The 559,668-nt window shown below is 39.4% G+C and overlaps 15 protein-coding genes and 1 long non-coding RNA gene across 42 annotated transcripts in view; 8 read left to right on the top strand and 8 right to left on the bottom strand.

Annotated features, from left to right (window-relative positions):
• Nucleotides 1-73,186: 73,186 nt before the first annotated feature.
• On the bottom strand, nucleotides 73,187-131,247 carry srbd1 (S1 RNA binding domain 1). Of its 3 annotated transcripts, none has more exons than XM_042434088.1 (21): nucleotides 131,125-131,247; nucleotides 129,635-129,699; nucleotides 128,486-128,897; nucleotides 127,936-128,175; nucleotides 127,217-127,383; nucleotides 126,797-126,914; nucleotides 126,522-126,660; nucleotides 125,991-126,087; nucleotides 125,634-125,820; nucleotides 118,843-118,946; nucleotides 117,704-117,811; nucleotides 117,191-117,348; nucleotides 115,845-115,935; nucleotides 115,470-115,577; nucleotides 102,420-102,511; nucleotides 98,915-98,997; nucleotides 84,706-84,812; nucleotides 83,418-83,585; nucleotides 82,689-82,838; nucleotides 76,507-76,691; nucleotides 73,187-74,424 (listed from the first exon to the last, which is right to left on the bottom strand). In XM_042434088.1, the coding sequence occupies exons 2-21, from the start codon at nucleotides 129,697-129,699 to the stop codon at nucleotides 74,132-74,134; spliced, it is 3,072 nt and encodes a 1,023-aa protein (XP_042290022.1). In that variant the 5' UTR covers nucleotides 131,125-131,247; the 3' UTR covers nucleotides 73,187-74,131. The 3 variants fall into 3 exon arrangements, with proteins under 3 accessions (XP_042290022.1, XP_042290024.1, XP_042290023.1); XM_042434090.1 differs by lacking the exon at nucleotides 131,125-131,247 and adding an exon at nucleotides 131,065-131,084; XM_042434089.1 differs by lacking the exon at nucleotides 131,125-131,247 and adding an exon at nucleotides 130,298-130,400.
• Nucleotides 131,248-133,021: 1,774 nt separating this feature from the next.
• Nucleotides 133,022-138,104, top strand: LOC121912027. 2 transcript variants are annotated; one of them, XM_042434065.1, is made up of 8 exons: nucleotides 133,022-133,115; nucleotides 133,349-133,449; nucleotides 134,723-134,892; nucleotides 135,353-135,423; nucleotides 136,291-136,321; nucleotides 136,462-136,674; nucleotides 137,118-137,168; nucleotides 137,404-138,104. In XM_042434065.1, the coding sequence occupies exons 2-7, from the start codon at nucleotides 133,367-133,369 to the stop codon at nucleotides 137,159-137,161; spliced, it is 612 nt and encodes a 203-aa protein (XP_042289999.1). In that variant the 5' UTR covers nucleotides 133,022-133,115; nucleotides 133,349-133,366; the 3' UTR covers nucleotides 137,162-137,168; nucleotides 137,404-138,104. The 2 variants fall into 2 exon arrangements, with proteins under 2 accessions (XP_042289999.1, XP_042290000.1); XM_042434066.1 differs by having other exon boundaries at nucleotides 133,099-133,183.
• A 2,124-nt stretch (nucleotides 138,105-140,228) lies between these two features.
• On the bottom strand, nucleotides 140,229-143,257 carry LOC121912029 (SLC35A4 upstream open reading frame protein-like). Its single transcript, XM_042434067.1, has 3 exons — nucleotides 143,178-143,257; nucleotides 140,943-141,041; nucleotides 140,229-140,761 (listed from the first exon to the last, which is right to left on the bottom strand). Exons 1-3 carry the CDS (start codon nucleotides 143,190-143,192, stop codon nucleotides 140,564-140,566), a joined length of 312 nt encoding a protein of 103 aa, XP_042290001.1. The 5' UTR covers nucleotides 143,193-143,257; the 3' UTR covers nucleotides 140,229-140,563.
• A 22,153-nt stretch (nucleotides 143,258-165,410) lies between these two features.
• On the top strand, nucleotides 165,411-216,377 carry LOC121911878 (inactive phospholipase D5-like). The gene is made up of 10 exons (XM_042433800.1): nucleotides 165,411-165,828; nucleotides 196,288-196,424; nucleotides 204,535-204,721; nucleotides 207,588-207,696; nucleotides 208,007-208,134; nucleotides 209,617-209,814; nucleotides 211,820-211,956; nucleotides 212,117-212,282; nucleotides 212,393-212,483; nucleotides 213,418-216,377. Exons 1-10 carry the CDS (start codon nucleotides 165,823-165,825, stop codon nucleotides 213,966-213,968), a joined length of 1,710 nt encoding a protein of 569 aa, XP_042289734.1. The 5' UTR covers nucleotides 165,411-165,822; the 3' UTR covers nucleotides 213,969-216,377.
• Nucleotides 216,378-220,798: 4,421 nt separating this feature from the next.
• On the top strand, nucleotides 220,799-231,646 carry cfap36 (cilia and flagella associated protein 36). Of its 3 annotated transcripts, XM_042433015.1 has the most exons (12): nucleotides 220,799-221,204; nucleotides 221,969-222,033; nucleotides 222,179-222,280; nucleotides 224,880-224,994; nucleotides 225,103-225,190; nucleotides 226,772-226,931; nucleotides 227,221-227,310; nucleotides 228,100-228,190; nucleotides 228,371-228,549; nucleotides 229,148-229,315; nucleotides 229,809-229,913; nucleotides 230,363-231,646. In XM_042433015.1, the coding sequence occupies exons 1-12, from the start codon at nucleotides 221,099-221,101 to the stop codon at nucleotides 230,444-230,446; spliced, it is 1,353 nt and encodes a 450-aa protein (XP_042288949.1). In that variant the 5' UTR covers nucleotides 220,799-221,098; the 3' UTR covers nucleotides 230,447-231,646. The 3 variants fall into 3 exon arrangements, with proteins under 3 accessions (XP_042288949.1, XP_042288950.1, XP_042288951.1); XM_042433016.1 differs by lacking the exon at nucleotides 227,221-227,310 and having other exon boundaries at nucleotides 220,801-221,204; XM_042433017.1 differs by lacking the exon at nucleotides 229,809-229,913 and having other exon boundaries at nucleotides 220,801-221,204.
• Nucleotides 231,647-232,078: 432 nt separating this feature from the next.
• Nucleotides 232,079-242,778, bottom strand: LOC121911486 (serine/threonine-protein phosphatase 4 regulatory subunit 3-like). Its single transcript, XM_042433014.1, has 16 exons — nucleotides 242,288-242,778; nucleotides 241,488-241,543; nucleotides 240,847-240,945; nucleotides 240,000-240,623; nucleotides 239,082-239,159; nucleotides 238,557-238,673; nucleotides 238,329-238,445; nucleotides 237,396-237,527; nucleotides 237,086-237,188; nucleotides 236,942-236,983; nucleotides 236,305-236,463; nucleotides 235,908-236,077; nucleotides 235,663-235,802; nucleotides 235,368-235,516; nucleotides 235,135-235,274; nucleotides 232,079-234,536 (listed from the first exon to the last, which is right to left on the bottom strand). The coding sequence occupies exons 1-16, from the start codon at nucleotides 242,427-242,429 to the stop codon at nucleotides 234,432-234,434; spliced, it is 2,373 nt and encodes a 790-aa protein (XP_042288948.1). The 5' UTR covers nucleotides 242,430-242,778; the 3' UTR covers nucleotides 232,079-234,431.
• A 2,524-nt stretch (nucleotides 242,779-245,302) lies between these two features.
• On the bottom strand, nucleotides 245,303-256,182 carry LOC121912153 (polyribonucleotide nucleotidyltransferase 1, mitochondrial). Its single transcript, XM_042434247.1, has 28 exons — nucleotides 255,681-256,182; nucleotides 254,664-254,724; nucleotides 253,714-253,788; nucleotides 253,354-253,459; nucleotides 253,209-253,258; nucleotides 253,013-253,076; nucleotides 252,870-252,917; nucleotides 252,629-252,742; nucleotides 251,683-251,869; nucleotides 251,282-251,333; nucleotides 250,963-251,020; nucleotides 250,668-250,764; nucleotides 250,462-250,564; nucleotides 250,193-250,263; nucleotides 249,988-250,024; nucleotides 249,811-249,877; nucleotides 249,606-249,695; nucleotides 249,404-249,457; nucleotides 248,760-248,869; nucleotides 248,544-248,615; nucleotides 248,068-248,131; nucleotides 247,878-247,961; nucleotides 247,698-247,781; nucleotides 247,432-247,538; nucleotides 247,198-247,253; nucleotides 246,932-247,010; nucleotides 246,777-246,824; nucleotides 245,303-246,668 (listed from the first exon to the last, which is right to left on the bottom strand). The coding sequence occupies exons 1-28, from the start codon at nucleotides 255,797-255,799 to the stop codon at nucleotides 246,513-246,515; spliced, it is 2,313 nt and encodes a 770-aa protein (XP_042290181.1). The 5' UTR covers nucleotides 255,800-256,182; the 3' UTR covers nucleotides 245,303-246,512.
• Nucleotides 256,183-268,527: 12,345 nt separating this feature from the next.
• Nucleotides 268,528-344,562, top strand: LOC121912151 (girdin-like). 5 transcript variants are annotated; one of them, XM_042434245.1, is made up of 36 exons: nucleotides 268,528-270,506; nucleotides 270,640-270,740; nucleotides 282,151-282,259; nucleotides 300,798-300,867; nucleotides 308,625-308,683; nucleotides 309,548-309,631; nucleotides 309,754-309,894; nucleotides 310,920-311,092; nucleotides 316,181-316,262; nucleotides 316,851-317,009; nucleotides 318,310-318,456; nucleotides 318,543-318,687; nucleotides 319,306-319,484; nucleotides 320,791-320,928; nucleotides 322,724-322,907; nucleotides 323,058-323,188; nucleotides 323,348-323,641; nucleotides 323,870-324,052; nucleotides 324,962-325,240; nucleotides 326,538-326,662; nucleotides 327,106-327,244; nucleotides 327,951-328,127; nucleotides 328,279-328,440; nucleotides 329,595-329,872; nucleotides 330,161-330,304; nucleotides 330,505-330,691; nucleotides 330,956-331,101; nucleotides 331,233-331,325; nucleotides 331,735-331,937; nucleotides 334,519-334,596; nucleotides 336,451-336,687; nucleotides 336,830-336,883; nucleotides 338,689-338,778; nucleotides 339,777-340,057; nucleotides 340,316-340,766; nucleotides 342,616-344,562. In XM_042434245.1, exons 1-36 carry the CDS (start codon nucleotides 270,444-270,446, stop codon nucleotides 342,669-342,671), a joined length of 5,622 nt encoding a protein of 1,873 aa, XP_042290179.1. In that variant the 5' UTR covers nucleotides 268,528-270,443; the 3' UTR covers nucleotides 342,672-344,562. The 5 variants fall into 5 exon arrangements, with proteins under 5 accessions (XP_042290179.1, XP_042290180.1, XP_042290176.1 ...); XM_042434246.1 differs by adding an exon at nucleotides 337,923-338,009 and having other exon boundaries at nucleotides 340,316-344,562; XM_042434242.1 differs by having other exon boundaries at nucleotides 340,316-344,562.
• A 7,233-nt stretch (nucleotides 344,563-351,795) lies between these two features.
• camk2g2 (calcium/calmodulin-dependent protein kinase (CaM kinase) II gamma 2) lies at nucleotides 351,796-431,272 on the bottom strand. 10 transcript variants are annotated; one of them, XM_042432565.1, is made up of 22 exons: nucleotides 431,044-431,272; nucleotides 429,563-429,657; nucleotides 395,784-395,843; nucleotides 390,348-390,402; nucleotides 389,215-389,280; nucleotides 386,058-386,130; nucleotides 380,890-380,992; nucleotides 380,198-380,281; nucleotides 380,005-380,099; nucleotides 378,252-378,374; nucleotides 377,011-377,094; nucleotides 376,871-376,913; nucleotides 371,971-372,011; nucleotides 367,038-367,118; nucleotides 363,645-363,689; nucleotides 361,885-361,939; nucleotides 358,729-358,833; nucleotides 356,447-356,578; nucleotides 355,527-355,602; nucleotides 355,282-355,376; nucleotides 354,401-354,652; nucleotides 351,796-351,879 (listed from the first exon to the last, which is right to left on the bottom strand). In XM_042432565.1, exons 1-21 carry the CDS (start codon nucleotides 431,106-431,108, stop codon nucleotides 354,420-354,422), a joined length of 1,809 nt encoding a protein of 602 aa, XP_042288499.1. In that variant the 5' UTR covers nucleotides 431,109-431,272; the 3' UTR covers nucleotides 351,796-351,879; nucleotides 354,401-354,419. The 10 variants fall into 10 exon arrangements, with proteins under 10 accessions (XP_042288499.1, XP_042288500.1, XP_042288503.1 ...); XM_042432566.1 differs by having other exon boundaries at nucleotides 361,894-361,939; XM_042432569.1 differs by lacking the exon at nucleotides 356,447-356,578.
• LOC121911258 lies at nucleotides 355,609-358,499 on the top strand. The gene is made up of 2 exons (XR_006099801.1): nucleotides 355,609-355,750; nucleotides 356,457-358,499. It is a non-coding gene; the product is annotated as an uncharacterized LOC121911258 (long non-coding RNA).
• Nucleotides 431,273-444,122: 12,850 nt separating the features above from the next.
• Nucleotides 444,123-447,639, bottom strand: si:dkey-174i8.1 (arylsulfatase I). Its single transcript, XM_042433992.1, has 3 exons — nucleotides 447,306-447,639; nucleotides 446,380-446,712; nucleotides 444,123-446,281 (listed from the first exon to the last, which is right to left on the bottom strand). Exons 1-3 carry the CDS (start codon nucleotides 447,608-447,610, stop codon nucleotides 445,195-445,197), a joined length of 1,725 nt encoding a protein of 574 aa, XP_042289926.1. The 5' UTR covers nucleotides 447,611-447,639; the 3' UTR covers nucleotides 444,123-445,194.
• Nucleotides 447,640-460,743: 13,104 nt separating this feature from the next.
• On the top strand, nucleotides 460,744-472,248 carry synpo2la (synaptopodin 2-like a). Its single transcript, XM_042433991.1, has 4 exons — nucleotides 460,744-461,430; nucleotides 465,214-465,365; nucleotides 465,675-466,387; nucleotides 467,577-472,248. Exons 1-4 carry the CDS (start codon nucleotides 461,329-461,331, stop codon nucleotides 470,225-470,227), a joined length of 3,618 nt encoding a protein of 1,205 aa, XP_042289925.1. The 5' UTR covers nucleotides 460,744-461,328; the 3' UTR covers nucleotides 470,228-472,248.
• Nucleotides 472,249-477,114: 4,866 nt separating this feature from the next.
• On the top strand, nucleotides 477,115-482,572 carry myoz1a (myozenin 1a). Of its 4 annotated transcripts, none has more exons than XM_042433435.1 (7): nucleotides 477,115-477,190; nucleotides 477,323-477,357; nucleotides 479,232-479,341; nucleotides 480,035-480,222; nucleotides 480,327-480,684; nucleotides 481,461-481,626; nucleotides 481,707-482,572. In XM_042433435.1, the coding sequence occupies exons 3-7, from the start codon at nucleotides 479,257-479,259 to the stop codon at nucleotides 481,936-481,938; spliced, it is 1,029 nt and encodes a 342-aa protein (XP_042289369.1). In that variant the 5' UTR covers nucleotides 477,115-477,190; nucleotides 477,323-477,357; nucleotides 479,232-479,256; the 3' UTR covers nucleotides 481,939-482,572. The 4 variants fall into 4 exon arrangements, with proteins under 4 accessions (XP_042289369.1, XP_042289367.1, XP_042289368.1 ...); XM_042433433.1 differs by having other exon boundaries at nucleotides 477,116-477,190; nucleotides 479,255-479,341; XM_042433434.1 differs by having other exon boundaries at nucleotides 477,152-477,185; nucleotides 479,255-479,341.
• Nucleotides 482,573-483,735: 1,163 nt separating this feature from the next.
• On the top strand, nucleotides 483,736-501,627 carry hhat (hedgehog acyltransferase). Of its 2 annotated transcripts, none has more exons than XR_006099939.1 (12): nucleotides 483,736-483,822; nucleotides 484,754-484,901; nucleotides 484,993-485,057; nucleotides 485,308-485,421; nucleotides 485,515-485,709; nucleotides 487,034-487,246; nucleotides 487,598-487,775; nucleotides 488,523-488,673; nucleotides 491,145-491,180; nucleotides 493,842-494,043; nucleotides 494,181-494,317; nucleotides 494,561-494,648. XR_006099939.1 is itself a non-coding variant. In XM_042433432.1 (12 exons), the coding sequence occupies exons 2-12, from the start codon at nucleotides 484,781-484,783 to the stop codon at nucleotides 499,637-499,639; spliced, it is 1,506 nt and encodes a 501-aa protein (XP_042289366.1). In that variant the 5' UTR covers nucleotides 483,736-483,822; nucleotides 484,754-484,780; the 3' UTR covers nucleotides 499,640-501,627. The 2 variants fall into 2 exon arrangements, 1 of the variants encoding a protein (XP_042289366.1); XM_042433432.1 differs by lacking the exon at nucleotides 494,181-494,317 and adding an exon at nucleotides 499,554-501,627 and having other exon boundaries at nucleotides 494,561-494,705.
• Nucleotides 501,628-510,095: 8,468 nt separating this feature from the next.
• Nucleotides 510,096-553,058, bottom strand: kcnh1a (potassium voltage-gated channel, subfamily H (eag-related), member 1a). 2 transcript variants are annotated; one of them, XM_042434175.1, is made up of 13 exons: nucleotides 552,731-553,058; nucleotides 545,532-545,655; nucleotides 541,537-541,643; nucleotides 541,021-541,149; nucleotides 540,109-540,227; nucleotides 539,360-539,752; nucleotides 534,186-534,212; nucleotides 530,809-530,966; nucleotides 528,559-528,830; nucleotides 522,878-523,077; nucleotides 520,566-520,818; nucleotides 516,000-516,196; nucleotides 510,096-511,466 (listed from the first exon to the last, which is right to left on the bottom strand). In XM_042434175.1, the coding sequence occupies exons 1-13, from the start codon at nucleotides 552,801-552,803 to the stop codon at nucleotides 510,594-510,596; spliced, it is 2,925 nt and encodes a 974-aa protein (XP_042290109.1). In that variant the 5' UTR covers nucleotides 552,804-553,058; the 3' UTR covers nucleotides 510,096-510,593. The 2 variants fall into 2 exon arrangements, with proteins under 2 accessions (XP_042290109.1, XP_042290110.1); XM_042434176.1 differs by lacking the exon at nucleotides 534,186-534,212.
• Nucleotides 553,059-557,874: 4,816 nt separating this feature from the next.
• Nucleotides 557,875-559,668, bottom strand: part of mrpl57 (mitochondrial ribosomal protein L57) — a 25,796-nt gene continuing 24,002 nt past the window's right edge. For all 4 annotated transcript variants that reach the window (XM_042432941.1, XM_042432940.1, XM_042432942.1 and 1 more), the window contains one exon: nucleotides 557,875-558,379. In XM_042432941.1, coding sequence (XP_042288875.1) covers nucleotides 558,053-558,364 — 312 coding nt within the window. In that variant the 5' untranslated portion in view covers nucleotides 558,365-558,379 and the 3' untranslated portion in view covers nucleotides 557,875-558,052. The remainder of the gene's footprint in view (nucleotides 558,380-559,668) is intronic.

Here is a 559,668-nt window from a genome sequence, read left to right as displayed (position 1 = left end):
TCTCCACACTGTAATACTCCAGCTCTATATAGCTATTAACTCCAAAGCCTACAACACTGCTCTCGGTTTTGAGATATTTTACGCTTAGCTAAAAACAAACACTTGCTATACTGTTAAGTGGTCAACATGTCAGTTGTCAGCAACAGCATGACAGTTACGCAACCCAACACCATAGACACCAGCAACAAAAATGATCCCAGGTCAGTTTAAGAGAATAATGAGTGCAATCTTGATTCCAAGAGAAAAAAGAGAGTTTCCATTTAATCAGGGATCATATAGACCTATGTGAAGAACATGTTGTTGTATCCTTTTCCCTAAAACTTTATTTTATCCTTGCTGTAATTCAAGCTTTGGCCACAAACAAAACTCCATTTACATCCACACAGTATTTACATTTTAGACATTCTATATGCTGGGCTCCAGAATAGCTTACATTTGGGAAATGAGTAAGGACTTCATTCAGCAGCACTTCAACAACTACATATGGTTGTTGTGGTTGACTGACACTTGAACCTTTGGATGTCTCATAACAACTCACCTCCCCTTTCACCCAAACTCAGAGACCTCTATTCTTCAGGTCCACTTGAACCACCTGTTGAGCCGCATAGCCCAAAACCCAGTCCTCACTCATTCTCCATAATTTTAACAATGCAAGCATGTTTATTTGTAATTGTCCGACTCCCTCCCATCTCTTTGCCAAATTGTGATCATAGCAAATATGTAAATGCTCAGTCACAAATGAAGTTTTTAAGCTTTTAAGTTATGGAAGAGGTATATTGTGACAACAGATAAGAAAGACACACAGATGTGATATTCAGTCGGAGGATATTCATGTATATATATATTTTTTTTCTCCATCTCTTTCTGCTCCTGTCTATCTTTTTCTTCCCCTCGCCCTCCATCTCTCCCTCTCTCTCTCTCTCTCTCTCTCGCTCCCTTGCTCTCTCAGTTTTCCTAGACACCTGTGCAGGTTTAGTGTTTCAGCAGAGTCCCTGAAAAATAAATGCGGAGCTCCAATCTCTTAATCCACTCGGCTCCACGCAGCCACGTCACTTGACACCGCCACGGCCGTCCTGATGCCCAGACAACATTGGAGGAAGAGATTGTTTTGTGTGTGTGTGTGTGTGTGTGTGTGTGTGTCTTTGAAGCACAGAGAGCCAACGAAAGAGAAAGCAACGAAATGAGAGTAAACATAAAGTCTATAGTCTTGAGTCTATCTTTGCATGTTAATATACACAAGTCGTTGTTAAGTCCAGAGTGTATGTGGGTGTTATATACATACTGTATGTGTGTCTGAGTATTGTATGTATTTTAGAAGAGGAACTGAAGTTGGAAAACGGGAGGCAGACTAATCTTTTTTCATTCAAATCAAGGTCTTTGGTCCACTTTGTGTGTGTGTGTGTGTGTGTGTGTGTGTGTGTGTGTGTGTGTGTTTTGGGATGATACCCTATCCACAGCAATCAGTCTGACCTCCACTCTGGAGTGAACGGCTCTCAATGATTAATGGATCTGCCTCCGTGCTTGGTCGCCAAGGCAACCCGAAACCCGATAGCCCTCAGGAATTCGCTAGCTCGCCCTCAAAGTTAGGCTGTGCGTGTGTGTGTTTGTGTGTGTGTGTGTGTGTCTGTGTGTGTGTGTGTTGCTAGGCTGTGGGTGGGAGACAGAGTGAGGCTAAATGTGACTCTTTGGAAAGATGGAGTTGGTTGTGGTAAAGGTGGGAGAGGAGGAGGAAAGGAGGGGTGATTCAGTCAAATAAGAAAGAGTGAGGACAATTTTACATGTTCTAGTCCTCTTTTGTTTTCTCAGTTTTATATTATGCATTTCAAATGGTAGGCCATGCATGTAAAATCACACCATCACCATGGGCCACCTCATAAAGTAATTTGTGGTTTTAATCAACAACACCATCATTCACTGCTCGGCGCTCAGCAGTTATTTGTAAAACCAGCCCCATTCAAAATTAGTATCATTCAAGAATATGTGCATATGTGTCTGTGTGTGTGTGTGTGTGTGTGTGTGTGTGTGTGTGTGTGTGTGTGTGTGTGTGTGTGTGTGTGTGTGTGTGTGTATTATTATTGTCAGACTTTTGTCCATCTGAGCCTCACAAGCCTGCTGATGAGTAAATCCATGTTAACAAGATGGCAGCTCTTAAGGTGAAGTGCTGTTGCCCAGCTTGTGGACTGTATGCTTGACAGACCAACTTAACACTATGATCTTATTTTCAAAGGGCCACTTAGCACTTTATTGATCTGGAGACCATAGGGGCTCATTAGTGGACAGCTACGTAAGGGTTAGTATAGCATGCATGTAGCACAGTCCACAGCTTTTATGCTACTAGACTAACTCTAATATAGATCATTTCTCACTTTTTATATTATTTATAGTCAGCATAAAGTACATCTCTGCAAGGGACCCAAAAGTATACTAAACCATTTCCGCTGTGGTTACACTCAGGCGATTAAGAGACGTTAAGTAGTACTTAGTGTTTTTAGTCTGTAGGTCTTCATGCATATGATTTTGTAGAGTCTTACAGTAATCTTAGGCTCTTAAATTGTCGCTCTCCTCAATGAAGGGCTCAGTGTCTTTAGTGTATCAGTTCTCACATACAACTTGTGTGTGACTAAGGGTTGAGCGTGTGTGGATGGGTATCTTGTATCAGAGCCATTGTGATAGCCGAGGGATGAATCTCTAGCAGGAAACCACACAGACAGCTTCTACCACGGACTGAAACACCATCTCTGCATGTATACTGAATGTGTGTGTCATTAAGAGAGAGAGAGGAGGTACTTAACATACAGTTTGTACATCTTGGTGCCAGTGTATGGAAATATAGCACTCAGCTTCAGGTAATCACATCTGTGCTTTCTCTAAAACATAGACCCTCATGATAAAACACTTCCACTAGAGGCCAGGGAATAAAACTTTATAATTTCCCCTTCCCTCGTCTTTGGAAAACTATTTAAAACTTGTAATAAAACACAGAATATGTGCAACCACTTTGTCTATGGAATTAGCATTTTGGCTATGGGAAAGAATCAATTCACAAGAACAAAGAAATTAGGTAATTTACATGGTAATACTTGAGCTCAAATAAACCTCTCTTGTTTGTATACAAGTCACATTGCCATGGTTATTAATTTTGGGGGATTATAAAGTATGCATGCAGAGATTAGAATTTTCTCATAAAAAGCGACGACCTAACTGAAACCTCATGATAAGGATTACTTTGATTAGTTCAAGAACAAAAACTATCCAAAACCTGTTTCTTATTAATGTTTGTGTGTTTTTACTGACAGATACTGATCGGACATTGGTGGTGTTTTTGTTTAAGTGTACATGTGCGCATATATGTGTGTGTGTGTGTTTGTATGTCACTGTTTGGGTCTGTGTGTGTATGTGCTGAGTGACGGACGCAGCGGGGGTATCTGTGACAGTGTGTCAAGCATGTAAACCCAGCCTGACCTGGTCTACTATGGCCCTCCAGGTCCCTCAGCACACACACACACACACACACACACACTGTGCTCTTGTTTCCCTCAAAGCTTCCTGCATTCTCACACTAGTTGAGACTATTTGACAGGCGGGCCTTTGCGGACCAATAGGATGCTGTTTTTGGTGTAACTTGTCGTAATGTTTTTTTTCTAATGTAACAAGTCATCAAGACAAAAACACAGAATTGTTTGCCAGGTGGTTTTCCCACACCACTGCACTGCTAAAACTGCCATATGGATTTTCTTAAAGGGGACCTATTATGCTTTTTCTTATTTTCAGTCATAAATATAATGTTACAATGTCGGATGTTCATATTAAACATGGCCAACTTGTCAAATAATGAGGTAAACATATGTAGAAGTAATCCCTGTGAGCAAAAAGCACTGGCTTCAGACTGCTCTGAACACTCGGTTTCCAATAGTTTTTTCTACTTTCAGCCCAAGCCGACGTTAGCTTGTGATGGATTTCTTTATATGGTCATCTGCTCCACTCTGCTAACATTATGGCTTTTTGCTATTGTTTTGGGGGTAGTCAAGCTGAGCCATGACTTGAGTCGAGCTGGCACGCTGTGAATGTTTTTCCATTATACAGCAGGGCAAAGTAAAATAAGTTGTTTACCTGTTGGAGGTGTGCCGTTTGTCTGCAGCTCTTCATCAAAAATTATCATCACTGTGGCTGTTTCTGCTTGTACTATTGCTCCCTGCATTATTTCTAACTGACCTGCTGAACATAGAGCTCCAAATATCTCCATATCTTGTTATTTCAACCAGTTTTTAGCGCCGCTAACGAAGCTCTGCTAATTCAGTGAAGAACATGTTTCACTTCCTGTAAATTCTTCCCAATAAAAGTGTCCCGTTATTCAGTAATTTAAAGGCTTTTAATTTGAAGCAGTAAAGCAGAAATGTTGGGTTTTCATCAGCAGTAACTTAACACGACTCTGATGTGCCACCCCTCAGCAGGCATCTGGAAAGCTGGCCAATCAGAATTGAGTTGGCTCAGGCCTTAAAGAGACAGGAGCTAAAACTGCCTGTTAAGAGAAAGAGGCTTAACTGAGAGGCTGCATAAAGGGCCAGTATAAGATATATAACGAGTTTTTTGAACTGTGAATCATGCAAAGCTACCCTAGTGGAGTCCAAAAATAAAAATATAGAGAAATATATGCTAGAGAAATGAGCATAATAGGTCCTCTTTAAATGCCATCACTTTTAAGCAGTCTGTACACTTAAGCAAATACTTTTAGAGGGATGACAAGTTGGCTGTTGGCTAAAGATCTAGTTATGGTTGATAGAGGAGGTTGAAAGTATGTCAGTTTCTATTTGTGGAAATGATGACATTTATAGCAATTTAATAATAATAATAATTTTGTCACAAAGTAAATCTGAAGTTGTTTAAAATTTCTACGCTTGCTGAAATATGGACTGAAACACTCCATTTAAAAGGTATATTGGAACCAAAAAGGACAGACTAAACATACAAATTATCAAAGAAAATGTTTTGTTACATTATGGCCATAATTGAAGCCAATAAAGCAACACAAACAGACATTGGGTGTTTGGTGGGTAGCATATATTTAAGCAGGCAGGTAGGAGCACTTTATATATATCACCACTTGGCCAGGGATAAATAGCTGACCAACACAAACATTTAGCTTTTCAGAAATGTGCAGCATTTGTTTTATATAGAAACACTTGCACTTGTCCTTTGATCGTATAGAATGGAAGGAAAAAGTTCCAAATAGTTGTCAGCTTTTTGTCACTAAAATCATCATTCCTTCTGGAGGATCTGATTGGTCAAATTAAGTAAAGTTAAAGTACTTATAAATCAAATTTAGAACCTGAAATAAGTCTGATAATTTTGGTCTGAACTGAGCCTGACATTGATTTTACTATATATATTTCTTAATATCAATATTTTTGCCATACCCAAGCCCTTTTTCAAGTGAGAAACTCAGCCTGACCCCATCAAACACAAGCTTAACTGTGCACCTTCAATGGAGAATTTATTAGACAAATCATATGCTCAAAACCTAAGAAATGACTTCATCACGTCAAATTTCCATGCCATAATATACACATTAAATATCAAATGCTAGACATATGCAGATTTTGTTGTTGTTTTATGTCAACATCCCTTTAATATTATATTTTTATGAGAAAACATTTTTCTTTAGTGATTATCTCATTATTTACCAGTTGAAGTAGGTACAAATTCAGGAATCAAAATGTAATTAAATTAAAAGATTTTGATCACTCCTACTCTGACCTCTTTTCCAAAATGACATCCAGTAGTTGAAAACATTTAAATTATTGTTCCCAACATTACAAATCCCACTCCAATACGCCGTTTCCTGAATATATTCAAACAAAAGTAAGTGTTGTCTAAGGCACAGCTTGTAAACAGGTGCAATTAAATCATGCAGAGGATGAATGTTGAATTCCCACACACCAAGTTAATTCGATAATAGATAATACACACGATGAACTCAGTGCTACAAGCGTGCAGGAATTTCTTAAAATATCAAAATGCTGTTTCATCTTGAATTCAGAAATTCTTACAACAGGTTTACAACGGGAGGATGTGCAAGTTTGTAAGTTTTTAATTTTGCAGCGTATTGAATCTGTACTGATTAAGAAGTTCCATGACTAACCGCGTTGAACACAGCTGATACCGTCAGTGCCTTCATAATGTCATTCCGGGAACTTTAATCTGTAAACTGAACTAAGACTGTAAAATTACACCAGAAACTTATACAGACCTACAATGGAAACAGAGGCATCGCACACACAGAGCCCGGGTGTAACTCCTGTATAATGTCTTTCATATAGGTGTAGTGCACAGGTACTTTTTATACAGTTTGCTCAACTTGTCGATGTGTTAATGATTTTGGTACCTGTCATATAACACAAACGTAGAAATGTTATTCATGTCTCAGCAAAGGACTTTTGGATAAATGCAATATAAATGGTGCTGGATTTTTATGCCAGGAGTTTACTCATGTAGATTAATGAGATCAAAGTGTCTCTATCCCCGGATGTTTAAATGAATTATTTTATGATAAGTGTGGTGTGATAATTTAAGTAGGTGCAGCAGACACAAGATGTATATATTCACTGCAGAAAGTCAACCTAATACATGTATTAGTGTGCTTCTTCATTAGCATATTTCTATAAACAAATTGGCATTCGATGAAGTCCAAGTGGACATACTGTGCCGTTTTTCCAACCACTGAAGCAAAAGCAACAGAAATGTTAAATAGTGGAACATCTGACACGTCCACTCATCTGAAATAAGGATACATCTGTGTTTCTACTAAGAAAATGAGTTGAGGCTGCTTTGAAGGTTCAGTGAAATGTTTGTTTTTGCGAACATATCAGAGACATGATAATTGTTTGTGATATCGAAGTGAAGGTCTCACGGTAAACTATTAACCCCTGTATGTGTGTTTATGTTTTGACATGGGTAAGAGAATAGCAAAGAAAGGTAAGGGACAGAGGTTAGGTGAGTGAGAAGATGCACCAGGAGGGACATAAAGGGAATAAACTATGTGAAAACATTTAATTTCCGTTTATAAGCTAAATACATGGACATGTGTATGTGAAAATCAGAAGAAAAAAAAAACATGGAACACAGGTCAGACTGTCACATCTCACTTAGACTGCATGACAATCAGCCTGAGCAAATCAATGATTGGATCTGTCATTTGTCGATGAATACCAGAATGGTATTTAGTTCAGTGATATTATGTTTAACTCTGTCTGTCAGCCTGTCTTTCACACTCTGTGGCCTGATGAGTGGCTGAAATTAGTCATAATCATAACAGTGACGTTTCTCCACCTCACTTTCTGAGAAGGGATAGAACAACTCTGTCTCCTGTAGCTATGACCGCAATGACACCACAGTGCTCTGTCATCCCAGTTTAGTCTATTCATGTCAGTGTGCTTTGTGCTATTTGGTATAAAGTATGGCCATACATACATGTATACTCATACTGTGAGTGGAACATGGGTGCAGAGGGTAAGAGTTAAAGGATAAGTCTGGTGATATTCTTCCCATCAAAAGACTAAAACCAACAACAAATTGATCTTCATAACTGTAGTCTTTTCTGTGTAGCCAAAGCCAGATAAAGCTTCTCTGTGCCACAGATGTCCATTGTTGTCCAAAATTGATTAAAAACACAGAAATGAGCCACACCATGCACCAATTGACATGTCGCTTCATTACAGTGAAAATGTGCACTGTAGTTTAGTTTGTGTCAGTTCCACATACACCATCCTGCTGCTGTAAATACTCTTTTTATGGGATTTGTTTACAACAACAACAAAATTTTAAAATATTGCCAGTCTCATCCTTTAACAGCATCACTGAAGGACCAATTTGGACCAATCAAATGCCTCTTTGGAGTGAGACTTTGGAGTGGTTAAGTAAAGGTTTTCTACAATGATCACTTTGGCAATTAAAGCAAAGAGGGCAGCTCACTCCACCCTGTGCACTGTATGAGTGTACAGGATGCAGCTTTACTTCAACTGTATGTACACCGCTACCTTTGAACATATGGAAAATCATGGGTTAATATCTCTCCATGCGTGCACATGTGTATTCTCGCATGTGTGTGTGATGAGAAGCCTGACAAAATGAAAGGCAGCGAGCGGAGCAGGGTTCAGTACAGGCCAGACCTCTAGCCCTAATCAGGTTACATGATTAATGAGGGGGGGAAATGGGCTCATGTTGTATTAAGAAAATGTGTGTTTGAACCCAAAGCGGCGGGTATCAGCAGCCTAATGCATCAGCCATCGACTGGACACCTGAGAACCACGGTCTGCTGCGCTGTTAGCTCGGTCCCAGCGGAGAGACGTTGCATCGATTCTCCTAAAACTCCCTCGCATTCACTCACTTTCTTCCTGTTTCACTTTTCTTTCTCCTTTTCTTTTTTCATTTCTCGTTTTATCCTTCACATCCTTCCATACCTTTCTTGCATTTCTTTCACACCTCTTTTGTTTCATTTAATTACCCCTTTCCTGCCTTTCTTCCCTTTTCACTCTTTTTCGGGTCCCTAATCTATCTTCCTCCTCTTTCCTTACCTCCTTTCTCCACTACGCTAACAGCCTCACTGGGTTTGCACACACTGTACAATAGCATCAGTGTTTTCTGTGTCTGTTTTTTGCTTCTGTGTGATTTAAGTTCATTTCTGGCATTGGAGCGATGGCCAACACTCAGCCCTCGCAACCCAAACACTGCACAGTCATTTAATCTCTGTGACTCGCTGCACCACAGGCTTGTCTGATATATTAGCTAGCGCTGCCTCATCCAATAAAGACTACATCCACTGAGTAAGTGTGTGAAACATACTGTAGTAGCAGGAATACCACTTTTCTGGCCTGGTTTCCATGACAAGGCAAAGGTTTATTCATTATTAATGTACCCAAGTTTCCACTAAAAAAATAAATAAATAAAAAATCATTAGATGGTTTTTTGTAAGCAGGGCTGCAGTTTTACCACAGCAAATAACACAGTGACAGTTACATTTTGACTCAGTATTTGGTCCTGCTGAGTGAAAGTAGCTGTTGTGTTATTGCTGGGAGCCAATTAGACAGTCTCTGTGGTTCTTTGAAGCTGACTGTATCTTGACACTCTCTGGGGAGGTGAGTTGTTATGTGCTCAGTAGCTGTAGCACATACACAGGAGCTGATGAGTGATTAGTCTGGATTCAAACACAAACACGGCTCAACCAGAGCTCTACTCATTTTACCCTAAAACAATATTCAGTTTAGCATCTTATCAACGGTAGCGATTGTGGTGCACTAAATTGTAGTTTTACATTAATTTGTTTGGGTTGATTTCTGGCTTGGCTGTGTAAAAGTGGCTGGTGAGTTTATTACTGTGAGGGATAGTGTCTGTGAGGAAAAGGCCAAAGGGTCACAGGGTCCACAGTTGCAAAAAGTGTCCTTTTGGCAGCATCAGGTGTGTTTCCGCAAAGTGAAAAGTAACAGTGTCAAGCGATGAAAACAGCAAAGCTGTATGAATTGAAATCAGGATACAAAGATGTGATACGGACAAAGTTGAATTTTTCCTCTTTGTGGTGTCATTTTCTCTGACTTTGCTACCTCGGTCATGTGAATGTGCCAAATTTATGAATAATCAGAGCGCAGTCTGTGTTTGCTCTCCTCAACTGAACCATCATCTCCAATGAGATAGTTTACTCTGAAAAGTTCCGTTACTGACTCTAACAAAGGAGAAGTATAAGGCGTTCATTAAAACAAAATAACCCCGGGCTCAGAGAATCAAAGCAATAACGCAGACGGGATAAATAAATAAATAAATGAATGAAATGAAGATCAGGGAATCAAGTCAGAGAAATGGTGAGGAGACCACAAGAAACCCTTGAGATATGGAAATAAACCTGCAATATATAGACAAACGATTAGCGTACCATGTCATCAGTAAAGATGATTCATTTTTGTAGCGTTGCACTCTGACGTACACACATGTGCACACACGTACGTGCACTGTATATGTAAACACACACACACACAAACAGCACGCAGACACACAGACACACACACACACACACTCTCTCCCACTATGGATTCTGCAAAGACAGCAAGGAAAATATCTGTGTTTTGAAAGTATTACCAGTCATATTTTCATATTTCTTTCCCCCCGCTGTTATAATTTTCTCCCCTGTCAAACAAATCAAAACGCCAAGACCAAACGGAGGCTGAGGGAGCGGCTCAGATTTTCCACTGTCAGGTTCACAAATGCGCTGCTCTTACAAACAGGCTCTGTGCAAGGAGACATGACCTGTGTGCGTTTGTGGATCTTTGCACTGTGACTGTGCATGTATATGTGTGTGTGTGTGTGTGTGTGTGTGTGTGAATGTGGGTCTGACTTATCCTACTTTCAGGGACATATTTCAGACTAAAGACCAGTTAATTGGGGACGGCTTGTGCAACTGGGGACAAAAGCGTGTCCCCATTTGGGAAAAAGCCAATTTTTTTTGGTCAGTGGTTATGGTTAGGATTAGTTTAAGGTTATGGTTAGGCAAGTAGTGGTTATGGTTAGGGTTAGGGTAAGTTTCCAGGAAATGAGTACTTCCCATTCTGTTTGAGCCCATATTTCCCTTTAGAAAGGCAAAATAATAATCATTCAATTTAATCTAGTCACTTGTATTAAAAGCTAATATCAAAGTAAAGCAAATTTAAAAATTAGGTTACTGTAGATTGACAAAACTGACTTGATTGATGCCCAGTGTAATTCTGTGTGAGTGTTTGTATGATGTGGTAGAAATGTAGTTTAGATTTCATGACAAGTGATTGTGTCTGGGACACAGATGTTTAACCACTTCAGTATTGGACTTCAGTTGATTTCTGTTCGTGCAGTTAACTTGAAAAGGGGATATTTTCATTCAGAAAAGTGAGTATTCTGAAAAATAAATAGTTGATTTGTACGTTTAAAAATCAAAAAAATGAAAAATTCAATAATGAATACACATTTTTTAAATGCTAAAGATTGTCATTCATGTTAATAACAGACAAAATGAAATCCTCTACATTGTATTCATGCTTTCCTCCACAAGCCATCTGCCATGCTACACCCAAACTAAATATATCATGGCAAAAAAAACTGGGATGATGAAGCAAGAGTCCATTTCATCTCCCAAACAGGATGGCCAGGCGATCGGCTGCCTTCTGGTTACATTTCCCCTCAGAGCGCCATCCGTCATCAAAGGGTCAAGGGTCAGGAGATTCATCAAAACAGTTTGTGCAGCCTGAGGTACACAGAGGAGCCTCTCAGGATTAGAGATGGCCTGCTGTGTTTATGGCTGTCTACATTAAGACCTATCACATCATCACCCAGGCCTGCTTGGTGTGAACTCATCAACCATTCCAATGGGCTGACACGGCAAACCATCATACACACAACTCTCTCACTGCACTTTCTTTCTCACCAGAGGAGGGAAAGAACAATCAAGCTGTACTTTGGTCACTGTACTTTTGAGCACTGCTCCTTTTCTCAGTAATTCTGTTCATTTTCTTCTATTTGTGCTTTCTATTTTAGATATTAACGTCTCTGCTGTAGGCTTACTGGAAAGAGGCAGAGCTATGTTACGTGTTACGGTGTATTCAGGATCTAATCAAGAAGATAATCATTTAATTATATGCAAACTGCTTTGGAACATTCACAAACTCTAGGAATTAACTAGAAGTTAATCATTTTTATTGAGCTATTCTGATACTCTCATATTTCCATGACTATCCTACTGTTTGAGTAAACTTGCAAAGATTATTTTGTCTTTGTTTGAGTCAAGTCAATTTTTATTTGTATAGCCCAATATCACAAATTTGCCTCAGGGGGCTTTACAATCTGTACAGCAATAAAACATCCTCTGTCCTTAGACTCTTGATTCAAATAAGGAAAAAAAAATCCCTAAAAAAAAACTCTAAAGAGGAAAAATATAAGTTTATAAGTTTTCAGTACTTTCCAGTTAAAAGTGCCTACAAATGTGCAAATCTCACTTACTGTCATCAGTACTTTTTGCAGTGTATTTCCTGTGTTATCATCAAAGTTAACACAGTAGTGATGCTCTTGCTTTATGGTGTGGCCAGGATATCTGGTCACATGGTACTCATCCACAGATGATGGTTGATGCCTATTGTGTTTGACATGCGTTGATTGCTAGACAGCCGGTGTGGAAGAGGAACTTGCCTCAAGCATCCGAGTGGCCTATTTAGCACATTATTTAGGTTTTTATATTTTCTATAATATGATGTTTGTCTGGCCTTGTGCAGCAAAGTCTGGAGAGTGAGAGTTACCAAAACTATCTATATGATGAATTTATAACAAATAATGTTTAGTTCACATGCTGCTCAGCGGTGAAAAATCTTGCATTGACAAAATGGAGTCCATATATCTCTCTGTGTGTCTCTTTCTCTCTGTCTTCTTGCCTAAAGATCTCCATTAGCTGGTGTTTGGACACCTGTAGGGGCTCGGGACTCGGCGAGGAGGGCTGTCAACGAAGGGCTTTGGTAAATCGAGAGATTATCCAAACAGTGGGACACTAGCTAATAAAAACAAGCCCCCTGTTCACTGCATTAGCGCTGCATTAGCACAGAGGGTATGGAGAATGGGGACCTGGGGGTCTGAGTGATGCACCGTCGAAAGCTGTTAAAGGGATCTTCTGTAAATTATTAGTGATTTATTACAGGCTTAGATTAGTTATTGGATTGTTTCCTTGTTTGAGGAAGGTGGGGAGGAGTGTTTAGTTGTAAGACAGCAGTGTTTAACCAGAGAAAGCCTGAGAAATCCATAACATTTATTAATGACCAGATTAATGAGGGTAGAGAGAAAAATAATGCTGCAGAGACATGTTAAAAAAATGATGTAAATACCTGTTACATTTTAAGGAAATTGCAATTCACAATTTATCTTTTTGAAAAGGCTGGCCTTAAGTTTTTATTTTAAAGGATTATCATATTCTAAGCCTTTAGTCTTCTGCACTATAGGTGCATTCTTCATTTTTCCAAACTGACAGAAACTTAATACTTCTAGTTCTTCGGATGAGTTTCTTCTATTAGAACAAAAGAAATATATTTGTACCGTTCTGACAGATATTTAAATCCCACTTATCGACCCAATCATATCTCAGTGGAATGAAAAAAAACAAAACAATGACAGCAGGTGACAAAATAATAATTAGGAAGCGGCTTGTTTTACAAGCGGCTGAGCTTTCAGAGTGTGCATGCTGCATATGAACAGGGCCAAAGAATACAGAGGGCACAGTATATTCTCTGCTGCGGTACAGCAGCCTCACTCTGGGTGTGTACGCTGGTCTTGGGCATAAACTTTAATTTCTGGCCATGACATTTATTAACTCCTACAAATACGACAGCTGCTGTTTTTTTTGTTTGTTTTTTTTCCCCTCAAAGCACGGAAAATGAAATCATCTAATTTCCTTCACATAACCTTGGGTTTTTTGTGAAGTTTCTCAGGGTGAATTAAGGGAAAGGTTTCAATGCATTAAATCATTTATTTACACAGTAAAATGCCTCCTTTTCCACCGGTGACCAACACAGCGTAGGAGCCTTAACACACTGTAATCCATTTATACAGTCAGTTAATATATGGGCAAGGGGTTAAGGGTTTAATTTAAAGCAAATTAGATTGGCTAAAATAAATCCGCTTCATGTTTCTGACTAATATACTTTATATGTGCAGAGTTCTTACTGTCCTCATGTTTAGCTTTTATACATTTTGAGAGCCTGTATGTGATATAAATGTCCCTAAAATAAATACATTACATAAATATATTCATTTATTTATTTCAAGATTTGCACGAAATATTTTTGCATATATTGTATGAGCAGTTTTAATGCCAATAACTGTTAGTGAGACAGCATAATGCCATTAGGGTATAATTGTTGGTCTCTGAGGTGCTAAGGACACTGCTGGCAATAACACTTGGAGAGAGGGGATTTGCCTTTTATTAAAAACTGCTTTGGTGACTGGGAGTAAATTCATTATCCGACTCTATTAGCTCAGCAGAGTGGGAATAAACTAGTGAGGAGGTACCACAAAATGCCTCAGGCAATGTGATTGTGCTACGTGTGTGTGCGTGTCTTGTTTTTTTTTTTTGTTTTTTTTTATCATGGCTCATAAACAACAGACAGTCTCTTTAGATTGACTGCTATCTGTTACCTCAGCAGTGGCTTTGCCTTTGATGCAATCTGAAATCAGACTCGGAGTCAATTTTAAAACCTGAGATGACGACCGCAATATCTGTGTATCTTCCTTTGTGTTGTCTACGGTTACACATACCGTATGTTCTGACACACACACACTTGCGTATGCGGTGTGGCCCTTAGCGATCATTTATCATAAATACATATACAGTCATTTATATCAGGGGAAACAGGCAATACTCGGCTCATCTTCTCCATCCCTCTATCCTGCTTGGATTTACAGCACAGAGCCCATTTCAGCCCCTGTAGTGTACATCCACTCATCTCCCACCACTTCACCTACCTCTTTGACTCTACCAGCCTGTTTCTCCTTATAGCCCATAATAATCCCCCAAAAAGCCTCTCTGGGTCTGCGTTTCCCAACTCTCAGACAAGAAACACAATGGCAGCTCAGCCACTAGTACAGACAAGCAGAGGAGATCAGTCAGTTTGATGAATGCATACACATCTGTGGGAGATTTCCTCTGTAGATAAAATGAACACTTACTGGTTTTTAGGGTTTTTTTTTCTTTCCCCGTTATCCTCCGCTGCTGCGAGTTAAATATATAACTGAAAGTGTAGTTTTGCAAGAGACTGATTTGTTCAAGACTAATGAAATGACTTAATGAAGTTAAAATGAATGTCTAAAGTACAGTCTTGTTTAAATCTTCCTTTACATCATTTCTCAAATGTGGAAACTTTTTTAAAAGGTGCTGACACTTACGCTCATAATCTGTGGCTTAATAACGCTGCTCCAGGAACTGAAAACTTAAAGCATACAGCTGTTACAGTCACTACAAGTCCTGCGTAAATGCTAACAATCTAAAAGCGATGCTTTCAACGGCACCCTTGTCAGGTTGAGTTTGTTTTGTCATGGCATCCGGAACCACATAAGAGTCACCGGACCATTTAATAACAGAGAGCACAGTGCAATCCTTATCTGTAAAACACATGCCAGCCACGGCGCTGATAAAAGAAAGGGGTATTATCATGCTTAATTTAACCTCATCAACATGTCTCCTCTCTCTCCTCCTTTCTTTCCTTCACAGTGACTGCGCTGCGGTGTGGAGACTGGAGGTGAATAATTTGTTGGTGAGACTGTGACAGTGAAGGTAGTAGCCTACAGGGGTTTAGGGACCAGACTGTGTGGGCCGATCGGGTTGCAGTATTGACCCGAGGTCTGGCTTGAGTTGTAAGAGAAAGCTTGGAATGAGAAGCAAAGCCATGAAATAAAGAAAAATCAGTCTGTGTGTGTGAGAGAAGGAGAGAAACAGAGAGAAATAGGAGAGAAAAGGAGAGAGAAAAGGAGAAAGAAAGACATAAATAAAATATGTGAATATTATCTTTTTATATTTGTGCAATTAAATCATGAGGAAAGCATGTTGATATTTTAAAGAATTAAATGATAGACTACTACTGGTATATTTCACTGTAATAGGAAAAAAAGAGCATTTGACTGTAGTGAAGCAGCTTTATTTTAAAAACAGTGGAGTAACACGAGCCTTTCAAACTCCAGCAGCACTTTATGGTCGTGACTCTTTGTGGCCAAAGCAGAAATAAATACCCAACAATTCTCAGATTACAGTTTCTTATTACTAGCTATAAATCATCGTGATTAAGCCATCAGAAATACTTCTGCAATGTGAAATAGAGCCCTTTGTATTTAAACATAAAAAATCTTTCTCATAAAGGGAAGCTGCAGATGAATGAGACAATTGAGCATGAATGAATATTCAGCAGTATAACTGGAACCTTAACCTAAAAAGTCATGAAATAATGGAAGTTCATCATTTTCCGCAAAGGCTAAATATTCGAAAAGTAAATTAAAATGTAGTAATATGCTTACAATGTCGTATGACAAACATAAAAGTTTTCGATCACAAACAAGAAATATGCTGCCCAAGTGTAAGTGTAATTAAATGTAAAATATTACAATTTCTGAAATAAATGCTATTTAAGATTTGTTTTGAACTAATTATATTTCTCTCAGGAAAGATCCAAAAATATCCTCACAGACACAATTGTTAATATTCAATTATTTGGCTACAAACAGCTCTTTGATTTCTTTTGGATATTCAGACGACTTCACTCTTTCTTTTGGCGTATTTCATTATTATTATTATTCATTATTATTTTATATCCTATAAATTTGATGTTCTCTGTTTCTGAATTTATTCTTGCAAACATTTTCATTGGGATACTGAAAAATGCTCCCCCAGGTTAACATCACATAATTCAGTATCTAATCATTGAAAAATAAATGATCACGTTAAGTTTTATAATGCTGTGAAAAACCTATACACCTGTGTTAGAATGGAGTAAAAATGTGACAGAATATTGATTCAATTCAACCATAAGACGATAACTAATGTTATCAGACACTTATAACATTGACAAGATTTGTCCCACACCATCACAACTGATAAGGATTATTTATCTCTACCTACCCACTATTTAGTGACACTTCAGTTGTGTCTCTGCTGCAGACACAATAGACGGACTGATGACAAGTTGAAACGCTTTTTCTAATGGCTCAGAGACCTGTTGAGCCAGATTTTAAACTTGCTGCTCTGCACAGCAGTCTCTCCCGCTGCGCTGTGTAGTTCATTTGACCCCAATCCACAACTGACTTTCTCTGTTCTGATGTTTTACATTTACATGAAGCTCTGAGACTGTAAACTGCCTCAAAAGAGAAAAATTCAAACGCTGATCCCCACTTTATTTTTTCCTCTTTTTGTGTTCAAGGGACAAGACTCTGTGAGGCGACTGCCTTTCCACGTCGGGGGCCGATCAGGAACAGATGGACGGGGTGATGACCCCCCCCGGCAGGCGAGAGCAAGCGGCGCAACTGCCACTCAAAATGTCCGTGCATGGATGTGTGTGAGTGTAGATTTGTGTGTCAGAGGACGACGGGGGGTTGTGTTATGGCTCTGAGGGTGCTACGGCAAACAGGGTCCCCATGATACGAATGACTGACACTCCGCCAACATCTGTTCCATGGAAAACACTCTCTCTTCCTCACTCTCACTTCTCCACTAACGATCTCCCTTGCTCGGACTCCGTTGTCTCCCTCTGTCTCCCTCTGTCTCTTTTACACACACACACACACACACATACACACACACACACACAGAGTTAGATGATCTTTTCATTTTACAGTAAAGCCAAGAGGAATGGAGAAATTAGATTAGGGCAGAATAAGATACTCCATTTATGATGTGGCTCTTTGCAGGGTTCTCTGCATGGTTGACAGAGGAGGCTGCAGACGGCACTGATGCCTTTACCCTTCTCTTCTCCTTCCTCCCTTGCTGTGCCCCCCCCCCTCCCTCCCCACTCCTTGCTCAACGATCAGGTTTCTCTCCGTCCATCAGTGGAGAGGGAGAGGAGGAGGTGGGTTGTTCTGATCAATGGCAGGAAACCAGACGATGGGAAGGGAAGACGTGAAACAGAGAGGCCCCATAACCTACCAACCTACCTACCAGGATACCGCAATCACTTTTCTCTCTCTTCATCTATTTCTTGCGCCTTTCTGTGTTTTCCTATCTGTAATTCTCTCTCTCCCTCTCTCTCTCTCGCACGCACGCACTCTCTCACACACACACACACACACACACACACACACACACACACATACACAGAGTCGGTCTGTTGTAACACGGTCCAGACACCACACATACAAACACGCATCTGACCGCAAACATGCTGCAAAAAACACACAGCAGCACCTAGCTTCAGACTGTGATACACCAACACACACACTCATCACTGCAGACTGCACAAAGCATGTATAGTTTTTTTTCCCCTTTAGGCTGAATGCATACCTATTTACCTGTCTCTTCTGGGAGAATAACTAACAATATACAAAATTAGAATTTATTTTTCTTGCAGCTCTATGCAAATATCAAATATATTGCTTTCTGTCTCCAGGGGGCCACACATTCCAACACATGAATATACTTAGAAGCGAACGTGAGGGGCACACCTCACCCAAGATATGTGTAATCAGGGCAGAAGGAGAGAATAGCTGTCTCATTTGAGTTTATTAATTTGAGGTATTTTTATTACTGTTTATCGGCAGCATTTTATGGTGGACAACACCGCTGCTCGTTCTTTGAAACCATTAACTGAAAGAGTATTTGCCGGTTATTTAAATCTATCCCTCTGGATCAAATTATGCAGTATTAGATCTCTGCATCGTTATGAAACTAACACTGATAATACAATGGGAAAAAAATGGAGACTTCATTATATTGAAAGACTGTACCGAACATGATCTCACTGCTTCATGTGTCAAATATTTATTGGAAAATATTTCACAACAGATAAGATGTGAGTGATTGCAGTTGCAAGTTTGACCGTGATGCATTGAGTGCATTCTTGTGTGTGTGTATATGTGTGTGTGTGTGTGTATGTGCACGTGTGCATGCATGTGTGCGTGAGTACATGCATCTACGTGTGTGTTTCTGATCTATACGGTGCAGACTACTGAGCTTTCTTGCCACCCCGGCTAACTCTTAACTCCTGTCAAAACAGAGAGCTTTAAATTGAATTAAGACTCCATGCTGCTGTCCCTGCTGAGCCCCCTAACCAACGCCTTTAACACCCTACACTGCTCTGGAACACACACATACACACACACACACACATTACATTCACAGAACTTTTACATGCAAGTACACATGTAGAAAGATGCACATACATCAACACTAACATCAATCTCGAAATTTTACACATACACCTAAACTTATGACAGCCAATGAAACTAAGCATGCTTTTTAAAATCAGCTAAAACACAGTGAACACACACACACACACACACACACAGGGTACTCAAGTCACCAGAGATTATTTTAAGTAGGATGAGGCCGGCTCAGCCTTGAGACTCTGTCGCTGTTAATTCGCTGCAGATGAAACAGAGACAAAGATGCCTTCTCAGTGTCTGTAATGCTGGAAAGAGTTTTTGTCAACTAAAGATTTTCACTGTCCTGTTTAAAGAGTTTGAATGAGAGTTATTTGGGTGGCTAGTTAAACTGAGATGTACGGTATATGCGCTGACGGTGAGGTCTGTGCTGGCGCTGGGACGGTCAGGTAGAGTGTCACAGAAAAAAAACAAGGCTGTTATCTTAATTTAGATTTTTTTTTTTGGCATGAATGAATCCTCCTCTCATTTATATTTAAATAAGTGTTCATATGTGAATCTGTAATTTGTAAAACTTCAATGCACAAGTTTTTTACTGTATATTCTAATTTTATTGTCATATATTGTCATTGTCATATATTGATATTTGCCAGTGCAGCTGCAAGAAAGATTATCTCTAAAAATCATGCATGCAGGATTTTTTTTTCTTACTGTAAAATAGAGGCTAATATGCATTTCTTTTGTTTGTATCCTGTAAGTGCTAGAAAACCTGCTCACAGGCAGCAGAAGACCCTTGATACTATTCAATTGCCAGCAGTAAATGAAAAACACATAAAATGTGAGTCACGTGTTCCAGAGAGCAGAGATACAAGCCAATAATTCTGCAATAATTCTGCGTCTGTGTCTGTGCTATGTCCACTGCAGTTTAGTTTGTGTTGCATGAGTGTCCAGGTTCTGCGTTTTATCCAAAGATCGCCCTCCAATTTGTTCTGTGTGTTGTTGGCAGTTCAAGTTGCTCTATTAGAAATCATGTTAGAACAATATTGTCTAAGTGAGACGGTCATTAATCATCAGGTTGACAAGAGCTCTGGACATTGTTGACGAGTAATGAGTGTTACTAACCTTTAATACATTTGGGCTGCTGTTAGTCAGCTGGATAATTAGTACATTGATGATGGTACAAAAATATTCTGTATGCCATCAGTTCAGATGATTATAGGTCATTAGTCAACCTATAAAAGGCAGGAGTTCTGTTTCATTTTTACAGTTTAAATATTGGTCTGATTCCACATGTTCAGAGCAAGGATTCAAAGCTTTGTTGCAGCAGCCAGAAAAATATCACTTCATTCCTGGATATGTGCATCTGTGTGTATTTGTGTTTGTTTGCATAATAATTCTTTATTTCTATTAAATTCTGTTTGAACATGTACATTTTAAGAAATAAAGATCACTTGTTTAAATAAAAATTCTACAAACTTGTCGGTAAATTAATTTATACTGAGGATGTTTTTAGCAAAAACAAGTTTCTAGTTTTATCGTTATTCTCTAAACATAAATTTTGCTAAGTGTTACACATGACACAACACATTATTAATGAAGGTTTGTATCAGCTACATAAATTTATGAATGAGCTGTTCAAGTCTGGCTCCCATAAATGAGAGTTAAGTGGTGTGTGGGACATAACCTTTGCTTGGGGACTGAGCAAAAGGTTACCGCAGTGCGTGTGTGTGTGTGTGTGTGTGTGTGCGCTTGTGCATGGTGAGTATTGAGCAAAGGCCACTGCAATGCAACCTAACACCAGCTCTTTGTCTAAGCAGAAGCTCACCCCAGACTGCTAACCAGAGCGCCTCACTCTTTTCCTAATGCAATTCTTTAATAGTATATTTGATTTTCATTTCAAATTACAATTATCTGCTAAAATTACATGAGCTTAAATTACTTAATTACTTATAATTAGTCAAATTAGTATCATTTGTTTTCTTGTCACATTTTGCAGTTTTCAATTTCATTATTATTTTCATTTTTTGCTTCCTGCCCCAAACCTGAAAAAATAATTTTTATATCAGTAATTATATTTAGTTCAAAGTGAATTCTGTGTTAATGTAAAGCAGAGCCTGTTATGCTAAATATATTTTATCACTAACAATAAAATTCACAGGTTTAATGGGCTATACAGAGTTCAAGGATTTCCCCCAGAGACAAAGAAACAACAGGATGTAAAGGTTAAGACCAGAAAACCTCTTGCCTGTTATATACTGCTCTGACATTTAGCTTTTTTTTCACAATTTATAAAGCACCTGTTTTATGAGGGGAAAAAACAAAGATATAAGACTTATAACTTTAAGCAACTTTTCATGAGGTGAAACACTGATACTAAAAGAAGTGAAACACCCATAGTATTGCTTTTAATTTTCCCACACTATATTCAGGCATGTGTTACAATATCTACCATAAAATGTTTGCGTGTGGCTGCGAGTGTGTGTGTGCGCACATGTGTTTTCCGTCCCTCCAGAGACATGATAATTGTTTGTTGTGATATTGTAATGAAGCCCTCAGGCCCTCTTAAACTAATCAGCCTCTCTCTTTCTCTCTGTGCAGATAGATCAGTTGTCAGGGCCGTGGGCAGTACCGCGCAGTGAAGCACAGCGTCTGCCTTTTGGCCTTCGCCTTGCGTGACACACATTCCCTGCCATTCCTGCCTAACATGTTAGCATGCAGCCTGCCTATCAATCAGCCAGTCAACTCTCCCATTCCAAGCTCCAGCTGTCGTTCCTTGTCGATCTGGAGGTGATGATACATGAGCAACATTTTAAGGTAATACCGCTCATAATGCTGCCAACAATTATATCAATGGTGTTTGAAGGGTTTTATACAAATGTTATATGTCAGCTTGTGGTACGGTCATTATTTGAAATGTGTCAGTCAAAAATTCTAATGAGTCTTATCACATTACTCTGTAAAGTTATTAAAATATTAGTCTGAACAATTTTATACCATTTTTTGGAAGAGGAAAAATGTTTAATTTTATAAAAAATCATAATTATTTTGTCCTATGCAGGTGCAAATCTTAGTTCCTTGTTAATACATTATTGCCTCCTATATCAGACCTCTCTTCTGCATTTCTGAGTAAAAAAATAAAGTATCGACATAATACACAAATCATACTGCAGATTTACATACTGAACTTTTCAAGATGTGAAAGAAAGTCAGAAAGAATAAAATAAATTTGAGTACAAATCCAGAATTTGTATTCCTACATATATTGGTTGATATTGTATGTTTTCACTCTTTCTTGCATGGCTATAATTTGATGTTCATGCATTTTGTAATATAATGAGAGATTGCATATTTACATATGGTATTCATAATGTTCAAATCTTTTTCAAACCTGGACTTCAACCATATTTTTATCCACTTTTCTAGAGTAATTTTGAAGTTTTGCCCTGATCTTGCATTTGTTAACTGATCAAATCATACAAATGCATTTAGTTTGCTTGCATGGGAAAATCAGTTTACTCTCCCGTAAATTAAACAGTTAGCGGCCAAAAACATGTTTTCAAACAGTTGCATAACAGGATAATATACTGTACAGAGGCAACAAATGACCATTTTCTGAGAGCGATATATTACACAAGCACACACACACCACAGACACTGTCCATCCACTGACCTCCTTCCAGGAGCAACTTCCTGTCCAAGGTCCTGCACGCATCTTTGACATGTTTTACATTCCATACTTTCTGCATTTGTTTCTGTTATTGCATTTGTGTGTGTGCAAGAGACCTTGTGTGGTACATAATGGACACATTAAATTTCACACATTTGCCATGGGCCATGTGCTTGATCTTACACACACACACAAATGCAAAAACACAAAGACATAAACACATAAACAGGAAGGCAAAGACAAAAAAAAACCCAGGTATGTTAAATGTTTCATGCAAAGAGAAATTCTATAAATAATATGTACAATTACTCAGTAAAAATGTGTGTCCCATTAATAAAATCAACAAATGCGGTATTGCACTTTTTCTTGGCGAGGATCAATATTCAGATAAAAAGTAAATTGTTGAGGACAGGTCAGGGCTGTATGGATTTGGCCAGCGGCTTACCAAGCTTACAAAACAGATTACCCTCCAGAGAACGAAGAGAAAGTTAAACATAAACAACACTGGTGTAAATTAACTCTCAATGAGGATCTGGTTCTGTGGCATACACCATGTGTCTTATATATGTGTGCATGTGTGCGTGTGAGTGTGTGTGCAGTGCTTGTACTTGTATGATGATGATGACCATGATGACGGTGATGATGATTGGTTAATTGTAGGCAGCTTGCAAGTGCAATGTAGAGCTTATGTTGTGTGTGTGTGTGTGTGTGAGTGTGCATGTGTGTGTGTGTGTGCTGTTCACAGGTTGCAGTGCAAAGGGAGTGGCCTGCGGTGGCTGTGAGAGGCATGTAATATGTTTAAATGGCGCAAAGTAGTGTTTGGAGAATTGGTAATTACTTACATCCCTTTCTGGCCATAGGGACACTGTCCAGATCTCCCCCACACACATACACTTATAAGCACATACAAAACATGTATACACCACTATGAAACCCAGTCATACACACAAACATACGTGAGTCACTCTGCCAATCAACAATAATCAACAGTAGCCAGCATGAGAAGAAGACAGAGAACACAGGCAGACAGGAAAAACCTATTTGTAATTACAAATGTGACTACAATGTGAAGAAACACTTTTCACCTTACATAGCTCTGCATCTTCCCTGGGGGGGCCAAAGGTCACTGAAGATGAATCCCATTGCCCTCTACTGGTTGGCTGCAGCACAACCTGGAACTCCACCCACATCAATATCAACCATTGCAGCATTTTTTGTGGGGGGGAGGGAGGAGCAACAATAATTTATGTCTAAATAGCTACTATTTTTTAACTGATTTTATTGTAATTGTGTAATTAGGAACATGTTTGCATTAAAGGTAGAGTCAGTCATTCTGGGGAGAGATTGTTGATATTTGAAGTAAACACCTGAACAGATACACCCCTCCCTTCATGCTCCTTCAGAAGCTCCGCCCCCCCAAATTCATGGACGCACATTGCCAAGGCAACGACAAAAAGAGAAATATGGCGGAATTCAAAACGATGCATCAGCTGTAGAATCACTTCTGTTCTTCTCGCACTTTATCTCCAGTGGAAAAAATTCCGTCTCATGTGAGCGCAACAGTCCATCCACACTCTCCGCCTCTCTGCGGCCTTCCTACTTCTCACTCGACCTGCGTTCAGCGTCTCTGTCCACAGAAGCAGCCGTCTGTCAGCTGCAGCTCCTGGGGAGCTGAGAGGACAAACCGCCTTCACCAGGCTGACTGACAGCAGAAATTTACTGAACTGAAATAGTTTGCATGTCAGCTCCACGGGAAAGAAATAGACAGTGTTTGTATTTATTGATTCATTGATACGGCTAATAAGTTGAAAACACATATACAGCTGGATATTTGTGTGATTTAAACAGCTGCCTGCTCAGATTACGCTTCACTAAATGTGACAGAAACAGACTTGGAGCGTAAAGAAACGTGGGGGGTCTCTGTGAGACTGTCTCGGATCCAGTGTGGATTGATACATTTAATAAAATGGAAGCGTATCTGTTCCATGAGAAAAGACTTCCTATGAGAATTGGCCACAGCCTCTCTATCCAGTTCACCAGCCTATCATATCTTCACACAGACAGCTGCTCTGATGACTTCCCCCTGCCATGTGCACGAGCACAAACGCCCCCTGCTGATTGGCTGTAGTAGTGTTGTGTGGCTCGCTTTAGGCCACGGTGTTTACATGCCCATTTACAGAGCCAGTGCTGTGTATGAACACCAGATTTTTTTTTCAGCGCACACACAGAAGGGACAGCTAGCGGACTGTGAGGAAATATTCACTGAATTTGACAAAAAAGTGCATTGGATTAGAATCGCTGACTTCACCTTTAAGTTAATTGTATTTGGGAGTGCATGTGCAATCTATTCAGTCCTTGGATAACGGTGTTGGATACTTCATGATCACATTTAGATGAAGTGATGAGTGTTATTTTTCTGCTTGACAATATAGCCCAAACTCTGATAAGCTCAAAAATCCAATATACCACTACATTACTTTACAACAAGTTAGTAGAAAGTCAACTTTGACCACTGTTTTGGACAATCTGCCTTTAGTCAAGTCCCCTGGAAGTCTGAACACTCCTGACGTAGCTAATATATGAGTACTGATCCTCACCAATAGCAAGCAAACTGAGAAAACTAGAGACATGTTAAGATTGTGATGTGGTGATTCAAAGACTGTATTTCCCTGGAACATTAACGATTTGATGGCTCGACAGGTTTCCACAAATTGCATGAAATGCACACCAATTACTAAACAGCAAAGTTCATCCACAAGTCCCTACATGGCACTAGCAGCTTGGTCACGTATGACTACTTGTGACGCAAGTTGAACTACTGTCACTGGAGAGCTAGCTGCTAACAAGTCAGTGCTAGTTAGTCACAGTAGTTCTTAAGTAAAAGGAAACAGACAAAACAGTCATTGAATATCTAACATAACTAAGCCTTGTTAAAAGTTTAGGCTGTTGTTCATTCATCCCATTGATCATTTTTGCACAGAATGAAAAAAAAATGTTCTCAAAAAGTCAACTTGAGATAGATATTTAAAGGATAGTGCTCAGAAAACCAACAGAGAATGAATCTTCAATTCAGCAGCAGTCAGGCAGCAAAGTGATTTATAGCTGTGTGCGTGTGTGTGTGTGTGTTTTGGGTGAGAAGGTCACAGGTGGCGCCAAACTCGATTTCGGATTGAGTGTTTAACTTGACTTTCCACTGTCTCTCTTTTACCAGTTCTGGCACTTAGTACAAGTGAGACATCGAGACGTGACCACAATACCACATTCTGCGTAAGAGGACCTTTTTCTCACTCATAATATTGACTCTGATAATGTTTTCATCGCTACGTGGCAACACCAGATCAGATGAACAGCATTCTGCACAGACCAAATACACAGCGGCTTCTACATGAGTGAAGGACAGAACGACTTATGTTCTGTTCTACCTCTAAATCAATAAAAGACACTCTTTCACTTTTCCTGAGTTGAGAAGCATGTGTGTGCTGTTCGCTCATCAAGACACGCGCACTTGCCCTGCTCTTAGAGGTCTATCGTTTTGAGTGTTTCAAGGAAATGGACATGAAAATATACAGAATTGGCTGTAATTATATGTGAAGGTTTATTTAAGTTTGAGGGTAACGTGGAGAAAAAAGACAGACGGACAGAAATCCAGATGAGGGTCTTGTATGCATGTCGAGCAGAGTGGGTTAAGCCTGTGTGTGAGTGTGTGTACTTGTCCATGTATGTGTGTCTGTATTTCACATTGTGGCTTGATGATGTTGTCTGGGCCAATCTGCCGGAGTGAATGGTTTGAATTTACTAGCCCGCGACAGTCAAATTGTCCTAATCACTAAGTAAATAGATACTTCCCCAAGCTATCAGGGCACACACGCCGACAAAACTGCCAGCGAGGAGGAGGTTGAGGGGTGAAAAAAAAAAAAGAGAAAACTTTCACTGTTAATTGTTGTTTTCCTTCTTATTCCAACCTAAAAACACCCGGTGTAATTATTCATAAGTGCCACTTTGATTCGGGCAAATTTGTTTGAAGGAGGCTTAAGGTGTTTCGCTTGAGTTATTCCCTTACAGAGTTTGGGTTGTGCACGGAGGGTCCTTTGCTTGCAGCGTTTTCAGTTAAATTGAAGCTGAGAGCCGGGGGTTGGATAGAATTACACACCTTGTGCCCCTTTCTGAATGACTTGCCTCTAATCTAACCCAATCTGGCTTTCTCCAAACCTTATGGTGCTATATTTCTTTACATGCGTTGGGTGTTAAGATAGGATAACAACTGATGAAGATAATCCACTCAAATGAATTAGATTTGTTAAAAAAAAATGCTTTTAGCTGAAGTGAATCCACCACCTCTTGTAAACATTTAATTAAAGTTTACAGTGGATTACGTCCTGAAATATGAGTCTATCTTGATTTAAAAGCACAAACAAATGCGCACACTCATAACACAGGAAATTTGCGAGGATAAGCATCCGCAACGAGGCAATTATACCACATTATGTTCCTTTGCAAATAAATAACAAGTATAATTCAGCAGTAAATCAATCTTTCAGACAGTTTCGGATGGTTCATGTCCTAAAATTGAATTACCTAAAGGCCTTTTACTGTTAAAGTGAAAACACTGTGTACTGTCATGTAATTTAAAGCATCAACACTCAAAACACCTTCAGTTTCTTTTGATGACACAACTGACGGCATGCGGGTTCTTCACAAAACATAGCAACAGACATACAGTACATACTGTATGTGGTGTTGGAAATCAAGGCATAGTGATTTGAACATTAGAGTGTAGCTCAGGCCAAGCCAGCAACCCTACACCAGAGTATAGAGTGTCTGTCATGCCTGGTTTACACTAGGACCATGTCTGGAACAGGAGAAGTGAGGATACCGTGACATACCAAGGACTAAAACTCTGAAGTTGAGCACATCTCGCACCATGTTGGGGAGGGGATTACAAAAAATGCCACTGAGTACATCTGACACACATCTGATGTTTTGTCATTTTTTTTAAATTTTAAAGGGTAAATTCACAAGTATTCTAGTGTCTGATGGCCTGACCTGAGGGTGAAACTCAATGTATGATGAGCAAAATGTCATTACATGGGGAAATATGAGCTGCAGGACAGTCATAAATCCATTTTTAAAGTTTGCTTGTATTTATGGTTGATAAAGTGCTATAAAATTAAACTGTGGCTAGGCTAATTAGCACACAAAAAATGAAATCTAATTAAAAAAAATAAAACGCCTTCTTATTTTGACATCGTGGGCCGTTATCTGAGGATTCTCGAGCAAAAAAAAAAAAAAAAAAAAATCAGTACAAGATCGTCTAGACACTTATGTATCAGATGTCCACATAATGTGGCTTATAGGAGCTCCCAGTCTTCTGAACGTACCTAAACAGCAGCCATGAGCTTAACAGTCTAACATTAACGACCACAGCAAATACCACAGCCAGCGTTTAAACTGTAAACTGTAAATGAGGCAGTCCAGGTTGTGTGTGTGTGCGTGTGTGTACAACAGTAAGAACTATACTAATAGCTTTTTAGCAGTTAGTAATAGAGACAAGGCTTTTACTGCATGTGTACGCATGTGTGTGTCTATGTATCTGTGAGAGGGTGTGTGTGTGTGTTTATGGGCTAATTAGGATTGGAGTTACACATAATTAGTTTTGTGGCATTCCCACAGCACAGCGTATCGTGTTACAGCTCATATGCATAATTAGGGAAAATAAACATTCAGGGCTTTGGATGGCTTTTATGAATCTTTCAACGCTTTGCTTGTTTTTCCCTCTTTCTCTACTCCCTCCTCTATTCCCTTTACTTCTCTTGTTTTGTCTAACTCACACACTGACACACAAAAACGCAATGTGAAAGTGTACGGGGAGAAGAAGGGGGGGGTAACATTTCCGTTACATCTGCATCAAGACAAAAATACACTTTCACATTCATAAAAGACAGTGAAGACAGAAAGCAGAGTGACTATAAAAATCTAATGGAGGATAAATTAAGATGTAGGAGCCAGAGACAATAAACTGTTTTTTACAGCGACTGACACACACAAACACACACAAACACGCACGCACACACACACAGAGCACTGTCCCTATTAATAGTTAAAGTCTGGTGGTAAGATAGCTTTTTTTTTTCTGGTTCTAATTTTAGAGTACACATCTGGTTTTGGAGATAGTGATAGTGAATTGACTTAGACAAATTGACCTCCTCTATAGCGCCACCTGTGGCATCGGATGACTGACAGTGTCCAAGCTAGAAACAACATTGAGAGCCCATCACACTTTTGTGACACAAGCACAAAAAATAAACTCATGAATAGTGTTGACGTGGGAGCGATGGTTACATTTTGCAGTAAGAAATCGTGAAGTAAAAATAAACCTTTTCCTTCTTTGCCGTTATGTTTCTCTCCGAGTCCTCAGGCGTATTTTTTTTTTTTCATATTGGCGCTCCAGAGCAGACACATGATGTCAATCCTACTATTTATTATGTTTATTTTGCTCTCTCTCTTCATAACATACTGGAAATGTCAGCCCCAAGGTTCTAGCTATGTGTCTCTTGGCTGGACATTAAAAGACATGACAGCGAGGAGTCTATTTTTCCTCTGTGTGTGTGGATGTGTGTTTATGTGTGTGGATGTTACTGACAGATTTTTCTTTACACTTCACGCTGACATTGACATTAGCCATTTAGATCTGTGTGTATTTGTGTTTCGCCAGAATCACAGGCCATGCTCACTTTGCTGCAGCTGACGGGTGTATTTGTTTGTGTATTTACGGGTGTGCGTGTGTGTGTGTAGGTCTGCCGCCATATTTACAAATCTCTCTAATGAGAAATTATTGAGGTGCAGCATTGAATTTTATTTGCCCCAGCTAATTTGTTTTTCCAGGTAACATGTCCATATTTTAAAACTGGCTATTGCTCAACACATGAAATGAAATTTCAGAGCAAGTGAAAAGTTATCCTCCACCCCCATCTGTCCATTCCTTAGAGTTGTGTTTACAAGGTTGATTTTAAAATGGTTGTGACCTGCGGGTGTTTATAAGGCAAGTTTAGCTTGTGAACATCTCAGAAGTCACTGAAACAGACTCACTACAGGCAAAGAAATTAGTTCCAGAGAGGAGGGGTGGGGGGGGACTGGGGGAGGAAATGGGGAGGTAAAGAGAGAGGAGGGCAATGGAGAGATGAGGTAGAAAGGGAGAGCAGGGACTTTATCATATATGTCTGTGTGACTGTACGCTTTTGTTGCGTTATTTAAATGTGACATAACGTGAAATCGTAGACATACAAATGCACATGAACATTTATATGTCTGCATGTACATGTATGTGTGGTAGGGGTGCTGGTGTGTTGGACAGAGAGCAGATGTTGAGAACGTGCTGACTTGATAATCAGCCTGCCATTAAACATGTGGGGGGTTTACATGCGTGTGTGTGCAAACACCCGAGAGGTACATGCTGGTAGCCATGTCATAATGGAGAGGATTACCTCAATTCAGTTAAGAAACAAGTGGTAGCATGTGCACACACACACACACACACACTTTTCTCACCCACTTACCTCTGACAGGCTGCCCCCTAAATGTTCAAAGGTTGAGTCCTGATTTAAGATCATGTATTTCAGGCTCATTAAAGTATACAAACTACTTGGAAAATGTTGAACTTTATGCTTTTTTAAAGTAGATATTAACAAGAATAGATATCGATTGTGCATGCTAGATTGATAAACAGTATACAAACATTTAAAGAGCCCCTCCAGACATGTTTTAAGATGTATAAAAAAACTCTACTTTGAATAATAATTTGTGTCTGATATGTTTTTTCCACAAATAAAAGTTCAATTATCTCATTAAAATCCTTAAAATTACATCTCCTCCTTCTCTCGCATTAAAAATTCCAGGATCTATAAATATGCAAATATTTCCCATTTCAGAAGTTTAACTGCTGGACACAAGATGTCTCCTAATCCACTGTAAAGTCCGTTCTCAGTGTTTGTGCACTGGAGGCCTCAAGTGTCCACATCAGACTTGTGTAAGTTGAATATTGGATTAGGATTGGCTCCAAACTAGTTGTGATGTCACAAATCCTGCTTGTAGGCCCACCTCTTAAAATCAGATTTTCAGTGAGCACAGAGAAACTTTCCACTTTGAGCAGATGAATGTAAAAACAGCCTTCTAGTGTCAAACTCTGCACATACATCATTATGCTCAGTGAAGCTCAAACATCCAACTGGGGGAACAACAAGAAAACATATTTTTGAGTGGAGGGGGACTTTAATAAATGGTTTATAACACACTATAATGTGGCATTAGAACATTTTGTGTTTTTAGTGTTTATTAATGTGCCATATTTGTTAGCAATTATAACTTCTCCTATGAAGACATATTAAATATCATGACAACTGTGTTTACTGTCTTGTCATTCCTCCATATGTGAGTGCCGACAGGAGGAGTTATAGTTAAGAACAAAAACATGAATAAACACTTATATCTGCTAACAAATACATTATAGTGTAGAGTAGTGTGAACCATTGACTGTACATAAAGGTGGACGTCATGACAGCTCCCTGAAAGTGAAGCCAAAACATCTTGATTGCCCCCTGGTGCCCGGCTGCAGTACAGGTCACAAGTCCCGCCTCCTTCATGTTAGCGAATGGGACATGAGCCAAACTAAAAAGTCAAAGTAGACGTCAAATATGTTTTTCCCAAATAAGGTCATTTTAGGTAGTAAAAAACGCCATGACGCCATGATTGACAGCTGTGACAGCTGCTCTCAAACCTCCGACAGGCGGTGGGATGACTGAGGGGGCGTGTCCCATGGGCCGTCATCCCACCACCCGACTTAGACTCTGGCTCCAAATGATGTCACATAAGCATGATGGCAGCTCCTGGAATGGAGATATTTTGGCTTTACTTTTGCATAGCAGTAGGATTGGAGACACACCGTCCATATTTATATACAGTCAATGTTGTGAACAAACACACAATTTATAAAATGTTTGCATACTGCTTATAAAATCTAAATAGGGGGACTTAAAGTAAAGTGTTACCAATCGTTCTTTTCTTCTTAGATTTTTATTTGCCTGTGGAGTAAGATGTGAGGCCTTATATATTGTGTGCTTTTAGTACTGCTCGTTTTGCTCTGATTATGCCAAGCAGGATTACTGTAGTCCATCACACAAAGAATGAATTGGATTTGGATTTGAAGTAGTTAATTTCAGCCAAGGTCACATAAACACCGCCTGATAGAATGGATTTGATTTCCATCATATTCACCGGGGACAGATACACTTAACTCTACCTACACACACACCCACTCACACACAAACACAGAGGCACCTGTAAAAGCTGAACATTAACGTATAGTGATTACTTATTTCCACGGAGAGTTGGGAGGGATAAAGCTGTGAAAGAAGAAGAAAAAAAAAAAGAAAGAAAGAAAGACCATAGACACACACATGTGCACATTCAGTCATTGCTGAGCCCGTTTTGTTTAACAGCTGCACTTCCTCATGACTCCGACTCAGCACATTTCCATCAGCCACCTTTGCCAGACCACAACACACTCCAACAGCCTACTTCAACACACACACACACACACAAAGCTGAGTGCATTAGCTGTGTAGATTAATGAAAATGTCCTGCTGAACAAGGAAGAGAATACCTTGTACTGTGAAACTGTTTGCAGACTGTTGTATGAGTGTGTGTGTGTGTGTGTGTGTGTGTGTGTGTGTGTCAGAGGCGAGAACAGCATGTTTAGTCTCAAACCTTGTTTCTCACTGCTACCACTACTACTCTTTTCTCTCTCCCTCTGCTTGTCAAGTCTTCTTGCCCCTCCCTCTTTCACGCTCCCTTGCTGGCCATTCATTTACACTTGTCAAGAGGTAGCCATTAAGCCCAAAAGCCTGCACCGAAATTTTATTACAAAACCATTTGTATCCCTGAAAGAAAAATAAATTCAACGTTCCCTCCGACTGCATTAGAGCCGCGGTTTGGTGATTTGTTTAGGTTGATAACACTTACGGCCCACCAGCCACTCAAACACTGATGGAAAATAACTAGGCTTTCTTTCTGTCTTCCTTGCTTGCTTTCTTTCTTTCTTAGGGGCCATACAAGGGCCCTTGTCTGAATGTTAACCAGCTGGCTGTAACATAAAGTCATACTTTATTTGACTACTATTAGGAGAACAAGACATCTAATGAAGAGAGCTGTTTATGCACAGTGAGTCTATGTCTGTGGAAGAGAGAGAAAAGAAAAGGAATGAAAGAAAGAAAAAGAGAGGTGGGAGAATTGGTCTCAATAAAGCAGTTGGATATGCTCAGAGCTCTCGTAAAACCAAGTGGGTCCAATCAAAACGACCAGGAGGGAGAGGACTAACAGGGTAGATCTTGTCCCGAAAGTGTCCCGCTGACTGTTTGGTGCTGCTGTGAAAATATGTGTAGATTTTTGTTCTGTTTGCAAGGGTGCATGTGAGTCTCTCCATGCTTTCATATGAGAAAAGTGTTTTATCCATTCAGTGTTTCACCCCAGAGCTACACATTCTTCCATCCCTGGCTCAAAAACTTGAGTTCGACTGATTTCCAGACTATTTGTCTGGCTGTTTCATGGCCGAAGTGATTTCACGACAGTATCCATATGCAGGCGCGGGCGGATTGGGGTTTTATCTTCCCGACATAGTAGCAATTGTACAATGTGATGGCCTTGGAAAAGTAATGGCTATTCACATGGAGCTGCCAAAATGAAACCCAACTCTAGATGACTGGGAGAATGTTCCCACATCTCTTGTTAAATTGTCTGTCTGCTCATTCATTTCTGCAATTGTTTTTTCCTTTCGCTTTCTTTCTGTCTGTCTTTCTTTTCTTTAATTTGTTATCCCTTTCTTTTGCTCTTGGCTCTCTCTCTCCATTGGGCTTTGTTTGAAGTCTGCTTTAGGCCAGTAAAGGGACTCCCCCGTCCTTCCCGTGGCAGTATAAATGACAGCTAGTGAAACACGATACACTGGCCCACCATTTTTTTTTTTTTTAAAGCCCCTGATAACCATGCCGCTCACTCTGTTAATCAAATTCATCGTAATTGTCATCCACAGATTTTTAAGGGGACGCAGAGGGGAAACCATAAGACGAACCTTTGAACCTGTAGCCCCGGGGTCAGCGCTTGTGTGTGTCTTCGGGGATCGTCTGAGAGTTTGTATTTGGTCATGCTGAGTTAAGAAGCTGCGTCTGAGTTCTGGAAGGAGAGTCTCTTAAGGGAGCCTATCATCCACCCACTCTTTGTCTCTCAGTCTGGTTGTCTGTTTCTATGTCTCCCCATGTTAATCCTCCCACCCATTCTGTCTGTTTTTACTTTTTCTCTCTCTCATGACTGCCTCGGTCAGTGGCCTCATTTTCCCTGTGGTGTGAAAAAGCTAATTTCATCCCAACTGTTATAAGATTGACTTGTGTTTTGTGCCATTTTTACGACCAACAAGTGACACAATAAAACACTTTTCTTCACCAAGGCTAACGATTTTGATTAACAGAAGTGAAGAAAAGAGAAGAATAAAGGAGAAGAGACAAGCGCTTATAGGAGATGTGTGCTTGGGTCATGCTTGTTGTTCCATTCACATGTATGTCATCTATTTTTCCTGCTATTTTTTTCCCACTAATTTCTCTATGTCCTTTGGCAAAGATTAACAAAAAAGAGAAATAACAAATGATAAGACTAATATTTACAGTACTTAAGCTTATCTTGTCTATAATTACAGTCATATAATGTACTACTTAAATAACATACAAAGTATTTCCTCATGAACTTATTTTGTAAGAAAAAGAGTCAGGATCACATATTTTAGTGGCCTTGGATATCTCATTTTTGAATGGAACTCCAGATTTTGACACCATGCCACCGCACACTTCTGACCATTTCTCATTTCTCAGATCAGCCGCAATCCCAAACCAACATGTGGCTGTTCGATCATCTGTCTGACTAAGGCTTGAACGGCTCTGCACGAGTGGGAGGGGTGGCTGGTGTCTGATCTGTGAACGATTCAAAGTCGATTCTGAATGTCTCTAAATAGCAACAACTGATGTTTTGCCAGACGCTAAATGTATCAATCCTGTGCTGTGCAACAAATGTTAACTATATTAACTAATTAACTAACCAGGTCAAACAGGTTGCGCACCTGCTGTGCTCTTAAATAAAAGGCCATTCAGATGCTGAATGATGATCTGTGTGCTATTTTGTTTTGACACTGAAAACAATGCAAAACTATCCTTTGTGAGACTAATTTGGATATGTGAGAACGTATTAGTCGGCTATTTTTACACTACACAATGAAGAGTTCAGGGTAGAGGGAGCGACAGAGGATGACAACCAATGAAAGATATGAAACACATGACGGCGCCAATAAATGACATGTGGTTACGCTCTTTTTGCGCCACCAAGAATCCAGCGAATGAAATTGAAGCGAATGAGCAAAACTCCCACCAGACAACCTGCATGACTTCACATCACTCACTGAGTGTTTCACAGTGTAAAAGACCGTATTACAGCACCGAGCAAATATGCACTTTATCGCCTACTCAAGTCTTTGATTTTCCTTTCTGCCCCATTTGGATTGACATAAATTGTGCAATATGGTAGTCTTGATTTCTGCTCCAGGCGGACAGGCAGCTGGCTGGAGGGAGGAGAGACAGAGAGAGGGATGTGGGTCAGTTAACTACAGAAATTTAATACTGTCCATCCCATATGAAGCATCTGAATAGTGACTGTGTTTATGCGTATGAGCGTATCGATTCACACACACACAAGCTACTGACCACGCGTTTAACAAGGCGTTCCAGTGATCCTGCAGGCACAAGTGTTTACCCAAAGTCCTGACCTTCTTGCACCGACACTTTCACTGCTGATATAAATACCGCACGCACACACACATACACACACACACACACCCAGCAGCAGCAACGATGCAGGTAACTTAATCCTTATTGTCCTCCATCCCCTCCATTGGCTGATAGCTGTCACATGTCCTTGCTCTCAACCAATCACGTCCACGTCCTTAATGATACAAGATATTTTTATACCAAGCACTTGTTGTTGAGAGACCTTCTGTAAAAATTGTGTTAGGGTGAGAGTGGGATCATATTGGGTTGCTGTGTATGCGCATGTGTGTGTGTGGTTTGAAACTGGATAGGTCAGTGAGGCCTGTGCTAATATGTCCTGAAGAATGCTTATGACGAGGTGCTAACTCACAGTGATTGCAACTGCTGGTGGCACAGAGAGAGAGAGAGGGGGGAGAAAAAGAGAGAGAGAGAGAACCCCCCAGTTTTATTTGCGTGGCTGTGGAAAGGTCCCATCATGCATCATGTTGACAGGACATTTGTCAAATTGGAATGACGCAACTGTCCTTAGTCTTCTCTGTCATGTGGCCAGTTACCTGATCTTGCTGGAAAAATAGGTGACCCATCCTCAAAAGTCAAAATCGTAGTGTAGGGCTGGGCAATAGCAACGATATAAACATTGATCGCAACAGAATAAACGTAAAACTGCAATATACTGTCGATAACGTACAATGTTTGACAAACGAATCACATCACAAAAACGAAGCTGTAGCATTCCTTTACGAACGGAAAATCTCAAAATAGGCACAGAAGGGTTGGTTGAGTTAGCTAAATAAACCACACATTATTGTTTTGGTATCAAAAGTCAGATAGTTAGACGAGATAGACAAATGCTCAGTCTTAATACAATCGTAACTTCCGCTGAGGAGTGTCGGCACAAAAAGCTCAACAGTCTCAAAAACCTTAAACATAAAGAGTTGTTGTGGATAAAATAGGTGAGATTTTGGTGGCGTGGCGCTGTTTTGACTATAGTCCTGTCTGGCCATGAAGACGATGATACAGACCCAAGCAGGGCTTCTTAATGTAGGTGATCAATATTGTTCACATCACCAACTGAAAAATCTGTGCCAACAGAGACAGGAAATACTACAAACTAAGTGTATCACTTAAAGCTTCATCATCTAATACAGCACACAGACTGCAAGCACTTACAGTCTTAAATATACCAGCAAGCTAGCCTTGAGCTAAAAAGATCCAAATAAATAAATAAAAATACACATATGCTATTGCTTTTGTTAATTTCAAAAAATTCTGTTTGCAGGTAAAACAATTCTTGGTCATTTTTCAGGTTCTGAATCTACTTCTAGGACATTTTAAGCTCAAGAAAACTCTAGTTCAGTAGAAATATTGTCTTGATTTATATGTGGATATTGATCATTCTTCAACATATCCTGAATGGTTTGTTATTGGTGTATTTTGTTGTAATAGTTTCCAGTGTTGTGATGTGACTGATCATCATGTAACCACAATGGTCACATTTCCTCCATTCTGGGAATTTCTCCTCCCATTACCATCATCTATTGGTCAGTGGGGTCTATTGGATTTTACACAATGTTGTTGTTTTCTGCCAAGTCGTCTTTTTGAAACTATTTGAAAAAATATTTACATGTCGTATCTTTTGATTGGTTGACTATGATGTCGGAATTTTGTCATAGATTTTGCATTTATACATATCTTTACCCTTTTTCATGTTGGCGTTTGCCTAATGAAGACTCAGTATGGTGGAACCGTTGCCTGTTCAGTCTAATAAACTTTGGGAGCTATAATCCACTGTCTGGATACTTTGCTTTTCTTCTCAGAGTTTAACATATGCTGACCTTATACACACGAGCCACTCGAGTGAAAAACACACATTGACATTCTGCATGTGTGCAGCAGGCTAAGTAAATGAGGATATTCAAAGAAAATATATGGTTATATCATGATTAGGTGCTTTACAGCTGTAAAACTGCACAAAAACCTCCCAGCTCATCGACTAGTGTGCGCTGGGAATGTATCCACTCTCGCTAACCTCACTGATGGGTTAACACACTCTGAAAGGCTCCTTACAGTGCTGGTAATTGAGGAAAAACCTTCATAGCAAACTGCCACCACTGTGTTAACCACATGGAAACATGCATGTGTACAGTATGGCTGTGTGCATTTGCATTTGTGTGTATGTGTGTGTGTGTGTGTGTGTGTGTGTGCACGCATGGCCAGCCAGCATGCAGACCGACCTGTGTATTAAGAGTGGAATTTATGTAAAAGTTCTCATATTCAGCAGTCATTTCCTTTTGATGTTCAAGCTCACTGTTTCCAGGCAGGAATTTCTGAGCTCTGGAGAGAGAAATGGAGTGAAGGAAGAAAAGAAAAACAGTTGGTACCATTGGTAATTTCTTCACGGGGCTGCAAAGGCAAACCCTCATCATAACCACACCCTTTGTTCTCATGCTCTCTCTCTCCTAACCACTCATGTTTTGATGCTATTTTTCTCTCCCATTCTCTTTCATAATTGTCAAACACTATCATGCTTACTTCATTCATTGTTAGGAATAGATGTGTGTGTGTGTGTGTGTGTGTGTGTGTGTGTGTGTGTGTGTGTTTAAGCCTATCCTCGCTTTGTTGGCATATTTAACTTGGTGTAAGGTATTCAAGAAAGAGTTACTTGTGTGCATTCTAATCCACGTTTATTGACAGAACTAATGGAATCATGTTAATGTCTGTGCTTGTTTTAGTTTTTAAATGTTTGTCCTTTCTTACATGCCTGGTAAGTGTCTGTTGCTCGCTTTGTGCACATTTGTGTGTATGTGTGTACGAACGTGTCTGTCTCCGTCTGCATTTCATTGTGTGCGTGCATGCATTCATGCGTGTGTCTGTGTTTATCGATATAGCTAATGGATTTTCTGCTGGGCCAAAGTTTGTTTGTTCGGTAACCCAATATGGCAGTCAGTTTATAAGGCAAGCCTTCAGAATAGAAGCATGACTCATGACTCTGTCCGACACAACCGTCGATGACCTGACACCCATATCAGGTAGCAGGGGGAGAGAGACAGAGAGAGAGAGAGAGAGAGAGAGAGAGAAGCCGAGAGGGAGGGAGAGAAAAAGGGAGGGAATAGAGGAGGAATTGTGGTGATTGAAAGACTATCAAGGCAGGGCGGCATTTCAACCTAAGACAGGGAAAAGAAAAGTTTGACTGTTTGAATGGAAGAAAGAAAGGCAGACACAGAAAGAGGAAGGTGAGAATAAAAAGTAAAAATTGGGCTGTGTACGAGTAGTATGTTTTTCTCAACCCTGGTCCCACAAAATCAGATTACATTTCAGTGTGGGGAGGATGGAGGTCCCCCACATCTGGCTACAACTGACCTTGACAAACACATATGTGCAAACACACACACACACAAAATTGATTCACATAAAAATAGTGATTCTTCTACGAATCACAATCGATACAGAAATGCCAGAAATCGATTAATAACATTAAAAGGCAAGGGCACAGTGAAGCAACTGGATGGTGCACATATACAATGGGCGCATTTTGGATTTAATGGCTTACTGTAATAATTGGCTTTGTGAGTACTTCATACGCCATCACCCACACTCTAACATTAGCAGAGAGGAGCACCCAACTCCAGCACTAACAAACAAGACCAACACACACTTCACCACCTTGTAAAACTTCAGCCAACCCTAGTGGGGCGAAGAAAATAACTCGCTCCATAATCTGCTTCATTGAAAAACCCTGGGCACAAACATTTAACAAGTGATGTCAGTAAATTACACTTTCATTTCGTTATTTTGACTTGAATTTAAAAAGCTACATACTCCCACTCACTCTTCTTTGCTTTTTTCTATTTGTCAGACATGACCAGTTACGTTTCATATTGCAGTTCAGTGGACAAAGGAGAGGAGTCAGTGGTTTGGTACAGTACATTGGAGCAAGAGCCTAAGTATAGAGCACCCCCTTCTTTTCATGAATCAATTCTGAATCGAATCGTGATGCCAAGAATCAGAATCAAACTGAAACATGAGATTCCCAAAGATTCCCACCTCTAACTTAAACACAAAAGCAACAAGTCATTAAGTTCAATTGTCAGCAATAAAATGAGTGAGTATAATCAGCAGAAAGACAAGCATGCTGGCTGCAGACAAAGTGTTACTCACACAGACCAGGTATTCAGACCTTTCTTTTCGACAAAAGACTTAAAGTACAGAGCAGGCAAATGATTTCAACAGAAGGACATCGTCTCTCTCTCTTAGTACGACGTGACTCACATCTTCCCGTCTACCTTAAGGCCCTTCTCTTCCTTGTCATTCTCTGCCCTTGCCACATGAAAGGAGACTGCACAGCATTTCTTACTCATGAAAGGGACTGGAGTTTAGCCCTCTATAAAATGCTGATGGTGACTGAGAGTTTGAAAAGAGCTCTTGTGACACCGCAAAGAGTGACTGAGATTAAATCAGGGCTGCCCAACAGCATCTGGATATCTACACTAAAGCTGGGCAATGGCTGTGAAGTACACTGAGCTTTATTGAGGGACATAAACAGTAGATATCTGTGCACTGACCGTTCATATAAGCAATGATATAAATGAAAACTAATTAAATTGAAAGGAATTGGACACCTCTGTAATGATCCTGATATGCTCCTCTGCTTTAGAAGTAATGCTAGGTTGCTACTGTAGGTACTTAGTTAGCCAGACATGCTAACATTAGCAGTTCACTGTATATTTGAGCTGACAAACACACTGTTTGGTCCATTCCTAACAATTTTGCTAGTGTTTTTGCTCCTGGAAAGACTGAAAAAGACATCACCCTACAAACGCTTCATATATGGATTATTAGTCTTTTTACAACCCCACACACACACTGCTGTAGCATGTTAAGAAATACAAAACGTGACAGGCCTGCGGTGCCTAGTTTCAGTTGCGTCGATATGATTTACAGTGGAGGGGTTTTGCGAAGTGTCAATTGTCCAAGATAATCTATAAAAATGGAAGATCCCTATCAAGGAAGATTTCGTATCCAGTGTCCAAGTCCAAGTGAAACTGGCAAGATTCACGATTCAAGATTCATATCATTAACATGTTTTGAGTACATGGAAAAAGTACAAGTTATATATGCGTTATAAACGGACGCATTATACGAATGCATAGCCCAGCTGTGATAACATATTAGCAAGAACATTTAGGAGTAAAAGTTAAATAGGGGACAGGAAGACAGCAGATAGCAAGGGATAAGTGAACAAAGAAGTAAATGGGCAGATTAAAAAGAACGAGGGGGAGAGGAAATAAAGGCGAGCCGATCAGAGTGATTACGCGCACAAGGAAATAAGTGAAAGCAGATTAAATCAAGAAGAAAGCATGAGAACAGAAGGGAAAGAATGATGGAAAAAGAAATTGACAATGGAACAAATAAGAAATGCACAGAAGTAAGTGAGGACAGAAAACATGGGAGTCCAAAAATGAAGCAAGACAGCAGATATCAAATTGGGAAAAGTTGGCTAGCTCAGAGTGAAGCTTACATACAGTATCTACACTCGAGGTGGTCTGGCCTGAGCCATGACGAGTCACACCATGATTAGCTTTAACATTTCGCCCTTCCATTCCCCCATATTTATCTATGACTCCTTCTCTGTCCTTCTCCCTTCTTTAGTCCTGCGCCAGCTCCAACCGTCCTCCAGCATTGTTCGGAGAGAAAAAAAAAAAAAACAGAGGCCGGATCATCTTACCTTTTCAGGAAGACAAAAAAAAAAAAACTGGCAGAACCTAAAACTCCCTAAAAACACTGGGGAGATAAGGGGGAAGTGATGGTGGCAGGGAGGGGGGGATGGATTAATAGGAGGTGTGGAGGGTTTCGTTCAAGGGAGGTTGGAGGAGGAAGGCGACAAACATGGTCTTTGATATTGATCACAGTTCTCTGATAAGAAAACATTGACCTAAATTGTAGCTCATGCAGATCTCTGAAAAATGAGTATGAATACTGTATGTTGAGTTGGAGCAGATGAGGGTTCATTAAAAGAGACATTCCAGAGCCACAGTAATGCATTCATACAAAATATTCTGTCACACACACATCTAGATTAGACAGTTCACACACACACACACAGACTTGTCAATCACTCACACTAACCTGTTTGTACACCATAAATACTGAACATTTTCAAATTACTCAGTAAATGTTGTCCCACTGCTTTGGAAATGACTTCACAAGTACACCACTGAGCATGTGTTACTGGAAGTTTTTGGGTTTCCCCCGTGAACTTGTGGTCTAAGGAGCAAACCATGTCATCTCAATTCTGGCTGGGAAACTTTGTTAAACGTCACTCCCCATGTTTTCAGTCTGTCTCTAATGCTACTTTCAAATAAAGGCAAACATGCTCCATAAATCTATTTTAAAGTCCCTCTGCACCCAAAAATGTGTTTTTCTTATTGTTCCTTCACATGGATGTTTGAGTTTCTGTGCAGAATGATGTATTTTCAGAGTTTGACACTGGAAGGCTGTTTTCACACTCATCTGCTGAAGGAGTAAAGTTTTGCAGTGCTAGTAATAGAGACTTTGGTAATTAACATATTTGCATATTCACCGATTCTTGATTTTTCAATGAGGGTGAAGGAGTAGATGTCATTTAAGGATTTTAATGAGGTCATTTGACTTTTTTGTGGAAAAACCATATCAGACATATCATTATTGAAAGCAGAGTATCTATACATATCTTAAAACATGCCTAGATGGTATATTTAAAGGGTTTTCTGTGAAAAATGCAACCTCTTGGGCTTAAGGTAAACATTTTAAATTCACTAAAAGAAACTTCACGGATTTATAAAACATTACATACACAATATTCTATTGTTTCAAGTTACCGCCCATGTCAGCACAATCATTATTAGTGGCTGTGATTTAACCATCCTGTGATATTATAACATCATAATGACAAAAGATTATTTTCATGATCAATTAATTAATAATTTTAATGAATAATTAATGATAAAAATAATTGTTTTTTCTATTAATTGTTTGGTCTATTAAATGTCAGAAAATGGTGAAAATTGTTGATCACTGTTGCACAAATGCAACCTAAAATGTCTTGTTTTGTCTTGAAAATATTCAGAAGAAGAGAATTTAGCAGTTTTTTTCTTTAAAAAATGACTCAAAACAATTAATAGATTAACATTTAAAAAAGTTGCCAATTAATTTTCTGCTGATTGATTAATCGATTAATTGACTAATCATTGCAGCCCTAGTGTGCTTTGTGTATCCCCAAAAAATACATGCAGATGGAAGCAACCACTAAATATTAGTCATATAATACAACTAGAGAAATTATTGATCATGCACAGTGTGGTTTATTGCCTGGACATTTTGCAGTGGCACCTTTCCATTTTATTATTCCGCATTCATACCACACTTAAAGTACGTGTATGACTATAAAACCAACCAACTTCTAGTGATTTCCCATCTTGTGACAGAATTTCATAGTTTTAAAGTGCTATGATATTTAAATGAACCCCTTTGACTTGAGGTCCAGAGTTCGTCTTTGTCCACTGTGTGATGTTTTTGGTGAAGTGTGCCAAAATAAGAGTTCAATCCTTGTCTCACCCTGCCTGTGAGCTATGAGCTCTATCAGGGGGACTTTACAGAAAGCTGAGACTTCTCACACACGCACGCGCGCACACACACACACACACACACACACACACACACGGATACGAAGGGTGGATCTTATCATCATGATCAGGTATGTATGAGAAAAACGACACACACAGACTCACTTGCCCTCTAGATAAGGAGGTACAAGTTTCTAGCTTTCTACTGCAGCCATATCCTGTTACTAATACTCTGTCCTGGGCATGCACACCTACACACACACACACACACACACCTACACACACACACACACACACACACACACACACACACACAGACACACAGATTGCCCTGGGGCACAGGAACATCAACTTCCACTGTGGGCCTCAGTTTCTCACCCTTTTGCTGTCTTTCACCTCTCCATCACCTCCTAGCTCACACTGACCTTTTCCCACCTGTGACTACTAAGGCAAAGACACAGACACGAGGGTGTGAAAATCATAAAAAACATAAAAAGTGCATAAGTATCAAGTGTCGGGACATTATACATTTTACACCATGAATAAACATGCAGAGAAAGAACTTAATTAAGTGCAACACATACCAGCCGTGTAAGTACACCAGGTGCAGCGGCAGGATGTGCCGATTCAGGGAGCAAATGTATTTAAACTGCAACTTTCCTGGAGCACTGACACACACCTACCGCGGTAAATAGGACAGCGTTGTATCCTGAGGCGTCGATGCATGTCAACGCCAAGATGCTGCCAGTGTGTTGGCTTTTTGGTGTTTTGACCCACTTAATACACCACCGATGTGTTTTGCTCTTTACACCTAAAATATTTAAGGTGTTCAGAAACCACGTCATGCAGAAAAATTTAATACAGTGAAAGAAATACGAAAACAAAAACTTTACAATACAGTAAAATTATAGGACAGCAGGACAGCGCTGACACATTTCAGTTAATCATTCTGGGTTAAACCCACACGTTATCCACAATGTCACGCTGTTACAAAATATTAAATTAACTATTGCAAACTCAAGAGTAGAAACTACTATACATGACTTAATGTGAGGTTAGGCAAACATCTTAAACAAAAGACTGAATAGTTTCCTTTCCCACACACTTATTTGCCCTTTTGACTTCAATAAATCAAAACAATAAACATATGACTGATTTATAGCCAACACATAAAGTTGCAACAGGATTAGTGACTTTGCAACATGACGCTAAATTGTGGACAGATGTCTCTCATTAAGTATCACTCTTGCTTTTCATTCTCTCTGTTAGTGTAACAGTTTCGCTGGGGTTAAATACACGCGTGTTGATTCGTATGAGGTAAGACACACAAGCCGGCAGGCAGGCAGATATTAACAGGTATAGGCAGACAGATGGAGTAGGTTGGGACTGCAGGTGACAATTAAGAGAATGAAGGTGAGCGCATTTTGGGTCACAAATGTCAGGAGATTTAGGGCTTTTCTCTTCCCCTGCACCCTCTCTGCTTCTTCTCTACTCTGGAGCAGGTGCGATTCACTTCCTTGAGGCCAGGTTCAAAGGTCGTGAACTGAAATGCAGTGTCACGACAGGGACATGTGAATTTGACAATGAAACCTTATATTTCCTTAGCTCAGTGACACAAATTCTGCTTACCTGCATCCTTTTGACTGTCACTTCCAACTTCAGCTTAATTTAAATGTCTGCTTGCCTTTTAGTGGGGAAGTCAAATTCACAAATTGTATGAATGGATGTATTGTTTCATTATTCACTTCCTGTCTAGTGGTCAGTTGAGCTGCAGAGCTACTTTCTGGTTCAACTTGATGTAACTTATCTACTTACCGTATTAATATTTGCAAGCTGTGGCAACACAAAAAAGTAGGAACAGACATCAAACTAAAGACTCACCACCAACCTCATAATCATCGGAGCATGCGTCCTTTGCAGCAGTTTTACAGGGAATCAAATTTTATAGTTTATGTAAAGATGAGTCATCCAGCCATAATCAAAACTATTAACAGGGTTAAGTAGTTCATCCCTGAGTTGAAGCTGAACCAAGACGCAGCTCTACAGTTCAATGGACTGACGTTATTGCTTTAAAGTGAAAACTGAGAGAAATGACATTTAAGTTTCACTGTCTTTTCCACTTCCAAATGAGTGTTTTGGATAACTGTGTTCAATTTGAATTACTGTGGCCAGTATTCTTTGGCCACAGCAGATCAGTTTTTTTAAATGTGTATAGTAATGAAGCCAGAGAGCAGAGCTGAAAAAGGACAATGGGAAAAAGTGTAAGAACTAGAGGAAGTTTGAGGAAAAAGTACCTCTAGTGTTGATAACGTCCTGTCAATCGAACAACATTAGTAATTGTAACTGACAAAATATGTTCATTTGCAATTGAACGTCACTATATGCATGCTGCAATACTCACAAAAAAACCACACTACAATGCAGCATGTTTTTCTTATTCAAATTTTCAGTTTTCCTTAACACCTTCCACGTTTTTCCTGCTGATAATGTCAACACTAAGCTTAGCAGAAGCACCTGGATAACATGACAACCTGTCACTATGTGCCTAAGCTTCCTAACACAAACACATACACATATACACAACCGAGTAAGGTCTTGACATGTTCACTCAAAGCTTTTAGAGTGAGATTAGATGGGCCTATCGATAGTTAACACACACACATGCACGCACACACACACACATTGAGTAGTTGGATAGACAGGTCCCACAGCACTAAATGGTAAACAGCAGGTTTTGGGTGACATGTCTGGAATGTAGAAAATGCTCTTTAATAATAAGCGGCTCTCTAACACTGCAGGGCAGGTCAATCTTTCTGTTTCTGTGAATGTGTGTGTGTGCTGTTGATCAACGCATAGAGCTCACCATTACTGAGTGAACTGTATGTGTGTGTGTGTGTGTGTGTGTGTGTGTGTGTGTTAAAGTGGTAGACTTAGCATGATTAAGTGGTTTAAGCCAGCAGAGATTAGATGTGTGAACAGCTGAGCACATGGTGGCAAAATGGGAAGGTGATAAATTTAACTTACACATGTCGACCCATATGCTCAACTGTGCACTTAAGGCACCTATAGACTGTGTGGTAACAACAATCCATCAAGTTTACTGCATGTCTTGCTGGGCGAGATGGGTCCAATAAAGTCTTGGTTGCAGTCTTTGCCAAACTGTCAATACTGAGGTTTATCAAGTGGTGCTATAAATGTCTGGTGAATTGTTGAAAGCAGAAACATGTCATCAACTCACATCATCCATCTGCACCTGTCTCATTTTTTTGTGAATGTACTTAAACAATCAAGAAGCTTTAACCATATCACTGGCACTTCTATGCATCAAAAACCCTCAGAAGAGGAAGAGGATGGACAGTGGGGACGAGGTCACGACCAGGGGAAAGAGGTCAATATGAAATTCAAATTATGCAAAGTTCAGATACTGTAAATATGTTTTTAGAAGCAGCATTGTGCTAGCTAACCAGTATATTCTGCAGACATTTTTTTGCCATACTCCAATTGGTTGGTTTGTAATAGACAGCAGTTATGTTGTGGGATTTTGAGAATGTTATCACTGCTATTAGTCTTTGGAGCCATTTATAAACAAACTACGGTATCCATTGCCTTCAGGGCGAAGGAACAAGTCACCCAGTGCAACGGTGTGGCTCACTGACATGTTTTTAATAGTTTTTGGACAACGACGGAGGCACAGAGGAATAAGATATATCAGGGCTTAACTTGTAAGTAGGATGAGTTCATTGCTGGTTTGGCTTTGCACATGAGATTTATTGACAACTAGAAAAATATGGAAAATCACCAGCCTTATTATTTAAGCATATAAACATGTACATCAACACACATTTACATAACACAAACAGACACAGACACACACACATGTTTGTCTTTATATCTTTGTGAGGACACTCATTGACATAATGCATTCCCTTGCCCCTTACCCTAACCATCACAACTAAATGCCTGAACCTAACCTTTACCCTAAACTGAACCTAAACCCAATTCTAACCTTAACCTTAAAACCAAATCTTAACCCTCAGATTGCCCTTTGAAGTTGCGAGGACCAGCCAAAATGTCCTCACAACACAGAAATGTCCTCACAATGCTGGTTTTCAAATGAAATTGGTTCTCTGAAAGATAGAAAGACTGCACACACACACACCACAAACCCCTACACATACAGCACAAAGACATTCTCACACTTGGGAACAGACGCACTTAATTGCACCCATATAAGATTGACAACTGTGTATGTACTGTATGTGCAATCTGTGGGTGCTTCTGGGCAAGTTTGTGCATTTTAAATACTTCCACACACACACACACAGCCTTCCTTTGTCACTTTACCTGACACATTATCTGTAACAATTGTGCAACTGTTAATTAGATAGACAAACTGGTGTGACTACATCTGTCAATTTCAGTGGCCAACAATGCTTCTCTCATTTTCATATTCAGCCGTAAACACAGATGTCTGAATGTGTGTGTGTGTGTATGTACAGTACACATACTTACAGATTATCATTCTCTCTAACAACAACACTGTACACGCATAGACACACTGGTTTGGTTGTGTGGTTTTCTGTCATCGCAGAGGATCTATTTCCTGGTTGTTACCTGTTTCTTAGCCAGGTGGGACTGTGTGTGTGTGTGTGTGTGTGTGTGTGCGTGCGCGCTACGTGAGTAGTGACATACTCCACGGAGTCAGAGAAAGTTCATCCAACAAGAACAGGAGGATCTGCCAGGACTGTCATGTCTCAACAACTTTACAGGAAGGCTGACACACACACCCACTCACAAACGTACTTCTACAAAGCAAACAATGCCCTCTGTATTCTGTAAGTGTCAAAAATGAGAGATTTTTAGTCTTCAATGAATCAAGAGTGGGAGCAGGAAAGAAAATGAGATTTGCAGTGGGCGGTAGCCAGTAAGGAATAAAAAAAGCACCTCTGAGTGTACATAAATATGTCTAGAAACCACATTTTACATTCCTCATTCTATTCCTATCCTTTTCTGCCAACATTTCCTTGATCTGTGTATAAACCAGCCCAAGTATTAATTGAAAGAGAGAGGGTGCAAGGTCACATATTTGGACAAAACGTGAACTTATTTTCCGTATCTTCCCCATGTCCCTGGAGGTTTCTGGAAGTCCCCCCATGAAAGCTGAGAGGGGCTGGGTCTCTTACTCTGGTCAGGGCTTCATTCCCCTGGCCCATCCCCATCAAAGGCCTTCTGTTTGGGGGTAAAAGAGTCTAATTTCTGGGCCTCCCAGAACCAGGCCATATGTTGGCATGGAGTGAAGGGCCTGGATCGGGGAGGTGCTAAGTGAGCGGGGGCCAAGCGACAGCCTGGGGAGCGAGTAGACAGAGCGGCCCGACAAATGATTCCCTCGCTGGGGAGAAGAGGAATGTCTGCTGGGGGAGAGGAGGGGAAACAGGGCCTAAATAAGAGGGATATGTGTGTGTATGAGTGTGTACTATTTGTGCACACGTGGGAGATAGTGTGTGTTTGGACTATATTTCCCCAAAGTGCCCCCATTAGGGAGACCCTGGAGAGAAATACATTCAGCACTTCATTCATTATACTCAGCAGTCAGCTGTCTTCTGTGTACTCACACCTACGAGCATGCGCACAGACAAGCGCACACACACACAGTCATTCCTACATTCTCAATAGCCATGTACGTGCACATTAACGTGGTCCTTCACACATCAATATGTAAAGCTTGTCACTGATACAGACAGGGTTACACGTTTAATTCCCAGTTGGTCTGCTCAGGCTTAAACTGTATTCACTCAAAACACAGAAGATAAAGCAGCTTTTTCCCACTTATTCTACCAGAACACATACAGTAAAGACAAGTGACTTTAAACCATTAACATCTAAACATTCCTTTGTAAAATATTGATCATATCACTAGTAGGGAATATTGGACATTGAGATTATAACTATATATGTATATTCTTTTTTTAATGTGTCAGATTGTTTCATTTGAATAATTGTTAGTGGCTTAAAGAGATCTATATCCCATATTTCACAAGAAAAAAGGCAAAGATTAGAGAAATGTCAGAAAAAAATAAGATTTGTGTAGGAAAACTATGTATTCTCTTCTTTTCAGTTGTCTCAGATTTATCTTGTGACCCCTTGGAGGTTCCTAACCCCAACAGTGGGAGAGACTGAAAGCAAGGCAGTAGTGGAGCGACTCACGGGCAACTCGAAGCAGACAGTGAAACGCATTGTCTGGCCACAGAAGTGGGCAGCTGCCAGGCGTGTGTGTGTGCACACTGGTAAATGTAACCACCCACCATGGATCCATGACACAAAAGAAAAATGAATAGCAATCCATGTCAGCCGGTTATAGTAAAGCATACATTATGTGACATGTCGTGTATGTGATGCGCTGTTCTCTCCATTTTTTCCTGTCAATCTCTCCATTTTGCAAAGGTGAAATACTAAATTAAAATCTAACAAAAATCTTTTGAACTAGTGAGAAAAGATAGATGTGTCCTCAGAGAGTATCTCACACATTGGGTTTTTAAAAAATTCTATTAAAGGACATTCACTGAAAGTTATTAAAAATCACTGTCACTTATCATAAACCATCATCAAAACGTTCCTTCACTAGACTATGACAGAATAATAAAACACATTTTCACAGTATAACATATAAACATACTGTAGATACAGACATATAATTGTCTGTGCCACAAAATAACATCTACTCAACTATTATATGTGTGCACGGTCACACGTACACTCATGTATTCTTAATATCTTGATCCTCAGCTCACCCCACTCACCTCTGCAAATCTATGCAGCAGACAATAAAAGACGGAAGGAGGTGGAAGGATGGAGGGGAGGATGCGACTCTCCTGTGAAAATAAACATGTGAAACAAACACCGAGCGCGTGGCGGTCGGGTTTCGCTGTTGTGACGACAGCGAGTATGAGACTGAGGGCCATCGTAATCGGACCCCGAATTTGTAAAGTGATGGCCATTGAAATATATTCAGTCACACACGTGATTTAGTTCTATTCATCAGAGTGTTTTTGAGTCTGTTTCCAAGACGTGTGGTCAGAAGGCAACACACTGCAGGTTAATAAAAGCACATGCTGAGAAATACATGAATGTATGAACAGTACAGTACATGCAAAACAGCACAGACCAGCGTAATTTGATCAGAACCCACCTTGGGATCACCACCCACATGAGTGGGAAAAATAACACTGTCAACACAGTTCTGGGAATCCCCATTCACAACAACAACACACAAAGACACACTCAAGAATAAACATTACATGCGCCAGTACACCTGAACTTCCACACTCATGTATTAAATTATGTGACCTACCAGAATTCGGTAAAGTATGTAAAAGTGCATATTTTTCCTCGACACTGTACACATTTTTATTGACAGCGAAGAGCTTATAAATTCAAACATAATATTGTAAATGCTTATAGATTTAAGAACTTCTTGAACAATCAGACGCCATTGTCTGTGTCATATCCACTGCTTGCAAATGTTTATATACTAGCTCCAACCATGGTTTAAAAAATCATGTCCTAGAAACCTGCATCCCTTAAAATAAAAGAAAAAAATAAGCCCTTAAAGGAGAAATGTAAGAGATTAATTATAGTACAGAGTGGATGAACATACAGGCAGCACACTGAGGAGGAATGTGAAAAGGTGACATAAATCTAAACATGATACCGGATATAATATCAGGTATCAGTACGGTATGTGTGAGAAAACATTACTCTGTTTCTCTTACTATTACTACCTCTCGCACTCGTCTTCTCTGTCTCACCTGAGCTAAAGGTCCTGGGAACAACACGCTTACTCCTGTGGTGAGTGACAGCTCATGGCCTAGAGGCAGCCAGCTCCGCCTCCAGGTGAGGTCTGGACATCTCAAGTTTCCATCTCAACCCCCTCATTCATCTCCTGCCTTCGCCTACTCACTCTCATTCTCTCTTAATGCACCTTAAGGCTCACTCTGCCACCTGACAACACTGCGTGTACACACAAACGCAAAGTTTCACAAAGACACACAAGCATGCATAAATTTAGAATAATGTTAATACACACACACAGTGGACTCATCGTGACTCAAACACATTCACACATAAAGAGACGTACATGTTTAGTGTAATATGGACACACGATCATGTGAATGACACACATACTGGGACACAAAATCACACACACACACAAAGACAGAAATACTGCAGCAGAAAAATAAACCCAAAATGACACATCCCCCCACCTCAACCAGGAACAAAGTTCAGAGGGCCAGAGCTTGTGTGCTTCTTTATATGTGTGTGTGTTTGTGTACAGAGCCTGAGGTAGTGGGGTTTCTATTACAGTGAAGCTTCCTTTCCCAGGTGAAAAAGCCAAGAAGAGAAAGGCAGTGTAAAATCTCACAGCCTCAGGGGGCTACAGCACCAGTAGTACTCCACAAGTACCCCCCACCTGTCATTAAAGGCCCCATGAAATGAAAAATACATTTTCCTAGTTTTAATTCTGTGTGTCTGTGTCAATTGTTCATTTATCCCTTCTTATATGGCAAATATATATCAAAAAATCAGAGTATTTTAACATCCCTGTCTTTTCTCTTCCTGTAAAACGGTTTCAAATGTTTGATGACTCATCCTGCACTCAGGGGCATTTACAAAAGTTCATCCAATCAAATGTGAGTTTGGGCGTATAACTAGCCACACCGGTCATGTAAAACCGCACTTCACCATTTGTGGGTCATATTAGCTAACAGAGCAATATGGAGAGAGATTGGAAGAGATGTCGATGGCCAAAGCACTCCTATCTGCAGAATTTTCTGATTGGCGGATTTCACTTTGGATGATGAGAACAAGGAAGGCTGCTCATAATCAGTCTGTCTGCAAGACAACCCTGCCCTTCGTTGTGACAAAAAAGTCACACAACAAAACAAATACACAACGCAGAGTCCCTGGGTGTGTAGAGAGGCTACAGCACATCACTGAACATTCATTTCCAGTGGACAAGGAAGCAAATACACTGAATTTAAGGAATTTCCCACTTAAGGAATTCTGACCCAAGTATACTACAATGTAGTAATTATTACATTTACTTCATCTTTTTACCTGAAAACAAACTTAATTTCATTTTTAATTTAATTTTAATTATTAACTTAATTTAGAGCATCGTTTCGTGGAACCTCTTCCAACTTGCACCAAGTGCAAAAGCTCCTATCTGCACTTTGCGAGGCATTAATATCTAGTCGGTATTGTTAACACATAATATAATAATATTGTCCAAAAACAGTGTATTATGTATTGGTTATCCTTAACAAATAGCATTCTGCAAGAAAACAAGTTTTTTTTAGTTTTCTCAAAAAAGTGCATTTTTCAGATAGGAGGTTTTGCTCTTTGGCCATCGATGTGTGTTTGGATATCAGTGGGCAAAAACTTTTCATTTCCAGGACAATGTGGCTAAGGTCTAATTCATTCATGTCTCCCTCATCTTCCTGTTGATCTAACAACAAATGAGGGAGGTGTGTGTGGAGCCAACAGTCCTCTTTAGCTAAGCCCCGCCCACTTTTTTAGTGATCTAATCAAATGCGAAAGATTTGATTTAAATCCCACTTGTAACTGTACACCGCTCAAATAATCTGTTTCACTGGGAAACACGTCACAGTACAGACGCTAAAGACGCTCTAACTTCCGTTTCATGGGGCCTTTAAATCCATTTACATTTACTTTGATAACTTGATTATAACCACAGTAAGGCAACACTGCAACATCCAACTCTCATGTTAACACTTAAGTTATCTTACTTGTATGACGGATATGTTCGGAGTAAGCGTAGCTGAGTTAACATCGTTGGATTAGTTGTCACTCTTGTTACTTTTATCATACAGTTTATAGTTCATCTGGTTTCCTTCTGTGTTTTGATTCTGTGGATGTAACATCAACGTGACAAAGAAAACCAAAAGGACAAAAGGAAAACAGTGTATTGGTAAAAAAAAAAAAAGAAAAAAAGAGAAGATTGGCTAGTCTCCAAACGTAACTCATGTTGAGAACGACATCAATTTTCCTTCATTTATTTTGTGGTGATTGGGATGTTAGCTACCGCACGTTAGCTTCTGGACATTCAACAAAGAACCATGAAATTCTGGTTACTTTGAGCATTTCAGGAAGCCTTTAAAGAGCTTAGATCATCATTTTTATGATGGGCTGTAGAATAGATGGACCAACATGGCACTAAGATATCTTTGGTCTTTGCTTTTTTAATGACATTGCCTGGAATAGCTGTTAAATTTCTCTTAAACTAGTTTCTGAATGAAAATAAAAGAGCATGTATAGTCATGATTCTTTTTAGCTTTGAAAGACCTAAAATGTTGTTCACAAAGTTCAGGAAATTCAAAAAAGTGCCAAGTTACTTCCCATAGCTCATTGAGTGATCCAGCTTCTATAGCTTCCAGGCTGCTGCCAGGCATGCTTTAAAATGCAGAGCAAAAAACGAGTTTGTGTGATCTACGCCAGCTTTGTGAGGCTATCATATAAACCCTTTAGTCAACCATTGCCTTTATATGGGTATTTACGGTAATCAAGCTATCTGTATATCTGAAAAGGTACAGTACTGAACTGATTTTTTGCTGTTCATGTGCATGTATGTGTGTGAGAAAAGAAGCGAGAGAAGGTGGAAATGGATTAAGGAGTGTATGTAAGGATGAGTGTGTGAAGGACTGTTTTTGTAGGGTAGGCTGAGGTGAGAGGGTGAACATGTGGGTGCCTGTCACTTTCTTCGAGCCAATCAGTGAGTCTTGGTACTTTGGTAGAAAGGAAAAAGAGGAGGCCAGAGGGACGCACAGAATGAGCAACGAGAAAATTAAACAAAGGGAGACAGGGATAATGTTCTCAGCCAATGAAAGTGCCAAAAAATGAGGTCTGAAATATGTGTAAATTGAAACGGCCGTACTTCAAGCCATTCATTTCCTGCGGTATCTGAGTAAATATTATGAACTTTACTCCAGAATACTGAGCACACTATCCATCATGACTCACACAAGCCAAGTTTGAGCTCACTTTTACTCCACTACCATCATAATCAGTTGGAGAATTATAGAGTCCATACAATTGTATGAGTGTGTGTGTTTGTATATGTATGTATGTATGTGTGTGTGTGTGTGTGTGTGTGTGAGTGATGATGTTGTTTTTCTCCTGGCAAGTTCTAAGGTAGAGAAACATATTGCCTCATTCCAGGATACTGAGTTCCTGTAACTACAACAGAAAGGCAATGAGCCAGGACCGCACACACACACACACACACACACACACACACACACACACACACACACACACACACACACACACACACACACACACACACACACACACACACACACACACACACACAGTAGATATGTATCCTTAGTGTTCATAACTCTCCATCTCAGCAGGTGTTAAATTAATTTGTTGGTTCCTCTGCTCCTTTTTTTTAATTTCTGCATTCAGGGTAGATTAGTTCTCATGGTATAAACTGTGGGAAACACGTATTTTTTTAAGGATTGATGAAATTTTTTTACCAACCCACTCTCCCCCATTTTTCCTGATGCACCTGTGGGCATATACGCTTGGGTAACAAAAGGCTGTGACAGTTTTGCAACAGAGCAAAAATGATGAAGTCATATTTAATATGCTTATATGTTTATACTGCAACCCTGTTATGGATGGCCTGTGCATAATGTGCAAAAGGCTCAAGGAACATGAACACTTATGAACAGTGAAGTTTAACCCATTACTAGGCAACGCTCTTTTGCAGGGCTTGTGCTAGGTTGTAGAGTACAGAAGCATAATGCATTCATTTGGGAACATTTTTTATTACTCTGTTTGCTCTGTTTTTCTGAATTTATGACATACCTCAAAATCCCAAGAGAAGCTCCCTTTCCTACTTGAGAGCTCAATTTCATGGAAGTAAACATGTTCCACCTGTTTAGTTTAATCTAGTTTTATTTTGGTTTTGGTTTGAAACATTGGGAGACACTCGTGTCTTTAAGTAAAATAGATGGTATCGTTATTGGTTTGTCAAGTTAGCGCAGGCATCTCAGGACAGGCAAAATGTTTCATCAAAGCCCAAAAACAGATGAAACAAACACACCAGACTGCCTACAGAGCTGAGAGGTTATTTCAGTTTGCAAATTCCACAAACAGGTACAGCGGGATGACTGGACTTTAATTCTGTTAGAGAGGACATCAGGACCAGCAGTCTTTAGGATTTATATGATAGCCTATTGGCAAAATAAAACTAACAACTAGTAAAACTGAGAAAAAAAGTAAAATGCATTATGTTCATAAAAGAACACAGAAAGAACATGAAAGAAAATGCATGTATGTATTTCTCAGGACCTTTGCCTTGCTGAGAAGCCGTCCTTACCGTAATTACACTACTTTAGGCGCAACAAAGTTCAGACAGTGGTGTTACCGCAGTCAGTCTCATTAATTTTAAAAAAAGAGAGCAGAATGATTTTTCTCCATGAAAACTTTTCTCAGAATTCTGATATAATTATCTCGTTAATTCAGAAAAACAACAAACATTTTTTTCACAAGTGAATGCATTACGCATCCGTTCAGCTTAATAAAAGTTAGATGGTTAAACAATTTCTAACACATGTGAAGATGTTTAGTGATTTCTACTGTAATGTTGTAAGTTTACCAGCTGTTTATGTAGCAATTTACCAGCGAGTTTATATCGAGTGACATGTGCAGCCTATCAATCAGCATTTCTGTTGTAGATTATAGTGTTTAGTAACCATTTAGTACAGTTTATTCCCTGTAATAGTAGGAAGTTAGTCCCACTTTTGAGGTTTATGTTAATTATAGAGATAGATAGTACAGCCTGAGTAGCGTAATGTTGATGTCTTTTGTCTCTCCCTCATTTAGAAACACACTCCCACAGAATAGTAATAGTGCCTGTGCACCTGTGTATCTGCATTTAGTTCACAATAAAACCCTCGAAGGACATTCCTGCCTCTTGTGTCCTGACTAGACACCCCATATCGGTGACTGCATTTCCTAACCACCAAGCTTCAATACACATAACTACCCTCATCAGGTACGTGTTGGGACACTGATAATTGCCCATATGATTGAGCTATTTAATATAATTTAAAAACAATGCTCTGAAATGTACTCTGGCTATGCTCTTTCAGATCAGCAAAAAAAATAAATATTGAAATAAACAGTGTTTCAACCTCCAGGTTATCTACTGATCTACTGTAACTGCCAAATCCACTAAAAGCAAAAATTGCAGCAACAAATTAGAATCTTACAAATCACTGTTACTCACAATTTTGCTCTTATAAATGCAGTTATTTTTATCCCAACATATGATTTTTCACCAAGTATTGTGCAATGCCACTACATGCCGTGGAGTTTTTGTGCAGATTTATCTCATTCTCCCTCACTGTTGCTGCCAATTTCATGATAATTATATGGGGCCACTGACTGTGAACGTGTTTGCACATGAAACATGTCAGTGTGTTTGAAGCACTTTAAAATCTGTCTATCACCTTAAGAATATATCAAGAATTAAAGGACTTATGTCTCAGCAGAATTTAGAAAAACATGCCCATGCTTTTATCTTCAGTAGGCTGTAGCTGCACTGTAATTTTTATTCTCCTGATATATCTGTCTTATTCTATTTTAGCTTAATTTTATTTTCTATTTAATTGTTTTAAATTTTATTTGAATTTGTCTTTCATAATGTCTTGTGTTTTTTTTTACATTTTATATGTTTTCTGTAAAGCACTTTGATTTGCCATGTTGAAAGGTGCTATACAGATAAACTTGCTTTGCCTTTTAAAACCAATCAAATGTATAACAAACCTCGACATTTCCACCTTGAAAATGTGGTTGCTCTGATTCCGCCCTATGAGTGTATTAGTGCTCTGTATGTACGTCACAAAAAGTCTGAGAAAAAAAGAGCCTATAATTACAGCTGTGTTAACACAAATCATTTTAATGCCAACTTTTTTGACGCCATTAATGCAGGTTCTGTTATGGGGATTTAGAGTGTAAGTCTGTTGTCTGATCCACACTCCGGAGCAGAAAGTGGCGGTAATGCACCAATAAGCTGCATGCCAACCACCGTAAAACAAGAAGAAGAAGAAAGTTCTGTTATGATGACCTCATAACCTCACCTGTAGTTTAGCCCTCTAGCATTAAGTTGGATGGCAACTAGCAAGGAACAGTGGATAAAGAAAAACGTATTTTGAATGGCAAGTTCAGCTTCAAAGCCCTGTCAGATGGGTCTGTCGACAAGACCAAATTTATTTGTAGTTACTGTCAATGTAACTGAGTTACGACTGGAGTAAATCTAGTCTTAAATACCTGTTAGCAAAGCACACAGCTAATGCAGACAGTCTCATTAACCCTCAACCATCCCGCCTACAGCAAACCACGCATGATAGTATGCGAGGGAAATCAATGGACAAACCTATAAGCAGCAAGCTTATGTGTGAAATAATTTGGTTGGCATCCAACGACTGCGCTTGAACTGCCATCAAGAGCCATATCGAAGATACACAACCTGTATGATGACGAACGAGCGAAAGTAATTTTCTTTCTAATAATCCCTTTCCACTGTTTCCTGCTCACTTTATTTATTGTTTGTTTTTTTTTTTGTATTATCTTGTTTTGATCCCATGCACAAGGGGATGTTTTTGTGAGCCTTTATTTTTCCCATGTGAGGTTGGACACAATTACATTGTGTGATTTGCTTTTGAAGTGAGGGATCCAGAGAGTGATCTTTAATCAGTACTGAAGTAATGGAAAATTTAGCTGGCCAATGTGCCCATCTGTTGCCTGTTGAGCTTGAGTTTGCCATAACTTATGATTTGAGCATATTTTTGTAAAGCTAAACGCCGTACCTGTGAGGGTTTCTGACAATCATTGTTTTGAGTTGTTAATTAATTTCAAACAATGAATGCAACATTTGCATAAAGCAAACACATCTTGTCCACTCCCGTGTTGATAAGAGTATTAACACGTGAAAAATTTCCCTTTACGGTAAATTTTGAATAACTAAAAAATTTGCAATTAATCGCGATTAACTACACAAAGTTATGAGATTAATCACGATTAAATTTTGAATCACTTGACAGCCGCTCCTATAATACATTCCTTCAAACAACAAATTAATACAAAAATACATAAAAACAAGGAAAAACCCTCCACTGATTAGAAGAATCTATGCTACCAACAGCTGCTTATTCTGTCCTTGAGCGAGACACTGAACTCCTGCTGAGTAATTGTACGGCGCTCTAAATAAGGGTGTCAACTTCTGTAAGAGAAAAATAAAGAGAAAATTGGAAACTCTCTCTGCAGGCTAGCACAAATGGGAGACGAGGAGAGGTAACTTGATGGATTTCTCTCCCCCATTCCAACGCCTCCAACACTACCTGCCAGCTGGCCAGACAGAAGCAGAGACTTCTGGGATAGATTTATGTGTAGTGGTGGGTCTAAATTGGCCCCACATCAGGATGGCCTCTCACTAAAGTATTAATAATGATGGTTCCTGTTGGAGTGTGTGTGCTGGGTTCTGGCAGCCTTTGCACGTCTGGCTTGCCCTCTCTAAGCTGTTCTCCGTCAGCAATACCACACAAGCACACACACACACACACACACACACACGCACGTACACACACACACAAAGAAGCACATTACCAGAAGCACTTGCATAGACCAACACACATGCATGCATGGACACGGACACACACACACACACCACCTCCTCATCCCCACTTGGCTCTGGATGAACCGACCGCAACACACAAAGAGGCTCAGGAGATAGAGCGTGATGACTAAAACTGCTTCTCATTCATCACTCTCTTTTCAACCCTCTCTCTCTCTCTTGCCTCTTTACTCACCCATCATAAATACCACTGGTGTGAGAAAATCTATTTCCCCCATGTCCTCACACATGCACACTAAAATAGAGTCATTTCAATGCCTGTCTAAACAATCATTTTCATGTCTGAAGAGAGTTGGGTGATCCTCAGCTGAAATGTGCTCAATGTGCCCTGCAAACCAGTGGCTTCTGAGCTCAAGTGCCAATATTGAATATGTACACAAAGAAGTGTTTATCTAGCAGATGCTGAATGGTTTGATGCTGACAATGTGCTTCTATTACTGTACCAACAGATTTCTTAAGGCTTTTGAAAGCACAGCTAACCCAGACAGTTGCAAAACTGTCCTTTGTCACCACAATTGGACTACTTTTATAGATCATAAAAGCTTGAAGACTTATTTCTTTCCATGTCATTTGAGATAAATTCACATAAACAAATAAAGTGTTCATATGATTAAAAAAAGATTTAAAAAAAGCAGCATTTTGTGCATTTGTCAACTGATCATAACTGAAGATAGATACCTATTTACCTGCTGTGTTTACAAACATTATAAATGTAAACAGACTTACAGACAACTGACAGTTACTGTAGAAAACATTAATAATCTTTTAACCATTAAATCAATATGGAAGTGGTGGTGTATTTTGAATTTTGGTGGTGGGGGGCGAACCATTTCCTTGTTAAATATCACAGACTGTACCTTTAAGACTGAGGCATTCAAGTGCAGTTGTTGAGTTTGTCTTGAAGAGCTCTTGAGGGAATACTGTAACATTTACTGAAAAAGAAACTACATAAATGTGGAAACATCATGTAATGAATAGCAGTTTTGTTTGCTTTCTGTGAGACCAACTGAATTCAAACCGACTGAAAAGCACACTTTCAGAACAAAGCGGTGTTAATGTTCAAGGTTGTGTTTGAGGTAGAGTGGGTGAAAGTTGTGTCTGTGGTGAACAATACCATATAGTATTGTACCATATAGATTCGTTCTTGGAGTCTATGAATGACCAACACAGAGACAAGAAAGACGCTCTCTCCCAAACAAAAAAATAAATGCCCCTGATCTTTGCACTTTCCACAGTGTAGAAGTGCTTTACACTTCAGGATATTGTGAAACTAGTACAATTACCTGCTGGATGCCTCTCTTCAATATAAGCCGAGTCAAGTGATAAACAGATACCTCTCCCCTTGTCTCACCATCTATTCCTCTCTATTCTCCTCTTCACTACCTTGCTGTCCCATTTCCCATATTTTAGCGCCCTCTCTTGCTTACTTTCTTTCTTCTGTATCCATCACCCTCCTTACTTCCACACTGGCCATGTTATGTGGTTCTGCTCTTTACAAAACACCACAGCCGTCCACAGTGGCAGCCTGAGAACTGTCACTGAGGCCGTTAGAAAACCATTAACAACGGATCACGCTGCTCCACTGTAATCACAGCCTTGTTTGCTTTGGAAATGGTGGGTAAAACAACAGTCAGTTACGACAGGGCAACGTGGCCCAAGTCTTTTTTTTTTTTTTTTCTTCCTTTTCGTTTTTTTTTAGATTTCTTTTTGGGCATTTATGCCTTTATTAGATAGTGGGCTTTGAAGAGGCAGACAGGAAACATGGGGAGAGAAATGGGTACGACATGTTACAAAGGTCCCCTGCTGGAATCGAACCAGGGACACTGTGGCATGCGCAGTAAACATTCAGGGCACACTGCAAATCTTGATTAAAATGACTCAGATGTGAGATTCAGGCACTGTTTGTGCAAATACATCGGGAACCAACAACACGTGCAAGTGGGACAGAAAGAAAAGGGAGAAAAGAAAGAGAAAATTCTAAAGAGAAACTAGTGGCCTTGTGGTTAGAGAGCACAGTTTTTTTTTAATCTGTGCAACAGCCAATTTGCTGACCAACAGTGGTCCAAGTAACGATTTTCATGACTCCAATGTTAAGATTTATGTCCTTTAAGCTTCTGCACTAAAGCAACTTGGGGCAACATTGCCCAAGTCTTGATTAAAATGACTCAGATGTGAGATTCAGGCACTGTTTATGCAAATATGTCGGGAACCAACAACACATGCAAGTGGGACAGAAAGAAAGAGAGAGAAAAGAAAGAGAAATTTCTAAAGAGAAACTAGTGGCCTTGTGGTTAGAGAGCACAGTGTTTTTTAAAATTCTGTGCAACAGCCAATTTGCCAATCAACAGTGGTCTAAGTGACGATTTACATGACTCAGATGTTAAGATTTATGCTCTTTAAGCATATGCACTAAAATAGAGCTCTTTTTTGTGCAATCCAGCAGAACTGAACATTAGTGCCATTGGCTGGTGACTAAAGCTGGATGCAAAGCCACATTCCACCTAATTACTGCATATACTAACATGAAGTATCTACTGTATTACAGCTATAGGCAACTGTTCTGACTTATGATGCATCTACATTATGCAGACAGAAATACAATGCGATATAACTTGTGTGCAAACATGTACACACGTATACATGCAATACTGTGAACTGTCAAAGAGGATCAGAGTTATTCTGAAGAATGCAAGAGTGGACCGATGATTACAGACAAGCGCACACACGCACACACACATAGTAACTCTAGTGGTTTCCACTGGAGGAGAAATACCATTATACAGTTAACTGTACATTAAAAATGGGCTGCCAACTGTCTCTGGAGTATCACATGACCGCCATTGGCTCCTACGATTGGCTGGCTGGCAGAACGGCATGAGTATCAGGTTAGCGATTGATTGGGTGACGTGTGGTGGAACAGATGGAACAGAGAGGAAGTGTATTCCCAGGAAACCACACCAAACTATTGGGTTTTTCCACAGGCAGGCAGGTGAGGTGGACACACACACACACACACACACAGTCTAACAAGACAATTCCTGAACGTACACCTCTCTCTCTCTCTCTCTCTCTCTCTCTCTGGCTCTCTCTCCAACCCTCACAGGCTATTTGGTTCTGCATAGATCTTCATTATATTTAATTACATTCTCAGGTTTCACTGGAATGAATCCACATGTGAATGAAGTTGGGGGCATTCTTTTCCTTTCCTGATTCTGAAGCCATTTTTTATCTGTCTAAAAGGTACAATAAATTAACAAAAGACAAAAAGCAGAATTGACATATTTTTCCATGGATAGATTTACAGTATATTGGAGCTAAACTGAGAAATCAGACTGTAAGCCTGCTTTCCCTAGACAACATTCATGCTGTTAATGGCTGACCAAAGAAAACATCAAACACGGCTGGTAATGTTGAAAATGAGGAAAAATCTGACATATAAGCCAGCATAACTTCAATATGTATAAACAAGGAAAATATCCATGCAGCTGTGTAGTAGCCAACAAAAGCTGTTGCCTATATTCAACTGTTAAGCCAACATACCTCAGGGACCTATTTTTCTATAACAGTTTACTAGTAACTTGACACTCCAGTCAATTTTTTGTCCTCTCTTTTCCTGCCTTTTTGACTAGTTCAGCAGGTGGCAGTAGCTACCATATTTCCTCCAAATAGTGGCCGGGGCCTTTATTTACCTCAACTGCAGACAGACCCAGGCCTTTATTGGAAGCAATCTTATATTAGAGAGAGATTCCCTCTGTTTGATAAGTATATTTGGTCATATTTTAGTATGAAGCCTTCATGTTTTCTGATCTGCTTCCATTTGCTTTGTTAAATTTTTGTTACTGCGTTACTGTTAACCTGGAACGTTTTGGCAGTCCACCACATAGCTGTAGCATGTGGGCAAGGAAACCTGGCTTTTAATTGACTACCATGTTTTATTTGAGGAAATATGTTATTCCAGTTAAACCATCAAAAAGGTGGCAAATTTTTGGCATTTGCAACACAATATCACTGCAAGCAAGGTTGTTAATCGCTGGCGTGAATATAACATCTTGGATACATTTTTGTACTGACTATAATGCAAAAGGAACATAAGAGAAGATGAGGAAGTGCCTGTCCCCATAATATGACACCAGTATACTGTACTTAAAGGCATACTATGCAGGATTTGTCGGTGGGTGTTTGTAAACACAGCATTCAAAGTTGGCCCCTCAACTTTGAATGCTGCTTGGAGAGAGAGATGGAAAGAGAGCAGAGAGATGGAGCGAGAGCGGCGGTGGCTTTTAGTTTTCACAGATTTGTGCAAAAAGGACGCAAAGATTTTTGAAGAAAATTGGTTTTTAACGGTTTTTCAACTAAATTTTATATCCCAATGTATATAGAGGTTTATGTTTTGCTTGTGGTAATTAAGTTCAGAAATTAATTAGCATCTAGTCTGATGACTTCAGACTAAATCAGACACTACACCACATATCTGTCTTTTAAGGTTCTATGTTTGGCAATCTGCATATATATATGCACTATAATGCTCACACCTTTCACATGTTTTTCATCTCCACATTTTCCTTCTCATTTACAACCTACCTAATTAACATACATCAAAGAACACATACAGGAAATCACAATCAAAAGAAAAGGTCAAGATGGATCATTGTCTAGTAGAATTTAAGTCCCCAGTCAGTGTGTTGACTGTGCTCTCTCTAAGTGTAGGCTGGAAACATGGCCCTTAGAGGTCAACCCCAGTGGAAATCCCAATATTTGATGAGACTGTGCTTTCAAATATGAATGACTGAATTAAGTTGGCTGCAAAATGACTGAAAAAGAGCAAAAGTATATAACACATTGGAACTAGGACGAAGGACTTATGGGATTGGTATTTGGAAATTACAAATGGGTGGAGAGCACAGTACGGGTCAGAAAGTGAGATTTGAGAACCAAAAGTCTCAGCACCTGGCAAAGTAACTTTTGAGTCACTTTACTATTAACACAAACAAACTCCCATTATTTTATCAAAGCTACTTTAAGGGAAAGAAAGGCCTATTTCAACTTTACTTCCAACTTTAAAAATTGGTGTTTACGTCTGCCTACTGTGAACATTAAGTGATGTTTTTCCTGTAAATAGATTGTAAACACTATAAGATGTGAAAACTCACTTGACTAACAATGAAGTTTTGGTGTACAATACATTACAAAAGCAAACTGGCTAGACAATATTGGCCCTATGTACAACTGTATCATATTCTAGGGCACGCCTGGTTGGGAAACACTGTGGGAGGCATAAGAATTGCTCAAGACGATGGCAGGCTAGTGATTTTATTTACCAAGAGCAATCTGAGCCGGGCTTCTGAAAATAGTCTCATCTCATTCCTCCTTGGTGAACTATATAGTATACATTTCAATATTTACTTGGAGAAAAAAAAAGACTTAAAAGAAAATCCATCTGCATAGCTCCACTCTCCGGGTTCATTCAACAATGCCATTTTTCCTCTGAGGGAAAATAAATTGTTCAATATTTCTCCACCATTACACGGGAACCAAAATGCGGGAAAAATAAACAAAAGCAACTGGAAATAGCCTCAGGGGCAAACAGCTAAACAAACGCTTTGTGGAATATTCTTTTCGTTGATGCCTTTCTGGTTTTCTGTCCGGTAGGGGGTCGGCTCATTCACTCTCTGAAAAAAAGTATCAGATCTTGTCCCTTTGGAAAAGCCTCTCACTGCAGTACATGTGCAAGTGCACTATTTTTTTTTCCTTTGAAAGTATAATTATGTACCCAGAGTGACCAAAATATACTTTTAAACATATTATTTTTTTCCATTTAATTTCATTAGCCTTTTCCTCTTTTTCTCCCGATTTGACCAATGCAGTGCAGTTCTTGACACTTCTCCAAAACACTAATACACACAGACTCACCAGCTCTTTCTTTTACCTGCTATGCCATAAGGTACCACCTCACAATTACCCAACCAGACGCAGTCACAAGGAAAGCAATAAGTCAAATCTTTCATCACGTTCCCACCCACGAACACTGCCAGTTATGTTCAGTGGACCACCCAGCCAATCCTTGAGCACCATGGCAAGGGATTAAACCTTGGTCTCTGCAGTGGTAGTGTGGCTTTATCCCCTGCACCTCATGGGCTACAGTCCCAGCTGTCCTCAACTATTAATTTTCTGGGGATGCTAAAAAAAAATGCAGATACAATAAAGCTTTTAAACTTGAGAAAAAAACTTTCAAACCATTTCTATCAGATTACAAGTGCCAAATAGTCATCACTAATACAGTCGTATACATATTACAACATACTCGTGCCGGAAAATTGCTATTGTTTACTCCTTCAGTTAAGACTTGATTGGTAACAGAAATTACTTAATACTTCTATGGTGGATGAAAGGGAACATATCAAGTCTCATGAGAGCTCAATACTCGCCTGTTATTAAACATCTGTGAAAAATGCGCCTTTGGGTACAAAAATCTACTTCTCCTTGTACCAATATTTTTGAGTGTGCTGCCCACTGTGTTGAATTCTACTTTGTGCGAGTGATCTGTGGGGGTTTACAAAATGTCCTATGAAATCCAGCTGCTGCGGGCACGCCAAATATCACTCACCAGATAACAATACGTATCTGCGCTGTCGGTGCACTGTGTCTAAAAGACTTACAGCCTTGCAAGCGAGAGACTGCAACATTAGAGAGGGAATGATTTCAGGTGTAAATCTTAGATATGATGAAATTTCTTGGTGCCTGGGCAGGTAAAAACAGATAAATCAATGATGGATAATGAAAATTATCACAAAAAAAAATCTGTTCCATTGTTATTCAGAGCTGCAGCTGTTGTACTCAACACCTTCAAAAAGTCTGAATGCTTACCAAAATATACAATAATTTCTTGGAACATGAGGAAAGATTAAAGCTTTTCTGAGGATTATCTAAACTTTCTTAGCCAGTAAGGCGATGATGCTGGTATCTGTGTAAGAATGGGATTTTAAGCATCCTTTGAGATCCCTGTGGACACCCTGTTTTACCTCTGAACAGTCTTCAACTCAGAATTACTAGCTTTGGAGTGCAGGACCAGATGGACGGCATTATGATCTCAATCCCCAAAGGGCATTTTAGGATTACAAGTCACAAGTTTAATAAATGTTGATATCAGCTGCTTTTTCTATTACAATTCACTAAGTTTGATATTGATTTCATTCCTATAATTTCACACCCTCTAACCCAAAATATGAAGTGTTTTCTGTTATTGGATCAGGTCATCACATATGCAATCACTTTAGTCAAACAGCTTGGGAGAATGACCACCTTTTCAAAAACAAGCGGTGACTTTGTTTTACTAAAACTGTAATGGGAACATGCATTTGACGGACCTGCAGGGTTTAAAATAAACTATTTACAGAAGGTGTGAAAATATCCTTGATGTGCCATCAATTATGCTTTTGTGCAACAATCCTAATGTGTTTAGTTCCTCTTGCAGGTGCAATTAAAACATAGCTACTGGGATTTTGCAAAATCACTTTCACTGGGTTTATTATCTACACACCACACCCTTAAGATTTAAACCCAGGTTAAATCCATGTCCAGGAAGCACTACTTTGGTAGCCTAAATCCATGTGTAATCTGTGTCAGGGAAATTGCTCCCATGTGTGTTAATGCTACTGACAGCACTATTAGGCTGCAGTATTAATGGCTTGCCGAAACACACAGCTAAACAAACAACTGCCACAGCTAGCTAACCCTGCCTTTGCCCTGAGGGGTCTACACAGGCTAGAGATGTTACTTGGCACTTCCTATAGTGGCAGCTGTGCTAACAGTCACAGCTTGAGTGGTCTGAAGTGCTAATGGTTATGACACTACAGCGATAGCATTATCACCAAAATACCGGCAAAGTTTATTGTTGTGTTGTACAGTCATAACGATCTCCCAGTTAATGAACTCCCATGAGGTAAACTCATAACCCATAATGACTTTGTAATGTTTCATTGAGACTGTCTCTAAAAGTGTTTCAGAGCATCAGCACTCGCTTAGTTGCTCCCCATCCCTCAGAAAGACACAATATTCAGTGCAGACGAAAAGGTCACCCGTGTCGATTATCCATTAAGAATCTCATATGTGCCTTATTCAGAAGTAAGTCATTTCATAGTCATTTCATCAGTCACCACATTTTTGGCTGCTGCTAAACTGAATCAAAACATAAGATCTTATCAAAGTTCTGAGAAATTTTACTCATTTCACCCACAACAATGCTCAGAAAAGATCATTGTATTATGTATCTACACGTATCATTCTACTAAAAGTACAGAGATGGAAAATAAAAATGTCTACACAAATAAAAGAAAAGAAAGTTGAAGTCTTGCTCGAAGGAATAGTTTGTAACAAGGCCTTATAAATTGATAAAATAATATTGGAGATTATCTGTCCCACAGCACCAGGTGAAGAAATATATCATTCACCAGTGGCCAATATTCATTTAATGCCAATTTATGTACTATAAATATATTTGAATATATCAAATATTTATTTCAGTGACTGGAGAATGATGCTGTTCAATTAGGTAAAATTCCTAACCTACAGCTTTTTCATTTATAAGACATCAGTCTCCATGTTTCCATCCATTTTAATGGACGTAAAGATCAGTGCAGCTGAACCTTTTCTGAGTAGTCAGCCCTGACACAAGTTGTTGAGTTACAGTTCTTGAGTTTGTTTTGAGAACAACACCTTGGGGGAGACTATAATTAATGCAGCATATAATATGTTATTGTAGTGGCTGGGTCAGCAGAAATTTACATGGCGTCTGAAGGTTTTCAGTGTTTGCGCTCAGCAGTCAACATTACTGAAAATACAACACTGAACAACAATAAATGGCTGTGATTAAAATAATCTTTTTTTTCCACCCAGCTTCCCATAAAAAGGAGAAACAAATCATAATCCAAGAGAAACCTACAAAAACAGAAGAAGTTTTCTGGAATATTCCAAAGCTTAGCTGTTTCGATGTGTAAGTGAATTCCCCCTAAGCTCCCACTTCCTTCCTCCCCCTGACACAAGGTTGCTATGGTCTCAGACTGGGTTCCCTGTGGGATGAACATGAGATATGTCTCTGAGATATGGTCATACACTCTCACTGTACTGTATATGTGTGTGTGCCAATAGGGAGGATGTTGGGGGTATGCCTGGACACTATGTCTGTATGTGTTTGTGTGAATGTGTGTGTTTTGACACTATAAATCTGTGTGTGCGAGAGATCTTGCCAATGTTATATATTGGATGTGTATGAAAGCTTTGCCTATAGTAAATCCCCAGAGGTGGCAGCCTAACCCAAACATTCGGCTGTCAATCACTATAAGCCACCAACCACGGTCGTGACCCGGGAACAGGAAGAGGCCTGTTGTCCCTGAACGGATCTTACTGTGCAACTCTGGAGGGAGCCATGTATATAGAGATGTATCTGTGTGTTTAACTATTCAGTATAGTGAAGGTTTGTGTGTTTCAGAACCTACTAGTGGGAGCAAAAGTGGTAGACTTTTTGCATCTGACTTCAATGACAACCTTCACTCAACATAAGCATATTAGCTTGCTGCCACACAAGGCCGAACTGCAAAAATTTTAGATATGGTATAATGTGATTATAATGTGATGTCAGTGGAATGCTGTAATTATTCAAACAGCATCTGAATTGGACGCATCTGCACCTTTTTTAAAATGCGTGATTACAAAGCAGTTAATATTCCTGGTGGCCTTTGATCAACAGTTAAATCCCCCTTGAACACTAAAAATGACCCTTAGGTTGGAGCACTCTTGTCTGACCTGACATGGTCGAGCTGTATCACATCTCATGACAATGTCGAGGGATTCAAGAAGTAAATTTACACAACCTCATCCACTGTAGATGCACAAGGGGGAAAAAGCTTCCAATCTAAGAGAATAACCACATTTCCCTGGCTTACATGCAGGTGGATCCCCCATTGTATAATGTTTGGTTCTCAATTTCTTTCCTGGATTCATAAAGCCTAATGCAATGCTCTTATTTATTGCAGTGTGCAGGGTCCATTAAAACGAGAACAAAATAGGCTGTCATGAATATAGGGTGGCCTCAGTATGTGTGTAAAACGTTTGATGGATGATGCTGCTAAAGTAGGTCATTAAAACCTTAAAAATGTCACTCTCTTCATCTCATCACCATGTTTACACAACTTTTTCTTTCTCTCGGTTACCTGTATCTACTGTTTTTAACGAGGTCAATAGATACCATGATGATGTACAAATTAGCTTAATCAAAATATTATTTCCTACATTCTGGGTATCAGAGTGTGGAGGATGGCTGGTGAACAACTAGCACCTATGAAAATATTTACCCAAGCAGGAATAAACTGCTGAAGGTACTTTTCTCTTGACGTTCCCCGTTCTCCCCAGTTTTCCACTTTACATCCAAGGAGTCTTAGCACTGATTAAAACAAACACACAGTCTTAAGGCATCAGCCACTTAGCGGAGATAAGTGGTGAAGCTGCTGGGGACTGGGAATTATAAGTGACGTACTGCAGTTTCAAAAATGGTTGGCAAAGAGTTGGGTGACGAATAACAGCATAAGAGATGACCTGGAGGGAAGAAAAGCAAGAGGAAAGGAGGGGAAACACATACATACACTGGAGATGCTTTCAAAGATGGGAGCTTCATCTTCCCCCAAGGAAATTTAGCTAACTGCTAGCTACTAATCACATGCTTGCTCATGCACTGCCATTTATCTTTCCCCTCACTGGGGAAGCCTTTATAAGCTTTGTTGGTGAGGCGCAAAGCAAAAAAGCCACATCATCTTCTCTCAGGAACACCTGTAGCGTTTCATTGTGTGTTTTACGTGCTTCGAGAGTTTATGTCGTGGGATATGTAAATGTTATGACTTTCATATATTTTATCAACTTTGCTTAGTTAAAAGGTTTTATTTAATTACCAAAAGCCTCATAATTTCCCTGCAAAGGCTTATGCCATCAGTAATAAAGACAAATTTTCTTCTCTCTGTCAGTATTTGTGTGTCAGTGGCTCTAAGTGAGAGTCGGCTTTGTTGGGTGTCCCGGTGTGTGATGAAGTATGTGAAAGGTTGACGGAGAGAGTGTGAGAAAAGGAACAGACAGAGAGACAAAAACACATGTTCTGTGTGTTTGTCTCTTAGCCAGTGAATGAAATATACGGCCTGAAGTGTGTGTGTGTCCTGGCACGTGTAAGGTGGTGTGTGGGCGTCGAGAGGGAAAGCTCATAAAACCCATGATCACACTGATGAGGTCACGGGGAGTGAAACCGGAGAAAGCCTTTCATTTCCTGTCTCATTCCATCCCTCTCTCGTACCTCCATTCATCCATCTCTTCTTTACCCTTCCGCCTATACTTTACTGCTGTTTTTCACCAGTGATGCCAAAGTCTTTCTCACCCTTTGGCTATCTGGAATTTGTCATGCAACACTGGAAAACAAGAATAAGAGATAATTTGTGTTTCATACAGTGAGTACTGATTTACGCATTCAGCTTTAACAAATGAGACAAGAAAATATTATTCTTGGTTCTCATATTATGACTTTTTTTTACCATTAATGAGCTCACATGGAGCATTAGTGTATAAGTATGAATGCCTGTAATGTTATAATCTTACACTGCCTTTTTTTTAAACACAGAAGTAAGTAAACAGTCCTATTTCTCCTTTTTTGTTTCCTCCAAAGGATAATTTCAGCCAAAGCAACACTAACCACATGCATTTTATAATATATTGATCTACTCATCTAGCTCTCTGCCAGATACAGAACAAGCATAGTTCCCAAAACATCCAACCATTCATTTACAATGATTAGGACTGTGGGAAAAAAAACAAAAGACTGTTAAAGAAGAATCCATTGTGCCCAAAAATTTGAATTTGGATCCAGATGTTAGACATGTGTTGGAAGTATACAGACAAGGTCAGTGGAGAGCTGGTTGCAGCTTGCTGTTTTGCAAGGCCACGATTCAAGGAAGCTACAGGGAAGAAAGTTTGCTAAACAGTTGGTTTCAGCAAAGTGAAATCTTGATTTGAGTCTGCCACCAGATGTTGTGAAGCAACATGTGAGTACAATCTTTGTTAACACTGTCGGTATAAGTGTGTGTAGACCACAGAGAAAAGTATTTCCTCACAAAAAACTTAGATCTTTGGCCAGGGGGGAGACCGCGTAGATGTCAGTGGTCACACCACTAACCTGGAGTTATTTTGTTAGAGCAGTGACCATTGCAGTCACACTGTGGCAATCATAGCCATGTAAGAGCATAAAGGAGAGTAGAGGACAGAAGACTGTGACTAGACATGTACTTTAACCTTCAGTAGCAGGTAGTATAAATGTCAGTCAACTATGCATTTTTATAGTATTGCTTATTGCTAGTGCAGCACTATACATGTCCATGTAAAATGATGTGTGCTTACTCTGATTGCCTGTCAGAGTCATAGTTATGAGTCATAAGCTCATTCTTCCAGAAGTTCTCATTGTTTTGATAAAATTGCAGGAGGAGGACCAATATACAGTACAGACACATACTGTTGATGGTAACTTTTTGTCCCCTTTGTTAAATCTGCTACAACATTCACATACCACAAGTGTGAGAGCGAAGTAGTTTAGTGGAACTTGATATCTAAAAATATTAACAGCTAGCTGTACATGTGATGCTTGCCTTTGGGGCATAAAGATGGTAATGTTGGTCAGTCTGTCTAACCATCAGTTCATCTTTCCATCCAACATTTTGGTCCTAGGCAGATACATGAAATTTGTTATGGATAATCATGATACAAGAAATAATATGACAGATAACTTGCTGAGCACATTCATGTTACCAAGAGAATAAACCTTTTACACTAACCCTCAGGGAAAATGATTTTACTTTTTATATCAGATAGCAAAATCATCAGTATGGTGTTCGCCTGTCCAGCAGTGCTTCAGGCTTTAGGGGTTGTTTTTGTTGTTCTTCTTGTCTGTTTCTTTTTTTGACAGGTGGTCTGAGAAATCAGAGATCAACAGAGAAAACTATGTTCTCCACTCAGTGTTCTCTTAGCATGATATATTTACTAGCTGTGAGGACATTTCTCTGTGCTACTGTGTGGAAAAAGTTAAGATGTTTTCTGTCACCCCGGTTTTCTCTACTACTGGATTTTGAACACAAGATGATTAAAGAGAGCCCTGCGTGACCACATGCAATATTTTTCGTGTTAACTTGACTTTTAATAGCCTAGGACTTGTGAAACAACAAATAGCCGGGAGGTGTGACATTCACTTAATAACTTGCTTACCATCAATTTTCTTCACATTTCAACAAAACCTCAAGGCACACCTGAGCTCACTCTGTAACACAACAGCTGAGAAGCAGTGCAACAGAGGACAACTGAGAACTACACAAATACTCCCACAGTCGCTCTGCTTCTTATCACAGGCTCATTACTGGTCAGTGTTTGACAAAAACTCTGAGGGGCAGCAGTAGCAGGCTGCCAGATTGCCTGTCCCATCTGTGTGCTCACGTTTAGCACAGGGAGGGAAATTATAGGCAGGAAAAGCAGGTATGATGCTGAGGGAAGCTGTGTCCACTTGTACGAATGCATGTGTTCTCCAAGACAGAAACACTGGAAACATTAAAACAAAGGCCTGTGCCAAGCTACAGCACATGAGATCAAAACAAACAAAATACAACAAAATGACAAAGGATGTTAGCATCAAATAAAATAAGGTATCTTGATTAGAAAATGCAATTCCCTTTGAAAAATGAGTGCGCAAAGACAGACAATGAAACACAGTATGTGAATCTAGTCTGCATGTGTGGTTTTCTCAGATCATCACTAAACAAACTGCCACTTCTGATTAATCTTGATCGAATATCTCTTTGTGTTTGTGTGTCCAGAATATATTCCATTTGTTCCCCCATGGGAAGATAGTGAAGCAGCAGCCCTAACAGTGATTAGGTATTCAACATTCAGTATAAGGTTTAGCACTAGGGACCTCAGGCTTTCTCAGAACCATATTTTATGTATTTTTTTTTTTATTTATTCCAGTTTCATAAAAACAAACAAATTAGATAATGTGAATGGGGAGTCTGGGATTAATTTTGAAGCAGCTGATTAGTGTGTATTTGTGTATGTGTGTCCTGGGATAATTGTGTCTGGGACCATGCCTAAAAAGCCTTCAGGCTTTACTGCAGTCTGGGAGATAGAAACACTCCCTCCCCCTCCTCCTATCCCTGTCTCTGCCCATCCCCCGTCCAGCCCACTCATTCAGTCTTTTCATATTTTCCTGTTGTCTGGAAGAAAAACATATTCTTTAACTGGTGTCTTATTTCCACTTTCCATAACTCCACACATCTACCTCTCCCATCTTCCTTTCCTCCCCGGTTTCATGCCATTCTCCCTCTTTTCCATTCTCATCCATGCCCCTCCTCTCCCCACGTGAATCAGATCACTCTGCTGGCTGCCTAATTTGCCGAATTCTGCATTTTGAGAAAATATGCATCAAGAGTGCAAGGTGAACAGGAAATATTTTTAATGTCAAGTCCTCAACTGCATATGTAGGCAGTCTTTTTTACAATTTTCTTACCGTTTGAGATGACATGTTGAGTCCTTAAGTTGGTTTTTTCCCCAAGTGTCCACAAAAACAGTAAACAAAATCTGCTTTGAATAATGGATACAAAGAAGTGTGTAGACAAACTGTTCAGAGCAGTACAAAACACAATAAATCCCTTGAAGAGCTGAATTAGAACGTATGTATTGAACTATGTTAATAACATTTAGGTAGTATTATATTTATAAACAATAGCAACTCAAGTATGAAATTATCAGCACTACAGCTGAAGTGCAAATGATCAAGCAGTCCCACCAGAGCCTCCTATTATGATCAGTAAATGGCAGGTATGTGCAGATAGCTAGCCAGGAAGTTGACAAATAAAAGGGACATTTTTGCCTTGAATTAGGCAATAAAATACACATTAGTGTTCAACCCAATGCAAAGTACCTCTCCCGATTAAACAGGGAGCAATAAACAGGCTGAGAAAAAGTACTACTTAAAAAAAACAGTACTTCAGGGGAACTAAAAGTTTCTCAGCCGTTAACGAAACTGTAAGGAAGTTTGGTTTGAGGTTATTTGACCTGGACCTTTAACACTTGAATAACATTATTTTACAACTACAAGCATTTTTTGCAGAAAATATGTAAGAATTGCAGTTTAAAAATTGCAAGCTCTCACAAATAATACAGACATTGGTTGAATGTGTGTTATTATGATTGAACAGTAAAGGGCCACTCCTATAAGTACACTTAACATGTATATGGCTTGTTCAGCTCTGTTTATCTGCTTGTAGGAACCGTATCACTTTCACCATCATGGAGTAATTTGCCTCTCAGTAGCTTTGTGACTTCCTCTCACAAATCTTTCTCAAGCACCAATTATTAAGTATTAATAATGGGTAACTCATTGTAGGACCCGGATCAGGTCCAGGCCGATCCGTCCCCTCTGAGGGTCCACATTTAGGACCCGGACCTCCACCCGTTCCCCTGGTCCTAATGCCAGGCTGCGGCGGCGCTGGCTGACTGGCAGCTTGTCCAGAGTGATGTTGCTCTTGTGGATGAGGCCCGAGCGGCCAACACCGATATCTACAAAAGCCCCGAACAGAGTTGTGTTGTCCACCCGGCCCGTCAGCACCGCACCCACCCGTAGATCACTCATGGACACAATGCCCCGCTTAAAGTCCGCCTGCCCAAAATCTGGGGATGGCAAAAAGAGAGATTATCAAAAATGAGATGGCTTGACGGAAGTCAGGGGGAGACATCTATGACAAAATCAAGTATGGGTAGCAACTAGCCCCATTGTTTGGGAGATGAGACATGAAAAAGGGATGCAGGGAATTGAGGGGGAAGGAACAAAATGACAAACAGATATTAAATTTCAAGCAGTAACCCAATGCTGGTCTCTGCATACTTCCACATTTCTCAGCATTCTATTCCACCCCACTTTCCATTTCGCCTGTTCATGAGAGATCTTTTTCCTTTCTGTAGCATTAACACAAACAAGGAAGGCTCGTGCCCCAGGAAATAGTCTGGTCCAATTATCCTCCCCACAGCACTGATTTCATGCGGTAGCCTCGGCCCATCTGTTTACTCAGCTGAGCACTGGCTAGGAGGCCAAGCGTAGTGTGCTGCAACCGAATAGGGCCAACCTGAGAATGAACCTTGAAGCTGCGTTCCTTAATTTTGAGAGGAGTAAGCCAGCCCTAACCCGGTATCCAGGCTTGATTTTTTTTACTCTGCAAATGCAAGTGTATGAAAAAGGAGAGTCTGGTAATAAGGTATAGACATGATTTAGCATTTAAATGAATAGTCTGGAAATCAGACATCAATTGTAAAAATATTTTCTATACCCACGTTTATTAATTTACCTGATGAAAGTTTTTTTGCACCTTTCAATCTTGTTTTACAGAAAGACAAAATGCCAACCAGCCTTGTCTGTGTGTTTTTATAATGTAGGACAAGGCTACATCAATGGCTAATTTACTTTTCTGAATCAATGAGTTTAGTGTTGAACAGACACACGATAAAAGCAATTATAACTTTGGTCTATAATGTTTCTGAATTTTGTATTATTTTCAATTAGTTACTGGTACTATTAATTGGTACCATCTTCTAAATCCCAGCTCTCAGTGTCTTACTATTTGTCCAACAGCCCTGAAAAAACATAGACTGTTCATTTTTTTTTTACATAGCAGAATTACAGTCTGAATTAGGATTTGAATCAGGACTTTAGCACCGCATACATTTGTTAAATATTAGTTCCATCATCAACATGAGGCTTTGGGCCACCTGCTTTTTAATTTTATACACCTTTTTTTCAGAAAACTGTCATTATAAATGAGAGAAAAGAAGAAGTAAAAGCGATATGACATTCATTTCGTTGGAAAAAAACAAATTAGAGCTGCAGCACAACTGGTAAAAACTTAAAAGTTTGTGACTGTGTATGAGTTTATTGGTAAGTTTATGTGTGCCTAAACTCAAGAGTATGAGGTTAAGGAGAAAAACAGAGGTCTTTGTGTATGTGTGTGTCTGCAAGATGTTCTGTCCAATAACACAGTCTGCTGGACCCATCACACCCTGTCAGAAACATACTGCTAGTGTTGTTGGACTATGGGGAGGAAGCCACAGCACTGTCAGACCCTATCAAGTTACACTGCCAAGACATGCTTATTATAATAAAGGCACAAGAAAACTCAGTGTGTGTGTTGTGACTAGCAAACCAGTCGAGGAACTGGACAAATACAAGTTCAACTTTCTATCAGTCAGAGGGGACCTATAAAAGGTCACTATGAAAGGAAGATGAGACACTACGAGAAGTTACTGCAGCTCCTAGGTTGCAGATAAGCGTGGTCTATGAAATCTCATATAATTCAAAACACTGATAGTTTTGTGTTCTGTGACAAGATTTTTCCACATGTAGGAATAACAGATGTATAACCTAGGGGACCTACGGAGAACAAAGAATTTAACTGTAATTCTACTTGTTTTAAATTCCTGTTACCTGATAGACAGGGGTGTTTAATGAACCTAAACGCATATAAATATTGTTTGCTTCCTTTCACAATCTGAAATATCAAACTGTTGCAGGCATCTGCATAAATGCTGAGTTTACATGCTGAGTTTTGCTCTTGGAAGTTTTTGCCTTCACACTTCGTATAGTATTCTTCGCGTTCATGCTCTTCTACAATTTTAATCACCCCGTTAATCAGGTGTTTGATCGCAAGAATGAATTCCGGCCAAAAAAAATTAGTTGGTGACTGTGAGTGGCAGGAGTCTTACTTTGTCGTATGTCAAACCCAGGAGGCTGCGTGAGGCCGTCTATGATGAGTTTGAGGGTCTCAAGTGTGGTGTCCATTGTCCTGGCCAGTTCTTCGACACTGCTGGTCTTAATCTTGTTCTCCACACACTGTCGCAGGCCTGCACTTCCAATCTGGTCAGCACTCCCACCCACAAGGGAAAGAAATCTGGACAGGAGGAGAGTGTGTAAAAAAATTATGTCAAATTAGCGTAAAATTGAAACCTTCAAAACAAAAAGCTAACAAAAACAAACTGATTTTTGTGCGGTGGGTAAGTATATGCACACATGTTTGTATGGTGGCCAGAGTGTGACAAAGTGTTCATACATGTCCTAGTTGAGCTACAGCATACGCACCACATCCCTCAGTGACTGAAGGAAAGCAATGAGGGACGGAGTAGGAGAGAAGGAAAGAGGATAGGATGGAAAGACGGCGGAAAGGTGACGACAGACTGGGAAGAATGATGAGGAAAAAGACAGAACTGTAAAAAAAAAAAAAAAAAAAAGAGCAGATACTGTAAAAAATGAGAGAAACAAAGAAGCAGAAAGGAGGGAGGGAAAGAGCATAAGCTAATGAAGGTAAAGTGAAAGGGAGGTGGGGGGGAAAATAGGGAGGGCAGGAGAGGTGTGAGAGTAATTGCACACAAAGTCATGGGCTGTTGAGGTGGGGCTTTCTGTTCTTAAAAACACACATACGCACAAATACGCACATTTATTTTACCCCCTGGTAAATCAGGTAAACCCACAGTGGGCCGTAAACGCTCTGACACCTTGTCTCATGAAACTGCTTCCACTTTGCTAAGGTTGGACTGTTTGTCTGCCAGCCGCCTGGAAAAATCTCCTTCTATCACTTTTTTTCTAGTAGGATGTCCCACCTCGAAATGCCAGACAGTCAGTCAGGTTGCACCATTTAAAATTCACTGACCCTGAGAGTTAAATCCAAACTAATTAGCTTGTCTACATTCTAAACAGACTTAGTAACAAACTGGCATGAGAGCCAGAGTGGTAAATAAAGGTTATGGAAAAATGTAGTAGTGTGTGTGCCTGTGTGTGTGTGTGTGTATTGTGCGTATTGTATATATTATTTACAGTAGGCACTTTCCACAGCTGGTGATAGATGTGAATGTGTTTGCCTTCTATGCATGTGTTCATGTGTGGACCAGCTGGGTAGCGTCCGTGATGGATGTCGCTCACTGGCAGCCTGACGCCAAACAGACTCCGCAGCTGTCCCCCCTCCCTCCAACATGATGGACAGAACAGGTGGACACACACACAAGAACACACACACACACACACACAAAGTTGATTCATACACAATGTTGTCCAGAAATGCTCATTTGTTTTTATTTATGTATTTATTTATTCATGTATTCAATTTATTTATTTTGCACTCTATATTTGTACTCCAAATTGTACTTATGCGCTATTATTTTTTGTTATTATTGTTACTGTCAGTACTACTATTTTTGTTATTACTATTTCATTTTTGTATAAATCTCGAATTTTGGAAAATCTGCAAAGTATACTGTCACTGTTGAGATTAAAACTCTTCTAGAATAAAAAGTATTATCCAAAAAAAACAAAAAAACAACAAAAAAGAAATGCTCATTTGGCAGTAGCGGGCACAGTGCGGATGTAACGGGACACAGCTTGTGTACAAACTATGTATGAGACAGCTGTGAGTGGAGAGGCCCCTGCCAGTGAAGTCACTGTCTACCGTCCAAAAAAACGAGACGAGCGGAATCAATCCTTCAACACCAGCAAGCCAGATCGGTACAAAATAGTAGCTGAGTATGTGCCAGAAATGGCTTAGTAGTGAAGAAACAGCACCTCTGGACCAAACTGTATGCAAGTCTAACATTAGGATCTTCTTTCTGTTCCTCCCCAGGCTTCTTAACTTTCCAACCATATATCTCTTAACAGGAAAAGAAATACTTGCGCCTTGGTGGCCTAGTGGTCTAACACACATACCACATATAGCATCCCCTGCTTTGAATCCAACCTGGGACCTTTGTTGCAGGTCATCACTCTCGCTCTGTGTCCCAAGATATTTGCTGTCTTTCTCTACTGTGTCAAAACAATACCTCGAAATTTGTAGGGATGGCTCCAGAATAGTATTTATAAAAAAAATAAAGGTTGGATGTGAATGCACCTTCCACAAGAGAATGGATAGAATGGCACAATAAAGGAAGTATATAAATGATACCCACTCATCAAATCTAGATGTCTTATGCCCATTAAATGAACAAAATTGAACAGTAAAATTAATGTTAAGGTTGTGTCAAATGCAAAAAATATATTATGAATCCATGAACTCTTAATATTTACCCACTTTTTAGGCGTTTTTGTTTTATGATTTTTGTTTGTTTGTCTGTCTCATTTCAGGAGTTGCATTTGTAAGATAAGATTTCACTAACTGCTCTGAGAAAATTAAATAAATGCCCACAAATAATCTTAAAAAAAGAAATACTTTGAAGGATAGGAGGTTGAGTACATTTTGTTGGGTGTTCATCTTAAGCCTTACTAGAGTATAAAATGTAGCACAGGAAGAAATATTTTCCCCTGACAAAGTATAACAAGCGAAGGTATATCATAAGTCTCATTTCTCATTTTATAATTCCCTAAACACGTTTACTTTTTCTCTCTCTGGGAATTCATAAAAAAGATGATCTGTGGCTTGAACCATTTTGAAACATTGCATCTCCTCATATATGCTGAGGCAAAACTGCAGTCTTTTCTCTATGGATACTCACTCATAACAGCGCCTCAAACCAAACCTCAGATCTCTAAACTCATGAACACACAGGTGCAAGAGGGCGCATGCTATCGGTTCACAAATCAAATTTGGGAGCATCCATTTAACCTATAAGTAACAAAAATATTTAAGATTTAAAACACAACGATCGAGGAAGAAGAAACCCGGTGTTGCATTCTGAGTCTGGATCTTACAGTGGAGTTGGTGGGTGGTGGGTTTCTACTTTCAGGTGTGTGTGTTGCCCGTATCATTTTTCCAGTGGTGCATGTTAGTATTTAAGGGGTGCCAGGAGTCCAGAGGCCTCCCCAACTGTTGAGTTCATACTCATATAATTACTACCAACACTGTGTGTGTGAATGTGGGTTTCGGTGAGCTAGACTACAGATTTTATCCAGGCCCACAGCGAGAACCCACTCTGTCTTATATTATAATAATATTGGGCCCCGACTGTTACAGATCAGAGAAATATTCTTCATAGAGTGGACCCCCTCCACCTCATACCAGAGAAATACTATATATTTCATGGAATGGATCCAACCATCTTAAGTAAGAGAATGCCCCATTGATATATTGATTATTTAGTTAATATCATACATATACTTGCTCTTAAGCTAACAAATCCTGCTATTTCTGAAACAATGGTGGACAAATTGCATCTGTGCCTGTGTTCTTGCTTATGTGTGTGTGTGTGTGTGTGTGTGTGTGTGTGTGTTGTATACGGTTACAAAAAGGGGATGATGTGTGGGCTGTGAGCAGTAATGGAGGATCCAGTTTCTCTAATGTGATGAACATGATATTCCTTATACACCATAAAGACATACAGACACACACACACAAACAGCATTCCTCCACCATCCTCCCTTCATACCTCCTGTTCTCGTCAGTTGTAGTTGAGGTTGTGAGATGAGCTGCGAGGCATCGCAGTGACGCCCCGACATCTACCGTAATCCTCCAACCGATTTGAGACTTTTCACTTGGAGTTGGGTTAAATGTACACTAATATGATCTATTAGTAGAACTGAAATGATTTGTCAATTGTCAGAAATTTAATCTACAACTATTTTGATGAATTATTAATTTTTTCGGTCATTTTTCAGGCAAAACATTCTCTGGTTCGACCTTCTAAAAAGGATTTGCAGCTTTTCTCTCTGATATATCAATGTAAATGAAAATCTTAAAAGCAAAACATCTTGTGAGGGTCTGGGAACTTTTGAAAGGCATTTTCACTATTTTCCTATTGAGATTAATTGAGAAAATAGTTTTCAGATTAATCGATAATGAAAATAATTCTTGGTTGCTTGTTCTTGTTAGAAATGAGGCAAACGATACCAAAATGTCACTCACCTCAGGAAATGACGACTTACATAGGCTCAACCACAAACTGACCGAAGAGCAGGAACAGCGTATTTTGCAGAGGCTTGCTGTACCTTCTGTTTTAAAGTGAAGTGGACAATGTTTTATTTTCCATCCCATCAATACTAAACCAGGCTGTGTGAATCCAAGGAAGAGCATCCATTGACATGTATGGCTTTCCCCACTGACCATCTTCAGTAATGTTTAAAGAGGGATGTGACATATGACATACTGTAAAACCACAATACAAGCTTTGGGATGTTTGAAAAAAATGTGATTCTCAAATTCTGCAAGACCTTGAACATTTGGAGCAATTACTAAATATATGTATCAAGTGAGGAATAAATCAGGACTGAATTGAGTAAATTCCCAGACTTGGATTATAAGATAGTCATAACAAAAGATAAAACATTTGCCGACACAGCGTTAAGAATTCTGAACAGCAGGAACAGAAAAGCAGAGAATGATAAGTAGACTGGTGAGCAACAGGAGAACAATTCAGTGATGGAGTGGGAGAGAAAAAGAGATACAGGAGCAAGAAAACAGAAAGCCACAGCAGATATGTGAGTTTCTACAACATAATACCACCTACTCAGTTAAATATAGGATATTTAATGTGCAAACAAAGCAGCTGAAGTGTGTTGTGGGCTACAAAATAAATCATAAATAAAGACTGAGCAAAGAAGAAGACATATAGCTATACATTCCTTCTGAATTACATTACCTGCAGGTAATATACTCATACTCTACAAATGTTAAATCTATAAAATCTCATCAAAACTGTCAAGTTTTATAGTAAAAAATATTTTTTTTCATTTAGATTTGTTAGAGGATAGTGCTATCAGTTCAATTGAAATATCTAGATATTATTATCCCGACACCAACCACACAAAAACACACACATACACAAACACACTCTGCCCGGTGAGGGTAATGGTGAGTGACGTTTAAGAGGGCCCCATTAGAACACCATAATTTTGGCACCTTACTGAGATGTGATAACAAAAACCACGGAGAGAAACACACACACACACAGAGGAGAACTGGATGGAAGGATGGAAAAGCAAGAGAAAGCCTTTGGTCTGATTCAGTAAAAAAAAAAACAATAAATTAAAAAAAATAATAAAAAGTAATAATTTAAAAGCAGTGTAGCTGTGTAGATTTAGAGAGGAAAAGGTGTGCAAGTGTACAAGAGATAGAGAAGAAAACAAAAACTAAATAAGGAGACAGGAAGGGAAAGGAAGAGAGTTTAATTAAAAAGAGAAAATGGGGGGTTTAGGGTGATAATTAGTACTCTAGTGCTAATTAGGAACTAGTACTCTTATTTCAAGAGGCTTTTTAAAACCTCTGACGCCTTACTCCTCTTTGATAAACAACTGTACAATAGTCTATGCTGAACACGCAGACACATAAACCACAAAGGGTCGTATAGTTGAAGTAGGAAAGACGAGCAAAATCAAAGTTTCATACAAGCGGCATCAATCTATCTTCACACATGTGTGCATAGAGACACATCCACCCACACACATACACTGAGGCCATTAAAGGCACATCAACATGAGGGAAGCAATGCTTAGAGCCACTAGTGTCAGAACTTATGTAGACTAAACACAGTTGAGTGACTACAGCTGTAGGAGAGAGGGCCCTCCCTCTCTCCCTCTGTCTGTGTGTGTGTGCGTGTGTGTGTGTGTGTGTGTGTGTGTGTGTGTGTGTGTGTCTCTCTCTCTCTCGCACACACACACAAAGACAGGACACACAAGTCTTGGGCAGATGTTCAATGTGCTTTTGATATCAGCATCAGCAGCGCTAACAATCATTTCTCACACAAGGACACACACTCATACAGACGTGCACACATACAAAAGCCAATGCCTCCTCTCTTGTATCCTATGACTGTGTAAATCAAATCATAGCCCTCCACCACTATAACCAGCCCCATATGAGACAGTGTCAAAATCAACTCCATCTTACCCTGAACATGCTTTGGCCAGTGGGGTAGGCTGCTGTCCAAGTGTGTATATGCGAGTATGTGTGTTTGTATATTTGTGTGTACCGTACCTCTGTGCAACATGGTAGGACTCGGGGTGTATACAGGTCTGGTCCAGGGGGTTAAATGAGGTTGGTATGTTGACACAAGCCTTTCCTTTGCCCTTCTTGGCCGCTGGTTTCTCTGACACTGCTGGTGCAAGGTGAGGTGTGGATTTGTCACTGTTTTGACAAGAAAAAAAGGGTATGAAATACGAGTCTTAGAAAGGCTTTATATCATTACACAAATTCGCACTGAAGAGTCAATTCACCAGAAATGACAAATATTTTCTTCTACATCTTCCTTACTTATATAGCCATGCAGACTGCTTTTTGGTTTTATTTTGTCTGCCTCTGAGATTCCTGTTTCCAGCCGCTTACAGTGGAGGTTACTTCATTTTGTTTGTTCCGATCGCAGAATTGAAAACTTACATTAAAAAAAAAAATTAACAGCAACAGTATCTTTATAGAAGCAGTGATGCTGTTACTCTGGACAATCCCAGTGCACTCAACTTTTAAGTTAAGATATATATTTTAAGTGTATACTTTCTACTGAAATGGTCCCTTGAAAACTGTTCATAACGAGATCTGTGGATTATCCAGACCAACTGAGACTCTGTTTCTGGGAAGAGATGTTGTTGAGGTTTATAGATGTAAATTTAAATGCTTTGAGCACCACAGCCTCTATTTTATTAAGATTGAGGGAGAAGTCAACTGTATGTGTCTATGTATCTGTACATACAGTATAGTATGTGTACGTACCTGTGTAGGGTTTGCGGGTTGATTCTAATGAAGCCGGCACACTGCTGGTAGGTCTTGGGCCCCATGCCTTTGACCAGTTTGAGTTGCTCCCTGTTGATGAAGGGACCATTCTGCTCTCTCCACTCGGCAATATTCCTCGCCCTGCCCACATTTAGGCCCGCTACATGCCTAGGAGATAAAACAAAAAGGGAAAGAAAAAACGTCTTAAATTGGCTTTTTCATCAGACTGATTTCTGCACGTTGTTTAGGTCGGTGTGTTTAATTCTGAGGTCCCTTTTGTATATTTGATGCTAATGTTAGGAACGGTACAGTGAAACATTTAATTGTGGGAAAACCAACTTCAAAATGAGATATCTACTGTATCCCTAATAACGCACAACTCTTGTAGCAGTTGCTTTACACACTATCCACACCAGATTTCTGTAATATACAAATAAACAGAGCAGATTGTGCAGACCGTGACCTGGCATTTAAACAAGCAGGAGCGACGCTTACAAGAGAGACACATAAGCCAATATTTAGTGAAGAGAGGTGATTTGAAACTCAGGTCTGCTCTGTTAATGTCCACAGTGACTCACTCACTATAAAACACACTGCTATGTCAACACTCCACATAATACTTCAGTCATCAGCACGTCTGTGTGTGTGTTTTTGTGTGTATATAAGTGTGTGTAGCATGACTTCTGGCAGAAATGGAAAAAGCTCACTTGCAGAGCAGACAGGTAAACAGATGACCTGATGCCTGCCCTGCATCTAATGCCAGCTCATTTCATACTGTTTGTGTCCACTGTGAGTGTGTGTATCAAATTTGTGCACATCCTGTACTTGTGAGTTGTGCGTATGTACTGTATATGTCAGAGTAAACGTGTACACGATATTCTACCTAAGATATTTTGTGACTATATGTACCTAAGCGTTTCCTATGTGAGAGAATGTGTGTGTGTCTACTTTGCTTAATCCCCTCTGTTGATTCCAGTCGGCCCAGTAAGTGAGGCCAAGGTGTGAAGCATTAGTCTCAACAGAAAGCTGGCAAGCCGTCTGTGTGTTTGTGTGTGTGTGTGTGTGTGTGTGTATATGCATCGAGCATGTGCCTGTGCGTGAGTGTGAATGAAGCTTTGCCATGTTGTGACTGCTAAAGGAAAGTATGTCAGAGGTCTGGGCCCTGCTTCATCTATGTGAATGTGTGTGTGTGTGTGTGTGTGTGTGTGTGTAGGAAAAAGTGCTTGTGAGCCCACATACAATTGTTTGTGAGCATATGCAGACATGTGTGTGTGTATGTGTCATCTACCTCATCAGCGTCTCGGAGCAGATGTTAATGTCCACCCCCACAAAGCTCACACACTCTTGCACTACGCTGTCCAGCGCCGCCTTCAGAGCTCCGGCTGACACATCGTGCTAGAAACACACAAAAAAGATCACGTTAGGCCAAATACTGGATTAGTAGCAAAAAAACAACAAAAAATACTGCACTCTATGTTGCACAGGGTAAATAGTTAACCCTATTCCAAACCACACACACACACAGAGTATATAGGCACATTTACTGAAGGAATTTCAGTGGTTCAGGATTTTTATAATCTTTTAGAGACAGAATTACTGCTGTTATGTGCAGTAATCTTTTCCAAACATGTCTACTTGGTGTGTTTAAGTGAAGGCTTTCCATTTTTGCTATGTACTATTATTTGGTGCCATGTAGGCATGATTTCCCCAAGGGGATTATTAAAATGGCATCCTAAAAGGGATAAACAGCATCATAAAGTTCTGGCGATGAAATACTAACACACTGAGAGAAGTTTGATTGACAAGTAGTGCAGCAAGAAGAGGCAGAAAGAATCAGACAGGGAAAGAGAAAGAGAGCTGATTGACAGATAGAGGGAGCACAGAGCGGTAAAGAGCGAGAATGTTTAGTTTGGCTTGTCAACAGTCTCTCTCTCCTTCTAACACAGTGTTCTCGTTAGTGTGGCTTGCTATAGATAAAGATCCCCCAAATGAACTCTCAGACGTCTTAACCACCAGCCAATCAACCATTAATCAGGGCATATTTTCCAAAAGGATTGGAATCTTTGTCCTAATAAGGAGCAGGGAGGAGAGCCAACAATGCAAGGAGGAAGAGAGGAGAGTAGAGGAGAGTAGAGGAGAGTAGAGGAGAGTAGAGGAGAGGAGAGGAGAGGAGGAGGATAATGTAACAAAGTAACATGTCAAAAAACAATTTGCAAACAGTAAAAAATGACCAAAAATAAACTTGTGTAAAACAAAACACAAAAATAACATATGAGAAATTCTATCAGGTCTAGCAGTCGTCTCCTGACAGTCGGAAGGCCTGGACAGGGCCAAATAACCGAGGAGCTGGACATTGATACCTCAGCAACTGCTGGAGGATTAGCTGACACTCTAAACTAGACTACTGTTGGACTATGTTTGTGTATATGTGTGTGTGTGTGTGTGTGTGCTGTGTGTGAACGTGACCGAGACTAGCATGGGTTGTCCCGTAACATGATCAATCTCTGAACAAACACTGGCTTGTAAACAGATAACAACACCGCCAGCTAGCAAATGCACCCCCTCTCTGTCAGCAGTAACAAGACAGCAGGACAGATGAGTACAGAGAGGGAGAGTGAGACAGACAGAAGTATGTGGGAGTGCGAGAACGGACGAGAAGAAGTTTTGCTTGGCCCTTTACTAGATACATTTACTGGTTTAAACCAGCTTTCACCCACAGTAAGTCACTGCAAAGGTTCAGTGCTAACCTATACTCATAAATACTACCTATTTCATTAAAACAGAAACCAAGGATTGCTTACTCTTTCCCTCTCACTGAGCTGCAGTTATACTTTAATACTTTTATTTTCAGATTATGTATTGGTACTCTTAATTAAGTAAATAATCTGAATACTCTGCATTGCTCGTTTTCTTTTTGCAATAAGACCTCAGTGATTAATTACTGTATTTAATCAACCTTAATTCATGTATTTAATGAGGTAATAATTCATTTTTGTTTGTCCTGCTGGTGTGACCATACATTAAAAGGTTTGAATGGATTACTGTGAAAAATATAACCTACAATAAGTAATAATTCAGCAGAGCAGAGAGCTAGATAGAGACAGCACTCCTTGCGACTCCCCACGTGACCTGAGCTCAGATTCTTAGTGAGAACCTTGAGAGGCACTACAGCCAGAGGCATTTTGAGGACAATAAAAACAACTTTCCAAACCATAGAACTAGGACTGAAAGATTTATGATTTCCGGTGAGTGGCTGTACAAGGAGGAGAGAGACAGAGATAGTCAGGCAGAGTCAGGCAGGTCAGAGAGGAGAGAGAGAGGAAATCACCTGTAATGTCACACCGGAGAAGAATGTTTTCACACGAGAAAAGGTAGAGGTGTGCAAGGCTGTGTGAGTTTTAACCTGCAGTTAAACTCCAATGAATGTGTTCTCACATTCTTATTGAAACGTTATAGAGGTGGGAGCAGCACGAGAGGATCTGAGGTGTTGTAACTGGTAGCGGAAGTGTACGCGCACCGCACTACGGAAATGTGCTCCGTCAGGGATGGGAAAAAGTCGACCGAAACTGTAACTTAACTTTAATAGGTATTCATTTCATTCCAGTTTTCAAAAAAAAGGAATGGGGGGAGGGGGGGAAACATAAAAACATGGTCACACGTGTAACAACCAGGCCGACTGAAACAGTTACAGGTCACACTTCTTATTGATCTGGAAACACGGCTGGTTTATGAAGATTTTTTTAAGCAAACCTACACAAATATTTTATTCTAAATGACTGGCGTTTTTAATGTTGGCACTTGAGTTAGCTGGTTAAAATTTCCTATCCCTGTGCTCAACTGTGTATGTATTCATGTCTGAGTGTACAATACTTGAATTTTAAAGTTATTCTTTTTCTGTGAAGCTCATTGTATTTTCCTTGAAATGCGCTCTACTGTATAAATAAAGTTTTGCTTGCAAGCTAATGATTCTATAATGATTCCCTAAAAGACAAGGAGTTCAGGATTTCCCTCTGTGGCATACAGTACCACCAGTCATTTGGCAAAAACTAAACATTCAGTAATGCATTCATGAATTGAGAATAAATCTAAAGCCTAACACTGAAAACTTCATGTTTTAAATATCATGTAGTATCAAAGGAAGAGGAAAAAAAAACTTCACAGGTTGGCAGAGCTGATCTCAAGCAAGCTGGGCAATAACTCAGATTTCCTCATCCTTCATTCATCACATTGGAAACCTCAGCTATGCATCATAAAATCACATTGGCATGGTGAAAAATCAGGCTTATTATATTGCACTTCAAGGAGAAATATCTTACTTTAAAATTTACCCTCCGTCAACCACAACCTGAGGCCAAGGTTAGATTTCAAAACCAGACGTGAAAAGCTACGTTTATTGATTGTTGTATATAAATAAATGGTATTGACTGGTCAAAAAAAAGGTCCAGTGGTATTCATTCCCTAACTTCACCTTGTGTGGCCAAAACCCTGTGATATGGCTTATTAATAATAGCAATCTGTACTAAGTAGTCACTGACTTACTCCTACAACTCTCTCTCTGATACATGTCATGGCACATAACCAGGATTTCCTGTAATGCATGCAAATATATAATAAACACAAGCATGGACAAGCAGTGCAAATACAACCAAGAACAACAAGAATGAAAAAGAACAAAATCATGTTTTTACTTTCAAAAGTTTGAACAGGAAAAAAAAACTCAGATGAACAGAAATGTTCAATTAAGAAGAAAAACAGAACAATCAGGCAAAGCAACAGATGTAGGTTTTAAGAACTGTGTCTCTGGCACCGACAGCAGTGATTGAATGTGCCAGAGTTGGAGTGGAAGAGAGTTAGTTACAGAAAACAGGCAAGTTCTGCTCTATTAAACACACATACACACAATTCAGTACGCATGTGTCTGTCATGACTTCCAGACTGCAGAGGCCCTCTACTCAGTTTACAGTGGCTCTAACTGCACCAATGGAGCATGTCGTCCTGCATCTTTCTATCTTCTCTCAGTCCATCTATCCCTGTTTTCTCCCTCTTTCCTTCCTTCATTCACCTACAAGTACTTATGTATTTGGCTGATGGGTATTATAATAATAATAACAAACTATTTTTTAGATTTTATGACTGTTGCATACAGTCCACTCCAACCTAGATTCTCCACACCTATAATCTTAAATAACATCTTCCTCTCCTTCATCTTTACATTTCTTCATATCTTCTTCCTCATTTCTGCTCTTTCCATGTCTCTGGATTACTCTGACTACATTTGGATTCAATAAAAGGTATTGAAACACAAGAGAGATAGAGAGCAAGGGAATAGTAACAGAGAGACAAATAGAAAGACAGAAAATGTCAGTTTTCCCAAGACAAGATCACAGTGCCACAACACCAGGAGAATTTAGACTTTTTTTCAGGGAATGTATCCCGATTTACTTACAGAGATATATACACACCTTGCCCCCTTTAAGCAGACCTTAATACCAACTCTAATGCCATCCACCCGACAGATAGGCTGTCGCCCGTTTTCAAAACCACTCCCTCATTCCTTGGCCCCAACGCCCAGATCCCCAAACCTCAAAAATCACCCACCACCAATGGACTGGGACCCTATGTGTGAAGGTCATGTTTGGATTGGCCGGAAACCAGCTGAAGCCAGCCAACCAATACATAAGAACAAAGTGCTTCTGTCTACACCTCGAGTACTTAAACGCTGCTGAGTTACCACATGTCAATCAGAGAGAGATAGAGAAAAAGAGAGTGGTGAGAAACGCAGCGCAGGAGAGAAGGCCAGAAAACCAAAACAAGCTTCTTCTTTTTTTTTTGTGAGTTATTTCACTGAGAAACTGAAAAACATTAACGTCCTTTTCTCTGATACAGAAACACACACAGACAGAGAGGTTTCCTCTGTAATATGAGATATACAAAATATAAAGCCACAAATTATAAATATAGAGAACCAGAAAGCCAGAGAGCAAAAAGCGAGGCAAAGCAACTGCTTAGAGTCGAGGTGTTGACTGATGATGATGGTGGAGGCCTTCAGACTGACACCAGACTAAAATACCATTAATGAATGATGCCACTAAGAGTTTGGCAAGTGGAACCACAGTGGAGCCAGAGTGGCTACAAATACTAACAGCCTGAGAGCCATAAATGATGGAAGGCTAACTGTAAGATCTGTACTGTATTGCAGAATCCAATGACATTTGGCCTCTTTTCTTTGTATTCAGCCTGAGACATGAGAAATTTACTCTCCTGTTTTGCAAATTAGGCTTATTTTCATGTTTCTATTCCTTTCATGTGGGGGGCCACCAGCCAGTGAGGGTCCTCACCCATGATATGACAAGTAATCGTGTTAATGTACTGAGGTGAATGCACTATCAATACACATTTTAATGCACATTTTTTGTTCATACTACATACCATTTTTTGCCGAGCATTTAACACATTCCAGGAATACACAGTAACTCATGTGTCATTGACCTAAAAAAAGACTTGTTTGCAATTCAACATTAAATCAAATTGCAAGCAGCACATTCAAGTTTCCTATGTTACTTAGTTATCTACAATTTGAATACTGTTTGGTTTCACTAGAGATGCTAACAATGCTACAAGTTTTTCTTTTAAAGGGACTAGAGCTGCAACAATTAGTTGCCGACTTTTAAAATAATCGCCAACTATTTTGATTGATCAATAATTGTTTGGAATCATTCTTTAAGAAAAAAAATGTACAAATCCAATGGTTTCAGCTTCTCAAATGTAAATATTTTCTGGTTTCTATGACAATAAATTGAATACCTTTGAGTTGTGGACTGTTGGCCAGGACAGAAAAAGACATTTGAGGACGTCATTTTGGGCTTTGGGAGACAGTGATAAAAATTTTCTGGCATTTTATAGACCAAACAACTAATTGATTAATTGAGAAAATAATTGACAGATTAATCAGTTATAAAAATAATTGTTAGATGCAGCCCTATAAGGGACCACAGAACTATTCCACAACACACGACTGGTGAATAAATATATTACAATACAGAATATCATTATAAGTGACAAGTGAGGCTACAGAGGAGATTGTTGAAAGGTGGATACAGATGAGGGGGGACATCTGAACCCCTTTAACTTACTTAAACCTTTAGGTGAAAGGAGAGACTGGAAGCTGCGATTATCCTCAGAGACTACGATTGTGTCTGCTTGAAAATGTTTGTAACTCCTCAATAAATAAATAGAAGCTGGTATTTGGGGAGTACTCTCTCCAAATGTGTGTTTCCTTGTGCGAGTGTGTGACAATAATGTGGAAATGCTACTTCACATGTTTAACTCTCAGATAATCTACTGATAACAGCCTGAGGTTATCTGAAGGTCATGTTCTCATTGAGTGACAGCTTCTATAAGGCCTCTGAGAACTCACTCATGAACAAGCTTTATACTATTCTAGGCATGTAGGCTTGGCTTATTGTCTGTGTGTGTGTGTGTGTGTGTGTGTGTGTGTGTGTGTGTGTGTGTGTGTGTGTGTGTGTGTGTGTGTGTGTGTATGTGTGTGTGTGTGCGCATATGCGAATATGTGCATAGTTAAATGGTTAAAAAGCTGGTCATAAATCAGCAGCTGAAAGTGATATGACAGCAAGGAGATGGTTTTATGTTTTTCCAACACCTTTCATGAATGGCTATTTCTCAACTTCCTGCAAAACAATCACACACAGACACACACAGACACACACACACACACACACAGACACACACACACACACACATACACATACACACACACACATACACACATACACACATACACATTACCTGAGGGACTGCAAAACTGAGCATGAGAAAATGGGAACAGAACAGCAGGAAGTCAACAACACACTGACTTGAGACAATGAAGTTTCAGTTTAGACTATTAAAGCAAAGTGTATTACCAAATATTCGGTTACATAACAGGAAGAGGATGCGGTAATTTATGCTTTTTTTATTCTTTTTTTTGTGGCCCAGAAGTTAGGGAATAACTTCCACATAGAGTAAACTCGGATCAACTGATTCTATCAACATTCAAACATCCAAAAATGCACCTTTACTTCCTTTTCATAGTGCTTCTCAGTTTCAAATTGTTTAATTCTTGTTTTACCAACCTGCTTATAATGTGACTGATCTTATTTAAACTTTACATTTGTTTTCTGATGTGTATGTGTTTTGTCCTTCAATCATCATTTTCCCTTCATTTAAAGCATGCTACAAACTAGGTATTACAAGGCACCTATAAAAACATATGTTTACTTACTTACAAACTTTACCACAAACCACAGACATCCTCACTTACTGTAAACTGTGAAGGACTAGAATACGTAGCCTGACATGACAACAGCCAGTAAATGTTTTATAAATTGTTGAATAAGTGGAGAATTGGCATGAGCCTTTGTAAATCCATTAAATGAGCTAAGATGCAAGCTTGGCTCATCTCGCAACCTCACTCAACACACAAACACACAGACATACATGCACATCAACAGACCGAAGGGAAATAATTAAAATAGTAGCACATTTTTTACTTCCACATTACCAACATTATTGTTTTTGACCGAGTGCTGCATTCCCTATTTTTTTCATCATTAATAGTGATTTGGGGTGAAGTCTGGCGAGTTGCTCCGTTCTGCTCTTCCAGAACGTATATTGAGCTTTGTGCACCCAAGATGTCACAGACACCAAGTAATGCATGATATTGGATTTTTTGCCAATATGCTGATATTTTCCAACTCATTTTGGCTGATTGCCAATTGCCAATACCATTGCCGAAACCGATATATGCACATATTTTTTTCCACCTGGCTGAGGAGGCTATTATACATACCATCATAAATTGTACTTAGTATGTTTAAGAAAGACAATATATGCAATATAAACACAGCCAGGTGGAGGAGAAGAAGGCAAGAAATCGGCCTGTCATATCAGCAGAGATGTTAATTTCGGGCGGATGGCGATATTTCACTTTAAAGCCTTTATCAGCGGATACAAATGACGTGCCAATATTACCGTGCAACCCTACATTTTTCTTTACCAACAAACAAGGTAATGATATCCTTGAACTCTATTCAGCATGGATTTATCACAAACCACTGAGGCACAGGCCTCCTATCAAGATTTGGACTCCTGGAAAAGGACAAGAAATTGGAACTATACGCCATAACACTTTCCGACTACTGGAGAGGGGAAATGATCCCCAGAGAAGAATCACAAAGTTTCCTTCCGTTGGCAAAGACAATACAGATTTTAAAAACAAATGGGAGACTATCCTTAACAAATGTTCCCTGGATTTGATGTAGCTTTTTATCAAGGAAGCCAAAAAACAAAGGGTGGAGCTACCTAATCACATTGAGGAGGTAAAACAAAAGCTCGCACATATGGCACCCTAGCACAGTGAACAAACTGAGTCAGCGGAGAGGAAACACTGACAAACTTTCCAAAGCCCTGGTAACAACTAAAAATGAAAAGTTCAAACGAGACAAGCAGGACTTCAAACGAGACAAGCAGGACTTCAAGGAGATGGACGAATAGATGTGCGTGACGCACATCCCTCAGCATTGTCCATCATCATAGAAACAAGCTCGCTCTGTATCGTTTAGTCTGTCTAACAATGCCACTGCTAGTGAAGAGGAGGAGGAGGCACTACCATCCACCTCCGCTTTGCCTTTTTTAGACAATGTAACGGACACCCTTTCAAAGACAACATCAAGTGGTACGGGAGATATATTGATGATCTTTTTTTCATCTTTTCAGGGTCTGAACAATAGCTCATTGACTTTCATCAGTACCTTAATACCACTAATCCCAACATTAAACTCAGTTTAGAATACCGTAATACAGAAATAAACTTTCTGGACCTGAGAATCACTGTCGATCGACATGGACATTTGTAAACCTCGATTTACAGGAAAAACACTGACAGGAACACCATTTTAAGGGCAAATAGCTTCCATGTACCACAGATTTGAACATAGGGTTACACCAAAAAAGGTTTCTCAATCTAGCTTTGACTAGAGCCAAATCCTCAGATAGGAAGCAACTTCTTAATAAGAGACTCCATGAACAACAACCCCCCAGAATCTATTTCACCACACAGTACAGCAACATGGCCTATGATATCAGACACATCACCACTAAAAACTTTCGCTCAGTGACCCCACCCTTTGCTCAGTGTTTCCCGAGCCTCCAGCCTTCTCTTTCAGAAGGGCACCCACCCACCCGGTCCCATAACCCTCTGGCACATTCAAATGTGACTCACATTCAAATGTGGCTGTTGCAATCACTGCAACAACATCAACTGGAACAACACATTGCTGGATGTTTTTAGTCAAAAGACATTTCAACGCCAAAGCTTTGCCAATTGCAACACAACATAGGTTGTTTATAGACTTGAATCTAAGTGTGGCTGTTTCTATTTCGGCCATACACAGCGCAAGCTGCGGGAGAGACTGGCTAAACACAAATATGCTATTAGGACCCGCAGCCCCAATTACCCCATGGCACAGCACGACAAGGCTGTGGGCCACACTAACCCAGACACTTTGAAAGCCATGACCATTGAGGTCATTCCAAAAAATGCAAGGGATGGCGACAGACTCAAATGTCTCAAACAGGAGACTTTTTGGACTGATACCCTCGGGGCCACCTCCTTTCCAGGCCTAAATGAAGAAATTGACTTCTACCCCTTCCTATAACTTTTTTGTCAGGGGACAAAGCATCTATGTGGATTTTTCTACACTGTGTTTCATGAGGAATACTGAGTTGTTATACTATACTGTGATGTTTATACTGTACTGTTTTGAACTGCGTGATTGCGTATGAGTTTGTATATTATCATTATTCCTTCCTCTTAGTACTGAATATCACTGTTGTCGTAATTATGAACTTTGACCACTTGCAACAAATACTATTGAGGGTGATCCATTATGAGTATTTTCACATTGTAGGGCACCATAAGAATGCCGTTTACCTACACTAATGTATATCACTGTCAGATTGTCCTTAACTTATACTCTATTGATTTGTGATTGAATATTGACTTTTCTGCCCTTATACCTGTGCGATTTTTATAGTATATGTTTGCACATGTTTCCTTGTTCTTACAGTTGTGTCTTGTATGTGGTCTCTTCAAGGGGCAGAATTAACATACCATGTGACCTAGTCACATGACCACTTGAAGAGTTTTAAATTGGACACCTGTCCTCATTGCATCTTACACCCTGATGAAGATTCTCCAAGTCAAAACGTGTTGGTTTATCCATGATTTAATAAAGGATTTTTAACTTATAATCAGACTGCCTCAGATTCTTTTTTGACTGCCAACCAGCACCATGAACTTCCATCAAAAGTAAGCTGGACAGTCATTGTTTATTCTTGAAGAGCACCTGATGTTTCAATTCAACATTACCAACAGTATTGTTGGAGTGCAGCACTCCCTATTTTTTCATCAGTAGAAGATCATTTTTGGCAGCTTCTGCCACTGATCAAGTCTTCAAGAGCGAGTTTTTTTCCCACGCCTGAAAACGTCAAAGCAGGAACTATCCATCACTATCAACCCTCAATTTCTTCCTCTCCTTCCTTCTTTCTGCTCTGTCTGCTCCTGTCTCCCCTGTAGGCACTACCATTCATGAGTGAAAGATAGCATGCTCAAGTGCACACATACACATCTGTACAGCCGTGCCTGTGCATACACACAATGCACTACAGGCATAGTGGCCTTGGTGTGAAAAGTGACATCACTTGTGCTAGTAGAGTGAAAAGCTGCAATTGAGTTGCAGCTAAGAAAAAACTACCACAACTGAATTTTTAAATTCATGCAAAAGTGCCTGAAGTTCTTCTACTGACCTCACTGGCTGTAAAGAAACTTTTCCAATGGGAAATAGTCTCAGACTTTTGGACCACTTCTTCTAATGGCAGGTTTGCCTGCACTGACGGGTCTATCAAACTTCAATATGTCATAGAGTCTGATAGTAGATATAAACATATTGGTATCGACATGTGTGTCAGCTGATAATTAAAACATAGAAATGCCAAAGTTATATTCTTTCAGCAAATATACTGCTGACAGATTTTTGTCAAACCCTCTAATATTGATATCAGTATGAGCCTAAAACAGCCAGTATCAGTCAGACTCTAATTAGCCACGATGGTTGCAGCTTCTTTTTCCTACCCAGCCCTGTCCAGACTATAATTTCCTGATCACATTTGAATTCTCTAGTTCAAACTATTGACATCATGACAGCAAACAGAAAGCTTAAAGTCTGATGCCATGTTCTACAATGCATACAGTGTACGGAAACAATACATGGTCTACAACTTGGAAAAACATCAGTAAATATGGCAGGAAAGGAGGGCGGAGGAAGAGGAGTCATTGACAACAGAGGACAACAGTGGGAAAAATCTCGCAAATACGATGGAATGAGAGAAGGAGAGTGGTTAAAGAGGTGAGGGGAAGAGTGACAGTTTCTTTAATATCCGGCTGGCAGGCAATGTTTTCTTACACAGCAGTGTGCGTCTGTGTGTGTATTTTCCAGTAGCAGTTAGTTTCTCAGCCCTGGGGATTACCCAGCTGTCAACAGACCATAGCATCTAAAGCTGACTGACAGGAGAAGGAACTGTCCAAAGGCCACACCCACTGACTGTCTAATTATTAAGGAAACAAGACTCCTGAAATGTTTGTCTATGTAAATGTTCTGAACTATAAATATTAATATATTATCCCAAACCTATAACCTTATCAGTACCCTTTTATATGTATTACACTACACTGTTGCTAACCACTTATATTAAGAAAAAAATACTAATAAAATGGGCTCTCCGCTGAAATAGCTGTGTATCTGGCAAACTCAGTATCCAGCAAAACCTGCCTGCCAGTGGTGCTGTAGTGAAAACAGTGTTCCCACACCAATAGTTACGTCCAATCTGATTTTAATGGGCCTCACTTTTTTAGCCCTCAGCTCATTTCCTCCTTTCTCTCAGAGCTGTCACTCACTGGGTCAGCAGAGGGAGAGAGAAAAAGAGAGCACGCTGTGCCAGCTGTCTAGAGTTACATCTGCCCTTGTGCTTTTTGGGTCTAATGGCAATAAACTTTCAGAAAGCCCAGAATGCCATGAATCACACAAGAGGACTTGCAAAAGAACACACACATATGCATGAATGCGTTTTACTCACTCACTCGTTCTCATACATTATACATACAGTACATGCGTTCACTCACACAGACACTAATACAAATGTACACATGAACATGCAAGCACATGCACACACTTACCCTTTGACTCTGAAAAGGTATTGGGAGGACAGCGTGTGTATGTGTGTTTGTGTGCATGTGTGTGTGTGTGTGTGTGTGTGTGTGTGTTTGTGTGTGTGTGTGCTCACACGCAGGTCAAAGTGATGTCCCATCTCATATCTGTCAGCAGCCAGAGTTTATTTACCCGGTTATATTATCATTTGTTGAGCTAGTCACATGATCTGAGAGCGGGAGGTGCAGAACCCCAGGCACCCCAGAGAGCCCAGTCAGGATGTGATGAGAGACACGGGCCTGTGACCTAACACACTCAGCCACACATACATACGCACAAGCAGTTGCACAATATGACCTCCTCCTTTCTTTCAAATTTCCATTTTTCCACTGACCCTTGAAATTCCCCATCTCTCCCTTTCCTTTGACTTTTGTCACCCTCTGCTGTCCTTTCTTAACCCCCCTCTGTTTTCCCCTCCCTTTCCCTTCAAGCGGTTGTCCATTAGGACTCTTTCTTTACACTGTTGGATACTTTTTCCTGTTGACACTGAGATGGATGCTGCAAATGACAAAGAAGTTTCTGAATATTTAAAAAGACATTTCAACACTGAGAAAAGTATAAATGAATCTAAACAGGTGTATTCCGCAGCTACATATATGCTGTACATGATTGGTTTAGAGGTGCTTAGTGTAAAATAGCCTCCCCTCATCCCTGGGAGGACTGACTGAACATGTAACTACAGCTAAAACAACTGGTCAATTAATAGTCTTTGAGAGGATGCCCCCTCCCAGTATTTCTTTGTGGTGCTAAGCCAAAGTCATATAGTTCCAACATTCAATTTGACCAATTTATTCTGGCCATGTCAAACAAACATGCTAACGTTTCGGCCTAGTGGCCTTCATCAGAGCAAGGCGGACAATGGAAGTCATATCATTTGTGAATTGGTCAATTACTTTCTTAATCAATCAACAGAAAATGAATTGATGACAATTGCTCATGATAATCGATAAATCATTTAAGTTTCTTATTAAGCAAAAAGCCAAACATTCTGTTTCAAGCTTTTTGAAATATGATCATTTTCTGTTCTTTAACATTGTAAATCGAAATATTGTCCAAAAGTAGTAAAACATGCCTGGTTTCACATTCTACAATAAATCTGTAATCAAAACCACTGCGTTATCATTACAATTGGTTGCATCATATATAACTTTGACCTCATTCTACTTGCTTTCGTCACCCTCATAACTCTTTGTTTTGTTCCTATTTCCATCCTCTCATACCATTTTCTCCCATGACCTACCATATATGGAGAACAATACTGCATTAATGGATGGTGTAAATAGTAGACACACTGATCTAATGCTTGTCTTGCCTTTCTCACAAAATTACACACACACTTGCAATGAACAGAATCAACATTGAGCTAACTGTTGTTTCATCCGCACTCACACTTGAACACATATGGACAAGGAGCAGCAAGCGCACAAGCAAAAACATGTCCGAACATACGTCATGCCTGATCTCCATTAATTGAATTAGCTGTCAGCCTTAGCATCATCTGTTGACACAGGCCTCGGCCAAGTTTATCTACTTCCCTTCTTGTCTCTCTTCTCTCACCCTGGGAAAATGTTTTTTTCACATTTGTGCCGTTATATTTGTCTACGTATGCCTCAAGTCCCAGTTTTGCTTGAAACACAAAAGTCACAAATAAACTCAGCCGACCACAAAAGATCATACCGGGCACCTTAAATGTTTTAGGGACTAAAAATGGGCAAGTGCTGTTTTCATTTTTTGTTGAGAAATCGTGATTATGATGTGTCTAAATGCCTTTTATGTCCTTAATCTTATTCCTTCTCTGAATGTGTGTTGGTTCAAGTAACAGTTATCCTGCCATTGTGGTCATGACTATTGGGGACGATCCTGGTTAAGTAAATGTCAAAGATAAAAATTAAAAATGCACATGCCCCGTCTTTGCACATCACCCATCTTTTGCCGTTTTATAGTACATAAGTAACTACAGAAGACAGTGCTATAACAAGACACATGCGTGTAAAATCACAGTTTATTGTTAATGTGCTTTTACATCAACCTCCACACGCACACACACACACACACACACACGTCTACTTGGCTCTTCGGTTCAGTCTAACTCACAGCAGATGTTCCACTGCCCAGGGACAAGAAACTCTAACCAACAAGGAGCATCTGAACAGAAAAAAACAAAAACACACTTACCTGGTATGTTCCAATGCCTATGTGTTTGGGATCAATCTTCACAAGCTCAGCCAATGGATCTTGGACGCGTCTTCCAATGGACACTGTCCACACACACACACACACACACACACACACACACGCAGGAAGCAAACATGAGATTGTACGTCTCTTGAGATTTTATGGGTTGTTTTTTTCATGAACTTGCTATCTGAATCAGTTATTGAATATGCAAATCTGTATTTTTTATAATTACTGAATATGCAAATTGTCTGCTTATTACAGTGCTGGCCTGAGGGCAGGCCAAACCCAATTGTCATTCCGCCACCCCCAATAATAATAATTAAAGCTGGCTTTCAACTAGAGTCTCTGCACCTGTCATTTAGCTTTCTGATAGATGCTAGAGCCATGAACCTTTAAAGCCACTAATTTAACCAGAAGCGTGCACATTGGCACACAAATAAGCACACACACACACGCAGTGCATATCCACCAAAGCAGTGTTGCTTTTAACGATGGAGTCTGTAAGGCTTCAGCCTGCTGCCTCACATGAAGCCAAATGTCTTTTCCATGAATATCCTGGCAGGGTCCAGTGACAAGGAGAAAAATTACAAACAACCTTACTTACATACACACCATAATACATGACATCACCCCCCTCTACACACACACACACAGACTGAGGAGGAGAATAGCACAACCAACCAACAGTTCATAGTTACTTCCCTGTAAAAGACAAAGGACATGCCAGGAGCTTAGATTGTTATTTCTTTGTTATTATTATTATTTCCAAAGTAGAATGCAGTAAATGGACTGCATTCATTTAGTGCTTTTATCCGAAGCCAATGTGCCTCTTATTTACCCAATCACACGCACACACCATGGCCTAACGATTGGGAACAATTTGGGGTTCAGTGTCTTTGCCCAAGGACACACTGACTTGAGGACAGGAGGAGCTGGGGATCAAACCACCAACCCTGCGATTAGTGGATGACTCTGCCTCAAAAAGTTGTTATTGGGACAACTGTTGTCCTGAAACAGTCATACATTTGAAAAAAATAATAATAAATGCACTTTAAAAACTCACATAAATATCACATTAAATAAATAGACCTGACTATAGCAGGTCGAGCCAGTGTGCTGAGCATTTGAAGTATCTAATTTACATTTTCCAGGTGCACCGGAAGCTTGTGCTATTGCTGAATCAGTACAAAACTATCAACATTTTTGGGTAAAACTCAATTTATAAAAACCGCAGAGTTGAGTTCTGTCAAGGAATAGAGGAAATTTAGACCTCTAAAATACAGATTCCCTTCCCTCCCTGTCCTGTGATGCTGCTTGTAATCGTTTTGTACGTGTGCATTACGTGTGCATGTCTGAATTTCAGCGGTCAGCGATGTAGTGTACTGTATGAGACACGTCAGACTTAGATCTTTGAGGCAGAACGGACAGACAAAGAGAAAAAAAAGAGAGGGATGGGATATCGTTGAGGGAATATGTCTGGAATCAATGGCTCTCCTCTCCTCTCTCCACTCTGGCTGTGGTGGGAGGCTGCAGCCTGAGATAATATTTAGACAGGGATGGAGTTTCAACCCTGGCCTTGCTCAGTGCACCACCAAAACTCACCTATACTCTTTCCATCTATTCTGTCTCTGACTCTCTCTCTCTCTCTCTCTCTCGCTCTCTCTCTCTGAGAGGAGCCGACTGGTAAACTGAGTCCAGCATAACTCTCCAGCACTTATTCAAAGTTTATGAGCGCTACACTTACATGGAAGCAAGTGAGAGAGCGACGAGAGAGGAAGGTCCCCGTTTAGACACAGACGCATTGCTCAAGAGACCTGGAAGAACTCTGGTAGGCTGGGGGGACAGCTGCAATGTGGTTGTACTATTTTTGTTGCAAAGCACGAGGTGAAAAATGGCAGATCAGAATAGTTAAAATTTTGAGTAGATGCCTTATCAGTCTACTAAGGAGTGACAATGGTTGAGGAAAAATTAACTGCGCTAATGACTATATTTTCATTAAGGTCACTTGTTTAATTTCTCACTCTCCCTCAGTCCCTTCCCCTCCCCTCTATCGCTGCACTGACCTCTCTGAAAAAGGGGTTATAGAAGTAGGAGGAGGAGTAGAGGAGCACAGAACTAAGCTGAACACAAAAACAGTCCTCCGATGAATGGTTGAAATATTGTCTATTACCACTAGGTGTCCCTAGATCTCCAAACAATAGAGGAGACAGATGGAAGATGCATGTAACTCACAATTCCCTATATACTATGTTACATGGCCGCTCTTATAGACGGAGGCAGAAACACACACACCATATCCCCCAAAAGGTAAAACGGACGGACACAAACACTTTCTTGCCACATCCGAATCTGTAACCATAGTGTTTTGGCTCAGCACCCCCTCTTTTCATACCAATCCAAAGTCAAACACTGTAGATTTCTCATGGCTTTCATTAGAGGTATAAATATGGCTCTACGTGGCTCTCAGTGCTGCTGACCACAGGAAACTAGTGAGGAATAATCCAGCCTCGCTTGATTTATGGTTTTTATAGAGGAAGTCTGTTGGAAACATTTGTTCTCCACAACTCGGTGCGATTCTTTTTTATTCTGCTGTGTTTTCGATGATGTAGTATGTGAAGTAAGTGAGGGAGAGGTGGCAAGTGAGAGAAAGAGGGAGAGAGGCGAAGGAAAGCAGGAGACACAAGAGAATCTAATAGCAATGCCAGATATTCACCGATAATGTGACGATATGTTCTTGGTAAGAGGCTGGAAATAAAATCAAAACTAAAAGTCTATAATTGGGCATATTTCATACATCCTGACTGATGACTGCTTAAATGAACTAAATCGATTTAAGACTGCTCACATTATACGCTAAACAGTGATTTGTTAGTGTATGAAAAACAGAAAATTAAGTGATAAATGACAGATAATTACTCAATTGTGGCTGTTTTGATTAATTCTCAAGTGAATTTCTGAAAAATTGTTTTACAGTTAAATACCATTTTTCATTATTATGCATTCTTCTCACTAGTGTGAATTCTTTTCCCTGCGTCCCACACTTCATCTTACATGTGATAACGGGAGCCAAAATTTCTAAAACTGGAAATCATTCAAAATAACCAGATGTTAGAAGGAGGAATTCATCATTTGAGCTGAAATAATTAGTCAATAGATCAATTAGTTGACTGAATACACAATTTCTTTATCATAATAAATTCAACATATTAGGGTTTTTGATTGATGGTTGAACAAATCAAAAAATGTAATTTGAATATATCACCTTGGGCTCTGGGATATTGTTATAGGCATTTTTCACTATTTTCTGACATTTTATAGACAAAATGATTAATTGACAAAGTACGCGATGGCTTCATTAATAATTAAAATAATTGTTAGGTGCAGTCCGATAAAAACAATGTCTTCAACTACACCAGAACCTTTGCCATAGACAAGGGCCCATTGAAAGACTGGCCAAAAGTATCAGACAAAATGTTTAATTGGCCTTGGATGAAGGGCATACCTGCACTCCTCAGGTTGGGGTCCATGTCTGGCATCTCTTTGACCGCCTCAGGACTCACACTGTAGATGGATGCTCCTGCCTCACTGGTGATACTGGTGAACGAAGGGGAAAGAAAGCAAGTCAAGAAGTGAGAGAAAGAGAAACGGAGGGAGAGAGGGAGATGATGGGAGAGAGAGATATAGGAAAAGGGAATATGAGGTAGTTTGGCCAGTGGGGGAGGAAGGTGAGGAAGAGAAGGGTGCAAAGGGAGCAAATTAGAGGGTGAGGGGAGACAGAAAAAAACATAGTGAGCAGTTATTACTGCTTGAGAGACATATAATGGTAAGACCATTATGGAAAATGGCCACTGCCTTGCACTTTAAATAATTCAGGTGACAACTTCTCAAAAAGGTTCCTGATTTGACTCTGGTTTGACCATCATTACTGACATTATGGCCAAAATGGCATCATCATTACAAGTCATGCCGTACCATTAACAGCACAATTGCAATCTTTCAAATGCCCAAGACTTCTTATTCAACTGACAGCTGCTGTAAAGAACCAGAACCGAGAACCAAGCATCATGTATGAGTCATTGGCTTTATAGGTAACTATGAATACCAAATATATTCTTTCAGGAATTATTTAGTGAGTCAGACGACATTGATTTCCTGAAGATATTATTTAGAGTATGACCACCTTTAAATGTTGAAATTACTGAAACTTGAATAACAGACAGCATGACATGGGAAAGGACATTTTTCTCTGTGTGAGAACAAGCCATTGAATCAGCAAACACTGCTGTGTGATTTCAATTTGTGTGACACTACTGCCATCTAGAGGTCATTGGGTATACTGCTATTTGTGTCTGGAACATTCCTGTCATGAGTGAAATTTTCAAACAGTATGTGAGTGTATGAAAGGCCAGAATGTATGTAAAAGGACAGTCAAACCTTTCTCAGGTTTGACACTATTTCTACTAAATTTAATAAATACTAAGCGTGTAAAAAGTGCAGACTAATACAGTTACTAATACAGTTTTTAAACTAAATTGTTGACCAAAATATTTGAAATAAAACAAAAAAATGTGGCCACACAGTTGCTGAATCGATAGGTTTGCCTCCACAGTGTGTGTGTGTTTCTGCAGACACCACATGCTGTCACATATAAATCACTGCCTCTCTGAAGTCCAATATTTTATGAACCAACAGTTAATCAGTTTTACTCCAAAAAATGTATTCTCATTCTACTGATTTCAGTAGAATATTCAGGTGAAATATAGAAATTTATGTCCACATTACCACATTTTTCCGTAAATTAAATCATTAGTTGTCGCTATCGACTGTCATTCAACAGTCAAGTGAGAGATTTGTGTCTGCAAGAGTGACGCTGTCGTGGCTTTATGTCCCAATAAAAATGTATTAATTACATTGCTTAGTTTCACTCATATTTTTGTGAATTTATCTATACAGTTATTTGATTAAAAACAATATTTCTCATTAAAAGATTAAGCCCGTTGGAAATTATAATCAATATTTACTGAAACTTCTTTGAAAAGAGATCACAAATAAAGATTTATTGCAACTTAACAAAAAACTTAAGACAACTTAACAAAAAAGTAAGTAATTTTCATATTTGAAATAACCATCCAATAAGTATATAGTATTTGCATAGATTTATTTGATTCGGCTGAAATGTAAAGTTCATAAGCAAATGGTTTTTTTTTTATCATCCACGTTTTTCTACATGTAGATCTTGAAAATAAAAACGAACTAATTCTACATGGCAACAAATGATACCATTTTCCATGTTAATGTATTCGGTCTAAAGTAGGCCACTTATCATCCATCACCACACAGACAGGATGGTGGTACAACAAAGCCACTGATACCCGTGTTAATGCTAGTGACATACAACTGAAGCTGTCACGTTGTTTAGTCCTTCTGTTCTCTCGGGTGGATGGAGAGAGAGAGGGAGAATCGGAGGAAGAAAGGGGGGCTTTTTCCTCAGGGCTGACCAATATGACGAAGAGGTCAGTGCCTCCTCAATGTCCGCAATTCAGAATGAGGCCTCACACACACGCCATCCCAGGGGCCTGAGATTTAAATGAACTTGTCCTCCCCTCCCTCTTTTTCTCTCTATTTCCAACCCTCTCTATTCATCCTTTCCTCCGCCCCACAGTTCTTTTTGTCAGCTCCCAATCCATCGTGCTGACAGCTGACATATCGCCATGGTGACGCTACTAACGAGCACTGGCACATGACCTTCACAGAGGTCAAATCAGAGCTGGTCATTAACCTGACACACTCTGTCACACACACACACACACACACGTATATGCACGCACACACAAACACAGTATGAATATATTACAAACATATCCACGCCACTCAAATCATGCAGCTCTCTCTTCAAGCACAGACACACCAGGCTTTAAGTGAGGCCACTGGGAAAGAAGACCCACAAAACACACCTCTAACCTCCCTCTCCGCCCTCATTCAGAGACAGTAGGACAATGGAGGTCAAGAGAAAGAGTAGCAGCACCTCGGCTAGCTGTTCTTCTGGAAAGAGAGTCAGAATGACAGAGAAAGAAAAGGGGGAGATGAGGCAGACAAAAGCAGAAAAGGTGAAAACATATTATTAAGAAAAAAGAAAAAAAAAAACAAGAGAATAGGGAAAGGAGAGAAAGCAAAGCCACCAGCCCCTATCATGTCTAACTTAATTAAGGCTGCCGCTGGGGCAGCTGGGTAACAGCACTGTCATGGATACAGCTCTGAGCCCTAATCGCCATAGCGTCCATAGCTGTCGCCATAGTGAGGGCATCATCCTGGCAGCCAGCAGAAGGTTGTCTCCTCCCCAGCTCTCTGGCCTAAGTGGGTGGATGGTCGATGCGTGGACACACACACACACACACACACACTCACTCACACACACACACTCACTCACTCACACTCAGACACAAAGTCAACGGTCGCCTCTCGGTGTAAAGCGATGACTTAGTGGCCCTGTAGGGTTATCATTTATTTGGGCTCTCTTTTCCTCTCAATCGTATACACACAGAGAAACACGGGCCTGCCATTAGCCCTGTCCCATCCTGGGGCAAAGTCACAAACTGGCTCCCCTATCTGTTCCCCTACCGGTCGTCTTTGAGACAAACCCTTGGGCCTGACACACAAACACATCATGACTGGCCCCCTGCTGCCCCTCAAGAACCCTAACATTGCAAGAGATGGATACACACTTTGATACCTCATTACAGCCTCCTGGCACACACGGCCTTAATCTAAATTAAAAACAGCTCATCAGATCAGTCAGAAAAGAAGAGGGGCAATAATATCACCAACTAATCTGATACAGAGGACAAAAAGTTGGAGGGAGGGGAAAGGGGGGGGGGAAGAGAGGGAAAGAAAGTGAGCAGTGACCGAAATAATTTGTTGAAAAGATGTGAAAGGTTAAATGCTAAGATATACAAAGGTCTATAGTATCTTGATATGTCCAGACAACAACAATCAGTACAAGCATACTGCAAGTCACAGTGACATTTTTCTACGAGGTGCAAATACTCCTAAAAAACATGCATGTGTGATTTTATTCAAAATTGGCAGAGTGGGCTTATATTTTAATTATATATACACACTAAACTGTAAATGCACTACAAGTTCCACAAAGAACGCAGGTTTGATGTTTGGTTTGAAGACATAGCTGTATTAAAGAGCATTCAAGGCCCATGTAAACAGACAATACATGAATATAAGGCCCCAAACCTAAAGCTTGACATCTGGATCTGAAGCTCGATCAAAAGTGACTGACTTTGTAGACATGAAAAAATGTTCATTCTAGTGCAATTTGTTAAAATTCCCTAAAGATATTTTGAAGAAAAAAAAGGTAGCATATATTATTTCATTCAGATCATATTAACCCACAAAGCTGCAGGTCATGGTTTTGTGTGAAATGACATGAACTGGAAGCAAATTTTGTTTTATAGTGAATTTGTGCTGAAGTAAGTTTAAATGCATCTATATCTGAAGAAATCAAAACACTGTTGCAATGTTTCTGTTGATAGATGGATGAATTATAGTATATAAATGATGTTCCAGGTCAGCTTTTTAAAAAAATGTGCAGAAAAAAGTGTAAGAACTCTAAATGAGCAACAAATTTCATTCACTGCAGAGTAACCTGAGTAATTAAACCAAACACAACATACACCATCAGGTGGGAATGTTATCTTATTGGCATCAAGGGGCTCTGTGGGAATTGACAACTAGCCATCTACCAGATGAGGTACAAAATAATAAATGGCTTTCAAGTTAGAAATTTGAAACAGCTGAGGATTGGATACACACACACACACACACACACACACTGTTCCATACTATGATGGACACAGTCTGTGATTTTCTTTGTCCAAAACTCTGTTTGTGTTGAAGATACACAGATTGACCTCGTTTAACTGCCTCAGAATGAGCTGTGATATCAGACATTATCACTCCCAAATGTATTCATGTACAAAAACACACACACACACACACACACACACACACACACACACACACAAAAGTTGTTCTGTCCTGGCTGCTCAAACAGCTTAGGTCCATTGTTCAGTCAGCTGCAAAGCTTGACCTCAGGGAGACAAATTGAGGGATGCACCATCTCTTTCTCTCTCTCTCTCTCTCTCTCACACACACACACACACACACACACACACACACACACACACGTCGGGTCTGAAGACGATGACATTTTTCACAGAGAAAAGCGTCCAAATGGCAGGTGTCAGGGGCCGTCAGTCTCCGGCGAGGCGCTAGAAGGCAGGCAGGCACACGCACACACACATAAACTCCAACTGCCAGTGTGAGGCACGTCTGAAAAGAGCAAAGCCTCACAGACACTCATGTCAATCTGGTAGCAGGAAAGGCATGCACTTGTGTCACGCACTAACGCATATACACACACACACACACACACACACACACACCCCAAAACACAAATACACACGGCATGTCACCCAGACTCATCACACGTTTGTCACACACAGAACCATCGCAAAGAACAGTGGAGCCCTAGGGGAGGATGGCATGGAGGGCGGGTGGAAGGAGCAGAAAAAGAAGGGACAGAGGCTGACCACCAGTGAGGCATGGTGGGAAGGGAGAGGGTGACATGGATGAGGCTGGCAGATATTCACCATCCACCACCTTCGAATGCAAAAGTTCTTTAGCCAGACACCTCTTCCCTACTCACGCAAGCTAGACACACACAAACATACACCAGGAACCATTGCTTTGCTGTGGTGCTATTTGCTGAAAAACAAAAGGCACCCCTAAAAAATGGTTATGCTATTTACATTTACATTTATACTCTGCAATAGCTTCTGCAGAGAAGGAAGGAAAGAGGAAGAAAGAGCCAACAAGAAAACAGAAAAAGTAGTAAAGGAAAGTACAGAGATGACACAGTTGTCGCAGCCATTTCTTGCCCTCTAGAGTGAACCTTCTCAGTTCAGTGAGTAAAAGTTGAGAAAGAGAAGCAGGTGATGACTACAGACGGGCAGAGGAAAAGTTGACCACATGCCAAGCCCTTCAATTTCACATCTTCCTGGGAGCACCAGTTCAAAGCAGAAGTACTGTACATCACACCACTCTCTACCTCATCTCACTACTTCTACAAGTTAGTCACCCAGTCTTTTATTTAAATCAAATTCTATTTAATTACTATACTGTGCAAACACATCTTGAGGAATGCCCACTGTCTCATCCATTGCTCTCATTCTCACCATCTCACCTTCCATTTTTGGTGAGTTTCAGCCTCCAAACTAATGTGGTTTGAGCATTTCATTTAAGGACAGACCTGTGTCTGCCCGTTCTTCCCTCACCAATTCTAACCTTCCTTCAGACGTAAGCTTCAAAAGGTGGTCGAACAGAGCCTTGAATAGACTACAGACATCAATTAGTCTATTATTGTGGCTACTCCCTTTCCTATTCAATACTGTACATATCTAAAAACACATTTTTATGGCTGAAAACTAAATTAGGGAGGTAAAAATTAACAAGACAAATGAAATTTCATTCTATAGAAGATCTACGTTTATCCCATTTTTGTCATTACAATTTTAATTTCAAACATTTTTCCTGCCTCTCCCTATCCACCCTGTATTAAGTCAAAGACATAACCTTTCTATGAACCTATGGGCTCATTTTCCTCTTCTGAAATGAAGATACACCCCACAGTCAGGTTTTGGCCTATCCATGCCTCTAAATCCATCTGTCCCTCTGCACCTCCTTCTTTCCAGCCTTCAAACCTTCGGAGAGGCCCAAGTGCCTGGATCTCACTCAGTCATCTCTGGTCCTGCCACTGTATGTTCATCACTCACCCTGCCTGGCCCTGGGAGCATGCCTGGACACAGGACATGACAGGGGATACACACACCCGCACCCACACAGTCATAAATACAGTCTATGCCACTGTCCTCCAGGTCCATCAGCTAGCCAGTAATAATGATCTCATCCCACCAGGAGTGAGCTACAGGGCAAGACGGTCAAGGGCGTATTGTAAGGATGTCTGTGTGTCAGTGCAGGGGTGGTATGTGTGTATGGCTGTTTGAGTATGTATCTTACTGCAACTTCGTGTATTGAACTTATTCATGTATTGCTCTAGGACAACTCTAAGTATGAGCCCGTCAAGGAGAGAACGATGACTACTACTTAGAGGAGAGATAGCCTACTACTTTTATCAGCTACAGAGCACAACTTCAGGCAAAGACATTACTACATGTCCAAATCCAACTGTATCCAACACGCAGTAAAGCAGACGAACGTGTAGCAAATATCATGATATGGCAAAAGTAGTTTATCTTAGCAAAAATGCAGCAAATTATAAAACAGACTCTGTCATTTCAGATGTGATTAATTTTATATCAATACATATATTCACCAATAACCAGGCAAACAGCAAAGTTGGTGACTTGGAGGACCTTAAAGGGTGTGTTGGTGTGTTTATGTAAAGAGTAACAGGGTCGGTCATCTCATTGCCTTCGGGAGTAGCACAGCAAGTGGTCAAGAAATTGGATGTCATTTTTGTTTGCCTCCAGCTATAATCCCTGTTTGTGTGCCCGTATGTGTATCATCACCATTGCCCAAAGATCTCCCTAACCTTACCCCACATATTCTTGCCCTCTGATATCATTAACATCAGCTTGTTGCAGCCAAGCACTGTCAACTTGTCATTCTTCATGCACACAGCCCCGAACACACATATGCAAATGTATTAAAATATTCAAATGTATTACAGCTCATTCACAACAATTATGAAAGCAAATTGAGGTTAGGCTAAGTTGGACAACTTAAGGTAGCCACCGCATACCTCAGCTGTAGGATTAGAAAGAAAAAATACAGAAAATAAACTACAGTTGTACAGTTCAGTCCAATTCAGCATAAGAAAACCAGCTCCAACCATTATAATTTTGCCTGTGACATGTTTCCCAAAATATGGTCAGTATGCTGGGCGTTTTTAAAATCTTTATTAAATCAGTCATGTTGCAACTGGGGGGAAAAACGCTTTATCTCCTTCACAGTGTGCAAACACTTGACAACAAGAGCAGGTTTGCTTAGTAAAGTGCAGTAGTTGACAGAGGAAATCAACAACTTACAACACAATTTGTATAATTTGGAAAAAAAGTTTGCTAACCACAGATTAATGAGAACAAACCCACTTTGGGAATGTTATCTGGAGGGTGAATGGTGAAGACTGCGGTAATGACATGGGAGCTGATAACAGGTTGATCTCTGTGTGCTGCTGCAATTTGTAAGATTTTCTCCAAAGAACAGGAGTTACATCTTGAGTTACAATAGAGCGGGACTCACAGTGGTGTGTGTGTGTGTGTGTGTGTGTATGTTTGTGTGTGCCTCCCCTACCAATCAGCTCCTCTGACAAGAATCCAGAAACACCAGCTGATGAGAGTGACACAGACCACTGCGCGTCACCAAGCAAAATACTCCACTGCAAACCACACACACACTCCCCACAAAGACATCTGTCTGGCCGGTGCTTCACAGTAAGAGGGCTGTCTTATGAGCTTTGACAAAGCCTGCATGCTCTACCAGTCAGTGCTAAAGCACAATGACAGACAAGGTCATGCTGCACTGGCCTGTCAAGGAGCCAGAAAGAATAACACAGTTGCACACACGCACACTAGCGTGGCTGTGTGCTAGCTCCAAGCAGGTGTTAATGACAATAATCAGGCACTCAAAACCAACTTAAATCCTTATACATACAGGTTTAACAGGTTTAAACCACATACGACACAGAAAATCGTTAACTTGAGTCAGAGATGTGGAGTACGTTCGCTAAACTAATGTGTCACAAACTGACGTCCAGCAGGAGGTCTTTAAATTATCGGGGCACAGCTGTACAGCAAATAACCGCATGTGCGTTCAGTGGGGGCCATCACAGGCACAGATAGACCTTGTCAGCTAAATAATACCTCATGCTGTACAATGTCCTGCAGGATGCTGGTCATTCATAGAGGCATTGTTCAGGCTTAATCATGTAGGGTAACTGTGCTATAAACCTAATAGGCAGATGAAGAGTCAAATCTGGCAATTTATTACCCATTTGGCAAAGACCACAGTTAAGGGAGATAAAGGACTATCTGAGTCAGTTAAAAAGCAGTAACATTTTCTGTGGTTACACTGGTTACACTTGTCAGACCTAAAACAAAAATGTGCATCACTAGAATGTGCAGTATATCCAGAAGACTACTATTTTATCTGAAAATGTATTATTTATTTTTCAGGACAGTCGAGTTCTCAGGGCTTTCAAGAAAAATATCTGGTGATGCATCAATAAAAGTCTCAGTATAAAGTGTGAAGTCTGTAAGTCATCAAATCTAATCCAGTTAAGGAAAGGCGACGTATAGGGCGACTACTAACGATTGTTTTCAATATCGATTAAGCGCTGATTATTTTCTCGATTAATCGATATTGTCAAACAATAGTGAAAATCATGCCAATTATAATTTTCCAGAGGCAATGGTTAAGTCTTTATATGTCCTTTTTTTGTCCCAACAACAGTCCAAACCCAAAGATAATCAGTTTACTATAGTGTATGACAAAGAAAATCATTAAATCATCACATTTGAGAAGCCAAAACAAATAATGTTTTTGGCATATTTGCTTGATAAATGACTAAAGCTTATTCGATTATCAAAATATTGCCCAATGAATTTTCCGTTGATCGACTAATCAATAAAACAACTAACTGTTGCAGCTCTACTTTAGTTAAGGTGCTGAAGCAAGAAATTTGCATTCATTTGCAAGTGCGTTCTTGACCTTAAAAATAGAAATTTAACAAAATAATCCTAACACAAAGTCCACTTACCGGCTTTTAACACAGCTTTCAAACACATCTCATGGTCTACATCAGTGGTTGGAGCAGATGAAGACAGTAAGAAGTGATTTAAAGCTTGCAAGCTAATTAAATAAATGTTTAATCAAAACCTTTAACATCTGCTGTCAAAAAGAAAGCTATCCTAATGATTTGATCACCTTTTGCAACATGTCCTGGTCCCAGTATTTAAGCAGGCATATACAAATATGGATAAATGATTCAGCAGGACACAAACTGACCAGCCTTTTATACACTTTCACACCTATTCCACCAACTAAATTACGCTACTAGACATACACCCAACCATGCACAAATGTCTGCCCTTGTTTGGCTGTCTTTAGGAAAGGCCACACTGCTCAAAAATCATGGAAGAGGTGACTCAGTGAGAACGATGAGTCTACTCAAACAGAACTCAGGCACTCAAAACTGCACACACACACACACACACACACACACACACACACACACAGACCAAACACAAGTAAGGGTGTCCCGCAGGCTGCCATTTCTGGCTGTCATTCCAGCTGAGCACTGAGGCAGAAGGATAGAGAGAGAGACAGGCGGGTGGAGAAGAAAGGGTGGAGAAGGGTGGGGGTGGTGACACAATGAAGGCTCACAAGGAGACAGGAAGCAGACGGTGCAAATGAGGCTGAGGTCTTTAATGAACTAGTGCACTGTCAAGGCGGAGAGGAGAGGAGAGGAGAGGAGAGTCTGTATTATACATGCACATGAGCTTGCACACAGTCATATAAGCCACAGCCGTATTATACCTCTTCCAGTTCTTCTGCCAAAATCTTAGAAAACCTTTCAACACTGGTAATGTCACATTTTTACCAGCTGATCCCGCCTAACAAGGTAATTCTGTTTAAAATCATCATAAAATCAAAACTGTTCTTCAGTCTGGTCAAATAACACAATGATGGCGAAATATAATCTCACTCTTGCTCTCACTTTCTCTTTCATACACACACACACACATTTTTTGTGAATAGTGTGCACAGCTGCTTTCAGTAGCTGAGGATGTCAAAGAGAGAGCAGAAAAAAAACGAGGGGAGCCAAAGGAACATGGATGGTAGAGATGGAAAAAGTACCTACGTAAGTAAGTACACAGAACCAGACAGGACCACATTCAACACAGGAGTAGTTTGTGCAGTTAAGGGGTTGGTGTATGTGCTGTGTGTGTGTCCTGTTTTCCACCATGACAGAGCCAGTGTCTTATGTATGGGCTGCCTAATAGACTTTCTACACCTGTCGATCAAAAACTGTTCGAACCTACTGAGGTATAAGGTCAGCGGACAAATGTTCATACGTATAGAAAAGCACAAAGTCTCAAAGTGTACCAGAAACTGGGTCAATTAATTATACTGAGGACATTCACAGCAAGCACTATGACCCCTCGCTGTTTCTGATGCATACGTTGCTATTCTCCGTCATTGCCATCATCCTTGTTACCCTGGTAATGAGGTTTTCCCTAATGGCAGGTCAGGGTCAGCTGTAGGTCAGTCAGCAGGGGAGTAAGACCCTCAGAGTTAGCTACAACCGTCACTCCTTGGGGCCAGTCATCTTTCTCTGTTCTCAGATTATCATCTATCAAGGGTTATTTCGGTCAACAAGCCAACGTCCACCAAAGAAGGAGTCTTAAATAAAGGAACTCACTTTAGTAATTTAGTAGACATCTGCCACCCTTACTACATACTCCATAAGCAAGGCACATAACCATTACCATCTCCACAGATGTGTTGTACACTTTAGAGAAAGAGATTTTTTTAAAGGATAAATTAATAAGATTTTAATAGGATGTGATTTGTTTAAAAAACCTTAGTTATATGGCCTCCCAATAAAGGTGAAACTTAAATGGTTTCAAGAACTTTGAGGTTAACCCCACACAGGTATCAAATGTATCCCAGTGCGTATAATACTGATGCACAAAGTGGGACCGTAGCCCGGAGTCTTATATTTCAAAGATGTGGAGGAGAACCCCACCTCACTGGAGGTTATTGGAGAGAGGGAGTAGTTATTGAAAGACTAGAATTTGGACATTTAATGATCAAGCTTTCAAGAGGGAAATGTCTGATGAGGTCAGAGGGTAGAGGAGGAAGAGAACAGGGAAGATGAGAGAAGACGGCAATAAAGAGAATGACAGAGACGGGAGAGAGAATGAGTGTAGGGAAAAGGAAAGCATAGCAACAGCAGTGTATGGTTATATATTTTATTTCAGACACACAGATTCAGCTTTAACATCTATGTTTCTGAGCCTACATCATCCACGGTCCAACGAAACCATAGTGAGGCATAAGACCAGACGACTCCAGAGCGATATCATCTGGATAACAACAACCATATTTCTATGGCTAATGTCAAAATAACATCGCTGCTCTTCCAAAGTTCATGCACTTGCAAAAAGCCTTTATTCCACAAACCCTATTAAGGCAAAGGCAGACCATTTACACATGTGTTACGTGCTGCAAAAATATAGTTAATCATATCAGGTGATATAAGACATTCAGCCAGGACCACATCAAACAGAAGTCCAACATTCTTATGTGTTGTGAAAAGTACAAATGCCAATAGCTCCAGTAAAAGAATGAACAAGAGAGACATTATATCAAGATGTGAAATTTCGGTGCTCTGGAGGTGCTCAAGTCTGCTTAAAAGAAAAAATGTCTGTCATGAAAATAATCAAGTGGAAGTTAACTTAATAAACGCCTCACTTTGACTGTGTCTGTTCCTGCAAATGGACAGAAAATGGAACTTTAGAGAAAAAACATGGGCTATTACACCGCAGGTATGACCTCTGAAGCGTGCATGTGGATGTGTGTGTGTATGAACTCAAAGATACTGCAGACACTCTCATATGCAAACACACACACACACACACACACACACACACACACACACACGCACACACATTCACGCACAGCTCAGAATCATTCTAGGCTGCGGTCCCAATGTTAACCTCAAGTCAACAAACACACATGGAACTCAGCAGAGAGAGAAAGAGACGAAGCAAGGAGAGGCCAGTGGTTATTATGCTTGGACCGAGGTTCTGTGCTGTTGTATTCTGAAGTGTGGACTGGGCCTGGTTACAGACACAACGTGGACCGCAAAACGTCTCTTTAATTGGACAGAAGTGAAACAAAGTCCAGATGGCTTTAATAGACAATATTCGCTTGGGGGACACATTCCTATTTGTCTTTCTTTCTATCTGTGTCCCGCTCTCTCGCTCCCACACATTTTCTCCTCTGTCCTTCAGACTCTCCCACATTCCTCATCCCTCTGTTCATTCGCCTTTTTCCTCCACTTTATAGTGAGACCACAATTTCTTTTTCAACAGCATCTTTCTCCATCTCATTAACAGTAAGCAATTTCCTGGAGGGAGTGCTCCTTATATACCTCTCTCCCACTTTCCTCTAATGGTACACAGAGCCTTCATATTGAATCTTTACAAATGTGTGAAGAAGAAAAATGTTTACAGTAACACTTGAAAATATTTTAAAAAATGTATTTAAATTTATTTTTAATATTTAAACCTCTTGAAATGTGCTTGGGCGGTGTTTTTCCAAATGGTGGGAAACATGAAAAACAGTAGTGTATACCTAGCTGTGTGTACAGAACACAGTAAATACAGAACTATACCTTGGAAGTGCCCTTTGGACTATTAAGGTGGGAGAGGGGTCAGATGGGAGACCTTACCAGTAAGACAAATCCAGGGGGTGAAAAAAGCGCCTCGAGATGAGGTCAGCGAAGAAGGATTCAGTCTCACGACACGCAGTCCCGTTGCCAATGACAACCCTGGTGCAGCTAGTATGGACAAGTGGAGGATAAGGAGGGCCATGAGAATTAAGGGAGCAAATAAAGGTTTCAAAATTAAGTTAGGTTCACAATTTTCCTCTTTAAAATGTTCAGTGGTATACAGAAAAAAAAAAAAGTCTACTGGCAGGGAAATTGCAGCAATAACACTTTTGATTAACACAACACAAACACCATCCATTCATTTTCTGACAGTGTATTTAGTTCAACTGAAATAGTATACTCAAACAGTGATTATTGAGACACAAGCAGCAGTACCTGTATTTAAGCATAAGGTGGCGCAGTTTCTCCGCTTCTTTTTGTTGGCCTGAATTATGCAGGTAGACCACATCAGTATGGAGAATCTGACCTGTGTACACAGAGACAAAGGCAAACAATCATGCTGATTAAGTTTTATAATGACAAGAGGGTCTCAGCAGACCCAGCTATATACAATCAATGCATGTTTCTGAACTGTATGCTGAGGCAGCAATGCCCCAAATAAACAAAAAACTCCAGATCTGTAAAGCCTCCACAGGAAGCCTAAGTCCTGCCAGCTCCCAGCTTCCTCAGAGGGAGAGTGTAGATCTGAAAGGACAGCTCTGACAGGAAGTCATGTGAGCCTGGAAACACCAAACCTGTGGCCACACCATGCTGGGCCTGACACCTGATATATGCCTGTGTCTGTCTGCTGTAAGTGTGTCAGCGTGACTTGTGGCCACACAATCAGTCACCCAGAGGGTGGGACCTACCCCTGCCCAGTGTGAAGCCATACCCACTGAGAGACATGCTGAGACATGCAGTACAGTACAGTGGACACACACGCACACATGTGCACTTGCACACACATAATCCACCCACCCGGGTCATGCCAAGTGGCATCTAGTCTTTGACATGCACACGCACGTGCACACACAGATGCACACCTTGGTGGTAACAGGTCTAGCGATGCCTGGTTACATAGTGTCCTCTCAGTTTTAATACTGATCAATAAAATACTCCATGTAATATAATGAAGAGATGTCTGCCACTGACTTCTGATTCTAGGTCTAAATCACCAGTAGTATTGTAAATGAAGCATGTGCATGTGTCATGAGATTAAAGAGACAGGCAGATAGAAAGAGTAAAATGCAGCCCACTCGCCTTTAATATGTGGGACACTTTCGTTTGCATACTGTAATTGAGTGTAGGACTTCATCTAAGACAGAAAAATACTGTTGGTGAGAATCAATGGTTCACTTCCTCAATAAAAAGGTCACAAACACTTGCGACAATATCCATGTTCTTATGAATCTGCCAGGTTATCCAACTTGTATGTATGTATATATAGTGTATGAATCTGCAGGAGAGCATTTAAGAATCGCTGCAACAGATGTGCTACAAATGCTAACGATGCAGGTGTTTATTCCTGCCAGCTGAGAATAAGAAGTGGCATGTGATACTTCCAGCATGTCATGCATCATACTGAGAAGCACCAAAGCTTGCACTTTTTGAATGCATGCCTTGACGAATTCAGGCTATTCTGGATGCAAAAGTAGGTGCTACCTGCAACCTACTGTAATTGTCCCTATTTAAGTATGATGAACTATTAACTCCTGAGTCCAGTATACTGTGTGTTCACTTACTAGTAGGGGAGAGGATTGCCAGCTTACAGCCATGTCTAAAGCCAGGGTCCACCCCCATCATGACACAGCCCCTGACTGGACACACCAACAGGCGCTGGCGGAGATTCCGCACAAACAAGGCGATTGATTCCTTCTCTGCTGCGCTTGTCAGCTTAGTCCTAAAGAGAGGGAATTCAACAGAGAGGCAGAGTGAGATAGAATGAAATGTAGGGTTGGTAAGATATTAAAAAAAAAAAAGAGTAGAGAGAGAGTAGAGGGTGCAGGGAGAGATTTTATGGTGAGGGTAAAAAGAAATAAATAAAGAAAATGGAGAAGGATTTAGAAAAATAAAAGAGAGAGAAAGAAAAAGGTGAAAATGAGGAAAGAAGAAGGAAAAGGAACAGTTTAAATAAATAAGTGGTTATTAAAGGAGAAATGTTCTGTTCTGAAAGCACACACACACACACACACACACACACACACACACACACACACACACACACACACACACAAAACCAGAAATCCTTAAAATACCTGTAACTCCTGGTGAGGAAAGGCAGAATTAGTCTTTTATAAGAGTCCTCTACTGCATTTTTGAGGATTGCATAAAGTTCTTCTCTTGCAAACGTCTTTGGCCTCCATCTGCATTAAAACAGAGGAAAACAAAAAAAGTTAATTTTTTTTCTCTATGGGCAGTTTTCCACTAAATAAATAAATAAATGCCATAAAAGTAAAACGGACTTTTCCTTGTCTGCAAACGAACTCTCTCCCTCTCAGGAGAAAATACGCCCCCACCACTCAACAAAAAAACAAACATATATTTTATATTTTCATCTAAGTGGAGCTTTCTCTTGCAATTTTGATACTATTAATAACTTAACCAAAAACTGAGATTTTTAAACTTTTATTTATTTAACTACTTGACTGAGCACTTAGGTCACTTATAAACAATAAGCCCTGCTTCAATTTCACAGATTTGTAACTTTGTATACAGCTTAACAAAAGCAAAGATTATAATGCTATTGTATTTTTCTCTGATTTAACATTGGAAAAAATATCTAAGTGTGATTAAAATTAAATTATGCAGCAGTAAAAGTCTTTATTTCATCCCACACCTATTTACATTGTACTTTATGAAAAGAAATTAAAGATGGATTCAACTCAATTATTTCTCATAGTAAAATCTCCACTAAAGGATCTTTTATCCTGAACTAAAGAACAAACCTTCACCAGTAATTGGATTGTATAAAAGTTTCATATTTGTCATGTTGAACAGCAATTAGATGTTCAGTATTTAAGCCCTAATCAGGTGCCAATTCACTGTACATCCTTTAATAAAAAAATTTAAAAAAATCTATTCATCTGTGAATTTTCAACAAAAAAGAACCTGCAATTGTTTTGTTGCTATACATATTGATAACATCGTCCATTTTATTTAGCCAAGGACCAAAATGAATTATATATTTGCAGGTTATGAAACTGGTACATATGATGCAGAACTAAAATATCATTCTGCATCATATGCGCCACTTTCCTAAATGAAAGGACTCCGTTAATGCAATTTATTATGAGTCTTTTTATCCCAGTCCTCCACACATAGGCCAGTAAACAGAGTATATGCATGTGTGTTTGTCTTGTGTGTAGGGGTGTTTGTGTATTATTGTATGTCTGACCTGTTGTTGAGGCACCACCTAGTGAAGTCACTCTTCACCCTGTCAGGAATGTTCACCTTCACTGTCAAAATCTTCAGACTCTCCCCTCGGTTAATTGCCAGGGTCTATACACATAAACGCACACAAAGACACACAAACACATTTCCCCTGGTTAATACAATACAATAACCTGTATAGTGCACACAGGCACACAGATGAAAGACCCATTGCCCTCCCAAAACTCACATTCATTGATAACAAATGTAAAAGGCTCCAGTAAAGCAACCAGCACAAAGAGGTAGCTGTTAGACTCACAGACTATGTGGCCGTCTACAAGCACACCTGCTATCTTGGATCACATACTGTAGGTGCAGCAGTGCATACAAGACAAGATTTTTTATTTTTTATTTTTTTAATCACTAATAGCAATGAAAATACCACTTATGTTAAAGGTATTATGCAGCTGAGATATTGTAAGAATCACTGATATTCATTTACAGATAAATCCAGGCTGCTTTATCAACATTCCTGCTTTAACCACAAAAAACTACAAGCATTCATTTTTGATGCCGATTAAAACACATTTATTGTTTGGAGAGTGTTTCACTAGCATTGTTTATTTACATTATAAGGCTTATTCTGTTATTGCTGTATTTTAACATACTGTATATGCATTTAGTTTGTTTTTAATGACAAAATCACCAAAAAGCCAGTAAAGTAATTTGCAGCAAAAACAGATGTGGTTCTGAGATATTTATTTTAAGTGCAATTTCTAAGACCCAAAGTCCACCAAAATATTGACAGCTTGCTTTGCGCTGCCTCATTCGAATGAACCTCCCACCTGTTTGCGCCTCTCCTCCCACCTGTGCACTGCGCCGGGCACCTAAATACCAGACAAAGGGTCTTTTACCCAGCCAGAAGCATCTACCTCTCTCACACAAATACTTTCATTTTGTTTCGATTTGGCTGCACCAAACAACTATGGCAAAAAAGGGCAGCAAATACATTTAATAGGGATCATTATTTGTACATGGGGCTTTGGGTTAGACAAGGTTACTATATACACATCTATGTATAAAAATGCATTATCCCAAACCTCTTCACACAAGCACAAAACAAAATATTTTGACTCTCCAAACACCCACACACACACACACACACACACACACACACACACACACACACACACACACACACACACACGTACAAGTGACGAGCCTCGGAGTATATCCTGTGGCCAGGCCTGTTGTGTCGTGTGCTGGTCCCCCCTCAGAGGAACTGTTACATGCTGTTAAGCAAACAGTAGTAAGTGTCTGACCTTTTCAGTGGGGAACCTTTAGCCCGCCACAGAACAGGGCCAAGAAACAAGATGTCAATCTGGAGCCCAAGCGGAAGAAGCAAGCTGACAAATGCCACCACTATGCCACCATCTGCACTGAGACCGCAAGGCCTACCCCCACCCACACCCACACCCACACACGTGGTGCCACAACCATTACCGTTCAGCGGCATCCTCGGATATACATACACAAACAGAAATACAAAACACAGCTAATGGCATGGTAGAGGCGAGCATTAATGCAGTGAGCTTGCTTGAATTATGATGAAAGTTAGATTTCTCTTCTGTTGGCATGTTTCTGCCCCTGGCTACCGCTCTGACTGTGATGAGATTTCTCAAACAATCTTCATCAAAGCACTGAAGTTGAACATGTTGTCGAAAGAAGGAAGCACAACACCTCTTTCTGAACTCTTTCAAACATCTGGGGAAAGCCTAAAGTGACATTAAAGTAGTGAAAAAGAAAACAGCCTTGCTAAATCTGTGTTCTCGGAGTTTGACGTTCGACCGTTTTTTAAGATCATGTTGTATAATCAAAAATGACATGCGGTCTTTACATCACTAAAATGCATTACCGGCTGATTCATACACTTCAGCTTGCATCCTCTCTGATTGATGAATGTGGGGATGAAGACTCGATAAAAGCATCATCAACTAAAAAAAATCAGAAATCAGAAAAAATGGCACCACAACAAAACAATATCCATTGTTGCTCTATTGTTTAATTTAAGTAAACAGTGACAGACACACACAGACAAATGTGGCTGTCTACACGTAAAAGCTTCTATTTACCAGATTTTGAACATTTGCCAAAGCGCATCCTTCCATATGTTGCCTGCATGATAAACATACATTGGAAGGCAATACAGATAAACTCTACTGTTAATCTACTAACCCTAACCCAAACATTTGCTTCTGAGCATCTTGTAATGTAACTACCATAAAACCTCAAGTTAATCTTCTTTTTGCATGGTTGCCAAACTCTAACTGTGACAAATGCAACTATGCCTGACTGAAATGGAAAAACGTTGGCTGACTTAAACAGCTGGGAAATTTGTGTCTATGCTCTGTTTCCCTCTGTAGCTGGCCAGTGTCCTTGCTGATGATGAATAACTCAGTGTCTGTCTGTACATCTCTCAGTTTCTGCCTGGGTTGGGTCACTGGTCTGAGACAGAGGGTGATCTGAAAGGAAGGGTGATGTGAGACAGAGTGAGAAGTGTTTGTTTATGCGTTAGATGGGCCAGGAGTGACAGGAAGCCAGGTACTGGCCAAACCCTGACACGACCAGACAGACCGTCTTTAGATTCCCCTTCATCCCTCCACCAGCCCTCAAGGTAGGGCAGCCAGCCAAGACCGTCCTCTCTCTATCTGTCTCCTTCTCTCTCTCACCCTTTCTTTAGAGGAATACTGTCATCAACACATCTATCCACACGACGTATCAAGCATAAACACACAGATCTACACGCAGTCTCTCTCTATCTCTCTCACACACACACACACACACTGTTTGACCTGGCTGACACACATGGGACAAACTATGTAGTGTGAGAGCTGTGAATGAAATTGTATAAAAACATCTGTATCATTGTTTTCATCCACCAAAACTGCATGCCAAACTGACTTTGGCTGACTTTGACTAACTTTTGACTCAAGAATGTAGTTTACTTCAAAAGAAAAGTATTTTTGATAAATATACTGTATTATTATTTTTTACATTTTAAAATGTGTTGTCATTCACAGGGTATTTTTTCCAGGCATAAAGAAATAATTGATTTTATCTTTATCTTGCCATTTCAATAATTAAAACTTCCCATTCAATGTGAAAACCCAAATTTCTAAATGCTTTTAAATTAACAAATGTCTAACGGCTTTACATCACACCTTAGTCTGTTTTTGATAGCAGAGACTTAGTCTATAAATAACACTGCCTAATTTAATTCCCTATATGTTCACAGATAAACTATAATACAATGCCAAAGAGAGATATGTTTTACTTTTTATTAAACAAAGCTGTCAGCAGATTGTCTTATCGCCATAAAATAAAAGTTAAAGTGTAGCCACACTTGAGCGAGAAGGTTAAAAAAGGCAAACCGAGAATATAATGTTCTTGATAAACAATGAAATTATAAGTTGGAAAGCATATGGAATGTAAGCTACATTTAGTGGATATTATTCTTTAGACAGTACGATTCCAGATAAATATTGACATTCGAAATATCAATGAGGATCAGTCATCTCAAGGGAACACGGTCCAGCATGATACACTGATCTTTATACAAACATACTGGCTGCTCAGGGAGAAGCATGTACTCCTTGTGTCCCTTTTACGCTCTCTTATTCTATCCAAAAACAAACGCAACACCGTATGGAGCCTGAAGATCACTGTAAAAAAAAAAACAACAAAGAGCAAAGAGAGAGAGAGGAGAAAAGAATTTCAATAAGCACTTAAGGTATAGTTTAAATATGGTATGGTTTAAATTTTGGCTTGTAGTAATTTGTTTATCCGTCTCAGTTGTAAATATTTAATATTACTGACAGTACAAAAAGGAGGACAGGAGGGGATTTAACAGACTGGAAAGTGCTGATAAGAATAGCTTCAAAGCTACAAATAAACATTTTGGAGACTTATTCTTGAAATGGAAAAATGAGTCACAACTGCTTCAGTTTGGGATCTTGTTTCCACTATAGACAATCAATTGTGCCTTGTTGCCATGTGAGATTAATCGGTGCCACATTTTGGTATCTTGAGAGCAGGTTGTGTTGTGAATCCAGATAAATATTGATAAGACTCGTTATGAGCCTATCGTAAAGCTTAGACTTTCGTCTTTTCAGCATCCCTCGCCATTTTATGATTTGTGTTACGACATAGCAAATGGCAATCTGCTGGGTTAAAAACAAGGCTTATCTAGTCTGTTGCAGGCTACATTTTGGCCTTTGTTGTGGCTGAAAAACTGACATCCATTGAAAAGTTTGGTCTCATCTTGAACCGGAGCGTCTGCAGATTAATTCTATACCCGATATGTTATCCACTAAAGTTGGGCACGATACGAGACACTGCCATCTTGACTGCATACACCTGGCGGAGATCTGCACTCTACTGAGTGTACTCTTTTTGTTTATAATTTATTTAGTTTTACATAACTGACAAATTAATTATAGTGAGGTCCAAAAGTCTGAGACCACTTTCCCATAAACTTGAATGGGAAAGTGGTCTCAGACGTTTGGACCCCACTGTGGCATCAGGGTACCACAAGAAATAATATCAATCTATCAGGACCTCTAAAGTACGACCAATACACAGCCACAAAAAAACAAGTGTTTGTGTGTGTGAGTGACAGTACAAATAAACTTGCTCTTCTTCATCTGTCCATCAAAAAGGAGTGTTTAATTGATTAAACAGTTCCATTTATCCAAACTCCTCTGCAGGCAAGCGCCTGAATGGAGTGTTAAACTACCATTTGATCACAACGCAAATCACATTAAAAATAGCCCACTGCACATTCAACAAATCCACCCTGGCATACTCAAAAGCGTACCGTCTGCTAATAGCTACAAGGTAAATGCGTACCCTTCGAAGAAGGCCTCAAATCAAATCTGATGGAATTAAATCAGAGCTAAGAATCTCAACTAGATATGTCAATGGCTTATGCTTTAAGACATACTGAAGACCAGAGCTTTCAATAAACTAACTTGTGATGACTTTATAAAACTGTTACATAGTAAGGGTAACTAACTATATTTCCTAACTTGCCATATTAGAAACAAACTTACTACTGTCTTTACAAAAACTCTTTGTATGTCTTAATTTAATAAATTAAAACTTGACAATCTAAATTTCCTCCATCATTCCAAGATTTATCACTTTTGTAAACTACAAATAAAAGATGTAATTTCTGTGCTACCTATTATTGTCTGCCACTTCAGGGTGTTATTTACCACCTACTTGTGAACTTGCATGTTCACTGGCCCAACTCTAACATCTTTCTATCGCTCCCTTTATACAATTCCCCGTCCTCTTCCTTTAACCAATCCCCAGAGCTGGAGCTTAATAAAATGTGCTAAAGCGAACGGGCAAGTGTGTGCTCACACACATGCCTCCTGTCAAAACATATCTCCCACCTGCTCCCCCTTCCCGCCGACTTGACGGCTAGAAAAGGTTCATTTTAGCCGGAATCCGACAGCTAGCAGGGTCACAGCAGCCTGTGGATTAACGCTCCGTGACAAAGGCGAGTCATCGAATTAAAGGCCTCGCATACACAGGAGAGGAGAGGGGAAAAGGGGAGGTGTGGAGAGGATTGGAGGGCTGAGGTTTAGTCAGAGAGAGAGAGGGAGAGAGAGAAGAGAGAGAGAGGGCGGGAGGAAGATCAGCACAGAGCGAGAGAGATAAGTGACAGACGCACCTCAATGTCGCTCATCTGCACTCACTGTACATTCTCTCCCTCCCTCTACCGCCCCCACTCCCTCTCCCCATCCTTTCGTCCGCCTGTGGGCCCAGCAGCAATAGCTGTCACTAAAGGAGAGCGCCTGTCAATCAAAGCTTCCTAATCCAATGGCATGTCGGCAGGGGACATGTCACATATGTTAAGAGGAGAGAATGAGGGGACTAGCAGGGTGTGCATGTGTGTGAGCAAGTGTGCACATGCATATGTGTGTATGTGATTGTATGACTGTAGGGCAGAGAGCGCTTGCCATAGAGTGTGGTGTGGCAGAGAGGCAGCAGGTGATGGGAGCTAGGGTGACACATGAGGCCCGGGACCAACTCTGAGTAACCCACCAGTCACTAGAGGGACAGAGGGGGAGCAGAGGAGGCAGAGCAGGGCACAGGAGGGGTAAATACTGAGGCATAGACAAGGCTAACTGTGACTGACATGGCTAGCATTCAGAAGCGGCATGCATGAAGCAGACACAAATGACACAAACACAAACAGATGGTGTGCATTTGTATGAGTGTGTGTCGAAACACAGGATACAGGACTACTTATAAGAGTAAACAGAGATTATCAACGAGTGCAATTATTTGTTCATGCTTTTCATTCCCATCTCTTTCATTTCTACTCTCATTTCACTGGTGTGCAATTAGTCTTTTTCCCTGTATTCATGTACTGGCTGGTTGACTTGATGCTGTTACAAAATGTCACTTGTAAGCCACCAGTATATGCTGGTTTTCGATTTCACTGACAAATGTGTAGCTTGGAAGTATGCAGTATGAAGTGTAAAATGTAGCTGTCTTTTGGCACTGTATTTATTACATCTTGCAGTAATAGCTCTGTTGAATGATCCATAAACTCTCCAAAAAAAATCAGACTCAAGAGTAAAAGATTATCAGCTTAATAACAGGTAGCATTAGCCAAAGGGTTGGGAAAATGTTTATGACAAACCAGGGCCTAGCTAAATAAAAAGTGACCACTCTGGTGTTCATTAGGAATAGATGGATGGATGAATGTGCAATGAGACAGATATAGATGACTCTGACTACCTGATGGGGCTGGATGCGCTGGATGTTGCTGGTAAAGTCAAAGTAGAGGTGGAACTTGTCAATGTCGTTGTTTTTGGTTTGCTTGGCCCCTGGTTTCTTCTGACTTTGGTCAGACTTCTCCTGCTCTTTTCCCTTTAGCGCCGACTTGGACACAGAAGACTGGATGGTCACGAAGCTGTTCTCACAACTGACACAAAAAGAGAAACACAAATAAGGGGAGTGCAATGTATTATTATCAATGTATCGAGCAAAAGAGACTCTAGCCCCAAGATCAGTGAAATAAAGCCCACTATGAAGATTATAATCAAAGATGACAAAAAATGTAAATGTTGTGCGCACATGTGGATATGTTCTCACAATGTTTTCACGTGGGTGAGTGTCTCAGGGTCTTTGGCTATCATATCAGCCAAGATATGCTCCACACCTGTAGCCACTTCTTCCACTGATGACAGACCTGACAGAAAAACACAAACACACACACACACATATTGTATTTCTAGACACAATATTCTCTCTTGGACCTTTAACAACCTTATAAATCTGAAAGGACAATACATAATTTCAACAATGAGCTTTTTGCACAATAATACTGGGATTATATTTGGGTTTGTGCATGAACATGTGTGTGAATCAGTCTGTGCACTACTTGAATCAAAGCTAAATAAAACTGTCTTGCCCAGTGGCTGTTAAGAATGTGACCTAATTGAACAAATATCCTAAACTGGTCAAAATCTGCATATAATAAATGGATAGTATTAGTGGTTTCCCTAAATGTGATCTATTAAGTAAAAAATTGAGTCTGACACAGGGAGGTTCCCGTCCAGGTTTAATTATTCATAATGTTTAAACCTCTCATTGTGTGTGAGTACGTATGTCTGTCTGTCTTACCTTCAGTACCAGGTTTAACCCATGCCCTTAAATCCAGAGTGTGTGGTGTGTCCATCAGTGTGGAGGCAGCCACCTCAAGGCCGAGAGCTTTGGCCCTGCGAGCCTTCGTCAGCTTGCTGCCTTTCTTATAGGGAGAATACTACAGACAAAGACAGAAGCACTGGACTGAGATGACTGGTAAGGAGAGTGGCAAGACCCACTTTCATGCAAAGTGTGGATAAACAACCACAAATGAAATTACAGGTATTACTTTAGCCTAAAAATGTCATTCTGACCACATGATCCAGTTCATCAGCTGATCGGCAGCTCCTCAGGTCTTGTTCCAGCTCAGCAGTCAAAACCCCATCCTTCTTCAGGGTCTGAATTACAGACTGGGTCTTCCTAGCCAGAGAGCTTTAGCAACAAACACGTAGACACATGCAAACAGATTATATACATTAAACAATTACAACACACACAGCTACACAAGATAAAAAGTATTCATATGCACATATGTAAAATGTTCCAAGCCTCAAAGCTTGACCACTAGCACCATCTAGTGGCCAAAGTCAAACATGCTGCCTGGAGATAAACCCTGTTCTGCTCGGCTTATATGAGAAAACATTTCATGGCTGAGGTTTGAGGAGACTGTATCTGAATGTGCCTCTGCATGCATTTAATGGGGTAATAAGGTGTAAGATGTTTCATTTGCCTACCATAACTCCTCATATACCAGCTGGACGTCTCGGACGGCATCAGCGTCCATTTGGTTAATCATCTCTTTGCGGTACCGCACCATGAACGGCACAGTGTTCTCCTCACGCAGCAGCATTATGATGTTTGCACACACCCATCGCTCCACACATGTCAGGATGGACAGCACCTAAGCGGAAAGACACATACATGCAGATATTCATACAGTATATCCATATAATAAGTAGGCTGTCAGACACTGACAATATAAACACCAACTATTAAACTGTTTTGTAGTCATTTTGTCCAGATATAAGTAACTATGGATATGCATACTGTCACTATGAGTGTTCAGCTCACCTATTGGACAGCTGCTTGAGTCTGGGTGCTCTCAGTCATGAGAAAGAACAACTTGTACTGGTAAAATGTTGACATTTCCCGTCCTTTGCATCTTAATGTACACATGGCACTCAACTCACCAAGGTAGTTATATTTTATTAAAAGCCTGTATCAATCGGCTATCAACATTACTGCTATGTGGTTACTGGACAGGTTTTATCTTTCAGTTGGCAGCGTTTCATGTAAAAACACAAGTTTTGCTGTTTTCAATTGTTGGTGCAGTTTCAGGGATGCTCCATTGGGTCACTTTCAAATTGTCCACACATTTTAGCGATGTGTGTCTGGCAGTCAGACAAACCCTTTTCCCCACATAAAACACACACACATACAAAGCCTAAAATACCTCTATTAGGTCCCAGTTCATATTGAGTTCATTCCTCAGAGCTTGTGCTGTTGATGACGGTAAGGCAGTGTGTTGTCCCTGGCAGGCACCACTGGTCTTCTGTTTCTTTAGAGAGGGCTCACCAAATGTGAAATCTTCCTCCTTCACTTCCTCTTTCTTTACTTTAAACCCAGCTACTGATGACCCCTCGCCTGCCCATCTGTCTGCCTGATGGGCTTCTGAAACAATAAATGACACCCTCTACAAGAGAAAACAGAAAAAGAAAGAAAAAGGGATGAGAAACACGTGATGTAAAATTAATAATGGGATATGTACTTTGTTTGTTAGAAGGTAACATGAGGCATACACAACAGAGAGCATTGTTGTATTTATAAACTGTTGAAACAAGAATGAAAAACTCAGTGAAAATAACTAAATTTATTCAATATATTAGAACACAGAGCACAGTAACACACAGATATTCTAAAGTCAGTTATAAACCTGTGTTACAGTACTTCTTTGAGGGCATACTACTGTGTGTGTGTGTTACTAAAATTATCATTAGTCTTACCTCCTCCTTCATTCTGATACTTGGCTCACCCTCTTTGGCCCTCTCTCCCTCTGGACAGTCTGTTGGCTTTCCTCCGTCACCTTGTCCAGCCTCATCATCATTTTTGCCCTCATCAATTTTTTTCCTCTTTGTTCCAGCCAGACCTGATGCAGCAGGATCCTTCAGGAGTGTAGGGGCCCGTGTTTTGCGCTCTGCAGCAGGTTTTCGTGGTGCCCTTGGCTTAGGCTCTTTAGGCACTCTGGGAGCTTTGGGTTCTTTTGGTTCCTTTGATTTAGCAGTTCTCTTGGCAGCAGCTTTCTTCTCCCCTGTTGCAGGGGCTCTGGCGGTCCGGCTGGGGGCTTTCGGCTTTGGCTCTGACGGCCTCCATTCTTCATTATCCTCATCATCGCTGCTTATTATCTGGGAAAATGACCTGATGGTAAAGTAAGAACAAAGTAGCATAAGATCAGCATATTATAAGTACTAGGTGTTTTGAAGAATAGTCAAAATTCAGTCAAAATACAAAGATATGGCAGTTTTGGATCTATATCTTTTCAGAGTGTGGGGGGTGACATTTGGAACAGTTTACCAGATGATGACAGGTGTATAAATTTCTTATTTAATGAAATGGAAAGAGGAGAGATGGATGAATATATCTAGTATTTTAGTAAAATTGTACAACTTGTTTAATGATTATCTACTATATCTGCATCTCACAATATTCAGTCAGTAACGTAGCAGGGGCACAGCGGTATTTGTTGTTGTCATGATTTTGGGGTAAACCAGGACCACAATAGAAATAGGTCATGTTAACTTTGAATGTTTTTGACTCTTTGTTTTATGTGCTGTTTGCAGTTTTGTTTGTTTTTCTGCATGTCCATGTTTTATGTTCATAGTTTGAATCTGTGTGCTTTCGTTTGTTAGTTTTCCTACTGAACATGTGAAAATGTGTGTTATGTGTGGGTTGGTTTATGACAGAATAAAACCAAACCAAACCAAAGAATGACAGAATAAGAATTCTTTCTGCTACTTTATATGTTTTCCCCAGGTTTGCCTATGAGTATGTGTGTCTTCATTTCTCTTATAGCCCTGTGATGAACATGAGAACTGATAACACTGTCATTCTTAAAAACAGTGAAAATATACTCCAGAAGGATAAAAATCACTTACAGGTCTGAGTCCACATCTTGGTACTTTACAGCTTTGCCAGTTGTCGTTCGGGGTCTTCGCATCATCTGTTAGAGAAGGTTAAGTTAGCTACAATTGCATCTGTCCTGTAATTTGGAGCTGCAACGATTAGTTGATTAGTTCAGTTCGATTAGCTCGGTTAGCTCGATCAGTTGTATCCAAAGTATGATGAGGCAGACCTAAAGTAACTGCACCATCAGAGGATCAATACATCAAGCTTAGTTCCCTGAGAGATAGAAAAGCAACTTCATTACAGAGTGTAGTGGTCTCAGAGGACAAGTAGCAGTTTCTAAACCACTTCTCAGGAGGGGAAACGCTTGGGGTGAAATACCAGCATTTCACAGTGGATGATTGGAAAAAAGTCCTATTTACTGATGAATCCAAGTTTGAGATTTATGACAGTAACAGAGGGGTGTATCTAAGGAGACGAGTGTATCAAACCAGCTGTGAAACATGGTGGAGGGAATATTCTAGTCTGGGGGTGTTTTTCCTACTCTAAAGTTGCACCAAACTGATTACACCCTGTCCAAGGACAAGTAACTTGGACAGGGTGTAGCCTGTACCTTCAGAGACATGCTACACCCTCTGTTTGCATCTTTGTGGAAAAGGACTCATACTGCAGCAGAATAATGACTTCAAACACACCTCAAAGCCTTTGCGAGAGCTACTTCAAGACCAAAGAAGACCAAGGATGTCATGGACTTTCCTCCACATTCAACTGACCTCAACCCCAGTGAATATTTATGGGGGCATTTGAAGACTATTTGCACAAACTTGTGGAGTCCATGCGCGAGTGTATGCTGCCATTAAAGTAAAAGTGTGACATACTAAAATACTAAGATATTCTGAAATTCATGTACATTTTTCAAAGATTCAAAGTATCACTCAAATTGTTAAGCTGATATTATCATTTGTAATGAAAAAAACTGCATTACATTTGAAACAAATGCAAAATAGAAGTAGCCTATCTTGACTAGCGGTCTCAGACTATGGACCCAACTGTATGTGCAAACCTACTTGGCAATAAACCTGATTCTGATATTTTATAGACCAAACAACTAATAAATTAATCGAGAAAACAATCAACAGATTAATCGATAATGAGAATAATCGTTAGTTGCAGCCCTACTGTAATTTACCACTTGCTAACTGACTTCATAAAATTATGGTAAGAGCCTTACCATAGAAGTGCTAAATTACCCACAGTTCACACATTGTTACCAAGCAAATAACCGTTAAATAGAAAGCATGTTATCTGTGCTGACTTTAGTAGCAATATTGCATTTACTGAAACAGCATTGACCATTAACTTGCATATGTCTGCTAGCTATCACAACCAAGGTTAGCTGTAATTTCAAATTTGGCGCTTCACGGTAAAGCTAGCAAAGTTAGCTGGCTAGCTGCCGCTTCACCGTGTCATGTTCCTATCGGACACAACTGCCTCACATGATGTAAAACGTAACGAATGGTACCTTTGTTCCGTAGAAAATGCTCAATATTCTTTATGGCTGCTGTGTGACAGTTACTGCGTTGGAAACCAGCTACTGATGCAGAAAAGCTGTTTCCTGCAACAGTGTGAGTTCAACCAATCACAGCGTCCTAAAGTCTGTAAAGGATGACGTCATTCTTCTTCGCTTGATAAGTCAACTTACAGGCTCATTACCGCCACCTACTGGACTGGAGTGTGTAGCAGCAGATTGACATGAATAATAATGAAAATGATAATGAAAATGTTTCTGCAGAACCCGTTTCTTCTTCTTCCTCTTAAGTATACAAATGTTCAGTATATTCATCATTATTATTAAAGGAAAACCTTTAAAACAATTTTTCAAGTCTGCATTAAAACAATAGTCAGGTGCCCAAATGAACTCGTGACACATGTTGTTCTTGCTTCATACTGGCCAAAAAATGAGGGACAAAATCCACAGCCCTCCTTCCGTGGAAAAAAGGTATTTAAAAGTTAATTTCAGCCCTCCACATTACTCAAATCAAGTCAATATCTTTAATAGTCTTTTTAGTGCCAAATTTCCTCTTTATGTTATGATCCTTCCACTGCAACTGAGCAGAAAAACACTGTCCGTCGAGACACAAAGAGGGAATTTTTTTGCTAAAAATATTTTAACTATGGAAGATATCCTCTTTATTTGACTAACTCAGACAGTTGAAACCTCATATTAACTTCATAAAAACTTTTAAATATATTTTTGCTCAAAAAAGAGAACAGTGGATTTTGTCCCCCATCAGTATGAACAAGGAAGAATGAATCATTGTAGCAAGCAAAACCTGTTTCAGTGTTTATACAGGCAGCTGACAGACTGTAAGACTGTACCAATAGTCATTTTAAAATCAATGTTCATTGCACATCTCAATCATTTGCCACAGAATTTCAGATTTTATTCTGTATGTGCTGATGTAACTCATAGTTGCATCATGTAGATGATGCAACTATGGCTAGACTACAACTTTCTGCTTCACTTTACTAACTTTACTGGGATTAAATATATCAGACATTAGTCATATGATAATTGTTTGATTTCCTGCAACTGTTAGTGTCTCACAACATCCCCCCTGTGCCCCTCTTTGCACTTTCACTTCCTTTAATCAGCCACCGCCTCTCAAATGTCAGACTGTCATTTTATCTCTACTTGTCATAAATCAGTGTTGATCAACTTTCCAAAAAAATCTGATTTAGGTGAGCAAGCTCATATGTGAGATGCCATAATTTTGGTTTATGTATATGTCCATACATATTTAGAATAGGTATACAGGAGGAAAATAAGACACGATGAGCAGAGATCTCTAAGCAGATGTTGATATTTATTCATAATGTATAATTAAAATCAAAAAATACATCAATATTTCTGTATAATCTTTTTGACACTTCCTCCGTTGTCTTGAAATGACTTTACAGTGTCTGAATACTGGGGTCTAAAAGGACCTAAAAGCTCAGGGGCTATGATCAAGAGCCAGAAAAGGTGATTTGTGTGACTATGTTTTGGATAAATTAATCCTGAAAGATGAAATATTATGAATTTAATTCTACAGAAAACAAAGGACCCACAATGCAAACATCTCAGTAGAGAATAAAAAGCCCTCAAACCAGAATATTACTTGGAATACTATTATTACTACTAGCTAAATACTTCTGAAAAATAATATTACTAACACCCAAACACTAATTTAATCATTTTTTCCCTAATCCTTATCATTGGCATATTATTTTCTTTTAATTAATATATTTAAATGATATATAAATATCAAAAGGAACTAAAAACATCTACAGCAGCTGTCTGATGATTGCTAAATATCGTTACACTCTGCCCCTGGTAACTGATTATGCATCAACATGAGCAACCAATCAGAAATTTAGTTTGAAAGAAATCCAGCCCAGAGTACAATTTGAGAGTGTTGGTTTTCCCCGCCTGTTACTTTCAGTTCCTCCTGTCTGTCCGCAGAAATAAAGGTAAAATCTCACTGAATCCCTCCATTTGCATTTGTGGAACAGCTTGTTGGAACCTCACCAGAAACAAAGTACAGTATTATTTCTGTGTGTGTGTGTGTGTGTGTGTGTGTGTGTGTGTGTGTGTGTGTGTGTGTGTGTGTGTGTGTAAGTACATGTGTAAGTATGTCTGTATCAGTATCATTATATTTTTTGTGTTTAAACACCTGTGTTAAAATGTATGTGTGCGTTTCCAGGTCTGTGTTTGCGTGAAGATGTCGGACCCCGAGAACACAACCCAGCCTCTCCTCAGCCCTCCCAGCCAAACAGCCATCAATGTAGGAGCATCAGGACAGAGGTAAGGACTGTGTTTGTCTTTCTTTGTTTATGTTTTAATGGGGTCCCAACCACAGTAGACCCATCACAGTATTGGGTCCAAAAAACAATTAAACCATTTAAATTAGTACAAGAGAATACTTTGATGAGATCATAAAAAAATCCTGATAAAAAGATGGAAGAAAGAAACATTTTTGATGTGTCACATAGAGAGAGAGAGAGAGAGAGGAAGAATAACAGAGAAAATGTGAGTTTCCTGTGATTTTACCTAAGATGAGATTGAACTGGACTACATTTGAATAGGTGGGGCCAGATCGTACCAACCTATTTACAACAAACTACATGTACTCTCACTTTACATATAACTATGATGTAAAACATGGTGTTTTGTTTTGTATTTTTATGTAATTTCCTACTTTCCAAACAACCAGTGGTTGGCATAAAAATCAATTGCATTTTTTTTTTTTAAATTACATTATTGTTATGAGGTAATGCAGTATCACACAATAATAATCACTAAAGTAATTGATTACCAATCTGTAGCCAGTTCCAAGAGCCTGCTGATAGATTTTCATGTTGTATGGAAATTAATATAACTCCTAAAAAAATAGTCTAAAGCATGTATTTAAAATTTGTCAACAGTATTATATTGTAAAGTATACATGATTTTTAGAGTAATAAAACCTGTATGGTCCCTTAAAAGGGTTTTTCTTTTTTTCTATAGGTAGATGTCTTCATAGACCATATTGTGTTTAAAGACTTAGAGGAAAAAGATCCTGATTGGAACATTACAAAATCAATACTGTATTTAATGACTTTTAGTACCAAATTATTACAAAATTGACATACCAGTTAGCTGAGATTAAAGCATATCAGAGAGGACGTCATTTGGATAAATGCGATTTTCCAAACTCCTCTTTGGTGTGAGTTAACAAGGGAAAAGGCAGATATGAAAAATTCCCAAACTTTCACATAGGAATCTGCTTGGCAACAGCTGATTTCATCACTCAGTCTTTGATGAAATATACACTACGTAGCGTGGCTGAGGTTCCTGTTTTAGAGAATTCTCCGATTCTCGGCCAAGCATCAGCCTCTACGATGTTCCTCATAATTTGCATTCCTCACCTTTTTCTTCTCTGACTCTTGATCAATATTTTTGGCCCTTTTTTGACCAAGAACTGATACTTAAACAGATAAAATGACTAATGATAATGTTTCCTTTCATATTAAATCTCAAGACTTCTCTCCTTTTTTCACTGTTTATCCCTCTGATTCCATTCCTTCCTGCTTTCCAGTGGCCGTCCCACTCGGGCCTATAAAGTGGCATTTATAACCCTGTTGGCCTGTGTGCTGATTGTGGGCCAGTTTATGATCGGCTTCTTCATGTACCGCCAGATGAATGACATCAAATCTCTGGAGGAACAGAACAACGGCCTGAAGGCAGAGATGACGAAGGGAAGATCTGGTGAGGATGCCAAAATTAATTCAAATTAGGAGGGATATAGAATACACTGTTGGCATTTAGCGCAGTGTCCTACACTACAGAATTGATAAATAACATGATAGAAAGAGAGAAAAATAAACAGTAACAAAGCATTTGAAATCAGTAAATCAGTTCAGGGGACTTACATGCAAACCAATTTCTTCCTCTTTTTTCTAAATCTAAATCCTAACTGAACCACACACTTACTGGGAATGCATGGGACTTTCCCAGTAGACACAAAAACATAATTGAACTTTTTAGAAAATTGATACAATCCTTGTCAGTGTTTAAAACAAGCTGTGTAGGGATGACTTTCTTTGGGTGTTAGACTGGATTTAAATATCTATTTCTCCTCAGCAGTATTCTTCCCATTTCTTTCTGTTGGGGTCTAACTTATCAGTATGTTTTTCTACATCTAACACACGCTGTCTTCTGTCTGTAGATGTTATGCCTGTGCGGATGCACATGCCCATGAGTGCCTTGCCCGAGCTGATGGATGACTCTGTGGATGAGGTAAAAGAGCCTATTACATGATTCTTAAGGTCGATACTAAAATCAATATTGGAAGGTTTGAGAACTTTAATAAAGAGATATTGATTGATATTTCTTTTATGTACATATTTTAACGAGGATCCCTTAAATTTGTTTTGTAAAGAATTGTAAGTTATACAGTATATACTGAGCGGGACACTTTGCAGTTGTAAATTTGACTTTTTAGTGCTCTCTGGTGGACAAACTATCTTTCAGATAGTTTCTTGTGACTTACTAGTCTTACGATACCAGACAAACGGAGATCTCCGCCTACCGAAGTCTGGGGATTTCTAAATGCACAGAAGTTGCTTGACCGGCAGCGAGAATGGCCACTAACAAACCAACGCCCCTTACATTTTGTCAAGGACACACCTTACTGGAAATGATGCTCTTCCCCCATTCTCCTCCATAGTCAACTGCATGTCACCGCCCCAATATGACGGGCTGCCCTAAAGACTTTGGATTGGTTCTGCAATGCAGTTGTTTTTTTTTTCTTAAACCCTCTAATTGTTTCCACCCAGTTTTAACAACAAAAGCTGGGAGATTGTCCTCAGTCTCTATGAGCGAAGCGTTTAGAGTCTAGTTACTTATCAGCCGACAAATATTCTGATACTGATATAACAGTCTAGGAGATTTCTCAGTCAAGCTCTAGTAACCATTGAATCCATTTTTTTTCTACTGCAAGTTCCTATCACACATTTTTTTTTAAAAGTCCAGCATTAATACGGTGACACTGATAGTTGTGTCTTGTTCCTCTTATGGATTTAATCCCATTATTTTCTACTAAAACAAAGCTCAGGATGTGGATCGTTTTCTTATTTCTGCTTTCTTCCACTGATTGTATTGCAGGAGGCTTCCACTGGAGCCCCAGACAAAACAGGTATCTATGAATCATGTTTATCCTATCTAACCATAATAAGAATTCATGGTTACAATTACATCCTCCTTTTTTCCCCTCCCATGTTAACACTTTTTTCTCTGACATTCTTCTTCTCCATTTTCCTCCCCCCACTCGCCCAGTCCCTCAGCAGGCCACCGAGTGCCAGCTGGAGGCTGCTGGTATGAAGGCCGTGCAGGTGCCAGGTTTCCGCCCTGTCTGTGACTCACGCGGCCTCTACCGGGCCCAGCAATGCTTTGGGAAGCACTGCTGGTGCGTGAACCCAGTCAACGGGCAAGAGATCCCTGGATCCATGACCATGGGAACTGCCAGATGCAGAGCAGCTTCCCTCATTGGTGAGACAAGATAACTGGTCAGAAAACCTAATAAGTCAGATTTATAGAGATGAAGATTTATAGATAACCAGAAAAAAACTAATTGTGACAATATTTGCAGTTTTGAACCAGAGTTTTGGTACGTTGTATGTTTTAAGTTAATATATGTAGTACTTTGACTAAAAACTTGTACTTAAGTTTTATTTTACCAACATTATGACAGCTAAATTTCATGGAAAATCACCCTTTTCACTGATACCACATGGTTACACTTTTGCTTTCCATACAGCATATTTGATGTTGTTGCTTGTTTGTTATTTAGCTGAATATCTCAAATCATATCTCAATATCTCATATCTCAAGTAGAATGAGACTGAATCATACTAACAATGTGGTTATTTTGGTCAAGACTGAAAAACTTTAAGAACCTGGGCTACTATGTATTCATACTTCTTTCTCTTTAGGTGGCATGAGCAGTGTGCTGACTATGCCTGATCTTGATGCCTGAAACTGAGGTGAGTACCACACGGTGTTCCTGATTCACATTCTCTATGTATACATGAATATCTGTGAGCCTCATGCAGGATGTGATTATATGCCTTTCAGTTGAATTCAATCCAATCAAGAAGTTTTTTTCAGATCTTAAACATTTAAAAACTTTTGGAAAGTGATTATTTTTAAAGGACATTGCTAAAACTTTAAATTGATTGTATTTTCCATCATCTGTTGTCTGTTTCTTGGTACTTGCAGCTGATGGGAATCTCCTCCAGTGACCAGCGGCGATTCAGCTCATAATCATGATATTTTACCATTTTGTCAGCTTATAATCTTCATATTTGTAGGACTTGATAAGCTAATGGAGTTTTATATACTACTGATAAATTACCAAATTATAACTTCTTGCTACCATCTTATCAATTTATTGCAACTCATCTGAAATCAATATTATATGGACAGCAGTAACTTTTGCTATTGATGCTTATTGATCATATGCTTTCATCTTTCGGCTTTTAAAGGCTAGTAAAAGTTAAGGATTTAAAATACTTTCTTATTGTTTTACAGACTTAAAAAAGGTTTTATTCAAATTTTGTCCCATGTCAGTTTGATAAAAGGAACTAATTTTTGATGTTGGGAAGTTTGTAAAGAGCAGTGAGTTGATAAATAACAGCATGACAAGCAGCTAGTGTGGGCAGAAGGCATTAATACATATAATTTTTGTTTGTTTTGGCAACATGTAGATATAGGACCACCAGGCCTTTAGATGAATTTAACCAAAAATCCTGCAGATAAACAGTGTGGTCACCTGGATCAGCGAATGTTTGGCTAAAGTTAAAAGGATAAAACTGTTAAAGCATTGACATATTTGGCACAACCAGAAACCAGTTCTGAGACAACTGTTAACTGTATTTTTTCCATTTATTTGAACAACCCAAATAAACCTTTTGAAGACAGTTTGAATGGTTTTCATTTATAAAATCACAACGGGATTTCAAATAGCGAAGTTGAATACTCCGGGATTGATGTGAAGGAGCGAATACCCATGACAACAAGTCAGTTAGATTAGCCAGTGAGACAAAGCACCATCAACTGACTCGTCGTCTTCTACAGCATATCAATGTATTAAAAGGATGGTATTACCTCAAACAACAAGAGAAAACATGCACAGACATAATTCAGGAAATTAAGAAACTAAAACCATGAAATATATAAGAGCAGCAACACAATGATTGTCAATAGGCACAAGTTGTTTCTGGGTTCCAGTTACCAAACATACAGTACACATAATTTTCTGATAGACTTTCCAGTCAACGTGAAAATAAAGACAGACGCTCAAACTGAACACACACGTTTTCTCCTTAATGACCTTTTTGTGTAGTACCTGTTACTGCACTGTGCACATAAGCTGTGTTCATTTGAATGGTAGCAATAAAGTAACTGGGACAAATAATGTTGCTGTCATGTGAAAACGTGGATTGCAATAGATTGCACAGGTTTACCCAATAAAGTGCACAGTGAGTGTATATTGTAGTGTTTAAATGTATAGATCGGTATATTTTTTTTAAAGAATGATGGTTTTAATTAGACAGAGACATATTGTGAAATACATAGCTGTGTATTTCATGGATGGGTATAAACCCTATTTGTGGGTTTAAATCATAAGGGGGACGAAAATGTGTGTTACTTTCCAGGTTCTGCACCTAAGTGAAACATCTGACCAGCAATATTAAAATTCAATCTCATGCATATCTGCTATATTCTGAGGTTTGCTACTGTTATGTTGCAGCAACAGCATTTTTTTCCTCACTTTTACAATTCAAAAAACCCTTACAGTACATACAACACATCAACATATGATATAGACACCATATTTAAATGAGTAAAACTGTCACTAAATCACTGAGATGCTTTGACAGGTTTTGATGTTTATGGAGACAAAAATGAACCTCATTGGTTGTTGTAAGACAAAGTAACAGCTTTAAATCTCTAAAATTTCTACAAGTGCAAGAGATCAACAAGTTTCCAGCATAGAAAATAGGCAGCCAAATCCCATCAGGAAAGGCTATTGCACACATGGCATGAGATGATAATATCAAGTCCGGACCAGAGTAGGCACTCTAAATACATATTGTACATAAAATACTTTAACTTCCCTGTTTTGATAAAACTCCCAAGTGCAATAAAAACTACATCTTACAACTAAAATTTCACTTTGGCGTACGTTTTGTCCTGATAGACTACTGTGTTTCCCAGCTCTTGCAAACTAAAGTCAGAATGACTTTCTTTTAGCAGTGTGAGGGAGAATATATAGTGAAACATACTCCTTTTTGAATGGAGTGTAGAAATGTTTACAATCATTAAAATGACAGATATCTGACATTCCACAGAGAAGAGGACTATAATTTAAAAGTAGAAATGTTTTACCAAATACAAAATTAAGCTAAAACCACATGAAAGGATGTGCAGTTACCTGCGAAGGACAGATCACATGACACCACAGACTTTGCTCTGACACCTGAGAGCAACGTGAAAACTAACGAGAACCATGAAATGTTTTGACAGGTTTTGTGCAGAGAAGCACCATGAGATGTGATGTGGGACAATTTTTACATGCTCTATCTTGAGCATCTACCAAAAATTAGTTAGGGCTGCTGTGATTGATTTCTGACCACTAGAGGGTAGAAGACATCAAAACAAATCTCTAAATCTCACATGCCTCATGTTCAACAGACACCTAATAAGGACAAATTTTTATAAAGCACTAACACAGCACATGCAAAAAGTTCTTCTGGGAGAAACTCAACAATCTATATGAATAGTATAAGAGAGGAGACATGTTTTTCTCCTTTAGAAAACAGGTGAAATAGCAACATGCCTGCCCCTCAGATGTGGCTACTGGTTAGTCTCATTGTGTATCAAGAAATCCTCGGAAAGCATTTAGTCCCAGGTAAGACAAAGTTGGGGCCAGAAATCAATAATAGCAGCTTTAACTTTCTTTTTTTTTTTTTCCAAAATGGTAGCAGTCTATCTGAATTTCATTCATTGACCAAATTGGAAGGACATATGGGTATCATGTCTAATGATTAATTGCATTTGTAATCATTTTAGTATATGCTCAGACTATTCAAAATGCATTACAGTCACCCCTTTTCTATACTCAGGTGGCTCCTTACTCTACATGTTGGCTTGCAACTTTAGAATTTGACTATTTATCCATCCATGTGGAAGGAGAAATTAATAGCTGTTGAAACATCTAAAACTTTTTCCAAATACATACAGTACCAGTCAAAACTTTGGACACACTTTCTCATTCAAATGAACGGGAAGGTGCGTCCAAAGTTTTGACAGGTACTGTGTCTGTTCCCGTATGCAGCTGTAAAGGCACCCTCTTCTTATTTTTCCTCCCGTCTCCTCACTTGCGTCCTTCTTTCAGATTACGGATGTAGTCTTTGATGGTGTTTTCAATGTTGGGAACGGCATAATTTTGTGCCGCATAGATTCCTGTACACGTTCCAACAGCAACACCTAGCAACGCTGAGGAGCGTAGCCTAGCAACAATGTACCCAGCCAGAAAACCTTTCAGGAAAGGAGAAGCCAGCAGACTGCCACCCTGAAGAGGTAAAAGGAGAGGAGAGATTAGAACTGCTATTTTGTTGTTAATAGGGTGGTTTTATATCTACATCTGAATTAAAGCAGTTTTCATATGTTTTTTTATAGCTGCCTGGTCTGTGATCAAAACTCAGGGCTGAATAATCTGAGCCTGAACATGTTAGAGCCTGTGTGTATCTTACTGGAGGAACCCCAGTCTGTATCTCATCCTCGATCCGTCTCTGGATATCCTCCAGCTGATCCTTCAGGTCCCCCAGGTCCTTGAGCTGGCTCAGAGGATCCTACACACACACACACACACACACACACACAGAGAGAGAGAGAGAGAGAGAGAGAGAGAGAGAGAGAGAGAGAGAGAGAGAGAGAGAGAGAGAGAGAGACACACAGCAGTTTAGTGGACATGACCACAGTTTCCTAAACATTGAGTACATTTAGCTAGGGTAAAATATTGTTTGGGTTTTTAAGGTGGCAAGAAAAGGTCAACGTTTACTAAAGATCACATCTCCTAGTAAATTCTTTATAATATGAACAAGAACAGCGTCAGACTCGAACAAATAATTGACATTATTGGACCAGTCAACAACTAGGACCTGAGATACAAATGTTTACAAATATGGACCATTTATTAACAAGTTGCTTCTAGGCTTATTTCACCCATCAACTGCATTTCTTAGTGGGAGACACCAAGCAACATTCACCTCTAGGCCAACTTATTCAGATTAGGCATAAACTTTATGTTGCCAGTAGTGAATATGGAACATGTGTATCAAAACTAGCTCATTTAGTTATTAACATTGATGTCACTGATGATTAACATATTATGAAACGTGTAAACACAGTGTATGATGTTTCAGGACAATAATAGAGAACTCATTCTCAACTTTAAAGTCTGTCTTAAAACAAGACTAGGTCAAAACCTAGTATATGGCTGGACTGACCATGTATGGTCAATGTGTGAAATTGGGGTGGTAGTGTCTATAATGTGAATTCCTTGATATTAAATGTTCATCTGCAATTTTCTTTAGTGGTCCCAGTAATATGTGCTGGTAAAGGGTACTGAAGTAGCATATCACATGACATGGTTAAGCTTTGTTTGAGTCAAAAAAAGGTTATAAATGCAGTAGCAAGAACAATTCTTTCTACTCATATCTTGGGATGTTTGATTTGAAAGAGAATTTTTTAAATTCTAAATATAACTATTCAAATGACCTATCTGTTAACTCCCCCTGCTCTTTCATCTGTTTCATTTTGCGGATGTCTCTTGTTTTTCACTCTGCATTGAGTGCTTTGTCAGAGAAATGGTTATTTGGGGTGCTTTAACTGTGCCTCATGCCTTTATACGCCTTTTTTTACTGCCTCTGATTATGGAGGCTACGGTGGAAATTGTAAATTACAGTTTTGACAACATTTCAGGTGCACATTCAGGAGGCTTATCTCCATCCCGTTACCACAGTTACAGTTAAATCAAGCGCACCTGTACAGCAGCCGCCCCACACCGAACTGATATAACAGCTACATGAGTCACATGTTCTACCAGCAAAACTAATGTTGTAATGCTGTTGTTCATCATTTGTGATGTGAAAACGTCAGTGAAATAAACAGCTTGCTTCCTGGTATTAGTTCAGTTATAAAATCCAAACGCACAACTACTTGATTTGACTAATTTGGACGGTTGAAGCTTCATATTACTTTCAGATAAACTTTAACATACATTTTTGCACAGAAGGAAGCTGTGGATTTTGCCCCCCATCACTTACACTGTAAGTGCATTATGAAGGGATCTTCTGGATCTTCTTATGAACAGGAGGAATGATTATGTCAAAAAAAAACCTGTTTCAATGTTCATTTGGGCTCCTCACTGTTGCTTTAAGACAGACTTGAGAAATTGTGAACCTGTCCTTTAATCTTACTTAAAGACAGGATACGTTAGGCACGCTGGGATGTTTTCCACATAGTCCAACTGAGTAATGAAATAATGTAAGTCACGTTTTTCTCACCACCAAAGGTAAACAAACGCTCTTAGTTCTTACTAACTTAGCTAATTTAGCATTGGGTTAGCAGTTAGCCACCAGTTCTCCCTTTTCTTTTACAGAATGTTAATGTAATGTGTGATGTAGCTTATATGTATTCACAGCACTGTAGAGCGTTAAATATATTAAAATATCTCCAACAAATCAAATTATATTGACGTTAACTTAGACTAGTTTAGCTGAGAATAGTTCAGCTAAACTTACACCAGAGTGCTATGTTGCGATAGCATGCAATCTGTTCTACTACCTAAGCTAACATCAACAGCTAATGCTAATGCTAACGTTATCTAATGCCTCCTGAATGACATAATAAGTTAGGCGGTTTGTTATAACCCCAAATATCTACAATTAAAGCAGCGTTAAACGTGGAAAGCTGAGGACACCGACCTTGTCATTAGCCATAGCTTCACTTGAGTGTTGTTGATGTTTCTCTTCTTCTTTTTCTTGTAGCTTTGATGAAAATGAAAAGCGTGCTGCCATCTAGTGGTCACTTACGGACCATGCAGAGGTGGTTTTTAACTATTCTTCATAATTAGCTGTAGCCTAAAAACTTTCATTAAGGCATAAATAAAAATGAAAAAACGTTCAAAAGACGTTTTACTATTTTTCTCACAGTACAAAATGACATACTGTACGTGTGGATACTGTCTCAGAGTTACGATAATTGGACAGGACTTCAAAAATTTCCCCACAACCACTTAACCGGCAGACAGCTCTCGTACTCTCATAGGCCTCATTAGTGTAACATTTCCTGATCCTTTCATCTCCTCTCCACAATTCTTAAGATATATTAAATTATCTGGCGCTGCTCTACACTGACTTGATATCATATTGTATAAAGCAAATTGCGTCATTCTCTAAACACCGACCCCAAAATGTTTTGTCAAAACCCATCATATCTACATACTTCTGATCTATTAGTGCTAAGCAGTTCTGTTCAAATATTCAGTCATAGATTTCCTTATTCTTATATAAATGAGAGGGAGCTGAGAGGAATCTGTCTAATTAACTTGGGCTTCTTCTTCTTCTATTTTTTTAACTGGTGCTGGAGAGTCTGCATGAGAGAGCAGGGATAAAGAGAGCTTCAGAAAGGACAAAAAAGGGAGAACTGGAGTAAAAAATTAGAGAGACAGAAGGACAGAGTGTCACAGAAGCCACAAGCTGATAAATTCGCACTGTCGTCTCACCATCATTGTAACAACACACAGCCTAAGTAAGGAAGAAAGATTGTAGTAATTATGGAGTAAATTAGTGGCATTTTTCTCCAGAAATATAATTAGAGTGATTACAAGGACTGAGTTGCATTTAAAACATTGTGGAGTCATTTTTTCTCAGAAAGTATTGAAAGCCTGCATGATAGGTCAAAAGTGCGAATCACAGAGAGACTGCGAAAGTGAGAGTGAATGGGAGAGCTTGGAGTGACAGCAGGCGAGGAAGGGCTTGAGAAAGATGGAGAGAAGTATTAGAGACTTAAGAGAGAACAAGAGAGTGATTTTAATCTGACTGAGAGATGGGAAGAGACAGAGAGACTGAATCTGCAAGAGAGAACAGTACAGTATTTTAAAGACTAATTTTAAAAGATTAATTTTGCCACAACAAATGATTACTTTTTAAACACTACTTTGCAGTTTCTTCTGCAGCACTTTGTTACTCTGGGGGGCCTGAAAGTATTTAATCTTCTCACTCGACAGGACAGAGAGTCCATTAACTTTTCCTTACTCAGGGTTATCACAGCACCAACCTGATATGGAGCGCAGTATTTAACGGTCTGTTCAAGCTGGAATAAAACAGTCTGCATATTTTTGCATGAGATGAAATGGTGGTCACACTCTCCCCTGGACTGCAAGGATTTAAGAGTCGGAAGCAGTGATGGAGGTAAGGTGTCTCTGATCCTCACTACTGTTGATCATTTAAGAAGGGTTATTGATTTTGGCTGAGGCATATTTGGCTGACTAATCTTTGGATGCCACTGAAAAGGAGAGGTCATGGAAGCTTATGGTGCAATCATTATAGTGATGTGCTTTGAGGTAATGTGAATTCATATACGTCAGAAGCACATTATAGATAGACTGTCAGCATGATGAGGATGAGGAGATGCTGGAGTGTCATAAGGCACAAGGTGTTTAAAACAGACAAATAAACAGAATATTTTATATTCAGTGAGCAACAGAACAATAAATAACTTTTATAGCTTTTATGACTAAAGATTCATCTATTATTCAACAAGCCTAGCTGATTTTTTCACTCTTATATAATGAAAGGTTTGTATTAATACCCAAGACAGTAATTGAAAGAGTTGTTTGTGTAGATTTAGCCATTATAATTCAACAGATGGGAAAAGAAAGCTCTGTGCACACCAGCTTCAGTGCATAAAGACTGTTTTGCAGGAGGCTTTGAGGACTAATTCAAAATGTCAGTGCACTGGGTACACCTCACTGACTGCATTCAGTGTAATTTGTGTTGTGTCTCCTGTACCATCACCAAACTAAATGGGAAAAATAAATCGCTCACAAAAAAGATTTATCAGACTCTGACAACACGGGTGCAATCTGGAAACTAGCATTAAAGAACAAGTTTACTTTTTTCTATTTGATAATCATTCCTGCTGTTCATGCTGGCTGTTAAGAGATCCCTTCATAATGCACTTTCAATGTAAGTGATGGGGGACAAAATCCACAACCCTCCTGCCATGCAAAAATGTACTTAAAAGTTTATTTGAAGTGAATATGAGGCTTCAGTCATTCAAATTAAGTCAATATCTTTCAAAGTTACTGTCTTTTTAGTGCAGAATTCCCTCTTTTTGTTATCTTCCACTGCAGCTGAGCAGGAAAACACATCAGTGTCTGTCAAGACACAAAGTTTGACACTTTTTTGACTGAAAAGACTCTAACCGTAGAACATTTGTTTTGACTAACTTAGACATCTGAAGCCTCATATTGTCCTCAGATAAACTTTTACAGAAATTTTTGCTCAAAATGAGGAATCTGGATTTTGTCCTCCATCATCTGAAGGGGATCTAATGGTCAGTATGAACACAGCAAGCAACACCTGTTTCAATGTTCATTTGGACACCTAACTGTTGTTTTAAAGAACAATGTGTAGGATTTAGTGATATCTAGTGGTGAGGTTGCAGATTGCAACCAACTAAATACACCTCCCCTCAACCCCTCCCCTTCCAAGCGTGTAGGAGAACCTACGGTGGCTGCGAAACTTGCGAAAACGTAAAACACGAAAACTGTGGAAACATGGCGGTGCAACATGGTGGCCTCCATGGAAGAGGACACACCCCCTATGTAGATGGAAAGGGCTCATTCTAAGGTAACAAAAACACAATTCTTATTTTCAGGTGATTATACACTAATTAAAACATACTTATGAATATTATATTCCATTTCAAATCTTACAAAGTGGTCCTTTAAGACCCACTTAAACATGTGAACCTATCCTTTAAGCTCACTTGTTTCTCAGAGGAAAGGAGGTGTACTGTAAAAGAACAAGTTATATCCTGGTAGGAAAATATTATCGATTGCTTTTATCACCGCCTGTGTGAACAAAATGCCCCCTGCTGCCGCTTCTGTCAAAAGCACTGAGTTATTATAGTTTCATAATCTTCACTGTGCCTCGGGAGTGTTGTGACTTCAGCAGTGTACTGTTGGCTCTGTACTGTGCTCTGCTGCATTTGGCTGCACTATATTGCGTTGGGTGTTGTGTTGTTATAGATAAGATGATCCCTGTGTATATATTGAGAGGCTTATGTGCTGCACATGCTATGCTGACTTGAAGTGCAATGGTCTGCAAAGCAAGTCTTGTCGTTATGCAACTTTTGTGCTGTATTGTCTTTTTGCTGGCTGTGCATGTTTGTAGAAAGATGTTACCTAAAGATCACTTTTAAATTAATATAGTGTGATGAAAGCTTTTCATCATTCAGACACCTTTTAAGTGTGTCAGATAATGTGACGCATTTCTCCATGACTTAATCCTGAAAGCCTTTTAGCGCGCCTCAGTGTTTTTTGTGGGTTGAGTTGGCCCGTGTTCAGTTAAGTTACCTCATTAACCTCAGTGTTCAGTATTCAGCGAGCGTTTCCACTGATGGCTACTGATACAGTACACTCTGCTAGCAGGGAGAAATGTGATTGGAATACAACAAGACTGAATAAGAGAGAGAGGACATAGATTGTATGAGACGTAAGGAGTGACTCAGCACTGGTAAGATGGAATATGGTGCCACCAAAAAAATGTTCTGCCACTTGAAAAAATGAGAAAGAGCACTACATTAATTGAAATATGGATTCTTTGTCTCACTGAGCGTCTTCTCAGATCTCTGTGGTGACTGTGGCCCTTTGTCTCGCAATCCTTTTACTGAAGAATGTTAATCTGAAATGACTGCTATATCTTTCTATTTGGTATACAATCAACAGATCCACGGTCCTATTAAAACACGTTACAAACTCTTATTGATGTTAAGTATTCAGCTAGTAGACTGCAATCCTTTTAATATGATTTTTTGTGATTATCACATAATGATCAAAGTAAAACTAAAAAACACACTGGAATGTAAAGTATATATACATTATATTTGATATTTAAGTGTTTTTGGGTTGTAAATGATGCAACTTAATTCCTTTTCAGATAATATGAATATACTTTTTCCACCATACCAGCAGATAGTGATGGATTTTGTTGGATGGAGGCTGAATTCATCTCAGGTCAATACAGTTGGCACCAAACTAAAATTATTTTGGCAGCCGCCAGAATTCATTTAATTGAACTGCATATCCAAAATGGAATAAATAAATACTCACACTGCATTATATATCTTATCTTTACCATATTTTATAATAATTGGCACACTAATGATATTTTTTATATAATGAGCAGAGTATCTTTGCGTTGGTATTCTACGGCTCGGTGCGAACATTTCGCCAGCAGTATCTGGCAGTCCAGGCGTGCAATTAAAATGGATTCTTTCCATTTTGAAGAGTTGAGGTGCACTGGCTGTTTTCCACTAATGATTTCAACATTTAGATGGTTTGAGTGGGTGTGTGTGTGTGTGTGTGTTGCATGTATGAGTTTGCCCGGATGTCTGCTTTAAGCCAATTAAAGTTTTTAAGCTCTGTTGCTTCTCTGGCACAACGGGGCAAGTCAAGGTAAGGGAGGAGAGGTACTGCAGCCTCACTGCACCACTCTGCTGTGATGTGCCAAGGTGTGTGTGTGTAGACAGAGGTGCATATGTGCAGCCAAGGATAGCGATCTGATAACACTCACAGAGTCAAAAGAGAAATCAACACAACGGAGCGAGAAAAATAAAAACATTGTCATTATTAAGTTGGGAGTTGCGGGAAGGAATCGAGACAAAAACAGGACTGTACATGTTGGCAGGAAAGAGGGAAGCAGTTGACAACTAATTAGATGGAGGAATAGAGTGATGTGGTTAGAGGGAAGGATGGAACAAAAGTGAGAGTCCCATAAGAAGAGGTGAGGGGCTGCAAGGAGGAACGTGACCGAGAGAAGAATGAGAATGAGAAAGGAGGAGTTTGAGAGAAACGGAGGTTCGGTTGTGTCCATTTACTCTGCCATCCACTGGTGATTCACACAGGGGTCTTTCCTTCCTTTATGACGCCCCATTAGCATCTCCAGAACTCTCTCCCTCTCTCTACCTCTTTCTCTGTGTTTCTCCACCCCTCCCTTCTCCTCTCTCTCACACATGCGCTCCCATACCAGGGATGCCTGAATCGGTGGAACTCCTGATCAGAGTCGCCGGAGTCCCTGGTCAGCTGAGAGCTCAGACTAATAGGTCTGTGCTTAGCTAAACCTCAGCTTAGCTCAGGTCAGTTAAGGCAGACAAAGCAGACAGGAGTGAGTCCTCTGGAATACAGATCTCTGCATTATCATGAGAGCATGAATGCCCAGCTGTTTGGAGGCACGCTGGAAGAGGATTTCCTACAGCCTGTGGAAATTTGCCAGTAGTGGTGAAGACAGGGACGCTTCTACTTTATGAACACGGGGGTATGATGACACTGACAGCTATTTGGTGATGCATATGAGGAATGTAAAGCATCAGGCTCAGATCTTGTGTGTTTAAGTCCATTTTTGTTAAAAGGAGGTGAGGATGAGGCAAATGCTGAACGATTTGTAATATTTTTTCCCTATTCTCAACCTATTGGAGCTGAATGCTTGCAGCAAACTGCTTTGAAAGAAAAGTACCGCCCTTCGCTGGATAGCTATATGAGTGTATTCATTTTTTCACCATGTACAGAGGAAATAAAAGGTGCAGTCAAGCTAAAGCCACACAATGCATCCCAAAAAGGAAGAGTTTTCTTCAGTTTTTAACACGAGATCAACAACTTAATTGATTCTTTTACCAAGACTAAGAAACAGTTGCCACATCCACCCAATCATCTAGCCACATGGAGCTGCGAGGGATCCGCGGGCCAGTAGGTGGCCAAGATCTGAGAGGGCTAGGGTTTGGCATCCCAGCAACCGGGATTCCTGCCAGTTCCATAATTACGGCAGTGCAGCAGCAGGATTACTCCGCCAGCGTCTGGCTCCGCAGAAGGGATAAACTGGAACATGTAAGTTCTGGAGACTTGAGATGGGGTTGGAGAAACAGATGGAAGGAGTCTGAAATGTGGAGACAAAGGTTAGGGAGCTAAAATGTTGGGCCCTGAGTCGTTCAGTGAAAATATTAATATTCAAAAAAATATTAATTTGTTTGTGATCAAATATCAAATCCATCCAATAAAGGTTAGTGGAAAATGAACATCTGAAAAGCCAACAGATTCCAACTAACATGGTGTAGAGTCAAAGTTGTTTATGCCAAAAATAATATTTTTCTCAATTAAAATACTTATTTGTGAGCATCCATTAGAGCAGGTTTTACCAATATTTGTTAGTTTTTCAGGGACTGAGAACATTACATTTTGAATGTCTGGATAAATTAGGAAAGAAAAAGTATGTTGGCACTAGAATGTTTGGCTTTGGGCATTTAACTATAACTTCAGGATCAAGCTGATAGCTGCTATGGTCGTGGCCGTAAAATATGATAATATCTGAAAGGAAATTGGTTCTGATTACTGTTAGGTGTGGATATTGGGCCTATGTTTGCTAGAAGAAGAGATGGTGCTTGAAACCCTGCTTTGTGTGCAGCCACTGATACACAAATAAAAGGTTTGGAATAAAATGTTGGGACTGTGGACTGTTTTAGGGTAAAAGGTGCAGATAATATTGGGAATTGTTTGTAGAGGTTTAACAGTTAGTACATTTATCAACTGAGTGATTGACAGAAATTTAATTGGCAACTGTTTCAAGCAAAAACTGACATTTTCCACCTTCTCCAATGTGAGGATTTGTTGCTTTTCTCTGTTTCAGACCATTTTTTGGTTTGTTGGACAACACAAGACATTTTGAAATGTCACCTTAGGCTCATTCATTATATTGGTGAGAGTTTATAGACAAAATTATAAATCAATTAATTTAGAAAATAATCAGCAGATTAATTGATAATTAAAATAATCTTTAGTTGCAGCCCTAATTGTATGTTTATAAGAAAATCGGTTTATATTTGTTGTGTCCCACTCAAACTGTGTTGAGGAACTTCAACTGTAAAACTGCTTTGTGAATAAGACAGTCCAAGTCTCTAAATGTTTCATGTTGTGGGAGATCTGTTTTTACTGGATGAACAAGCTGTGTCTCACTCTACTCTCAGCAACACTGCGCCATTCTTTTATGTCAGCCACTTGTGCTTTTTATTAGAAAGAAGCTGTAAGGTCCTCAGGAGACTCATAGCTAGCAGGTAAACAGAATCATCATTCTACAGAGGTGTGGAGATTTAGTCGGTGAAAGGAAGAGGAAAAGGGGTTAGTTGAATATTTGATGCCGGAGGGGAACAGTGCCACGTCCAGGGAGCTGCTTTCTACAGTAAGCCTGTCTGCATAACCAACTAGGATGATGAATCAGCCTGTTCCCTTTCTGCAGACCTGCACACACACACACACATACACATATACAGTGCTCACAGGCACTTCAACAAATACACGCACACACATATACCAGTATGTTTTTGCAGACAACAGAACACACACGCACACTGTAGACAAGCCTGCAGCAGTCACATTAAAGAATTTTTGCTTTTTAACTCCACACCAAACTAACCCTGTCAGACACACACACACACACACACACACACACACACACACACACTGCAGACAGGTACTATAGCTAATCTCCAGCTGTATTTTGGTAAATGTTCCTTTGTTGTTTGTGTTTCTTAAAAGTTGAATTCTCATCTTATTTAATACCCAGAATGTGCTGGTAACATCAGATATGAAAAAAGCTATTAATGGAATCTCTTCAACAGACTCAGCTCAGACATACGTTTAAAGAAACAGCCAGAGTTCCCCTGCTGACAAATGATGATAAATGGAGAGTAAGTAGGAGGAGAATGAGATAAGCAGTTGCTTCAAGCACATTGAGCGCTGCTATCAAAGCAGTGTGATTCAAGTCACAGGTTCAGCATCAACTTGTCAAACACTGAGTCAGTTTCTGTTCAGTCCGAGGGAAGACGTGGTCTCAGTAAATCATGAACTATAGTGACACAGAACTGACAAGCACTTTGTCAGTTTTTTAACCGTTTCAGTCACTGACCAAAAGTGATCTCTCCAAAAAATGTTCTCAAAAAAGTCTCTTTATAGCTTTGACTATGGATATATTACACATTGCCTTTTTCAGGATAAGCAGTTCTGCTTGAAAATGAAGAAAAATGTAATGTGAACAATTGCACTCAGGATTTATAATGCATTACATAACTGTCAGATTTAGTTTTGCATTTATTTTGAATACTGAAGGTGTCAAATAAAGGCTCATTACAGAACAGTAATCCAACTAACCACTGAAATCTGTAAGGATTTTGGGGTAACGGACAACATCTGTGGGCTTATTTAGGCATCAGTAAATAACACATAATGAGCACATGTGCTTGGATCGCCATAGAACAATGAAATGAGTAGTTATAATCATAAGTAGCCAGGACTATTGACAGTGAGATACACCTATCAGCCTCATTTTAGGGCTGTCCCAAACATCAGTTGACAATTGTGAGAGAAACGTGGTGAAATCTCAGACAGCTAGCATCAAATTCTGACACTGTCAGGAATTCGGCCCAAAATCCCACAATGTGACTGCTGCTGCTATGCTATATGTTGACTAACTAACCAGAATATGACATGAAACAATACAAAATACACTGGCAAGCTAGCATGATGCTACGAATTACCACAAACTCAATCGGCTTCTTTTCCCTGGCCACAACAGGCTAAACAATCTCTTCCTCTTCCACTTTTGAGGTTATTTAATGCAAAGACGTGCCAGCACTATGGCATTCTGCCAGCATCTCTTTGGTTTTTTATCATAAAGTAACCAACAGGCCTCAATATTGATATCATACACTCTCACACAGATTTCGACCAAGACTTTATTAAACCCATCTTGCACAGTGTGACATGCTATCAGCTTGTGAGATTGTTGTTCTCATCACAGACTCTATAGGTGCCTTTAAACAGTCAGTGGAGTGCCTGCGTTCTGGTGGGACATATTAGCCAGTAGCCACCTATGTGTTTCTTTTACTCATCTCTGCTTTCTGTTACATGATCATAAAGTGACTGATTCATTTCAGCTCATGTGCAGTGTGGTTACTGTGGTTGCTTTTCTAAAACTATATAAGTGCAGCTAAATGGAATTAAAACTATCAGGACAGCTGTGTGGATACTCCATTATTTTATGTCAGCATTGTTCTGTACTTTGTAGTCACTAATGAAAGATTATATTTCAAATGCATAAGATAAGTAAGTTATAATTCCAAATTTCTATTGAGGCAATTACTGGAGCCAAATTGTGTTCACTGTATGCACTAAGATGAACTTTAAATATCTGAGGCAGCGGCCGACAGCCGATTTGGAGGCTAACTCCGGATCAAAGACAGTGAAATCTCCCAGGGTTGGCAGCTCAAAGTAGAGCCGGCTCCTCATGCTGATTGCATTTTCAATTTCATGGTGACTGTGCTGATGTATAGACCCAAGTCTGCAGTAATACTGGTCAAACCTACAGTATGTGGAGCCCTGAGGCTCAGACTTCATTTATTATCTCCCCATACCTTTGGAGTCAGAGGATCAGGATGGGGAAAATGATAATGAAGGGAGTTAAAGGCATTTGGAACTTTTACTCAATCTGATATAAAAAGGATTGTTTATTGCTGCAGATTACTCATTTTATTGATTAGGGTTTGAAGCCTGAAGGGCTATTATTATATGGGTATTATTATTATTATTATTATTTCTTCAGAAATGTTTTTGCATTCCTGTGAGATGGTTAATGAGAGAGACATGAGATTTTGCCCATTGATTGGAAGTTGTGTGCAAGTGCTGCCCAAGACTCTGTAATTAAAGGTCAAAATTTTGAACTCTGAAAATTCATAACTCCTATGCCGTAAGTCCAATTAACACAAGACTTGGTACAGACATCCAGCTATATTTGCTCTAAAAATTTGCCCCAAGAACCACCAAAGTCCGCCTGACTAGAACTGTAGGTTCCATTGCTACCAAATTTTCTGTGGATCATTACTGGACCAACCTTATCAAAAGTTGCATAAAGCTTGTTGATATCTCATTTAGTTTTCAAGATATTGACATATGATCTTTAAAAGGGCATGGCTCAGCATATAAATAGACCAAAGTCAACAAACGCTGGGCCAATCATCAAATCAACTACAAGTACAAGAAATGGATGAAACATAACACAAATCAGACTATAAATCAGAAATTGTTTGTCCAATCATTACAAAACTCACAGGATATGTTTCATAACAATGTTGAACCACGTGTGTAAAACTATTTTGAAATCTCTCAATAGGGGATCCCACCACTTCCGAACATGTGCATCGGCCTGGCCATATTAGTCAATAAATCGATGACAGTTTGTCCAAACATCACCACACTTGGTGGATATTTTAATTAAACCGTTGAAGCTTTCAACAGCTTATGAGCTGTGTTGGCTTGAACCCTGGAATTGCTGCTTGCGGCTATATTTATTATTAATGATTGTACACACATACCTTTATGATGAGCTTTACTCTCAAGAACTGACAGTTTTCTATTTGACTTCAGCCAGATTAGTCTTACAGTGCTGGTTCAAATCCAACTTCATCACATCATCACTTCTCATCCTGCTCTTACTTTTGGCGTGTATCCTGATGCTTTTGTTTCGTCATTTATCAAATAGAAGCAAAAATATCCAACAGAACAATGTGGGAAAAGAGGGAAATTACAGATACAAAGAAAGTGTGATTTGGAGGATAAAGTGTGTAAACTCTTCATGTAGAAAGCATACAAAAATGTCAGTTCAACCAAATTACAAAAAGACATATCCTCTTACCCAAGTGATAACTAGCAACATTCATAGTTTTGATTTTATAAACTCAGGTTTTGAGATTATCTGTCTTTGAGCCTTCTGTGATTACAATGGAAGTTAGAAGTGGATACTATGGATAAAATCCTAACTGTATATCACGATAACAGCATATATTGGGATATATTACATTTTTTTGGAAAGGCAACTGAGAAACAGCTCACGGATAAAATAACCAGACAAGAATATCAGTTTTTTGGCTAATCCAGCAAATTAAGTACCTGACAAACTCTGGTACTATTTACAAACCAGATATTTCCCTAAAACAGTCTTGCATGACCATGACCAACTAAACCTGAAAGAATCTGATTCATTTGGGAACAATAGGAAAGAGTAATCTGATGGTGAAAGTCTAGCAAGATTCTTCACTGTCAGCATAGCAGAAAAGTGTCTTTTTTGTTTAAAAACTCTCAACAAAGTTTAACTTGTATTTTTCATTTGCACGACAGAAACTCATGAGAAACATGCAGTTCCTGTTTTTGATAATGTGACTTTAATAAAATTCTAATTTGGTTACTATAGTTACCCATAAATTGATAAAATGCTTACATTTATTTTTATATTATCTCATGGTGTAAACTGTATCATCACATCACTCATCTTCATTGTAGGTTAATGGTATTTCATTTATAGTACTCATAACATTGAAAAAATACATTAAAAATTTAAACAGCAACATTTCTTTCTATACACAGTGTCCCAGGTATTTGTAGGAACTTTGTACAGCAGAAATTGTCCTTTGAAAGAAAATGATCTCTGCTGTTAATTAAGGACCACAATGGTCTCAAAGGCAATTTCAATATAATTGGTGAGAGATTTACAGACATTAACAGATTCACAAAAACACAGTGAAGAGTTTCTAGGGTGAGTTAAACATCTGTTCCCTAGATGAGCCTAAAAGATTTCCTGTCGTTACATTTAATCCCTGCAAATCCTTTGGTAAAAGGTGGTTAGTCGGAAGAGAAACCACAGCCAGCTTTCCCTAAAAGCTGAACAAAGCTGTGCCATTAACTGCTGTTCACTCTCATTATCTGGTGAAGACCTTGGGCTTTGTCTCCACTTTCAAAGCAGCGTTTGACAGCAGTTATAGATGGACATGTTTTCAGACATATGTAGTCCTTTCATTTTTAATTAGTGACTTTTATCTGACAGTTACACAGCAGGAGGAAATAGTCACCTTGAGGTTTGTGCTGTAGCTGTCTCCCAACACTTCAACACAGACAAAAAGCAGCTTCCCCATTATGCTGTTGGATGGCTTTGATCTTTCCATAAGATGTTCCAGTGTCATTGTTTGCTCTTAACTGTGGCAAAAATACATCATTGTCTCACTACAGTATTCCCTGTCAAGCGGAAATGTTATCTGTAACAGGGAAAATGTTTCTCTGAAGTGTATGATTGCTTCATTAAGGGTGTTTTCTCACACTCACAAGACAAGATATACTCTCTGTGTAGCAGATGGAAGACAGCCAGTGAAGGGAGGCCGGTAAAATGAAAGCAGACACACTTCAGTGCCTGCAGGGGCTGATTACAGGGAGGTGGGATTTTATATATTAGGGTTTTTTTCCTACCCAAGTTACAGTTACTTTTGCAGAAATTCAGACAAGTGGAGAGAGAGAGAGATGTCTTTAGTTTTGTTCAGTCAGATATGTTGCTGGTGTAATTCAATCAAATTATATAGTCATAAAAAAAATCTAGATAGAGATATTTATGTATATGTTGGCCAGAGGCTTACTGTCATCAATCACCCAACACACTCTCATGATTGTATTCAGTACCAATTAAATTGATGCTTGGGGTGTTTGGCTCGTCATCAAAGCTTCACTTCAGTTCAGCAGCAATTGAACCTTAGTTTTACACCTGACTGTTCGCTGCTGTATATGTGCAATGCTGCAACAGATGTAGACATATGTAATAGCTAACTCACTTGTTTTCTATTTGCACAGTTGCATCAGCTGAACCCAAATCACCAAATCAAGCACATGGATCAACACTCTGACCATAAGAGTCAGACAAAATAATCTATGAATCACTACATTTTGGCGTCTCTTGCTGCAATTAGTTTAGGCATTAATCTAAATGTTAAATATACAAAATGTTACTGCAAAATGACCGGTTCAGAGAACATGGTAGACATACAGTTATACAGCATTGTCATGTAGTGAGTGGAGCAGGTGGACCCAAATGCAGGAGACAGAAGGCAGGCAGGATCAGATACAGAACATTTAATAATAAACATGAAACACTGAGGAACAGGGAACACTAACCATAACCACTGATGACTCGACAAAGACTGAACTCAAAACCAGACCTTAAATACAAACTAAACTAATCAGGGAACGGGGAACAGGTGACTAGACACAAGGGCAGGCTGGCAGTGATTGGCTGAGGGAAACACAGGGGGCAGGGCACGGCTGACAAGACTGATAAAGGGCAGGTGTGGGGAGGACACAGAGCAGGGCAGTGCTAACAAGGGTAATGCAGGGCAAGTGAGAGGAGGAGCGCATGAACACAGGAGGAGAAAACACAGGGAAACCAGAAAGCAAAAAAACCCTAAGCTAACCAACAAAGGCAGTCCTCTAAATCCACCACCCAAATCATGACAAGCAAAACCATACCAGAAGCACTAGACTCAACAGAAGTGTAATACAGAAAAACCCAAGAGAGCAAAAACACAGAGAGTCCAAAAACAGAAAGTCCATTCAGGATGTGACAAGCATTGTGAAAATATGCCACTAGAATAAGAATCAGAAACTGGTTTATTGCCGAATAAGTTCGCACATACAAGGAATTTGCCTTGGTGTTGTGGTGGATAACAAAAAACACAAGGTGTGAGAAAATACAACTACAAATGTCTGGTGATCATAAATAATTTAAATAACATTTTACAATAAATAATGAGTAAAGCTATATTCTAAGTGAGCCATTAGAACATGAACAAGCCCTGCATTCAAAATCAAAAGCACTCTCTTAGTATAATGGACCCTTTGAGAGTGCTACTCTGTCATGTCTTTATTACATTTTACTGTTAGATTATTATTACTCATACATTAATGTGTAAACAGCATTTTAATGTTGTTGCTGGTCGAGGTGAAGTTTATATTAACAATTCCATATAGGCCTGCTGTTGGGTAGTGTAATCTATAGTAATGCATTATACTTTAATAGTTTTTAACAGAGGTCTATGGCACAGAGGAATAAGATATATCAGGCTTTGGACACACACACAATACAAAAGTAGGATTGATTCATTGTTGGTTCGGCTCTACACATGAGATTTTTTGACAATATGTAAGAAAAAAAGAGAATCAGCAGCCATATCCTTTAAACTTGGGTAAATATAATTAGCTTCTTTCCTCTACTGCACCTAAAATACATAAAACACAGACAGGAGACAGGTGAGAGGTTAATAAATTACAATATACATGAGTTGAATCATTAAAGTAGTATTTTATTTGTTGTCTATTGTCATCATGGTGAAACTATGATGGCCTACAGTAAACTGAGTGGCTTTAGATAAAATCATCTACTTGTGTATTAGCCATTTGATTAGTTACATCCAGATTAGAAAATGTGATTGTTAATCATGTTACAGATGCTTTTATATAAAACATCAGTGTATAAATGGCCGTACACTGTATACTATGTATCCATACAATAATGTATAGTGCAGTGATTGGATGTATACCATCTATACCTCAACAACAGTAGGGGGAGCTATTGTCTTATGTTAAAAAACATAATTGTACACAGAGTGGAAGACTTTCCTTTAAAAAAAAAGATTGTGAGTGCATTTTTGTGCATAAACAACCTTTTGTGTGTCTGTATGCAGGTGTGTGTTATACATCACATGATGATGAACAACACACATCAGTTTCAACACTAACTAATTGAATATCTCCCCAGGATGCGAGGGTTTGAAGTATGCTGGCTGTCAGTTTCCTATAAGTGAGCTTTAAATCTCCCTCATCTCATTTACTCTGATTGCCTGTGTTTTGTTTTTTCTTTGATGGGATTTTTTTTTTTTCTGTGTACCATGTCAGACACAAACAGGCTCCCTTTTCTCTTTACTACACACACATACACACACACACAACCACATACCGAGACAGATTAATGGTAAAAAACCCACTGGAAGCCATACGCATTTTCATGAGGTGAACTAATTAGGCAATTAGCTGAAACTCATTAGACTCCGTTTCTGTCCACAGTCTTTAGGAGAGAGTTATTTTAGTTTGAAAAACTGTTACATGAGTGTGATCACGGGGTGCTCACTGATTTGTGAAATCCATATGTCATCAAAATGCCACTGGGTTAGAAACATGGCATTGATGTCTGCATGGTATCTCTTGTAGAGAAGCACTTGTGCACCGCGTCTGCTTGCATTGAGCTCAGTACAAAGATTAAATAGAAAACTTTCATGTTGGCATTTCATAATCCAGTTTAATATCCCCTTCAGTTCACTCTCATATCTTGATTTGCAGAAATGTTTTGTATTGAATTTCACAGTTGAACAGTTCACTGCTCGTAGTTGTGATATTGAAAGCTTAGTGCACTCTCGTGGTTCAGAAATTTCCCTATAAAGTCTAATAAAGCGGATGACGCAGAGCAGAAACGGGGTTGTTATGGCTTTGGTTTGCTGCTCACGCAGTACTGAAGTGCAATACCTCTGTAAGTGCTGAGAGAAATCATTTCACGGTTTATCACTTGATGTGTTTATTACAGAGGCTCTTCTTTAGTATCTGTGTAGTCGGATGTGTATTTGGTTTCAGAGTGTGTGCTCCCTGTGTGATAGTCCACAAAAAGAGACTCATTGTGTCTATCAGTCATGTTAGGGAGTGCTTCTAATGCAAGATTACTTCCTGTCCACAGGGAGGATAATATATAATTCACAATTTATCTGATGTTTTCATTCAGAGCAAACAGGTATAGAGGCTCAAGGCATTTGGATGACAGAGAAACTCGCAGTGCTCTGGGGATCAAACCTCATGGTTATGTGATACCCTGATACCCTGACAACTACCCTTTAGGCTGCAGGTTTAAAGAACAGTTCAGCATTTTGGAAAAAATATGCTTATTCACTTTCATTTAATCTTGCCAAGAGTTAGATGAGAGGATCGATACCACTCTCATATCTGCCTAATAACTACGGAGCTGAGGCAAGGTGATTAGCTTAGCATAAAGACTGGAAACAGGAGGAAACAGCTAGCCTGGTTTGCTCCAAAGTTCAAAAATATGATCACCAACATGTCTAAAACTTACCGATTAACACACTGTATGTTTGTTTAATCTGTACAGTATAAACATGCAACATCAGTAAGGTGACTTTGTACAGATATTAATGTTCCCCTCAGGATGAACTGTAGTAACCACTTTGGTTTATGACCAAATACTTGAAAAACGAATGATATTCTCATCAGCCTCAGCTGTTCTGTACTGTACTAAGATGGTAAACACAGTGAAATTATACCTCAGCATGTTAGCATTGTCAACGAGAGCATGTTGCCTGTGAACTCTTAGCCTTGTTGATTGGTACCAGCATGATTCAATTTGTCATAAAACACTGGAAATATAATTTCCTGTATGAGGGGCTTGATCTGATGTCTAAGTGGATCTCAGCTGCAGGTCAAAGACTCTTAAACCATGATCTTTAGCTTTAAACATACGTACAGACAACATAAGATACACTGCAGTTTTAGCTCTCAGATAAGGAACATATTTGATTCTACAGGCAAGTCCCTATTCTGCCAGTGTAATTGCAACTGTACTGGCTGGGAGAGAATAATGACTTCTGTATGATGCCTCACTGCTCGGCAAGCTTTCCAGCAGTGCGGACAACAGATGTAAGGATGACATTCATCAGCTGGTGTGAAGTCATCATATAGTGCTGGAAATGACTCTAAACACTTTCATGTTATGGTTGGAAATGGAAAGCTAAAACAAAAAACAATCAGCAGTGTCAGCTAGACACTGATAGTTCTGGTATTTGGATGTGTCATTCTCCCTCTGCGTGTCATTTTCTGCCTGCTGCAACCAATATATCTGTTGTACATTGTGGGCTGGCTTCAACAGCAGCATCAGGCTTCATAGCTCCATATAGTGTAACAGCATACAGCATACATCACATCGGTTAACTATCCACTGAAGAAAACTACGTTCCCCTTTATGACAAATGGTTCTCACTGTGTGATGACCCATGAAGAACTTTAATGGCCTTCAGTGGAGTGCTGACTGCAAGGAAAGATTTAAATCAGGCTTTATGTTTCCTGTTGTAACTTTCTATATATCTACAGGTCATCTTGGATTGTAATAACTTATAAAATGTTGTTTAACTAAACATGGCCCCAGACTTCTGGGTAAAATATGTTGCTTCTCCATAAACAGGAACATGTTATAATACTTAACATCCATTAGTTTATGGTAAATTGGACAGTTTTCAAATTGGGCAACTTCTTTTGCTCCGCATAACAGTTTTCATTTTTATTAGTGTCAGGTTTAAGCAGCTTTAAAATTTGGTTACAGTTGGGCAACAAATGCAGTTTGGTTGAAGGTTTGGGAAAGACTGGCTACAGCAATCAGAGAAATGTAAACTAAGGAAAACTTCACAGACAAAAGAAATCTCTTTTGTATGAATTTGAACTGAATCCATGTTAATCAGGCAATATAAGCATAGGAATATACTGTCATATTGTTGTTTTTTTTTCATTTTGCTCTTTTGTTTCATTTAATTTCAAAGGTGCTCTCCAAAATCACACTAACACTTACATTTTGGGGGTGGCTGTTTCGTAATAGCGTTAGAGTGTTTTGTCCATTACAGTAACCACATGTTGAAGTGTCCTTAAGCAACACACTGAACCCTAAATTGCTCCTGATGCTTGTTACCGTATTTCCTCAGGCTGTATGTCAGCATTGGTTTACTCCAATCCACGGTCAGCTGAGGATTCATTAAATCTTGATATCATTTATATATAAATGCAGTATGTACAAGACAAAAAGAGCAAAAGAAAGCATGAAAAATTCTTAAGCAACTTTGCAACATGTGCATCTGTCCCATCACTCTAATTAGAGTCTGTTTCTTGTCTTCACACCCCTAAGATCCTGCAGTGAAATGATTTTAAACCCCCCAGTGTATTTCCTGTAACAAACCACCATCTGGTGCATGTTCTGTTTGTGTGTTTGTTGAAGTGAAATCACATTAAGCAGATGGCGGTGTTTGTTCACGAAACTCTTTTCTTGGCTGTCACATTCTGACAGTAAACCCTAAAGAAAGGTGGTCACACACACACACACACACACACACACACACACACACACACACACACACACACACACACACACACACAGTTGACTGATTTGTTGATTTGTTCATGTCCACATCAATCGTGAAAATCAGATAGACACAACAATCCCTATCTCAAGCTTCACAGTTTTACTTATATACCAGAAATATTAAGAAAGTAAAGACATGAATCTGGTGAAAAGCTCAAAAACATCCAAACAGATTACAGCAGGAAGTTGAAGGGTAAAAAAAAACATATCAGCATGCAGCCTGGCCTCTAACAGCGCTAGCTGACAATGACCAGAAAGAAGCAGTAACTTGACCTTTCATGAAGCTCAGCATCTGACGGCTCCCCACCACCTGCCTGAAGACATGGCAAATGAAAGCTGGAGCTGATACCTGAAGACTGGCTGTGAAATGACCTGCACCAGTTGTTTTTACACACACACACACACACACACACACACACACACACACACACCAAACTGTCAATATAAGACTGGGCCAAGCGAATAATCCCTTGTTTTCTGTTGTGAGCAGTGCCATGTCAGCTAGAAAGTTCTCAGTTCTGCAGTGCTATAATACTGCAACAAGAACTATCCAACTACTACAGATAGATGGCAGAAATGAGTCCTGATACTGCATACTGGTTTGTGTAGAGAAACTGACACATCCTTCACTTGAAAATGTCATTTAAAGAACAGGCATCAAACCCATCAGATTAGCCACAGATTTCTGGACAAACTGTCCATCTGTAAAAATGCCACCACAGTCAGATCTCCTACTTACTAAAAGGAGCTCTGTGTTTGTGTGAAGTTGTCCTGGTGTCTTAAATGTGTTTCATTTGTTGTATTCTTTTTTGTAATAACCTGCCTAACTGTAAGGACCCAGTATCCCCTCAGGGATATAAAAGCTCCTCTGATGTGGAGCACTACAACACACGCAGAGAGAAATGTCAGAGTTGAGAGGCAGTCATGGCAGGTAGAAACGCTGTTGAGCCAATCAGATATTCTGACACAGACCAATTAATCATCCCCAGAGAAGTGATCGACCGGTGATCCGCCATCCTTTAGAGATCCTAAATGAGACATGCAAATATACAGTATATTATACATAAAATACGCATGGACGAGAATAATGCTTCAGGTTTGAAACCCACTTTGATTTATGCTTGTGAATTCACCTTTGGCACTTCTGTGCTCACTGGACTTCATAGATTTATAGCATATCAGGACAGAAAGTGATAGTGAGCACAGAAATGACCCAAATGGCCAGCTCGCGTAACTAAGGAAACAAAAATATCCCCCAGTAGATCATTCTCTCGATGTTAACTCAAGTGGTACACTAAGTGGTTGTGTGCAGCTAGCATTATCCAAAATAAGAAGTGTCTTTTGTTCTAAGGCATCAATTTATCTTTGAGTACAGCTCAGGAGGTTTATTTTTGGAACTACATTAGGCATAATCTTCTCCCTCATTGCTGTTTACAGACTGGATATTCAAACAATTATTAAAGCCTACTCAGTAATAGTATTTAAAGCAAGTCTATATAACTTTTGAAAATAAGAAATAACTTATTATTCCTCTTACAAATGACGCATCCTTGTTCAGTTCAGTACACTCAGTGGGTTTTCAGCTACAGTCTTACCTGCTCTGGTATGACCGGTAGCATAAAGTTAAAGACGGATGTAACTGATATTACAGAGTGAGCTCTATTCGTTATGACTCTTCTCTACCTCTCTGTGCTACAGTTACACTGTGTGTTAGTATGTCACACGTTAACATTTCAACAGTTTTATCACAGAAGTAAAACAAAAAGAAAACATAACGTACCTGCACCAGGTGACACATTTGACATTTCATGTCAGTCAGGTCACCTCATGATGATGTCTTTAAAGCAACTGACTTAAGTGAATCTTGGAAATGTGACATTATTTTCTGATTTTATAATGTCAACAGTGGCCACAGTTCAGCTCAAATTACATAGCCTCACTTTAACATATATCGTACCATATTAAACTACTGCTTCATACTGGAGACGGAGAGCTATTATAATGGTAAAAGTGGTACATGTCATAGCTGCTCTTAAGTTAAATACCAGTTGAAACTGTACTGTTGAAGTAGTTGGGGTGATTTACATAGAATTGGGATGAGAGTTAAAAAACTAAGTGGATGAATTCAGTGACTGTTCCTGTCCTCTATTGTTGAAATAAGAAATAAGAACATCCCATAATACAGAGCAAATTCAACAATCTTAAACTTGAGCTAATGCTCATCCTTGTAATTGTGCAAGTGATTTGTGGCACTTGGCAAGGTAAAGTTTATGTTACAGTAATGGTTTTTATTTATGAGCCTTTATTGCCAATGCAGTAAAAGTTGTGCTAATCAGAAAGAAAATGGATTTAAGTGCTTTAGCAATAAAAAGCACTTGGCTATGTCTTTTAATTTATACTATTCTCTGTTCAATTGCTCTTAAACTAGTCTACAGTGAGTTTAAAAGTTCTTCCAAATGATGATTCTGTCCTAAAAAGCTATTCTTCTACCTACAGAAAGCACAATGATCTCAGATTTTAGAGCTGAGTTTCCATAATACAATGAAACCAGCTGACAACTGACTGATAACTAACATTTATAGTGAGAGCCTCGATTTAATCAGTCCAAGCCAAAATCTCACTTTTATTTTTATTTCACTCTTCTCTTCTCTTCTCTTCTCTTCTCTTCTCTTCTCTTCTCTTCTCTTCTCTTCTCTTCTCTTCTCTTCTCTTCTCTTCTCTTCTCTTCTCTTCTCTTCTCTTCTCTTCTCTTCTCTTCTCTTCTCTTCTCCCCTCCTCTGAAGTGTAACAGTACCCTCTGTTGGATATCCTGTGTCAGTACACAGCTGCAGGGCGGACAGACTTAAAAAGATTTACTATGCATCTCTGCATCTGAACAAGAGCTGCACAGCATTTCAGTGTGCTCACAATATTCAAACTGCATACTAAAAAGACTGAAGTTAGATACATTTTTCAAAAATTGACATTCTTGAGTTTTGTGTGACGTCACACAACACTGAGATTCACCCTTAAATACCATGTAGCACCTCTGTCTGTACCCTACACCTTTCAATCTCAGTTGCAAATAGGATCAGAAAATAGGATGGCAGGAACTGCTGTGCAAACAAGCCCGTTGTCACTCTGTGTGTGTTTGCACGAGTGTGCGTATGTGTCCTCTGTCACTGCACACTTGCTGACTGCATTACATGTGGTCAAACAGAAAAGAGGAGGGGGAAAAAAACATAATAACAAAGAAAATAAAGTGAACATAGATACACAGATAGGTTGATATACTAGTGATATACTAGGGTGTAATAGTTCATAATAGTATTATTGTTCACAAGTGTTTCACTGTGCATCCACATTAGAATCAGCATTTCCTCTACATTCAGATCATTTCTGATATTTCTGAGCAACATTGATAAATAAGAGTTGCTGTGTATAATGTGATTGAGCATTTTTTTTAACCACAAAGACATTTACTACTGTTAGTGAGAGCAAGGGCAGGGCAGCTCAGCATCATGCACAGCAGGATGAGAGGAGATGAGCAGGACGGGCGAATGGACGGACAGTGAAAAAAAAAATTAAAAAGAAAAAAAAAGAGGAGAGTCGGACCATCTATTTATTCTCTCTCCCCACCCCACCTCTTTCTGTGTCTATATGGGAGAAGAGAGAAATGTGAGCTTTCTATTAGTGGGAGAGGGTGGGGAGATAGAGAGAGAGAGAGAGGGGGAGGGAGGGAGCGGGAGAGTTAGAAGGAGGTGGACGAACACACGATATGGTGAGACGAGACGAGAGGAGGAAAGTGAGACAGAGAGGAGCAGGGAGGAGAGGAGGGAGGACAGGAAACGTATAAAGAAGAGAGGAGAGCCAGATGATAGAAAGTGTGAGTAGATAGATAGATAGATAGATAGATAGATAGATAGATAGATAGATAGATAGATAGATAGATAGAGGCAGGCAGCATCCTGTTGTGATTTAGGTGTGTCTTTTTGTGTTAGAGTTTTCATCCACTCATTGATATAACAGCAGGAGAGGCGAGGAGGAGCATCACTTTTCCTCTCTGACACACACACACGTGCATTTACAAACACCAACACTGTTCATTTTCACTGCGGAGAGGGACGGACCCCCCACCCCCCCCTCCTCTCTGACTCCAGGGGAAGAGACACACACACACTCTCTCTCTCTCTCTCTCTTTCTGTTTCTTTCACCGCACACACTCAGAAAAGCACATGTGTTTCATGGACTGGCAACAGAGGGATGCGTCATGAAGGTGAGCTCTCGTTACTTTCAATCTGACAGTTTCACAGTTGTTACTGTGTATATGTGAGTGTGTGTGTGTGTCTTATTGTGGATTACTTTCTGTGATGTATGTGATGCCAGCAAAACAAACCTACCTTCTGTCTTCCTTCCTGATTGGTCTTGAACTGAGAATAACACTGCGTTCTTGACCTGCGTGCTGTAGATGAGAAAGTGATAATGTTTCTCAATGGAAGTGTCAGGTGTTCTGACTGCTCTTTGGCTGCTTCACACTCAAGTGGCTTTTTATCCGTGTGTGTGTGTGTGTGTGTGTGTGTGTGTGTGTGTGTGTATATATATATATATATGTACAGAGAGGGAGTCTTGAATATAGTACAGGACTGGAGGACAGTTGGTGTTGGTGGTACCTCGTTTCTAAGAATCAGAATGAATATTTCCATCATCCTCCATTATTTGGTGTCTCTACTTTTATCTGTTGCACTGACGTCTATATGATAGGAAGTATCTTAAAACTATCTTCGTGTGTGTATCCCTGTTTGTGAGTCCTTTCACGCATACAGTACCGTGCATACTCATGTATACTTGATTACATCTAGAGGAAAGTGCTGATATTGAGTTGATCTAGTGAATATTTCATTCAGTAGTTAACACTCCGCTGTGAGTGTTGTACACCATAATCATGCCTACAACATAAAATTGCATGCAACCACTGCAGCATCACAGCTATTTTAGTGCTTTTATGACCTGTGAAGTGCATCTCTGATGCTGGGCAGAGGCACTGTAATGATGGATATTATCTCTTTGTGTATCATTCAGCTGTAGGTACACTTAGACAAGAGGAGACTTAAGTGAGAAAAAATGCAAGACTGTTAAATTGATATGTTGATATTAGTTTATTGCAGATATACTGACATTGGCACATGTTTGGCTGTTAATTAACAAGATATTTGTTTAGACTGATTTTTCCAGCACCTTACAAGGACTTAGTCGGGTGGAGTGGTGGTCATCCTGCATTAACTAACAAGATATTGCAAAACAGAAATGACACAATATGTGAATTAGAGACATTGTCGCCACTAAACAGTTTGTCCACCAGAGAACACTGACAAGTCACTTTTTCAATTGTCTTAATCTTTGCTGTTCTTTGACAAACAAATTAATAATGATTGTTATGAAAATGTTCGTTTAATTTTTTTATGGAAAAAAGAATGACTATTGGCAGATACTGTATGTCATTATTATTTTTTAATTCTAAAATATGGATATCAAGATCGGGCTCGATCTATCCATTAATATCCAGGCTATTAATGTATTCTAAGCTTTTCTTACAGTTTAGCAAGTCTTACAAACTTCAGGCTGAAACATACAAAAATATCCATGAATTTGTGTCACTTCAGGTAACTGGTTAATGATAATATAATTCCCCAAAATGTGAACTTTCCCTTTAACTGAATGCAGGAGCACGAATCAAATCAAAGAATGTTGGAAGAGGACAATCAGACTATGCTCACCCTGTCTCACTTCACTGAAAACTGGCCAGCTCTCATTGGTTATTAGAGGTCTCCACTTTAAGACTGAATCAGTGCATATGGCAGATAGTAAACATTACTGTAATCATATTGTACTGAAACATCACCTAGTCTTTGACATAACATCACCTTTGACAACTATGAATAGGCTCAGGACCTTTACAACTAGCTGTTCCCTTTATCATCACTCCTTCTTTCTTGTTGTCTTTCTTTCTTAGTCTTTCTCTCCGTCTCTGTCTCTCTCTGTCTCCTCGTCCCATTAGTCTTTCAGTCTGGCTGCACTGCCTCACAAGTGGGCTGCTGGGTCAAAATGGGCTGGCCAAGACTGACCTACTACAGTCTATACTGTCTATCTGTGGGGAGGAGAGAGAGAGGAGGGGAGAGATAGGCCTAGGGATGGGGATGGAGGGAGATCAAAAAAGGGAGGGCAAAGAGAGGCTAGGAGAAGAGAAGAGAAGAGAAGAGAAGAGAAGAGAAGAGAAGAGAAGAGAAGAGAAGAGAAGAGAAGAGAAGAGAAGAGATGGATGTGAGAAAAAAAAACATTACAGAGTGAGTGAGGTGTGGTGTGGCAGAGAGAAGAGAGTATCTTTCGTAATTCAGCTCACAGACAGCATAAATATGCACACACAGACACACACTCCCACATCATTGCACATACACACATTTCTGGGCACATAACGCATGCATGCAAACACACACAGACAAACACAGGGAGCTATCAGACCATGGTGCAAAGCACCAGCAGAGAGTAGAGCCCCAAACACCTGAAACTGTATCCATGGTAACCAAACTGCTGCATGTTAGTCAAAGACAGTGGGACAGATACAGAGTCACTGCATTCACTGCGTGCATCTGTGTGTGTGTGTGTGTGTGTGTGTGTGTGTGTGTGTGTGTGTGTGTGTGTGTGATATTTCTTCAAAGACAGGTCATTCTAGCCAGACCTTACTTCTTGAAGAGGCTTTTTTATATTGAAGGTTAGAATTTGGATTAGCTGAAGTTCAGGGTTAAAGCAGTCTGACTCAGTGCATGCAAACTGTTGTTTGCTACAGTACGTCCTTCTGCTTTCTCTCTCTCGCAGCATCTGTCGCCATTCTCGATGAGAAACAACAAGTGGCAAACCCAGCTAACAAGCTGAAGAATAATAATGGAAAACTTTGACAACCATTTGAATTGTGTAATTTCCACTATTAATTGTAACACAAAGTCCTTATATGCCTGTAGCGTTGCTTGCCATCAGCCAGTAAACATTATTATTACTATTATTAAAATATTATTATTAAAATATTGTAACAAAGATGAAGGATGCTGCAGCTTTTGCAGAGGCATGCACTCTCTGAGTGGCTAATTGAATTTTAAACAGGACATGGAGTGATGTACATGTCTATTACTGCTCTATATGGGGCAGAAGCGTGACGTGTGTTACCAGACAACATGTTGTTAATGACAGTAATTTATAAATGTTTTAAATCTATAAAGTGATTCTAATAAATGTTGCTGAATGTGTCACTTAAGGACAGTACTCAGACATGTATGCAGTGTGTGGCATAAACCTGGCTCTAACGAATCCTGCATTTTGGAGGAATGTTTCACATTATCACATAAGCCCTGCTGGAATAAAAGGGAGAAGAACCTGAAATAATCAAAATGCACCATGTAGTGGATGCCTTATGCCTGTAAAGCTGAGGTTTGTGCTGTCTTGGCTCTCTGTCAAAGAAACATTTTAGCAGCATGATGCAGAACAGGATGATTTATCTGTGCCGTAGCCAGAGGCAAGCTATTGATAAGCTTTGCAAAGGAATAATGTGAAATCCTTGGACCAAATAGAACTATAATTACCTGCACACACACTGGAATTACAGAGCTTTTGTAATGTTCTTTTATGTCAGTGTACATTTATTTTCTGCATCTCTTTTAATTCAAATTGATAAACAATTTGGTAAGCTACAAAATATACAATTTGTACAATGTTATAATTTGCTTACTTCAACAATTGCAAAATATCAAACCAAGGAATATAAATAAGAAATCAAAACTGAAAAGTACAGAAACTGCTGTGATTGTTGGTATTGGTCGATTGTTCAAGACCCTAAAACAGCATTGCAATTGATATACTGTATGATTACAATATGGTTAAGTTTACATAGGTACTTGGCTAAGTTTAGGGAAACATTGTCATCATGGTTGCATGTTTTAAATAGCGATAATCGCGTTTTGCCTCTCTAAGATGAGCAGTTTTTCACACCAGCTTTGAGTGTGGCTGTTCAGAACAGTTATAAACACTTGTCTTCAGATGTAGTTGGAAGACACGTCAGACAAACTAGTTCTGTCCGTACATACCCTCGTCTTAAGGCATTGCTGCAGCTAAGCAGTAAAGATGAATGGCATCTTACTGTATGCACTGCAGTGGCTGCAGTTCTGTACAAGCTACAGGAGCCTACTTTCATTAGCAAATGTTAGCTGATGTGACGTAACAGAGAAGCTCGTGCCCATTTTTCCTGGGGTTTCCTTAAGACTCCATCTCACTTTTAGAGCCTTGCGTCATCTCTTAATCCAAGAACAAAGATGCTCTAGAATTAACAATGGAAGTCACAGCCTGTGTGTGTGTGTAACAGATTAAATATGCCTGTAAATATGCCTGTGGGTAAGAAGAGATGGTGTTTTAATGCCTCATGCCACAAGCCATCAGCCACCTGGACAGAACCAGCAGCTCCGTCCTGAGTTTGTTGGACACACAAATACACACACACACACAAACTCTTCCTGAAACCACTAATTCTGTACTGCGGATGGATGCACTATCCATCATCCTGCACTAACAAGGGTTTAACCAAGTAAAACAAATGACACCTCTCAGAAAATTACAAGATCTTGGGAGAGAACGCACGGTCGGATTTATCAAACCATTAATTATGGATGGACCTTTATTACATCAGATAAGAAAGAGAGGAGAGGAGAGGAGAGGAGACTCTTCATTGGTCAGTGCTCTTCAGAAATTCACTTTTCATGATTACTTTGGTTAAATTACTTGATTAATCACTTTTTACAGAGCGTAATATATTTACATTTGTACCCCCTTCACATTTTATAAATGTGTGTATCGATACGCATTAACTTGACACTTTTGAGACAAGGGTGAGCCAGATTAAATTTCACTACAGTAATAATAAATCAGTATAATTTTACACTTTTATAGCTGCTGTCTGTGTGACAGATGGCATTGTTGTCAAACCAGTGGTGTACATTTATCACAGCTGTAAATCCAGCACCTTCATGAGGTTGTGGATGTGTGTGTTTGCCCTTTATTTTCAGTGTGCTTTGAGTACAAACTCTTCAGTCACATTCATATATCTGATAGTTCAGTGTTTAAGACAACACAAGTATAATTGTATCTGTCAGCTACACGAGGAAAAGTGTGAGAGCTCATCTATTTCATGCCTGTGACAACGCCACTCTACATCAATTCTCATTAAGCTGCTGTCGCAGTGCAATTAACAGCTACATGCATTTCACTTGAATTAACTTGGGGAGATACAACAAAGTGCTGTCATCTTGAAGAAAATGATGAATTGCAACAGTGGCTACACAATTTTGTCTCGAAAAAGTTTTTTAAAAGTCAGTATCATAGACCTTTTTCATCATTTTGACATAATAGCAGGAAAAGTGCAGGTGGAGCAAACTACATAAACATGGCTCAGCTCTATATAAGTGTCCCAGGGAGCCTTAATGATGCATCATACACAATCCCAGAGGCCTGGGTTTAACAGAACTGCATGGGATGCAGCCAGTATTAATGTTATTAATTACACCTGTGCTTTTTTGCTATGACAGGTCTTAGTAAGCCTATTTAATTTGACTTTTATTCTTCATATCATTACAAGGTTATATCCCATTTGCAAGTTTATTTATAAAGAATGTTTCATATACAAAGTGCTTCACAAAATGTATTTAGGACATTGAATAAAGATGACCTAGGACTGTAAAAAAGCAAATTAAACAGATAACACAATTTAAACAATAAGCAAACACTAGCTTAGTATCAGAGCTTTTAGAAAAACAAACAGCACTGATACCAAATGTACGGCCACTGGCTGCAAAGACCTGCAGAGCTGCCCTCTAACTGACTGACTGCTTATGAGGAGCAGCTTGATAGACAGGCGATAATATCTGGTAAAGAGGAGGGAAAACTCCTGATTGGAGGAAACTGGTGAACAGGTGAGGAATGACAGAAGGTGGAAAGGAGAGAAACTTGAGGGAAGAGTTTGAGGCTGTGTTGAATGTGTCAGTATCTGAAGCTGAAGATGAGACGGATGTACTCGTGTTATTGTTTTTGAGAAGCTGTTTTGTGTACGTTTTCAATATGCTCATCAATTCTTTCACTTAAATACATTCTTTGATTATGTTTTGTGTTCTACTTTTGGAAAGGCAAAACTAGATCTTTATCGCAGTCGACATATTGACTGTTACATTTTAAACAGGTGTAACAAATAACACTGATGAATGAAGGTGTTTCAGAGCCAGCGCCACAGTGTTTTGCATGCTGGTTCAATGTCATGGCTTACTGGAACTTTTTTTTTTTTCCTGCTTTGACAAGTCAAAATGTCCTCTGTGATCATGTTTATAACTTATAAAATTATGTTATCATTGCACAGTCTGGTGGATTTTCTATTTAAATTTGTGTTGTGTTTTTCCTCATACAGATAACTGCAAGAAAGCTTTTCTGATTTAAAAAAATGGACAAACATCATTGACAGAAGAGTATATTTGTATTACAATGGTTACAGTCAGGACAGATTTGCTCATTCATCGTGACAATATGATAAACTGTCATAGTAGTGAGAGAAAAGAGCCACTGTCTTTAATTTGAGTAGATTTCAACATGATTAGTCTTTCTCTTACTAAAGTTTGACTTTCTAATGTTTGTTCCACCACTTCCAATCATCTGGTTCATTTCTTGTACAGGTAGCTTCTGAGAAAAGAGGAAAGCAAATAAAAAAAAAATGAATAACTTTATTTGTGACTGCTGGGGGCAGAGAAATTTTGCATATCCTTGAAAAATGGGCTCTTACTTTTTTACGACTACATCTGGATAGGCTCAGCAAGACTGTGGATGATGTGTAGGAGGTAAGGTTTTTGTGGCATCAGTGCAGAAAAGTCTATTCAGTGATTTTAAAGTTTGCTTGCTGTCCTGGTGTTAACTCTGCCACTAAACTTCTGCAAGAGCTGACGTGCCAGCTCATTACTGTGAGCATCAGCATCCTTGGTGCTTGCATGAGGGAAAGAGGGCCAGAAACACGGCAGGCTGACAGACTGTCAGGGACACACAAATAAATTCCAGTCACACACTTTGCTCAAGGTAAAAAGCAACGTAAACTGAAAGCAATTGCATTGACATCTAACAGTACAGGCTGTCCTACAGTAAAGAGACAAGTAACAAATGGCTCTTCAGTTGTTTATTTCATTGTAACATATTAACAAGACTACGAGTCTTCTACCATGCTAGCAGCTTTGAGGCTTCGCTACAGATATGCTTTGAGTTAAATGCAAATGTAATTATGCTAACATGATGGCTAACATGATTTAGCAGGTGTAAAGTCTCGCATTTTAGTTTAGTTTGTTAGCATGCTAACGTTTGCTAATTAGCACTGAAAACAAAGTAAAGCAGAGGCTGATGGGAATGTTGTTAGTTTTGCAGGTAGTTGAACAAATTTAAATTTTGACCTGATGGCGGCGCTAGATGAAAAGTTAAATATTCCCTCACGACAAATTTTAAAGGTGCAGTGCGTAGAATTTAGTGGCATCTAGCAGAACAGACTTGGCAGAAATGAAATATAATAACGATATTATTTTGATTATATTTTGATGAGTGTATAATCCCATGAAAATAAGAATTGATGTGTTTCTGTTATCTTAGAATGAGCCCTTTATATCTACATAGGGAGCGGGTCCTCTTCCACGGACGCTGCCATGTTGCACCGCCGTGTTTCTACAGTAGCCCAGAATGGAAAAACCAAACACTGACTCTAGAGAGGGCCTTTCGTGTTTTTTGTGAGTTTTGTGGCCACTGTAGATTCTCCTACATACTTGGAAGAGGAGGGGTTGAGGGGTATTCAGTTGGTTGCAATCTGCAACTTCAGCGCTAGATGCCACTAAATCCTACACACTGGTCCTTTAAGACATATATATAAGTACTAGCTGGTTAAAAATTCTTAATATTACATTTTGATTTTTTTACATTATATTTCACCTTCATTGAAAAATCCAATCTGCACATAAATCATTCTGCACTGTGAAGCTCAAACATCCAATTGAAGGAACAAAAAGCAAAACATGTTTTTGAGTGGAAGGGGACTTTAGGAGATAACCAAAATTATGATAATTCAAATTAATGTTTGTTCCACATTCCATGACACTCCATCCAATAGTTGTTGAGATACTCACAGAAGAACCACAAATACCCACCTCTAGAGGAAAAATAAAGTTATCACCAAAGTCATTAGGATTCAGCCTCTGATCACCACATCCAGTAATTATGGAGACATTTCACAAAAACCCTAAAAGTTATCCTTATGATAACACTAGGGGAAAAATCAGGGGATCACCAAAGTCAGTAGACTTCATCTTCTGGGGACCATGTAAATCTGTACATATTTTCATTGAAATTGATCCAATAGTTGTTGAGATATTTCAATCTGAGCCAAAGTGGTGGACTGACCGACTGACATCGCCGTCCCTGGAGCCATATCGCTAGTGTGACTAAAAACAGAATTTTCAACAGCAAGTCATCATCAGAAGAACAGTGATAACTTGATGTCAATGTTTTTTTTTAATGCGCTGCCATAAAATAAACAATTGAAGAGGCATTTGGAACTTCTCCATCCTTCAGAGCCAAACATACACACTCACACTCACACACACACACACACACACACACACACACACACACACACACACACACACACACGCATACGGAAAGTTGACAGGCTGACAGCACTACACAGTCATCCAGACATATAAGCCACTCACACCAGCACCAATAAACACACACACATGCTGTTCCTGTCAAGTCACACACTGTCAGAGAGCTGCAGGGAGGTTTGAATTTATTAACACTTATTGCTGATTTGTAATTACACAAGCACCCCGAAGCACACACACACACACACACACACACACAGACAAAAACCTGCTGGACTTCACAAAGTTCTGCATTGTGAAAAGTTGTGGGGGCTACAAATCTTTGTAAAAGGTCACGGTGAAGAGTTGTTGCTCAGCTTTATTTTAGCTGCACTGCAGATTTTGTGCCGAAGCCCCTTCTGGAGAGTCGTTCACCTCTCTGTCCCCAGCGATAACTTTATTTGGCTATAAAATAAAAACAACATCGACGCAGGAATAAAGGCATTGAGTTCTGGTCCTAAATTAAATTTAATCACCTAAGCGCAGTGTACAGTGGCAGTGCATGCTTGTTTTTATGTGTATTTGTGAATACAAAAAAAACTCTTTCTCATCAGCTTCTACAATCACAACAGTCCCTTAAAATTCAAATACAAGACGTATCGCTTTGATCACTGGTTGGCTGATATCCTGTCTTTTAAAGCTGCTGATAACGTCCTCAGTCAGCCCTCAAAAGTCCAGTCAAATTAAACGAGGGGAGACAGAGAACTGAGCCCTTATTGTGCATCGATTCATGTGTCTCCCTCTCTCTCTCTCTCTCTCTCTCTCTCCCTGTCTTTCTTTGTTCGCTGCCATTGTGGTAATTTAGCGGAGGGCCTGTGGCTTGTCAAGGGATCAAGCCCAAGCAGCTCTACTGGCAGAGCTTTAATGAAACCCTTTTGGCTGTGAAAGGATGTGTGCGCTTGAGTGTATGTGTGTGTGTGTGTGTGTGTGTATGTATATATGGACACTCAGTAAACTATCCTCCTGGTCTGTATACACCAGCTGAGCCAGTGTAATTTAACATCCTGCTGATTCCACCACAAACACATGGATTCACATATACACACAACACAAGCAGCGAAGCGTAGTCAGTAGTGACGTGACCAGCGGCAATAGGATACACCTGCTATTATGGATATGCAGAGGAGAGCAGTGGCAGGAAGTGCCATCGAATGGTCGGAAGTGTGGCGAAAAATGCAGGGGTCTGCAAAAACATCTACTTTTTAGTAAGACGAGAACACTGTGGGAGCAATAGTACTGTAGTCAACAAAAAGCACATATATCATTTATCGCTATAACAGCAGCAGCATATTGTAAGACTGATATCATGATTATATTATTGGTAGTTTTATAGAAATTATAAAGGAAGAGGTATGAAATGGGCTGAGACAGAAATTTGGATTATGGACTCAGAGGGTTGTATGTTTATAGGAGTTTATGTGTGTGTTTTTAAGTGTATGTAGATGTGATGGAGGGAATACGGTGGGCTGAGTTTTCTTGCTTTCCAAGGAAGAGAAAAATAGATAAATAAATAAATAAAAGCAAGTCATAAAAACAGGGACAAAAAAAATACTGAGACATAAAATGGCAAACGTGGAGAGATAAAAGCAGATTAATAATGAAATATTCACAGAGGCTTTCTAATAAGAATGTGTGTTTTTGTGTGGTGCAGTGAATATGGTGGCAAAGTCTAACACAATACAATCAATGGAAACTTTGCACTTTGTGGAAACCTCATCATGAGTGTAGATTTAACCAAGTGCAACAACCAACAGCTTCATAGCGGTGAGGCAGGACTCAGTATCGTCTAATGCACAGCTAGTAGACAGCTTCACAGGGGAATGAAGTCATGCATAAGAAGGTAGTAAACTCCTGTATGCTGTTAGCATTACGTGTATTGAGAAAGCAACATTTCTGTCATAGGCTTTTGAAAACTCAAAACTTATTCATACCCAAGTCACAGGCTGCAACAAGCAACAGAAAAATTAGTGAAAATACAAATGACCTGAGACAATAATTGATCAAATCCATACATTAATTGAGACAATCAGGCTATCTCAAGCTCAGTAGAATACAAGATATCTGTCAAAGTCCAAATGAGAAATAATTCATAATCAGCACCTTAAAGAAAAACAAGTGATAAAGAAGATTCTATATTTCAAGTCTACTACTGAAGACAGCAACAAAAATAAATGAATTTATTATTATTAAGGAAGTATGAAACATATAGCCAAATACTAACAATTAAACAGGAAAAGAAAAATCAGTCAGTAAAATAATGTTATAATTAAAAATGATCACGCCAGTAATGTCAGTTTATTTTCAAATACAGGAGGGCAACATTGTCTCAGTTTTTCCTCTTCAGCATGCAGCAAACAGATAAAATAGACGATGCAGTTTGGATCCGCTCTACACTGAACAGTGAGGACTGTAAAAGGAACAAAAGAAACAAATATAATACACTTCTGACACTAATTTTTCTTCATTCTTATTGCTGAACCAGCAACAAAGGCTGTTTTTAAACCACTCAGTGCTATGCATATATCTGAATACTTACAGTACCAGAGCTGACGAAAGCATAGCTTGGCTCAGACAAAGCCTGCTGTGCTGTCGTGCATGTGTTGCACAGCTTAAGTGCTCAGAGCTTGAAGAATGGACAGAGAGGGAGGCTCGGCCAGGGCTGACTGGACAGAACAACCGACAGATGATTAGGTGGGTTAAAGGTGGGCTCTGGTCTCATCATGGTCGACATCGCTCTCATGTCTTTTTAATGGGACTATAATTGACTTATTGATTTTGAGAGCTCAGCTGGGATCAATGGGCACAGCTGCTTGGCAAAGAGGAGACATGGAGAGAGAGAGAGAGAGTGAGAGACAGTAGATGGAGTGCATGATAGTGGCTGAGATACTGATGTAACTGTTGAGCGACGTATAGCGATGACACTTTACACAACATGGTATCTAGAGATTTTACCACTGCAGAATCTCCAGAATGTGGGCTGAGTAAAAGACTCAACTTTAGTTTCAGAGTATCTACTGCTGGAATGCTATGAGGAGGAGTCTTATACACCCCTTGTCACAAAAGATGATACATAACAAGGCATCATTATTCACTCAGACATCTCAAAGACCTTGATGCATAAACGTAAGTTGTGGTTGTGGTTGTAATAATAAAGGTACAAGGACTTCTTGTGAAATAAGTAACAGCCTGGGTGAGATTGTACAGCACAACATATGAAAGTAACTCAGTGCGTCTGTTCTGCAACAAAAAACAGAAATAAACTGATAGAGCACAAAATGGGTAAAATGTCATTGTTTGAGTTTCAAAGGTTTGGTTCACCCAAGTTAGAAAGAAGCATATTTTCTCAGTAATACTGACAGTTCGGCTTCTCCCTCCACCCCAATACAATGAAGGAGAATTGATTTTTGTTTGAATATATGTTATTTTTCTTTTATAAGCAAGCAAGCTGATGTTTATCAGGTATAACGTTTACTATGTTCATCTTAGTTTAGTGTGTTAGCATACCAGCATTTGGTAATTAGCACTAAATACAAAGTACAGATGAGATGGATGGGAGTGAATGTCATTAGTTTTGCAGGTATTTTCTCATAAACTAGTGGAAGTATTAAACAAATTTCAATTTTGACTCGATGATGGCGCTAGATGAAAAGTCAGGCGATGACCAAAATGATTACAATTCATCCGCAGGACGACATGAATGCCAAAATGTCATGACAATCCATTCAATAGTACTGTAGTTGAGAAATGGTGGGAATGGTTCAAATGCTACACCTGACAGTACTGGACAGACTATTACTGCTGATAAATGCCTGACATGAATTCTGTCTCCAGAGGTGGAGTCTCCACGTGTCTTGTCGCAGTTTTCTTTCTCCTCTCAAACAATGTTGTCTCTTGCAGGGTGAAAGTTGAAGACATGTTCAGGAGCCCACAGCTGGAGCGAACCCACAAAACATTCCCATACTGTTATTTTACCCAGAATTTAGAGGAGGACACACGTGTTCTGTCATTTTTTTCCCAATGAGATATAACCTTAAATTCATCATGTTGTCAAGCTTTGATCCTTTCTTCATGAATCACTATCGCAGTTTCTCCTCCTCTTTCTCTTTGACACCTGTCTTTTTTCTCTGTCTCACACACAAACACACACATTTTAGGAGTGTTTATCATCCTTTACAGGTCAGCTTCAAGGCCAGTGCTGGCGTCTGTCTTCAGAGGTGGACTGACCTTTATCTGTTAAGTCAGTTATTGGAAAGGTCAGAGAAAAGGTCAGCCAGAAGCTTCAGGGAGGGACATATTGAATTCCCTCACCTGCCTGGCATTCAAAAGATGACATATAGGTGTTTTTGAAATAACACAAATTTTGTATTGAATTATTCTCAGTGCTGCTTTAAAATGCTTTAAAAAACAGCCTAGGGAAAACTAATCTGTATTAGAATTCGTGATTTGGATTGTCAGCGTCAGTTTTCATACATAGATTAATTATTTGACACATATGGATACATTTCTGTAGTTAGTAGGACATCAATAACTTTCAGTCACCATTAATCAGTCCTGATTAGCTGGGAGGCACGGGTATAAACATCCAACCAGAGACAGTAGATGCATCCTCACACAGAAACCAATCAGTTTTGTTTTTGTGGACAGAAAGGTGCATCAGTCACAGTCCCTGTTGTCGTGCCTGTCGGACCTTCAGACATCATTTACTCTCCGACTGTCAGCCGGGATACATTCTGCAACCAGCATGCTGCAACTGAAATCATAAATTACAGTTTTCTCTGCTACAGAGAGTTTTTTCGGTACAAATTATAGATTCCTCATCACACACACACACGCAAGCTACACAGCTTCCCTTGTCAAAACATGACATAGTGGATTACAGTGGATGATGAATAATCTCAGCAGGCTTCTGAACAATCCAATGTGCTAACCTTCAGTCCCAACAAGTCCCAAATGGGAATTGGGGGATAGATCCAGGGATGAAGGATGCAGATAGAGAGATTGAACCAGTAGATTGAGAGACGGTTTCCAGCTGAGCAAGAACCGATGAGGTTTTTTAAAGACTGTAGGTATAAGGGTGCCAGACTGTCAGAGTAAATCTGGGAGAGATTGGAGCTCCTGCCTCCCACTCACTAGTCCCCAGACTGCCTTGAGAAGTGATGGATGGCCTTACCTTCAGCTTCTAGAGAGGAATAGAGTCTTTAATTGACACAGAAGCAATTCAATTTAGGGCAGGTTTATTTATAACCTTCATAGGTACAAGAGAATAGGGACAAAACAGGTTCGTACAAAAGTAATTTCAACAAGGTTTGTCACATTAATTCTAGTAAATGGACACAAAATAAATGTATACAGCATGAAATATAGCCTGTCAAACCCAAGGAATAGTATAAGAGTGTATGTGCACACCTGCAGTGCATATGAATAACAGACAAACCTGCACACTGTCTGTCTGACTGGACACAACATTTGAGAAATCAGTTAGATAAGGTGATCATGTGTCAAAGTTGCAGACTGTCATCCCAAGAAAAATGACACAGTAGGTTGTAATGTCAGTTGGCCAAACACAACACATATTTATATTTGAGTGACAGATTCCATCTAGCCACTGTAGCGACCTGGAGAAGAAGCATAGTTTAGAGACATATTCAGAATATATGTTGACAGTTTTCTTCATTGGGGGGACGTGGTTTGGATGGAAGATTTAACCCAACAGTGTACTTTGCAGGAGACCGCTGTTTGTTTCCTGTTTCTAACTGTGAGTCAGGACTGTTATTTTAAAACCACAACCCTAACCTTAACCTTAACCTCATGGTCATTATTGTAGCCATGACGACTAAGATCACCTAACTATAAGGACGTATTAACTTTAAACCACACCACGTTTCTCTAGCCTGAACAAAGTGATCATTTTAACCCAAACCATGATCTTTCCCTAAACCTAACCAGATTGACTACAGCATTGTCACATCATAAAACATCATTATTTTTTAACAGTGATTTGTAACGGTTTTGAAAAGCACAGATAAATGATGTTGTCCCAGATTACGACACAGAATGACACTCCTAGGGGTCATTCTGCAGTGCACATGGTCAAACAGTATATTTGGTCATTGAAGTTGGTAGACTTGTTGCAATGTTGTGTTCACAGCTTGTTGTGCTGCCCCCAAGTATCTGAAAATCATTGAATATAGGTTTAGGTATTAGGTAGTGCTAATTCAATTACTATAACTCTTTTTAATATTGTAGTGACAAATGTTTCCTCTTTCTTTACACATTCAAACTTTAAGGACATGAAAGCAGAGATTCAGGAAGTTCATCTCTGTGGTGGATACTGGCTGAGCAGTTGAAACAGTTTAGAGGAGAATAATGAAAACAAAGAACTGCTACTGCTATATGATTAGATTCATACATCATCACTGTACTTTAATGGATTTATCAACATCATTATGCCAACTCAGAAACAAACAGTCTTAATTCATACAATCATGTCACTTTCAGTAATACATTGCCTGCCTTTATACATACTATTTGATACCCTTCAAGCAGTGAGTGAAGAGGAATAATTGTGAAACACTCTTGTGACCCAACTGGTTTAGCTGTATGAAAGACAAATGTCTTATCTGTTTGCTCTGCCCCTTCAGTATTCCAGATCATACCCTCGTCCTATGTGTATACCTGTCTTAAAGATGGATGATGTTCCTGCTCTATTCATTAGCTTCAATGATGTTGTGTGGATTCAGATTGAAAGTCAACAAGACAGAAGTTGGCACACAGCCGGGCACTTTTTCTATCAGTAAAAAGACTGACTATACTTGGCTTTGTAGAGGCAGCAAGGAGATAAAGAAGTTTGTTTTTCTAGATATAAATGATAGCAAGTCTAAAATAACTTATATAGTTTAAATGTATCATCCTTAAATACATAATTCTTGCCCATAATATAAATCTCATCATCCATTTTTGTGCCTGGTAAGCAGAAGGCCATCTGGACCCTTGGGTACCGCACAATGTTTTTTAATCACATCAGAGCTTAAACGATCAAAAAGCATCAAAATACCATGACACAGTGTGTAATTAACATAAAGCAGAGCAGAGCAATAATAAAGGCATAATAATAGGGGTTACATAACAAATGTGACTGCTTCCATACAGGCCTCGAGGATCCGAGTCACTGAAAGGTTTGATCAGTTTAAAAATAATGTCAGTCATTTGTTACAACACTTAATACAGTAGATTATAGAAACTTTTGGACCAATATGTTAGACTCTCTACCACCATCATAAAGGCACCAAATTAGATCAAAGCTTTGTAGGCAGGATAAAGAATGGGGACGTCATCTTCCTACAAAAAAAGCAACATTAAGTGGCTAATTGCTAATAAGCTAACTGCTCATGGCAAACGCTACCACAGTTTCCATGTTGATTTAATGATATAGTTTTAAATTTTTGAGAATACACAGCTCTGTCTGCCTGCCATCAACTCTAAAGCTCACTAATGAACACATGATCAAAAACATGTGTCTTTGACTCTTTGTTTCCCTTTGCTAATTGTTAAATCTGTACAAAAGGTGTAAAATGTCAACTCGTGGTTTCACAGAGGGTTAATGTGCGGGATTATGCGCTTTGTTATCACTTAGAGGTTCACTGGGCCAGGCTGTTCCCCCTTGTTTCTTTCTTTATGCTAAATTAAGCAGTCTCCTCTTTCATATTTAGCATACAGACATGAGTGGTATTGATTTTGTCATAAAACTCTCTGCAAGAACTATTCCATTAAAATGATGTCAGTGGGATGGATATTTCCCTCGCTACTTATCAGTCAAGTCAAGGCAAAACAAAATACCCCCCCTCTTCCAAACAGATATCAGCCAACCATAACATAATGTCGGGCTAAATGAATGAAGTGAAACTAAGTGAAATGGCAATTCAAATAACAGCTGGCTAATTAGTACATGAGATGATAAGTTTCAAGTTTCCAAGCTTCAATACAAGAAGAAGAACCCCACTCACATACAATAAACACCTTAGGATATAAAAGTAATTTAAGTAATAGTAACAATAATAAATATTTAAAACAACGCTCCCATGGGGAAGCTATAAGTACCATAACTGGCTATGGTGTATACCATTGTATACATACCCTTACAGTGTGTAATAGACAGGAATAAGCAGGCAGCACATTAATGATTTAAGAGTTAAGGGCACAAACAGCCTCAGGTTAGCTCCTATTGCAGAACCTTGCTGTCTTGGTTCTGAGTCTTTTAGCCTACGTGGATGTGACGTAGGCTCAGTTAGTCTAACCAAAAAGTTAGTATAGCTGTCACAACATGATGATAGTCTTTCATAGCATTACACTGGGGACATCGTAAAATATGTTGCTGTAGACTTACATGTTTGTGCTGGTTCAAATAAATAAGGCCACTGGGGTTTTTAGTAACAGTTTCTGTTCCACAGTCATCAACACAAAAGATATCTGATCCGTTAATGCACAAGACTTGACAGAGCTGTCAAACAGTCTGATAATGGAAAATCTTCAAAGACAAGCAGCTCATACTCTGCTCTGGGCGTCCTGCCATTACTAACAAAGCGCCAAGAATCTGGTCATCTATTGCTTTCTTTTATTTGACCAGTGGTGTCAAGCTGAGGTGATCACTACTTTTTCACACTAACCAGAGATGGAAAAAGGGCCATCAGCCAACCAGTTACTGCACTCTGTAATTCAAAGTTAACTGGATTTGCTTTGTTGCCTTATAGACATTTCCTACTCATCCAAGAAGCTTTATCATCAGTTGTTTTTCATCCAAAACTCTAGTTCAACTTTGAACAGCCTGACCAGCTGCGTTTATCTTACCAGGAATGCCATGACCTAGACTTCTGAGCGTCCTCATAAACAAAGCACTCTTCCTCTGTTACGTTGATCTTTATCATTATGAAGACACGTCCTTATAAAGCTGCTGTGATTGTGTTTGAGTAAAGGCAGAATGGTTTGACTGCTCATCCGGCTGGCAGAGCTCTGGGTTCACTCAGGAGACCTGAACAGACAGTTACGGAGCCGAACTAAGAGCACACTGTTTCTCTGGAGAGGAGCAGTCAATGTCACTTTTCATAAGGCAGGAGCAGGCAGCGGCTCAGAGGTGACAAGCTGTGACAGCACGAATGGAGCAGCACATTGTCATTTCTTACATAGACAGAATCACATTATTCTTTTCCCTTTTGCACCAATATTAGGTTTTCAAAGTCAAACTGTAAATTAAAGTACAGCTTGGAATGACATTGACTATTCTTGGCCAACAAAAGCTTGTAATAAAGTATTAGAAGTCTAAATGTAAAAAAAAAGGAACCCGGTTGAAGCGTAGATAGATGATGAAATGGCTTATTCAGTAAAGGATATGCATGAAAAGTTTAGCATGAAATAATGTATCAAAGGAAAGCACAAAGGGGATTTTTCTGTGTTGGCACTCACACCTACTATCTTATACAGTGTTCCTCACCATCCAATATTTTCAAAAGCTGTACATGTACATGAGTGTGGTCATTACTTGTATATGTATTCATATACCAGGGATACACAAATAGAGGTCCAGGAGCAGATGCAGCCATATGCAGAACACAGCAGGCGGTAGAAACTGAAGAATATATATTTATTCAGGTGTGCAGGAAAAACAAAATTGAATAGAGCAGAACAAATGATCCAACAAAGATGGAGCTGAACAACAGGACTTAAATACAAACTGAACTGACAAGGGAATAGGGAACAGGTGACGACAGGGCAGACGTGGAGGGGAAAGCAGGCTGAGGAGAACAGGAGGATGGTGATAACAAAAAAATAACAAAATCAAAAAGACAAGAATGACAGGACAGTGACAGGATCGGGACACCGGTATGGGGGTATTACATGATGATATTTCAGTACAGAAACTCCAGAAGGCTGTGCATGAACAGCATTACTGTATTAATGGGAGATGTGACTTTTTTGTGTAACCAGGTCCTTCAAATTAAGCATAAAAAGGTGCAAGTGTATAGTGAGTCTGCTTCTGTATAAGTTATTCACTGCAGTCATTGTTGAAAATGTTTGATTTTACACTTATTCTGCTGGAGTCTATATCACGACTTCAACTGTTTGAGTTTTGTGGTTCTTACCTCGGTGTTTTTGGGATGGTTTTGTTCAAAGCAGGAATGTTTGGTGTCATTGCAAATCAAGCACAATGATCTTGCACTTCCTGTGGGCAAAATGAACGCATATTTCTCAGTCCAGTTATCTGTAAATGTGTGTTTTTCACTGTCAACCTTTCTTTTTTTGTATCGGCTATTTTTGAACAAGCCATTTTACTTTATCAAGCAGAGCTCCTACCTTCCACAGCAACCTTGCTAACTGTGGCGACTAGCGGGCGGCTGAGTGATGACAGCTAAGGCGACGTGATAGCAATGTGTCGCTCAAAAGTTAGGTTAAACTGTTATTCAGTCCAGATCCAGGCCAGAGTCCACCTAATGAGTATGTGTGTCATATACTGTTTATGTATGCATACAGAAATTCACAAAGGCATTTTCTATTCTTGCGCCAATGTCATTTCTATTTAGTCCATTCCAGCTGCCACTCACCTGTCAGCCTGGTTTTCTTTCGGTGTCCATCACTTGTGTGCCTACACAGCCTTTTAAAAGCAGAGTGACCCACATGTCCTCTCCTGCAGGTCGCTCAGTCTTTCATTTTGAACCCTTACATTCTTTATAAATGTAAACATTTAATATTCACTACTATCTTCATCTCAGCATCTCAGCTTGACAATTCAATCTTGACTTTGGAACCACAAGCTGACAAAACAATCTCAATCAAAGTCAAAGTTGCTCAACTGTAGATGTTCTGAGCACTTTTAGGACTTCTCATCCATGTTAAAAGTTGAGCTTTACAGGCAGGAGTTTTTTTCATACCCTTCACATTTGCTTTGATGAATGTTCTGGAGACTATCTTCTCCCACCCTCCCACCTTCCACAGCCTGCAGTAAAACATCAGTGTCACCTTGATCACAGACACCGAGAAGGACTTGTGACACCAGATGAAGAAGACAAGTCTCTTTCAACCGGCACCTCAGAATAATAACAATAACTCAGTAGAGTGCAGATCTCCGCCAGTTGTGTACAGTCAAGATGGCGGCGAAGATAACAAAAACAGGGATTTATTAATTCTTGTATTGTGCCTAACTAACAATATGTCTTGTATGGAATTAATCTGCAGATGCTCTGGTTCAAGATGAGGCAAAACTTTTCTATGGATGTCAGTTTTTGAGCCACAACAAAGGTCAAAATGTAGCCTGCAACAGACTAGATAAGCCTTGTTTTCAGCCCAGCAGATTGCCATTTACTATGTCGTAATGTACATCGTAAAATGGCGAGGACTGCTGAAAAGACAAAAGTCTAAGCTTTATGATAGGCTCATAAGGATTCTTATCAATATTTGTTTGAATTCACAACACAACCTGCTCTCAAGGTACCGAAATTTGTCACGGATTGATGTAACATGGCAACAAGGCATGATTGGTTGTCCATAGCAGAAACGAGATTCCAAACCGAAGCAGCTGGTTAAGAGGAGCGAGGAATCAGCAGTCAATGGTGTTATAAAATAGGTTTTTAAAAAATTGTGAATCACCGCAACCGTGAGAGGTCCTTGAGCAGACAATCATAAATGTGCACAAAAAATATTAGGCTGATGGGTCCAGTAGTATGTGAGATTAGCTGCGGACAGATACACACACGGACACATGCATGATCCCCTCCTGGCTTACACTCACAGGTTCATTAAAACATCGTTTGTTACATCACAGTAAATCACAAGACATTCAATAATAAATAACACAACATGCACAGTACAGACAACAGTAACAGACACAGTTCCAGTGTGAATGGTGTTTATGAATGTAGCAGAGTTATTGCGTTTGGTATGAAAGACTTTTTGTAAATATTCTCGGTTGCTGCAGCAGCTCTATAGTCGCATTAAATATTAAATCATCCAACTCTCTGCCAGGACAGAAGCTATTTTGTCACTTGAAGATCAAGTTAGGTTCTAGACTGTAGAAAAACACTGACATAATATATTTGATGTTGGTCTTGGTTGTTTGAAAGGATACTTTGAAGCCTGGAGTTGGATTTACCATTTGCATTTAATGTACTGGAGCCACACAATACAAATTTTGGCAACAAGGTGCAGCTGATATGTTGACTTTACATTTGCCGTGAGAGCAAACAGGACTTTCATCTGTGATACTTGGAATTACAAGGATAGAATGAATACAGTGAAAAGAAGGAAGAAGAGACAGACACAGAAATATACATAAGAGACAAGACACAGACACCGGCGCAGACTGTAAACAAAGTACAATGACCCGCATAACTTTATTTAATCTGGCTCAACTCTGCACACACACAGCTTAAGAGAGGGAGTAACCAGACAGTTTATTGGAAGTGAACTGCATTCCTGCCATTTTGCTCCAAGCATCAAGACACACACACACACACACACACACGCACACACACACTCTTCAGCACTGACAGTCTGATATTTCTTTCTTACTGTCACTCATTCTGCACCTCTGGCATCAAAAGCTATTGTACTGTACATAAATAAACCACACGCATGGACACGTCTGTGCTGCTCACTTTTACTGGTGAGGAAGTCTGAAGATGAGGTTAAATTGATAGATAAGCCACGGTAGATAAGCCACTAGATTTTAGCTACAACTGTTAAACAAGTCACTCACTAATCTAAGGTCATGTCCACATTAAGTTGGAAACACCTTTAACATGTCCAAAGTTTTCTGTCCCAACATTGTATCATCCCCCAGCTGCATGGAAACACCAAAACAGAGGAAAAATAATGTAACCTAATCTTTTCTCTTAGCTAAACACATCACATGAGCCATAAGCCAGCAGTGTAATGCCAGATCATATCATATAAACATGTGGGCTCTCTTTCTCACACTACAACACAGTGTTTTAAGATAAAATATGTTGTTTAAATTCCAAAATGTCAACCAAAACTGAAAAAATTGAAATTCTGCCACATTAGTCCGCTTGGCTTCACTGCTTATTGTCCTTAAATTCACTTTGCTTAGTTGTATTATTCATTTTTCTTCATTTGAGTGTTGCTTTATTGTGATAAACTGCTTTAGATGAGGGTAAACCTTGATGTAGAAGCCACTGCAGTTGCACCAGGCAGCTATGAGGTACGTGTTTCATCATCCTTCTCTTCTGCAACTGCTCATCCAGATGCCTGCTATGAATAGACATGTTGAATAGGATAACGACGCCTTCAGATGAATAACCATAAAAGTGCTTTTTTTTTTGTATGTGTGGAGGAGACGGTGTAAAGCCGGTCAGCAGCAGTGTGAACATTATACATCACCTGAAAGTATACAAACTCTACATTCTTAATCCGTACGATATGTAGTACAGTGTCAAGATAACAAGAGGTGAAAATAACTGCAGGCTTACAATACAGTAAATAGTTCTCTTAAGAAATTCAGCAAGTTAACTATGTGCATACTGTTAAGCCACTCAGCTGTGAGATGAGCTCTCCTGTGAGATGTACTGGGCTACATCTCAGAGCTGAGTTCACTGAGAGGACGGAACTTAATGCAGTATGTTAAGCTAGCTGTTGATAGTCAGTAAATACCTCAAAACTGCAGGCTGGCTGCTTGTTAAACCGCAAAGTCTTGTTTTCTTCCTCTAAACACAGAAGATATGACATGATTAAAGGGCCCCCTGTTGAGCATTAGTAAAATATTATGATTACTTTTTTAAAGAGTAATATCAATGTGCAAATTATTATATTTTTAAGACAAGTAATGAGACAATAATAAATAGAAGTTACCTGGTTATATCTTCAGATCTATACATGTTAAGCCCACTGTCACTCTACTGTATATCAGAGAGGAAATTAAAGAATGTAATACGGTCTGATCATGTACGATACATCCATCTATAAACAGGTTAAATCTGACACCAAACTATAAATCAAAACCTACATCATAGTTACAGTATCTATGGCTAAGGTCACATTACATGCTGAAGTGTGAACAAACCAAATCTGTTTTTTTTTTTTTCCATATCAGATCTGGGCCTCTTGTATATGTGGTCCTAGATCTGATTCATATTCGATCTCTGCCTATGTGACCACTGTCAGAAGAGTCAGATTGGAATTCATGTGTTCTTTTCAATGTTTCCACGAATGCGGATGTCGAATGTCGTCATCATTCAGTGTCGGCATCTCACGGCCCGGTAAAATAAAACATGGAGGAGATCAACAACAGTGACGGGGGTCAATGGAGGGACGAGGGAATTCAAATTGGTTGGGCATTTATGAAGAAGTTTCTATTCGAGCCACACTAGAAGGAACTTATCATAACCAAATGTTAGCACAGCTACAGTATGTCATCCATGTTTATTTTTTGACTGCAGCACAAATGACGTTGTTATTCTTGTCTGCATGCAGCTCACATTTCAGTCAAATCTGTGCATGCACAGCTCACACCGGATACATGTCACAAAAAGATTGTACCTGACTAAAAAATTGGAATTGATCATTAACGCCTTTAATGTGAATGTAGCCTTAGGCAGGGCTGCCATTACCCAACGTAAATCATTGTTTTGTTGGGCATCTGGTATTGCTGTGTGTGTTTGTTTGTAAGAGTATTTTGGGGTTTTGTGCCTTTATTTAATAGTCAACAGAGAGAAGAGAGAAGGAACATGCAATAAGGGTCCCTGAGCTAGAATCAAACTGAAGATATTGCAGTACACAGTATGTGCACACTGTGGTACTTGATTGCAACCACATCCTTGTCAAACATGTCTTTTAGCTTTATTTCACTGTTTAGATGTAATGTTGGCACAGAGCTTAGTATCTCTGCTTCTTGTTGAATGGTGCAAAAAGGCGAGTCTATAGAGAAGCCATTATTCTTTGATACCGACATCAAAACCTGACATCTACTGTTGATGTTTGAGACAGATGAAAGGTTTTCTTGTACAAAAGGCAATTGTAGTTACACTAAAAATATCTTACTGTGACATCATCTATGTTTGTCTCTCTATCCACAAGATTAGTGTGATAAGTGCTTTGAGGTGGATTTTCTTTAAACTCTTATAGAATAAATATACTTATATTCACTTCAGGCTCAGGTATGGCTGCTTCACCTACAGCTGCACTGGTTGAAAACACAGACACACAATATATTGAGATGCTAGTCTTCAGTAAGACCTCTTCACCGTTAATTATCCGAAATGAAAGCTGACAGAATAGCATAAATTAAACTGTGAATACATTTAACTTGTCCTCTTAGATTAGACAGGGTAACGTGCAAAAAAACAGATTATTTAATGTTTTCATACCTATCAACAAGGGGAAAAAGTTGAAATTGCCATGACCCCACACCTAAGTGCAAATACGTGTGTGTGTGTCCATGCATACACGTGTCTCTGCTTGATTAACATACAGGTATATTCATGTGTGTATGCCTTTACTTCACGTGCAGCTGTATGAATCATCTGCTTTTACCTGCAGGATGAGCCAAGCATGTGCTTTCTTCACTTAGAACACTTTATTCATCACAAATGTGATTAAACTTCAGAGGGAAAAGCTCTGATAGAGAGAAATGGAAAGGTAACAGTACCCAGTAGAGGTTTGTTAATATTCTTTCTACATCTCACACTCTGACTAGTAATCTGCATCCAAAATAGTTGGCTGTTTTTTTTGTTTTCTGGTGATTTTAAAGCACCTCATCAATCAATTTTTGGCACCTTACAACTTACTACATTCTAATAATGTGTGTAATGATGCCTCCTGATCTTGTATAACAATCTACATTTTTGTTTGGAGTTACACTGATTAACATTATCTGCAATTATGAATGTCTTACTACAATATGTAAAATAAAAAGAAGATTTTTTTTTAAGGGATAAAGCTGGTGGTTTTCTATGTTTTTCTTATTATCAACAAATCTCATGTGCAGAGCCAAACCAACAATGAATTCATCCTGCTTATTGTAAGTGTATCCAAAGCCTGATATATCTTACTCCTCTGCTCCGTAGACCTCTGTTGTTGTCCAAAGACTATTAAAAACACATCAACTTTAGTTTGTTTAGAAATGGCTCCAAAGACTAATGAGAGCAATCAAGTTTTCATTTTCCGGAAAGTATTTTCGTGTCAGACAGAGGCCACAGCGTATGTTGACAAGGCTCTGCTAGCTTGTTGTGCTACGTATCACAAAGTCTTCACTTTGTACTAAACCTTTTTAGACATTTACAGTGTCTGAGTCAGAGCCTGATCAATACGATGAGTGTGAAAAAAATGGCGATTGTTTACTGTAAAGATAATTGCATCCTTTTAAGTAGCATTTTAAATGCAGCACTTACTTTAAATGTAAGTTTAAATTTTACATGAAGAGGTGCGTGTCTGAAAGGGAATTTAATGATGTTGAGCTGCAGGTGGTTCAAGCAACAACACTGGACAAACTTGTCTGATACACCACACAATAGTAGAGTAATCTGAGAACTTCTGCTTCTTACAGGTAAATAAGTGATATGACTTAAGTCTTAAGTCACCAGCAGTGAATTAACATGTTGATTTAGAAAAAAACTCATCAGCTTCAAAGTTTTATTACCTGGTCAGAGCCAATAAATAATGTGGTGCAAAACAAAACCGAAGAGCACAAACTCAGTGTAGGTTTGTATGTACCAGCACTTGCTGCTATAACTCAGCGTCTCCTTTCATCCTTAAAAGCATGTGTGTGCAGGGATGGAAACTTGGCTGCACTAAAAACAAGACTGCCTCTTAAAATGCCAACAAAACTCATCTTGTCACCATGCTTGTGGTGATGCTGTGCTATAACCGTCCTCCCAGCAGCCACACAGCATCTGCAGCACTCTAAGCTCTCATTAGAAAGATTAGACCGGGATATGTTGTTGATAGTTCTTCCAGATTTCTGCTGTGGTGATGGTGTGGAGTAAAGTTCTCCTCCCCTCTTAGCAGCATGGCTCCTTGTTCCCTGTATGCCTTCACAAAAAGGAAACATTCATAAAGGAATAATTGGACCGCTGACACTTTTCTCTGGCTGTACTGTGGAGACACTCATTCTGCTTCACAGTTACGTGCACTTAAGATTTCCTTAATTGTGCTTTGAAAGCCGCGGGGGCCGTGTGACATACAGTATGTTGCATCGTGTTTGCTGCAATATTTCTACTGTTCTTCTGTTTTGCTTCAGCAAAGCTACATGGTGACATGGCTGCAAAACAAACTAGCACATAAGAAAAATAGAGCCTACTTCACCACACTCTCTGTTCCAAGACTGTGTATAATGCATATTGTATTATATATTATAGTTTTCCATCTCACTTGTAGATGAGCAGAGTGTGCCAATCCTTCGACAGAAAGCAAAGTGCAGACTAAACAGCTTTGAGGTTTGGCAGAGAGTTGCAGAAAGAAGGGCAGACAGCCTCTGTTTAAATCATCTTCCTCTGATCCCAGGATATAAACATCCACCCTCACTGGCCTGGCCTTCACCTCTGTCTGCGTGTGTTTGTGTGCGAAGAAAGAGAGAGAAAGCGAAAGACAAGGAGAGGGTGATAAAGAGAAAGAGTGATTGTGTATTTGTACCGCGTCGTCCACTTTGCACAGCACTTGCCAGCGTTTTTTAGACGGACACTGGGGAGCTTTTTAAAAACAGCTGGCGAGTAATCTCACTAAATCATGTTATTTATGAGACTTTTTTCGTAAATCACTCAAGGCCATCTTTGCTTCTGTCATTTTTTAGCATATGTGTAATTAACTATAATTGTAAACAGCCAAAATGACTCTTGAAAGCAATCACATGGGAGAAAAAGGACAAAAGTTTGTATATGTTGGCTTAGACAAGTGGAATTCAGATGTTATTGTTTTACTGAAGATACTGACTCACTGTTTCAGTGCTCAGTTTGCAGTGAGTACTCTGATTACCACTAGCAGCTGTAAGTGAGAAAATGTGGTGTTTTATTGTAATTTCCATGAACTTACACCTTAAAAATATGTGCTTGATGTGATCACAAGGCTCATCGTAGCAACTGCTCTTACATTAAAGCAGACGTATCATGCTTTTTGTGATTTTCTGTTATTTTTAAACTGTTATTATGTCCAATGTTTATGTTAAACATGGTGAAAGGATCCAAAACTTGAGGTTAATGTATCCGTAAAAAGTGCTGATTGTTTGCATGTGCCGACAAATGGCCGTCCATTCTGTAACTTTTTGTTGCTAAGGTTGTTCCACGGCCTGTTTTGGACAGAAGCTGAACTGAGGGGCTTCATAAAGAGCCAGTATAAGATAAATAAGGAGTTTTTTTTTAACTGTTAATCATTCAAAGATATACCAGTAGAGCCCCAAAATATAAATATGGACCTGGAAATGTGCATGATACATCCCCTTTAAGACAGTTTTGCACACACAACCAGTAGCCGATACTTTTTTCTTCTTTTACTGACTATTACATTCAAACAGAACCTACAGTATGTATGTGTTAACAGTTACTTTGGTGCAGAATACTTCCTGTAATTGAAGGTCTATTGATCCCTAGCCATGCTCCGATGTCACGTAACACTGTCCCTTGTGCACAATTTGAGTCTGACCTCCTCACATAACTGCCATTGTGCACATATACATCCGACCACACATGAATGCAGCAGCTGATATACTTAGACAAATACTGGAAATATGAGAAGCATACAAAGCACTTGAGTCTCCTGGAGGCAGACCTTCCTTTATTCTTGGGGGTATTTGCAGAACATCTGGTATGAGGTCCAGCAGATGAGTGACAGTTTTGATTTAACCTCCATTTAACCTGTGTGTTTGCTGAGTATGCTTTTGTTAAGTGCTCTTTTTTTCCCTTCACTTGCATTTTTCCAATAAGGTGTGCAAATATGAACCAGTTGCCTTATGGTCAGGAGGTCAGTCCTTTGACCTTCATGGTACTTTTGGCCTTTTGGATAGTTTTGGCACCAGCATGAGACAGAGGATTGAGAGTGAACAAGCTGGATGAGTCGACTGCGGCTGCACATAGGAAATGGGGATAATATTTCACCCACCAGTGCTGCCAGGAAATAGAAAAGACTACTCCCATGTCAGACATCAGTTCAGACAGATGGTTGTGTGAGGATGGGAGTCCGAAGCCGAAATCCCTGCCAGTGTCTCTTTGGTCCACTGGGGACACTCCATTGACTGGCTGGTAGATTAATTCAATTCCCGCATGAGAACCGATGCCATGAATCTCTTTAGCTACAATAAACACAATAAAATTACCAAGGATTTGTGTTTGTGTGGCTTACAGAGGTTGATGGTGTATGATATGAGGTTTGTCTCTAAGGATAACGAGTGGAGTCTAGCTGACTGTGCTAATGATCTGCTGTGTTCAAGGATAATTAGTTTTGGCTCCTCTCGCGGGGTTCAAAGGGATCAGGATACATTTGTTGTTGTTTTACAAATAGTTGGGGCGTTTCCCAGAAGCTGGGTCAAATATACCGTACATCAGTAGTTCACTACATTGAAAGCATAAGTGAGGACAACCTGAGGCTGCAATAAATACACTGACTGTACTGTGTTGTTGACTTTTAATCCTGGGTTTGATAAAATGTAAATACAATATAATGATAATATATTGTTGGCATGACCTAAACAATGTGAAAGGTAATATCTTAGCACCACTGACTTACTGCATTTGCTTTGCACTTTGTATTTTATGATTATTGTTATTATTAATAATAATAATAATAATAAAAATAATTTAACTTTTTACTTTTTATAAAAAAGGAGAAAAACATGTGTATTATATGTCCTGTCATGTCATGAGCTACATTGTGTTTTTTCTGTACATTGATAGGGGTGTTATCTTGTATCATATGATCTCCTAATTGTACGTGGAGCTGTTTTTTTTTTGCCTGTATATGTAGCTTGTTTCTTGTTTGTATGAATATTTACCCGACGAAGACCTTGCAGATCAAAACATTGCAAAAAAACCTGCAAATTTCAATGTGCCGACAGCCTCTCTTTTTATCTTGTTGCTGATTTTTGTCCTGCACTTGTACCCAAGTATTGTGATCATATTAGCATAATCGTGCTGACATTAGCATTTAGCTCAAAAGCACTGCTGTACTTAAGTACAGCCTCACAGAGACGCTAGCTGTAGATTCTCAATCATACTCTGCTATGACATGTCAAAATGTCTGACGGTGTCTATTAAGTGTTTAGTTTTGAAAGTTTTCACAAAAAGAAAAGAGACTGTCAGGATTAAAAGTTTCCATTATGGTGTGAATTTGACACTAAGAAGTGGAAAGTACAGGTTAGTGCAAATGTAAGAGATTTAGGAGCCTCGCTCAGACAGTCAGGGAAAGTTCTCAAGATTCCCGAGAAACATAAACTCTTCTCCATGTCTCTGGAGAAGAAATGTCCTTTGTTAAATTAACATACGAGTACAATATACCTCACAGAGCCTTATCACCACCAGAAATGTGAAAATGAGCCGAGCTGATGTAAGTTAGACAGTGCCACTAATTATAATTATGGGGTAATTATGAGTGATTTATTACCTTGTATTCTTTCATTCATCTATGAAAGAATACAAGGTAATAAAGGAAGGACATACCTAATAATGCCTTTCATTAATCTGCTGCAGCCTGCAGTTGTGGTGTATTTTTGTATCTTGCCAGTTTGTTTTTATGAGATAACACAATGCAGCAGAGACCTTTACACAATTCTTCATTGTCTTTCCCACCAGGTCCTCCAAAGGTCCATAAATCCCGTGGGAATTAGTCATTGTAGGAAGCTGGAAAGCTTTCCCACTTCATGTCAACAGTAATGGATTGTGCTCTTTTTTTTTTCAACAGTAATTTTGCACCCAGAGGGCTTGTTTGGCTGATGGGCTCCAGATATTGTTTTTTCTCATATAATTGGTTGCCAATACGTGAGAAGTGAGCCAAAACCACATTTTGGCGTGGCAATCTGTGCAGAGAGCAGATTGACATTCAAACAAGTAAAACAATCGTGACACCAGTTGCAATATGCTGTAAGCTCTTAATTACTAAGCTTTTAAATACATAACATGTATAACAAATATGTATAACAAATTATACATAATATTGATAATAATAACATTTACCTTCTGTATATTTACAGATTTATAATGACATCTTCAATGATATTTTTTACCTTATTTCATGTTTTCATGTCTCATGTTGAGTGTCTTGTATGTTTCTTTGTCTTTTAACATTTTGGGATAATTTTGATCAATTATACAATAGATATTAAACAAGCATGAATCAATGTACATATAACTTCCTGATTTCCTTTCCTCAATTAAAAGCTATATAATATCACATATATATTACTCTAATATTTTAACCTTAATTATAAACACAGACATGTCTGATGGCATCGAGATGTGTTAGTATGAACCACATACTCTCTAAGCAGATGGACTGAAGCGAGCTGGTGGACGAGTAACAGCTGTGATTCTCTGCCCTTATAGAAAATAGTGACCCTTACTTTTTTCTTAGCCATATGGGATCATTTGGACTTGTCTTCATCCAAATAGGCAATATAACTGGCAAAAAATAAAGCCAAAGCCAAAAAGAATTGCTTTTATTGATTGCTTTGATTTCTGTCACCATCTCGTTCTCCGTCCTTGCTCTCTACTTTCTCTTTCTTCCCTCTTTCCTTTCTTCTCCTCATCCCTGCCTCATGTTCTTTATATGAAAGCTTGAACTTGTGAGGTCATGCACTACATAGACCTTCTACATGTGTGTGTTTAATTCCCCTCTATATCATGTTATGACTTGCTGAGCTGTGCATTAAATCAGGAGACGTGTCAGCCGGAGCAGCCGGTTAATGGGAGCCAAGGTTGGGGCACTTTGGCCTTGTTTTTACAGTGTAGTGTTGAAGAGTTGAAAATACACCTTGGAGATCAATTTTGTTTTCCTTCTCTTTCTTGCAGTCTCAGCAGAAGTGCATTGTGATCTTTGCCTTGGTGTGCTGCTTCGCCGTACTGGTGGCGTTGATTTTCTCAGCTGTGGACGTTTGGGGTGAAGACGAGGACGGGATCACAGAGGAGAACTGCAGCAAGAACTGCAGGTGAGAACTGCAGAACCATAAAAAACACATTTCATCGTCACTGGTCCCCAAACTTTGTGACCCTTCATCACAAATTATGGCCTTCGTGCATTTTTAGATGACTAAAAGGTGGCACTGTCCAGTATTTCATGAGGAAAAAAGCAAAAATGAGAGAAAAGTCAGAAAAAACAAAGATAATTTTGTGTAGAAATATTTTTCTTCTGTCTTTCTTCCTCCTTTAATCATCTGATGACTGTTCAAATTTGTCTTGGGATCAGTTTGGGGAACCATTATGTCATATTGGGTGTGTAGTAATCATAGCCTGTAAATAAAGATGGATGTAGCGAGGTGTGACATCACCCATTGGTTTGCTGTGGAGCTGATTTGAAGCTCAGAGTTGCTGCTTATGGTCTGAGTGCAGGGTGTTGCCTTTCACACTCTGGAAACGCAAACACCCTGAACTCTGAGCAGTGCACATTTCAGTCAACGTTAGCTACTGCAAAACTGTGCTAACAGGGCAGGTATCCTAATCAAGTAACAATAAACTTACCGTAATATTGCGACAATAGCCGGGGAGAGCAGCAGATGAGCCAACTGTCAGTCACAGCTGTCAAACAACAACCAAATCAAAGCTACTATAAGCAATAATTTCCAAAATGACCACCAGCATACTTAATTGAGACCATAGAAATTACTTTTTGTTGTTTGTGTTGTTATTTTTTGCTGATTAATGGTTATGGTTATGGTTCAAAATATCTGCATCTGCATAGACATACTGTGTGAGGAATAACAGAGTTTTTCATTTAAACAGTTTCCTACAACCCATTCGGCCTGCCTTGGCTTTGCTCCATGTGCGGTTGTAATTTTTCAGCCTTTCACTCATAAATTCACTCTGAAACTCTGAGACTTTTGGCTCCGTTTAGGTGAGCAATCCCCCTCTGTGCTATACATATAAACTGCAGCGTTGAGGTTGCAGAGCTCCTGGCAATGCTTAGATTCATTTCAGCAGTCTCATCTTAAATATACTGTAATGTGGCGATTTGAAAAAAATCTAGAGGTAGAGTAGCAGCAATAACAAATCTGCATTACTCCAAAGTTGACTGAACACACTGTAATGAGATCTATATGAAGCCTCTCCCACTGCCTTGAACTGATTACTAGGCTGCTCTGAAAGTTACATTTTATCTTTCTTTTGCAAGTTTCTACAGTTTGTTGAAGTTTTAAGAATAAAATAACATACTGCATGGATCCTCAGACATAAAGGCTAAAAATTGCTGCAGTATGTCCTGCTGGTCCAGAGTGAAAGTGGATGATCAGCATTCGTTTGGCTGATACAGCATTCCTGCACTCTATACGCCTACTCTCAACTTCCTACTGGTTCCCCTCCATTAGACTCTTATCATCCAATTTACCATTCAGCCTTGAATTACTTCCCTCTCTCTCTCTCTCTCTTTCTTCATGTCTGTGTCCATTGACTCTCTCCTTCCCCAAATCAGCCATTTAACTTCCATCCAGAGAACTGTACCGGGCATCCCTCTCTCTCCCTCTTAAGGCTTGTAAAGCTGAATTGGACTCCTCTCCTCCTCTGAAGGACCCCTAAATCTTGAGAGTAGTATGAGAGATAAGTAGGAGGCTGAGGGAGGGATGATGGGGAGTGAGGGTGAACCAGATGGAGGGAGAAGAAAAAGAGGATATGAGGGTACACATGGGGTTGGAAATGAGTGAGAGATGAATAGATTCATTAGCTGGGGGGATTGGGGTGTTGGCTTGTCAGTTCAAGACTTAGTTCCAAACAAATTTCAGAAATGTGTGCTGTCAGATTCCCAAGCATGCACTGTTATTTATATCCCATAATCATGAAAGAAGGACTGAATGACGAAGCTATACTGTGGCATGCGTCATTTGAAACACCTATGAGATGTAGAAGTGTGACATAATTAATGATTTCATAAAGTATTTTGTTCAAAGCAAGTTGCTATGCAAAATAGGTAAAGTAATATATTACTATGAGACTGACACGTCTATAATGAGGCGCACTGAGTCTTGTTCATGCTCACTTAAATTCCTAAAGGTACTTGTAATTCATCAGAGGAAATGTATGTAGAATAAAGTCCTTTCAGTTAATGTCATTCCTGAATCAAAGAGTGTTCAGTCTTTGAAAACGATCCAATATCTGAGATTACTTTTACTAAATAATCTAAATACATCAGGCTGATCCTCTATATTTCATTGCTTGCAGTAAAACATGATTCCTCTTGATTGTTGGAGCAAAGTGGGAGCAGTGTATACCTTCTCTATCCGATCTGCCAGTTCGATGTATCCCTAATGTGCGTGTGTAATTGCCCGGTGTCAGACGGCTGATAAGCAGGTTAATATTGATCTACAGTTGAATTGTACAAGGGCAGAAACCATGTTTGGAGATCTGGCTTTTAGCACCTTCACAATCTGCTGCTTCCAGAAACAACATTTCAAACCACTCTTGAGTGCAAATGTTTCTTCCTTACATCAGTATTTTAAAAGGTGGCTGAGTGGTTCCTGCACCTTGTCATGTTTCCCTGAATAGAGATAAGAAAGACAGATTTAAATAGTATTGTGTGATATGGATTATAGTGATGATAAGATTAGACAGCTACAGTAAGCAGGGATGCACTATTTATTACGTTGAAACGTTAACATGCTGACAGCTTTTATATAATGCGCGCTACATGATGTATTAGGATTTAGGTGTCTTACATGCTCAAAACATCCTGTCAGTTTTATAATGTCACTCGCTGTTTTTTTGTTTGTTTGGTTTTTTTTACGTGTAATGTTGCTGAGGGTTGGGTCGCACCAGCTATTCATAAATCCATCACTAAGTTTGCATAGCGTCCGTCTTAAAGGATAATTCTGTTTTTTTTTCAACCTGGTGTATCTCCCATAAATGTGGCCATCATAGGTCATGCTAACTTTGCACCCACCAGGTCTGTTATAGGGATTTGGGGAAATGAGGACTCACTCAAAACTATGTATATCTGCTGAGCAAGCCTCCTACAGATTTCCAAATGAACATGATTTTTATATGAATTGTTTCAAACGCTTTAACGAGTCTGAATGAAAGTAACAGAAACTAGCTGCATGGAACTGCCATCATGCATAATAGCATATCCTTACTAGCTAGATTTAAACTAGTGAACCTTATAGTAAAAAGTATCATGCACACTATAAAAAAGGCTTTTTAAATTTTGTACTGTGACAAAACAATGTGCCTTGATTTTTTGGGGGGAATTACTTCAGATTCACAGACATTAATATCTACATAAGCTCTAGTTTGTGTGGTGCAACTGGTTTTAATTTACTGATCCATAAATCTCCAGTTGGTAAACACCTACATTACAGCTAAGCTAAGTTTGAACTTACAAAGAGCTGGTGCCAGCAGCTCCAAGACTCTGCAGAGAACACACCACAAGGGAAATTTAAGACTTCCAGAACTCTGTATAAATCTTCACTGAAGCCAACACAAAACAAGAAAAGCTACTCCCAGAACAGACTGAGAACTGAAAAAAACAGAAATTAGACAACTGAATAAATTAAATAACTCTCTTAAATGAGGCAGAACTGACTGGAGCAATGGTAGCTTGGCCCTGGCTTCTCTGCAACTCTGCAATCAGGATGTGGACAACAAGGTAAACATACAGTGGTGAATAGGGATGTGCAGAGGGCCCAGTATTTGTATTTGTATCTGTATCTGTATTTGTTGAGGCAGCAAAATTATTTGTATTTCAATAAAAGTGGAAAGAGGCTTGAATATCCTGTTTTTTGTTTTTATTACACTTTTAATATTAGAAAATTAAAGCGTTACAATAAGTGTTCATGAACAAACTACCTTACGAAGGAGGTCCCCACACCAGGTCTTGAACTGGAGTCTCCCAGATCATAGACAGGTACTTCTATTTATACACCCATAACACAGAGACAGCAGACTGTGTAACGTGTAGGGAAGAACTTCAAAGGTGATTATTGCTTTGCATTTTTCATTGATTGCCTATTTTTTACAACCTAACTTTGTTGAAAGGAGAAGGGGAACAAAAGGTCATGGAGAGTCCCTTGGGAGCACTTTGTTTGTGTCAGTAGCTCAGCTTTATCTCTGGTGAACACCCCCAACTCTGGGAGTGATGTCCAAATTAGGAAATGTGTGTGATGTAGCAGGTGGATGTGACTCCCTTCATTGAGACCTGCTAATAGACGTAACAGCAGAGCAGAGGAGACAGACTGAGATCGCGATGTAACCGATCTGTGCACTGGTTTTTGACTTTTTTTTCTTCCCAAAAACAAATTGAAATATTTTGAAATATTTATATGAAACAAATATTCATAAAAAACCCACTATTTGTGCTTTGCTGAATAACGTATTTGTATTTGGGCACACCCCTAGTGGTGAAGCAAAATGTTTGAGGCTGATCAGTCAGCCTGGCCCAGTCCCTCTCAGTGGGAATCCAGCCCGCCTGTGCATATTTTGGGAAACACCTGGGACATCTCCAAGAATCAGCACTCTGGACATCGACCATGAGAGACATAGTCGGATGTAATAAACCAAGTGCGTACTAAGTGTAGTCTATGTTTATTTGCATAAAACACAATGAATCATTGTGAAATAAATGTCTCAGTGGCTCAGGTTTCAGATAATGGATTGAAATTTACATCCTAAATGTGTTTACCTTGACAGCAGTGTTTGGGTTGTCGCTGACAGAACACTTAACATCTACCTTTAAAACAGTACAATACAGCATGCAGGGAGCAGAAACAGCAGCAGCTCCTGTGATACTCATATTAATGTCCTCACTGCTGTACAACCAGAGCACAGGGCAGCTCATGAGAGGGTGGATAATTTATATCAGATGTCAGGAGCTGACTCTGGCATAGTGTGATTCTCAACACGATGCCCATGCTATTACTCTAAGTGCTACAGCAATGCTAACATGCTGTAGTGATTTTTATACGTTGTGTACTGTTTGTTTAGCTCTGACAGCTCTGTCATGGTGTGAAATATCTCCTTTTATGAGAGTTCATTCGTTTTAAGAGAATACATTTGAGTGATCCAGCCGTGTTCACCTACCAGACTGTGAATCCATTATCATTCAGAAAGTGAGGGGTTTTACATTCAGACTGTCTCGTTGTCTCATGCACACACACACACACACACACCAAGAAGTTGACACCACTTACGTATTGGCTGCCGGCACTGAATCACACCCATGAGTGCGCAGATGGGTTACAGTGGAGGGGACCAGCAGTGGACACCTCAGACTACATAAATCAATGAATCCCTTACAGGCAGAAATAACTACTGCCTCCCTGCTTTCTCCACTTTTAATACCAAAACCTCTCTGGCTGTTTGAAGTATTCACACTAATCACCATTCATCATATCTCAGTACCTTTTTAGAGTGGACTGAAAAGACTCATTTTAGAATAAGATTACCTCTCCTCCTCTTTAATCTGTTTCCTTGTTTTTCCTCGTTGTGAAGTGTTTACCGTAGCTGTCCTAGTTTTCGCTGTCTTTTCAGAACAAAGAAGGATGTTCTACACTGTGTGATATTAACGATAATCTTCTCTATAATTTCATCACAGCTTGCCATATTGGTTTCTTTGTGCCTCTTTGCACTCCTGTTTCATTTCATTTACTCCCGCTGTTTAGTCCTCAATCACTGACACATATAAGAATATCCACTGAAATAAAACCCTCAGCAACTTTACTTGGGATTCTCCCAAACTCTTCCTCACTAAACATATTGATCGGCATTTCCATGAGGCGAAATCAGCATCTTATCATCACACAAGGCGTAAGTCCTACAGTTTCACCTTTGGCTTGTTTCCAAAACCTGACTTACCTTTATTTTAGCCAGGAATGTATTTTCAAGCAGCGAGCTGGCAACCGTCCTCTCACTGTGATGCCATTATATTATCACCTACAGCACACGCTCTTGCCAGTGTGCCCTTGAGTGAAGCACTCGCTAGACCTCCAGCTGTCACACTTCGGCTGACCCGGTGCTCCAACTGGTCTGAGTGCTAAAATCTGTTTGGTATTACAGAGCCCTCGCCAGGGAGTCTAACAGCACAGACTCCACTGAGTTTTACAGCCAGACTTTGAACCAAATGTGTGTAAAATAAATCTTGAATACTCTAAAATGATAAATCCAATGAGGAAAGCAAGTGATTTACTTGAAAACAACATGATTAAAAATGATCCCTCTACATTCCTTTACTATATTTTTCTCATGCACAGAGCCAAACCAACAATGTATTGATTCTACTGACAAGCGTGTGTATTCAAAGCCTGATATATCTTATTCCTCTGTGCCGTAGACCTCCATTATTGTCCAAAAACTATTAAAAACACGTCAATGAGCCACACTGCTGCACTGGGTGACATGTTCCTTCACCTCAAAGATTACGGTCACGCTAGTCTGTTTAGAAACAGCTCCGAAGACTAATAATAGCAATCACATTTTCAGTCTCCGGAGAGAAGTTCCATGTAAGGCAGACAAGGAACTAATGTGATTGTAATCTTGTTTTTACATCCCCTGCTTCACTGCTTCACCGCACATCATGCTCTTTCATTAAACACAGTACAGATCTTTGTAAGGCACCTTTAACTTTGCACACATTTGATTTTCGACAAGTGCAGGAACTGTAGTTTACCTGAACTTCTCTTGCTCATGCTTATTTATCATAAATGATAATGTTTATAGCATTTGTAGCTTTTTGTTTTTTGTCTCTGCATCTGTTCTAGTACGTCTGCAGTTTTGACTCTTGTGTTTTCCTGTGTGGGATCAGTAAAGTAGATCTTATCTTATCTTAAATCGATTCTCTACGTACTGAGCCACAGAACAAATCTGCAGTATATTTACCATAACATCTCTCATTGAAATTCATCCCATCACATTAGATTGAGTAAATCCTTGGGCAAGAGTGTTTCTGCTTGTTTCCTTGACACCATTTTACCCACAGACTTAAACAACCACAGAGGTGCAGCAGAATTTGTATCTGAGCTGTTCACCCTCACTGAAATCTCCTCTCTCCCCCTTTATATTTCTCTCTTAAAATCCAATTGGCAAAAATCGATGTCCAGGTCAGACAGAAAGAATGTGGTGAGCGCTGGAGCTTGATAATAGCTTGGTTCTGTATGGCTGCAGATCTAGGACTGCCACAGCTAATTCAATCTCATGACTCCGGTGCTAATGCCCCTGTCGTTTTCAGGCATCCTTTTGGGGTAAAACGGGAACTGCAGACACATTAGAGAGAGCTGAGAGCCTCGTTCAGCCATAACTTGACGTGACACCTTGGCAGAAAGTGCAGAGACATACTCAGTGATATATACAAAACATTAAAATGCAAAACAACTACCACAGAGGACATTTTCCCCATCATTTAACATTCAGCTTGGAGGTATAACTTCATGATAAAATGAAATACCTGACTGCTCTGAATCTTAAGCAGATAATCTTGAGGATATTCCATACTTCATTCGATCCACTGAATCTCCACACAGTAGATTAGTATCGCCTATGTATATGACTTGTATACTGGCCAGACTGCTAATGATTACAACAAAATTCACCACATCATAAAATACGGAGTAGTGTATATGAGAATCAACAAAAACGAGTCAGTTTTCCCCGACTAGGTGTAATTGAATCTACATTGCTGACAGCATGAACATCAACCTTCAATTATTCTCGGCCCCCTGCCACAGGCAACCTGTACAAGATTTAATGACACTTGATGGAATCTAACGGCATGTGTGGTCTAGAAATCTTGATTTCTCTCATTAAGCTAACGATCCAGAGGGAGAGGAAGAAGGGTGCTGTGAGCTAATTTGTCAAGGAGTGGTCTTGGGTGAAGAAAGAAGGGATATAAGCTCGTTTCAGTGGCACCCAAGCTCATAATAATTCTGCCACTAATGCAAACAGATAATTGCTTTGTGAAAGACCATGAACCTCACATTAATCTCCTCTACATTTTTCCATTAACAGGTCTCTTTAGCTCAGCCTTTTTTCTGCTTTTTGCAGCTTTTTTTTAATGCAGGTCCTACTTTTTGTTTCTCTTGCACCATTATGTTTCTTCTTTATTCAACTTTTCTCTCTCATGTACAGAGTTGTGCTGGTGGAAAACATCCCAGAAGACATCTCCTTCTTAGAAAATGGTACATCCCACCTGCCCCTCTCAGCGGGGCTGTACAACTTACTGGACCAAGCTATCCGCGTTGTAGAGATAGTTTCCCCGCTGTGGCTCCTCAACTCCTCCGATTATGAGTCCAGTTTTCAGCCTGCTGCCAGACAGGTAAAACCGGAGCAAGCCCACAGAGACTTGGCTCCACAAAAGTTGTTGTGTTTATTTAAAATTTGTGTCGGTTTTACATTTCGCTGCTTCTCTGTCAGTGGTGGAAGAAGATCTTTTACCTAAGTAAAAGTACCAATACAACGATGTAAAAATACTCCATTACAAGTAAAATCCAACTTATGTAAAAGAACGCAAGTATTATCAGCAAAATGGCATTAAATTATCAAAAGTATAAGCACTTGTTTCTGAAGAAAAATGGCCCCTGTGAGTGATTTATTATTATACAAATTATATTATTGTATTGTTAATGATTCAACAACGTGTTTTCAGCATGTTACTGTTGTAGCTGGTTGAACTGTAGCTAGTTTATATACAGTTTGTACTGTAGTTTTGTCTTGTGGTCCCTCCAGTGGGTCAAGATAAATCTGAGGGGTCGAGAGATGATTAATGGGGAAGGAGTTCTGCTACACCAATTTGTACTCATGTTGTTCTTTAATCTTTGTTTTTTTGTGAGATATTGAATTGGTTTACCTCTTGAATAGTTATTTAAATGAAACCACCTGATAAGTTTAACCAAGAAACTGCTAGAGGGGCCCCAAGTAAACACAAAACTGCTGTTTTGTAAGGGGCCACAAACCAAAAAGAGGCCATTGGTATATCTTTAACAATGCATTATATTTTACAAGCTTATCATATGTTTTTTATGTAAAAGTGGAATCTAAGTAACTAGTAACTAAAGCTGGAGTAAAAAGTACAATATAAAATATAGTAGATGTAGAAGTATAAAGTAGCATACAATGGAAATATTCATGTCAAATACCTCAAAATTGTACTTGAGTACAGTACTTTTGTAAATGTACTTAGTTATCTTCCACCACTGATAATAATACATGTTAAGTGTGGCTTTAAAGTTGAATTTGTTGAAATAGCTGTACAGTTTCTTCACTATTTGATTTTATCCACATCCCCACATCATTAAGAGGACAACCACATCTGAGGTTTTTAATATATATATAAAGGTCATTCAAGAGGAGGTGGTTTTCTGCTTCAGTCTAGTAAAGTAAAAGTAGGCCAGATCAATTGTGACAGTATGGTAACAGCCACAAATGATCGCTAGAGTAGGAAATCAATAACCGTCCTCTCAGAATTGTAATTGCTGGAAAAATACTAGTCAGGACTGTTTTCAGGCTGCTTGAGGTGAGCTATTCATTTTGGATTTGAACTGGATGTGTGTTATTGACAGTTGCCTGAAGGGTTCGACCAGGCCACACACACACACACACACACACACACACACATACATAGGCCTGTTTTAAAAGATAGAGTATGTCAGGACTAATGAGAGCCTAGGGCTGTTGATTGGAAAATAAGAGTTCCTTCAGAGGCCTCAGGGCAGAGAAGCGCTAATGGCCTTTCAGCCTGCAGCAATCTTTCTGCAAACAGCTGACAAAAAAAACCCCACCTCATCTGGAGGGACGCTGGACCGGAAAATGTACCATAACGTAAAGGCAAAGCTTCAAGGTTTTAGGCATGTGCAGTACATGTCTGTTTGTGTGAATATCAGTTACATTTTGCTTACACAAAGAAACACAAAGATTATAATCACCCACATTGAACAGAATTGCTGTCACTTCCAATAACTTATTTTTAAGTGTGAAAACTTAATTCTGTCACCCAGAAGTTTAGCTGAAGTTGACTTTTTCTCACAGACAAAAAAGCCAATGTTAGCTACATCACCTCAAATCATAAGTATGGAAGGAATTCAGGAGACTTATTTAAGTTTCCTGAACATTGCTGTGAGCTGTCCTCTGATACATGTGGTTGCTCACAGCCATTAAATGGTGTATTTTGCTCAGACTTACCCCCCCCCCCCAATTTAATCAAATCCCTTTAATACATAGTCTCTAAGTTCAACCTGAGATAATATGACATCATCAGGGTTATTGTTACAGACTTTAGGAAGCTCCACCAGAGCCATAAAAGACTTTAGATAACAGGCTGAACGGTGCTCTCTGTGACGAGTAAACTGGACTTGATGTGTAAAATTTGTGGACTGCACCTTTAATCAAACTTATGTCATTTAAAAGTCAAATCTCAACATGTTATGAAACAACAAACTTCCCAATGCCAACAGAGTCTCCTCTGTTAGGTTTGCTGTAAAATGATACATACTGAGTGTACAAAACAGATGAAGTAGATAATATTCATCTTGTGGATATTATTATCCAAATTCACATCTCAGCTGTCTGAAAGCTTAGAAATCCTTCTCTAATGCTGTTTCTCTTGATCTACATCTCATCAGTTGTATGTTTAAGAGTAAGCAATGAATGATGGACCTCTTCAGAGTATTTCATGAAATATTTTGTATTTTAGGCTGTAAAAAACCTGAGAAAAGACCTTGAAACTGGAAAGTAGTCTTTGGATAAAGCAAAAGGTCGTGTTTCATCGCTGTACCTCCAAATAATCGGTGACATTTGCACATAAATAATGTCACTTGCTTGCAACAAATATGCAACATGTTTAGTGTTTAATACAACAGTGACTCAGTATACATAGTTTATGGGATTTATGTGTCGTTCTGAATATACAGCATGAGTATGAGTAGAAGGAGTCATCATAACTGAACAAACAAAGAAAAGTGTCACCTGAATGCAAAAGAGAAAACCCACAAATAAGAAATGAAAGATTGCAGTAGTTGGCTGCAGACGATCCCTGGGAAATGTGGCACAAAAAATAGCACATAAATGACTGCTGATTGTGCCACATTATTGAAGAAAATCTCAGAACTAAACAAGAATCTTGTCTGGATTTGCAAGGTGCATGGATTTAATGTGACAGCAGTGGTTTGTCGGTGTGTTTCTCTCAGGGCAGGGCTCTGCTGTCCAGGCTGCAGGGGCTGAAAGCTAAAGGAATCCAGCTGAAGATCTCCAGCGGGTTGATTGACTCGACTGAGCTCAACACGCTCGCCAGACACAGTCAGCTCTCACTCTCACTGTATTATACATTCTGTGTGTCTGTCTGTGTTCAAACATACTGCGGCTTAGCTCTGTCTGTTTAGTCTGTTGACTGTTCTCTCCCTCTTTGTCCGCTTCAGTTCTTTCAATCTCTTCATCATTCTCTTTGTGTTTCATTTTCTTGTTGATCCTCTTTCAGTCTGTTTTGATCTCTCTTAGTCTTTCTCCTTGTCTTGCATGCAACATCTTTTATTTCTATCTTTCTTTTTCCCTCTTGCTGTCTGTCTGTCTTCTTGATATGTGTCCCTGTTCTCTCACTCACTATTTCTAGATGCCGAGGTCCACTATGTGAACATGACAGCGCTCACCAAAGGTCACCTCCACTCCTCTTTCTGGGTGGTCGACAGGAGACACTTCTACATCGGCAGCGCCAGCATGGACTGGAGATCCCTGGCCACAGTATCAAAAATCCACCACACATCACACACAGAACCACACATACTCATACTTCACAATCATGCTCACACACATTTAAACATATGCATACTCATACACAAACAGAGGCTGTAGCTTGTAACTATTTAGTCCTCCTGTTATCATGTTGTATCCAGCTTTACAGGAGCTTTCATTACATAACAAGTCCTGTATCCCCTGGTTTAAAGTGCTTTAATAATGTTCTTATGGCTCAGGCTCAAAAATACAGCATTTTATTTGAAGCTTGCAGCCTTCGTATGCCAAAATGATGTCTCATTTGAACTACATCATCTGAAATCACCCAGTAACATGATCACAGGTTAAATTATTAGACTTTGTAGATTTAATTTATTACCATGGGCAACACATAAGTCATTTACTTTGAATAGTTACTCAAAATGTATGTTTACTGGTGCCTTGAGGGTTGCATTATTCAGATTTTTAGATATATTAGAAGATTCTGTCATACATTTGCTGGCACACACTACATATTCATACTTGCATATATGTATAAGTTATAACACATATGTACAGATAGTTAGATTGTACTTGTGCACAAGTGTCTTCTTCTTCAGAGATGGGGGACGTGAGTGGGTGAGGTTTGTTTTGGTAAGGGGTCATGCAAGGTGGGATGTCATCCAAAAATAGAAAGTGGTCATTCTTTCATCTCCTCCTTCAAAGCTGGGTACCTTGGATGGTTCATTAATGTGTGGACCCATTTGTTAAAGGGCCTCGTCTATCTTTAGACACTAAGAGATACAAGGGTCCTCGACTCATCGTCTTGAAAGATAAATTGCAAGGAGCTCAAGGTCTTCCACCCAAAACAACATATTTGGACACTTGTTTTTTTTATAAATATTAACATTAATTCTTAAATAATACCATTTATATGTGAAAACTTGGATTGTATTCTTTTATGAAATGCATTCTGATGTGTTTTGAGGGAGATAAAATGGGTTGTGACAAATACGACTTTAGTAGCTGGGATCTAAGCTTCATCAGGAATACTTAAGTCATGTAAACACTGCAGGGCAGGAAGAGAATGAGGGTGCGCAGTGAAGAGATACAGAAAAGGCAATTTAGAAGGTACAAGCTGAGAACCTGAAATTGAGAAGAGCCTCTTTGAAATGAAAATGCACCAGAGAGCAAAGAAAGAAAATTGAGAGCAGAGAAAACCACTGTAGTGTCTTCTTGTTCCCTGCTGTTGCCGTGACGATGGGTGATGACCTGTAATTGGATGAGACTAGCGGACAATGTGGCTTGACCAGGGAAAGGTGCATGCTTAGTGTGTGTGAATGTATAAATTACTGAAAAGGTAAAAAACAGGCTGGTTGAGATGACTTATTTCTGGTGTTGATGGTGAAAGTACTGACGATAATATTTAAGTTGATGTTAATGTTCTCCATGCTGATGATGAAGTAACGGAGGTCGTGTCAGTGACCCTGCTGCTGTGTGTTTGTTCTCCAGAGGAAGGAGCTGGGTGTGTTGGTGTACAACTGCAGCTGTTTGGCTCTGGACCTCCACAGGGTGTTCAGTCTCTACTGGGGGCTCCAGTATAAAGACTTCATTCCCTCCTTCTGGTCCAAGCGCCTGTTCGCCCTCTTCAACAAGGACGCACCGCTGGACCTCACCTTTAACAGCACCAAGGCTCAAGCCTACGTCTCTGTAAGTGACAGTTACTATCCTCTGTAGCGTTAGTTTGTACAGAACATCAGCCAATCATATGCTCTCATTATGTTGGTATTCCTGATGTATTTGTCACAGACAAGGGTAACATGCCAACCAATAATTTTGCAGGACAAACACAGTTATTTAGGCTTTTAGAAAGCAGCTACACTACAAACATTTCTCTAAGGAGTTGCTTAAAGGAATGTGATAATTAAAAACACGAGGCATCTGTAACAGGCTCTTATCAACCGTATGAGATAATAGCATTCAATTCCTTTCCATTACTTACGCTCAAAAGCATATTACATTAACAATAAGTGGTGGCTCTCATAATTCAATGTATTTTGTTGTTTTTTTTAAAGTGAGCTTCAGTCTTTGGTTCAATTTGCCAGTTTGGGACAAGTCTGTGTTTTAGTTGTGGGGAGCAAACAGACTTTTTTCACAACATTTTGACATCTTAAGTCAGGACAGGTGTAATTATTAACATTAATAACGGCTGCATTCCATTTAAATTTTCCCTGCATGATGCTCACTGGCATGGCTTAACTAAAGCTGTGTCCAAAATTGCTTGTTCACTCATAAATATCACTCTCAAGAATTATGACACTCAAATTATAGTCCACTATATCGTAAATAGGGAGTGACACACACATACACACACACACACACACACACACACAGGTGTTTAGAGTTATCCTGATTGATTTGACCTCAGGTCAAGTTGAGCAGAGCTTTGCTGGGATTTATGTGAGGTCACCAATGAGAATGATATAGGTATAATTTGTCCCACCTTAACAGGCACAGCACAGGGCTGAAGCTGCAGTCTGACTAAAATCTGCCAAAACTAGGGGGACAGGAAATAGTGTGGGTCAGATTGTAAACATAAACTGCAGGAGATAGCATGGCTAGTGGGCTAACAACAGCAAAAGTCCACAAAGTTCTAAATTATACAACATTTTATCATTTTTTAAAACATTTTGTTGTCATTATCCTCTGCACTTACTGCAGTCGAACAGCACCTCTTCTTCTCTGCTCATGTAGTTATAAAACAAGAATGTAAACAAACAGTATTTCCTGAATGAGAGGTCAGTCCCCCTCTCTCAAACCGGCTAGACATTTGGAGAGCACCGAGATTTTGTGAGTCAAAGTTCAACCAGTTTTAACTGTGGTGTGGCATTTTATGATCCGACTGCATCATAAGGAGATGTCAATTAAGCACAATCTGTACACACCCACACTGTCTTCAGAAGAGGTTTAATTAGGCAAAATAAATGAAAAGACCTGCGTAGGTGTGTAGGGTCTTTACAGGGAGCAGAGCCATTGTTAACGTTATCAGTTCCACCTGCGCTTTTCCTGCTACGACAAGTCAAACTGCAGTAAAAAGTCTATTATCAGCAACAATTACATACGCAGTACGCTGAACTTATCTATATTCAGGTTTTATAACAGGGGAGTCTAACTTTTTAAAAAGTAAAGCATCTCCAGTGGAGGTGACAGCTGGGTGGGAGAGTAAATTTTTCATATAAAGTGTCTCTGCAGGACATTGTGACTTTCAGCGTGATTGGCTTCCTGGAGATGGGTGATGGTGACGTCATCCTACCTGCAGCAGAAAACAGTTGATCTGGCGGAGCAAGATTAATATCAGCACAAAAAAAGCACGCACTCACAGTTAAAACTGAAACTTTGAGGCTTCTCAAATGACACACACACACACGTAAAACAAAGGAGGGCGATGAAATCCTAATAGTCATTTACAACAATGACAATAAGAGCTGAGTCGGCTGTTGTGATGATAACAGTGTTAACAATCATGATGGTAATTCTGCATATATTATAATTCCTTTCTGAGTTAACATCATTATGTTACTAAACATCTGTTTACACAACACTGAGCCCTCATTAATGTATTCTTCTTCAGAGATGACTATAAATGGTGTAATCTTCTCATCACACAACAACAACACTTCCTAATCGTTTGCTATGTTCCCTCCTCTGTTGACAGAGCTCCCCAGATGTTTTCATCCCCAAAGATCGTAGCAATGATCTGGAAGCCATTTCCAGGGTCATCCAGGAAGCCCGTCATTTCATATATATCTCCATCATCGATTACCTGCCCCTCCTCAGCAGCAGCGCTCACAGGTTAGCACATTTCCCGCTACGGGAGGGTCTTTCTTTGGTGTGATCTGACATGGGTTTATCATCAAAAGCTTGGATGCCTTGCTTCGATTCAACTCTTCGTACGTGTGTGTGGCCAACTGGCTGTGTGCCCACATTTGTGTGCATCTGTTTCTTTGCTAAGGTACTGGTCTCGTATCGATGGTCTTATCCGGGAGGCTCTGATCCTGAGGAAGGTGCGAGTCCGTCTGCTGATAAGTTGCTGGGAAAAGACTCATCCGCTTACTTTTAACTTCATCTGGTCCCTGAGGAGTCTGTGTATGGAGCCGGCCAACTGCTCACTGGAAGCTGTAAGTACAAGGCCACTGCGTACTATTTTCAGCTCTAAAGATACATTTTATCATTGCTCACCGCTCCATCGTGCGTATGTGTGTGTGTGTGTGTGTGTGTGTGTATACAGAAGTTCTTCAACCCCAGAGTGCAGCGGGATGGCAGTCTCCAGGGCATAAACCACAACAGGTTCATGGTGACAGACAGAGCCATTTATTTAGGTGAGCTCATCGACTGGACAGTGCACAATATGCTTCTGCTCACTTTCATGCAGATCTCATTTTCAATTGACTTAAAAGAACAGTTCAACATTTTTGGAAAATTTGCTTCCTTGAGATTAAAAGATCAAACCAAACTCTCAAGTATGGAGCTACAGCTTTGAGGAGAAAAGATAAAAGATAAAAGATATAAAGATAAAATATAAAGATGTAGAAAAAAGATTTTTTTTTTAAATTATGCCTGTCAACACCTCTAAAGTGCTTTTTTAAAATTAACATGATGTATCTCAATTGTTTCATCTGTAGACAAAGAGAGCTAGCCTGGCTCTATTCATAGCCTACCAGCAACTCTAAAGCTCACTAATTAATGCATTTTTTCTTGTTTGTTTACTCTGTGCACAAACAGTAATGTAACGACCATTTGTGGTTTTAGATGGGATTGCAACCATTTTCTGACCAACAGCAGTTCATCCATCTGCCCAGTATTCCGGGAAGTCGAGAGTAGTCACAGCCACGAAACCACAAATTGTCGTTTTTATGTCACAGAGTAAACAAACCAGAGACAAAGTGTTAATTAGTGAGCTTTAGAAGTGCTAATAACAGAAGATGAAGAGTGCTCAGGGTAGCTGTTTCTCCCTGCTTCCAGTATTTATGTAAAGCTAGGCTAATTGCTTCTTGGCTCCAACTATGTGCTTAATGCAGATATGAACGTGGTATCAATCTAATCTAAGAAAGCCAATAAGCGTATTTAACAAAATGTTGAACAATTCCTTTAAAATTTTATCTTTCCTGGAAGTTGGACTGATACCACATGGCGTTGTGATAAAATTCTGCGTGTTATTTGGTCATCTGTGTTTTTGTCATGTTTGTTGCTGCTACAAGGTATTTCTGGCATAAAACTGGTCACTTATTTGTTTCTTCTTCTGTGTTCTAACAGGGAACCTTGATTGGGTTGGGAATGAGTTTGCCTTTAACGCAGGAGCAGGCCTGGTAATCAGTCAGCCGGAGGGCATCGAGGACAGGAACTCAACGGTGGTGGAGCAGCTACGGGCTGCGTTTGACAGGGACTGGTTTTCACGTTACACCCGCTCCCTGCAGACCAATAAGATTCCTGTCTGCAACAAGCACCAGATCAACAGGCTGGTGACAGTCAAAACAAGCCACCTTGACAATGGAGCAGTGCCTATCAGGACAGTCCAGCACGATAACGGACCTGCACCGATGAGAAACAGTCACAAAGATGACGGGCAGACATCAGTCAAAACAAGGCACCATGATGACAGACTTGAAAAAATTAATCGCCAAGGAATGACCAATGGACTGGTGCCAATTATAGACAGTTACCAAGAGAGGGGACACGTCAAAGTGAGTCACGATGACAACAGACAGGTACAAATCAAAGGTAATTATTATGACAATCCAATGGAGTCACCCAGTCAGTCGGTGGAGAGCAGCGGCAGCAGAGAGATCTCCAACGGCTCCCTGTGACCACAAAGCATGAAGGGTTTCTTTTCACTGAATGATGTTTGGAGAACTGCTCTCTTCCAGTGACAATGGACTTAAATCACTGGATCTTTGTAGCATTTTATTGCTATTATTTTGTAGAAAAGAAAAAACTTTAAAGATTTAAGTAATATCTGGTTTGCAGGACTTTATAAAGTATGCGGAAGAACTCAGGAAGGAATATGAATGCTCTTCTGCAGTTTGGCACTTTTGACGGATTCTTGAAGAACAACACCAAAATATTTTGGTTTGGAAGACATACTTAGAAAAAATAACAACTCCAACAACCTTGCTACTTATTTAATCTTTTTATCTGTCCTTGTTATGATTCCTCAAGCAAAGGAAACAGATGAAATCTTATTGATTGCATAAATATTGTATGTCACCTAAGCTGTTTTATGGTAGTCACAACTTACACACTTTTAAAAGGGAGAATGACACCTGCATGTCTTTGCAGAGATGGGAGGCAATGCAACATGTGTAGCTACACCAGCTACATGTAGCTATAAAGCTACACTCCAGAGTAGCTAAAGATTTTCCACAGAACTGTATTAACAGTACATGTTGTGAATTTCTTACTGCTTCTGTACTCAGATTGTTAGTGGGCCTCATGTAAATAGTTTTGTGCATCTTCAGCAGTATTCTGAGTGAGTTACTTTGCATTCAAATAATATTTAAAACCGCAAACGTAACAACCAGCAACTTCAAATTTTCATCCCAGACCAAATCAGAAACCATCAGTTTAATAGCTAACATTTTTTCAAATGACCTTAATAGAAACAGACAACCCCATATGGCCAAGTAATTTATTTAACTGTCACTAGACACAAAGAGACAAACATAATTCATGTTTTTCTTTTGAAATATGTCAAGTTTTTAAAAGCATTTAGAATTTACATTCACCAGATCCCACTAATGGATTTTTAAACATTTCAGTGGAAGAGCCAAAAGAGTGATTTCATTTACATTGACAGAAAGTCTTGCTGGGCTTTGAGTGGATTGATCAAATCATGTTCAAATACCGCAAGCACTAAACACTGTACAGAGAGCGGTTACATAATCCAGGACTTGATACGTCACATATCTCTATATCAAAATGTTTTATTTCATTGCAGTCATAATTGAATGAGATGATGTATTTACTCTACTTTTTATTACATGACATCAAGAGACCTGTGACCTAGAAATTTCAATAAGTCGCCATCATTGAAAAACTACAGCCTTCATTACTTAAGTCAAAGGCAGGTACAATATTTTTTTCCCTGGTGTGAAAGGGGATATTGATCCGAGAGGGTGTTAATAGATAATCATTCCAGTTCCCATATACAAATCCAAGGGAAAGAAAAGGAATTGATGGGATATCTGTAGCATCCTTCCAAATGCAATGTTGTGACTTATTGAACAAATACTGAGGGAGCAGTAAGATGAAGGGGCCAGAGGGTCTCTGCAGTCAGCCTAATCAATACAATGAATTTTTAACAGAGCTTGACAGTTGCAATTGCTGCAGTTTAACCTCAAGGACATGGTGGCCTGTAATGTCATGCCTGTGACTGAATATATATTGCCTTTAACATGTGGAGGGAGACATAAAAATACATGATTGTTAGTTAAAAAAACTAGTAATTTACCCTTGACTGAAAGCTTGTAGTGACTTTCATTTGCATTTTGAATGATTGCATGTCAGTTTAAGACCTTTGCACACTCTTTTGCTACGAGGGCAACTTTTATCAACAATGTAGGAACGTGTTTTAACTTCCAAAGCCATTAATCAAGGAGAAATTTCCAGAGGGAGCAAACAACTTGCAGGGTGTCGTGGTCAGTGTGTTAATGTGAAAGTTGAACAGGCGTAATCAGTGTTTTATCTGAACTAATTTAGCAGCATGAACATTTGAATCATTTAATTCTGCGGATAAACTGGAGCTAGGGTTATCAGGATGCAGAGTACGTTCTGATTTAATCAGAAAGAATCAGGCACTCGTTTTGGTAAAATATCCCGTGATTTTTGGCAGATAACACTAGTAGTCTGTGTGTTTGTGGCTGCTCTGTTTGTGCTACGGGTCAAATATAAACCACTACACAGACTCACATCTGTCATAACATGTTTGTTATGATTATAGACATGCAGCCAAACCACTGATCCCAATGGATCAAACATTTGTCAGTCAAAACTGCACCATTTAACAACTGTAGACTGGTCATGGTGGATAAATTGTGCCATCTAGTGGATGCCATGAGAAAGAACTTTTTTTCTCACTTATCTGCTGCAATATGATTTAATCATTTTTTAAATCAGCCTTGATCAAGTATATGATTTTGTTCATAACCACAGTTTATATGTCAGTTCATATAAAATATTTAAAAGGCAGCGACATGGGAATGTAGGTGAGTTTCCTGAACTGAAATGATGTTGATGGCTGCTGTTTCTTGATATGAAGAGATCAGAAGGTTATTCGTTCATTGAAAAGCAACACATACTGTAATCACAGTATAGTACAGAATCATGTTACAGAAGTTAAGATACAGTATTAAAAAAATAACCTATAAAAATAATGGTTACAACAATAAAGTACTGTAAATGTCAAAGTTAACATGTTTAACTCTAACATGTAAAAACTTTACCTTGTTTCTGTACGTGTGCCCTAACATTAACACTCTCACAACCATTAATTCATCCAGAAAACTAACAAACAAACTGACAAACACTAACACTTATATAAATCAACCACAGTCCGTTGTTTCTTACGTATGTAGTACTGTTACTCCATGCTGAGTGTGTAGAACTTGAAGAGTATTATCTCAATAATTATGTCCACTTTTTTCTTGTAAAGCCCTTTGTCACTACGCTACATAGCTGGTAATCTGACAGTCAGATTTACCAGTTTACGCTGCTATTATCTATGATTGTCACAAGGGGGGCAGGATTTCTGCTGTTGTACCCTTAATGTCTTTCTGTACAATACTTGTTTACTTGTTTTCAAACTATTTTAATCATGAAAAACAAGAAAAATTACTATTTTACAGTTAACAGGGACCAGGACTATACCTTTAACAGAATATTTTCAATAGTGACTTATTGTAGCTCTGTAAACAGAGAACACAGATGCCACGGTTTCAAATCAGCAACAGTTTACAATCTGCTACATGCAAATTACAAAATTCCAGCAAGAAAAAAAGAAAAAGGTTATTGTATCACCTGTTCGACTGAAATCTGAGTAACAGATCAGGAGGAATTTTCACTGAATAGTGCAAAATACACTTTAAAAAAAAAAAAAAAAAAGTCAGAATGGAAAGTAGATGGTTTTGAGGTAAAGTTAAACAGAATGAAGCTCTATTACTGACTGGTTCAATTCAAATTCTCACTGTAAAAGCTTTTAAATGTCGCCTACCTTTATTCTGTTGAAAATGTCTTTTTTCGGCATGACCGCTGCTTGCATGCCTTGCCTTTATGAACTGTGCACAGTAGATATATGAGCCTTTCTAGAGATGATAATAATGAAATCTTATATACCTTTAAAAAATACAGGAGGAATGTATATTTATTGGAATATCCTTGTTAATGCACATTACTGAATTATCTGATTGCTAAATTTTTACTCTTAATAAAAAATATGTATACCTCTTAGTTTTGGTGTCTTGTGTGTGTATGCTTGTGTGTATGTGTGTGTTGAGGTTTAAGTAACTTGTTTTTTTCTTTACACAAAAGCTGTTAATTAAAGAAAGGTGGCTTACCCCACCAGTTAATCCTTACTACATCACTGCACAGTGGCTGTCAATCAGGTCCTATATGTAGCCTGAATAAACAGGCCTCTGCTTGTGCTCAGCAGAGAGGTATTCAGCTCATTACAAGAACATATTGGCTGATTGTAGACAGAATAAGTGCCCACAATGTTCACCAGATTCAGTGCACTAGACTAATCACTTCACTGCAGTTAAAGTGGTACCACTGGTAACAGACAGCCTCACACACAAACATGATGAGGATATAAACGTTTTTATACTGCTGAACGTACAGTTGGTCTCTCAAAGCTGTGTGCGGCCCACACACAAACACATTTTAATTGTTTTATTTAAATCCAGGCTTCATGTTACAGCTGTCTTGCCTCTTTTCTTGGTGGGCTTACCAACCATAATCCACTAACATCAATTTGTAAACATGCCCAAAGATGGTTGCCAATTATCAATATCACTAATCTATGTTCATTATCTCAGCTGGCCTCCTTTGGCCTCCATATCTACACAAACAATATCATGAGTGTTAGAGATGCTCCAGAGCAGATTGTGAGAGATATGGCTGTAAACGGTCTTGCGTAGTTTGCCTACATATCTTGGTAATTACCTTTCTGACTTGCTGTCTATGGTTTATTTGTGATGACACACACACACACACACTCAAACTCAAACAGAGTGGGTTGGGGAATGAGCTGAGCTTGCAGCTAAATATGTGTGAGTAATAAAAATCAAATGGGGTCTCATTATATTGGGCTATAATATTGTTCACTCTGTGCTGTGCATGGTTTCACAATTGATTACATAACTTGTAAAATACTAATATTAATCAGTGGTGGAAGAAGTATCCCAATCCTTTACTTAGGTAAAAATACCAATACAGCAATGTAAAAATGCTCCATTACAAGTAGAAGTCCTGCATGAAAAATCCCACTTGAGTAAAAGAACATAGCAAAATGTACTGAAAATAATAAAGTAAAAGTACTCATTTCGTCCCTCTGATATATTATTATATATGACATCATTATGTTATTAATACTGAAGCATCAGTGTGTGAGCAGCATGTTACTGTTGTAGCTGCTGGAGGTGAAGCTAGTTTGAACTACTTTATATACAATTAGCTAGTTCAGTCCAGTGGTTTCCAATGTAGGGGTCGGGCCCCTCCAAAGGGTCACTAGATAAATCTGAGGGGGTCATGAGATGATTAATGGGAGAGGAAAGAAGAAAAAATAAAGTTCTCATACAGAAATCTGTTATCAGTGTAGTATGCAGGATTATTGGTTGGTGTTTGTATACACACAGCATTCAAACTTGGCCCCTCCTTCCCCAAGCAAGAGAGAGAGAGAGCAGCAGAGGTCGAGCGAGCTATAGGAGTGAATGAATAGAGCGAGAACAAAGCCGTGAATCAGATAAATAAAACGTTATTTTCTGATTGTTTCACTGTGGTTATGTTCTAAAGCACAAATAAACACGCCCACACCTCCACACAACCCTGCAGGAAGGTGCTGCATTGCCAGATTCGGTGTGAATGCAGAGCTTCATCTTGTCTGCTGTGGCCGCTCTGCGAGTGTGTACTTCAACCCCACCATCGGTCAAGCAGACACACAGACCTGCAGCTCTTTATACATCCATGACACAGAGACAGAGAGCAGAGCGGAGCAGAGGAGAGACACAAAGACAGCGATATAACTTGGTAGCTATGTTATGAGTCCCGACCTCACACCCTACTGTTATTGGCTGGGGGCTACACAACTAATGCCCAAAGACTGATGCCCAGAAACGTTCCAAACACACCAAAAGTGTCCCAAACTCAGCCACCTTTGAGAACGGAACATCTGCAAACTTCGATTTACCATCTGATGTCACAGAAGAAATCAAGATGTCTACGAGGGGGAAGACGGTCGTAGAGATCACGGTGGTCTCTATGATTCAGAATGCATGTGCCCGTCTAGGGCTTACATGGCAGGTTGGCGGGTGTTGGGGACTGGTGCAAGGCCAGGAACCTCAATCCCCATTCATGCCCCCTGCAGGGTACCCTAGATTTCCTGCAGGGCTTATTCAATAGTCGTCATGCTGCATCCACTTTGGGGTTTTTTTCCAGCAGCGATTACGGCAGGCCACAATGACCAGGAGCCATCCACTGGTGAAGCGCTTCCTGCAAGGTCATTCAACTGAGGGCTTTTCCCCCCCCTCCTCATGCCAATGGGGAGGAGGAGCGTCTTCATACCCTGTGCCCCCTTTCAGGAAGTCCGACTCGTTGTTCGTCTGTCGCGGAGGTTGGGCTCAGGGGGCCCCTCTATCGGTGCAATGGCTCGCTCAATGGATCTGTGATGCGATCCTCGGAAATATGAGGCAGCGGGTCGCTCTCTCCCCAGCAGGTTGCACTCCACCAGGGGCATTGCGTCCTGTTCTCAGGGGTGCCTCAGTGGAGGACATCTGTTTGGCCGCCTCCTGGTCTTCTATTTTGACCTTTGTGCAGTCATATCTCAAGGACATGACTGCTGGATCGATGTTTCATTCAGTGCTTGGTAAACTGTCTGGGGGGACCTCATCTAGAGCAGAATGAGGTGTTTCTTGATAGTGTCCAGCTTGTTACTTGACCACTGGACTGCTGCTGTTTCTTAGTCGTGGCTGCATTTGAACTAATGTTGGTTCAGGCCCAGCTGGGAGTACATCTCATCCTTAACAGCCTTCGCCTTTGGTAGCTCCAGTTCTATGAGTATGTGCATAGCCCTCTGACCACAAGCCCAGCTGGCCCCAGTCGTTTGCTCCTGAGTTTCCAAGGGACGTAAGTAAAGCGTGCTGGGGCTTCATATGGCGGTGAGTGTAAAGAGTGTTGAGGTGGAGCCTCGTCGGATAAGCGAATAGCGAAGACCTTTAGAGGGATACGCACATATAGAACTACAGTTACATAACCACTATTTACAAGTAGGTCTGGTGGGTGGAGGGTGTGGGGGGGTGTTGTCGTGTCGTCAACTGGGCGTGCCGTGTAATAAAATGGGCGTGTCATGTTTACACTGGGCGTATCATGTAGTACAATGGGTGTGTCGTGCAGCTCTGCAAGGCTGCAGATAGACCCTTCTAGCTATTTACCTGCTAGGACTCAAGCAGCAGCCCACTGACGTAACGGTTACCTTGGCAACCGATTAGGCGTCGCCAGTCTCAACTGCAAATTCATGAGTGCGCATTTCTTCATGGAGACGTCCCGTCCCGTCAGGAGGGAAAAACGGCCACGGCTACGCGCAATGGGGACCAACTAGCTCATGACGGACAATAAAGCAGATGTGTTTTCCCAGCCGTTCGTGCTGTAGCGGAGCTGGACGCGCCGACCTGAAACATCACCGCTGTGACGGGGCTGTTGTTGATAACGTTACCCAGCAGCAGCCAACATGGCTGAGGATGACACGGAGTGGGTTGTGGAGAGCATCGTGGGCTACCTGGGGAGTCCCGAATGGGTCATTCCTGTCACGGACTTTATGGAAAACAAATGCACAGGTAGGTAAAAACATACCATCCGACATGTTCAGCCTCGGACATCTGGCCGCACAGTAAAACCTCCCCCGTTAAACTGGAGCTGTGCACCGTTAGCTAAGTTAAGCTAACGCTAACTTGTGACTACGATGTTTTTGTTGACGTTTATTTGCAAACTTTGATAGTTTAACCGCCTGGTAACCCTGCATTTGACTCCATACATGTCCTAGTTGCGAGTTAATCAGAATTTATATAACATTTGGCACGACATTAAGCCACAAAAGACACAGGTGAGGATAAATATACCACAGTAAAAGTAACGTCGGCAAGTTTGCTAGCCAGGCAACTAAACAGCTCATGTATATTAACCTAACTGTTAGTGGACAGTTACAAAACGTTATTGGCAGCTATATTAAAAACAGAAGCAGTGATTTGACAAAAAAAAGATAGTGTAAATCACTTCCTTGTGCTCTTTAGTCTAAATGCTGACTTATTAACATTTAACATTAACATATACATATATATATACATATATAACTACAGCTGCATCTACCAGAACCATTACTTCTGCACATATTTTGTATAACTTTTCTATTTTTACAACCCAAAAGTCAGGTCATGCAGCCTAGTATTGTAATGTGTATAATGTTTATGTATATAGATTTAATTCCATTTGCTTTTCATTTTGTTTCATATCTGTAATCTTGTTTCCTGCACTGCTGTAACTTGTTAATTTCCTCTCTGGAGATCAATAAAGTCTTAACATATTTATCTTTTATGAATTTCAGTTTTTGATGACGAGGATGAAAATAAGTTATCATACACAGAAATCCACCAGCAGTATAAGAAACTGGTGAGTACACAAGTATCAAACATGTTAACTGACAGATGTACATTTTTCCAAACTGTCCTACTTTTCATGTTTTGCCTCATCATGACTAGTTTTACGTTGCTGATTCATCAAACTAGACTGACGTAAGCTGCTTTGCTTTTTGTAGGTGGAGAAGCTGTTAGAGAATTACATGCAGGAGGTTGGCATCAACGAGCAGCAGTTTCTGGATGCGTGCTCTTCTCCCTTTGCCAAGTCCAAAACTCTGCAGGTATGTTAAGCTCCCTGTCCGCATAATACTGTCAGCCTGCCAGTTAACCTGAATGGAGAATCAAGAATAGGATGTGCTTACACAAACCCTTACATGCTGCTGGTTCCAAACATACTGTAGCTGCTCTGTGTGTCTCCTGTTTCAAGCCAGATGTTTATTATCCTAATGACTCAGCAAAATAAGAATCCAGTTTGTGACATAATCTACAACCATGTAAATATTTTTGATCTTAATCTATATTTAGATCTGTCCTACTTAAGTGTCATGGCTTTGTCTGGCTGCAACAAGCTGCCCAAACAGTGTCCTGAAAGTATATTACACTAAGTTAATTAGAAGTTTTTAATTCTTTGCCCTGGCCAATACATACACATATATCAGGAATCTCTCATGTTTTCATAATTGTTCCTGAAATGGGACATGATATATTCCTGTTTGTTTAGTTTCCACGTGGAAAGTCAGCACGTATTTATTCTGTGATCCTACTGGCAAAATACAGTCTATGATTTGGAAGAATTGGCAATTTGGTGTTATATAAACAAGAAATTAGCTCTACAGTGCTCTCATGTTTTTTCTTTTGGAAAAACTAGGAGGTTGCATCTCATTTTTCTTCTCCTGATAGGTTACATATAGTTATAGTTTGATAGTTTTACATGAATCTCTAATGATATTTTTGGGGAAATTAAATTTGTAAATAAGTTTGTTAAATAAGAATTATAAGATAATATTAGTCACAGTCTACAACTCTATTTTTACAGTCTATCCTTAGATTTCCCCTGGCACTGATCAAAGTGGCTTTGCCAAATTGGCAGAGAGAGAGAGATCCTCAGGAGGCTTGGATCTCATTAATTACCACTGAGATAAATAGTTAATGTCTGCAAAGCAGGTCAAATTCTCCTAATACAAAGATTAACAGTGGCAGATGTTGTCCTGAAATAGAAAGTACAGAATGCAGAAGTATAAAAATAGAAAAACAGTCTTATACATGCATAGAAAACAATACAAAAGCTGACTTTTCATAGGTTGTCTGTAGATGTGTTTAAGCTGCTTTTCGGGTTCACCTGTGTGACAGATTGTTGGCTTTATTTTTGTGTCCTGGGCAGCACAGCTCAAAACAAACTGAAGTTTTGTGATGATAAAGGGAAGTTTTAAACATAATTAATTGTCCTGACAGGAAAAATGGGAAAATAAAAATATGGCCCAGGTTAAAAAACATTGAATAATTAGTCATTTCCAGTGATTTGTTTGGTCAACAATGTAAACAGACTCTCAACAGAATGCTTTAGCTACATTTAAAGCAAGGGAGAGAGTATTTAACTCTGCATCCACACTCACAAACAGACTGAGGGATGTTTAGTTTTTCCTGTAATACTCTGCTGACAACAAGTCACACTAGCGTTTGGATTGTTTTGTTTTATAGAAAAAGTGATCATATCTCAGACTGTTTTGCCTCATAACTCAGTTCAATTTGTTTATTTGTTCAGTAACATTGTTGGATCTGATCAGTTACTTTGTACAGGCTGACATGTCAAGCCGAATACATACCACTGTATCTGCTCTGCAAAGGTGGCGTAGAGCATCTGCACTGATAGGAGTAGAGGACTCAACTTTTAGTCTGTGTTGATGGACAGCAGCTAGTTGCAGAGGAATGTGTTGTGGTGTCATTTTTACTTACTTTGCATTTTTTGTGATTAAGTTACTCAGAGAAACAGGATTTTCTGAAGGATCGGGCTACAGACAGAGACAGAGAGAAAAGCAGAAGCAGGATGCGATAAGAGAGACTGACTAAGGGAAAAAGGCAGATAGCGAGGAGAAGAAAGAGAGAAGCTGAACACGGAGAAGCTGATGACCCAGCTGAACGTACAGCATATTGAAGTTGGTCAGAATGATTTGCATAGTATTAGCCTAGATGAGGTACAGACCTTTGACTAGAGACAGGAAGCTCACGTGAAAGATTAGGCCTAAGTACCACTCTGTTCACTCTGTTCTGTTAGCTTAATTTTTTTTTAGGGACTTGACTTGAGTGCCTACCATGCTAGAAGTACATCCAGTTCTGATCTGTTGTGTGCTTACAGGACAAGAAAACCTTGATGGGAACATAAAATATTCAATATCTCAACCTAAACCTCTAGTTTAGGGAGAGCTAATTTCATATGACAGACATCTGTCCCTTCAAATTTAAGGTCTGTAAGACAAAATCTGGTGAGGAACTGCAACACTTTCAATCAGTAAAATTACACAATTTTTATTTAGACTTCAATGAGCTTGGTGAGACAGAGGTTTAGCTATGCAAAATTAAGTTTTAGGTGGAGTGTGATACCAAAGAATTTCTAATATTTAAATAAAGGCATGTATTAACATGCTGCATGATGGCGTCAAAGAAAGCACATTGTTTTTATAACTAATCAAATTAATACAATGAAGCAATCCATTTTTATGTTCAGAGTATTTCAGCACTAGTTTATACTGTGTGTCCTGACCCATTCTCCACACTCACTGACACTTTATCTCACCCAAATCTTAATGCCATTGATTCATCATCATTTTGTGGGTTCAGTGAATTTTCATAGTTTTAAGTAGTTGTTGTTTTTTTGTTGTTCAGTCGGTATTCCAGCCAGTTCTGGCCACAGATGATTTCCAGATGTTTCGTGCACTGATGGTCCAGAAGAACATGGAGCTGCAGCTTCAAGCCCTCAGGGTCATCAAGGAGAGGAATGGTAGGCTGGATTAACACACACATATGTTCACCCAAATACACACTGATACAGCTGCAAGTAACATCCCTGTGTGTGTGTGTGTGTGTGCGTGTGTGTATGTGTGTGTAGGGGCCCTCCCAGAGTGTCTGACTGATGGCGTGGACGTGATGACAGAGTTGCAGCAGCAAGAGATGAAAATCCTGCAGGAGGTTCTCAAGTAAGTTACTTGTTCTTTCTCTCTCACACACAAAAACACAAAGTATATTGAACTGTACTGGTATTTCCACATTTCTTTTATCCGACCATCACCTATAAATGCCCAGGTAGATCCTGCCCCTGTTCTCTAATGGGATTTCACTAGTGGCAGCCTGGCCCAGAAGAACACGCTGTGTCTAATGGGACCGCAGCTAAGCTCCTTAGGGTCCAGCTAATTTAGGTTGGAGGGATTGAAACTAAACAAGCAACTGAGAAAAATAGTATTTTTATCCCCTTTGTCTTACCTGAATACCTTGGCTACTTATCAGCACTGCTGAATGTCCTCCTGTCCAGTCCGCCACTGGTTTCAGTTCATCTCAGCGTGCTCTCAAAATCAAACCGGAGAGACTTCAGGGACTTCAAGATGATTACAACACTGATTACAACAATATTACCTTTGACAAAAGAATGAAAAGATGAAGTCAGTTGAATGTTCACTGTGATGGATTTGGATGACCTTTAGCAGGTTTCAAGACTCTTAAGGGTTGATTTTTCATGCCATATAGACAAATATGTATTAAATATATACTGCTCAAGAAATACATTTTATACTTATAATAATAAATACATTTGTAGAAATACTTTTCTCAAGTGCTGTAAACTCTGATAGATAATCTTGTCGCCTGATGCACTGTGAGAGTACCAAGGTGTACAGTTTTAGTAAAGAACAGAATCTGGATTTATTCTGTCCTTTTGGATCTATAAAAGTCTTGTATAGGATTTCTGACCTGGCACAGTCACAGTAACAGCTGGAATCACAACTCGGAAAAGGAATTACACTGACAGTAAAGGGCTCTAGTCAGTCTTTTCTGTACTGTTGTAGTTTACACTCTTGGCAGGAAATCAAACAAGCATCAGTCATTAAACATCAATTAAACAAACATTCTTTGTTTGGTTTTTTTGGACCAATTCTGAGCAACACATTTATATGACATCACTCTTCTGCAAGATCTTTTCAGTAGGCAAATATGATTGTAGTTTATCAGTTATGAGCCATAAAGCTGCCGTCACTGAGTCATCATCATGCTGGTGTTTATTTTATGTTTTTCTTTTATGTCTATTTTTTAATGTTTTTATCAGTTCCATCAAACATTATGATGACATGTTGACATTATATAGGTTTGTTTGTTTTTTTCTTTTTTAGATAAGTGAAATACAACATCTTTTTCTTGCTCTTTTACATAATCAATCTCTCTCTCTTGCTGTATACTGACTGGTCAATCCTTTATGGAAGTCTTCTCTAAGGCAATTTAAGTAGTTAAATCAAATTAAGGGATCTGTGTGTGTGTGGTGCCCTGGTGATGCCCTGACGTTGTGGCCTTATTCTACCTTCTAGTCAGTATGTGTTGTCAGTCAGAGGCTACATGAACAATCCAAACTGGTTCCTGAGTGTTTTATAGCAGGACTAATTCAGAAATTACAAACTTTGTGAAAAGAAAACATTTTTGCTTTGGGTAATTCATGAAAATTAATTACACAACTCTAATGTTGAACAGTAGAGTAAAACTAGACACTTAATTTTTTTCTCCTACTTTCTCCTCAGAAAGTCAAAAGAGGAGTATGATGAAGAAATGTCCAGGAGGCTGCTATTAGAGGAAGAGCTCGGTTCCACCTCCAGCAGCTGCTCTGATAAGCCAATGGCAGAGATTGGTCCTGCCCAGAAAGCCACCACTGCTCCCAGTCGACAAAGCAACACCACCAAGGTACAGCATCATGAGCTGTTTGTGCCAAATAATATATAAACCCTGTGAGCCTTCTCGTACGAGCCCAAAGAAACCTCTGAAAACCCGCAGTATTAAGGTGTTACCTTTGTTAAACTGCGAGATATCGTCGATTGCCTGTATGGGTTTTAATATCGCTGTTAACTGTGCCTCATACGACCAATGTTTAATGGTTATTTCCAACATCCTCTTTACCCTTAAAGCCGCATTTCGCCTTTTTAATGTGACCCTGTTTCCGATGTGTCCAATGTGCAATTTATTCCATCCTAAGACCAAAGGTGAGGGGACTGTTGACAGCAGCAGCAGTAATGGTCACCACGCCCCACTAAAGAACAGAAACACTGCCACTGAATCTAAACTGGTAATTGAACCTTCCATGTAGTAACAGTAGTGACCTGATAATAATCACAGCTACTGTATGTACACCACAGTATGACCTAAGGATGCATTAATACCCCATTAACAGTATCTCTAACGGCTAACACAGAATGAAAGAAGTAGAATAAATGTGGAACTGAATAAATGTCAAAACTATATTGATTTTGGTCATGTTAAGCCTGCACCAGGCAATGGATTAGTATGAGGGATATTCTTTTATACCAAAACAAGCACTAGTATTGGCGTGATAGGTATCAGTGCATCCTGTGGGCAGACAGTAGCTTGATAGTTTTATAGCCTTTGTAGTAGATTAGTCATGTAGTAGCTTTGTGTCTTAAAAGCTTGTAAATTAGGTTGCTCTTGTAGTATCAGTGGCTCTCAAATATTTGCTGACAGGCAGTATTTCTTTTGTTTTACAGATTATTAATAATTTGAGGTGAAACATAGTTTTCAGAGATTTAGAGCCAATTGTTAGTCAGGATCCTCTGCGACCAGTTTTTACCATTCAGAGCTCAACCATTTGAGGCTGGTGGAGTTTTAAAGAGCCTGCAGGGCATGGTACCAGCAGTAGGAGAGAAAGAGAATCAGTTGAAAAATATGGCGTATGTTGTTTTTTTTTTTCAGTAGACAGATGTAAAAAGTCCACAAATTGAGGACTGTGGATGTCATCGTAGCCACTGATTTCCAGCGCTAGCATGCCGCAATAGTGGGCTGAATTTGATGCAGTGTCATTATACTACATGTATTAATGCCTTTTGGTTTCTACCTCCAGGTCAACGGTAAACCTGCCAGAAAAGAGGAGAGCAAGATGTCTGCCACAAGAGGTGGAGATGAGAAACACGCAGCTACCTCTTCTAAGCCGGGTAACAGCTGCATCTACCACCACGTCTCCAACTCTAAACTCTTGTTTTATTAAATCTCATCTGAAATTACACATTATAGTTGTTGTTTTTTTAGAATTTATCATATTGCACAATTTACAACTCACAACATACGTGTGAAAACCAGTAGTAATCAAACCAATTGAACATGTGTGCGTGCAGATTGTGGCAGCAACAGTGCGGAGCCCAGAGTCCTCCCAGCAGTTAGAGCTCCAGTAAAGTCTGGTGAAACCTCCGTCAGCCTCAGTCCAGATACCAAGGAGCAGAGCAGCAGCCAGACTGCAGCTGAAGCCTGGCTGGAGGAGGCACACAGGGAGGCCGGCTTCTCCAAACCATATACTGTGAGTCTGTGTATCTGAGCACCTGCTATACATACAGTACATCTTATATATTCTGCTCAGTGCCACACATGCTGCGTAATGTAGGTTAAACCAGTAAGGTGTTTAATGACCATCACCTACACAGACGTTTCTTCAACTGACAACTGATGCTGCCCATGACTCCCCAATGATGCTTTTTTTTTTTTATAGACAAATAATTATACACACACATTAAATGCAGCAAATTGTTGCTTTTGTTTGTTTTGTGAAGCAGCAGGATATTGCAGTCATTTGTGACCAAATTCAGGGAATGTGTGCAGTTTGTGCTCAGCATAAATCACTTAATACAGTCATAATTTTTTTAAGGTAGACTGATTCTACCTGATCTTTGTCCTCTCTGTTAAGGCCCCAAGATCACAGAATTTTTACAGTTCACTGAGTTTAAAACATCAACAATGAGCTTGTTAGAAACTCAACCAATACCTGGATTTTTTATCATTGGATATGTTTGTAAAATAGTTAACTGGGCTAAATTTCTGATATTTGGATGTGCACAGTTTGAGTTTTACTCCTCCCGCTTAACCTCTACCTCCTCCTTCTCCTTCTCCTCCTCCTCCAGGAGCTGTCAGCGTCCCAGCAGGAGCAGCTCCAGCAGAGGGCAGCATATCTGCGTCAGCAGCGAGACAAGCTGCATGCACTGAAGAAAGAACAGCAGAAAACCAAGCAGACCACCACGCCGGAGGAGGCACCCACCACCCCCACACCAGCACCCACCACCACCACCCCGGTAAATACAGCCTGTTCCTCGTGTCCTCGTACTTTTATACATCTCTTCACAAGGTCACAGGTCATAAGACATAACAAGTTCCTCCAATTAAAGGACACATAGCAGAACATGGTTTACTGTGGAAAAAATGTACTTTGCTTATCAGACTATTAGAATTTACTTGATTTTAGATGTAATTAAGTTTTTCACTATTTCCTCGGGTTAGTTATTGTAAGTTATTTATATAATTTATTTGTAATAGAGACAGATAATTTCAGGGTTATACCGGCAGAACTTACAAAATTAAGACTTAATATCCATACTTTTAATTTTGCTCATCTTTTAATTCAAAAACTTCATTCTTGATTTCACCTGCTTTTCTTTAACCCCCCTGTTTTTCCTCCTGATTTTTCTTTCCTTTTCTTTCCGTTTTCGAATCATCTTCGTGACTTATTTATTGGGTTCTTGTTCTTCATTTCCCTCTGCCTGTGTCTGACCTGGTCTGGCCTGTCAGGAGGCAGTGGGGCAGTCCCAAAGGAATGGGGCCTGTACCCCTCCTCCTCCCGCTGCTGCTCCTGCTCCTCCAGCACAACACTCTGCTAACTCCTCCAAACAGAAGGTGATCCATCAGCTGCCTCTGCCTGATGTGAACACGTGTACTCGTTCATGCTCAGTGTGTAGCTCTGGTTTTGCTGTGCAGTTCTGTCTCTGTTGCACTTTGTCTCACACACAAACCTGATAAAAGGAGTAGCTGGTTACTGTTTTACGCCAGTTAATTGTTTCTAAAAGCCACAAAGTGAATGAGGTCTCATTGAAATCACACAAGAAATGTTAATATTTGATAATGTGGAAAAACCCCCTGAAAATACAAGCTTGCAATTTTCCCAGCTAGCTGCTTTTGTTCAATTTCCTGCTGATACATGTGTAGACGTGTGCTTGGTTGTATTTTAGAGGTCTTTCCCACTGCTTTTTCACTCCCTCAACATTTGGTCTTCAGCTGGTGGTCATTATTATATTATTATCTATCAGATTGTTTACACCACCGCCTGCTCTGCTCTCTTCACACAGGAGATTTCTGCCGAAGAGAGAAAGAAGCTACAGAAGAGAAAACATCTGGCTGACAAGCTGAAAGAGGAAGTAATCAAGAAATAGCTTCGCCCTCCAGCTGCAATATTCTTATTTATATCCTGTCCCTTTAATTCAGTAATCAAACATATGGCTTCCTTTACACAGCCTCCTTCATTCTGATTATTCACTTTCACAACACCGATCAGGGCACATCAAAAGTACGAGATCTTCCTTCATAAGAGTCTTAACTTTTCATTGGTGTCAACAGATGAAAAAAAAAAAGTATATATTTGTGTATGTTCAGTGGGCCAGTATGTTGCAGTTTTCACACTGTGAGAGACCACTCAAGTATTTTAAGACACTAAGATCAGTTTGACTGAGCGAGTTCAGAAAATGTTAAGGAAACTTGGAAAAAGCGTCATGCACCTGTCAGGGCAAGTGACGGCTGTACATGTTATTCATCCATCTGACATTCTGCTGCCAGATTCACCTGAGTTGTTTCCAAAATCGCTCTGAATTTTTGTCCCATTTTTGAGTTTCCAGAATCAAAGTGTTAAATTTATACACCGTGTGGAGACATTAAAAATCTGCACAGTGGAGCAAAAAAATGCCTTCCCAGCATGAACTTCTTGCTAAAAAATCTCACAATGCAACAAATGACCTTTTAATAGATGAGGAAATTACTATTATGCAACACTACATCCGCCCGTAATGGAACACAATCCTGATTTGAGTGTCTGAAATCTCATTTTCCCACTCAGTATAGTAAACCACTGGCTGTTAGGGAATAGTGACTAAAGGAGTGAGTTTGTTTCTCTATAGACAGCAGTCAAAAGATCATTAATGGCAAAGTGGAAAACTTAATGTGAAACAGACTTTATGTGAGGCACAACTGGCCTCGAGTTCTGTCAATGAATTATGGGTTCAGACTTGATCGGGAGAGTCTTATCTTGAGGTGATGGTAGCATTAACTAGCACATGTGTACAGTCTTGTTTTCTACTGTCTTTAGCGTTCCCAGAGGGAAGAGTCAGCTGGTACATCGTAAAAGCTGGTAACACTGTAGCAGCTCATTAAAGAGCGCTGTGGAAGTTGTGAAGATGAACACGGGCGTCATGTGTTCGTAAAAGGGGCCAAGATTAACAGTGTGTGGCTTTCTACGAGGAATGCACTATTTACCTTCAAACCAGTCTGCAATCTTCACTCTAAGCAATCATGATGCACCAGTTTCTATGTAATATTGTTACCATGCATGCTGTTTAATAAATCACATTTTATAGAAACTATCTGGACTCAGATTTCTGTGTATGAAAACTTTAAAGCTACAGAAATTTGGCAGGAACTTCATGGCAGGTAGCTAGTCTCAGACTGATCCTCAGATTTGACCTGAAAAACAAGGTTTTTGTTTGGTTTTGCAGAACCAAACGGGATGTATTTTATCACAAATTACTGTATGAGTACAGAATATACCGTCCATTCCTGGTACAAACATTCAGAAAATGTGCTGTATGAATTCCCCGCTGTAAAAAAAAAAAAGAATTCAATATAATTAAAAATGTTCTAGGAAATATTTCAATAATTGGCAGAATCCTCAAAACAAACGGTACAAATCATATTGAGATATAAGTCCACTAACTATAAAATCCAAAGCTGCTTGAGAGTCAAGTTTGGGATATTTGCCAATCAGTAAATTATTCAAACAAAGCTAGATTCACAAGTTCAATGTCAGGGTCACATTTAATTTCAAAACTTATCAAATAAATTCATACAAATGTTAAGAATGGATAGTGGTAGTAAATGCACTTGGTACAAATTCATCAAGGGAGAGCAAAAACAGTCATATTGTTGGGCGACACTAACAGACAGAATGTGTTGCAGGAGAAAAGACAATTCACTGCTCATGTACTGCTTTCTCCCTCATAACTTCTGAAAAGCACATTGGCAATGATCGTTTTGTGTTTCCTACCCTGCTGCTTGCAGTTTGACTCTTTCAATTCCCTTCATCTGCCTCTCAATGTGCTTGTGGCGAGACCAGGAGAGAAGATGTCGACACGAGAAATGTTTCAACCCGACACTGAAATGTGTCTCTGCCCCTTCTGACATTGTCAAACCTGCTGTGTTGTGCTGAGAAATACTCCTCCTACACAGTTTCATTCAAAAGCTCCACTGCATCAACTCTGGGGGCTAAAATTATAAGTAATACAAACAGCTCATCCAATCATGGAGTTTGAATTAAACTTTAAAAAAAAGAAAAAAAGAAAAAAAAGTTTTCCTTCAACACATTTTTGATATGCAGAGTTGTTTAAGGACAGGTCAAAGTAAACTTGAAATTAGACGTAAACTGTGGAGCTAAGCCGGATACCTCCTGGCCTGGATCAACTTGGTGCTGAACTTTCTGGACCATCAGACTGAGATAAAAAGCTCCTGGCACCTCAAGCCCCGTATAACTCTCTAGATTTCTTCTCTATTCAGTAATAAACGTGAGATGTTTCACCAGCTAGCAGTGTTACAGCGCACAGACAAGGTGGATTTGCTTTTTGTGACACAAATTGAATTCTGAACCTGAGATCTGTTTGAGGGGGGGAGGAGGGTGCCAAGCCTTGAAACTCCTGAAACTAAAGTGTGCGCTATGTCTACTCTAAGCACACCGACAGCTCAGGTTTGTCACCCAGTTAAAACAAGAACAAAACAAAAAAAAAACAAAAAAATAAAAATAAAAACGGGGCTATGTGCGCCACTAAAGACGCCACTAAATTCTTAAATCCACTAAAATACAAAACTCCAGACATCCTCAAAATGTTGGCTGCAAAAATGACTTTACTGCAGTTTTAATACGTTATTTTTAAAACCACCATTTGCAACTTCTCTGCATTTTACATTGAATCAAATGAACTGGACTGAAAGGGAGAACAGTGACCCCACCTCTTTGTGCAACAACAACAACAAAAAAAATACACAGGTAGGTAGGTGTCTCTCTCCCCTTTCAAAATCAGATCAGGGGCAAATGATTAAAAAGAAAAAAAAAAAACAAAAAAAAAAACACCTGTACAGTACTTTTTAACAAATTCATGAAATACAGGATTTCTGGCTAACGCAGTCCTGTGTGCGAGACGTCGTGTGTGTTTTATTTTGTGTGTGTGTGTGTGTATGTGTGTGTGTGCCTTGGCCAAACTGACGCAATGGCTTTTGAAGGTTGAGTCCTGCTCCTCTGGATCTAAGCCTCATTACTGCTGAGTTTTCATCCTGGTACATTTTGTTACCTCCCTCGTCTCTAAAACATTTTGTTTGACTCATCTATGTTGCCTAGATCCCTCTATCCCCGATGAAGCTGAACAGTTCTGTGGCAGGGCGGCACACTTTGCTTCAGCCAGTCAAGCTTTCTATAACTATGACGGCTAGTCCTGCTAGCCTGACTGGCTCGCTGAACAGTTCATACACTGGCTGCTTGTGTTCTGGCTTCCTCTGCCTCTGGAGCTCTCTGGCTCGGGTCGAGGAGGATGGAAGGGAAAGTTCATATAAGGACATGTGAGGGTTCCTGTGGGGTTGCTGTAGTACCGCAGCTTCCTTACTGCTGTTGCTATAGCAACAGAGCAGAGTTGGGAACCGCCTTGGCACTGTTATTTCCACCGCAGCCCCTCTGGTCGGTAGGCAGGATGGTGGATGAGGGGGGAGAAAGTTGTTCAGAAGGAGGTCAGAACAGGGAGAGCAGGAGAGTGTTATGAAAGTTTGTAAAGGGTCAGTGAGTTCCTCGGGAGGAAGAAAGGAGCTTTTGGGTTCCCCAGGACGAGGCGGTGGGTAGGAGGAAGAGGTAAAAATCAAGGGGCTGAAGGAACAGACAGATCTGTCTTTCTTTCCAGTAAAAGAGAAGCTCTCCATCTCCCTCCACTGAGGGAGAAAAGAGGAGCAGAGATCAGGAGGAACTGAGTGAGGTGGGAGCTCGTCTTTGTCTGTCTCCTCACTGAGACTGACAGGTGGCACAAGCAGGCCAAGGACCAATGAGACGACCAGAGGAGGGATGATGGGAGGGACTCGATGTCCGTCCCGCCACGACCAAAAAGAGGACATTTAGCCTTAAGAGCTCAGGCGGGGCCGCTTCCTCGGAGACTGCTCTTCCTCCTCATCTTCTTCCTCTTCATCCTCATCGTCAGGGTAGTCCACCAAACCAACCAGAGCAGTCTAAGAGAAACACAAGCAAGGCCAAATTAAAAACATTTAAAAACTTACTAAGATTATTAACTCTGATTTCTGCAGCTGCTTTCTGTCCGTCGCTATCAGCTCTCTTTTCTAGACGAGGAAGAAATATGTTTGCAGCTCAGGGATGTCACAATTTTGGGAAAGAATGTGGACAAACAAGAAAAAAAACACACACTAATTGATAGCTCATTTAGCAGCATTCTCATTTACCAGCCCAATCTGAAACATGTAATGTAGACATTAGCTTCACTCTAATTTTGGACTCATTTTGCTACACAACAACATGACTAAGAGACAATAAGGTCTGTGTGATGTTGCTCTTCTGTTCGCAGCGTTTAAGGACAGCTTTGCCTAAGAGGTAACACTTGAAACTGCACTGGCTTTACAAGTTGTGTCGCATTTCTGAATTATGAAAAAATGTTGCATTTCAGTCCTCAAGTACTGAACATCGAAACTTCTTTGACAGCAGCGATGATGCTGGCTTAAAGTAGTTGGCAAACAGGTCAGTTTAGTGAATAACAATCAAAACAGGTGATCATGGTCTCTAATCTTCACAGCATTATTTGTATAGATTCATTACCTTCACTACTGGTGTGGCAGGAAGAGCAACTGTTTTGACAGAGGATGTTGAACTGTTGTTTGGAGTGACGGCTGGTGAGGCAGGCGGGATGGCAGCAGCCTTCCCGTTGTTGTTGGCACCATTAGCTCCGTTGGCAGCTCCTGAGACAGTAAATATCAAACTTAAAGGGCTGTTGCACTCTGGAGATGAAGGGGTTCCAGGAGGATAAATACAGTAATGCCAGAGCAGATTACCTTTTTTGGCTTCCATGTATTTGCCGTAGCTGTCAGAGAAGTCATCTTCCATTCGGCTCTTCTCGACAGCCTCTCCATCATCGTCGTCCTCATCATCGTTGAACCACAACTCCTCATCCTCGTCCAACGACCGTGCATCTCTGCGATATCTGCAGGGGGAAAAAATGTAACCACTGAAGTACAATTATCTGTTTTGCAACTGGGAATGTTAAAAAATCTATCAAAATATAATCTCTAAGATTACGATCACTTGACTGCACTTATTTGACCTTTTGTGGCCAATCAGACTACTGACCTGTTGAGTCTCTGACTCTGCCGGTCTTTTTCCTGCTCGTACCGTCCTTTCAGGCCCTTGAAAGTCTGGACGTACTCGATGGATTCAAGTGCTTTGTAGAAGTTATCCACAATGTGAGCTATGAGAGACTTGATGTCCTCCTGCAAAGAGAAGACAATGGAAAAAGATTAACAAACCGCTCTCAGTACCACGTGAACACACTTTATACAGATGAACACTTTTCATCAAGGTGTGTGACTACGCACCACTTTAATGAACTCAAAGAGCTCTATGATGGCTGAGTTGAGGAGGTTGTATCGGGTGCCGTTGTCCAGCAGGGCATTAATGACAGGCTCAAACAGGTTCCCTTTGATGATGTAGCGGTTGTAGTACTCATCCTTCAGACCAATGATCCTGCGCATGAAACGCAGGGCACCTTGGACAAACACAGACAACAACATTGTAAAGATGAAGCTGCGTTTGTGCTGAATTCTGTGAACAAGAACAATGCTGAAGCTGTTCACTGGTAAGATCCGTAACTCTGGTATGGTTAAAAACCTCGACAGTATACTAAAGATATACACTGAAAGGACATTTATAGGGAAAGCATGACCGAGAAACAGGAAGGTGTGTTCGTGGGTGAATCCTGAGCGAGCGACTTACAAAGAGCAAGGAAGGTGTGTTTTGAGTTCATGAGCACCAGCACTCTCCTGAGCAGGTCTTTATTCATGATGTAGGTCTTGATGTGATAAGTGTGGTGCTCCACACAGAAGGTCAGCAGCTCCAGGATGAGCGCCAGCAGCTGAGCTGTCTGGAAGTTATCTACACAAACAAACAAAAAAAACCTACGTCAGGACATTACAAATGCATTTACGAAAGTTCAAATTCACATTACACATTTAAGCTGCAGACTATATAGTACCTTACAGTCTTGCCATTTTCCCAACAACAAATATTATTTTTTTGTTATTCAATTGGAAGCAAGTGTGTGATCCTGTAATATTCAGTTTTATCTTATCATCAAGTCTTTTTTAAACAAAACATCTGTTATAGTATTAGCTCTGGAAATGATGTCATACAATGTCTAAAATCACAAACATTGCATCATTTCAGCCATTTTGAAGCAGTACTGGTCAATTTATTTCACCCTTTTCTAGCAGGCGACGGTGAAGGAAACAATATGAGACCGAGATAAAATTGAAATGCTGTTACTATCTGCTTCATGAATAATCATTCCCAGCAAGTGCTGGCATGCACAAGTTTCTGACTGATGATTGATGTTGAGTTACATAACACTCACCTGGACAGACTGGATTGATCTTAGTTGATCCCTCCTGCAGGTCTGAAAGGCCAAGCCAAAAGAATAATCAGTCAAATTCTCCACTTATCTCACAGTATGAAACAGTCACGTTCAGTTTATGCAAGATGTCTGTCCCCGGCTCACCTTTTGAGTTTTTGTCATGTGCAGTGTTCGCCAACAGAGGAGCAGTCAGGACATGCATGCAGTACTTGTAGAAGAAACTCAGAAACTCTGTCTTCTCAGTTTTCTGAAAGGACACAAAAGACAAGAGAGAGTGTCAGTGCTGCTGGCGTTTTAGTGTTGGAACAATCGGGGTTTTATTTAACAGCTTACAAGCCTGATTGAAAGTTAGACATCATTTTATGTGCGGTCTCCATTAAAAAACTTGACAGAGGCAGGCGTCACTCTTAACCCGATGTGGGAGTGTGTGTGTGTGTGTATCGGTTCTGCTTACGTTGGTGGAAGCCAGCATGTTCTCGGGGTCGATAAGCGTCCTGAGCAGACCCATCAGCTGGACCGCCCCACCTAACTCTGGGTCTGAGTCACAAATCATCTGCTTGATCACTACATTAATCAGCAGCACGTCCTGTAAACAAAAGAAACCACACACACACGCAAACAGTAGAAGATACAGTTATGATGATGCAGTTTCAATCCAAGTACACAATATAAAAGAGAAGCGAAATTCACTAACAAATTTGCATGACACAGTAAAGTAACCCCATCTCTATCGAAAGAACATTTAGTTCGAATGTAGATTGTGGTTTCGCTGAACTATAAACGCTCCACTTCTGTTATGTATAGAGGCGAACATGTTAACCAGTAAATCAACCGCAATTTCTGTGAGCTGTCTCCAACTGCTGAAGGTGTTTCTTGTGATAACGACTGCCAACTACATTTGTGTGTACCATATTTATACATGTTACGCTCCACCCAGTCCCAGGGGGGGAAAAAAAAAAATCTCGCTCAGGGTTTCTTATTCTTTCCTGGGCGAGAGTCCATTATTAGGTCCTAAAAGTGACATGATTTCAGTAATTGGGTTGTCAAGTATGAAAACTGAGATGTGATGAACTGGGTATTACTGTGTACTGTGATTTTTGCACATAAATCATGTGCAACTTGAAACTATAAAAACTCTATGAGGAAATATGGTTATGGCATGTTTGTTCATCAAGCTGAATACATCAAACTGGTATCAACGAACTTGAGGACAGTAAATAATTTAAATATTCTGTTTATCCCTTTTGTCATAAATGTACTGTGCAACAAAAAACTTGTTTTAAATATGTGGAATTTTTAAAAAACCCATTGCCGAACTGAAGCAAACTGCTCCCTGGCACCTAAAAAGTGCAACTACATTTGTTGAAAGTGATGTTCAGATGCTTACATCGTCAGTCTGCTGTGGTTCCTGCATGACAAACTCCCTGACCATGGAGGGGCTGAATTCCACCAGGTAGGAGAAGATGTCTGTAGCTGCTGCCCTCACCTGCAAGTCATCCATTCCCTGAGAAGGAGAAAAACAAGAGTTAAAAAGGGACAAAGAGAGCATTCATGAGTGAGAAAAAAAACCCCCATCAGCTTAGGTTTTCACACTGATGCAATGCCCAGAACATACCATGACTATTTCAAGAGCAGGTAAAATGCCTAGATTTGCCAGAGTTTTGAAGAAAGCATCCCTGTTTTGTGGCTGCAACGTTTGTGAAAAAGCACAGAATTCCTTGACAAAGTTCACCTGAAGAGTACAGAAGAAAAACAGATGTAATGGTTATTCAGCATCTGATACATTAAAGCAAACAGTTAAAGATCAGTGACAAAAATAATATCCCGAAGCATTACTTCTTTTGGGATACTGTACGGCAGCGGAAAAATTCTCTTTTGGTTCAGTCTCAAACACAGTCATCTTCTCCGTTCTAGTACACGAGAGCTTTCCAAAGTTAAATACATAAAAACATAAAAGGCCAATAAAATCAACTAGTTTCTATTTCACTTTCAGTAAGAGCCTGGACTGTTGAATGAATAATCTTGCCAAAGTTTATTACAAACAAGTTCACACTCACACCAATAAAAGTCAACATTATAATACAGTTCAAACTTGAGGTTTCTACACTAACATCAACCTGGCCTGGAGATTTTGACTTACAAGCTCTCTCCTTTTACTGTCCTCTGTGGCTTCATCTGTGAGCTGTGCAAAAACCTCTGTTAGGAACTTCTCGTCCTCCTGTGACACAAGAAAAACAGGGTTAAAAAAAGAAAGAAAAAAAACGAGGACACTGAAGAAATAAAAGGCTAAAATAAAAAGAAACTAAAGACAACAAAACTTAACCCGTGGCAATCTGTATTCAAGGGTTGAAGCAACAAGAGGAAAGAATCAAAACGGCGAACTACAACCCACGATTAACACTTCACTTGCTATTTGTCTTGAAAAACAACCATCACATATAAAACATTTTGAAATGGACGGACCGTAAGGTACTGTCCGCATCATGAGAATGATTGTGTGGTACAAATTATTTTCCACAAACCTCAATTCATTTTGAAAACCCATTTAACAGAAAAAACAAGGGAACACTCACTGAATATTTCAAAATAACTTATATTACTTTTATGCATTATTATCATAATGCACACACGACACTTTTTTCTTTCACTTGTCCATTTCAGATTCAAATTTTTCCAAATAAAACTGTCTGATTAAAAACTCATATCTTTTTTTTCATAATCTTTAATATTTCACATTTCATAAAACCACTGATCACTTTAATCATTACAGATAGGCCAAACTATAGGTTATGTTATGGTCTTGGAATTTGCTGGAAGCCACTGGGAGGACAGGTTTCTTTGCATTTGTCAAACAAATCTGAGTGAGGGGAAACAGTGAAAATGGCACTCACCAAATTCATTGCTGTTAAAAAAAAAACTGTACATACACCATCAACCTGCTTGACTGGCAATGAAATTCGGTCACCATAACTTTTTGTCTACACCATTAGATAATAGGTTATGATGACAACAATTATGCCAAAAGGAACAGTACAAGCTACCTGGTTTGTATTCTTACCTGCAACATACTGACAATCTCCACCTTGTTGAAGAAGATGAAGGAGGTGAGTGTAGAGAGGAAATTCTCCTCAAAGACAGACGGTGTGGGCAGGATGATGTCCTGGATGTACTGCACCCGGTAGGTCTGGTGGATCTTCTGCCGTAGCTCAGAGTCTGTGATAGGGATCACCTCCTTAAACTTTGCTGTCTTGGTCAAGAATTCCCGGTGCCGTTTAGGCTGAACCAGCGCTGGGTCATACTCAAGGCAGCCCACCACATCCATGATACAGTCGTCAGAGAACATCACCTCAAAGAGGGCCGCTTTATTGAGGAACAAGACACCTCGGACAATCTCATAGAGGTGATGTAAGCCTTCCCTGTTGTCCAGGTCCTCACATACTCTGAAGAGACCCAGGAGTTTCTTGATGTAGCCCTCACTCATTAGGGCCAGGGCAAGTTTTTCCCTCCGGATGGGCGAAGAAAGGACAGAAGTAACAAGGTCAGCTATCTCCTCCAGTCTGCTTAGCTCGCATGGAGGGAGCTCCACCAGGTGGCTTGTCTCTGGGATCTCCTCAAATCGTTCCTCCTCTGACTCATCAATGGGGTCCTGGGTGATGTCCAGGGCAGGGTCCTTCCCTTGCACCTGAGCAGTAAATAGTTGGTAGATATAAAGCAAAGAATTTAACTAGAAGTATCACTGTGTTGCCTATGTAAGGTAGGGTAAATTACATTTTAGCACCAGCAAACCAAAACCACGCGTTTGAGTACTCCCGAGGGAACAAATATCTTCTTCCCCTAATTGACTACACTACAAAATGCTGAAACAATGCACAGACAAAAATCAAGTAAAACTGGATTGACTTTACCTGGCAAATCTTCTCCCAGATCTCATCACAGCCAGCCTTTTCCTGGAAACTTAGAGCAAGGTCATAATTATCTGCTTCTGACCAGACAATCAGTGTGTCCTGAAAAAGAGGGAGAAAGAAACATTTAACAGAACAGAAAAATGCTTCTCAGTGCATTCATAGGACACACTAAAATATGTTTGCAAACCTTCTCTCTCTCACTCATACACACAAAAAAAGAGTGCAAACTCACATATGAGCAACACACATACGAGCTCTTTCATGCCTGTAAACGTATAAGGCAAGCAAGTCCTATGAAATGATGGCATTGTTTTGTCTATAGTTTGCAAGGAAAACATTTAACTCAGGGTTATCATTTCAAACCATGTGAAATTTCTGTTACGCATTTCATATTTGTTTGTTTTATTGTTGGTATGGTAATTACTAATGATGTTAAATGCTTATTACTTGTTTCCAGATTGACAATCAGACCAGCGTACTAAATTTCCACTATCTATCATTGTAGCAATAAGTGTCCAGCACCAAGTATTAATGTTGAATTGATTAAAACTTAATACTGAAAATATTGAGAACTCATATCTAACAGGTATGTATTTGCACTCCTTCAGTAGCTGATCCAGTCTCAGCTTATCTATACTTACCTGTTGTTTCTGATATGCAGTATTTGGGCTTATCTTCGACTCCAATAGTAGTGATCCTACAACACAAAGAATTGAGCAACTTTCAACTGTTGAACTTGTGCAAATAATCACAACAAACTTTGCCAAATGATTACTTCACCAATTCTTGAAAGTTAAGGTCAATACATCTACCAGGCAGTGAGCATTTAAGTAGACGATGTGAAAACCTGAATAATACGTTGTAAAAACAGAGATAAAGCTTAAAAACAGAAGAGCCAAGCCTATTCCAACATTATTTATTTCCCAGTACATCATAGAATCAACTTCAAAATTCTGTTAATTGTCTATAAAGCACTTAATGGTTTGGTGTTCATTTTTAATCGTTGTATTTCTGTATTTTTATACTTTACTTTAAAACGATTTTATCATGTTTATCAAGCACCTTAAACTGCCATTGTGTATGAAAAGTGCTAAGCAAATAAAACTGACTTGACTTGAACACATAACGGTGTATTATCCTGTGCAACATAACAACTTTGTACGTCCAGGACTCGACTTTGAGGCCCCCCCATGCTACCGAGATCACGTCGCCTGCTACAACCAATTATTTAACATATTGTCTTTTACCTAAAGACAAGAATAAAACTGGCTATTCCAACAGTCTGACTCTAAATGCTGCAGCAATATAAAAAACGCAACCCTAGTAAGTTAACCAAGTAAACATAATTGCCAACTGAAGCCTTCTGTCCGAACAACCAGGAGTTAGCATGCTACCGTTAGCCGACGTAACGTCGGTGCGGCTATGCTAACCGGGAACTTACCGTCTGATTCGGCCCGAACTAATAACGATATTCCCTTCAGGCGTTCAACAAAGGTTGACGAGACGTGTCCGGTACCCCGATCGTCCCATTGCCGGTCTTCATTCAGCGTATACACTTTGACTCGCCGCCGAGTGTCCGACATGGTTAACCGAGTCGGAGCTAGCAGGCTAGCTGTCTGCTAACAAGCTGTCGCCTCAACCCCGTCGACTGTTTTCTACCCGCGACCTGTTAACTTTGTTTCCAGCCGCATGTTACACTACATGCACGTCTAAAAGTCAACTTCACAACAGCCGTGGAAATATCTTAGTGGCTATTTCATGAACACATCACGTTCACGGCGTCAAGGAGCTCAACAGGAGGCCTAATGTGAAGTAGTAAAATTCACAGAGAACACAACAACTCCGACGGCCTCTCTGCTAACGTCCACAGACCGCCATCTTGTAATCCGATCTTGTGTTCCTTTTTTCTTCCTCGACGTCAATCAAGCGCTAACTGCCGCGCGTGTCCTCCTCCAGCTCCCGAGCAGAGCGGCGTCGTCCAATGGGAGAGCCGCAGCAGCGCCGCGTGCGCCACCTACCGGCAAGAATAGTAGCAGCAGCAGCATTTACCTGCAGAATTAATCTGTTTATTAGCCCAGTATGCAAGCATGGATATATTATAAGATGTGAGACTGTAAGATATGTCTTATTATACATCCACGTGTCTCTGTGTTTGCTTGCTTTGCGTTTCATTTTTTATTTTTATTTTCTTTTTTAGCAAGGCAAATTTATTTGTATTGCACATTTCAACAACAAGGCTGGTGGCACCTGGAAGCTGCTTGGCATACTCTTCATTACATTCTTCATATATATTATAAATCCATTATAATTTTGTTATCTTGTTCCATGCTGCATATCTGTAATTTGTCCTTCTTGTTCTACATCTATTGCACGCCTGTCCGTCCTGGGAGAGAGCTCCCTCCTCTGTTGCTCTTCCTGAGGTTTCTTCCATTTTTTCCCAGTTAAATTGTTTTTTTTAAGGAAGTTTTCCTTTATTTGAATTCAAGGGTCTAAGGAAAGAGGATGTTGTATTGCTGTACAGATTGTAAGGCACCCTGAGACAAATTTGTGATTTGTGATATTGCGCTATGCAAATAAATTGCCTCCAATAAATTTACTTAAAACATAAAAGGCATTAAGACAAAATGTAAAAGAAATATATTATAAAACACAAGATTTATTAAAGAGTTAAGAGAATAGGAAATAAAAATTAAGCAAAAATAAAATAAAACAGGAGAATAAAAGTTACAGTGGCAGGATAAAACAGCGGAGCAATGTAAAACTATTACCAGCTGTCTGTGGGCCTGACTCAGTTTAGAAACTGTCATACAGTGAGCACAAAAAGAAATAAAAATATAAAACAAGACAGGCAGATAATAAAAGTTAACAAGTTAGACAAAAAATATTTTACATTAAAAATTCCATTTCAAAATTTTAACTGCTGGACACAAGTTGCCTCCTACTTCACTGGAAACTCCATCCTTCAAGTTTCTACATCAAACTTGTGTAAGGTGAATACTGGACCACGATTGGCTCAAAACTATTTGTGATGTCACAAATCATGCTTGTAGGCCCACCCCTTAAAATTGTTTTTTCAATGAGCACAGAGAAACTTCCCACTTTCAGCAGATTGATGTGAAAACAGCCTTCTAGTGTCAAACTCTGCACATACATCATTCTGCACAGTGAAGCTCAAACATTCAACCGTAGGAGCAAGAAAAACATATTTTTGAGTGGAGAGGGGCTTTAAAGTACTAAAGTAAAAGTGCTCGTTTTGCAGAAAATCGGGCTGGGACTGATATATTAAATAAATTTACCAAAGTACATTATTAATACTGATGAGTCAATGCATAAGCAGCGTTTTATTGTTGCATCTGCTCGAGGTGGAGCTAGTTTTAACTGCTTTGTGAGGGTTGTAAGATAAATCTGAGGAGTCTTGAGATGATAGATTGGGTAAGAAAGAAGAAAAAACAGTTCTGCTGCATACATATGGATTAATTTTTCTGAACTCCTCTTTAATCTTTGCATTTTTCTGAAATATTGGAGAGTTTTACATCTTTGGGCCTCAAAGAGTTATTTCTTTGAAACCATGTGAGGTGAAATGTCTCTTTGGTGGAACTGCAAACAACTCAGACATCTGAAACATTAGAAGGAGACACAAATACACACTGATTTTTTGTTGTGTTTTGTAAGGACCCACAAGTCAAAAAGTTTGGGAACCACTGGTTTTATCTTTAATAATGCGGTGTAATTTATAAGCTCATCACTATGTTATTTTATGTAAAATTGCAATCTGAAAAGTGACTAGTAACTAAAGCTGTCAAATAAATGTAGTGGAGTAAAAAGTACAATATTTCCCTCTGAAATGTAGTGAAGTGGAAGTATTAAGTAGCATGGAATGAAAATACTCAAGTACAATTACCTTAAAAGTGTATTTAAGTACAGTACTTGAGTAAATGTACTTACTTACATTCCATGCTAACTATGCTAACTTTACTATACTAATAAAACAAAGACATTATTGCACCATTATAACAACCAGTGGATCTTAAATGGTTAAACGTATAACACTGCTTTCATATTTTTTAATGAATGAATAAATTCATTAATTTCTAAACATCTAAGACCAGACAGCTTCACATTAAGCTTTTTCAGGCACTTACCCAGCAAGTCAAACACACACAAATCCTTTCAATACCATCCATGTTTATTATTACAGATATTAAACATCATAATAATTAGATGTAACCAGGCTGATAGACTATAAAGCTGATAATGTTCGGGCAGTAGTGGACAATATAAGAGACTCTGTTCTTTGCAGCATTATTAACAACATTAACATTGACAGTTCACAACACTTGTGAACTGTCACATCTAATTAACTGCACTTTTCTCAATTTTCACCCTCCTGGAGGTTTTAATTTGGTGCATAGTTCTGTGACTATATTTGAAAAAGGTTAAGGTTAAAAAAATAAAAAAAAACCCACATAAATCACCATAAAGGCCTCAGACGCAGGTAGTGTCTGATGGTGACACAGCAGCTCATGACATGGGTGTTTCACTATTTCAGGGCTGTATTCATCTCCCAGGTGTTAAAGAGAAACTGTCTTTTTACCATCTGTTTATTTAGGAGTTCAGAGGCTGAAAATTATGTCTGTCAAGCAGCTGCAGAATTACAGCCACAGTTGATGAAGAGTCTTTCTATTTCCATCAGTGAGACAAGCAGGCAGGCCTCAGGGTGGGTAATTCTGTCCTTAACGATCAATCTTTCAATAAATTAACCATCCACTTTACTTAATTCTATCTTGTACCTTGTGATTTATAGTCTAAAATTAGACTTTTACTATATCTGGTTTCATACCACATCAATTGATTGTTTGGACCCTTCTCTCAAAACGTTTTACATGGTGGGACTCAGGTTTAATTCTTTGTTGGCTCTCTCTTACAACATTTCACATCAGAATGATTAAAGTCTGGTTCTTTGTGGTTTTGTTTAGTCGTTTTCTAGAAACAGTGGTGAACTTTCATGCTACAAAGCAACCCGTCACTGTTTTATTTACAGATGACTCATATATACGGTAAAGGCAACACAGCATACAAGGAATATTAAAAAAATACTAACTGTACTCTTCTCTCGCTTCGCTTTTTTTTGTCTATAACCAGATCCTGGCAGCTCAAAAGGCACACCACCACAGTGGACACCAAACATGGAAGTGGTATACCACAAGGCGCAGTTTTAATCACGTGTGTGAATAACGAAACCATTGTTAGACTTTGTTGTGCCTACTGGATGACTGTGTTGGGCGAAACTGAAAGAAATGTAAACCTCTTACTGCTTGATAATGTCAAGGCTAGCTGAGGTATTAAATCAGAAAACAACACAACATAAACACGGGATGCTAATTTATAATTCTTGAAAACGTGTGTCTCCTGCCTGTTATTATCCGAGTGTTCTTCTCGGTTCGTCCACATTCATTGTAACACAATGTCAACAGGACACTTTGATAAGCTGCAGGTCACTCCAGTGCAGTTCAATCATGTCCATATACCCACAACAGTAAGGTAAACACTGGTAGACACTGGTTCAGTTTGTGATGACATCTTCTTTGCAGGACTGTTTTGTGGCAATGACGTTAAATCCAGTTTGTTGGCAAAACCAGAAACAATTAGCCTGTTGTGTTGTCGTGTCACAAATCTGTGTTGGTTGTGTGATTGTTGTTTGATCGCATGGAGATACTCTGTTTCTCACTCAGTGTCTTGACAACAGTTGCAGCAGGAGACTGGAGCACCTTCCGTGAAAGTCTCATTCTGCCGTCTGTTGGGTCCCGTCCAAAGAATTTGACCTGTTAGCAGAAGCCCAGTCAGAGACATGTAGCCCAGAATATAAACACAAGAAACAACTGTTGTAATTCAAGAGGCTACTTTTAACAACACAGTCTGTAGTTACATACCTGGATCTGCTGTCCGACCTCTAAACCCAAAGCACTTGGATGTTTGATCTAAAAGAGGAAAATACAGAGCGATGACTTTTATGTGTCATTCTCATGTTTCACTCATAGAAATATGGACACACAGGTGAACAACACGCAGAGGCAAATTTACTAACCCGTTTGTGGTCCAGCTGTGAGTTGTGCAGCAGGACAGCGCTCATATTGGGATAGAGTTTCACCATGACACCGATGTCCCTGAAACAGAAGAGGAAAAAGGCTTTAGGAGCATTCTGAACACTGAAGGTTTGATTTAACCGTAGTTTGATTTCCTTTTCTATTAAGAACATGCATACATATTTCCCAAATAGCATTTTTTTAACTGAGTGCTCATGACTGGCATGAATTATTGTTTTACCATGAAGAACACAATACATTCATTTACCTTATTTCAGTGATGGTGGCGGTGTAGATGGCACCAAATTCTAGCTGCTGTTCTTGCTGCAAGAGATACACATGCATCTTCATTTACAGTACATACACAGACAAAAGGTCTCTTTCAGCACGGAGATCTGGTGTGGTTAGCACCATTCATGATTTATTGTTTTGGGTTTAAAAGTATGACTTTTTTTTAACATGCATCTTTTGAAAAGCTCCTACATATGGTGGAGACACTCACATCATCTTTGCAGATCTCACTGATGAACTCTTGGGCTTCGCTCATGGCTCCTGGCGTTGGTGCAAACACAGAGAAAGTCTCCTCGTCCACCTGACTTATTGTCACACCTTTGAAAGAAAAACAAAACATTCAGAAGTTTGTAATTCTGCCAAAACATTTGTATTGTGTAACAGAAAAAAATGTGCTGCTTTTTTTTTTTAGCACCACGTCTCAACAACAAAGATGTCACGTTCCTTTTAGATTTCATCAGATTACATGAATGTTACCTGTTTGAGCTTGTAGCCTGCGAAGGTTATAGCCTCCTGGACCGACGAAGCGTGCTCGTCTGGAGACAGGGACCCGCACGTTCTCTGAAGACAGAATAAAATTCACACATGTTAGAACAGCAGTCCAAATTGTTCCAAGCATGTCCCTCCTTTTAAATGTAAACTAATATTCAAACTTACCAACAACAGGTCCATTATCCTTCCTTGTCTCTCTTGGTTTTGCAATACATTTGTTCATGATGCCCAAGATTTCCCTCTTTGCCACTGAAAAATAATAATATTGAAACAAAAGCCATCAAACCACTAAAAAAAATACAGTCACTTTATTCTTTAATATAAAATGTTGAGTTTCGCTGCTGTCTGGGATTACCTGTGGCCTGTTGAATAGCCTCCATGACCACCTTCAGAGGCAAACCTGGAATCTTCACGTCAGCCTGGAGGTTAAATAAAGGTCATGTGAAGGCGCGTCACGGAGCATTAAGAGCAAAGCAGTGATATTGTTGAGCTACCGTATGGGCAAGATGCAAAGTTAGCACCTGTTAGAGCCCTCTTTGTCCCATCATACAGTCTTCTAAGCAAAACAGTGTCTTTTTCATCCATAAGGGCCCTGTTTGGCTGAGTCTTACAATAGTTCAACACCATGTGGCACAGACTTATAATAAATAATGAACTTAATATCTTACCAGGAAGCAAATCTTAAATTAAAGCTCTAAATCTGACCTGGTCTCCTCCTTAAGGTTTCACACAGCACCAAATTCTAAACATTGAAAACAAGCCAGGTGAAAAACTTTCACATAAATGTCTTTAACCTTCCTCCCCATTGCTTTGGGGTGTTCATCAGAGTACCTGTAAAGCAGTGATGCCTTTGTTTGTTCCTGCCAATTTGAAGTCCATGTCTCCGAGGTAATCCTCAATTCCCTGTTTAAAAAAACAGAATCAAGTTCTTATTCAACATCCCCAGTTAGACCATTATCTCATTCTCAGGATTTGTATGGCTTAACTAGACTTATTCTTCCAGCTGACATTGGTGAATGGTTCATCACACTCATAGCTTGTATGTACCAGAATATCAGTAAGTAATCTGTAGTCTTGGATCTCAGTAGGTTTCTCTGGGGTGGGTTTAGAGATGAGGCCAACAGCGACACCTGCCACAGCAGAAGAGATGGGCACACCTGGGAGACACAGATTTACACATATCAGCCACATATTTTCACACAATTGCTCTTTACTAAATTAATAGAAACACTGAAGAAAAACTCAATCTAGTGATCCTATCTATACATCTTTTAATAGCGATGTCTAATTGCTTTGAGAGGCACAATAAAAAACAGAGGAAAAAGAAGGGAAAAAGGCCTGTATGGTAGAACAATTAAATATTCTTTGCATTGTTGAGTTGTATTTTGGTTTGTTGAGTATTTGAAAAATGGATAGTTTGATCATTGAAATACACTAATACCAATACTGGAAAAAAATAGCATTTACACACCAGAAAGTGCATCCAAACCTTTGACCGGTGCTGTATGAAAGTACTCATAAAATTGTTTTAAAATTGCAACTATAGAACTTTGATAACATGTCTTAACATTTGAATATTGATTTTTCCCAGATAGAATTTACTGCTTAGGTTATCTGAAAATTAAATTATAGCTGCAGCATTTAAGTTGAGTAAAAATAAAGAGCTAATTCATGCATCCCCACTCAGATACCTGCATCCATTAGAGCAAGGCTTCCTCCACAAGCTGAGGCCATTGATGAGGATCCTGAAAAAAGAGATAAAGAGGTAGAAATAGGACAAATCAGATTTTGTAACTCTATGATCCTGTCTGAGAGATCCTGCCAGACAGTCATCATATCAGATTTCCTGTGGTGATTATGTTGTTGTTGTTGTTACACTGTCTCCGCTCTCACCATTTGACTCCAACACCTCAGAAGTGACCCTAATAGTGAAAGGAAAGTCTTTAGGAATGATTGGTCTCAGAGCCTTCTCAGCCAGGGCCCCTATGAACACACACATACACGCAAACATGAACAAACAAATATACATACACAGAGTAAGATTGTTGCTGGAAATGTGTGGTTACAAGTAGATGTAGATGTAAATATTTATACCAACCATGTCCAAGCTCTCTCCTGTTTATACCTCCCATCTTTCCAATCTCGTTGGTTGCATATGGAGGGAACTGAAATTAAATACAAGGTTGATTAAGGTTCAGTTTAAAAACTAAAGGATAAAGAATCATATATCGAATCATCTACGTAGCTTTAAGAATAAAAACAGAATTTTACTCACTTCATAATGAAGCATGAAGTTTTTGTCTTTGATGCCACTGTAGAAAGGAAATAGGACAATAAACTGAGTACCACTGCATTCAGATATGACAGGAACGTATCAGAAGGTTGATTTCATATACTTTGATTTGAGAAGAAAGGGCTGACTATCTGAACTGTATGTACTGAATGCGTGATTCTGCATGTGAGAATTAGATTGATTTTACCTCAAAGCTGTGGTGATGATGTCTGTCTTGACACTGGACTCCAGGGAATCAAACGTGACGCTGCACAGCACCTAAAAGGAAAACTAAGAGGATGAGGAGCGAGCTTTCTCTGTTCAAAGACTACAGCTGCTTTTTTCACTGTAAAAATCTCATTTCTTGATTCCATAAACATTTATTGGAGTTAAGACAGAACATAAAACTTATGTGGTCTCCCTCCTCCTGTTATGTTATGTTGAATCTTTCATTCTTTTATTTTTTTGCACACACACCTGTGTTTGTCCTCTCTGGAACAGAGCTGAGCCATGGAGCGGTTTAAAGAGGTCCACGCTGCAAGAAATGTTCCTTAAAGCAGTCAACTCCCTCCCATCGCACCTACACACACACAGAAAAGAAAACATAGATTTACATTAAAATATGTTTGTTGTAATTACAAGATCACATCATGTGTCATGAGAACGTACATCCACTAACTTACCTCCTGTACTCATTCAGCACTAAATTGCGGAAAATTTCTTTGCTCACATTGTTGAAGGATTCAATCACTTCAAAAGGTTCAGCTTGAGGAAATTTTTCTGCACAAGAAAGAAAGAATTCGACGGACAAGGGTGCAAATTAATAAGTACAAAGTCAAAAATTGAAATGTAATAAATATAAATAAATACATGTGTGAAAGATTGTCATACAATTGTGAAGGAAGTTGCAGCAATATTGAAACAAATGTTCTAAAATGATTTTCATGCAACATAAACACTGATGGACGGATGATCTACCTTTTAGATCCTCTTCGGTTTCTAGTCGAACTTTGTTGATAGCTTCATCTCTAGAAATCTATGACAAGATTATTATAGTTACTGTCACTGATCAAGAGATAAGATCATTTTCAGAAATACATACACATTCCCATAATACAGAAGAGACACATTCATGATTCTTCCTGTTTTGAAGGACCTTAATCCACAATGCATTCACAAAAAAAGATGTGAATGCGGTGGTTTCAGAATTACCACATGAAGTGTCAAGAGAGAGTTAACACACAGAGATAACTGTATCACAACATAATATAACATTTGGGGAATAGACAGACTTTACCTTATCATGGGTGTAATCTGTGAAAACAGCATAGATCCTGTCTGAAGCCAATCTGCATGAACAAAGGCAAAAACAAGCCATTATTAACTTTTCATTAAATTTTGAAAAGTCAAGCTCACATATTGAGGTAAACTGCTGTATAGAAAGTATTCCAACAATGAAATCCATTACTGCTGTTATTTAACTTACACACAATTTTATTTAGGAAAAAAATCCTGAAAATTATTTTGTTTCAATCTGGAGATTGTATTTAAATACAGTCCTAGTGTTATATTCATGTTTTACCACCACATATACAATTCCTACTAACATAGCTAAAATACTGCTTTAACATTCTTCCTCCTCGCCTGCCACCTTCATCACTATCAAACTATAGAAAACAGTCTAATTATTGTTCTTACTTCCGAACATGTTCCACCATGTCAGCTGGGGCTGAGAAGACTTTGACCGGGGTGCGCTTGGTTACTTTCTGCTCCCGCACCAGCTGCTGGATGGCGTGTATGATCTGCTGGGTGTGTTTGACTCCGACCTTAACCGCATGGCAGAAGTCCTGCTGCAGCACGTTCTCAGCCGACGCCTCAATCATCACTGACAGAAAGAGAGTCACATGAGAGACGGGTGTTGTACGACGCTCACATCAGACAGACGGAGGAGAGGTTAATTAATAAGGTGTGACGCTGAGTTGAAAATTGCAGATGCTGTGCAGTGTGGTGATGACATTTACACCTAATTAATTCACAGTGCTCCAGTACGTAGCTGATCATCTGGTTAATTCATGTTTTCATCAAAGTAAAGTTAATAAACTGGCATGTCAAAATTTAATAAAATATCCCTTTTAATCAGTGTAAATTTTAATAAAACCTGTAAAAAGCTCCTGGATAATGAACAGTAAAATTAACTGTTAAATTCACATGAATGTACTGAATGGGACATATGTAACAGCAATAATAATAACTAATATTGTTTGATAGCATTAAATTCTAAGTTTTCATATATTTTTAAAGGAGACATCGCTATTATATTGCCATCTTCTGTAATAATTTGTGTAATGTTTAATGATGCATTTGTTTTTGTTGCAATTTTAACCAATTTAGATTTGTTGAAACAATTCATTAAGTTTGATATGTCACTACTATATATACAGAAAATCCAAGCCACTTGGTTGAGAACCTAAAATGTACAACTGAACTATTAGCAGCTATAGTTTTTAGCATAATGACATATGTACATGCAGTAAGAACTAATGTATGGCTAAATGACTGTTCAGGTTGTTGCTGCTCTTACAGTTTTTTTTTCCAGTAAATAAACAGCTGTGGATCTTTTACAGTGTTTACAGTGGAAACTTACCCACTTGACTGCTGGGGGCTCCAGCCACAATCAAGTTGAGACTGCTGGAAGTCATCTCCGCCCGAGTGGGGTTGATCAGCAACTCTCCATCTACCATGCCCACACGAACAGCGCCTAAAAAAAACACACACACACGTACACCCAAGCTAGATTTAAACAAGTATAAAATAATATCCCAGGTATTACAAGAGAAATCAAAGTATCTGAATAGAAATTCTGAATTAAAATGTGTGTTCCTCACCAATAGGTCCGTTCCAGGGGATGTCAGACAGGGCCAGAGCAGCAGAGGCTTTGTGGAAAGAAAATATTGGTTTTAGCTACCAAGTAACTAAAAAACTATGATGCTGTTTGCAGAAAAATGTTGGTGGCTGTGATTTAACTCACCTGCATTGATAGCCAGCACATCTGGATCATTGACACCATCAACAGCTAGCAGGTTACAAAGGATCTTCAGGAGACATGCACACAGACAAACATGAACACACACAAAAAAAAATGTTGGAGACAAATACATCACTATAATCTTTGTTCAAAAATCAAAACCACATAATGGTGAAACGATGTAAAAAACTGAACTGACCTGAGTGTCATAAAAGTAACCAGCAGGGAAAAGAGGTCTAATTGACCTGTCTGAGCAACAGAAACAGGAGGGACTGTTATACAACATCAGTACACAGACCTGCTACATCAAAGGCCAATGTTGGGCCAAATATGTTATAACTCACCTATGAGTCTGCTAGTGAGAATCTCATTATCAGTGGTGCCCAGCTCTCGCCTCAAATAGTTAGTGGGGATTCGACCAGCAGCTGCTGCTTTCTGCCTGTAGTCCACCTGTCAATCAGAGTGTACATATATTGCCCAAACAGCCCAAAAACAAGTTTCTATAAAACCTTTTTGCACTAAGTTCATCTTACTTATAATAACATCTTTTTGCTCTCTAGCCCCGGTAGACTGAGTTACAAATGCTTGATGGTGTCAGACTGGATAACACCAACTATCTTATACCAAAACCATTTTACATCACAAAAACACACGACTAGAGGACAACTCTTCTGAATGAGCTGAACATTACTTGGATAACGTACCACCAGAGGCATGAACTGAGACGGAGAAGGTTTGGTTTTGCTAACAGCAGTCACCATCACAGACGTCTCCCCCAGCTTCAGACAGAGAAACAAATAGAACAGGTAAACAAAAACAAAAAGCAAACAAACAAAGCTCACATGGCATCATGTGTGTGTTCCTAATTATTTGCTCCCCTAATGTATGTTAATGGGGTGGACAAAATATTAGGAACATTTTTCAATATAATGCACTGCAGTACACCACCTCCATGAGCTCAACAATAAACATAAAATAGAACGACAACGTCAACAAAAACTGAACATGTATAAGCTTCATAAAAGCAGAAAGAATTTATGGCAGAGCTGTTGCATTAGATCACACAGATGTTCCTAATAAATACAGTGAGTGTATATACAGAGTACACAATAATAACACTAGTAAAATTACTACATGAAGAACCAGAATGACAATATTAGAGAAATATAGTGCGGACATACAGTACTGTGCAAAAGCTTTAGGCACTTTCCGTGATTAGATTCTTATAAATAACTAGTATGTAAATGTAGATAGTAATAAATATCTATCTATCTCCAGCAACAAGAAGAACAAGGAGTACTGCAACAGATGGTATGCACCCCACAGAGTTCTGATCTCAACATCGTGGAGTCAGTCTGGGATTACGTGAAGAGACTGAAGCAGCTGAGACGCCTAAATCCATAGAAGAACTGTGTGCTGCTGTTTTAAAGGCAAAGCCTGCTCACGCCAAATATTGATTTGATTTCTTCTAGTTAGTGCACTGTGTATGACGTTAATTGATAATTAAAACTATTGATGGTATTACTTTTGGAGGCATCCTCCTATTTCTTAGTACCAAAACTTTTGCACAGTACTGTATATTACAAATGTGGATCAGAAAGGATTCCAGGTGCTGCCGTGCACCTGTTTGGTGTAACAGTTGACTTTTCTGTACCTGAACTACAGCAGATCCATCAGCAAATCTGGCAAACCTCCCAGAAGTGATCTCAAGTTTCCTACAAAAACAAGGTCACAACATAAGAAACTGTCTGAGATATTAAACAGTAAGTGGTGGAAAGTGACTAAGTACATTTACTCAAATAATGTACTTAAGTACAAATCTGAGGTACTTGTATTTTACTGGATTATTTCAGAGGGAAATATTGTACTTTCTATTCCACTACATTTATTTGACAGCTTTAGTTACTTTTCAGATGAAGATTTGACACAATGGATAATATAACAAGCTTTTAAAATACACATTTTAATAATATTACAATAACACATTATTAAAGATGAAACCAGTGGTTTCCAACCTTTTTGGCTTTTGATGTCTTACAAAAAGCAGTGTGTAGTCAAGGTCACATTTCAGATGTCTATGAGTTGTTAACAGCTCCACCAAATAGTGATTTTTCCCTCTAAACTTCTCACATGGTTTCATTTCAATAAATGTTCAAATGATCCAGTATTTCACCAAAAATCAAAGATTAGAGAGAAAGTCCAAAAACTGACAACAGATTTCTGTATCAGAACTTTATTTTTTCTTCTTTCCTCTCCCATTAATCATCTTACGATCCTTTCAGATTTATCTAGTGACCCTTTGGAGGGGCCCGACCCCTACGTTGGGAACCACTGGACTAAACTAGCTAATTGTATATAAAGTAGTTCAAACTTGCTCCACTTCCAGCAGCTACAACACTAACATGCTGCTTACACACTGATGCTTCAGTATTAATAATCTAATTATGCCGTATATAGTAATATATCAGTCAGAGGGACAAAATGAGTAATTTTACTACTGACAACAGTAATTACAGTAACGTTGTTAGTAAAAACACTTGTTAGTAGTTACTCTTTGACAACAGACAGGTAACTAACCTCACCCTGCCTGTTTCATTAACAGTATTAATAGTATTATAAGACGATGCTAATTAACTACATTGAAAAATGGAGGCTGGCAAAGTCAACTTACTTCTCCCCGATATCTACTCCCACTCTTCGAGGATTTGCATGGCTGCTGTAGACACTCTGGTGACACAGACGGATGTGAAGCCGAGCAAACGGCGACCCCAGTCTGAGCAGATACCTCATCTCCGAGAGATATACCGGGGTAGACTATACTATGGTATAGCGTATACTATGGTATAGCGTATACTATGGTATAGCATACTATGGTATAGCAATACTGTGGTATAGCTGGAGCCTAATTGTGCGCATGGGGGCTTCCATGACAGTTCGTTACGTATACGGAATGACGTTGTTGAAGCAGCGTCCTCTGATTGGTCCGACCGACGTTTGTGTGTAACAACAAAAGTGTCCGTAACATCGGCTGCAAACAGATCCCTTCGCAACAGATCCCTTCTTTCTTGGCTGCGTAAAAAACACACCTGTGGCCATTGTTTCCTTTTTTTTTTAAATTTATTGTGGGATTGCTGAAAGAAGACAATGACAATTAAAATAGATAAGAGGAATAAAACATGAATACAATAAAATAAATGACTTAATAAAATAAATAATAGTAATAAAATATTCTAATCAAAAGCCAAGCAAAAAACTTAGGTTTTAAGTTTGAAGACATCACCTCTTTCAGCTGCTCTCAGATACTCAGGTAGACTGTTCCAACAGCTCGGAGCATAAAACCTTAAAGGTTTTTGTCATGCGCAAGGAAAAGACATACATGCTGATTGTTGATTTTAGAAAAAAGGAGGCAAAGACACACACCCCCGTCTACATCAGTAGAGCTGAGGTGGAGCAGGTGAACAGTTTTAGGTTCCTGGGTATCAGCATCACAGAGAACCTGTCATGGACATCACACATCTCTACTCTAGTAAATAAAGCTCAGAAATGACTGTAATTCTTAAGGAAACTTAAGAAGGCAAAATTCCCATCTCAAGTTCTTGTTAACCTTAACAGAGGAGTAATAGAGAGCATCCTAACTGCAAACATCACAAATTGGCATGGGATGTGCATGGCCTAAGACAAGAAGGCTCTGCAGTGGGTGATTAAAACCGCCCAGAACATCATTGGTACCCATCTACTGAGCATGAGTGATATCCGTGACGTGAGGAGCCTGCATAGAGCCCAAAGGATACTAAAAGACAATATCCACCCCAGCCACAGCCTGTTCACCCTCCTGCCATCTAGCCAGAGATACAGAAGTAACTGCTGTCATACCACCAGACTACAGAGCAGCTTCTTTCCTCAGACTGTGAGACTCCTCAAGTACTACAACATAAAAAATAGTTTTGTTTTTGTGACTTGCTGTTTATTGGTCCATTAGTGTGGTTTCTGTTTTTGTGATTGGCGTTGGGGGGCTACAGACTACATTTCGTTGTGCAATCTTGTGTTGTAAGATGATAATAAAAAAGATCTTGAATCTTGAATAATGCTATTGTAACAATTACGTCCTAGGCTGTGCACACACATGCAAGGAAATTACAGCTTTTTTTTTCTTTTTTTTTTTCAACAACTAAGCCAAAGTAAACCAGACAAATTCTGTCCAAGACACAGAGCTACTTAAAGCTGAGGTAGGCGGTTTTCTGGAAAAGAAACACACAAAAAAAAAGCCAGAATTTGAAAATACCGCCCTCCTCCTGTGCCTCTCCCCCCCTCCTCTCTGTCCTAAACCCCTCCCACCAGATGGGCATGAGCATACGCACGTACTTCATACACATATGCAATACAGCAGCGTTTACTACTGCACTCACTCACACAGACACACACACAAACACACACACACACACACAACGTCTTCTCAAGGTGCGACAACCTTCAGTAAACAGTAAACTCACCTGTTTGAAGCCCACCACAAGTTCGAGAGATATTGTGTCTCTTTCATTGTCCACCTCTAAAACCTCCTCAGTCACCGGATCGTCCTTGACCCGTAGCTCCAAACCGAAACCCAGAGTGATGAGCAGCACCAGGGCACAGAGACAGCTCAGTAACAAAAATCTATCACTAATTTTCACTTCTGAGAGCAGAGATCACTTCCATTGAAAGTCTCTCGCTCTCGCTCATCGTCGATAAGATAATGTGCTGTTCAGTTTCCCCCGCACTACAGACAATAGTCCGATGATCTCACATTGCTTTTCATTCTGCTTTATGTTGATAATCTCGTCTTTTTTTCTCTCCTTCTGCAATTCATGCAGTCTCGTCACTTCCTATCCATCAGTATCCAGTATCCTGCTCGCCTGGCCTCAAAACTTTCCGTGTTGTCTGCCTATCCTTGTGGAAGACTCCGGTCACAGGCAGGGTGCACTAACCGAGAGGTTTCAACTTTATCTTACAGTCTTACCCATTTACATAACGACCATTACTACCCAATGGGAAATTTAATGTTTGTATATGGTGTATAATTGCGACAAAGACCACACCATTTGCCTCATTTACACTTTGACGTATTTCGAATATATGTAATTTGTTTGTTTAGCCGAAATCTTTATCTGTAGCATTGCTAGCTCATACTATCCCGAGTTTGTTTGTGTTTAGCATTATGTTTTGTTATAGTTACATCACATTACATTCCGTTAACTGCTTAAATCAAGAAAGTTAGGTATTGTTCAGTTTAGTTATTTTTTTTAATTTAGTCTACAGTCTCTGGAGTTAAACATTAGTTATCTTTGGTCGGTTACCATACTCACCAAGCTTCCTGAAAAGTCAAAGTGGGTAGCAAGCAAACACTTCCTGCTTGTGTCCTCTTGCTGACACCATCAATGATGTAATGGGTTAAACCAAGTTTGAAGGTGGGATTATAGTGGGTTAAACGTTTTACTGATTATAATTTGTTTACCTGTGATATGATTAGTTTCTTGGCAAGTTGAGAAATATTTAAGGTCGTGTTTGTACAGATGCGGTGTGTACTGATACAAGTAACACTGAGACACCCCTGAGAGCGATATGGTTCTGACTGAACTGATTGTAGGACCTACTTAAGGGAGTTGTTCGCCACTTGGAAGAGGGAGTGATGTCTGTGTACCTGTGTTCATGTGAGGATGCTGAAAGTTTTGTGAGTGAAGTTTTCCTCAGGTAAGAAAAGTTTGTTTTTAGTATGTTTTGCTTTTCATCTTTGTGGTAATACACATGTATTTTTGGTTGCACAGTGTAGATAATGTTTTCTAGTCTACCTGCTACCACCTTCCTTGACACTGGACAGACTTCCCCACAGTAAGACTTTAAGATGCAATTGAAAACAATGGAAAAAGCTAGCAAATGTACCTTGATTCAAGATTTTTTTTTTTGGCAAAGCTGATGAAGTTTCCCTTTTACCTATCCATCCCACCCTTTGTCCTCACAAACTGACTTTTACTGAACTCAACTTTGCAGGAGACGTCCATGTGTCTTTCACCTATCAAGCTGTAAGACATTCAGATGGGGTGGATTTTAATTTAATTTAATTTGATTTATTTAAGATTTTAGATTGGCAAAGAGAGTGAGGGGGTGTGGTGGACGTTCAGAGACAAGAATGAAATCCATTAAGAGTATGCCATCGATCTAGCATCATTACCCACAATGCAACTCCATGGCTGGCAGTTTGGTCCAGAATTCAGGTGCGTTATGCTGGTAGTGGCTAATGTAGCCTGGAGCTGCAAACCTCAAGCAGTGATCCCCAGATCAATGCTGAGGACACACTAAAGCTACTTTATGTGGTTACCTTATTTCTTATACCTCCCTGCAAGAAAAACAAACTCTGATAGTAAGAGGAAACCTCTAGAAGTGATTGCTGGAAACAATCACACTTAGTTCTTAGTTCTTCTTACTCTTTTTTGTGTGTACTGCAACCCTTATTTTTCATGCAATTAAAAGTCTAAATATGAAAATCTTGCTTACTGTCTTGTGTCATGTTAGCTCAGTGCACAGCATTGCTGTCAAACATGAGGTTGTAGGTTCAATCCCACCTGCAGGTAACATTAGTATTTGGTTGAAGCTTCCAGCAATGCAATTCAATCAATTTCAGCTTTCAGCAATGACATGCAATTTTGGAAAAAAGCAAAATTTCTAGTGCTATTTCTACTACAAAATTCATAATGGCAGTCTACAGGAGGAATAATGCAACTGAATGTTGTCCAAAAATAAACTAAACCCAAGATTGTCCATATTTTTATGGTTAATCTTGGGTTTACTATAGTCTTGTCGTTGTTTTGTTCCATTGTTTATTTGTGTATATATAAATATCAATTAAATGCAAGAAACGGAGTCGTTTGAAGGTACAAATGACCTGATACCTGTTTTACCCGTACACTGTCTTTCTAAAATGTAAAGCCGCTCCAATATCTATTATATGTACATGCATTATTACTATATAGATTATTTAAAACTATTTACATGCATGGAAGAAGATTAGTAGCCTGAAAACCTTAAAGATCCCCTACAGACATGCTTTAAAACATAGTGGACAGCAATTAGCTTCCAAACTAGTTGTGATGTCACAAATCCTGCTAATAGGCACACGTCATATACTCAGATTTACAGTGAACACAGAGAAACTTTTCACTTTCAGCAGATGATTAATGAAAACAGCTTTCTAGTGTAAAACTTTGCACATACGTCATTCTGCACAATGAAGCTCAAACCCTTTAAGTGAGGTAAGGATAATCAAAACACATTTTTGAGTGGAGTGGGACTTTACATAATATGCACTTTGAAATCTTCACCACCAGGTGTCAGGATTACCTCACAAAGATAATTTCTCAGCCAGCGTATGCATTTACAAATCAAATGATTAATTAGCACCGCGTACGCATATGTATAAAGTATACATTTATAAACAAGATTAATTCTGCACATATGTTATCATAATATTTTATTCAGTGTGATCAACCAAAGTAGAGCTGCAACAATTAGTCAATAAATTGATTAGCCGATCAACAGAAAATAAATTGCTAAAGCTATTTTCATAATCCATTAATCGTTTTGTCATTTTTTTAAAAAAAAAAAGCCCAAATTCTCTATTTTCAGCCTCTTAAATGCGGACATTTTCTGGTTTCTTTAGTCCTCTATGATGGTAAACGCAACATCTTTTTGGTTTTGGACTGTTGGTCAGGACAAAACAAGACATTTTAAACTGCATCTTGAGCTTTTGGAAACAGCGATCAACATTTTTCATTATTTTCTGACATTTTATAGACCAAACAAGTAATCGATTAATTGTTAATGAATATAATTGTTAGTTGCAGCCCCGAACCACAGTTCACTTTTCAAACACAACTGAAGCATCAAGGCCTTTTTCAATAATAGTTTACAGTAAGTGAAAAAAACTGCTGAGTGTCTGCTCTCTGTCAAGCCTTTCCTTCCAGCTCTTAATAAGTCAAGATAACTGCGAGCTGCTCTTAGGGTTGCAGAAAAAATTGACACTGGTATCTTTTGACAGCCACTCACCCACCAGCAGTCTGTATTAGTCTGTCAGACAGTCAGTAAATCTGTGACCTTGCTTGCCGATCAGTCAGTCAGTCAGTCCGGAAGTTGTTTATCAGGCAGACAGCCCTCTAGTCAGTCAGTGAGCCAACTCTCTAGCGGGGTTGCTGCAGTTGTTATGGCAACAGATGAGTGTTAACAGCATCTCTAACACTCTCTGAATTACTTTCACGCACTTGTGCACACAAACACATGCACACACTCCAGCTAATTGCAGGGGAGAGTAGCAGGGTTTCACACAAGCGCACACAAACTGAAACACACATTCCCATTATTGCTAAGGTTTCTACTGGTATTATCTTGTTTCCATGGCTCCGGGACACAGTGAGATCTCATTATTACCAAGCAGAGCCATGGACTATTAGTGCGTAATGTACCCGTCAGTGTTTTCTGGTAGACAACAAGGATCATAAATAGCTCAGTGGAGGATGCTGTACTGCTTTGTCTTGAACAGACTCTACTTTTTGTTTAAATCTCCTCATGTAAATGTTCATCGACCAACGTAGAAATCAATTGGTTATCTATTGACTGTCCATCTATATATATCAATGCATTCTTTAACCATATTCTAGACATTTTACAGAGACCTCTGCAACCCTTAAAATGATTTCGACCATGCTGTGTAAAGAGACAAGGTATTGATTAATGTGATTGATCAAATTCTCCTGAGTGGTTCTTGTTGATGAGTCGTGAAATTCACATTTCATTACTGCCAGCAGGCCAAATTTCAAGTTGAAAACTAAGAACACAGATGTCAAAAATGAAAACCAGATTTTTGTTTTATTGTTGTCATTTTCATCACCTCATTTTTGGATTAATGTCAAGGGGAAAATCAGCTTTGGTGTGTGTGTGTGTGTGTGTGTGTGTGTGTGTGTGTGTGTGTGTCTTGGTCACTTCAGGACTCAAGAGGTTTAAGTGCTTTTCTGATTATCATGCTGCGGTGTATCAGGAGGTGACAACAGGGCAGCCTGCACCCGCGCTGCACTGGTCTCTGTCACACACACATGAACACACACATAAACAGGATCCACAGGGTTTTTCAGCAGGGGTGAGAACCGAGGTTTCTGGGTCCCTGGCAACCAGACACAGCTGCGCCTTTAATAGGAAATTGTCATCAGATTGTCATCCTGAACATGCAGCTTCACTTAACAGGCTTTTTTATGTTTTACAACAAATTTCAAAACTTCTTAATTTTATTGGTACATTAACCTTAAAAAATACTGCCGCATTGTGTATGTTTATTCATTTCCATCAACCAGTGATGCTGATATTGCTTGAATTCAACCTTTTCTGTTGAAAGACGTCACACCGTTACTCCAGTCTGTCACTGAAAAGCCAGTAATTGGATCCACGTCCTTCTGACTGATATGGACATGCATTAGTTTGAGGGAACCACCGTTTAGACAGCTTGGATTGGCAGAGCATAATTTCCTTTGTCACAAGCGTGGTAATTACATTAAGGCACATGGCACTGTTCCACGCAATAAGGTCCCACTATCTCAAAACAAAGTGGAGCAGAATTGTGACGTGGGCAGTACTATGTACAAGTGCATTATGGTCAGTATTTATACTTTTGAGACCAGGTTTCTCTGTTAGATGGACAAAAGCTTACCTTAACAGACTTTGAACTATTAGAAACTTCTTTTGTTTATGGTACATCAAAATATTTATCACATTATGCGCTTATTATGGAACGTCAAGAAAAAGATACTTTTGCTTTCAGTATAAAAAGGTACTTGCATGCATGATGACAGTTAAATCTGTCAGGCATTAATTTACTAAAAAACAAAACAAACAAACAAAAAGAAACCTCTTTCCAAAGAAACTCAACTGACTGTACAATTGCACGTCAGTGGCCGGTACCTCTGTCAGTGCATAGGTCCCATAATAAATTAACCTCAAAGGATCAGTCGATTGATTGGATGCAAATTAGAAAACCCCCACTGTGTGTGTGTGTGTGTGTGTGTGTGTGTGTGTGTGTGTGTGTGTAGACTGTCTGGATATGAATGAGAATTCACAGATGATTGGGTAAGTGTCTAAGCCTGTATAATAGATGCACAATCAGCAATAACCTGAGTAGGTTTCAGTGACAGGGTTCAGCTAAGGTACAGGTTGTCTATTTAAAATATTTAAAACAAAGATTGTAGTGGGAGAATAATCAGCAAAGCATCAATAAAAGAAAACAAAAAAAAAAATACAGCAATTTTCATTAACTTTATTTGAGTAGCTTTTCTGATAGGACTTACCAATAGATTTACAGACAGTAAAACAAATCCTGTGAGAAATATAAGAATGAAATATATGAAACATAGAGAGTAAAAAGAAAAAACAAAACAAGGAAAAAACCTAAAATTGTTTTCCTATCGTCCTAGAGGTTTAATGCATCAACCATGAACTGCAACATCCTGGCCTATAATTCCCCATCTCTCTCTCTTCTTATTTCCTGTCATCTCTATATAATGTCAATTCTCCAACAAAAGGCATAAAATGCCCCCAAAATACCTCAAGAAAATCCTAAAATTAGTTTCAGTATAGCTCTGACCCCTGGATTCCCTAACATTGGCTCCCTGCAGTGTTGTTGATTTAAAAAGCCTTTCCGATGGAGGGCTGATAGAGGGATTTAAAGCCTCGAGGCCTGGACTGCAAAGTGATGATTACTTTTTGCTCTCAAGCATTGAATCCAGAGTGGTTATTAAGGCTTTTCTTGAGGACCTCAGACTGTGCTGTGGCTCATGATAGGTTAAACAGAACCAAACAAACTTAAAATATTGCAACAAAATGTGTCATGTCATTAGAAATCTGGTGAAACTGTATAAATAAGTTTATTTTAGTGATGTGTATTTAGTCTTCATCAGTAAGGTATCAACAAAGACAGTGTGTAATGCATCTCTGTGTTACTAAAAGATAAAACTCTGAGTTCATAAATGCATCAGATTTAATAACAGATTGACAGGGTGCAAAGAGTTGAACCATGGACACACAGCAACATGAAATATTAATCCTCATTGTGCTTTAATGTTATGTAATTACACTTTGACTGTGCCACAGGGGTCTTAATCATTTCAAATGGAGATTTGAGCATTGGTCATTGATTTCCCATACAGATACCACAGAATGGAGACACACAGAGACAAAGTGGATGGTCAGAGTGACCTCCACTGCTAAGATAGAGGTCAGATCTCTATATTATTTAGTCAAGCTAGATAGGTGGGGTGATCTAGCTATTTAAAATCTGTATTTTGTACTGTGGCGTCATTATGATCCTGCCTCCATGAAGATGTATTATTGTTATTATCATATCTGCCTGCTGGTACTAGTATCTCTTATCTATTATGTCTGTGCACCACACTGGTCTAGAGGGGATATTTCAATCAAAAACTCATTAAATTGTCCAAACCACAGCTTTGGTTGCACAACACTACAAATAGTTTTTCAGCCATTAAAGGATGGGTTCACAGTTTTTCCAAGTCTGTACTGAAACAATAGTCAGGTGCCTGTATGAACATTGAAACATGTTAAGCTTGCTGTAATCATTCATCCTGTTCATACTGACCATTAAGAGGTCTCTTCATGATGCACTTTCAATGTGAGTGATGGGGACAAAATCCACAGTCCTTGGTCTGTGAAAAAAAAAGTTAATATAAAGCTTCAGCCATCTGAATTAGTCAAATCAAGTGGATATCTTCGAGACTTACACCCTTTTTAGTATAAATTTCCCTCCTTTTGTTATTATCATCCACTGCACCTCTTTTATACTAACACGGCTATAGCTTTGGAAGACACCCACTTCATTTGATTAGCTCAGACTGCTGAAGCCTCGTATTAACTTCAAATAAACTTTTGGTTATATTTTTGCCTGCCATCACTTACACTGAAAACACACTCTAGCACATACTGAAACACACATACTAGCTATTTTTTTTTAATAGCTTGTATGAACAGGAGGAATGATTACAGAGAGCAAAACCTGTCAATGTTCATCTGGGCACCTGAATATTGTTTTAAGACAGATAATATGAACCCATCCACATTACATATGTGGACGTATTCACACACTTAGTCCACTTTTCCGCCTCAAAAGTATTTGTTAATATATAGCTGCCTTGCCAAAGGATGGCAATGTTGGTTTGTCTGTCAAAGCAAAATACAAGATTTCACTACAAATAGCATCCAGATTGCCATGAAATTTATCATGGAAATAATGATATCCAGAGAATGATTCATAATGTTTTTGATGACCTTCTGATATTTTGTCTAGCACAAGTATTGGGTCAAAATTTCCCCTTCTCCAGGCTAGTAGTCTAAGACACATACAGTGTAATCACAGAGCATTTTACATATTATATAAACCATGGTTGGTTCGTGACAAGTAAACATAGCAAACACTGACAAGATTGCCATGAAATTTGGTATGAATATTCATTGTCCTCCCAGGATGAATCCTAATGTTTGTGATGTAATGGATGACTCAGATTTATGAGGGTTTCTAAATCCATTACTCATCTACTTGTATTATCAGTCATATAACCTCATTTGGGGAAGTCAATGTAGGTTATGTTACGAAAATGGTTCTGCCCAGCGTTAGTCAGCCCACCTCGCATTCAAGGCTGCATGAGATCAGCACAGCTCCAACTCAAAATATTTGTGGTTACTTGTAAATTCCAGTGAAATAACTAACAGAAAACTGCAGTCATGTGAAGAAGACAGAGAATTTCATCTGTGAGAGAGGCGCTGCGAGGTCATCCGGTTGCTCAGAAAGGGAATTTATTTTTTGCTGTTGTGGATTTCAGAGCAGCGGTGCTTTGTGGTCAGTGGATTCTTTTCCCTGGGCTAGATTAATACCAACTAGAGGAAAAATGTCCATGTGTTTCCATATGTGCAGTGGTTCTGTAGGGTTTGAGCCAAAAGAGGCGGTTGGATTGTTTCCACTGGGTAGTTTTGGGTAGCTTTCAGAGCTGAGTGTGTGTGAGGAATGCTGCTGCGGGTCCACACAATCACTGAGTCATTAGGAGGAGGTAGATGCTGTTTTGTGACAAAACTCCATAAAAGCATCATGAGTAATAGATTTTAATGAAACAGACATGAATACCCTGTTCAAGACAAGGTTAATGAATCTAACTCATACAAACACACACATTGAGCTATATGAAATATCCATCTAATCCTCTACAGTAATTAATGAGAACATAATTGTGTTCAGGCTGCTGTGTGGTTTAGCAGGCACTACACGAGCCATGAAAGGTTTTCATTATGTGCGTCAGTGTTTAATCGTCTACTGGGGTGATACAGCTTGTAGAGATGTCTGTGGGTTGCTTTGTTAGCTCAGGAAAAAAAAAGCTGGATTTGATTTGAAAAGACTTGATTTGAGTTGGTTCTGAAGCAAGTTCCCCGTCTTTTTATTTTAGCTTGTTAAGATACGATAAACTTCATTGATTTCTAAGGGGAGATTGAATTGCTGTGGGAGCAGTGGACAAAGCAATGATGAGAGAACAAAGCATAAAAGATATTAAAGGCCCTGAAAGCTTTTTTTCTCAATCAGCTTATTACTCTGAACAACTGGGTCTGACTTGAACACAATATTTTATTCCAAAGTTGGACAGTTTTGTTTATTTGACGAGCGATTTTCTGTATTTTTTGTTTTTTTCTGTGCTCTTCTCAGTAGTTTGAAGTGGGCAGGACTCAAATAGGCAATATCATGTTCATCATCTCTGTGCACCACTCCAGATTTAGCCACATTTGAATCAAAATGTGATGACAGATGTGGCGCTGTTTGCTTATGTTGACAGCACTGTTAAACAACTCAATCGCACAATGCCAATGACGCAGATTAGCTGAGTTTTTGACCATTATGATAATAACTAAAGATGTTTTTACTTTGATTGTTGCACATTTAGTCATGAATGGTTAATGTTATAGAGAAATATTTAATGTGAGAGTATGCAACATTTAAATTAAAAGTTTAATTCCTAAGAAATAAACTCTTTCTTGGTTCAATACGATGAGAAGTTTTGCTGCTACTGCCTTACTTGTTCTGGTATGACCAGTAGCTTATAGTGGATACTGTTAGCTAATCTATCTAAGTTCAGATAGATATTGTTGTTTTTAAAGCATATTACTGAGTCAGTCTAAGACTTTACAATTCCTCCTTGCTTGTGCCACTGTTATACGACATTTTGGCAAACATTATCCTGTAATGTTCAGCAAAAGTTGCATCGGTTCACTTTAAGATTTGAAACCACACTTTCAGGGGCTTTAAAGGATGTTATAGGTTGACACATTTCCAAGTCTGTCATAAAACAATTGTCAGGTGCCCAAATTAACATTGGCACATTTTTCTTGCTGTAATCAGTCCTCCATTGAAAGGTCCCTTCATGGTGCACTTTCAATGTAAGTTATAATGGACAAAACCAACAACCCTCCCTCTGTGCAAAAATGTATTTAAAAGTTTATTTGAGGCTAATATGAAGCTTCAGCTGTCCAAATTAGTCAAATCAAATCATTATCACTTTCTTTTTAATGCCATGTTCCCTCTTTTTGTTATGATCCTTCAACTGCAGCTGAGGAGGGAAACACTGTCCATTGAGACAGACAGAGGGTTTTTTTTTTACTAAACGGACTAACTGTGGAAGATATTCACTTTATTTGACTAACTCAGACTTATATTACCTTATATTATCATATTATACATATTATCTTCAGATGAACTCTTAAATACATTTTTGCTCAAAACAAAGACTGTGGATTTTATCCTCCATCACTTACAATGTATAAGGAAATTTGGAGAGGATCTTCTAATGGTCTGTATGAACAAGCATTACAACAAGCAAAGACCTGTTTCAATGTTCATACGGACATCTGACTATTTTGAGGCAGACTTCAAAATTGTGAACCTAACAGGAAAAAAGGTAAAATTATGCAGTAGTACTGGTATTCAGAGTGCAAGATATGTCATAAAAAGGCATTTCTACAAAAAACAAGTAGACTTTTTTCACATTTGGTTTTGAGGAGTCTCTAAGCAGTACTATTGCAATGTCAGATGCCAGATGTTACCCAAAACCAGTCTTCTCCTTGTAGAGGTGGTTAAATATATAGTCAGACATACTATTTTAAAACATATGTGACTTTGCCCAAAAATTAAAAGCAGAGCCTGGGATGAGTGATTTAATGTCTAGATGAAGATGAACACTCCAGCCTAAGTGACAGACAAATACAGAAAACATAATCCTACTTTTGGTGGTTTTTGGAAGGCTGTTCTGGCTGCATTTTCAAGAAGCTGCACTTCATTCTGTAACCTCCTGATGTGCACTCACCCAGCTTACATCCCTCCAGTCCAACACGTTATGCAAAAAACAAGACAGGTCTAGCCAGGATCTTACACAGAATACCCTCGAGCTGAAACACCAACAACAGCAACCGTTATTCTAGATGCAAATGAGACCCTGTGTTTCTCCAAGAGAGCTGCTGCTGAATTGTGCTTACTAAAAGTTTTAGGGGTAAAATACAATAATCCATTCATTCCAACTGGGTTCCTGAGAGGAGACCCAGAGCCCCAGTTCCCAAACCAGTGATTGTGTTTTAATTGACTATTTGGCCACACAGCCTCTGGTTCCTATTCACACCGACAGAGCCATTCATCAGTTGTTGATTAGGTGTCTCCTACCTCTATAGTGAATGACTTAGAGTCTAACTTGCAGTTATTACCTTGCTGCTGATACAGCTAACAGAAACACTGTGTGTTTAGAATAACTGCTGGTTGTTGGTATAAACTGAAGTTTAAAACTACTGTGCATTTCCTGTTTCAAATTTGTAGTGAATAGCTGCTCTCAGCCTCCATTAAAGAGCTTCTTTCAGCAAGAACCAATTACAAATTCTGACTCAATTACAGTTTAACATGTATTTATTTTAATCATAGTTTTTAATTCCATGCAAGTGTCTTAACTTGTCTTATATTTGGTATAGTTTGGTATACATTTGGTATTTTGGTGTAGTATGATGCTTTTAATACCTGCCTATTAAAATACCTATTTTGTCAACGAGGATGTGATATGCAACTGCAAATAAAGCATCACACACTTTGGGAAAAACATATTGCTGTAGTTATTAAGGATAACTAATGATTTTTCTGAGAGAGGAACATTGATTTCAATTTAAAAAGCGCTCCTTTTTAACCTTATTATTGGATCAAGCTCCCAGACCAAACCCTTTACTGTACATTTACAGCAGCCTCTTTACCACCAGGTGTCAGTAGCCTACTTGCCTTGCTGCTCTAATGTGTTGTGTGCTGGAAATGCAGACAATAGATGTGCATAGATTCCCAGTATTTTTTATTAGCTGAGGAGAAAATTAGCTAAAAATAGAGTATGCCATAGCCCATAAATTACAGGACTAGAGCTGCATGCAAACTTACTCCTATCCCATTTCTTTCTGCATCATTCTTTGAAAAACCTTGCTTCTTTCCAACAGTGCTCTTGAAACCATTTAATTGTGCTGTTGTTTTTCTAACAGATATAACTGACAACAAGACCCTGAAAAGAAATATAAACTGAATGGATGCCCTATTTTTTTTTCTTTCTTTCTTTTTAGAGCAAAGGAGGCGGAGGGAGATGCACAGGAGAGGCAGAGATGGAGGCGGTGCTATGTGTCCTCCAGTCATCCTCAGCTCTCCTTCTCCTCAGTAATATGCAGCATTTGAACGGAGACACACCGGAGAAGACGAGTAACCGGCCAGAAACGACTTTACAATAAATATGAGGAGTAAACCGACGATTTTAAAACCAGGACCTTAAACATCTGGATTTTCTTTACACTTGATATTTTCTTTAATTTCGTCGCACCGGAGGAATATTTCCCCGTTAATGTCTTGTGAGCTGGATCTTTTTTTTCCCTTATTTTTTTGCTAGTAACGGTCCGTTTTTTTTTCAGAGTGAGCTGCTAGCATAAAACCACACCTGGCACAGGTCTCATGCAGTCTGCTTATTTCTGTAGATAGATAACTAAGTCAGGACGCTTAATTAGAGGCTTCATTTTAAGCTCTAAGGCTTTTTTAAAACAAACAAACAAAAAAATGTGATTTCTTACCGTTTCCATGAAGTAGCCAAAACCAGCCGTTGGCAGTTGAAGATTGTGGATTAACGTTTTTTTTTCCTTCTTCTTCTTCTTCTCCTGACGTTTTTCAGCGGCCGTTAGCCAAAATGAGCGTCGATTTAATTGAATCAACCACATGAGTGGAGTCTAAACAAAACGCCATACTGTATTTCTCCCAAGGAGTGCACATTTTTCTTCTCCATATTTGCTGAAATAAACGGCGCCAGTTGCTCTGGAAAATATGGAAAGCGAGGTTTTCACCCCTTTACTGGAGCAGTTTATGCTCACGCCTCTGGTCTGCTGGGTAAGCTCCCCTAATTAACTATTCAAATGCGTCTTAAGCTCACTAATTAAACACCTCTGCCCTTTGTAAGCATTTCTTTTAAACGTTTATTGATTATCTTAACACCTATTTGCATTGTCCCATTTATTTCCAGGTAAAGACAGTCGGGCAGCCGACTGTGACCGATGGCACCACATTATCGGAATATATTGAATTAGTGGATGGGATTTACCTGAACGAGATCATGCTTGAGATGTAAGTAACTTGACACAGATTGAGAAATTTTCCAGAGCAATCCATCTATCTTCTGCAGTGGCAGCCATGGTGCCACTTTCAACACTTAAATGGATACATGTGCAATCTGTTTGCTCAATGTACTGGGACTAGTGGTGTGGAGGAGGGCTCGCAAATGATACCCACCCTGGGGCTTTTAAAGGGGTCATCCACTCATGAGCAAATTAAGCAATCCTTCAAGAACCTGAACCTCTGTCCAGCACTTGAAATTGTCTGCTGAAGTGAATGTAGGCTACACACAATGGGATCTTGTATTGGGGGTAATAATGGGTCACACAGTCAGAAGTCTTTGCAGACAGTTATTGTTAGGATCCCTTGGAGCTGCGCTGGTTATCTGCAAGCATCCAGGGTACAAGGAGGGCAGCAAGCAGCTCCAAAACCTCCAGTAGCTCTGTTTTTTTTCAGTCACCCTACACTGTCATCTGCAGAGGACTGGAAGACACCCCGCCCCTGGAAGCTGCAGAGCTCACGTTTCCTGCTGTGCTGTAGATTAAACTAGAAATAGAAGCCTTAAGCCTGGAGAAACGCAGGTAGTAGCATTGCAGAATACAGCAGCTAATGTAGCAGGCCACCACGGACACACGTTTGTCTGTTTTTAATTAGATGTTTTGGCAGATCTCTTGATGGAGAGAAAGGGGAGGATGCTGGAGTATGCTGCTGTATTAGTTGTCAATTCTGTCTACTCTGTCACCTCCTAATGTGTGTTTGTGTGTATATGTAGCATGATACAGGACAGCTTTCCATTCCTTTGTCTGCGCTCCAGACTGCTACTTCCCGCATGCAGGCCAGTTTTTCATATTTTTCCGTTAATGCCAAACTCCACACTGTCAGCATTTACTCCTCGTGCTTGCCTGTCGAAGGATTGGTCAACTGAGCCTGCTCCCAGTGGAACTGATTTCCTCTTACTAAGAGATTATATTGTGTTGCAGTTTCATTGGACAACTTATCGTATCACCTCGCTTCAGTATCTCTTATATCTGTAGGTCAGATTAGTAGGATTGTATGCTTAAGGCGAAGTTGGTCTTTTGCACAAGTCTCTCTCTGTATTTATATCTGTACAGTTTTCTTTAGCATCCAGTGTGAATTGTTTTTAGAAGGGATAAGCTGTAGCTGTGTAGCACGAGGAGCTGATTAAACCAAACTGGCTATTTCCTGTCTCTGGATGGTGTCTCGTTTTTCCTGTCCTCTTCCACTGTCCTCGACCTCCTGCTGCTCAGCTGTATCACTCTGCTAAACCGCCTACCTTCAGTTTTCACCTCTCTTTCCCTTGTTTGTTGTCCCACCTACTTCTCCTCCTCCAGGCTCCGTCTACACACTAACAGGTATCTTTCAGAACAGAAAGGTGTTTAGGGAGTCCATCACAAGTTCAGTCAGATCAGGGCATCTTTCCTCCTCCACATCCAGCCTCTTCAAAATGGTGAACTATTCAGCAGTATTTTTAGAGTAATTTCCCATATGGGACATTGTATAATGGAGAGCAACCGGAAGGATATATGGGGGGAGGGTTGGAGGAGTGAGTGAGACAGCAAAGAATTCACCAAAATGGTAAAAACCCTTTAACATGACAGGAAAAGGAAAGAGCAAGAGGGTGTCACGCCAAATTCAAGTTCAAGCCCTGGTTTCCCGAACCACATGACAACGCCACAGCTCCTCTGAGATGTATGTCAGGTCCTCAGTAGGATTTCTGTCTGCAAATAAATAGAATGAGCTGGACGGGAATTTTCTGTGGTTGGTTGAGTGCTGCTGTAGAGAACAGCCAGCGTTGAGCTGAAATGAACTGTGACTGGCTTAGTGATCGCCTGACAGGATGTCGGGGATTGCCAGTCACAGCCAGCTCCCTGTGTTTATGTATGTATGTGTGTGTGTATGTGTGTGTGCGCCCTTACATTCAGGACTTCTGTGTCTGTGTGGGAGTATGTATCTGTGCGTGTTTTTTTGCGTGTGAGTGTGAGCGCCTGCATTTGGTTTTGGAGTCCGGCAGCTGTTGGTAGTCGTCTTGACCAGTCACCCTCCCACACAGAAGGCCTACAGTAATGATCAGATGTTGTGTTGGTGAGTCTGCTCTTTGTCTGCCTCTCCCACTTTACTAGCATTATGTGGTCACCTCCAGTAGACTCAGTGAACTGAAATAGGCTGTATCACAAGCAAAAGTGCATATTTACAGCTCATGCGTCTAAACTTTGCAGCAGCTGCAGGGCGTTTTTAGGTTGATGGCACTCATCAAAGACATATCTTTTTTTTCCTCGTCCTATTCATGTGCAGTGTTTTTTTTTTTTTACTTAACATGGGATAATTCAGTGTTAAGAGAGAAATGTCGTTGAAACACGGTACATGATGGTTTGTTCACATTTATGTTGACTGGAATGACTGCTTGGGTGTTTTTGTAACCCCTCCTTCCCTCCTTCTCCATCTTTCTGTTTGTCTTTTTTTCTCATTAAAAGTAACTTTAGAAACCACAGGTGAGTTTCCAGACTTCTTTGAAAAACTGCAGGCGATAATTAACAGGGATTGCATTCATTCCAACACACACACACACACACTCTCGCTTACACATTTTGTTTCCTCCTCACCCCCTCTGTTCTGACAGCTTTAAATATAGTGAGTGTTAGCTGGCATTGCGCTGCTTGCGATTGATCCAGTCATGCTAAAAAGGGCTCCGCTGGTGCTCGCCTCCAGCTAGTAGCTGCTGTTTACACACACAAAAAAAAAACCCCGCTGGAGTTTACTACACTGTTGATAACACAGAAAATGTTTTTGGCAGCCAAGAAACACACTTACCTCCCATGATGGATGCTAAAACTTTAAAGATACACACACATTAATAAACGTTAAAATATTTTACTCTTATTGTCTCGTGACTACTTACTTACTTACGTATTTCTATGAAACTTGTGCTTTCAACATTTTAACTGGCGATTTCAGCTGTTGTATAATCTGTAGTGTTGCTTTGTGAGTGTCTGTCTCGCGCTAAGCAAGAGACATGGCAGACAGGTTGGCAGCAGTTGTCATTGGGACAGCATGGGAGAGAAGTGTAGAGGGACCTCGGGATTATCTAACGGTTTGCTGACACCCAGATGGCACCATGTCCCCTCCCCCCACTGCCCTCTTGTGACTGACATTACCTAGCCAATTAGATTGCCTCCTCAGTGCTGTCAAACCAATTAGTTTTCCCGCTCAGCAAGTGGGAGCCAATTAAATTTTTGCCAGAGTGACAACTGTCCAGTTGAATTCCCTGCTTTCCTGCCAATTTTGTAGACCCGTGCTGGCTCATCGGCCTTTTTGGTCAACCAGTCTGTCTGTCCTCTACCGGCTGTTGGGACGAAGTTATGTGATTGAGATAGACACTTGCAGCAATAAAAAAAAGGAGATTTAATGTGTCATAGTTGATCAGTCTTGCAAATCAGTCACACATTTGTTGTGTTGACTGGTGCAGCGGGTTATGTCGTCTTTTTTAAGAACGTCTTGCATTGCATAACTGTGTGACCCAACTTTAACCCTGAAAGTTAGTCGAATAACTGATTTTTTTTTTTTGTGCGTAGAGAGGTAAAAGGTGTGGATTATGAAAAGAATGCTGTTCGGCATGTTCCTCAGGTTGATATTTCTTTTGGCTTGAATATTCAGACAGATCCATGCATGTCTGTCCTGTAAATCTGTCTGAATGGCTGCACTCATGGGGATGAGAGTATAAATAACGTGAAGGCAGCCATCTCCTTCCAGCATTTTTATCTGCATAGTTCTTCCTTGCCAGTGGTTGTCTATCATAGTAAACCTATGAGTCACTGAATATGGATCTATTAATGCTGAATGCAGATTTGAAACCCTGCACAGCCCTATTTTCTCTCAAGGCCGCATTACGGTAAATCCAATGTGCAGGCTCGCATACGCAGAATATAGTCCTTACTACGCCTGTCATCACTTCCTTTCATAACAGCATTAGCTTTTCGACACCTCATGCATACACAAACACACTCAGAACTTGACCAATGAGCTTTGTAGAAGAGTTTTAGTTTGGAGAGGGGGCAACAATGAATGACATCTGTGTGGACTCATGTGGTCTTCTGTTGAAGATTACTTATTCTTACTTATTCTACTGTAGACTGTCAGATGCATCACTTGATTATCTGGTAATAGTTATGCTAACATATGGTGGCTACATTATGTATATGCTATGCTTTTTTATGGCTTTGTTGCTCTAGTAGAATATTTTGAGGTTAGACAACCATCTGGCAACATTTTATTGTTACAGACAGAATCTAGGAAAGGCTGCATGCAAAGAGACATATGAGTCAGCTCTTCCCCGGTTGTTTATCTCAACATGACATCCATCTTTCTCTGCTGTTTTTGAATGAGGACTCTTGGCTGTTTGAGAGGCTTAAGTTATAACAGAAATGGAGACAGCAATGTAGAAATGAGAAAAATTAAGACTAGAGCTGTAATGATTGATCAAAAAACTATTTTGATAATTGAATTATTGTTTTAGTAATTTTATTATGCATGAAATTGCCAAACATTAAGCTGGTTTCAGCTTCTCATATGTGATTATTCAATGCTTTTCTTTGTCAAACATGATAATAAACTGAGTATCTTTGAGTTTTGGACTGTTGGTTGAATAAAACAATACATATGAAGACGTCAACTTGGACTCTGGGAAATTATAACAGGCAGTTTTCACTATTTTCTGACATAGTAAAGACCAAATAACTTATCGATTAGTAGAAAATAATTGCCAGATTAATCAATAATGAAAATCATTAGTTGCAGCCCTAATTAAGACCTATTTGCATGCAGCATCCTTGAGGAACGAAATTCATGTTGATGGGTCCTGTTTGACCTAATCAAGTATAAGACACAAATGATCTTAGTATATGGAGTTCAGCAAATATTTTTAAAATGCCATTTTAAATTTAATGGTCCTTTGCTCTCCTCCTTCTTTGTCTTATTCATCTGACATCGTAAGCCTACTTCTTTTTTCTCACCTGGTTTTTGTGTCATCCCTCATTTGTTCTATACTTCTCAGTTCTTTTCAGTCTGTCATCCCTCTTATTTAATCATGTCTCAACACCTACTGCTACCTCTTGCTCTTTCCATCTTTCTCCCGTCCCTCCTGCTGGTTTTTCTCTCTCTCTCTCCTTCACTTCTGTGTCTCCTGCTCTGTCCATGCCTCACCTCTCCTGCCCTACCTCCCCTTTCTCTTCTCTGTTTTCTTTGAGCAGCACGTTGAAGCCTTTGTTGGCGTTCTCCTGGGCTAGTTACAGCAGACATAGTTGAGATTCCAGCTGGACTAGAGAAAAGAAGCAGGCAGATCTGCTGCTGGGATTGTCAGTCTGTTCAGTTCCCCCACTGCTACTGCCTGATTGTGGTGTCCACAGCCCTCTGCATCAAAGTGTAGAATCGGACATAAATCTGGCCACTCTCATAATCATCTTTGTGTCATGCCATCCTCTCTGATTCTGTCTGGGGGTGTGTATCAAGTTAGACAGGAAACAGCAGCTGTGACCTTGAGAGGACAAAACTTTAACAAGCCTGTGCTAATGTGAGGCACACAAGACCCCAGAACCAAGGACACTTTAAACCCCACAGGGACCATTTTAGTACTTTAGACACAGGTTTGCCATTCGTTTCACAGCAAAATCGATCTTTAATACCAGTGATTTATACAGTGGTCGACATTTAAGGTAATGGATTCTTGAGATTAGTTGGAATTTCTGGGCTGCGCCAGCTTGTGTCAGCAGATAGCATAGATACTATTTAACTGGTCAATTGTGCTGCATTTCATTTGTGTACGCACTGCCCACAACAACTGAACATTGTGTTTTCGGATGTAATGATACTTGTACCATTTATGTAAGGGTATGTCAAATGGAGATGAATACTGTAAATTCTTAAATATTATTTACCTCAACTAAAGAGAGAACTGGGTCTTTATTTGAGACTGATATATTGTTAGAGACAGATGTTTATTTTCAGTTTCCCATTTCCCCTGCGTTATATTTGACTTTTGTCTCATCTGTTCCTTTTTCCTGTGTTAATTTGCTGCTGTGCTCATTTGCTGTTTAATGCAAACTCAACACTTCCTTGGTTCGTTTCATGTTACAGGCCCTTCAGCGGCTCAGGGGGCAGAATCCCTTCTGTTCCCTGGAAGACCTTTGCTGTGAAACATCTGCAGGAAGTATTGAGTTTCATTAATAGCAGCTTAACATCGAGAATTAACAGCAAAGCAGAATTAATCAGTGACCAAGTACAGTATTTCTGTGAAGAGGAGAAACTCAGAGCAGAGTTTATGGCATGAATATGTTGACATATTGAATCAATTGTAGACCATCCAGGATTTACTTTGTGAGCCATTATAATACATGACATTTTGCCTTGTTTTTTGAGACATTGAATTTTGTTTCAATGCTTTATGGTCTTAAGTGCTTGTCCAGTACAAAGTAATACATCTAATGGCATCCAGCTTGGCAGCAGTGAGTTTAGCTGCAGTACCTATGGATACAATGGCAGAGGAGAGGAATGGGAAGAGGCCCAGTGGAAACAGAAAGACAAAGACGAGAGAGAAATGAGTCCATGAAAATCCAAGACAAGGAAATGGGGTGCTGAGAACCACATACAAATAGTCAGATCCTCACTGGTCTGTTTGTATACTACAGTTCCCATGGGAAAAGGGTCTGGAATGAGAGAAGAGGATGCAGTTATTTTCAAATATCTTAGCAGTACAAACTGATACTGATACTTACATGGTATATTTGTATATCATATGCTGAGATTGGTTGAGAATATGAATTTTACCAACTTAATTCAGTTGTTACTAGTTTGAGATGAACTGCATTTGTAAAAGTAGTGGTTAGCTTGCTTGTTTGTGCTTATTGTACTTAAAAGCTTCCACTTGGAAAGGCGGTCAGTGTGTATACATGAACTCCAGTATTTTGATTATAACAAGATTAAGGGAAAATTCCAATTATTGCTACTGTCGTGTAAACACTTAAACAGGGTTATCTTGCTTGCAATGAGGTTCTACTTGGAGTACGCATGATTTGATTTACAGAGCCAGATTACCCTTGAACTATGTCATACATACTACTGACATGTAGTCACTGTTTTTCACAGAGTAATATGTTTTTATTCTGTGAAATCCAACATAAATATCCCATAGATCTATTTACATATATGAGTACATTTTCCCAGTATTATTTCCTATTGGCTTGTCAGCTTCCACACAGCCTACAAGTCAGTAGGAAACTTCCCAAACAAAAAAATCTCAATTTTATTCATTATTGGGTAAGTTGTGTTTCTACAAGGCAAGTTAATGGTTTATTACTTTGATCTGGGTAAAGGAGTTTGATGCTGTATTGTGGACACACTGGTTAAAATTTTGACATTTTGTCAATCTTGATTGCATGTTCCAATGTGTTATGAGTGGATGTGGGCATTACAGAAACATACCCAATGAATTATCCCGAACTGAACTGTTATCCTTAGCATGGCTGCTAATCAGCTCATCCCCCAGATTCCTCTTTGCTGTTGGCTATCCCTGTGTGTGTGTGTGTGTGTGTGTGTGTGTGTGTGTGTCCCTCTCAAATACACATTAGACACAAACACACACTCCCGTGCTATGTTTGGACTGTACAGCTCATAGGCTCTATCCCAAACACGTGGCCAAATGTAGCCTGCATTTTTTTCTTTGTGTGTGTGCATTTACACTGCTTTCTGTGTGTGTGTGTATGGCATGTGCCTGGCTGCCCATGCTGACTGTAATGTAGCCTGTCATATATAGGTTAACACTACTCCCTAACCTACCCAGCCAATCAAAGCCAGGAGATGAGAGGAGAAAGCCCAGTGTCCCCAGGCTCTACTCTCTGCCTATCGACAGCACCGATAGTCCGGCTTATTGATTGGCCGTCTGGCTGACTTGCTGACTAGTTGTCTGTCTTGCTGGCTGTTCAGCTGGCCTTCTGGCTGTCTATCCCTAATCTATTTGTCTATTTAAAGTCTCAGGTTTACTGTATCAGCAGGAACACGGAGGGAGGTAATATCTGGGATATTTGACCCCCATTAGGGTTCTAAGTCCTTGTATTTATTCACTTGCTGATCCCCAAGGGGGAAGGGAGGGGGTGGTCGGGCTGTCGCGTGCTTATGTGTGGCATCAGAGAGGGAGCCAAAGAAACGAGGGGTGGATTGTGTGCCGTTGCTATGGTCTTGTTGCTGTGGCCGCCATGTTCTTGGCTGCCTCACTGGTGGTGAAGGAATGTGTGAATGGGAAACCCTTTCCCTGCTGTCTATCTGTCTTTTTCAGTCTCTTTCTCTCTCACAACTCATTTGCCGCATCACCCTCCTCGCCCTGACAGGATTACAGCCTCCACTGTGCTTTTTAATTAAGGGGTTAAATAGACCCCCTACTATGGACCTTGAAAGGGCTGCATGTGTGTGTGGCGGGGGGAGATGGGGAGGTCACATGACTGTTCATTTAGACCAGTATTAAAAAGAACCCTGTGTCCTTCTGATTAGCATGAGTGTGTGTGTGTGTGTGTGTGTGTGTATCAGGGCGGAGGCTGATCAGAAGACTAATTAACACATCCACACTACAGCCATTTGACTTGAAAGACAAGGCTTTTTCATTTGGAACTAGAAATTCTGCCCTTCTTCTCTGTGTGACATAACAAGTATTGTGCCTTTTATTAAAAGTTGTATTTAGGGTGCTATAGCAATAAATACACACTATAATTAGCATATGTTAAGATAAAAACACCTTTCCAGGAGATGCTTGGCAGAACTGTTTTTTTGGGGTTTTTTTTGTCATCAACACATAAGTTAAGAGTAAATTCATAGTTGGGTTCTAATAGTTTTTGTGGAACTGTTGTAGGTATAATTGGCCTTAATAGAAACACAGCAGCAGCATGGTATAGTGATGAGGAAGATGCCACCCCCCACCCCTGTGACTGCAAGCATCCACCAAGCTGAATGTCCTTAAGGAAGTCAAACAATCCTTCACCGTCAACCTCCCCTCTCAAACACAGCAAAGCAAATAATACACATAAGAAAATCTTTATTATACACTGTGTTTGTGGTATTTCAGGATTAACCTTTATTACAGACATGGCGGTGCAATTCTGAAGCACGAGAGCACAGATGCAAACATGCACACACATGCATGACTAAACATGTGCTGCACACTACAAGCATGCATATATTCACAAGCAGCCAGGACTCTCCTCCCCCATACTAAATGGATGTTGACCCCCATATATAGGTCATGGGATGTACATGCTTTGAAGTCTTAAGTACATATCGTGAAAAATAGAGCTGCTCTCTAACAGTGTTGATGTAAGACTGGAGTCTCAACCACATGATTAGTGTTGTTTTCCTAGACAGTCCCATGGCAAATGTATCATCATCATAAATTAATTGCAGGGATAATGTTTTTTGGGAGGCTGGGAGGATTTTTATTATTTTTCCTTCTTGGGGTTGATGTATGGTAAGGTCTGAAATACATTACAAATTGTTTTTACAAATAAATTTGCCATAGCATGTATAAAAGACAGTTTCCATTCTGTAAAAATTATTTATGCATTGTTCATCAAGAGTGTTATTTTTTTTTTTACTGTGGAGCTGCCATCAAGATCCAGTCTAGAATAACCATGTTATATAAGAGTCAACAAGGAGTTATGTCGGTTTGGAAGAAGTGTGAATGGCAAAAACCCACTGCATTTTACAAATATTTGAAACCTGCAAATTATGACAGCAAGTGGCCCCTCTGCTACATGGGGAATCCACATCAGCTCTAGTGTTGCTGTTTTGTCAACACCTCGGATCTGTGAAGTAGGGAGTCTGTGAAATAGGAATTTCCCTTTGGGGGTCAGATGATATCACGTTAATGCAACATGTCTTTAGCTCATTAACCTTTAGCTTGTCAAATTTACAAAAAATGACATTCAACAAGCTTTTAATTAGGGCTGCAACTAACGATTATTTTCACGATGGATTGATGTTTGGTTTATAAAATGTCAGAAAATGGTGAAAAATGCCAGTTATAATTTCTTAGAGTTCATGGTGACGTCCTCAACGGTCCAAAACCAAAACATATTCAATTTACTGTCATGTATGACATCAAATCCTCACATTCAAGAAGTTACAACCAGCAAAAATTTAGCATTTTTGGTTTAAAAATTATTCAGTTATCACAATATTTTTTTCTGATGATCAATTCATTGACTATTTGTTGCAGCTCTACTTTCAATGAATACTACTCATGCTGTCAAAGGAAGGAGTTAAGAGGTCATGCTATGTTAACTTCACCACAAATAAAACATGAGAAAGCAATTGGGTAATAAGCACATGGATGGCTGCCTACTACTGACCATGTGACTGACAGATAGTTGACATGTCAAGCGCTCCAAAGAGACAGAAATTGTCAGAAAACTCTTGTTTTTTGTATTGGGCAGTAACAACAATTATCTTGTCAGTAAATGTGGTTTGAAAAGAGGTTTGAGATCAAATGTGGTTTGGTATTCTAAAGGTAATTTCCATAGATATGCGAATTGTAGTAAGGATTGGTTTAGATAACAGCGGTGAGGAGATAGAATGAGTTTGTGGAATGTCTGAGGCTCACTAAAACATGTTGACACCCGTGATAACATCAGTCGTCATGCATGCTCCTTTTTAAAGTCCCTTGGGCGACTCTCGCTCAGATAAACACACAGCCTCTCCATTCTGCAAGCGCTAAGAAGACACCTCTTCTCTTTGATTCAGACAGATGGGAGGAAATGGGGAACACGGTTAAAGGTCACAGAATTACTGAAATCCACCACTGTGTGTTGGAGCTCTGATGAATGATAATTCTTCTAACTTTACTAATGAAATCAGTGTCATATCAAACATGAATCCTGCTCAGTCCCCTCAATCCTCAATCCCCCCTTTATCTATACAGTAGGTCTCTGGTAGAAATACACATCTGTGACAATCTAGTGTGTGGATTTAAGGATTTAAATGCCTCACAAAGATAGGATTTAAGTCACCAAAGAATCTGATTTGAAGGCTGGACAAAACACTGTGTCTGAAACACTGGTGCCATCAGATTTATGGGGGCAGCCTTTTTAATGTGCTCTGTCTGCTAATGTGACTGTGGCTTCTTTAACATGGTTATGGCACTGACCCTACTCAAACAAGGGTCCATTGTCACTGTGCTGCTAACAGAGCAACATGGTGTCAAACTAAAACAGGCACATACATTTTACTGGTCTTCATCTTCCTGATTTCACGTTGTAAAATAGTTCTTTGTGATTTATATTTTTGGTGAACAACAGTGTCAGAGTTTTCATGATATGGTTTATTATTTGTACTGTAATTGAATAACGCTATCATGTTTATTTTTCTACAGAAATCCCAAGGCCACGGTGCAGAGGACCAATAAGAAAGTGAACAATGATCCCACACTGCGCATACAGAACCTTTCAATTCTCATCAGGCAGATTAAAGCCTACTACCAGGTAAGATTTCCTTAACAAGCTGCAAAGTCAGATATCTTGTTCCCCTTCTTGCTGCAAAAGTTGAGATTATCCAACGGTGTCCATTTTGAGATGAAGATTTTATGCAGTTCTCGTATGTAGGAGAAAGTAGCTCTACTGTGGGTAAATTGTGAATAACTTGTGTCAACAAATGAATAACTTGTGGTTTGGGTTAAGCTCCAAGTTAAGATGTACTTGTTCTCCTGTGCCTGAGTTGAGGTGGTCTTCATTCCACTTTAACTCCTCAGGTTAAAGTGGAAAAATACAATCAGACAGCAATGTTTTCACTTGCAAACATACAGAAGTGACTCCACATTAACACATATCACATAAAGACTTGGCAGTATTAACATAGATATATTTGCAGATGTGTATGTGTTTGACTTTATGTGATGTGGGACCAGGACTCCAGTCCAGATATCAGAGAGCATCCAGTAAATATACAGAGACATCAAACATGTGTAACACAGAGATCAGTGGCAGACATGCAGCCACTGATGTGGTTCTGCCTCTCCCCCATACTCTTATCAGTATTTGTTTTTCTTTTTTTTTTTCGCTTCTTCTACTTTTCTCTTTTTTCCTCCAAAATTAGCTTGTTGGGCATTTTTCCCTCCAAATTGTGATAATGAGCCTGACATATCAGCCTTATTTTATATTCAGTTTGTCTCCGGTGTCCAAACCACACAATGCAGCTCACAGCATTACATTCTTGCCTATGAGACAGACTTGGAAACTTTAGGTCAGAGAGATGTGTACTTGATAGAAGCATGCCGAGTCAGATGTAGTCAAGTCTTATCTCATGTTCAGCAGTGTTGTGTTTATTGCGTAGCACGCTATCAGATAATCAGGCCTCAGACTTGTCAATTTGCTTTCTCACCACATTTAATCATTAGATGAGTTTCCTATTAATCTAACGGGCTGTAGAAAAAAAAAATGGAGGAGGAAATGTGGGGGTGTTAAAGATGGGAAGGGGGGTATTGATATGCATGCATTGATATACAATTGGCGACACTGCTTTCAGAGATAGTCTAGGATGTAGTGAGCACAATTATTTCCCTTTGCAGTACATGCATATAGCACACTACGCTGTTGATTTGCCCATGTCACACAACTTGGACAAAGGTTTGCAGCCCATATTTGAGCCTGGTGCCAGATAGTCTATGTAATTCTAGTCTATTATCCTTCTCTGTCTGTATGACTGAGTGCAAATTAGTGCTTTTTCTTTTGTTCAGCAGTGCTCACAATTTCTCTCAAGTGAGAGATCAAATGTGAGAGGGGCTAGCAATAGCTGCTAGCAATAACTGCAGATTTGGACACAATCATAATATATCTATACAATATACTAAAGCTGAACATGACCTGATATCCTGAACTGTCTAACAGACTCAGGGAATCCTGGGGAAATAGCTAAATCTGGTCTTACCGAGCTTCATAACACCGTTGTCCTAATTTCTTTGCGTTTGGGCAAATTCATCGCTCAGACTGTGCGTTATCTTGACATTATCAGACCATATCATGTCACTCATCTTTACTCGCATGTCATTTTGAAATGTCCGCTAAGAATAACAACATGTGGTGGTTTCTGCTGGTATCCCACACAAATCACCAATATGATTTCTGTCACAGTTGTTCTGTTGTTTGGTTTTACTTGAAATGTTAAAATGAACTTTTTCCATTTTTTTTTTTCACTCTGCTGTCATAAAGTATTGCTTAAATGCACAGTGTCACTTCCTATACTGTGTAATTGCTGTGTCAGTTGTGAAATCTGTGAGCTTAACAAATTGAAACAATCCAGAGAAACATATGATTCACTACTTTTCTGCAGCAGTGTCTCGACTGTGTTTGTGATAACCAGGACTTGAGCGTGACCCAGCATGCTGTTGCGACAGAGCAGTGAGTTTAGGAATGTTATCATGGCCAAGCAGTCGCACTGACAGAGACACAGCTTTCCCACACTTCAGACTTAGGACTATGACCCGTATCCTCAGGGGCTGTGTAAAGGCACTTTCTTATCAAGCAAGTGGTAGCTTTTATATAAAGAAGTGTGAATGGAGACAATGAATTTAAAGGCCTACTATAGCTTTTAGTTGGATCACATTATCTCTGTAACTTGACAGTGTTGGCATATAACCAAACAGGTATTAAGGTTTTTGTTTTTTTGAATTTAGATTCTTTATGAATCTGTTGTTTTTTTTATGTTGTAAGTTACATATTTTTTCATAGTTTAGCCCAGAAGTCAAGTGAAGAGTGTCACTGATTTGTTAATTGCTTTGTTAGATCTGGTTTGCCTTGGTGCTAAAGATCCTGTTAATCACTCCCAAGTCATCTTATTTAAACAATCAGCCTATTGTGTAGACGTTATAAGCCCACTAAAGCTCCACTAGGCCGCTCAAATAGCTAGCAGAATTATCTGTCAGTGGTTGGGTCAGTGGCTGCTGCGGGTTAAGTAGTGACCAGCGGAGTCTGTGGATGATGAGATGACGGGAAAGGTTAAGGACATTACCCAGGGCGTCCCAGTGACTCTTTTAGCAACAGGACATGCTCTACATCTTAACTGATCTGGATCTACCGTGTTTATATAATGCTGAACTGTTTAATACTTGTTGAAAAGAAAACAATGTAGAAAATATGAAATTATATATGTTTTGCCATTGAAAGGATGTGTACATCTACAAAGGATGTGTAAACTTAATCTAGTCCATCTGCATAATTTCCTGTTTACTTAGAGTTGCGTTTTTAGGCATGTTTGTACATCTGCTCAGCAGATTTTATGATGGATTGAAAACGCATGAACTGGATTGAATCATTGTTTTGGATTAAGGTTTGTACTTTTTGGGTTCAGTTTCTGATTTAAAATAAAGGCGACCAAAGCAAGTGTTTTCACCCTATTTGAAAATGTTGTAGTTATTTAAGGAGAATCATTACTTGTTGGATCAACAAGATGATCCTTGCCTCTTTTATTAGTATTTCATAAGTATCTTTTGGGGCCTTTTAAGTCTTTATTACAGCAATGATGACAAACTCTATGAAAGAAAATGACACGGTGTGAGTAAACAGGTGTTGTTTTCAAGATCTGAATGCAGGGCAAGAATTACAGTGTTCATTTAACATATACAACTAGGTAATCTAATTAAGTTGTTTTAGCTTTAGGAGGACAATGTAAGCCAACAATGAAACTTGTTCGTCCATGGTGTTTCAGTAATCTTCTCTGTTCATCCCATGCCTCGCTCTGTCGACCTCCTGGTCACACTATTGTTCAGCCACTTGTGTTTGCAAACTCTGCCTCACACAGACCACCTACAGGTTAAAACCCCCTTTTATTCCCTGTTGTCCTCACTGTTTATCAGTCTACCCCCTTGATGGCCTTTTGGGGACTAACCATCCACTGAACATCACACAGTGAGCTGGTAATGAGATGGACCTGCTTGTTAAAATGGACATTTCACTGTGTACTTTAGACAAAAACCAAGCTGTGTCATAGTGTGGTTCTTAGAAAAAGATGAGTTGTATTGTGTACATGCATGGGACTATCATTTCTCATACCAGAAATTTGGGGGATGGATGATGTAAAAAGTCACAAAACACTTTTTTGTTCAGACCCTTGTTGCATTGCATTTCCTTTAATCTCCCACTATCTTTGATTTACAAGTGGCAGTCTAGGTTATAAAGTGATGCAGTTATTGCTTTTGTATTTGTGTGTTTGGATGTGTATTTAATAGTCAGAAGTTGGTTGAGATAAAAGACTGCTGAGTAAGAGAGAAAGTGTGAGATAAACATGTTTTATCAAGAAAGAGATTGTGATCATTTGGTTTGTAGGCCAAAGACAAGTAAACAGTCAAACACATAGGTGGTATGAAGCAGACCTGTCCAGTTAAATAAATAAGTTGTGCGTCCTGGTCATAGCCTCGACTGCCTGGCTGCTGACAGCGATGTCAGCCAAAAAGTCAATCATGTTTACATATATAGTGCACTCAGTAAGTACTGGGACAGTGACGCATTTTTGTTGTTTTGGCTCTGTACTCCAGCACATTAGAGTAGAAAAACAACAATGACTTTGAGATTAAAGTACTGCCTGTCAGCTTTAATCTGAGGGTGTTTTTCTGCCATGCTGTCCAAAAATTGGAGGGGCAGTGTCTAAACAGGAGCTACATTTCATACTCTGTTCACCCAAAATAGGTGTCTTTAACACCCCTAAAGCTGCAAACTCTTTAACCTTTGTCAGTTTTCAATACAAATCGAATGTGAGGTATAGAGAAAAAACAGCACAAAATGTGTCAATGTCTAATGGATCCACACAGTACCTACTCACACACAGTTTCTGCTCTAAAGTCAATAGGAGCCGGTTCTTATTGGGGTAATGAGGACGAAAATTGGCTTTGATATGTGCTTTTGTGTCTCCTTTTCCTGTGGTTGTTTTGTCGCTTATCGGTTTCAGATTTCCAGAGTCATATGGATGGAGACAGAACCGTTCAGGTCTTGGGCTAATGGACTTAACAGGTTTTCAATTTATTCTACCACTCAGCAGTTTTGAAAAAGGACACGGGCCTTGTAGAGGCTTTGTATGGTTGGTTGCGTTCTGTGATTCAATAAATTGATCTCACTTAAGACTCTTTTTAATTAAATTTTCCCAGGAATCGTAAATCAGAATAAGTTAGAAACCCCTCTCTGTCATTAAAACGATTGGTTAGTGTTTTTCTTCATTGAAGCATTATTGAAAATACCTAAAAGTAATGCAGCAGCATGAGCTGGATTTATATTGATAAATGTCTAACTCAAGGTAATGCAGTGATGCATACACCATTGTTGTCCATAGACGTGTTGTCTCGTCTACAAAAGCTCTGCATTTAATTCAGAGTGGGAAAGGGGAGGACTTTGTTGAATTTGAGCCCTTGCTGACTCACCAGAGGATCTTCTGGTGTCAAGAGAAAAGTAATTAATTAACCTTTTTGAACCATTAGAGGCAGACAGTTGTGGACCTTTCCTTAGACTTTCTTTGTCCCTCTCCTCCCCCATTCCTTCCCTTCACTGCTCTACTCAGTCCCTACTTTTCCACTGCTCATTTCTGCCCCTTTGCTCTTGTACAAAATGTAATCCAAGTAGCATGTGTATGCATGAGTGTGTGTCATTTTCCACATGGGGAAACTCAAGGAGATCGATTTTTGTATAGTAGTTGAGAAAAGTGAATTGGCGCAAGGCAAGAAATTCAATAATACTGGTTTTCATTTTATAGTATCATCTCTCTTGGGCTGAGCTTGCATATCAGGAGTGTGTGTGTGTGTGTTCAAAGTCTCAGTGATTGTTCTGGTGAAGCAGATTGTGTAGGAGGAGTTCAATGTCTAGACAGGCTTTAGACTTTAGATTTCAGAATATGGTAAAGAGATCAAGGTTGAACAGCTGTAAACGTGTGTGTGTGTGTGTGTGCTTGTCCGTGTGAACGTACTGTGAATTTTAATGTTACATAGCAGCAGAAATGATGATTGCAGTGTCATATTTTCTAACAGCAAGTGAGCGTAAATCTGCATGCTAGCAATTATCCCATTTCTGCTTCCTGACTGGGATATCAACTTTTTCCGGTTACTCGGTCATTTCTGTATTGCAGAATTGAGTCCAGTGAAGGTTTCATTTCTCTGCTGGTCAGTCCAAATATACTCTGGGCCTCTTTTTAATTTAGTGGCCTTGGTTTGGCATTCTTAAGGGGGGTTGTAATATGGAGCCTCAGCCAGCTGAACTAAATTCTTTGTTCTTTTAGTGGCTTTTCTCAAAGCTCGCTAAGTGAATCCCTTTATCCTGGTTTATGAAAATCAGGCTCAGAGAGCATCTGTTGCCATTCAATGTCAAAATTACTTGATACCTTTTTCCCAACAAATAACATGGCTACTTTAGTTGTTAAAACAGTTTTTATAAATTTATGTAAGCTTCAGTGGTTGTTATTCAATGTTGATGTGTGTTTTTTCAGGGTGTTTAGCATTGCTAAGTTAAAAGTAACATTTCTCTCTGCCTCCATCCTTAGAAATACTACTGCTACTTTTGGAAATAAGAGCTGCTCTGTCCTCTCTGCGTCACTGCTTTGGTTTGGGGTGTGGCGTAAAGGCTGGTAGCTCTGTTTTGACTGTTCAAAGGCTAACAGAGGCCACCATTCATCCTGAGTGTGCCTGGCCCAAGACTTTTGCAAACCTCTTTGGCAAGGCTATGAGGATAGGTTATATAGGATAGGTTAATCAGGACTTTCTTAGGTGTTATTTGTTATCATCTGCAGGCTACATTGATCAGAGACAAGCCTGAGAATACTTTGATGGTTCTAGGCACATTCAACTCTGCTTTCAGAGACTATGTCCGGAAGTTTCACTGACCTTTCCAGGGTTTTTACTGGCTCAGACTGAGCATTTGGGGGGGTGACTATGCACGACAGTAAGCATGATCGGTCCGTGTACAATGAAGGCAATGAGTCTGTGTTAACTTATTTGATTTGACTTATATGTTTTCTCCTGTTATTTTTTGACCATTTGATAAACAAAAATGTCTATTATGCCTGAGTAAATGAAAGTTTGAATTAACAAAACTGGTTAAAAAATGTTTTGTTTTGGGTTTTTTCTTTTTACAAAATTGGAAGAGGGGGAGCGGAAGGAGGTTGAGGGAGAGGGGTGTGGGTTTGGAAGAGGTGAGGCAGTCAATTGCAGAGGTCACATCCTGCTTTACAGCATTTCACCCTCCTCTTTTATTGACTAGATAAAAGGATCTGACAAGGCCATGGTAGTCAATGTCGTCACCTTTTGGTCCGTCAGTGGCCACCCTGCAGCACACGTCAAGGTGGTCATCCTTGAGTCGGCTCCTCAGAAGTATTTTCACCTGTCGAAAATTGAATGGAGAATGCAATGATTGTGCTACCAACAAATTAGCCTATTAGCAATCCTTTAACTTTTAACATTAACTTTTCGCCTGCCTGTGGACTGTTGAGTTCCTGTGGCTGATGACAGAATCCAGCCTATAGGTCTTGCTGGGCTGCCTTACCCATACAACAACCATGTCGTTATGCTTTGTGCACACTGCACAGGTCATGCCCAAGTCAGTTTGGTGCAGCCAGTCATGGGTTTGAACCCACTCTGGGTCAAACTCACTGGCCCTATGATGGCTGCTCTTTTCCTTTGACTTCCTACAAAATAATACAATGTTAGTTCATGCAATTCAATTCAATTCCACTTTCAACCTCTCAGTCTCAGATCTGGTGCTGAACTTCCTGCCTGCTGTCCAGCTGCCTCTCTGAGCTCACCCTGTCTCTCTATCACTATCCCTCCTTGGGCCTCTACCTGGGCATTTCCTGACCCCCTGGCCTACTTCAGTGTTATGAAAGAGAAAAAAGATTAGGCCTGTAGGAATCACTGAAGCACTTATCTTTCATTTACTTTATTTAGGAGTATATCCAATGGTTGGCAATTCTAATAAACATTCACCTTTCTCCCTCATCTTCCTCTCTCCTTATCTTTTGAAAGTAGGCGGCTATTGTGCTTGCTCTCTTTATGATCAAACTGAAAACAAAGCAAAAAAAATACTGAAATGTATTCAAATAGAGAATTAGCCTATAATTTTTAATTTTCAATAACTTTTTAAGAACCATTTCCAAAAAATGGTTGATTTTCTAAGGATTCCAGTACTTGATTTTTTTTCGCTCCAACTTGAAGTAGGCTAACATTACTTTAACGACCTTGTGTGAACCCTGACAGAATAGTAATGGCAGAATTAGTTAGCTAGCTAGCTGTAGTGCTAATCACTCTCCTCATCCAACTACCACTTCTGAATAAAAGTTGGGAGACTTAGCAGTCAGCAGCCTCACATTTCTCTGATCTCTATTTCTGTGTTTAGCATCTGCAGGTTAGGCTAACCCAACTAACTTCGAGGCTAACCCCCTTCACTTTTACAGCAGTTGGGGAAACAGATGTGACTTTTCTTGGCCTAGAGATCACATATAGGACACACTGTGGCCTATACTGTACATTTACTTCCAGATTGAGAACTTACGGCTAACCTTTTCCTCTGCTTCGCTTGCATTCACCGTCACTTTTCTGCCACTTGCTCTCTCGCTCAACTACTCACTACACCTGCTACGCACATATATTATGCACTGCCCTATTCCTTAAAAGGAGCTACGCTACCAAGGGTTTCCTGAGCAGTGACACTGAGGTTAACTCACGTTTCAGAACAGCGCTGCACAGAGGCTCCCAAACGCTGTTGATTTCCAAATGAGTGGATATTTGGTGTTCTTTTTTGCATTAAAAAAATATTTTTTTGGCCTGGCAGGGATTCTTGTTGGCCTGATGGCCTGCCAGGCCCGTACAATTATGGGGAAACACTGCATACACTCATATTAATACATAGAAAATAAGCTGAATTTCATTGGAAACTTACCTCACAGGTGATCCAATTTGAAGGCTGTCCAAAAAGCTGATGGATGAGAGGTGTTTTGACTGCTGTAAGTCAAAGACGTTGTATTTGACGTTATGTTCTGCTTTTTCAACAGTTGTTTGATAAATTGCCTCCAAATCACATTTGGAGAGAATTTGAATTCTATTTTTATTCTCAATTATCACGTTGGCGCTGGTTATTTTCCTTTAGCGCTGGCTAAAACCTCTTTGGGGGGTGCCAAAAATTCCTCTATGCAGAAAAAAACCTACTTTCAGAGAAACATTTTTTTCATAAGCATTTCAGCACAGAATTTAAGCGTATTTCTCCCACATTTGATTGTTTCTGTTTTAATGAATATTTCACTTTGCAGTCCAGGCTTCAAATATTTATCAGTTGGAGTTTGTCAGCATTAAACCTCTGAGCAAGCATGAGGGTAAAACCTTTGAGCTGACATGGCTGTCTCACTCCTCTGCCTTTTCTACCCAGCTGAGAGAAATTCCATTTGTTTCACTACTGACATTAATGCACCTTTTTTCTTATCTGCTGTCTAAACCACTATGCCTTATCATGTATTATATTCTTCTTCTGCATATGTTCTTCCCAATAAAGAATTTCTTAAGGTGAAGAAGAATTTAGGAATCCAGCTACCTAACTTGAACCTAGCACTGGGAATAAGAGAGTCTGGCTTCTTGGCTTGTTGACATAAAGCCTCACAAAGATGCTCTGTTACTGGGCCAGTGTGGCGTTGACACACACACACACACACACACACACACACACACACACACAGTGCACACTCTCACATTCACTCACATGCATACATGCACACACAATCTGCCGCGACATACTGTAGCTATTAATGCTTGTTTTTGTTTTTGACTTGGACATCAAAAACAGGGAAAAAGAATTTTCCATCCTTGTTATTGCAGCTTTTGCTTTAAACCAGAGGTTATTTTCATTGCCATCAGCTGGAACTCTGACAAAGTATACAAATATATTTTCTATATATTATCTTTTTTTATAAGTCTGGAATTCCCCATTGACTCCTTGTCTTGCTGCTTCTTTCAGCATCAGCCATGAGCAAATCAGTTTATTAGGGCATGTGCTTGTAGCTGCAGGCCAAATGTGTGTTGTCATGCAGACTCACATGCTAGCTAGTCTGAATATCCTGTTGATGATGTAGCTAGTTAGTTACAGTAGCTAGGTCTTTATAAGCAATCACAGAGGCAGTGGGCCGTCAAGCATCTTTATTTGAGTTGAATAAGGGAATATAATTGAGTTCAGAGGTGAATCAGATTGATCTGTCTAGCTCAAGCCATAAAATTGACTTAAAGCCATTGAGCTGCATTTCATGCACAAAATAACCCAGCTTTTCTTGTTCTGCTCCTAAAACCATATTAATGTTTAGTTCTGAGTAGCTTTGAGTACTATTCTTTACAGCAACATAAAAAAATGGAAAAGAAACATTTAAGAAATGATGACAAATGTCTCCAATCAAATACATGACTGATTATTAATATAATGTAGAATTATTCATATTATTTCCATTTAGTCGTTAGTTGTTTATTGTTAAATTCAGGATATGTCAAAACCACAATTTGGCTTTAAAAAGCTTTACCGATGTTTAGCACAGTTTGATTGATGCATCCCATTCAAGTGAAACTGATTTATTAAAATCAAAGATAAATACGTCCTCTCATGTCTGTAGGGGATTTTTCTACTTTCACATTCCTGTATTGATATCATTCATTCTGACTACGTCATACATTGTAGTTTTTTTTTTTTTTTTTTATCTCAAACAAGGAAAGTATGCTAGTGCAAGTCATCTAAGAGTCATTTATAGCCGCTGGCTTTCTCATCTTCAATGAGCCTCTTACTGTAAAACAAATGCTCACTTATTCTCAGACATGTTTGTACACAGTCCGATTTTTTTTTTTTTGTGAAACTTTAATATTTATTGAGTTTTTGTTTGTGCATACAACCAAAAGTATTGTGTGTTTGTTAACGTATGACTTTTTTATGAATAGAAAGTTAGAAAAAGAAAAGAAAAGCAAACAAACAAAAAATACATGCGTATACAAATCCAATATCTTGAAATTTATATATCAGTGAGTCCATAAGCATCTTCCATTTCTTCCATTTATTAACAAAAACATTTTTCTCTCACACTTTTTTCCATAGTATAAATCTCTGTAGTCTATCTATAGTAGGGGGTTCGGTCTTAAACCAATTACTTGTTATAACATCTGCACTGTTTTTGAGCTTTCAAGTTCTTCATGTTGAGTGATGTCCCCGTTTACCACCCAGTCACATCATATAATCACAGCCTCGAGTGGGAAGTGAGCGTTGGCTTACCAAAATACCACAGTATGCTGGTATGTGAGCATACATTTCTGCGAGGACTGACTCTGTGTGTTTGTGCGTGTGCCTAGTGTGATAGAGTACATGTGAAGGGGAATTAGTGGCAGTTCTGATGTAGAGTAGGTTCCCATATGTTTAAAAATGGGAGGTATTTTTAGGCACTGCTAGCAGAGTGACTGTATGAAGAGGAAGCTAGAAGCCAGGTTCTTCTTTTCCATCACTGATCTACTGAAGAGCATCTGGGTTGTGTTTCTATGATTCACTGCTCTGTAATAAAAATAAATAAAATCCAGCCCCCAAAAAATCTGTTAAAATTCTAATGTTGAAGTCGTTTGAAGGTTTTTATCATGTATTCATTCAGCAGATGCACCTTTTTATTATATAAAATGATGTGGACAAGTAGCAGCACTAAATCACATGGCCTATTGTTGATATTGTAGATTTAAACATTTTTAAATGCATTTATTCTAAAGAGAGCTGCCACTCTTCAAGTTTAGTGCTACAAAGCAAATAAGCAAAGTCAATTGAAAACAGTTGATATGAGTTCAAGAGAACAATCAAGTTTCATTTAAATGAGGCCTTAAAGAGCGCAATAATTGCAATGACTTTAATTGCATAGACTGATGTATGTGTGTAATTGTGTGAACTTCTCCAGTTAGTATAAAGCACAGCCCTGGGGTGATGGGGGTGGGGGTGTAGGGGGCTTCCCCCAGCTCACCTGCCTCCACCTTTGAGACAAGCAGCAGGATGAACCCGTCCACTCGTTCAGCCTCAGGGCTCTGTTGTGAAAAGCACTCTAGCTGATAGATAAAAGCAGAGAACAAAAGAAACAGGAGTACTAATGGCTCGTTTTCTCCTCCTCCTCATGTAAGAGATGATCTGTCCATCTGGCCAACAGTAGACCCCGGCTGCTCTTCTTCTTATTGGGGTTTTACTGTTGAACCAAGTGCAACTGTGGCGTTTTTTTAGCTTGTTAGGTCAAATCTAATTATTAAGTAGTCCATCCGTACCACACTAGCTTTATTTCACTTCATTTAAAATATAACCAGGAATTACGTGAACAGTTGCAGCACAACTTGCACAGGGTTAGCCTTAATTCTCCATAATTCATTCTTTTTTAAGTCAAAGCACTTCATGTATGCTGAGGCGACCCTCTTGTTATTTTGCAATATATGAACAGTAACTCAAAATAAATTGCCTGAGTAAAAAGATGAGCACCCAAATTAGTTTGAGCCACTGAGTATTCCACCAGGTAATTAAACCATGTTGACTTTCTTCGTCGAGAAGCTTTCACATTGTCATTATGGATGTTCTTTTAATGTTCTTTGCACAAATGATTGGAGACTCTAGATTTAAAAATCTAAATCGGTCTAGCTTTATAAACATTTGGAGTCGTCCATGTTGATTAAAGCGTAATTTGGCTGCATGTGGCTAGCTTGCATCCATAGACAATCACTCAATCAATGATGTTTGCCTGTTAACATGTCAGTTCCTGAGCTTGAATAAGAGGGAATAAAGAGTATGAGGCAGACAGAAGAAAGCCTTTAGTCATCCATCTAGCAACACTACTGGAGGGATGTTGCTTTGCTCCTTGAACTGCAGTGCACAAACCCTTTTGTGTTCTTATGGGTCTATTACAGTTTTGAACAGCAGGAGAACTGTGTTTGCATTGATTTAGTTCATGGGGATGCAGTGAGATCTGGTGGTTTCTGTGTGTGTGTGTGTGTGTGTGTGTGTGTGTTTGTTTGTGTGTGTGTGTGCAGTGACAAAAGGAGGAAGCATTCTCCTTCCCATTGTTGGTTACAACCTTTTCAAGTTCATAATCTCTGCAGTTTTTCAGCAGGAGAGAAGTCCGCAATGCCATACCCAGGAGAGGGCTTAGTGTGTGTGTGTGTGTGTGTGTGTGTGTGTGTGTGTGTGTGTGTGTGCGCACGTTTGCACACGTACTGTACTATGTGTGTCAGCCTCACTAGCATGGGGAGAATAAACCTATCTCCTCGTTTCTATGGTAACACTGCATGTCTGCAGAATGGGTGTGATTCAGGATTTCAGGGTTCAGGCAGCATTTGTACGCACATGCACTTGACAGACACACACACACACACACACACACACACACACACACACGCACACACACTCAGTGGCAGTACAATTAGTCCCCTGTTAAAGCTGTGCCGGTAGCGGAACTTGTGCTTGGTTTGATAGGTGGGAAGTTGTAGGGGGGTGTGTGTGTGTGTGTGTGTGTGTGTGTGTAGGGGTGTGTGTGTTGGGGAGGGTGGGTGGATTTAACAGACAGGGCTCCTGTGAGACAGAAACACAGCAGCGTTACAACCTTTCCACTGACACCAATTTAACACAGACTTCCACACATACATGCTTACCCACTGTAAGTGCACACATACCACTTATCTTAGGACGACCTATGCAGCCATGGAGGAGTGTGTGCATGACCCTCCATCTACTTAGGCCGCTGTCTCAGTCAGCAGAATATTATCTCTGATGTCAGCAGACGTCTATTCAGCCCACATTTTGCTTAAGGTAATAGAGCAGAATCCTTTTTGTGTGATATCTGTCTCATAATTTTCTCTTAAAAAATGGTATTTAGTACCAGTCAAAAGTTTATGTTATCATTCAAGTGAATGGGAAGGTGTGTCCATACTTTTGACTGGTACTGTATATATTTGGCTTGGGTTTGAATTGAGGATACCAGAGATGAACTTTCCAGAAAAATGTCTCAGCAGCATAGGGAGAATGAGGCAGATCAATAGTATTTAAGTATATCAGCTCTTAATAGACGTTCAAAGCTAACTATAAGATATTATTGTTCTGCTAACATGCATAAAGGCACATGTCCAATCTCTTTGCACTCTGCGTTCACGCCAACATCTGTTGAGTGAGTAAATTCCATTGTTTGACAAGCATCCCTTTAACCAACACCCCCATTCTATCAATCTGTCTAAATATCTCTGAGGGATGGAAGATGAGCTGTGAATCCTACCGGAATCAATAATACAGCAACATAGAGGCAGGATGGGGGGAGGGAGGGATGGGGGGGAGGAAAGATGTTGAGAGTAGGAAGAGAGGAGGAGGAGGCTCACCCCTGCGTGCTCGGACTGAGAAGTGATGGAATCAAAGCTGCATCACTCTCTTCCCCTCCGTCTTCCCCTTCCCCCTCTATTTGTCTTTTTTTTCCTCCATCCACTCACTCACTCCCTCTCCGTCTGAGTCTCGGCTCCTTTGAAATTTTAAATGACTGTCCGTTCCCCATTTCCCATGTGTGAAATGGACATGATTAGATAGTGAATATTGGAGAGTGACATAGCGACTGAGCCGTGGATGTTTCTGCTGTCACAGCTACAGTGAGGCGGGGAAAGCTTTCCATTCGAAAGCAGTGTGAGCATGTGTGTGTGCATGTGCATGCCTCTCAGTGTTTGTAGCACATCGCCATGACATGCTCAGTGTGGTGGCTGGTCTCTCTCCTGCAGTGTCCATCATGTTTTATGTATGAGAGCTAAGCCAGCACCAGCTAATCCAAGAGCCATATTAGTCGTCTGTAGTTTAGCTTTGTTATTAGCCTGCAGCTAATCCTCAAAGCATGTTATTCCCCATATCCTTCAAAAATTCAGTCCATTTGAATAGCATCATACTTAAGGAATACACGCATTATCCAGTTTTATCAACATGAATACAGATGGAGCTGGTTGGACCTGCATGCCTTAGTTTGCTACTTTTGCTTTGGTTTTGTCTTATTGATAACATTTATTGACAAGATGGAGATATTCAACTGTGCACCATTCTGTGCCTTTTGGGTCATGGTTATGATTATTGTTAGCTTTAGTCCTGTAATGCTACATTCTGTCTTTTTAATAGTTGTAAAGTCCATCTGACTTTCAGAATAGACATTGAAAATAAGAGAAAATGCATCAGAATCTCATGATGCACTAGGATTTTTTCAGAAAGCTTTAAACTAACGCCGGGGTAGATCAGAAGAACAGCAACAACAGACTAACAAGAGCAGCTCAATAGACCCTTGAGAAGGGAAGGAAAAGAATTGAGTAGTGGGTCTGAATAGCACAGTGTTGCACAAAGCTCATGACTCTGCACAGTACAGATAATTCCATTGAAAACTATAGCCAGAAAGAGGGGAAATCAGTTGAAATGAATTATTTGGGAGTTGAACAAAAGTACTGAAGGTCACAGTATTGTTCAGTAAAATATCAGTGTCAGCATAAAGTGATTGAGTTGTCATTATATTTGGGTGGTACGAAAAGTCTGACAGCCTGAAACGTCCTGCTTGCACAGCAAACACATGCTGCCATTGAAAGGGACAGGTGTGCGGTGTGTTGATGGGGAACATTGGTTAAAAGTGTGACAGGTGGTTGTTGGGAGAGGGAGAAAAGTGTGTGTGCTTTTGTTGTTGCCAAACTACAGATCTAGCAGGAGTTTTCTGCTCATCGTTCTCTATAAAGCCAGAAGCATAACTAGCAGTTTGTGCAAGCCAGTTGAGATATTAAAAACAACGCTGTTGTGCTAGTGTTTCTATGAAAAAATGACCCTCATATCTCTCATTATCTCATGAAATCTAGTTTGTTCACCGAGCAGCACAAGTGCAAGGTGTAACATGAAGAATTAACAAGCCAGCCTTTTTTCCAAGCCATATCCTGGGATTGCAGTATTGTATTACAACAAAGGACGTGATTGTTATGGGACTGTTTCTCTCCGGGTATTGATTAAAGATTATTTTTGAAGTTTTGGTTTCTTTGCCCTTTTGAAGTGTGGTGGTTGGTTTCTGCCCAAAGCAGTTGTCATCAGGTCTACACGGAGGATTGGCTGTCGGGCACACCAAATGCCTCTCCGTGAGACACCAACTGGGGCTGTCTGAGCTGCACCAATGATTCTGTCTGACGCTTGTTGAGTCAATCTGTCTCAGTCTTCAGACATTACGGCTGTTTACTCATTTTTAACTGGGACTTCCTGATATTAGTCATCATCATTATTATAGTCACTCATCTTTAGTATGAGTGTTGTTTTTGCCATCACTTTATTTTGTTGATGTCTACTATTCTCTGTGCATTCATAAACATTTGATTGCTTTACTCGTAAAAATGATAAGTGATTAGAGGCTGAAAAAAACATTACGTCATTAATTTTTGGTTGAAGGGTTTGGAAATGGTTGGCTTCTTTTGAATCATAACGCACTATAACCCTTCTCCCTGCATGCCCCATACACCAGTGCAGACAGAGAGATAGACAGAAAGGGCAATTGGGGTCAGTGCTCTTATCACCACTGACAAGAAACCATGGCAACCATGCTGCTAACCTAATACCGTGACTGTCCATCACTGCGACCCAAAATTTTACCTTCACCTCGGCCCACAAAAGCTTCTCTATGTATGTGTGTGTGTGTGTGTTCATGTGTTCTCCTCCTGAATACATTCAGTCAGTAGCTACAAAGCTGCAGAGGAAACACTGATAATATCAAGTAGCTTCATAGACAGTGTCAGTCCTTTTGAATTGATACAACCTGGATCCATCCCATTCTGGTAGATTGTGAAGTATAGATACTTTTCACACTGGTCATGAACTGGAGAACTGGATCCACCATCAGTGTTGGACAAAATAATAAAACACTTTTAAATACAGGATGATACATAACAATGTTGAGTCACCTCCTTGTTTGTCTAGCTGTCTATTCTATACTACTACATGTGAGTGATGCACTGATCATCTGTCAGCCCATTCTCCACATCCTCTTATGTAAACCAGTGGTTTTCTGTCTCTGCAACAAAGGTTTAGACTACCGTGACTGTCAGTGGCCTCTGCTGCAAGTTCCTGTTAAGGATGATATAGCTGACGTTTTGTTTGCAACTGTACTGAATAAATTTCCCTTAACATTAAGAAACATGTAACTTTTGTCCAACAACAAGAGAAATTGATCATGAAGTAAACCTCAGAAGAAAGAATGCTCATTTGACATTAAAACATTAAAACTGAAGCTTAGAAGATGTAGCTTAAACTTCAAAGACATTTTCAAATGTTTGCATTGAAGTATATATATCAGTATGGTAATATTGACCATATGGTCATAGTAATCCTGTTAGGGCCTAGCCACCCTGCTTTTAGAGACAGAAGCTTATTTGTCATTCAAAGTGAGGTGCTAAATCTCAGACAAGAATACCTTTATACAGATTAGAGAGGAAGATAAATGTTGCTTGTAGATAAGTCTATTACATGTAAAGAATATCCTAGTAGGTAAAGTGTTATTCTTAGACTTTGTATTAGCAGTGGCAAATAGCAGTGATTTACCTTTTTGTTTCTATACCTCCAGCATTTAGTTGAAGTAGTTTAGAAATGTTTATTAAGGTATAGTCTATCAGGTATACAAATTTAAATTTAAGCAGCTAACTTGGTTGGTTGACTCATTTTGAGAATGCTTGAAATCGGCACAGATGTGGCTTTATTTTTAACCAATGAAAACCACTAAAATGATGTCAGATTTCCTGCCCCCTTCTACCTTCATGATGAGGTAATGCAATATGTATATGGCAGATGGTTACGACAGGCGGACTCAGACTTTACTTATATAAGCCTCTTTGTCATGACATCAGCAATAACCTGCACAGAATAGACCAAGCGTTAGGTCAGATGAGTTCAAACTGTTCTCTGCCTTCAGGTAGACATGAAATATTCAAGTTAGCTGACCCTCATGTCCTTTCTTCTTAAAGAAACCATTCTTCCTTTTCAACACAACTGTGGTTTGGACTTGGTTCAAACTGCTTTAAAGGTTAGGACTGTTAAAAATATTTTGGCAGGCAGTTTTTGCATTTGTGATTTATAATACATGAGCATATGAAATGACTATCAAGGACCTTTTTAAGTGTAAACATCTTACATCATATTAGTTAGGGCAAAGATTAGGCAATATAATTATGTGAAGACATTAATTTAAGGGATTTGTTATCACTACCACTTTGTACATTATTGTATTGTGAGATGATTGGACTGTGTGTGGATAATTGGACCAAAACATCAACGCTTATTAACTCCTGCCCATCCCTACCAGTGGTCTGTGTATGTGTACAAATGTACAGTGCATGTGTCTGCATGAGTGTTGTAAATTGCAGATCATGGTTACATTTTGGTTGTCATGATTGGCATGTGAATGGAGGGGGCCCTGTGGCAAAAACCACACCAGCAATTTAACCCACATAAATACCACTGTCACTTGCATCATCTCTCTCACACACACACACACAAACACACACACACATACAAACACACACATTGGATTGATGCTGTTAATTTTGGTGTCCCTTGGGTGTCTTGATAATCTTTTGAAGTCTACACCTTGCTCAGACTTTAAACCTGTAACACTGGTAAAACTCACACCTCAGGCCTGAAATTCACAATTACTTTCCTTGATTGGAGATTATGTTACAGTCTCAATACCTGCGGCCGTCCACTCCCACACTGTCAAAACCCTGAGGAGCGTGGTTATAGTGTTGTATTCTTACTGCAATGCCAAAAGCTATCTCAGATGGGGACGTACATTGAACCTTGACTCTATTGGGTAAAGTAGACATGTGAGAGGCGTGTTCCTATAGTCAGATGTTATTCATACCTTAAATGTTTGAATCTTCCATTGAAATATTGACCAAACATACTTTTAGTGAAAAAAGTTATTTGTGCTATTATTTTATTTTTATATCCATAATTTATAACTCCTCCTGACCACTTTATTTTTTCTTTATTTGTAAAACAGGAGACTCTCCAGCAGCTGGTCATGATGCCTTTACCAAACGTGTTGGTTCTGGGCCGAAACCCTCTCTCTGGTAAGTTTTTATATACTTTACAGTACAACTACAACATTATACAGACAAACTAAACACTGAGCATCAAATCAACCTGAAAGGAAACCAAAAACAATATTAATACGTTCTCCAAGCCCGCCCTCTACTTGAATCACATGGGCAGGAAGCGTGCATACAGTTCACAAGGAGGACATGAAATCATACTGTGTTACTTCATTAGAATGCAATAATAGACCCGTTTTAATTATCCATTGCTTTGATGTTTCAAATGACTCTCTCTGCCTGTAAATTCCATTTTCTTGGTACTTCTTTTCTTTGTGTTAATGAGCTGTCGATTTGACCGTCATTCATAACCCACTCCGTTGAAAATTAGAGATGATGGCAGAATTAAAGGCGCCTTAATAAATGAAAGTCAAAAAGGCTCATTATTAATGTTGAGTTGATGGGGAAATGGACAGATTAGTGGGTTTTTTCATTCCTTTGTCACTCTGGCCTTGGAAAGAGTTAACTTTGTAAATCCTCATGCTCGCCACAGAGACGATGTCGGCCAAATCTGTGGACTTCTATTACCTAAAGTGCTAAATTAATTTAACCATTTTGCGACATAGCTTTGACCTACTGAACCCAGCCATGCTATTTGATACGTCTGTGCGGCCTCAAAGCAACAGTAATGCAGTGTCAAGTGTTTGAATTTCATGAAAACATTACTGAGAGTGCCCAGATCAGCTTGACCTACGCAGCCCAATGTGCTACTTGATATTCCGGTGTGACCTTGATGAAGCCACAGAAGGGAGAAGATAACTAGAAGTAGGCCATCATTTAAGGTCACAGTGCACTGGTTGTGGTAATAAAAGCTTCATATGGATAAAAGGAGAAAAAACTGATTGCTTTACAGCCCAGCTAGTTCAGTTATTGCCTTTCACTGCAATATTTTTGCTAAAGCCAGTGTAAGATCATTTGATTGGTTGTTTTGCTCTTGGAAAAGCGTGTCCATACAAAGGTGTTCATAGCCTTTGTGTTCTCTGTGCAAATGTAATCATCATCTCCTCAAAGTGAATTGTTTCCAGGCTCGGCTTACACACCTTGTTGAAGGATATCTGCGCCTTTTTAAGCAGATGAAATGGCTTTTAAATCCTCATCCTCACTCAACTGCTTTTATCACACTTTCACCACAGCCATTGCTGTTATTTTTGGGTTTTCATCGCTTTTCAATGGTTCCAGTCACCCCTTGAATTTTCATACGCCCCAACTGGCATGAAGGGTAAATAAATGAACAATAAGAGGCTGCAGTGAGTACACACAGACTTGTGTTGACTGTGTTTCTGTTTCATGCAAGGGTAACTGGGTTGTTAATTCACTGTAGAGATAAAACAATATATCACTGTTCTGCCAAAGTCACAGTAAAAACAAGCTTTTTCATTTTTAATACTAAAGCTAAATGATCCGCATGATCCTCTTGTTTGTAGTTTATTGCAGTATAAAACTATCTAACTGATTATTTTAAGCATTTGTCCAACTACTGGTGATAACAGCCATCTGCACATTACCTCAGATCTCTTTAAAAAGCTTTCTTTTGGCATTTTATCCACTTCTGCTTCCCATAATAATGCAGTCTGGTCATTGTGAAACCAAGATTGTTTCTTTCATAAACAGAACTCCCAAAACAATGTCTGTTCAAATATGACCACCTTTTTAAAAAATCTTCCAGATCTACAGTCTTGCACAAGGGCTTCACACACGACTGAAGTGAATATTGAGTGAATACTGAAGTCGACCTAACGCAGACAAGAGTGAAGGGCAGCTCCGAGCGAGTGGACCAGAGCAGGCAGAAAGCATTAGACTGCATTCCTCAGGGTTTCTTTTGCCCTTTACCCTCTAGCTTGTCAGATAATCAGTCAGTCAGCGAGTCCGTCAGACCAGCAGTGGCTGTGGAGCCTGGCTCTCTGGCTTCAGCGGCTGCCAGCTGAAAGTCATTGGCCATGTGGCTTTTATTATGCTCTCATTAGGGGGCAGGGGACGCCTCTGCGTGTGTGTGAGTGCACGCACGTGTGTGTGTTTAGTTGGTGGCTGGGGGAGGGGTGTCTTCACAACAGTGAACAGTGGGAATGCACTGTAGCACCCCCAGGCTCTGATTTACCCTAGACTGCCTTGTATATACACCCACAGTGAGATGCACAGACACACACACTGAGTTGTGCATGCAAGTAGTGTTTAGTAAGTATGCTTGCATGCAGATGTTAGCAGGCATGCACACACACACACACATACACACACACACATACACATAGACAGTACCTCCTTTGTTTAGTCTGTCTAAGTCTGAATTTTCAGCAGTGATCTGGTCTGATCATCTAAAAACTTAAGTATTTCCCCTCTAAATGTTTTTGTGATTATCAATGTTCTTCTTTCACCTCAAAACTGCTGCTTCACTCAAGTCACTTGCAGTCAGTAATGTTATCATTATTGCATAAGCACTGTCTGCAATTGCAGTCTGCAATAAATATACAGTGATGGACCAAAAGAAACATTATATTCTCTCCACTACCCCTGTGGAAGGAAAACACTGCACTGTTGACAGAGCTTGCCATATGAAATCCCAGATGCAGTCTAGATCTATTTATCTATTTATAAATATTAATACATGTCATGAATAAATATGACGGAACATATGAATGACAAAAATAAAACATGATTTTAGATGAGCCCACCTGTCAAAGAGCAGAAATCCTTTTCAAGTGTAGCAACAACCGGAAAGACAACTGTTTTTCCACTGACAGCTGACAGAAAGCATAAACTGAGGACCTGACAGGGTGTGTGGGTGGTTGTGTGTTTGTGTGTGTGTGTGTGTGTGTGTGTGTATGTGTGTGTGTTAAGGAGTAGTTCAGCAAAAAAGTGAGGCCTGCTACTGTACTTTTTCTGGAAAAGTTCATCTTTCTGTGTTCCAGACTCCGTGTGTGTAGGCGAATGGTTGGTGGGTCTCTGCAGTCTGTGTTTCTGTGTTGTGGTAAAGAACAGAAGAGACATAAATTATAATTGTTTGTGTATTAAAGGAGAAGTTTGACATTTTGGAAAATGTATGAACAACAAATTACCATCAGTAAGAAATAGTCTGGCACAAAACCTCCAGAACAATTTGTTGATTTTACACTTTTGCCTGTGTACTGGAAAGGAAATGCAACATGTTATTTAGTGAGTTTTAGAGGTGCTGGTAGGCAGAGACCATCTAGCTGTTTCCCTGTTTCCAGTCTCCGTGCTAAGTTAAGCTTATTTACTGTAGCTTCGTTTACCGAACAATAAATCATACAATCTCGCAGCAAGAAAGTAAATAAGTGCATTCTACAAAAATGTCAAACTTCCTTTGAGTGCTGGATTGACTGTAAAAGTATTGAGACTGAGACAATGAAGATGAATTAGGGCAGTGCGGTATGACCAAAATCTCAATGATATATATCACAATATAGCACTTTTTTTGTAAATTCAATGAATAAACAGTTTCTGGTCTGTGTCGTGAAGCTTTTATTGCACTTACGGTAACATAACGAGTGTAGTTGTTGTCAACTTGAGTACTTCACCTGGTTCACTGTCTCTCCTGGTTCACTGTCTCTCCAAATGCACAAAAATTAGATAAGTAACATAAATAAATGTAGTCTCTACTGTGTTTTGCTGTGCTCCTTTTCTATGCTCTCTGTGGTTCACCGCGGGCGGGGCTGAGCCCTCTGTGTGTGCTGCCTCACAGCGCAGCAGAGGAGAGACAATGAACCAGGTGCTCGAGTTGATGACAGTTACACTTGTTACGTTACTTTAAGTGCAACAAAAGCTTTGCAAATAAAAAGCCAAGAAGAGTAATTTATTAACGTAATCCGTGTAAAAGATGGACAGACTCTAAATAACTGATGGAAAATATTGCCGTAAAGAGTGTGATTTGTGACACAATGAAATAAATGATGGAGCATAATATGAAACAATAGATGTTTTTCTATCGTCACGATATATATCATCATATCGCACAGCCCTGCTTTTTATGTTTATCTTCAGTGCTCCTCGTGGAAAGGCAGACTGGGTTGCGTGCAGTGTTGCTCATGACGCTGACCTCAGCTCCAGGCTGTCTGTCTTTGATGTCATTCGACACCGGATCTTGTCTTATAAAGCGCAAATGGCCTTAAATAAGCTGAAAATAAGGTTTAGGCTACTCTGTCCTCTGCTTCAGTGAGATGGGTTGAATACACCCTGGCATGCTGTCAAAGCAATGTCAGACTGCTTGTGTCAGTTTTGTCACTGACGTGCAAGTCATCAGGTCCTGAACAACTCTATTTGTCATGGCAGAAGCAGGCATGTGATTGGAAAAGGACAAAAAAGCAGGAAAATATACAGAGCTCAGAGCACAGCCACACACACACACACACACACACACACACACACAGTGGTTAACCGTATAAGTCATTTATTAAATATATATTGATAGAGTGAGGTTCCCAAATCTAAGAATTTGCTAGCCTTCTGTTTTAAGTCACCATAATTTAGATATTTTGGGTTTTCTGTCGGTCGGACAAAACAAGCAGGTTGAACACACACACACACACACACACACACACACACACACACAGTCTTAGTACAGGCATAGACATAGATGCAAACAACTTTCATACATCATACCATTTAGTCAGTGTAACACACACACACACACATTTTTTCTTCTTATTCACTCACATCCTCATACTCAGATTAACAATGGAGTTGCAGGAAGAAGGGTTAGTCACTGTCCTCCTAACCTCTTGTTTCCTGCCAAGAGGATGAAGCATGGAGGGAGGAAAGGAGGTGAAAAAAGGAAGCCAAGATGAGTGAATGCAAACTCAAGAGGAGCAGATGATTCGTAACAATGTTTGAGGAAGGAAGGAAGGAGGGAAGGACGGGTGGGTGGATGTGTGTTGCAGAGAATGAATGGATGGATGAAGTGAGTGTGTGTGTAAGAAGGGAGGAAGAGAGGAACTGAGAAAAAAGAGGAGTTGACTGCTAGCAGAAAGATGGGAAGCACCTCCTCGCTGCTGCTGCTGGAGGGAGATTTGTCTGTTTTCAAACTTGTTTCTTTGCCTTCCTCTTGCTCTCTTCCTCTCTCTCGGTTTCTTTATTCCTATATGCCACCCTTGTGTTTGTGTTGCTTGTGCTCTGTGGTGCTTTCCCTCTTTTGTCCTTTTTCCTTTCATCTCTCCCTCTTACTGTTTCTCCCTCTTGTTCTCCCTCTCTAGCTGTATAAATTATTTATCCTCTGAGGTCCCTTATCTTTCCTACCTAGCTCCAGTAGATTTGGTGAGCTAAATCCCCTCCCTGACTAGAATAGGTTCCTATGGCTCTAATAGAGTGCAGTTAAGCCCTGCAGCTGTGAGAATTAAGTTTTTATCAGTCGTCACCCTTCTAGGCAAGAATTTGCTCATATTCTCTTTAATTTTTTTGAATTCCTCTTGTATTGATTGAAGACAGACTAAGCAGTAACATCCCCTTGATTGACACACCATGAAAAGTATTTAAAATCATACTACATAACTGGTCATTTTCAAAATTATATGTAATTACTTGGCTTTTAAAAATGTATTAGATTCAGCTAATTTATTATTTATATTTTTTTCTCAAAATTGGATTCATAACATGTAAGAAATTAGCTCTCATTTGAGGATTTTCTAGTGTCCCAATTCATGCCTGTCAAGTCATATCACTTATGTCTGAGTGCTGCTCTGTACATGCAGGAACTTAACACTTCCTCTGCCCGGATTTCTGATCATCAGTAGGCTGCAGTACAGCACTCGTCTAGACTTTTTGAACATTAAATACATTTTTTCTTTACATTCATTTAGCTGTGGTGTCTGATCCAAGATCCAAGCTCCAAGAGTTTTACCTAAGAGCCAGAAAAGAAAAATTCACCATTTTTCCTTGGCCGCAGTACAATACAAATCCAATTACAAGTGAATTTCCATACCACGATTGAAATATCCAGAAATTAGCCAGTCTGAAAGGGTAAATTAACAGTGAAATCACATACAGAAGAAAATAACCACTACAGAGCTTCAGTTTTCCACCAGCTGTAAGGCAAAATAACCTGTTGTGACATTACGGAGCATGAAGTTTTAGTCTATAGAGAAGCAGCACAGCAGGTTTCTATCTCTAATCAGTGTTTGTTCTTCTCTTAACTAATACTGATCCTGGCTTGAACCAAGGCTCCATTATTAGTTGTCATGAGAATAATCTTGGTTTCTAACTTAAAGGATGATTATTTAACCCACTACATCATGACCACAGGGAAGTCTCAGTTGCTCAGTAACACATTGACGTGTGTGTCTATTGATTCAAGAGGAATGAGAGAGGGAGGATTGATTCGATTGTGAGGAGGATTCTGTAAAATTGATGGATAGAACCTGTCAATGGGACACGGTTTCTGTTGCGGCATTTCAAGCCTTCCCAAAGGAACTACGAGGTCGTCTTTCTATTGCTCTCTAAATTGATGCTTTACACAAACAATAGGATTTCTTTTTCCAGAAGTCATTTTTGGGAAAGTTATTCTATTATTGGCTATAATATTGAGAAGCAGTTTTATTTATCTAATTTGGTTGTCATTTAAAATCTTTTGGGAAGTCCCACAATGGGTAAAGTCATAGATCAAAACGGTGGGCTTCAGAAAGTTGTCTGTTGGCTTGTGTATGTATGTTATTTAACTGTTCCTGCTGTGAAGATTGGCTCATTAAACAGAGAGGCAAACAGACCACCCTGCACAGAAAACATGTTGGCTGTCACTAATCTGGATTTATTATTATTAGAGCCGGACAATGTTAGCACTCGCTACCCCCTGGGTCACACGATGAGCTGGCTTATCACAACCATACACACACACACACACACACGCACACCCTGCTCCAAATACGGAAAACACACAGTCCCAGTACAGACACAGACACAGATGCACACAACTTGCATATACCATACCACTTAGTCAGTGGAACACACACATATACCACCTGGTTTACTGTTGTTCAGTCCCAAATCCCACAGATGAGCTCAGGCCTGTTGAGCATGCTAGCAGCTGTTTGCGGGTTTCAGCAATTTATGGACAATATGTCCTGACATGTGGAAGAGTACTGGAAGTTCATCCTGCCAACCTGCTACACTGTGGAAAACATTGTGGCACTGTAACTAGAAGAGGTTTTTTTTAAAGGCGAAATAATAACAGCCTGAGAATTTAGCTAATTAGAGCAACCCAAGTAAATGTGGTATAAATTGAGGAAAGGTATCACCTCAACCGTGACGTAAATAAATTTAAATTTAAACATGTGCCCAAGTAGGCAGAGGCGAAAGACTCCGTAAGACTCCATCTGCCCACGCTTCAGAGGAAACATTGGTTATAATTTAATTTTTATAAACATAATTGTGAAAAAGACAATGGTTTGTTGCACAACACTTTTGTAAAACTTCATTTTAAAGAATGGTTTCACAAATAAAGTAATCATCGTCAGTTATCACTCTCCATCAATCACCAGATCTCTGTTTGTGCCGAGGCGAAGGTTTCCACCACTATCAACAAAACATCAATCAATAGCATGTTTTTACTCCTTCCTAACCTGCAAAAGGTGACTGATCCGAATGTCAGAGAAGACCAAACAGAAACAAGACTGAATTATAGTGATAAATTAGATGTTTGGTTTTCAGTCATTTTGTTTGTTTCATGCAGACATATTTGTGGTTTGGCTGTAGTCCTAATACTCTGTTTGCTTTGTGTTTTTTCCCTTTTTTTTTAGAGCAAGGTCTGGATGAGATGAAGAAACTATTACTGCTACTGCTAGGCTGTGCTGTTCAGGTAAGAGCACTGTGTAGTCCACTTAAACACGTCCTCTTAAAAACACTTCACATATGGGCATTTAATTCATGTTTCGAGGAGCAATGAACTCATATCAAAACAGACCGCAGTCAAATTTTGAGGGACATTTTGTGCCTGTGATTCACGATTCAAAATATCATTACTATCATCACAATATCCCATCATCTTTTGTATTTTCAGGTTTTCAACTGAGCTAGACTTTTAAACATTCATAACTTTCTGTGTTTATCTTGTACAATTCCAAAGCCAGAAATCTAATTTTGGAATTGGATTTAAATGATGCCCCTGATTACTACCATTTGCTTCCTCTGATAAAATGAATTAACTTACTTCATTATCATACAGGAAATGCTGTGTAATGAATGACATATCATACCTTTTCCTGCCTTGCGACAAAGCCCCTATTCAGCTCTTCTCTCACTGTCAAACAAGAGCATTGACCTTTCACCAACTCTATTGTTTCAGCAAAAAGACAGCATAGTTACATTCATACAAGTAGCTCTGACTGACGTAATACTCTGTCTACAACAAGCTTTAATTAAACACAGGAGCAGCTGCTGCTGAATTAGAATTGGCATACAGTTAAAAGAGCTAACATCTGTAGAGAACACTGTTGTTCTAATCTCAATTTATGCTAGCAAGGGAGGAAAAAAGATAGACCTGCAGTTGAAGACTAGATTACATTCCTACATGCAACTACTACTTCCTGGAAACCTGTATATCAGATTAGCATTATCCCTTGTGTCTGCAGTGTTCTGTTAACCTCCACTTGACCCTCAGCCCACCTAACTCTTGAACATCTCTCTCCTCTCTCCTCAACTCTCCTCTCTCCTCTGTTTACAGTGTGAGAAGAAGGAAGAGTACATTGAGCGTATCCAGACTCTGGACTTTGACACCAAAGCTGCAATAGCATCCCACATCCAAGAGGTATTTCTCTTCCGTAATAAACAAAACTGGGAGAGAATCAAGATATTTAACTTCCTTTACCTTTTATTATTATCTCTTTAGGCCCCATTTTTGTTATTGATGTTATAACCTGGTGATTGTAGGTGACTCATAACCAGGAGAACGTAGTGGACATGCAGTGGTTGGAAAGTGGAGAAATGCCTCCTGAGGACCTGGACAGCCTCTCCAGGAACCTGGCTTTTCACCTCAAACGCCTGGTGGATGAGAGAGACACGCAGCTGGAGGTAATAATATACTCATGTGCATGTGTAATGTAGATTTATTTAGCCTCGTTGTAGAAGTCTCTTATTACTAAAATGGCATAATCCAAAAAACAAACCACAATAAACAAAACAGAGTAAAGCACAACTTGTGAAGTGTTTCTCTTTTCTCTTTTTATGGTGTTGGGGGGAGGTTGTTATGCCCAGATGTCATTTGTGGATGTCTGTTGTACTGTAGTTCTATGGACAGAATTTTTCTAATGAAAATGGTGGGCTGCTTTTTGTGGTGTTATGTGGAAACTTTTCCCTTTTTGCCGTTACCACAAGTGAGCTGCCTCAGGAAGGAAGGGTTGAAACTGTTAACTGTCTCATGCATGAAGGGTGTGTGTGTGTGTGTGTGTGTGTGTATATATATGTGTCTGTGTGTGTGTGTGTGTGTGTGTGTGTGTGTGTGTGTGTGTGTTGTATGAAGCGTATATGCGTCATTGAATGAGTTTCCAACCCATAGGGTGCAGATACTCACGACTGATATAGCTGATCTTTCTGTGTGTGTGTGTGTGTTTCTGTGTATGTGTGTCAGGGGTTCTAATAGCCTCCAGATTATCACCGTGTAGTCCAGCCGCTCTCAATTAAAATCCCATTTCCTGTCACGGGCACTAGATCAAAATAGGCTGTGTGTGGGACTGTCGGTGTGCCTTTTGCCCTAATGCCTCTGTTCTAGTTTTGCTGTGGGCAAATCCATGGATCTGGTTCCCTCCTTGCTTTTAAGTCAATTCTAGTCACATTGTTAAATCCCAGCCTGCTCTTGTCAAGTATCCTACTTCTAACTTCTGTCTTGGAAAGTAGCAATATTGGTTAGTTCTGTGCAGATTCTCCTAAATACGGATTTAAAATTGTATTTTCTGTTCAACACTTCTTACTATTTTCCTCCCAAATCTAGCTTTTTTTAGCTTTGAGGTGTGAAATATGAACTCTATTAAAGGGCCCTTGCACTCATTCTCTGCACAGATTCAACCTCACTCCCTGCTCTTTTTTCTCTTTCCATCCAGACTATAGTGGAGTTAACCCAGGAGAGAGACTGTGTGCAGCTGTCTCCAATGGCTCCTTGTCCAGCCCAGTCTCCCAATGACTCCCCCAGCATGAGGAGGACCGAAAGTCGGCAGCACCTCTCCGTGGAGTTGGCTGATGCCAAGGCCAAGATCAGACGCCTTCGGCAAGAATTGTAAGTGCCACTGCCTTATCCGCTAGATAAGTAATTGTTTAAATTGGGCAAAGGGGACAGAAATGGAGAAGAAACAGGAAATAGACTGGATACAAACAAAAACAGCTGGGACTAGATAAGTCTAAGAACTACATACGAAAAGATCACTGGCACACAGCGACTTATCAACCTTAATCTTGTTTGCTACTGTAGTTCCGATTTTGTTGTAATTGAAGCTTCTCTTATTGTCAGATTTATGATCTGAAGTGGGAACTGTAAAGTCCCACATCGTCATTGGCTGGTTCCTGAAGATAAAATGATTCTAGGTCATCAAGGTCATCACTTGTACTTCATTAATAGCTCACATACCAGCAGAGATCAAGGCTTCTGTCATGGTCAGTGTTTATTTATCCAAAAACTGGTATGGAACTGATAAATCTGAAATGTGGAAGTTGGTCATTTTATCAGTGGGTTTCATGGGAACCTACCAGAATTTACTCTGACTTTTGTGGTTCAGTTATTGCATTAGATGGTGGTTTTAAGCTGTTTGGTGACCAGATTGGTTACATCCTTTTAATTAAAGAATTAAATCAAGGAATCAACTTTTTAGGTAATGGAAGGTCTCAAATGTAAACACCAAGGCTGTTTCCAAAATCACTCTCTATTTACTAGATAGTGCCAAAATGTCCCTAGTGAGGCATTACGGTTAAATTACCATCATTTTATTTGAATGCCTGAATTCTAAGTGTCACATTTAGCCCAAGAGATTTGACATCATGGTCCTGACGGGAACTCATTAAGAGCTCAGGATTCAAACATGATGCTGAAAGAACAACAATGACGAGGCAGAGATGAATAATCGTGCAGACCAGCAGTCCATTTCCTCTCCATATCTCTTATTACTCACATGAGAGCAGGCTGCTGTGATGTCACACTTCCCATCACTAACACACACACACGAGTAAACCCCCACTCTCACAAACCTTTTGAGAGGCCTTTTAAATTCTAGCTATGAATAATAGAGCTTCCTTTTTAGAGTGCTGTAACCTCTTGTCAGACAAAGGCTTAATGGTCAACTCAGATCAGTTATGCTGTTACTTCAAGGGGAAGTTGCACAAATATAATGTCTAATTTAAAAGTCTGGCTGGTGTCATGAGGTCGGTGATGATACTGAAGCAAGACACTAAATTGCTTTCAATGGGATTGTTTTGTTGTTTGGTTAATTTAAGTGCTGTATACTATGTAATCTCTTCTTTTTCACGACATTTTCAAGATTTGAGTGGTTACTGAAACTATTTTTTGATTAGATTTCAATAATGGTCTGGGTCAGGCCAGAGAACATGTAATTTCTACTTCCAAGTAAATCATTTGCATCCGATTTCCAAACTGGAAGTACATCCATCACTTTGGCAGCATTTAAATGAATGCAACCCCCGGGTTTCTCACTGATATGAAGTAAACGTTTCGTCAGAACTGCTGTAATTTATCAGAACTCAACATTGCCAAACCTGTTCGTCATTTAAAGCTGTTTGCAAATATGTTTCAGTTAAACTTTATTAATAGAGACTGATTACTGGCTAGCTCATGCAAAGCTTGCTGCTGTTCTCCACTTTTCTTTAGTATCATGAAAGAATAACCCAGTTTAAAAGTTGAAAATGTTTTCAAAATGGTGATCTGTGTGCAAATTTTAGCTGTGGTCCGCAATGATTTGGATCTGGGGGTTTTTATTTTGGTTTTGTTTTGTTTTTTTTGTCAAATAGACAATAGCATGTGTGAGGGCCAAATGCAAACCAGAATTATGGTTCTTTAACAATAGGTTGTAACTCAGAATGGAGTGCAGGTCACCCTCTACTTGGTCACATGAAAAGAGTGAAAAGCAATGGTCTCCTTGAGCAAGACTGAAGTCACTTATTGTGGATATTGTGTGGAAATGGTATGACATTCATCACTGTAGGCATTTCCCGTACACTTACTTGACCTACATAATGACAGTTTATTCAGTAGACCTAAATAGGACTACGTAACAACAGTGGACAAGCTAATGAGTTATTTTGTTTGCTGGTTGCTATGGTATTGTTTACTTGTTGCTGTGGCGTGTGATACAAAGGTAGTGCCATGTGATGGAGCCGACAAGGGACAAATAAGGCTTTGAGTTCATGCTTTTTCCCCCAAAGAAGCTGATGTAGTCTGGTCACATGATTGCAGTTTGTTTTCTGGGGCGGAGGAGGAGTGTGTCGTGTGTAGCAGCACACATTCACATGCACAGATATTGTCTTTGCATACAAATGTGGATATGTGTGTGTCTGCTGTGTGGTCTCCGCGTGTGTGTGTGTCTGAGGGAGACCAGGTCAGAGCCGGAGGGTATGCTTCAGTGTTCCCACTGTGGTCTGTTGGTTAATGTTTCTATTAAACCCACTGCGGCTTGGCTGCTTTTCCTCATTTTGTTCGAGCTCAGACTATTCAAGCTGAGTTTATACCTATCAGGGGTTTACTGGGAAAGAAATTCAGCCCTGGACTTATCCGCCAGGATGGACCCGGGTGGTTATGAGTGGCCAGTGACGCATGCAGCACGCTCTCTGTGCAACCTGAATGACAGGCACACAGAGACGGCCGGTAAAAATGGATTTTTTGACAGTTTACTGGCCTACTGATGTGGCGGCCCACTGGGATTTGTCCCAGTATGCCTGATGGCCAGTACACCACTGATACCTATGAAACACATTTTGAGTCAAATTTAGAACTGCTACTCCACAATGAGTCCTTACTCTATTCCCAGGACTAAAATGTGTTGTACTACTTCATTTTATCTGCCTCTAAAAGTCCCTTATTAACTTTAAATATAGATCTATTGTACCTGTTCTTTTTCAGGCAAGTCAGGGTTATTTCAAGACCCAGAAACATTTTATAATGAATAATATAAATGTACCATTTGAAAGAAAATGCATTTATTAGTTGCCTTCTATGGATCTGAAATATGACAATATTCCTATTGTAAAACAATAACCCAACTAGTCAACCAAACCTGAAACATATTTGCAAGCATGCTATCCTTTTGATAACACAGATACATTAGAGACCGATAATCAGCAGTAGCAAAACATCACCCAATCATTGTTACTCATGTGGGGTCAACCAGCGAACACACTTTGAATGTCAGTAGATCATTAACTACTACAGATTCTCCTCACTTGCTTCATGCTGCACAGATCACTAGCTGAAAGATGAAAGGCATTGAATGCCTTTTAGTAGATAGCGACATTAGAGAGATGACTGGAAATTAAATGAGAGAGAGAGACAGAGAAGTGACATGCAACAAAGGTCCTTGGCCAAATGTGAAGTTGAGATTTTGTAATTCGTGGTTGGGGCCTTAGGCCACCAGGATGCCCCTTCTGTAGAAATATTAAAAATGTTTTTTTTGTGTGTTCTCAGAAAGACAAGGATCTATTGTTATGAGAGGGCCAAGATTTAGAGTTACAGATAGAATTTGAAATAAGGGTGAGGAGGATATTGTTGTTAGATGAGGAATACAGGTTGCCTATGGAAGCTTTTTAAATATAGAAGCGCATACAAGTGTCTTTTCTTGCGCAGATGCTATGCATGTTAAACCATTAACATAAGCAGCAGAGCCAGCTGCATCCATAATATGAGCTCAAAGCTAATCTGCCATGCTGGAGTTGACAGGTGTTTGTGATTTGGGAAGGGCTGTCTTTGGGGACAGGGAGGGGCTGCAGGAGGTGGAGGGGGTTAACTGATGAAACAAAAGCAGAAATGGATAAAAGAACATCCTGCCTGCATATATACATCAACCATAACTTCCCAAATAATTTTAGCTGTGAGAGGAAGGAAGAAGATAAAAAAAGAGCAAGGAAAGAAGGGTGCCTTTTCCATATTGAGATGCACCCCGAGACTCCAGAGAGCTGTAATCAAATAGGCCATCAGATGTTCAGTGGAGCAGTTTCATGCACACACGCAGACACAAACACAGAGCAGCATCTCAGGAATGCAGTCGTTTTCCTTCAAAGCAGTGTGACACACACTCCTTCTATGGTAGGATCCTGGGGGATTTGCACTCGCACACAAACTCACATAGACAGCAAATGCCAGACTGCCGTATTTCGCTGTTACTTAAACGATAGAGAGCACAAAATAGCATGAACCTCCTGTTGTGTGTTTGACGAGAAATGAGATATTTAATTCTATGTTTTTGTACCATTTTCACAACTTATTGAGATTTCTCTCCTCTGTCTGTGTCTCTTTTTGTATTTCATCTGTTGTTGTAGTTTCACCAGAATAAAGGGAGATGAGTTTGAGCCCCAGGGGCAGATTTGCATATGTTTACCCCTGAAGTAGTCACAGGGAACTGTGTATTTTTCAGTTGTTTGTAACTGCTTTCTTTCCCCCCTCTGTTACTGTGTGTTATGCTGAGTGTGATGTCCAGCAGAAAGAGGTTGTTTATCAGTAGTTGAATTCAGGGCAAGACACAGGAAAGACATTGTGTCCTGACCACCAGAACTCAAACACAACAGACACAAAAGGCTATTTTAGCTTTGTAAACTGGGTTAGTGGGTTGATGGATGTCTTAAAATCAACATGCGAATTGTTGTTTTTTCTAACTTGCCAACAAAGACCTAATATGCTTTACTGGATGCCGCTTATTCCATGTGTTATAATGTGAGCAAAAGTTTTTGAATTAAGAGGCTTCATTACCAAAGCTTTGTAATAAAAACAGTATCGATAGTATTGATTACTCCTATTTAGAAATACAAACTCCCTGAAATGCAACTCTTCCTTTCAACTGTGTCAATAGGGTGCTACCATTAAAGGATTTAGCTGCAAGCTTTGAAATGGAAACAGCCCTAAAGGAATGTCCTTGTTACCACTCTGAACTGATACATGCACGCACACTTAAAACAAGTCGGCACATGATTTTTGGTGCATAGGTTCATATTAATCTCAGTCATAGGCACAAAAGCATCATTGAGGATTCTTTACTTCTTCATGAGCATAATATTTTTCAAAGTGTCCTTCCCTTCTTGCCAGTGTTCTCTGTCTTTCATCGCTACTTTGGTCTCCTTGTTTAACTCCTCTACCTCCCTGTCTCCTTTCTAGAGAGGAGAAGAGTGAGCATCTTTTGGACACCAGGCAGGAGCTTGAGAACATGGAGGTGGAGCTCAAGAGGCTTCAGCAAGAGGTAACACAAGTCAGAGTGACACTCACACCACACCTCCTGTACATGCACATCACACACACACATTCATACTACTTCATCTCACGTCCACCTGCTCCTCCCTCCTCTTTCCAAGTACTTTGTTTCTGCAGCGCTGCCAGGCTTTAATCAGTGAGCTAGTGACTTAGCTCATTAGGGGCTATTAGAGCTATCTTTAGTCTAGCAACAGCCTCACATGGCTTCTGATTTGGAGTTGGCAGCAGGGTGGCTGCTTGCTAACTTACTGGATGCTGTAAACAAGGTGGATGAGTTCAGGGCAAGGAGGGCATACAGAGGGCATAAATGATAGTGTGAAGAGTTTGTTCTGTTCTCATAAGTTATGTAATAGACAAGATTTAGGTCTGTCAGTCTGTCATAGGTAATCTACTAATCATATAAGAGTCAATGAATCCACTGACCTCTCCACTGATTTTTATATACATTATACATACAGCATTGTATATCTGTTTACAACTGTTCATGTGATTCTCTATGTATTTATTCCATTTTTTGCAAGCATTCTCATTATACTGCACACATTCATGCTCTATATTCTGCTGTAAACTCCTGCAGAGCTACCAGCTGCTGTCAGATGCTCGGTCAGCTCGGGCTTACCGTGATGAGCTGGATGCTCTCAGAGAGAAAGCGATCCGGGTCGACAAACTGGAGAGCGAGCTGAGCCGATACAAGGACAGACTTCATGACATCGAGTTTTACAAGGCCAGAGTCGAGGTACACAACTGCATACAGAGCATTACTTCAAACCAACAGGACAGTGTTTGTGAAAAGATACGGCTGGGATACTTGAGCATCATGTAGCTGACATCTAAGAAAGTAACCATTACTAAAAAACATAAACAAGTCCATATAATATCAGTCTAAACCAAGCAGCAAGCCAGTAAAATGTGACCATCTTAATCATGATCTCAATGACTGAAAGGCATACATTTATGTGCATATATAGAAAAAAACATAGACTTGAGGTGTAAAAAGTTGAAGCATGTTGTAATGATTTTTAAATAAATAAAAAGTGTTGCATTTGCAAAAACATTTGCAGCGAGATGGACCTTAACCCTTAATTTAACTGTAACGCATGAGAGTTATAACACAAGACTGTATATGTATTACATCCACCATACATTACTACTATTTCACAACTGATCACACTTATCAGTCCCTCCAAGAAATTGCGATTTTGTGATCGCAATAATTAACGCAAATTCAACAAATCTCCGCAATATTTGTGAGAGCTTGCAATTTTGCTAAATTACCACAAATTACCACAACTTTTCCGTGTGAATTAGCCAAATCAACAGACCGCCTGTGATTTGGACCAATTATCGCATTTTGTGTTGCGGTAACTTACGTCATCGCAGTGCATTCAGGTGGAAGAAAGACAAATTATTGTTCAGTTATTGCGTTGTTCAGACAGCAAAGATGGACATAGTCTACCTCAAACATAAAAATAAACTATATTTTATGTTAATAGATTTATTTTAATGGCACTATTGACTGATTTTATTTGGTGCTAATATTAAGGTGAAAGTTTATTTAATTTAGGCTTATAAATGGAACTCAAGTATAGAATTTTCTTTTTTCTATAACTTTGAGCCCATGGTTCTCATGATCAGAAAATAAATGTAAAAATGAGCACAGGTATATCTGTGATATATAGTATGTTTTTATTGAAGGAAGTGATTACATATGACTCTTTGTTGGTAGTAGTTTTTTAAAAAATTGCATTATTTTCCTTTGCTTGCAATTTTACCACAATAAGAACACATAAAACATTGCAAATTGTGTTGCAATTTTTGAGAAAAGCCGCTGCAAAATTAAACATTTTTGGCTGCAGTAATAAAAAAAACCAATGAAAATCCTGGAGGGACTGATTCATATTGTTGCTACTCATTGTAATCACACTGATATTAAAAGCAATAATAAAAAGGATCTCGCCAAACGAGTTTTCAAACTAGCTACAGTATTTGTCTTTTTTGTTTAACTTGTATTTTTGTTGATGCAATGGATTTTTTAGGAGCTGAAGGAGGACAACCAGGTCCTGCTGGAGACTAAGTCCATGCTGGAGGAGCAGCTGGATGCGAGCAGGACCCGATCTGACAAACTGCACCTCCTGGAGAAGGAGAATCTGCAGCTCAAATCCAAGATGCATGACCTGGAGATGGTGAGTCGATGAATATATGGACCAGTATTTCAGTGTCAATGTAAATAGATTTTTAGAGTACTTAGAGTTCTATCTGTTATCTCCAGGAGCGGGACATGGACCGTAAGCGTATGGAGGAACTGTTGGAGGAAAACCTTGTGCTTGAGATGGCCCAGAAACAGAGCATGGATGAGTCCCTGCACTTGGGCTGGGAACTGGAACAACTATCCAAGACACCAGACCTGACTGAAGGTAAGAACAGGATGAACTTAAAAATCCTTTTAGTAGTTTCCAGACAGAATTAATAAAAATAGAACAAAAAGAGGAATTTTTAAGAGAGCAAAAGATGGGAAAGAATATTTCACGCTGCTGACAGTCAGCTGAGTTGAGCAAGTAGAGAAGAACGGATGGTTTGAAGGCTTCGGATTGCCAACAAATTGGGCTCTGGTCATTGGCTCTTGGTCCTGGCGACATCCCCACGGCCCTTCTGCATTTGCCAGCCTCCACTGGGTTTTCTTTCCACTTGGTTAAGACCTGTAATTAATATTCAGTGGCTCCTGGAGGATAATCTGTGCGTTTAGATTATTAAAGCTGTTAAGAGGTTTAACTAGCCAGGGATCTGGATAAAGAGTTTGTGTGGTGGGTAGTTTGTTAAAATGGCACTTAAAAGCTTTAAGACCGTAAAGTTAGACCACAGGGCTTTGTATTCATTTGTTTTTGACTTATTGTAATCTTCATGACTTTTATAGTGATTTGTATCTCTTAATTTTTGGTTTTGACTTGGAACACCAAAATTATGAATAGAATTGTAAAATTTTTTTGGATTTGATAAAACATTGATGTGTAATCCACATGTTCTTGTTGTCGCAGTCCCTCAGAAGTCTCTGGGCGAGGAGGTGAACGAGCTGACCTCCAGCCGCCTGTTGAAGTTGGAGAAAGACAACCAGACCTTGCTGAAGACAGTGGAGGAGCTCAGAGGAGCAGCCAGTCAGGACACTGCGGCGAAACTGAGCAAAGCCAGTCAGGAAAACCAGAGACTGAACAAGAAAGTAAGCAGTTAACTGTATTTTTAAGTGTTTTTTTGGGGGGGGCGCCATTCTCCGTCCAATGCTCTTTCTAATTTACGTTAATGATCTCCTAAATGCTTCTTAAAAATGCTGCCTGTACTCATTGCAGATGATACAAATCTCATAATTTCACAACTTGATACACTTCCCAAGGATAATCAAAAATAGAAATTCAATCAGTCAGCTCTTAGTTGTATAGTTTTTTAGGAAATCGGTTTTGTTAATCCAGATTTACAGAAAATCTGAAGGCTTCTTGCAATTTGTGAAGGAGGTCACTAGATAATAGAATAATGAGGAATGTTGTGTGGGTGGATATATTGGTTTGTTTCCATCTTAGGCTAGAACATTCCTGCAGTACACAAAGTGACCAAGAAACTGTTAAATTTCCATGACTGATGGAAATAACATTCAGGTATACTATAGATAGACTAACTGAGCTGTATCTATCTTAGGACACTGTGTAACCTCTTAACTTCTGCCTCTCATCAGGGTCACTACAAGATTAGCATACTGGAACAGCACTACACAGTATATCACCCTAACACTTGCCTTAGACCTTTTCACACAGTGACAGAAATAAAAAGCGAAAGAAGGAGAGAGTATTGAAAGAGGGGTGGATAGCAGGATGAAAGAAAAGCTGTAAATCCAGGCAGCCCTGTATCGCCTTTTCTTTCCCTGTCTTTGACACTCAAATGCCCTTTGCTAAGAGAAGTCTCTGAGCTATTTTCAGAAACATAAGCCTCTCTCTCTGTGCACTCTGAACAAAAAGCATGAAATTGTGTTTTTCCTGCCACAAAGAGAAAATCCAGAGTGAGAAATTTATTTCTGGGCAACTTGGAGTCAAGAATCAAAACACATTAAAATGTGAATGCACCTACTGGTAGACTGGAACAACAGAAATAGTCTCATTAATTGTGTTTGTGTGTATGTGTGCATACATTAACTTGTGTGTGTCTGCAGAGTTGTGACAGAATGAAGTGATGTCTGTATCATTGATAAATAACTGCACCAGCTTCTGTGTGATTGGGAAACAGGTTAACTCACAGAATTATACATTGGCCACGATATTAATGGTTCAAAATACAGGTGATCCTGCAGCATAGAGTGAGTTGCAAGAGCATCATCTACAATTCATCATGATATCTGTGTAACTGAAGGGGAAATACTCCTAAAATTGCTGAATTACTCATTACAGATCCACCATCAGAGCCACCTCACTACAAACCCAGTCAAGATTGTTTGAAAATGTTACTTTAACCTTTTTTAACCTATGTATGTTTGTGTGCAGTTGGGGCAGCTGGAGAGTGAACTGACAGCAGACAGAGAGTCACTCCGCAGCGCTGAGTCTCTCAGTACTGACCTGATGAAAGAGAAAGCTTTACTGGAGAAGACTCTGGAAACACTCAGAGAAAACTCTGAGAGACAGGTAAACACACACAGACCCACACACACACACTTTCATTTGGGAAGGTTATCCCGAAACCAGATAGTCATCATTTTAAATGGTATTTAGGTGTATTGAACTATTTAAGTATTAAATATTAATGAATGAAAAAATTAAAAATCCAATGAAAATCTAGTTTTAACCTTGTCAACATGTCCATATGGTGTTTTTCATATGCTACAAGACATATCAGGAGTGAAATAAGCAGTCAACGCCATAGCTGAGCATTTCCGCTGTGAAACTGCAGTGTACCAAGAAAAATGGATTCAGTCAGGCAGGATTTCCTGTGTCACAAGTCTAAGGAACCAATCATTTATAATTAAAGATAAGTATATGCAAAGTCCACCTCCTCAGGTTTTCCCCGACAGCTGGTTCTGATCTGCACAGAAGAATAGCAACCTGTCGAGTTAAAAAGCAGAACCCGGCATATTGCTGTTGAGCCAAGTTCTCTTCAGGAGAAAAACACAACAGTTCCTCATCTCCCGATGAACGTTTTCTGGTCCCGTTAGCTTTTAGCTTGGCTAACAGACCAGTCCTCTAACCCCTCTTCTGCTTCGGTGCACACCACTCCCTCTTGCCTCTGAGCCATTGTAGTCGGTTACTCCAGTCCGCTGCTGCAGGGCATTGTGTCCTCAGGAGCTGTAGTCTGCTAAATGCCGCTCTAGGCTTCGGTAGAAGTGAGGCGAGGATTTGTTGATAATGTTCAGAAGTTCGGTTGGGCTGCACCTTTTTGGCCTAGTTGCACTAGTGGTGTTATCCGCACACTTACGTTAAGAGAAGAGTCCCTAGTACTCTTTACACCATAACCGGCAGCCAGAGGAGACTCTGCACTGCTGCGCTGCCATGAATATATTCATAGATTGTGGAATTTTTAATGAAGGAGAAGGAGTGGTGTAATTTTAAGGATTTTAAAGTGGTAATTATACTTTTTCGCGGAAAAAAAATCAGATGCACATTATTGTTCAAACAATAGTATTTTAATATGTCTTAGTACATGTCTTTAGGGGATCTTTAAGTAATGAGTAAATGAGTGACAATTGCTTGTATGCCATTTTTCCTGAATTCTGTAATATAGACTGATTAGAACAAGTGAGTGCAGTTCATCTAATTTGTTATTGATACTGACTGGGAATTACTATGATCACATCAAGCATTCATGTGATTTCAAATATAGATAACGTTGCAAGCATATAGTCAGAATCACCAACACTCTCAGAAAAACAAGGCTTTGAGACCATACGTCATACACACTGCTCTTTCCACAAAAGCCCTCATTGATTCTCGTTCCAGGAAGCTCTGAGAAAATAACACGACTAAGCTGTGTAATTTACTAAAGTCTATACTGAGTTTTCTTGTGAGCAATCTTTGTGCAATTGATTGGCGCTTGGCTCAACAAAAAAAAAACAACTATTAAGTAGAACTACCACTGTTTTATTGACTACGGAGATTTCTGGCACTCTGTAGCCCAGATGCAGTCGAGCATGAGTCGAGCATGAGCTCATACAACCAATTTCAATTTAATTGCAGCAAGGTTAAGTCCTTTCATATAAAGTCACAGAACACATAATTATGAAACATATGAACATTAAACTCTTTCATCGGCCCAAATGATCAACCGATTCTTTGGGAAATGGCCTACCTGAGTAAAACTGGTGCAAACTTTATTCAGTAAAATCAACCTAATGAAGTGCCATATGGCTTGTTGCATTTAAGTTATATCACTTAGATTCAGCATTGACTTAAGGCTGTCATTGAAACTCTGATGTCTGTTCTCCAGCTGAAGGGTCTGGAGCAGGAGAACAAGCACCTCGGTCAGACGGTGTCGTCTCTGCGTCAGCGCTGCCAGGTGGGTGCCGAGGCCCGGGTCAAAGATGTGGAGAAAGAGAATCGCGTTCTCCATGAATCCATCTGCGAGACAACCGCCAAACTTAATAAGATGGAGTTTGAAAGGAAACAATTACGTGAGTAGTGTGTTAAATATTTTACATCTACTTTTTAGTTTCTGTCTTTTTTGTGGATGTCAAGTTCATTGTTTAGAGCTTGGGTCAACATTCTGGTTGTTTGTTTGTAAGCATGCGTGTGTTTTTGTTTTGTTGTTTTTTTTAATGCAGGTAAGGAGCTTGAGGTGATGAAGGAGAAAGGTGAGAGAGCAGAGGAGTTGGAGATTCTGATGCAGAAGCTGGAAAGGGACAACGAGAGCCTGCAGAAGAGAGTTGCCAGTCTAGGAATCACCTGTGAAAAGGTGTGGTGCATTTTGTTTTTTGATCTGAGAGAGAGATTTATACTGCAAGTAGCTTTGGATTGAATATCACGGAAAAATTTTAATGATTGAGTATATTTAGTAATGAATGCATTTTCTAATAATACATTTTTTGACCCCGTAAACCATCACCGTATGTAGGTGTCTTCGTTAGAGAAGGAGAACACCGAACTAGAAGCAGAGGGCCGTCGTCTGAAGAAGAAGCTAGACAGTCTAAAGAACATGGCCTTCCAGCTGGAGGCTCTGGAGAAGGAGAATTCCCAACTGGAGCAGGAGAACCTGGACCTCCGCCGCTCGGCTGAGAGTCTCCGGTCAGCTGGGGCCAAGGCCATTCAGCTGGAAGCTGAGAACAGGGAGCTGGAGAGTGAAAGGAGCCAGCTGAAGCGCAGCCTGGAGCTCCTCAAGGCCTCCTCCAAGAAAACTGAGAGATTAGAGGTAAGACTTAAGGACTGCCAGTTATTTGACGAGCACTTCTGTTTCTGGAGAGCAGTGAGATGCAGCTGAAATGTATTATAGTGTTTAATCAGCAGCATGGGGCTTATAGGTGAGTTACTTGGTCCTTAATAGAGACAACTAGGGGATCTAGCATATAATGGCATCAGGGAGCAGCACAACTAGTTCACGGATGCTTTTAATATCCTAATCTGACAATTCCTTTCCCAGGTGAGTTACCAGGGCCTAGATACAGAGAACCAGCGCTTGCAGAAGGCTTTAGAGAACAGCAGCAAGAAGATCCAGCAGTTGGAGGCAGAGCTGCAAGAGGTGGAGGCTGAAAATCAAACCCTCCAACGCAACCTGGAGGAGCTCAAGATCTCCAGCAAACGCCTGGAACAGCTGGAGCAGGAGGTAAGCAAAAAACGAATCTTCAGTTTCTCATGAATTCATTCATAAGCAATAATCACATGTGCTACTGAAAAATAATACCCTGAAGAATCTGATGACTGAGTCGATTTTTAGGAATTGGAACAATTTTTGGTTCAAAGTCCTCTGGGTGACTTTGCTGTTGGTGTATCACTGACACATTGTCAGTAATACACCAACAGCAATGGACTGATTCAGACGTCTCTTGGGGGGGAAAAAAAGTAAAAGTTTGTTTCTGCTGTAACAGTATCATCACACACCACTGTCATATCACTGTCAATTTTTTTTAATGTATCCTCATAGGGGCTGCAGCTAATGATTATTTTCTCTATCAATTAAAATGCAAATTATTTTCCAGATTAATCGTTTGGTTTATAAATCACAGTATGCTATAGCACGAGGTGGTCTTTTTGTTCAACACATTTCAGAAACTACTATGATGTAAGATCAAGAAAAGCAGCAATGTCTCACATTTTAAACCCAGAACTATCAAATGTCTGATTGATCATCAAAATAGTTGCTGATCAGTGTATCAATTAATCGCCTGATCGTTGCAGCTCTAATACACATGGAATTCTCTTGAACCAAGTGCAAATTTCCTTTATACGCAGATTTCTACACATATTTCTTGGTTCTAGTTTTTGTCGGAGCTGTTTGCTCTGTTGGCACTGCAGCAGCACTGCCATATTTTAGTTGATGTTGATAAAATTACAGCATGTTTCCCAGCAGAGTTGGATTATCCAAGATTATTTGTCAAAAGTGATTTTTGGTCCTTTGAGTTAATCTGTGTCCACTTTTAGCCAAACATGTATTTACAGGGCATTTAGACTAAAAGTAATCCCATCAAATGCTGTTTTATCCATCTGCTCTCCATTATGTATCATTATCCCTCAGAACAAGACTTTGGAGCAGGAAAGCTCCCAGCTGGAAAAAGACAAGAAGCTTCTGGAGAAGGAGAACAAGCGTCTGAGGCAGCAGGCCGAGATCCGCGACTCCAAGCTGGAGGACAGCAACCAGCGGATCACCACCTTGGAGAAAGAGAATCGGACCATGGGCAAGGAAATGATCTTCTTCAGGGACTCCTGCACCAGAGTCAAAGACTTGGAGAGAGAGAACAAGGAGCTGGTTAAACTGGCCTCCATTGATAAGAAGACCCTCATCACACTCAGAGAGGTAAGCAGAGCCCTCACACTGTTAGAGTTTCACACACTTCCAGATGAATCTGTTGTAATCCTTTGTTAGTGCTGGAAGTGTTGAACAAGTTTTCTTTAAGTCACTTGAGGAAACGGATTTAAATGAAATACATGCTTGCTTTTTATTATACTGTTCTACAAAATTCTGTTTTAGTGGGAATTTATTAAAATGATCCTGTGTCTGGCGTTAAATTAGTTTCGAAACCCACGCACATAAAACCAGGCGCGTGCACAAGAAATGAGCACACAGAACAGTATCCACGAGTGGAAAAAGCTTCCTCGCGAGTGAGCATTTCTGCTCTGCACGCACAAATGTGGTCCCGCGAGCACAGGGTTGCGACGAGCTCGATCCTCCCTATGCGCTCACAACTGCTCAACGCTCACTCATCAAGTTGACTTTCGAGACTTTGGAGGTGGGGATGGAATAGACAGGCCGCTCCTTTGATTAGCTGTTTGGTTTGATCACTGACACAGTGGAAGACAGGCAGTTGCCTGAGAGAACAAAGGGCAATATAAATAATGATATTTAGTGGCAGATTCTCGTTTTTTTTTTTTTACCACTTACACTTTTTAAAGTTGTGAAAAGGGCAATTTCACTGCTTTTTTCCCCATCCAGACCACATTCGACAGAATAGAAAAGTTACTCCAAGTATTTCTGTATTTCAAAAAGTGAAAATAACTTTTCTACATTTGTTGGAGAAAGAGGAGCTCTACATGGCCATAACCTATGAAATGGAGAGACATTGAATCGCGCTGTGAATTTCTAGCCACATCAGTGAAATTGCCCATTTTTGTGTTTTCACAAATAGAATAAAGGTTTCACAGCTCTGAGCGGACTGTCTATCCCATCCCCGCCTCCAGAGTCAACTTGACGAGTGAGTTTGTGTTGAGCAGGTAGAGTGTGTAGGGAGGGTCGAGCTCACGCTCATTACAGCCCCGTGCTCACAGGACCACATTTGTGCATGTGGAGCAGAAATGGTTGCCTGGTTTTTATGTGCACAGGTTATGAGACTATTTAAACTTCATACCTGTGTCATTGCTGAAGGGGAAATAATTCAAAAACAGACAACATGGATGATTATTAATGGATATTGATCATGTAATTTATTGATAATCCTGGACACCAAAGCAGATTATACTGTGTCGACTTTTCCCATTAAAATCATACATCTTGATCATTGGTTACTGGTGAATAACTAAATGAATGTGGCAGTAAGTGTCAGAGCCACTCAAGTGTGTGTGTGTGTGTGTGTGTGTGTGTGTGTGTGTGTGTGCAGGAGCTGGTGAGTGAGAAGCTGCGGACTCAGCAGATGAATAATGATCTGGAGAAATTGACCCATGAGTTGGAGAAGATCGGACTGAACAAGGAAAGGCTCCTGCATGACGAGAGCTCAGACGACAGGTATCATCTTACAAACACACACACACACACAAAAACTAAATCACACACAAGCCAGAATATTTACTATTCTGTGATTGCTCTTAAAAATGTTTCAGCCTGGAACCCAAATAACAACTAAATCTATCATCTTGGGATCAGAGTCATCTAAAATGATCGGTACAATTGGGAATCAAATAAATCAGGTCTGTGGCCCATTTTAGATTAGGTGCTATAGTATAATCAGAGTTTATTGCAGAATCATCCCTGTGGTAGATTTCTGAGCCAATATCTCTCCCACCTGCCTACACTCTTACCAAGAAGTCATTTGGCCTTGCTACACTGTGACTATGATGATAATACTTTTATCTGTATTTTGGGTTACGAATGTGAGATCACACTCTAGACTGGACACACAAACTCATTAATACATACACACACAGCTAACTCTCAGTCTTTATTTTCAGGTTTAAGCTCCTGGAAACCAAACTGGAGTCGACTCTGAAGTCCTCTTTGGAGATCAAGGAGGAGAAGATCGCCGCCCTAGAGGCCAGACTGCAGGAGTCCTCTAACCTCAACCAACAACTTCGCCAGGAGCTCAAGACAGTCAGTAACACACACACACATACACACACATACAGAAATCCATACTTGAAATACAAGCACAAACATAATTTTTTTTTTTTGGCTGCGTTGCGTACAGATACTTAGCACAACCACAATACATAAGACCCAATATAAAAACACATCCCATAAAACCCAAACACCAGTCTGCCAGACTGTCCACTTGAGAACAGGCTGTCCCAAAATCTTTCCCCTGCAGTCTAAAACATTAGAAACACTCAAAACACTGAGGACATCTCGAGGCCGATACATTATTTATTCACCCACTCTTCCGTTTCTGTTGGCGGTTTATCTATTCATGAGGTGGCAGGAGTCTGTGAAAGAGTGGAGGAGAGGATTTCTGTTTCCCTTTTGGGTTTTGGGGGGCTGTTTGTGTTTTGGACTTGCTGACACATCTGATCCAAAGTTCTTGAGTGGAAAAGTTGAGGCATCTGTGAGTGATTTGAGTTTCAGCTGTGAAACTGTAATGGAACCTGTCTGCTATTAACCATTTCTCATGTTACAATTTAATAGAGCAGTCTGCTTTTTTCATTTTGTAATTTTCCAGTATGTTGCTCTCAGCTGCAGTATTTTATTCTCAGCATTTACATGGTATTTATGTCAGAGGAATTCATTCAAATGTACTGAAATAGCAGCAAAAACCACCCCACCATGATTTCACGGTGTTGACTTGTGCGTCTCTCTCCAGGTGAAGAAAAACTATGAGGGGCTGCGTCAGAGGGAGGAGGAGGAGAGGATGGTGCAGAGCTCGCCCCCTAGAGGAGGGGAAGATCCTCAGGCTGTCAGTAAATGGGAAAAAGAAAGTCATGAAGCCACCAGGGAACTGCTGAAAGTTAAAGACAGACTCATTGAAGTGGAGAGGAATGTAAGTTCACACAATATCAGGAATGTAGGAGGGCTTATGTGACTTTCCCAGGACAAATGATGAACACACATACATATAGCTTTTATGCAGTTCTCTGAATGTATTTGTGCATGTCTGAAATCCAATTGTGTGTGTATGTTTTTTTTCCCAGAATGCCACACTGCAAGCTGAGAAGGCGGCCCTGAGGAGCCAGCTCAAACAACTGGAAACTCAGAGCTCCAACCTGCAGGCTCAGATAGTGGCTGTGCAGAGACAGACTGCCTCCTTACAGGAGAACAATACGACTCTACAGACGCAGAACGCCAAGCTGCAGGTAATCCCCGTCACATCCTAAACAATATACAGTGTCCAGCAGTGCTATCAGTTCAGTGATGTACATCTGAAACACAGACAAGCAGGGGTGGCACAATATACAACTATGTGTCTCACTTAAATACATTTCAGCAGGTTTATATTATCACAATAAGCATCTGCCACACAGTAGAAACCATAGACTCCAGTCTGTGGTAGACACATTCAGAAATGGCTTAATGGATTAAATAATTAATAGACTAATAGCGTTAGTTTTTTATCAACTTTATTTGTATCACTCAAAATCACAAATCACAATTTTTCCTCAAAACGCTCAAACATACAAAACATTCAACACTCTCTATCCCGAGACCTTTGATATTATGCAAAGATATATGATATATAAACTTTTTTCATTTCAGTTCATCATTATAATAAAGATATAATAATATGTTTAGTAAATATATTATCATACTAGGGTCATTACAGAACCTAATAGAATCAGATAGTGGCAAAGATGATATGCCTCCTGATATATGACTCTCTATATAACACAATACAACATAGACAGTCCTACATTTTAAACAAAATGTGAAGCCATCCTCCTTCTCTACAGTCCTCAGTTTGCACAGTTGCCCTGCCAGGCTGCTTTGCTCCCTGGTATGGATTTAGATTTGTACTCCTTGTTTGGCAGCCATTCAAACCCAGCTTATAGGCTACAGGATTTACGCTGACCATACAGTAGCTTCTAGCCGTTTCTGGGTGTGTACACGTTAATGTCTTTTGATGTGTTAAGTAGGTTGTGTGTGTGTGGGAGCATATGTTGGCAGGTGTTGTGTGTGTTTGTTTGTACTGGAGGTAAAAAGCTGCTTCTGTTTAAAGGTACTGAAAGTGTGTCTACACCTGGACAGTATGTGTGTTTGTGTGTGTCATAGGGTGAGTAGACAGGGGTTTGAGACTAGGAAACCAATTTGACCACAAAGGAAACATGAAAAGAAATGAGTTCCTGTTTGTGTTTTATGGATGGAGAATACAGTGAAGGCAGAACAAAACAAATGAAGACACAGTGCCCCCTATAGACTGATTCAGCAACAACCATTTCCTCTAGATTTTTCCACAAACCTTTTTCTCGTTTTCAATCCATCTCCATCCTTAATCTTCCGTCCTCTCCTCTAGGTTGAGAACTCCACCCTTAGCTCGCAGAGTGCAGCCCTCATGGCCCAGAACGCCCAGCTGCAGACCCAGCAGAGCAGCGTGGAGGGTGAGCGAGAGGGAGCGCTCAAGGAGAAAGATGAGCTGAGGGCCACCTACGAGCTGCTCCTCCGCGATCACGAGAAGCTGGCGGCGCTCCATGAGAGGCAGGCGGCCGAGTATGAGGCCCTGATTGGGAAGCACGGGGGCCTGAAGAGCTCCCACAAGAGCCTGGAGCAGCAGCACAGAGACCTGGAGGACAAGTGAGTTGGGGTGTAGGAGCATGGGATGGGCACATGTTCAAGTCTAATAACAGTTCAAGTCTCACTCATGACGTGACTCACTCTTATGACCTTCTTTTGTACGCTGTCTTATGAGTACACTATTAAAGATCTTAAAAGGAACCGTGCTGAGTAACTAGAGGAAACTGTAGACCCCTTGGGATAAACAGAATATGAATGCTTTGTATTCCTTCCTGTCAGACTTAAATCTTTCTTTATGTAACACATGGAACAGTTTGCAATCTATTTGTGTGTTTTTTATGTGTGCAGGTATAAGCAGCTCCTGCAGAGGAAGGGGGAGCTGGAGGAGCTGGAGAAAAATCTGAAGCAGCAGCAGGAAAAAATGGCGTTGGAGAACGAAACTCACCAAGCCACAGCTGACCACTGCAAACAGCTCAAAGAGGAAAATGATAGGTCAGATCTACCTATATCAATAATTTTTTTTTCTTAAACACTATGCAAACATATGAATAACAGGTTGACAATGTGACTTAACCTTTTAAAACTCTTTATCTTCCTTAAATGTAAACTTAAGTTTATTTTTTAATTGAGAAAATCATCTCTTACAAACACATACGTCTGTATACTGAGGATTTCCTCTGCTCCATCCTTAGACTGAACACTACGTATCGTCAGCTGGTGAAGGACAACGAAAATCTCCAGCTGGACCATAAAAACATAAAGAGCCAGTTGAACAGCGCCACACTGGAGCAGACCAAGCTGGAGGCAGAGTTCTCCAAACTGAAGGAGCAGTACCAGCAGCTGGACATCACCTCCACCAAGCTGACCAACCAGTGTGAGGTGAGGAGGGACTTTTCTCTTGTCTTGTCTTCTCTTGTCTCCTCTTCTCTTCTCTTCTCTTCAGGATTTCCCCATTATGTGGTTTCGGAGCCAACTGTCTTTTGGTTGATTTACTCCTTTAATTATTACAGTATATTTGTTCAGCTGACTTCTTCAGACAGCTGTGTTTTGGATGGTTTACTCCTTTTCCTATATCATATTTATTGTTGAGCCAGGTGTCTCAGTATCTCTCTAATATACTGTATCTGTGTTTGTGTATGTCAGTTGTTGAGCCAGCTGAAAGGAAACCTGGAGGAGGAGAATCGTCACCTTTTGGACCAGATCCAGACTCTGATGTTACAGAACCGCACGCTGCTGGAGCAGACCATGGAGAGCAAAGACCTGTTCCATGTAGAACAGAGACAATACATGTATAACCGCCTTTCTTGCCATACAGTATACATCACTTCTGATAATGTGTATACTTAAAACAGCCAGCAAACACGTCCTCAAGTATTACATAGACTTGTCTCTCTTCTTTTCTACTTTTTCCGCCCATCAGAGACAAGCTGAATGAGCTGAGGAGACAGAAGGAGAAGCTGGAGGAGAAGATCATGGACCAGTACAAGTTCTATGACCCCTCACCTCCACGCAGGTAAAAAGCAAAGTCTAGATGACTTTGCTTCTTTGTGTTAAAAAAAAAACATGCAAGTAAATGGCTCTGTGTGAGTCAGAGTGACTCAGACAAGTCAGTATATCATAGCAAACTGTGACGTTAAAAATTCTGTTCGCTTGTTGACTCTTCTCTGAGTGAATGGGGAATGGCAGAAAACACTCACACTGCAGCATCAGGAAGGAATGCATTAAATATTTATGGTCTGCAGAGCTTTAAACAGCTGTATACTGCAACATTTTATCTTGAGTATCATCAAAGTGGAGGTTTATAGTAACATAAAACCTTAAAGTACATATATGGAACAAATCAGTTACAAAACAATTGTTTAAAATATTTCCATTTCTTTTGTCTTCTTGTTCCTGATGATTTCTCTGCCTTGTCTCTGTAGGCGTGGCAACTGGATCACTCTGAAGATGAGGAAGCTGATCAAGCCAAAGAGCCGGGAGAGGATGCGTTCTCTCACGCTGACTCCATCTCGTTCAGAGTGCGGGGACGGTTTCCTGACCTTTCCCCAAGACAGTCAGGACAGCTCGTCGATAGGCTCTGGCTCCAACTCTCTGGACGACACACTCTCACAAAAGAGGACCAGCAGTGAGTACAGAGGAAACATGTATACACACACAGAAAAAAATCCTGTACGAATATGTACTTACCAAAACCAAGAAATATACAGTAATAGTAGCTGTGATCACATACTCAGACACTGTTTCATACACAAATGGACACAAATATATATGCAAAAAAGTGAACAAAACAGTTACTAGTTCCATTTGATGCTGAATACTCTTTAACAGACACATAATCATACACTCACGTACCCACAAAGTAGTCACAAAACACACTTCTACTTGGTGTGTGTGTGTGTGTGTGTATACGGTTGAATGGGTCTTTCCCCCCTAACTGCTCCTGTGCTTCTTTATCTCTCTCTCTCTCTCTCTCTGCGGAAGGGAGGAGAGGGCAGCAGCCCCATGCCCAAGCCCAAGGGCAGGGCTCCACCAATGGTATGCTGCGGATTGGTTGGGTGGGCGGGGTTTATGACTCGACTGTCATGTCTCTCGGGGCATGTTTTTGTGAGTCCATTGTCTGTGTCAATCAGCTGTCCTAGAGGTTACTGTTGAGCTGCGCAGCACCACAAGGTTGACTCTCCACCTCTGACCTGGTTCAAAAAGTTAGATGCATTTCTTGTGTTTGAAACAACACAGGGAGCGCTTGATTTGAGTCCTAAGAACAATATCTTTTTGTGTGTTCAGTGACACTAAATTTTAAGTGTTCACCTGTAAAGCTGAATCAAGCACGTCTCATGTGGTTCAAATATCAGAAAATACTTGAGGTATATTTTGTCCCAGGTCTGTTTCACTGTTAACTTCTGCCTCCGAAGGGTGTATAGCTCATTAGCTCTCAGTCATGTCAACCTGCTGATCTGTGCAGTTCACCTGTAAATAAGTAACAAACGCCCTGTAATGTAGTTTCATAACTATTAAAAGGTGCAATGCATCATGGTTCACCTCCAGTTAATGTAAGAAGTGTTAAAAACCTGGTTGTCTGGATTCAGTAGAAGATAATGAATGAAGACTACAGGTTGGTCTTATTGAGTTTGCTTTAAGATGAGTATTTGAAGTATTGTGTAAAATTAAGAAGCTATAGCCAGTATAAGCAAGCTGGTATATTTTTCACACCAAAAGGGAAAACTAAGGACCACAAAAATATATGGCTAATGCACATAATTAAATTCAAAATTTTCATTTAAAAGTAAACTTTAAAAGTTATTTAAAGTATTAATACCGTATTTCCTCAAATAAAAGACAGTAGCCAATTAAAAGCCGGTCTCAGATAATGGCCAGGGGAAAAATCAAGGGTGGATAAACTCCTGGTGCCTGTTATATCATGTGCAGGCCAGTGAAGCATAAATAGTAAGTTACCTGGATGTAACTCCAGTTCTATGAGTACATGTGTGGACCCCAGCCGACCATCACAGAGAGGGGAGAGGGATGGAGGAGACGCAATATTGTTTAAATACGGGGATAATCGTGCATATTTTAATAATAATGACAGCAGCAACACTACATGAGCATGGGTAACCAGGGTAACTTGGCTAAACCGGCGAGCCTACATCCATTAGCATGCTACCTGCACGCTACAGCTAAGTGGTGCACTGCCAAAACTTTTAGAGGAAATACGGTATAAGAGAAAGGAAAAAGTATCCTTGAACAACGATGCAGTAAGATGTAAATTACAAATAAATAAATGAATAAATAAATAACATCATAGTTATAAAGCATGTAAGGCATGTAATGGAGAAATTACACAGTCAAGTATGCAATAATAAATAATGAAGTTCTTGGTTACGTCTATGCAAACTTTGCTCTGCCCTTTGACCTTTTCCCCCCTCCCAATTGCACCCTTTAATATTCTTCATCCTCTGTGTTTCATGTAGGTGTGGTAATGTGTTCACAGTTATGTTGTTGTGTACAGAACGTAATGCTTTAAAATCAGCCGTAAACGTAGACTACAACACTCATAACCATCTACATAAGAGTGTTTGTGTGTGTGCAGAAAGACTGCGTGTGAGAATTTGCATAATGTGTTTATGTTTTTGTATTTGTTTGGATAATGTGTCTTATTATACAAAAGTCTGCCCTTAAAAGGATCGTTTAGGTTTGTCTGCCTGTCTTATCAGTAGTGAGAGAAAAAGAACACTTAAACAAGTATTTTATTAAAAAAAGAAATGTGAATTGTTAGCATTTATTGAAAATGCTCCTAAAAATCAGTGGAGCTGAGCATGGTCTCTCCGAGGAAATGAAAGAGTTTCCAGCTCCTTTAACTTGTGCTAGCATTGCTAATATATTTCTAACAGTATTTCAGTGTATTTTTACACATTGATATAGCCTAGATTTGATAATAAATCTAATAGGCTTTATAATAACATGATTCATCTCTCTTAAGTTATATATTGTAGCTGTTTTGTCTATTGCATTGTTGTCTGTTGTCCAGTTGAGTGTCCAGGGGCTCAGTTCTCTCTCTGCTATCTTTCCCCTGGCTCTCTTTTTGACAACGTTAACCACATCCCTCTGTTCTGCCCTCCTTTTTCTTTTGTTTTCTTTACCTCTACCTGCCTCGGGCTTGTTCTATCGCTCTCCCTCTCCCCTGTCTGTCTCTGGCTGCGCTCTGACAGCTATAAAAAGGTTGCCTTTCATGAGGAACAGATCCAAGGACAAAGACAAGGCCAAGGCCATCTACCGGCGCTCCATGTGTAAGACCTCCGATAGCCGCCACGCTAGCCTCCCTCTGCCTCCTCTTCCTCTCATAGCCACACTAGGAGAAACAAAGAAAGAACGGTCACTGATGTCAGGGGCGGCTGCAATGTGGGGGGTGTGACAGTATGACAGTTTCAGGTTTAAGTCACAGCTCTTAAACCTACTCAGGTGTAAAGTCATTCATTTTGGATTCTTTTCAAGTTTAAGGCAGAGTTTGAATAAGTTTGAGACATCTACACAAGATTTAACAAAGACTCCAGCTTAAAATTTGTTACGTCGTTACCAAACCTCCATGCTACGTCTGGTGACATCAGTGACCTGTCCTTATCATTTTTTCCTAGTAGACCTCCCGTCACCTCCTCCGCCCTGCGTCTGCTGCCTCCACTCCCTCTTGTAGAATACCTACTCTTAGCTTTTTATCAGCTCTCATCTCATCTGGTGAACACTTTGCTCTCACTGTTAGTAGATGAATAACTGACATTAGAACTAACCTCACAAAAAAGCACAACTGATAACTGAATTTTCTCTTACTGTAGATCTGCCTCATGTAGTTTTTTGCTGTTTGATTTTCATCTCTTTTGGTTTTGAGTGTTACTTTCCAAAGCTTATCTTTCAGTTTAGTCATTGTGGGTATCAGTATGCAATGGGCGACTTATCGGGCAGCTTTGTCATGTGCTCTGTGGTTTCATTTTGTTGGTTTTTACTGAATGAAAGGCTCTATGTGTGTGTATGAGTGTGAAGGTGTGTGTTCAAATGAGAGATTGGGAGAGACTGTGGGCTCGCCTTTCATGCGCCTGTGGTGTGTTTGCTCCCATCTTTGATTACAGCATGGAAAAAAAAAAAATCACCGCCACCCACACACACCATGGAGGACTTGAAATGGAGCCTTTACTCTCTCTGTATCTCTTCCTCTCTCTCTCCTTCTCTCTTTCTCTCTTTCTGTCTCTCTCTCTCTCTCTCTCTCTTTCTGTCTCTCAATCTTTCTCTCTCTCTCTCTCTCTCTCTCTCTCGCTCTCTCTCTCTCTCTCTCTGTTTTCTCTCTGTCAGTGTGCTGCATTTCAGATCTTATTCTGCTGACATGGACTTGCCTCACTCTGATTCTGGCTCTGATCTTTTGTGTACAGTACCGCTGCTGCAACTCGGAGCAGCTCTGCATGCCGTCATGCGCCTCTACCGTCACATACAGCTCAGTAGACAAAGTGCATAAAGACAGTGGCCTCTTAAGGTGACGATCACCTGTCCAAAAAATTTACCTGGCTGAGATCAACCACGAGTACTGAAGGATGAAAAACTATGCAGCTGCCATCTTTATGCACTTTAGATAATTTTTGTTTGACTATTTTTTAATACCTTTTTCATAATTCGGTATGCCTGCATGTGCCTTGACTTCTATAAAGACTAGATTTGATTTTGCTGTGTTCTACACAGCAAAATCTACACAAATTCTGATTAAGACCTCACTAAAGAAGCCGTCTTTCCATGCATACTATGGGAGTTGAGCCTAGCTCTTCATGAGGCTTATTGATTGAAGCACTGTAGACAAGAAAAAGTTAGGAAACAATTGATTAGAGTGCTGGTGCTTCAGGCTTAAGTAACCTTTAGAAACCTGTGCTCTGCAGGACTTATGACTTAAATTTTTGCTTTTATCTGAGCCATTAGTCTAAGAGGATACAAACTGTCTCTGACATAAATTTAAAGAAAACAGTTTTGTTATCTGAGGTGTATTGATTTCTTTAAATTTGACTACATATCTAGGCCATGACTTGAGGTGAGATAAGATGTAACAAAATGTGTAATTTTTGTTGTTGTTGTTCCTCTCTTCATTTCCCTCCCTCTGTCCGTCCATTCAGCCATGAATGACCTGCTGCAGACCATGGCTGTGGCGGGGGGTCCTGGGGTTCAGTGGGCAGGCAGCATCGAAAACCTAGATGGCGCTGAGGGCGGAGACGCCAGGATGACAGGCAGCAGCAGACACAGCGGGCAGCGCATGAAGGAGCTCGCTCTCTCCACCAATGCCATTGACTGTGCCGCCCTCACCCTGCCCACTGCAGGGCGTAGCAGGGCCAAGCTACGGCTTCAGGTCAAAGGTCAGGGTGCTGGTTTTATTTGTGTAAATCTAATATCCTTTTCTCTTTTTTTGGTTGGTGTTTTACTGACTATATATTTAAATGCATTCAGATCAGAGTGAAAAAAACAGCTGTAGCATCGCCGCCTTCTTTATCTCAACAGAAAACGCGTCCTGTGAAGACGTTGCTGGCTCATCAGATGACCCCAAGAGTCAAGGTAAGATGAGACGTGTCATCAAATCAAACTGCACGTGTGTGTTAAATGAAAAAGATGGGTGATTGCAGGAGCCTCTCAGAACCAGCTGGGAATGTGAAAACCTTTTTAAAGAAAAAAAAAAGAAAAAGAAATGGTTGAATGGCCCAAAAAAGCAGGTCATGTCCTCAACAGCCCCGCTGCTAATCTTTGGACTGCCTTCCAGCACTTCGATTAAGCCTGATCTACAGTTGGAAAAGCAATTTTAGTGGATAGCAAGAGACAAATCAGCCTCCGTTGAAAGTAGGATTGACTCTATTCCAGGCTTTAGGACGTTATCCAGGGCAGTTAATCTGTGGCCAGGCATCTATTCATCAGTTCTGTGCCGCCTCTAATGTAGATGACCCAGTTGTTAAACAGCCACCAAACTACTGACACACATTCCCAGCACTTTAGCTCGGTCTACACCCTGTTGTCATCAGTTTTATCTCTCTTCAAATACTTTTTTATTTATTAGTTTAAATGCATTTTGTACCTTAAGTCGGCTAGCACTTACACTTAGGCTAATGCATGATGTTAATATACCACTCACTACGACTTTGCATCAAAATATGTAACCTATAGTCTCAGCAGGTCATTAGATTGGTTCCCCAGGAGATTTAGCTGACGAGTTCCCAGAATGCACTCCAATACACTACTGTGAGTGTTCAATCTATAACACCCATTTCACAGCACCTCCTCTCTAATGTCTGGAGGAAACTGCCCTCCACTCTCACTCGCACACCGGACATCACTAATGTAGAAGCCATTAGCTCATCTTCTATTACAGATATTATTTTTTGTAAAGTCATTAATGGAAGTTTCAGATATCTATTGATTTTTCAAGAAACTTCTATGGCTGCTGTTACATTTTTTTTGTTCCGTTTTGTGTTTCTAAACATCAAAAAAAAAACATTAAACTTTGCATGTTTTGCACTGTGAGAGTAATGTGATGTAACCTTCAAACGTGTGATGTGTTACAACTAGCGTGCGCCGCATTGTGTGTGTGTGTGTGTTTTATCAGGCCTGCAGGTGTATAGCAGCGCTTTGGCTCAGTATCCTTCTCCTGTTGAGCTGAGCGCTATGTGCAGAGTGCCCTGTAGCATCTGTAGTAAGTGACTACTACTCGGCACTGAATCCCACTCTGGGCCACAATAGGCTGGTTTCCTGGATATAATGAAAACTTTGACACTAATCAGTAATATAAAAGTTCATTATAAATTCTAATTTGGTGTCACCCATTTGAAAACGAGTTTGAAATGATTTCACGGTCACTGCTTTCCAGCTGAAACTGTCCCTACGAACACAAGCAAGAGCAAGATCACGTTGTCACCACTCCTTTCCTTTGTCTTCCCTCTCAATTCCTCTTCTCCTCATTTGACACGAGGCATCCCATTTCTTCTTTTAATTTCTAATTTACTCCATCGTCCTCTATTATTCAGTAGTGTCCCTGTCAGTTCCCCCCCTTTTTTTTTCTCTCTAAGGTGGATTGGTCCTTTGATTTAGGCGTCCCCGCCCTCTCTATTGGTAGTTTCTTTGTTTTCTGACTGGACATATTGGGGCTACAGCCTGGCACTGATCCACCCTTCCTAACCCTCTGCCTGGCATGTGCCATCTGCTGCCCCAGCAGGGGACGTTCTGTCAAACTGTTAGCGTGTGGCTACGTGTGACTCCTTGTGTTAGTGCATGTCTGTGTGGATACATGTAGGTGTATGTTAATCCTAACTGTGAGTGTTTGTGTGTGTTTGCGTGTGTGTGTGTGTGTGTCTTCCCTCTTGTCCCTTACCCAGCCTCCAGACCCACCAGTCTCCATAGCAACAGGACCACCAGTAGTAATAGTAACAATAACTCCCACCTCACTTCTCCTCTGGAGGGCAAAGGTATGCTCCTCCATTCTGTATCCCCACCTTCCCTTCTCCTCCTTCTCTCAACTAACCACTCCACTTCTCTTCTTCTCCTCCCTTCATCTTTTTCTTTTATACCTTTTCTAATACCTACTTTAATGTGTCCTCCTGTGAGAATTTGATCAAGATGGTTTGTCCTTGCTGCTGTAATATTTTATGTACAAATATGCAATGGAAATTTGGAAAGTTGGAGTGAGCCAACAAATAAATAACTGATTCCAGAGTCTAAGCACTCATTGCATTTAGTCTCTTATGTTAAGGGAATATTGATATTTGATATCTTCTAGAGGACTTTAATGGGCAGAAAGTGCACGTTCACTGCCCCATAGTACATAAAACCTGCTATACTTGATTTTTTTTGACCACTTGGTGGCAGCAGAAACAATCTGTAAACACAACACTGATATCTGTGTATAAAGTTGAAATAGCAAAGTTGTGAGGGAACAGTTGCTTATTTACACATTAGCATTTTTTATCATGTTTCTGGCCATCAGTGAATGTAAAAATGATAATGTCAGGGTACTCAGACACTTTACATAAGTTGAAAGGATCATAAAAAACAACACACTTAAAGCACAAATGCAAGTCCTATATTCACTCTCCTATTAGCTCTATTTTTGGTCTCCAAAATGAAACATGTTGCTCTCAAGATGCTTTAAAGCTGCTCAAATATTTTCACCAGCTAGTTGCTAATAACGTCTGCTGTTTCATGCTGGGCAGGTAATGTACAGTGGGGGTTTATAGCAGTTGCCGGCGGTGGCTGAAAGCAACGGAGATGAGAGTGAACCACAATAATAAATTTGCAGGCTGTAAAACTGTAACAATGAGCTGAAAGACACTAAAATAGCTGAATTAGCTTAATTTGTTTAGTGTAGTAGAAAAGAGGTTTGATCAATACTAATGCAGTTCCTAATAGAAGTCAAGATCATAGAAAACTTGGCCTAAGATCTAATAATTTGTCCCCCTTCCCACAGGCACGTTGAACGGCAGCCTCAGCAGGCCTCACAGTGAGAGCAGCGGAGAGTTCAGCCTGAGTTTGGACCAGGAGGTGTGGTCCAGCAGCGGCAGCAGCCCCGTCCAGCAGCCCACCTCCTCACGCTCCTCCCATCAGAGCCCCCTGCAGATGCGCAGGTCCCTCGACCCGTCCACCGCCGCAGGCAACACCGGCCAGACCCAGATCAGGAAGACGGGATCTCTGGGCAACGAGGTGCTGTCCCTGCAGCAGTTTCTGGATGAGGGTATTGATCCTGCAGAGGTGAGGGCCCAGATATCAGTGATGTGTTACATGTTGTTGATTTAAAACCTGCAGATGCAGCAGATACTTTTATGCAAATATAACTGGCATATTTTTGCGGTTCCCAATAAATTATGAAAGGAAACTGTTTGATGATGAATCACTTTTAAGAAATTTTAATGTAAAAACAATTAAAAGAGAATAAAAATGCTATAAAAGAACGTGATGTTTTTAGTCGTCCTCTAGTTGATTCTTGTTGTTTACTCTCTCTCTCTCTAGTCTGGCAGTCAGGAGAACCTCACTGTAGATTCTCCTCGCCTCTCCACTTCTTCTGAGCATGTGCAGAAAGAACGCACTTCAACGAGGGGGCGGGGCATATTACGCTCAGCCAGCGGGAAGGCATCGCTGGTGTCCGATAGGCCACCGAGATCCTCGGGACAACCAGGGCGCCCCACCCTGCGGAAGGCAGAGAGCACCCGTGTGAAAGGCTCCGTCCCGATGCGCTCCAGCCTGTCCTCGCAGGGCAAAGCCACGTCCGTCTGCGAACGCCTGGACTCGGCTTCCTCCACACTGCCCCGGGCCAGCAGCGTCATCTCCACCGCAGAGGGCACCACGCGGCGCACCAGCATCCACGACCTGCTGTCGAAGGACAACCGGCAGCCCGTGTCCGTCGACGCCTCTCCTCCCGTCGCGGCCTCCAAGGCTGGTGCACACTCCCAGCCAACACCCAGTGAGTACCACCCCAACAGCACCAACCTAAAGGGACCCCTTACCACCACCATCCCCCTGCCCAAATCACACAGCTTACCTTGCCATAGCTCAGAGGACCCCGAGCTCTCCACCCTCGAGTCTTTCCTCGGCCCCTCCTTCACTGTAGAGTCGGTGTTCATGGACTCCATCTTTAGTGAGTCAGCGGGCAAAAACCTCCCCTTCCTGTCTCTTAACCCCACCCTTGTCAGCAACATCAGTGGGCCCCCTGTTACAAATAAAGCACACCCTCCTCCGATCCCGAATCACATTTCCACCCAAAACCAGACCCCTCACAGCCAATCAAACGGCCAGATGAAATCCAGCCCCGCCTGCGTGAAAGAGTATAATGAGGGCGTTGATCCCAATCGTGTGAATAATTCGGACCAGTCGCTCAACCCAGAGGACAACCAGTCCCTGTGGTACGAGTACGGGTGTGTGTGAACGACAGGGTGGTTCTGGCTTGCTGATCTTTCTACCAGACGTGACTTAAGAGAGGATGGATAAATGAATCCTCCTCCTCTGCATGTATTTATCAGAGCACTATCTGTTAGTGTGGTGTTTTTGTTTCGTTCTTTTCTGTTTGCCATGGTGCTGACTGGTGATTTTTTTGATTTTTTTTTTTTTTTGTCACCTCCTTTTCTGACCTTTTTTTCTGTCTTGTTCTGTTCTTCTTAAAGTGGGACTTTGATGAATGTTTTTCCGTCCAACAAGCCTTTTACCATCATTGTTTTACCATCAAATCTGTTTAACTGGCTAACACTGTACCAGACTATTATCTGCAGTATTGGGTTTATGCATCACAGTTCAGGCTTAGCATTTCTGTTTATAGCGTCACTCTTAAATTAGTAAGATTTATAAAAAAAATTAAGTTCACATGCTGCTGAAATGAGCTGAGTCACAGCAGAGTCAATGAATATGCAGCGGAATCTCTAAATCTCAGACATACAGTAGCTGTAGCATTTTCTTCATTACAAAACCAAATTAAATTTGTCAATGTGTCAGATAATAGATTGACTTTCCACCTGCTGTTTTATTTTGATGTTTCAATGTATCGGGGAGTGTCTTTTTCACTGCTTTTAACTCAGTTGCATTATCCACTAAACTGCATGGCTTTGAAACGCTCATTTTGATTGCTGTGATCAAAATGGTTATCACTTTTATCTTCTTTTTGTTTCTTTGAATGGTGTGTACTGTTTTTGTACATTTGAAACCTTTTTTTTCTGTATTTTCTTTTTTATATATATATATATATTAACTGGAGCATTTGCTCTGTGGATGATGGGTTTTGATCTGGTGGATCTGAACTGACTTCTTGGGCTGGTGACAAAATGATGAAGCTTCATTCCTTAAATGACCTGAACGACGGGTTTAGTTGGTTAAGTGAAAGTGGAATATGAGCAGGGTGAGTTTTAGGCAGTGTTTGATAGAGTTGGTGAAACAGTGAGACATTATAGTAAGTAGAGAAGAGTTTGCAGGGCTCAGATTGTTTTTGTGAATGAAGCTAACATCATTTCATGTGGGATTTTGAAACTTTGCATGCCAACGCACCGCAACTTCAGAATGGATATTTAATTATGTATTTTGGACTGACAGGATCTTGTACAGATTGTTGTAATCATTAAGTTATAATCAAAGACGAGCACTGCTTATTGTGCCAGTACTAGTAGACCTGTCCACCTCTAGATCCTTATTTATTTCTGCTTTTGTACTCAGTAGTTGCTGTTTTTAAGTTTCCTTATTATATTTATATTAATCTACAGTATTATGCAGGTATGAATTTTCTTGTCACTGTCTACAGATGTAACATAAACGTTGCCTTTGTCCTACAGATGTGGAGGGCAGAAAGTCTAAAAGCAGGAGTGGGGAGCCGCAGCAAAGCTGCTAAACCTCCCCCCCCCACCCTCGTCTGTCTGCTACCATGCTGTGAGCGCGTGGTGAGTGAGCGCTGCTCGAGTGGGAGGAAGAGGGGTGGAGGGGATGGGGGTTCGGTCTTGTCTCCATGGGAACCTAAAACATGGTGTAACAGATGTCGTCCATCCTGCCGTGCACTTGCCTCCCCTGCTTCTCTAAGCTGTTACCCCAAAGTCCACGCCCCCCCTCCCTCCCCTCCCTCACTGTCCTGTCCGTCGCCCCGCTGTCCCTGTGGTGCCAAACGCCTGTTCAGAGCCTGACGAGACCCCGGTCTGCATGGCATCCGGGTCGTTTTACCACGGTGCTCTGAGTGGGTGAATGCTTTGCCTGTTTCGAGTCCTGCAGCTCACCTCATCTCTCCCCTCACGACGCCCCTCGTGTTGTTTGTAAAGGTGATTGCTGAGTGTCTCCTACTGGTGAAAAACGTCGCTGTTTTCAGGCTGCTTACTGTTGCCGCAGTGCTGCATGGCTTCGGTGTAGCGCTGAAATCCTTCCCCCCTTCTCCTTCCCTCGACCACGCATGTAGATCCAGGCTGGCTGCTTCCCTCTGTCTCCTCTCGTTCATGACTTACTGTGTTAAATGATACAGTTTCTGACTTTTAACCTTCTTTCTCTCTTTTTCCTTCCTGTCTTCCTTTGTGTTTTTGTATTTTTCTAATCTGTCTGTTTTTCTTTCTTTTCTTAATCTTTCCACTCTTCTTTGCTTGCCTGGGACTCAGAGAGAGAAAGGTGGCCTTGAAGCTGTGTGTCTGAAGCCTAGTAGAGTTAATCTGCTGAGACCGTCTACAGTGAGGAAAGATTGTATATCCCAGTCCCCCCCCCCCCCGACCCCCTTTTTTGTTTTTAAATCCAGGACACTTCAGTAGAGAAAAGTGGCTTCCTTCTCTGTTTTGTTTTTCTTCCTTGAATCAAGGAAACAACAGAAAAATACTCTAGAAAATGTTGCGGTGACTTTTTTTTTTTTTTTTTCTATAAAGACTGCTGCGGCACATTGCACTGCCATGTGTCCTTCAGTGTGACGGACTGCTAGACGTGCACTAGTCTCCACGGACTAAGATTAAAGTGCCAACGTTCACACAACAGCCAAAAAGGGCGATCTTAAACCAGACTCTTGACGACTCCACTTTGGGTCTTCTGTGCAACTTTAAAAATCAGCCGGACCTTCTTCTGCCCAAAGGAATGAATCTTTTTGTAAAGGGGGGCAGCGTGCACAAGCAAAGACTGACACACACACACACAGTCCGGCTCGTACAGAACATTTTCAGCATAAGCATGTCAACACAAACATCTCCAACTCAACCTGCTATCAGACTTGAAGAATCACAATCTGCATGGAGCAATCAATCAGCCAATCAAACCCCTACTTCCCTCTCTGTCCAATCAAAGAGGAGGACACCGTTCTGTGGGGATTTTACTTGCCAGGGATGCCAAAACGACTTGGACGGGAAGCCATGATAGCTGTGTGATTGGCTGCCAATTATGAGTGGAGGTTGTGTGATCTGAGAGAGAAAGAGAGAGACTGATGACTGGAGCGTTCCAGGTCACCTATATGACAGTCGGCAGCCGTTGCTCATGCCACCACAGAGACACCCTGAAACAAACCCTACATACTGTACTGTTCATCTTAGCTTGACTCATGTATCATTATAGATCACACTAAATCATCTCATTATATCGCTTCCCATCCTGCTCAGTAACAGCACACTTTCTGTATATGAACTTTCTGGAGTATAGGTGACCTGTAACCTGCCCGGCAAACGCAGAACGTGCAGATTTCTGTTGCTTGTGATGATGAGACCCAGTGTTTTCCTCCTTTTCCACTTTTACATAAATCCATTTGATGTAATTAAAATTCATCAAGAGAACTGTGTGTTCTTTTTTTTTTTCCTCGTGTTTGGTTTACATCAAGATCTGTCAAAAGTCATGGAGACCTACCAACAATACACCAATAAAAAGATCCAGAAAGAGGTGAAAAAATGAGTATTTGCAAATCGTTTGAAATTTAAAATTGGTGTAAAAAAAAGCTGAACTATTTTTACACTTAAGTAGTTTTAAGTTCCTTTTTAGAGCTGTGCATATGTAGAATTTTCTTAAAATCAGGTTCAATTCCAGTTTAGTCTGAACCATTAAAGTCTCTGAGCTGTAAATTGTATTAATACATTACCAGTTTACTCAGTATCATCTAAAGAAATCCAATTTAATGTTTTTGAAGCTTATAGTGTTATTTTTTTTTGTTGACATCGTCAGAGGTTTTGATTCAAAATTAGGGTTTACGTAGTTTTTATTAGTAGATATATTTCTAATATTCAGCACTTTCAGGTTTCATCATTGGAAGCTTCTTTGCTTAAAAACTTAAAAATATTGAATAAAGCTTTTTAATGTGTATACCAGTAACCTGTATAAGGCTATAAAGTCCAAATACAGATATTGTTATCACTTATTGTGTCTGATTGGTCTTCACAGATGTCTACTTCACTCTCTTCACTGTGATATTTAGCTGTAAGGGTTCAACAGCTGATATTTTTATTAATGCTGCGTTCACGTCACGTCGTTCAAAACGTATTTACGAGTAACCGAGTTGGTAAATACAACCACCATTGTCGTTCAAGGTAATTAAACCTGATATTACACACAAGTAAAACTGAAACCAGACTGAGATGGTTCAGACACTGTTCAAAAACAGCAACGACCATGAATAATTTAGACTACTTCACCATTTAGCTGTTTCAACATCATTGGATGTGACAGCTCACAGTGAGGGCAACGTAAACAACAAACTCCCAACCGTCAATTATCTGTAATTTATACTCGTTACTATGGAAACGTTTTCCTTATTCTGATGACATGACGGGACGCACGCATGTGTGTTTTTTTTAAAAGGGGTTTATTTAACAAATACAAAAACATCTCAGCTCGAAAACAAATAAACACAAATAGGGTAAATTGCCTAAAAAAAAGAATAAGATGGTTATGCAGAGACTTTATGCTGGCGACGCCTTTTCCATGTGCTTCAAACATTCTTGACCTTTTTATTTTTATACAGGCAATTGGTTTCAATGCATCTGTTATAACTTAATTAGGCTACAACGCTTGCAAGTCGTAAACGGGAATCTTTCCCATATGACGAGAAGGCGGCGTTAGTACAAGGAGTTTGGTGCGTCGTGCTTTGCCCGACTTTAAACTGAGCAGAGGTCTAATTATCCGCAGTAAGTGAAAACACCTGTGAGGGTTTGCGGGGCCTTTAACAAAAGCTAAACATCTGTGTAGCTCTGACAACGCAGACAGGTAGATGCACAGTATCTGTAAGTAGCTTCCAGATGGATTTTTACTGTTGCTGAGCCTGTTTGGAGGACAGTTTTTTTGTTTTTTGTTGTTTTTTTCCACCACTGCCCACATCATGGCCATACTGGAGTGTGAGCCACTACGGGGGAACCTGCCTGATGGAGGGAATCACATCACATCATAAATCACAGGTATGAAAACACTCACTTAATAGCTGAAACCTTTAACATTTTTAGACCAAAAGCTCCTACTGCTTTAATTATCACTGTTAGTCTAGCTGCTATTGTTTGACTGAGAGATGCTGCTTGCAGCTCAGCTCTGGTTGAATTGTTTGGTCTTTGGCGCTCCGTAGTGGTGAGAGGAAGAACTGCAGCTACAACATAGTATGTTAGTATATTATAGTACTAATGACAAGGACAACTTTGCTTTTCAACTGCAAACAAATTCATTCATTATTAAATCTTTTTTCCCCTCTGATATGAATATATTTTCTGAATAGGGCTGGACAACATGGTAGACATCAATATTATTAAGACTATTTCTCCCATATTGGTAAAATAAGTGATGTTCAATACATTGAATGTGTTTCAGACATAACTTTGTGTATGAAACAAAGACAAAACTTGTTCATTACAATTAATCAATATTCAAAAAGCAGAATCTTGTTAAATATATGGAAATGTGACTATATTTAAATGATGTATATCATAAAACAAGACCTCTAAGTCAATAAATAAATCCCCAGCAAAATGTAATAAACCACTGTATTAATGTATTAAATCATTTAATAATTTTTTGCTCCACACACAGAAAACAGAGAGCAGTGTTGAAATGCTATTTTTATTAAATACTCTTCCATTTTACAATAATAACAAAGCTATGAAGAACAACCATCCAAACAAACACTTTGTAGTTTTAAATGTATGATTTTTATTAACTGTATGGTCATGCAAAAAATCCAGCATCCAATTGAAACTCAGAGTATAGACATATGTAGCCCCTTTAGTATAAGGTTACAATGCAATAAATTTACTTACAAAGGGGAAACACACAAGCTAAGGCTTTTGCTAATCTTTTATGCATTTTATTGTGAGATATTATCACTTGATTTCGATATATCCCAGACAGAGCCGTTTCATAACCTCGAGGATGCAAGTAACATAGATTTCCATTTCTTTATCAAGTAAACAGTGAAAAATTACCAGAAAGTAGACATGCATATTTCTTCCATTTGTAAAACTGCATATATAGTGTTGCCGTTAAAGATTGTGGTGTTTTAATGATTCTTTTCCAACATTTGTTTTAAGCATTTCAAAGATCTTTCTGCTGCTCAGTTCATTCAGGTGCTGCTGCCAAAGTATTTAAACAATTTGCACTTCAAAGATTCATATGAAGCAAAACCCACTGTGAATTATTCTGTAGGTAGTTGGTGCAATAAACCACAGATTACTCAGTGTAAAGTTTCTATTTGGTCACGTATCCTGTATACAAAAGTGAGACTCGCAAGTCAGTAAATACCCTGTAAATGTTAAAAAGCTTTCAAGTGGATTTCAATGACATTTCAGCTGCAGCAGGAAGTTACAGGACTTCCCAGTAAGACCATGGACCCACTGGTGTTCAGCTTCCAGACTTTTAACAACAGCAGTGTGCAAAAATATTTCTCGTTTGCCACCATTTCTATTGTTAAACAGCTGGAAATATGAACTGTGCTATTTTTAAAAGGGCCAGTTCACCCAAATTACATTTACATTTTCTCACTAACCTCCAGTTCTATCTAACCATGCAGATATTTTCAGTTTTATGTGAACAAGTTTTAAGACATCATCTGATTTCTGCTGCTGTACTAACACAATAAAGGTGAATCCATTGTATAGATGTGGCAGAAATCTCAGATATGAATATCTTAAAACTAAGTTAATGAAAGCCAAACTATCTGCATGGCTAGACAGGACAATAGGTGAGAAAATATTCTAGTTGTTTTTAAGAAGTTCTGTTGTATGAAACTGTTACAGATGGGTAACAACGGAGGTTCAGAAAAGTGATTTTAAAAGTTCTACACACAAGTAAAACATCTTATCAACTGAAATTACTGAGATCCATGAGGAAAAACATAAGCCTGAATTTATGTTAGTAAGACTCAAAAGCATGGTGATGGTTTAGCTGTACAACAGTGGTTCCCAACCTGCAGTATCCAAAGTGTTACGAGATGATTAACCAGACAGGAAAAAAACCAAATCTATAGTCTATCTATCTATAGTATTTTGCACAAATTGTAATTTTTTTCAGACTTTTCTCAAAAGATTCTTGATAGTTTTATCTCTTCAGGCCTTCCAGTATTATCCAAACTAAACAAACTGAGTACAGAAAATCACTTATATGTGGAACTGCTCACCACTGATGATTAAGACATGTGACGAGGTGTTACTACCTCATTATGCAACCCTGTCTCCTAAAAATCACTTTCACATACAACCAAATTGTTGTTTCTCAATTATGTCGCATTGGCAAGCATAATAGCTGCCTGGATGAAGGTCAGGGTGGATGGTGGGTGTACTAGACGCAGTTATCATTTTAAACATATGCTTCAAAGCAAAAAGGTTGGGAATCACTGTTTTACAACTATATAAAAAAGGGTAAAAGTGTGAGTGGGCTCACTTCACCACCAACTGCCTATTCCTAAGACTCAAGAGATTCAGAATTGAGAAATTTTGACTTGTCATAGCAGGAAAAGCCCAGGTGTAACTATCAGTGGCTCAAGTCCATGTAAACGCCCAGAAAGTCAAGCTATGGAGTAATACCAGAACCCTGGAACTGTCAAACTGAATGGGATGCACCTTTTATTGATGTTCTTCTTTACACCTGTGCTTTTCCTGCTTTAACATGTCAAAATGTCTGTTGTTTTGGCTTTAAATTAATCCATAAAAATGCACATTTTAAATTCAATCAACTGTCCAAATACTTTGGCAAACTGACATTTTTGCATTTCTTTCCCTCCTTTTGTTTTTTGATATAACCTGTAAATCAAACAGCATTGTACTCTTTCATCTAAACTCTCCCTTGACTGTGTGGAAGTACACACACACACACATACACACGCACACACGATGAAAAGCATCTTGTCAGGTTGGTGGCATCAACAGACGACTGGGCCAGCGCCCACAGCACAAACAGAACTACTTAGAGCCATTAAAAAAACATCACATAGTTTCAGTACTGGTTTGAACAACGCATCGTCGTCATGGTGCAAAAAAAGTGGAGGAGGGAGGAGACACAGTTTTCATGGCATGTCCGATATGTCACAGCACTCCTAAGCACAGTTGATACAATAGGTTTGGGCTCACATATGATTCACAAATATGTGCGTTTGTTGTTTTTTTTTCCCCCCATCTTTTTCGACTGTTTCGGTGTACAGACATGATATGTGATGATTTGAAGCATCATCATGACTTTCAGCTTTTTAGGCGACCACCGGCGACAGCCCAAGTAGTGCATGAGTCACTATGGAGCAGCATAGCACAGAAAGACGGGACAGACGGCAAGCCTCAACCCCCTCCAGCTGGTACAAAGTCACACACTCACAAAGTTTCTACGACACTGTGAAAAAAACAACAACAACAACAAAAAAACAGTTTGACCACTGACAAGGAGATATGTTTGTCCTCTTTTTTTTTAAAGGGAGAATATTTGATCTCATGTGCTTATATGATGCTGTGAATTCCAATATAATTCATCAAAACTTTTGTGTCAAGATTTCAGCATTCGGTGTCTGTGTTAGTCTGTGTGTGTTTAAGGGGATAACAGTTTAAAAAAAAAAAAAAAAAGGGTTGCGGCTGTTTCAGCCTCCATTAATTTCAATCCCTATTTTTTTTTTTTTTTTTTTTTTTTTTTTTTACAGCTCTGGCTAAAACAACTGATAAAAATATCAACATCAAAACACTAACAACTACAACGTTTACAACAGAAACTGTGACAAAAGGGACCAAATCCATTGATTGCCATCAGCAAAGGTCCCGCAGCCTGCGAGCCAACGTAGCCCTCTTCTCTTCCCATCATGCCTTTTTTTTGTTTGTTTGTTTTTGTTTTTGTCCAATCCTTGGCCAGCAGTCAGTCCCTCTCCTCCACTGCATTCCCTTTTTAACATGCTTTTTTACAGTGCCGGGACTTCATACAGAAGTACAGCGAGCCAAGACGGACAATATACATATTTTTAAGAACACAATCAGAACAAGAGACAGGCATAAGGGTGACATCATCACTTTTTATCATCATCATCGTCTTTGTCATCTTCACACGGTGTGGTGCTACTAAGACAGTAATGTTGGGGGGGAGGGGGGGCTGGTTAGCGAAGGTCACAAGAGTATCAGACGTAGAGGATATAAGAGGCAGGAATGATGGAAGTAGGGCGGAGGGGGGGGGGGGGGGTTTTGGCGAGCGTAACCTGAAGTTGCAGAAAAGGTTCACTCCCCTCAGAAGAGCGAATACAACAGCATCGAGTCTTAAGTGTCTGTGCGAGAAAACAGTACAGGCCATTAGATAGTTCAAACAAATCATGCTTCACGTCAAAAAAATTACACAAAAACAGAAGAACAGAAGTAGAGAGTTTGGCGTGAGTGTGTCCGTGCTTTCGGGTTAGGTAGTTCAGAGATGTGAGGAGCTTTAGACATTGACCGATAACGCCTTCTAGTGTTCGCCTCCGAACACTGCAGGGGGCAGACAGATGGAGACCTTCTGCAACTTCAGGATGAGCTGGCCCGGATGTTGTCTATAAAGCTCAAGAGAGGCTCGACCCTAAAGGCTGGAGCAGCACAAGGACGTTGAGTGTATGTGTGCATGCATGGTGTGTGAGTATATTTGTGTTTGTATTTACACCAAGGGACCTCAAACAGGAAAAAAAAAAAGAAGCAAAAAACACCCACACACTCATGCTTAAAACTCCCTTCCCTTCACACTGAAAGAAAATCCCCTTTTCTCCTATATAAATATCTATTTATACACAAATCTTTTAAATAAAATCCCTCTTTTGATTAAAAATGATCTGTTTTCCAACACAAAATACATCATCCAGAAGATAAAAACCAACAGCTTGATAACACATAAGAATACAAAAAGACAAAATAAAAATAAAGGTCCCTTCAGTAACGTATCGCAACGCCTAAACCCCTTTCAAACATTGTGTACAGATCTTCAAACCCGACACTTAAAATGGGTGTTAAATTCTGATATTAAGTCATTATTAGTAGCTCCCCCTTCCTGTAAACCCACATCTGTTAATAATAATCCAAACAATACTTCTATTAAAGCAGACGTTCTGCTGTTCTCTCAAAACAAAACAAAACAAAAAAAAATCACATTTTCTTGAGATTTTATAATTGCCGTCCCAGTCCTATTCACTATGTGTGTGAAGTGTACTTCTTTTTCTGTTTTTATATATATGTATATGTATATATATATATATATATTTATATTTATTTATTTTTTTTACATGTTAATACTTTTCCAAACAGCAGACAAAACAAAGACGGGGGAAATAAAGGCCATGGGAGAAAAGGACCAGGACAGCATCACCCCTGTGTCGCCACCAGAAGCATGCACCATCTGCAGGAAGGGACTGACATCACGAGCTGCCGGGCCCCAACATCATCTAGCTAGGGTTGGACTGGATTGGTGTTGGTCGGTGTGGTCGGTCATTCAGTCAAGCTTTTAAAATATTTTTGTTTGTTTGTTTTTTTTCTATATCGTAATGATACTTTTTTTCCCCCCACTTTTGTGTTTTTTCTTTTTCTTTTCTTTTTTTTTTTTTTTTTTACAACTTTCCAAGCCACCTCTTCCCAGCCCAGATCCAGGCACCAATCCGACCACGGAGAATAAATGCTCCAAACAGCTTTAGAGTTCAGGCAAAGCTGAGGAAAGAAGAACGCAACAGTTAGAGTGCAAATTGTCTTTAAAGGGGACCTATGATGCTAATTTCCAGCTCTAATATTTTTTATTTTTGGACTCCACTAGCGTAACTTTGCATGATTCTGACTCCTTGTTTATTTTACACTGGCCCTTTACGCAGCCCCTCAGCTCAGCCTCTGTCTCTAACAGGCAGTTTTAGCTCCTGTCTCCTGTTTCAGCTGATGAAAAAAACCTTGGAAACTGAGCGTTCACAGCAGTCTGAAGCTTTTTGCTCACAGGGATTATTTCTACATACATTTACCTCATTATTTGATACCTCAGAGTGTAATAGGTTCCCGTTTAAGGGGTCAGTTCACCCAAATTACAAATAACAAGAAATATTTCCTCACTTGGCATTTAACATGTTTTGAAATATCTGCCTGAGAGATTTCTGCCGGAGGTGAAATTCATTTTGTAACTCAAAACTTGCATAAATGACATTTAAACAATTTAACAGCAATGTGTCTTTCAATAAACAATGTGCCCTTTACTTTACTGTCAACAGTTTTCTATGGAACTACTTTCTGCTGATGAAAACTGTTCAGAGTGATGTCTGGATTATCCAGAACAGGCGGATTATCAACACGGTCAGCAGTTGAAGCTAAAGTTAAGCGCAGTTAACGGTACTTAAAAACCCTCAGCATCCAAGCATCAAAACTCTGTGTCAGTGTGACTTACACTTTCTGAGGATAATATATAGTGGTATTCGATGTCCACAAATAAACATCCATAAATCTGCTTATAAATCATAGAAAAAAAGATGCACCATGAACTTCAGAGGTGTCCTGAGAATCGTCCCACTTTTATGTCTGCACGCCGGCGAGAGCCACAGCCAGAGGCGATATGTTTTCGGGTTGTCCGTCTGTCCCATTCTCATGAACGCAATATCTCAGGAACGCCTTGAGGGAATTTCTTCAATTTTGGCACAAACGTCCACTTGGACTCAAGGATGAACTGATTTCGTTGGTCAAAGGTCACTGTCTTTGGCCATAACTAAAGAATTCATACACTAATTATGACAGTTTCACACAAATGTCTACTAGGATAAAATAATGAAGTGATGGCATTTTATATCGAAAAAGGTCAAAGGTCAACTTCACAGTGACATTATAATGTTCTGCAAAAATACTTTTCTGGCCATTATTAAACACTGTAACTCAGAAACAGAAGAGGAGATTGTGACCATATTTCACATTTGGTCAGATACTGAATTGGTGACACTAATGTAAAATGTCATTTTTCATTGCTGTCACCACCACAAATTAATTCCTTTCACCTCCTTTGGCAGAAATCTGAGAGTCGGAGCTCAAAACCTCACCAGATGAAACCTAAGCTTGTCATTTGGGTGGATTTAATGCTGCATTACTCAAGCTTTTTCCCTCATCAAAGTATTATTCTGGCATTTTGGAAACAATCCTTCTTACTCTTTTTCTGAGAGTGAGATGAGAAGATCAATACCATTTTCATGTCTGTGTGGAGTCATTTGTCAAGATGTTGTTAGCCTAGCTTAGCATTAAGAAATGGCCAGCCTGGCTCTGTCCAAAGTCCAAAACCCCCCCAACATGTATCAGCACCTTAAAGCTCAAAAACTAACACTGTGTAACCGGTTTGTTTAATTCGAACATGAATGGAGATGAGAAAACAATTTATGGTTCATGGAGGAGTCACATGCTTTAACTATATCTTGGCAAACAGCAAGCAGGAGCAGCGACTTCCCACAGTCTTTTAGTCACAGTGAGGTGGCCAGATTCGGCACTGGGCAAGAAATGGTTACACCATGTAACCAGGCCCCTAAAATCACAAATTGTTTCTGTTTGTTTCTTTAAAAGGTGCTGGTAGACTTATTTTTTTCCACCAGGGCCAGAACCAGAACCATACCCCGCCCCCCAACCCCAGTCTTTATGCTAAGCTACGCTAACCTAGTCCTGACTCGAGCTCCATAATTAACCCACAGAATAAAAATGGTGTCAATCTTCTCATCTCAGACAGAAAGACAATCAGCATATTTCTCAAAAAGTTCTACTACATACATACAGTAAAAGTAGGTAACCACCTGTATGAGTTTGTCTTTTAAAAGCATAACTCCCTCCATTTCCTTCAAATTAGATTTCAAATGAAGCTAATAAAAACATAATTTATCATATCTGTGGGAAGTTTGTCTTTTCACTACAGATTACCAACAATCACTGTATGTTTTATCAGTGCCTCCTATAAACTTGACAGATGCTTGTTGCCTCAGTTTCAAGGTAGACTAACTCATCAGGATGAGTTCTGCGGCGGGGTCTTTCCCAGCTGAGGGGGGAGACTAATAAAATTTTGCTGCCTCAAGGCTACAAGCTGCATATTGTAGCTTTTAAAAGAATTTGTTGCACAGTAAAAACCTTCAGAAGATCCAAACAACCTTTGATCATAATCCTTACATGCAGCATAAAACTGTTACTGCAGCCTTCAGACGGTCATAATAGTGCGGTTCAGTGAGTTTACCTGAGCCTGGGTTCTCAGTTCACTGCAGGGGTGCAGCCGGTGCTCCTGAGCAGTGGAAGTGCACATTGAGCCATTTGGCATCACGGCGATGCCACACGCGTGTCTCCTCCGACTGGCAGGAGCGCGGCCGGCCCTGGGTGTCCATGTACTGCGTCAGGCGGATGTAGGCGATGCAGGCAGCGTCCTCGCCGATCAGATGTACATGGGGGTTGAGGATGGTGGTGTGCACTGGCTTGCTGTTTTTACTCAGCACTGCGGAGATGAAAATATGTAGATCAGCAGTTTGTAAGTGGACTTGTCAGGTGTCAGTGTGAAGCTAAGTAGCCAAATTTGAGAGTATTTAGCATATTACAGCTACCCGAGACAACACATGTTGGCAGTCTGAAACAGTAGAAGGAACTACTTGTTTGATATATGAGTGAATTTATTGTATGTTCCAAAATATGTAGGTAAAAGGAGTGATACTGATATTTATTATCCCTGCCAGTCTGATAAATGTATACCACAGGTTTCTACAGGGATGATGTTTGAGAGTCCAGCTTTATCTGGAAGGAGGAGATTATGTTTCACCAATAATTTCACATAATTCTCGTAGGAAGATAAGTCTGCACACTCAAACCACAGTTTTGCTTTACAAAACTATTATCAAGTTTGGTCATTTAGGCTTTGGAAGAGGCTGCATTTGCCCAACAATCCCATGTAGTTTACTGCAGATTTCACATTGTACATTTCTTGTACATTAATAAATAATCACAAAATGGTTATTTCAAATAAAACTCTTGTTAACAGGCCTGCTGCAGTGAGCCTGCAGATTAAACTGTAACAATGAAGCATTAAACTGATGCAAGACTTACAAATCTGCACAAAACTGAGCAACTTACAGTTCTCAAAGTAGAACTTGTGAAAGTCCATGCCCTCCACCAGGTTTCCGAGAGCCTCTGGCTCAAAAGAAGTCAGGCCCGGGTCACAGATTCTCCTGTCAGAGGAAAACGCATCATAAATAAAACCTTTGCTTATAAAAAAGAACATATCCTGCAGATAAGAGATGCAGAAACATGACTTTCAAAGCTTGAGTGAGATCAAGGTGTGCATTAAGCCCAGATGTTTTCTGCATATGCAAACTTACGTGTAAGCCTCAAAATCTCCATTGTTGATGGCTTCAATCAATTGCTCTGTCATCTTTATTATCTCCTGTTTACGAGCTGAAACCAGAGAGATGGGAAGAAAGAGGGGAGGGGAGGAAGAAGACAACCAGAGGAGGTCAAAGACAGTCAGATATCACTTGGAGATTGAACATGCACAACCCACTCCCTGCTCTCCCTTACAAGCCTTAAACCTCTGACATTTGAAGTAAGTTCACCACATGGGCACCGCCTCTGGCAATAATCACTGTGGCATTTGAAGTTACCCTGTACAAAACACACCACGCTGTCCACTCTCCATATTACACACAGCATCAAGAGTATTTAATGCTGTGACATTCAAGAGACCATCTGCCTCTGAAACCTGAAACATCTCTTACAGAGAACTTTAACACAAACTTCAACTACGAAGACTGATATAAGTCCAAAAACCTTTCACTGTGCACACAAACCCACACCAATAAAATCCACTGCAATTTTTAAATTCAAATACAGCAGAATTAAGAGAGTGGGGCATAAAAGTCAAGAAACTTGAAGTACAGCAGACCAGAAAAGCACAAACTGCATGCACTCTCTGAATGAACATCAGTTCATACTGAGGAGAGATGACCACACACACACCAGGCTTTATGGATAATGATATGCTATAAATATTATTACTATTTACTATACTATATACTATCTTTAACTAACATGCAGCTGCTGACCCAGCGAGCTAGCAAATCCTCTACACATGCATGTAATGCTGTGTTCATAACGTCTTCAAAACAAACAAACAAAGACCAAAAAGGTCAGTTTATTTCCTCAAGTGCTACAACTTTCTGCCAACAAGTGGCACAGAAAGTCAGAACAGACAGTATGAACACTGCTTTCAGAGCCTTTGCACAACCTGCCTGGCACTTACTCTGCTGCAGGTTGCAGCTGCTGCCTGCGGGGGCCGACAGAGCGGACTCTGGTTCAGGACAGGGGCTCAGAGCTGGACTGGTCTGAGCTACAGGGACACTGGGGCTGCAAGCAGCATCCTGCACAGGACCAGCTGCAGGCAGTTACATTCCAGTAAAATAAAGTAAGTGTTAGTGAAGCTGTTAAGCCATGTATGCAACTATTTACATGGCATGTAACATAATTTATTCTGAACAAATAAATCAAGCAGTGATTGCAGGGGATTAAACTCATATGAAGGGGGAGCAGCAACCTGCAGTCGGGCCTGAGAGCCAGTAGATGGCAGCACAGGAGGACAGAGGAGAACCAGTTTAGAGACGTTGGTGGGAAGAGTGGAAAAGAAATGATCCACATTTTTATTTATGTGGATCCATTAACACCACAATGTGTGTTAATTTTCAAACTAGACACTTCCAGTTGAATGATGTAGTGGAAAGACATGTGGTATATTCCTGTATAACTTTGGTAACTTTTGTTAATTATGTCTATCTTTTAAGTCTATCCTCAGTGCAACTGTTAGTAAGTTGAATTTGCATGAGAACGAGTAAATCACAACAGACTTCTCTCGCCTCCGGAGGCGAAGCTAGCAAGGTGGTGTCCGCGCCTTCTCCTCTCATGTTGGAAACATTCATCATTGAGCTGGAAAATTCCAGGAAAGCATGACTGCGGAAGTCACCGCCTCTCTGAACGCAGCTACCAAAATAATTTATTCGAATGCTAGACAAAACAATTTAAAGGTTTATTTGGACCGATAACGACCCAACAGCCGGGCCGGGCGTTGCCTAAACTTTTATTTTATTATTGGGCGGCTAATCTTCAAAAAATTCATGCCTGGCAACCTTGACTGGCGTATAATGGAGGACAATTCTTCCCGCCCATCATCTCTGGCGACTTCTTGTCATCACAAATACATTTGATATCTAGTTGTACTCTCTTCTTTGAAAATTTGGAAACAATTCAGGCAATATTTCAAACTTTCTGCCCCCACCCCATGCAGCCCCATTTGTAATAACCACTTGTTTCCTCCCTCTAATTTAGATACAGCTTTCACTCTGTGGACAGAAAGAGGCCTGGCTCGTTTCTCAGATTTATATTTAGAGGGCTCATTTGTCACTTTTAATGATCTCAGCGTTAAGTATAATTTACCCCAGTCTCATTTGTCCCGATATTTTCAAGCTCGTAATTATGCTCGCACATATTTTACATCCTTCCCTAAGCTTCCAGTGGGTTCTCTTGTCGTTGAGGTGCTTTCTCTCCCTAAGGCACGTGGTATGATCTCAGATTTGTATGACCTCATATCATCCTCGGGTGGGGCCTCTCTTGAGGGGGTTAGGGGTAACTGGGAAAAGGAGCTTGAGCTTGAGGTGACAGACGAATGGTGGGAAGAGGCACTAATCAGGATCAACTCTACACCTTCATGAGCCCGTCTAAGTTTAATTCACTTTAAGGTCATTTTACAAAAGTTAGGCTTAGAAGTTGTTTCCAGGTATAAGTGATTTTCTGGTCTTGTATCTTTATTATGTTAGGTGAAGCCCTCAATATTAAACTAGAACCCTGCCCCATCTTTGGAGTAACCCTTATACCAGCCAGTCTCACAAAGAAAGTTTCTGATGTTGTTGTTTTTGCCTCATAGCCCAAAGACGTATTCTGTTACAGTGGGAAAGCCAAAATCCACCTTCTGCTACAACCTGGCTGAGTTATTTAATGTTTTTTCTGTTGTTAGAAATGATGAAATATTCCTGAAGAGGTTCAACTGCCGATTTCTACAAAAGATGGCAGCCTGTTATCTCATATGTAAACACTCATACCTCTCTGGACCCAAACTGACTCTCAATGCATCCATTCTTTGAAGTAAGCACCTTGAACATCCTTTTTATTGTACTTCCCTCCCTATTTTATTTCATTTTATTTACTTTTTGTGTGTGTGTTATTCATTTTGTTTAGTTTTTTGTATGTGTGCGTTTTCTTTTCTGTCTCCTTCTGTGAGTTTGGGATGGTTGGGGGGTCGGAGGAAGGTGTTTTATTTCTTGGGTTTAACTCACCAAAACAAGGGGAGAAAAAATTTTGGAGCACAGATTTGTACTTTGTATTTGACATTTGTATAATACCGGTTTCCAATAAAAGATATATGGCAAAAAATTATATTCAAACTAGGCTGCAGTTGCTGCTGATGTTGGGATGAAAGAGGAGGGAACACAAAGGTCAGAGCTGAGAGTTTGATGAGGTGAATTGCTGCTGACTTACAGGTGGGTGGCGGGCAGCAAGGAGACGGAGTCTCGGTCTGTTCCTCAGCGGTGCTGCACTGGCTTAATGCCACACTGTCTGTACTAGTAGACTCACAGGCAGCGACTACCCACATCACAAGACAAACACACATATAAACAGAGGCACACTGACACAGAGCCTTAATGTATGTTTCTACATTCTGGTAGGAACTCACGAGTTAACAAATCAATATTTTTTCAAATAATGGATTTAGTCTGTAAAGTTATCTGCACATTAAGTGTGTGCAAGGTTATTCAAAAGGCAGCATGAATTAAAAAAAACAGCACCTGCACAGAGTCCAAGCTAGAACATGTCTTCAAATAGACAGTGTTTTGATTCAAGTTGTATCTTCATCAGGTCAAAAGACAGATTCAAATCGAAACTTTGTCTATTTGAATGAATCTTACAGCTTGGAGTCAGTGTGCAGGCACAACTTTTTGCATTTGTCTTTAAAATGGCCATCACAGGTTCCCAGAACCCAAGGTGACATCTTAAAATTGCTTGTTTTGTCCGACCAAAATCCAAAAGTATTTCATATATAATCACATAAAAACAAAGACAAGCAGCAAATCTTCACATTTGACAAGCTGGAACCAGTAAATACTTGACATTTTCATACATTTACATTCTTCATAGATGACTAAAATGATTAATTGGTTAAAATAATTGTTAAATAAAATAATTTTCCACCCATCGACTAATCAGGTTAAAAACTTCACAGTCTACTATTGTAAATATTACAATTTACTATTGTAAATCTCTTATGATAACGCACAAAATAAGGCACACTGAAACAGGACAGTGATGTAGAAAACAGACTCTGGTAGAAACCAACTACTATACACACACACAGATAATCAAAGGAAGCTGAGGCGGACGCCAAAAAGTACAAAATAAGCTGGACAAGCCGCCAACCAAACCTCTCAGGTGACTTGTGCTCCTAAGCGAGTAACCTTTTAAGCATCAAGGTCACACAGAGATCAGAAACTTGTAAGCTGCACAATTGTTGGTTTACAGTCACTCTCTCTTCTGTCACTTTAACATGTGCCTCATCTTAGAGACCTTTCCTATGCTGACCTTCATATTAGAGGAGAACTTCACTCTGATTTATGTAAATGAAAGAGCTGAAGCTTCCTAGCAGTGTGTCTGTGATTGTGTTTCAGAGTAGACGAGATAAATTACATAACATTCATTTTGCTTACGACCACAGCGACTTACAATAAGTGCATTGAACGTCAGACGTCAATGGAAGAAAGAGCAGGAACAACATCCTCTCGATTGCATGTCAGCGATGATCCACTATAAGATCGAGTACTAGTAAACCCACGGAAAGCTTCCTTAAGTAAGTGGATTAGCTTTTCTCTGGTAAGCTGCAGGTAGTTCTGGCCTAGTTCATTCACCTGTAACCCTTAAAAAGGTTCATCCCTGGACTGAAGATGACTAATTAAAGGCTTAAGTGTCATGTGATGCCAGCATGTACACACTCACGCACACCCAACACACAAAATGAGGCTCAGGTACCCACGTGGGATAGAATTTAAGGGATCCTGTATTTGAGCCTTTTCAGATTTTTATGTAAATACTGTAAAACCAGCATGACTATAACCAGCTGCTATACTTTCTGCATAGTTTCTCCCACAGATCCTCTAGTTTTCACCTCCTACTTAAAGCTGGTATGTCTAGATTGTTTATGCAATTACAGCTAAAGTTTTTGTTTGTAGAAAAATGAGACAATCCTGATGAAAACATTTGAAGGGAGTGAAAATCGGTTGTTTTCAGCTCATTCGTCTTTGTGTCTCTGGGTCGGATCTGTGGAGGAAGGAGGTCACTGCAGCTTGATTGCTCTCTGCCTCAGTGCCTTTTTTGATTTGAACAAAGTCAGGTTGTTTTTTTGTTTTTGTTTTTTTTACACATAGTGGTGTTAACAGAAAAGGGCCTTTAACACAGGTCTGCTTGCTGGATAGAGCGCTACAAAGGTCCTTAAAGATGCTTTAATTGATTTTTCTGGACACTGAAGGAAAGACAACAACTCCACAACAAGCTGAGAAACATATCTCCGATGTATTTTCACTAGAGCTCAAACTGACTATTTTCGATTAAGCTGCAGATTATTTCTCAATTAATGGTGTGGTTAAAATAAATAGAAAGAGGGAAAAAAAGCCCATTACATTTTCCCAGAGCCGAAGTTGAAATCTTCAAATGTCTCCTTTTGTCTAATACTCAAAAGCCCAAAGGTTTTCAATGTACTATCAAAGAACTCTAAAAACTGTTTAAAACTGGAACCAATTAGTATTTTGCAATTTTCTTAATAAAATGACTAATATTAATCAATTATCAAAACGTTTCTCAATCAAATTGACTTTTTCCAACAGTTTCAAACCTACTTTTCAACTTATAAAATAACCTCAAATTTAATAAACTATGTTGACAAAACCTATATTTGAAACAATGTTTGTTGTTTGTTTTCATCATATAATTACAACTTGCAGAATGTTATCAACTGAATTTTGATTTCTTTGAGAATAATTAAAGATCAAACTGAATCATCACCCAGCTCTGATCTGACAGAACCACAAACACACACATTTTTAGGTGGGAAAAGCTCCAGCCTAAATATTTACATACCATTCTTGGAAAAGGAAGATAATATAAGACATCCAAAGCGATGTACAATGAGTGAGTAGAAAGCAGAGGTTTGGCGTCTTTCTCCAGAGCAGTTTAACAGAATGGACAAAGCTGCTGCAACCTGCTGTTCGGTTACGAGACTCTCTCAATAACCCCTACACCACCACCGTGTTACCAGTTTGTACATGAGATGTAAACAGCAGAAACATGTTCTTCAAGATGGCAGCCTTTTATCTGTCACCTCATACACACACTGTGTTTATATCCAAGCGTTTACACCACATTTGTCTTTCCTGTAACACTCAAGACATCTGTCATCTAGCAACAAAACTCACTCCTGACTGAAACCTCTACCCAGAAGACATGTATTACCTCAAACATAAGGGAAGAAATATCAGGTATTGTAATATTTCTCTACCTGATCTTGAGTTCAACGGAGCGACAAAATACTTGGACGCGATAAAGTGAACAGAAGGAAGCATGCAGAGTAGGTGAAAGTTGGACAAGTACCTTTCCTACCTTTCATCTCCTCCTCTTCTGTGTTATTGCAGCTCTCTGTGGAGCCCTGCCAAAAAGAAAAGGTTGGGGACAAAAGAGAGATGGAAAGAGGAACGGGTGCAAAGAGAAGAAGAAGATGGATAACGGGGGGAAAAAGAGAAATAGCAAAACAAGTCATTTTTAATGTGTAAGTGAAGGCAAGGGGTTGGGAGGCTTTTGGACAATTCGCCCATACGGACACAAATACAACCTGACGGACAGATGGACGGGTGGACAACTCCCTCCCAGGAGCACAAACCAGCCAGGACAGCAGTGAGGGGAAGCGCAGACGGCCACACACATAAAAACAAACCATTATGTGTGCGAACGAGGTGTGTGAGGAAGGAGTGCGTGAGTGCATGTTAGTGAGAAAAGTGTCAATGTAAAGAAAATTGTGTCAATATTTAGTGATACTAGTATTTTGCAAGCTCGCACACTGACAGTGACAGTGCAAGCAGCGTGGCAGTTGGCTCCTATTTTACTAAAAAAAAGTCTCAAAGACATATTTGAAGTTAAAGTTTACCAGTGTGAATGTGCTGCTGTTACAAAAGGTTCGTGTAGGATTTTCTCTTTTGTGTACATTTGAAATGAGCTGTGATTGTGTATCAATTCTGGGGTGGACAACAGGAATAATTGTAGACTTTTACAATATTTTATTATAAAACAAGGTGCACTGATAAATGTGAAAAAAGGGTATTACATTTTTTTAAAATGTGCATTTAGATTATGCGTTAATGGTGAATTTTGCTCTCTCTCTCCTCTTTATCGATTCGCACACAACACCCACCCACACACACAAAAACACCTACACAGCACAATAAGAAAATCTAAAAGTTTTAAGCCAAATATTCTTTTTATTCATTTATCTTTTTCTTTTTTTGTCTTGTTCTGTTGCTTCTCCTTCTTGTTTTGTCCTGTGTCATATACGTCTTCATGTTCACTTCACTTATCTTGCACTATCAATAAAAAACCCAACAGATTATGTATTAATAAAGTGGAAACATATAATTAATTATGTCTATTTCCTTATTCTGTCTTTATATTGTAAAAACATGACTGATATTTAAAATGGAATTGGAAAATTTTTCTATTTTAAATATAATTTTTGTTATTGTATTTATTCGTGTTATCTAATTCACATTTTATTTGTTTGACCTTTGCTTTAACATTTACAGCATTTCTAACAGCATTTCTAGAAGACGTATACTGTAAGCAGAAAGCCACCTAGACATTAAATTAACCTAAAGAGCCAGTTTTGTGTGTCTGAGTTCCTGCTTTTAAAATATTATTAATCATTTAAAGACAGAATAATGAAACAATTATTAATTGACCATTTTAAATCTCTTTTTGTTATCATTTTTACATTAGGTTTAGTAATACACCATGAAAATTCAAATTTAATTAATCCATTTCTAATAGCTTTTTAAAATTTATCAGCTGCAGAAGTCTACTGTATAATTATTCCCATGGCACACTCCAGGGTCCACGCTGGTGCACCTTTACACTGGTTAAAATGTCAGCTACCTTCACTACAAGCTGTGAATCCCTTTCGGTGATCAGAGAGTGAAATGATGAAATATACTGACAGAAGCCAGCTCACATTAGGTGCACAATGAAGCGTAGAGAATCGTTACAGCTGTTTTGACAGAGTTTATTTAGAGAAACTCCTCCACGAGTGACCTGCAGGTGTTAGTGGTGGCTGGTGGCTAGTGGTGGGAGAAGGAGCGGCTTACCTTGGTGCCGTCAGCTGGGTTGTGTACAACAGTTGTCTGGGCTTCCTGGGGGGAGGTAGGAGACACTTTACCATGCGGGGAGGGGATGGGTGGGTGGGGGGGAGGGGGTCGGGGGCAACCAGGGAAGATGTCAGGGAATACCAACATATTCCATGACTGAACACGTACAAAACAGACACATGTGTGCACACCAAAACGAAGCACAGAAGCCGCAGTAGAGAGGCTGTGGAGGATCAGCGTGATTAGATAGATGACTGGAGACGTCAAGTCAATCTGTGCTCACCAAGCCCATGTTTCAAGTGGCAAAGACCATCGTGGCCTCAAGTATCATTTTATAGAGCCTCAAATGCATGAAAACAGCCGTAAACACATGATTACCTACCAGGGTCTTGACTGAGGAGGAGGGTTTGTGATTGTACTAAATGTGCATATAAGTGTGAGTGCTGGTGATATTCTATGTTCATGTCATATAGATGTTACTGTGTTTACCAGTTTGAGGTAAAAATCCAAGTGGTACCTTTCTGAAAGGTCCAATATATTGTAGAGCTGCAATCGATTAGTTGTTAGACGGAAGATAATTGCTAACTATTTTGGTAATCGATTAATCAGTTTGAGTCATTTTTAATGAAAAAATACTAAGATTCTCTCATTCGGAGTTATTAAATGTGAATATTTTCCAATTTCTTTAATCTTCTGTGATAATAAATTGAACATCTTTGGGTTGTTGACTGTTGGTCGGGACATTTTAGGTTGTGACACTTTGTGAGACATTTTTCACCATTTTCTGACATTTTATGGACCAAACGACTAATCGACTAATTAAGAAAATAACCGTTATTTTGCTGCATTATTTCTCTAAGCATTAAATAATCACAGAAGTATTTAAAACGCCCTAATTTAACACCAATGTTTTGGCTCCATAGAACCAGTTCTGCCATATCATATCAGATGTGCAGCTCAATGCTACATAGATTATCCCAGTTTCTCCTGGTTAACTTTGGCTCAGTTGCTGAATAAACACTGTTTCAAATTCCATTTTCTCACAACATTATGTGCATTTCTTGTAGCTTTCACTCAGAATTGAGATTTATAAATATCTTCAAATGAACCAGTAATACATTGAGTTAGTATGTGGAAACTATTTTAGTGTCTTCTCATTCCTTGAACATTTGACTTGACAAAGGGACACTTAATGTTTTGAGAACTACACAGGTGTTTCAGAGAGCATCATGAGTCGTCTAAAGGTTTGGAAGTGATGACCATGCAAACGTCTCCCATCGCAACCTTCCGTCCTACTGCACATGGCGTGATTATGCGCGGTGACTGAATGTCTGTGCGTCTCCTCATCCTCAACCTTGACCCTGCCACAGAAACATTCAGCACAAAGCAATTCAAGAGCTCCAAGTACTGCGTTGTTTGGAAAGCAAACCCACAGTGTACTCGTTCAGTCAGTCACACGCTCAGGTTCTTCTGATCTCCATCAGCACGGGACCCAACATCCACTAACTACAACCATAGAACATGCAGCCCCTTCAATGACACATGGGATTATGGGTAATTTTAAGTGCTTATTGTATTATCACATATGGCAGAGAATTGTATTATTATGATACTTCTGTTTATTGTTACTGGAGTAACTTATGTGATGTATGGATGGTGGATTATTGCATATATGCTGCCATAGCTCACAGTGCCAGCAAAATAAAAATGTTAGAAGCAAGTAGAGCTGCAACGATTAGTTGATTATCTATTGTGGGAGTCGTGGGATTAATAAAACCAGTAAGCTTCTCTTTTGGCTGCGCACCTCTGTGGCTGTTAATTCTCACACTCAAACTGCCAAACCAAAACCATGGCGCCATCGTAACATCCGCTTTAACACAAAATGGTGCTGCTGTTACCATGGTTATACTTCCACCTCTTTAAAGGGAGTGAGTAAACATGCCAGGAGTCCCCTATCCCAGCATTTCATTCCCAACACACATATAAACAAATCTTGGTGGATTATGTCCTTGTAAGTCCATGTAGGGTCCACTTCACTGCAACTATTTTGATGATTGATTTATTTTTTCAGTCATTTTTTCAAGCTAAAAATACAGAACATTCTTCAGTTTAGCTTCTTAAATGTGACGATTTGCTGTTTTTCTTTGTCATATATGATAGTAAATTGAACATCTAAAAGGTTTTGGACTGTTAGTCAGATAAATCCAAGCTCTGAGAAACTGTGAATGCAATTTTTTCACAATTTTTTTTGCATTTCACTGACTAAACAATCAATTGAGAATAATCAGCAGATTGATACTGAAAATAATCGTTAGTTGCAGCCCTGGAAGCAAGTTAATTAAACTAATTACTGGTTATTGGAATACGAGTCAATACGTTCTACTGAGAGGCTGACTAGTAAAGGCTTAGTAAAGTTTGGTTTTACCCCAACATGCTGTGGCTGTAACACCATCGTTTTGATTTAAAGATCTTAATAATCTCAATCGATCCTGATTTTATCCTCCTACCTTTACAGATTGTCATTTCTACAGTTTTTCATTTGCACTGTTTCAACAGCGTATCAATCTCTGGACGGAGCCACAGGGATGTGACACGATGGGCTGGTGAGACGAGGGGTTTGGCTGCCATATGTCAAATCTGGGCCCTATTGTTTTTTAATATATGGTTCAATCCCATTACATATATGAACACAGAGGGGCTGCATCCTCACACAATTATGATCTCTCTATTACTCCAGCTCCTGTTTTACCCAGAAGTCCTCAACATTTGCATTTCACATATTGAAGAGCAATTTGCAAAAGGCTCTTTTTGATGTAGTAGAGGTTTCATCCTTTGCGTTTTCGAGCTCTGCTTTCCACGAAAACGCAATAACCCTGTCGAACTTCAAAGGCGAACCATCAACAAAGCTCAGGTGACACAGTCGAACACACAAAAGAGTCACCAGGTTGCGGCTGAGCAGAACTTGATTGAAGTGTCTGCTGTCGTGCCACAAAATGAAAGTCATTTGTCTACCTGTCAGTGTAAATAAATATATATATATATATATATATATATATATATATATATATATATATATATATATATATATATATATATATATATATATATATATATGAGTGTGTCCACAGGAGGTCTGGGTAAAACACAAGCCAGGAGACGCACTCCAAAGCACAAAGCAGTCGTTCAATTTTAAAGTCGTCAAATCCACCGCCAACATCACAGTTTGTGTTTAAAAACAGAAGCAAAGAGGCAGCGGATGGAAGGACGAGAGAGGACAAATCACAGAAAAGAAAGGATTTCACTTAATAAAGGGGTGTGACAAAAAGATGAGGAGGAGACAGAACTAAACATTAAAAAAGATGGAAACAATGAAACCAAATAGAGATGATGTACCATTGGTGCTGAAGATGACATGCTGCTGTCTTTGGTGCTGCTGCTGCTTACTACACTGTTTTTACTGTTGTTTCCCTGCGACTGGGGCAAAGAAACACAACACAGAATGACTCCCGCTGCTCCCACTGGGTCTAAATCATCAACTACTGTATGGGAATCTTAGGTGGAAAACAAGAATAGAGCCATTACACGGCCAATAGAGATATTCTACATCAGGATTTAAAGTGCAGGAGTTCGCTGCTAAACAGATTTATCTGACTATCCGTATGCATCATCTACACCTTGCTGCCTCTGCATTTTAAGGGGCAGTTGTTGTTGTTGTTGTTGTTGTTGTTGTTTTATTCTCCTGTATATCTGTTACGCACCTGACTTCAAATAATCTTTTTAATCCATAACAGAACACAACAACAATGTGAATATACTAATTTTCCTTACTTACTAACTTTTATTTCTACTATAAAGCTGTGTATTGAGTCTAGTGTCCCGGTGTTTGCCTGTAATAATAAACGTCTACAACTTTTGCAGACATTGCACAACATTAAAAAGAGTAAAAAATACAGAACAGTTAGTCAGCACATGCATTTTAAAACAACGAACATATTTCCAGACTGGATTTTAAGTATTTTCCCAGCACTTTAACAAATATGTAAATCAACATCTGCTGGGATAAAAAAAGAGAAATCACAAGTTTGTATCTAAAACAAGCATCAGCGATTGGCAGCCCATTTCTGGCAGCAACACAGCCAAAATATTGTATGTGTGACCGAGTCAGAAATTAAGTTTATAATAATGGTTACCAGTCCAGGTCTGTGCATGCAGTGAAAGGCCTTGATGAAAGGTTTTTCTTTAATTGTGGAAAATAAGACTGTGTGTGTATGCATGGAGGTATTTACTGCATGTTGTTATTTCCCACTTTAAGCTCATGCAAAGTCAGATGGAAGTCCATTTACTTCAGAGCTTGTTCATCACTTTGACTGAATTTTAACTAAAGTCTCGATTCTTCTAAAGTCTCGAGGTCAATCCGAGGGTTGACCTTGAGCAAAAACCAAACAAAGATCTGGAAAGAAACTTTGCAAAAGAAAAGGAGAAGTTTCAATTTTTAAGCAAAGTGTGATTACAAGGCTGTTCTATAAACTGATATAAACATTTTCAGCAACATTTGCATTATATTTTAACAGTCCTATCCCTAAACAGACAATATAGTTTAACAAAATGGAACATTTCTTTCTGTAAGTAAAGTGGTGTACCTTGGAGAACTTGCATTGTTTATATATAGTATAAGTTTCAATTAAATTGAGAAATGTGTTAAGTGCCAATCAGATTAGCTACACATGCAAGAAAACAACTGATATAATGGCACACAGTCATGAATTTAAAGTATATTTAAAGGATTTCTTTGTGGTGATTTCTGTAATGTATCAAATACTGTATGAGAAACTAAACTAAAACTACCATATGCACTCAGTAATTGCAATAAATGGTCTATTATGTATTAATGGTTTCATGTTTAACCACTTAACCACTTATGATTTATGTTTTGGTCCATTTGTTGAAACCTGTGAGCTGGAATAGTGGTTCAGCTGCAGAACAGAGGTATATAAATATAGCTAAAGATTAGAGATGGAGCATGTGATGTGAAGAGGAAAACAAAGCTTGACCCCGACTCTCCCTTCGGCCTCAGGCTAACTGGAGGGGGAGCAGAAAGAGACGCTTCTTGAGTGCACATCAGTATTCCCACAAGTGAGTTAAGAGGTGTGAAGGAATGGATTACGTCAATAAAAGGTTGAGGGCAAAGTGCTGGGAGGTTTTCAGCTGTTTCCCTACGACTCTTGAGATGAGTCAATGCCCCAGTGTGACTTTAAAAAGTGTTCTGGCAGTCTCCCCAGCCCACCAGGTACATCTCCTACAGACAGACTAATGTGTGATGCTGAGAGCAACAAGTTTTCCCATCTTTCACTGGGCTGGTAGAAAAATGAAGGTGAATTAACACCAGACTTTTTAACTTAAAGGATAGGTTCACAATTTTTCAAGTAATTCTTAAAACAACAGTCAGGCGCCCAAATGAACATTTTGCTCGCTGCAATAATTCCTCCTGTACTGACCATTAAGTCTCAAATGTGCTTACAATGTAAATGACAGGGGCAAAAATACACAACCCTCGTTTTGAGCAAAAATGTATTTAAAAGTTTATCTGAAGATAATATGAGATTAGTCAAGTAAAGTGGACATCTTCCACAGCTACAGTCTGTTTAGTGACAGACACTGTTTTCCTTTACAGCTGCAGTGGAAGGATCATAACAAAGAGGAAATTTGGCACCACAAGACAATAACGTTGAAAGATGTCGACTTGATTTGACTAATTTGGACAGCTGAAGCCTCATATAGGCTTCAAATAAACTTAAATACGCTTTTGCACAGAAGTAGGGCTGTGGATTTTGTCCCCCGTTGAAAGTACATTATGAAGGGATCTTCTAATGGTCAATGTGAACAGCAGGAACGATTACAGCAAGAAAAATGTCTGTTCATTTGGGCACTTGACTGTTGTTTTAGGACAGACTTTGCTCCTTTGTGGCCTTCAGGAACCTTTAAGAAGTCTAAATATGTAGACTCACTTACAGTTTCCACTATTGTTTATTGTGAACATCAGCATTATGAAGAAACTACTGGAAGTCTCCTATTAGTTAGAAGTAGATTAGTTATCTATTTCTAGATCTAGTTCTCATCTTTTATACTATTTATTGGCTCAGGAAAGGTTATCTGAGGACTGTTGGGACTACAAATATTTTCTTACCAAGTGACACATTCATACATGATAACTATTCAGTACAATTTCAGTGCTGTTGAAATAACTGGGGCACAGTGTTCGATGAACACTTATTTAGAAAAAAAAAAAAGCAGATAATTCATTTCCTTTGCACAAATTTCCCCAAATCCAAGGATTCAAACTGCCTGCTTTTCTGTACATCACAAGATCTGTCTGAGTTGATCTTGTTTCCCTGCAGCCACAAAAAGGATGTTTACTAGGCTTGAAATGTTCAGAACAGTGTGTTTGTTTACTAACTGAAACAGTTTATTACGGCCGAGTATCAGACCTCAGTACTTCTTCTGGTACTGGCTGAATCATCAAATGTCAGGTCATATTTTTACTCTTTGCTATTTATTCTTTCTTTCATAATATTGCTAATTTTAGACAATTTTAACTAGGAGAAGTTCGTGTACAGATGTTTGAGTTTAGAGAATATGTAACATTTGAGAGGTGTGGTTTCTTTCGCTAAATGAAAAAAGGGTTTTGTAGAAAATAAAAAAACATGTTGATATTTCTGAAAGTAACGTATCTAAATGGTATCATGTATTATACCAGATATCCAGCCCTACTGTTTGTTTTTTTTAGCAAGTGACAAAGAGTATAAGTATCATTTTTATTGTAAAATGCATTCAAATGCAAATTCCTAAAGAAATGCTTAAAATATCACACACTTTTACTGAATTATTTTACACACATCAGTGCTGATATCCTCAGTCTGTCATGCCTGAACTGTCTCTAATTCAACAGTGGTGATTATCTGCAGGTGACCAAGACAGCTGTTATATTTACAGGAAGAAGGGGAGAAAAAAAAAGAGGTCACTCAAATGAAAAATAATGAGGGTACAATAAATATGTAAAAAGTTGAGACAGGGAAAATGATTGTGTATTGATGTTTTAGGGTGATTCAAATGCCCCTCGCTCAGCTGATGGTCAGGGATGTTGGCAGGTAAGTCAAAATGTCTGATCTTATCCATACGCAGACGGGTCAGAGAGTGGAAGAAGATAACTGGAAGAGGTTGAGTGTGTGTGTGTGTGTGTGTGTGTGTGTGATCTGTCAGGAGCTGAAATGGTTTTGGTGGCGCTCATGGCTGAAGGGGATGCAGGGATGTTGGATGAAGTTTGGAAATCCAACAGAAATCGGACAAGACGACAACTGTCATAGACGACGCCTCAAGCATCTCTGCCCCAAAGCAAAAAAATAAATAAAAATAAAACAGACGAAGGGGAGGGGAGGCCGGAGGCTTATAAAGGGAGACAAAGAATGAAAAATGAACGAAAACGACAGAGCCGATCTCACCATCAAACAAACACTCGAGCTGGACTTCCTTTTCTGACAGACAGCAATGGAGAGGAGGAGGAAAAAAAAAAAAATAAGGGGTCATCGGGAAACAAGGAACTAATCAAAATAGTAAAAAAGTGAAGCTGCCAAATTGATCCCAGAAAGAGAGAAAAACAAAACAGCTGCACAAGCTTACACAGGAACAAAGATGACACAAGGGGATGCTAAAAAAAAGGAAAGTCTTGAAAGATTTAAATCATTGGTCGTGCAGTTTATTTGTAGAATGTATTGGGGGTTATTTTGTTATTGTTTTAGTTACTGTATGTAATGGGGATTTTGTTTTGGCCCTTGTTGATCATGGCGCTTCACTGCATGCATTGACGCTGACCGTCGATCAAAACAAAATGAGCACCAGGACATGAAGGTTGCTCGAATCGCTGTGAATCAGAGAACAAGCTGGTGGTAAATAAAACAAACAGCATCTAAATTATGTCCCTTATGTTTACATCTTCAAATAGAAAATGTGTATTAATCTGCGCCCCACCTTTAACTTCTAGCACATAAACATGTTCAAGTGAGTATTTAATCTTTACAATCCTTTTACCCTGAGGCACCAAATATCTTATCACTTTTAATAGACCTTAACAAATTAACAATTAACAAAGGAGCACCAAAGCACAAAGGTAATCCAACTTAAAGGACATTCTGCTTTTCCAACTGTTATATTGAAGAAACATGATATTAGAGAGTAGTTAGGGTGACAGACCAAAAGGGAGACAACAGAAGGAAGTAAGTCAGACAGAAACAGTAGAGTCAATAAAACCCTCATGGGGGGTCAGAAAACTTACCTTCACACCATCCGACTTTTTGTTTAGTAAGGTCTTGCATGCTGAAAAAAAAAAGAAATTATGGTAAGAAGTGGACACAGTTTGGGAAGTAATTGTGACATAAACTGATCAGTGGTTGAGATCAACCAGTCAGCAAGAGAAGCTCCAATAATAGTTTGTCAAGTCTGAAGTGTACATCTGATTTCATTAATATTTGTAAGAGAGGAACTGTTGTTGTATAAGAGACAATCCCACCCAAAATGCTGTGAATGAAGTATTCTTACTCTACCACACTAGGGATAATCAGGCCATGATTAAATGTTTAAAAGGAAATTTGACATTAATAGCACAGAAATAGCAAACTGAAAATGAAAAGTGAAATTTTAAATCCATTGCAGGAAATGGAAAAGTGATAATTAAATTATAACTTTTTTTTTTTGATTAAAGTTTAAATAACTTTGCACAGTCTTGGAGGAGGTATTTGCTCCGTCTCCATTACAATTTTCATTTAAATATATATTCACTGATATTGTTACAGCCCCAACTCCCCAAAGTGTTTTGTATGGAGGCCCATTTCTGCCAGGAAAAAAAAAAAAAAGATGAAAAGTTAGACATGACAAAAATAAAAATACTCGTGGTAAGTACTACAGTAAGTCAAAATTTAGAGTTAGTGTGTTAGTGTGTGAGATACTGAACTTTTCATCTATTTTTTTTTCCTGAAACGGAAAAGAACCGCCCTGATTTAAAAAATAATAAAGAACCAGGTAATGACTCTTTAAGCTTCTATTCTATTTTTCCATTTTTCACTGCAATTTTTTTTCGTGTTTATTATGGATTTTTTCATTTTTAATTGGATCAAATATCAAATTTCCTTTTCCAGTTACATTTTATTTGATCCATTTATTCATTCATATACTGTATATCCCTAGTTGTAAAGCAACATATAAGTCAACCATTTCTATTTTTAATGTTCTGTTTGATGTTAATGTTTTGGGTAACATCATCCTCCATACTATCAACATTTTTTGGAGCAGCTGAAAGAACATTAAAAGAAGGTAAAACATTCAGTCTGTTTTCCCCCAAACACTAACATTTAGTGTCAAAAAGCACACAACACGGTTCACCAGTGTTACAGACGCAGCCTGTTTCAGTGTTCAGTGTGATCTACAGAAAATCATCATCCTTCCTGACGGCCACAACGGAGCAAATATGAATGGTGAGAAAAAAAATAAATGAATGAATATCTGAATCAGATACTCTTGATCTAAGAATTTGTTGTTTTTATTCACAAAAGAGTCACAAAAGAAAATATAAGTTGTTTTAAGGGAAAGATAACATTGCTGGAAAGACTTCCAAAAAGTGGCCTTTAGAAAAAAACAAACAGTTGGTTAGCCGACATTGACTACACTGACATAACGTCATGTGCATGCATCTGAAAAAACAACCACACAGCTACAGTTTAACCTGATTTACATAGAAATGACACAAAACACACAACAAACAGGAAATTAAATAAATGTCAATATGCATGCACACACATACACACACACACACACACACACAAAACATAGACTAAAAATAAACATACACACACACACACACATATATTCATACTGTTCAAACACTCAAATTTGGGTTAAAGTCATGTTTCAATGATCCTCCCTTACCTTCCATTTTAAAGGGAGGAATGAGGGCAATGAAGAAGGTGAGAAAACAGTAATGCATTTAATATCTGCATCTTAACATCTGAACAGTGACCAAAATTGAAAACTTGAAATTGAAAAACTTGAATTGAAACTCTTTTAATCATTTTCAAAAAAGGGGTGGTGGGATTCATGCGATGACGGTGGCTTATCAACATGTCCAGCATGCAGCATCCACTTCAAAGTCTTTATCTCAAAAAAAAGTGCCAAAGAGAGTGCAACAGTCCAACAGTTACTAAACTTGACTTTTAAAGTTTCAGGACATCATCTCTGCAAATTCAAAACCAAAATTCACACTTTATGTAACAATCGTACTCAATGAGTGAAGAAATTCAAGCATAAAGACAAACACATTATCAGCAACCTATTGGTGTAGCATCCACTTGTCAATAAAACCGTGATTTTGGCCTTTAAGCAAGCAGCTCGTCCTGTCGCGTGAATGTAAATCACCATTAAAGGGTCAGTATGCTTCAAACCAATCAGTTGGTACGACTTGTTGATCAAGCACATCTGTTGTAACAGGGTCTGTATAGTGTTTGATTTTAGAAAGTTTAGAGCTAGTGTACAAAACTCTTGTTGAGAGTGTTTTAACTTTTCATCTTTACAGCTGGTACAGACACTTAAATTGTACATCTAAGAATAAGCTTCCCAGCTTTATCCTAATGGCCAGCAGAATGGTTTGCAAACCCTAAACTTTTTACAGTAAGGACGTGGAGGACAGCGAGGATAACTATTCAGTCAGTTTGAGCCTTTGAGCTCCGGGAGGCGCCATAGAGTGTCTCTGGAAACTAAAAATGTAATTTAAGAAGTCCTTCATCCCAAGTGTCATCAGTATTCTTAACTCTGCAAAGTGACTGATGAGATTTAAGACATGAACTGTTTTTAATGTGTAATGTGACCTTGTCTCTATGTTTGTTACACTGACTGCTTCACTATGTCTTTCTTGCAAGAATCATGTGTAGTGCCGAAGACAATTTTCCACCCTGGTGGACAATAAAGATGTATTCTCTTCTCTTCTCTTCTCTTCTTCTCTTCTACTTGCCATGTATCCACTTCATGAAAGATATGCCTGAGGTATGTTGTCATGGTATAGTATGTCCCCTTTATTAAATTGCTACTTTTGTGAAGTATTTAAATGCTATTAAAAAGTGTAACAATTGGATGTTATGCATTTTACAGTGCTAAATGGTTCAATTTATGTGAAATAGAAAGCTAGCTAGCCATTTTGTAAAAATAACTTGTTGAACTGATATGGTGTGATGGATTTGAGCCGACTGCGGCGAGCTAACCGCATGACTAAACAGTACATATATTCTGCTCCAGACAATAAACGGCAGCACAAAAATAGAGGCAGGCCTCCTGTCCATCATTTCTCCACCCTACACACACACGCTTTTAGACAGTGGGATGTGAGTGTGCTTTTTGAATTGTCGGTTTCTGGAAGTTAGATGTCAGAAACGTGTGAAAGGAACATGTTTCATGTGACACAAACTTAGTTTGAAGCATACTGACGCCTTGAGGTTTCTTGTGGTTTTGTCTATTCACACAAAAACAACGCAGCAGGCAGGAGAGGGGAGGAGACAAAGAGAAATAGTTTACAGAAGACATTCTGCATTCTGTTTATCCAGCTTCCCATGCAGGTCGGCATACTGTTCTGTACGCTCATACACATGCTTGGCTGGCTGTTAGTGCCAGAGCCATGCAGAGGGAAGGTTGCAGCGAGCACAGGCAGGCATCGACTGGGCATCGGCCAAGTACTATAGATACAAAGTGATTCAGAGGAGGCAAAACTGAGTGTTACGGAGGATGGATGTTAGTGTGTCTATGTGTATTGCAAATTAAAGAGTTAACATGGTTATGCTGCAGAGGAAGAGATATGCAGCATGCACCAGTTGTGTTAATGCAAAGATGTGTAAGCAGAGCTTGGCCAGGTAGCAGCTGCAGTAGTTGGAAGGAGGTCAGAGGGTCATGCTGAGTGTCAGTTAAATGGCTGTTTTGTTCGACACAGGAAATTAAATAGCCAGTCCTGGAGAGGAGCTCTGCTCATCAGAGCATCAAGACACGTAGTAGTACTGAAAGGTCCAGAGCTGAGCTTCGTTTGTGGTTTCTATTTACATGTTTGTGTGTTCGAGGGTGTGTAAGATGCCCCAGTGCAATAACGACCATTCAAAAGTGGTCCATCAGTGTGCAGGCAGCAGGCAGCAGGTGGAGGGGTTCAAGCAGCCCAGGCTACATGCCAATAGCCTGAGTTAAAAGTTGGCAGTGCCCAACTCAACTCCCCCTCTAGCAGACGTACCTTCCTGTGCCATTGCGGCCGTGCTGGTGGTAGCGGCAGGGCTCGTATGCTGCCGTCCCACTATTGGACAGAGAGGGATTCAATGCGGAGGCACAGGTGGGACAAGAGCCTCACAGAAGCCTGACAGCCTTTTACTTTCTGGATTTCTTGAAGTTTAATAAACTCCAGAGTTTTAGAATGACAAAACATGTTTCCAGAAGGTGTTTGGATCATCCAATGAGCTGCTCAACATTTGTGACATTTTAACTTTAACAAACTCCTTTTTTATTAGAATGAAGGCAAACAGGAAATCCTCTTCACCAAAAAAATACCTGTGCATGATAAACATGCCTATAGTTATGTAATAAAGCAATTCAGAGGTCTGGGCCGTCTGCTTTCCTCAGTCTAGATCAATCTTGACCGGAGAGCGGTTGGCTATAATCCACAGAAGCTGCTTTACTTACATGAAAGCATATCAACACTGAGCCAGTAGCATTAATGCATTAGCTTGCTAGGCCATCGTCCAGCCCGCAAATTGGGTGTTCAATCAAGAGTGTACTGTGTCTCGGTGATCAATCTGCTTACTAGGAGGAAATCCGAGCCAAACCCCTGAAGTGCGAATTCAAAACTGCAGACAAAGCTGACGAGTAAATGTGAACAAGGATAAAGATGTGCGGTTAAGGGAATCAAATTCAGGCCAATAAAAAGATTGATCGCAGACAAGAAGTATAGCAGCGATGTGTATCATTCAGCATCGTTGAGATATCTAATCAGGAAATAAATACTACACATATGATTAGATTATGATTATAATGACAAATGGGTTTTTTTTAATCCTGATCATATTTATTCAAATATTTCTACATCATTGGGCCCTATTGAAATATATGGGGCAGATCATTGCTGCCAAAGCAGTAAATATCACTGCCAAAGTCATGCTCACCTGAAAAGTTCCTGGACACCAGCATTGTTGTGAGGATAGCCCCCTAAAGAGACGTAAAAATCAACATTATAGTGATTTTAGTAACACAGACAGTGTGTGTGTGTATGTGTGTGTGTGTGTGTGACTATGTCCACACTTACTTTAAGTTTCCTCCTGGCGTTGAACTTGCGCAGGCATTCCACAGTCTCTTGACGGTGCATCATGGAGGCCACAGTGGAGCGTTGCTACATGTAGAGGAGTGGAAACAACATATTAATATACGTTGCTTCAGGGTAACAGTTAACCATGTTGATGCGGAGGGAACGACACTGAGATAACATACAACAAGGTGCCCTGAAATACAAAAATAACGGACAAAGTGAGCACAATGAACACAACCAAACTAAACAACTAAATCCAGTCCTGCACTTTAATACCACGCTAATGTAGCTAGTTTCACGTGAAAAAAATCTTATCACAATGAATTTCAACCATGCCAGATGCCTGTGGTGGAAAAACACTCAACTCAACTCAGAGATAGATTCGTTCACATTACTTTCAATAAACATCACAGAGATTTAAGATGGATTGAACCTAACTGGAGTCCACAGAGTTCACAAGACGTTACAGTATCATGCACTAAATAGTGACTTTCAGCTGGAGCTAGACATTGTTTGAGGAATAGCATTTGGATTTGTTAAAGAAGGTGTAGTAAAATGAGTTGGGAAACATTAAGATACAATTATGAAGTCACTATTTTAACTTCGGCTCACAGGTCAGTTAACGCTAAACACCTGAGTAGGGACAGTACTGGTGTCAGATGCATGGATTTCCATATTTTGCCATGTTTGTATGTGAGACTAGTGCTCAGAGGGTGGAAATCGACTTCATGTCATAACTGATTAGCCTGTATATTGTTTAGGCCCTTCAATACGGCGCACGTTGTTACATGGCAACATTACAGCAGGACTTCAATATTAAGACCATTTATGACAAGTAAAAAGAGTATCAGTTTTTAAAACTGACATCCTTTTTGTTTTGTTTTGTTTTTTTTACAGTTTTTTGTTATGTTCAATATTTGTCCCGTTATAAGGTTTTAATGGACACCTGCCTGTAAGCCAGTCAGAACGACTTTCTGAGAGCTCAATTTAACTGAGAGCTTTGAATGTGTTTTATTCTACAGAAATATAAATTTTGCTCAAGTATATAATGTAGGTCTTTGTGTCCAGCAGTCCACAGTTTTAAAACTAGGCTACTGGATGTGACGGAGATGCCAAAAAAAATGCTTAATCATAAGGAAGGTAGTGCAAAAAATGTGACAAATTGTTTTTGAAGCTGGTGACAACACCTACACCAGTATTTTACATGCTGGAAAAGATTGATTTTGATGAGTGTCACTTACGCAGACCCAGGGATGCTTGAGGGCCTGGTCGGCGGTGATCCTTTTGGCAGGGTTAATCGTTAACATCTGATTGATCAGATTCTTGGCCTCGGGGGTCACTGTGTCCCACTCTGGAGATGGAAACTGAAAGAGGGAGATTGTGAGGAAGAAATGTTAAGAATATATATCACTCTTATTATGATTTCATTTAACACGGAACATCTAACACTGAAGAAGCTCAGTGATTTTCAAACCGCTTCAGTAGTAACAGGTGGAGTTTCTCTCACTTTAGTCATCCATCCATCCGTTCGTCCATCCAAGTAGCATGAAAATATGTTTACTACTAAATATCAAAGCAAGTTTTCAAGAGACATTTGAAGTAAACGTCTCTTGAAAACTTGTGTCAGTTGTCAATTACTAACAAGATGAAAAAAAGAGACTCAAGGTATCTGGCATGACAGTGATGATATTCAAGAAGTGCACATTATTACAAGTGCTTGTCACCATCACTTCATATCAATGCTCATATTATGCACATTCATTAGATGTGGCTGCTTCCAATTATGGAAATTAATACGGGTAATAAATTCCTATCTCCCAGAGGAATATGACAAGATCTGATAAATAAGCCTATTGCTCTCATATTGTATCATTTTTTCTTCTACAGTGAAGATGGAAATTATGCAATATCAAGTAGCAAGCAATTAAAAACTGAAATTTAATTTCAGAATTTAATTTCAGCTCACTGTTTGTTATTTGACTTAAAATGAGCTTTCGGCAAAGGTGTCCTGCAGGGCTCATCTCGAGGTGCTGTGTTTGTTTTTCACATCCATGTAAATAATATTTCAAAACAGGAAACAAAAATTTGTATAGTTTAATGAAAGCAGACACTCTCTCGTCCACAAGGATCCACATACTGAAAAGTTGCACACTAAGCCCGGGATGAATAGTGTTCATTAAAGCCGCATTAATCAGTATTTCTATATTAACAACGGTGTCACTTATAGTGATGAACCCACAGACATTTATCACCTGACTTCAGAGCTTTATAGCATCTTTCAGCTCATTGTTTTCGCTTTACAGCTCGTAACTTTACTGTTTTGATTCAGTCTCACAGCTCTCATCAGCACTGTTTTCAGCCGCAGCACGAAAACAGCTTTCAGCGAAAAAAGCTTAGATGGATCAACTGGATGCGATCCTCCCAGCACCAAATGTCAGGCAAAGTTAGCAACTAGCTTGTGAACATAATGAAGCATTTAACAACTAGAGATCCAAACAAAGCTAAAAGGGGAGTGAATATTGGACTAACATTTGCCAGATGGTCAAAAACACAATTCCACATTAATGCTAATGTTGCTCTTTGTCTGCTAGACGTCTAAATAAGCAACTGTCTGCTAACAAGCTCACCAAACCAACTTTATAAGAGCTAAAGAGCTCCGCTTGTGTTCACAGACCTAGAATTACAGTACATTAAATATATATATATATATATTTCACATGAGATTCAACATCTAACATGGCTCTATAGGTTTAGGGACTGAAGTTTGATACATGCTCCTCCTGCCACGACTCCAACACTGCACACACAAGGCAAAGACTGTTGGTCATGTGGATGTCACAGAGAAGTGTGAACGATAACAAATGCTGGCTATAACGATTAAGATTTATTCAACATCATCATCATGTTATGTCAACTGTTTCTAGGAAAACTGTATTGCACTGCTGCACACAAAAACACACATGCACGTGTAGAATACATGAGAGAGGTACTCACATCGTATGCACCGGCCTTGATTTGTTGATACAGTTTATGTTGGTCCTCGTCCCAGAAGGGAGGGTAGCCCACCAACAAGATGTACAGGATCACTCCTGAAACATACACACACACACACACACATAACATCTATATAAATACATTGGATAAACAAACTTACAAACATGTAAAAGGTGAAGTCTGACTAACTGACCACATGCCCATATGTCCACAGGCTTGCCGTACGGGTCCTTTCTCAACACCTCTGGGGACAGATAACCAGGAGTTCCTGCGAAACCTGTGAAATCACAAACAGACTGGAGTGAAATTATGATAAAACAATATTGATATACACCATTGTGACATGATTCAAGCCTATAGGTTTATAAGCCTCTCTGACCTTTATACCAATTTACAAAAAGTTCAACTGTTATTCAGTTTCTGTGTTTTAGACAAATTAGCACAATGACATTATCTCCACATTTCTCCTTCGCTTTACCAACCTTGTCTTCTTCTTGTTCTGCTCCTTTTCCAATTATTTTCACAAGACACACAAACTCACTACTATCTTATTTTTTGCTGTGTTGAATATAAAACTATATTCACAATAATACCATAATATAACTTCAAAAATGCAACAATTTTTATTTACCGACAGTTCTTTTAAAACAGTGTGACCTACATTTATTTCCCACCGAGAAACTTTGATTATTTACTACTTTCTAAAAATGCTCTTATGTACTTTTCTCTTATACAATAACAAAAATGTAGCATATGATAATTTACTGAAACACAAACTATCTCTACTGATTTAATACGGTCTCATTTTCTAAAGCAGTGCTGCTGGTTTTTCTTGCTGCTGAATGCAGAGTGAAAACAGAGAATAAAGGATGTGTTTTCTCTTACCAAACCATGCCTGTTGGTCCCCCTGCACTTCAATCGCCAGGCCGAAGTCTGCGAGCTTCACTGCTGCTCCCTTCATCTTACTGGCCAGGAGCAGGTTCTCTGGCTGTAGCACACACACACACACACACACACACAGATAAATTAATTAATTATGAAATATGTTCACTAGAGCTGCAACTAGTGACTGTCTCCAATATGTATTCATTTGTTTTCTGATGATTTATAAATGTGTAACATGTCAAAAATAAGACATCTCATAACATGTTACAAGAGATAAACGTGATGTCTCATGTAATATTTCATATTTTGTCTGACCAACACTCAAAAAAAAACAACCATTTCCAATGAAATGAAGAAAAACACTCAAACCTTCATGTTAGAAAAGATACATCAAATGTCTGTGTTTCCACTTTCAGACATAAAAAAATCAAAATCAGCTGTTATTTAAGACAAAAAATGTCAAATTTATCCTCAAACAGACTCTATAAAGTTTTGTATAGCACAAGCTCAATCATAGAATTGTTATGAGCGACAAGAAAACAACATTTAATTAAGGGCAAAAGTGATGAGCATGTACCCTCAGTCAGGAAATGTCCTATATGTCTGCATGACTGGATGAGCTGCAGGAGCATGATGACATCTACAGTAGTAATGAGGCATGATTTGGTCAAGCAGGCGACAAAGGCATCCCCCAAAGGAAAGACCATTGCAGGATTTAACAGCATTTTGACACTGTCCTCCTGTTCATACAGTCATGCAAAAAAAAGTCAGCGCTTGGCAGAGATAAAGATGTATTATTCTAGCTGTCGTTCTTGCTTTCCTTATTTGTGTCTCTTAGCTTTGTAGTTCCTCTCACATAATGAAGAGAAGAGAGGAAGAAACATGTCAGGTCAAGTGTAATCTGATGTGAGGTCAGTTGCTGATTATAACTGCACAGCTGTTTTAGCTTTACTGGTTTTAGGTCTTTAATTTTTCATAATATAAAGTTGACCTGTTGTTTGTTTGTTTTTTTCTTTGCCTGGTGGTTCAGTGGTTAGCATTGTTGCTTCATAATAAAAAGATCTGAAGTCCAACAGCCAGCTTTAACCTTTCTCGGTCAAATTGCATGTTTTCATTCATGTCACCCCTAAACCCAAAGACCATAACCCTCTTTAAACTTAAAAAAAAACGTCTCATGTATGATCAGTTTAATAATAAAGGACTCCATATGCTGTATGAGGAACGGGACGAGACTCTGTGGGCTAGACACAGTGTTTTCTACAATGTGATTGTTGGCAGCTCTGTCTTTTTATCAGCTCTGTTTTTATAATTTCGGATTTCTCCCTGTCGTCACTTTTAGCATGAATTCACCCAAGTAAATTTACAGAACTGCTGAATAAACCCTTACATGCTGTTTTGGCCCGTTTTTACATTTGAGAGCTGTAAAAACACCTTTAACACCATTCTTTTAGCCTGAAACTTTATGAGAATATGCAAAAATGGAAATATTTCCAATCCATTGAAATCGTGATGGCTGTTATGTTCTCCTGTTTCAGGTAACACAGGACCATAATATAGAGTGATTGTGAATGTTTTTTTCTCCATAAACAAATAGTGTAAAACCTAAAGGCTACAATGTCTCTGCTCTCTGAAGGCTTCATTAAGGTTTAATCACCCATTTATTAATGACTGATGAGGTATCATGAAAGATAGATTTGTGGTTCAGAAGTGTGGTACAGAGGCTAATTATGAAGGGTCAGACTATGAACATTATGTGAGGGTTAAGGAAAGTGCCTTGAGTGTACATTACTGCACGTTAATGTTGGTGTAAATGCACAAAGAACACGTTGATGAGACCACATCTCCTGTAACCAGAGATAATATCTCTTAACACATAAGCTGAGTGTGTGCAGAGTCTTCTTTCAGTTTGTCTCTCTCTTAGATGCGGTCGCCAGATTAACAGCACGACGGTTAAAGCTAGTGATGTTACGCTCGGAGCAGACTACTCAACACAGTATTGACCTTTTAAAGCAAAAGTATCACAGCAAGATTTTACGATTTCTTGCTTCACCACAAAAAAAAAACAAAAAAAAAACACCCCAAACAAGGCCTTGCTAGGTCACACTCGTATCAGAGAGTTGTCACAATGGCAAGTGATAGAAATCACATAAACTGCAGTTTTAATATGTTATTGTTCAGGTTACAATTTATGGGACTGTTGCGACTCAAGACAGCTAACGTAGCCAGTTATCATCTCTGTAAATACTTACTTTACTACTTTACATTACTTTTCGAATGAAAATAAACTTTTTGTGCTCCTTGTCATAACCTGATTTTGAATGTATACATTTTACACATCATGCAAAAACTAAATAGATTTTCTTTAACAATGTGGTGGCCCTATGTTCTAGTGTGTGTGTGTGTGTGTGTGCGTGTGTGTGTGCGTGTGTGTGTGTGTATTGAGGGCAAAAGTCTTTGCAGTCGTTAGCTGTCCTCAAGGCCTCCTTGGACAGCCGGACGGATATCTGACACTTGTACCAACTGTCTTTGTGCTGCAAAATTGTTCCTTTTCATCTGTCAGTCTCTCTCTCGCTCTCTCTCTCTCTCTCTCTCTAGTTATCTATCCTTCCATCCCTCCCTCCTTCCACCATTTTGCTCCTCTATCAGGCAGAGCTGAAACAATGGCAAAGAGAGAGAGAGAAAAGGGGGAACCGCACGGGGACAGAGAGCTGGAGTGAAGGCAACAGACGAACACAGACAGATAGAGATAGATAGATGGGAGGTGGCATAATGAGTCCCTACGCTGGCGCTGCAGCAGCCGGGTGACCTCACCCCACAGTTACCATGGCAACCCAGTCTGCCACCAGCCAACAGCTCTCAACTCTTTCTCTCCAATTCTTCTTTTCCCCTTCAGCGAGTGGCCCTCCCAAGATGACAGGGAGGCAAAAATATGATGTGTATGTGTGTGTGTGTGTGTGTGTGTGTGTGTGAGGTCACACCTCTCCACGACACACTTTTGTTGGGAATATTAGTATTTTTATGTGTCCAATACAGATGTTGCCTCTGGCAGCTTCATCCCCTGGAGTTACTTGGAAAAAATAAAATAAAAGCAGATGTTGTTGCCTTCTTTTTAGTTGTCTAGTGAGGAAACTGACTACCAAGAATCTTTCTGAAAGAAACTAACATCTTAAAGCAGAATTACTTGATTGTTTGGTTGTTTGGTTAGGAGGTAAAGCGGGTCGTCCACTAACCGCACGGCTCTTCCTGTCCAAATGTTGAAGTCTCCTTGAGCAAGACACTGAAACCAAAGTCGCTCCAAACCCCAAGTTCCTCCACCATCGGTGTGTGAGTGTGTGTGAATGAGAGGCAAAAATTGTAAAGCGCTTTGTCCATTAGGGTAGGAAGGCGTGATATAAGTGCAGTCCGTTTAGCACAATGTTTTTGGCCACTAAACACAACGCTGACATAATATCACCTGTAAAGTTGTGGTGGTGTGTCTAGACATCTGACAAATTCAGGTCCAATATCTTCTCGCCTTTTAGGTCTGCGTTTGTCTTCACCAACTCCTCAGGGAAATAAATATCCGGCTCTTCAGCTGCTAAATGCTTCACTACAGTATGTTCACCGGTTAGTTGTCTGTCTGCTGTTTGGTGCTGGGCAGGTAATGTACAGTGTGTTTATCACAGCTTTTTCACAGATAAACTACTGCTTCTGGAGATGAGGTTGATGAGAGTAGTGAGAGTGAACCAAAAAGGTGAAGTTGCAGGACGCTGAAAGACGCTGATAATTCTCTGCAGGTTCATTACTACAAACAGCTTTCACATTACACAAAGTCAAGTGATCCGTTCTTAATATAAAAACATTGATTAGTGCAGCTTTAGTAGCTTCAAGGTTGGAAAAATCATCTTATTCCACACTGTCTGACATAGAGCTGCAACCATTAGTTGATTTATCGATTAGTCAAATCGACAGAAAATTTATTCTCAACTATTTTGATAATCGTTTTTAGTCATTTATTAAGAAAAAAAAGGTCCAAATCTCTGATTCCAGCTTCTCAAATGTGAATATTTTCTCGTTTGATGTTTGGTGTCTTTGAAAACTCTGATCCTCACCAAGATTTAAAATAAACTTCTGTGGGTTTAAACACTGATTGGCTGAGTTTGTAATGGCTGCCACACCAGCCGGTCGATGAGGATTAAAATGTTAACTGCGAATACATTGATTAGTGGTTCATTATAACATTTAAGAGAGACATGTTTGCAGTAATGATGCAGCACAGAGAGAACGCTGTACATTAACTACTACATGTAATTTATTTATATCCTTCGCCCTCATCATCTATCATCGTTATCTTCATTCTAATACTCTTCACTTTAAAAGTTCATTTGATACTAAGACACATACTGTATGCAAGCTAGAAATCAATGTAAAGCAACACAAGTCAATTTAAGCAACTCTCACACAAAGACAGACTGTTAATTTTCCAATTATGTTTGTCTACTTTCACTACATTAATGCTTTAATGTTGCTCTGTCACATTAAAGTAGATGATTTCGTCAACTATTAAAGTTCTGGACTCTGAACTCGGCAATAAAAAAAAAAAAAAAAAATGGCACAATTATCCAGGCGTTCAAATTTCAGCTCACTTTGCTGTCTTCATTTACCACATTATTAACATTTAATGACACAGCTGATGAGGTCACAGTGGTGTTGGTTTTCTGCTAGGGGTGAACGATTCTGCTGCAAGGGAAATCGTCACTGGCCGTCATCTCACCCACCGACCCGCTATTAATAGCAGCTAGTCTGCTTTCGTCACTCCGCGGCAGTGCAGGAGGGAGGGAGGGAAGGGGGAAAAGAGGGAGGGGGAAAGAGAGTAGAAAGGAGAGGAAAATGGGGGGTTAGATGAAAAAAGGGGAGGGGGGCTGCAAGCGTAGACGGAGATGGGAATAGAGAAATAAGGGGTGAAGGGAAGCAGGTGAAGAGAGGGAGCGATGACGCTCAGCCTTTAAGTTGTTCTTAACGTCACTGCATGACGTCTGCGTGGAGTGCATGCATGTGTGTGCAGACCTGTTGTGAATCGCCACACATCCCTTTCATCTTCATTCACAACACAGACCAAAATAGATTTCCGCACAACTAGTATGTTTGATAGTACAGACGTTCAACCGCTGGCGCACGATATATCTCACCTTAAGGTCCCTGTGCACGATGTCATGCTGGTGGATGTGACTGACGCTCTCCAGGATCTGATTGATGCAGTGGCTGTAGGAGACAGAGAAGGATGAGAAACAGAGGACACATCTGTCAATCCACAACAGCTCCATGACAATGGAGTGAAGACTGACATGTGCTTGAAGAGAAACCATTTTAAAAATATGAAAAACAAAAAAATCTAACTCAACACAATGTCCTTTGAATCAATCTTTTTTTTTAATTCATATGACATGAAAGGTGAAGCAAATGAGAGACTTTCTGAAATCCAATCAAATCAATACAAGTCAACTTAATGCTTAATTGTGACCAACAAGGTCAAACCTGAGAGGAATAATAAACTGGAAATGACGAGAGACATGCTGATACAAGCCGAGGTCAAAAGGGAAAGACAGAACAAAAAAAGCTAAAGATGCCAAATCAACAGTGTGACTGTGCAAGAAAGGAGAAAATAAAAGATCAATTGAAGTTTCCACCCTGCACACTGGTCAATAACAGCCAGCTCATCAATAGACCACAAAATGATAAACAATTTAAAGATTAGCTACCACATATATAACCAAATGAATGTGGAGATCCGGAGTCTTGACCTCAACCCTAACGAACACCTTTGGGATAAATTGGAAAGCTGACTTCGACATTAGTGCTTGACCTCACTAATGCTCTTGTGGCTGAATGGGAGCGAATCCCTGCAACTGGGGACCCATTTCACCAAAACTGCACCTTGAGATCGATTCCTCTCAGTCTTTTTTTTCACGTTTCACTAATCAAAATAACGGCCATCCTTGCAACCCTTTAGAGAGCCCAGTAGGACTGACAAATTACAGGTATTTGGTGAAGCTGTTTTCTGTCGCTCTGCATCCAAACTGAAGAGTTTTCCACCTCTGAATTTGAGGGCAGCTGTTAAACTTAATTGATTATAAACACTACTGCTCGATATTACAGGATTACAATTAAGATGATGACAGTGTTTTTTATAAACTCTTTATTATTTTGCTTCCTTCCTCTTTTTAAATGAATGTATATTATTTTAACTGTTTAAATTGTCTGCATTTTTCTTCTTTTTTAAAATTTGTTAAGCACTTTGAGCTGCATTTCGTGTATGAGAGGTGCTAAATAAGGTTGATCATTATCATTATTATTTATGAAATGTAACACTGCCAGAATTTGTAAAACATATGTAAGCAGCGCTCTCAAATCGCTTTTGTGAAACGAGTCCCTGGTTTTAAAAACTTGTGAAGAGACTTCCCAGAGGAGAGGAGGTTGTTATAGCAACCTATTGATGCCGATGGTTTTGGAATGACATAGAACTGCAATGATTAGTCAATTAATTGATTAGTCATCAGTTTTGAGTCGTTTTCTAAAGAAAAAATGTCCAAATTCTCTGATTCCAGCTTCTCATATGTGAATATTTTCTTCTTTTCTTCTTCTTCAGTCTTCTACGATGGTAAACTAAATATCTTTGGGTTGTGAACTGTTGTTTGGGACAAAAGACGACATTTAAGGGCGTCACCTTGGGCTTTAGGAAACAGCAATAATAATTTTTCACCATTTTTGAACATTTTATAGATAATGATTGCTAGTCGCAGCCCTGGAACGCTGTTTAAAAATGTCCACATACTTTTGGCCATGTAGTGTGTGTGTCATTGTATTTGTGGTAATAGTTATTTGTGGATCCAACATGGCTGACACAGACAGCAGGATAGATGGTGTATGTGGGAGAAAAGTTGGGTGCATTTTAGTGGATGAATGTGTGGAAGCGAGAGGAGGAAGCAGTGTGTGTGTGTGTGTGTGTGTGTGATGCTTGGAGGGGAGGAAGGGGGGAGGGGGCTGGTGGTATCTTATATAAATTTGTCCCTAGCATCTGTACTTTTGCTGGTCTGATGCGCAGTTAACATTACTATTATTTCTTTTAAATTAAATTGAGCTTGACATTAGTAGAGGTAACGTCAGGGTCAGCAGCAGGAGGGTGTGCAGACACAGATTTTGGGAGAGTAGCGTCTTCTCTCTAACACAGAATCAAAAGAATAGCTCCCGACATTGTGTCTAAATTAGGCTAAATCTGGACTCCACATTTTATTCTGCATATCCTCTCTTCACCTCCTCAAACTACAGACACACGCACTAATTTCAGTATTTCACTACCCCTGTTTTTATCTTCCTACTCCGCGTTTTTACAGCTAATATGGTTCCCATCAGATTACCTTTCTACTGCCCTTATTCGCTTTTTTTTATATTTTACATCTTATCACAGTCTCTCTCTTACCCCCTGTCTCCAACACTTTTCACCTAGTATCTCTCCTGCCTTTCCTTCATTTTTGTCTGGCTCAAACTGGAGTCTTGGTCGTGCAGAACACTATCAGAAAATAACTAATCCCAAATGTATGCGTTCATGCACAGCTGGGTTCATTTTTCACTTGTGATTATCACCAAGATAACATATATTGCAGGAAATGTGACAAATAACTGTCCCATATAATCTGGTGTAATCACCACTATGAAACTGTAGCTTTGCAGATTAATTTTATAGCTGTTATTTATATATATTAAATGTTTCCATTCTTCGTCATGGTTAACCACAAGTTGTGTTTTCGGTTGATTTTACTGTAAAATGACTTTCTGAAAAACAACTCAAGGAGGAATAACTGTCACAATTTCCCAAAGCCCTTAAGGGTGACGTCTTCCAGTGTGTTGTTTTGTTCAACCAACAGTTCAAAACACAAAAAGCAAAAAGTGCGAACAACTGAAATGCTAGAACTAATGACTTTTTTACGTTTTTGCAAGAAAAAATTACCTAACAATTAATCAATTATCAATACTTGCAGATCAATTTTCTGTCTATCTAATACTTGTTCAATGGATTAACTGTTTCAGCTGTAATGTAACACATGACAAGATGGCAAAAATCTACTAGAGCATCGCTTCAGGTTTAGCCTGAATGATCCAGACAGGTGATGTGCAGCAATGGAAACGCTGACGATGACGGACCCAAAATAAAGTTTCAAGAATAAGGGACGGCTTTATGTATTCATGAAATGAAATTTACAGAGCCCTGAGTCACATGCTCAAAGAAAAAGTATATACTGTGTGGTGAGAACAACTTGTGTTCACATGTCGCATGATGTCATACTGTACCTGGCGTCTGCCTCGCTGTAATACTCTCTAGCAACAATGTCCTCAAACAGCTCTCCTCCAGTGACACTGCAGATAGAAACACAAAGAAGAGATTTTGTTATTTAACTTTTCTGCTTTTTATGCAAATGAGGAAAATAAGTGCTTCAGACGGTATCACAACAACACCTTTCAATGGCATTTCTAGACACAAACTTGGCTATTTTGATCTGCTGTTGTGTCTTAATTTATAATAGATGATAAAGGCTTGAAGTTAGTGGTGACATGTCCTCGTAGATCCAACATAAAGCCTTTACAAGACTGCTTTTCATGTCTTGTTAGTTTATCTGTAGCTCTGTAAGACAAGGCTGTGGACTAGAGCCTTTATGCAGCAATATTTAATTAAGTAACTAATTATGTGCTGAATTCCTCTAAACACAATGTGATCCTGTTGAATGCAAGCAGGTAGAGTAAATCAAAGTGAAGCAAAGTGATAAACTGCAATTAATTATAAGAAACATCATTTAAAATGTAATTTAGCTGCAAAACATGAATCAGACAAGTGTTTTGCATGTTTGCTATGTAAAATATGATATTTAACATGTGCTATTTAATGCATGTTTTTCTTAAAAGGGCCTAACAAAGCCATGAAAATATACACCAAATACACACATGGCACAAATTGATATATTTTGTGAACTACAATGCAAAAGGCTGAAGAGAAGTCCAGATTCTGTCTCATATTTCATTAAAGTATGAAAAGTGCAACTCGCCCCACTCAGCTGTTCTCATTATTTTTTTATAATTTGTGCAGCAAAGACATTGATAACAGGAGTAAAATGTGCATAACGTGAAAAATTGGCCACCAAATAATTCCAGTCACACAAAACTCTCACTACTGAACATAGTTTGTGCATTTACTAGTTAAAAAAGGTTTCATTTAAGAGTAGACTGACTTTTTTCCGTCACGGCAGCTCAGTGGAAAAACTGATATACTGAAGTGAAAGGTGACAGTCATGGAAAATAAAAAAAAGGGCAAACAATTTGCTCGCTGTTTAGGTGAAGCAATTCACCCTGGAGCAATACTCTAACCTTTACAACCTGTGAACTGTGCGTGTGTGTGCTTGTGTGTGTGTGTGTTAACGTGATGTACTTACAGGTCAAAGACAAGGTAATGGAAGCCTTCCTCTGAGATACTGTCATGGAGTCGTACTGTCGTGAAGGAGGAAAAGGACAGAGAAAAGAGATTTTAAGATGCAGGACAAGACGTATGTTCATGTGTTTAGATAAGTAAGAGACTTTAGCAGGAAAGCTAATGTGGATTGTTGTTCATAGTCAACAAAGTCCAAAAAATGCAGTTTAATTTCACACACCCACACAGGAAACCCACGCTGTTATTAAGGTACACACTAACACACAATCATACACAAGGTGAAGTGATACACAGTCATACAGGGATACAAGGTTTTAAGCTGCACAGTTTTTCCCCCGCCGATCTGAAATAATCTACTCTGAGCCTGACAGGAGGTCTCTAAAGCCTGGGTGCCACCTGGCCGGTTGGCAACAAGGAATCAGCTTTTTTGGATGGCGAAATTGACAGAATTGTTGCCATATTTTAATCATTTATACTTGATGTGATACTGGTAATTTCCTTTCTGGTATTCTCTCTGTTTAAGAAACACAAAAACAAAAGGAGAAAACATCATTCAACACAGAGGGGCGAAAGTGTTTTTTAATTTTTCCTCACACAGGAAGGAGTGTTTGCCAAACAGGACGACGCTGGTCTAAATTAGTGTCCCTGTGTCAACTGGGCAGCCATCAGTGTTGAGCCCTGCGCTGTGTTGACTATAAACATCATCACATAATTTATGAGCATATAAATAAAAAAAAACACTCAAAGGAAAACGCACTGATTTACTGCACAGTAGGTTGTTATTTCTCTGTGACCGTTTATTACTCTTTCATCAATGGACCATAAGTCTGTGTCAAGGTGGTTGGAGGTGCTTGAGTTCTTGAATTAGGTCTGAAAATGTGGTATTTTAGCCTCTTTCTTCTTCCTTCAGACTACTTACATTGAGATAAAAGAAAACTTGACAAGCTCTCCCCTTGAGAATGGGATAAGGAAATAGCAACGGAGGGAGGAAGAGAAAAGCAGAGCAGGAGGATGAAGAGGCAGGAATCAGGTGGGACGAAGAAGAAAGAGGCTGATGAAACCATACCTATTATACTGTTATCATGCTCTGGCTCTGTGTGTGTGTGTGTGTGTGTGTCTCTGTGTGTATAGCTAGCACTGGACTGCATACTATGATAAGACACTTGGCAGTTCTGCCACAATGGTACTTTGCCATTTCCTTCCTTTTCCAAAGAGACCACCATCTATTGTCTGGGTTTTACACACACGCACACACACACACACACACACAATTTCAATAGTAAAAGATATGATACAGTATGATGACAGTCAAGTGTTATATACTTCATTATAATTCAAAATATTTAGTAAATGCAGTTGCGATTCAATGAAAGTGGGATTTTGCATCTTACAAAAAGAAAAATAGACACAACCTGAAAGGAATCAGAAAGATCCTTTTGCTTTTTGATCATAATCATCTATATGGTTCACCGGCATTATGTATGTGCACCAGGGCTGCAACAAATGATTATTTTCATCAATTAATCTGGTGATTATTTTCTCAATTAATTGATTAGTCCTATTAGTCCTTAGGTCTATAAAATATCACCCAAAACCCAAGTTGACTTCCTCAAATATCTTCTTTTGTCTCAACCAACATTCCACAACCCAAAGATATTCAGTTTGCTATCAAAGAAGACTAAATAAATACTTATCATTTTTTCTTAAAAAATGACCCAACGATTCATCGATTATCAAAATATTTGGCGACTAATCATTGCAGCTCTAACGTGCATGTCGTCTGAATTTGTTGACTGACTCTAACTGATCAGTTTTACTTCTGAACAGGGAACGCAACAACAAAACACTATAGTTCAACAAGGTGGCGTGGTTTAACAAAGTGCAGTGTTTGGAGCTCTTTCACTCTCCTGCACTAGAAACACTTGCAGTGATGTCACCGGTTACATCGATTCAAGTCTGAGGGTTCAGTGTTTACAGGCTTATGGGGGGCTGGGCAATTGTAGAGTGATCCCCAAGACCTGAAGACAGACTTTGATGTTTAAACATCAACGTGGGGGGAGCACGATGTGAATATCCTTTCCTCTTTCTTTATATTGTTTAAATTTATGTTTTATATCTGCACATATTTCACATTGTTCAGTATGATTTGAGTTGGAGGGCGTAAGCTACGTCCTTAAGTGCTAATAAGTACACATATTCTTTAAACCAGTAACATAATATGTATGTTCCAGTTCATTATGATTCTCATGTTGTTTTCCATGTTTTCAAGTAAACATGGAGAAAAGAACAAAACAGAAACCCATGTTGACTCTATGAGACAGGATATCAACCGTGTTCTCCGATGTCAAACTTTGTTGACCCAACAATTAACCCAAAACTCCCCGAAGCTACTTCTACCTTTGCTACTTAGGGAAGACAGTAATTTCTCTCACGGGTGTTAAAGGTTGCTTGAAAACAGTTGTGTTGTTTGAACAGACGACCAAAGCTGTTTTTCCGGTGAGGACAGTCTCACTCTTTCCAAGGTTGCTGAATGTGAGGATCATCAGGTTTGCAGTCAAACTCTAAAATATGCAGCAGAGTGCTGATACGGTATTTTCACTCTTCAACATAAAGGTCAAATGAAGACACAATTCTCAGGAAAAGTACTTCTGTCTGCTCTCTGCTGACTAAACTAATACAAATATTGAGAAGGATATCAGGTGACCGTTAATAATCCACTTTCACACAAACACACAGTGTTCAGAGTGTTGATCATATTAGTGCGAGCAGCTGACCGTGCAGGTGCTGGTGTGCAGAGTCGCTTCACCTCTTTGGCTGCTGGCCAGTTGCACCATGCAAATGTCCCACACCATGACATGCCAGGTAACTGGCTGATTTGCCTATCATCAGAGGTTCAGAGATATTATTAAACTGAACAAGACTGGGATGAAAGCTAACTTTAAAAAAAAAAGAAGTAGTCATTGGATTTAAAATGAAACAGTGACTATGAGGTTTCAGCTTTAAAATTGAGGGTTGTCACATCCGTATTGGGTAAACAGTGCAGGTCTCGTAGACCTCTTTAAAGCACCTCAATATTAGAAAACTACAGCAGGACAATGAAAGTTTTTTATGGCCACACAGCGTTGACGTGATGGCCAAGTTGGTCACCTGACCTCAATCCAACAGTGTTTCACTTGATAAAGACCAGACTAAAAGACTACAAAGGACTTGAATGCAAATATGTGACAATGTTAATTTTTCTATTTGTTAATGGTCCACTATACATGGTAGTACTCTAGAGCTGAAACAATTAGTCAATAATTAATCGATAATAAACTCAACATCTTTGAGTTTTCGACTGTTGGTTCAGACAAAACAAGTCATCTGAATATGTTAACTTGGGCTTTATTTTATACACTGAACAATCAAGTGATTATTGACGAAACTAATTGCCAGATATTGAAAATAATAGTTTGCTGCAGCCTTACAGTGCTCCTGTGATGGAATAATACTACATTGCCCTCAGTTTTCTGTGTGAAATTTGATAAAACACTAATATCCACAACATAAACTAAAACAATGAAAGTCTTAAAACCAGATTTTAAGACCAGAACCACAAGATGGAGGATGAAGAACCTGTCACTGTTGATACTTCAGTGCTGCAAATTTCTAACAAATCTGCAATAAATCAAATTCTGTAGACCCAGATGATCTGGAGTAAACCTGCCTTTTTTCCACATGGTGTTCATCTGATGTGGAAACTTGACAGTTCAACTTCATAGTATTGGTTTGATTTCTTTAGTGCAGAGCCAAAATAATAAAAATGAGAATAAAGTCTTAATTAAAAGTCAACTCAACACTGAACAACTGTCCAGCTGGACACCAATACGATGTTTTCAGTGAATAAAAGATAAAGAACCCCCCAAACTCTCATTTTAAAAAATTATTCTATTTTAATTGACTGATGAAATCTTATGACTGGTCCAAAATGAGCTCGGCCTCTTTTAGATGATGTGACGTTATCAATCAGACACATTCAGTGTAACATTTATTTTCGCCTCCTCGTCTCTTTTCTCTGTCAGCGGTCAAACGTACTGTGGAAATCGTCACCTGTTGCTATGCAACCAGGAGGAAGGCATGAAAAAACACTATTGTGCCAATAAAGGTCAGAGAGAGACAGAAACATGTAGACAGAGAACCGAGTTTTCTCTTATTTCTAGACTGACTGAGTTGTTTTTTTTGGCACCAGAAGGTCATTAATCAAAAAATTTACCTCTTCACCTACTTTATCCCTGAATGTAATATTTATTATAAATAGCATAAAGATTAGCAGATTCTCTGAGACATTTTCAGTGATATACAATATCTAGTGTTATATACATGCAAATGTTGCATCTGGTCTTAATGTGTTAATTCCTTATTTCAAAGTTTTGTCCTCTCTTCTAAATGACATTTTGCTGAGGACTGAAAGTTGAAACGCAGAGTTCGTCTGAACTGTAATTAACTGCAAAAAAATTAAATCCTCCTGGATTTGACCATTATAGGAGGCAGATTTCTATTTTTAATCAACTCAAGCACACAGTGGTGACAATATCTTTGTATTAATTAAGAGGCAGATGGACTCTGGACAATTGAACCCATGTGGACGAATAGATCAGTCAAGATGTTTGTCTAGAGATTTTACAGATGTCTCAGAAAAAGACAACTGCTTAATATTATTTTATAATATAAGTGAATTTTATACTGAACAATGCAATGCCAACCTGAAACTCAAAAGTCTGCTTACAGGTATTGGGGAGTACTACTGTATATGTGAATAAAAGTCATTTAAAGCCTTCTGTGAGTTGAGAGAAAGCTGTGCAAAGTCTGATAAATTGCCTCAAGTTGCGTAACGTGAACAGCTTCAGTTGGGTTGATGGCTACAAGTTTGAAAAATTTAAAGTGAGGTTAGCAGACCACTCCTCATCTGTGCTTGAGGCTAGTGGCTCCTGGCTACATTAGCCAATACTAGCATAACACACGCAAATTTCCAACAGCGATAGAGTTGCATTGTGGGTAATGTAGGCACCAGATTACATAGGACGATGGTCCTGGTTCTGCTGCATCGATTTTTGATCCTTTTATTTACTGTTCATTGTGAGTCTGATAATATTATAGGATTTAGAAAAGTATTAAAGGAAAAAATGTATTGTTTTTGCAATTACTGTTGTTATTTGTTATTTTTTCCACAGCGATGGAGTCTGTGAGACCCCAAACAATGAGGAAGTAAAACCAATTTCAATGAATGTGACTACACAACGGCACTGACTTTTCAGCGCTCTGATCTACAAGTCTGAGCCAAACAAAAGAAATCTGTTGTAGTGACTGAAAATTTCTACTTCTAAACATCTTTTCCTGATGTTCAGAATTAACACAGCTGCTCCACTGATCCACTAGCCCGTAGGCTCTGGAAATGACTCACCTATGTTTGGGTGTTTGAGCAGACGACAGATTCTAGCCTCCCGCTCCAGTTTCTGGTGATCTGAGGAAAGAGAGGGGAAACAGGAAGGACACAGTGTCAGTACTAGGAAGAGAAGCTATCAAGATACGTCGTTTTTGTCCAATATAAGAACTACAATAAGTAAAAATACAGGGAAAGAAACACTTCTTAGAAATCGACTGTGCAAGAAGAAGGGCAGCAAAACATTCACTGCATCTGACTGCAGTTCATGCTGTTCAACATCAATTTTGCAGTATTGCATTTGGAAAATAACTTTTTCTACACAACTTTTTAAAAGAATGATGTTCAAGAATCCATAAATAATAGATACAATAATCAATAATGAATGATATGTTGAGTTTTTTTTAAAGCAAAGACTTTTGCAACCATTAAAACTTGATATCCTGTTTGGGAAGCTTTCTTAAAGAAACACCTGTACCAGGGGTTCAGAAGTGCAGGGGCCAAAAATTATCAACATGCCATGCTATTGTGAAAATGTCGACCATAGCCTACAACAGCCTAAATAAACTTTAGGAGCACTTTGTTTGCCTTTACTCAAAAAGGAAATGCTTTGGACAAAGTTATATTGTCAATTAACCAACTCACATGAATTTTCAAAACGTTTACTGGCTGGTTGCCTGCGTGTGCCAAATAGGTTTTGCCTATGGGCGTAAGCGTCCCATTAAGAAACAGTCAATTCACTTAGAAAATATTCCTCCTGTTTTATGTTTCCCTGTTTTATTCTACCGAATGTCTTTGAGTGGACGGGAATACTTGATATGTCTTTTTACCATAAGTGTTGCAATTGTTTTGTGACTAAAAAACAATGTGGTAAAGTGGGTAAAGTGTGGGAGCCAATGTACTAGCAACTATGTGATTTCATTAAACATTTTCATTTAACTGTGCAGCTGTAACAGATAAACACCCTAAATTCAATTTCTTTCCCATCTCTTCAGCTCCTCTTACTCCACTCAGAACAATAGTTCTCTTCTAAAACTGACATCTTGCGACCAAACTCAAATCTCAAGATGAAAGCCTACTAGAGGGGAAAGCAAAACAGTTACAGCAGTGACAGGATGTCAAAAAGGTAGGAACACAGAGCAAGCCAGAGTAGCTAAGAGGCCAGAACAGTGGCTGCCAACTAGTATGAGCTTGCACAAGTGGACAGACAGACATTTGTATACTCTGTGTACACACACACGCACACACACACACACACACCCTCCAGCACAAGCTTTTTGCACTTAGTGAAATTAGTCTTGTGGGTCTGGCCTTAATATAATCATTGTCCAGTTAATGATTCTAATGGCGAGGGGGGGGGGGGCGTTCATGCGTGTGCATGTGCCTCTGTGCAGCTGCATGTTTACGGCAGACAGCTTGGTTGTAGGACAGATACAGTAGATACATACAGTGGATGGCATCTCCTTTTGCAGGGAGTCAGAGGTCAAGTTCACACTGGACACCCCTGCCACCCGCCAGATGCCGACCTCATGGGACAGATGGGCTGCTTACATGGGTGCACACGCTTGTGTGGGTTTGTTTTTGGTTGGTTTGCGTGACAGAGAGGGAGATACACTGGACATCCCTAATCCCCTGTCCCGTCCGAGGCTTATGGGAGGCACTGTCATGGTTTGTAGATAACCGAAAATATTGATACCACACCTACTGTAGCACGTACCAGTATACATGGTCATAGTGCAATCATGTGTGCATAAACAGAAGACATGAGTGCGCACACACTGAAACACTAGCTACAGGCTACGTACAATAAGAAAAAGTGCTGCTGTCAATGCTGTGAGCAGCGCTGCCTCTGCCTTAGTGACATTTTTATGTGTTCAAAAAAAAGCCTTCAACTCACACTGAAAAGAAGGTTGTAGCTTCAGTAATGCGGTGCATTTATGCTGCAACAATTCTTAAATGAATCAATTAGTCTATGGACAGCCAATTAATTGCCAACTATTTTGATAATCAATTTGAGTCATTTTTTGAAGAAATAAAGCTGGTTCCAGCTTCTTAAATGTGAATATTTTCTGGTCCCTTTAGTCCTCTATGATATTTTTGGGTTGTGGACTGTTGGTCAGGACAAAAGAAGACATTTTAGGTTGCATCTTGGGTTTTGGGAAACAGTGGTCAACATTTTCTGACATTTTAAAGACCAAAAGACTAATCAGATTAACTGATACTGAAAATAATCATTAGTTACAGCTCTATATTTACCAGGGAACTGGAATACGTGGGTGGTGTACAATTACAAGAAGAATTTACATCAAATCCTTTAGATTTGATTGGACCACTACAAAGTGGACGTGACTTTGCAAGTACATCGAAATGCGGAGCAGTCATGCGGGATGCAGAGGACTGTTGGCCTCCGCACACACACCTCCCTCACCTTTTATAAGATCACAAAAGAGGATGAGTGAGAAATGGATAAATAAGACCTCAACCACATTCTTTTGGAAGTGAAAACAACGTTTTTGCCCCGAGTTCACGAGGTGTCATCAAACATGTTTTACAGGAAGAGAGAAGACAGGAACTTTGATGTAAAACATACTCAAAAAATGTGTATATTTATCATGTAACAAGAGATAACTGAGCAATTAACACAAGTACACAAGATTATGACTAGTAAAATTAGGCCACTGACTTAATTTTAATGCAAATGGTTGATAGTTGTGGTTAATAGAGTGCTTCTCTAATCATTAACAGTTCAGGGTGGTGAAGCAGTTAATCACTTGGAGTTGAAAGTAAACTCCATTAGACAACTAGACAAGATGTTATGGTCAAAACCAGAAATCCCAAACTTGCACACCACTGTAGAGGAGACTAACTGAGTTCTATGTTATCAGTGAACCCCGCTAATAGGGTGGAGGTAACCCAGAGGCTTGAGCTTGTTGAAATCCCCCGACTGGCTGGAAAAACATTGGCAGGAAAAGGAATAGGAAATACTTCCTTCCTCCACAGCAAACACTGAGGGGCAGTGGAAAATCTATTCCATGACTACCATGAAAATATGTAACATGTGGTCTTGTGTGCATACAAAGCGTTTAAAACATGAAAACTCAATTGCAGTTTTACATGTGGCAATGGCAATCTCTGAGGCAGCAACAGACAACTGACACCAGCAAAGTCCTTTTGATAATTATTTATTTCACAACTATTTATTCAGAGTTGCTGTGAAATGCTTGTATTCTAATTGAAATTCAACAAAACTCAGTACTGGTCAAAACCCTCAAAATGCCATTTCTGAATCATTGTGCTGCATTTAGGACTGTTTTTAGTAGCTATAAAAGGCTCTAACGATGAGTACGAGGCAGGAAGATGTCAATTAGTGCTGAAATAATTACTCATCGGATCTATATGTCAATCAACATAGAATTAATCAAAAAATTATTTCAGTAATTGATTAATCGTTAAAGTAATGTTGCACATAAAAATGCCAAACGCTCAGTTACAGCTTCTCAAATGTGAGGATTTGCTACTTTTCTTAGTTTTATATGATTGAAAATGGAATATTTTTGTTTTTTTCTGACATTTTATAGACTATACAATTAAATCAATTAACTGAAAAACAATCAGGGGATGAATAACTTAGGGCTGCAAATAACGATTATCTGTATTTTTATTATTAATTAATCTGCCAATTAATTTCCTAATTGACCAATTAATCAGTCAGTTTATGAAATATTTTTTAAAAAGTGAAAAAATGCTCATTGCAGTTTCTCAGAGCCTTAGGTGATGTCTTCAAATTGCTCCTTTTGTCTGACAAAGATTTAAAAACAAAAAAAGATATTCAATTTAAAATTATTTAAACCAGTAAAAAGTCGTCACATTTGAGAAGCTGGAATCACTAAATGGTTTTAGCATTATTGACATCCTCCTTCCTTATACTCATTTCCATGTTTGGAATTTTTGCTTGTAAAATGACTAAAACAACTAATTATCAAAATCGTTACAGATTAATGTTCTTTAATCGATTAATCAATTCATTGTTTCAGCTCTAGAATTGACAATGAAAATAATCAGAAATCGCAGCTTTAAAGTCAGTTAAACATGTTCCCACAGTCCTGAAAAAAATTTGGTCAGATGATCCTTAATTTCACCTTGTGTATTTGTCTTTCTAGATGCTTAGTATATCCCTCAACTGTGATATTGTATACAGATTATTGGGTTTTAGAGCACTTCTTTCATAATTGCCAAAAGGCCAAAAGAATATAGAATACAGGTTGTACTTGCATTGCTAGATAAGCACTGTAAATGCATGCTCAGTTTAATCTAATTGGAAGAAAAAACAGCTGATCCATGTTTACCACTGGCTGTGGATGATTTAAAGGTGGGACATGTGGGTGTAAAGTCACTCTAATATTAGAGGCGTGAAGGTTTGTGCACTGATTTCCTGTTAAATCTGTTGCTTTCACCACCAGCGAGCTCCCGCAGTAAACACAGGAGGGATTAGAGCCCTATCTATATAGCTGACCCACCGAGCTAAGCCAATCAGCTTCAGCTTTCTATCCTGCATGTCTCTGTTCATGTAGGCCTCTCCAGTTCACTTCTATAGCCATATTTTTGGGTAGACTTCACACACACACACACACACACGCACACAAGCTTTAATATGACCAGTGTGTTCAGAGGATGAGAAATCAAAGCATTCTGCAGACATTCCACAACCTTCTTCTCACAGCTATAAATGGACTATTTTGGCTGCCTGTATTCTTAGAACTTGGATCTGCCTGGAAAAATAGGACTATTTTCAATGCTGGCCTGAGATGACGGCTTTATTATGCTTGTGATGGCAGGAAGTCTTGGCAGCTAGCTGCTTAGAAACGCTAGAAACTGACAGAGGGGTTGCAATAGAAAGATGAGAGGATAAGTACAGGCTTCAAAAGCACAAACTGTATACAAAAGAACCGAAACAAGAGACAACGACTGCGGCTTAACAGACGTTGATCAGTGTCAAATACGAAAGGTAGATGAACAGTTTAGAGGCTGTGATGGAGACAGAAACTGAATAATGACCCCCCTTGTCCTAAATCATAATAAACCAACTTTTAAATCCTACATTTTAATTGACTACACACGAGTTAGAAATAACTGTTAGGACTGTTGAGACCAGTTCAGATTTACAAACAGCCAATAAGACTCTTCTCACAGATGTGAGTCAGTGCTGAAGATGACTGAAGATAAAATGGATATTTTATTTGCTCTTTAAATCATGTCCTGTGTTCTCCTTTGAGAGAAAAAAAATAATCAGACACCAGCATTTATATTTAATATTTTTTGGTTTCATGATGGCGTCCTCTATCTGCATTAATATGTCAGAATACTGTTCATTCTCCGTCTACATAGATGGAGAACTTCTTTTCATACAGCCAATCAAATTGCTTCATTTTAAACTATATTTGCATAGAACAGTAACGTGGTGTCCTATCATAAGCAGAGCAGACGGTCACACTGAGCCTGATTGCATCCTGCTACACAACACAAGACTCACAGACTCTGAACAACAACCCACATTGACTTTCCTGCTAAAGTCTCCTTCTTAACTGAACAAACATGGACACACCTCTTGTCCTACACCTTTACTTGTTGAACAAGCCACAGGGAAAAGTGCATCGTTAATGTCAGTTTGCAGGCTTGGTTGCTATTTAGCTGCTCATCTGCAGCACAATAAACAGCATCTAAACAAACTTCACTCACTTCACGTCACTTCGGTCTACTTAGATGCTGGTTCGGTCTTCATTCTTCAATACCACAGCTAACAACATGCTGTTCGCCCATGACGTGTAAGCTACAGCACAAGTTTATTTGGTTTGCCACTTGTTGCCCTGCCAGTGTTGCCGGAGGTCAGCCTGCCAGCTGCTGTCAATCAAACACAGACACCGACACGCTCCAGCACCCAGTGAGATGAAAAGGAACATTTCAGATATTTACCCAATGACCTTTTCTTCCTTCTAACAATAAAAAAAACAATATGACAATAACTTTAAAAAGAACGATTACATTATTTTTGACTGCAAAAAAGGATGAATAAATGTGATTTCTGTTGGAATTTAAAGCAAATATTAGTTTTAATGTGGATTCTTGTGTTATTTGTGCAAATTTGACAGTTGGACTATTTGTGCAGTCTGTGTTTATTCACCCTAAACAGCCGGTGACATAAACTCACCTTTCTGCCAAAGCTAACTGCTTTTCATAATTTTTAACATGTTTGCCTATTAATGACATAATAAATGCAAATTTAAAATGTCTGTTACAATGAAGTTATTGTAGGTGAGGACTCAACTGAAGAAAATCTGAAAAACAGGTACAGTGGGAAGCTTTGAGTGTGTTCTCTAAACTCCAAAATTGGAGTTGACGCATTCGGACTACAGAGTAAAAACATTTTAACCCTTTAAACCAGTTAGGTCACGTTATTACTGTAGTGGTCTGCAAATGTGTAGAGGAAGAACTGGTGTGCAAGTTCCTTGGTAACTTTTCTTTCAACTTCCTTGTAGACTTTGCACAGGACAGAGTTTTAAGAGTCAAACTGCCTGAACCAACTCCACCCAAACACACACACACACACACCCCTTTTACAGCTTTCCAGAGAGATGTTGTGATATCATAGCATCAGTTTCGGAGAGAAGAACACGAAGCACTTAGCCCAATTGGATTGAGTGATGGCCGACGGCGTGGCACATCATCATATTCCTTTATCCAGACAGCCCTCCCCTTATTACAATCTCATCTAGAAGCTCTGAACAAACTGGAGCAGTGGATGAATGGATGGGTGGATGGATGGATGGATTCTTTCAGCCCACATCCACTATTTGAAAAATGATCCATACCCCCTCCCTAATGTACATCAATTAACCTGTGCCTCCAGGGAAAGAGACAGACAATACTTTCCAATAAATGCCAACAAACTTAACGCAGAGTAAACACAAGACTAAAAAGCCGACACTGTTTTTTGGGGGGTTTTTTGTGCTTGTGTTTTTTATTTTTTCTCTACACTGTCTGCACATTTTGTTGAATAAATTGAATGTAAAGCAACATGGCTTCTTGTTCTTCTACTTCCAAATGCACCAAACTGGAATTTTTTTCCCCACACAAGACTGACCATAGCACACCAAGTACTCTGAAACAAATGTAAAAGATTTCATGACATGGCAATGGTTTCTTACTGGATTTTATTAGTGGAAATAATAAGTAGCTAATAATTCTACAGTATGCACTGGCATCACTGGTTTGGCAGACTTTGTAATAACGTGTCAGTCTGCAGCTCTGCCGAAGTCGCCTCCCATACAGAGTCTACAAAGATCACAGGTGACATGTACTGCTCTTCATCTGCTTATTGAGGTCAACCTGGCAACCTGCTCCCCAAACACAGCAGGATATTAGCAAGATGACTCGCTGATTAGATGCAAGCGGCACAAACAGAAGAGCTTCTCCATTTTAAACAAGTTTATCATGAAGGCGCTCGTTCAAAAGTCGCCACCGTACACTTCTTTCACAATACGGCAGGTTCTGAGATACATGATTTATTGCAAATAAGTCAATACATGACAAAATCTCTGACAATATTTGTGTGGTTTAAGATGATCGACTCCTCTCTTCTCTCATCTGGATTTCAGCAGCTGGACAGTAAGAGGATGCTGTTAGATAGATGTTAGTGATGAAACGGAAATCACTCAGCAGACTCACTGTTAATATCAAGTCTGCATCAATCTTCACTGAGTTGTGTTATTGTTGTGAGGTATGATAGTGCAGACTGCATTATCACGCAACAATAATGTAACACTGGGAAACACATACGCAGACATGACTTCACTGTATTGATTGAACATCATAAGTAAGTTTCAGAAGTCTGCTAATTGATTTTCCTGCTGTGCAGACATAAATGGAAACCCTGCCTGGAACTGTAGAGTATTGTAGAGAAGTATAAAAAGTACAAAAGTATAACCTGCATTGAAAAATGGTGAGGAAAACAGGTAAGGATACATTTCTGAAAGACATATAGATACTCACATGCTATTACCATGCACAAACAAGCCAGAGATATAATGTGATATATCTGATGAAGAGATATGATGACATGTCAGATGTTTTCATGCAGTTGTCTTTTATGGGAGGCCATTTTTTTGTCCCGAATGTATTTAGACTTAAAGTGGTGTACAGTATTGTATTAGAGTGCATCTATGTGCGTATTTTAGTGGTTGAAGAGTGAGTGTGTTTGTGCGTGTTGGTGCACACATCTTTATTCGTGCAAAGCCATTAGATAACCCAGTGATTCCATTTGAAGCCTTTAGCAACGTTCCAGTCAAGTCAATGAAAACAGCCCTGTGAGCACGACTAAAAGCATGGCTCTCAGCCTCGTTTCACTCACTGCATACACACACAAAACAAAATAACCCAAATACACATAGACCACTTCTGGATTCTCTAATTTCATGAGTCATTTTCTGAAACAGACACTTTGGGTGAAACTGGGTGGTCTCTCTGAGTAAAGCTCCAACACCTTTTCTGCCCAAATGAAAGAAAACTCACACTGATTTGATGGTGATACACTGAAACTGATGTTGAATGTGCTACCAATTAATTAGGTAATTTATGAAGCACTCTCAAAATAGCTTTTTTCCTAATTTAAAAAAAAAAAAGGAATTTAAATACCATTGGGGTTTTTTAACTGCTGGACAGACATAATAAAGGAACCTTAAGTCATTACTTTCAGCTCAAGTATCTTGAGATTTCCAATTTTTCTAATTCCAGCTTCTTAAATGTGAATATTTTCTCATTTCTTTCATCCTCTATGATAGTAAACTGAATATCTTTGGGTTGAGGACTGTTGGCATTTGAGGACGTCATCTTGGGCTTTGGGAAACCATGATCAACAATTTTCACTATTTTCTGACATTTTGTAGACCAAACAATCGATTAATCGAGAAAATGATTAATCAATAATGAAAGTAATGTTTAGTTGCAACCTTAAAAACAAGACTAAGGATGTTTTCAAACCTATTATTTGTTTGCTTTGGTCCAAATCAGTGGATGAGTTGGTAACCTTGTTGTGTTTTCTCACTGGATCAGTTTCTTTTCACACAGAAAAAATTCCTTGATTGAATTGGATGGAGGTTGGATCACCAAGACCACTTCCTCAGAGGGTCTCGGTACAGTTGTTTTGTTCCGCATCCAAATACGACTGCTCTGTTCAGATCTGCCCAAACAGACTAAACAAGGCAGGTTTGAAAAGAGCTAAATACTACAGCACGGTAAAATTTTCTTGGTAGCACTAAACACAAAGTTCAACTGAGGCTGGTGGGACTGTCATTAGTTATGCTAGTATTTGGTCATAGTGGTCAAAGTATTGGACAAATTAAAAATTTGATCAGATGATGACACTAAATGAAAACCTAGTGCAATTCATCCTGAAGAGGATGTGAATGTCTGTACAAAATTTCTTGGAAAACCATCCAAAAGTTTGTCGAGACATTTTACTAAAATAAACTTTTTAAAATGCTAAAGTCATGGTGGCACTACAGAGGAAAAGTCAGAGGATCACCAAAGTCATCAGGATTCATCGTTTGTGAACCATGAATGTCTGTACAAAAACTAAGCAAATTGCTGTTGAGATATTTCAGTCTGGACCAAAGTGGTGAACCGACTGACCGACATTGCCATCCATAAAGCAACGCTGCTACTGTGGCCAACAAAAGCTCTTCTCTGGATCAGCTGGCAAACAGACCGAGATAAAGTTTATGTCCTCAATCCAAGAAATGGAAGAAAACAGGATGAATTTTTCATAAGTACAGTTGTGTGTGTGAGCGGTTTGTAGACAAAGCTGCTAGAGAGAATATCAGCGATGAAGAGCTTGCAAAACACTGCAGGTAATGTCTTCTTATCTCAGCGTTAGACATGATAAAATAAGGACAAACTGATATGAGAGAAATGAATGACAGCCTGACAGGCAGACAGAAAGAAAAACAGACAGAGACTTCGGGTCAGTGTGGCCCAGAGCAGACAAGACTATAAATAGATCCAATCCTCCTCCGGCTTACAGCCCTGAATCACACTGACCTGGCCCGCCCTGCATCACCAAGCAGAGAGAGCGAGACACAATGAGACAGAAAGTCAGAGACAGAGAAAGACTGACAGATGGAGGCGAACACAGAAATGAGAAAGACTGATTTTGTGAATCTCTCTTTCCCTTCCTGTCACCGCTTCCTCCATCAGCAAGTAACTCCAGTCACTGTGAGAGGTCAGTCCGGTGTCAGTGGGCCAACGCTGAGGCTCGTGTCGCCTACTCAAAGCCAACAGCGTAATGATATCAACACAACGAGGAGGATAGTGATGGAGAAGAGGATAAGGAAAGAGATAACGATACAAGTTGATAATGTCACAATTATAATGACAATGGTGATGATAATGCCTTCAGGCTGATATGAAAATACGATGAAACAACAGTGGTAAAGCTGGTACTTGTTGTGTTTTCTACTATTTGCAGCCAGTCAGGACTAACATCCTCAGAATCCAACATGCTTTTCCACCTCGGACCACCTGCTTCTTCCATCAGTCCTCTGTTTTAAAGTATAAATTAAAGTTTTGGACAAATTAAAAAGTTGACCTGATGATGGTGCTAGATGAAAAGTTAAAGGATCACCAAAGTTAGTACAATTCATCCTGAGGGGAACATGACTTCAATCTGCAACAAACTTCAATCCATCAAACAGTTGTTGAGATATTTCAGTCTGGACCAAGGCGGTGGACTGAATGACAGACATTTCCAAATTACACCACAGTGCAAATATATAACTAATCTGGCTCTCCCCTAATAAAACAAAGAGCTCTCATTCACAATTTTAAATGTTACAATCACAAGTTATGTATAAAATATTGCAATGAATGTATAAAACTTGACTACCTATAAACTGTTGTGTGCATCAGTCCAGGTGCACAAATAAACAGGTGGTAGGGACCAAACACCACTGTACAAAAAAATAACAACCATAAAACCACAGTTTTAAGGTTAACACACCTACATATGAGCAAAATAGTAGGTTTTAGGAGTTAACCCATATTACAGGTTTCCAAGAGGACTCTGAACAGTCAGACGACAATTAGAGCACATTACATCTGCATTTCTGTTGACAATCAACAAATACTTTAAAATTAGCAGACAGTATCTCACAATATTGTACACATCATCTTTTAATGTTTACGCTTGATATTTTGTGCTAACATTTCACAGGATATTTACTTTCAGAAAACAACCAAAGGCTCCATGGAAAATAGTGCTGTGACACGCCTTTCCCAATTATCCCTTGCGCTCACAGGGATAGCCTTAGTCCTAGTCTGAATTACTGCATTATACAACCTAGCTACATATGTTTAGAAAAACCTACTTCTCCTCCTCTTCCTGATGGCATACAGTGATGCAAAAATCAAACAGCTTTCTTTTACTTTTAATTAGTCTATCCTGACCTTTGCATTTATGAACAGTGCACAGCTTTGCACAGCTGTGGAAAAAATCACTCCTTTATTCCCACTGCAAAACCTCTCATGCATACCTCATCTACAAAACATTGTCATTCAAGTCTAAATGGTTGTGACCCCCGTGCTGCTCGCTGTCTTAACACAAGTCATGTGTTTACATCTTGAAATGTGTTGCAGCTCAAGTTTAACTTATGATTATTTGAAGAGGACTAGTTCTTACATGCTTTTCTGCGTTCAAATTTAGGATGAAAATCAACAGCACAGTAGTCAGTGTGTTTGTGTGTGTAGGGGTCTGAGAGGTATCAAAGTAGCTGAACCAAAACATGAAGTGACACACTGTGTATACTCCTTCTCTCTCTCATTTTGTTTTTCTGTATTATGCTCTCTTGCACTTTCTCCGCTCGCCTGTCTGTACGCTAAAACTGTCTTCAGTCGGTGTGTGTGTGGCTTACTGGGTGTGTTGAGCCATTAAATGAAGCTTAATCAGACCTCAGCTGACCTGCTTGGAGACACCATTAACATCGAGTTGCTGCACAGCGTTGTGTGTCCCTACCAGGACCCCTAACAGAGTTTGGTAGATAAAGTTCACTTAACTAACAGGATAACAAATATGACTACAGCTTCACCTCCTTTAAACTTCTTCCTGTGGGGAGATGGCAGAAGATGTTATCATCTCTTCTTTATGATCCCAAAAGCTGGGTGAGTTTAACACCCCCTGAAGGAAGGCAGCGCTCTATTCATGCTTCAACATCTTGCAGTAACACTCTCCAGTAGGAGGAAGGTATTGATGTGGAAACATTAAATATTTGCTGGCTACAGAGGGTGTTTCTTATCATCAATTGAGTACATTTAAATATGAAATTACTCTGGGCAATGGTAGCGACAGGCAGTTGTCATTATTTTCATAGACCAAAATGAAAAATTAAAAAATAATTAAATAAAATAACCAATGATTAAAATAATTGTTGCAAACCTAAATAGTAGTGTCCATAATCTGCTTGATATTTAAATTAAAGTCCAGATGGATGTGTTTATAAGTAAATAACAGACAGGAATAAACAATAGGATAACAGGTAGATTTCATGTGTTTTCCTCAGCGTCAGTTGTTATTATTTCCACCATTAACACCATTTCTCACGCACTTTTTTTTTTTCAAACGCCTGTTTTCATTTGGTTAACTCAGTGACCTTTTTTGTGGTTCATGCACAGAAAAAATAGAGCAGTATACTGTACATGCCAAGAGTAATATGAAAGATTAACATGTAATCAAGCTGTTATTCACTCTGATTAAAAAGTATAGTATGACAGCCAATAATTAGAATATTATCTTACTCTGATAATTAAATTATTAGAGTGCAGTTAAGTTCACTTGAAGATCATCTTCTAAATAGACCTGTAACCTCTTACTGGGGACGCTGGGAGAAGCTTTATGGTCAAAGTATATTGTGAATCACAAATATTCTGCACATAACCTTGTGAACTCCAGGTTTGTTTGTTACTGTTGTTTGCACTCTGCAGTTTAGTTATTCCTGTCCCCTCACAGCATGATGTGTTGAAATATGCATAGACACAAAGGACACAGCTTGATCTACATTAAACATCTTTTAAGTTAATTTAAAAATTCAGAATCTCTTTGTCCACCGTCTCACTCTGTGTCTTGTCACGTTCACTCTGCTCTGTTATAACACTCTTCCACTTCTGCCATGGCAACACCCTCCTTAACCCCCCAAACACCCCCACAAGCATCCCACTCTCATCACCTCCCTTCATCCAACCCTCTTTATATTCTAATTGACTGGTCCAAGACTACTGATTACTCAGGTTTATTTAATTATGTTAACAGCATTTTCACTTTTTCATTATACTGTAAGGAAGGACAAACGGAAAGGGGGATGAGTAGTAGGAATGGTTTGCATACAGTTACAGTCTGAGAGAGGAGGCAATATAGGACAAATTCTGAATAAACTGTAAACTAACAGTTAGCAAACTCTGTAGCTCAGAGAACTTTTCCCCCCTTCAATAACTCTTTATTGAGTTAAATTATGTACAATCCCGAGAGCAAAATGCCAGGGGGAATAAAGAGGCACAGCAGAGAGAAAATGGAGAGACGAAATGAAACCAGAACTTCTGGGTTCTGCTCCAGAAGTTAGAAAAATCATGTGTAACTACAGTAATAAATAAAAATCCAGCCTTGGAAGAAAGCCTTTCACTACAATATGTCATGTGCCTTGGCTCATATGTTTAGATAAGGATGGAAGTCTTGTGAAAAACTATCTAATATCGTTGTTTATTCAATATTTATGTTTTTTAGTGGCCTTTAACACATAAGCCCTAGATATTTGTGGGCTCAACATCATGGCTCAACAATGGAGGTGCATCCATGAGCTGGTTGAAGGGTCGGGGCTAGCTCAGACATGTATTAACAGCAAGACAGAGAGGAGTGAATGATGTAGAAATGTTTAGATAGCAACAATTACAACTAGAAAGTTGAAAAAAATGAGTTTAAAATAAAGTGTTTTATGGAGTTTTATGGATATGGACGATGGGAATGTAGTTTTTTCTTTGTTCACGAAGTAATCTTTGTTTAACTTATTTGAAATCACTGATCTTCTGATAGCAAGCGTTACAGTGGATGCTGTGTTGTCTTAGAATATGGAAAGTAAACCTCAGGAACAAGCTTCATTTAATTTTTTCAGAAAGACAGATAAAAGAAACGCAAAATGAGAGACTGCATTGAGTTACAGAAGCTGGTGGAATAGAGGCGAGACCAGACATGACATCACGACTTTGCAACTCTTTTGCAACTCTTGTTGCGCCACTTTCTGATGAGACTTGGCCCTAACAAAAAACATCACAAGCCATATACAGTCTGTCAGATCCCTAAATTTATGACGTGGATTATCAGCTTTGATGAGCTTCTAATGAGTTTTTTTTTTTTTTTTTTTTAATTGTCTCATCTGAAGTAGCTTTCCTTCTTTCTCTCTGTCTCTGCAGGGTTGACTTTGTTTTCACTAAACAGATCTCAACATGGCAGTGAACAGTGAAAGGCATGACACTCTTGCTTACAGCAACACATACACACTGTGGATTTACTGCTGACCCGTGGGCACGCAAGCTAGCATGGGCTATGTCAAATATGGGATAATCAAAATATATGCTGGAGTACACGAGAGGGGTTATTCTGCTGCAAATGAACTAAGTTGGCCACATTACTAATCTGTCAGGTCACACACTTCAAGGTAATTATTTTCTGAGGGGAAAAGGCAGAAATATCAAACTAATTTCAAAAGGTGTTATTTTGTTTTTTAGGGTAGTTTATGCTTTCCAGCCACAGTGAACCCCAAAAACTAAAGTTTACTACAGATTTATTAAATAAAACTGCAATTGTATTGGAAATTTATACATTATTGCTGAAATGATTGGTCAATTAAACATAATCAGCAACAATTTTTACAATCAGTTGATCATTTGAGTAATTTATCAAGCAAAAATACCAAACATTCTCTGGTTACAGCTTTTTAAATGTGAGAATTTGCTGCTTTACCTGGTATTATATGATTGTAATGTAATATTTTGGCACACATTAACAACCATTCCAGCTATATACTTCACACCTACTACTACTACTACTACTACTACTACTACTAATAATAATAATAATAATAATAATAACAATAATAATACAAAATAATAAATTTTCTGTTCACTTTAAGATTCGATAGGTCCACCTGATACAGGGTATTAGCTTCCCTTCATGGGTTATCAGCACTGGCAGTGAAGACAAAAGTGAGGCCATAGCAACATCTCTCTACGGTCTCCTCCTTACACATCTCTTTCTCTGTTTGTGTCTCTCTGTACCTACCGATGGTCTAACTGCTCTCTCTTTCACATGTGTTAATTTTTAGCTGTTATTATTTTGTCCATCTCTTTCGCCTCCCTGACTCTCTCTGTGCTCCTGCGCCTCTGTCTGGACTGTAACCTTCATAAGTCATACGAGATCACCACCACCCTGTTTCAAATCACACACACAAACACAGTGGGAACTAACATGTGACAGCATTCGTTATCTTCTCAGGTCCTGACTCACCATCTATACACACACACGCAGACACACAAATCCTTATACAGTACATCAGTTCTTGTGAGGACATTCCTTTGACTGCAATGACAACATACATGTCACATTTCAACCTTATTGTAAACTGATTTTAGACATGATTAACATGAAAATGTCAACATTCAATAGTTAAGTCTAGACATTTAAAGTTTAAAGATGGAAGGAGCCGCTGGTTCCAGAAGTATTTTAGTTTTCTTTTAAGGATATATTCAATGTTTCACAACATAGAAACACATTAGCTTCCTGGATAATTTAATGAAACCATGTTTGTTTGATTTGTTTGATGTCACCTTTGCTGTGGAAAAGAGGCCAGTCAGAGGAGCAAATAACTGTGTCATAGTTTCTGAATTCCACCAAATGTTGACCCAGACTCCAAAAGTCAATCCATTTAAAAGATGCCCTGTTGAGTTTTTGACCACTATAGTGCTATGAAGCTGGGTTTTAGCATTAGCAGTCATGTCACACTGTCCTGCTGATCAATTGGTGTTTGGAAAAGGGCAAAGAGACAGTAATTCACCTACAAAAGTGAGGAAGAAAAGGGTGCTAGCAAGTTAACATGGATGTAAACAAAGCAGGATTTAAAATATTTTAAAAATGGGCTTCATAAATGATCTATGAGGAAAGATTTCCATACAACATGTTTGTTAGCCCTCAAGGATACACGTACAGTGTTTTGGCAAGAAACACTGAATGTAAACATCACATTTGTTTGTTTACGAGAAAACTCTGCAGGGCACCTTAAAGCTGTTGTATGTTTCATCAGGAAATACAAAAAGTAAACTTGAGTTTTAGCTTGTATTAGCAGCACACGTTTCTGTGTAAGCAGGTTTGTGCCCTTGACTTGTTATCAATTAACCAAATACTGTTGCTCATTTGTTGGACTGATGATACAACCGAGGGAGAATCATGCTCATCAAAGCTTTGCAAGTGCTTCAGCTGGAGGTTATCTACCTGGCTATGCAGAAAATGAACAATCCAACAACTCTGGATTCTCAAAATAACTCCTCCCACTTCACAACTCTATAAATTTGCTAAGTATAAATATTAAAAGTGTTGGACAAGCAGAAATTATGACCCATTGGTAGCTCTAGATCCAAAGAGAATCACTTCGTCATGAAGATTCGTCATCCAGGGACCAAAATTTCATGACAACCCACCCAATAGTCATCCCTGAAAAAGAACAAACACCGTCCCACCAAAGAGGGAGAAGTATTTTAGATAAATGTAGTCTGATATTGAGCCGAATCCCTTGTTAACCTTCATTTTTCATTAAATTTGAACTGAGAAAATCCTGAGCATTAGTGCTGCATCATCATCTCATCATTTTTGTTCAGTGACCCCAAACTAATGTTCTTAGTTTTACTGTTATTTTAAAATATTGGATCGAAGCAGAAAGCTGCCCAGCCTGTAAAAGTTTGATGGTCCATTCACAAGTGGAAGTGAAAACACTGACATCACAGCATCCCTGAAAGTAATAACACGCTTAAATATACAACTGCTGCCAACTGTGGTTTCTTACATTGCTAATGTTTTTATTCCCCTTGTTATCTCAACTACACGGCACTGTGTCTAAGCAAACACAACGTGAGATTAAATGTAAATTAGATTTATCACAACTACTCTACCAGCTCACCACATGTCATTAAGTTCATTTGAAAGCTTATCAGCATTAGAGCTTTGTGAGCTGTGAGCATGACCCTGTCGTAATTTAAAGAGAACTTAAAATGCTCATTTCCAGGTCTATATTTTTATTTTTGGACTCCTTATTTATCTTATACTGGCCCTTTATGCAGCCCCTCAGTTCATCCTCTGTCTCTAACAGGCAGTTCTAGCTCCTGTCTCTTTAAGGCCTCCCTCCTGATGAGCCCACTCTGTTCTGATTGGCCAGCTTTCCTGAAGCCTGCCGAGGGGCAGCCGTATCAGAGTTGTGTTAAGTTACTGTTGATGAAAACTCAACATTTCCTGCTTTACTGCTTCATATTAAAAGCTTTTAAATACTAAATAACGAGAGACTTTAAATTGTGAAGAATTTACAGGAAATGAAACGTGTTCCTCACCGAATTAGCGTAGCTTCATTAGCGATGCTAAAAAAAACGGTTGAAACAACAACACATGGACATAGATGGAGCTATTTGTTCTGCGGATCAGTTAGAAATAATGCAGGGAGCAATAGTACAAGCAGAAACAACCACAGTGATGATGATGTTTGATGAAAAGCCGCAGAGGACCAGCACACCTCCAGCAGGAAACTTATTTTACTTTGCCCTGCTGTGTAAAACAAGTTAGTGACACTCAACATTTCCATGTTTCACATTAAAAGCCTTCCAGCAGCTCCTGATAGGCTTATAATGTGAAGCATCTGCAGGAAGTGCATTGACTGTAGCTTCACAGCAATTGAAGAAAATGGCAAAGTAAAAGCGATTAGTGAATGAAAACAGTATTTGTATGTTGAACTGGTGCAACTAGTGCTGTGGAGATGTGCATTATTATGCTAAATTTACCATGTAAACTATTAAAGTGCATGAAATTCCACCCCTAAATGTTTTTTACTCAGCTTTTACTGGCAAACAACCACTATTTCTTTGTGCTGGCTTTATTTGAATAACAGCTTTTACTGGAGAATTAATGGTATGACAGCAGTGTTTCTAATACTGCATGTTAATTTTGCAGTTGAAACATCATAATCACTAAAAGAATGTTTAAAAATGTGTGATAATGACACCCAAATAAGTGCTAAGAATAGATCCGGAGGCAAATACTGGCACCTTTATTCCAGCTCATAAATAACACTGCCCAGGTTCACAGCCTCTATGTGTCAGAGTGCAACCTTGATCCTCGCTGATAACTAATCACTGATGAGCGGCTGCTCCAGAGAGAAATGCTTCAGCCCTGACAATGACCAGCGCTTAGAGTTCACAAAACACACACACACACACCCACACACATTATCTCCTGGTTATTCCCTGAGAGAGGGATAAGGAGCTCCATTGTGTGTTGAGACTGGCCAATGGCGAGACGTGACACACATGACCACACATCCACAGTTGAACAAAAACTGAATGCAGCCAGTAAAGCTGTGTAAAGAGTGACAGCTGATGTGGATCATGTCTGACAGCTAAGCAAGCAGTGACTGTTGTACATTCTGTGTGAGTTAATCCTCCTCAACAGCAAATAATTACACTATTTTAATATTTGACAGAATGGTTTTAACCTTCCTATTAAGCACAATCTGGGATGTTAGATATGCATCTTGGAGCTTGTGGAGAAAGTCTTGTTTGTTGTATGAGCAAAAAACAACACGAACACACAGGATCAGATGTTACATAGGCTTGACTTGACACAGTGCAGGCTTACAACACTATGTAAGCAATGAGTTGTATGTGTGCCGTCAAGTAGGTTGGGATGGATTATTCTGCTTGCATCTACACTATACCATGGCCACTTGCCAGTTAATATAAATAATTGTTGTATATTTATATTTTCATTCACAAATATTGCTCATCTTTTGAAGCTGTAGCCATGATTAAAAACATACATGTGATCAAAATATTTTGACTCAGACTAATATATGCACTGTTAAAACACATTATGCAGTTCTCCAGCAGGAAGGATAGGAAACACTGATATTCTTGTGTAATGTATAATATTTTTCATTTTTGGTGTGTACTGGATTAATGAGATACTTTTTAAAATTACTCTGGTGTTTATTTTACTTATTGAAGCTAATTACTTTGAGTACTGTATTTTCTTTATTTAAAAATTATCCTAGCTCTGGATCCTTTAAAAAAAAAAAAGTGCTGACGTCAAAGTCCCGTTATTGTGGCAGCTCATTTTGTAATTATAATACTCCAGTGATCAAGTGGAGGTCGTGCTTCATTTCACAAAACCTGAATCACCCACACCAGCGTGAAAGTGTGTCAGGGCAGCTGGCCCTGAACAGGACTTTTATTGTGAGTAAATTTTTATTATGAGAGGCTGTTTTGATTGTAACCTTGGAAGCAGGCACAAACGCCCCAACAGTGTTGGTGGTGTGCCAGTTAACAGCAGTACACAGTTCAACCAAATGATACGATCACACACTGGACTCCATTGAAAACATTTATTGGGATACTACAAACTGTTGTTAGATCTGCAGAGCAGCTTTCAGAGGGGATCATCAAATGATTTTAACTTGGCCAACAGCCTGCGAGCAAGTGCCAATTGTTAAGGTGAATCTTCTATTAAACACATAACTGACTGGGTATTACACAGAAGAGAGAACAATAAACTATGTGTATGTGTCTTCGACTATGGGTGTGTTTGTGTGTGGCTGGTCAAATATCCTCCTCTTGGGAAAATAACAGCCTTGTGCAAAGAGCCCTTAGTGTAAATGTAGATAATGACAACAAAGGGTGAACCAATATTTACACAGATGACTTCATGTTGTGTTAGCGTGTGTGCACGTGTGTTTGCATGTGTTTATGTGTGTTTATCTTTGCATTTAAAGCTGGAGTGCGGGACTTTTGTCTCCCCCTTCTGGCAGTGAGAGTGATTTTTAAAAACACTGTCAACACATAAGCTCCGTCATAACCTTCTCCATTGTTACTGTTGCGGCTATAAAACGGTGGATAAATTGTTTTTAACTTCACTCAACCCCCGCGAAATGACTCATTTCACTATCAGAATTTGATCCATTCGGTCTGATAACATTTGGAAAGTCTAGACGAGCCGCACGATTAAATTATTTTATCGCCCTTCAACCGGAAGGTAGCCGGCTCTGCCGGCGGAAGTCTGCATTCACACGACCAGCACGTGAATGTCACACCTGAGACCAGATCAAAAACTCCAGTATACTGTGAAATACAGAGAGATTTATCTGGCGGTAATGGGCTTAATCAGCATTGTGTGAACTTGTTTGGCAAGGGCTTAAATGTAAAGGACGTTCATTTATATGTAAAAGTTCCGCACTGCAGGTTTAAAGCATAATTGAGACATCAATGTGGTTTCCTGGTTCTGGTTATATTATACCTGGTTTGCATCTTGTAAAATGAACAGTCAAAAGCATACACCATTAAAATGATCAGATATGCAAAGTGACATATTGTAGGCAGAAGCGTCTAGTTCCTGGATAATAACCAACTTCAAAAAAGGAGATGACTAAGTGAAATGAGAACCAGAGCATGATGTGGTAAATGAAGTTAAACAAGGCAGAAACAGCAATGTTTAGAAATATGTCATTCATAACAATGAAATATGTCCTGGCAGTATCAAAAATATATACATAAATTAATCATTAAGGCTACCATGCCTGGCTGAAGTACTCAAAACATCAACACTGGAAAAAATCTAAAATATTTTCAAACTGACTTACTTTTCATGTTCATCTCTGTTCCAAGGACTAAACACATCAATCTTCACCTATTTAACAGTCTCCAACCTCCCTTCACAAAAAATAGCTGCAGATGGAAACTGATCAGATCTGTGTGAAGCAATGAAGAGACTGTAAAGCTCCTCAAATTAATACATAAAACAAATATAAATGCCATATTTCCATCATGTCTTCTACATTGTTTTCACTGTTTGAGGTTTGACTAACACTCTTTTAATCATCTTATTGCACCCTCTTCTTCTGCAATGGTTCGATGCCCCCTCGACTGGAAAATTAGCGCCACCGGCTGTTTACCTCGACGACCCAAACAAGCTCAAATATTCGCATAACGTGGGTGGATGGAAATGCGCGTTAATTTGACATTTCTTTTGACAATTTAATGGAAATTCAGTTAAAATTTTCACTATATTTAGATGGAAACCAAGCTAATGAGCCACACCGTTGCACTGGAGGACATGTTCCTTCATTACAATGACAGGGGAATTAAGTCATTCTAACATACACAGTCCTAGTTAAAGAAAAACTCTTTACCTCCATATGTGTATTAATCCATGGCTGAAAACAGTCCCCAACAAATGCACTCTTCACTCCTGTTTGAGTAACTTTTTCCAAATTCTACTCTTCCCAGCTGTTTAAGGAAGTAACTGAGCATTTTTACAATATTTTTGTGACACGATTTACATCTTTTGACTCAGGGCTGAGTGCAATAGATAGGGAACTGAAGTGAGAGACTGACTCACAATACTTTGAGTGTCTGTGTACGTGCGTGTTCACACAAGTGACAAACACCCAGACGCAGAAAGCATAGCTGATTTTTGCCTTTTCATGGGATTTGACAGTAAGAGAACAATAAAATTATGTCAGCTGTATCCCTTACGTTGCAAAGATGTTGCATCTTTTAAAAATCCCAAATTCAGTCAGGAAATCAGTCTGATAGCGCCACACAAACTCGATAGACCATATTTTCTCTAATAGTGGCCTGTATTCAATTAAAAGCCTAATAATGGCAGTGGGCGTGATCGACATGAACAAATAAAGGCCGGCCCCAATTACAGGCCGGGGAGGGAAAAAACAAGGGTGGATTGAGGCCATTTTCAGACCAAATCAGGTGTTGCTGCGCACCACTGCAGGGTTGTACGGTGGTGTGTGGGCGTGTTGGTGTGTTTATTTGTGCTCTAGAAAGTAACCGCTGTGAAACAATTTTTTTTATTGATCTGATTCACTGCTTTCTTACCAGCTCCCTAACCAACTCTCTTCATTCACTCTCTAGCTCCCTCTTCCTCTTTTTCTCGTCGGGAAATGAAAGCTTTTAATTTTATTAATAGCATAATGCAGTAACAAAAATTTAACAGAGCAAACGGAAGCAGATCAGAAAACAGGGAGGCTTTGTACTAAAATATGAGCAAATATACTTATCAAACAGAGGGAATTAGGAATAAAGGCCTCTCTCTAATATAAGCCTGCTTCCAATAAAGGCCTGGTACCCTCTGGAGTTGAGGTAAATAAAGGCCCTGGCCACTATTAGAGAAAATATGATATTGTAGCTCACCTAGTGTTGGGAAAACTAACACAGGCCCAGGCTGACATAACTTTGTACTGATCATATTCTTTTTTGTTTAGCTTACAACTATCAAAGTCTTTCTCTCCTTCTCCTTAACTCTTACAAACTATGAACTCACAAACTACACAGATTTAACTCTTTTTAAATTTGACTGAATCTCTAATGTGGCTACTGTGTAGGCAGATTAAAGCCATCAAAATGACAGTAAACAAAAAGTCACACGTTTTTCAGAGACATATTTTGGAAAACATCACTTAGTCTGATTGACAGCCATGCGTTCAGAGTGGGTTTCCTCAGGCTCAGGGACTTGAGATTTCCACGGTACATCTGACTGCACCATGTTACTATTTATTGTACATGACACCCAGTGAATATGGTGACCATGTTTATGTAATCTTGGCTGTCAGGCGTGAAGGTATGGAGGATGCACATAAGATGGCTGTTACCATGGAGACAAGCTGCTTGATTGACAGCATGATAGAGAGTGATCAGGAATGTATGACGCCTGTTATATCTGAAGAGGCTGGAGAGCCACAGACACACATGTATGATATCAAAAATGACCAATTACCAATTACTTATTTACACATTTATTACTTATGTGCTTGAAACTTACTTACTACCTACTTATTACTTACTACTTACCGATTACTTACTTACATATGACTTATTTACATACTTATTAGTTACATTATTAAAACTTACTACCTACTTATTACTTACTACTTACCAATTACATACTTATTTACTTGCTTACTACTTAAATATTTGGTGTTTTGCTTGAAAAATGACTAATAAAATTAATCAATTATCAGAAGAGTTGCCATAGTTTCAATTTTAGTACTAATTGACTGAGATAGAGAAACAATACACTGAAGACATAAAGAGACCGATGACAGAGAGCTGCTGAAAGTAAGCAAGTTTCATTCGAGCTCCACACCTTTTAGTTATAGGAAGATCACAAAGCAAAGAGCTGAGATACAATATAGATAACAGGAGGAGTCTCCACACGCTCTGTGCAATGTTCATTTATTGAGGCAAGCTTTCGGTCAATGACCTTCTTTAAGCTGCACACATGAACAAATTGTTGGCACTGTCAGAAGAGGGACATACAAACAAGACCTCCTGCATGACTCACACACACTGACGTGACCTGAACTGATAAGGAAGCGCGCACACACACACACACACGCAGATGGACATGCATGCACACACACCTGAGATTCTCTAATGTAATGTAATCCAATGAAGTGTTGGCAGGCAGTCTTCCCTATGAACCAAATTCAGTAGGTTTCCATGGACTGATGAGCATGGGAGGCAGAGTGCATGCGAACGAAGAAATGCACAACAATGACCTTGTGGTCTAAGTTGAAAACCACCTCATAGAAACGTTGGCATTTGATTCTGGCAGGAGACATTTGTTGTATTTCTCTCACTCTCTCCTCATATTTCTGTCTCTCTCTGCTTTAGGGCTACAACTAATTTTCATAATCAATTAATCTGTTGATTCTTTTCTCGATAAATCAGCTAGTCTACTGATCTACAAAATGTCAGAAAATGATGAAAAATGGCAAGGTGTGACATCCTCAAATGCCTCCTTTGTCCCGACCAACAGTCCACAACCAAAAGATCAACAAATCAACTAATCAATTAATCAGCTAATTGTTGCAGCTCCTCTCTACTTTCAACTACAGAGTAGAGGAAAAATGGCCCAAACTACTGAACAAAAAACAAATGCACAACAACAGAGCAGGAACAGCCTGAATCAAACTGAACAGCAACACTGCTGTGCTAAAATCATTAGTTGATTGACAGAAAATTGACTGTTATTTATTAAGCAGTCGCCAAACAGTCGCTGGTTCAAGTTTCTCAAATGTGAGGATTTGATGCTCCTGTCCGCTTTATTCATTGTAAACGAACTCTTGGTTGGATAAAACAAGCAATTTAAAACACGGTCATGGGGTTTAGTAAATTGTGATGAACAGTTTTGACTGTTTTCACTAATATTCAACAGCTAAAATGACAGAAAATTACTATTCTGATAATCAGCTTATCATTTTTTAAAGCAAAAATGTCCAAATTTAACTGGTTTCAGCTCCTCAATTGTGAACATTTGATGGTTTTCTTTGTCCTATTTGATTGAATATATTGGGGCTTTGGACAGTTGATCAGACAAAACACAATAATCATTGGTTGTAATCCTAATATTACTACATTTTTTTTATTTCATATTGTTAGTTGCTGTCTTGGCTTGTAGATTCAGCTTCTAGTGTCAAATCCTTCCCCTCAATCAACACCCCCTCTCCTCGTCCAGCACTATATGGCAAATGAAAATTTTATTCAAGTTGGCTCCTACACCATGCCATATGCTTCGGACAGGGGGGATAATGATGAGCAGATAGGACAGAAAAGAGGGCAAGATGAATATGACAGGAGGGCAGCATTGGAAACACACTCAAAGCCACCCTCAGTTACTGTCCTGCACCAAAGCCTTGATAAGAAAAGAGGAAGGTTTGCATGCTGCGGGAAGACAAACCATGCATGTGTTACCAGTTACAGTGCGCTATTTCTGCTTTTGAGCATATAACCCTGCCATCTCATTCTCTTTTTCCAGATCTACATCTTTCTCTTTCCATATATGACTCTCTCACTCTCTCCCTCTCATCAAATATTCACAGTTGGTCTCATTAAACATTCACCGCGCAGCGCTGCTACGTTTATCTACCCTCCGCCAATCAGCCTCCAGCGAGTGCACTAGAAGCCCACCAAAAGCCTGAAAACTAAAATACACATACATACACACACACACACACACACACATCGTCTGCCTGCACAGCCTGCGATGCGGCAGCCTTGCAGAGAGAGGGGAGGAGATGACAAGGAAGAGGGAGGAAGAAGTGGCATAAGAAAGAAAGAGACAAAAAAGGAAGGGAATGGCTACTGAGGGAGAGATGAGACACATGAAAGAAAATCGGATGAAGAAAGGAAGCAAAAGAAAAGGGAGAAAAGGAGTTTGAGGGTCCGCTCTTCAGCTCTTGTCCATGTTCACCGAGAGCAGAGCAGCCTTGCACCTCAATAATTCAACAGTGAGACGAGTGCCGCCAGTCCCCCCCTCCCCACCACCCCCCCTCTCTTTCCCTGACATCACAAGGCCTTACCTAATAACAGTGTAAAAATACACTCCCTTCACAGTTCAACACAGTGCGTGATACATAATTGTTGCTAAAAATAACATGAAACACTGTAGAGATAGATCACTCTGCCAACAATCTTCTGTTTGGGTATTAATTACATCTCTGGATGTGGAGTCACCGTAAATTCAGGTGTTGCATCTCAAAATTACTGACTTTGCATTAACTGTCCTTTTTATGTCCATTCACAAAGACATCAGACAAAACACTTCACACGTGTAAAATAAAAACCAGTTACTCATTTGTTTTCAATTAATCAAGAAAATAATTGGCAGATTAACCTTTAAAATAAAAATGTAATTGATAGTCTAACTAAATCCTTTTCTCTTTCTCCTTGCAAGCGTAACAGAATAAACCAAAAACTAATACACAGTGTTATTTTCATAAAGGAACACCTACATTTTAAACAGTACAGAAGTGATATATTACATGCTCAATTGTTAATGTGGAAAATAGTAAATGTTTACATTTACTGGGAGAGGTGCAACTCTGGAACAAACAGCATATATATACACACAATCACCAGCCACTTCATTATGACCATGTGTGCAATTCAATGCAATCCAATACATCAGCTCTGCCATAAATTTTACATTTACAAAGCTTATACATTTTCAGTTTTTGTTGACATTGTCAGAAAGGTGATCATTCTACTTTGTTTATTATTGAGGTCGTAGTGGGTGTTGGTGGTGTACTGGAGTGCATTATATTGAATGGTGTTCCTAATATTTTGTCCACTCCATTTTTCTCAGCTGGAAAAATGTCATGTGCACCTCATGTTATGTTTGCTTCTTTGAAATCACATATAAAAAGAACTGGAGATTTGCACATCTATATCTTAACACACGGTTTGGGCTGGTGCACCCAGGTACCTCCAACCAAAAGTTGGAACGCAGACATATTCTTCCAATGTATACAGCCAGTAAAACCCTAATGATCTTAACTGGTTTTAAACTGGTTTAAGCACGCTGCACTTCTGGCCACACCCCAGTCAGTGATGTCAAAGACGAAATACCCGTTTTGACATCATGATTTTCATAAGAATTTCAGCCCTATTAGAGACAATGTTGAAAGCATTTATTACCCACATACATTTTTCATTTCTTTTCTTTTTTTGACCATTTTCTTAACATTAACTATAAAACTGCACTGCAACATCATCAGTGGATGCAGTTAAAGCAGAAGATTGGTGATGACAGGGATACTCATAAATGGAAAGCGGTAGACGAACGCTGAGTGGGCAAAAGCAAATGCTGACTTCCTCATATACATGGAGATATGCAAGGTTTGACTTTTACACAATGAATTGTAACGGAAGAGGTACTGTAATGAACCTCCTGTCAAAAAAGAGATATGAAAAGTTCTTCTAAACTTCCTTTTATCATATTTTTAAAATCTAACCACTGACTTCTGGTTTATCTTTGCACAGAATAGATTCAAGCTTCTGCAAAAGATGTATAGGAGTCATTAGGAGTCATCACAAAGCCATTTAAAGGAGACCTCTCTATCTCCCCTTGTCATCGGAGCATGTACAAGAGCATGTGACAGCCCTCCACCACTAAACTAAAAGTAACATCAGTTTATGAACACACTTCCCTTCTTAACTTCTGCTTCCCACAATTGTTATCATGTAGTCACCGTTGCCTCAGGCTAACAATAATTGTCATTATCTACTTCTGTAAACTGATGCTAGTGTGTCATCACTGCTTATCTTGTGAACTACACTATTACACTATCAGCAGCCTTGGACTGAAGGAACATTTTCACATCTGAGTAGGTATCTATTAATAAAAGTTGCACCGACATTGTCAGAGCAGCCGGCTGCTACTGCAGACGCTGGCCAGCGAGACATCAGTTGGTCATGTCAGCTGATCCAATGAAGTGCACTGGTTTGCTATGTGAAAGCTTGCATTGGCGTCGTAGCACATCATAGTGTGTGGCAGCAATTAATGAAAAATATAAGCTGTGTGGCAGAAAAACTGCTGTTTTACCATTAGTGAGTTCTGTGACATTTTGACCTACTCTATGGGCATGTGTGTAACTATTTAGTTGTTACTCAGAGATATGTTGTAACTTACCTCTGTGGTGCAACCACTTTCTGATCTGTGCAGCTCTTTTGTAATTTACCACTGTATAGCCTTACACTATATTTAGTGAGTGATAGGTCAATTGTGGTTCAGGATCTTCCACTAATCGGAAGATCGGCAGGTCGATCCCCGGCTTGCCCAGTCCGCATGTCGAAGTGTCCTTGGGCAAGATGCTGAACCCTAAATTGCTCCTGAAGGCTGTGCCATCCGTGTGTTCAGTGTGTGTGTGTGAATGACACCAACTCCTCCTGATGAGCAGCCTCTGCCATCAACTTATGAATGTGTGTGTCAATGGATGACTGTGGCACGTAGTGTAAAGCGCTTCGAGCGGTCGGAAGACTAGATATCATGATAATGGTGATGCACGGGTGATATGCTGCCCCCTATTTGTTTGGATCGGGTGGCCAACTCTTACACATTAAACCTTTAAAAATGTCAGAAAATGGTGAAAAATGTCGATCACTGTTTCTCAAAGCTCAAGATGACATCCTCAAATGTCTTGCTTTGTCCCAGCAAACAGCTCACAACCCAAAAGATATTCATTTTACTGTCATAGAAGACTAAATAAACCCGAAAATATTCACATTTGAGAAGCTGGAATCAGATGATTTTTACATTTTTTTCCTAAAAAATGTCTCAAAATGATTAACCAATTAATTGACTAATCGTTGCAGCTTTGTATTAATGTTCTGTTTTCAATTTTGATTATTATCCAATTTAACTGAACTCATAGATTGATAGATCAATTAATCAATTCTTTAGCCAAAACACTAATCTATCATTTAAGTTTTGCTTATCATGATGCAAAACTTTATTAAGATGTGTGTAGCTGTGGTAGTTTTCTGCACAACTGTAAATCAATAGATTAGTCTTAATGTTTCTCTGCCCTTTTTTGTTTACTTAAGCGTAATCAGACTCTATAACCCTTCAATATTCATCTTCTTTTTTCCACAATTTATAAACTGCACTGACTTTAGGTTTTAAAGATAAAATACTATGAACGTTCATTAATGAGAAAATGTCACCAAACAGAAAATATGACTCAATGACATTCAAATTACAACAGCCGCTGAATCTAACGTGTCCTTAATGTGTGTCTGTGTCAATGTACACGTGTGTGAAAGTCAGTGGATGCGACAGACCACGTGTGCATGTGTGTGTATCCGTCTGAGCGACGGTGCGCATGCATGCGACACAACACGACCCAGCCATAATCACTGACCTCACTGTCAGCCGATGTGCCCTCCCTGAACCATGGAGAGTAGGGCTTAATCCTGTCCACACACACACACACACACACACACACACACACACACACACACACACACACATACACACACACAAATGCACGTACACTTCATAAGTACAAACAATACTCCAAAGTTCCCCAGACATCAAACCACCAAAGCCGATATACTGTATGTTCAGTGTTTGCAAACAGGAACAGGGAAAACAGAGGCAGAGATCAGACTAAACATGTACAATATGTGCGGATTTGTTAACTTACTCACACGCTGCTTAACAGCTGTACGACGTGACAAAGAGGGTCTGGACCTCCTGCTGCTGCAGTACAGCGAGTAGCAGGACTGCGCTTGTGCTGGGGCACCTCTCTATCACTTATCACATTGTACTTAAAGTAATTGCTGAGATGTAGGAACACAAAAACATCACTACAATAACAGAATTACTGCTGGTTCCAGAAGTGTTTTTCCCCCATTCTGTAGTGCCAATTCAACTTTTTCTTTAAACAATATCCTCAATATTACTTAACATAGAAACTCTGGACTCTCCCAGATAATGTAACAACCTATAGGTTTATATTATGACCACAAGTTTCAATTCATTTCAACTTCCTTTCTGAGAAATCATGTTTTGTCTGAGATGTTGGCAGGGCGAATGGCTAAGAATACTACAATACCCATGAGCCTCAGCCTCTGTTGCTATGGAGAAGCCTGTCAGAGACCCAGAAATTAAAAGTGAACTGATTTACTCTGTAGATTAGTAAACAAAATCAGTTTTCTCAACACCATAATCTTTAGATTCCACCCACCATTAGCGCCACATGTGACCGAATTTTACGCTCGGTGATTGGCTGTTTCTTGCTGAAATGCAGATCAGGAGCTGACATTAACTTCATCTTCTGTACTGATGATTTAACCGAGAGAGTTTCATGTCGATCCGAGACGTAGATGTTCTCAAACTGTGAGTCACGTAAGGTTGTCTATAGGAAAAATGAACGGGATTTTTACTTCCAGAACCAGGGGTACCAACTAAATCACTCACCACTGCACAGCTGGTCAGACACTGGGCTGAAGTTAAACTGTTTAATAGACAGTTTAATCATTTTATCGTATGCTTAGCTCTGTGACACAAATGTAATGGAGTCAAATACTGTGGACTGAGGAAAACTGTTGATGCAATCAGTTGATTCGTTTGCAAGGTCAAAGAAAATCTGTGTGCAGAGTTTTCACATATTGTTCAACCTCTGTGAACTTTGGCAAGCATATATGCACCACTGACCAACCGTCTCGACAGTACGTGAGAGAGCAGTTGATACAAATACATCTCTTGAATAAAACAACTTAACTTATTGTGCGCTTGGTGACCGAGCTAGCTAGTAGTCAGCAAGTAGTCATCAAGCTTCCAGCTATCACATCAAAAAGCATAGATGAATTAGCCATGATGGTGCGTTACCAGATCTTTAATTTACATGGTGAGTACAGTATCACTGTAACCAGTAGAAATGATGAAAAATAATGAAAAAGTTGTAAGAAACCAGAATTATCCTTTTAACACAAGGGTGTCCATGTCGCTGGCTCTTTTCTCTCCACCTTTTAAGTTTTATAGGCATGGTGTGTGTGCGTGTGTGTGTGTGTGTGTGTGTGGTGTTAAAGGAAGGAGAACATGCTTCTTGTGTTTGTGAGGAACACATTGACAGTGCCAGCACATTTCAGCTCCTGTTATGGGCACTGCGCACTAGAGGAGAGTCGAATGTGTGTGTGTGTGTGTGTGTGTGTACTTGGGTCTCACAATGTGAAACTGTATACAGACAGTTTTGTCTTGTACGTATGTAGTTAAGTGTGAGAACCGTTAAATAGGTGAGAGAAAAATGTGTGCAAATGTGTTTGCGCTACAAGTGAGAAAAGAGCATTCGTCTGCGTATGTGTGTGTGATCAATGCGACCACGACCCACAGACACACACGTCTCTCTGTCAGACAGCCTATGGGATGAAGAGTTTCACCCCTGCTGTTGCCGGGTTACTGGCTCCGGACCGCTGCCAGCACAGCCCTCCACACAATGCACACACACACACACACACACTAGATCAAATCGCCTAGTGAGAAGGGGTTTTTAAGATCTTTCTTCAAATCAATCTTTTGTTTAGAGAGAAGGGAAGGAGGGGAGAAAACAACATTAAAAGGAAGAGAAAATGACATGGGTGGGGGTATTTGAGATGGGAGATACAGACAGAGCAATTCAGCCTGCGTCCCCCGGGAGAGAGCAGCCCAATCAGTCCAGAACTGGCCCTGATCTGCAGTTCACATCATCACTCAACCTTTGGTGGCCTGGTCTGACGCTTGCTCGGACAAACACGCAAGCACACAAGGACTCTGCAAAAACGCTCACACACACCAAGACAAGAAGGGATACAGTGATGGATCGATGGGATGCATGTGCAAATACAAACACATGTGACAAACAAAACAATCAACAGACCAAAAATGCTCGGATTCAGCAACATAATGCTTTGACACACACGCAGTGTAACAGGCAGACTAATGACAATGACAACAAATCTGCCACAAATACTGAAGCATTTCAACGTGTGTGACGATAATGAGAACAAACACATACAGGCTGACAATAACTGGAAACTTTCTGCCTCTGAACTGACCACAATGACTTAAAGGTGAAGTCTGGTTTAGTACAAGTTTGGTCTTGTTTTCGTAGCTGCAATATGGGAACTAAAAAGATATCTGATGTGTAAAGTCTAGCTAAAAATGAATTCTGTTCAGAACATCAGACTAGTAACCATTAGCGCTTAATTTGGAGGTAAAATTGGGAGTGCAACTGAAATGACATGCTGACGTTAAGCAGGTGTGACACCTACCATGTAAGCACGTTAGCATGCTTACATTTGCTAATTAGCAGTAAACACAAAGTGCAGGTGAGAATGATGGGAATGTTGTTAGTTTTTCAGCTGTTTGGTCATAAACTGAAGTATTGGACAAATTGAAATATTTCATGTCCAATACATCAAACAGTTCACTCAGAAGCTAAAATGTGAACCTCATGGTAGCACTAGAGGAAAAGTCAGAGGATCACCAAAGTCATTAGGATTCATCCTCTGGGGACCATGAAAAACAAATTCATGGCAACTCATCCACTAGTTGTTCAATAATAGTAGTTAATTCTGGACCAACCAAGGAAAAGCAGATGCTCTGTTGCTCTGTGACTGGAATGTAATGATAAAACATGAGAGGAACGAACATGGGGCATGTGCACGCACACACACACAACGACGACAGGTCCGGTACCAGGAAGTCGATTTGTAAACTGCGACGGACATTTACAACAGATAGTTTGGCTAATGATTTTACTGGTGGCCTTTGTTTGCTCTCCAGAATAAGTCTGGCTGGTCTGGGAGTTTGTTGTTTGTTTCATCTGATAGATTGACTGCTCATGTTTCTTGTCCTGTCTGCCTGTTCAGTGATACTGAAGCATTCTCAGATCTCAACCATCACTATGGTGAGTATGTTATCATGACCAATAGAAATAATTAAAACAATGATTATTAAAATAAGACCGAAGTTGTAAACCAGAATCCTTTCAGTCTCATAGACTTAAGAGTTGAGGGTATTTTAGGCAAAGGGTCAAGCCGGTGCACATATGGCATTTGAGAGAGACCCACAGTAACCATAACAAACCAAAAATGGTTGCAGACAACTGCCAAAGCTCGCTGAACCTCACTGTGCAACTTAAACCGCAGCAGTCCAGCTCTGCCAAGTCCTACAGCTTTTCAGGAATCTCCACTGACAAGGAGAGGACAGAGAGCCCGGCTCTCTGCTCTTAAGGAAATAAACTAACAAGCCTGCAGCTGAAAGAACTTTACCGAGCAGTTACTGTTGTCAGCTTTCAGTTTGCATAAATTCATGTTGCTCCTTGACTGTGACACTGAGCCACACAATGGATAACATGGGTGACAAAAAATTGACTCACATAAGAATCTGATTCTGATCTCCCACGATTCTGAATCGATTCACAAATGTCAAAAATCAATTTTCTAAACGTTAGTTGATGTTGACGGAAAGAAAAGCAGAACTCAACAAGGGCAGCGCGGCACCAGGACGGTCCACAGCACACATATGTGTTATCTTGTAGTTCATCTTAACAAAAGGCAGCGGAGCAGAGCGGCAAACTCCAGCAGTAACAGACGAGACCGGCTGAACAACACACGCTGCAGCATTAAACAACTTAAACCAACTCGGAGGTGAAGAAAATAACTCAATGCTCAGTCTGTTTCACCTCAGAAACCCTGCACCTGCTCGGCATGTTGGACAACGATGTCTTTCCCCGGAGCTGACAGTGCTGCAGCGAGGCTGCTCTCCACTGCTGGAGACATGACGTTAATAATAACACAGCGGAGCACTCCACCTCCCCCTCATTTTGTTGTTCTCATACAGGCAGGAGACTGTGAGATGCTTTCAAATGAATTCATTCATTAATTAATGCAGTTTTTTAAAAAATAAAAAGGCTGCAGACCATTTATCTTATCTGCCAGTTATGTTTCATATTGTATTTCAGTGAACTAAGGACACCAGTGAATGGTTCAGCAAACAGTATAGTGGAGCGAGAGACTGAAAAAATTGATAATTAATTCTGAAAAGTATCAGACACCAAGAATCAGAATCCGATTTAGTCGTGAGATTCCCAGAGATTCACACCTCTGATATCCACTCCACTTACCTCTGGCTGAGAGCTTTTTGGTGTTGATAATTTTAGCAGCATACTCCTGGCCGGTGGACTTCTTGACGCATCGCCGAACAACGGAGAAGGCACCCCTGGAGCAGGAAAAAAAAAGAGATGTATCTGTGAAACCGCTAACAAAACTCTCCATTAAATGCGTGTGTCACAGGTAGAGCTGCAATGATTAGTCGATCGACAGAAAACTAATGGGCAACAATTTTGATAGTTGATAAATCGTTGGTATTGTATTGTTGGTAGGTATTTTTTTAAAGAACATTTCTCTGGTTCCAGCTTCTTAAATGTGATTATTTCCTGGTTTCTTTGGCCCTCTGTGATAGTAAACTGAACATCTTTGGGTTGCTGACTGTTGGTCAGGACAAAACGAGACATTTTAGGTTGCATCTTGGCCTTTGTGAGACTGCGATTGACATTTTTCACCATTTTCTGACATTTTGTAGACCAAACAACCGATCGATTAATCGATAACGAAAGAAATCGACACAGGGGGAAGTGCACGGCTGTGCGCTGAACTCGTCACACACTAAGGGCATGCAGGAATCACATACACCTAAAGAGAGGGGAGAAAGGAAGTCACATACATAATTAAAACTGTCTGATATTCTGTGGGTGAGATGTGAGAGGAGGTCCTGGTTACTAGTGCGTGACAGGGGAGGGAGAGGGGCTTGCTCTATTGTGAAAGGACCCAGTCATTAGCGCACAGGAAGAAATGTGAGGAGGGCTACAGGAGAATGAAGACACTGAAGAGGTAGAATTAACTGTGCCTTGTGCATTTTGCACAGACGCCTCCTTTAAACTCTGTATTTGGAAGGTCGAGCAGCTCTTATTGGCTGCACGCAAAGATTAAATGTTACAGAGTGGCTCTGTCGCCAGGATATTCATCGCAAACCGAGGTGTCCTTTCACTCCTGCATGCAGCAGCATGTGTGAAAATGTGCAACCGCCTCAGTCTTGTTTGCAGCACAGCCTTCTCTCGCTCTCTCTTTTTTTTTTGGCTTGACATATACAGTACAGTACCCCTGCAGTCTGCTTACAAATGCACAAAAAACACAGCTGAACGGTTGATGCAAAACGAGTTTTCTGCAGATATATTGACAAACAAGTAGCTCCTGTACGCGGATGTTTCACACCTCTTGCGTTACAAGGTAATAATGGTGCGATACACCTTTAAATACGCGCGCACAGGATTAAATACAAGCCGTAGCGCTAACATGAACCTGCCCACAGCTTACTGTTGCTTAGGGAGGTTGTCTACCCTTCCCTGTTTTTTGACAGCCCCTCTCCTGCCTTGTCAACACTGAAGTAAACGCGCACAATGGCAACAGCAGCAGCAGCAGCAGAGGAGAGACAAGCGTGCAAACGCACGCACACACACACACACACACACACACACACGCACGCACAAGCACGCACGCACAGACTGAATGCAACAAGACAACAGCAGTGGTGCTGACGGTCGCTTACTTTCCGAGTTCCTCGTACAGCTGATATTCATCTGTGAATCGGGTCGAGGTTACAATTGTAGCCATGTTGACTGAAGTGACCGGGGAGAGGGGGGGATATAGCCTCGCGCTTCAGTGACCGCCTCGCGCAGGTTTCGGGAGGAGAACTCGTGAAGGCAGAGAGGGGGAAGACAAGCGGACAGACTCGAGCTCAGAGAGAGGAGCAGGAGAGTGGGAGGAGAGAGGGGAGAGAGCTGTAGTAGCGAAGATCCTCTATCAGGGAGATGAGTCACTCTGTGCTTCAAAAGGAAAATGAAAACTGGTTCGCAAAGGTGGGCGTTAACATCTAAAAACAAGAAGGCCTAAAAACCTTTCTATTCAGGAAGGCTTTTTCATCTTAACTCATTATTATTATTTTATTTATGTTGTTCAGTACTATGCCAACCTGGTGTTATGTTTTGTGGCTATACCATTTTCTATTTAATCCTTTATTTTCATCATGTCAGTTCTTCAGATTAATTTTAAAGGCTGCAATTTTGCAACTTCAAAGGACACATTTAAAGATTTTTAAAGACATGTTTAAATGCTCTGCTTTTAAAAATAATTACTGCCTGATTTTCTGTTATTTTTATATTGTTATGATGTAGGATGTACATATAAATGAACATCGATTAGATTCAAGCCCTTGCCATATGAGTACACACAATGCTAATTAAGCCTATCGCTGCCAGATAAATCTCTGTGTTTCACAGTATACAGAGTTTTTAATCTGGTGTCAGGTTTGACATTCCCACGCTGGCCGGATGAATGCACACTGCTCATGCAATATGGGCAGAGCATGTGCACTAGAGACTTCCGCCAGCTGAGTCATCTACTTTCTGGTTAGCACTCTCGCTCTCTCTCTCTCTTGTGGCTCGTCTAGACTTTCAAAATGTTATCGGACTGAATGGCTCAAATTCTGATAGTAAAACAAGTCATTTCGCAGGGGTTGTGACACTCAAAAACAATTTATCCACCGTTTTACAGCCACAACAACAGAGTTGGCTACGGCGGAGTCTATGTAGTGGTTTTGTAATTACTCTTACTGCCAGAAGGGGGAGACAAAAGTCCTGCACTCCAGCTTTAAAAATGGTCAAAGTTCCAAAACTTGAGGTGATCGTATGTAAAAATACTCCCCGCAAGTCAAAAGCTGCAGGGCCTGAACCTGCTCTGAACACTTCTTTTGCAAAGTTACCGCTACCTCCTCCTTGTGATAACGTCAGATTGTTCAAGCATGCCCACAAACAGTTGTCCGTTCTGTAGCCTTTGTTGCTAAGGTTGTTCACGTTGTCCACTCGAATATTTTGGATCCGATTTAGGCTCGGACGTATTTGAGAAGTTTCTATTTTGAGTAGGGAACGAAAAAAATAAATGAAATCCCACCCAGCTACTATTGCTTGTTTACGCAGCCTCTGGAACGGCAGGAAGTTTCCTGAGGGGCAGCTTCCTGGAGGCTAATCAGAACAGAGTGGGCTCATTGGGAGGGGGGCCATAAAGAGACAGGAGCTAAAGCAGCATGTTTCAGACAGAGGCTGAATCAAGCAGCAACTACCACGGCTTGAAGCTGAAGTCATCGCGGAAATACCTTAAAGCGCAATGTTGCTAAAGACAGCTAGCTGCCGGCTCCAACTGACTTCGATTCAGAGAGTGTCAACTTCTTTGTAGAAATGTTAAGTGAATAATCTTTTTAATCAGTTTGTCGTGTGTTTCAAGAAGTAATATACATGTACAAGTTATTCCAACTGTTGTGGCAGGACAAAGTCATTTGGCATTGGTGCGTTGTCACCAGAACATCCACCACGTCTTGCATTGATGATGTACTTTCCTGTTATTCTTCTTGTCCTTGTCACACCAGGACACATTAGCGTTTACACTACAAAAGATATTTGGTCAAATGAGTCCCAGACCACCTCGGCAAGTGGTTTGAGTGATCGGATCTCAATGTGTCTTGATGGTCATTTACACTTGTATTTAGTGCTGTCCACTTGTGATCCGATCGGCCAAGACACATTTTAAAAAACCAAGTGTATACAGGGTCACAAGGTTAGCAGCTCCAACCACGACTCATCCTGTCCACATGCCGACGTGCCCTAGAGCAAGATAGTGAACCTCCAAATTGCTCCTGATGGTCCTCATCACTCATCTTCATCACTCTCTTGTAAAATTGCTCCATAACATTAATCTTTGTGTGGCTTGTCCAGGTCAATTTTTAAGTGTGTAGTGTGTTCACTGTTGCCCCTTGTGGCTGATGGGGAAAAAAACTCATTATAACTGGCTCTCATCAACCTTACTGTGGATCAGGCTTCAAAAACACTGGATCCTACAGTTCCCATAATGCAACCCAATGGCATATTTTGTTAGATCCTGCTTGGTTAATACCCACCTATTTGAAACTCCACACTTCAAGTTTGTTACATGTGATATTGTTCCAGGCTCATCAACCTCTACACATCAGGAGTTGCAGTTGGTTTTTATTCCCCTGCTGGGAGACAGAAATCATATCAGAGTGAGACGTCTGTCTACTGTCTCCTCTTCGTCAGTAGTGATAGAGGTGGGTTGTTAGCAACGCGAGATCTTTTCTGGTGTATCTAGAGCTACAGATCCAGATTCAGTTTCAGCATCTCTTCCTTCCCATCTTTGATTCATATGCACAAAAGTAAAGCTGACATCAGAACAGCTGATGAGGGCAGCATCCTCCGAAGTCATGTTGATGTGATGCCGCAATATTTTAATATTGGCACGAAGCAATGAGCTGCATGGCCACTATATTATGATTTTGAGTCACAACACAAGGCCCATAAAAAAGGGGGGGTAGGGGGGTATTAGACGCCCCCTCAAAATGTAGCATTGGGAGACAATAATGATAATTCACTGTTTAGATTTAGTTTCAGGCTCTCTCCTAATGTAAACCATTTTATAAATCATATGCAACCACAAAAATGAATACTTCAACTAGCCCTTGCTTTCAAAACAATTCAATAGATCCCCCTTTTAAGTGTTAAGTGCTGTATTTAAGCATCTTTTCCATTTGTTGGCATAAACTTTGCCTTGCAATTTTCTGTTGGCAATGACATTGTTTCCTAAAACAGAAAATTTACAGATATATTCACTGAAATGTCACATTTTTCTGGGGCTATTTTAAGAGATCAGACGCAACATTTGTCCTTCAGTTTCCCTATAATGGCTGAGAGGTATTTACAATGGATCATAAGCTTTATACTGTTAAAATAACGCTTTGATGACCTGCTGCTGTCCTCATTTATTTCTTTACTATGTATCTATAATGTCCGGTCACTATAACATCACACTGTGTTAGCGTTACCCTTAAGGCTGTTTCCCTGTGACAGTGCGTTTGCATAAAGGCGATCACCTTCACAGCCAAATGCACATGTTGTCTTCCTCTGTGTCTTGTAACGCTGCTTGCACCCATCTACCTTTCTTTTATTTTACTCTTTCCACAATGATAATTGTCATCCTAATTCAATCACTATCATCACAACACCCCCACAGTTGTTTATCAAGACGCAATTTCACCGAGGGATCTTAAAAAAAATGCCTACAATAAATACAAATAGAGACAAAATCTGTTCAGGGAGCTGAGGCTTCGATCCAGCTCGTATGCAGTTTTAGGGATTTTTAGCAGTAAGCTGGAGCATCATTGTATAAGAGACAGGGAATTATACTGTATGTGTTATGTAATGGCCTGCTGCACTGTAAAGGTTTATCTGCGCTTTCATGAATATCTCATGAGGGGTATTAATATATCCTCTTGGCACCGTGTTTAAGTATGTATGTGTGTGTGTGTGTGTGTGTTTGTGTGTCATCACAGCTGCACACACTCCAGTAAGGTGGTAAAGTACTCATGATCATATAACATTTATTTTTGATTAAGATGATGCACTGATTAATTCACATATGATTTTAGATTAATATTTCAAAGCTCATATGGTTCCCTAGTGCCATATCATGGAAAAAAAAAACAACGTATTTTGCTTATTTTTTCTTCACTTGATTGTGCGGAGTTTGACATTAGAAGGCTGTTTTCACATTTTTCACAGTTTCTCTGTGCTCACATTAAAGCTACGTACAAGCAGGATGGTTCAATATGTGTCCAGGAGACATCTCACCACTCCTCAAACTTTTGAGAAAGAAAATATTTGTATATTCATATATTGTGGATTTTTCAATGAATATATGTAATTTTAAGAATTTTTAATAAGGTAATTGAACTTTTTTGTGGAAAACATTCTATTAAATAGAAATCATTATTCAAAATAGAGAATTATTATGTCTTTAAACAGGTCTGAAGTGGATTTTCAGGCTCCAGAACAACTATAAAAAAGGATCTTGTATTTAGATGTTTTGTCAACTATGTACAGTACTCAATAATGCAAATTTAATAGGATAATATAAATATTTGTTCTGGGCATGTTGGTCTGGAAGGAGGATGTGTGAATGCCTTCACAATTCAATACAACCGCATCATAGCGCCGCAACTAACAGTTATTTTCATTATTGATGAGTCAATCAGTTTCCCAGAGCCAAAGATGACATCTTCAGATGTCTTGTTTTGTCCAACCAACAGTCCAAAACTTAAAGATATTCAGTTTATAATGTTGTAAAATGGAGAAAAGCAGCAAATCCTCACATTTGGAAAATGCTGTAACTGGAGGGTTTTTGGTGTTTTTGCTTGAAAAATCAGTGAAACGATGAATCGATTACTGACTAATCAATTAATAGACTTATAGTTTGATCTCTCTACGTATGCTGAAGTTCAGAACTGTTAATTATATCAATACTGAACCACTATCACGGTGACTCTGTCATTGCTCACCTGTCCACTAGTCGCCCCTGATCTGTTTTTCCCACCACTGCCAATCACCTGATGATTAGCCACCTCCCTGCACAGCTGCTCTCACTTCAGTCATTAGCTCCCTGCTATTAATAGACGGCTATTCACCCCTTTTGTTTGCCAAATCATTAATGTTGCTATGTGGTGATTGTGTTCCATTCATCTCTCTCTGCTTGTCTGTGCAAGCACGTAACCTTGCCACCCTTTCTCAATAAATCGCCCATAAAACCTTCTTCCTCTGCCTGTGTGTCACGCATTTCAGTCCTGCCTCCGATGACATGCTAAAGGGCCAACAAGCATTTTCTTGTTATAGTGTGCTTTGATAGTGGAAAATCCCAGAATTATGTTTCTAGCCTTGTGCTAATAATAAAAACAGTACAATGTATTTCACATTTTCAATATGATTAAATGCATCTTTCTGCCTCTGAACTGTAAGTATATATATTGAAGTGTGTTTAGAGAACAGTGTCGGTGATTAAAGAGTGCTTACAGTGAGTACAGGAGCAGTGTGACCAGTTTCTGCCATAATTACAGGGAGCCGCTCTGATTTGAAAGCCTAATTAGCGAGGGTGCAGAGTTACCGGCGTATTAATTGTTGAATTGCTGTGTTTCTCTGCGATGAGCCTGTCAGATGAGTCTTGGACAGGCTTTGCAGTGGCAGGTTGAAAGGTGGGTGGTAACAGTGGTAACAGTGGCAGCAACCAACCTTTCAAGCTCGTGAATCCTTAAGATGAAGCAGTTTCTATACTTGCAAACCCTTCACAAGTTGTACGTGCCTGTGAGTTCTGAGCAAAGGCCTAAAAAGGGAAACTATTCAATATTACATCATAAAAATGCAAAAACTAAACAATTACACAATGTAACAGAAGGCAGGTTTGTATTGTTCTAGACTGTTTATCATCTGTCAATGTCTCATATTTATCTTTTAACCTCTTGTTTGGTGTGGTACATGCTGAGGAGGAGGAAGCAGGTTAGTTAGCGAAAAATAAGTGATACATGGGATGTAAAGTAATGTCCTCTCTTTTTTCTTGGGGATTTTGGCAACATTGGAGTACTTTTTATTACATTGAGAGTATGTGAAGTCTATTTCCAGTATTTTCAGACTAAATTTGACTACTTTTTGGCTCCGAACTCCCCCCAAATTTGTGTGGATTCACTTTTTTTATACCTGAATTTAGCTCATGTCTGTGTAGAGAGGGGTTTTGAAACAGCATTTAGACGTTGTTGTTGTTTTGTTGTTGTGAAATGGTAACGCTTTATTTAAGATTCTTTAATTTTGTAATAATTTCTCAGAAGTTTCCTGAAAATGACTAGTTCTGAGATAGTTGAATTAGTTGTGTTGAGTTCATAAGCATGTGTTGATTTCCTGTGAAAACATGCAGAAAATATAACTGAACAACTAACTGAATGAATAAGACATGAAAAATCCAAATAATTAAAAAGCAAAATTTAGAGACAGGGGTGTTGACTTTTACCCATGACTTTAGTATTTCAAAACTCCTGAGGCTGAGAGAGAGAGAAAGACAACTAAGAGAGTCAAACTATTGATAAGATTTTTCCTCTTGTGTAACTGAAACTGGCCAAATTTCATGGTAATTGGGTCACATTAGTAATAATGCAGTCTTGTCCTCCTGTTTAGATATCTCCAGCCTCATCATATGGTATTGCGTTATTTAACCTCATTAACTCCACGAGAACACCAGTATCCGCTAGTTGTTCCTCTCTTCCTTCTTGTGATTTTGTCGTAATCAAGACGTGTTTGTCTCCAGATGTTCTTTTTGGAAATCTGTCCGGACCTTTTCATGACAGAAATACTGTAGAATTGACATACTATGTGCCGTCTTCTTCAAATGTGAGGCAGGTGTTCACTGGTATTTAGTTTACAGCCCTCAACCTTTACAGGCAGTTATTTAGACAGTACAGACAGTTTTATTTTAGGAGTATAAAATGTTTCAGTTTTTACTGATGTCAAAGACCTTCTGCTCTGTTTCTGAATCACCTAAAGTGTTTCTGACACTTTCACAAGAAACTTTGGGAGGTTTCTGGCAAAACCAGAACAGTCACGCATAGTCACTGTGATTCATCAGCTCTGGCTCTTATGAGGACATCGTCATGTTGCTGCATAGCGAGACAGAATATGGCATTTAAAGTAGTATTTCAATGTATAAGAAGCCTCTAAGCACAGTGGCGGAAAGTTACTAAGTACATTTACTCAAACACTGTAATTTTGAGGTAAACTCTACGACATTTCAGAGGGAAATATTGTACTTTTTACTATACTACATTTATCTGACAGATGCTTTTCATGAAGATTTGACACAATGGATAATATAACAAGCTTTTAAAATACAACACATTGTTAAAGATGAAACCAGTGGTTTCCAGTCTTTTTGGCTTTTGACATCTTATAAAAAGCAGTGTGTAGTCGACGTCACATTTCAGATGAGTTGTTAACAGCTCCACCAAATAGTGATTTTTCCCTCTAAACTTCTCACATGGTTTCATTTCAATAAATGTTCAAATGATACAATATTTCACCAAAAATCAAAGATTAGAGAAAAAGTCCAAAAACTGAAAACAGATTTGTGTATCAGAACTTTGTTTTTTCTTCTTTCCTCTCCCATTAATCATCTCACAACCTCTCAGATTGTTTAATTGATAATGTCATATACAGTAAAATATAAGTCAAAGGGACAAAGCGAGTATTTTTACTGTAATACTTTAAATAAATTTTGTTGCTGATACTACTAATGGTACTAATGTACTTAATGTATTTAAGTCAGATTTTTTATGACTTTTACTTATAATCAAGTATTTTTACATTGCTGTATTGGCACTTTTACTTAAGTAAAGGACATGAATACTTCTTCCACCACTGTCTAAAAGCTAAACCTCCTTGCAGTGATGATACAGTAACAGCAGTGTTGTGGAGCCATTGAGGCTAAACGGGAGTGACTCATTCAGCAAGAATGTTTTCAACTTGGCTCATGGCTGCTCTACGTATCTTTGGAGAGCCTCTCCTCCCTTACGCTGACCAGTGACATCACTATACTTTTATGGTTTTGAGGTGTGTGTGTGTTCGAGGGAGTGACCACTGTCATTCCTTTGCACAACATCCAGAGGTCAAACTTTTCCATTTGCGTCTGAACTGAAATGCACAGCGCTGAGACTGTTTATTAGACGTCATTCAGTTAATCATTTTTTTCAAGTTTAAAACCACAACAGTTTTCTTGGGAACAATCTGTCATGTATAGTACATTTAGCATGGCTCTATTACCATTCTAGGTCAACTACCAAATCGTCATGTTGTCCCAAGTAAGCATTTAATAGTACATCAGTGCTACTTCAGTGCTTAATGGCCTGCAGTTTATGGTGCAAGGAATAGTGAATGTGTCCCAATTGAGTCATTGATTTCACTCTGTCTCACTGAATGAGTGTAGAAAAAGGGCTGCATTTATTTTCAAAGTGGGAAATGTGGAACAAATGGCCACATCTACAACACAGCGTCCACCAGAAGGAAAGAAAATATTATATTTAAAACAGCATCATGAGTCTGTTGTGTTTAACAACTTCACCGAAGAATCTTAAGATCGTAAGTTAGCTTTACTTTCAACTGATTATCCAACAATGGACATGACAGCTCCCTCCCACATACTGAATAGCACTGTGTTCCCGTGTGTGTGTGTATGTGTGTGTGTGTGTGTTTGTGTGACACCTCCTCTGTGATTTATATCATCTGACGGTACCTTATTTCTGCAGGCCATCACAGTATACTGGGATGTGTGGGCATCTAACGATTGTCTTCACCAGTTCCTCACATGTATGAGCCTCTGAAGGTCTCTGAGCAACATTCATACTGTTAACCCAAAGCAGTCTCATCACATTTCATCACTGGAGTCCTGTTTTGATGGCGTTAGCTTTTCTGTGTGTTTGTCCCATGCACTTATACAGGAGGTTGCCGAAGTGCCTTCAGCTTCAATGCTCCTTGGAGTGATGTCATACAAATCATGAGCTGTGTTTCTGATGAATTCTTTGAGAAAAGAAAGCCTCCAGTAGTTTGATTTCCAGTACTTTCCCATAAAGATAGAAGTCACAGAAACTGTTTGACTTTCTCCTGGTGTTTGTGAAACTGTGCTTGAATTACTTTAGCACCTCAGCAAGGAAGAGGGGTCTTTATTAAAGGAGAAATATTATGCACATTTGTAGGTCTATATTTTAATATGGGGCTCTTCTGGAATATCTTTGCATGATTTACAGTTCTCCTTATTTGTTTTATACTGGCCCTTTATGTAGCCCCTCAGTTCAGCCTCTGTCTGAAACAGGTCGTATTAGCTCCTGGCTCTTTAAGGCCCCCTTACCGAGGACTCACTTGCTTCTGATTGGCCAGCTTTTGGAAGCTGCCCCTCAGAAAACCTCTGGTGGCTGCGGAGGCTACATAAACAAACAGTAGTAGCAGGATTTCACTTCTTTTTCTTGTTCTTTAGACGAAATGTCAACTTCTCAAATACATCCATTTGTGTCGAGCCCAAATCCAATAAGAACAGTTGAGGCTGAGGGGAATGTCATTAGTTTTGCATGTATTTGGTCATAAACCAAAGCATTGGACGAATTCAAATTTTGACCTGATGATGGCTCTTAAGGAAATGTCAGGGGATCACAAACATCATCATCATCCTGAGGAAGACATGAATGCCTGAACCTAATTTCGTGCTAGCTGTTGAGACATTTTACTCTAAACCAACAATATCAACCTCATGGTGGCACTGCAGAAAAAGTCACCAAAGTCATGAGGATTCATCATCTGGGAACCATGAGTGCCCGTACCAAATTTTGTGCAAATCCATCCAGTAGATGTTGACATATTTCACTGCTGGTGTCAGTAGTTGAAAATGCAGGGGATCACCAAAGTGAGTAGTATTCATCCTCTGGGGATCATAAATGTTTGTACAAAAATTCAAGGCAATCTGTCCAATAGTTAAGATATTTCAGACTGGATAAAAGTGGTGGACTGACCAACAGATTGAACAAATACAGTACAAGTGACCGGCCCACATGGACTTTAAGACACCAGAAATAACCTTGCAGGGGTGAAACATTTGTCAGGAATTATAATCATGTTTTTACTGTGCAGGCACAGCATTGATGTGGCATAATGTAATGTGTTTGTAGGTGCCTTTGGTGTCATTGGTATGCCACATGTCAAACTACAGAACATACTACATTTATTGTTATTATAGTAGTAGCAGTAGTATTGAATAGTTACAAATACACGTACAATGTCCGAAAAGCTTTCTTTTTTTAAAGGTATACTATGCAGGATTTGTCAGTTGCTGTTTGTAAACACACATTCAAAGTTGGCCCCTCCTCCCCAGCTCAACGACACCAGAGCGAGTTGAGAGCACGAGAGAGAGAGAGAGAGAGAGAGCAGCGTGGTCGAGCGAGCTAGAGAGTGAATGAAGAGAGGGAGCGGGAGTAGCAAGAACAAAGCCATGAATCAGATAAAAAGAACATTATTTTCTGATTGTTTCACAGCAGTTATGTTCTAAAGTACAAATAAAAACACCCACACCTCCACACAACTCCGCACACCTCCGCACAACCCTGCAGGAAGGTGCTGCATTGCTGAATTTGGTGTGAATACAACCGAAGCACATGTTTCATCCTGTCCACTGTGGACTCTCTGCTCTGCGTGTGTGTGTGTGTATGTGTAGCTCAGCCCTGCCCTCGGTCAAACAGACACAGACCTGTTCTCTTTATACATCTATGACAAAGACAGAGAACAGAGGAGCGAGACGGAGACAGTGATGCAACCTGGTCGCTACGTTTTTAGAGTCCCGACCTCACACCATGAGCGCTGTTAATGGCTGGGCGCTACACACCCACTGCCCAAAGGCTGACACCCAGAAACATCCTGAACACAGCAAAATGATAAGAAAAAAAAAAGGGCAGGGTCTCTGCAGATAAATACACCACCACACACTTCTAGTGGGTCATAAGTGATGGTTGAGAGGGATTATTTTTGTTTTTTAGGAAAATCCTGCATAGTATGCCTTTAATATATGATGCACATTCAATAAGGTAAAACAGTAAAATTATAAAAATGCTTAGCTTTAATTTATTTCTTATGTTTTTACTTAATTCCTAAAGACAATTTGTGTTGATATATTATATGTGACAAATTTATTTTACTGATGTATTTGAGTATTTTCACTTTATTGTTATTATACATATTTGTGTGATATATATGCAGTGTGGCTTTTACACTAAACAAGACATTTTAATCTGATCTACAAGCACTTCAGACATGACAGCCCCTTGCAGCCCTTGGGGAACTCGCTTCCCTCCTCCACTCTTTTTATTTAACTGTACGCCACAGAGCTCTGAGCAAAACACGGCTAATACTTCTAACTCGATGTTCCAAATGAGCATGAACAAGTGAGTAGGATGATGAGCAAAATGAGAAAGAAAGGAAGACAAGGGGGTGGTTAGCTGAGGGAATAAGTAAAAAGAGCTGAGGGATAAATGGAGGGAGGTAGGGTGAGGGTGGAGTGAGGAGGAGGCGAGGGTAAAAGTTGACCAGAGGGGGAAGACATGGCGAAGAAGGACAGTTGAATATTCATTATCAGGCCACTAGGGAGAAATCTACAGCCCTGCTGCTACTGTGTGTGGGATTGCTGCTGACACAAACACCCAGAAACACGTCTACTGTACATCCACATGCAGACTCAGACACACACCTAAAGGCCGGGGTCAAGGGATAAGCTGTGCACACAGTACCTAACAAAGTTGTTCCCAATGTCTCTGGGAATTACGTTATATTCCACGATAACAAGTTGAACCTTCAGTTTTACCTTTGTACTATATTTTAGATTTCTCAAATAACTTTGGTTCAAAGTCAAGAGGTTGTGATATGTAGCACAAAAAGCTAGTGAAGCAGTGTAACTGGAACTGCGTTCTTGCGTGGTGGCGTCTGCTGTACATGAAACTACTCTCCCCAGACTGAAAACATGATTGCTGTTATTAGTCTTTGGAGCCATTTCTAAACAAACTACCATGACCGTAATCTTCATAGTGAAGGGAACATTTCATCCAGTACAGCGGAGTGACTCACTGACATGTTTTTAATAGTTTTTGGATTACAACAGTGGTCAGCGGCACAAAGGACTGAGATATATCAGGCTTTGGATACACACACAATACATGTAGGTAGTATCAATTCATTGTTGGTTTGGCACTGCACAAGGGATTTGTTGACAATAAGAAAAATATAGAAAATTGCCATCCATATCCTTTAATCATACCACATGTGCCAGATATTGTAGAAAAAACATTGGCATCAGATGTAAAAAAAAAAAACGTCACTGAACATAATCCAAGGTTTTGCAGGACCAGCCAATATTGGATTAGGGTTAGGCTTTCCACATTTAAATACATGTATGTTAACGTACACCTCACAATCTGTCATAAAGGTACAAAGTGATTTAGCGGTAACGCTTCATTTTACAGATTCATAATTTCCCTAATAGTTTCCAATGGAAGTTTCCTGGAAAGAATCATACAATTTTATACTAGTTATGGGGAATATAGGGATTTCCATAAAGTAACGCTCAGTTTAAACCCAAGTTAATGTTAATTCATTATTCACTTATTATAGAAAATATTATTCTCCATATACGTTGAATATTGTATGCTTGGCTATAGAATCATTTCACATTTTCAGGTGTGTTCAGGTGTGTGCTGTGCACTGACTAAAAGAGTCGTACTGTCAGTTACACTAGCAATTAATTTGATTTAATTTTGTGGAAGTGTACCAATTTAACTACTTTCCCTTCTATTAGTACCAAATTACATAAATGTCTTGGAATTTTTTAGGAAATAATAAAAAATCACAGACCCATAGAATAAAAAGGGTACAACTTCAAAGGTTGCACAATGATTTCCTAATGATTATATGATTGTTTATGGGCACATTTATACTTGGAGTGCAATAAATGTCCTTTGGGAGGCACACAATGAGGGCTACAAAAATTGACTTGCAAGAAAGTGCACTGTAATTTACTTCTCAAAGGTACAACCCCAGCAACAAGGTTTTAGTGATCCTAATTCTATTCTGCCTTTTTCTGAGAGTCCAACAGTTTTGGTCCGTGGCTTTCTGTAGAGATTGTGTGTAGTCATGACATGATAAGAATGATTTTTGGCATTCAGGATTTTATTCAGATAATTTCAACCTGTTTCCCAGCATTTCATAACACAGTATATGAGTTTAGAAACATTTAGAAGTTCACAATAGACTGATAATATCATCTACTGAGCCTTTGTTTAGTCATTGCAACAGGGATTTTACAATGTGTGGTGGTCAGAGGTCTTTCAAAGGCAGAGGAGCATACTATGAGCGGAAGTGAATCTGTATAACCCCTAAGAACAAAAGAACAAGGTGACATTTGACAAAAACAACCCCTGTGGGTGTCTCTGTGTCATCCTTAAAGGGTCCATTCGGATGATTAGGAGATGAGACATCGAGAGGTCACCCTGCGTGCTTTTCCTCTTCTCTTCCAATCTCTTCAGGCTTCACTTCAACATGCACGCACTCTATCTCTCTGTATTAATCAGAACATACTCATGAATACAGGCATACATGCACAGTGACACACACATTGCTCCCTACGCAGTCCAACGACGGACCAAAGTCACCCTGCTGCAGTTTGGCCGCAGGACAGTGAGTGAGTCAGCTTGCTCAGCCAGCCGCACAGCCCTGTCTGCTTTGTCTATCAGGCTGCCTGTTTATCTGCCGAGCTTCAGTATTTGATTGTGAGACTATCTTGTCTATCTGACCTGCCTGCTTGTCTGCTGGACTGTATTTGGGTTCATTTGTCTCCAACTCTATTTCCCTCTCAATTCCTCCTAATGAAGGCATCAGTATGCTTCAAATGAAGTGTTTGTCATTGGATTAGTCTGAAACCCCCTCCCCCAACACATTTTTGTATCTTTCTGAAATCAACAACATTGGAACGCTCTGGTAAACTACTGGTTAAGACGCACACCACACAACCACAATGTCCATTGATTGATTGCGGTAAAGAATCTTTGTTGGTCTCTGCTCTTTCACCGTCTAATTTATGTAGCAGTTGGCCAAGCGTGCTGAGTAAAGCCAACACCATGAATGCCTTTGAAGAGAGAGGAGTATAAACAGGAACAGGTATAAACACTTTTGCCTTCATATGACCTATTTCATTTGAAGCACACTGAATCCTTTAGTCCTATAAAAGTTGCTTGATGAGACATTTAGATGAACAGAGAGTTCCTCTGCAGGCGTGACCCCACCCTCTTAAAGAGGGCTTTTAATTTGCATACTCTGCAGTGCCTAGTCTTTGTCATCCTTTCTTTTCTGCCATTCTCTTTTCCACTATCCCGCTCTTGCCCCTCCAGGCCCATCCAGGGGCTCCATACCCCACCATGGAGCTCAGGGTAAGCCATAGGATCATCTGGTGGATTTCTGGCCATCACAGCTGTCTGGTTGTACTCTGCCAGCCTGATCAGCAGATGTTTCACTACCTCTGGACGTGCTTCTGCCATGTCGAACCTCTCATAGGGGTCAGAGGAAAGATTAAACAGCCAAACTGACTTTCCCAGTTTATTACGCCGCTTCTCGAGTCGCTGCCACCGTTCTGGACCACCTGGAAGGGCTTGTGGTGGTATCCAGTCCCCATCACCCACATTTCCTGTCAACAGCTTCCAGTCACCAGCCCTTATTGCTGCTCTTACTGCTGTGTCCCAGATCCCAAAGCCGTTGAGCACCAGTGCCATGTAATATGGCTCCCCAGGCCTCCTGGAGACTGGGTCTATGTTGAAAAGGATTTCAGTGCGAGGACAGGGTAGGCCCTCACTGATGGTCCCCCACACATCATGACCGTCTAGGCCACGCTGGGTCTGTAGGGTCCCAGCAAGCCCTAGTAATGTGGGATACCAGTCAGAAACATGGATCAGTGCCTTGCTGACTACACCCTTCCTCTTCAGGAGGGGACTGTGGACAAAGCCCACAGCCCGGATGCCTCCTTCCCAGTAGGTCCCTTTGCCACCTCTCAGCGGCCAGTTGCTCCCCCCAGAGAGTGGCTGCCCACCGTTATCAGATGAATAGATCAGTACTGAGTTTTGATAGAGCCCACTAGTCCTCAGTTCCTGGACCACTTGTCCAACCCCGTCATCCAGGCAGCTCAGCATGGCTGCGTAGTGGCGCCTGAGACGATTGCCCTGAGAATCATAGGGGTGCAGAAAATGGTCAGGTACCTGTAAGGGTGTATGGGCAGCCTGAAGGGACAGATAGAGGAAGAGTGGTGTACGGTGGTCGTGGCTCCTCAGGATCTGCTTCACTCTGGTTGGACAGAAGGAAAATAAGGAGGTTTTTAAATATGTTTGTGTTTCTGTATGCACGAATGTATTTTTTAATTTAATGTATATTATGATGCTCACCTTTCTATGTAGAGCAGAGTGGAATAGTTGCCAGTCATCTCCCATGCAGGTCTGTCTCCATCATGCAGGTCAAATCCACAAGCTTCAGCCCCATCACAGCTCTGATAGGAGAAATGATCCCCACTGCCAGTCAGTGTGCCCAGGAAACTCTGAAAGCCGCGTCCCGTGGGTAAGCAGCTTGGCCTGCAGAAGCCCAAGTGCCATTTACCCACCATGTGTGTGGCGTATCCAGCTTCAACCAGGCGCTCTGGTAAAGTGGGAATGTCAGGGGGCAGACAGAGGGGTTGACGTGGTCGGATGATTGAATGCTGGAGGCCAGTGTGAATCTGGTAGCTGGTTCCCAAAAACATAGTGTGAGAGAAGAAAAAAAAGTGTCTGGATGAGATGCAAGTAGTAACGTAATAATGGGAAATTTTACAGATGGTTAAAAGAAATATTGCACTCTTGGATACTCTCACACTGCTACGCATCATCAAGCCACGATGTTTGGTGCTTTTAAGGAATTATTTTGTGATTAGGACTGTAATTTTACTTTTTTGTTGTCGCCACTTTATCTCAACCTGCACTATTTCTGCCAGAAAACTGCTTTTAATCTGCACTGAAAATATGTCTAGGTTTGGCTGCTTTATCTACATTTGGCCAGTTATACACCGAGATCATAAAGATTCAGCATCAAACAATGGATCAGGCCCAGAAATGCAATGTGGTTTGCCAAGAGCAAATTAAACGCTACAGGTGGTACCATAATTTTATTCCTTCTCTGGCCTTGTACTGGAAGTTGCCTCAACACTGAATACACTGTTAAATATGTTAGCAAAAAGACAAAAAGCCTTTAAAGCCCATGCATAATTATATCACACGAGAACAGATGCAGTTAATGAATTATACCATCGTAATAATAATGTAATGATAAGAAAATTACTCACCGCCCTGTCATGAGTTGACTGCGAGAAGGTGAGCAGATTGGCTGGACATAATAATTTTCAAGTTTGACCCCCTCTGCTGCCAGCTGGTCCAGCACAGGAGTGTGGATATCAGAGCCATGGTAGCCAATGTCTCCGTAACCCTGGTCATCTACCATTATAAAGATAAGGTGTGGGGGCCTGGGCTCTTGCGTCTTCCCCGTGCCGACACTATCATCTGTAGACTCGAGTTCACCCAGGCAGCCGAGGCCACTGAGCACGATCACCCGAGTCACCAGGAAAAACACAGAGCAGATGCCTCCCTTCATCTCTAGCTCTGCAGCTAATATCTACTAGAGTCTGATTCTGGGTATTTTCTGTTCTGCTTAGTCTGCAGTAGATAAATCTCAAGCCGGATCACTTCTGCAGAAAAATGGGGAGATCTGTGTGTCTGAGGAGATAGTCCAGAAGTCTTATCTGTCCATTAAGTATGAGTCTTGGTCTTTTTCAAAGGCTTAGGCTCAGCCGGTGCCAGCCGCTGTGGTGGGGAGAGGAAAACTGCTGTCTCTGTGATGGGCAAAAAGTTGGCAGAGGTGCGTGTATGTGTGTGTTTGTGCATGAGAGAGAGAGACAGAGAGAGGCTCACCTTTTGCAGTACCTTGCTACATTCCTTGGTACTTTCAGGCGCCTCATAAGGCCTGGTCAACTGAAATACACATACACACACACACACACACACACACACACACACACACACACACACACACACACACACACACACACGCACACACTTGCAGACAGAAATATATAGTGTCTATACTGACGGTAAAGACAGACACTATGTACTAAACTCCCCCATCTTCCTGTAAATCTTGGACACCTCAGCACTAGAAAATCTAACTGTAGAAAGCCAAGCTCAAAATTGTCAACATTTGGTCATGAGGTAAAAAAAATAAACTCAATACATACTGTAGTTTGTCTTCATTTTCTAGGCCAAAGGGGAGTAGACAAAAAATGTCAGAATGTGATTCATCAAAGGCAAAACAATGACAAAACAATGGATTTTAGCCTTGAGTTTGCTGTTTTGGGAAATACACAGATTTGTTTTTATTGAGTTAGATGAGAAGATTGTTACAGCTGTAAGATCTGTCCATTAAATAGGTTCAATATAACAAAATCCACCTCTAAAGTTGGTGAATTACATGTTATATCTTGTTTTTTTAAATTGGTACATCCCCTGGATTCTCCTTTGTTTTTTTTTTTTGTATGGAGACTGAGAAAATAAGTTTTCAGGTCCTTTAAAAGGTTGGTTGACCAAATTAAGAAAAAACATATTTTGTCAATTACCCTTAGTGTTGTGTAGCCATGCAGGGGGGTCGCACATGACCAGAGGCAAAAAGTGGAGTGACATTTTGACTTGCCAAACACAGATGTAACTAATATCATTACCTGCTGCACTGCATTACAGTAATTGCTGGATTACAACAATCATTCAAGTTATCATTTCCACCTGTTCTATTTAAGGTCAAAATGTCTGCTGTGAAAAAGGTTCATGAATCTGATGAATTTGGGAATGATAAAGAAACAAGACTGCTTTGATCAAGATTTTGACATAAAAGTAAAGAAAAACAGGTGCTGCTCATCAGTCAAATCAAAAGTGAAGAAACTTTTGTGTGTATAAACTGTGACAGCTTTGGAAAAGTATAAAACTTTCATTTTTCATTGGCACATCAGAATGAGAAACATACTGAATAAGTTATTTCAGTAAAGTTTGACGTGGATTGTTTTGTTTGCTTTCAAAGCAGGGCTTGACAGACAAACATTTGGGAACCACTGCCATTACGGCAAAGATAATCGTAAAATCCATTTTACAAACCATATTAAGCTTAAAAGGTGTTTCCCAAAAGCATTGTAACTGAAGACTCTTAGAAATGGTCGTAGATTAATGAGTGACACTTACACCTACTCGTAGGAGGCTACCTGCTCCATGACTTGCAGGAGGAACCAAAAACTACATGTTCTATTCGAGTTTTCATTGTTTTTGTACATTTTTAAGTCTATACTCCTTTCATGAACAGCAATAGCCAATGTTAAGAAGCTCTTAACAGCGTGCACATGCATTTGCTCTTAAGTACAGATTTGGTAAATGCATGTAGAGATTTAAGAGTGTTCTTACTCTCAGGAAACATTCTTAACTTCGAAGATCGATTGTTATCAGGAGACGAAGCCTAGATCATCCACAGACTTCACCGTAACTGTTTTCATAGGGCCTATCTCTTCAATAGGAAGTAATAATCTATTGACTTCCATTGTAATGGGGTGTTTATTGACTTCCACTGTACTGGGGGGGGGGGGGGGGCAGAGGAAATCTGTCAAAACAAGGACTGTAATTTAGAGGGACTGATCATTTATGGCTGGTTCATAATAGAGTATTCTGTATTACTACTATTGCTGCTACTACCGCTGTTACCAGAATTATTGTCATGATTGACACTCCCATTAAATCCTCTTTATGACTGCTACAACCAATATTTCCACTGTGAGTTCCCGTACTGCATATTTCAAACTATACTGTAAATCCCTAATTAACTTCAAATAATCCCTGCCATTTTTCTTTTGTTGACTTATACCGCTCAATTAATAGAGTCACCCGGCGACATTTACCGCCCGTGCTGGGGCGGTGAAACCAATCCGACTACGGAAGAACATCCGGTGTTGTGATGAGAATGTGTATCGACCGCACGGCTCTTAGCCTTCACCTCACTGCCATCTCCTTCCCATAATGCTGAGAGGAAATCAATGCCTCAGATACAAGTCAATTTCCTACAGAGTGTTTTAGAAGCAAACTCATGTTGCCTCACCCTTTGGGAAATTTAACAGGCTTTTTGCCCACAGTGAGTTAGGCGGATGCAGGATAGATTGAGATCTATGGCAGGAGAGGGAAAGATGACAATGAGGTAAAAGTGAGGTTGACAGAGTGGGGGTGGGGGTGATAGATAGAAGTGGACTGGATGAAGTGGGAATATATAGAAAGAAATATATATAACATAAAAAAGAAAATATGAGCAATAAGCAAAGAAAACCAGAGGGGTGTCGGGGAAAAAAGAAGGATAACTGGAAGAAAGCAATAATGTGCATGCGAGAAAAAGAAAGCTTCACTGTCTAAGATGAGAGTACAACATAAACAAAGTGGCATAAAAGGAGCAGTCACTTTGCCTTGCTGTGTATGTACGTCTGGGTCTCTGGGTGTAGCCATCAGTTTGCCTCAGGGAAATGCAGGGAGACATGAACTCCGTTTTACCGCTAAGAGGGGGAGGAGAAGGAGGAGGGGAGCTGTAAAAATGGAAAGTGACAAATGTCTTCTTGAGGAGAGGGCAAGGGATTGTGTTCCTTCCTTTCCTCAACTGTCTGTATACTCAGTGGAGACGCAAATAGATGTCTTTATATTAGTGAAAACTCAGTTAGTTTAGCAAAGTCATATAATTTGCTCCATTTTTAAGTTTTAATTAAGAATTTGCGGTGCATGTTGTACACCATGTTTGCGTTTGTGTTTGTGTATTGTATATAGTTTACAGTGTGTTTACTTGTGAACATGTGTGTGTGTGTGTGTGTGTGTGCGGGTGTGTTTTGGAAAAGGAAGTGGTGCAGGGTAGAAGAAAGTAGCAGTGGGTGTGATTTATTCATGACGATGAATAAGTGACTCACTCAATCTGGAGCCACTCTGTTGAGGCAGAGCTAAAGTGGGGGAGTTTGTGTGTCAAACTGCGACTTTCATTTTCAAACCTATCAGCCAACATAAAAAGGAGCCCTATTTTTATATTAAAACGTACCTGTCTGAGATGTCTTTATTGCATTTCAAATATGTACATATATATTCATTTAACAGTAGATGGAGGTCAGCACTGACTAATGCTGAAATGATCTCAGTGATACTTATGGATCCCATAATTAAAAATGCAGGGCTGGCTTTCTAAAATCTCCTGAAAACATACATTTAAACCCGGCAACTTTGCACGACGACGGCCCAGAACGACAACACCAGGTGATGTGGTTTGAAAAAAGTTAAACTCAAAAATGCGTAGTACATGTAACGCAATGGAAGTGACCAAAGTACCATCTCACGTGGCCTTTTCTAACAGTTGAAAAAGAACCATGACTTTGTAACATTATGGAAGAACTACTACTGTACTATGCTGTATGAGCTGTACAAACATAGTAGAGCCATGTTTGTAGGAATGTTACTGGGAACCTTGTTTTCTAACAAGTTTGTCATATCAACTTAAAACGTAAATGTTGTGTTCACAGCTTGTTTCTGCTGCCCCTGAAGTAGCCACAATATCAGTTGCAGATTTAAGATAATGCCAGTTTAGCTGTAGCTTGGCTAACAATCTCTCCTTATGATACCATATTTATAATATTTTCTAGGCAAATTGGCAGCTCCTCAGCTAATGCAAGAGTTTTGAGACAATAAACATTAATGACAAAATAACCACCATCAAAATATGACTAAATCAATCAGCTCATACTGATTTCCTACCACAACTGCTTTCTGCTTTGTTTGCACTGCACTCAGGTAACATCCGTTGCATGAGTGATGAGGCAACTGCCTACACTAGTGGTGATGGATAATATCACCAAAATCAATATAATGATGGTGATGACCTCCAGTTGTAACTTGTTTTTGTTTCCTCTGGATGCTTACTTCATATCCACTTATGAGTAGCCTGTATCTGTGAAGATATCAATATTCACTGTTGAGTATTACTGGCACACTATGTCTCTTAAAATAAATTAATAACAAGCTCTCCTTCTCAACACAAGGTCATATTTTCAATGACTTTTTAATGACATTTGGTGATATCCAAAGATGGCAAAAATCTGGTTGAAAGTGAAAGACTAAAAGACTTTTAGCCGTTGATTGAACATTGTTTGGCTGACTTATTTTCTTGTACACAAGGATGACACAACAAATAGAAATAACTTTTAGTGCCCCTTCAGGCAAAGAGAAAAACAAATGTGGGTGTGTGTGTCACCTGTAAAGCATTATTCATAGCCAAAGTATTATTATTATTATTATTATTATTATTTTCTTTTTACAGAAGCTCAAAGTAAAAAGGTGAAGACACTAACCAGCTGGCGCCAGGACAACAAACTCTCGCTCGCCAGTGGCTCTATTTCTTGAGGAGACTGAGGATGTTTGGCATGAACACCAGCAACCTCACAAACTTCTACAGGTGTACCATTGAGAGCTTGGTACGGTCTAATACTTGTACTGCTTTGGCCGCAGCCGCAAATCACTACAGGGAGTGGTGGAGGCACATTGCTGGCAACAGACTCCCCGCCATTCAGGATATCTTCCACCAGAGGTGCCTGTGGAAGGCACACAGCAACATCAAGGACCACAGCAACTGTTTACTGCACTGTTTGCTGCACTGCTTACATAAAAAAAATGCACTGTCAACCATGACTGCTGCTATTGGACCAGAACTGCTACATAGCCAATGTGCAATACTGTTGTATACACTCGTCACGTTTACTTTTATACATAAATCCTCATTTTCATATATGTATATAGTGTTATCTTTTATTTATATCTCATCCCATCTTTTTAAATTTTTTATCTTATATTCTATATTTTATGGTTAGTGCTCTTATTGCTGAGCTGACCTGTTTTCTCGTCCAATACATTTCATTGTACCGTTGACCCCCTGTGTTAACCCACATATGACATACATACATACATATATGATAATAAAAAATTGAACTGAAAAAAAAAAAAACTGAACTAAAACCCAACAGACTGAGGTCTATCCAAGATTAAAACATCATTACCCATACTGATCAAATGGCAAAACCTGTAATAACTGTAATAACAGCTTAAAAATATACAAATATGGTGTGAAATACTACAAATTTACTTAAAACCTTTGTGTCACATGCAGGTAGAGATATTTTTTTTTATCAAACATATGTCACCAAAGTGAAGAAACAGGCATGTATTCAAAGCACAGTTACAATACAGCCTCATACATATATATACCTGATCATTTTGAAGGCTAATTTGACATGACGATCTTCATTACTGCTGCACTGGACTCGTACAGTATACTGTAGACACATTCATACACACAGGCAGTGTAATCTGAGGCTGGGTGGTCCAAAGTTACGTCTGTCTCTCTCCAGTGGTCCTGGCAGACGTCGTCACTCCAATCAACCGTAAAGGTGACACTGACAGAGACTTTGACTCTGCTGCTCCTGAAATACTCAAGGATCATCTTCCAGCCAGCAGGAACTTAATCCACTCTCTATTCTTTTCACCTTACTCAGTGATGGAATGACAAGGCTGAGGGGGTGGGGGTCCATTCAGTCTCATCACATCAAACAAACCACCCACGCTCAGGATACTGGTGGCCTCATGTCAAATTCACAAACTTTGGGTAAACTTCTCCTCCTCCTCTGCCTGCGTCCTAACAGTACCCCCATGGCCAGGCCATTCTGTCTTATCAGACATTTCCCCTGAGGAGGATGAGTGCTGGGTTTGACTCATCAAAAATGAAAGGGATTACACAAGCTCAGTGTGTGCATATATGTGTGTGTGTGTGTGTGTGTCCAGTGGCAGTACAGTCAGTGGAGAGTGCCACCGTGAGGATTACAGGAATAATGCATGTATATTGATGGCAAAGACGATAGAAGGAGAATAGTATAGGGGCCCTGATTCTCAAAAATATGGAGGCCCAAAAGTATATCAGGGTTTTTTTAAAAAAAAAAAAAATCCATACACATGAGCTAATTCTAATTTTAAGTGCCATAACCCAGGGAAGTGTGTGTGTGTGTTACGGGAGCCAGCCTTTCATTCACATGGATGTTTGCCTGACAAATATGTTGATAGGAGAAACATTGCCTCATAAACATTTTGGGAGCTTGGGGACTACCCCTCTTTTTTCTTGTCAGTAATTTTTATTGTTTATTCCCAAAGTTTGTTTCTGTGATTATGGGTGTAACTAAATGTAGTGGCCTGGATGAGAAATATAAGGGTGGTTGCAACTATTAATATACCCATAATTATAATAAAGGAAGACTTTTTTTTATAAAATAGTTACTTTCCAGATTATACCACCTGAAATGAGAAGAGTCCAACTCCAGACCTCACATCTGGGGACCCCAGGTCTGTGAGCCAATGGGAGGGGAGGAGGGTCCCCCAACCTGAGCTGCGTCACTTCCTTTTCTGCCACAAAAGTATATAAAGAAATAGGCTACTTCTTACATTAATTTGACTCAATTTTTGCTCAGAATGAAAAGGTAACAGTGTCTGTTATCTGAAAAAGTAACAGTAACAGTAAAATATGCAATATGTGAAACAAAAATCCAAGAAAACCACACAAAAAGTGAAATGTTCAGGTAATACTGCAGAGCTTGTTGTGATTTTGTGTTTGTCAATGAAGTAATGGCACTGTTACATTTTTTATCCTGGGTGGGTTTCACATGGCTTTATAGGGTTAACATAACATAATAATAACAAAGGGTTAATATAAATGTTAGCTTCTCCAACAGGCTAATATCACCTGAACTTTATGTAACATCAACCAGGTTGTATTTTTTTCGGTAATTTACCACAGTAATTCTCTCAATTTCAGAACGAATATTTTTTACTTGATCAAATATAGCGTTAACTCTCTTAAGCAGATATATGTCACCGTTTTCCAATCTAGCAACTTTTTTTTGAGACAGCCAACAGAAGTGATGCACTTTATGTCTGGGGACCCTACTCTCTTCCCAATGGCTCGCAGTTAGACTTATAACTGCGGTCCCCAGACATAAGGTCTGCAGTTGGACCTTCTTGCCTGAAATCCAATCTTCCAGAAGTACAGTACTTGAATATGAATGCTAGCTACGAGGAGAGCAGCAAAGATCATGCACGACATGTCATGACACAGACATAAACAAAAAAACAGCATAACAACCAACAAGGGTGGTTTTGTCTTTGAGCCTGGTTTTGTCTTTGACCAATCAGAGCTTGGTTACAGTTACCTGTTGTATAACTCATTTTTAAACAGATGGTTTACCCAATTGTTTTGTTCAAGTTTGCAGGTGACTGTGTATGTGCGTGTATGACTCACTGGTGACAGCACACTGAGGTTATGAAAGGCCACCTGGCACGATGCCGCCTCTGTGTCATGAAGCAGATGACACAAGACTCATCTCTCCTGGGACAGTGGGAGTCCTGGGAGAGATGCAGCACAGTCTGTCACACACTGGGGTCAAGAGTTCAGCGTATGAGGGGAAAACAGGCTGAAGGCAAGAGGTAAAGACAGACAGAGGCAGACAGACACAACAAGATATCAACCAGAGTCCAGTTTGTCTGTCAGCCTGTAAGTAAGTGTCAATGAAAATTCAAGTGGTTCCAAATAGGGCAGTGACTCTCTAACAGACATCTCATACAGTACAGACAAATACATCATATTAAGAGTAAAAAATAAAGAAAGGATCTTTTCTGTAAGTGGAAGATTAAGCATTATTGGCAACAGATCACAGATATGAACTCAAATTTTGTGATGACAAGCTCCGCTTACATTATTGTGTTTTATAATGAATGAATCACATTTCACACACAGTCTGAAAAGACTGACATCTTAAAAATCACAAGACAGAGTTTCATCCAAAACTTAAAAAGCAGACATGTGTATGTGTGTAATTCTTTTTCATGCTACTTCATCCAAAAACACACATGTAGTCCAAAGCAGACCTCAAAGAAATGGAATGATGCAGAGAAGGCACCTTAAAAAATATTCAAAAATACTCATTCAATTAAAAATTGAGCTGTATGAGGCTACCATGTAAAAACAACCATAATGCACAATATACAGCAAGATAAATACACTCATAATACATTCATAATTTATGATAAACTGCAAAAAACGTGAGATTGGTCTTACTTTCTGAGGCCTTACAATTTATATTGTCAAACCTTATAATGATTATAACGTTATAATAAAAATACATTGTAAAATGTCAGAATTACATCTCCTTCAGAGGGAAAACCAACTTTTTTAACTTGACATTTTGAAAATGTGAGACTCTCCGGGGTTACTAAAAACGTGTCCCCCAAAAGGGATGTCAAGTACAACATGTTCTCTAAAGCTACCCTGTGCAAAATTAACTTCCTCTACAGATAGACAACTTCTATACATTTTTAATATGCACAGCTTATTTTACATGCATTTTCCTGCATAGAATAGAAACTAGGAAGGTTTAAATTGTTTTAAAAAGCACTGAGAATGATCATAATTTTTAGTTTTCACATTCACCTTTATAAAACACTCACTATCCCCTTTGATTACTGCCTCTTTAAGGTGCAGGGTTGAAATGTCCCTGCTTGAAATAAACCAGTCTCAAATAAGCTACACAGATGTTTTGAAGTCACTATCCTTTATTTCTGTTTCCTTACTGTTATTAAACATATACACTGTACCCTTTGTGCACTGGTTATTCTAAAAGCTCAGCGTGCATCATGTTGTTGATTAGTATGGCAGTCTCATTGTCACCTCATCCGAGCCGTGGGGAAAGGCTGGCAGTGGCTGGTTGGCAGTGTCTGCCATGCTGGCACTGATGCCTCAGTTAAAGGGCACTGGGTCTGTGCCTGCTGCTACTCGACAGATCTGTCTGTCAAAGTCTTCCTGGGAAGGCAAGTTGGCCAACAGAGAAGTCATTAGATAAAAAAATTAGAGAGAAAGAGAAAACACAACAAAATGTCTAAAGCTGTCTAAAGAAAATGGGAAGAAAAGAAGACACACCATGAAAGAGTGGAAGAGAAAATCTTGAAAGGAGAGATAGGCAGACACAAACTAATTAACAGTGGGAACATGAGAGGGATGAAGCTGTCGCCTCACTTAACAGTTCTCCCATGTCCACAGGAAAAAACACTCTGCTTTCTCCATTTCCTGAGTTAAAGCCACAATCAGCAAGTCTTTGCCGCACCCATATGCACCACTTTAAATGATTTTGTTGCCACAGCACAATACAGAGCATATGGAATAGAAAAACATATGGAGCCACAGGGGAGAGTAAAATGTTTCACATATGCTGCTGCATATGGATTTAGACCTTTTTACTCTCTTTGAAAGACAGCAAACTTCTATCCTGGGCAGAGTGACTTAGCAGACCTCTTCCTGACTTGTTGTGGGCCTGCTTACCCACCACAGCCGTCTGAAGTGCAGTATCTAGTTTGACAACGGAAGTGTCACCGACCACAAACAGCCTTTTTTTTTTTTGGTTTAACTGAACTCTGTTCTAAAGAAATTTCTTCTTCTGTTGTAAGATTGTCACTGTGCAAGCAGTGGTTGTGTGACTTTCTTTAGTGCCCATAGTCACAGTGTTTTTCAAGTGTCTCCTAACAATGCTGCATTTGTGTTTAGTTATTGCTTTAGGGTGAGGAATTAGATATCAGTGGTAGCACAACTCAAGGGTCTTTGAGTTGTATCTTTATAAAGCCCCATTAAGTCCATTTACGTTTAAATTGTTGTTTAGAAATTGCAAACATATTTTATCAGCTACAACTAATTTCTCAGTATAGCTGAAAAACTGCTTCAGAATGGTTTCTTCATATCCTGAAATATTTTAGGCAAGTATCTGTATATGTAGTGACATGCAGGCTAGTTGACGTTGATCCTAAAGATTGGTTATAATGTATCATAAAACTTGATGCAAAGTTGAAACAGCCGATGCAAAAACACAAGAGATCAAAAATCGCTCAAATGCAATGTAATTATTTTCTACCACAAAGGAGATAGAAATGACCACTAATCAATAAGAGACGTAAACGCTTCAGGAGGCCTATTTTGAACCACTAGAGTGCATGGTTCGCACAACTGATCTACAATACTGCATACTTGTTCAGATATCTGTCTTATCCCTTACGTCCCTGTGTAACTACAGATCTGATATAATCTTAATCAGTCATATTTGTGTAGGGAAGAGCTTGCTTTAACTTGTTAGATCTGATATTGTCTCCAGGAAGAGAGGGTGACATTTTTTCTAAATGTCTGACCCAGGACTGATCTTGGTTACTATCCTGAGGTCTGGAGACAGGTGCAGGGCAAAGCTGCCAAAGGCAGCAGCTATCATTGGTAACCTCCAGCAGCATTGATAATAGCAGCGTTGCCTCTCTAGCAAGGGGATCATCCAGCCTCTATCAACAGGTTTAGAAGCCAGTCAACGTCCCAAAGGAAAATATAACATAGTTAAAGCAAGTTTACATGCAACAGAGTTGCCTGGGAGACTCTGTGTGCAGTAGGGATTGTACTGTTTATTTGTGTTTGTCAGACAGCTTTTCAGAACATTTTTCTGTTGTTTAATTAGATTACGATTAGATTGCTAAATTTATGTTAAGACACGTAAAACAGAAAGATAAAGAATAGGAGGGAACAACAGAAGAGAAAGATGGAAACAGTGTGAAAGAAAGAGCCAAAGTCATGCTGGATCATCTTTTGATTCATAAATCAAATGTTTGAAAGATTTATGGGCAGTTTCTCAGATATGACTTTTCAGCAAACTTGTCAGTCTCTTTCATTTACATGGACAGCATTTGATTTCAGTTTTAACTAATAAAACCAGGATGGATTTTGGAATTTGGATTTTTTTTGTTTCACCTGTGCAGTGTGTGATAAAAATTGGTGCTAGTATCAAAATAGATTTAAAAGGGATTTAAATGTGCTTACAAAATATATATTGACTATTACTGTAACTATAAATCTATTATCACTGTGTGTGTGTGTGTGTTTTTAGCCGTGCACTGCCAGTCTGTCAGTCCACCACCTTGGTTCAGACTAAAATATTTCAGCAATCTATTGGATGGATTTCCATAAAATTTGGTTACAACATTCATGGTGCTCAGAGGATGAATACTAATGACTGTGGTGAAAACCCCACTGTTAGACTAGCGCTACCATAAGGTTCACATTTGTGGTTTTGTGAGAAATATCTCACCAAAGATGAATTGCCATGATATTTGGCACAGGCAGATTCATGAGGTGTAATAACTTTGGTGATCTCTTAACTCCTCATCTATGCCATCATTAGTTCACAATAGTTTTAATTTGTCCAATACTTTGGTTTATAACCAAATACCTATAAAACTAATGACATTCCCATCAGCCTCAGCTGTACTCTGTGTTTGATGCTTATTAGCAAATCTTAGCATGCTTACTAGGAAACACGCTGAATTAAAATGGTGAACATGGTAAACACATGAATTTATTAAAAGAGCTGGATAGAGCGCCACTGCTCAGCCTTGCAGCCATTTTTTCCCAGTGGTCACTCCATGGTATTGCTACGAAAAATCCCCCCGCGGCCCAAAAAGCATTTTCCCAATAGACCACCATTATAAAAGAGACGTCTGTAAAACTGTTGACAGGACACCTCAAACTGCATACAAGGTCAACCATTACTCTTTCTATTATTAAATTTTATATTTGTAAAACTTTCCTCAAGCCGAGAAAAGTGATTTAAAAACCATGATGTCATCACAATGCAAAGTCTACGGGCTGAGTGGGAACTCGCGGATGGGACCAGCGGGGGAAACAGTACTGCGCATATTCAGTGGGCCACACAACACTGAGGAAAACCTGGAAGCTAGGAACTTTTTTTGGCACATGCGCCAGCCAGCCATTCATTGGACTGAATTGGTGCCATTTTCAGTCTGGCATCCAGCTATATCCAGTCAATACATCCATGGGTAAACATCACACCTGCTAAACATTAGCATGTTAGCATTGTCTTTGTGAGCATGTTAGCATGCTGACATTAGATTTAGCTCAAAGCGCTGCTGTGCCAGCCTCACAGAGAAGCTAGCATTGCATCTAGTTTTGAATGTCTTTGTTCAGACTGTCTCTTCACAGCTGCCACCACATCCAAGAGTTTGGCTTGGTGTAAGAATGCGGGGTCTGATTGTGACAGATACCTGAGGGTGAGTGGAGGTAAATGTGTGGCAGGATTGATCCATTTCTGCCTGTCTACAAAGAGAGATATTATCCTGTTTCTGTGATTTTTTTAGTCCACACCACAATTTAAAAAAAAAAAAAAAGAAAACCACATTTGCTTTTCTTGTGTCTTCGTATGCTATTTCTGTATCAGTTTTATACAAGTAAGCCTGGGTTCCTACTGTCTTCCAAAGTATTTGTCATTCAGTAACCACTGAGGAATTCTAATTTGGACATGTTTCCAAGTAGCTATGCAGGCTGCTCATCCAGTATTTATCCTAAAGGCTCAATGATGACAGCCTAGAATGTCTTCAGATCCAGAGGAGCTGGCAGGACACACAGGCCCAACAGTTAAAGACTAGCACAATAAACTAGCACCAAAGTCAATCCAGTTATGTAAATTGAATGATATTTGAATATGATTGATAGTGAAGAGTGGTTTGTCCTATCATGGCAAGTCTCAGCCCTGAGATTTGGGAGTCTAGCTGTGGCCCTGCTAAAGGTTACTGATGACCTCAATGCTGTAAAGCCAGATATGAAACAGTGCCATTTGGATGTTCTGAATGTTAACGTTCCCTTGGTCTACAGAGGAGCAGGCAAAGCAGCAGAGGTGGTGGTGGTGTCCTATTTTTGGAGAGGCTATCAGCAGCCCAGCGGCATAGGTCTGAGTGACAGGACAAGTGTTGCGTTGGACCCTCCCCTCGCTCATTTCAGGCAGGAATTTCTCAGTGTAAGCAGACACAGACCCCCCTCCCATCATATTTCTCCCTCTTGCTCTCCCTTGGCTACGATGGTTGGCCCACGCTGGGTATGGGTGGGCGCACAGAAGTGTGTGTGTGCATGTTTGTGTGTGTTCAGGTGTGAGTGTCGGCTGTGGAGCTGGAGTCAGAGAGAAGTCAGCGCCCGACAGTGTGGCAGGCAAAGTGTAGGTCAGAGCTCTCTGAGGGGGCCCTGACCGCTGACCATGGTGCCTAAGCACTGAGGGCCCCCTGGACAAAATTAAAATACAAAAAGGAGCGGAAAATAACCAAGAAAAAGAAGAAAAGTTTAAAAACAATAGAGAGAACAGCACAATGGTTGCGGAGGAAGTGATAATTACATTGTCCGGAGGAGCGCCATGGGGCTTTCGTCTTCAGGGAGGTGTGGAACATCAGAAACCGCTCCAGGTGGCTAAGGTAAGGCGGGTCACTCAGCAGGTTGGACAGAGGAGAACGTTCAGCTGAGGCAGTTATTTCATGGTTTGCTGAGTAGAAAGTGGAAATTTGTGTTGGACTCAACAGCGTCCCTAAAGAGCGGTGAAACATCAGCTGAGATATATTAGTAACAGATTTAAGGAGCTGTGAAAGAAGTTGAAATGGAATATTGGATGCCATGCAGGTTGGTTTTGGGCCTGGATATGAGTCATCATCTTGTTTGAGAGTGGTCTTCATGCAGAGCACTGATGATTGATTGGGTAACCTTTAAACTTCAAGTTCAGCTGGGAATGTAGGGCAACCTGGTCACATATCTTTCACTAAGTGTGGCTTTTCCTATTAAACATCATAGAGCTCAAAGTTCTAGTGAAATTACGGTGATTCTGATCAAAAGTGAATGAAAATCTGAACTTGTCTACATTCGGTTTCCTGGTTTGTTTTTGACAAATAACATGGTTGACATGGTTCTTCTGTAGTGCTTTGAGCAGTGATATGTGCACATTGTGGCAAATTATAGACTGTTACTTTGTCTTTACTGTGAGGAAGTTATGGATACTACATAGCTTTCACACATGCTCATGATCTGATTTGATGCTATTGAACTAGCATGTTTCCACTACGTCATTGTTTCAGGAAGAAACTCAAATCACTCCAGTCATGCTTGGTTATGTTTAAGTTGGCATGTCACCTGAGATTTATTTGGAAACCCTGTTTTAACAGTAGAAAACAGGTGAGCAATGAATATCAGAAAAGTCTGGATTGATTTCAGAGTCAACCAATTGTTACAGACTAGTTTTACATCTACATCTTCTTGTATGAAGTTGATGGAAAGAAAATATTAATTGGGTAAAGGAAACATTTAACTATACAGGTTTCACAGAGAACCTCTCAGCTCATTTTACTCCCCCAGCGCAAATTCTTCATGGCCAAGAATTTGGTACCCACATTTGGCACCAGTGAAGCAGTCCAGATTTGAATCTTGATCTCCATTTGCGAAAGCAAAGATTGACACACAAGACAAAGTGGAATAAAACATGGTTAAAAGGATTAATTAGGCTGAAAAGCAGAGAAAAACCCATACCAGGGTATATTATCTCTAACTGGTGAAGCTGAAATCAACTGTTTTACTAAAATTTTTCATGGTTCCAATTAAAGTTTAAATCGAAATAGTGGTAAGAATAAACTAAATGTATTTATATTTTCTGACTTCATATCGATCCTTTACTGATCATTTCCAGTGAAATCCATATCATTATGTGTGACATGAGCTTTAAAAATCACTGACCCACAGACATAACTCCTCTACCTGACTCAACCAACTTCATCATTCCTGCTCAAACAGACTCAGACATGCCTTTTTTATGAAATGTTTACAGATCTTATTTCTGGATACCGTAATTCACGTTTCACATACCCACATGCACACAAACACACATCTCGATACACACAGTTAATAATTGTTGACTGAGCAGAACTTCTTTTCCAGGCTATTTTTGGTTGAGAAGCAGCAGGTCGTGAGGTTAGCCAAGGTGTGTGTTTCAGCTTGGTACTCAAAAATTAACCTCATACACTATTTTTGTACATGCACTCCTCAGTATCTAGCTGCTCAAAGAAGAGCGTATGACTCTTTCTTGTAGGTTTACATGCAAAGGAAATCCTAATTGTTACACTTCTGCTCTACTCCACATTGTTCCTGTTCAGGCACCACATGAACTGTGAATAAATGCATAAATTAGTACTTTTTTTCACTGTCTGACAAGAGAACAATATTCTCTATCTTTTACAACAGTTAATTGAAGGATTATGGTGCTAACATAGATGTCCTATTCATTGTTTTATTCACATTCCCCCCAAATTTTGCTTGACACTTTTAGTATATTTTTAAAATGTTGCCTAGAACTTTATGAAGAGTTTTCTATGGGTTTGTCAACACAATCCGGATTATCTACCTTATATCTCATATGCCACTAAATCAGTCATTATATTTCCCATTATATATGCCTCTATCATGCGTAATTATCAAATATAGGTAGTAACACTGGTACAAAAGTCCTTAGTGGGTAAAGAAACTATTTCCATGTACAGGCCTCTCTGCTCATTTTACCTTGCAAATTTGTTTATGGAGGATCATATCTCATGAGTACTCCACTTTGTCGGACAAATGGGAATCTTTACTGGCTAAGGGGCTAATTCTGGTTTGTTTATCAGAAAAGGAAGTACTTTACATCCTGCACTTCAACTTCATACCTCTTAGACACCATATTAATAAACTAACCACTTTTTATAGACAGTATTTAGCATCTTAAGAATGTTAAAATGTTAATTCTACATGTAGTTGACTTACGCGGAACGTGGTAGTATGCACACAGAGCCACAGGACACCAAATCACCTTTACGGCGGACAGCTGTTTCTGTCTGACCATCTAAAACAGCATGCTCCTTCACCCCTGACAGCAGGAAGGCGTAGTCATGTCAGGTCTCATACTATACTGTCCCTAACAGGTGGAGCAGTTTGGGACTTCGCTGAAAGAGCCTGTGTGTCAGTGCTGGGTTTGTGTGTTTACATCCCTGTACTGCAAGCAGGCACAGGCCACTTTGAAAGGCTTAGCTAAATGGGTACGTGGGATTTCATTACAGGCAAACCAGAATAGCTGAAAAGAAAACTAATTAGGTCAACCAAAACAACTCTTTCTTATCTCTGAAATCGAACATACAGTCTTCATTTAATACATCAAAAGAGGATCAACACTGCAGTCATTGTCTTTGAGAAATTTCAAACATCTGCTTTGAATTTATTATGGGACATGTTGACATGGTTTGCATAGACCTGAGGCAATTTAGGGTGGGCATAACGCCATGGTCCTGATGAGACCTTGGGCACAAATAGCAAAGCACCAAATGAAGATGGCTGCTGGCTGGCATTTCCCTGTTAAAGTGTGCATGAGTGCCCCACTCGAGCTGCAATATGTGGCATATGTCCGCAGCAAGATCGAGCTGTCGGGACCAAATCTGCTCTCTGTCAGTCACTATCTCAAGCCAAGACAAGACAGCAACATAGCTATGCCAACATAGCTATTCATTTTATATCCCTGCAGTTTCAAAAGCTGATCATAGAATCCCAGGGGAAATAAAAAAGCAGGGATAGAAAGACAGAAAAAGATGGCTCATGTTTGAATCAGTTGTGTTAATATTGCTCTACATCACAGCTCTTCATATCAGAGCAATAGACTTGGCCTCAAGTCAGAAGAAAAGGACAACTTGAAATTTGACTTGTGCTTGTCAAGTTGCTCCAAAGCTTGACTTAATTGAGACTTGAATCATTTTCAGACTTAAGGCCAGGCTAAAATCTGTCTTAAAATCTGATATGATAAAATCCCGGAGCAATAGAATATGAATATGACAGCATCAGACAGACTTTGTATAGTAATACAACTTGAATACTTAATTATTAGCCCTATGCATTGACAGGACTTGCTCTCAGCCATATGGGAAGGCTATTAAAAAGCAAATGTACCAATAATGTGATTAAATGGTCAGCATTCAGACCAGAAAGACTTGGACTTGGGCTTGCTGTCAAATTGTTAAAACTTGATTTGAGATGTACCCTTGAGACACACGTAAAAGAAAGTTGACACAGATTTGTCCCAAAAGTCTTAAAAATTGTTCTACTAACAATATTTTTTACATGATCAACTGAAACTCAACATTTGTGTAACCTTTTGCCCTCTATGTGTGTTTGTATTTTTCCTCCCTTTGTTTGTGCAGGTGCGTAAACGCAGCAAAGCATGTAGGGCTGGACTGCGGGAGACTGATGAGCTGGTGTCCATCAATGAACAGCCATGTGAAATGCTATCCCACGCCCAGGCCATGAACCTCATCGACAGCTCCCCGGGTATATTACACATCCGGGTCAAAAGGTCAGAGGAACAAAAGCATTATACTCTCACTGATGATAAACCATCATCAACTCACTGTAATGGATCAAGACAAAAATATATCCCACACAAGTCACAGACCAACTTTTGACACAAAAAAATACAATTTAGGATGCACATGCATTTGATACTACTGATGTATATTATCCTTCCTACATATATTAAAAATCATCAAGACATTAAGTAAGACCTTACTGACTTCAAGAAGACACTCAATCCACATTTAGAACACTGTATCCAAGGGCCTCTGTTTAGCCCCATAAATTTGTAAAACCCTCTACTTGTTTGCAGGGCGCCTGCTGGTTTTCAGTCTGTGGTCCTTGTGACCCGTGCCCCATCTCCTCGTATAGACAAGGAGTACCGTGCTGCTCTGCGTGCCATGACACCCCCCCACCATGCACCCGTCCGTGAGGTCCACCGTAGCCGCTCCTCAATAACCAGTGGCTTGACATCTCCACCTGGTAGTGAAGCTTACTATGCTGAGACTGACAGTGACGCAGATGTGGCAGGCTTCGAGAGGCAGCGCCGGCAGAAACGCCGCAGCCCCAGCAACTCCATCCCAGGGAAACCAACAGGACGAGCCTCCCCTGAGGGTGGGGAGACATCAGAGATGAGTGGCTATGACAGCGCTCCAGATGCACAACTTTACTCCAATTTGTTGGATGGACATGGGGAAGGTGGAGATGGAGGTGTGGGGCTACCTGGGGTGGCACGGAGGGAGGTGATTTACCAGCCTCCTGGTCCAGGAATGTGGTCTTCTCAGACATCCACAGAGACGTCTTCCATCATCTCCTCAGCAGAAGACCAGGGGCCACGGGATGGAGTGCAGGAAGAAGACAGCGGCTTACTGGAGCCAGCCAACGTGCCACTGGTATCCCCTGAAAGGGCCAAGGAGGCACTGATGCTGGGCTCCCGCAGCCAGCTTGTGCCCATGGTGGGCCCTGTGAATAAACCCATCGATGAGGAACTTACGACAACCTACATGGAAAAGGCCAAGCAAGCCAGTAAGTACAGCTGTGCAAGAACAATGACATAGACATGTGCTTCACATTGGTTCTCATGCTAATTTCATTATGTTGTTATTTATATTATTTTCTATATTATATATTATTTCTATATGCCATCTGCTTTACAGCACATAATTATATCCTTGAAGTGAAGATGAGCTGATCTCTGTTCTCATACAAAGAAAGATAATTTGTCATTGTCATTATCTAAAATGCCATGGTGCAGTAACAAAAAGAAGGTAATGTTTCACAATGTTTCTATATAGAATAATGTAAGAAAACCCTTTCTACTGTAGTTGCTGAAGCCTGAAAAATTAGCCAGTCATGTTTTACTATTTTTTGGTATCCACAATCTTTGAAGAGGTCAGAAATTGTGACAATTCAGTGACGCAACAACAAATGCAGAACACTGACCCTGAACAAGTAGTCTTTCCTACCACTTGTCATCTTATCCATCATCCATAATAAGCCCAAGCATACGGCAGAGCTAGGCTATTTGAAGTCAATGGGCTGTTTTAAGAACGTGAATAAATGTACTCTTGTAAATCCCCCCTGCCATCACTGAGTTCAGGTTTAACATTCTAATGTCCTAGTTAGGAACCATGTCCTAGACAAATTAAGAAATCCCTTCACCTGGCGGTGCATATTAGGGTAACAGAATGAGGTTGCCTATGATAATCTGCTTAATACCATAACAAGTTAAAGGATATGTTGTGGCTACTCTTTGAAGTTCTCCTTCCAGTCACCTACAACATGCAACTTTCCACAAGCTTGCAAATATTTTCTAAGTTAGATGTTAGAGTACATATGCCTAATAACATGCAAATTTATCCTTCACACCAACTAATGTGAGAAGCCAAAGGCTTGCCTGGAATTTTTTCCAGAGGTGCTCCTGTTGCAAGTTAAGAGACCTGTTGAAGGCATGGCGGTCGAGATGGGTTTAGATGGTGATGTCAGAGCCAGTTTTTGATGTAAAGGTTAAATATGTTATTCAGACTTCTCTGACCATGCTGCAGTACTTACTTATGATGTAGGTTCGCCAAAACATCATGACTAGAATGCATCAGTGTTTTATTTAGAGGACTTACATACTTAGGTTGAGGTAATAGTTCCCATCTGTTTCTTTATATACATGGAATGCTACTGTGCAATTATTCCTAATAGCTATGGTTTTTACACCCTGCAGAACTGAATCGAGGAGATACACAGCAAGACAAGCATGTAAAGGAAGCCAAAAGCAAGTGTCGAACAATTGCATCCCTACTGACAGATGCTCCCAACCCTCACTCCAAGGGGGTGCTGATGTTCAAGAAGAGGCGGCAGCGGTCAAAGAAGTACACCCTCACCAGCTTTGGCAGTGTGGATGAGGATAGGAGTCTGGACTCACAAGAAGAGGATGGGGTGTTTCCTGGCAGTGAGTCAGAGTTTGATGAAGATGGGTTTTCATCAGCTCCTGACCCAACTTGGGATAGTGACTACATAGATATGCTAGAGAAGAGGGCAACTGCAGGCACTGAAGGTCGTGGGGATGGGGCAGAGGACGCTCCGAGTCCAGGGTTGAGTCAGACTGCAGGCAAGGGCGTCCAATTGTTTGAGCAGCAGAGAAAGAGGGCTGCTGAGCATGCCAAGAAGGTGGAGGCGGCACAACCTCAGGCTCCTCCACAGTCTCAAGTCCAGGAGCAGGCTCAGGTGTATCAGTTACATCCAGAGATACAACCACAGATGCAATCAAATCTTCAGCCTCAGCAGATGATACCACCTGGTCCTCCAGTCATACAGCAAGAGCAATCCCAAGTTCCAGGTCCAGTTGCTGTTGCAGCTCATGGCATGTCTAATGGGGACCTATGCCATTCTGAAATTAGCACAGCAAGCCTGGTGATGTCACCTCCACCTGTGGCACCCAAACCAGCTACTGCTTCTGTGACTATTCTCACTAGTCATACATCACCGGTGGAGACACCATTACCAGAACTACCTGCCAGTAATGTTCTCAATAGAACTGCACGTCCTTTCACACCTGGCTTTATCAGCATCCGAGCTGCGACCGTCCCTGTAACATTCAGACCACCTGTTACAAAGACAAACCAGCGACCTGCCTCAGCAGCTGTTGTGACACCACCATTTTTCAATGCCTCTGAGGAAGCCATTAATGCTACATCAGTAATGGCACAGCTACCCCCTGGTCCTCCGTCAGTGCTCTCCCCGCCATCCTCTATACCTCCAGGTCCCTTGGCCCTGACACCAGAGGCTCCTGTTACCTTTCACCCTCCAGCCATCTCTACCTCTGTAGAGACAATGCAGGCAGCGCAACCAGTAACTACTGTTAATCAGGCTCCATTTGCAAATGAGCCCCCAGTATCTATGTCTTCAATGCACCCAGCTCCACAACCACAAGAACCAATGGCTCCAGCCCCTGTTCATCCTGTATCCCAAATTACCAGTTCAGCTCAACCAGTTGTATTAAGGCCTCCAGTTCAAGTGCCAGTTGCTCAGCCACCTCCACCTCAATTTTCCATGTCACCTGTAGCTCCAGTGTCAGTGGCCTCCCAGCCAGAAGCTGTAGCTACAACCCCTGATCCTGGTTCAGCAGGTCGCACAGGAATCTTACTTGAGGCTCGACGGCGTGGTGGTAAACCCAAACCTATGTTCAGTGTGCCAGATGTCAAGAAGAACTCCCCCAATCCTGAGCTGTTGTCCATGGTGCAGAAACTTGATGACACGTACACTCGGTACAAATCTGGCCAACCACCCTCTGAGGTTACCTATGATGGTGCAGGGGAAGAGAGCAGTGGTGAGGCTGGTATTGGGAGAATGCCTCCACCAGTGGCACCCAAGCCTCGGGTTATCCACGAGGCCCCACAGATTCTTCAAGCAGGGGGCAAGGGGGCCCAGCTGTTTGCCCGCAGGCAGAGCCGCATGGGTATGTTTGTAGTTGACACCCCACCTGAGACCCCTTACCAACAGGAAGTGGCCTCATACAGTGCAGCCCAACCCTTTGACTCCTCCTCTAGTTCTTCCTTACCTTCTCATTGGAAGTACTCCCCAAATGTCCGCGCCCCTCCACCCATTGGGTACAACCCACTCCTAGCCCCCTCTATTCCAACGGGGCCTCAAAGGGATAAAGGGCCAGACAGCAGGGGTAGAGGGGGCTCCCAAAGAGAGGGCATCAAAGCTCTGGATTTCATGAGAAGGCAGCCCTACCAGCTCAACTCTGCGATGTTCAACTATGGAGGCAGTGCTGCTAATCTATCAGGCATGCCTTCTTACCAGGCCCAGAGGCAGCAGCAGGGTGACTATACAACAAGAATGGTGGGCAGCTCATTAACCTCACCTAGGCAGATCCCCCTGAAAACCGCCCGTGTCTATGAGGTCAAGCGATTCTCCACACCCACACCAATGTCAGCTCCCACTCTGGCTCCCAAAGTCATTGCACCCCGCTCAGCCACTACCCTTGGAGAACGTCTGACTCACTCCAGCATGATCTCCCCACCGCCTGCTCTTTTCACTCCAACCCTGGCCCCTCCCTTGACACCCGCACCAGTCAGTGCTCCAACCCCAGCTTCACCTCCCTTCCAACCAGCTGGACTACCCTGCCTGCCAAAATTCTCTACCACCCCTATTCCAAACCCTGTGCCCGCTGCGGTCCCTACACCTTACACTCCAGTCTCGTACACCACTGGGCTCCAGGCAGCCAAGCAGTTCCAGAGCGCCCCCGAGCTCAGTATCCTTTCCTCTTTGCCCCCGGTCAAATCCAACCCAGTACAGGCACCCAAACCACATTTTGTAGCAACCAGGGGAGGCGTTCAGCCCCGTGTCTGGAGGCCAGGGGCAATGTGAACAGCAGCAAATCAGCCACCTCCACAATTTGACATCTTCATGTAGTATTCATTTAGTGCTGTAATTGTTTAAGTCAAGCATAAAAGCCAAATATCCGTTGGTTCCAGTTTCTAAAATGTGACATTTTTCTGCTTTTTGATATCTTTTTGGTGGGTTTTGGGTGGTTGGTTAAAAAAAAGCATTTTGAATATATCACCTTAGGCCTTAGGAAATTGTGATGGGCAATTCCCAGTATTACCTGATATTTTATCAATTATTAATCAATTACGTGTTTCATAATGGTAATAGATTATAAGCATCTACTTGCTGTTAAAAATGCTGCTTATCATATTTATTTTGCTGCCAACACATTTACTCACACATGTATCTGAGTGAAAATAACAATAGGGAATACTAGCACATACTGTATGCTGTATAGTCCACCATATGCCTGTCCTGGGGGAGGTTTGTGTAAGGCTTCTGGAGATCTCTTTCTTCTAATTTAGCAGAAATACCATCCAAACAGAGCCTGTACTGAATTATTCTTTGAAACTTGAAATGTCTGACAGATGTTCAAAATGAACAGTTGCGGTTCTGACAATAGGATTAAATCCCTGAAGATTTATGTTGTAGTATGTTGACAGGTGGAGGATCATAAGGCAAAAGTAGAGGGCTTTTATTTTTGAACATGTAATTATGTTATTCAACACTACTACTACTAACTGATGTGCACAAAATGTTTTTTTTTACCCTCTGTAGCATTATTGAGAAGAAACTCATGATGACCTAGTCTTCTCGTCCAGGGGTTTAATGATGCATGACCAGTTGAAAACTGTAAAATGTATTTAAACGCCTCAGCACACTGTGAAACTATGTGAGGACAAAGTTTGCTCTTGCAAAGTTTTAGTGGCTTGTGCAAAACACACCTGCTCACTATAGCCAGCGAGAAATGCAATCTTTTGAATGGGTCACATTCATCAAGTGCCTGGCTGTCACTCAATGTACACTTGTCACTGGATATCATTGCTTCTAATTGCCACTTAGACAGAGCCTTCTTAGTATCAGTGTGGTCTTTGCAGATATATGTAACTTTATTAAACCAATAACACAGATAAAGGAATGTGTATTTTGTTTTGTTTAATTGTGATTTAATCTGAAGTGGTGCAAGGGGAAGTTGACTGGTACACCAGCATTTGTAAAAGAATTCAAGATATGAAGGTAGCTGTGGAGGGGGAATAAAGGCAGTGTAAAGCTAGGCCAAATAACTCAATGGGGTCATTGCCCAACATTTCACATAAAGGGTCATGATCACATATAGTTCTTTGGCAGAAAATTGAGATATATGGGTGAATTGCACAGAGTAATGAAATCCCACAGCCTGTAGAGGTTAAAGGAGGATGACAGGAAGGTTTCAGACCTGAGATTTATTGATAAAGCTAAAGAATCTGATGGAGAGAAGCACAGTTTAGCTGGTGACTTTTTGGTAACAATGGTTGTTATAAAAAAATAAGGATTAAAGGTATTTGATGACTATATAGTATATCTTGAGAGACTGGTCATGTTAATGGTAACAAGTAAAAAACAAATAAATTAATATGTTGTTTTCAGTTTTGGAATTCTTGGAGAGATACTTTTGTTATTTTTTACCATTTTTAAATGATTTTATCTCTTAAAGCTTTTTCTTGTATTCATAATATTGTGGCTGCCAAAAATCTAGTTTGTGGATATAGTAGTAATGAGGTGTAAAATATGATAAATACATGTTTCTGGATGTAGTTGGATTAAAGAATAAGTGTGAAAATGTTTGTTATTTATGCTGAGTAGAGACATTTATACTGACAAGGAGACAAGACATTTTTAGAGGAATAAAATTAGATTTGAAAGCGCTTCACTTGTCTGACATGTCTGATTTTACACTGCCCCCTGTTGTTGATTGTGTGATCCTGCTCATTTCTTTTAATGGACAATACAGTACATGCATGCATGTAATGATAGTGTTAAGTTGAGCGGTGCAATAAGTGTTACTGTATATTAGTTTGAATAAAAAATGTCTTATATTTTATAACTATACAGTCAATGGGCAAAAATATTTTACAGTGTTTCAGGAGAAACACACACACACACACACACACACACACATTTTCCCAATAAGTATAGAAGCCTATATGGTATTCATTTCTACCACAGCATGATCTCCATTCACTCAATACCATCTGCACATGAATAAATGTACATTACTCTGTACATTGCTTTATCACATAGATAAGATTAATTGCAATGTTATTGAAAACTTCCAGGACAGATCCCAAATTTATAAATTTTAAGGGTTGTTTCATAAAGCAAGATTGCTATTGCCAGTTAAGTCGAGTCAACCTCAGCATGCTCTGTCCCAGCTCCATAAAGTAACTTTAGAAACATATTCTTCAATACTAGCTTGCTCAGGCTAGTTTTTAGGCTTGGTTTGCGTACTTCATTCAAAACATGATAATTTATAAAACAGACACAAAATATTCAGAGACTGGAGGATAATCAACAATATTTCATCACATGAAGGCTACAATGTCTGATAGCGAACTTGGTTTTCAGAAAATGGCAAAAATTGGCAAGGACCTATTTAATATGTCAAGGTTGTTGTCAATATCATGTTGGGTCTTACACATATATATTTTTAGCAGTTATGATGCAGAGAAAATCACAGAATTCCCCATATTCAGACTTTAATTGATACGATTAGAGGGACAGTACTGCAATAAGCTCAGCTAACTTGATCAAGCATCCCTCTGTGAAAGAGAGATACAACAGTAAGGACAACCATATGAAAACACATGTCCATTCTTTGCCACTAGAGGGTGCAAGGTTCAAAGATATATTTTTAAAGACTAGAGAATGAGGGACAGAGAGAGAGAGAGAGAGAGAGAGAGAGAGAGAGAGAGAGAGAGAGAGAGAGAGAGAGAGAGAGAGAGAGAGAGAGAGAGAGAGAGAGAGAGAGAATGAATTTAGAAAAAAACTTGAATAGTCTAACATTGAGCAGAGTGGAAGAAAGAAGATTCTACACTCATCTTTGCATATAAATGGGTTTGGTGAAATCCAGGCCGTTTTGCCCCAGAGGACTTTCATTCAATCGAATTTCCTTCACATCACCACCAAATTGTCTAACTTCAGGTAATGTGGCTGCATAGAAAACCCAATATCAGGAGTTATACACACCCCAGATTCAGGAGGGGCAACACATCATGAGCTGGTCTTTTTCATAGATTCCTATTCATCCACGGAGTCAAAGTGAGGTGACACGGTAGTTAATGATCTTCCTGTTAATTAAGAGACTGCAGTGTCCATCAATGCTCCAAGTGACTATAAGCAAAACACATTTTCATCTTTTAGAAATGTACCAAAGCACTTAAAGAGTATATGCAATGCAGAAACACAAATACAAGATATGAAAAGCCTTTATGGAACCAGTAGGCCCAGATGATGTCAGCAAACACACACTTTCTCACAGCTGTACACTAAGGAACCATCCAATCATGCTGAGATGTGTGTATATACATAAACTGTGCCAATGCTGCTAACTCCTGTTCATTTTAAAATCACTGCATTTAATGTCTACATTACATATTACATTTAGATATTACATATAGGCCTACATTTTATATTTCAGTCTTGATCATTTAAATCTTGTAAATCAGAGTAACTTTGCTTTAAATGTCGAGTCAATGTGTGGAAAGTCCCGTCTCAATCATCTCACATACAGTATGTGTGTTGTTGTTTTTCTGCTGGGAAATTAAGAATATTATTCTTTCTTGTCCTCATGAACCTTTGCCACTGAGTGGTGCTGGAGTCTGTTGGACTCCTTTCTGACTGAGTGTGAAGTCAGAAGGGCATTTTGTTGCCAGCCTCCACGCTCACAGGGTGCCTATATATAGAGCTGTTAATATCCAAACAGAAGACTATTTATAGTGAAAACAACTTTTTGCCAGGTCGTTACTGTAATTAAAATTTGTTCTTAATTTAACTGCTTTAAAAAGATCAAAAACTGGCTTCTCAGCTTCTGCAAAGTTTCTATTTCAAGATCTATTCAAAACACCATGTACAGTAGTTCCCCTGGTAGTTTTCCTTCACATAGTGATTATTTCTAGTGACAGAAAAAGAATTACAGTAAAATAATCTGAGATTCTTCACTTCTCTAGATGTCACATCAACCTTTAATGTCTGCCTGTTTCTCTTTATATAGAGTCTGCACTTCATTTGCAGTATGATTTCATGAGATCAAATTGAATCTTATCACTTGACTTGATCATTAATTACGCCACCCACTATTCTAGAGTTTGCAGAGATCTCCTAGAGTGAGGACAGGATTATTTACAAGTTTTGTAGAAGGCAAGGAGGCCTTTGGAGGTGTGTCAAAAAATTTCCAGAACTTGAAGAAATTATAAGCAATGCAACAGTGTCCGTTTTTAAAGAAAATAGTAATTATAATAATGATCATTATTTGTAGTTACAAACTGCTTCACAAAATTATCACATTAAAACAACACAGAAACAGGAAGATTAGATTAAAATAAAATGTGAGAAAAAACGGCCAAAAAAGAAAGCAAAACAAAGATTATTTGATTATTTGATGGAGGACACTAACAGTGTAACATCAAGCATGTTGCTGTGGAGCCAACGGGCCCAGACAGGAAAGGATAGACTGCCTTTATTCTTCACATAGAAGCCAAATTGAAAATGCTTCACTTACTGTAATCTGACTGTATTGAAGTCATACAGCAGATGATACAAAACTGACTTTGACTTTGGATAAAATAGGAGTTTGGAGACGGGTTTAAAATTGACTGAGGGGTCAAGCCCTGTTATTTTAAGAGGAGGTTGGACAAGTGTTTAAAAAAAGATAGAACTAAGCCAAATGTAAGTGACAATGATTATGATAAAATCACTGCTGATGGGCAGTTGCCCAGATGCCAGGCTACAACATGCACCATGAGTTATACAGATTCACAGATATACTGTGGATCAGCAAGTTTGTTTTTCTCATTTAAATAGAAGAACTACACATAAACTTGGTCAGGAAAACACCAAAACCTGCAAAGTCACATTAGAAGAAATTCTTAGTTTGTTGGCAGTTACATTTTCTCTTTCCATTGTCTAGACACAAGACTAGCAAGTTCCTGGCCAACATTCAGAGAACGCTCTTGTCATGTTGAGCTTCCGGAGTTCTAAATTTAAGCCAAGGACTCATAAAAACCCCCGGGATTATGTTGCATGCCTGTTTAAGTGACAACCATGCTCTTGTGAATATGACAATACAATATCATCCATGCAAAATGCACAACCCAACTGGTCAAGGCAGATGGCTGCCCACCTAGAGCCCGGTTCTGCTTGAGGTTTCTTCCCATTAAAGGGGAGTTTTTCCTTGCAACTGTCACCAATTGTTTGCTCATGCGGGAATGTTGACTTGACTTGACTTGACAATGCACTTCACAAAACTGCAGTGAAATCTTACCTTAATATAAAGTACTTTGATCAAACATAGCCACACAATACATACAATTGCCTAAAAATATTGGTCAGTGCAATGGATAGCAGGCCTTTATCTGATAACACCATGATCATAATATGTTGTGTTTATAAATGTTCTATACCCCAAGGTCACTGATGAGTAAAAGCCTCAGATTTTATGCTCCATACTCAGGTTTTCTGGGACTGAAAATATGATCAGTTTACACTAAGATGGGGTAACAAAAAAGCAGAATTATTACAATTGTGAATGATAAAACCTGTTGCTACAACATGAGATATGAACAGTATAAGATAGACGACAACAATATTAAGCCCTAATAAAAGAAGGGGTATACATACTTTTCTGGTCATTATTTTTCTCTCTTTTTTAACTTCAAATATACCAAATTTTGCTTACTTGTATAAAATGTAGCAACAATGAGAGCACTAAGGACATGTCTTTGGTATTGTCTCGTAATTTAATGACTTCAGGAGGACTTTAGGTTCAATTACACATTCTGAAATTCAAATGTTTTTAGACCAAAATAAATACATAAAAAGGAAGGGATTTAGTATTTTATATCCTGACATTGTGGAGAAGGCTTTGAAACAGCAATTAGACCATTGTTTAGGAAGACACATAAAATGTGAAGAAAAAAAATTACTCTGATGTTTTTGGTGGATACTAAAAATGTAAATGTTTATTTGAGGGGAGGTTGCACTGAGGGGATCTGGACTCATGACTTCAGTATTTCTAAAATCCTGGCTATGACCCTGGATCTAATTACAAAGACTGTTCTCATGCATTCATGTTGTAGTTCTTTGAATGCTCTCAACATGAACAATATTACAAATGATACAGAATGGACAAAACATGCATTGTCTTTACTGGTTTTTGGCCTTTGGATGCTCTCTAGTACTCTTACTGTACATCTGTTTACAGTTGCAGTTTTTACCAAGCCAACATTGCTGCAGTATCTGTATCCGCATGTCCATCACGTCTTGTCACATGACGCGTCAAAGAAACTGAAAATGTGACAATCTGGTGTCAGGTTAGAGTAATGTAGGGAGTAAAGGAGCTAACTGACAAACTGCCATGCCTCAATATACACACATATGTTTACCATGCAGACCTGCACTATGCACTATGCGCACATACTCTACTCTACTTTCCCTCCCTCTCACTGTGTACCCTAAACACACCCCAAAGTCCTTTGAGGTTATCTTATAACTGAGTTCTGTTCCCCACGTTCTTTGCGACTAAATATAGACTTCTGAACCATCTGTGAATATGATTTTGTTCCTTTAATATCCCCATCAGCATTTTCAGCTGGCCAACAGAGACTTCTCCCCCGCCTTAGTTGCCCCCCCCCCACTCCCTATTCATGCTCCTCAACCTCCTCCTCCACCTCCTCCCCCCATCTTGACACCAACACTGCTGGAACCCACACCCCCAACCCTTGGGAAGATCTGCCATCTGAGTGTAAGGTGGGTTTTGCACTTCCCAGGACTTGGGTCCAGCTATACGTAGGGTCAGAGGCACTGAGGGATTTGTAAACTTGTGATCGAGATCACCAGCATTGAGCCAGGGGTTTCTTCTTCTCTGTTTGGTATTTATAGGTCTGTTTCTCCTCCAAGGATTACAACAAAACACAGTAAGTGGATCTGCATCCCATCGGTGTGCTTTGTTCTACTAATCAACCAACAGCTTTGATTTAAATTCTGGTAATTGCAAATTGGGGAGAGGGAGTAAAGATGTGCAACATGCTCCTACTCATCATTTCTGGGACTAGAAATTGTGCAGTGGGAAGAAATAATGGACAAAGACCTCAACAACTCAATAAACCAGATTATTACTTTGCTTTTGATGAGAATGCTTTAATTTGACCAACTCTTGCAGTAAAATTGCTCTGGGAATCACTTTGCTGCTTTTAGATTTTGTGGCTACGTCTTAAAATGACCAAAGGAACGGGTGAATGTGCTGACCATCCCTCTTTGTGGGCGTTGCAGATATTTTATATGCTGTCACCAAACCCTGACATGGGGGTGGTAAATCTGAGTACAAGGGGTCCCTAAGCTTGTGATTATTTTAAGGGAATTAAAATAGTGTCCAACTGCCCCCCACCCCCAACTGATATTTCTTTGACGTTCAAACATACTCTCAGAATTGTTTTTTGGAGGTGTGTATTGTGTCCTTAAGGGTTGTGTTAAGCCCATTTGATAGTCGAATGACGCCATTACTCGTTGCTAAAATGTCTTGGCTGGAAATGGCTTTTAAAAATAGCTGCAATGGGTTGAGTTACAGCCAGTAGATGTGATGTGATGTTTTGCTTCACTTGAGGGGCCTGAAAGAAACTGTTGAGAGCTGAAGGTGCTGATATACATGTAGGAAGATGAAAAACAGTACAACATCACCAGAGAAGAATGTAGGGACAAGATACCTATAGGGAAGCACCACAGGTCGTAATAGATTTGGTTATTAATGTTAATATGCTGCAATAGAGAGTGATATTTTGGTTGAAGCTGCCTCGACAGATGAGACAGAGGAAAGTATTACTCCCACTTTCCCCGCCCTCATGTTCCCATGCAGGCTGCAGATAGGGAAACATGATCAGATGATATGAATAATGTCAAATGCTATTTTATGATCCTGAGGCCTTCACTTTTACTGCAATAGAATTGCACCTGAATTAATTGATCACCAATTTCCGCCTGAACCACGGCGTGCTTCTGTTTACGTTGACTCAGTGTGTATACAGATCTTGTGTCCCTAAACAAAACTGAAACGCACATTGAGCTATATATTTCCTTCGGAGCAGACATCTGTTTGACTGTGGAATGCGGGGAATCTGAGAGCACCGACATCCCCCTTGAACTTGAAAAATGAGCAGGGTCCATGCTGTCTGTTTGCCTGATACACTATGGTCCCATGAATTCACTTTCAGGGGTTGTTGATAGTCGTAGGTGTTGACGGTGAAGAGTAATCTTGAGAAGTTTGTGCAAATGGTTGAGATAATTGTAAAGCGGTTTACGTTTCTTTCACTTGTGTGAAATGTCTCTGAAAACTGAAGCAAAAACACTCCCTACAGTGCATTTGAACATTAGTCTGCAGCTACGCAGATTCAGAATTATGCTACTGACAATTAATTCCTTTGAACAGGAGCAATGTGAAATGTAATGTTATCGTATAATATACAGTAAGACTGGCATGAAGGAAAACTTCCTTAAGTTGCTGCATTGAAAACATTCTTTGCTTCAGTTTTTTTTCCTTTTTTGTTTTTGATTTCTCTTTTTGCTTTAATTTTACTTTGTATCAAACATTCTAAAATAAAACAATGCTATTTATATTCAAAAAGCTGAACAACAAAATATTTTCTGGATAAGCTTTGACATTTTTGTCTTTTGAGAGAAAGAGGTCCACTTTTATTACTTCTATCACTGCTGAATATGCTCAGAAAATATATGTTCAAATGATCAAATACACCAGTAAATTACCAGTAATATACCCTAATATTGTTACTGCTAATAGGATATTCTTTCCTGACCCTCCAGTCATGCCTCTGGGAACACCTGCCCCCGTAAACAAGCGGAAAAAGCCCTCGAAGATCATAACTGACCTATCACATGTCAGTCAGGATGGTAAGGCTGACATGAAATTACATGAACATGAGACCAAATTTCTATATGGTCACTATACCTTCTTGAGCAATTGCAGCTCTTTCATATAAACACAGTATACATAAATAGATGGATGATAAGTGATAGGTAGTTGGGGTACTTATCTTACTGGATACCTTTCTTTTTTTTATCATCAACAGCCACTAAATGTCATGACAGGTGGTAAGTGAACTTTAGTTGCATCATTTCAGGAGAAACACATGCATATACAGTAAATGCATGAACCAGATAAAGAAGATAAGGAAATATTGTGGGTGTCTTGAAATATGCATATGATTAAACATCTATTATCCTAAAGGTTGTAATTGCAGTTATGTCAGTAACAACCTACCATCAAACAAGACCTCAGTAATCATTTTTCTGGATTTCTGTGCAGAATGTGCTTAAATACTGACTGATTTAAGTTTTTGTGGATTCATTCAGTTTTAGTTCTCATAACCATGTTACTACAGGGAATCCCAATCCGAACTTTAGGATAAGCAAAGCATCTTTGTTAATGAGGACAAACATATCAGTGAATGTTCATCTCCCTAGTCAATTTACTTTATAAAAATGAACATTTATCAAATGTAAAAGATTTTCTAGACTTCTTAATAACATTTTGTTTCCGCATTAAGACTTTACTAAATGTCTGTATTTCTCATACTTATCTAGAGTATGAGTCAGAACCAGAGGCATCTGAGTTTGACCTGGGAACAAAGATCAGGACTCCCAAAGACATCATGCTGGAGGAGCTTTCTCTAATGAAGAACCGAGGCTCCAAGATGTTCAAGATGAGGCAGCAGAGAGTGGAAAGGTTCATCTATGAGAACAACCCTGACATCTTCAGCAGTGAGTCAATGGTGAGAGCCTAGTTCATAGAGAAAACAAACTCCAATCAAACATGGTTAATCAGCAAATTACAAATGAATGCGATGGTTGGTTATGTTGATGATTTTTCTTTCAGGACAACCTGCAGGAGTTTGTTGGAGGTCAGATGGGAGGTCACATGATAAATATTGGTGGGCATTTACTCAGCAAAGAGGCTGGGAAGCTGCATTATTCAGGGTTAAATATCGGAGGAGGGCCCCCTGTTCCTCCTCCAAAGCCTGGAAGCAAAGGTGCAGGAGCTGGTGGGGCAGGAGGAGAAGGTGGCCATGGGCATGGCCATGGGCATGGCCATGAGCATGGCCATGGGCATGGTCATGGGCATGGCCATGGCCATGGGCATGGGCATGGCCATGGGCATGGTCATGGGCATGGTCATGGGCATGGCCATGGGCATGACCATGGAGAAGGAGCTAGTGATTGGGCTCCACTAAAAGGTTGGTATAATTTTTAGGACAAAAATATGAATATAAATAATGTACATACATTGAAGATGGAATTGAATAAGACTATGCACTTCAGTAAATAATTATCATACAGTACTTATTATTAAAATGTCCTCTTAAAGGAATTGTTTGCTATATTAGTTTGACATTTTGGGAAATTCATTTATTTGTTCCATGAGAAGATCAATACAACTCTTGTGTCTGTATAGTAAATATGAACCTACAACCAGCCACTAAGCTTAGCATAAAGAGTGAAAACAGAAGAAACAGCTAGCCTGGCTCTGGTAACAAATTCCACCTACCAGCACCTCTAAAGCTCACTATCAACAAATTATATCTTGTTTGTTTAATTTGTACAAAAAACTGGGTAAAAATCATTTTTTTATCACTTGCCAGGAAACCAGCGGAGATTCCAAGAAGTCACTGTGCCTGGACAAGAAATAGTCAGGCAAACTGTAAAACCAGAACTTGTTGTTTTTAAACTTGGGTTTTTGTATGGATCAACCATGAGATATAACGTATTAATTAGTGAGGTTTAGAGGTGGTGGTAGGTATTTTTTTAGTACTTTGGACAGAGTCAGGCTAGTTGTTTCCCGTTTCCAATATTTGTGCTATGCTAAGCTAACCGGCTCCCAGTTTTTTGAACATCTCCTTCCTAAACAAATCTATTTACATAAATGATCCACAAATATTACTCTAGTCAGTCCACATGCTGTTGAATACAATTTTACAACGGCAAATGTGTACTACAAATTCTTTCTTCGCAGGAGGTGGAACAGATGACTTGGTTAAGAAGCACATTTATGTAAAGACGTACATCTCACCATGGGAGAAAGCCATGAAGGGCGATGAGTCTCTGATAGCCACTCTGAAAACTGGAATGCCTGGTCCACATGAGCACAAGGATTTGCCCAAGTACAAATCCTTCAACAGGTACTTCCCTCAAGGCCTGACTTTGTAAGTGCTTTGTGACAAGCAAGGGCTTTAATAATCCTCTCACCTTGTTTTGCTAGGAGTGCCATGCCCTTCGGCGGCATTGAAAAGGCCAACCAGTTATTGAAATTCCAGCTGCCAGCTGAGACAACCAAAGAGGAGCCCGAACCAGTAGTGGTGTACAATCAGGACGTCAACTGCCGACCTTCCTTCAACCGCACTCCTATTGGCTGGGTGGGTAGCAGTGAGCCCAGCAGCATTCATTTGGAGATGGATACTGTGCCCTTTGATGGAGAGACCGACGAGCTGTAAAAAATACTGCCATTACACTCACTGTGCACAGACACATACACACATGTAAGCATGAATGCATGCATACATGTTAGCATTCACACACACGATAGATGAGCTTACACTTAACTGTCATATTGATGAATTTGAATCACTCAGTGTGAATAAATGATGGCATACATGAAATGTGGTCATGTTCTTGCTCTGTGTTTGACTGTAAGGCAAAGAAATGAAATATTGATGTTCTAGGGAGATGAAACATCAAATGTGTATTTGTTAAGTTCATAAGTTGAGCCAGAGCACTCTTTTAATTTGTCAGAAAAACTGTTGTTTGCAGTTAAAATGTTGCTGATTTTGTCAATGAGGAAAGAATGAAACATTTATGAAGGATAAATTTATGCTGATGTTACTGTTGTGCATGCTGTCTGGATGTCAACTTGTTACCACGTTTGTTATTTCCCAGTGCTCTTTTTGTTGTTAAGATTCTCTGACTTTTTTTTGAGCTATGGAAACCCTATAAAGAAAACTATTTTGGATGCATGCATAGATTCAGTTGCTGATCCATTCACCCACTTCATCATCCACAGTTTCTCCACAATAAACTTTTTCAAACGGTAACAATAATCTTGAAGAGTGATTAAAATATCAAGGGAAATCCTTTTTGCGTGTGTGGAAATCTATATCTATTTTATAATTTCCAGCATTCAGATATATTTGTATGTATAATGCATGCTTCATCAATCTTTTCAGCCCATGAAAAGAGATCTGCAGAGCAGCAAATTTTGTGTCTGAAAGAAACTGTAGACTGAGTAAGCAAAATAGCTTCAAAGTTAAAATCAAAGAATGTGATTTATATGCAGTGTCTTGCTCATAATAATCTAGCAAGATAGTGCACATCTATCAGCTCAAAATGAAAAGAAAATTCCATTTTAGGAGTCAATCAAAAGATTATTTTTTTTAATCAGATTTTCATTTTTCATATCAGGGTAACGATTTTCATGGTTATTATAATTTATTTTATCTTACTATTATTATTGGTTTCCAGTAATTAGTCGGTTCATATGGAAGATGTAAGCTAAAACCAGTGGTGGAAGAAGTAAGTAAGATCTTTTACTTTAACAGTAAACAATAACACTACCACAATATAAAAATACTCCATGTCAAGTATGTCCTGCATTCATTTTTTATAAGTAGAGGTACAAAAGTATTATTATTATTATTATTATTATTATTAATAATAATAATAATAATAATAATAATAATAATAATAATAATAATAATAATAATAATAATTATTATTATTATTATTATAATAAAGTGTGCTTAAAGTATCAAAAACAAAGAACTCAGACTGAATGTCAATAGTGTTATATGTTGTTGTTACTGCTGATGCATGACACTTTAAGCAGCTGGTTGAGGGGGAGCTTATTTTTTGATTTCCACATGTTAAAATTTTAATTCTAAGTTTATTTAATGTTGGTAATTCCGTCATTCAATGCATCACATTTTACATTTTAAAAGCTGGTCATATGTTTTGTTTGTAGAATCTTGACATTCAAAGTAACTATAGCTGTCGAATAAATCTAGTAATATAATGAAGTAGAGGTATAAAGCAGAATAAAATGGAGGTACTTCAGGTGTACTTTCCACCTGGCTAAAAATGAAGTTTCCCTGGCAGAAAATGACGAGTCCCTCCCAAACAGATGGGGGCGGTCATGCTGTAAATAGTTGTTTGCCAGTCATGAATGACACAATGGAAGAGAAGAAGATTACTGTACCTTTGAGGTTGGACCCGGTGTATACCATGCTGTGTATCATGCACTAACTTTGCTTCCCTTTCGGTCTGTTGGATAGTGCCGACTACAATTTACACCAACGCAATGGACAACAGCCCAGTACTATTAGGTAAGGCTAGCTAAGCTAACGTTAGCTAACCGCCATTCGAATAGGATAACGTTAGCCTACGAAGTTTTCAGGTAACCTAATAATATGGAAATAAAATGGCCCAGTAAGCGCGAAAAACTTGTACACACACTTGCCGACTTGTTTTAATTGTCTCTCCATAATCTAAATAATGCAGAGACGATGCCCAGTAACTAAGCTGGCTCGACCGCCGGAGTCGGAGCTACTTTATTTGAACCGGTGGTCGGTCTACGTTAGCAACCTCTGGGCGCAGTGTTGCCTAGCAACGGCAGTGATTGCTGTTTGCCGTTTGAAGTGCAAACACGAATGTTTACTTTAGGCTTTACGATAGACACGCTATCAACGTCAGCCAAATTTGGCCAGTTTCCTTTTACCATTTGCTACTTCTGTCAACAGCAGCCGTACCATTTAACAGTTTATAAAGTCTAAAGTGAGTTCTGAGTTCGGGAATGTTTGAGAAACATCTTCAGATTATTACTTTACCCGTTAATAAATCCTATGAAAATACCATATAACGCTGCATTAACGCTAGTGTTTGATGTTAAGGGGTGTTCCCAGAGTTTATGGTTCTTACAATAAAAAGATTATACTGCCAATATATTTAGTGTTATCTATGATTTTGCGGTATGAGCATATAACAGACTTCTTTGTAAGTCTAATGATAATGCTACTCTGATACCATTCTTCGGTCCCTGTTCTTATGTTGATAAGTCGATATTATCTGACAGTTTCATTTTAGTTTCATAAAAATATATAGTAAAACCAGCCTATTGATATTTAAAAGTAGAGCTAAAAATATTACACTCCCATTTGAGACATTGTATGTTTTTTAATCCAATTTTAAGCAACTCAAAGTTAGTACTGATTGCTGCTCCTGCTCGTGTGAGTGCATATCTCTCTCATTGTGTTTTAGGTGCACTATAGCACAGTAATTTGCCTGATGACATCTAAATTAAAGGCCCAGTTGGCACCCCTGCCATGGACAGAGATCCTTGTGTATTGGGTGCTGTCCTTTGGCTCTCATCTGTACTCTTTTTATGAACTTCACAGATTCTCCAAAGGTAAAGTTGATGGATAAATATCACTGGTTCAATGAGTTAATAAGAAACGCTACAGAAAAATCAGGCTGACATTTATGGTTTTGTTCCTCAGAGCATGAAGCAGGGATAGAGAGAGGATTTCTGTTGGAAAAAGGCCTTCTTCAGGGATTTAAAAGGGTAAGTTCAATGTTGAAATTGCTGATTAAAACCCCACTATAAAACTACTTTATGATGCACCTTGATGAAAACACAAGTAATCCAAGTTAAAAATTTGTGTCACAGAAACTAAAAAAGCTTTTTATCAATGTAAGTTTTTAAAATACTTAATCCATTTGGTTGATACACATAAAAACATTTTGAGTGAACATTCAAGCCTCTTTTCAACAGACTTCAGGTGATGATAAAGTTTTTTGGGGTTTTTTGTCAGGATCTCTCAGACTTTGAGTGGAGTTTCTGGACAGAATGGGCTAAGAAGTCATTGCTGTGGACTCTGATTGGACATGGTGCTATATCCAGATTAAGCAGCATCTTTTACCCCGAGGTAGAAAACAGTAGCTACTGTACTGTTAAGTGTAAAATTTCTATTAAGTGAGAGGTGTTTTAATCCAACACATTTCTGATATTGTTCCAACAGTTTAGGATACCAGCCCTCACGATATATGGCGTCTTAGCAGCCAGCAGTGTGTTGGGGATTAAAGGTGTGGGTGTGCTGCTGCTACATCTGGGCTTGTCCTTCTCAGTGGCCCAACTGCGAAAGCCCGCTCTGTCCTGGGTCTGTAACCTGCTGCTACTCTGCACCCTGCACATCCAACCACTTCAAGAGATCCAGGTGGGTTGTGTCACCTGGAGGGGTGTCTTTATCTTCCATTAAAGGGATAAAACAGGCAGTATGTTTGGAAGTAAGGTAAAATACACATTTGAAGATTTTGTTTATATTATGCTTTTAATTTGATGGTTAAAAAGCTACAGAGTCACAAAACTCTATGGAGATTTTTGGTGAATGATGAGGACCAGCATCTCCACTTGCTATGAGTCTGTGTTTATTCTAAGATTGTATGAATTAACTATTTCTTCAGTGCTATGGTAGTGTAAGTCAATTCAGTTTTCAAGTAATGTTACATCAAAACTGTTTCACTTTCCATTTGATCATCACAAAACATTTTTTAAAGCCCCTCAAACCTGAAAAATCTTAAGTATTTCTCTGTATAATATTAAATATTCATGGCTGAAAAAGTAACGATAAAGAAACCAACCCATAAGTATTATTTATTACAGGTGTGAAACTTAAAAACACTTAAAAAAGCTAATCCGCTACTGAGTGGGTGTGTTTTAATCAAATTTTACAGATATAAATCAAGTGAAATAACCAAAACAGTTTGAACTTTGGCAGAAAATGGTGCATTTATCTTGGACTCCATTGCTCATTATTAGGAAAATGACTGAGAAAATAGGTTTTCGTGACCTTTTAAAAGAACACAAGAGGGCGCAAGATCCTAAGGGGACATCCAGCTACTCAGCTCCAGTGTTTTGTGTCCGTTCTGCAGGATAAAAGTTGAATGAATTTACTGAAAGCATACACTACGTATCAAGCATGCATTTTTCTGTACCTTATGAAGTTTATTTGAGAATAGCTATAAATGACAGCCTTCATATTTCTAAAGTTAAACATTTATTGTTGAAAAGATAAAATAATAACCACAAGAAAGAGAAATTTTAAAAAGCAGTCTTGTCTGTAGTACCACACAGTGCACAGTGCTTGAAGTCTCAAGCTTGGTTACAGCCGAGCAACCGTACAGTATATCCAGCTTTAATGCTTAGAAATTTGAAACTACTGTAAGTGAAATACAAGAGCCAGGCCTATGTATGCCTCTTTCTCTCTTGTGCTCTTCCCCACACACATGCAGTCTTACAATTGAGTCCAGTGTTCAAACTGGACTTGGAGAGCAGTAGTGTTTGTTAAGTGAACCTCATTAAAAGCTTTCTTAAGCCAATGTTTATGAGAGTTGTGGGAAGAGTATTAACATAAGTTGTTTATATATGCCGTGATTCTGCTGTTATGATTGTCATATTTTAAATAAGTGATTATAAATAACATATCTATTAATATAAAGTTTTCCCAGGAAAATAATTGGCCTTCCTACTGAATTACACAGAGAGGCTGGTACAAGACCGAGGAGGAGTACTATCTGCTACTCTTCAGTATTGCTGTCTGTGGTCTGCGCTTCATCAGCTTCAGCCTGGAGCATTGCTGGTGCCCTGTAGACCGTGGTGGCATTGTGCAGCTCTGTTGGCTGCTTTCATACACTTTCTATCATCCCTTTTTCTACAATGGACCCATTATCACATACAAAGACTACATTGAGCAGGTAAGAGAGAGCCAGTGAAGGCAACTCCTGAAGTGAAATTTTGTCTGGAGGAGGCTGAGACTGTTCGGTGCTCCTGGTAGGATATTAATGAGAAATCTTGCTCGGACTGTAACTCGAATTTTTCAGATTTGTAGAGAAATAGACACCTTTGTTTTTGGTCTGATGTTTGTTTGTAAATCATTTCTGTAATATTTATGCCTCCTTTTTTAATACCCGTCCTTGGAGTACATGGGAACGTTCATACAGTATGTGTTATGATTTTTTTAGTTAAATCATGGTTGTAGTTTTTTTTTTGGTTGTGAAGATTTAACTAGCAACCCTTAATAACATGCTCACTATCTACACTTGCAGATGTGGAGGCCTGCTGAGGAGAGTGACAGGGACAAATCTGCTTTCAGTTACTTTGTGCTCAGATCAGGACGGATCATACTGTGGTGGTGCATTGCAGAATACATGATCCATGTCATGTACATGCACTCCATCCAGTCTAATGAGACCTACTTAGAAATTCTTCCTCCTTGGGCCTTGGGTAAGTATTTATATGTACTTCTAGGCTTCCATGTACAGTAATAAGTATGTTCTGCTTTAATGTTTCCCTGCCACTTCAGACACACATTTAACATGTTTATGAGATGCAGAATTTAAAAACACATTACCCCCACTGGATTTCACTAGTTCTGATATTCATCAGATATGCTGATTACTGAGTTACTTAGTGGCCTCGATTCATAATCCAGTTGTTATGATCTGTGCTGTGATTATTTTTGTATTTTAATATTTCCATTAAATGACAGAAATGGAGGCTGTGAAGTCAGTAAGTCACAAATTGGAGCTGTAATTAGCCAGGTTATGTAATCTCTTTGTGTACAGCCTCTCTGTGTCTTTGCAAGACACAGCTCGGACATTTTGGGAGGTTTATGTAATTTACATAGATGGTTACGGATACTCTTCATGTGCAGCTTCATCCAGATCATTTTATATGATTAGAGGCACCTCTTGGATTTTATAGTTATATCCTAGTGGCCCCCTAGTGGCCATAAGCATGCATGGAAAGGTTTATAGACAAACTGAATCATGATCCTTCACTGTAATGCAATTTTTTTTGACTGTTATGGTTTCTTAGCATCTTTAAGACTTTCTGTCTCTTTTAATGTCAGCCGTGAATGACATTGCAAAGTAAAAATATAGGAGAATGGTATTTGGAAAGTACAGAACTATAAAAAAACTCAGAAGCAAAGAAATTTTAGTTTGAACGCCTCCTCTTCCTCTGTCACAGGTGGTCTGGCCCTGGCCCTCGTCCAGTTCTTCTATGTGAAGTATCTTGTTCTCTTTGGCTTGCCGTCCATGCTGGCCACTCTGGATAAGCTAGTTCCCCCAAACCTTCCTCGTTGTGTCAGCATCATGTATAGTTTCACAGGGATGTGGAGGTAAGATCATACGGAGGAACAAACTCCAGTCAACACCGCTGACCTGACAGTACAGTAACCTACAGTATTTTGTTTGTGATGCAGCATTCTTTAACACTTCATTGGCTGCAGTAAAGTGTGCTTGAAGGAAAGGTACATTTAATGTCAAGTGCTCTAAGTGTTCACTGTGCTTTGGCAATCAGATTCAGACTGGGCATAGTGAATTGTCTCATCATCTGTCATTACTGGCAATCAGAACAATGGGTCACCTCCACACCGGGAACATTACATCCGTCTTTCAGACTCAAGCTGAAATGGTTTGTTCTCTGGGACAGAGCCTACATTTGCAGGCCAAATCTTTTCTGTTTTTCTTCTTAAAGATCCCTTCCAGACATGTATTAAGACATACAAAATACATAACATACAATAACGTGTGTCTGATATGGCCTGGCAGAAAACTAAAGGGGCGTTTGCAGTCAAGGCCGTGAGGTGCTGGAAAGGTCTGCCTGAGGAAATCAGGTCGGCTGAGTCAGTGATCTCTTTTAAGTCCCTTCTTAAAACATACTTTTATCTGAGAGGTTTTCCTGATTTTACATGAGTTTTATTTTCTTTTAACTGTCTTTTATTTCCTTTAAAAAATATATATATTTCTATTCTTGCCTTTTCCTGCACTGAATTGTTTTTTTATACACCAGATAGTTTTTATCTGTTCTTTTTAGAACCTGATGAAGGTTTTATTTTGCTGCCTTTGTAAAGCACACGGTAACGTGGACTTTTGAAAGTGCTCTATAAATAACAATCATTATTATTATTATTATTATTATTATTATTATTATTATTATTATATTACTATTATTATATGGTTTTTCCACAAAAAAGTTCTAATTACCACGTTATAATAAATGACATCTGTACTCCTTCTCCCTCATTAAAAATTCCAGAATCTATAAATATGTAAATATTTTATCTCAGAGGTTTAACTGCTGGACATAAGATGTCTCCTACTTCACTGTAAAGTCCATTTTTAGTGTATGTACACTGGAGGCTTCAAGTTTCCACCTAACACTTATGTAAGATGAATACTGGACCAGGATTGGCTTCTAAACTTGATGATGATGTAACAAATCATGCTCTTAGGCCCGCCCCTTAAAATCGGATTTTCAATGAGCACAAAAAAAGAAACTTTCCATTTTCAAGCAGATGGATGTGAAAAAGACATTTTTGAGTGGAAGGGGACTTTCAGTAAAAACAGATTGTAGCAGTATTGCTAAGAGAACAGTTAATGATGAACCACAACATAACCATACATGTTAAAATCACCAAAAAGAGTGCCAATTAGAGATGTGTGCCAGTTTGTATGTATAACACACTCCAATATATTGGCATAAAAGAGAATTTTACATAACTTTTCCGGTGAATTTTTTAAGTCAGTAGTGTTTTATAGACACATGCACACCTCATATTGAGTCCCATTAATTATTTCTGTCACACCCACCTCAGCAGAGAGCGGAGGGTCAATGATGATTGCTACTTTTATTAAGCTCATGATAAGCTTCTGTTACTGTACAAAGCAAAAGGAAAGACTATGCCAGGTTTATACTGAAGGGGTCACAATTGCATAAGTTAATGAACACAGACATTGCAGTGCTTGTTACACAGAGATAAAGCACCTTAATCAGCAAGACTTATAAAAAGACTAAATTCAACAAAGTTTCCACTGCTTGGATGAATATCCAGGTGCATTCTGCAGTGAAAATTTGTGTCACAGTGTCATATGTTTGTACTGTTTACCTTCGACATCATCCTCCAGGATGCATGCCAAAAATGAAAAAGACTTTTAGCTGATTTCCTGCATTTCCTGCACATGTATACCTCACAATATACAATTAAAATAAAAAATAAAAAAACTGTTACAGTATCTGGAGAATAAATGCTATGAGTAAAAAATCTTGTACACAAGGAGTGAAAAAATGGCAAGTGTTTAATATCCTAGTGAGAGTAGAGTATCTGTTTTTAAATCTAATTAATAATGAGAAACTACTCCCTTAATTAAGAGCACATAAAGCTGAAAGATGGAAAGTTGTGTGTTTTGTTTTGCAGTAAAGATGTGTTGGCTACAGACTAGATTGACCAATGTGCTGACACTGATGCACTTCAGTCCCATCCTGCATGTGCTGAGCTGGCCGATGTTGACAACATTGATGGAATGCATAAAGCTGTCCACTGACATCATTGACGAAACAGCCGCAGTTTATAGGCAGCGCTGGGGAGGAAAAAAAAAAAACAGCAACAACAACAAAAAAAACAGAAACGCTTTTTCTAATCTTCTTAATGACAAAGAGCAGGCACACCAACACACATGCATCATGTTTCCTTTACATGCCTCAGTTTATGTGACGCCTGGTGCTCAGGTGTTTCTTACTCTGTGCTATATTATTATGTAAATTTGTGACTCAAATATCCTTCTTTTTTTTTGTCCTCTTCACTCTTAGGCATTTTGACGAGGGCCTGTATCGATGGCTCATCAGGTAAGAGGCACTTGATGAGCGGTGGACAGACTAATTCACATGTTAATGCTTACTAAAGATGTTGAATTTAATCAAAATCAAAAGCTCTCTATCAGAATATCTATTTACCTGTCTACTTGTTTGTATATGTAGCTATCTATAATTTAATTTCCTTATATTTAGAGTAGCATGTGTTTAATCTTATGTTATTTATTGCACACTGAAAGAGCTCATTTCCGGCAGGGCATTGAACTCATCAGTTGAAATCCCTTAAAACAGGTGCCATTCTACAGCTGCCTGCCCGCATGTTTCATCATAATAGACAAGGATGCTGCATTTGCATGTAGGCTTTCTCATGATTATGAGGTCGCATGTTGTTGGTGAACAGTTCCACTGTTGTGTTACAGCTCGTGCACCCTGGAGAAATGCCTCCTTGTTTAATATGTGCATATGTAAAAGGAGCATTATGTGTTTGCTCACTTGTACTTTGGACAACGCACATTAGTTCGTCTGCTTTTAATGATGCACACTTGACTGAATGCGGCCTATTGGGAGTTTATGGTCCAGTTGGTAGACGAGGGTTGCTACGTTAAGGCAACAGTGCAGTTCCACGGTTGTCAGAGAACGCACTGTGATGTTATGTGAAAATGTTCCCTTGTCTCGGTTATTGTTTGCTAATTAATGTTTGTGTTGACTGGGTTTTTTTCTGTTGTTTGACACGTTTGGTAGTGTACATTTAAATCTGCTTTTCAGGTGTTAAAGATGAGTTTAGAATGAAATATGGCATATCAGACTGTTAAAGTGTCTCTAATCAATTTACTCAAGATCCCAGAATTTAAATTGCAAATGCAAGTTTCCATTTTAATCTGTGTCCATTGGAAATTGTTTTCTCCTGCTTAATGGCATCACTTGCAATTATCCTGCTGCAGATGCGAAACGATACCCATGACACAATGCCCCGACGTTCCTTCTTGTGAAAGTGCTTTTAAAGAGATTTTAATGCAGTTCTGAAATTCTGTTGAAATTGTCTGAAGAGCGCTAGATGAGTGCGTAGGTGTTAAATGATGTGCTCTACATGACTCACTGACACCCCGTCTCCCTGGGCTGCTAAGTGGCTCATCCTTCACCATTCCATTATGCTTTCCCCTGCCTGTATGCCGCTGTGTCTCAGGTTCTCTGTTTCACTCACAAACAGTTATTGGGCAAACAGAAGAGCTCTTACTGGTTGTTTGATTGAGTTATTGCAGCTACAGTACATATGAGAAGGAGTGTTTGATTCCAAATCCTGGGATTATATTATATATATATATATATATATATATATATATATGTATACACACATATAGAATATTAGTCGTAAATAAATAAGTGGGGACATAGGTTGGGTTGAGTGGGGGACAGCAAGTGCACTCAGGGACCAATAACAATAGCTAATAGCTATAGAGTTAATTCCTCCTGTCAGCGTATAAAGCTGATATGCATGTTATTTGCACCATCTGCCTGCAGTGGTCATTTGTTACATAACACATTGATTATTCAGGTATTAATGTATATCTCCAAATTATCATATTTTGATTAACATCTGTTTAGAATCCATCTAGATTTAAATAATTTAAATAGAGGGATAGACTCTCAGTATATTTAGGTATTCAGTTTGCTCTTGCTCTAACATTAACGCTCCATCTGTTTTTGCACCTACTTTCATCCTCTAATACGGCCAAGCTGGCCACTCTATTTAAGGCTCAGAAAATGCTGGCTCATCTTTCAGGGACATTGATTAGCCACAGGATGGCTGAGATAATTAGTTCCCAGCTCAGCAACACTAGACAGATCGTGATGTTTGTTTCCAAGTGTGTTGGAGTGATGTTGCATGTTGAGACACTCAGTACCTCTGGGACAGACGAGGTTCTCACAGTATCTGAGACCAGTTTCCTTCACGCCGTGCACCACGTTCTTTACTGATTGGTGGGATATTATTCACCTCAAGTGGGCTTTCACATGGATATACTATTGCTATTTTTGTACCGCATATAGTGTAATCTCATTTAAACCTCTTGCAAAATTACATGCACGAGCTATGTGGTAGATATTTTCTGTTTGATAAATTACCGTGTGTACATGTGTATCCACAATTTGTGAACCGAAATGTTTAAATCAGACCTCATCTTCCCACAACAAGACAACAGAGCCAGCTGAAGTGGTGAAAGTGCCCACGTAGGAAACCAATTTGACGCAGGAAGTGGGTTAAATGTGTGTTGAGGGTTTATTTGTGAATCACAGAAAAAAACACTTCGGAATCATTAACCCAGTCACGGCACTATTAACAACTTGGCAGAATTAATATTCCCTGGAGTGCCTCTATTTTCGTACTGGACGTCAGAGCGTTGTTGATTAAAAATCAATGAAGGGGACATGATAATTTCTGTGACAGGTGCTCGGTGCATTGTGGTGCCATATTTAACCCCCTTTTGTGTTACATCTGCATTATTTACTGGCTGCAGTAGTAAAGAAAAATACTGAAATTGTCTCTATAAACTGTATTTACAGCTATCATTATTTTACTATTTGTTTTAGCACATTATTTATTGGACGGGTTGTGATCTCCTTTGTAACATTTTATTCATTCTGATTGCGTTCAAAAGCTGTTTTTTTTTATATATATAATCATTACTCATGTTTCAGATACATCTATGTGCCGTTGGGAGGTTCACGGCATGGTCTTCTATACAAAATGTTGTCCACTGGCCTGGCGTTTGGATTCGTCTGCCTATGGCACGGTGGCCATGACTACTTACAGTACTGGGCCCTGATGAATTGGGTTGGAGTTCTGGTGGAAAATGGACTGAAGTCTCTCTTTGCCTCATCTTTTATTCACTCCATTGTTGTAAGTTTGAAATCCAAGCATTTACAAAAACTCTACATTCAAAGAGATTACAATAGTATGTAGATATAATTCCCTTGTTATTCTATCGATTGGATGTTCAATTAAAATGTGTGGACATGGTCTAATCTTTCCTGTAGCTAGAAATAAATGGGGTCATATAATCTGATTTAATAAGAGATAATGCCTGGAGCTGCTTCAGTACAGCAAGTACAGATAGGAGACAAACTGGTTGGATCCTGTCAGATCTAATTGGCATGTAACGCCCAACAGTAATGTGAGTAAAAATCTATTTCCAATACATTAGCAATGGACACTTTCAGGCTACTTTTGCTTCTTTGGCCTCTAGCCGTGAGAGAGATTCATGTTCTCAAAAATAGTAATAAGGTCTGATGGCCTACTGTGTAATCCTGCTTGTTTATTAGTGCCAGGTGCTTTGTTGTTCTTTCTTTCTCAGATTTACAATGAAAATCTCTTGCGGTCCTCCTGCAATTAACTTATTTATTTACTGATTTCCCAGGAGCAGAATTTCTCTGCAGCAATGAAAAGGCGTTGCATTGCCCTTCTCTCTGCCTTCTCCACCGCCATGCTCATCCTCTCTAATCTGGTATTCCTTGGGGGGATACATGTTGGCAGAATCTTCTGGAAGCGCGTCTTCATTCAAGGTAAATTGCCTTCCACAACACTCACACAATAGGATTTGTGAGTGCCTTTATTTGCAGGATTGTTTTAGCTGGCATTTCCAAATTCGATCCCAATGTAGAGTATCAGTCATTTGGTGTTTTAATTTGACAGATGAGTTGCATTGTTTCTGTAGGATTCATTCTCCTCCAGTAAATATAATAAAGTGATTTAAAATGCTGCTGTTCAATACAGGTTTATATTTAGCAGTATTTGCAGTGGATGTTTAGGCTGTGGATATACTGAGGCATTTTATGCATCTGCATGTCTCCCAAATAGAGAGACATCTGCTCTGTGGTTGTGCCAGTCCCTGTACTGCTCCCCGTGTCTTTATTTGGCTCATTTGGTACCTAAAGCAAAATGGCAGTACCTCCTGAAGCCTGTCTACACATGATAAGCAGTCTGAGCTTCACTCACCACTGGGCTGGGCACAGATTAGGTGCAGAGAGCTCAGCTCAATACTGACACGTCATCATATATTTAGATTATTTAATAAAATAACAGTTAAATTATTGCTGAATAAAATACACAATTTTTTGCCACATAGGGGCAGTGAAACTGGCTGTAAATGCAACATATTACCCCATAAAGTTGGCACATGGGTTATGTGTTACTAAACAGTGGCCTATTTACTCATCCAGCAGACACAGCAACCTGGCATTCATTTAGAGTCGTGTTTCTGGTCATTCGAATGTAACAATATTTACTCTCCTTGTAGCTCTGTCTTTGGTCTCCACCAACAGTTTAGGGAAACTTCTGGCTCTTCAGCTGCTAAAGCTTCCACTATGTTAACTAGCTAGTTGCTAACTGTGTCTGTCTGCCGTTTGGTGCTGAGCAGGTTGGGTAGAGTCTGAAAACAGGCGTCTGCTGCAACTGGAAGCAAGGTTCGTCAGAGCGGTGAGAGTGAAAAGTTGCAGGATAGAAAACAAAAACGAGCTGAAAGATGCTAAAATGCTCTGTGGGCCTGAGAGGTGATACGTTTTCTCAGTTGGCTGAAAATTCTCGAGCGACCTCGTTCACATTACATGTAGTCATTTGCTCCATGGGTTAATATTAAAATATTGATTGGTGCAGCTTCAATTAGAATAATATTATATATCTGGAAACTCAAATACACTCTCTGTGTTAAAACATATTGATACCACTTTGACAAGTTTGCTGTGATCAGAGTATTTTTCCAAAATGATGAACTATTCCTTTAAGTTACTCCATTGACGCTGCAATGGTGTGCAGTAGCGAGGTGTAAAATCTGAACACCAAAGGTAGCACTGTCACGAGTTTCTTGCTTTGCTTTGCTTGTCTTTCCTTCCTCTGCAGAGGAAAACAATGGCTGAAGTAGATGAGAAGTGAGTCTGCCAGTGATCATGTGACAGCCTCTAGCATCTCTCTGTTTTTTTGCAAATCAACTCTTTTCATTTCCACCAAGTGATCTGTCAAAATCAGGTTTTGGTTGATGTGGTGTAGTCAGTGTAGGTAGTTTTTCCTCATTTCAATCAAGGGTCTAAGGATAGAGGATGTAGTATTGCTGTACAGATTGTAAAGCCCACTGTGGTAAATTTATGACATTGGGCTATACAAATAAAACTAATTTGACTACTTTGTTAAGACTTGATATTCCAACATTATATTATATATTATTATGTTAAATTATAACCTTTTGGAGATTTTTTTTAGAATTGTTTCAGATGGTCCGTTTAGTCCCTTCTGTATTAGATAGAAATCTTTAAACTTGTTGAATGTCTCACACTTTCTGTTCTCTATAACCTTTATTTTACCCTTTTCTTTACTGGTTCTTCAGACAGAGCCTATTCTTTTCAGATAATGTCATGGAATCTGTGGACCTCTTAAAATCAAGGCTAAGCAGACTGACAAAGGTCATGTTCCAGTCACCGGTTAAGCTTTATTGTGACTTATTGTGCTTTATTGTGTGTAAAAAAAAAAAAAAAAAAAAAGAAAGTGGAAGCCTGGCAGGCTCACAGCAAATGGTGCGTAACATTATGCTTCTTCTAGCACTTAGACTTGGTGTAAATAAGTTAAGAGAAACCTAAAAATAAGAGCAAGGTGTTTGGAAATACCATTTCTGTTGTGAATTATTCACAGAAAAAACTAGAAAGTGAACTGAGTATCTCAGTTTGCTTTTATGGTTTTATGACTCACTCAGACCATTAAAGTACTAAAAGTACAGACAACATGGCACTGCCTGATGCTTACGTCAAAAAAATTAAATAGACCATTGAACAAACCACTTAATCATTTTGTTTCAGTGAGTATTTGTGTTTTTGTGCTTGAAATATAATAGATCCACTAGAAATGCCTAATGCCATTCCTTATGTCTCCATGTGTCTGCATAATAAACCGCCAAGTTAAACGTAGAGAGTTGTGGTTTGCTTCATTAACTTGAGATCAATGCTTTTAAATCAGCCTGTCTGGGTGTTTTACTGGTGAAGGCAGCAGCTTAATTGCACTCTGACCTCTGGTGAAATGTCCAAAAAACAGATTCCTAATTACAGTGCGTACTGTCGTATATTTTGACTCAGGACATCTGAAATGTCTTGTTGAACTGCACATTACTGCATGTGTGTTGATGTTCCCTCATGTAAGATTACACTTGAATGCTGAGTGATTTAAAAATGTAACATCCCAGAAGACACAATGCATGTTATTAATCCAGAACTATGCATCATCACATTAATATTATATAGCTGTAATGAAAACCTTCATATTTCATTTAGAGCTGCAACAATTAGTCAGTTAATCGATTGGCAACTGTTAAATTATTCGCCAACTATTTTAATCATTAATTAATTGTTTTGGGTCAGTTTTTAAGAACAAAATTTCCAAATTCTCTGATTCCAGCTTCTCAAATGTGAATATTTTCTATTTTCTTTAGTCTTCTGTGATAATAAACTAAACATTGGTTAATATCATTATATTGTATTGTATTGTAATATTGTTGGCCGAGGTAAAACAAGACATTTGAGGACGTTATCTTGGGCTTTGGCAAACAGTGACATTTTTCACTATTTTCTCACATTTTATGGACCAAACAACTAATCGATTAATCGAGAAAATAAGATTAATCGATAATGAAAATAATCGTTGTATGCAGTCCTAATCTCATTTCAATGATTATGTTTTACAAATGTGATTGTCATCAGTCCTTTACTTTATATCAGTGTGTACTTCACTCATATTGTTTCCTCTTCACAAAATTCAAACAGCTGGACAACTGCAGAACTTGTAATGGATGGTCAATCACAGAAGAGTATTCCAGCTTTACTTGGTGCACTATTGCAGTGTTTGTAATTTCCATTTAAAGGAATAGTTTGTAATTTTAGGAGACATGCTTATTTACTCTCTTGCTGAGAGTTAGATGAGAAAATCAGTATGTTTGTTAACTATGAAGATTTCACTCTAATCTCTGTCCATCCAACAATGTTTCTTACCAAAAAACTTGAACTTTTAACTTTTATTATCTTTTTTTTACTCCACTAGCTTTAAAAGTGTGCTTTGACTTCTATTTAAGTATAATATCAGTAAAACTGCAGTAGCTTTACACTGTATTAGCTCCACTACAGGCTGCTGGTATCATCACTTTCCTAAGAAATACAAGCTTGCACTTTTACATTATCTGCTGAAACTCGCACATTATTTTTTTCTATCTATGTAATGATTATGTATGCACCCAGATAGAGAAAGAAGCAGTCTGTTTACAGAGAAACCTCAGTCCTTCTAATCACTAATCAACTTTATATTTAGTTTTGAGTTGCCTCTCTGCAAGAGGCCTTTCCACCTCAATTTGAACTCGGAAGCGCTGAAGTGTTAATCAAGTGGCAAAAGAAACTGGTTTAATTACAGCACTGCTTAATTAGAACCATAGAAACATGCAACTGAAGGAAATGGGTTATTCATACATTCATACTTTATTTTCTTTCACTCAACATTTGTGTTCCAGGCTTCAGTAATTAGTAGTTTTGGTTAGAACAGCAGAGCCGCCTGAAAACAACTCGATTATGTTCCAAAATTACGAGTAGATCATCTGACGCATTTCCCTTTTGTAGCCAATGTGTACTCAGATTTTGCTTGTGGCTTCCTTTAAGTCCTACCTGTCACTCTATTCATTTGAAGCAAAGCAAAGGTTGGATGATTGGTTGGAGAATATATTTCACACTGAGGGCGTTAATGGAATTTACAGACCTGTAAAGACAAAAACACCAGGACATTTTGGCACGACAGCAAGGTTTCGTCATGGTCCATGAAGGATCCTGAGCTAAAAGGCTTTCAATGATTCATTTACATGTCAGAAATACATCATATTTTAAAGGTGTTATTTACCTCAGTAAAATGTGTCTTTTCTAGGCTTTGCTCATGTTACCTTTCTCCCCCGCAGACAGGAAACTGGCAGTACAGCTGTGCAAGAAGCGGCCTGTGTGTATGCGAATTAGATTTTGACATGAATAGGAAAGAATAGACTATTGAAAAGCATTGTGGGTGCAGGTGCAGGTTACTCAGATAATCTGGAGGCAAGCCAGTAGGGGAGGAGGTGCAGACAGCTGTCCTTACCTGTTCGTCCCTCTAAGACGCAGCTATAAATAGAAAAACAGAAGAACCGTAAAACAGCAGAGAGTTTAACAAACTGATACTGCAGCAGTAGCAGCCATTTTTTTTATCTGAGTATAAACTGATTTAATCAGTATTTATGTAGGAAACTGTGCCCAGCTTCAGGATAGAAATGTGTTTAGGACTGAATCTGCAGTCCACTACATACATCTGATTTTTTAATGTGTTTTATTTTCAGTTCTGTTACTGACGAAACATCCTTTCTATTTCAGGCTGGTCTACCATTGCCCCACCTATGCTGGCTTTCCTCTACTGCTTTGCGCAGGTTGGACTTGAGTGGACTTCACACCCATCATGAGTCACCTTGACTTTGCAACAGAGTGAGAATCCCAGCTACCGGAAAACCAGAACAACCTGCTGGGTCCAGTGACTCGTCCACACCAGCCACAGTTTCTGTAGCGAATCTGGCTTATGGCCACGTAACCCGTCCAAACCTGGCTGAAGTGCAGCTTAGCAGACACTTTTCCCAACCTGCAGCACCAGGAAAAATCTGTCTGTAAGCTAAAACATAAAGGAGCAGTGTTTGTCCTTTGAAGAGAGAGTTTTCTGTACTTTGTAGACAATTGAAGTGCATAGAAACTGTAAAAGAATTAGTGTTTAATACTGTAAATTTATCTAATAGAAGTCACTATTGAGGCATGGTTTCTTCCCATTAAGCTGCACTGAATCACTGTGATTCTAAGAAACTGTAAAACAAAATGTGGACCCTGAGTCTGTCTTGGTTATACGACTGATAAGGTATTGCTCAGTGATGCGGTAAGCTGGAGAAATGCTAATTTCATATTTATAGTCCTCCTTTGGCTCGCCACAAAAGCAGTTGTGTATTCAGAGGTAGACAATAGGCACAGCAGACTGAATAGACCAGCAGGAACCTAATAATGTCATTATTTTCCTTACAGACGTAATTTGGGTAAAGTAGAATGACATTAATATCAGTAGATGCATTACTGAAAAGCTTTAGAGGGACGACACACTAGCTTTTAATTCAACACTGTAACAATGGTAGATGATGTTTATCCAGTGGAATGTTTTGAGCAGAGAGGACAGAGAGAACTGCCAGCTGGGTACTTTTCACTTATGTATAATGCATAGTGCTGTTGTTGTGTCAAAGCCTTATACCGCCAAAATGTCAACTTTTCAATCCCTCAGCCTGATGCTACTAACCAAATTTAGCGAAAACCAACAGTCACTTTTTGGTGATGCATCCATCCATCCATGTTATAATGGATAACTGATACAATGAGACATTCACAGTTTTCCTGTTTCAGCTGTGTGTATGTAGTCAGTGTGGATACTGGACCATGCACTGGGTGGTTTTTGGGTGTGCTGACGGTTATATGTCAGCCTATATGTTAAGAAAATTCTTCAACCTCCCTTAAGTCAACTCATAAAACCCTTTCAGAACTCATTGTCAACTTGTTGTCAACTTTTCAGGAAATAATTTTAAGCTTGATGACAATGGTGTCTTTATAAAGAGCTTAATGAGCATTTGTAAGAGAGGTAGAAGATGTTACTCAACCTATTGGAAAGCATGTAATCTTTCAACATATCCAAAAACATGAAAATCCCCAAACTACTTGTTATCAGGGTTTCACTCGACATCTACATTTTCTTAGTCTTTAAGGCTTTTCTTTGAAATTGAGATGATTTGATGCAACAGCAGAAAAAGTTTTTAACTTAAGAAAAACAAAATCAAACGTCTGTGTTGAAGGATTCAAATCTAATCTTAACTAATGCTAGTTTTACATAAGAGGTTAAATATCAGTACTCCTTGGTGATATTTTACCCATCTTTAAAGCATTTGCATCTTCTCTTCACATTTCAGATCACAGTAAATAATTTAATCTTTAATCCAGTAGGGGATGACTAGTTTGTCATCAGCTTTCAAAGGCAAACTCCGTTCTGCAGGAAGTAACAGGAAGCCGCTTTAGACAGATCGTCTGTGCCTTTTTGTGTCTTTTGAGCTGAGAAAGTGTGACGTGGCAAAAACAATCTGATCCTCCTCTTACTGTGAAAACACTGAACAATAAGCAAAGCAAACGGCTGCAAGGTATGGCTTCCGAGAAGCTTAGTGTTGGAATTTTAAGTCAGAAGTGCCATCGCAGAGATTCATTATTAACGAACCTCTCAAATTGCCTCCGGTTGTTCATTGTTTTGCTGCAACAACTGACTTTTCTTAAAGTTTGTATGTTAAGTTTTTCAATCAGTAAACCATCTTACAGTCCATGAACTAATCTGTATTTTTTAAAACTTGATCAAGAGTGAATAAACAATCATTTAATACAAGCTGTTTTGTCAGTAAAAGTACTGTGTAATCTGTTGTTGCTTGTGAGCTTCTAGAGTTTCCATTAGTTGATTTCTGTTCTCGGGATTATCACATTGGTGACACTAAGTAGGATCAGTGTGAGCGGGGGTCAGCAAGGAATCCTCTTAAATGAGCACAAAACTGTGAGGTTTATCTGACGTAAGAAGATCAGCAGGAGAATACACCTGCTGAGTTACACTTTCTTAGAAAGATGCCCGATCAGTGACAGCGGAGCTAAAAGAAACACAGGTCAGAGTGGATTGTGTACGGTGCCATGCATTCCTCAAAAAAACAACCAGGGTATAGTATGTATAAAATATTTATTATGAATAGTAGAGTATGTCGCAGTTCATAACAAAGAATTCTCATTGTGCTCGAAATAGTTACATTTCTGATCACATTACATGTGTGAACATAGAGGCATGTGCATATTACATAAACCATATCTTCTCTCTGTTGTTGCAATATCATTTGTGCATATATATTTATATACTGTAGGGTTTTATGACTAGGCAGCTTTCTGGAGCTGACCACAAAAATAGTTCTGTGTTCAAATTGTTTCAATGGAGCAACACTAATTTGGATATTTACTACAGCTTTTCTCAAGCATGAGGAGTATGGGCCAGTATGAAGGCACAGTGCTGCATGCTTCTCTGTAGCAGTCAAAGGTAATGAACGTTGGTAACACTATTTTACAGCTTTAATTTTATACTAATATCCTGGAGTATTTGCACGTATTTAGCGGTTAATTTTAGGACATGTTGCACAAAGGGTGGTGCCATTTGGTACAAATTATTTTTAAAAAAGTGTTGGTTTAAAGTTGGTTTAGTTGGTAAGTGCTGACTCAATATATTTGGGTTCATATGTAGTTGTTAATTTACAAAAAATATTAATAAATTAGTTTCCTCACAATTCTTTAACATACAGAAAATACTTTTCAGTGTGTAGTTTTGTTTGACAAAAGTGATCTGTGTTAACATTTAAGATTCTTTCTTGAAAACACTATAATGAACACATTTCCTGTATACTACCAGATATAAACCTTACATAGAAGAATGTCCCAAGAATTAACAGCAGCCACTTTTAGGAAATTATTGAAAAAATGTTCTGGAAATTAGTAGGAAAGTTCGAGAAAGATCTGTAAAATAAACAACCTCATTATGTAGTTTGACACACAGAACTACACACTGAAAATTAAGTATTTGCTGTCTGTTAAAGAATTAAGAATCTTAAGAATTTTTGTAAATTAACAACTACGTACACATGAAACCAAACATAATGAGCGGTACCAACGTAACCCTTTTTTCCCCATTTTTCTTATGATTTGTACCTTATTGCACCATTCTTTTTGCAAAATTTCCTAAAAAATTAACCGTTAAATGCCTACAAATTACTCCAGGAATTTCCAGGAAATTAGTATAAAATTAAAGGATCTGTAAAATAAAGCATTACCTGACTAATAATAATACTTCAGTAAATGTAATGAAGTGGCAGTGCAGTACTGCAAAAGTCCTTTTCACTTGGTATCTTAAGGTTTTCCATATTAACTGCTTGGATCTTTGTTTATAAATGTTACAGCAAAAAACTACAAGTTGCTTCAAGGATCTTGTCTCAAAATTTTAAGGTGCACCTACATCCTGTTTTAGTGCCGTATATTTATGGTAGTAAAACATTAAGCCTCGTGAGAAAGTACGCTTAAAGGTGCCCTCAATGTACCAGAATGCCAAATTTGATCTTTTCATTGATTTATTAAGAAAAATCAGTCCAATCTGGATCATGTATCCAGAGAAACTAAAAAGACAAACTAAAAGATGGTTGAAAATATGAATTTACAGTGCAAATATAACACATACTGAGAGAATACAATGTCTCCAACAAATAAGAGCAGAGTTAAGGATTCAGAACTCGTGTCATTCAAAATGAAAGTTTACACTCTACAAATGTGACTGATTCTGTCATTCATCTTGGTCACTGGTGATATGAATCAGCAGTTTTTTGTGGCTAAAATAAAAATATTCCACCACAAGTAACATCGAGGAAAACTTAAAATTTCCCACAATGTAAATACAATCTCTTGAAGAAAATAATTAAAATGATAAATGCTGTCAGAGTAAGTCTAAAAGTTCTTATTTATTTCAACTAGCTGGGGTTAAATTGTTGTGTAACATTTGAAGATTTACACCTTTGCCCTCCACATAACGTGACATAAAATTCAATCTTGAGCTGTCACACATTAATCCAGACAAAAGCTCACAATCTGCACCTGTTTGTGTTCAAGGAGAGTCAAAAGCTTTGACTTACTTTCTACATGTTCTTACGGTAGAATAACTACATTTACTGGCCTGACCTTACTACTTCAAGTTGTTCTAAAAATTGAAATTTTCAAACAATTACCTGTAAATCCAGTTAAGTATGTATGTAATGTACTGAGCGTTTCCCTTTTCCGAGACAACTCTAAAGTTAAATTTAATATCACCACTGAATTACAGTAAAGACTTTTTTAGCATAGTTCTTAAGCAATACAGTATCTGTTATTAAAGATGTAATAACTCTTACCAAATTTGTTTATAGTTTTAAAAAAAAAGATTTACTTCATTGCTTAGATAGAGAAGCTAATCATACGTACACTGTGCCTGCATAAGTGTAAATCTACATCATTTGTAGATCGCTTTTTTTTTTTACTAGAGTGACAAAATTTTGCCCTGGAGCACACCGATTAATTCACAGCCTTTAATTGTGCAAACAGACTAATGTTTCAACACTACTGTGTCTTCATCAGAGTCAAAGTGGACAGAGACATCAGGCAAATGACATATATAGTCAACCTAGAACAGGTGTACAATTGTCATTGGATAATTGGTTGAACAAGGTTTCAGATCTATTGGGTGGGAGTTGCCACAGTCAGTGTCCAAGCGCCACACCCCTAACACCATGTCAGAACCAGAAGACCTCTCTTAATGTTACAAAGATAAAGGTACAAGTACAAGCATCCGTCATGTGTGATAAATCAGAGGAAACATGACATATTCTGTTCTTCATTCATGCCAAAGGGCTAGCACTATGTCAGAAACAAAAGAACGAAAGAACACAAACCTCTCTTAAAGTTACAAAGATAAAAGTACAAAAATGTAAAGGTACTAACATCCGTCAAGTGTGATAAATTAGAAGAAACATGACAAATTCAGGTCTTCATTTATGCCAAAGAGCTCCACTGTATTTAGAGTGTGAATCCAATATCAGACATGGTTAGCCTTTGCATAATAGCGAGCAATAGCATGATCCATGTTTTGTGTATGTATTGCAGTCTTATGTTCAGATATACCAGAGCACATGGACATTTCAGCATATAGACAACATGTGTTCTACTGCAATTAATGAAGGATTTAATGGAGTATTTTTTCCCATGACGTAGATGTATAAAGTACTTGGTGTCCAATGAGCTGGAGCAATGTGCACAGTTGCCACAGCGGAAGAACCTGTAGGCTTATTAGACAGCCAGGAGACAGTGTTTGGTGGTTTTGTAGTGTCAGAATGAATCAGTCTGTCTTTCAGACTCAATGTTGATGTATGATCAGGGGAGGCAGAGTTGATATTATTTAGAGATGGGTCACCTTTGAGGATATTCCAATATTTAAAAGATAATATTTTTGACCCTGCCTGCCAGAGGAGAGTACTCAGTAGAGAAACTGATCTGTGAGGAAGTAGTGGTAGCTCTAGTTTTCTTTACTAACAGGGATTCCCTCTCAGTATGTAGGCCGAAGAGATATATGATGTAGGGCGACACGTAGGGTGGAAACGTTCTTTCATTTCAACAGCTTTAGACTGGAAATCTGTAACAGAACTGCAGTTTCTGTGCAATCTCAAGAACTGACCAATAGTAATGTTGCGAATAAGTTGTTTTAGATGGTTACAATAGATTGTAGTCTCAATAGTGCTGTTGTTTCTCTTGTAAAGAGTTAGGGCAAAGGTTTCATGCTGTTCCATGGTGATGGAAAGATAGTAAAATTTATGTATTTCAGGAAATCAGACAGTTCTGCTCTATCACCTCTTCATATGACAATCAATGTATCTTTTCCACAAAGCAATCTTGGACAAAAATGTATTTTGGAGTTGGTTATGAATGAATTTCTCTTCCCATAGACCTACAACAAGACAAGCACTACCCATAGCTGTGTGACGGGATTGCAAGTAATAGGAATCCAAATACTTAAAGAAGTTTGTGGTGAAAAATCATTTCTGACAGTGTAAGTAGGAATTCATTAGGAGGCAAAATCCCATCTCGATGTTTGTTGAGGTAATGGATGAGAACATCAAGACCTATTTCATGAAGTATGCATATATACAGGCCCTGCACATCAAAAAGGTACCAGGATATCAGCTTGTTCATATTTGAACTCTTTAATAATATTTAGTATATCAACAGTGTCGCCAAGGAAGGAAGGGAGGCTTGAAACAAATTTCTTAGTGAAAAGAGTCAACAAATTGTGACAGAGGCTCAGTGAGACACAATCAGGCAGAGGGGAGGATTGACAGTGGATTTATGTACTTTGGGCAGGCTATAAAAGACAGGACATGTAGGGCAATCAACAAGCAGGAAGTCTTTATCTTTTTCTGTTATCAAACCCCTTTTGAAAGCAGAGTCAATATATTCATAAATTTGATTCTTGAAGTTGTCAGTAGGGTTTGACTTAAGAGTTATACGCCTCAGATAGTTGACTTCTCATGCTAGAACTGTATCGCTCAGAACCCATAACCACAACCGACCCGCCTTTATCAGCTGGCCGAGTGATGATCTCTGTCCTAGATTCCTAGATTGCTCGGAGCTTTTAATTCAGATTAATTTACATTCCTTTTAACATCATGTGAAATCTGGTTTATTTCAGCTAAATCTTTTTCCACCAATTTGCGGTAGGTGAGTATGGTGGGATTCAGATTGGATGAGGAACGAGGATTTCTTTTTAAAGGGAGTTGCTTCTCTATTGATGTTGGTATCAGCAACATAGCTAGATAGGACACTTGACCTGGTAGAGAACAAGTGTTTGAGATGCATCAGTCTTAAAAAATTGAATGCATCAACTTTTAGTTTAAATGGGTCGATATTGTTAGTTGGGGAAAAGCTAAGACTCTTACTCAGCACCGATCTTTCATCTTGAGAGAGACTCACATCAGAGATCACTGTCTTCTTGTTGCGCTAAAAGCGGTGGATGATGGTGAGACCTGTGGTGTCCTCTTGTGCCCCAACGTGGTGCAGCTTCTTTGGCTTGTTCTGGGTGGTTGTAAAAAAAACCTCCATGTCGCTCCTGTCTGATGACTCTCTCATGCTGGTGGTGGAAAACCTTCTTTCGCTTTGGAGAAATTAGAGGGTCGTCTGCTGGAGAATTTCTTCCTGCCAGTCATAGACTTTGCCCTCTGCAGTATCTTTTGTGTCACACTCATATTTTCTCATTTTGTAGGCTTGGAGGTCTCTGTGGAGAATGAGGATGGGGATTCAGAGATCTTTTTTGTGATTCAGTAAAAAGTCTCTTGATTGACCTTGCCCATCAATTCTTCTTCAAGTGTCTTAATTTCAATGGTCACTTTTTCTTTTTCTGCTTTTGTTTTTTCAATGATCAGAAGCAATAGATCTAAGGAGCATTTGTTCAAAATCTGTTCCCATTTCTTTCCCATTTTCATTTGTCTTCTGAGCCAAAGAAAGGTGTTTTGTTGATCCTCAGGCCACGTGGAATGAGCTTCCCTCTCCAGTATTCAGAGAGAGTGATAATGCCAGAAAAATCAAATTTCTTTCTTTTTGAGGTCTTCAAGGTCTCTGGTGAGAGACCAAGTAGATTGCACCAATGGCTGAAAAATGTCGTTAAAAAGGGAGCATGGGACTATTAAGTTTGCACCTTCTTCTTCAGTGTATGTTAGAGTCTCTGATCTTGCATCATTTTCCTCTGGAAGTTTGCCGTCCTCAAGCTGAGAAGCGCCTGATTCAGCTGCATTTTGCTGGAAGATGCACAAAGAACCCTGTTTCAACTAAAATTTTACCCTCTTTTTGCCTCGTTTTGATTTCTGATCTCGTCACTTGTGTGTGAGTGTCAGCTTCATGAATTCTCTGATAGCAAGTAAATTTTAGAGCTTTCTCCTCTCTAAGATCAAACTTCTTTGTGAAAATAGACCCATAAAAACCCCCCAAACACTGGCTCTCACCCAAATGAGTTCTCACTTCTGTGATGACAGGCCCATTTATTTTTAGTAAGCTGAATTTTTGATGGAGATAGGGGGATATAGAGTATGCGGGAGAAAAAACCTCAGCATCTTTCTCCTCTTTACAGTGTCCCTCTCAGCTTGTCTCTTTATAAGAGAGAAGTTATGCAAGGAACATAAATTATCCATATAAATAATGAATAATATAGAACAATGGTTATTTTTTGCCATGTACAAGAACACTTTTACCGTATACTAAAGATACTTTCAAGCAGACTGGACCCGCTTTTATCAGAAGTTGTCTCAAAACCACATTTGAGTTCTCGTCCACAGTTAAACAATTATTTGCTTTAGAAATACAACTATGACTAGTGTTAATATCAGCAGTATTTTACACTATTACTGCTGATTTCAATTAATTTAATCTGCATAAACTAACCAGTCTGTAAAACTGCGAAAAGTTTGTTTCAAAAAAAAGAAATCATATTTGCTGAATATTTTGTTCATCTTTATTTCATTATTCATAGTTTTAAAGAGCATCAACAGATGATGTTTTAGCTCTACATTCCACCATAATAATTAAATATGCGTCATTATTGCTTGATACCAGAACTTGTGGCTCTGCTTTACTTGATGTTTGATTTGTCTTTTTCCGTGGACTCAGCAGGTTCTGTGATGAATGAATAAAAATGAATTTCAATCACCGCAAAAATACTCTAAATGCACATTTTCCTTCCTCGGTTTTCTCACTCTGCCCCCACTCCTCCTGTCACCTCTACTGACATCTGTTTTTTTGTTCTTATACAGTGCAATGATTCATTTTCACAGATTTATTTTTATTAAAATAATTTAGGAAATAAAACTGTGAAATTGACAGTGATTCCTTCAATCAGTCTAATTTAGCCATGGGTCAACAAGGACATATACAGTTTCAGTATTTATTTAAATATCCTTAATTGTGGGTATGTATCGCTGAAACAATCTTCGGCTGAAAGAGTTTTATATCTGTTTTGTAATGTAGTAAGTCGTTGCTCTGTGAATGACGTTTTCCTACAAAAAACCCCCAAACAAACAAACAAAAAAATACAATTAAAAGAGAAATTCATAGAATTCACCAAACTGTACTCATTGTCTACTTGTTTCTAAACGTGTTTTATTCATTTTGATTGGATCACTCTGCTTCAATCTGGTGTATTTAAGTTCATTAGAGGGAAGCTTTTGATTAAAGGAAATAAGAAAGAATAAATAATAATACCATTTTGGGAAACTAATAAAATAATAAAAAATCTTGATAAAAAAAATTAACAAAAAACATTTTTATGTAAAAATTACATGAAATTGTGTACATTGTTTTTGCAAAGTGGTGTTCTGTAATTTAGTTCTTTATAATAATTCTCCCTTTTTTCCATAATGAGATGACTCAGAAGTTTTAGAGCATTGGATATATACTATATCTACTAGTATACAGATATCTTCCAGTCTGAAGGTGCCTTTAGGGAACATGTGTTTAAGTTTGTGGAAGCTGGAAGCAAATAGAAATTACTTCCTGACAGAGATCGTCTGCATTGCAAACATTGAAAACTTACTAAGAGTTTCATATATTTGGTGTTCGCTCCTTATTAATAGTCAACTTGTATCTCATGTCATGATGATGATGATGATATTTTAAAGTGAAGACAGACTGACACGTTAAATCATGCAGGCAAACCAATGTAACAAATGTAAAAACGTTTCTCTGCAGCCATTAAAGGCAAAAAAATCATTGCTAAAAACTGGTCTAAAGTCCATTGGATTGGAAAGTCCATGGATTCTACAAAAAGTATGTTTTATTATGGAAATAATATGCAAAAAATCATTCTTTACTGTGCTCATGGGTTTTAAAATAAGGTAATTATACATGGCTTTCATGCAGTGTATGTATTGTGTATGTGGCTGTAGTGTTTATATATGACAAATACTACACAGCAGGAAAGATGGATAACTTTCATTTTGCATCAAGCACATCTATCCATGGCTTATGGAAATTATGAGTTCTGCTGAAAGATGTCTTTGAAAATCAGATTGCTTGGTTGGAGTTATCTGTTGTATAATTCATAATGATCCTGGCAGTTGATACAATAAGAACAGTTCATCAATTGCTTGAGGAAATTACTCTGAGACTGTTCCAACATCTGTGAAAGACTGTCCTTTTTCACTGTCGCTAAGAAACAATGCAAATATCTGGTTATGTGGCCTCAATTAATTAAATATGCACCATCTGCAATTTGAGGCACGTGTCTATTTTATGTGACATGCAAAGAGTCTTATACAAATGATTCAATAACAAACCAGTGGGTCATGCTGTTTTTAATGAAGCCTTCCAACAGAGATACAATTAAGTTCTTCTGTTGAGGCTCTCAAACTCTATTATGAGTTTGATTTGAGATAAAATCAAACCACTTGAGATATTTTTCCATTATAGTGCACTGGAAAAATAAGTCAAGCTTATATACAAACATACGGCTGTCAGGTAACCTCCAAGCGTTCAATGCCATGACTGTTTGACACCAAAATCTGGGCTACAACCTCGGCTTCTCAGCGTGATGTTCCATTGTTAACCAACAGGAACACCTGGGATAAAGGCTGGTGAGTCTTAAAGACCACCACTGTTGCCTAATCTAAATGGTGCACCCAGTGCAGCCTCAGCTATCCAAGTAATCTGGATATTACTGGATTCCAGCTGAGTTCACAGTAAACTGTTGCCTGATGAGTCTTCCATGTTTCAAGAGAAGATGTCTTCTTTGTCCAGTTCAGGTGAAGCAGGTCTAGAAATGTCAAAGAGATGCTGCGGAGATCCAGCAGCTGATTTCCTCACTTTGAGGAGTTGAAGCGCCTCAGTGAGTTGCGCCTCCAGCCCAGACATTCGAACATTTAGGCTCTTGAGGTCGTCCTTCAGCTCCAGCTTGAGCTCCTGAAGTGAAGCCTGAAGCGTTTGCTCTGGGATGGGGTAGAAGGGGTGTCGGGTCTCGGGAGGCTGGACCGGACTGCGGTCCTGCGGGGTCAAGCGCAAGTCACCGACTTTGTCCAATCGCAGGTCACTTTTGGTGATACCGCTGTCACATGAGTCTGTCTTCTTTAGAGACATCTGTGATTCGTGCCCCTTGGTCCGTTCAGGCAAAGTCTCCATGGATTCGGCTTTTGACACTTTGTTCCAGTTGTCAGCTTTGGCCACGGACTCTTTGAAGCGACCCCAGCCTTTCACTTTGACTGGCTCAGCAGCAACTCGACATCCCACGAGGGAAATTGGAGACGGTACCTGCAGCTTCGCCTTGTCTTTAGGCGTACAGTTGGGGGGTGTTGAAGATGAAGGAGTGGAAGATGAGGGTGTTGCTGGGCTTTCTGTTACCGTGACAATGCTGGTGGTGGTAATGGCTGTGTTAGCTATAGGCATGTCCACGAACACCGATCCCTTCTCGATGTCATGCTCATCTAGCTCTGGCTTGTCCGACCCCAGGCGAGCTTCCTTCTGCTGTCGAAAGCGCTGGAAGAGTTTTCGTACCGGATGATCTGGTGGCAAGTTCAGAGGGGCTTCATTTTTACGTCTTTGTCGCTCCTCCTCCTCTCGTTTCACATCACTGATCTTTCGGAAGACGATCTACAAGAGAATTTAAAGTTCTTATGATTCACAAACACATGATATTGTAATGCATCTGTGTTGAGTCAGTTTAGTCTCCTGAGGTGAACAAATAATAGCATAACACCAGATTATAATCTATTTACATGGTCAGGTTTGTCTGGCTTATTGATTGTACATTTTATATGAGGAGGATTGTCTAGGATGTGTTTCAAATTGTGCGTGCTTTGTAAATGTCACCTCAAAGAGGCTACTCCCACGACACAGAGGGAAAGTTCATATCATGCCTCTGGCGTCAGTGGGTGACAACACACTGTTAGCTTATCATGCAGCTGCTAATAGACAACTGTTTTAAGCATTTGTGTTGCCAATTTTAGCTTTAGAGTTTTCCTTCTGTATCTTGGATTGATGTTGTTTGTATGCAACATGATGTCTGTAACTTGATCTTGTCTCTTCCCAATCAGACTGTAGTTGAGGATAGGTTCGCAATATTTCAAGTCAGGTCAGGTGCCCAAATGAATATCGACATGTTTTTCTTGTTGTAATCATTCCTCTGGTTCATTCTGGTCCACTGTCCTTGTTTCCCCGAATCTCTATAACGGAGCTGGTGAGTGCAAAATTAGCTTGACCCATAGAGCCACAATGGCCATTTATGGGAAATACATCACATTGAAATAAACCAGAAGAAGAAGAGATCTCTTCATAATGCACATTCATTGTAAGTGATGGGGGACAAAATCCACAGTCCTTTTACTGTAGAAAAATGTATTTAAGTTTATTTGAAGCTAATATGAGGCTTCAGTCGTCCAAATTGGTCAAATCAAGTCAATGTCTTTGAAAGTTTCTCTCTCTATAATGCCAAATTCCCTCTTTTTGTTACAATCCTTCCACTGCAGCTGAGCAGGAAAACCCTCTCCTTCGAGACACAAAGAGGGATCTTTTTACTAAGACGACTAACTGTGGAAGATATCCCCTTTATTTGACTAACTCTGATGGCTGAAGCCTCTTATTATCTTCGGATAAACCTTTAAATAAATTTTTGCTCAAAATGAGGACTGTGGATTTTGTCCCCCATCACTTACATTGTAAGTGCATTTTGAGGGGATCTTCTAATGGCCAGTATGAACAGGAGGAATATAAGAATTCCTCCTGTTCATACTGGAGGAATTAGAATAAGATTACAGCAAGAAAAACATGTTTCAATGTTCATTTGGGCACCTAACTATTGTTTTAAGACAGACTTAAAAACTTGTGAACCTGTCCTTTAAAGGTTAAATACACTTTTTATTTTATCTTGTTAGCATTCAACTACAGCTCCCATGATTACATGATACAGTTGTTGAAAGATAACAAAATAATTGATTATTAAGTATGAAAGAATATGTTTAACTTAGAAGTAGTAGTTTGACAAAACAATCCCACTTACTAGCCTTTTCTGGAGCTTTCAACCATATCACATGGTCTTCAAAAGTAGCTGTTCCTTTTTTGAGCCATTGTTCAAACTTTACAATCCAGTATAATTTTAGATGTACTTATAAAAGAAACAGAGTGACATTAAAGAAAACATAATCTGCATACCAGCACCTGTAAAGTTCATTAACAAACTAATTGGCTGCTGGTTATAGCTTCATATGTAGCGTGCAGACATGAGAGTGGTATCAATCTTCTCATCTAACTTGCAACAAGAAAGCGAATAAGCGTATTTGCCAAAATATCTATTTCTTTATGGATAGAAAGGCATCATGTTTCATATTTTCCATCTATGAGAAAGTACCTTGTCTGGCTACAGGAACAGAGAGTGTCTGGAAAAAAAGAGCTAATGAGGTCCTTTTTTCTGTGTTCAGGAGAAGAGTATTTAAACGGAAATTTTGTGATAGCTCCAAGTTCGGGCACTGTGACATGCACTGACGCTTTAAAAAAAAAAAAAAAAGTCCAAGCCCAGGTTGGTAAAATTTTTTTTAAATACATTTTTTATCATCTACTCTTTTGCCTTTCCTGAGCACGAGGCTGAATTACAATAAGCACAAAATCTCTCAATCTATCATTTCTGAAAACATGCATTTCTACGTCTCTAAGCACCCATGTTCTCGCAACTTACACCACTTGAAAGCCGAACGTATCGTGTGCTGGATTTCCCAAGTCAGACACACAACCTCCTGAGCTCCATTTGAAGGCAGCTTTTGGCTTTTTATTCAATCCATCTCAGGATTTCCCTGCCGTATACTTTCAGAAAGTATAGGACCCTGGTGAATGGTTAGTTCAATGCAGCAGATGAAATTGCCTCTTCATATGCAGGCAATTCAATCTCAGTTGCACTCTCTTGGACAGGCTAACCTTTTTATGAATGAGGTAATGATTGGTAGCTACACTTGTGTTGTTGATCACAGCCGTTCATTTCTGAATGAAGGATGTGAGAGTGGCTTTAATATATGGTGACAATTTAATGGAACTGTGTTTTTTGTGTTGTTTAGCTGTTTAATATGTTTGAGCTCTGACTGTAGGAGGCGTCAATCTGTTATTATGGAAACTCCTGCTCTAAATGAAGCAACAGGACATTTTCTAAAGGAATTATGTGCTAAATATTTATGGTAGTAGCAAAAGCAGTAGGGAATGATAAAGAAGAAAGAAAAAAAAGGATAGTTAAAGGGGTCATATCATGCTCTGTGATTTTCTGTTATTTATCTACTGTTATAATATTGGATATTGATGTTAAACTTGGTCAAAGTTCCAAAACTTGAGGTGAACGCATGTAAAAATGCTCCCTGAGAGTCCAAAGCCAGGGCTTCAGCCTGCTCTGAATGCTCTGTTTGCAATGTTACCTCTACTTCCACATTGAACTGACGTCAGATTATTTGCGTACCCCTACAAATGGCTGTTCGTAGTCTTTTTAGCTAAGGTTGTTGCTAAGGTTGTTCCACGGGTTGCTCATGTTGTCCACACACATATTGTGGATCTTTTTCAGGCTCAAACATGTACTGATGTATTTGAGAAGTTTCCATTCTGAGTAAAGAACGAGAAAAAGAAATGAAATCCTACCACTACGGTTTGTTAATTGTTTATATAACAGCCAGTTTCCGACAGAGGCTGAACTGAGGGGCTGCATAAAGAGCCAGTATCATATAAGTAGAGTTTTTTGAACTGTAGAATCATGCAAAGATATGCAAGTAGAGTAGAGACGCTGATGGATGGATTTTGTTACCTTCGGACAGAGCCAGACTAGCTGTTTCCCCTGTTGTCTTTGTGCTAAGCTAAGCTAACAATCTCCTGGTTGTAGCTCCACAATTAACTGACAAACATGAGAGTAATATCAATCTTTGCATATACCTCTCAGCCTATTTCCCAAAATCAAACTATCTCTTTAACATGAGCAGTGTTGAACAAAAAACTGCACCTGTAGAGAGAAAAGCCATTACTGTACTTGCTCACCATTATTACTATGTGATCTCTGGGGAGCACAGTGCAAAAACACCACAGTAATTATAAATTGTCACCATAATAAAAAGTGCAAGGTGTCCACATTAAGTAAAAGCTCTTATTAAAGATAATAGCCTAGAGGAAGAGTAACAGGTCAGTGGTAGATGAAAATCTAATTAATCATATTTCAAGAAGCAGACAAACCATGTGGAAAAGAGAAAGTTTAAAACCTTTATTTTCTTATGAAATTTTACTGTATATTAAATGGCTATTGCTGAAAAATGCTGAAAATCAGATATGACTTCATGAAAAGTTTAAGGTTTATAACTTTAAACTAGATTTAGGCACAATTTACAAACAAAATTAATTTCTCAATTTCATAGAACAGACTATATAATCAGCTGCCAGCATATTAGGTACACCTAGAACTGTAATTATGTCAGTCTAATACAACAGCCCTGCAATAAATACAACCTTCATTAAGGTTATGGTTTGTGTTGAAACTGTTATAGAGGTGTTGATTAAACTTCATGGTAATTTTGGAAGCTGTAGATGATTAATTATATTGAGGTATACTGAGACGAGGTCAACAACATACAACATTATACATACATTGTCAGTATAACAAACAGCTTTACAGCCAATTGTACCAAAATAACCTGGAACTGAGTATTCTAGCTATGTTGATATTGTCATAATTTTTTACTTCCTTTTCTTTTCTTTTTAGCCATTTTCGTGATTGTCAAGAAAATGGTAATGCAATAAATTATGTGCTTTAAATATTTTCTTTTTTTAAAATATTGTGTACACTTAAAGGACACAATTCATGCAGTTCAATATTTTCTAGCTATTAAAGTTGTTCTTTATACTATAAATGTTGCTAGAGGTCTGATCTCTGGACTTTTTTCCCTTCTCCGTGCACCTTGGAAGTAGGTGATGTTGTGCCAGAAACTCCTACTCTGCATCTACAGTTCAATATTTTCTAACAAGCTCTACGTATGTAGCTGTTGTGGAAGTGAGGGAGCTGATATCTGAACATTTCCAACATAAAAGTGTTGTATAAAGAACCCAAATCTGACTGCGTGTCTATTTGAGTTCACTGTAACTTTTTTTTCCTTTGGTGTTTGAGGAGTCACTCACCCTCTTACGCAGGTTGTAAGTGAGCAGCAGGTTTCTTGAGAAGTGGTTGGAGAACGCTGTGTAGAACTCCAGCACCTTCTGCAAAGCATCGCGTTTGATGACGTGGAGGTCGCAGTAGGTCAGAGCTCGGACGTTGGCGCAGGCTTGAGCAAGAGTCACCTCTTTCCAGAAAACATCCCCAAATACATCTCCCTTACCTGCAGAGGGAAGGCTGAAATTAAGCCTGTGTTTTCTAAATGTTTGCTCGTCACGGTAAAGAAAAGATCATTTCGGAACAATTTCTAACAAGGCACCTTTATAAAGGGGTTTGTAAGTTGTAACTAATGGCTTTATTAATCAATACATCATTTGCTGCTTCCATAGATTAGTCAGATGCCCTTTATAGAACAAATTTGGTTGTGAAATCCTACTTGCAGGTGTTAATCCTTTCTAATTGATAATAACAATTGTAAATACTGTTAATCTATTAATAGATACTCATAGCTTTCTCTCTTTCTAATAAATAAGTTGTCAATAAATGTATTTTCTTCCAAATATTTACCAACATTTTGGTCTAGAAATAGGTGTCCAAGTTGTCGATCCAGTCAAAGAGATTTTTCAGTCTTGCAACCCAAAAGTAGATCTTAATAATGGCTTGGTAAATGAATTATTAACATAACAGGTTCGCGTTATTTCAAGTCTGTCTTAAGGTAATACTCACATGCCCATATGTAAAGTGAGAGAGTTATTGTTCGCTGTAATTGGTCCATACTGACCTCAAAGAAAAACATATTTCAATGTAAGTGATGGAGGACAACATCCACAGTCCTCCTCCTGTCCAAAAATGCACTCAGAAGTTCAGCCAAAGTCAAAATGAGGTTTTAGTAATGTTAGTTAGTCAAATCAAGCGTCACTCCTTATGTCATCGTCCTTCTGCTGAGGCTCAAACACAGCAAACAGTCTGTAAAGCACAAAGAGGGAGTTTTGTAGTAAAAGGCTGTAACTTTTAACTCAGACTGCTGCAGCCTCATATGAACCTCTGCTGAACTTTAGAAGTTATTTTTACACAGAATAAGGACTGTATATTTTGTCCGCCATCACTTAAATTGAAAGTGCTTTGAGAAGAGATCTCTTCACTGCCAGTATGGACAGGAGTAACAACAAAACTCTACATGGGCATGTGTGTTGTATAAAGATGGACTTGAAAACCTATCTTTTTACCACTAATAAAGCCAGTAGTTACACCTTATCAACCCTTTTATAAAGGATGCCTTGTTAAAAAGTGATACTGGTAATTTTTTTATCAACCATGTAATCACTTGATTTTGCCCCACTCACCATTACGCTCTGTTTGCTTGTAGTTTAAAGAGAATTGCATCCTTAAATTCAAGTAATAACAGACTAGATGAAGGGGTAAACATGTTTCTCTGTCCAAATCCTACATTTTTTTTACATCAGGGAACCTCGGAGTATAATATCAGAATTAAAGGACCAGTCTGTAGGATTTAGTGGCATCTAGAGGTGACTAAATACCCCTCCCCTCAACCCCTCCCCTTCCAAGCGTGTAGGAGAACCTACGGTGGCCACAAATCCGCAAAAAATGCGAAAGGCCCTCTCTAAAGCCAGTGTTTGGTTTGTCCGTCCTGGGATACTGTAGAAACATGGCGGTGCAACATGGTGGGCTCCGTGGAAGAGGACCCGCTTCCTATGTAGATATAAAGGGCTCATTCTAAGGTAACAAAAACACAACAATTCTTGGTTTCAGGTGATTATACACTAATAAAATATATGAATATTATATTCAATTTCTGCCAATCGGTCTCCCAAAATCTTACACACTGGTCCTTTAAAAGATGACATAGCACACAGTTACCTGCAGCTAAATATGGGTTGCACACTGAATGGTGGTTAACCTGTTGACCAGGACAATATTTATACAGTTTTTACGACATTTTGCCACCTGGTATAAAAAGTCTGTAGCACATTAGATAATTTAAGTATTTGTAAGTGCTCAACGTGTTGACACTTGTGCAGCACAGTCAGAGCTGACCACGGCAGTGAGTCATCGAGAGCGCTATTTAAAGTCTGAAAGGCTCAACATGGCCATAAAACAACAACAAAAAAAACCCCATTAAGTATATAATGACTCAACACAATTTGCATCCAAATCAACAGCTTCTCATACATGAAGAATGCAGCAAATATTCATGAACTTGATTTTATGTGTCTGAAACATCTGATTAGTTCTTTGAAACACTTGATGACAACTTGTATAAAATGCAGCCTACAAAAGAAAAAGAAAAAAAGCATTAAAGTTGCAAAAGCATCAATAAACCTATCACTGATACACAGATGAGTTACAGTGATAAATGACATTTAGAGCTGTTGCACAGTATTTGGCCATTAAGATTAGTCTGAGAATTAGACGAGAACTTCTCACAGGTGTACTTTACATGTTGTTTCTCCTCCTAAGTGCCATTAGGATGTTAATGAGAATGCGATTCATAGTAGTGTTTTGTTTATCACTTGGGGCTCCATCTGGGTCAATGGTATCAGCCTGGCAGTATATTACTTGTTGGAAGAAGGAACTTATAGCTGGTTATTGACGGAAAACAGCCAAGACGGTTTCACTGGGGTTGCTAGAACACGCCATCCATTACTCACTGAATCAATTATTCAGCAAATTAATGGATGAGGTTTTAAAAAGCAAATACTCTGCTGGGATTTAATCTAACCAGCATAAGCAAAGAAAAAGATCCTCTCCTTTGCATCTTGATAAAGGTGACAAAGATAAAGATAAAAAGTATGGTAGACTCATTTCTTAGACATCAAGGTGCGATGGAAGAGTGGCTGGGCAATTTAGTGAAACTTGTTCCACAAATAGATGAAAATTGCCTATGATGCAGGTGAGAACAGAGCACCCAGAGCCATATGTTAATAGTTTTTGTTTTCATTTGTCACAGATATTGATCCTGACCTTTTGCTTGTGGCCCTCTGTACAACACTTGTTTGACAGCTCATTCTCCTCAGACAGAAAAACACTAAACCGAAGTCGCACAAATGCTGAAACACCACCCAAGGCTCAGCCAGAAAGTTTTATAATAAGACTTTATAATGAGATATGGGAGTTTTATTGTATCATTGTCTGTGTTTTGTAATATTTTGTGTGTATTGCAAAAACAAAGTGTTGATTTGTGTTCTAAAAACTCAAAAAAACCATCAGAATATAAAAATGTAGTAACTATGTATACATCTTTTTGGCCAGGCTTGTGTTTAATACTGACATATGAGGGTTTTATATACAGACCACGATTCAAAAATTCATGAGCCATTCTGAAGAGTTTCCTTAAGACTGAAACTAAGATCAAGTTGGCCAGAGCGTATTCAAAATGTTTCTTTGAGGATCGGGTATCTGTGTTTGTCCAGATCCTGAGTTCATGACTCAGCAGATGACGATCCCCAAAGGGCTCAGCTTTCACTGCAGTCAGAAACATTTTAGAAAGTGCTGCTGCACAGAAAGGAAAAAAAAGGAGGATTTTAAAAAAGTCTTCTAACAAACTAAACGTTGTACTATGATGCAAAAATGTTTTCTTACAACAGCGCTGGAGGCCCGTTTGTCTGAAAGGCCTGTCTGCTGTCATCGATGCCCATCCTTTTGGTGTTGATGTGATTCTCAGATGACAAATTCAGTTAGGGGCAAGATAACAGCAAATCTGCATCTTGTATTTTTGGTTTCAGTTGTATTTTAAGAGACCAATCTTTTATACACACATACCATAACTTTGTATTCTGAAAAATTAGAGCAGATCTGGGACAGGTCCTTCGACAGTTGGGGGATGAGAAGCCTTTACTGCCTCTTTGATGAAATAAACTGAAGTGATTAATTCCATTATTTATTATATCAATCCTCTGATTAGAGCTGACACAATTAGTCAATTAATCGATGAGTCAACTGACAGAAAAGTAATTAATCGAATAATCGAATAATTGTTTCAGTTATTTTTCAAGCCAAAATACTGAAAAAATGCTGAATATTCTCTAGTTCCAGTCTCTCAAATGCAAAGATTTGTTGCTCTTCTTTGTCTGTGTCATTGTAAACTGAATATCTTTGGGTTTTGGACTGTTGAAGATGTCATCTTGGTCTCTGGGAATTTGCAATGGGGATTTTTTTTTCTCATTTTGTGACACTGCATAGACTAAAAAAATTAATCAAAAAATTAATAATTAGATAAATTGATAATGAAAATGATCGTTAGTTGCATCTCTACTTCTGATTTCAATTTAGATAGAAGATATACATAAAAAATTTGGAAAATTTCTTCAAAAGGGTCTCAGAAGTCCTGGTTTCATTAAATTATTCAAGTGCATATGGCCACAACTATGTAAAGAAAAATATTAAAAACTCTTGCAAACTGTTTTAGGTCAGAAATATTTGCAAAAAAAAGAGATTAAGTACTTAAAGTCACAGTGAAACATATTAAATCAAAAGCACGTACCCACATTTACTGTAAACTCTTGTTTAGACAATACTACAATACAATACTTTCAGGAGTTTCAGGGTTGTTTGAATAAAAGTGCTCAACTCACCTAAAATGGCAACCACCTCATCATCTTGAATGACCTCCAGCGATCCTGACACCACAAAACAGAGGCTGTCCACACTTTCGCCAGCGTGGTAGATCAGGTCGCCAGGCGCACAGTGGATGGTCTGAAACTCCATGGCAAGCGCTCTGAGACACCCGTCGCTGGCCAGTCGGAAAGCCGGGTGCTCTTTAAAAACCTTCCGGTTGAGATGAACACAAATATCTGCTCTCATGTCCTTGGGACAAATCTGCAACACCTGGAAAAGCAAAGTTTGCAAAGATGAAAAGTCTGACTGATTTGTTTTTTATCCGGTTATACTGAAGGACATGTCCTCAGTATTCTTCTTGGATTTTGGGGGATTTAAGGAGCTGAGAAGGGATTTATATTCCACAATTACCCTAAAATTACATGGTGAGTTTTTCAACACTGCATCCCACAGTTGATATTCTTAAATCTGACAAATAAATCTGAAAAATAGAGAGAGAGTATTTCTCCAGCAAAATTCTGTCCCTTGCGTTGTGGATCATGCTTTGAAATAGCATGTCGACAATTGTGGAGGAAGATAAAATTAAAAACAGAAAATATTATTATTATATTATTTTTGGTTAAATAAATAGAGAAAAGGTGAAACATTTTAATTCATGAGCTGGTGGGCAGTCTTCAATAAATTTTAACCTTATTCAAGACTTGGTCAAGTGTGAACAAACAGTGATGAGGTCACTTTCTTACAGTCAGAGGAAAAAGGACAAAAAAAGTTATTAAGTGGACCTTGAGTTGGGATTGTTTCATCAAAGGACTGGAGAAGGAAACTTAATGAAAGTGCAGAAAAGATCCTGGTAGACCTTTATCTGTAGTCACTTTTTCAATATGAATATTAGGAACTTAAATGTATGAGATAAGATCATTTGAGGACTGTTTTACATTTGGTGATAGCCATTATTGTAAATCCATGCTACATGAAGGTACTTGTTGAACTGTGTGTGAACGTCTCAAATGAATTTCCACAGTATCTGCCTCCAGGTTATTGTTCTCAAAAAACAAATTAACTGTCACCAAAAAAAAAAGAAAATATAGCAGGTGTTTTCAGACTACAGATAACACATTTAGAGTTTCTTTGTTTCTCAGTAACTATCTATCAGACGGTACTGAATGCAGTTTTTCCACTATAAACATTGTTTCATGTTGGAGTTTCACATGAAGGTCACATGGACGCTGCTACCGACCGAGTCCAGTCGCCTCTCTGCTGAGTGTCACTGAGTGGCAGCGTGTTGTTCAAGTACACCTAATCAACAGGATGCCAGGTCATCGCAGGGCTCTGCCTTTAAAACAAATCTCTTTGAAGATGAATGTCAAGCAGAGAGGGATTATGTGCCATTTTTAGACCCTTTAGTGTGGCCTTAAGCCAAACAAATAAATGATATATAGATGCAGTGCAAGCTCAACACCTAAAGAGGAACACAATAAGTAACACGGTCTGATCATTTAGATTAACTACTTGGATGCAAAAGTTTAATAATTACAATATTCTTGACTTGTTAGATGTTATGTTTCTAATTTGAGGAAAGCTGTACTCAAATCGACAAGTGATATAAATGCTTTCTGGCTTTAATATCAACCAGACCATCAGTTGAATATAGCTGCTTTCATACATGATTTCCACTTGCTGAAATCATTTTAGCATCATCTGAATGAGTAGGATGGCTGTCTGCTTTTCATAGGCTGACACATTTTCCAAAAAAAAAAAACCCACCTCATTACTTTTACAAAACAAAATAACAATGAAAAGATAAACTGGGAACAAATGAATGAAGCAACTTTTCAGTGGCCCATTAGAGGATTAATTAGACATTTTTAGGAAAAATGCTTGTTTTCTTTCTTGCAGAGAAGATAGATACCACTCTCATATCTCTCCGTTAAATATGAAGTTAGGGCCGGGGGATGGTTAGCTTTGCTTAGATTAGCATAAACACTGGAAACAGGAAATAACATCTAGTCTGGCTCTGTTCACATCTAAGAAAACCTGCCTACCAGCACGTCTAAACTGAAGTGTAAAAAATGACAAATTGTGGTTTTACAGGAGGTTATGTGCTGGAATATTTCTTGGCTGGGAGCAGTGACTTCCTTGAGTCCAGGCTAGCTGTTTCCCCCTGCTTGCAGTCTTAATGCTAAGCTAAGCTAACAATCCCCTGACCCTAGCTGAGTGGTAACAATCTTCTCATCAACTTATGGCAAGAAAAAATGTGAATAGAGGGGGAGAATAAACAATAATACTGAGGAGACATTTACAAGCACTTACATACTACAGATTTATGTACCTTTTCAGTGTCTATACCCCGTGACATGGACCAGGTTGAGGCAATGTAGTCCATGACTCTTTCGCTCAAGCCCTTGGGCACCTGGTAGAGCTTGAGGAAGTCGCGGACGCTGTTCAGCATCTCATGGTAACGGTTCGTGTTGGCGTACATCTGCTGGAAGATCGTTGTTACGTTACCAAAGATGGTGGCATACAGAAGAGCTGAGGAAAGACGGAGACAAGGAAAAGGAAGAAGTTTTAATTTTGAGAATCTGAAGCGTCATCAAACAGTCTGTGTTGGTCTTGAAAATGAAGGTGTTTGCAGAAGATAAGATATGAACTACCCCAATATGTACTATAACTTTACTAAGTCACACAAGAAATAATTACAATTTGTTAATATTATTATGGTGTTTCGATGTATTGACATCATATGGAAAGAAATTTAAAAAGAGTGAAAGATGCAAATAATGTGTAATTTTGAGTAAAATCCTTCTGTCAGTGATTTTACTGAAAATTATCTGTATTCATTTCTCAGCTCATCCTGTGGCTCAGTGGGGGTTTGAAAGATTTATTAAAGGCTTATTAAAGCAAGGACACAATGCTGTAGTGGGATTTAACATGAACATAAACATAAATGTTTAATACATCACTTACAAGGAAATGAAAAATTTAATTTTTGAGGGGACAAAAAGGACCCAAAAGAATGATTTGACAAGATATTAAATTTTCTGAAGTTGAGATTAAACATAAACATCTCCAGAAATTGATTTACGAGACAATACCAATCTCAAAAACCTGGTTTACAAGGACAGAAAACATCTCAGAGTCATGGTTAAAAAACTGGATTTACAAGGACACAAAAATCAACAATACCTGGTTTATGAGGGCATAAATTTCACCAGGACTGGGTCTTAAAAAACAAACATTTCCAAAATCTGAATTTAAAAGGACATCAATATCCAAAGCAAGGCCACATAATTCTCTATTAGAATTTAGGATTTAACATGAAACGCTGTATTTACAAGGACATGGAAATCTTCAAAAAATATTTTTAGGGACACAAAAAATGACAGGACATGAAATTTGAAAGATGAAAGTTGGAGAATTTTGAGATTAAATATAAAAATATCCAGAAATTGATTCTGGGTTTAAAAGGACATTCACTTGAATGAGAAAGTGTGTCCAAACTTTTGACTGCAAGATTTAAAAAATAAACATTTGCAAAATTTTAATTTAAAAGAACATACATTTTTAAAGCTGAATTTACACTAAAATCTCCAAATGTGGGTTTAAAATCTGAGTGGACATAAAAATTGGTCCATCACATTGGTCGTACAAGGTTCTCATCTCTCACTGGTGATTTATACACTACATTACATCACATGATGTATCAGACCAAATTTGCACTACAACAATATTGTTTAATGGGATGAGCCTGATTAATCACATGGGAAATTAACAATTACAACTCATCATTCCCTCCAAATGTAATCAGCAAAACTCTCACCAAAAGGGAAAAAAAAACACGAGTATGAGTGTGTGTAACCATCCATCCACATGTAGCTACATCCTACTAACTTGTCTTGTGATAGAGGAATTACAAAAAAGGAAAAGAAAGCATATAGCAGTGCATCTCTGAGGTGGTTGAACTGGTGCAACAGCTGGCGTGTGCGTGGATCAAAGCCATCAGATGTCTGCTCAGTGTGTGTAGTGTTCTCCTGGCAATCGAGCCCTAATTAGCCCTGCAAGAAGGGACGGAGAGGAAACATGCCAGCCACACATTTCAATTATCCTCAGATGATGACAGTAACCTGTGCATGTGTTTGTGTATGATGCGTTTGTTTATTTTTTACTGCGCACAATCAAAGTGTTGGAAAACCGCACAGGGAATAATACTAATAAAAAAAAGCTATCAAAACTCCCCAAGGGCGAGGATAACCACAACTTTCATCTTTTCATCACCACCGCTTAATGGTACCGCCGTGGTTATCAACCTCTGCAGTATACTGCAATTTGCTTTATCACTTAACATGTTTTTGTTTGTAACATGTTCTCAGTAGTGCACATTTGCAGGCATCAAAATCAGAAGAAGCTGAAAGCTTTTAAAAAGGTTTGAGCTGATTGAATCTAAGATGTTTTGACATTCGTCTCCTTTTGAGGGCTACCTCGAGCTTGAGCGCAGATGGCAACGCTCACTTCTCTGATAAGCAGAAAATGCTGTGACAAAGGAAATTCAATCGGTCCCCGCGGAAAATGGAGCTTCATCTAGTCCCCAACAACGCTCTTTACTTGCTGACGTACACAACTTTGTCGCAGTGTTGCTCAGCATCCAACAGCTGGCTTGTTTGAAGGTAGTTAAAAGACAGTTGTCAGAAACTCAATCCCAAGGCCAACAGTTGCTATAGAAACAAGACATATGCATGGTCCCCCCCCCCCCGCCCCCCCTTCCCCATGCCGCCACCCCCCCCCCCCCCATCCCAGTCCCTCGTCACACTGTGATCTTCTACTGCCAGCACCGATCCAGTGCTGACGGTAAAAATAGAACAGTATCAGGGCATCCATATTTCATAGAGAACAGCCACGAACTACAGTAGATTGCATCTACAACTGAATCCTCCTGAGGCTGTCTGGTTTTTAAGATGACTTGTATCTCACAATGAAAAATGTAAAACAGAGACAAGTGTGCAGATGAGTTTTTGCCAGTTCTCCTGAGATTGTATTCATAAGCCTGAACAGCCAAAAGGTAGAGAGAGAGTGAGGGGATAATCATACTCTCGTCTCAGGGTTGAGACCGTGCCTGAAAAAAGTACAACAGAGGTGAAGAGTGATTGCAGAGGGATCGGAGGGAGCGCTGTGCTAAATTGATGTGGCGGTGTCAGTTATTGCTCCGAGGTGTTGCTCCTCCGCGTGCAGTCACACATAATGGCACCGCGCTGTACACTGCATTATGAGCCACACAAGCAGAAGATACCTTATAAATGTTTCATATCGAGATGCGGAAAGAAGGACATGCTGTGAAAACCTGCTTCCTTCTTAGCAGGTTCCTGTGAGTTTGTGGGGGCAGGTTTCTTAACAAAATAACAATCCAGTCAGTGTTATTTAGGTCTACAGTTCTGTGTGCAGGTAAACCAGAAGAGGTGACATAAATAGACATTATTCATGCTGTTAAAGGGAAACTTCACCGCTGTGATGATTTCTTAAAACTAGGTCACCTATGTAGAAGAAATGTGCAGTTATTTTTGAAATTGGTGCCATATGAGTAGAAAAAACTGAGAAAAAGGTTGTAGATTCCCCATATCGCTCTTAAGGGTGAATCCTACAATAACAAGAATGCATTGCACACGTCCCATACAATCTGCTACTGATGGCGTGTTACGGAACGAAAGGCGGCATGTACGTTTCCCAGCAAAGTGGCCGGTTAGCAGAGACAAAGTTCATGAGTTATATCTCTTTACTGAGGTTTATTTTCATTTACAAAACGTTTTTCCTAAAATCTGGATATATCATCGGTGTGCATGGATCATAAAACAAATTGCGCATTGGAGTCTGTTCAAATTCAATGCAAATTTACCGATACACAAGCCGAATGCTTCCAGAGCTGCCGGTGGACAGTCAATAAATGTCTCAGACTGCTGTCTCTATTTCAGCTTGGTTTGGGAAATAATTGTGGATAAAGCGGTGGAAAACTGCAACTAAATGCTGTTTCTTTTATCGTGATGAGGAGCTGGACGCCGTATTGTGATCAAAATCAGATGCAGTAACAAAAGTTACAGGTAACACAGTCGCTGATGTGCTGTTATGTATTCAGAGTCAAAGTCTGATATGATATTCTGTCAGAAAACAAAGTCAGGTTTACTAAATAACCACAAAGTTTGCTGAAACGCAGAGTTTTCAGTCTGTTGCCATTTTTCCTGACCATCCTCACTGGTCACCGGCCAATGCTACAAAGCCTCCGGTGGTCACTTCCTCCTCCACACTGTTGTCTGATTTTCCCTATCACTAGCGTAACATGGTAAGCGGAGTGTTTTGGGAGATCCACATTTGACCGTCCTTGAAGGAACCACTTAAAGGCCTGTAGTTCTTCTGTGCCCCCAACTACATCACTGTACACATCAAATGACGGCGCTGGTGCTGGATGAACAACAGATTTTGCAGCTGCACCCCAGAGACATAGAGAACATCGGTGACAACTGCAGGTATTTTTCATACTATATCCCTTATTCAGATAGCTAGAGATAAGGTTGAAAAATGGCAAAATGGTCCTTTAATGCCATTTTTCACCAATCTTATTCAGATATTGACATATTTGATGTCCATTTTGTTTGGATTTATCACTCATATATGGCCTCTTTACAAGCTTAAAACTGCCAGTAAGCCTCAAGTCTTGTTAAAATGCTCCACTAAACTGTGATCTCTGAGGAATAGCCTTCTTATTTGTTGTTTCAGCTGTGTTTTGTTTTTATGAGGCATTTCAGAAATACCGAGAACTTATGTGTGATGCATCACGCTCCAGTAAATCTCAATAATTCAGCACAATATGACACAGCAGACTGAGGTAATGAGTCCAATGAAAGCAAGAATAACAGCTCCTTCTTTACTGCACAATACTGTGTTAAAAGTGGACTGACTGCAGTTGACAATAGTTTGATGGGGCTGAAAAAGAAACTGACAGAATGGTAGAAGCTACACACAAGTCTTTAAAAAACAATTTGGAACTTACTTTTACATAGATGAATGTCACATACATTCACACAGAATACTGTGTCAGTGTATTTTGTTTATTTCAGTTTTACTAACTTTTAAAACGGTTCTGTAACACTGGTCACAACAATGTGAACAAATCATTGCCCACATCTTATATTTTTTTCAGCCTTTCAAATAGCTTTGGTGATTAAATTAGCATATTTGTTCAATTAATAAGTTAGGAAGTAACCTCTACTAGCAACCGCTACTGCTAAGTGCTTCTGTGTGATACTGAAGTGAAAACAAAAATCTTATTTAGTCTGATAATCAGGCTAGATGCAGCTTTGTGAGAGACACTAGATGCTGGAAAATTGACATTTCTTTCTTTTTATTTTAAAATTTGAAAAAATATTGAAACTTTTGAAATTAACAAAATGGAAGAGAATGTCGGATGTTTAAAATTGAATGATAAATTAACTATGCAACATTCATTACACATTTTTATCATCAAAATGCAGCCATATTCACCATTCACACAATTAATAATCATAATTAAAATCAAATAACCTCACATGTAAAAAGTCACTGAACACATGTTGGTTTCAATATAGTGAAATGTGTAAAACGTCCAGTGTATTCAAGTGTTCCCAGAAATACACACATGCTTTGAAGCTCAAAGGGGTTTTCACATGTGATTTTTTTGTTAAAGGAATCTACAGAACAGTTGGTGAAAGTGCCTTTGGGAACAGAGGTCTATGGTAGTTGAAATAAAAGTGCAGTTCGTGATTGTGGCATTAGAAATAATTCAACCTGAGCGGCATATTCTAAGTTAAAGGGGAGTTGGAAATATTGCTCAGCTAATCAACTGTAAAGTTCTATTTTCTGAACAGTGATGGCTCTATCTATAATTCATTTATTCACCTACCTCAGTGGATTGTGGCTTTAGAGAGTGTAGTCATGCTTCTCATGTATCATGTATCTGCTACATTAGAGAGAAGATAAAACGCCTCCACTCACATCCAATCATCATCATGGCCACGGCAAAGATTTTCTCTCCATCTGTCGTCGGGGCAATGTTTCCAAAGCCGATGCTCGTCAGACTGGTCATGGTGAAGTACAAGGAAGTGATGTAGACAGAGTCCTTGTTTGGGCCGCCCTCCCACTTCCCTGAACCGCTGGCGTTGAAGCGGTACGGCGTGCCCACCGTCTCAGCCAGGATGTAGAGCCAGCTGTCCATGCGCACGATGTTGGTTTCTTCATCGATAACCTCGTAATCACCGATGCTGTACCTGGAGTATGAAGAGGCAGGAATAGTCAGTGATGTATTAAACATTTAATTTCACACTTCACCTTTGAATTCGCTGGTGTCTTGGAGGAAGGCTGGGAGATGAGAAAAAAACACCTCAGAATAAAAATTAGGGGAATCCGACCAAGCGGCAACTACCAAAGCTTGAGACTGAAACCAACGTGGAAATACCTTAAAGTGCAATGCCACTGAAGGCTGCTAGATGCTGGCTCCAAAAAACCCCTGACTCCAATTGACTCCCATTCAAAAGGCGTCAACTTCTCTTTAGAAATACTAAGTCAATCATTTTTTCAAAGAGTCATTATGGTCTCAATCACTAAATTCAGACCCTCTAATAAGTGTGCTGGTGATCATTTTGGAAAATATTGCACCATTAATAAGATGTGAAGACTTATAGTAGCTTTGGTGTCTATCCTGTGGGTGTTGACTGACAGCTGTAATTGACAGTTGGCTCACCTGCTGCTCTCCAAGTGGCTCCAGGAATCACTCTGAGTCAGACTATTGTCGCAATATTTCGGTAAGTTTAATGTTACTCGATTATGATACCTGACCTGTTAACACAATTTAGCTAAAGTAGCAAACATTAACCTAAGTGTGCACCACTCGGTAGCGTTAGTGTTCAAACTGGCTCAAATGCAAACATCTATATACAGTCTATGAATCCATGATGCAGCAAACAGTGTTTACTGTCCGTGTTATTTTCCTTCCTTCTGTCTGTTTTTGGATTTCTGCTGATGTGGTGAACATTTAAAAGGAAATACTTTCATATCTTTTGTGTATTTCCTTTTAAATGTTCAGCACATGGTTCATGTCTCACAGTTTTTAGACTTCATTTGACCTGATAGAATTTGACAAGAGAAAGGGGTGGCTGCTGTTGTTGTGAACGGCTATTAGCTGCTGTCATCTGAGTTAATGATGGTTTAACTTTTTCTTTTTTTTTCAACTTGCTGCCACAGCTTGTCATGTGACCATAGCAACCACACAAACCACACAGAGGGCAACGGGAGCTATTTTTACTGGTACCTGAGTTGACTGGATTTGGAGCAACATCAGCTTCAAAGTTTGATCATCATTATTATCATTATCAAACTGTATGTTAGTTGAAATCTTGTAGATAGACATCATATTATGGTTGATAATGAATATGAAGAATCTTATAAAGGATGGGTCAAATGTTTGTCATGACATTAAAATACACTGAACTGAGTACACGTGAAAATATGAGGATTTGTACAGCTGGATTTACATCATAATTTAACCATAAAAGAACATCTGCAAAGGAAAAAATAGTGTTTAGCATCAACTATCAAACATATTTTTCCTGTTTTTATGCATGCAGGACATTAAGTTGTCGTGTTGGCATCTGTCTGTGTCAGTGTGTCTGATCAGTCTGTGTGTGAGTGTAGACGTTGTCATAAACATAATAAATCAGGCACAACACATGATGGAAACTTAATGCCTCCACCACACTTACCCCCCTTAGAGTAGATGATCTGATTAGACTTTGGAGGCCCGTGCTCCATAAATTTGCATTTTAATGAGGAAAAACTAATTCTCTTGAAACCTCTCTAACTCTTTGTGGCTTTAAGGTACGGAAAACACATCATTTTAATGTGTGAAAACAAGTATGTTGACAAAAAAATAACAGATAATTAATGCATTAATTAGCTGAATCAATCACCTCATTATAATAATTGGCTGCGCTATTAATGTATAACGGTGACGGCAGAACGTAACAGTTTCATAATGTGTTATGTAATTTATATGTGCAAGTATGGTAACCTTAAATTTCTCTGTTTTTATTCACTTTTTGACAATTGTATGAATGAAACCCTGATTGAAATATATATACTGTCCATACTATGTTGCGCTGTAATGGCAGATACGGAAAAAAATGGAGATTCTTTGGTGAAATGTAATAAAAAAATGAATAAAAACTAATGTCATGACTGTGAACATACCAAATGCAAGCCAGCCAGTGAGCAGCCAGTCCAAAAACACACACCAGCAGGACCAGCACAGCCGCTCCGTACTCGATGTAGTGATCCAGTTTACGGGCGACCCGACCCAAACGGAGGAGCCGGACCACCTTGAGTGAACTGAAGAGACTGCTGATCCCCTAAAAGAAGAATGAAAGAGGAGAGTGAGAGAAAGAGAGAGAGGCAGACATCAGAAACAAGATTTGTAGAATCATTCATTGAAGATTTGCTGTCAGTTTGTAATTAAAAGTGTAAATTAGTTGACATTGGAAGTATATTATTAATATCAAAATGGCACTGCTCTAATACTTTATCATTGTCAATATTTAGATTATAGTCCTAGTTTTTAGTTTTAGTTCAGTTTCTAATTAAAATTTTAGTTATTTATGATTTTCTTATTCTGTTTTCCCTTCTTCCTCCCTCTCACTCGTCTGTCTATCTATTGATCTGTCTATCTTGCACAATATGTACTGTCTTAAACAATGTAGGTGCACAATCAGCAAGTACACAGTCTGATTTTGAAGAATTACCTTGTATAGCTTTTCATGTAAAGAAATAATGCGCAAGATTTAATATACTTTAATTGGAAAAAACACATCAAACGTGTCTGTGTGAAATTTCTGTGTCTTGCTTAAACTGTATATATGTTTATTGTCTTGAAAAAGAGAGATCCTAATGAGTCTACCTGTTTAAATAAAGGATTAAATAAAAATATGGCACAAAAAATATGTTATATATATACAGTATATGTAGTTTTTCCCTGCTGTTAACATCTTTGTTGTCTGTTAACTTATTTATGAAATAAATATAATCTTCAGCAGATTTCACTCTAAATAATCATATTTTTTATTTAGTTTAGTTTCTCTGAGCTCACTGAAAATAAAGAGTTTAAGCCGTTTACCTACGATCTTGATTTGTGACATCACAACTAGTTTGGAAGCCAATCCTGGTTGAATATAAAACTTATACAAGTGTGATGTGGAAACTTGAAGCCTCTCAGTGCACAAACACTGAGAAAGGACTTCACAGTGAAGTAGGAGACATCTTGTGTCCGGCAGTTGAGATTTTGAAATTCAAAATATTTGCATATTCATAGACTCTGGATTTTTAATGAGGGAGAAAGAGGAGATGTCATGTATGAATGTGTATGAACTTGTCTTGTGAAGTAAATATACAACATTAACAGCAAACACAGAATATACAAAGAAGATGCAGAAAAACGAAAGTGTTAACATATCTGGAGTCAAATTTAAAAACATTCCTGTGCAATGTGATGAAATATTACAACATCTAGCGGTTACATAACCAGCAGCTAAATGTCTACTCAGCTTAGCTGTATATTGAAAAACCCACCCAGGGATTCAAACAGATATTTACAATCCCATCAGTCTTCTTTGTGACGGTCTGTGCCGGTGGTACTCTGTGTTTGTGTGTATGTGTGCGTGTGTGTGTGTGTGTGTGTGTGGTGGGAGGGGTATTGATTTTGCTAATGTGCTGTGGTCTGCAATGCGAGTACAACTGCAGCGCTCGCTGTCACTTGATCTGATCTAGCTTCCTGCCAGACACCTCAGCTCCTCTTCAATCCCTTTACAGACTTGAGCCTCTGACACAATTCAATTATCAGTGCAATCGTGCTTTTGAGTTCTGCAGGAAACTCTGCAAATACATAGTTGATTTTGAGTTAGATAAGAATATGAACAGCACTGTGCCTTACTGTAAGTATAGAGCTAAAGCAAGTAGAAAGCTGAGCTTAGCCAAAAGACTGGAAGCAGAGGGGAACAGCTAGTCTGGCTATCTGAAGTTAAAAATACACACCTACTAACACCTTTAAAGTCACAAATTAAAATGTATATCATTTGTAAGCTTGAAAAACAATAATTTGTGGTTTTACAGGAAGTTTCGTGCTAGCTGTTTCCCCCTGCTAACAGTCTTTATGCTAAACGGTGTTAAAGGGCCAAGTTTTAATCAGCTTTTAATCAAATTCCTACATTTAAAAACACAAAGATAAATGTAAATTTCAACTTCTGACACCCAAGTTAGCTACCCAAATGGTCAAAATCTAAATCTTTCAAATGTGGCTAAAGATTATTTATATGAATCATTATATTAAAGAATAAGGAAATTGATATTATATTTTTTTCTTGCCTGTCTTAGACTCTCAGCCCCTACTGAAGACATTTCCTACTGGAGACAAAAAAGAAAAATATACAAATATGTAAATATATACTTTTACATTTTAAAAGGAAAGTCCTAAAACAGCTGGGTTCCTAGAAAATATTACTTAAACAGGAGTAAGTAGTGAAATTGTTGGGGACTATATTCAGCTGCGGATTAATATACATATGGTGTGGTAGTGAGTACGGCATCAGGATGGTGTATCGACAACAGTGCCCACGTTCAATGTAATGAAGGTATGTAATTGCCTGTGGATGCACAGACAATACTTGTTAGTAGGATCAAATCATTGTTATTTTGCTTTTCATGTTGATAATCACCAGATTTATCCTTTAAGAACCTTTCTTTCCTAATAATGTATATTTTCAATGCCGGGATGATATGGTAACACTTATCTTTAACCCTCCCTCTGTTTAGCACTTATAAACAGTGTATAAACACTTCATAAATAATTTATAACACATCATAATGTAGTTGCTGTTTAAAAAGTTAACATTTTATTGATTGCTGTGGGCCCATAAGAGGAGGCTGGTGTATTAACAGATGAATTACAATATAGTAAAACAGAAATGTAACAATATATAGAGGAAGTTATAATTGTTGACAAATACTGTACATTAATAATACTTTTAAAAAAAATCCTTACATCTACTTATAACTACATTATAATGTCTTATAAAGCAGTTATTAAATGTTTATATACTGCTTATAAATGCTAAAGGGGGACTTAAAGTTAAGTGTTACAGATGAAGTTTTAACCCTTTTAAAGTATTGGTGTCCTGTTGCCGCAGACATGTTTTTGCTGATATTAGGACTGAATCATGAAGCTTTAATGAAGCTGTTGTTCATTTTACAGATTGTAGAACACAATAGTTCTTATCTCCTGGCAATGAATACTTTAGCAGGGGGGAAAAAAAAACAAGCTGCAAAATCCATAACTCGCTTGCTGTGACATTTATTTCATGCATTGATGCTTCTGTTGCTGCACTCTCATCGAGCACTACAGCTGAAACACTGGTGTGAGAATAAATGTTACAGCGAATGCGGTGAGTGTGCGACCACTGTGGTTAAAAGCCTGATGGAGGGTTTATGTGTGACATGTAAGTGCGTGTGTGTGTGTCTAAATAAAATAAAAAAAACCACAAAACTGTTCATTATCATATGCTAATCAAACTGAAGCCTACTTGAGTGACAGCTCGGTGGTTCCAATTCTTCCCATCACGTCCCATGCATGAATACAGGCAGAAGTGGAAGGGGGGGCCATGCAAACAGAACGGAGGGATGAAAAAGAAGAAAAAACAAAAACGAAGCACAAGTAAGAAAAAAGAAGACACTCGATCAGTAGTAAGCGATGAATAAACACATGAGAAAAACAATATTCAATAAAGGTTTCAAATGAAAAGAAACACACACACAAAAAAAACAACCTTATCTGTGTTCGTAAAGCGTGTGCAGAATGACTGAAGCATGCACCGAGAGCTCCGTCACTTTCTGTCCCCAGAAGAGCTTTTTGCTAAAACTCTTGGACAGCGACATGAAGTGGATCATTTTGTTGTTGTTTTGAGTTCTCAGTCATTACAAAGTGAAATGACACAGTGACTATGAGGCTCAGTCAGGCTCGAGGTGATGTACAGCGATTTGAGATTGCCTAGAATAACTTTGACAGCCGCTCCTCGTTAATGTTCTTCCCTTCCCTATTTGGAAACCTGTTGGGGCAAACAGCCATCAGAGTTATTCATGTCAGTCGTTAAGGTCGGTAGCAGTGGCAAGATGTTTCGGCGCCGGTTTAATAACACGGGCAATTGTTTACGCGCTCTCATTTACCCTTGCCATGGATTGCCTCAAAGCAATTTGGAGCAAATTGGAGTCACTGAGTTGTTGCGGAAACACACTGAGAGATGATCCTGGAAGTGGACGGTCATAGCTTTAATGCTGGCTTACAGTTACATCCCTAACATACTCAAGGTATGAAGCTGTATTATACAGGTTAGGACTGAAACAAACAGTTATTATCATTAACATTTTCATTAACTATTTAAATAAGTCTATAAAATGTCAAAAATTGTAAAAAGATTCACATTTTTCCAGAGCCCGAAGTGCTATCTTCATATTCCCTTTAAATTGCTGACAGATATTTAATGTATAATAGTATAAAACACAGAAAAGCAGCCAATTCTCACATTTGAGAAAATTGAACCAGAAATTGTTGACTTGCTTGATAAATGATTCATAGTTATCTACATTTTTACATTTCTGCTTCTCATCTACTCACTAATTGTTCAGTACTACTATAGTACACAAAAACAATATGCCTAACTGCATAATGACTAAATAATCTTACATAATCTAATAGGATAATGCTGGTGTTGATTTATCTTTTTATTACATCCACCAAATCCCCTGAAAAGACAAAAAATCAACAATTCATTCTGCCACAAGTTTTCTCTGTGTAGCCAAAGGCTGAAATATCTTTTCCATTTCTTTTTAGAGAGAGAGAGGGGTATGACATGCAACAGTGACCCCAATATTTCCCATAAGCCTTAGACATCGTGGGTTAAACGTCAGTGCTCGACAAATGAGGCGAGTCCATCAATGACAACCGCTGCAGTGCATAACGATTTGTCTTAGAATATAAAAAGTGAACCCGAGGAACTTGCTTCATTTTTTCAGAAAGGCCAAAGAAAAAACTGCTGAATGAGAGATTGTACCGAGTCCAGATGTGACGTCATGACTTCGGCTGTCTATAAAGGGGATTCTGTTGAGAGGATAGTATACTGCAGGACATCAAATCACAAAATCAAAACAACTCTTTAACACTACTTATTATTTATAGTAATTGAAGTATTTTATAGTTATTCTTTTCATCTTTCAGTCATCTCATTTACCTTGTTTTGTCTGTGCGATACATGATGGTAGTTACCTCTCACCATTGAAAGTTCACAATTAATCCGCCCATTATTTTCTCGAATAATCAACAATTAATTAATCAACAATATTTCAATTGGTTGTTCTGTCCAACTCATAATCCAAAACCAAAAAAATAGTCAGTTTACAATCTTAGACGACCAAAGAAACCAACAATTATTCTGATTTGAGAAGCTGGAAGCAAAGACTTTTTTTAATGCTTAACTGAATTTCTAAACTGTTGCAGATTAATCGACTAATCATTTGAGCGGCAATAATTCTCAGTAGATAACACTACAAAATTACCAACCTACTTTATGGTGGAATATATATTGAATACATAACTTTTTCAGATGCAGCCTGTGTTATTGTAATGAAGGAGTCACATAAATGCATCTTTAACGTGTGTTTGGACAACAGCCTTTTATGACAAGGAGGAACAAAGTACATCAGGCTATACAGACAATACTCGTTATTATTGTTTTCAAAGCTCAAACAGCACTAGCGTTATCTTTTAAATCACAAAAGGTTGTTTTCTTTTCTGCTGACCTCTTTCCTCCAGCCAGTTGAACTTGTCAGCGTTCAGGATGCTGAAGCGTTGAAAGAGCAGAAAGGGTCAAAATGCTGGACCTGCAAATACAACTCAGAGCTCGCTGCCCACAAACAAGCCTCTTGTTTTGAAGCATTACCACAGCATTTCATATTCCCCTGTAGTGCATGTGCTACCAGACAGGCCCTGAGAGCCAGCCAACACTGTGCCGTTAAATGCTATCACAGCATTTTACACAGCCACACTGTCGCAATAACGCACACACATCATGAGATGTGACACATTTAAGCACACACACAATGATGCATTGATATAATGAAAAGTGCAGGACCCTGAGGCTCCATTTAATCAATGTGTGTGTGTGTGTTGGAAGAAAAGAAACAGGAATTTTCAGAGATATTTGTGGTTCAGAAGCTGTGGTTGCACCGTAAAGATACAACTGATTTTCAGTAAATAAAAATCACCTAAAAATACAAAATATTGTATGCTTACATGCAATATTTTAGCATAAAGGCATCCTATAACATGATGTTCTTTCCTCACAGAAATAAATGCAGGTATATGCAATCTTATATCACAACTGAACAGCACATAAATATCTTTTTCTTTCTCTGTGATCAAGATAAAAGAGAAAAAAATTAGAGATTCACCATCATACAGTAACATTTAATCACCTATATAAGTAGTGGTATCCAGTTAAAGTGACTCAAAATGCTTGTTTGGCAAAAATAATGTGCCTTAGTCTGATTCACAGCACATGTTCTCCCATGATTCAGTTCTTTTGTCAGCTGCCATAAGGTGTTAATGGTTTTAGGGCATCAGTGACACAGCGGAGCACTGAAGAGTGTGTCGGTTTAATAACTTAACGCTCCCTCCCCAATTAAAATGTGCCAATTATCTCAAGATCCTGTGATAACTCTCCATCAAACACTCCTTATTATGGCTGCACATTTATAAATTCACAAACAAACATATTTTTATTGTGCTGCTTATTCAAACTCAGTTCTTCACTGTGACTGTACAGAACAACTAGCAGTGAGCAGGATATGATATGAAACATGTTCCTGCATGGAGACATGATAAATATGACACCGTGTCAATCAACTCATAAACCCTGATTTGTTAGCATAAAGACCAATCAGTTTTTTACTGTTACTGTAAATATCAGTCCAACCAATATCCAACATCCATGTTTGAAAGTTTCACATATTTTTGATAAAGGTTCCCTTAAATCTGTGTTTTTTAAGAATTGTGAGCACAATATTAAAAAATTGTTGAAAACATTTGAAAAATAAATTTCTGCACTCTGATGGATTAACTACTTAATGGATTTCTGTTCTACAGTTTCTTGTTACTCATCAGGTGACACATACGCCAAAACGTTGTATCTGCAACCGATTTTTCAGACTAGATCGACTATTTGCTCAATCTATTTGCTTATGTTCAAGTTTCTTTTATATGAATTGTTAGTTTGAGGGAGGATATGAACTTTAGAGTTTGTGAATAAGACTTTTCTCCAACATATAAGATGTTGGGTAAGCACACACACATAGTTAGATAGTGAGTGCTGACTGTTTTCTTTGCCTTTTTGAGAGTAAGTTCTCTATTAAAATTGTAATTATTAACAATTACACAGGACCAGCAACCTTTTTCTGGATAAAATGCTTGAGACTCCAACATATAAATATAATTTATGAAATATTAAAAGTTTTTTGAGGTTTGGTTTTTACCCCTAATGAACTGTTAACTGCTAACAGCCTCTCAAAACCTGACTAGATCCTGCCATCTTAGTTTTTGCTTTGATATTTAAGTCTGAAATAATCCACTGACTAGATAATGTTTTGACTCACAGCCTGATAAATGTCCCGCAGCTTGCAAACATCCACCTAAACTAGGTGTTACAGATATAAAACGAAGCAGGATTCTTACACTGCTGATTTTTCGCCTAAAACTTTATCAAGAAACTGATTTCGGCGGGTAGTTTGGGAGACATTTGATGTTTTCCAGAACAGCTGCTGTGGTTTTTCTAGTCAGACGATTGAAAGTAGAGACCAATAACAGCCCAGTCAATGATGCATTCATCCGTTCAGGTGTAGGAAAGGTTCATGCTGTCTATTGTACACTTGAAACAATGTCTGATACTCTTAGCAGACTGCATCGAGACAAGCTGTGAGCTGGTGGTGCAAGGTGAACAAATGCTAATAGGGCTGCAAGTAATGTTATTCTCATCACCGATTATTTGTTTTCAATTTATTGATTAATCATTTAGTCTATACTTGCCAGATAGTGAAAAATGTCCATCACAAACTCCCAGAGCGCAAGGTCTTCAAATTCAAAACAGAATATATTCAGTTTGCAGTGATTTAAAAGAAAGGAAAAGACAAAAATCCAAAAATGTGAGGTGCTGAAACAAATGCAGATAATTATTTCTGCTTCTAATAGTTCAACAACTGATAACTAGTGAGTGGTTTCTTGGTCAGAAATTATTCCCTATTTATGAAGAAACAGATCCTTTGAACACTTAATGACTGTCCTGTTATTTTTATTATTAACTAAACCGCAGATTATTGTCCTGTTTAGCTGATTTATCATTTTGTGTATAAAATGTCAGAAAACTGTGAAAAACAGAGCCAAAAGCAACATATTCAGATTGCTTGTTTTGTCTGACCGACAGTCCAAAACCCCAAAATATTTGCTTTACTATCACATAAGACAAAGAAAAAGCAGCAGATCCTCACATTTTAGAAGCTGAAACCAGCAACAGATTATCAAAAAAGTTACTGATTAATTTTCTGCCAACCAACTAATTGATTAATTGACTACTCATTCCAGCTTTACGTCCATAGTCGGCACAAACACAAGCAACCCCAAATCTCACACCACACTAACAACCGCCGCACTCACCTCATCTACATTCTCGAAGGCGTTGATGACATCATAGGGCAGGCAGGACAGCAGGTCGATAACAAACCAGGTCTTCAGGTAGTTCATTCGAATCAATTTGGGGTCGGAGATGACCTCGCCAGCGGGGCCCACGAACGTCGTGTGGAAGTTTAAAACGATGTCCACCAAGAAGATGACATCCACGATGCTGTCCACCACCAGCCACGTCACGTTGTTCTGCTTCGTCTTGAAAGAGACGTTGTAGGGCACCATGATGGCGGTGTAGAAGGTGAGGATGAGGATGACCCAGTCCCACGTGGTCTTGAAGAGGCAGTAGTGCAAGATGATGTGAGGAGGGGTCTTGGGGGTCTCCTGTTTGTACTGAGGTAGGATATCTGAGCCGAGCTGCAGTACCTGCCAAAAAACAGTGTGTCAGGAAAACTCAGAAACACCAAAAGATGTATAAATATACACAGTGGATTGAGGCTTAAATTGTGTCGTCCTGGTGGTGGCTGTAGCTCACCTGCTCATAAGAACTGCTGTGTAAGTCTCTAACGCTAACTGACCTGATCTAAATGACTCCTCTCTTCACAATTTCTCAGTTTCCAAAGATTACTCTCTTTTATACAGTGCTTGTGTTTTCTATCAACGTTTCAGCCACAAAGAACTTAAATCTGTAGAAGAAACCCCTCACAGCAAAGAGACAGTTTCCAGATATTTCTGAGCCTTTTCTTAGTAATCAGGAATAAAATCACATACATCCTCCGTACCTCAGCTAAGCGGGAGTGTTTGTGGACGTTTTCTCCTTTGTGAACTGTGGGCTGCAGCTGTTGTAAGACGCCTCTACTGCTTGTAAGAGCTCGAGTCAGTCTGGCAAACTTTCCCCAACCTGAGGATAATAAAAACACAGTATATGTACAATTGTCACTCATGATGAACAGTACAATAGTAGTAAATGTACAATATATGTGTCTAGTGTTGCTACCAACAGGTGCAATCCAATTTGGACAGCACAGCTATGGAGGGACCACAGTACTTCCACCTTTACTACTAACAGAAACTTTTTTTTTAACAAACGGACTTATTCTCTGGGCAACTCTGTTGAGGACAGGCTCAACTATTATGAGCTCATGAGTGCTACACATATATGTCAGTTGTTTTGTTGGTCCGAGCTAAAGTATTTCCAGACGTACCGGCCATCACCAGAGTGCGACCTGTTGATGTAGACTGAACTACAGTTTCATGACAATTCCACATCCTGTTTTTGCTGGTTTGTAGTCGCTCTCTTACACTAATTCACGTTCTGTTTTGGCTGTTGTCAACACTTATACGGTCCCCTGGGTAAATCTTTAGTGTTGTATGCTGATAACCATCATGATAGGGGGCGTATTTGACTCAATGCCAGAGCACATGCACAATGCACAGGGTCGAATGGTGATCGCTGGTAGACTACTATTATCTGTACCTCTCTCATTTGATAATCTTTGTATGTAAAGTTTTAGATCAAACATGTTTGCCACATAATTTTTTAGGCATTCCTGAGTGTCACAAAATCAGAAATAGATGCATTTTTACAATTTTAAACACTCTGAAGTAGAAATAACTTTCATTGGCTGCTTCAGAAAGACACAATTCCTAACAAAAGGTATAAAATTGGAGAAATATAGCTTGTTGAATACAACCTTTGGAAGAATCGTCTTCAATGGGCTGTTTAAAGGCCGTGATGTCGCTGAATGTGCAAAGAAACAGGACCACTTTCTCTTGTTCATTTCGAATAGGAGCAATCTTCACAAAAAACCAAACAGGCGTCCCTGAAAAGTATAAAAAGAACAACACATTTATTTAGCTGCATCATCATCATCATCATCATACTTCTCAAGGAGATGACACAGTGCATATATAAATATATATATATATTGCATAGTGTGAACAAAAATGACTTTCAAAAGTTTTCCTTTAACACCTGCAAGTAGAGGAAGGTTACACCTGCGAGTGGAAACAGACAGAGCATCACATTTTTCTGGGGAAGCTTTCTCTGGTCTGGCTCGCAACCAATTAGTAGATTTCTACAGAGGTAGAAATGATCTGGGCTGCCTTTGAACTCAGCTGTATGTTACAGAGGCTCTGAATACATTTGCATGACAAGAGAGTGGAACTTCACATTTTTCTATTTCCTCACATATGGTGTCGCTACTTACTGTTCTTCTTGTACATCAGTATTTCAAACGAGTTCATCTCATAATTCTCGAACGTCAGTCGCACTTTTTCCGTTGTGTCCTTGTCCGTGAGCTCCCCGTACATGAAGCTGGAAAACACAAAGGGAAATAAGAATTTGAATGTTTAATAGACAGCGGTACATTGGATGAGCATGCTTGTTCTTGTACTGCAGACTGCTGAGGAAGGCTCGAATGTGTTAGTTACATGTTGTGCCAAGTATTTCCTCATTAGATTGTGGTATTTTGTTCTCATCTTCAGCTGCTTTGACACCTAAACTGTGCAGACTACTGCTAGTACTTAGAGACCACTAGAGAGGTGAATTGCAGAATCATACCGTATCAAATATAAAGTAAAAGTAGATTAAAACTCATTGAAATGTACTTTGAAAGCATAAAAAAGATAAATGCTGTGTAGTGTTTAATTGGCCAAACGCAAAGACCCTCTTGAAGACGGGTCAAGCAAGCATGAGCACATTTAACCACGCTGCAGACATTCATCTCACTTTGCTTGTTACTGCCACCCTCAGCAGCAGCCTGTTCCAGCAGGATCTAAATATAACTCAGAGTTTGTTATGAAATACAAAAGGAAGGCTAAATTTAATGAGACTACATTCTGACGCTGCAGAGACTTTTCAGACCAGTGCTTGATGTAATATCACTGATGAATGTCCTCTCTCTCTTTGAGCCGGGAGACATGTGACTTTCTTCAAAGAAAATACTTTAATGACTCTCTTGTCATGCGTAAAAAATTCCCACAGGTTTGTCTTTGTATGTTTGCAGGATCCAGTATAGAAAAAAAAACACATATACATAATTAAAGGGACACAGAACACTGTAAGAGACGTTCAGATGGAAATCTTTGATCAACACATCTACAGCAGAAGAGATGCAGATATTTGACTTAAACACTCTGGGGAAATGAGTATACATTTTACGTTTGAGTCATCTTCTAAAACATCAAACAGTTGCCCTCTGTGAATGTTTTATGGCCTCATAATCAGGCTCACAGAGATGTTTCCTTGACAGAAAATAGATCTGCTGGTCCAGCATGAAATGGATCAAATACTGTTGGAAAACAAAACAATGTGGAAGAACAATGCAAAAAAAAGGCAGAAAGACCAGATGAGTAACTAATTGGAAAATTTTACTACTTAAACTACTTCACAGTGGGGTTTCCTGATAGCTGACTGGTTTAAGCACAAACCAACAACATCCAGGGTTCAATATCAATTATAGGTCTTTGTTGCATATCTGTTGGGCCTATCTAATAAAAATGCCAACAATAAATAAAAAACTACTTATCAAGAACCAACTACCCCACTGTTTATTAAATTAAAGTCTCTAAAATTTAGAGACAAAATAAAATCATTTGGTCAAATTATTGGAAGGTTAAATTTAGACCTGATAGGTCAAAAGAACAAAATGACACAACAGCAAGGCTACAATATATGTAGTGAAGTAAAGTATATAAAGGACGTCAATATATAAATGGGTAAATAAAATTAAACAAAATAAGTTTGCATTACAGGGATCAATAAATCTATTTTCTTCTTAAGATTAGATAAATATCTCAAATCAATGATTGTGGCATAAATACAGATTATGAACCTTTTAAGAAAACAGACAAAAGGCAAGATAAAAACAAACAAAATAACAAAATCTTGGTCAAAATATAACAAATTGAGACTTAGCTTGTTGTTTCAGTTTAACTGACATTGTTACATCATTTAGATTACTGTAAATATTGACAACATATTTTATTTATTCCTCAAATCTTGTTGTTTCTTTGTTGTTTAACCCTAACCCTAACCCAACCCTAACCCTCTTGAGGACTCTACTCTACTCCACTTCTACTACTACTATATTAATTACAATGTTATGCTTCCTATGAGAACTTAATATTGACCGTACACTAATGATGTGTTGTTTCTTCCTCGAATAAAGACAAATGTAACTAAGGGAGACTCAATGGGCAACTGTGACGGAGACAGTCGATTAACTAGGCTAGTTTTCGATAGCCTTGCTAGCTTGTCTAATTGTACTGCAACATGAGGGAAATTATTGTAATTCTTGAAATAAGGAATAAGTAATTCACTGAAATTTATTGTATCATGTACACATAAAACTAGCATCATGAAAACTATGTGTAAACAAAAATATCAGCTCTCAAATACAGTCAGTTTAGGTTTGTCTTCCCTCATCTTGCAAACACGGAACTTCACTCCATCTAGCAAACTAAAAATAAATCTAAAACAAATCGCCTGTTCAATATTTGTATTGGCAAGTGTTCTGAAGCTTATGTTTGGGGACCCGAGGGTGTAAATCAGTAATAGCCGCAGTGTTGGCTGCAACAAACACCATCTCCCACAACAGATGAAATCTCCCACGGTCTTCAAATCTGGCAGCACCAACTGTTTCCATGTGATCCTATTAATATAGTGGTTACTGACGGGCACAGTCAACACCACACAAGGCTAGAAATGGTTTACTCGGATAGGAATACTTCTCAATTTTTATTCCTTTTACAGCATGTGAACAGTTTTGGAGAGAGTACCCCAGAGACACTGTGGTCTCACTGTTGCAGTCAGTGATGTGGAACCAGTTTCAGCTCTTACACCCCGATTTCATCACAGATTTGTGTCTTATTATCTGGTTTCTGGCTTTGTAAGAGAAAAAAAAAAATCTACCGGACTGTCCTAAATTATGGGGATATCTTATTATTTTATTTGAATTCTCCTTCATCTCAACGTGGCAGAATATACTATGACTTTGACTTCCTCTGCTGAGATGAAGCTACTGAGGGGAACTGTAGTCGATCCAAGGACTCCAGGGTCCCCTCACAGTTAAGTCCAGTATATATAAAAACAAGCCCCTGGGGACTGCACAACAGAGCTCCTCATGGTGTCTTACAGCCCAGCAACGTTGGGGGAGAAACCTCAGTTTGACTCCTTGTATCTACACTTTTATCACTTAGGCCATTACTCACAGCTCATTACAGTATTGGAGGTTTGAAATGAAGATCTATAAATCGAAAGCGTGGTGGTTCCTCACAGCTCAGCTCTTTCTTCACCACAACAGGCTGATTCATTGACCACATTACTGCAGCTGCAGAGATGAATCTCACCATTTGATCGAAAAGTAATGCTTAACATGTTTTTTTGTACTGATAATGCAATAACACTTCCTATAATCCTGCTAATTAATCAAGAATTGTGCAAAAGAATCTAAACTTAAGGCATTGCTGATGGGCAATAGTGGCATGTAGTAAATACTGTATGTGCCAAGTCTCCACAGAAAGTACAAAACCAAAAACACGAGCACAAACACCTGCAAGGAGATGAAACCTGATTATATATATATATATACTTAAATAAGCCTCTTTACTTATCACCTTGAAAGAAAAAACGTTCCTCCTGGTGGTAGAAGGTGAAAATACAAATACACACAAATGCAATAGATGTAAAATTTAAAAAAAGTGCTCCTACAGTGGTACAAAATAAACTTAATGTGTTTTATTTCTAGAAAAGAGAGTATCAAGCTAAACCTGCTGACTGAAACTGAAAGCAAAACTGAAAAACTGGCACTGAGATTCACTTTACCAACTTTTCATTGCAGCAAAACAAAGAACTGATTGTAGTCTATTTATCTATCTATCTGTCTATCTATCTATCTGTCTATCTATCTATCTATCTATCTATCTATCTATCTATCTATCTATCTATCTATTGTATGACATACATCATGTCAAAAGAAGTCCAAGATTTAGCCAAAATAATTATGTATTGTCATATCTTAAAAACGTGTTTGTAACGTGGTGCAGGACAACAACAAAAAAAGCTATAGTTGATATGTTCCCCATTTCATAATTAAGTGTTAAATCAGTAAATTTGATAGACAAAAACATCTCTCCTCATCAGCATTTGAAGACTGAAATCCAAACATATTTGTATTATTAAGACACAGATGTTCTCGCCTACCTGCAGGTGCTGCTTTTCTGCATCACCTCGGCCCTGTGGTACCCCGACAACTTGCAGAAACCGTCATTGCTGTAGACGATGGGCCAGTCCACAATCTGAGCGTTTCCCAAGACAAAGTTTGTATCTGTTTGAAAGTACACGGGAAAGAAAAAGGGACGAATACTTGAGGGGTTACAGTATTTTTCTAAAAAAAAAAAAAGAGCAAGTTATAGAAACATAAACTATGGTTTGGGTAGAGAAAAGGCTGAAGCAAACTGCATTTCATCTAAATCAAAGTCAAGGATTTGGGGGACTTGCAAAGGAAAAATCTTGCAAAGACAAAACAGTTATTCAAAAAAATGACAGGACACAATGTTAGGCCACAATACATAAGTTTTGAATCAATGTAAAGTGCTGCATACAAGAGTGTTTTTATAACTGAATTCTTAAGTGTCTGTCCTTTAACATTTGTTATTGTAGAGCAAGTATTGATATTCAGAGAAACAGAAAAATGGTTCCTTCAATATTTTTGTTTGGGGACAAGATATTTCATCAATTCTTGACACAAATTTATAATGGAAGAGAGAAAACATTTAGGATTAGAGTGCTTCAGGAGTCATTTTAAATATCAGGTAGCAATCCGTCACTTATTTAGTGACGATGATGGAGATTATTCCCTCACCATAGCTACAATATGTCCCTTCATGTTTGTTTCAAGTATTTTTGAAGCAAATTTCTTGTTTAAAAATGTGTCTTTGTCTCGCAATGTTTACCCAGTCATTAAAAAGATTGATTAAATGTTGCTTTAAGAGCTGCTAACACAATTAAATGATTTTCATTAGTGTCCATGATGGTCCATTACACACTCCACACAGGGCACGTACTCACTAAAACAAATGTCAGCCAAAGACAAACTCTGTTTTCCTGCAGTACACCACTAATCCAAGTACTAGTTGACTGTTAGCTCAAGTGTTCCTAGTTCTGCACTAATTTTGGCATATATACAGTATATTGCTTCACAACAATGTCTTATGTTGCTGTTTGTGTGTGTTGCTTATATAGAGAATGTAGTAATAAGCCTAAATGCTGTTTCCGAGGTATCCCCAACCTATATTACTGGGTGAAAATATTCCTCATTTGCAAATGCAGTCTGCAAATATTAATATCCGCCGTCATTGATTTTTTAAATGTCATGGAAAACAGTGAGTACATAAATTCTCATATTTTACATATTCAAATGTTAGTGAGGCCTCCAAGCTAGACTTATTCATAATCAAAATGTTAATAAACGTAAATAGTAAGAGTTGCATGTGCGTGTTTAATGGCCTATTTTGCTTACGTCCTAATTTTTTAAACCTGTCAGCAATTTTATAATTAACACACTGTTGCTCAGTGTCATTACTTAAAGTCTAAATGGTCTTCATGTCATGTGATAGGAAATTAAAGGATAGCTCCGGTATTTTTCATTTTGCCTGCTGGCTTTTTGAACTATATAACATGCAATTGATTGGGATATGTAGAATTTGTGATGGAAAAATGTGCAAAATTTAACTATGGCTTAAATAAAATTACTACATTAATTATGTTTGTTTCAAATACTTGACAAAATCATTTTAAAGCTGGAACATAAATTAGGATTGTTGAGCTGATTATGATTATGATTTGAACATGAATACAGGCCATCAATTTTTGCCTTGTAAGAAATAAAATAAATGTCACATGTAATTGTCCCTTAATGATAATTATGCAAGACTTCATTGATAAATTAGACATGATTATTAATTTGCACATCTGCAAGTTGCATTTTACCATTTTACACCATAAAATGTTGGTTTAGCAGGTGACAACGGCAATCACAAAAGGAAAAAAAAACAAGAATAATTTAAGTTTTATTCTGCAGCTAGGATCAAAAACTATAATATTACAAACGTAGTGATGTTTATGGATTATTTTTGACATAGTAAAACAATGTGACACATAGCCATTAGCCACATAATTTGGGAAAATGCAAAAAGGAGGAGAAGATATAATAGTTTTCACTGGGAGAGGAGAAAAATACAGAATCTTAAAGCAAACTACCCTGACAGGCACACAGACTACAACAACGTGACGACACAGGGGTGAAGGAGCAGGAGAAGGAATTGAACACTTGGCATAAAACACATACAGTCATTTTCATACCACATATTAACACACACACACAAAAAAAAACTACATTCCTTTGATCACATCAAAATCAAACACATTGAAATGACAACTAAAAGCATGAAGACATTGACAGAATATGATGCTCGAGACGTTCCATGCCAACGTGTTATTTTACAATGATCAGATGAATGTTATTCTTGTGAGTAAAGAAGCACAAGTCCAAAGCTCTGTAAGTGTTATTAGCCCCGGATTTGTTGATTTACTGCTGTGTTGCAACAAATTTTCACCAACATTTTAAGAGATATAAACATGTGTAGTGCGTAAGTGCTTTGTAAATTAACAGCATTTGGTATAGAACATTTAGTGGTACATTACAAAGAGAGGGAAACTGTAAAGAATACACGAGCAGCACGCCAAACTAAACTTTATTGTACCTGTCTGTCTATGTGACAGTGTCCAAACTGAAAATTTTGAAAAGAAAACAAGTGTTAAGAGATTACAGTGAGAAACATCTGTTCAATGTCAGACAAAAAAAGATGGGGCATGCCAACAAAAAGAGAGACATGTGGTTACAACACTGCTGTGAACTCAGCAATCCTCTGACCTGAATGGATGCTACACGCTAAAAACATGACCATTTGTTCAAAGAAATCTGTATAGCAACTATAGCTTCATTTATCAAGACCTCAGGCTGAAGGCTGAGCTTGTATTTAAAGCAGTTAGGCTGAAAGTTCACTGGTTTACGTCGCCAGACCAACAGCAAATTTGTACAGAAAATTATGACATTTAAAGCAGCGATAAACAATATTTTTTATATTAACAATGTATCAAATAATGTCAGAAATTTAACCGCAATTCTGCAGCTCCCCTTAGCTTTACAAAGCTCTATACTGTAGCAAGTTTCAGCTCAATGCTCAGCATTCAGCTGCATCTTTACTGTTTTGGTTCACCCTCAGCACTCTCATAACGTCGTTTTCAGAGAAAAAGCTCTAAAACTCCACTGCACACTACCTGCTCAGCACCAAACGACAAACAGACACAGATAGCTGCAGACTAGCTGGTGAACATAGTGGAGCATTCAGCAGCTAAAGTGAATATTTCCCTCAGGAGTTGGTAGAGACCAAAAACAGAGCTAAAAGAGAGTGAATATTGAACTTACATTCACCAGGTGGACAGAAACATGACTTCAAATGAACGATGATGTTGCTGCATAACCACTGGATGTGTAAAGAAACGACTGTTTGCTATCAAGTTCAACATATCAACTTAAAAGGTGATGATATGTCATTGTTCTGTTCACAGCTTTTTCTGCTGCCTCCAAATGGCCAAAAAAAACAGTGAATGCAGGTTTTAGAATTATAGAAACAGTACTTTTACTGTAGACTTATGCTCCTGCTTTAAACTTATGCTAATTAAAGCTGCATTAATGCATTTCTGGCCACTAGGGGGCAGATAAACTCTAAAACAGACAGCTTGACATTGCTGAAGTTTGTAGCATACAGTTGCTTTCATTTGCACATCCAGCAGACTTGAAGCAACATTAGTATTCATTTGGAGTTGTGTTTCTGTCCACCTGAGGAATGTAACCCCAATATTCACTCTACTTCTAGCTCTGTTTTTGGTCTCCACCAACTCCTGAGGGAAATATCTGGCTCTTTAGCTGCTAAATGCTCCTCGCTAGCTTTGTCTGTCGACTGTCTGGTGTTGGTCAGGTAGCGTACAGTATGTTTATCAGAGTGTGTTTGCAAAAAACATCTGTGTACTGCCGCTGATGAGAGCAAAGACTGAGCTAAAACAGTAACTGTGTTGTAAAACTGAAATAATGAGCTAAATTAAGCTGAACAGCTCTGTAGAGCTGCAACGTTCAAAGTACTGGATACAACCTAATTTAGTCATTTGATACATATGAAAAATATTGATTAGTGTAGCTTTAAAGGACTGATTCATTTAAGATGACAACTGGCTATAAACATTTTTCATGGCAGACATTTTGTCATGTGAGAAAAGCACAGGTGAGATTAACAACATTAATGATGGCTTCATTCAGTGTGTGAAATGCTCTGTGACAATCAGAGGGTCCATGTGGGTGGGTGGAATTACACTTGTCACATGTCACAGTGAATGTAGATTTATAGTGTGATTTATGTATTTTTTTCTAGGTTTATGCAATTTCAAAACATAGTAGGTCTCTGACACCCACTGAATTCAATTAGCTATTATAACACCACACAAATAATCCTTCTATATGATGTGGAAAAATGAGAAATGTTACTGAAAATCATCTCCCTGATAAAAGTGAGTCTAAGCACACTTTTGTTGTTCACTTAGTTCACTTTTAGTTTTTGGTTCGGAGTGATATAAGGACTGCATGTTTTGATTTTTTCCTCATAGGATAAGAAAGTGTATTTTGCATAAGGGCTAGTTTATGTTTTCAGGTTGTCATAAGTGTTACTTAACTACCTTTTTTGAGTATTAGCTACATTTCATGTTTTATTGCGCATTCTTGCTTACTGACTTACTTATTTAGTATATAGTGCACTATATTTACTGTCCGCCATTTTGAGCGTCCAATTGAAAAATGTATCCACTATATATTTCCCTCAAAACAACGGAGCAAAAAATATCCGTATGTACACTACTTTCTGCTAACAATCCCATGATGCACACTAAGCTCCAACTTATTTTACTGAAAAACCGACATTTCAACTTGTCAATGCTGGTTTTATGGACGCAAACATTACAGTTGTGTGACTCTGCACCTTTCAGTGATGACACAAAATGATGATGACCGGTAAGTGTCTGAAAATGTCAATTTTCTACTGACTATTGAGTAAACTACTGAGTGTCTGGATAAGTGAACATGATTGATTTGGGACACACAAATGGCATGGATCCATCATTAATCTATAGTAGTTGCACCTGTGCATTTCCTGCTATGACAAGTAAACATGTCTGCTGAGAAAAAGATGGACAGCACAGCTTTAAAGAAAAACAAGTGTCAAGTGTCACTCTATATATTGAGAGAGTTAAGTTTAGGTGGTGCATTAAACATTTAAATCTGAAATAGAAACAAAAAAACACTCTAATCTTGAACATTTAAATCAAAATGTAGCACAAAGATTCATATTAAACAATGAGTGATTGAGAGACCAAAGTTACATGAAAGGAATAGCTCACTGTTTGTGAACCTCCACCCACCACTGAGTCTCTCACAAGTCACTCCGCTGTTTCCACAGCGGCACCCTGCAGATTAGAGTCTTGGCTCTTTTGTTTTCTAGCTTAGGAGAGATTTACTGCTTGCTAATCCATGGACCGCCCAAGGTCATAAGAAAAACATATGCATGTGCTTTTTTTAATGGATGCTTTTTCCTTTTTTTTAAAAAAAAATAAAATAAAAAAATATATACACCTTAAAGATCCAGATATCACATCTGATGCATTTACCTTTTCTGAACAAGTTGTTCCCTTCTGTCATAACACATCTTAAAGTAGATATGTGCAACAGGGGCAGACTGACATGAAACATACACAGATGCTCGTGTTATTTTAACAGACTTCTCAGGACACTAACTATAACTAATGCATGCAATAAACTCCAAAATCTAACCCTAACCAAACCCTGTTGGAGAAAGAGATGATTATAGCTCAAGCTGAATTCAATTTCAGCTACACCAAACTAATTTTGTCCCTCATTAGTCGGTGTATAGTCCAGTTTCCCCCCCCCCCCCCCCAAATGTGGCTCATGACAGACACACACATCTCTGCTGGTTTTGTTTCACAGCTAGCTGTCCAGTGTCATAACTCTCCAGTCTGTCCTGTCACTTCCTATTGGATCTAATAATACAGAAAGAACCAAAGGATCAGTGACACCCGTGTCCAAAAATACTGCAAGTCTGCCATCAGAATTTAGAAGTTTTAGCTTCGGAGTGTGATTGTCTTCACATCTGGACCACATACTGTGCATAAACAGGCAAAAATTAAACCCATTTGTCTCAGTAACAGAACAAGATTATATTTTGTGACATATAAACAGATATGAAGAGAAGAAGAGAGAAGTCATTTGTTAGAGAAGGAGTTCATCACTACTGCTGACTTTGCCTAGTAAGATATTTAAAATGTTTTGGTAACAGAGGTCTGGTATGTGTGCTGCCAGTTTTCAAACTTTAAAAAAAAACAAAAAAAAAAAACAATTAAGGCCACAAGAAAGCTGAAAAGAATACAACCAATTAAATCCATTTCATCATAATACATCAAATCCCTCTCTGCTGGGATGCTTATTTGATTGGCCTGAATCAGAGTATTGTGCAAAGTTTTCACTGTTGTTATTTTGCACATAAATTAAAAATGCATTGCAGCAGTCTTAATCAGCCATAGCTTGAGGTTTAGTTGGACAAATACAACCTCCCATTCAAGACTTAATCACATCCTGTTGGTTTAATATTAGACATTAAATGTTCATCAAAGGCTAATGGCTTCACTACACCAAAAGCCTAATAGTTTAATTTCAAAACAGTCAGTCGCTTTAAGGGGAAACATGGTGAATAATAAAGGCATTAGTCTGTTTTCACAGTGGAGATCATCATTACTGATCCCTGAAACAATTATGCACCTTTAGTTAGTATATTTACACTGCACTTGCATCCATTCCAGACATTTCTGCTCCATGTAATTTTCCAATAACCACTTCCTTATGTAATCAGAAATAAATTGAATGATTTTGATATAACATGCTGTCTTTTTCCTTCTCTATGATCTCCTACAGTTAACAGCAGCTTTGTCAGATTATGCAATCACTGTTACACTAATTGAAATAATTGAATTGAACGTTGATCATGAAACACTGCAGTAGTTTTTTTTTCTTGCTACGCAGCTCAATGCAAACACTAACTTTTGAAGTCATTCAGTATTAAAGTGAAGGTCCAGCGACTAATCAGCCGTTTCATCTGTTCCAATTAGTTGATTGGCTTTACTAGACTGGGTGTAGAACAATTAATGAATCTTAATTGTTTCTTAGCTAATTTCCATTTCTTACATCTTAAAGCTCAGTGAGCAGAATAAATCCTCATCCTTACCGTTCGACCGTCTGACAATATTCTCCAAAAAAGTATTCTGAGGGGCCACAAGTCCCCTGCGACCCCCCGCCATCCTGCCTCTTCACTCAGTCGTCTGCAGGTGAATCTTTACTCCTCAATCTGCCGTTTGCCTTCATGGTCTCTCCGGCTCTGAGACGCTGCGTGGGTTTCTTGGAGAGGAGCTGACTGTCTGGTCTGGTCAGTGGTTTCACCTCCTCAGCCCGGTGCGGTGCGATGCGGTGCGGTGCGGTGCGGTGAGGTGCGTTGGCGCCTCTTTACGCACCTCATCATCCAGGAAGGGAAAACAACGGCTGGGCGCATCGCAGGAGGGGCCGAGACTCTGGTCCTGCATATGTATCAGAAGCAGGACCTGGAGCGCCATCTGCTGCACAAAACTATGTGTGCTCTGATAATTCAGCGTGATTCTTTCCCTCCTCAGCAAACTCCAGTGGTGAAAAGTTACTCAAGTGTCCTGAAATGTCATTTTCTGCTACTCCACGAGATTTATTTGACAGCTGTCACCAGTCACTTTACAAATTCAAATTCTACAAAATATATATATGATAAGCACATAAATTGCATACAATTTAACCAGCGGTTTCCAATCTTTATTTCATGTGTCTCCTTACATGTTACAGTCTCACCGAAGAGATTTCCCCTCTGAACTTCTCTGTAGTTTCATCTAAATAATTATTTGAAGCCCAGATAGGAGGTGCAGTTATAATATTTCACAAAAAAAGCAAAGATCAGATTCAGATTTAATGTAAATTTATGTAGCCAAACTTTTTTAAATTCTTTCATACTGAATTACTTCACTACATTTATTTGACAGCTGGAGTTACTTTTCAGATTTATAACACTCATGCATTGTTATAGATTTAACTACCGAGCAGTATATAAAGCATTATATATTATATGATAATATATAACAGTCTGACAGGTGCCAATATGCATAAATTAGTATTTCTGCTTTTGATACTGCGTAAATTTTAATATGTGGAACTTAAACTCATAATGGAGTCATTTTGACTAGCAAAATCTTCAGCAATCTTCAGTCTCTCAAAAGTTTATACTCACGTTTAAGTACTTTAATTTATTTTTATATGTACCAAACTAGTCTATAACAATAACATTCAAAAGGTTTTCAAGGATAAAGATGACTTTCCTGCATTAGTTGTACATTATCATGATAAAAATGGTATAATTATTGAAGGTTTTAGTGATATTCTGTTGTGAGCAGTAAGAGCTGACACTCAGCTGTGAAGAGACAAAAATGTCACCCAAACTAATCCTATAACCAACCTAAACTGAACGTTATAACGCTCCATAATCTGAAACTTAACAGAAATCACAGATAACAACATTTTTCTCATAGAAGTTGAGTATCAGATTATTCAGATAAAGACTTTCTTCTCATGAGTTTTGCCCATTTTAACAAACTCTAATATGTTTAATTTTATGGTAGATGAAGATTTGCTGGCTCACTAAGTATTACAGCTTGACTGTTCTAACAATGGTTTGGATATTAAAGAAGATATTGAAATTGAATATTTTTTTATTTCAGATGAAGATGTGGGAGGAAATAAATCAACTTGAAGGCTAAAATGACATCTTTTAAAACTCCTCATCTCATGTTGGAGGGGTTGTGGCTCAGTAGGGGGACCTTACTCACATATTTTGGGAATATCTGACACTCCTACAGTCTTGAGAAAATGTTCAAAAAGACATTACATTGATTTGGGGTATTAATTTGAATCCACCATTTTTATTTTGGGTATCCTACCAGAGAACATACTAGATAATAATTGAATTATTTATTAAGGAAAGCCACAAACTTCAAATATCATGAAGAGGATCAAAGCAGAGCTTCAACTAAAAAAAATATCTGGAAAGAGCAGACTATTCCAGATCTATACATATAAGAGTATTTTATCATTATTTATTTCTACTTCTCGACAAGATCATCTCTATTTTTGTGAGTTATTCTGTTATTTCCTGAGCTGATACGATAAAAATAGATTTTTTTTAGAAACAGTGAACTGTGTTTAACAGCTAATTTCAGTTTGGAGTGTATAATCAAACTAAGAAATACAGTTAGGAAGGCTTCCTGCAGCCGGCCCAGGAGGATTTGGGTATGATGAATTTCATGGATTACTTTGGGTTTAGAGTCAGACTGTTAAAAGGAGTGTCCCAAAGGAGCAGTAGCCTAATACTGAGCCATGTGATTTTTCCCCTCCTTTGATTCCTGCAGTAGAATTGTCTCTTTGAAAAGGAGCCTTTCCCCAACTGTCGCATTAATCTTGTCCAATTATTTTGGACCCTGCAGTGCCCAAGTTACAACAGAGCTCCAATAATGCTTTGGTGACAGCATTTCCATCAAAATTAAACAAATAGATGGTACAAAAATAGTCCGGACAAATGTCATGAGAGGTTTTCTCACACCTGTGGTTTCTTTGAAGCCCAGAATACTGCTGGTTTTCTATCTTTCAGTTTGTTCATTGCATTCACTTGCTATTGCAGGTGTAAATCAGACTGGATGGCTACTATGGAAACCAGCAGGGCTCTATGTACTGAAGACCAGCACTGAGTATGTTTTTAGTAGGGATGTGCAGAAGGCCCGATATTTGTATTTGTATCTGTATTTGTTGAGGCAGCAAAATTATTTGTATTTGTATTCGAATAAAAGTGGAGACTTAAAAATCCTGTTTTTGTTTTTATTACGCTTTCAATTTTAGAAAATTAAAGTGCTTCAATAAGTGTTCATGAATAAACTACCTTACAAAGGAGGTCCCCACACCAGGTCTCAAACTGGACTCTCCCAGATCATAGACGACTGCACTGATTACTGAGCTAAAACTTTACTAGACAGACCTCTACCTATTTATACACCCATAACACAGAGTCAGCACACTGTGTAACGTGTAGAGAAGAACTTCAAAGGCGATTCTTGCTTTGCACTTTTCATTTATTGCCTATTTTTTACAACCTAACTTTGTGGAAAGGAGAAGGGGAACAACAGGTCATGGAGAGTCCCTTGGGAGCATTTCACATGTGTCAGTAGGTCAGCTTTATCTCTGGCGAACACCCTAAACTCCGAGAGTGATGTCCACATAAGAAAATGTGCTTCATGTAGCAGGTGGATGTGACTCCCCTCGTTGAGACCTGCTGATAGACGTAACAGTGGAGCAGAGGAGAGAGACTGAGATTGCAATGTAATCGACCTGTGTGCTGGTATTTGACATGTTTTTTTTCTTCCCGAAAACAAATAATTTTTAAAATATTTGTATGAAACAAATATTCATTAAAAAACCCACTATTTGTGCTTTGCCGAATAACATATTTGTATTTGGGCACACCCCTGGTTTTTAGGTGACCAAACGAACAGTGAAACAGGTTTTTCTGGCTGTAATCATTCCTCCTGTTCATACTGACCATTAGAAGGTTTCCTCCAAACATGCTCACAATATAAGTGATGGGGGACAAAACCCACAGCGCTTTTTGAGTAAAAATGTATTTATAAGTTTATCTGAAGATAATATGAGACTTCAGCCATTTCAGTTAGTCAAATAAAGTGGACATATTTCACAGTTAGTCTTTTTAGTTAAAAATGTCCCTCGTTGTGTCTCAATGGACAGTAGTTTCTGCTCAGCTGCAGCAGAAGGATCGGAGCCCCCCTGTCACTGACATTGAAAGTGCATTATGAAGGGATCTTCTAATGATTACAGCTAGAAAAACTTCAATGGTCATTTGGGCACTGGACTATTGTTTTAGAACTGGCTTAAAAATAACGGACCTATCCTTTAAACCATTCTTGGTAAATAAAAGACAAACCGGCACCGTGTCCACGGCTACATTTAAGGGCTGACGATCGCTGAATCAGTGTTTGCTTTGGGTTTTATGGTGTGCAAATCTTTGGTAATAACTTCCTAGAGCCTTAAAAGGTTATGAAACTCAGGTGTAGGAGATTATGATAATGATCACCTGCTTCAAAATACGTAAACCGGCCCCACCTGTGTTATTATATCAGTGTTGGAAGGATAAAGGGTACGTAACAGCAAGGTCTGTTATAAATGAGGTCACTGATCATTATCTTGCATGTGACCAGATTGCTGACACAGAATGAGGTTTCATAAAAAGTCAGATGTCTATTACTAAGAGAGCCCCAAACTCTCTGTAATGTTGCGACTGACTACTTATAATTAGGTGTTATAATTTTAGCAAAGCCTATTGTTCCTGACAGAAACGTCACTAAAATACAGCAGATTTAACAGAATCTCAAGGCTCCTCACTGTGGAAAAACTGTTTAACTCTGTGACAATCCCTAATGAGAAGTGAGCACTTCCATGAACCTAGAAAACATACTCCCTTCCTGTTTTTTTTTCCTAACTTCAAAGGTTCAAGAGGATTAAACAATCTAGTTCCAGCTACGATTGTTCTTTCCGACAGTCACCACCCTTTAATACATGAAATGTGAAAGTCAAATGTATTCTGGTAGTGAAATGAACCCCTTTGTGAAATGAAGTTACGTAACGTTCCCCCCCCAACCTCCACAGACAATGTATCCAATTCCTCCAACATTTTCCTTGTGGAATACACTTCTCAACACTTCTAATTATTATTATAGAGATTGTATAACCAGCAGGAAGCTTGATTTTCTCAACTTGAAAGTGTATTTTGTTAACAAGCGCTAAAATAAGGACTCGCAGATCAGATATAGAACGCTATGAAGTTTTTATCTGAGGGAGCTCTAAGAAATGTGGAGCGTTTACAGTGCTGTTACAGTGTGGACTCAATTTTTGTGATAGGGTGTAAATAATCTGTCAATTATTTTCTCGATTAATCGATCAGTCGTTTGATCTATGAAATGTCTTAAAATGGTAAAAAAATGGCGATCACTGTTTCCCAAAGCCCAAGATGCAACCTGAAATGTTTGATTTAGTCCGGAGCAACAGTCAACAACCCAAAGATAATCAGTTTACGATCATAGAAAACTAAAAAACCTGAAAATATCCGGTATTTTTCCTTTAAAAAAATACTCAAAACGACTCATTGATTATCAAAAATAGTTAGTGATTAATTTCCTGTTATTCAACTGATCGATTACTCGACTAATTGTTGCAGCTTTAGATATAACACCACAAATAAACTGTTTACAGATTTGTTTTATAAAGACAGATGCAGTTGAAACAGTTTGTTGTGATCTTAGTTGACAACTTTTCAAGGTATCTTTTCAGGAGACATACAGAGCTTTCCTCCATATACATAAATAGTATTATAGAGTCTTTACATGTTGAACAAAAGCGAGACAGTTTACTGCTCACATTAACTCGACCATGTCTTGGTGATTCTGAGATGATTCAGGTGATCTGTGACGCTCTTGTGTTCAGGAAAATTGGCGAATTTGGCCTCCTTGATCTTGAGCCAGTTCTGGGCTCTGCGCTCAGCGGCGTGGCTGTACTCCTGCTCCGGAGTCATGTACGGCCGGCTGATCCAGTACTCGTTCTCGGCCTCGCGCTCCAGGTGGTTCAGCATATTGCGTTTCATCTGCCATGTGATTTGTCGTGGACGCCGATACTTTCCGATCCACTGCTTCCCGGGGATGCCTTTCCGCAGCAGGGCCAGGGTGAGGAACATGGTGGTACTTTATATCTAAAAAGAAAATAAAAACACAGGTACAAAAGATTAGTGACTGCTGTGATAACAATAGTACCATATGTGCCAGAATCAAACTGTAGGTGTTCGATAGAGGTACATACTGTAGACATTTTGAGGTATTTAGTCCTAATTATGTCACTGTAACAACTACAACATCAGCACAGAAGCTTAATAGTATTATTAAAGGCTTGTAAACTGGTCTTTCTAATTATTCAGGCTGATCAGACGTCTGCTAATGTTGAATTACATGAGTTCATCAAACTGTGTGTACGAACAGGAATGATGAAGGTGCAACAAAACTAACAGGAGAGTAGAGCTGCAACGATTAGTCAATCAACAGAAAATTAATTAGTGACTATTTTGACAATCGAATAATCGTTTTAGTTACTTTTTTAAGCAAAAATTAGCTGATTTCAGCTTCTCAAATGTGATGATTTGAGGCTTTTCTGAGTCATACATAATGGTAAACTGAATATCTTTTCAGTTTGGACTGTTGATTAGACAAAACATGACATTTGAAGACATCACCATGAGCTCTAAGATATTAACAGGCATTTTTCACTATTTGTATTATTTTACAGACAAAGCAATTATTCATTAGTTTCAGCCCTACAGGAGATTAATGGAGTAGTCTATGCACACCCACACAGCTCTGAGAAGAGGTCTTATCAGTCACTGTAAGTGAAAACACCTGTGTGGGTGCATCATCAGTGTGGAGGCACTTTAAGAAATCACCATGCCATTAAATTCTTTTTTTACAAAAATAAAATTAAGCCATTTAGAGAGACAATTAAATGGAAATAAAGACAATCCTTTAGCTTGATTTTTGTGGCGATGGGACTTGTCATTCTAAACAGGAAACTTCTAGTTTTACCATTATAAAATGTTATCATGTGGCCTTGACATTCACTCTTACATACTGTATTACACTGTGATTAGTGTACATGTACTGTTTACTACAACCAGAGAGGAATTTGTCCTCTCTGTTAAGCTGCAGGTCATGAGTCTGGCCTCCTTCAGCTCACTTGAGGGTGAAATGCTTGCAACACGTCAGATAAGAGACATCATATAAAATAATAAAAAACCTGCTGAGAATCAAATGAGAAGAAAGAAAGAAAGAAAAAAACCTGGAAACCGTTTATCCCAGATAATACTTCATGAGGTTGTGACCTGAACTTTAGGAACTGATTAGGTTACTAATTAGTGAACTGTGGCACATCAAAGAGTCATGGCTTATGAGAATTTTACAGCAGTGCATGACAATGACATCACATTACAACTTT

The sequence above is a fragment of the Thunnus maccoyii genome, chromosome 14 (assembly GCF_910596095.1).
Source record: "Thunnus maccoyii chromosome 14, fThuMac1.1, whole genome shotgun sequence".
NCBI classification, from domain to species: Eukaryota; Metazoa; Chordata; class Actinopteri; order Scombriformes; family Scombridae; genus Thunnus; species Thunnus maccoyii.
This window is presented reverse-complemented; position numbering and strand designations above follow the sequence as displayed.

What these genes read in the sequence shown, in the direction of transcription:
- hhat (XM_042433432.1), top strand. Translation starts at nt 484,781, where the DNA reads ATGACATCTAAATTAAAGGCCCAGTTGGCACCCCTGCCATGGACAGAG. An exon ending in ACTTCACAGATTCTCCAAAG is followed by an intron (nt 484,902 to 484,992) that starts GTAAAGTTGATG and finishes TTTGTTCCTCAG; the next exon opens with AGCATGAAGCAGGGATAGAG. An exon ending in CTGTATCGATGGCTCATCAG is followed by an intron (nt 491,181 to 493,841) that starts GTAAGAGGCACT and finishes CTCATGTTTCAG; the next exon opens with ATACATCTATGTGCCGTTGG.
- LOC121911486 (XM_042433014.1), bottom strand. Translation starts at nt 242,429, where the DNA reads ATGTCGGACACTCGGCGGCGAGTCAAAGTGTATACGCTGAATGAAGAC. An exon ending in AGTTCGGGCCGAATCAGACG is followed by an intron (nt 241,544 to 242,287) that starts GTAAGTTCCCGG and finishes TTTGTGTTGTAG; the next exon opens with GATCACTACTATTGGAGTCG. An exon ending in CTGCTCTTGAAATAGTCATG is followed by an intron (nt 238,446 to 238,556) that starts GTATGTTCTGGG and finishes TCTCCTTCTCAG; the next exon opens with GGAATGGATGACTTGCAGGT.
- LOC121911878 (XM_042433800.1), top strand. An exon ending in AACTGCAGCAAGAACTGCAG is followed by an intron (nt 196,425 to 204,534) that starts GTGAGAACTGCA and finishes TCTCATGTACAG; the next exon opens with AGTTGTGCTGGTGGAAAACA. An exon ending in AGGCTCAAGCCTACGTCTCT is followed by an intron (nt 209,815 to 211,819) that starts GTAAGTGACAGT and finishes CTCTGTTGACAG; the next exon opens with AGCTCCCCAGATGTTTTCAT.
- cfap36 (XM_042433015.1), top strand. Translation starts at nt 221,099, where the DNA reads ATGGCTGAGGATGACACGGAGTGGGTTGTGGAGAGCATCGTGGGCTAC. An exon ending in GGTCATCAAGGAGAGGAATG is followed by an intron (nt 224,995 to 225,102) that starts GTAGGCTGGATT and finishes ATGTGTGTGTAG; the next exon opens with GGGCCCTCCCAGAGTGTCTG. An exon ending in GACAAAGCAACACCACCAAG is followed by an intron (nt 226,932 to 227,220) that starts GTACAGCATCAT and finishes TTCCATCCTAAG; the next exon opens with ACCAAAGGTGAGGGGACTGT.
- camk2g2 (XM_042432565.1), bottom strand. Translation starts at nt 431,108, where the DNA reads ATGGCTACAATTGTAACCTCGACCCGATTCACAGATGAATATCAGCTG. An exon ending in TCGTGCACAGGGACCTTAAG is followed by an intron (nt 380,993 to 386,057) that starts GTGAGATATATC and finishes TGTGTGCTACAG; the next exon opens with CCAGAGAACCTGCTCCTGGC. An exon ending in ACCCAGCTGACGGCACCAAG is followed by an intron (nt 361,940 to 363,644) that starts GTAAGCCGCTCC and finishes TCTTTTTGGCAG; the next exon opens with GGCTCCACAGAGAGCTGCAA.
- LOC121912151 (XM_042434246.1), top strand. Translation starts at nt 270,444, where the DNA reads ATGGAAAGCGAGGTTTTCACCCCTTTACTGGAGCAGTTTATGCTCACG. An exon ending in TGCTAGGCTGTGCTGTTCAG is followed by an intron (nt 308,684 to 309,547) that starts GTAAGAGCACTG and finishes CTCTGTTTACAG; the next exon opens with TGTGAGAAGAAGGAAGAGTA. An exon ending in AGTGCCCTGTAGCATCTGTA is followed by an intron (nt 338,010 to 338,688) that starts GTAAGTGACTAC and finishes TCCCTTACCCAG; the next exon opens with CCTCCAGACCCACCAGTCTC.
- synpo2la (XM_042433991.1), top strand. Translation starts at nt 461,329, where the DNA reads ATGGTTGCGGAGGAAGTGATAATTACATTGTCCGGAGGAGCGCCATGG. An exon ending in AACCGCTCCAGGTGGCTAAG is followed by an intron (nt 461,431 to 465,213) that starts GTAAGGCGGGTC and finishes TTGTTTGTGCAG; the next exon opens with GTGCGTAAACGCAGCAAAGC. An exon ending in TTACACATCCGGGTCAAAAG is followed by an intron (nt 465,366 to 465,674) that starts GTCAGAGGAACA and finishes ACTTGTTTGCAG; the next exon opens with GGCGCCTGCTGGTTTTCAGT.
- kcnh1a (XM_042434175.1), bottom strand. Translation starts at nt 552,803, where the DNA reads ATGGCGGGGGGTCGCAGGGGACTTGTGGCCCCTCAGAATACTTTTTTG. An exon ending in ACCACCGAGCTGTCACTCAA is followed by an intron (nt 530,967 to 534,185) that starts GTAGGCTTCAGT and finishes TTCTTCTTTTAG; the next exon opens with GGGATCAGCAGTCTCTTCAG. An exon ending in GGCCATGATGATGATTGGAT is followed by an intron (nt 523,078 to 528,558) that starts GTGAGTGGAGGC and finishes GTCTTTCCTCAG; the next exon opens with CTCTTCTGTATGCCACCATC.
- si:dkey-174i8.1 (XM_042433992.1), bottom strand. Translation starts at nt 447,610, where the DNA reads ATGAAGGGAGGCATCTGCTCTGTGTTTTTCCTGGTGACTCGGGTGATC. An exon ending in AGTCAACTCATGACAGGGCG is followed by an intron (nt 446,713 to 447,305) that starts GTGAGTAATTTT and finishes TTTGGGAACCAG; the next exon opens with CTACCAGATTCACACTGGCC. An exon ending in ACTCTGCTCTACATAGAAAG is followed by an intron (nt 446,282 to 446,379) that starts GTGAGCATCATA and finishes CTGTCCAACCAG; the next exon opens with AGTGAAGCAGATCCTGAGGA.
- myoz1a (XM_042433435.1), top strand. Translation starts at nt 479,257, where the DNA reads ATGCCTCTGGGAACACCTGCCCCCGTAAACAAGCGGAAAAAGCCCTCG. An exon ending in ATCACATGTCAGTCAGGATG is followed by an intron (nt 479,342 to 480,034) that starts GTAAGGCTGACA and finishes ATACTTATCTAG; the next exon opens with AGTATGAGTCAGAACCAGAG. An exon ending in AAGTACAAATCCTTCAACAG is followed by an intron (nt 481,627 to 481,706) that starts GTACTTCCCTCA and finishes TTGTTTTGCTAG; the next exon opens with GAGTGCCATGCCCTTCGGCG.
- LOC121912029 (XM_042434067.1), bottom strand. An exon ending in TACAGACTGGGGTTCCTCCA is followed by an intron (nt 140,762 to 140,942) that starts GTAAGATACACA and finishes TTACCTCTTCAG; the next exon opens with GGTGGCAGTCTGCTGGCTTC.
- LOC121912153 (XM_042434247.1), bottom strand. Translation starts at nt 255,799, where the DNA reads ATGAGGTATCTGCTCAGACTGGGGTCGCCGTTTGCTCGGCTTCACATC. An exon ending in TCCAGAGAGGACAAACACAG is followed by an intron (nt 250,264 to 250,461) that starts GTGTGTGTGCAA and finishes TTTTCCTTTTAG; the next exon opens with GTGCTGTGCAGCGTCACGTT. An exon ending in AAGGCATCACTGCTTTACAG is followed by an intron (nt 248,132 to 248,543) that starts GTACTCTGATGA and finishes TTTAACCTCCAG; the next exon opens with GCTGACGTGAAGATTCCAGG.
- LOC121912027 (XM_042434065.1), top strand. Translation starts at nt 133,367, where the DNA reads ATGTCGGACCCCGAGAACACAACCCAGCCTCTCCTCAGCCCTCCCAGC. An exon ending in GTAGGAGCATCAGGACAGAG is followed by an intron (nt 133,450 to 134,722) that starts GTAAGGACTGTG and finishes CCTGCTTTCCAG; the next exon opens with TGGCCGTCCCACTCGGGCCT. An exon ending in GATGACGAAGGGAAGATCTG is followed by an intron (nt 134,893 to 135,352) that starts GTGAGGATGCCA and finishes TTCTGTCTGTAG; the next exon opens with ATGTTATGCCTGTGCGGATG.
- srbd1 (XM_042434088.1), bottom strand. Translation starts at nt 129,699, where the DNA reads ATGATGCGAAGACCCCGAACGACAACTGGCAAAGCTGTAAAGTACCAA. An exon ending in CCCCTGGATTTGTCTTACTG is followed by an intron (nt 102,512 to 115,469) that starts GTAAGGTCTCCC and finishes TTCGTTCACCAG; the next exon opens with TATCACCAGTGAGGCAGGAG. An exon ending in TAGGCATTGGAACATACCAG is followed by an intron (nt 84,813 to 98,914) that starts GTAAGTGTGTTT and finishes GTGTGTTTCTAG; the next exon opens with CACGATGTGTCAGCCGGAGC.